The following is a 576716-nucleotide window of genomic DNA, read 5'->3' on the forward strand; positions in this document are numbered from 1 at the left end:
GAAGAAGTCTAGAGGGCGAGAGTGAACAGCCCTGTTTTTAGTGACTTTCTGAAAGCCAGTAAGTTAGATATATTCCCTAGATGATCTGGCATTTGATTTCTCAGGTGAGTAGTTCAATAGGAAAAGCTTTTGCCTCCCCAGGAGGATTTGTGAACGTAAGGGGCAGTCACTTTCTTGGCTGTGGCTGACCACAGAGACCTATTTGGAATGTACCATAAAAATGTATTTCGGAGAATTTTCCTCAAAATGTTTAATGTGTGTGTGGGAGGCTCGGGCAGAAACAGAAGCGAGGAGGCCCTTTGGGGTTAATAATGGACCTTTTATTATGGTGAATTACAGGTTAAGCCAGAAAAACTATGGGAATATTGTTTTTTTACACATTAAAGCGCACTGTTCATTCCAAGAGTTCATGAGATCTACAGTTGCTTCACTGTGTCTTTCTCTCTTTCTCTCTATCTTCTTCTTCTTCTAGATGCTCTGCACCGTCAAGGAGGGGTCCCGAGTAGCTAGCGGTGGGGAAGAAGATGAAAAGACTTCGAAACGCGTCAGGCTAAATGACGGAAAGCTGTTAAAGGAATCGGAAATGGGCATGCCATCCATACCTAATAAAAGGCTTGAAAGCACGTTGCTGTTGGGGTGCTGCTTAACTGGTTGGGCAAACCTTGGAGCGTATATATATATATATATATGAGTGTTCTCGTTTTGCCGCCACTGCCGAGAGTCATTACAGGCAGCAAGGAAGGAGTGGGGTCACCACTTACCTGAACGCCACCAGAGGAAGACGCCACAGATATCGCCGCAGCCGCACTGGGGACTCCATACCCCAGCGGTGCTGCGCAACTGATGCCATTACATCGCGCCCGGTGGCGCATTTTACCGGGACAGCCCCCCCGCGTCACGGGACGAGCGCGGGACGAGCCGGGCGAAGCCCGGGCCAAGGACGGGCCCATTTAGGCCCGTTCAAGACCGGTTAAGGACGGGACGGGCCACTCCCCTTTAATCTCTACCATTGGGGAAGCTTTTGTAAGTACTGCACCTGTATTCTTGTCTCACCTATAACAACATGTTAGCCAAGGAGGGAAGGAGCAAGGCAGCCAATGTACACCTAACTGGCACCATGGACAGTTTTATTGTCAGGGTCAGCTCTGTTATAGACCAGGGAATCACACTGATGGAGAGGCGGGTCTCACAGGACTTAAAAATGGCCAGAAGGTCATCAATGGGGTATATTGCCAATGCACGGACACCAGAACATCATGGTTCTATCAGTGGTATCGGCCCATCCGTAATACCTGAATCACCAAATGTACACTTGGCAGTTCGTGACCTGGACCATTTTTCCACAGGGGACCAGTCTACGGTCTCTGAATCACTATTGATGACACCCCTTAAGCTACCTATTGTGGTCAGTCCCGTTAAGGAGTCCAACACCAGGCAACTGCGAGAGAGATGCCAAGGGGCTATTCCGAAGCAGAAGCAAGGGCAGACTAAAGACACTGGTGGAAACAAAAGGAAGTTAGCTAAAAACACTCGAGTAACTACTGTTGTAGTGGACCAGGCTGCCACGACTTCTTTACACACTGTAGTTGCATCTAGTGAAGACCAACCGCACATGAGAGTGGCATCCCAAGATTAGGTAGGGGGAAAGAGCCCAGGGAGTTTAGGGAGAAGGGCGGGGATGGAGGATCCCTTATTGGCCAAAATGGGTGATCTATTGAGATTCCTTCTTCGCCCAGTGGAAGATAGATTAACTAAAATTGAACAGCAATTAAGTAAGATTGAACTTATGTCACTGGGAATTGCTGACTGCCTAAAGACGGCAACTACTCCGAGGGTCAATGTTCCGTCACACGACTCCAGGGGAGGTTGTATCGCTAATGATCGAGCAACCCAGCCAGTTCCGACTACTGTTCCGCAGGCTCCAGTTGTTCTTTCAACTAAGGTACCTGCGGCACCAGTAGTTAATAAACCAATTGAGTGTAAATCGGCTCAGCCGAAAGAGCGAGATGGGGATCCTGTAGTTCAGTCTCCTGGGGGGGTTATTAACATCAATTTGCCCCGGGAAGTAAGCCCCTATTTGGTGGTTCTAGCAAGGGTCCCGGCTCTGAGCAAACCTGGCCAAGAATCATTTTCAACCTTGAGGAACAAAGTAGCTGATTGGTTAAATAAATATAGACCATTACCAACGCATATCTCGAGTAAAATACTAATTGTACGAAGGGTGTCCTGGGTGGGCCACATGGCCAAGGATATCAGGGGGGATTGTGTTCTCGTTAATTTTAAAGATCCAAGGACAGTGGAGCACATTTGCAACTGGAAATATTATAGTCGAGGAGCCTCCATTTTATCCCTCCCATTGTCCTATTTCAATCCCCGGGACTATTTTCCCTCTGTAGACGGTGGGTGGACATTAGTACAGCGGAATAGGAGGGGACCAGCTATTGGGGGTAGGCTGGGGTCCTTATCAATCCCGAGTCAAATCTCTACCCAAAATCGTTTTAACAGTCTGGAGGAGGTTGATTGACTTCAGGTTCATGAAAGGGTACTCATAAATGCTTCTGCCCCACCCAACAGTAGTATTCTTAGCCCATCTAACTCAGCCTTGTGTCCAGGTCTTGAATTGCCAACTATTGTTCCAGTAACTTTGGGGGTTAACCAGGACAAAGGACGGGCCCCCGATTTATCTCAAGTTGGCATGACCCCTTGCAGAGGTCCTATTAGGAACTTTAAAATCGCTTCATGGAATATAGCAGGCCTACGTAACAAGTTATCTCTCCTGGACTGGAATACTTTTATTGAAGACTACGATTTGTGTATATTCCAGGAAACATGGAGTCTTGAGCCCCTGAATAAGCCTGGCTACTCCTGCTTCCATATCCCAGCCATTTCTTCGGGACGCGGACGCCCATCTGGAGGACTAATGGTTTGGGTTAATGAGGCGCTTATCTGTAAAATTGTCCATCACCTTTGTCCGACACCTGACCTGATGAGACTAACAATTAAAGGCATAAAGGGTAATGTCACCTTAGAACTTTTTAACATCTATGCAAGAGGTACCCAAGGGGGGGCAAAATCGTCAACTATTTCTATTGTGTCTGAAGTGCTCCTTTCTTGCCCCTCTGACTCATTTATTTTGGTTGCTGACAACCTAAATTGTACGTTTGAACCTCTGGCAACTGAGGACATCTTGGGAACCCATCAGGAATATGTTAGATGGGGTATACCTTCATTGTCGATTTTGTCAGTGATTAAATGGTCGCCAGTGGTCATCCAAATGAATTCCCTAACGCTGGAATTTGGTCTAAGAGCTGTCAATGGGTGCATGCCCTCCGATGTTCTGGGAGCTAATACCTATAACAGGGTGTCATGCCCGAGTAGAATTGATTATATATTGGTTGATAAGAGGCTATGGAAATATGTGAGTGATATGATCGTTATACCATCAATCGATAGTGATCATAATCCTCTATCCCTTTCCATGTTGGAACTGTGGCAAAACACGGAGCATTGTCGTGTTACTAGCCCTGGGATGCTTACAAAGTCAAACATACCATCCAATTGCAAAAGGTTCCTCAAATGGCCAAAATTTATTCTGAATGAACAGAAAAATATAGCTTTGGGGGAAATCCTAAAAGATCAGACCATTAAGCTCTCTGTAGCATGCACGAATGAGGTTGGGTCCACAGTGGTGGAGACAACCTACGTTGAAACAATTGACCTTATGGGTTCACTTTTCTTAGAGGCTCCATCTTTCAAAAAGCGCTCCCTGAGTACTAAGCCAATGGAGAGGTGGTTCAACAAGGATTGTCGGAGGAAAAAGACAGCATTAATACTTGCTATCAAATCCCATAATACTGCTGAGGTGCGTCTGGCGAGACTACAGTATAGATGAGCCCTTATAGAGGCGAAAAGGGCATGGGAAGAATCACAATAGACTAGCCTAAAGACAGCGAGCCAGTCCAAGAACGGCAAGCTCTTTTGGGCCTTGGTAAGAAGTTCCAATGGCGGTGACCCGGACCAAATCCCCAATCATATCACTGATGGGGAGTGGTTTGATAATTTTAGGAGGCTCTATGCAGGAGACAAGACCTTGGAGTCCTCTAGTTGCCCTAAGGTATCTGTTCCGATCCCCCTCGGGCTCCTTTGACCCCATAGGGAAAAATGAGGTGGTGGCGGCCATAAACAAAATTGTCACAGCTAAGGCCCCGGGTCAAGATGGTATACCGGGAGACTTATTTCGAGCAAACGCCAAGCAATGGGCCACCTATTTTGTATTCCTGATTAATTTTTTGCTTGAAGGATCTCCAGTCCCAGACTCCTGGAAGGGAGCAGAAGTGATACCCATTTATAAGAAGGTGTCCAGGGGGGACCCTGCCAACTACCGCCCAATAAGCCTTATTGGCGCTGGTCAGAAGGTGGTTGGCAGGGTCCTCCTAGAGAGGATCCTCTTGTGGGCTGAGGAGAATAATATCATCTCGCAATTTCAGGCAGGGTTTAGGGCATGCACAAGCACAATAGATCAGGCTTTTAGGCCAGTTCTTCTACATTGGAAGGTGGTAACCATTGGCAAAGGCGGCCTTTATTTAGTGTTTATTGATTTGAAGACCGCCTTTGACCTGGTTCCCCGAGACTGCCTATGGCTGGTCTTGCAGGAGATGGGGTTTCCCCCACCCATCCTGAATCTCCTGGTCCGCATGCATGATGGAAACTATGCCCGCATTAGATGGGGCACTCAGGAACAAAAAACAGATAAAATTCCTGTGAACAGAGGTGTCCGCAGGGATGCGTACTGGCGCCAACTCTGTTCACGTTGTTTGTGAATGGGGTTGTCTCCTTCTTATCGGAAATCAATGCAGATGCTCCTGTTTTGGCAGGTGTTAAAGTCCCCGCATTACTTTTTGCGGACGACACACTGCTAGTATCAAAAACCCCAGTGGGATTGCAGAAATTGTTAGAGCGGTTTTGCCTCTTTTGTAAGGTGGGGGGCCTAGTAATCAATACTTCGAAAACGAAGCTTCTGTATTTCAACCCCAGCAGGTCGTTTAAATCCCCCCTTTTACTTGATGGTGTACCTCTAGAGCGTGTGAAAGTTTTTGATTATTTGGGGATTAGAATTTCGGATAACTTGAAATGGCAGCCGCACATTGAAAAAATGGCTTTAAGCCATAAGCGGTTTGTGGGCGTGATAGGGAGGGAACACCGCGCTTCAACCTCCAGGCCCATCGCCCCGGCTCTGGAGATTTATGCTGCAAAGGCTGTGGGTTGCGCATTATACGGAGCCGAACTCTGGGGCTTTGGTAACGTAGACATGCTTGTTACGGCAGAAAATAAGTTCTTTAGAGAGTTCTTTCGCTCCCTAGGGGGACCCCTACTAAGCCTCTTTTGAGCGATTTGGGCCGTCGCTCAATCAAGGATTTAATTACTCTGCTTCCCCTTCTTTTTTGGGCTCGAGTATGGCGCACTCCCGAGTTATCCAGATATGCAGAGGGCCTTAGAGAAGTTATGAATCTACAGGGATCCCATAAGATCGGTTGGCTAGCAAATGTAAAAAGGCTTCTTCTGGCCACCTGTCTTAAAACTGCCTGGGAGTCAGGGATCCCGCTGTCCAAAAGAGAAACTAAGAGAGCATTTTGGGCATGGATCGATGACCAGGAACAGAGAGATCCCAAATTAGGTAGATTGACCGACGAGTATCGTCAACACAAGGTGGTGCCTCATCTAGAGCCCTACCTAGATTTTATACAGAAACCGAGAGATAGGGCACTTTTTATTCAATTCAGACTAGGCACTCTCCCTGTTCGTGAACGCACAAGTAAATGGAGCATTCCTCACCAAACACCTGCTGACTGTCCTCACTGTGTAGGGATAGTTGAAAATATTCCGCACCTCTTCTTTGTATGTCCGGCGTATAATAGACCCAGAATGAAATGGTTAAAACCTGTGTGCCGACAGCTTGAAATCAGGAATTATTCTACTGCTCTGAGAATCCTCCAAACAGATGTACATACAACCCTAGTCTGCGGGGTGGCAACATTTCTTAGTTGGGCCTGGCTCATAAGATCAAAAGCCCTACCATGAATATGCATGATTAATTATTTTTAAGTCTTTATCAAAGCTTTTCCAGTTTAATACATTTTTACTTTTCGATTGTAACAATGATTGCCAATGTAAACTTTTTTTAACTTTCTCTTTTCCCTTTTTAACCATATTTATTATGAAATGTGTTTTTAAATGTATAATTGCTTTTAAGATATTTCATTTTCATATCGAAATAAAGCTTTGTTGACTGACTGATATATCTATATCTATATCTATATATATATATATATATTCACTGAAAAAACCATAGGTTTCACACCAGTTATAGTTAGGAATTAGCATTTAAAAAACCTATTAAATTCACTGAAAAAACCATAGGTTTCGCACCAGTTATAGTTACCTGGAAATTTTACTGACATAAAACCATTGAAATTCCCACGTTATAGTTAGTTGGACTCACTAAAACTTAAGCGTGTAATGCACTGCTGATGACATCACATATTACATCACTCATGACATGGTCAGTGACATCACTCATGACATCACTGATGACACCATCCAGTGAATGTGTGCCTTTCTGAAAAATAAATATGTTTTATATATGTATATGTAAAGGTCGATGGAAGAATAAATGTTTAAATAAGTGTCTAAATGGATGTTTTAAAAAAAAAAAATTATTGGTTAACTAGCTTATTGAGTGTATCTTAGTGAATACATATATTAGCGAGTAATGTTTAAATATTTAAATATATGTATCAGTGTTTCACTTTGTGTATAAGTGGCTGCATGGGTTGGTGAGTAGCTACATGTGTGTGTATATGGGTTATTAGATGTTTTTTTAGTATCTTTGTAATTGTCTGTTTGATTTGGTGGGGGTGTTACTTAGCACATAGATGCATCAATGACTGACTCACTGTTTGTATGTGTTTTGAAGACAGCATATGTGCCGGACTGTATGGGTGAATGAGTGTGTATATGTATGTGTTAGTAAGTATATGTGAGTATTGATGTATATAAGTAAGTATATGTGAGAGTGAGAGATTAAGAGAGTTCTTGTTTTAATAAGTATGTGTTTCTATAAGTGATTGTTTAAGAGAGTAAGTATATGTAAGTTTCCTTAGAAGTAAGGTGGTAGTGTGTGTATAGCTGTATATGCAAAAAAAATTGATGTTCAATAGTTTATTAGCATGTGTGAGTGCAACGTTTGGAAGACTGTCGGTGTGTTAACGGATGTAAAGGTGTCTCACTACATATGATAAGTGAGTATATGTATGAATGACTATATAGAACTGTTGGTGAATGAGTGGATGTGTATATAAATGGTGGAATTACTGAATTGGTTGTTGTAACTCGTTCAGGTATCTCCACTTTTTTGTAAATGTTAGTTTCTATTTTTGAATATGTGTTTCAAGGGTTACTTTACAGTGAAAGGAGGTCAGTCACTCTGTCACAAGGATGGTATCATCAGTGATGTCATGAGTGATGTCACTGACCATGTCATGAGTGATGTAATATGTGATGTCATCAGGAGTGCATTACATGAGCAAGTTATAGTGAGTCCAACTAACTATAACGTGGGAATTTCAATGGTTTTATGTCAGTAAAATTTCCAGGTAACTATAACTGGTGTGAAACCTATGGTTTTTTCAGTGAATTTAATAGTTTTTTTAAATGCTAATTCCTAACTATAACTGGTGTGAAACCTATGGTTTTTTCAGTGAATTTCATAGGTTTTTTTAAATGCTAATTCCTAACTATAACTGGTGTGAAACCTATGGTTTTTTCTGTGAATTTCATAGGTTTTTTAACTGCTAATTCCTAACTTTTTATAGGGCCTCATACCTATGTGTTTTTTAGTGAATTTCTAAGGTTATTTTTTCGCAAATATCTATAGCTTAGAAAGGTATTTAAAATGAATACTATATTGTATGTTAATATAATATATATTTTTTAAAAGTATATTCTTTTTTTTTTATATTTCACTCTGGAGCGCTCCCGGTGCGCGTACCGGTGAGCGCCCCGGTGCGCGTACCGGGGCGCGTCCCGTCAGCGCACCAACAAAAAAAAAGAAAAAAAAAATAATGAAGGAGTGAGCATGAGGAATGGGGACAAAGAGAGTGGTATAAAGAGAAAGAGAGCTAGAGGGAGAAACACAGAGGGACTGTGTAATAGATAGTAAAACAGAGAAAAGGTATAAGAGGAAGTAACTGAGAAAAGGAAAATGAATAAGGGAGCAAAAGAAGAGAAGAAAGAGGAAGAAAACTAAAGCAGATGTTCTGGGAGAATGTGAATGGGTGATGAGAGTAAAAGGAAGGAGAGTAAAGAGTGAGGAATGAAAGGTAGTGACGGAACCAGAGAAAAGAAACAGTGGTGACGGAGGGAAAGAAAATAGCAGTGAGTGTAAGTAAAGAGGAGTGAAAGAGGGTGGATAAAAGTGAATAAGGGTAAGACATGGGGAGTGACAGAAAGAAAGAACAGAGAGAGTAAAGGAAGGAGTGTCAGAAAGGGACTAAGTGAAGCAGAATAAAAAGGAAAGAGAGGGAGTGTGGGTGAGCAGGGGCACTGAAAAAAATTGAATGTGGTAGGAAAGTAAGGAAAAGAGAAGTAAATATGGAGGATAAGAATAAGTGAGGGAAGCAGAGTAAGAAAACAGGGGTGAGGTAGGGTGAGAGAAAAGTAGTGAGGTTAAAGCAAAGGGTGATGACAAACTACATTTTGTAGTCACACTTACCATATAATTAATGAAAACTTACTTGCATCTTTAAACTACACTTTGTATCTGTGAAAGACAAAAGAAAAAACAAGTTATAATTTGTAAAATATATATTTTAAAATAGAAGAAACAGGTCAAGAGGTAAAAATCAAAAAAAGTGTACTAAGAAATAAAGCAATAGTGAAGGATACAAAAACAGAAATAAAGTAATGTAGAAAGACAAACAAGAAGGAAAAAGAAATAGAAAGAGAACAAATTACTGAAGATAAGTAAGATACTAAAAGAATGTGAGATACCAAAACGAAATCAGGAAAGAGAAGAAAGTAAAAGGAAAATGAGTGAAAAGGAGAGGAGTCTAAATGAGGAACTATTAATAAGAAAGAGGAATGGAAGATGACTGAGAGTGAGTGAAGGGGAGTCACAGAGTGAAGGGATGGAAGGAATGAGGTTAATATAGAACGATAGAGGAAAAAGGAGTGAGAGAGTAAGTACACAGAAAGACAAAGGGAAGGACTGAGTGAACTGCAGTACAATGAGTGAGAAAGGAAAAAGAGTAAAGGAGCAAAAGAAGGAAAGAGAGGGGAAGAGAACTAAAGCAGTGGTACTGAGAGAATGTGAGAAAGCTGAAAAGTGGTGGAAGGGAGAAGGGCAATGCAGACAGTTGAAATTGGATTGAGGAGTTGTGAAAGAAGTGGAGTAAAGGAACAGCGATGAAACAAAGTGAAAAAAAAGCAGTGTAAGTGAGTAAAGAGAGCTAAATAAGGGTGGAAAAAGGAAAATTAGTGTGAGACAATGGAAATACAATATAAATTACACAATGCAAACTATAGAATGACTTATACAATATGTTACATTGTTTATTTTTGCTGTTCTCAGAATATATTGAATTTCGCTTAAATTAGTGAGTTCAAACTCTTCATCATATAACAGCGGGGAAAAAAACACAATCTAAGAGACTGTGTTTAAATAAAACCCATAAAAACTTACAAATCATATATGTACACTAATCTTTGATTCACTTACTTTTCCTTGAGGCCAAATAAAAGATAGTGATGGTCCTTTTGGTGGAAAAAAAGTCTGCTGTTCTCTATAACTTCTATTTCATCGACTTCCTATGAAAAAAGATCTAAGAACATCATACCTTACACTTTCCTTACGGCCAAATCGTGTCACATATATGAGTATTTTTTACTATGAGTTCCACTTACAGTACCGATATGAGATAAATAATTTTAAACATTAGACTAACTAACTAACTAACCTTTATTAACTACTCCGGTCTTCAAAGGCCAATTACCTTTACTAAAACTTTGGTTTTAAAACCACTATATAAGAATTTTTAAAGTCATAAGGCAAACGTTGTTTATAAGTCAAATGAGAATCATTGCAGTAACTCCAACCTTTTTGACATTTTAAGTAGCATGTATAATGTCCTGATGTTGTCAAAGAACTGTCATGATAAATAATAGCTACAGTTGTAAAGGTTCTTCCTGAAATTGATAACTGAGAAGCCACAAAATTTTTGATAGAAGTTGTCAATTTAGTTCCATCAGGTCTACATCGTTGGAAAACTAAAATGATATACTGACCATAACTTTGTATAAATAATGTGGATAGCATTGGACATTTACATTGGGTACACACCATATTATGATCTGCTGCTTTAATTAGATTTTTAAATGACACTGATTTACAGTCTGGTAAAGTCAAATATATAAATCTTTCAGTGTCTATTCTAGTAGTACTTGATGAACTACAGTTGTGGCAGTCATGCTGCCATTGATAAGAAAGGCTAAAAAGATTATCTACATCTACACCTTCATCTTCCAAAACACCAAGCATATACATTAAAAATTCCTGACAATCCTGCTGAATGTTCTGTGAAAATTTATCTTGACCAGAACACATATCTAAAATATTTCGAATTTCTGTTACACTTTCTATTTTTGCTCTATCCCTGCTACATTTCTCAAACACAGAATTCAATAAACCACACAATCTTTGATCCCGATTTTCAACAATCTGTTCTTGTAAAGTTTGAAGAAAAAAAACAACATTAACCACTACATTAGCATAGCAGTTGACACCAGAACTGTTTTCAAACTGAAATCCAACACCATTTTCATCAGAATCCTTTTTCTTTCTGTTTTGAATTACAGTTTCATCTACTTTTTGTCTTTTGCTACTACGTCACTGCAATTATTCTCATTTCTTCTTTTTCGGCCTACCACACGTTTTTCAAACAGAGGATATTGAGGCAAATGTGGAGCATACTCTCTTCTTAACCTATTGTATTCTTTAACACAATCTAGATCTGCACAAATCTTTGTCTCATCACACTCAATCAAGTACAATCCTGATAAAGGTCTGACTCGTGATAATGCCACATATGCCATACCCTCTTTAAACACAGATCTTCCAATGTTCACCAAAGCACTATCTACACTTAAACCTTGAGATTTATGAATTGTCACTGCATATGCCAAACAAACAGGAAACTGTTTTCGGCGAACATATAAGTCTTTTACAAGCAAAAATCTAGCAGAACAACGACTTATTCGTTGTACCTGCTCAATACCATCAAATTTTATTTTTAAAAATTCAATTCCATCTCTATTTCTATAATTCACAAAATCAACAACATAACCCATTGCTCCATTTACCAGACCTCTTTCAACATTTAAATTCCTTCTCAAAATGATACGACAATTTAAACACACATTCAGAGTCTTTTCAAAACCAGCTGTTTTAGAAATACTTTTCTCTAATGAATCCAATTTTGTTTTCAAATTTTCTGACAAAACAATTGTTGCACCCATATGCTCTATTTTATCTATTGCTTCCAGTTTCACAATCTCTTCATTTTCTAACTTTAACATTTTGTTGTTGAAGATGGAACATTCTTGCAGAGTTGGCATCAAACATATCCCAGATTTCTTCTCAGTCATTTTTTTAAAAATATTCTCTGGAAGAATGTTTTCAATTGGATAAAAATTTGAAATTAATCGAGCATGTAAAGCTTCTTTCCCAAGCTCACTTACTTTTCCGATTCTTACATCTTGTAGAATATTTTTATAATCTTTATCCTTTGCCTGTCGCATATTTTGAAGCAGTTCAGCATATTTAAAATTTAACCATATATTAACGTTTCCAATGCTTCCAAGGGACTTCCTGGTATCTTCATGCGTAAGCATTTTAAACACTGGTTGTCCTTTTACTGGAGTCAACTGCAGTAGATCTCCAAAAACAATAATGTGTTTTCCTCCAAATAACACATCATACTCTGTTCTAAGAATTTCTTGCATTCTCAAATGCACAAAAGCAAGCATTAGATTTGAGACCATGCTTACTTCCTCAATGATAAGAAGTTTCATTTTCTTCAAGACTCTGGAAACTTCAGAACACGCATCTCCAGATAACTTGTTGTAATGCAATTTATTATCATGCTCAACTGGCAGCATCAGTAAACGATGTAGAGTAATCCCTTTAATGTTATGTGCTTCCAGTCCAGTTGGAGCGGTTACAACACAAGACAGTGGTGATTCAGTCCTTTTCTGCAAATAAGTTGCAATGGCTTTAATCAGAAAACTTTTTCCTGTTCCCGCTTCTCCACTTACGTACAGTCGAACAGGCTTAAATGATGTACATGAGCACACTTTTTTCTCATGTCTGAATCCATGTTCAATCTGTTCTGTAACTTCGTCATATATATTTTTCTGCTCAACGTTTAGTTGCTTTACCAAATCTTCTAAGTTAACTCCATCCTCTTGAGCTTGTTCCATAGCTCTTTCCACCTCATCCATGGCAGTTGCAGCTTCATTTTGGATAATTGGTCCTCCTAGTGGATCCTGACTCAATGAAGTAGAACTCTGACTGTCTTGAGAACTGTCTCTAGCAATCTCTTCAGCAATTGTGGTTTCTTGCTCTATTTCTTCGTTCAACATTTGCAGATAATTTGGAAAAACAGGACATTCTATGGTATCCTTAGTTGCATTAAAAGAGTGTTCATAACAGAGAACATCTCCAAGTAGTTCCTCTTCTGTACGCCATGGCTTAAAGAGTTGTAAAAGAGCTAAATAGTAAAATTCTCTTTTGTCTGGAGCTTCGCAACTCAATTTTCGATGATTAATCAAATGGCCTTTTCTCTGCTTCACTAGACATCCTTCATACCCAATGACAGAATATTTTCCATTATTGATATCTTCTGTGATGTTCCTCTTATAACTGTAGTTTTGTAGAACTTCATACAAACAAGTGTTCTCAAGGTGAGTACTTCTATTTGGATAGTATGTATCCAACATATTTGTCTTCAAAATATCTGTACTGTTTGGTTCTTTCTCCGCCAAATTTTCAATTTCTTGTACAGATTTCAAAACTCGGTTTCGTGTTGCAGCAAGACCTATACTCACCCAAATGATTGTTCTTGATTTGGCATAGAGACTTGCTGATGATAACCGATCAGAACATTCATATGCTCCAATTTCTCGATGCGACAACATCTTCAGACTGAAACTGTATAATTTCTTGCTTAGACTCTTTTCATGTGAAATGTCCTCCCACATTTCCTTCAGTTCTGTCTTTTCTTTTTTTGTGATGTAAGATGTCACATATCGAGCCACAGCAATAGAGTTGTCAGCAACGAACTGAATATCCATGTTAGCATTCCACATGAAATGAAATGAAATGAAAATAGATTTATAACGCGCTGAACTCAGCCCAATGGGCATCAAGGCGCCTAACATGGACAAAATCACTGGGTTGTAGTCGTTGATGTACTTGGACTCTTCGTTTCTTTTTAAATGATATGTATTTTTGGGTGATTTCCTCGTCACAGTATGTCGTAGAGATGACATCAAATTATTTACTCTTCCCTTAGAAATCACTGGTCGTGGAAACGCAAAACGACATTTCGTGTAGTACTTTTCCTTGTTTTTGAATTTTCGACGACAGTACTTTCCACAACGATGAGATTGAAAACGTAAAACTTGTTGCCTTAAACTGTTTTCTTCAGTAGCTTTCGGAACAGCACATGTTGAATACTCTTCAATGAAACTCATCACTGTTTCATCCGAATCTGATCCAAATTTGGGTGCATCTTTAATCCATAACAACATATGTATATGAGGAGCACCTCTCGCTTGATATTCCTTCCTCTAAAAGAAATCCAAAACCTCTCCAAGGGGAGGATTTTTTTTGTTGGTAATAAAAGACATCATAGCTTCAAATCTATGATTAAAATATCTGCAAACATTCACTGGATCCAAAGAACACAGTTCTCCAGGTGTTTTCAATTCTATATTTTGTATGTTTCCATTTGCCTCTCGTAGAAATTGAAGTAAGTCGTCCCATGCATACTCAGCACAGCTAAGAGTGAGGAACCATGTAGGAGTTGCTAAGTTTCTTAGCATACATTTCAATTCCCCATGACGACGGAACCAATACTCGTTTGTTCCACGCTTACATGCCATGAGATTGATTAGCTGAGATTCCAAAATACTGTCTTGCAGATTGACTTTCTCCATAAAGTCCCTTGCTGAAACAGTTTGCAGATGAGCTCCACTTTTCAATATATGATTAACTGCATAAGAAAGCCCAGACAAATCACTTTCATACAGTAGATGAAACAAATACGGAATGCATTGACGAAACCTTGGATCTTCAGCATATAATCTTAAAGTCCAGTATTCAGCTGCAGGAATTTGAACTGGTCGATCGTCATATCGTCCACCTCGACCTGTTGGAAATAACTGTGGAAAACAACGAGCTTCCAAACTTTCTTCCCATTCACTAATAGGACTTCCTTTTGCTGCTTTCATTTGAAACAAGTCAATTGCATTCCCCATTACTTCTTCAGAATGCAAAGGATGAACAGTATAATGTTCATATATTTCTTCACTTCTAGACACATCAACTTTTTCAATTTGGCCAACTGAACAATCATTGTCTTCTTCTGTAGCTGTTTCCTCTGCTCCAACACTTACATCTTTATAGTACTCATTGTTTTTGACCAAATACAACGTTGCCTTTTTGACTTTCCTAACATCCACTAAATCTTGCCAGATTTTCTTACTCTTTGTCGGAACCCCATTAACTAGAATAACCAGAGGATCCTCTTCTACTCTTTCTACACTAATTGTATCAATATTTTTCTTGACATCTAGAGGCAAATAAACAACTCTTCTCTTTAATCCTCTTTGTAAATCTGTAGGAGGTAATTTCCCTATCTTAGGCTCCATGCGAACACTAGCTTGAAAAGGATGGACACATTGAATCAAAATTGATTCATAAGTATTTAAATCCATCAATTCAGAAGGAATATCTATCAACTGAAGATTATTATGAGCAGCTCTAGCAGGCATTCTATTTTCATTTAATTTTTTCAAACAATAATTACAAATACGCTGATCAAAACTCAAATCAAAAGAATTCTCCACCAACAAATAACTTACAAAATCCTTCCATTCACTATTATTTTCCAATTCACATTTTGCATATAAATCAACTAACCTAGTCTGAATCTTATAATGAGTCTGTCAACAACACACACAAGTTAAATTAGGCCTATCACTTGATTTCACCTTAAACTTGGTAATTTCCTCGTCAAATTTTTCTGTACTTGAAATCTGTACATTGTCTTCCACGTTACCATCCATTACTATATCCATTTCTACACTGTCCTCTTTGTTCCCAAAATAACAAAACTCAATTTCTTCACAAATAGTCTTCACATCTACTTCAGATCCATGCAAAAGAGCACTGTTTAACTGTTTAAGCTTAAGTGCTGGACTTTTTGCATAATACAACCTTCTCACTAATTTCCTCACCTTATTATGATGCACTGCTAACATCCTAAAATGATGAAAAACACTCTGACATACTTTTCTAGAAAGACAAGCCAGTGAATGCCCATGCAAACCTGTGTTTTCTCTCACTCTGCAAGGATCTAACTCTTGCAAGATCTTCATTTTTTGTTTTAGACTTTTCTTACTATATGTACGTAAGAAATTTCTAAGCAAATCGATTGAATCCTGTCGCACACTACAAATACTACTGCACTTCCATGTGTACACTGGACCCTTAGTACGTCTCCCTAAAACTTCATCACCTAACACCTCTTCTGCATCTCTAGACATAAGTTTCTCTTTTTCCATCACACAACCATCTTTGACCTCATATGCTTGACCACTGCATGCACCAAATCATTTTCCTGAAAGTAACTCTCCTCATTAAAAAATGGCTCAGAACTTGAACTATGCATCCATTCTCCAGAAAATACTTCACAAAAATTAGTCCGATTAATAATTCTTTTCCATCTACTGTTCGATTTGAAAACATCAATTGCCTTATTAAGTATCCTAATTCTATTGATTACTAAAATAAATAATTTTTTCTTAACTTCAAAAGCCTGATCAACAATCTTCTCTACACTTTTCTTTTTCTTGTAAAAAGCAGCTCTCCGTTTACCTTTCTTTTCATTTTTTACCAAATTTAAAACTACCCTATTACGAAACATTCGTCTACGAATGTCCCGAAATTGATTTAACCTTCTATTGCTATCCATACTTTTCTCTCCTGCTCCAATAGAGACATTTTTTGAGGGCCTCTCCTTCCTTATTAGATTTGCTCTCTGCTTCTGGATCTTCACATTACCGTTAACATTTCTTTTTGATCTACATAAGTTGCGAAGAAAAGACTTAATTGTCTTACCAGGAGCTTTTCTGGTGTTTTTTGAAGTACTTGTTGTAGAGGATTCCTTTAATTCCTTTGCTGATTTTGTTCTTTCTACTCCTTTGCCTTGACAGCATTTTTGCTTGCTTTTAAAATGTTGATTTCAATCTGTGGTTCTGAAAAAAATAACACATTAAAAGCCACTATTAGCGGGGGCGTGGCTTGGCGGGCGAAGATGGCGGTCGCAGCTTTGTAGAGCTCCCGTCGGCCCGGACCTAATCCGTTCATTTATTCTGGCCCCCGAGCCCGCTATTGTTACCCAGTGACTGGCGCTGATTCGGTGAAGTCCCCTGCCTGCTCCGGTGTATCGATCCTGCGTTTTTTCTCTCTCCTGTGCTCGAGAAGAGGCGACGGCGACGTGCGGCCTGGTGACCGGCTGGGGACCGGGGTCCTCGAGTTTCGAGATGCCCGGTGGCGGTTGAAGGCTCGCGGGTGGTGGTGGCCTCCACTGCGCCGCTCTTGGCTCCGCTCTACTGCTTCGACTGCCCACGGATCACAGCGGCGCCACTCATCTCTGCGCCTTGGGCGGACACTTCTCTCTCCTGTAATCGAGAAGAGGTGACGGCGACGTGCGGCCTGGTGATCGGCTGGAGACCGGGGTCCCCGAGTTTCGAGACGCCCGGTGGCGGTTGCGGGCCCGCGGGTGGTGGTGGCGTCCACTGCGCCGCTTCTGGCCCGGCCCTGCTGCCACGGTTGCCCACGGATCACAGCGACGCCACTCTTTCCTGCGCCTTGGGCGGACACTCGTGGCGACGAACGTGGTGACGGCCTGCCCCGCCTTGGTGGAGCCGGGACCTCGAGTTTCGTGATCTCGGGCCTGTGCCGGCCTGCCCACTTCCTTCTTGGGGACTCCCGTATCAATAGTCCATCCAGGGGCCTGGGGCCTCCAGCACTAGTGGCAGTACCCAGGGGTTCTTGAGCCTTGTCGGGAGTGGTGCCTGCCCTGCCCGGTGTGCGGTCCCGGCGAGCCTGCGACTGGCCATGACCAGGGCCGGAGGAAGCGGCCCGCCTAAACATGGCCCTATTGACAAATTCACGGGGCCTAGTGGTGGCTCCGGGGCGGCTGGTGGCGGCGGTGGCCCTGGGCCGGACAATGCGGCGATCCTGGCGGCCATCACCCAATCCTGGGACATGCTTGATGCTAAAATTGGGGCGGTAGGAGCGGATGTCACACTGCTGCGCCAGGACCTCCGCAATGCGGTGGGACGGATCACCGAGGCCGAATCCCGGATCACGGTGACCGAATCGGACATTGGCGCCCTGAAGAAGAGGTTGGCGGAGGTGGAGGGAGTCCAAAAGATGTTGGCGGCCCGCGTGGAGGACGCCGAAGGGCACGCACGGAGGAACAACCTCCGCTTCATTGGCTTTCCGGAGCGGTGCGAGAAGGACGACATGGAGGGGTTCTTGACCCAGTGGCTAGAGAGCTGGCTCCCCGAAGGGGTACTGTCCACGTGCTTTGTTATCGAGAGGGCGCACAGGGCCCTGACCCAACGGCCACCGGAGGGTGAACGTCCCAGGCCAGTCATCGCCCGGCTGTTGAACTATCATGACCGCAACGTTATCCTGCGGGAGGCGAGGAACAAAGGCTCGCTCACCTTTGAGAACCATACTATCATGATCTTTCCTGACTACACGAAGATGGTGCAGCAGCAGAGACAATCCTTTGTGGCCGCCAAAGCCAAGTTGAGGGGCCTGAAGCTCCAATACTCTCTCCTCTATCCAGCCCGCCTGCGAGTGGTGTACCAGTCCCGGACACACTTCTTTGATTCACCCGAGGAGGTATTCCACTGGACCGACGAGGCGGTGCGACTCAGGCCACATGCCCAGCCGGGTCTGGACCCGGGCAGGTCCCAGGGATCGTCGCCGGAGCGGACGAACCGCCCGAACCGGAAGGGTCGACACCGGAGGTCCCGCTCTCGGAAGAGGTCGGCCTCCGCCAGTGCATCGCAGACGGATGGTGCAAGGGATTCGGAACACTCTGATACCGGCAGCTGAACTTCGATGGGACTGGACCTTCTTTGCCGGGTACTGAGTTGCCCTACATAGGCTGGTGAGACTGTTCTATTATGACTTCGTTATGCCAGTCTGTTCCCGCCTGAGGACTCCTATTACTTTTAGCGGGAACGCAATGGGGCTCGGGAGGCGCCTTTTGTGGGCCTCTGACCCTCACGGTTGTGAGTGTTGTGGGGGGGGTGGTGAGTGTGTGTTGATTGGGGTGTTGGGATCCATTGGTATGGCGGGCCCTGGGTTCTCTGTTCTGGACCCGGGTCTCTCCATGCCGCGACAGATACTTCAATGTTCTCTGAGGTATTGGGGTGGGGGGGGCGGGGCGAGGGGGGATGTTCTTTTGTTGCTGATGTTTGGGGGGGTCTGGGTCTGGGGGGGGTTGCTGAGTGTTGGGGTTGGGAGGGTGGGACCACACGTGTATATGGCTCTTGATTTTGTTGCTTTGTGGGGTGCGCCGGGGTGCTGCGGGGGGCTGGGTACTGGACACTGTGTTGATAATGGCTGATCATACGACTATGTCTCCTCAAAAGACCCTGCGTGTTGTGACGTGGAATGTGAGGGGAATTCTAGATAAAATCAAGCGTGGGGCTGTGCTACGTTGGGGGAAGAGAGAGATGGTGGATGTGCTGCTGCTTCAAGAGACCCACGTGTTGGGCTCCAAGGCCCTTATCCTCCAGAGGTTCGGCTTTCAGCAAGTGTACCATGCGGCCTTTACGAGGGGCTCGCGGGGGGTGGCTATCTTGGTACACCGCAGGGTGGCTTACGTGCATGAAAAGCAATGGATTGACCCTCAGGGCCGATATGTCTTCATCAAGGGCCTGCTGGGTACCGAACAAGTGGTTTTTGGTAGCGTGTACGCCCCCCCCCCCCCTCTGCAATGGGCCTTGTCTGAGCGGCTGTTTGCGCTGTGGGATGAGATTCCGGAGGCGCTGACCATGGTGGGAGGCGATTGGAACGAGGTTATGGATGTGGGCTTGGATCGCCTGAGGCGGGTGCCTGTTGTATTGGACCCCCCCCCCGCTGCTGCTCCCACCAGACTGCGTGCAACTGTGAGTGGCCTGGGTTGGGTTGATGTGTGGCGACACTTTCATCCTGCTGCGCGTGAATTCACATATGTGTCGGCGGTGCATGGGTCCTTTTCGAGACTGGATTATCTGTTTGTGCCGGGTGCCTGTCTGAGTCGGGTCAGAGATGCTGTGATACTTCCCAGAGGCCTGTCTGATCATTCCCCTGTCCTAGCTACCGTGACCCTCCCCTCCAAAAGACAGCCGTTCCGATGGCGGATGTCATCTTGGCAGCTGCAACGGCCCGAGTACACGCATCACCTGCGTGAGGCGATTGATCACTACTGGCGCGAGAATCTTGTGGGAGATGTGGATGCAATGGTGGTGTGGGAGGCGCTGAAACCCACGCTACGGGGCATCGATATCGCTTGGTGCGTGGCTGCTCGGCGACAACATCGGGAGGCCATTGTGACCGCCGCCGCCCGCGTGGAGGAGCTGGAGCAGCGTGGTCGTCTTGGGGGCGACAAAGGCATTGTGCGGCAGCTCCTGCAAGCCCAACAGTCGTACGCCTCCGTCCTTTATGATGAAGCCCGGCAGGCATGGCTCGCCACGCGCAGCAGGGTGTATCAGTGGGGCGACAAGTCCTGTACTATGCTACATAGGTTGTGTCAAGCGACCTTTCAGCCCCTTGTGTTGCCGGGTCTTACGACAGAAGACGGCTCGGTTATGACCGATCCGGACTTGCTGGCGGCTAGCTTTGCACGTTATTACGAGACGCAATACGCCCCTCGTGATCATTTGGAGACGGGCGAGATCTCCGCATATCTTGATGACCTACTACCGCAGGCCGTTCCCGATGAGGCCAGGACCGCCCTAGACGCCCCGCTTACGGCGGAGGACCTCGGGGAAGCCCTTGGTCAACTGAATACTGGAAAGGCGCCCGGCCCGAGTGGATACCCGAGCAAATTCTATAAAAAGTTTCACGTCCAGCTGGGGCCCCACTATCGGCGCGCTCTGGAAGCGGCGCGGGCTCAGGGGGAGCTTCCACCGGACTGGCGCCATGCCGAGATCGTAGTCTTCTTGAAGCCGGGCAGGGCGCCGGACAGGCACGACTCTTACCGGCCGATTTCCCTTTTAAACATCGAGGCCAAGATTCTGGCTAAGGCCCTAGCGAACCGCCTATTGCCCCACATTGCTGACCTGGTCCACCCCGACCAGGCTGGATTCATGCCTCGTAGGGCCACCCGGCATAATATCCGACGGGCGCAGGCGGCGGTGGATGCTATGGGTACTAGAGATGAGCAGGCGGCACTCCTACTGGCGGATATGGCCCGAGCCTTTGATTCGGTGAGTTGGGTATACCTGTTCACCCTGTTAGCCCGCCTCAACCTGGGGCCGGTCTTCTTGTCGTACGTTCGTCTCCTCTACACTAACGTAACGGCCTCGGTCCGAGTGGCCGGAGCTACCTCTGGGCGCTTCCATATAGGTCGCGGTACTCGGCAGGGTTGCCCTCTGTCCCCGTACCTGTTTGCCCTTGCCATGGAGCCCCTGGCGTCGCGAGTACGAGCGGATGCCCGGTTGCGTGGCTTCGTCTGGAGTGAGGACCTGGTGGATAGGATTGCGCTGTATGCGGATGACGTCCTCCTCTTTCTCAATGACCTACGGCACTCCGGTCCCCGGGTTCTGGAGATCATGCGGGCGTTTGGCGAGGTCTCGGGTCTTCATCTTAACCTTAATAAATCGACCCTGTGGGTGCTGGGTGGCGGAGTGGTTGCTGACCCCTGGGCTGCTGGGTTGCGAGTGGCGACGAATGGCCTGAAATATCTGGGCGTTTTTCTCTCGGAGTCGCGGGTCGTGGCCTGGGCGCGTGGAGTCCTGCCGGTGTGGGAACGGGTCCAGGCTGATGTCAAGACTTGGTCCAGGATGCCGCTCACTATCTTTGGGAGATCGGCCATCTTCAAGATGGTGGCGCTTCCGCGTCTCCTATACCAACTCCAAAATTTCCCTTATCCCATCGGCCTGGAGTGGTTCCGTCAGGTTAACTCAGTGTTGGGCCGCTTCCTGTGGGATGGCGGTGCGGCCAGGGTGGCATTGAAGACGTGCTTTTTATCCACGTACTGTGGTGGCCTGGCCACCTCGGACCTCCTCTCCTACTACCAAGCTTCCCAACTACTTGTCCTTAATGAATGGTGGTATAGCGATAGAGGTGATCCGGCTTATGCCCTGGAACGATCGCTCATGGGTGATCGCATGCTCCACACCATCCTTTATTCGGATCGCCTACGCCGTGGGTTACCTTCGGTCACCAGGGTGGTCTTTGCTGTGTGGCGACAGTCATTGCGCCACATGGGATGGTGGGGCAGGTTGACGGCTGAGACGCCGCTTTGGCATAATGGTCTGCTCCCGGAGCTGGCGGCCCTGACCGGCTTTGAGGGTTGGGAAGCCATAGGGGTTACACAACTGGGCCAGGTCATGTCCGGCACCACCCTCAAATCCTTCGAAGAGCTCCGCACGGAGTTCCAAATGCCTCAGTCCCAGTTCTTCCGCTACCTCCAGCTGCGACATGCCCTCACCCCGAGCATCGCCGGCCTCGACTCCTTGCCGGAGTTTAGCCCGGTCGAGGCTAAAGTGTTTATGGGAGACCTGGGGGACAGAAAGGTCTCTAGGATATACCAGACGCTTGTTATCCACTGCTCCTCCACCCTGCACTCTCTTCGGGAGGCGTGGGAAGTGGATGTGGGCCCTCTTGATGAGGACGATTGGAGGGAGGCGCTGGAATCCCCACGTGGCACCGCCATTGCTGTCCGGCTCCGGCTCGTCCAATTTAAATACCTGCACCGCGCTTATTATACGGGTGAACGACTGTGGAAAGCTGGTTTGATTGCATCCCCGGAATGCTTGCGCTGTGGGTCGGTGCCTGGGTCCTTGATGCACACGGTGTGGACGTGTGGCCGGCTGACTGGGTTCTGGAGGGGTGTGTGGAGTTGCCTGGCTGAGGTCCTGGGCTGGGACCTTCCTCGTACACACCGGCTGGGCCTGCTGCACATTATGGAGGGGGTTGGGGGTAACATATATAAACGCCACTTGTTGCTCTTGGGGCTGGTCGTGGCTAAGCGGGACCTGGCCCGTGCATGGAAATCAGTAAGGGCTCCCCCCCTGTCTGCATGGAAGGCTGGGCTGGATTATTTCATGGGTCTGGAGAGGCCGATCTTTGAGGCGAGGGGCTGCCCACGCAAACACTACAAAATTTGGAAGCGTTGGGCCGACCACCGTGGTCTGTCCCTGGATCCCCCGGCGGAGCGAGAGGAGGACATTTGACCACAGTGACATTATTGGCCCGAAGCGGCGACGCCCTGGTGGCACTACACCTGCTTACTTTTCTCTATTGCTTTCTATACACGTGTGGTAGGGGGGTTTGGGGGGGGGTGTTCGGGACGGGGGGGTGGAGTTGTGGGATAGGGTGGGTCGCTGGGGAGTTTCTATACTGAGCCTATTTTTGAGTCTGCTACATCATTTGCTGCCTACGTAATTGCTATATTGATATTGTCGTGGTGATCTTCGGTTGTGGAGATACCACATTCTTGATGCTCATTTGCTCAATAAAATTGGTTGTGAAAAAAAAAAACACTATTAGCAAACAACAAAGTAATGACAAAAAGCAAACGATATAAACACTAATTTGCAACATATTAAAGTTTATACCACAGCAACTCAGGGCCTTATTTATGAAGGCCTTGCGCCACCAATGCGTCCCATGTTAAAAGAGACGCACCGGTGCCACAAGGCAATCATAAATAAGGGCCAAATGTAAATACCATTGATTTGCCCCCAAAATCGTTTTTTGAATACCATTTAAGAAACACTGCACAGAACCTATGTACAACCACTAAATATCACTTTTGAAACCTCACTGTTTCCCAAAATACAAATCCTCTATCTTGCAAATGTTCATAGCAAGAATTATCAAAAGCAAAAAACAAACCACCTGCAAACAAACTCAGGGCCTTATTTATGAAGGCCTTGCGCCACCAGAGTGTCACTTATTTCCCATGTTTAAAGTGATGCACCGGCAGCACAAGGCAATCATAAATAAGGGCCAAATGAAAATACCATTGATTTGCCCCCCAAATCGTTTTTTGAATAACATTTTAGAAACACAGCGAAGATCATATTTACAAGCACTCAATTTCACTACTGAACCCTCACTATTTCACAAAATACAAATCCTCTATCTTGTAAATGTTGATATCAAGCATTATCAAAAAGCAAGACAAAAACCAACAACAAACAAACTCAGGGCCTTATTTATGAAGGCCTTGCGCCACCAGTGCGTCACTTTCTTCCCATGTTAAAAGTGACGTACCGGCGCCACAAGGCAATCATAAATAAGGGCCAAATGTAAATACCATTGATTTGCCCCAAAAATTGTTTATTGAATAACATGTAAGAAACACAGTGCAGAACCTATGTACAAGCACTCAATTTCACTTTTGAAACCTCACTGTTTCCCAAAGTACAAAGCCTCTATCTTGCAAATGTTCATAGCAAGCATTATCAAAAAGCAAGACACAAACCAACAGCAAACAAACTCAGGGCCTTATTTATGAAGGCCTTGCGCCACCAGAGCCAAATGTAAACACCATTGATTTGCCCACAAAATCGTTTTTTGAATAACATTTAAGAAACACAGTACAGAACCTATGTACAAGCACTCAATTTCACTTTTGAAACCTCACTGTTTCCCAAAGTACAAATCCTCTATCTTGCAAATGTTCATAGCAAGCATTATCAAAAAGCAAGACACAAACCAACAGCAAAGAAACTCAGGGCCTTATTTATGAAGGCCTTGCGCCACCAGAGCATCACTTTTTTCCCATGTTTAAAGTGATGCACCGGCAGCACAAGGCAATCATAAATAAGGGCCAAATGAAAATACCATAGATTTGCCCCCAAAATCGTTTTTTGAATAACATTTAAGAAACACAACACAGGACCTATGTACAAGCATTCAATTTCACTACTGAAACCTCACTGTTTCGCAAAATACAAATCCCCTATCTTGCAAATGTTCATAGCAAGCATTTCCCAAAAACATGCCACAAACCAATAAAAAAGAATCTCAATCTGCTTCCAAATCTGAGGTAATGCAAGTGACATCATTCTAAAAGGTTCAAATATATTTATTTAATGAGGCAAACACTATTAATTACTTCTCAAAAATATAAAAGCCATTCTTTTACCCCAAAATCGTTCTTAAATAACTTTTTACAAACACAGCACAAGTCCTATGTACAAGCAATCAATTTCACTACTGAAACTTCACTATCTGCTTCCAAATATACTCCATAGAGCAAACAAGTCTCTATCTAAATAAAATGAATCATTACTTACCTTTACAAATGCTTTGGGAGATTGAGAACAGTGTCAGACACACACGCCAATTTTTCTTTAGCAGAGCAAAAGGTGTGCACTCAATACACTGAAATCAAGACTGGCATAGAAAATCTCTAATTCTACACACATATGCTTTATTTCAACCAAACAAAAGTCTTCCCTCACTATTTTCAAACCAACACCCTTCCCCCTCTCAGACCTTTCTATCTGTTACCATAGCAACTCCCTCCAAACTGAACTCTCAGGTTCAAATGTTTATTCTACAATGTTGCAAATTAAGTCAGCAAGGATGTTTGACTTCTCAATACACCAGCTTATCCAGGGCATTATTGCTTTCAGTGACTTTTTCTGAACCATTCAAATTGCTTCTTACACACAACACAACCATGCACCCTAACTTTCAGTTTTCAACTATCTGAATCCACCAATCATTGCTTGTTATTCAACAGCATGGAAACTCCACAATTCTTTTTTTGTAAACTCCTACTGTTCCAACTGCCATTTCATTCCCACACTTCATCTGACTGCACCAGAACCTTCTCTCATCATGTATTCTGTATGGATTATTGGACATAGCTACATTCACTGCGCTCAAAGGTATGCAGCAAGCAGAAATTATCACAACCTTGATTTATCAAATGTAGAAATCAAGTGGATTGGCCAGAGAGGATTGAGATGTAACCAATTGATACCATTGGTGAAAACCTTTTTGCATTTGCCAAACTCTGACCTCTTTATAGTGCACTGTGGTGGAAATGACTTGGGCACTATGACTGGGGTTGGTCTGGAAATGCTTTTAAAGGACACCTTTGATCAATTGATGACACTTTTTCCACAAACTGCCTTGGTATATTCCAATATATGCCAAAGACAGAAATGGAACTGGTCCAACCAATTTTGTCCACAATTTGAGAAAGCACGGAAACATGTGAATAAATCTGTTTCTGCTTCCATGAGAGACTATGGAATGGGTTCAATATACAACAACAACTTGCGTTACAACATGCAAGACATCTACAGAGGAGATGGTGTGCACTTCTCAGATGAGGGGAATAGAATATTCCTCCTGAATTTAAGACTGAGCATTGGAACCTACTTGTAGGTACTTAAATCAGTCACAGAACCCAAAAGCTCTTTTCAGAGCTACCCTACCTCTGATCACTCATAATGATTTTCTTTTTCAAACTTTTTTCACTATTTTTTACCAAAGTACGCTCCCCGGTACGCTCCCCGGTGCGCGTACAGGGCGCTCCCCCCTGCGAAAAATTTAAAAATGTTTTTTTTGGGGGGGACATAAATGGGCCTTCTAAACCCCCCTCAGAAAACCTAGAGGGTCAGGAAGTGTCTACCGTGCCCCCTTCTACCCATTCCCAACGTTGTTTGTCCTCCATCTTGTGTCTCAATTCTACCGAAACACGGTAAGCGCTCCCAAAAAAAAGGTGGGAAAGTAATTTACAGAAAAACCACTGGAGACACTTACACCAAATATAGAATACGCCCTACTACATAGCAGTCCCTACCATTTTCCCAAATTTGGTGGTATTCCATTGAGCCATTTGGGCTGTAGCCCTGTCTAAATATCCTGAGGTAAATTACATGACAAAAACACATATGAAAGTTTTAGAATTTACAACCAATTAAAATGATACTTACATTTTTTACTTTTATGTGCTGACATTTGATTGGTCATGTACATGAATATATATGAAAAATGAGAGGGAAACACAGCCATTTTGACTAATAGTACCTGAGGGACATTTCAAAAAGGATTTTCACAGAAAACTTCAACTGCTTTTAAAAAGGTAAGTTAATATTTTTGAAGGGGAACTATGTTGTGCACTTTAAGTTAATTTGACAAAACGTTTTCAGATAGTTATGTACTGTCCCTCTGTAAGAGTTAGAGATTGAGATAGGCTTCACTGTTATAATTATGGATTGAGTTAGGCTTCTCTGGTATGATTATGAATTTACTTAGGCTTCATCACAGGCACTTTTTAATAGTTCTACTTCCTACCTGAAACCATACACTGCCCAAAGATAACTTCAATGTTAAAAACTCACAAGTACCTGTCTGAACTTAAACCCAACAGTGCCCTATCTCTACTGATATATTTATTTTTTATGCAATTTACAGCAAGAAAATGGAAGGACAACAAAATGAAATTAATATTTCATTTGAAATTCATATGGAAAACAATCCTAAAGAAGACATTAATGAATTAGACTTTTTGGATCACTCTCTGGACCAAGACTTAGTTAATTGTGTAGAAGAAATTGAATCATGGAATCCAAATGAAGACATACCAGATGAATTAATGTTGGAAATTCTTTTAGATTTTGAAAAAACACAGCAATACATTTTTATTTCAAAATTAAAAATTGTTTGAGACATTATTCTTTTTTATATGTAAATTATGAAATAGTACCAAAATAGATATAATATAAAGTGAGACTTAAAATATACTGTGCAACTTTTTTGTGTTACATAGTAAGTTTGCTCATAGTTACTTCCTTTCTCCCACTATATTATCTCCAATGTGTATTTAACATCTCTTTATCATCTCCTGCCTCCATATTGTTTCTGCTTTCCTGACAGACTATGGTATGAATTCCATATACCACAATAACTTCTGTAACAACATGCAAGATATCTACAAAGGAGACGGTGTATATTAAATTTTAGACTCTGCATTGGTAACCACATGTTGGTACTTAAATAAAAAAATAAAAAAATAAAAAACCAACAAAAAGAACAATTAATAAACATACAATTTTTGAAAAGTCAGTCATTCTTTTTTCCCCATAGTACGCTCCCCGGTCCGCTCCCGCTCTCAGCACCCTTCTGGATATCGGCGTCCTCTTCCCGGCTTCGGTTGTCCCTCATTTCTGTTCCTGCCTCCTTTTCTCTTGCCTCTCTGCTTCCTGATTGGCTCCTCTCTCGTCCTTCCTTTTCCTGTGGGGAGGAACAACGTCAGTTTTCACTTTCGGTGTCTTTCCCCAGCCCCTGTAGACGTCATCGAGGACCAGGCAGCAACGCGGACCTTAGCGGCCCGTTTGAGGGTAGGTTGGAGGTTTGAGGGGGAGCTGGGGCATCCTCTCACATCCCCCTTCCCTAACTTTCTTGTCCGCAAGAAAGAGTTCAAGGGGATATCTTGACAGGTAATCTGCATTTGTTTGTTCTTTTCTTTTTCTATGCTGGATAGTGAAATGGAAGGGTTGTAGTGTTAGGAGCCATCTTAATATTCTGTTGTGTCCGTTGTTTCGCGCTAACCATTCTAACGGGACATGGTCGGTATACAGTAGAAACTCTCTACCCTCCAGGCAGTAGTGCAGTGATTTAATTACCCATTTGATTTCCAGTGCTTCCTTTTCTATGACTGCGTATTTTGTTTCTCTGGGAAAAGCTTACGACTAATATATATGATGGGCCTCTCTTGGTTTTGATCATCAGTCTGAGACAACACAGCCCTAGTCCACTCACGGAGGCATCAGTCTGTAATAAAAATGGTTTTGATAATTGGGGCTCAAGAAAAAGGGTTTTGATGTGATGATCTTCTTTAGTTGGTGGAAGGCCTGTGTTTCAGTGGGGGATGGTTGACAGAGCACTTTCTCAGTCCGTACATTCTTTTTTAAGAGATCTGTCAGGGGCAGCTATATGAGAGAAGTTTGGGATAAACCGTCTGTAGTATCCCAATAAACCGAAAAAGGCTCAAAAATCATTTCTGGTCTTAGGGAATGGTATCTGGGAAATAGAAGCTACCTTCTCCTCTTGAGGTTTGATGTATCCCTCTCAGAGAAGATACCCCAAGTATTTCACAGATCGGGCAGCTAGATGACTTTTGGGGGGGGTGATGGTCAGACCACTGTGGTCTAAGACTTGAATTACTTTGGTCAAATGGTCTAGATGCTCTGTCCAAGAGGAACTATAGATGATGATGTTGTCTATATAGGTGGCAGCAAAGGTGTCACAGGGTCGCAGCACCACATTCATGAGTCTTTGAAATGTTGCTGGGCCCCGTGCAACCTGAAGGGGAGCACTTTAAACTGATATAATTCCCCAGGTGTAGACAGAGTGGGTTCCTCTCGATCCTGTTCTCTTAAGGGGACCTGCCAATATCCTTTGCAGAGGTCCAACGTGCTAATGTACTGCGCTTTGCCTAATCTCTCTATCATCTCATCAACCCTTGGAAAAGGGTAAGTATCGAACCGGGATATTTTGTTGACTTCCTGAAAATCGATACAGAAGCGAATGGAACCATCCGGCTTCGGAACGATCACTATGGGGGAGTTCCACTCACTTTTCGACGGTTATATAACCCCTAATTGCAACATTTGTTGGATTTCTTTCTCTATTGCTTCCCGCCGAGATTCAAGGATACGATAAGAGCGCAACCTCCCTTTTTTCCCTTGAAGGGTCTAGATTTCATGCTCTATGAGGTTTTACCTGGCATCAGGGAGAACACTTTTTGTAAAGGGTATAAATGGTCCCTTAGTTCCTGTTTCTGGGGATCAGACAAATCCGGATCAATGCTTTGTTCGGCCTGGGATACAGTGGCCCCCATTAAGACAGGATAAGGCCCTTCCCATTTTTTAAATAGATTAATATGGAATATTTGAGTATGATGTCTGACTGGATCCATTCCTAGCTGATAGGTTACTGGGGTTACTTTTTCTATGACCCTATAAGGCCCCTGCCATTGTCCTATCAGTTTGTGTTCGTAGGTGGGCATCATAAGGAACACCATGCCCCCCATGGTCAGGGATCTTTCTTGTTGTAGTGGTTCTTCTGGGATATTTGGGCTTGTTCGAGATTGGTTCTTACTATGTATCTTATCTGGTTTAACTGGGTCTGTTGAGTGGTAATGTAATCTAAGAGGGGTCTGGACTCGTCCTTCTCTTCTTCCCACCCATCCTTGGCCATATCTAATAAAGTGCGGGGTTGTCTCCCATGCAGGAGTTCGAAGGGGGCGTAGCCCAGGCTCTTTTGCTGACTACAACGGATGGTGAATAAGGCCAAGGGAAGCATATATTCCCATTTTCGTGCTTCTAAGTTTAACAGCTTTTTCAGGGTAGTTTTCAACGTTGCGTTGTACCGTTCTACTAGACCATCTGTCTGTGGCTGATAAGCGGTGGTGCGAATCTGTTTAACCTGAAGCTTATGGCAAACCTGTTTCATCAATTTAGATGTAAACGGGGTACTCTTCTCTGTGATGATTTCTTTTGGGAAACCTACTCGGGAGAAGATGGAAATCATGGCCTTGACCCCCTGAGTTGTGTTGGGGTGTTTTAGAGCCATTGCCTCAGGGAAGCGGGTGGCCTAGTCTACCACGACTAACACGTAGCTGTACCCACTACGGGAGGGAAGGAGTGGTCCAAGAATGTCCATCCCTACCCTAGTGAAGGGTTCATCTATCACTGGTAATGGTTGTAGAGGGGAACGGGGTGGGATATATCGGCTGTTTTTTGACAAACGGGATATTCTTTGCAGTACTTCTGAACCTGTTGGTAGATCCCTGGCCAAAAAAACCTTTCTAGGATTGTTTTCTCCGTTTTTGTAGCCCCAAAACGTTCCCCTAATTATTGGCTGTGGGCCTAAAACAGTACTTTCTCTCTGAATGGTTGGGGAACTAAGAGCTGATTGGCATGGATTTTCCCCTTTCCTATAAAGTAATCCATGTTGGATAAAAAACTGGGGACCTACTTGATGGGGATCTTCCTTTTCTAAGGCTTGATTCCATGCTTCTCGGAGTGTGGGGTCTTCTCGTTGGGTTGAGTGGAAATTTCTGTCGTGTTCCCACAGTTCATATCCGGAATTGCTTAAAACAGAACGGGTCTAATTCTTCTTCTCTGTTCTCCTCTGTTTGCGGCTCTTGCAGGTTTCTTTGAGGTCCTCACTGTGCAAGCTGCCCATGTGAAGGTAGTCATTACCCAAAACTAATGGTTCGGGAAGGCTTGGAATCAACCCCACTCGGAGGGGCACAGGGGAAGCGGTGGGTTGATGCTGTACAGACACCTCTGTCATAGGATAGGGTTTGCTATCTCTGTGGACGCACTGTATGTTAACGACCCCCGTCATATGCTAGACCCCTCCTGGTACATCTTGGGGTCTCATGATGCTTTGTCGGCATCCTGTGTCAATCAGGGCGTTTTATGGTTCTCCGTTAACTGTCTCCTGACGATGATACGGGGAAACTTCTCCTGAGGTTGTACAATAGAGAGCTCTGGCGTACCCTACTTCCATATGTTCTTCCTTCTGGGGCATGAGCGGGCTATATGACCATAAGCACCGCATTGAAAGCACTGGGGACCTGCAGAGGTCGGTGGTCGGGGAAACTGGGGTAGGGATCCTGAGCTTGGTGGAAGGCGTTAGTGATTTCCACGGCCTTCTCAAGGCTGAGGCACTTGTATTAGCGAACTCATTGTTGGATGGGCGGATGTAAGGAGTTAAGGAATTGTTCCAGGTATACTTTTTCCAGGATTTCTTCTTTGGTGGACTGTAGGGGTTTTAACCAGCGCTCGGCCATGTCTCTCACCCTGTAATACAGGGCTCTGGGGTTTTTTAGGGGTGCCTTCCTTGATCTGCCTCAATCGAATTCTATAGGTTTCCTCATCCACCCCCATCTGTTCCAATATACTCCTTTTCACCTCTTCGTAGGAGGTGGTCCCTAGCGGATTGGCAGCCTGGTAGGCTGCTTGGAGGTCCCCTGTAAGAAGCGGACACAGGTACTGTCCCCACTTTTCTTCATGCCAGGCCGCTGCTCTAGCCATCCTTTCAAAATTAGAGAAGAAGAAGTCCGGGTCCTCACCAGGAACGTACTTCTGCATTACCACTGAGGGGAGAGTTGTGTGGCTGCGTGGCTGCCTACGCTGATTCTTGGGCTTGGGTTTGTTCGGAGATGACCTTCTGTAATTTCTCTCGGTCTTCTTCTGCAACGGCGAGGAATTTAGCCATAATCCTTTCGAGTATTTCCTGACCTTCTGTCATCTTGGTCACAACGGCCTCCATTTCCCCCGATCCCACTTCTGACACCACCTGTGGGAGGCTCGGGCAGAAACAAAAGCGAGGAGGCCTTATGGGGTTAATAATCGACCTTTTATTATGGTGAATTACAGGCTAAGTCAGAAAAAACTATAGGAATATGGATTGTTTCCACATTAAAGTGCACTGTTTGTTGCAAGAGTTCATGAGATCTACAGTTGCTTCACTGTGTCTTTCTCTCTTTCTCTCTCTCTTCTTCTTCTTCTAGATGCTCTGCGTCAAGGATGGGTCCTGAGTAGCTTGCGGTGGGGTGAAACAACAAAAGGGAAAGTAGCTGTAAGTTTAGCTATTATGGCTCGAGCTATCCTTTCACCACACACAAGTGATAGAATGTCAGGAATAGTGATGAAAAGAAAGAAAATATATATATACATATACATATACATATATATATATATATATATATATATATATATATATATATATATATATATATATATATATATATATATATATATATATATATATATATATATATATATATATATATATATATATATATATATATATGTTACAGTTAGGACCTAGTTTCCATAGGAAATCCGCAACATTCTATTTGGAATAACTTTGGCGCCGGTTGACGAATCTTCGTGAATTTCTCCACGAAAATGGCCTGCTCTGCTCTGCTCCTTCCCTGAAAGTTTGGGGGTGATTCGTGAAGCGGGGGCTGAGAAAAAAGGGGGTCCCAAAACGTGTTTTCCCCATGCAATTTTCCATAGGACATTTAGCCAGGGCTACAGCCCGAACGGCTGAACGGAATTACACCAAATTTGGCAGAGAGGTAGAGTTCGGTTCGCAGATCACCCTTTTTGTTAAATGGTGTAAATCCTTTCAGTAGTTCCTGAGAAATCAAAAGTAAATTCATAGATATATCTATAGGCGCTTACCGTACGCGTACTGTACGAATACAGGTCCGCGTACGTATGCGTACCTTTGCGAGCACGAGCTGCATGCTGATTGGCTGTCAACTGTCTGTCAAATAAGTTTTATCATTCCTAGGAAATCTAAAAATTAGACATACATATATGAAACCATACCTAATTTTTGAGTTAATAGCCACAAACTACCAGTTAACAAAAATTAAGAACGATTTTCATAGAGAAAGAAGGGAAGGTTTACAATCTTTAATTTTTACGTTTAAAACTCCTTAAACAAGGATACATGAAATCATCAATACACATCATATTAAAAAAGGAAGTCTCAATTCGCTATATACTTCTCAGCAATATCAGTCTTAAAAAGTGGCAAAAAATACATTTTTTAACAAGATTTTTTCGACGCGCGTTTCGGCGTTTGACACGCCTTCTTCAGCAAAAGCCACGAAAATGTCTGTCAAATAAAAATTATATAAAACACAATATTAACAACCTGTACGAGGTATATCATTTAATAAAAACAGTTTGCATAACTTATCCAATTTTAACTTAGCATTTCAATTAATACTTAGCATTTCAATATTACATTTGTACACAACATATAATCATTGCAACTTTCTCTATAGATATTTTTAAAAGGTTATTTCTCTTTATGGTGCTTTTATACCAGAAACTCTCCAAATCAGACTTAGTAGTGCTCTAAATTTTCTTATATCATTGATTGGGTTACACGTTATTACTATCCCATGATGGCTTTAACATTACAATGAGGTATTCTCTGATATTCTAACATTCACATAATTAAATAATTCCTTACAATATTCAGGGAATGAATATAGAAATAGGATACCTTTAAAAAGGTTTTGAGCCAGATCCGCAATTTTGCAACAGCACACAATGCATATTAATTATCCTCGATTGATTGTGAGAACATAGACTTGTTTTCTGATAAAAAGTCCTATTTATAAGTAAAAACATATCGTTCATCAAGTATCATATTAAGCGTGTGTACTGGTTATCAGTAGATACTCCATGATCAAAGAAAATAGACAATTACCTATTATTATTTTTGATGATGTTTCTTTTTTCCTTAGCATTACATGTGGACTGGCGTTTGAAAGGTTTTGATTTTGATTTTGACACATTCAATTGATGTCACTCTAAATGCAAAAGATGGAAACACATTTTTACTTTCATATTCTTCCATCTAAACAATCTACATTTCTTATTAATCTGCATGAGGCATTTTACCTTATTTGTTGTTAAATTCTATTTATGCGTATTACACTTTCTTGCGCAATCAAAATATATTGTTCGGTCTGGCCCTTGGTTCCTTTCTACCTCAGTTTACAATGAACTGAAATATAAAGAGCAAAAACCCCTGCAGGTTAGCACTTACAAAATGGATAGATCACTCTCTTAAAATAATGCAATCACATTGTTTAGACGTTGCATATTTTACCCGGGTTTTGCCTTTAACAGCCGTAATTCGGTAATAAGTTGTGACGGTTTTGGCTCCAACCTTATTAGTTTAATACGCAGGAAACGTCAGGCAATTTCTGTCAATAAATCGTTAGACAGATTTAATCCACTATTACCCGCGGCCTATCATGACCTCTTCACTTCAGATCTTTTGTGCTGTTGTTAATTACTTCAAAATATTCCTGAAATGCTGCTGCCGTGCCATCCCAGATTATTAGCAGATGATCAATAAATCTTTTCCAGCTGATGATTTTATTCACAGCTTGATCATTTATTGTGCTCCATGCTTTCTCCTGCTCCCACCATCCCATGGTTAAACACGTGTAGCTGGGACTGAAGGCAAATCCCATTGCAGTCCCACTACTAACGAAACAGATCTTCTCCAAAGGTAAACACATTTTCACTCAGACAGATAGATATTTTTTTAACAACATTTTGTTGTGTTCGTTGTATTGTATCCTTCTCTCCTGTAGAAAGTAATTGCAAGCTTGTTTTCCTGTGTCATTGCCTATATTAGTATAGAGAGCAATGACATCCATTGTGATGAGATGGTACGGTGCTTGCCACAGAGTATTTTGTAATGCTCTTAAAAGATCACTTGTGTCTTGAATATAGGAACTCAGTTGAGCTACATATGGTCTTAGGAAGTGGTCAATATATTCAGCCAATGGCTCCAATAGAGAGCCTTTTGCGGATTAGATTGGTCTCCCTGATGGTTTCTTCTGATCTTTGTGCACTTTTGGCAAAAAGTACATGGTTGCCATTATAGGATATGTTACTTTTAGGAATTTGCGTTCAGCTTCATCAATATATATATATATATATATATATATATATATATATATATATATATATATATATAGATATATATATATATCTATATATATATATATATATATATATATATATATATATTCACTGAAAAAACCATAGGTTTCACACCAGTTATAGTTAAGAATTAGCATTTAAAAAACCTATTAAATTCACTGAAAAAACCATAGGTTTCACACTAGTTATAGTTACCTGGAAATTTTACTGACATAAAACCATTGAAATTCCCACGTTATAGTTAGTTGGACTCACTATAACTTGCACGTGTAATGCACTGCTGATGACATCACATATTACATCACTCATGACATGGTCAGAGACATCACTCATGACATCACTGATGACACCATCCAGTGAATGTGTGCCTTTCTGAAAAATAAATATGTTTTATATATGTATATGTAAAGGTCGATGGAAGAATAAATGTTTAAATAAGTGTCTAAATGGATGTTTTTTAAAAAAAAATAATTGGTTAACTAGCTTATTAAGTGTATCTTAGTGAATACATATATTAGCGAGTAATGTTTAAATATTTAAATATATGTATCAGTGTTTCACTATGTGTATAAGTGGCTGCATGGGTTGGTGAGTAGCTACATGTGTGTGTATATGGGTTATTAGATGTTTTTTTTAGTATCTTTATAATTGTCTGTTTGATTTGGTGGGGGTGTTACTTAGCACATAGATGCATCAATGACTGACTCACTGTTTGTATGTGTTTTGAAGACAGCATATGTGCCGGACTGTATGGGTGAATGAGTGTGTATATGTATGTGTTAGTAAGTGAATGACTGTCTCACTAGAGTCTTTATCAGTAACTACATATGTTTTAATCTAGTATATGTGAGTATTGATGTATATAAGTGAGTATATGTGAGAGTGAGAGATTGAAAGAGTTCTTGTTTTAATAAGTATGTGTTTCTATAAGTGATTGTTTAAGAGAGTAAGTATGTGTAGGTTTCCTTAGAAGTAAGGTGGTAGTGTGTGTATAGATGTATATGCAAAAAAATGGATGTTTAATAGTTTATTTGCATGTGTGAGTATGTGTGTGAGCAACTTTTGGAAGACTGTTGGTGTGTTAACGGATGTAAAGGTGTCTCACTACATATGATAAGTGAGTATATGTATGAATGACTATATAGAACTGTTGGTGAATGAGTGGATGTGTATATAAATGGTGGAATTACTTAATTGGTTGTTGTAACTGGTATAGGTATCTCCACTTTTTTGTAAATGTTAGTTTCTATTTTTGAATATGTGTTTCAAGAGTTACTTTACAGTGAAAGGAGGTCAGTCACTCTGTCACAAGGATGATGTCATCAGTGATGTCATGAGTGATGTCACTGACCATGTCATGAGTGATGTAATATGTGATGTCATCAGCAGTGCATTACACGCGCAAGTGAGTCCAACTAACTATAACGTGGGAATTTCAATGGTTTTATGTCAGTAAAATTTCCAGGTAGCTATAACTGGTGTGAAACCTATGGTTTTTTCAGTGAATTTAATAGGTTTTTTAAATGCTAATTCCTAACTATAACTGGTGTGAAACCTATGGTTTTTTCAGTGAATTTCATAGGTTTTTTAAATGCTAATTCCTAACTATAACTGGTGTGAAACCTATGGTTTTTTCTGTGAATTTCATAGGTTTTTTAACTGCTAATTCCTAACTTTTTATAGGGCCTCATACCTATGTGTTTTTTAGTGAATTTCTAAGGTTATTTTTTCGCAAATATCTATAGCTTAGAAAGGTATGTTTTTCTAAAAATGAATCCTATATTGTATATTAATATAATATATATATTTTTTTAAAGTATATTCTTTTTTTTTTTATATTTCACTCTGGAGCGCTCCCGGTGCGCGTACCGGGACGCGTCCCGTCAGCGCACCAACAAAAAAAAATGTAAAAAAAATAATGAAGGAGTGAGCATGAGGAATAGGGACAAAGAGAGTGGTGTAAAGAGAAAGAGAGCTAGAGGGAGAAACACAGAGGGACTGTGTAATAGATAGTAAAACAGAGAAAAAGTATAAGAGGAAGTAACTGAGAAAAGGAAAATGAATAAGGGAGCAAAAGAAGAGAAGAAAGAGGAAGAAAACTAAAGCAGATGTTCTGGGAGAATGTGAATGGGTGATGAGAGTAAAAGGGAGGAGAGTAAAGGATGAGGAATGAAAGGTAGAGACGGAACCAGAGAAAAGGAACAGTGGTGATGGAGGGAAAGAAAATAGCAGTGAGTGTAAGTAAAGAGGAGTGAAAGAGGGTGGATAAAAGTGAATAAGGGTAAGACATGGGGAGTGACAGAAAGAAAGAACAGAGAGAGTAAAGGAAGGAGTGTCAGAAAGGGACTAATTGAAGCAGAAAAAAAAGGAAAGAGAGGGAGTGTGGGTGAGCAGGGGCACTGAAAGAAGTTGAATGTGGTAGGAAAGTAAGGAAAAGAGAAGTAAATATGGAGGATAAGAATAAGTGAGGGAAGCAGAGTAAGAAAACGGGTGAGGTAGGGTGAGAGAAAAGTAGTGAGGTTAAAGCAAAGGGTGATGACAAACTACATTTTGTAGTCACACTTACCATATAATTAATGAAAACTTACTTGCATCTTTAAACTACACTTTGTATCTGTGAAAGACAAAAGAAAAAATAAGTTATAATTAGTAAAATATATATTTTAAAATAGAAGAAACAGGTCAAGAGGTAAAAAATCAAAAAAGTGTACTAAGAAATAAAGCAATAGTGAAGGATACAAAAACAGAAATAAAGTAATGTAGAAAGACAAAAAAGAGGGAAAAAGAAATAGAAAGAGAACAAATTACTGAAGATAAGTAAGATACTAAAAGAATGTGAGATACCAAAACGAAATCAGGAAAGAGAAGAAAGTAAAAGGAAAATGAGTGAAAAGGAGAGGAGTCTAAATGAGGAACTATTAATAAGAAAGAGGAATGGAAGATGACTGAAAGTGAGTGAAGGGGAGTCACAGAGTGAAGGGATGAAAGGAATGAGGTTAATATAGAACGATAGAGGAAAAAGGAGTAAGAGAGTAAGTACACAGAAAGACAAAAGGAAGGACTGAGTGAACTGCAGTACAATGAGTGAGAAAGGATAAAGAGTAAAGGAGCAAAAGAAGGAAAGAGAGGGGAAGAGAACTAAAGCAGTAGTACTGAGAGAATGTGAGAAAGCTGAAAAGTGGTGGAAGGGAGAGAGGAAATGCAGACAGTTGATATTGGATTGAGGAGTTGTGAAAGAAGTGGAGTAAAGGAACAGCGATGAAACAAAGTGAAAAAAGGCAGTGTAAGTGAGTAAAGAGAGCTAAATAAGGGTTGAAAAGGGAAAATGAGTGTGAGACAATGGGAATACAATATAAATTACACAATGCAAACTATAGAATGACTTATACAATATGTTACATTGTTTATTTTTGCTGTTCTCAGAATATATTGAATTTCACTGGTGCCACAAGGCAATCATAAATAAGGGCCAAATGTAAATACCATTGATTTGCCCCCAAAATCGTTTTTTGAATAACATTTAAGAAACACTGCGCAGAACCTATGTACAAGCACTCAATATCACTTTTGAAACCTCACTGTTTCCCAAAATACAAATCCTCTATCTTGCAAATGTTCATATCAAGCATTATCAAAAAGCAAAAAAAAAAAACAACAGCAAACAAACTCAGGGCCTTATTTATACCGGCCTTGCGCCACCAGAGCGTCACTTATTTCCCATGTTTAAAGTGATGCACTGGCAGCACAAGGCAATCATAAATAAGGGCCAAATGAAAATACCATTGATTTGCCCCCAAAATCGTTTTTTGAATAACATTTTAGAAACACAGCGAAGATCCTATGTACAAGCACTCAATTTCACTACTGAACCCTCACTATTTCACAAAATACGAATCCTCTATCTTGCAAATGTTGATATCAAGCATTATCAAAAAGCAAGACACAAACCAACAACAAAAAAACTCAGGGCCTTATTTATGAAGGCTTTGCGCCACCAGTGCGTCACTTTCTTCCCATGTTAAAAGTGACATACCGGCGCCACAAGACAATCATAAATAAGAGCCAAATGTACATACCATTGATTTGCCCCCAAAATCGTTTTTTGAATAACATTTAAGAAACACAGCGCAGAACCTATGTACAAGCACTCAATTTCACTTTTGAAACCTCACTGTTTCCCAAAGTACAAATCCTCTATCTTGCAAATGTTCATAGCAAGCATTATCAAAAAGCAAGACACAAACCAACAGCAATGAAACTCAGGGCCTTATTTATGAAGGCCTTGCGCCACCAGAGCGTCACTTTTTTCCCATATTCAAAGTGATGCACTGGCAGCACAATGCAATCATTCAAATGAAAATACCATTGATTTGCCCCCAAAATCGTTTTTTGAATAACATTTTAGAAACACAGCGAAGATCCTATGTACAAGCACTCAATTTCACTACTGAACCCTCACTATTTCACAAAATACGAATCCTCTATCTTGCAAATGTTGATATCAAGCATTATCAAAAAGCAAGACACAAACCAACAAAAAAAACCCTCAGGGCCTTATTTATGAAGGCCTTGCGCCACCAGTGCGTCACTTTCTTCCCATGTTAAAAGTGACGTACCGGCACCACAAGGCAATCATAAATAAGGGTCAAATGTAAATACCATTGATTTCCCCCCAAAATCGTTTTTTGAATAACATTTTAGAAACACAGCGAAGATCCTATGTACAAGCACTCAATTTCACTACTGAACCCTCACTATTTCACAAAATACGAATCCTCTATCTTGCAAATGTTGATATCAAGCATTATCAAAAAGCAAGACACAAACCAACAAAAAAAAAACTCAGGGCCTTATTTATGAAGGCCTTGCGCCACCAGTGCGTCACTTTCTTCCCATGTTAAAAGTCACGTACCGGCACCACAAGGCAATCATAAATAAGGGCCAAATGTAAATACCATTGATTTTCCCCCAAAATCGTTTTTTGAATAACATTTAAGAAACACTGCTCAGAACCTATGTACAACCACTCAATATCACTTTTGAAACCTCACTGTTTCCCAAAATACAAATCCTCTATCTTGCAAATGTTCATAGCAAGCATTATCAAAAAGCAAAAAAACAAACCAACAGCAAACAAACTCAGGGCCTTATTTATGAAGGCCTTGCGCCACCAGAGCGTCACTTTTTTCCCATGTTTAAAGTGATGCACCGGCAGCACAAGGCAATCATAAATAAGGGCCAAATGAAAATACCATTGATTTGCCCCCAAAATCGTTTTTTAAATAACATTTTAGAAACACAGCGAAGATCCTATGTACAAACACTCAATTTCACTACTGAACCCTCACTATTTCACAAAATACGAATCCTCTATCTTGCAAATGTTCATAGCAAGCATTATCAAAAAGCAAGACACAAACCAACAGCAATGAAACTCAGGGCCTTATTTATGAAGGCCTTGCGCCACCAGAGCGTCACTTTTTTCCCATATTCAAAGTGATGCACTGGCAGCACAATGCAATCATTCAAATGAAAATACCATTGATTTGCCCCCAAAATCGTTTTTTGAATAACATTTTAGAAACACAGCGAAGATCCTATGTACAAGCACTCAATTTCACTACTGAACCCTCACTATTTCACAAAATACGAATCCTCTATCTTGCAAATGTTGATATCAAGCATTATCAAAAAGCAAGACACAAACCAACAACAAAAAAACTCAGGGCCTTATTTATGAAGGCTTTGCGCCACCAGTGCGTCACTTTCTTCCCATGTTAAAAGTGACATACCGGCGCCACAAGACAATCATAAATAAGAGCCAAATGTAAATACCATTGATTTGCCCCCAAAATCGTTTTTTGAATAACATTTAAGAAACACAGCGCAGAACCTATGTACAAGCACTCAATTTCACTTTTGAAACCTCACTGTTTCCCAAAGTACAAATCCTCTATCTTGCAAATGTTCATAGCAAGCATTATCAAAAAGCAAGACACAAACCAACAGCAATGAAACTCAGGGCCTTATTTATGAAGGCCTTGCGCCACCAGAGCGTCACTTTTTTCCCATATTCAAAGTGATGCACTGGCAGCACAATGCAATCATTCAAATGAAAATACCATTGATTTGCCCCCAAAATCGTTTTTTGAATAACATTTTAGAAACACAGCGAAGATCCTATGTACAAGCACTCAATTTCACTACTGAACCCTCACTATTTCACAAAATACGAATCCTCTATCTTGCAAATGTTGATATCAAGCATTATCAAAAAGCAAGACACAAACCAACAACAAAAAAACTCAGGGCCTTATTTATGAAGGCTTTGCGCCACCAGTGCGTCACTTTCTTCCCATGTTAAAAGTGACATACCCGCGCCACAAGACAATCATAAATAAGAGCTAAATGTAAATACCATTGATTTGCCCCCAAAATCGTTTTTTGAATAACATTTAAGAAACACAGCGCAGAACCTATGTACAAGCACTCAATTTCACTTTTGAAACCTCACTGTTTCCCAAAGTACAAATCCTCTATCTTGCAAATGTTCATAGCAAGCATTATCAAAAAGCAAGACACAAACCAACAGCAATGAAACTCAGGGCCTTATTTATGAAGGCCTTGCGCCACCAGAGCGTCACTTTTTCCCCATGTTTAAAGTGATGCACCGGCAGCACAAGGCAATCATAAATAAGGGCCAAATGAAAATACCATTGATTTGCCCCCAAAAACGTTTTTTTGAATAACATTTTAGAAACACAACACAGGACCTATGTACAAGCATTCAATTTCACTACTGAAACCTCACTGTTTCACAAAATACAAATCCCCTATCTTGCAAATGTTCATAGCAAGCATTTCCAAAAAACATGCCACAAACCAATAAAAAAGAATCTCAATCTGCTTCCAAATCTGAGGTAATGCAAGTGACATCATTCTAAAAGGTTCAAATATATTTATTTAATGAGGCATACACTATTAATTACTTCTCAAAAATATAAAAGCCATTCTTTTACCCCAAAATCGTTTTTTAAATAACTTTTTACAAACACAGCACAAGTCCTATGTACAAGCAATCAATTTCACTACTGAAACTTCACTATCTGCTTCCAAATATTCTCCATAGAGCAAACAAGTCTCTATCTAAATTAAATGAATCATTACTTACCTTTACAAATGCTTTGGGAGATTGAGAACAGTGTCAGACACACACACCAATTTTTCTTTAGCAGAGCAAAAGGTGTGCACTCAAAACACTGAAACCAAGACTGGCATAGAAAATCTCTAATTCTACACACATATGCCTTATTTCAACCAATCAAAAGTCTTCCCTCACTATTTTCAAACCAACACCCTTCCCCCTCTCAGACCTTTCTATCTGTTACCATAGCAACTCCCTCCTAACTGAACTCTCGGGTTCAAAAGTTTATTCTACAATGTTGCAAATTAAGTCAGCAAGGATGTTTAACATCTCAATATAACAGCTTATCCAGGGCATTATTGCTTTTAGTGACTTTTTCTTAACCATTCAAATTGCTTCTTACACACAACACAACCATGCACCCTAACGTTCAGTTTTCAACTATCTGAATCCACCAATCATTGCTTGTGATTCAACAGCAGGGAAACTCCACAATTATTTTTTTGTAAACTCCTACTGTTCCAACTGCCATTTCATTCCCACACTTCATCTGACTACACCAGAACCTTCTCTCATCATGTATTCTGTATGGATTATTGGACATAGCTACATCCACTGGGCTCAAAGGTATGCAGTAAGCAGAAATTATCACAACCTTGATTTATCAAATGTAGAAATCAAGTGGATTGGCCAGAGAGGATTGAGATGTCACCAATTGATACCATTGGTGAAAACCTTTTTGCATTTGCCAAACTCTGACCTCTTTATAGTGCACTGTGGTGGAAATGACTTGGGCACTATGACTGGGGTTGGTCTGGAAATGCTTTTAATGGACACCTTTGATAAATTGATGACACTTTTTACCACAAACTGCCTTGGTATATTCCAATATATGCCAAAGACAGAAATGGAACTGGTCCAACCAATTTTGTCCACAATTTGAGAAAGCACGGAAACATATGAATAAATCTGTTTCTGCTTATATGAGAGTCTATGGAATGGGTTCAATATACAACAACAACTTGCGTTACAACATGCAAGACATCTACAGAAGAGATGGTGTGCACTTCTCAGATGAGGGGAATAGAATATTCCTCCTGAATTGAAGACCGTGCATTGGAACCTACTTGTAGGTACTTAAATCAGCCACAGAACCCAAAAGCTCTTTTCAGAGCTACCCTACCTCTGATCACTCATAATGATTTTCTTTTTCAAACTTTTTTCACTATTTTTCACCAAAGTACGCTCCCCGGTACGCTCCCCGGTGCGCGTACTGGGCGCTCCCCCGCGAAAAAATTAAAAATGTTTTTTTGGGGGTGGGGGGGGACATAAATGGGCCTTCTAAACCCCCCTCAGAAAACCTAGAGGGTCAGGAAGTGTCTACCGTGCCCCCTTCTACCCATTCCCAACGTTGTTTGTCCTCCATCCTGTGTCTCAATTCTACCAAACACAAAATGGAGGACTCCCATAACGCTGCCGGTGCGCGTACCGGGGCGCGCACCGGTAAGCGCTCCTAAAAAAAAGGTGGGAAAGTAATTTACAGAAAAACCACTGGAGACACTTACACCAAATATAGAATACGCCCTACTACATAGCAGTCCCTACTATTTACCCAAATTTGGTGGTATTCCATTGAGCCATTTGGGCTGTAGCCCTGTCTAAATATCCTGAGGTAAATTACATGACAAAAACACATATGAAACTGTTTGAATTTTGTACTTTTATGTACTGACATTTGATTGGTTAAGTACATGAATATATATGAAAAATGAGAGGGAAACACAGCCATTTTCACTAATACTACCTGAGGTACATTTGGAAACATTTTTGACAGAAAACTTCAACAAATTTGAAAAAGGTAAGTTGTTAATTTGAAAGGAGAACTATGTTATGCACTTTAAGTTAATTTGGGAAAACGTTTTCAGATAGTTATATACTGTCCCTCTGTAAGAGTTAGACATTGAGATAGGCTTGTCTATTATAATTATGGATTGAGTTAGGCTTCTCTGGTATAAATTATGAATTTACTTAGGCTTCATCACAGGCACTTTTTAATAGTTCTACTTCCTGCCTGAAACCATTTACTGCCCAAAGATAACTTCACTGTTAAAAACTCACAAGTACCTGTCTGAACTTAAACCCAACAGTGCCCTATCTCTACTGATATATTTATTTTTTATGCAATTTACAGCAAGAAAATGGAAGGACAACAAAATGAAATTAATATTTATTTTGAAATTCATATGGAAAACAATCCTAAAGAAGACATTAATGAATTAGACTTTTTGGATCACTCTCGGGACCAAGACTTAGTTAATTGTGTAGAAGAAATTGAATCATGGAATCCAAATGAAGACATACCAGATGAATTAATGTTGGAAATTCTTTTAGATTTTGAAAAAACACAGCAATAAATTTTTATTTCAAAATTAAAAATAGTTTGAGACATTATTCTTTTTTATATGTAAATTATGAAATAGTACCAAAATAGATATCATATAAAGTGAGACTTAAAATATACTGTGCAACTTTTTTGTGTTAGACAGTAAGTTTGCTCACAGTTACTTCCTTTCTCCCACTATATTATCTCCAATGTGTATTTAACATCTCTTTATCATCTCCTGCCTCCATATTGTTTCTGCTTTCCTGACAGACTATGGTATGAATTCCATATACCACAATAACTTCTGTAACAACATGCAAGATATCTTACATTTTAGACTCTGCATTGGTACCTACATGTTGGTACTTAAATAAAAATAAAAAAACCAACAAAAAGAACAATTAATAAACATACAATTTTTGAAAAGTCTGTCATTCTTTTTTCCCCATAGTACGCTCCCCGGTGCGCGTACCGGGCACTCCCCCCGCAAAAATTGAAAAAAAAGTAAATTTTTTTTGCCCCGTGGGGCCCTTTTAAAGTCCCCACATCAAACCTAGGGGGTCAGGTAGGGTCTACTCTGCCCACCTATGGTCAATTCCCCCTTTGTTTTTGCCACCTCTTGTGTCTCGATCCTACCGAGACACAAGATGGCGGCCGCTCCGGACTGTTTGGAATGTTTACAGACACCCGAGAGCCAATCAGCTTTCCACGCACAAGTCGCGTGGCGCGACCGGTGCGCGCCCCGGTGCGCGGACCGGGGCGCTGCCATAGATATATATATTTTTTTGAACCTAAATGACTCAAAATCCACTGAAGCACATATCTTGAGACATAGCAAAGGCACATCGGGCTACCAGTCCCTACAATTTTGCCAAGTTTGGTGGAAATCCATTCAGCCGTTCGGGCTAAAAGTGAGGTCGACCGCCCTATGGAAATTAACATGGGGAAAACACGTTTTGGGACCCCCCTTTTATCTCAGCCCCCGCTTGACAAATCCCCCCCAAACTTTCAGGGAAGGACCGGGGCGCCACGAGGCCATTTTGAGGAAATTTTCAGGCAGATTCGTCAACCGGCGCCAAAGTTATTCCAAATAGGATTTTGAGATTTTATATATATATATATATATATATATAATATATATATATCTATATATATATCTATATATATATATATATATATATATATATATAGATATATATAGATATATATATATATAGATATATATATATATATATATATATATCACAGCAGACATGTGCCTCTGGGTGGGACAACAAAGAATTTTGGGTGACCCAATAAACCCTTGTAGGCTTGGGCAGTGAACAATGTAGGGTACAGGATAGATACAAGGGATTTTGTTTGTCAACTACTTCAGTTGATTTACAAATAGATATTGGAGGTTAGTTGTCAACAATCTACTTCAAATGTATCCCTAAGATAACTACAATCAATGTCGATATACATAACAATAAATGAGGAATCGATTAAAAAGCACACGGAGTATCCTATTTGTATGAAAATATATTTGTATTATTTCGGTCAGAAATATTCAAGGGGATATAGCAAGCAAAGAAAGTGTAAGCAAAAATTGTCATGAACAGATGTATGGATAAATCAGCAAATCAGTTCAAAACAGAACATCAACTCCTTAAAATTAGAAAGTATAACTGAGTTCAACAATGTACAGAAGTTATTCATGAAGAAGTAAATTGCTTTGGAGATGATGACAAGGTCGGTTGAAAGGCAAGATGGCCGCTGTGGGATGCAGTGAGTGAGTCGCACTTCCACCTCCTCCCAACTGCCGTGTTTCAATGGTGGAGCCTCGCCTGAACGGATTTGTTTCTGGGTATTACGAGCCCCAAAACTTCGGGGACTACAAAGCTGATATCGTAGTCTCTGAGAAGCGTCGAGGTAAAATTATAAACCAAGTAGTCTCGCACTTCAAGAGGAGACTAGCTGAAGTTGCTAGGTTGATTCTAAGAACCTGGCTCAGGATGCCTCCCCGTGTGCAGAGAGGGAATGATGCAAAAGATGGCAAGGGGGGCAAGATCACCGATCCCGATGCTGCGAGAGGTTCAGCCTCCAAAGAAAAAAGTAAAGCGGACTCTAAAACCCTTGCCTTAAGTGCCTCACAGAAAGGAGCCGTCAGCTTTAAGAAAATAACGGCAAAAAGAAACGGCCCCGACATCGCGGTTTCTTTGAAAGAGCCGGGGAACATCCTCAAAGTAAAGGCAAAAGAGAGTGCGCTGCGCCAACCCACGGTTACAGAGAGCTTTGCCAATGTACTTGCAGGCAGCGGGATACCGGGAAGCGCTCACGGAGATGTCTGTAATGCCGCCTCGGACGCCAGAGCAGGAGCCGGTGTTGGAGCCGGTGCCGGTGCCGGAGCTGGAGCTGTGGTTGCTAGGCAACCAGGAAGACCATTGGAAGGGAAGCTGCCTGAGTCAATGCCTGCTGCAACTGCTACGGCTGGAGTCGCAGTAAGGAGGGAAGACCTAGCTCCGGAGTTGGGCTTGGAGGCACCTCGGGTTGGGTCAGCTGAAATGTACAAGCCTGAGAGTCATGACAAAAAGCACACGGAGAAGATAAAAGTGAGTAATGTGAATGAGGATTTGATAGACAGCCGTGCTATGTGTACTGAGTTGCCGGATGAAAACGGGAGCATTGCCATGCCGGTGTTGGGGTTAGAGCTTCAGTCCCATTCCCAAATGTCTAATAAGGAAGGTGCTGGTTCGATATGTGCTGAACCCAGTACCTCAGATTGGGCGGAAATTATGGACTTAGATATGGAAAGCGGATTCACTAAATTAGGAGGCGAGTCCTCTGCCTCTGCCTCTGCTGAAGTGGGTATTGGTAATGGCGCTGCCTCCACAGATAAATTCTATTCTGTCGATGAAGACTCTCAATCTCAATCACAGTCTTTGCCCTCAGATGAAATTAGCACAGATGAGTCTACTGGTATAGATACAGGCAGTAGTTCTCCAGCACAGAGAAACACGCAGAAGAAACGCCTATCTAAAAGAAAGCCCTCTACAGCAAGTAGTACTACCGACCCTACTAAAAAACTAGCTTGGGATTACTCTACCACCACCTTATCCTTTTTGGAGCAAGACAGTCCTGCTATGTTGACTGGCGATCAAGGTTCCACACAGCTACCTCAGCCTCCGGTTACACTCAATTTACTATTTAATACATTGAAACTAATGCAATCCGAGGCTAGGGGTGAAAGTAGGAGGGCAAGACAGGAGTCAAGGAAGATCCAGAACAAACTTAGAAATATAAGCAAAAGGCAGGATGAGATGGTGGAGAGAGTCACTCGCGTGGAGGAAAGAACTGGCAAAGTAGAAGATGAGTTGAGAGATTTAAAAATGTATAAACAAGAGCATCAAAAGGTGGCAGAAGACGTCAATTGGAAGCTGGAGGACTATGAGAACAGACAGCGCCGCAATAATATCAGACTGTTAGGCGTGGGAGAAGGTCTTGAAGGGGAGGATCCCAGAATGTTTGTTGTGAACCTTCTAAAGGGGGCCTTTCCCGAATTAGCAACCTGGCAGTGGGAAACTGAGATCCAAAGAGCCCACCGTTTTCCGTTTGCATTCAAAAGGGGTCAAGCGGGAGCTCATGAAGGGCGTCCGAGGGCACTGTTAATTTATGTGGGGAATTTTCTTTTGAGACAACTCATATTGGATAAGGCTAAACCAGAGTCTAGACGCACATTTAATAATGTTACTTTTTTTGCAAGGCCGGACTTTTGCCACACTACAGTTGAGCGCAGATGGAGACTGAGGCAGTTGATACCTCATATTCAGGCCTTGGGTTCAGAGGCTTATTTGTTGTACCCCGCTAAATTGAAAATAGTTACCAAAGGCCAGTTTAAAATATTTTTTTCCGAAATCAAAGCGAAGGCATATATGGTGGAAGGTTTGGGGTACAAGGAGAAATAATTAAAGGGTCTCTTGGAAGTCTGAACGGTGGTGGGGAGGAGTGACGACTGCTGCTTCCCTAGCGTCCACACATAGGTCATGACTGACCTATTTGCCTGTAGGGGAGGGTGGGGGTGGGGTAGTGTGGGGGGGGTTCGGGGAGGGGAGGGGGAGGGGAAGAGGGGGGGAGAAAATGGCACACGATGCGCACACAGAGATACATGTTGAAACTGTTACAGATCTTGCACATATGGTGGAAGGGGGAAGTAAGGGAAGAGATTGAGAAATGGAATAGGGAGTTGGTACCAATTCTGGATGTTTTTTAATGGCTTGTCGTATTATGTCAATGAATGTCTGTGGCCTTAATGATCTTCAGAAAAGATTACCAGTCTCAGCGTTTTGTAAATCAATGTATCCAGATTTGATCTGCCTGCAGGAAACTCACGTGGAGGGAGGTAAGGGATATTTGTTAGAACAGCTAGGTTTTAAAGTATTAGCATATACAAAACAATGCTCAAAGACCCGCGGAGTAGCTATAATAGGGAGAGGTACGGAATGTATAGTTTTTAGGAGAAAAGAAGACATATGGGGGAGGTGGGTTATAGTAGAAGTAGGTTTTAGAGGAGCTAGGTTTACATTGGTTTCTGTATATGGCTCAACGGGTGATGATCCTGATATATTTCACTTTCTGGATCAAGAGCTATCAACCTGGTTGGAACCCATTATCTGCTGTGGAGATTTTAACATCAACCGTCCCTCTAGTGTCGAGCTGCAAGTGGGGCATCGATATATTGGGCGTAAGAAGAGAGTGCATAGGGCAATAGTAGACATGGCCGCACACAACGCTTTATCTGATGTTTGGGCTAATCTTTATCCACAGACAGATGGTGATACCTTTTTCTCTGCCCCTCATAGAATAATGGTAAGGTTGGATTATTTTCTAATCTCCAATTCTTTGCTCTCTAATACACAGATTAGGAAGCTACCCCGCTTGGTTTCAGACCATAATCCCCTAATATTGACAGTTAGTTTAAATGGGATAGTAAGAAAGGTATATAAGTGGACATTCGAGAGAGCTTTGTTAAAAGATGAGGGATACTGTAAACATATGGATAGGTGGGTTAGAGAGTTTTGGCGTATTAATAAGGGGAGTACTAGCAGTGGCAACGCTTGGGATGCATTTAAAGCAGGAATAAGGGGAGAGACGCTTAGCTTTACAACCTTTAGGCAGAAAATGGAAAGAGAAAGGGTAGAACAACAAGTTAATTCTCTCTTGGCTGCAGAGGCGGAGTTGGGCAGGTTAATTTTGAGTGGAAGCCCCCTGGATCAACAAATGTTGGAAATTATGGTGTTAAAGGCTGAAATAGCTGAAAGTATTGCTAATAAAACAGCAGCAAACTACTTGGCAAAGAAAGAACAAGCTTGCGAGTTTAGTGAGAGAGTGGGGCATATTCTCGCCGTTAGAACGAGACAGAAGATTACCGCAGGTGATATTAAGAATATGAAAGATGGCTCAGGCAATTTGATTTCTGACCCTGCAGATATAAGAGATGAGTTTTGGAGATATTATTCAGAATTATACGATGTGGAAGCTGAGGTGTGTAGGGATAAAATTAAAGACTATTTAGGAAACATCCAATTTAATGAGTTAGAGGTAGAGGAAAGGGAAAAACTAGACTCTATTATAACCATAGAAGAATTGACATTAGCCCTATCAGATCTTCCGTCATCAAAGGCTGCAGGACCAGATATGATCCCTGTGGAATTCTATAAAACATTTTTTGTGGCCCAAGGTGGATACGCTTATTCAAGCTCAGAGTGAAGCTTCAATTCCAAACTCATGGGGTGGCACTGAAATCATAGTCATTTTGAAAAAAGGCAAACCTCCCACAGCCCCTGGGTCGTATAGACCTATTGCTCTAATGAATGCGGATGTGAAGTTGTATTCAAAAATCTTGGCAACAAGACTGACTGGTTATAGAGAAGTTAGTTTCCCCAGTCCAACCCATGTTGGACTGGGGAAACTAACTTCTCTATAACAGCATGTTCCGTAGTACCCATCCCAGGGAAGGGTACTACGGAACATGTTAGGACAGTGATTACCTCCTTCGATGCTATGGAGGTTACGGGTGGCCCTGTTGCAGCTCTATTTCTGGATGCCGAGAAGGCTTTCGACAGGGTCGCCTGGGAGTATTTGTGGGAGTTAATGAGACATTATGGTTTTGGTGAAAGATACATTAGTGCAATTCTAGAATTCTAGAATTAAAATTAATCGGGAACTCACAGCTGCGGTGCAGATAAAAAGAGGGACAAGGCAAGGATGTCCGAGTTCCCCACTCCTCTTTGCACTTTATATGGATCCTTACTTACGTTATCTTAATTTTAATCCTAGTTTTCCCCCCCTTTGTTCGAATGGGATAGAAATTAATGTGCTGGCGTACGCAGATGACGTCGCTATAATTACCCCGGATCCATCTATGGCAATTGGAGAAATTGAACAAAAGGCCCTTAAATTTGGCATAATCTCTGGCTACAGGCTTAATAGTGCCAAAACGCAGATCATTAAGAATGCAATGGTATGCTGTAACGATACACGAGTGGTTTCGGCAGCAGTCTATTTAGGTGTTGAAATCTCGCCTAATTTGGAGACAGTGGTAGAACGGAGCATTTCCCCCTTAATGAGAAAAGTAAGCTTAGATTTGGTCAGGATAAACAACCTTAGACTCTCACTTGTGGGCCGAACCAACGTGATCAAAATGCTTATACTCCCTAAGTTTCTTTATTTTTTCCGAACAATACCCTTAATGTTTGAGTCCTCTTGGTTTAATAAGCTTGAGTCAATTTTGAATAAATTTATTTGGTCATATGGGAAGACCAGGCGGGCTTATAAATTTATGACTTTACCGAGGGCTAGGGGGGGTTGGGGGGTTCCAGATTTTAGATTATATTATTGGGCTTCGGCTCTTCAATATATACAAGGTCTGATTGGTGCTAGTGGAGCGGATTTGAATGTTAATGCCTTTTCGACCATGGTATACTCTATTGTACTGGGCTCTGAAACTGCGAATGCTTTCCTAAATTGCGCTGATTTTTCATACTATAAACGCACTCGTTTTAAGACAGTTCTAGCAGCGCATAACATCTGGTCAGCTGTAGCAAAAAAATGTGGGTTGGGAAGATACAACAGATACACCAGACTATACGGGAATAAGACCCTCCCACCCTTAATTTTTGCTGATGCTACTATGGCAGAATGGGCTAGAAAAGGAATTATAAAAATAGGAGATCTGCTGGGCCCAGATGAAAAGATACTGCAATTTTCCGATTTGATGGCAACATTTAATATTGCTAGACAGAGCTTCTTTAAGTATCTGCAGATTAGGAGCTTCCTCAGCAGGAAAAAAGGAGGCGAGGCTGGATTTGTAAAAAATAATATTCTGGAAGCCATAGAACAAGATAAGGTGTGTTCTATTCGCCGTTTTTATGCTAACTTGGTGGAATTGAAGCAAGATGATATTGAAAAATATGGAAATAAATGGGCTGGGAAATTAGGGATACAGAGCCGATTTTTTTTGGACTCGTTGGAACTAGGATGCTCCGTTTTCTGTTCTGCCTCGCTCCAATCCCAACATTTCAAAACTTTATATCAACTCTACCATACACCAGATCGTATTACACAGTGGGGTGGTATTACAGGGACTACTTGTCCTCGCTGCAGTACTCCGGCAGCAGATAGTATTCATATTTTTGCGTTATGTCCTCAATTAAGAACACTGTTGAAAGGTATCGAAGAATTTATGGATCGTATACTTGGATTGGATGTGATGTTAACACCAACTGTAATTATGTTAGGGGTTAGGGGATTTGATGGTGAATATTGCAAATTTTTATTTGTAGCAATGGCAGTGTATAGATTGCTGATTGCCAGAGCCTGGCTGGATATAGTACCTCCAGTAACTCAACAATGGATTGACTTGTTATTGGGGACGTTCAATCTAGAAAAGGGCATTTATGCTAGGAAAGGAAAAAGGGCAAGGAGGTTGGGAAGGCAAATATGGGAACCAGTTCATCGATGGAAAGAAAGGCTTAATGAAAGCCATAACTGATTTAATAATCTTTGTTATGTTTTGTAGGTTAAATGGAAGTAAAAGTGATGTATAATGTTATATAGAATTTTTGTTCTTTAGTACTTGTTTAATATATGTACTTATATTTTGTGTACTTTGTGTAGTGCTATACGTGTGCCCATAAATTTTTTTAATAAAAATATTTTTTTTAAAAAGGAGATGATGACAAGGTCGACGTTTCGGTCTTTCTTGCAATTGTCTATAAGACCATCATCAGGACAATTGTATATTGCAAAGGAAGCCCCTAGTCAATGAAGAAGAATTTTTAACGAAACAAGCCGCTAAAGGATAGGTGTAATTTGTCGCAGGGATCTGCAGATTTTTGGATTTCTATGCCTTTTTTCCTGATGTTAAGAGTCTGCCGAACCTTTTAAGTGGCCGCCATTTTGAATTGGGACACTATCGGACTGCCTATTTAATGCTTACAGTATTCTCACGATCTCTGATTTTGTTTGCTACGATTTATTATCGACAGCACTCAATTTATGCACGCTCCTCTTTATTGGCTATTTCAAGATTTAAAAGACCCTTGGGTCACATTTAATTCACGATCATTCATGTTTTGTGGCCATTATAGTATTATCCTTATAATAAGGATAATACTATAATGGCCACAAAACATGAAGGCACAGAAATGGTGAACAAAATGAGGAATTGAATTTGAATGTCCACAATAGAGCAACCAAGAGGCCAATACAAATTGACGCACTCGTGCCGAGTGCAAAACAAACAGTAGTGAGAATTCGAAGAAATGACGGCACATATCTTCGTTTTCTCACATCAGAGTCCTAATGAAAAATAAATAGTACGAAAAATAATGACCAATGAGACATGATCGTAAGCCAGCCCAATAAATAACAAATAGGTGATTCAACAATATAAAGAAAGGGTACTTAACCCATTACAAGATGGCGACCACGCTAAGGTCATCAAACTCCTAGGTACACACCGCTAGAGCTCAACAGGGCGACCAGGTGCGAGCAATTAGCCAATTAGTGAGAGTACTTATACCAGACACACTGAGAGAGGAAATCATTACCAAACAGCCCGGGAAGGAGGAGGACGCCACGCAGCTCAGCTAACCTAAACAAGTAAGAAAGAGAGGGGTTTGTTACCTAAATTGAAATTAGGCAGCAGGTATATAACACTGCTTCAACAGTAAATTTAGACACTGTTTGTTGCTTTTCTAGAGTTGGCAGCTAATTTATAAAAGCTCAATAGAGTGACCCTTGATTTCACACTAAAGAAAAAAGAAGGAGGAAATCAAGTTTAAAGCAGGTCTTCTCGCTAAGAAGGTAAGATCTTTAGGACAGAGGGTAAGGATAATTAGAAGGGAACTAAAGCCCAGAGAGTCTAAAACCTAAATTATCTTGTAGACAAAGTGGTGAGAAGAACAGCGACGGGTAGTTCCCAGAGGCGTCCTTCCAACCCTTTAAGACGCCAAGAAAATAGGACCGGTAAGCCCTTTCTTTTAAGACAAACAGGGAGAGAAGGCTATGAGACAGTGGAGAATAACCGTAGTAAGGTGATAGAAAGGCAACTCCTTACAAAAAGAGATGTTTTTCTGTTTTGATAGGATTGAAGTTGGTCCATTTTTTAATCAACCCGGGTGGAGTACCAACGAAACTGATACATAAGGTAAAAAATAGGATTATATTATGTCAAAATGGTGAAAAGAGCCCAAAGAAACAGGGTAACTAAAAATAAGGTGTGTTTTCTCCTAGAATAAGAAAGAAGAAAGCAAACAAAACTTCCTTAGGAGAACACAAGAGCGGAAGAGAACCTGCTCAAAAGACTGAGAAGGTAGTGCCAGGAAGAAAATACAAACCTGGGTAAGAACATAGAGGTACCTGTGGGTTGGACTCTATAATAAAGAAGGGATGAAAATCTGACGGACCTTTTTTACCTTTATACACAGCCCACTTGTGTCTGATGAAAGTAATTTGATGACACCCCATCCTAGCGATAAAAATATACCACGCTAGCTATGTCTTCCCTCTCAGTAATACTAAGGTGTGGGAACTTAGTAATACAGGGGACGCATGGAATAGATCCGGATTACAAAATGGCGGGGTTACCAAATATTAGGAGACTAGCCAAATTGTTAATGAATCAATGTGCAATTGTTAGATTACACAAAAAAAATTTGGGAAGGTTCCCCTGGTGATTTACACAGGGAGGGGAGTAAACACTACAGAAAATGAAACCCTGTGGTTTGTATTAGAAAAAGTCAAAGTGCTCAAGAAATATTGAACACTTATGGCACTGTATATCAAAACATTACTCAATAAACAAATCCAACAAAGATATAAAAACAATTTGCACAATAATTGTGGTACCTCCCTTTAGGGTTACACTCTAGGTTTTAAAAACATTGCTAAAAAGGTTATCTTCATAATAAAAAAACATAGAGATTGATAAAAAACAGTCAAAAGAAAGAGTCGACGCGGCGTTTCGTGTCTTTACAATAGTTGCACCTTCATCAGGACATTTGACAATATTGACTTGTGATCTAAAAATTGAGAAACAATATTTTAGATGCCTATTTTTATATACAGTGACACATACATAGCATTTGTTTTTTTCTTTTACCCAGTAAACTCCTTGACATAATACTTTATAGATAAAACATTTGTTCCTTACCCACCACACTCTTGTGTTAATGAAAAAAGAGGACATCTATGAAATTAATAATGTCCACACACTCATCATACAGGATTTATGGGGCCTCAACATTGCCCAGAATGTATAAACAAGTACCTTAAATCGAAGATTTATTATCAGGAGACTTCTAAGTCGGTTGGGGACTTGCACTATTGTATTTCGTCTGGTAGTATGATACCTTTTATACAGACCCTCCAGGATATCGCGATTTCGCGATTTCGCGATTTCGCGATTTGCCGCGAAATCGGCACTTTTTAAAAAATGCCGCGATTTTTACAAACATGCCCGCGAAATCGGCATTTTTGTAGAAATCGCGGCATTTTTCGCTATATCCTGGGGGGTCTGCTTTATCAGCAGCATTGGAGAGGCACAGCGGGATTGCAACCCTCACACCTCCAGCCCTTGATGACCTGTTAAGAGGTGCTTCGAAGGTGACTGAGAGGGAGGGGCTGAAGGTTCAGGAGCAGCGACATCTATTCACATGCAAACAGCCCTGCCTGATGGTGGAATCCGCGACTGCCATTTCCCTCGTTACCCCGAGCCAACAATCAATTTGTCTCCAAGTTGATGCTAATTTTCAGATAAAAGCACCTTTCAGTGGCTAGCCTGCGCCCCATTGATCCCACCTCGCACATGCTTGTTAAGGAGCAGACAGGTTCAGCTATCCAGCCACGGAGAGCCCGAGAGGGGCCAGCCGCAGAGGTCACAGGGTCCCAGGAGGGCAGCACGCGCCAGCAGGTGGAAGAGGGGCTGGGGAGAGGTGAGGTTGGAGGGTTGTCTCTCGAGCTCTGGGGCGGCAAGTGCCCTGCGTCTGTGTATTTCTGTACGAGGCAATGTGTCATGTCTCTGCTATTTAGAGGGGGGCTCACACATTCCATTTCTACCCAGGGCCCCAAACATCCAAGACTCGGCCAGATTACACCCCTGATTACACCGAGGCAGCACGTGGTTCTCTTCACAGAGCGTAATTACTGTCACTAAATTGTAAGCAAACCTCGGTTCTTCAAACATGCAGTCTATAATTTAAGAAAATAAAGAAATGGAAGGGTAGCTGGGTGATGGATGAGGGGAAAGATGGATGAGGGGAAGGATGATGGATGAGGTGAAGGATGGATGGATGGATGGATGATGGATGGATGGAGGGGAAAGAAGGATGGATGGATGGAGGGGAAGGATGGATGGATGAGGAGAAGGATGGATGAGTGATGAGGGGAAGGATGGATGATGAGGGGAAGGACAGATGGATGGATGGATGGATGGATGATGGGTGGGTGAAAGGATGGATGGAAGGAAGGATGGCTAAGTGAAAGGGTCGATGGAGAGAGAAAGGGAGGATGGATGGATGACTAAAATAGTGGATGGGTGGAAGGATTAGTAAGTGAAAGGATGGCTGGATTGGTGAAAGGGTAAATGGCTGAATGGATGAGTGAATGGATGGATGGGATGAAGAGTGGATGGATAAGTGTACAGATGGATAGGGTGAAAGGGTGGATGGATAATGGAGAAGAGTGAAAGGATGGATGAGGGGGATGGATGAAGGGATGGATGAGTGAAATGATAGATGGAAGGATACATGATGGATAGGTTTGCAAACGGTTGAATATGTTTGGAAATGGCTGGGCTTACTTATATACTATTGCGCGACCTCTGATGTGTCTGTAAAACGTACCTATTGTCCTGAAGTTTTGTCCTGAATTTTGAGCTCCTGTCCTAAATTTGTGTCCTGAATTTTGACCCTTCGTCCTGAATTTTTACACTCACCGTCCTGAATTTGCACCAATGCCAGTTGGTCACCCTATTCGCTGGCTTGGAGACGGAGCGCCGTGCAGAGATGTCTGTCCCTCAAGATAAACAGACAGAACCACTCAGCCGAGAGAGCTGAGGCGCACACGGGACGGGGTATCTGCAGAGGCGCGCTGGACAAGGGATGAAGTCAGAGGGTTGAGCTCACCTATTGCAGACCATTTCCCCCTGGGAGTGAGCCATGGGAAAAATCCTAGAGGCGAGAAATTGAACACGGGCGTCAAGTGGCCCCATGTCATGGGTGTCAACTTCAATCAGTCCCCGCTTTTAAATCTGAGACGATTTGCAGGCTGACATTTTGCAACGAAACTACAAGTACCAACATGCAGTTCGCTACTGTTTAACAAGTGACCACTTGGAGGTTTTGACTGCTCTTTCTCTAGTGTTTAGGTCTGTCAAACGGGCATCCGGTGGGATATCAGGTCGTATTCAAAATACACTGTACTATTTAACGTGCTTACTAATAAAAGGGGCGATGGGTATAGCCATCATTAGTGCAGCAGGTACAGTGGCACCAAGCTCTAAGGCTATTGCAAGACACAAACTGACCTGCAATGGTACGCCTCTTCTGGCGCAAGGCTTTGCAACGTGACGCATCTGGGAGATGCGTCACGTAGTAAATACCCTGCACCATGGTGCATCTTTTGCGCCGCCGCTGCGTCACAAAAGTGACGCAACGGCGGTGTAAAAGCAGCGCAAGGGGCTTGTAAATCTGCCCCAAAGTGTCTACATTGTAAAGAAACCAAATATAAATAGCTTCATGTTGTTAAGTAACTAAAAAAACAAAGATATCTGTGTTTGTTGTAGGAAAAATGGCCACATAAAATGCCGCAAAATTGCCGCTAAATTTCCATATTTGTGCCGCTAAATTTCCATTTTTGTGCCGCTAAATTTGCTAATCCATGCCGCTATATCCTGGGGGGTCTGTTTATATAAAGAGAAAACCAGATTTTATGCAGTTTCAATCTTATTCTGCAGTTAATCTTTTAGATTGTGTTATTGTTTCTCTGTTACCTTCATGAGAGCATCTGGGCTTATAATTCGGCACGGAGGAGCCACCGTAATTTAATATGCGGTCGTTTTCAATAAAACTGTCAGATTCCTTCTTCAAATTGGAATCTCTGGTGACAAAAAGGCACATTATTTAGTGGTCTCTATTGAATGTTACGATCTTGCCAACACTTTATTCTACAATTTGTGCTTTTTCAAGCCTACTCACCGGTTCAAGAACTCGTTTTTGCCCGATCGGTGAGAATAGATATAGGCTCATCCAATGCGAGAGGGCTTAATTCACTTCCTGTTTTTCGTCAGCCTGTTGGTATAATTAATATATACAGTGAGCCTACTGATCCTGCTATTCTTTGCTGATTTTTATCTACGCATAGATCTATAGAGATAATTTAAGGGGAATTTCTCTAGTTTTGACATAAGTTTGTTGATCTTACTCTTATGTGTGCTGCCTCGTGGTTCATAATCAAAGCGCTCTATAGTGAAAAAATGTTTTGTTCAATCAAGGGCATCCGCCCCCATCATTGTGGGCCTTCTAACTCCCTGCGTATTAATTGGGAGTATGTTAAATACGGGGGGATATATGGCACCAGTTAAAGACCATAAGGTAGCTATAGGAGGACAGACACGCTGTAGATTATAGTGGGTTATCCGTATATCCGGCTAGGTCAAAAACTAACTTCTTACGTAATTTAACTATTTTACCGCAGAAAGGTGCTCGAGCGTGGCGATAAATCATGTAGCTATGTCAATGGATTCGGCCTCCCTGCACCTCCGTGTCCGTGTCGTCAAGGATAATTTTACCCCGGATTTGGTCGTAGTTTATATGCTGGCTCTGGCGCTCATGACCCGGAAGTGGCTGCTTGTCTTTTTATTATTTTTACTTAAACTAAGTCCGAATCCCCTTTCGATTTAATTCATACATCCTACGATATTGGGAATTCTTTCGTGTAGGGATTTCATCTACGGGAATTAAATTTTTCAAGGTTCATGTGTATTCTTGGCGTGACCCGGAAGTCCCCGCTTGAACCTACTGACACCTTGTAAATAAAAATTAATATTTAATGTTTCGGCCGATTTTTTTTTTCTTTTTTTCTTTCTTCCTGATAGGGACATATCTAGTACATACTACATTACGTGGGCTCTTAGTCGTGTATTTATTTAGATACGATCTATAAATAAATACACGACTACATTAAGAGCTCACGTAATGTAGTACGTACTAGATATGTCCCTATCTGGAAGAAAGAAAAAAAGAAAAAATCGTCCGAAACATTAAATATTATTTTTTATTTACAAGGTGTCAGTAGTTTCAAAACAACCTACTTCCGTAAAAAAGACAGTTTATTTTAATTAAACAAAATACATAAAAAATCACAAAGGTAAGTGTGTTAAAATTTAAAAAAATTCTGAGGGGTAGAGAAATATAATGCACACAAACAATTAAGAATATACAATAAAGACAAATAAAACACAATAATCACAATTTCATAAAAACAAAATGCCAATTCTTGAATTAATTATAAAATATGTTGTCGACGCGCGTATTGGCGACCAGCGCCTTCTTCAAGACAAACACATTTTCAAGTTCCTAAATATAAAAACATAATTACTAGTCTAGAAATACATTCATTGATTTCATAAAGTAAGAGAACAATAATTAATAAACATAATTTCTAAATTATAATCAAAGCAAACATCATATTGCAACATTTGACATAAACTGTCAAGGCAGAACAAAATGGAAGTAGGTGCAAATATTAAGCGAACCCAACAATTAAGCAAGTAATACCTCAATAAGGGAGAATTATAGAGAAAATGTTGATTTCGGTGCTCACTAAACGGGATAAACGCTGAATTTGTTATCGGAAATAATAATAAAATTAGAATAAATAGTTAATGATAAGTAGATCCACAAAGATGTATATAAAGCTTATTAAGGAAAAGAAAGATATAGAGAGAACACAAAGGACAGTAATTCATTTGTCTCTCAGTTTATTCTAACTAATGATTACAAAATCAATTATAAGTATTAATCTATATTTTTGACACAAATAAAATTGTGTCTTAATAGATGATACTGAATATTACACACTGTGTGTCGATCTGATCAGCTACTCGTAAGTTCAGATGACAATAAACAAGCATAGATATACTTACTTGTGAACTAATACATGGACACAATTAGTATTGTCTGACACAACTTCTCATATAAGGAGAAACCTTAGAAAGAATGGAAAGATACTATTAATTAGGAGCAACAGTTAGGATGAACACACAGAGCTGTGATATCTTCACTATAGCATTGAAGGGGAGAATAAGATCTCCTAGTATATTATACAAACTGATTTGTTTAGCAAACTTCTATGTTAAACCTAAAGTACCCTGCATTTCTCAAGGTTTACAAAAGGGCAGTAGATCAATCTTGTTAGACCTGACATCATTGGCTTGAGTCTCTCCTCCATTTTTTCTGTTTGCCTCCACTGTTTTACGATGTTTTGCTGGTATATGCTTTGGGCGCGGTGTCACTGCTGATCAGTGCCACAGCGCAAGTGCTCCCTATGTTAAATTGATGTATCTATGGTATCCATGTTTGGCTTATTTGGTTTACTGTCAGTCCCTAGTCTAGTGCACCAGGAGTGCCGGGGCTTGTAAATACAAATGCCGCTCGTGGGCTTGCAGCACGTGTTGTGCCACCCACAGGAGCGGCCTCATAAAAGAATGTCTACGGGTCTGTCATTGCGAGACCCACGTACAGCCTGGTACTGTCACGCCGGCTGCGCAAGTATACCTACTTGCCAGCCCCCCAACCTTCCCTTGACTTCATGTTAGTCACCCCTATGGTAGGCCCACTGGCAGGGTGCATTGTAAGTGTAAGGTAGGACACGCCTGACCAAGTTGGCATGTCCTAATAGTGAACTACAGCCATCTTCGTTCTTCACTATTGCGAGGTAACCTGCTCTCCATTAGTTAGAATGGGCCGCCGGGATTATTAATGCTATGATCCTAGCTGGCTCGGGGAGCATGGTGCAATGTCGAGTTTGGTATCCCTGAACTCGGGGTTTAATTACGCATCCATTGGTGTGGATGGTTTTTGGACTCTGGGTTCGAAAATAGCACTTTTAGAAAGTGTCTATTTTCTTGTCTAACCGTATCTGGTTTCTGCTGGTCTTGCGTGTGTGTGACAGGAGCTGGGTGGCTCCGCAGGTCTGGATGAGTCAGTGTGGGATGAGTGGGACATTTGCGTTGAGAGTAGGGGGAGAGTAGTTGTTGATAGCCTGCCCTGCCTGATACAATGCTGGCTCCACCTCCTGCCAAGCGGCTGATGGCTCTGTGCCTGCCATGGACGATCCTAGCACCACCTCCTGCCAAGAGGCCGATAGCTCTGCTCCTGCCAGTGTCAATGCTGGCTCCACCTCCTGCTGGGCGTCTGAGGACCCAGCCCTGCTCAGTGAATAGGCCAGGTGCTTCTGCCTGGCTCCGCCCACAACAGACCCAGGATGTTGGGAAATTCCCCTGCATGGACAAAGGGATCAAAGCCGAAAAGGGGTATAAGGGAAGGACCCCTGAACCAAGAATTTAGATCACTTTTGACAAGGAACCCTGTAACCAAGGACAAGAGGCCTGCTGATCTAAGGACTTGCCTACCCCTTCTGCCAGTGTGCTGTTTGCTGGGGGGAATCCTGCAGTGCTTCTTTATTTTTGCCAAGGAACCAGGAGAGAGGAACTGTGTGTGTACTCTCACGCTTGCTAAGAAAATCTCCAAGGACTGGAAGAGTGCCAGTCTCCTGCTGAAGTCACAGGGCTAAAGGACTTCATCTGCTAAAGTGCTATTTGCTGGAATCGTGAATCCAGCACCTCTGAAAGAACCAGCAATCTCGACGCCGACGGACGTCGCCGAATCCAGCTCGACACAGTGGGTAACGGCCCCAGTGTCCCGCTTCCTCGACGACCGGCCGCCGGGCCCGACCGATGCCAGCAGCAACGCCAGTGAGTGGGAGTACGGCTCTAGCTCCAAGGGACCTCGTGTCTGCACCGCTGCTGATCGCATCAACTGTGTGCCCTCTCGACGCCGTGAGCGCTGCTCACTCTGTGCAACCGCACCATCGACGACGCCTGCTGAGGCCTGATCGACACCGAAGACGCGACGCCGGATTGCTCGACGCCGCTGATCATCGTTTGCTTCATTTTCCAAAGGTACTCTGTTGTTGGGGGTCCGTGTGACTCCGGGCTCGACGTAGCGCTCCTCGCGGTCAACGCCGAACCTGTGGATTAACTTTGCCTCGACGTCGTGTAGCCCCCGTGTGGGTTACCCTGTTGCTAAGAACTGTATTGCCAAGAAGAAGATTTGCTTTGATACTAAAGACTTTTGTGCTAAAGAAGAAACTACCTTTGAACTATCCCTTTTTCCTTCCCAGAGTATTTATTAAGATTGTGTACATTTTTGTCGTTATTTGGTCTTGTGCTAAGCCTTATATAAAAATACTTATTTTTATAATACTACTGTGTCGTGTCCATTTGTAGTGTATTCACTTTATTACTGTATGTGGTCATAAATGCTTAACACACAGCCTCTGAGATAAGCCTGTCTGCTCTGCCAAGCTACCAAGGGGGTGAGCAGGGGTTATCGAAGGGTGTGATCCCCTTGCCCTGACTAGAAAAGGTGTGTCCCTATTTGTCAGAAGTGTATACCTCTGCCAACTAGAGACAGCCGGTTCTAACAAATCTTGACAAGAATGTTGTTATAGCCAGGACAGAAAACTTACAGGACGAGTTAGAATGATGCGTGTGTTTGTTCTCACGTCCGTGGCTTTTAATTGCAGTCAGGGTAATTTTTGTAATTTTCAGGTATCTGAGGGGCAAGATAAACAAGACAAAGATGCCACTGAAAGCTAAATTTATGATTTTTATTATTAAAATGGATGATGTTCACGACGCAGAATATTCCCTACCTTAAAACAGGTTGTTAACATCTTAATATTCGCTGTCAAGAGCTGGCAATATGTTAAAAATATGCTCCCCTATATGTCCTTTTACAATTGATCAACTGTGAATAAAGAACGGAGAACTAAATCACACAATGTGTTATCAAAAACACTAATAGATAGAAGGAGCTGTAATAAATTGTTCATTAATATGGGAACCGTACCATATATATAGAACAATTATGCCTCGCCTCCACTGTTCTGAACCAGCCCTGATAAATTAGCTCTGATTCACGTTTTTCCGTTTCTGAAACGTGAAAGAAAACGAAAATAAATAAGAGTTTAAAGGTGAAGGTTTAAACGTGAAAATGAAGTTAACAGTTGACTAATATGGATCAAACCGGGGTGGTGTTGTTTTATTAGCTACAACATACCTCTGAGCGTGTACGTTTATTCAGAAGGGTAGTCTCTTGCCAATTTGTGCGTTGCTCGGTAGCGGAGATGAACGTGCCAATGCTGCAAGATCGTAGAACGTAATACATCAGGATATTTTAAAAAAAGGGGGAGCCAAAATAGATGAACCATGGCAGAGTTATTTAATAAAATACAACATACCTCTGAACGTAAGCGTTTATTTTGAAAGATATTCTCTTGCCAATTCGTATGTAGCTGGCTTGCGAGGATAGACGCGCCAGTGCTTAAAAAGGTAGAACGGAGTGTGTCAGAATATATAATGCAATGATTTAAATACGCATCACGGGCAGCACCGTTCGACGGTTTGTACATACCTGCTTTGAGAGAAACGGATTAGCGTGTGGAGGCTTGCTGGTACGATAAGCGTATCCGGGTCACGATTGACGGCGGGATAAACAGGAAACGCCAGAGTGTGCATATACCCGCCTTTAAATAGGTGTATCATGTAGGAGAGTAGGGTCTGCAATCCTATGATCACCCAGATTTTTTGCTTTTGTTTCACTTGTTTACGACTTTCTCTGGCTGTGGGCCTGCCAATCAGACCCCCAGCCTGGCTGTTCTCTTTCTAAATTACGATATGTACCCTAGGTGCATCTACCAATTGGTACTGGGCCACCTTATCAGACCCCGTAACGCAGGGCATAGGTGTACCCAGGGCCGCCAGGGGCTGCAGCATGTATTATGCCACCCCTGGCTGGCCTCCTAAATTTGACACAACTGGCTGCACGACAGCTGGGGCGAAGTCGTGTAATCACACTTTGCTTTAGATATAGTAGCTCTATATCTAACCATCCAATGGACACCCGAGCTCCTATCAGTCACTCCTATGGCAGGCCTTGACAATCCTGAAGGCAGAGTGCATGGGCTCAAGTGAACTAGGTTCTGGCCCGAGCCGAGCCCGGTTGCAGCTTGCGGAATCAAGACCCAATGGCTGTTCCATGATAACGCGTACCACATCGGTAACTTCGGTGTCGCGTTATCAAGACATGTCGAGTAAGGTGTCATACGAATCGGGATGCTGCCCTCTCACCAACTCTGGCGACGAGGTTAGCATTCCGCCCTTCTAGAGGGACACGACATGTACGTAACTGTGAACCCCGGTTAAAGTTAACTAAAGCCTCAGCTCCACAAAATGGATGCTGCCACCACAGACACGAGTCTGACCTCCTGCTGCTGGGAGTCCTTCCAGCGGGGAGAGCTTGGACAAAGGGTTTCCTGTCGAGGGCGGTGTTCGCACCGTCCCAGACAGGGTTTGTGTATTCTGGGTAGGTAGGGCTTTTGCGAGAAGGTGACTGCGGAGTGGCACCCCGGTGCTCACTACGCATCTGCCGGTCAGAACCAGTTCCAGGGGCGCCAGCCCTGGCCTGGGGAAAGTCCGGCAGGGGAGAGGGGTGTAACTACCTCCCTTCCTGGTCCCACCCTTAGGGCAGGACCTAGTCATGTACCCACCCCTTTCTTTAGAATAAAGGCCGGAGCGGGGACCCTTCCAAATTAGATCATCTTTGAATCAAGAATACTTTCTACGAAAGGACTTCAAGACTCTTCTCAAGATTTCTCCCTTGTGACTAAGGAGTAGTCACCCTGCATCAGCGGGCACCATCTAAGAACTCTGCGGTTTGCTGCAAGTCCTTCCTCAAGGATCCGACGGCCCAGCTCGAAGAGAACCGGCTTCCCTGGCACCTCTGACCTCTACCCACGTCATCAGCTCAGCTGTGATCTGTGGGTGCGACGAGACCTCGAGGGACCGGCCATCATCAGAACCTGCACGCTCTTAAACCAGCACGACCACCGAAGCGATTCCCTGGTGAGTGCTCTGGGGTCCGAGAAGCCCCGACCCTGAGCCGCTCCAGCACCGAAGTGCAGTCTCCCAGCATCTCCACGATCTGCGTGGGGCCCTTCTGCTCGCTGCTCAGCACGTTGTCTGGTCACTAGCCGCTGGCTTGTGCCCTTCTGTGACGACATCCGACAATCAACACTGCTGGCCTGGTTGCTCCAGACTGGCCCTTGCTTCCATCTTTGCGAGAAGCACCCCGGACCCTCCTGGTCCACTCAAGACGCCATCTTAGGCCCACCACGTGGCCCTGAGATCTGCCAAGGCTTGTTGCCCCATCCTGGGCCCAGCGACGCCGACAGCATCATCCTTCGTGGGACAGCTCGCACCTCCGCCGTGGTCGCCGACAACGCCTCCTGGTCCGTGAGACTGCAGAGCCTAGCGTCGCCCACTCACCTGGTCGAGGTGACGGCCAACCGGTGCCATCCTGGTACCCTCTGACTACTGGCTAGTAGTACGAACTTGGTCCCCTCTGCTTTCAGGTATCAACAATCTCTGATCCAGGCTTGGATCTCTACGAACTATTCATCACTGGTCGCCGGCCAGCAACTCCTTTTCTTCCGGCTCCTGGCTCGTCAGCGAAGACCCCGACGCCTGTAAGACTTGTGCAGCCGCAGCCCTCGTGGCTAGGTAACTCGGCATTTCGGTGCCTGCATAGCCTCTTTACTCTAGGGTCCCGAGTCCCTCGCTTCCGACTTGCCTTATCGGGTCCGCCCGAGACCGTAAACTTTCCGTGTCCTCGGACACTTGTTTTAATTGTGCACTTGAAGTATTTTCCTAAGAGATTTGGTTTGTGCTTAGTACCCTGTCCTCATAAAGAGTCCAGGGCTGTTGTGAATCTTAATAAATATCCTGTTTATTTTCATAACACTTGTGTGGTGTCCTTTCACTGGGTGTTCAAGGGGTACATGTGTGGTAAACAGCTGGCTTAACGCGCCCTCTCGAGTCTTTAGCCTTAGACTGCTCGTATCCACGCTACTAGGATAGCTGGTCTATAGGTTGACTTACAACCAAACACCATAAGGGTCGTTGGAACGATACATAGCGGTAGCTAGAATAGCGAACGTTGCATATCGGGCCAACTTCTCACATTGGTGAGCAGCGGTTGGGATTTGAGCTTGCTGTTGTTTTACCACACGTATCCTAAGAATATCTTGTTGAAAGATCGCATAAGTACTGTTAGTACATATAACCAAAGCTTAGAATACTCTGAGTTCTACTGAACCAGCTGTTGCAGCTCCTCAAGGCTTAGCACACCTTGGCTGCAACTCTTAGCAAGGGAACAGTAGGTAAACACGTAGTGTAGGTAGGTGCATCACTTACACCACACTAGAAACAGTATGTCAGACAAAGGAGGAAACTCTGAGTCTCCCCTTGTGTCAGTTGACCCTCCACAGGTCATCCCTTCAAGATATACTGTGCTGAGCTTCAAGGAGTTAAGACAGGTGTGTCACTCCCGGAAGATCAAGCAGGGGTCTAACCCCACCACGTCCTTTCTGATTGGTCTCTTGGAGACTTATGATGCCAGAAAAGCTGAGACCCGTCTTAGCTCTTCTAATCCAGAAGGAGACATGCCTCCCCTCGAGGGAACCAGAGACGATCCTGACCTCATCCACCTCGCAACTGAGAACGAAGATGTGGAGGATGATGAGGATGAGGATCCCTCTGGGGATGAGGCAGATAAGGGACAGGTAGAAGTCGTCAGACTAAGCAGGTCCAACTTAAGCAAACATGATAGCGGTACTGGGGGACCCCTGGGGCCACTATCAGGTCAGCTTAACATTGGGAATGGACGAGCCCGATCTCTGTCAAGAGACTCTGGCAGATCCCTTCAAACCAATGGCTCTCGCAACTCTTCTCAGAGAGGGATGACGTCCCCTCAGCGGAGAGTGTACGAAGCTAAGGAAAGGGCAGCTAATCTGAGGATCGAAAGGGAAGAACTTGCCCTGGCCAAAGAAAGGCTTGCCTTTGCGAGAGAGCAACAGTTAAGTGGGGTAGTCCCCACTGGTGGCAGCAATGTACCTAGCAATAGGGAAAAGAGTTTCGATACGAAACACCTTGGGAAGATAGTGCCCCCCTTTAAACAAGGGGACGACATCCACAAATGGATTACTGCTTTGGAGAGGGCCTGCACTGTGCAAGGTGTTCCCCAGAGTCAGTGGGCAGCTATCTTGTGGCTCTCCTTTGAAGGTAAAGGAAGAGACAAGCTCCTCACCACAAGGGTGGAGGATGCGAACGATTACCAAGTCTTGAAAAATACACTCGTTGAAGGGTTCGGCCTAACCACTGAGCAGTACAGGGTGCTGTTCAGGGATACCCAGAAAACGCAGTCTCAAGATTGGTCTGACTTTGTCGATTGTGCCACTAAGGCTTTTGAGGGCTGGTTGCTGGGCAGTAAGGTTACTGATTACAAAGGATTGTATAATTTGATGATGAGAGAACAAATTTTAAACAATTGTCAGAACCAGTTGTTGCATCAGCATCTTGTCGACTCGGATCTGACCTCTCCCCAAGAATTGGGAAAGAAGGCAGACAGATGGGTTCGCACGAGAGTTAAACAGAACCAGGGCCAGAATCAAGGTGGTCAGAAGAAAGCAGACCAGAAGGGTAAAGATTCTAAGGGGGAACAAAATGACCAGAAGTCTTCGACAGGTCCCCAACAACCCAAAGAGGGTGGGGGTCAGGCTCCCCAAAAGAAGAAAGAAGGCCAATCCAAAAGATGGTGCCAGTACTGTAAAAGTAAATCTCACTGGTTTAGTGAGTGCACCAAGAAAGGAGGAGGGCAGACTCCTGCCACTGCAGCCCCTAAGGCACCTGTGCCCCCTAGTACAGTCAGCAGTGGTAGTGCGCCTCCCAAGGGTTTAGTAGGGTTAACCCTGGGTTCTGAGGGGCGTGACAACTTAGTTGGCACACTCACTCAGGCTGTCCTTGTCAGTACAGGGGACGCGGACGTGTCCCCTGACATAAGTCCCAATACCTTGGGCAAATACAGACAGACGCCTTTCATAAATGGAAAGATGGCTCAGGCCTATAGGGACACTTGTGCCAGCGTCACCATGGTGACGCCTAACTTTGTGGACCCTGGACAGATCATGCCAGGTACAGAATTCCTGGTGACCAATGCAAGCAATGTCACTACCAATCACAGTATGGCAATTGTAGCTTTCTCCTGGGGAGGGGTAACTGGCCAAAAGAAGGTTGTAGTTAGTCCAGACCTCCCAGTGGATTGTTTGTTGGGCAATGATTTGGAGTCATCACAATGGTCAGAAGTGGAGCACCGGACTCACATGGAAATGTTAGGTTTGCCAGCACATGTGTTCGCTGTGACCAGGTCACAGGTCAGGAAATGCCCCACTGAACAGGTGCTGGATCCTGGAACAACGGACCAGACACCTCCCAAGAAAAAGAGCAGTAGGGTTAAGGCTGCGCCTTCCCCCTTGCCCCAGGTCGTGGATCAAGTCTCGGAGGAGGCTGACCTACAGGAATTGAGGGAAACTGAGCCTAGGGAGTTCGAACTTGATCAAGTTGAATTCTTGGGTTCAGGGGGACCCTCAAGGGAAGACCTGGGGAAGGACCAGTTAGACTGCCCTTCTCTTGAACCCCTCAGACAGCAGGCTGCTGCTGAGGCTGCTGGGAACGCCACAGGTACCCACAAGGTATACTGGGAAGATGGACTCCTGTACACTGAGTCAAGAGACCCCAAGCCTGGCATGACCAGGAGGCTGGTTGTACCCTTGTCTCAGCGTGGTTTCCTACTTACCTTGGCCCACGAGATTCCCTTAGCAGGTCACTTAGGCCAGACGAAAACGTGGGACAGGCTTGTCTCACACTTTCACTGGCCTCATATGAACGAAGATACCAAGGAGTTTTGCCGCTCCTGTGTCACTTGCCAAGCCAGTGGTAAGTCAGGTGGCACGACAAAGGCCCCCCTTATACCAATGCCTGTGGTGGGGGTGCCCTTTGAACGGGTGGGGATCGACATCGTCGGTCCCATGGAACCACCAACAGCATCAGGGCACAAGTTTATACTGGTGGTAGTGGATCATGCCACCAGGTATCCTGAAGCTATTCCCCTTAGGACCACTACAGCACCTGTTGTGGCAAGAGCCCTAGTTGGAGTATTCTCCAGAGTGGGCTTCCCTAAGGAGGTCGTCTCCGACAGAGGTGCAAACTTTATGTCGAGCTACTTAACTGCTATGTGGAAGGAATGTGGTGTCAACTACAAGTTCACTACACCCTATCATCCACAATGCAATGGGCTTGTTGAGAGATTCAACAGGACCCTTAAAGGGATGATTCATGGACTACCTGAAAAGCTTCGGCGTAGATGGGACGTCCTGATCCCCTGCCTCTTGTTCGCCTACAGAGAAGTCCCACAGAAGGGGGTTGGCTACAGCCCTTTTGAACTTTTGTACGGGCATCCTGTAAGAGGACCCCTGTGTTTGGTGAAGGAAGGATGGGAGAGACCTCTCAAAAAGCCTGCAGCCAACATAGTGGACTATGTGCTTGGCCTCCGCTCGCGGATGGCTGAATACATGGAGAAGGCATCTGAAAACCTTAAGGCCAGCCAAGAACTCCAGAAAACTTGGCATGACCAAAAGGCTGTCTTGACTGTTTACCAGCCCGGACAGAAGGTGTGGGTGTTGGAGCCAGTGGCCCCAGCAGCACTCAAGGACAAATGGTCCGGGCCCTACACCATCCTGGAGAAGAAGGGAGAGGTCACCTACCTGGTCGACCTGGGAACTCCCCGGAGTCCCCACAGGGTGCTTCATGTCAACAGGCTCAAGGCATATGTCGACAGGAAGGACATGAGTTTGCTCATGGCCCTAGATGAGGGACAGGAGGAGGAGAGTGACCCTCTCCCCGATCTGCTCACTCAGAATCCTGACGATGGATCGGTAGATGGTGTTGTCTCTTGTGGCAGCCTCTCCGAACGTCAACAGAGCGACTGTAAACAGGTTCTTCAGTCGTTCAGACATATGTTTTCTCTAACACCCAGCCAGACCGATTGGTGCACCCATGAGGTTGACACTGGTGACAGCTTGCCCGTTAAGAGTAAAATCTACCGGCAGCCTGATCACGTTAGAGACTGCATCAAGAGTGAAGTGCAGAAAATGTTGGAGCTGGGAGTCATTGAACCCTCGGACAGCCCTTGGGCTAGTCCCGTAGTTCTAGTGCCGAAACCTCACACCCAGGGTGGTAAGAGAGAGATGAGGTTTTGCGTAGACTACAGGGGTCTCAATGCAGTCACTAAGACTGACGCCCACCCAATACCGAGGGCAGACGAGCTTATCGATAGATTGGCCTCGGCCAACTACTTAAGTACGTTTGACTTGACAGCTGGGTATTGGCAAATCAGGTTAGCTGAGGACGCCAAGCCTAAAACCGCATTTTCAACCCCTGGTGGGCATTATCAGTTCGTGGTGATGCCCTTTGGTCTGAAAAATGCACCTGCCACCTTCCAAAGGTTGGTGAATCAAGTCCTTACTGGGCTGGATGACTTCTGTGCGGCGTATCTTGACGATATTGCTGTCTTTAGCTCCACCTGGGAGGATCACCTGGTCCACCTGCGGAAAGTGTTAGAGGCCCTGCAAGCCGCAGGCCTCACTATCAAGGCCACCAAGTGCCAGATAGGGCAGACACAGGTTGTATACCTGGGCCACCTTGTAGGTGGAGGCCAGGTTCAGCCACTGGAGAGCAAGATACAGTCAATCAGGGACTGGGCTCCTCCAACCACCCAGACTCAGGTTCGAGCTTTCTTGGGCCTGACTGGATACTACCGGAAGTTTGTCAGGAACTATGGTTCCATCGTGACACCATTAAACGAACTGACAAGCAAGAAAATGCCAAAAAAGGTTCAGTGGACAGCGAGCTGTCAAAAAGCATTCGATGACCTAAAGCAGGCCATGTGCACGGCGCCTATCCTCAAGAGTCCGGACTACTCCAAACCATTCATTGTCCAAACAGATGCTTCTGAGTTGGGTGTGGGAGCTGTTCTTTCTCAACTGAATTTTGATGGTCAAGACCAGCCCATTGCTTTTATAAGCAGAAGGCTGACCCCTAGAGAGAAGAATTGGTCAGCTATTGAGAGGGAGGCCTTTGCTGTGGTTTGGGCCCTGAAGAAGCTGAGGCCATACTTGTTTGGCACTCACTTCAAGATTCAGACCGACCATAAGCCCCTCTTGTGGCTAAATCAGATGAAGGGTGAAAACCCCACACTGCTTAGGTGGTCCATTTCCCTACAGGGGATGGACTTTACAGTGGAACATAGACCTGGTACTGATCATGGCAATGCCGATGGGCTCTCCAGATATTTCCACTTAGAACAAGAAGACTCACCTGGTCAAGGTTAGCTTATTGTTCCGACGTTTGGGGGGGGGTCATGTAGGAGAGTAGGGTCTGCAATCCTATGATCACCCAGATTTTTTGCTTTTGTTTCACTGGTTTACGACTTTCTCTGGCTGTGGGCCTGCCAATCAGACCCCCAGCCTGGCTGTTCTCTTTCTAAATTACGATATGTACCCTAGGTGCATCTACCAATTGGTACTGGGCCACCTTATCAGACCCCGTAACGCAGGGCATAGGTGAACCCAGGGCCGCCAGGGGCTGCAGCATGTATTATGCCACCCCTGGCTGGCCTCCTAAATTTGACACAACTGGCTGCACGACAGCTGGGGCGAAGTCGTGTAATCACACTTTGCTTTAGATATAGTAGCTCTATATCTAACCATCCAATGGACACCCGAGCTCCTATCAGTCACTCCTATAGCAGGCCTTGACAATCCTGAAGGCAGAGTGCATGGGCTCAAGTGAACTAGGTTCTGGCCCGAGCCGAGCCCGGTTGCAGCTTGCGGAATCAAGACCCAATGGCTGTTCCATGATAACGCGTACCACATCGGTAACTTCGGTGTCGCGTTATCAAGACATGTCGAGTAAGGTGTCATACGAATCGGGATGCTGCCCTCTCACTAACTCTGGCGACGAGGTTAGCATTCCGCCCTTCTAGAGGGACACGACATGTACGTAACTGTGAACCCCGGTTAAAGTTAACTAAAGCCTCAGCTCCACAAAATGGATGCTGCCACCACAGACACGAGTCTGACCTCCTGCTGCTGGGAGTCCTTCCAGCGGGGAGAGCTTGGACAAAGGGTTTCCTGTCGAGGGCGGTGTTCGCACCGTCCCAGACAGGGTTTGTGTATTCTGGGTAGGTAGGGCTTTTGCGAGAAGGTGACTGCGGAGTGGCACCCCGGTGCTCACTACGCATCTGCCGGTCAGAACCAGTTCCAGGGGCGCCAGCCCTGGCCTGGGGAAAGTCCGGCAGGGGAGAGGGGTGTAACTACCTCCCTTGCTGGTCCCACCCTTAGGGCAGGACCTAGTCATGTACCCACCCCTTTCTTTAGAATAAAGGCCGGAGCGGGGACCCTTCCAAATTAGATCATCTTTGAATCAAGAATACTTTCTACGAAAGGACTTCAAGACTCTTCTCAAGATTTCTCCCTTGTGACTAAGGAGTAGTCACCCTGCATCAGCGGGCACCATCTAAGAACTCTGCGGTTTGCTGCAAGTCCTTCCTCAAGGATCCGACGGCCCAGCTCGAAGAGAACCGGCTTCCCTGGCACCTCTGACCTCTACCCACGTCATCAGCTCAGCTGTGATCTGTGGGTGCGACGAGACCTCGAGGGACCGGCCATCATCAGAACCTGCACGCTCTTAAACCAGCACGACCACCGAAGCGATTCCCTGGTGAGTGCTCTGGGGTCCGAGAAGCCCCGACCCTGAGCCGCTCCAGCACCGAAGTGCAGTCTCCCAGCATCTCCACGATCTGCGTGGGGCCCTTCTGCTCGCTGCTCAGCACGTTGTCTGGTCACTAGCCGCTGGCTTGTGCCCTTCTGTGACGACATCCGACAATCAACACTGCTGGTCTGGTTGCTCCAGACTGGCCCTTGCTTCCATCTTTGCGAGAAGCACCCCGGACCCTCCTGGTCCACTCAAGACGCCATCTTAGGCCCACCACATGGCCCTGAGATCTGCCAAGGCTTGTTGCCCCATCCTGGGCCCAGCGACGCCGACAGCATCATCCTTCGTGGGACAGCTCGCACCTCCGCCGTGGTCGCCGACAACGCCTCCTGGTCCGTGAGACTGCAGAGCCTAGCGTCGCCCACTCACCTGGTCGAGGTGACGGCCAACCGGTGCCATCCTGGTACCCTCTGACTACTGGCTAGTAGTACGAACTTGGTCCCCTCTGCTTTCAGGTATCAACAATCTCTGATCCAGGCTTGGATCTCTACGAACTATTCATCACTGGTCGCCGGCCAGCAACTCCTTTTCTTCCGGCTCCTGGCTCGTCAGCGAAGACCCCGACGCCTGTAAGACTTGTGCAGCCGCAGCCCTCGTGGCTAGGTAACTCGGCATTTCGGTGCCTGCATAGCCTCTTTACTCTAGGGTCCCGAGTCCCTCGCTTCCGACTTGCCTTATCGGGTCCGCCCGAGACCGTAAACTTTCCGTGTCCTCGGACACTTGTTTTAATTGTGCACTTGAAGTATTTTCCTAAGAGATTTGGTTTGTGCTTAGTACCCTGTCCTCATAAAGAGTCCAGGGCTGTTGTGAATCTTAATAAATATCCTGTTTATTTTCATAACACTTGTGTGGTGTCCTTTCACTGGGTGTTCAAGGGGTACATGTGTGGTAAACAGCTGGCTTAACGCGCCCTCTCGAGTCTTTAGCCTTAGACTGCTCGTATCCACGCTACTAGGATAGCTGGTCTATAGGTTGACTTACAACCAAACACCATAAGGGTCGTTGGAACGATACATAGCGGTAGCTAGAATAGCGAACGTTGCATATCGGGCCAACTTCTCACATATCATAGTCACCTGATTCCGATTCAAGGACCATAAACATAGAGAAAGGGCTCATAAACATACAACAAAGGGGCTCGCTCGCTTATGTTTATGGAGTGCTCCGATAAGAGATAGGGAAATTTAAAGATTAGATTTGAATTGCAAAAAGAGTCATTTAATTCAGCAATTCAAGGAAATGTCTCAAATAATTAGGACGAGAGATGGTTATTTTAAATTGTTAGGGACTCGAACGAGTCACTGTTTAGAATGTTATCTTATTGTACCAGATTTGCATCTGCATTATCATTAAGGTGTTCATTCAGCATATTTGGTTGTTGTCTGTTAAGACATTACAAAAAAGCCTGATCATTTTATAGTGTTTATCTGTGATGTGGCTCAGAGATTGGATACAATTTTAAGTTCGAAAAGCAATAGCAAATAAGTACCACATCACACCTAGGCACTAAAGATCGTATGTCAAGGCATGCAATGATTAAGAACCCAAGGTAACTCCATTTAGGTAATGGCGTTTTCCCAAGGTATATAGCTATTCAGACCTGAGCGAAAGGTGTCCAATATAAAAGGTATCATACTACCAGACAAAATACAATAGTGCAAGTTCCCAATCGACTTAGAAGTCTCCTGATAATAAATCTTCGATTTAAGGTTATTGTTTATACATTCTGGGCAATGCTGAGGCCCCATAAATCCTGTATGATGAGTGTGTGGACATTATTAATTTCATAGATGTCCTCTTTTTTCATTAACACAAGAGTGTGGTGGGTAAGGAACAAATGTTTTATCTATAAAGTAGTATGTCAAGGAGTTTACTGGGTAAAAGAAAAAAAACAAATGCTATGTATGTGTCACTGTATATAAAAATAGGCATCTAAAATATTGTTTCTCAATTTTTAGATCACAAGTCAATATTGTCAAATGTCTTGATGAAGGTGCAACTATTGTAAAGACACCGAAACGCCACGTCAACTCTTTCTTTTGACTGTTTTTTATCATTGTCTATGTTTTTTTATTATGAAGATAACCTTTTTAGCAATGTTTTTAAAATCTAGAGTGTAACCCTAAAGGGAGGTACCACAATAAATTGTGCAAATTGTTTTTATATCTTTGTTGGATTTGTTTATTGAGTAATGTTTTGATATACAGTGCCATAAGTGTTCAATATTTCTTTGCCACCACAACTTGATTAATATTACGGATTCTCCTTAGGCCAACTTCTCCCACACGTCTCCTCACAGTCAGCACTTTGACTTTTTTCTAATACAAACCACAGGGTTTAATTTTCTGTAACAATTGTTAGATTAAATATTGGACCTAATGAAATGCATTGTGATATGTTTTTTATAGATATGATTTAAATGAACAAGTCCTGAAGAAGGTGCAAGATTATTTGAGGCACCGAAACGCCGCGTCGACAGTTTGTTCCTTTTGTCTAATATTTATGATGTATATGTAGACTTGTGTAACAATGCTTAAACAGCATTTTTTTTTTAATTTGAGTTTTTTTAATATAGCTGACTAACAGCAAAGTCGAATGTGCCCAAGATTGTTTTTATGAAATAATGTGTTATTATTTTTACATTATTTGAATAAATGAATGAAACTTTTAATTTTTGTGTATGCAATGTTTTCATGCTATCTTGTGGTCTGATACATATTAAGTTGTAAATTTCGTAACCTACGCAATACTTAAATCCCTCTCACTGATACAAACGGCCCCCAGGGGAATCTAGCATCACTAATCAATTACTATTTTATTATTCATTCTTTGGCGGAGTAACTTAAGTGGGGAGACGCTCCTCTGCTCCAACAGAGGAGCTGCCCCTGAGTGAGATTCAACCCGTTACCTTTCAAACATTTTGGATTTTTTTGACTAGCCTCTTTCAGCCACTAGCTTCAAACATTGTCAATCATTCTTGGCTCACCTCAGTGGAGTATTTTTTTCATAATTCATTTTATTATTTTTTAACAAAGAAAAACGCAAAGCTACAGAATAAATAGACAGTGCTGTTTGCCCAGGCATGGGTGGTTCAAGGACAGTCAGGAGTCAAATACTGTGGATCTCTATGGTTTACATAGTGAGAACCAATCCAACATTGCACATCAGACACCTTGACTGGTTATCCATGGGTTCCAAACGTTATCGTATTTTGTCAGGCAACGTCTCCATTTGTACGCCCTCTTCTCAGCCACCAGATAGTAATCAATGCCCCAGTACCATTCCTTCATTAGCGGGGGTGAAGAGCTCCTTGGGTGACGAGCTTTATTTCTCTTGTCAATGAGAAATCCCAGTCCAAATAGTAGCCTCTGGCTCCTCAAATCCTCCATCCCTCCTCCATGTCCAGCAGTGTCACTTTGGGGTCCAGTCCACTGTGGTGCCCAGCATAACAGTGAAAGAAGCTTATATATCATCTGCCATTATCGTTGGATGGGTCTGCAGTCCCATACCATGCGAAATTAAGGTGGCAGGCTCCTCTCCCCCACCGTGTACATTCCAGACCACTACCCCTGTCAATCCTCCACAGCATACTGGGGCTTTAGCAGTATCTATGAAAGTAACTAAAGTGGATCATTTTGAGGTTGGAGGGAACAACAAGGAAACTGACCGCCATTTTGGCCTTCTGTCAGTCATCGTCATCTGGTTTTCCTAAACTTGGGCCAATGAGGCTATCATTTTCCCAAATGAGTAAGGCACATTCATGAACAAGGTTCTATACAACTTTGAGATCATTCTACTCCCCAAGGTTTCCATGGTTTGTTTGATTTTTTTGTGAATTAGAGTCTGGGACCTTCTCCAACTTACTACCAAACCTGGAGATGACTGGATTCTATTTTTTGGGCTTGCATTAGTGTTCATCACACCCTTGCTCTACCCCCAGGCTAACGCTGCATGCATTAACACATTAAAACAGACCTATTGCTTTTGCCAATGCTTGATTATTCTGTTTAGGCTTCAGGCGAGGTTGTTAACCATTTGCGATGGATATCTGTTTTCAGGGGTTTCGTGTAGACAAATAGTTGTAATAACAATAGTTCTAAGCTAAGTTAATATTATTAAACATGTTTACATTTCAAATCTTGCTCATCCTCCAGGCGTTCACGGTTTTGGCCGAAGACACTTTTGGAATAGGGGAAGAGCGTTCAAGAGTCCGATAAAATAATCGCAAAAAGTATTTCTCTTCAGTAGCTTTCGGTAGCGGCTTGCAGAAACGGGTAACTCAACAGGCACAATTCTTCAATGCTTGCAACAGAAGCTCAAAGAAATGGTAGAATGGAAAGGAACACATACATTATAAATAACGGGGTTTGCTCCAATCGTGAACAGGGTGAATAGTTAAATGAACATATTAGAGCTGAAGGCGGAAAGGGTTAAACGTCTGCTGCTGGCCGCCTCTGACAAGTCTGCTGAGGCAGGCAGTGAAGTTGCCTGAGAGAAGAGGAGGGTGGCAGTATTTTGCTCCATTGAGCAACAGAGAGGAGGAAGGAGGAGGAGGAAGGTCGTGACTGTAATACACAGAGAGAACCGCGATTCGAGCCCCCCCAGCGGCGGAGCTTCCCCGTTGCCAGTACCCCCTCCAGGGAAGGAGACCCTCGGCGGCCGGAGCGCTTTTAAGGGTGGATTGTTGCCTCTCCCGCGGCTGCCTGTGAGCGTTTTCGACTCCAGCACCGTCATGGCGGATCCCAGCAGCAGCGGCCGATACCAGCAGGTAGGCGACAAGGGTTGCGCAGCCTGGCCGGGCTTGGCCTGACAGGTGTCGGCCATGCTTTTACGCGACTGCCGGGGATCGGACAGGGCGAGGTAGGCCGCGGTGTTTTCATGCTCGTTCAGCCGTAGATCCCTGTTCCTCAACAGCACTTTTTTTTACGGAATTTACAGTGAAATAGGAAACGGCTATCTCTTTGGATACTAGTTTACTGTTTATTTGTAACTATTTGACGACAAAAAAAAACTGCGAAAAAGGAAAATAGAATACCAAGACTAGTTTTTTTCGGGGACATAGAACCCCAAAGCCTAAAAATATGTTTCGCGTGCTGTTTTTTTACGGGTATATTTGCCTAGTTGATGAAAATGAAATCTTCAAATTAGTATGTGCCGGATTGTTTCCTGTCCAGCTGTTTAGTATATCGCGCGGTTGTTATTCTTCCTTTATACACGGGTTGAGAACGTTTCAAGCATGCATTTATTCTCGATTTGTGGTGTGTCTGAAAAAGATGCCATAACTTGTCCTGTGTGTATTTATAAAAAAAAAACAGGTCGAACACTCATTACATGACAATTTCTCTTTTATGAATTTACAAGCGCAGTGGCTTATGAGACCTTGTGGTAGTATTTAGCTGTAATTTTTGCACAGTTGCTCGCATGATTAAAAACAATATCAATACGTGATGCCCTTTCCAGAGAAGTAATGCGCCATTGTACATTAAAGTGTTGGTCATCCCTACATTTCCATGATAATGCACTAGAGTATTGGAATGTTTCAGGGTCAGAGTAAGGTGGACCACGAGCAACATTTGTTTTTCTATATAGCCGGTCTTTGTGATTGCTTTTCCATTGTGCATAAATTTTCGTTAAGGATATTTTATGGATTGAAAAGTGTTAGACCCTTGGCGTGCTTTCCCCTGTCATTTTGCTATTGACCTGTTTTTTGACAGTGTGCTGCGTTTCTGTTTTTTTTGATTGGCATATTTAAATTACCAGTAAGTCCCTAAGTAAAGTGGACCATGGCTGCCCAGGGTCTGTAACTCAAATGCTGCTAGTGGGCCAGCGGCACTGATTGTGCCGCCCACATGAGTAGCCCTGCAAACATATCTTAGACCTGCCACTGCAGTGTTTGTGTACAGTTTTAAACTGCCACTTTGATCTGGCAAGTGGGAGCACTTGCCAGGCCTAAACCTTCATTTTTACTACATATAAGTCACCCCTAAGGTAGGCCCAAGGCAGCCACAGTGTATTTATAAGGTAGAACATGAACTGTTGTGTTTTACATGCCCTAATAGTGAAATACTGCTGTTTTGTTTGTTACTATTATTTATTTATTTAGTTATTTTCTTATATAGCGCAGGATTCGACCCCCAAGGGGGTATCTCCGCGCTTGCGCATAGGTGCAGATGCTGGACTGATAATAGAGATGTAGAGCTACCAGTGAACTATGAGGTGGAATAAAGATGGGTTTTAAGGCCCTTCCTAAAGGATTGAAAATTTAAATTAGTTTTTAAGGCAAGTGGAAGTGAATTCCAGAGAATGGGGCCTTTGTGGGAGAGGGCACGTCCTCCCTGTCTTACTCTCTTAATCCTGGGGACCTGAAGCAGTGTGTTGTAAAGGTAGAAGAACTCTTCGAGGAATAAAAGAAGAAGGAATCCAATGTAAATTAGTAAGAGATCCTTTAATGGTTAGGCAGCAACTCCAGCGTAAGGATTGAATGCCGTTTAACAGCCCGGCAACACTATTTAAGTAAAACGATCCCTTACAAATGACAACGCAGACACGCGATCCAAACACACATGCACGCTTCAACATTCAAACCATAACACACAGACACGCGTTACCAAACTACATACACACCGCACGCGAGCACAACACGAGACATACACACATTCAAACCAAAACATAATGTTCATTGTTTGTGAATGACGCGCGTGCGTTCACGCGCGTCATTTCAAACAATAACCTTACACAACACACCTCCCTCCTTCTTCTTTTTATTTATTTATTTATTTTTTTTTTAAGAGAGAACAAAGTCATTAAACCTAGATGGAATTCTGCGACACCTTGAGCTTCTCAGTAACTCTTGCGAATTGGGATCACAATAGGTAGAAACAGTAGTAGATGGTCCAGATGACTTTGAATCATTTGCATCAACATCTAAAAATACATTGAATGAGTCGTCCTCATCAGAAACCACACTTAATGGGTTATTTTTATTATCTTGCTTGCTGATGTTATATTTTGAAACCCGGCTAAAATGCCAAACACTTCCATCAAATACCCTTACAGCATTCTTGAATATTTCAACAACTTTGACGGAATCAGACCACTTCGCTAGTCCTTTGTGTACATAGCTGCCTTTTTTCAATCTCACAAGATCACCCACACGAACAGGCACACAACTCCTTGTTCCCCTTGATAGATCATTCTTCATTTTTTCTTTATAAACATCAACTTTCTTGCGAATTTCTTCAAAATCAATTTCAGCAAAATCAATACGATTACTATCTTTGTTTTTTAACCACCACAGGACCAAATTAGTACTGGGTTTACGCCCTCTCAACATCTCAAAAGGAGACAGCAAGGTAATGGTATTGGGAGTAGTTCTATATAACAACATGGATTGCAATGCTTTGTCCCAACATAACCCACCTTTGACAGCTAATTGGATGGCCTCCTTGACCACTCTATTGAATCTCTCTATTTGACCATTGGCTTCGGGGTGGAATACTGCTATCCTTCTGTGAAAAATGCCACATCTACTAAAGTACCTTTCCATTTGCTCACTGACAAACTGCGGACCATTATCTGTTACTACTTCTTGGGGAATGCCCTCTCTGCAAAAAACTTCATCCATAAACTGTATGATGACATCACTAGTGACTTCCCTGACTGTCTTTATCTCTGGCCACTTTGAAAAATAATCTATGAGTACTATGCCAAAAGCATGTTGTTGTGGTAAAATGTTAAATGGTCCAATAATATCAATGCCAATCTTATTCCAAGGTGATGCAGGTAATCCAACAGGTTGTGGTACACTGGGTAAGACCGTAGCTGTCTTATCACTCCTAGCACACAATTCACACAATTTTACTTGTTGCTCAACAAAATAATCAATACCTGGCCACCAGAAGTTATTCTTTAGACGTCTCCTTGTGCCTGATATTCCAAAATGCCCCACATGGGCTAAATCTAGAAATTTTTTCCTAAGTCCAAAAGGTGGAATGAATTTGTCATTTCTTAACAAAATGCCATTTTCTATTGCCAGCTCATCCTTAATCTTGTGATAACTCATTAACCCTCCTGTAAAATTCTTTCCTTCAGGCCAGCCTTTCAACACATATTCCTTAACTTCTTTGAGTTCTAAGTCCTTGTTCATCTCTTCATTCCATGTCTCTTCTTCAACTATCGAATTTTCTCCAAATACTAAATTAACGTCATTATAAACATGTGCTACTTCGCATTCATCTTTGTCAACCACATCTGAGTCTCTGCAAGCTAATGGAAGTCTTGACATGCAATCTGCATGAACATTTGATTTCCCAGGAATGTATTCCAAAGAATATTGAAAGTTTTGTAGCCTAGATGAAAGTCTGGCTAACCTAGAAGAGAGTGTACGTCCTCCACCTGGTGATAATATATGTACTAAAGGTTTGTGATCAGTTTTGATAGTGAATTTTGTTCCCCACAAAAAAGGTCGAAAATGTTCAGCACCCCAAACGCACGCCAAAAGTTCCCTTTCAATCACTGAATAATGACGTTCAGACTCTCTCAATGTCCTTGACGCATACGATACAATCCATTCCTTACCCCATTCCTCTTGAATCAACACAGCACCCAACCCACAATTACTTGCATCTACTGTTACAATGCATTTCTTGCCAATCACAAATGGTTTAAGACAAGGTGCCTTAATAATCATTGACTTTACAGCATTAAAAGTTTCAGTCATAGTTCCTGTCCATTCAAATTTTGCATTCTTCTTCAAGAGCATCCTGAAAGGTTCAATTACACTTGCGTAGTTTTGGATAAATTTTGCATAGAATTCAACAAGGCCTAAAAAAGCAACCAATTGTTCTTTGTTTTGAGGAACAGGAGCTTTGCTAATGTTTTCCAAATGTGAATTCTTAGGTTTAATGTCATTGGCACTAATACAATGTCCAAGGTATTCTACTTCTTCTCTCCTGAATCTGCACTTGGACGCACGTAAGGTTAAACCTTTCTCAGACAGGGCGTTCAAAACTTTAAATAGATTCTTATCATGTTCAATTATGTCTTTTCCAAACACTAAAATGTCATCTTGGAATGCAATTGCCCCAGTTAGTCCACTTAGAGTCTCTTTCATCAGCCTCTGAAAAACCGCAGCCGCACTAGCTAATCCAAAAGGCATCCTGCAAAACCTATATAGCCCTTCAGGTGTGATAAAGGCAGTTAAATCTTTTGAATCTTCATGCAGGACCACTTGATGATATGCACTTGCTAGGTCTAAACATGAAAATATCCTAGCATTATCTAAAGTCAAGTCAAGTCAAGTCAAAGAATTTATATAGCGCACTACATACCCAGAGGGTCTCAAGGCGCTTAAGAAGGGGAGGAGGTTTACTTGTCAAATATCCATGTTTTAAGTTGCTTTCTGAATGCTAGGTGGTTCTGGGTAAGGCGAAGGTAAGTGGGGAGTGAGTTCCACGTTCTAGCGGCCAGGTATGAGAAGGATCTGCCTCCCATGGTAGTCTTGTTGATGCGAGGTACCGTGGCGAGGGCTTGGCTGGAAGAACGTAGTTGGCGGGAGGGGGTGTAGAAGGACAGTCGAGAGTTGAGGCATTCTGGTCCGATGTCGTAGAGTGATTTGTGTGCGTGGGTTAGTAGTCGGAAAGTGATTCTCTTATTGACGGGTAGCCAGTGGAGGTCTTTCAGGTGACCAGAAATGTGTTCGTTGCGTGGGATGTCTAATATGATCCTGGCTGAGGCGTTTTGGATTCGTTGGAGTTTCTTCTGGAGTTTAGCGGTGGTACCTGCGTAGAGGGTGTTTCCGTAGTCCAGTCGGCTCGTGACCAGAGCATGGGTGACAGTTTTCCTGGTTTCGGTGGGGATCCAGCGAAATGTTTTTTTGAGCATGCGAAGAATGTTGAAGCAGGATGACGATACAGCGCTGACTTGTCTGTTCATTGAGAGTGAAGAATCCAGGATGACGCCTAGGTTCCGTGCGTGGTCTGTCGGGATGGGTGCTTTTCCAAGGGCTTCCAGCCACCAAGAGTCATCCCATGCAGAGAAGGATGTGCCTAAGATGAGGACTTCTGTTTTATCTGAGTTCAGTTTCAGACGGCTGTGTTTCATCCATTCGGCAACTTCTTTCATTCCTTCGTGTAGGTTAGTTTTGGCGGTGTTGGGGTCATTGGTGAGAGAAAGGATTAGTTGAGTGTCATCCGCGTAAGAGATGATGTTGAGGTTGTGTTGGCGGGCGATGGCCGCGAGGGGGCTCATGTATACGTTGAAGAGGGTGGGGCTGAGTGAGGACCCTTGGGGTACGCCACAGATGACTTCAGTGGCCTCGGACTTGAATGGTGGAAGGCGGACTCTCTGGGTTCTTCCGGTGAGGAACGAGGTGATCCATTCAAGTGCTTTTCCTTGTATTCCGATGTTACTGAGGCGTTGTAAAAGGATGCTGTGGCAGACTGTGTCGAAAGCTGCAGATAGGTCGAGGAGGATGAGGGCGACTGTGTCTCCATTGTCCAGTAGAGTTCGAATGTCGTCTGTTGCTGCGATGAGGGCGGTCTCAGTGCTGTGTTTTGCTCGGAAGCCAGATTGTGAGGAGTCGAGGGATTTGTTGGCTTCGAGGAAAGCGGCGAGTTGGTTGTTGACAGCTTTCTCGATGACTTTGGCCGGGAATGGAAGGAGCGAAATGGGGCGGTAATTTTTGAGTTCGGTGGGGTTCGCTGTGGTTTTTTTTAGAAGGGCGGTGAGTTCCGCGTGTTTCCAGTTTTCCGGGAAGGTGGCGGAGTTGAAGGAGCAGTTGATGACGTCTCGGAGGTGCGGTGCTATGACGGAGTCTGCTTTGTTGAAGATGTGGTGAGGACATGGGTCTGTGGGGGATCCTGAGTGGATGGAGTTCATCAGGCGGATGGTGTCCTCAGTGGAGATTGGGTTCCAGTCATTAAGGGTGTTCTCGGGGGGAGAGTGTTCAGCAGATGGTTGGGTGGGTTGGTCTCCGGGTTGGTTGTCGAAGCTGTTGTGGATGTCTGCAATCTTGTTGTGGAAGAATGAGGCTAGGGAGTCGCAGAGGGCTTGAGAGGGGGTGATGTCGTTGGAGTTGGCCGAGGGATTGGAAAATTCCTTGACGATGTTGAAAAGTTCCTTGCTGTTGTTGGCGTTGTTGTCAAGTCGATCTTTGAATGCTGTTTTCTTGGCCTTTCGGATAATTTGGTGGTGAGTGCGGGTGGCGTTTTTGAAGGCGTCCTTGGTGCTAGTGGTTGGGTCTTTTTTCCAGGCCTTTTCAAGGGAGCGGCAGTGTTTCTTGGACTTCTTAAGATCATCGTTGAACCATGAGGCCTTCTTGTTGGCAGGTTTGCTTTGGCGTTTTTTCAATGGTGCTAAGGTGTCGGCGGTGTTGGATAACCATAGGGTGAAGTTGGCGGCGGCTTGGTCTGAGTTAGAGGATTGGGCTGGGGTGTTTAGAAGGAGCGATGAGGAGATCTGGTCGGTGGTGATTTTGTTCCAGTTTCTTTGCAGAGTTGGTTGGAGGTGGTTGATGGGTTTTGGCTTGTTGTAGGTGAAGTGAACGCAGCTGTGGTCAGTCCAGAGGAGATCCGTAGTGTGGCTGAAGGAGACATAATTGCTGGAGGTGAAGATGGGGTCGAGTGTGTGACCTGCGATGTGGGTGGGGGAAGTGACCAGTTGTTTAAGTCCGAGGTTGGCGAGGTTGTCCAAGAGGGTGGTGGTGTTGCGGTCGTTGATCTTTTCAAGGTGAAAGTTGAGGTCTCCCAGAAGGATGTAGTCTTTGGAGGGGAGAGCGTGAGGAGTGATGAAGTCCGTGATGTCTTCACTGAATTTTGCGCGGGGTCCTGGTGGTCTGTAGAGGAGGGTGCCTCTGAGTGTGGTCTTGGGGTCGATGTGGATCTGGAAGTGAAGGTGTTCGGAGTTGGCGAGGTTGGCGTCAGAGCTGGTTGAGATGCGGATTGATTTCTTATGGACGATAGCGATTCCTCCTCCTGTGAGGTCGGTACGGTCTTTGTGTGTAATCTTATAGTCTTCAGGGATGGCAATGGTGATGTCTGGGGCGGAGGAAGCGTTCATCCATGTTTCTGTTAGGAAGGCGACGTCCGGAGAGATGGTGTCTAGTAGATTCCATAGGTCAATGGCGTGTCTGTGGACCGAGCGGGTGTTGAGAAGGATGCACTGTAGGTGGTTGGGGTCGGGAATCTGTGGTGTGGTTGTAGCGAAGATGTTGTCGGTGCCGATGAATTTGCAGGAGAAGGGTCCATGGGTGTGTCCAGGGGCGGCTTGGACGCAGTTGGGGGCACGACCGGGGTTAAGGGCTAGGAGGGTGGCGGCATCGTAGGTAATGCGGGAGGGTTGGGCAGCGCGAGGGGCAGGGGGTCTGGCGCTGGGCGCGGTCCAGGCGCGGACGGGCGTAGACGGGCTTACCTTTGGCGCACCTTCGGCGCAGCTGGGGCGCGGTCGCTGCGCGTGGACGCTGCGCGCGGGAACTACTGTCATATATGGATAGTGGAGGGGGAGGGGCGAGGGCGGCTCAGCTGGGAGGCGGGTCGGGCTCCAGGGATCACAATCACAACAAAATCGAGGCGGAGGGGGGAGCACAGCGTCGCGCTAGTCAAAACGCGCACAAACAGTGAAAGCGGCTGATATAATTAATTAAATTGCAAATAGATCAACTCGGCAAGCAGGCACACAGCAGGCAATTGGAATTAGGCAGAATTAAAGAGCAAAAGCTGCACAACGATACCGAGTGTCACGAGGGGACACTGGGGAGCGACCACTCAGCCTGAGGGACAGGAGCGAGTCACGGCGCTCTCAGGTACTGTAGCGCTGATCTGGTCAGTGGGAGGGCGGCTCAGCTGGGAGGCGGGTCGGGCTCCAGGGATCACAATCACAACAAAATGGAGGCGGAGGGGGGAGCACAGCGTCGCGCTAGTCAAAACGCGCACAAACAGTGAAAGCGGCTGATATAATTAATTAAATTGCAAATAGATCAACTCAGCAAGCAGGCAAACAGCAGGCAATTGGAAACCATTTCGTGTAGATTTGGCAAAGGATGTGAGTCTACACAAATTGCATTGTTTAAACTGCGTAAATCTATGCATACACGAAGGTCTCCCCCAGATTTATTTGAAATGACAATGGGAGAAACCCATGGAGATGATTCAATAGGTTCTATTATTTCCTTTTGACACATGTCATTTAAAATTTCCTTTAATTTTTCTCTATAAGAAAGAGGCACATTTCTTACTTTGTGACGGACAGGCAAAGCATTCGCATTTACTTTTATCCGATGTTCAAATCCTTTATATTTTCCAAGAACATCACAGAATAATTTTGGAAATTTCTCTTTAATCTCAGAGATCAAGTCTTCTCCAGTTTTACTTTGTGCAGATTTGCTTGATTCAGAATCAATAGAATAAACAGGGGGGTCAGCATTAGGATCAAGCTTCATTCCTAATTGTTCTGCATGTGGCCAACCTAATAATGAATCACCAGATTCTGTAATATACACTTTTCCATGTGTAGAGTAATTCTTAAATTTGAGTTCAGCAACGAAATAACCAATAAGTTGTAATTTATGGCCTGTATATCCACTTGGCGTGATATCTGGTAGTATCAATTTAACACTAGGCCAATTAGATTTGAATAAATTGTCAGGTAAAATTGTGTACCATGAGCAAGAGTCAACAAATACTTTGGTAGAAACTCCATTAACAGTGATGTTGCATGAAGGAAATTTCCTTACTTTTGGTTCCTTAGTTATACACATTATGGTGTTCACAACAAACTCACAATCACTTGAACCTTCTTGTTCTTGATCTTGAACTAAACTGACTCTCTTTGGTGCTGATCTGCAAACTTTTGAAAAATGTCCCTTTTTTTCACATCTTGAACACACTTTGTCTAATGCTGGACATACTTTTGAGTTACCCAGATGATAACTACTACCACATCTAAAACAGTACATATTGTATGTTCTTGAATCTGCTCTTTGCCACGTATTCATCCTTTGATCAGATCTTTGCCACATATTTGTTCTCTGATCAGGTTTTTGCCATCTATTTCTGTATTCATTTTTGTACTGGTTATCATTCCTTGTATTAATATTTTCCCCATATTTTCCTGAGTCTTTAAATTTCTCATTTTCTTTGTTTATAATTAGAACATCAGACTTACTAGTGCTTTGCGAACGTATTTCATCTACAAATTTTTCAGAATGTTCTATCGATTTTGCAATCTCAATAGCTGCATTTAAGGTCATATCAGAAGTTGTCCATAGTCTTTGTTGTATCTTTTTGTTATTAGTACACATGAGAATCTGATCTCTTAAAACTTGATCATAATTAATATGTTCGAAATCGCATGTAACTGCTAGTGCTCTCAATGTGGATACATAGTTATCAATACTCATCTGCTTGTTGTTTTCTTGAATAAAATTTAAATCTTTCCATGACCATATTTTTTTTTTTCCATATCTAATAGCTAATTGTCTGGTAGCAATCTGATATACATCCAAATTAGAAGTATCGCTTAAGGGAGGTAAATTTTTGAATTCTTTAAGTGCTATTCCACCAAGACAGTGCTTAAGTAGAGCTAATTTCCTTTCTGCTCCACATTCTTCTTCCTCTAAGACTTCAAAATATGCTAGAAACATAGGTTCCCAAATGTCCCATTCAATAGGAGGATCACCCTTACTGGCTAGAAATGAAGGAGGAGGTTGAATCCCAGTCATAGTTAATAAATAACAAAGGATTTAAACAATAAATAAATAAATATTTTACAACAAAAATATTTGTGACTCACAACAGTGTGTGCGAATCACAGATGTCACTTACTGTTAATTTCCTCCTTGTTTATTCTCCTCTAAGTAGATGTATTGTTCATAATCCACAGTAACTGAAAAAAATAAAGTGTTCCTCTTCTTTTTTTTTTTTTTTTGAAGAAAAAAAACGATGAAACTAAGGAACCACCAATGAAGAAAGCTCTCTTAATTCTTCCTTTATGTTATCCAATGGAAAGTATTGTGAATAATCCAATAAGAATTGCCCATGCAAAAAAAACGGAGTTGAAGAGCCAATGAAAACGATTCTTTAAAAAAAAACAAGAAAACTTCAGAAATATGCTTGTTGCACGTATGGAAACGTGTTCCCGATCGTCGCCAGTGTTGTAAAGGTAGAAGAACTCTTCGAGGAATAAAAGAAGAAGGAATCCAATGTAAATTAGTAAGAGATCCTTTAATGGTTAGGCAGCAACTCCAGCGTAAGGATTGAATGCCGTTTAACAGCCCGGCAACACTATTTAAGTAAAACGATCCCTTTCAAATGACAACGCAGACACGCGATCCAAACACACATGCACGCTTCAACATTCAAACCATAACACACAGACACGCGTTACCAAACTACATACACACCGCACGCGAGCACAACACGAGACATACACACATTCAAACCAAAACATAATGTTCATTGTTTGTGAATGACGCGCGTGCGTTCACGCGCGTCATTTCAAACAATAACCTTACACAACACAGTTGCTGGGTGCTTGAGCGGAGGGAGCGTCCAGGACTATAAGGGATGAACTTGTCTGTTAGGTATTTAGGGCCTGTGCCAAAGAGGCATTTGTGGATGGTACAACAGATTTTATATTTAACCCGCTGCCGAACTGGCAGCCAATGAAGGCTATCCAGAAGCGGGCGGGAAGGGGTTCTGGGCTGGGCATTGAGTACCAGTCTTGCTGCGGTGTTCTGGACCACTTGCAGACAATTAAGTTGTTCCTCATGGGCCGAGATGAGCAGGCCATTGCAGTAGTCCAATCTACTGATCACCAACGTCTGGACCAAAGTCTTGCGAAGATAGTCAGGCAAGAGTGGAAAAACATGTCGCAGAAGTCCGATGGTGTGGAAACCTAGACCAGCAACTTGATTGGCTTGCTCTTTAAGCACCAGTGCCTGATCCAAATGTACTCCAAGATTTTTAACGGTGTTTTGGACTTGGCACTGGCCCGAAATCTAGAGGCCACCATTCTGGGGACCACAGAAGCGGGGCCTCCCCGAATAACATCACCTCTGTTTTGCCTGCATTGCATTGAAGGCAGTTTGCAGCCATCCAGTTAGAAACCGCCCTCATACCATTCGCAAAAGATTTCCTTATTGCTGGAGTAAGGGACTGGAAAGGGAACAGGAGCTGGGTGTCGTCAGCGTAGGACACCGGGGTGAACCCATATTCTCTCACAATGTCAGCCAAGGGTGCCACATACACATCAAATAATGTAGGGCTTAGACATGAGCCTTGTGGCACTCCCTTGGTGAGCTCCCTAGAGATGGATTGAAGGGAGCCCAATCTGACACCTTGTGAGCGGCCTGTGAGAACTCTCTACCCAGGACAGCGCCACACCCCCTATGCCCACCTCCCGCAGGTGGCCGAGAAGAATCTCATGTGTCGAAGGCCGCGGACAAATCTAACAGCACCAGAATCATTGAGCCCCCTCCATCTAGTGTCATCCTGATCGTATCGGTCACTGAGAGGAGGGCAGATTCGGTGCTGTGATTGGGTCTGAACCCCGATTGCGAGGGGTCCAGGCCTCCCGCTGTCTTGATGTATTTTGACAGACAGGTGTTCACATGCTTCACGGCCATCTTGCTGAAGTATGGCAAAAGGGAGATGGGTCGGAAGTTGGAAAGATCAGTCCATGGGTATGCCGTGTTTTTACGAATAGGGTTCACCACCGCTCTCTTCCATTCCATAGGTACCTGCCCTTCCTTGAGTGAGAGATTTAATACAGATATGACCTCAGGTCCAATCAAATCATTAATCGGTGAAAGGTGGTAAGTGAATGGTTCCCAAGGTTGGATGATTTAGGTGGACTAGGAGAGCTGTTCATATTACTGGAGGCTATCATGATTTTATCATAGATCGTATTGACTATCTCTCCCATAGGGTAACATAGGGTTTGCCTTGAAATATATCTTTTACATGTAATTTCCCATTGGTAGCAGATAGAGGTTTGGAGTCTGTGAACAAAAAGTTTAAAAGGACCTCTTTTGGTGAAGTTGGTCTTTAAATTGTGTTTTTGAAAAATACCACTTTTAGAAAATGGGCATTTTCTTGCTTAACCATTCTGTGCCTCTGCCTGTCTGAAGCATCCACGTCTGGGTTTGGATGACAGTTGGGCTCTTGTGCATTCACTCTAGACAGTCACACAAATGGAGCTGAGGTGTGCCTTCTATATCCTGAAGGGCCATCACCAAGCTGATGAGCCTTCCTGAGCTAGAGTGGTGGGAGGAGTTGTCACTTAAACCTGAATAGGGCTGTACCTGTCCTCACACAAAGCTGTCTCCTCTCCCTGTAGTGTGTCTGGAGCCATGTCAGAGATGAGCAATGTTGTATGCACTACAAAATTGAAGTTTGCTTACATTAAAGGCAGAAAGGTGTGTAAGTATTGGACCTCTGACACTCTCAAATCAGAGCACTTCTGGAGTAAAGGATATTCTGCCAGGAAGAAGAGCTGGATGCAGTAGGAGGAACTGTTGTTTTTTGGGGCTGCCTGCTTTTGCCTGGGAGTAGAAGGACTGGAATTTGCTTTTTGTATCCTATAACTAAAGGAGAAAATCCATGCATCAACTCCCAGCATTGGTTTTAATCGACTACAGACTTAGGCGCATTGCCGCTGCCAGCACCGGAGCGTGGTTCCCGGTTGGCAGATCAATGGCTTTCACCGCAAGCCCCAGCTTCCCATCGCAACGCGTCTGTCGCAGCGTGAGTTTCGAGCACCGCATCACCGTAGCCATAACGCACTGCTCCAACTACGACTTAGCACCTGCTTTGCGGCTGTGGAATTGACGCAGTGTGTCCTGGATTTTTGATGCATCGTCCCTGGGTGCCAATTTCTTCATCTATGTTGCCCAGCAACAAGGAACCGAGCCTGGGAGCTCGGAGATCGACGCATCACCTCCCTTGACAGTAAGGACCCGACGCATCACCTCCCTTGACAGTAAGGACCCGATGCATCACCTCCCTTGACAGTAAGGACCCGATGCATCACCTCCCTTGACAGTAAGGACCCGATGCATCACCTCCCTTGACAGTAAGGACCCGACGCATCACCTCCCCTGACAGCAAGGACCCGACGCATCATCTCCCCTGACAGTTAGGACCAGACGCATGACCTCCCCTGACAGTACATCACCTCCCTTGACAGTAAGGACCCGACGCATCACCTCCCTTGATAGTAAGGACCCGACGCATAACCTCCCCTGACAGTAAGGACCCGACGCATCATCTCCCCTGACAGTTAGGACCCGACACATGACCTCCCCTGACAGTGCATTACCTCCCTTGACAGTAAGGACCCGACGCATCACCTCCCCTGACAGTAAGGACCCGACGCATCACCTCCCCTGACAGTAAGGACCCGACGCATCATCTCCCCTGATAATAAGGACCCGACGCATGACCTCCCCTGACAGTGAGGACCCGACGCATCACCTCCCCTGACAGTAAGGACCCGACGCATCACCTTGCCTGGGAGGGAACCAACTCATCGCTTTGCTTTTCCTGCCCCTCGCATCGTCTTTGAGTTTTGACTCGGCCAAGGTACTTTGTACTAAAATGAACGCATCCATTGATTTCTATAGATTGAACATATTGAATTTTTGGAAAGTGAAATCTTTACTTGTGTATGTTGGATTTTTGTTGCTTTGGTCTTGTTTTATTCAGATAAATATTCACTATTTTTCTAAACTTATGTGAACTCATTTTGCAGTATCTTAACTGTTACTTACTGTGTGTGTTGTACAAATGCTTTACACAGTACCTCTGAGATGAGCCTGACTGCTCGTGCGACGCTACCAAGAGGGTGAGCAGGGGGTTATCTTAGCTGTGCGACTCCCTTACCCGACTAGAGTAAGGGTCCCTACTTGTACAGGGTCCCTACTTGTACAGGGGGCCAACTACTGCTAACTAGAGAGCCCATTTCTAACAGCAAGACATGTTAATTTTTTTTCAGGCTGTGACTGTTACTTAGAATGCACTAAAATATAGCGATCTTTTGTTGCGTTTTACTTCTCCTGGAAAGTGCATATCTCCTTTTTGCTGTAGCAGCATCTTCCGACATATACAGTATTGTACATGCCCTTGCTGGGTACATCGACTTTACACTATGTTGTGTTAAATTCTTGATGGATATCCATGCTTGCATCAGTCTCAGTATTCAGATGATTACCTTTAGTGTTGAGTTGTAGGAGCAATATGTAGAATATACTGTTGGTTTGAGTTCTTCAACACACTTTTTCTAAAATCAATAAAAAATTATTTTTCAATCTAGATGAAATTCAATTGTGTAAGAACATACGTTTTTGCATTAAATACCATCCTAATGTCCACAACCAAGAAACTAACAAAGGTTTGCTTTATAGAGCCAGGGGTGTGGAATTTAATAAAATATCTACTTGTCCATGGGGCAGGTTGCTTCATAAATCTACTTGCCCTGTAACAAAATCCACTTGTCCCTTTTTGTGCCATGTAATGCGGCGACAAATTACGGCAGCAATCTCATTATATAAGAGTTCTGATATAACCTTTCTAATTATGCCAGGGCTCGTACCATAGTAGGGTTGCATACTAGCAATTCCCTTATGCTGCCACGTTTCTGTAGGTCTAAATACTGGGCTGAAGGTATTGGTAAGAAATAGTTCAAGGGTTGGAATGCCCTTTTGAGTCTTTGCAAACCTACTAACGTGCGTGTTGGGTTTGCACCAACTCTTTTCTAATATTTTCCTGTACTGAAAAAGGTTGGAAATTTACTCCTGACAGTCGCAGACATAAAACTTCTTCCAGGGTTGGAAAAAAAGTGGTTAGAGGAAAAGTGAACTTAACATTAAGATTTTCACATGAGCCAATCTACACATGCACATGTGCTCATGCTAAAATGCAGTTCACAAATAATTTCTAGTAGTACTATTTCTTGGCCTACTTCTGTAAATTCTTGTGAATTTATGGAAACTGTATATATGCACTTAATGCAAGGATATATACCATGGATGCACTTTTGAGACTTTCGTTAATAATTGGGCTTCTAATTAGGTCTGGCGTTAACCATGACCTATTGTGTTTAATAAAATTCTGTCTCTCTCTTGCTCTCTTTTTCTCTCCGTCTATCAGATGGCTTCACTGTTAGTGACAGTCAGTATTCTTCTCTTTGACAAGGAGCATATTGGCACACAAAGTAGTTTTGTTCAGTGCCCGGAACTGCTGTGGCAATGTGTGCTTTTTGAGACCAAAAACTATTTTTGCTTTTGCCAATGCTTGTTAGAATGGTGAGGGCCCAGCAGCTCCCACACGGATATGGTTTTACAAAAACCATGCCTGAACAAGTCACGCATTGACAAAACCAAAAGGTGGACCACCAATTTCAGACCTACTGGCTTTGCCAATGCTTGTTTAGTTTTGTTTCCAGTAATCGTATTTAAACTGGTTACACTGATTTTCCATTATGAATATTTTTTGGGAAATACAAGCATACATCAACATGTTGCTGCAAAGATATGGTACCTAAAATCTTACAGTAGCAAAATGTTTTTTTTCCTACTTGCATTTTTTTTCAACATTTTATTTTGAAAGCAAAGAATCATCACTCTTGCTTTGAAGCTTCGGCAAATATTTGCATATAATCAGAGAGCATTCTGGGAGCATTATACATAGCCTCATATTACTAAATTTTGAAAACGTGGATACACATTTATACTGAAACCACCGTCAGTAGTGCAGGCCGAGCTTACAGCGTTTACTTTTAGGGCTCACCCTAATAATAAAGGCTTTGCATTAATGAACCATAAATACAAGCTTGAACAGCATTTAACACATGGACACAAATATTACCTTAACTGCAGACATTGCCCTTTCCTGATCCATAAAGTGATACTGTAAACTGGCAGCCAAAGGGTTTGTGCTGTAGGGGGTTGGGCCTACTTGTCCCAAGGACAAAATAAACTTGAAAACTTGTTGCCCTTGACCCCAAACAATATGTCCCGGGAGTCGGGCTACAGGAATTCCACATCCTGATAGAGTATGCATTCACTTACTTGGAGTTTCTTGCCGCAACCTAAACGGACAAACTGTTTTACTCTACTTGCATACCACTATCAGAAGGTGACTTAAAAAACGTAGTCTCCAAATTATTGAGTAAAGACCTATTTCTCAGCTTTTCCCCAAAACCTGGCTAGAGTAAATTTGATGGCTCGTGCACAGGAAGCTCTAATGGCTCTACCACCTAACCTTTTGTTTCTGCACTTCAGGATGATTAAAAGAGCCTGAGTTTCAGGATCTTAGGGGGGGTTCAACAGCAACATGATGTACAATGTTTTTGCAAAAAAACGATGGATTTAGGCCCAGATCTCTGTACTGGAGTGAATGTATGACCTTGTTCTGCAGTCTGTCCATCAACTGTTTTTACATTTGTTCAATGTTTTTGGTCAGGAAGGATTGTCCACAATTGTAATGGATCCTGACTACTATATATGCCCATGAAAATCGGATTAGTTTCACTTCCGATCCCCAGTGAAGTTGATGAAGCTGGTGGAAAGTCCTTTTAACCCCTCCTGTGCTCATGACGAGCTCAGCTTGAGGTTGTCTGGTTATCCTTAAGGTCACCATTAACTGAGTGTCCTCAGCATACATGTAAGTGATCACCTGAAATTCATGTAATAACGGTTAGTGGTCTAAGGTAGAAGGTTGAAGAAAAGTGACAAGGAAGATCCCTGAGGTACTTCCATTTTAGTCCTCTGGGCTCCAAACTAGTTGGGAACAAATAGTAATAAAATGCATGTTTTAAAAAAAAAAATAATATTGCCATATTTAGAACACACAAAAAGAAACATTGAACTGATAATGATAAAAAAAAAAATACCTGGCTAATAACGAGAACAAGCTGACCGTGCCAGATACAGGAGTCACAAATGTCTGCAAGATGACTGTGTAGGGGTAGGAAAACCAGGGCTCCACAGGCGGACGTAGAAGGCAGTGGTAGTTTTAAGGATCTTACACGTAAACTGGGCTCCACTGCTCCATGAGTCAGAAATATAACCATATTCAGAAACCAAGATATCACAGGACTACATTTGTATCAATTATTCACAATCTGGTCCACATTTGAGGGCAATTTGGTCTTGGGAGCAGGAAGGGGATATTAGACCTGTCAGCCTTCGGGTGGTCTTCCTCCAAACGTTTTTCCCTTCCCCCTTCCTATTTTTCTGATTACTCTTTTGTTGGCCATAGGAGTCTGTGCACCTTACCAGTGCTTAAGTGCTTGTGTTCACCCCTTAATCCTGTTGCCCACACCACCCGGTTACTAGGGACGTGTCCTTTCTCCCCCTCCCCTACAACTACTGGCTGTTCGGACTCCCATCCCCACCCCTGCCCCTCCAGTATGTGGGACTCTGGCGCGATGGCTCTTCAACACTTGGTACCTAGGTGGATACCCAGCTCTGGGAAAGTTGGTTTACGTAGTTCTATGTGGAACCTGCCTTTTCCCCGTTCCTGCATCCCCCCCCCCCCCCCACTAAATTGCATTGTATTGCTTATACACTTTTGTCCCAAACTGTGCATACGCTGTACGATTCTGTTTCAATAAAAATTTGTAACAAATACCCCCAAAAAATTAATTCCTTTGGACTTAGCCTTTGAGGAGTAGCTAAAAGGGTTTGCTGCTGTGCGGACCGTGTGTTGGAAATCTCCTGTCTCGGTTTGACAGCGCAGACATTCGGCGGATGTAATCAGCCCCCTCTTCCTCAGCCTCTCCCTTCTGAAATGTACCCTTTGCAGGTAACGCTATTGTATAGGGCGATCTTGGCAAGCTATGGCTGCCTTCCGAGGGGAGGCAGGTGATTCCCTCCAGCCCTCATCCCCCAGGGGGCATAAAGTCCCAGGCCAGGCCGCTCAAAGGAGCCCGAAGGTATCTGGGGCATTGACAGCTAAGGACCTGATAGATGTTGGAAATCTAGTGTTTTGGAATAATTGTCAGCAGAATCTTACCCTTTAGGGGGCTGAATTTTGGGGTGCCCTCTAGGTGTGCGATGTAGGGTGGGAGAGCATGGGGGAGTTGTAAATATTTGTAAAATTGGGAATGGTGGAGACAAAACTCCTCCTTAGCCAAGAGATGCTGATCAGGTCCCAACCCCGGAACCCCCGCAACCCAGCCACCTGAAGCAGGACCATGCCCGTCCACAGAGGAGTTCCCGGAGTGAGCTGTTGCGCCCACCCCTTAGCTGCACCGGCCTCCTTCCAAGCCACGAAGAAGACACCGATGGCCAGGCTAGTAGCAGGGGAACCTCCCCGACACAAGTAGGTGTAGGAGTAGTCCTGCACAACCTATCCTACCCTTCGGATGCATAGGCAGGGTCTCCAAACCCCCGACCGACGAGTCACTCAGGACGGTCAGCCGGGGCGCCCTATAGTAGGACCAAGCATTTGGTGTGGCTATGTTCTGATCGAAGGTCAATTTACAGCACTTGGAGCAATTCGGGGTGGACCCTACTAATTCCACAGGAAACACAGTAGAAGAGACTTGATGTGTGTGAAGTGGTACCCTGGAATTCGGAGCGGGAATATCTGGAGTTGGATAACAAACTGGGGAGAGTCAGCATCCTAAAGAAAGCAGATCTCCCCAGGAGGGAGAAAGGGAGTGATGCCCAAAACTTCAGCTTCACCAGCAACCTGTCCAGCTGTGATTGTATATTTAGGATCCAAGCCTGAGCTGCATTAGCAGTGACATTAACTCCCAGGTAACAAAAGCCATGCTGGAGAACTCTAAGCTCTGACGCCCACGACAGCTCCGATGTCCCCTCCCTCTCTATAAAGGCCAAAGACTTACAGAGGCGGACCCGTAGCCCTGAGAAGTTTCCGAATATCTCCAGCATCCTCAGTGCATGCCTCCCTGAATGCTGGATGTCTGTTAGGAATATGAGCACATCATCGTTGGACAGTGTAATCCTTTCCTCTGCTCTCTCTCGAACTCCCTCAGCTGCGCATTCACTCTGGTCCAGTCTGCCAGGGGTTCAGTAACGAAGGCGAATAACAGCTGAGATAGTGGGTACACCTGTCAAGTCCGCCTCTCAACCCGAAAGCGCGCTGAAGTGGCCTTACCCACCCATACTTGGGTAAACAGCTCCATATAAGGAGCTTTACATACCCAATGTACCGACGTCCAAAATTAATTTTGACCAGGAGGGAGAACAGGAACGGCCCCCGATCGAGTCGAAGGCCTTGCAGAAGTCTACTTGCTGCAATGCACTGTTTGTATGGTAATGTTTGGACAAGGTTATTGCGTTGCACGGCCGACAGATGGTGTAGCGTGACCCACCCTGGCATGAAGCCAGATTGGTCCTGGTGGATCAAGGTGGCAATACCTTTGATGAAATAATAAGCTAGGGCCTTGGCCCACACCTTCACTCCGATGTTAAGATGGTAGATCGATGGACCGATGTGTCAATAACTTTGATGAAACGATTTGCTAGGGCTTTGGCCAACACCTTGACCTCTATGTTAAGACGGTAGATCAGCCGGTACGATTCACAAAAGGCTTGGCAGCTAATGTAACTTTGGTATAATGACAATGTCTGACGTTCAGAGGGGCAGACCGCCACCAAGAGCTTCCTGAAAGGCCTTAACGTGGTGGGGTTCCTTGAGCGCCCAATTGGCCCTGTGAAACTCAGCTTGGAATCTGTCCGAGCCCAGCGCCCTCCCCAGTTGCAGTTGTGTCAATGCCCCGCCCCCCATCCTTCCAATCACACTGAGCATATAAGGCTCCATAGGAAGTGGCAAAGCTTCAGATGTGAGATGCTCCCCAACACCCACTCCCTCTGAGTGTTCTTTACGTATGGTATAGGTTCATGTGAAGATGTTGCGGAGCAGAGCTAATGGAAGGTTTTTCTAGTCTTGTTCCCCCACTTATAAATGAGACTCTGAGTTGCCATGTAGCAACTTAAAGAGCCTCGAAGTATCACTGGGTCCGGGGAGCTCAAGTACTGGACAACAGTCTCCAAAAGTCTTCACTCTAGGCCCTCTGCCTGGCTGTGATGGGCTGCACCAAAGCTATCGATAATGCCACGGGTGGTGGCTTTCAGCGCCTCCCACGAGACATGATCATACACACATTGTGTTGCAAAAATTCTCTAGTGGCCTTGTGCATCGCTACCTTGAACTCTGCACTAGCTAGGGTCCAATTATTTAACCACCACGGGGTGGGCCTCCCCACTCCCTCCGTTTTCCACCTCCCAACTCGACCAGCGCATAATCCGATAGACCGCAAGCCCGTATATGTGCCTCTCGTATCCTGTACCCCTGTGTCCTGAGGATAAGAAAATAGTCCAGTGTAGAGAAGTCTTATGTACACGATAGAGAAATTTGTAACCCCTAACCGTGGGGAGACGGAACCACCAGGCGTCCACCAAGCCCAGTCTGTTTATGAAGCTGGCCAACCCTCTCTGGAACGGGGACAACCTTGTGGCTGGAGAAGAGCAGTCCATCTGTGCGCTAGCAACCCCATTGGTGCCCCCACCCAGGATCCGGGGCCTAACTGGGAGCTCCAGAATGATATTGCATACAGTGAGCAAGAATACCTCCGACAGAGGGGCAGGTGCATATACATTAATTACGGAGAAGGGTTTCCAGTGAAGTAGCGGCCCAGTTTGTCATGCCAAGTCTGGGTGTGTTGGAACGGGACGTGACCTTTCAGTAATATGGCTACCCCGCTGGACCCCCTGTGGAACACAGAGTGAATCACTTTTGTGAAGCCCAGGCAGGCTAGGAAGGAGCATTTGTTACTGATAAGATTGCTTCCTGCTGAAACAGGATGTCGTGACCTGCAGCCCTCAGGATAGTACTGCGTTTCATCTAACTAACAGCCCGTTCACGTTCCAGGTGAGGAGCATCAGAGACCCGTCCCTCCCCCCGAGGTATTCTATCCTCCTTGGGCACTTCTAAACCTGCTATGGAAAGGACAGAAGTGATGATAGGGTGCGTGAAGTGCGCGTGCACTAGTGGATGCCACGGGTACAGCGTAAAACATGAACTAATGGAAAAAAAACAACAACTTATCACTAACCCCTCTCACCTCCCCACCCGTAACTCCTAGACCCGGAAGTACGCGTTACAGTACCAACATTTTCTGGGTGGCACTAACTGAGGGTCCTGGAGTTCAATCTCCCCCCCCCCCCCCCCACCCCCCCACGATTGGACCGAATTTACTCTAACAGCAATTCCCCAAACCCCTTCAAGTAAAGGTGCAAGATCTGGTAGTCCTCTAACAAGATACAAGACCTAACCCCACTTCAAAAATACATTTAGTGAGCAAATCACAGAATACCCAGCAATTGTCTATAGTGATGCTGGGCAGGAAGGAAGCTTGCAAACTGGGGGAGACCAGAAGAGAAGAATCCCCACAGACTGAAAGACCATGGAGAACTTGGGGGGCACTGTTGGTCCCGGCAGTGGGTTCAAAAGTCAGTGGGATATCTCCATCAGACACAGTTCGGTCGCGGATCTCCTTCCTTTCTGGGCTGCGAGAGCCCTGCCCATGCCGGGCCCTCCACTGCCTTGGCCATAGCAGTCACCCCTCCACAGGAGCCTCCTGCTCATAGGTGTGGAGTTCTGCCTGTTCTTCACAGCGTCTGCCTTCAGACAAGGTCTCTCCTTCACCCATTCCCAGGGAGCAGGGAATAGTGGCATGTATTGGATGCCCATTGCCAGTTATGGATCACATTTTTCTATAAAGTTGGAGCAATGGTCTATTGAAAAGATTTTCAACTTTGATTAGTAGAGCTTGTGAGACGAGCTCCTAGTGAAGAGGGTCGATGCGTTTCGGCCTTGTGATTCTAGGCCTCTTCAGGACTATAGCAGGGCTCGAAAAAACCCAAAAATGGACTAGTCCTGCAGGACTAGTACCTTTAAAAAAATTGTCTCGACCTAACTGCAGCCTACTTGACCTCCGACTCTGAAAGCGGAGCAAATGTGACAAGTTAATAAGATTTAAAGGCTTCTTTATTGCTCATTAACTTTGTGAGCAATAAAAATGCCTTTAAATCTTATCTTGTCACATTTGCTCTGTTTTCACATACAGAGGACAAAAGTTGGTTTTTTTTCCTACTCGCCAGAAACGGCGAGTAGGACCTAAAAACAGCTCGACCTTGTTAAATTTAGCTCGACCATGCGAGTGGTCGAGTGGAATTTTCGAGCCCTGTATAGAAAAGGGCATGTACCAATGCCTTAAAAGAGAAATTGGACCCATATGTACATTTAAATAAATCTATGTGTAGTCTTAAGAACTGAATTAGTGAATCACACATGTTTGGTAGGATGTCAAGTAGTAGCGACATCAAATGAGTGATGATTAAAAGAAAATGTTCTGTGTTACAAGTTAGGGATGCAGTATAATAGGCATAAAGTTACATTGTGACCCCACATGAGAGTTCTGATAGGCACCGCAGAGCATGATGCGCCCTGAGTAGCAAAAAGATATTGTGGGCGTTGCTGGACACTAGCATGCTACAGCGCAATAAAGCCACAGTGATGCACTATGGAAGGTTTGAAACGGATGTTTACCATTGACTGTAGGAACTGCAGAATACACTGGCAAGTAGTGTGCAAATGATGCCATGGGCATAGAGGAAAGCAATTCCTGGTTGGAAATAAGTTTAGCTAAAAGACCATTAACATAAGTTACTGTAAAGTATGTACTCACACATTGAGTATCAAAGAGATGTTTATTGGCAACTCTGCATCATGACTAAAATACAACCATCTTCTCTGTAATCCCTCCACCGTCTCCCAGAACTCCCCACTCCCTTCATTCTCATTCTACATAGTGATGTATCATTCATTCCAAACATGGAATGCTTCAACACCACAGTTACACTGAAAGGGAAAACAAGAGTGTTGAGTAGTGCCTAGAGGTTTGCCAGTCATGGATTTCAAAATGGCTGCTGCAATTATGTCGTCTTCGTAGAATGTTGCCTTCAAGGAGTTAAGAAGTATTAAAAAATTAGTTGCGTTGTTCCCTTGTATTAGAGAGGTGACCTCAACATGCAAACAATGAAATTCTTCAAATCTTGACACTTAGTGGCTCCAAATGTATATGAATTTGATTGAAGCTCTGCAGCAATCTGTTATTTATTTGGATGCAGTGTTTAAGGATTGGTCCAAGTTTTAATTTGCTGCATCTTAGTACATACAGAATACATTTTGAAGCATTTTAAATCAAAAAATATTATTTACCTACTAACGCGCTATAAGTCAGTATTGAAGTCTCTGGGACCTGTGTTTGTATGTGATTGGATGGAAGATATAATTTGGATTATGTGAAGATTTCCTGTCGCCTCTCACTCACCTAGTCTGGCTCATAATTTGTGGGATATCAAAAAGAACGGTTTCACAGTGACCTTGTAATTTTTCTCTAGTTCTATGAACCAAGCTTCCAGACATAATAGCAAACAAGCAGTGGCAAAGCCAATAGACCTTGCTTTTATTTTGTGCCCTGACTAAAATCTTTTTTTTTTTTTAAACTACAGTGAAAAACAAAATAAAAGCAATCGCTTTTTGTATAGCTAGCTATATAAGCTTAACAATTTTAATGCATGATTCAGTGTGCGTTTCAGATATACAGTAGTCCCTTATGTGTCAATGCAAGAAACCCACAGGAGACAGAATAATATCCCAAATAGCCAATTGCTTGAGGTGAGCGAGAAATAACTATTCTCGGGGCAGCTTACTATGTGTATATGTTATTTGTAATGTCAGGTGTTTAGACTTGTACTCTGTCAAGCCCTGACTTATGACCAGTTTCCCTTCTAGATACAGGTATACTTAAGTATTAAACTCAACAGACTTTTGCACATTTCCTTTTTACTTCACCATGCACTCGGTCTCTCATGCTGCATTTTGCTAAGAGCAAATTACTGAGTTTAATCTTTACAGCCATTCAGGTATAAGCAGAGTTTATTAAAAACGCTGACCCTTGCATTGGCGGTCTTGGCTTGATGAAGTATAGAGTTTTAACATGTGTAAGAAAGATGCTCAAGTTACTTATTGTGAAGCACCAATTATTCAGTCTTTGGCTATGACAGCAGTCTTGCATATGTCCGTGACTGATGTTATTTGTTGATACCTAACATGAAACTGAAGCAGGTGTTTGTGAGTTGTTTGTATAAATGGCAAGAAATGTATTACGGAGGATATGGCTGGGAATGTCTGTATATACGGTTGTAAGTAACCCTATAACCTGCCACTGCGTAGCCTTCACTCCTAGATCTTGAGACATTGTATCATTTTGGGGGTAAAAAGACCCCCTCCAACCCAGTCCTTTGCTATTTTACGTTTTAATAAGCTTTTTTCTACAATTGTTTTTGTGTAACTAGGTAATTCTTACTTAACTTACCTGAAAAGATGTAATGCCTTGTGTTGTAGAGAAGGTAATGTCGTGGTCAGGCAGTCTAAAGTGGGCATACTTTATGCAAAATATGATATGGATAAAATGTGTGTGCTTTTTTACCTGGGTGCTAATTCTTTTTCTGCTGCTTGAATGATGCAAGATTTGAAATTTGCTGACTTTTTTTTCTATTTTTGTCATATTCATTGCTTCATGAAATCTGATAAAGTCCACAAGTCAATTTTAAAGCATTACTTTGTAGGGTGATATTTTCCCTTTGTCCAGACCACATAACACACACTTGACGAAGGACCTGTGAAGTTTCATGACAGCCAGGTCAGCAAAGGAAAGGATCATGCATAAGCAAAGTAGTGCTTTGCAGTGTAAATGTGGTTTTATGGCTTTCAGAACCGATGCCTAACAAGGTTTGTAGTAGGTACACCATGATTGAAAGTGAGTGGCCTTTCTGCAGTTGGCAAATACGAGGTACTACACAAAATTCATTTTTGGTTGCGAGAGAAGCAATAGACCTTTAATCCAAATTGTGATAATGTGGGTGGCTTTTGGAATGCAAATTTGTAATGGGTGATTGTGAGTATGTGAGGCATGTGTAGGGAATGTAATGCAATGATTTGAAGGATGGGATGCTACCTTTTGCAGTCTAGTGTTCCTGCTATGTATCGCTGGTTTCTGCCTCTTGTGCTCCTTACCTGTGTGCACCTCTGAAGATCCTGCATGGCATACATTGTTTTCTGATAATTTAACTTATAAGTGCATGATAATGTGTGAGACTAGGACGTTGTGCTCAATTCTTGCCAGTAATACCCTAAACAAGATATATACATTAACTTTCATAGCGTGAGCTTCCAAGTACTGTGAAAGTTGTCATTTGAGATGGATTGATTTCGGGTTACGTTATACATGGTGGTCTAACAAAGTGGCATGCGCAGATTCGTTGCACTATATCTAGATGGATATCCCCAGATACACCCAGATGAGAGTTTAGGGATAGCTAGACCTGACATTTGAGAGCTACATGTGTCATTTTGTGACTCTCTCTGCTTCCCTATTTTTTGGGGCGGGGGGGTTCGGAGGGGGTTGGGCGAGATGGGTGCATTTCTAAGAACCCTGATTAGGTTGCTGGATGTTTAGGCATAGTTTAACTACCTGCTTTGTTAGTCTCTAGAATCCGTTAGTGAACTTTTTTGTGAGATGTTATAACTGTATTACAGTAGTCCAACCGCCCCATCACAGTGGCCTTGTTGATTCAACCAGATAGTCAACTTGCATGAGGGGCTCACTTTCCCATAGATAGTTGGATCTTTAGCACATACAAACAAATGCCTATTGCACACACCCAACAAGAGGAAAAAGTACAGATTCTGTGCCTTAATAGACACTTAAAAAGATCAAATTGCAGCTGTCAGAGAGAACACCGATGTCTTTATGATTCAATCTTCATTTATTCTTGATAGCCAGCTGACACGTGTTCAAAATATACGGAATTTACTTGTGTGTAAGTACGAGGTAATCGCTGCCGGGTTCGGAACAAGGCTCATCCTTAACTCAACGGAGAACACGCTCCGAATAATCCTCCCCGTACCGGGGCAAGGAAACGACAGGGAGCCTCCGCACTCAAAGACCCACACCCTCTGTCCTACAAGGCAGCGGTTACCTTGTGCTTACACACAAGTAAATTCCGTATATTTTGAAGATACGAACGCCGCTTACGTCACCACAAATTTACGGCGTTTCTTTTTGGAACAACCAACAAGCGACATTACCTGGAGAAACACGCAGATTTGATCAGGACTCATTTCTGATCAGGACCCACTTCTGATTACCTGGTCTCGAGCTGGGCCGGGTTGGAATTATCACCGGCCTAGCGACCTGGAGTGCGCCACCTCAACCCTTGAGCCCTGATGAGTCGCGGAATCATGTTACTCCCACGTGACAAAACACGTGTCGGCTGGCTATCAAGAATAATTAAATGAATATTGAATCATAAAGACATTGGTGTTCTCTCTGACAGCTGCAATTTGATCTTTTTAAGTGTCAATTAAGGCACAGAATCTGTACTTTTTCTCTTGTTGAGTGTGTGCAATAGGCATTTGTTTGTTTTTGCTTAGCGTGTTGTTCTCACCACACACTTGTTGAGGGGTTATAGGGCTCATCCCCTTGCCTTTTTGCACCACCGCCTTTACCTCTACCACATCACCTTTATGCGTCAAACACTGGCTGTGCACCCGGTATTTCCCCCATCCTAAAAAAAAAAAACCCTTTCTCAATAGAATTCTCGGATCTTTAGCACATGACATGATCCACTGGAAAGGAAACTGTGATGCGGGCTGGCCATCCCAGTTACAAGGTTCTTTTTTTCCACTCCATTCACATAAACCAGGGTTTATTTCGTTTTAAGTCTGATCTGGACGTTTTGATATTGTTTGCCTGGGTCCCTAAATTATTGTGCAATTCTCTGTAGATTTGGATGTCATTGGACTCATTTAGAAGTGCACCAAGATGTGCGCTAAAGGAGGAAGCCGGGCATAATTTGTTTTCATGTGTGTGAGACTTACTGTTGGATATCAGGAGTAAGGTTTTCAGTAAGCCACACCTCCTCCCAAGAATATTATTTTGCACTAGGCCTGTAAAGGGTATAAATAACCAGGATAGAACTAAAACCTCTGTAGAACAAGCATTAGAAATGCAATAGGTCTCGCAGCATTAGAGTTAGTGCTTTTAGAATTGTTTATGGGTTTTTTTGTAAATCTTTAGCATGAGGTTGAGGGTGAGTGAGGGTGAGGGGTTGAGGGTGAGTGAGGGTGAGGCTGAGGGGTTGAGGGTGAGGAGGGGTTGAGGGTGAGGGTGAGTGAGGGGTTGAGGGTGAGGGGTTGAGGGTGAGTGAGGGTGAGGGGTTGAGGGTGGGTGAGGGGTTGAGGGTGAGGGGTTGAGGGTGAGGGGTTGAGGGTGAGTGAGGGTGAGGGTGAGTGAGGGTGAGGGTGAGTGAGGGTGAGTGAGGGTGAGTGAGGGTGGGTGAGTGTGAGTGAGTGGGGGTGAGTGGGTGAGTGTGGGTGAGGGATTGAGGGTGAGGGGGTGAGGGGTTGAGGGTGAGTGAGGGTGAGGGGTTGAGGGTGAGGGAGGGTGAGGGGTTGAGGTTGAGGGGTTGAGGGTGAGTGGGGGTGAGTGAGGGTGAGGGGTTGAGGGTGAGTGAGGGTGAAGGTGAGTGAGGGTGAGTGAGGGTGGGTGAGTGTGAGTGAGGGTGAGGGTGGGTGAGTGAGTGTGGGTGAGGGATTGAGGGTGAGGGATTGAGGGTGAGGGATTGAGGGTGAGGGATTGAGGGTGAGGGATTGAGGGTGAGGGGTTGAGGGTGAGGGGTTGAGGGTGAGGGGTTGAGGGTGAGGGGTTGAGGGTGGGTGAGGGGTTGAGAGTGAGTGAGGGTGAGTGAGGGTGAGGAGTTGAGGGTGAGTGGGGGTGAGTGAGGGTGAGTGAGGGTGAGGGGTTGAGGGTGAGTGAGGGTGAGGGGTTGAGGGTGAGTGAGGGTGAGGGGTTGAGGATGAGGGGTTGAGGGTGGGTGAGGGTGAGTGAGGGTGAGTGTGAGTGAGGGTGAGTGAGGGTGAGGGGTTGAGGGTGATTGAGGGTGAGGCGTTGAGGGTGAGTGAGGGTGAGGGGTTGAGGGTGAGTGAAGGTGAGGGTGAGGGGGTGAGTGAGGGTGAGGGGTTGAGGGTGAGTGAGGGTGAGGGGTTGAGGGTGAGTGAGGGTGAGGGGTTGAGGGTGAGTGAGGGTGAGGGGTTGAGGGTGAGTGAGGGTGAGGGGGTGAGTGAGAGTGAGGGTGAGGGGTTGAGGGTGAGTGAGGGTGAGGGTGAGTGAGGGGTTGAGGGTAAGTTAAAGTTTGTTTAAAGCCCTATATGCTCGCAAGCTCGATGCGCATGCGAATCGAATAGCTCGACCTAAAAAACTCTTAAATATCAATATAGATGCACAGATAGAAACACTAACGTGCAAGCACAGAAATATAGAAACATGCATGCACAGACAGACATGCACACATCTGGAAACACAGTCACCTGCAGCCACATACATTGATAGATGCAACCACACAAGCATACATATACACTCTCAGGCACACATACGCTTGCAAGCAGGAGCACATACAAACACAGACACACACATGCACATAGAAATGCATATAGCAAGCATGCATATACATATGCAGCACTACCAAGAGCAGATACATTTACACACACGCATGCAGATATATAAGCACACACACAAACACAGGGACTCCTACATACCTATGCAAATGTGTACACTCAGACACACATGCACGCGCACTTATACACGCACACACTTGTGATTAACATAATTCGGGAGGCACAATTGACACAATTGGCACATTAAAAATGAAAAGCAATGAGATGCATTGGGGGGAAAAAAGCCATGAATATATACATTTCAGCAATGAGCGGCACATTAATAGTGGCAAGCAATTAGGTACATTGGAAAAATAAGAGTCATAATAATATAGACCGTGCGGCATTGATTTCAGCCGAAAATCGAAAAAAACCAAGGGTTATGGCAGACAGGCGAGCGACAGGAATTAACCAAAGAAATAAAACAATAATCAGATCATAAAGGTATACAGGGATATAAATATACATGGTAAATAAAAAAGATAACATGTCAGAAGTGCATATTCAAATAATGTCAATAGGATAAAGTATGAATTTAGACATTTGTGAAAAATCAGTTTGTAAATAAGTATTAACCCATTTGTGTACAAATTTAAGAAAGGTAGTGCCCAATAGAGTGTCATGATTAAATATACGATGTAAACATTTGTATAAGAAGATATATTGGAGAAAGAAAATTTATTTGGTAATAGTTACATATTGCGAGTGTCCGGTCATTGCAGGGTTCAAGTGGAGCAATAGTTGTCAACGGAACAGACCAAGTGATGGTGGGGATTAAGATGGTTGAAACGAATAACAGGAGAAAGGAATAATAGTAAGAAACTTGATAACAGATTTGTTGGTTCAAACTGTATGAACAGTGAAATGGACTCTAATAATAAAAACGGAAAGCCTTGTGAGGGTCATTAGTATAACGGGATAATATGTTAAAGATTGTGAGCGCAAATGCTGTGCAATAAATGGTCCGGTGTGAATAGAAGGAGAAGTTTAGCCCTTGTTACACTTCCCGTGAAGTATATAATCTGATCGTGCATAGTTTGCAAAGTGCACTTTAAGGAAAAAAAGGATTAGTGATTCTTATATTCGAATTGTGACTACCTAATTAGTAGTCCTTGTGAGGAAGGAACGAATTAGAAACACAGGGTGCTGGAAAACGCCAGTGAAGAGGGAAAAAAGAGAAAAAAAGAGGCATGCTGTATGTTAAGCGTACTTACACAGTGAAATATATTTAAAAAAAAGATATCTGGAAAGACATTAAAGTGAGATCCCTCGGACACATGAAGTGGGTTATGGGGCGATTAAAGACGGAACTTGTAGGTTGGCTTACCAGTATTGATACAATCTTATGGTCCCGGCTCTTAGCGTAGTCAGGAAGTTTAGCGGTTTGATCTGTGCAATGTAAAAAAAGGGGGGTCGGGGGAGTGTGCACGGGAAAACGGTCGGGAGTATCTTAAGACAGTCGATAGACATCTAGGTAATTGGTAGCTTACCTATTAGTCACGGCATAATGCCTGGTCTATCCAGCTCCGGGTCGTGTAGCTAGTCGGTCTAGAGGGGTCTAAGCCGACTAGATAAACAGTTGTGTTAGAGAAAGGAGTTCCGATTTAAAGGACCAGAAGTGAAAAGAATGCAAAGGCCGTCGCCATCTTAGAGTGGTGAAAGGAGATGATGGGCACTATAATGAAGGGACAATATACAAGGAATATGATGTTAATAGATCCAGAGATCAAAATGATGAACCATAGTAAAAAGAACCCTCACGCTCGTATTCCCTGCACTCTCATTCTTGAAGAATGAACGATATATCCTGAACACCAACGCTCAAGGCTAGAAGAAAGCTCTTGAACCTGAACAGCCCAAGTAGAATATGCCACAATCGCACACCTTCACTGTTAACAAAAAAACGCATGCAGCACCCTGGATTATATAAGTCTTTTCTGACTTCAGACTCGAGTGCAAGGGAAGGCAGGGAAGGCCTTATTTTATGCGGCAGCGTTAACTAAACAAGCGCTGGCAAAGTTCCTTGCCGAAAACGTGCAGGCGAGGTGCGACACGGCAGGACGGAAGGAAGAGAGGGGAGGGGGAGGAGAAATGCGACACGGCGGGAGGGGGCGGGCAGGGGAGGGAGCTGTAGCATGTCTGTTTTTGCATTTTTATATAGCTCGAAATCAACCTTAGGATATCAGTGCTTTACATGAGCAATAGTTGCATTACAGATGGACACATTCATTGTTAGGCACGGGGAGAGTGTGATTTGCCCGGAATCACAGTATGTTTGAGCCTCCGGACAGACTCAAGGCTGGGTCCCTGGCTCAAAGTCCACCACTCTAGCCGTTAAACCACATCCTTTCCCTTCTCCCATTCACGAAGAGTGGCAACGAGGTTTCGGCATCTGTTCTGCCCATTGTAAATAAAAATGAAACGTGAATGCCGTGTGTGTGAAAAAGAAAAAAAATGCTGTCACGCAGCATGTTTGTTTAGGAGATTAGACAAAGTAATTTCGGTTCTGCTTGTTATCACAAGAACTGCCATACGCCATTCAGCTACAAGCAATGCGCTCGCGTGTTTATGGGTAATTCCTTCCACCTGAAAAGGAGCGTTTTTCAAAGCACAGCAAGGGGGTGTTCGCCATGACCCCTCATCAGTATGAACGCTGTACTCTTCAATACGTTTTATTTGGTAGCTGAAACCATGCACCTTATTGCTGCTCTACTATAAACAAAAATCACACTAATATACACCTGGGGTATACTTAGACGTGGTCTATTGTGTAAAACTAAACAAGCTCACAACACAGAGCGTCCCGTATGCCACCCATAACCGTCAAAGTACCTTTTTTACACACACAAGCAAAACATGTTTTCAAACATGGAAATAAATATAAGTAAACTCAACCACGACTATAAAAGACTTCTAGACAGACAACCTGTTGGCCTTCAGTAAGCCAGATGACTCACTGAGTTGACCCGACATCCGAGTGTGACCTCTACCAATTCTGAATATTCGTAGGGAAGGCTCAGCCTTTCATCCTTTAGAGGGTGATAAACTGGTTGCTATTGAGCTGGTAATAGGAACATCGGGTTATAAGGCTGCAATTGGTGTGATGCAGAAATGTACTTCTAATAACTTGTCCCACCCGTAGAGTTTTATTCACAGTAAATTACACCTCGTTCACTCCTGAAGCAGAGAGAGGCTTAAAGCTTCTGCAATCAGTAAACAATGGAGTGATTTTCACATATCAAGGCCTCTGCTGTGAAGGGCGTCGGGAATTGTAGTCCTTCTTTTGCTAGTTATCGCACGCAGAAACTGATGGGAAATACAAGTTCCGGGTGCCCTGGGACATTGCCTAGGAGACGTGGGTGCAGGCTTCCTGTGGAGCCTGGGGGGGAGAGAAGATGAACATTTGAAGCAACTGGACAGGGGAGGAGAGTTCAGGCAAGGCGGAGGAGGTGAGCCCGGGAGACGACTCATGAAGGTACCAGATAATCTTTTTGGAGGGAGGTGGACATTTAAGGGCCGTATCACGGAGGCGGAGCGTTACCGAAGGGTGTGAAGGGAGGGTGGTGTTATTAGGTAGGGTCTCTATAGGGGCGTGGAGGTGCTGAAGTAGTGGAATGTTAACAAGTCGGATGGGGGTGGGGGAGAAGGGTAGTGAGCGAGTGGGAGGGAAGCGCTGGTGAAGCGTCGTGCTTCAAGAGCCTGGTGAGAGGTGCGACACGACGGAAGGAAGAGAGGGGAGGAGAAATGCGACACGGCGGGAGGGGGCGGAGGGGTAAACAAAGACGGACGTGCACGCGCCCGTGAGTTTTAAGGTCAATGCGCATGCGCATAAGCTTAATGCGCATGCGCATTGACCTTAAAACTCACGGGCACTGCAAGGAATCGCCACGATTCCTTGCAGTGCAGATAAAGTGTGGATAACTCGCAATAGTCTCGCTTTGCTCGATGCGCATGCGCATCGGCAACAGGCGAGACCTAAAAAAGCATGACTCTTTTTGTGTTCATGGTTACTTTGATCCAATACATCCTTAATACCCGATTACGATCTGGACTCTTAAGCTTCTGTGAGCGTATGTGATGGACCTATGATATTTCTATCTGCTTTACTGCTGGATGTCTGGCTGCATGGAATGGTGCTTTAACATTGTTCTATTTAAATCAACCCACCACTTTTAAGATGGTTCGAATACACGGTAAACAATTTAATATTTGGATCTTTCAGGGGTTAGAGGCGGCAGACCCGGAAGCTGAGATCGGCCCTGGACCAGGGTTCAATTCCCCGCCTCGGTGGGTCTTGGGCTCAAAAATTTCACGGACTCGATAATTCTCGCTCCGGTGCCTTCTCGACTCACGGGTTCACACTCTGCGACTCTGGGCAATAGCTTGCTTAATCTCCACAACGGCCCCTCGCGGCGGGATGCCTGGCTTTCACCTTGTGGATACCCTGCCGGGGTTATCTCACAGGGGAATACCAGGACGGGTTCCCTAAGCAAGCGCCGGGAAACCCTTTGTGGGTAGCTGTGCGCTATATAAGCTCAAATACATTTACATTTACATCTTTGAGTAAGCCTCTACAGCTGAGAGGTTACAGTTTGAAACATAAAGGATGTGCGTGTACGCCTCCCACCCCATCCCCCCCCCCCATACCTAGGTAATTGATGCAACGTTCTGTTTTAAAGACACTGTGTCCATTGCCTTATGTTTTTGGATTTATTTAGTGCAACAAGACAGACTCAGCAGGTCTATAATTATGGGCATATAGTCTACTAACCTCGGGTGCCCTTTGTGCCCCTCTCCCAGCATCTTTTACAAAAATGCTTTGATTTTATTTCTAAATGTTTGTGCCTCCCCATATATAGTTTCTTTCTTTCTCTTATGTACTCCTGTTCTCTTCGAGTGGTGTCTGAGTTTTACGTTCATTCCTCACATTCACCCCCAAGAGGCTTCCCTAGTTTTGTTCCATTGGTCCCGTATATATCAAAAGTTCTTTTTAGGTCGAGCTAATGTGGCATTCATGCGAAGCATGAATGCATCAGCTCGACAACTTATGCTGCCCGTATTTAGGAGAGTGGACAGCTATCAGACGCGCGCTTTCCCATTGTCAGATTTCACCTCGGGAGCACGCGTCTGATAGCTGCGCATGCGCGGTGCAAGCCCTGGCTCTCACACAGACACAGGCAGCCCCCACCCCTCTGCATACACGCACGCACACACACAGGCGCAAGCCCTCGCTCACACACAGACACAGGCAGCCCCCACCCCTCTGCATGCACGCACGCACACACACACAGGCGCGCGCATGCACACGCAGGCACACTATCCCCTGCCTCGCATTCTCTCAATCACACAGTCACGCATGCGCACACACATGCACACACACACGCACGCACACACGCATTCACACAGGCCTTCACATTAGCCCTGGCCCCCCCTCCCCTCCCACTCACCGGGCTCTTTCGGCGTGTTCCGTGTCTCCTCTGCAGCGCTGGTCAGAGTCGGCCGGCTTCACTGCTTCCTCGGCGGCGGCGGGCGGAACTTCCTGCTGGATTGCAGGCCCCGCCCCCGTCTCGGCCAAAAGTGCCTGACTTCCGGTTTTCACGGAGCAGGGCTGCGGCGGTGATTTCGAATGCTCATTACGTTATTGAATTTAATACTGCAAGTTAAAGGTTAAAGTGATTTAACGCTCCGTGAAGGATACGTTATTGAATATAATACAACAGTTTGAAAATGAAACTGACACGGAGTGAATTTATGATACCGTGTATTGAATTCGGAATTGACACTGAGTGAATTTCAGAAACTGGAAATTGATACTGACAGGGTGTATGTCACATTTTACGTTTGTAAATTAATGCTTACGTAATTGAGTGAAAAGTGAAGCGTATTTTCAATTGAAGCGCAATTGGAACTGATACAGTTAAGCCTTACGTTTATAGATTTGATACTGCACCCTAAATTGAGCTGCAAAGTGATACCTGATACTGTTAAAAGGCTTACGTTTCTGGATTTGATACTGCACCCGTAAATTGAATTGCAAAGTGATACCGCTGATACCGCTAGTCAGATTGATTCGTAAATGGAACTACAAATACTGATTTGAATTTAAAGTGATACTGCTAGTCGATTGAATTTGGCACGAATGCATACTGAGTTGTCCTTTTAAAACGACAGAGGAAGGAACAGCGTGTCATGGTTACTGTCAAAGTTATCTCAACAGTTAAATCATTTGTGAGGTTCGTGACTATGGTATACCGCATCCAACGAGGATTTACACACCTAAGGAGGTGTTTGCAAATTTTAAACGTATGCACGTGATATTTAAGCTCTTGAGAATCGTTTTACTCACTGTGCATCTTTCAACCTGACATTCAACTGTTGGTGCTTCTGCATTCTAATGCTGACACGCATGAACTTGTTAGTCATCCAATCTCTGAATGTTGCAAGTTCGTACTGCGTGTGTCGTCTGCACGTTAAAGGTCACAAATATATTTTGACTTAACGTAAAGTTATTGGACTTGAAACCGAAAGTCGGGAAAATTGGGCACAGATGCTGACGGAATTTCATATTAAAAGTGTATGTGGAAGGAACTGTGTTACCGTAATGTGTCATGGAATACGTTTATGATTTGAACACTAATGTCGCTGAACTTTGATGATACAATTAGTAACACCTAGTTGAAATTTGTGGAATGAACGTTTTTGAAACTGAAGCTGAAATAATAAGAAAAGTGATAACCTGACGTTGAAACTGGCGTGTTATGAAGACTGGAACGTTCCAGTTGAGCTGCATTGGAGAGAAGAATGGACGCAATTTACAGCACATCGTCACAATTGACGACGTCAAGCACGTAGACACCGGTGCAAGGTCACCCAGGGGGTCAAGAAACGTAACTCCCATTTTGTAAAACCGGTAACCTAGCAACATACAGGAAGCACATCGGAACTCTTCCGTTCAATAAATATAAGTACTAACAAAGCTGAATTACTCATCAGTGACCCGCACACTGCGTGTCATTTTGGCAAACCATTAGTGACGCACACAAGGTGTCATTCCGGAAAACATTACCTCATCAGTGACACGCACACTGCGTGTCATTTCAACAAACCATCTGTGACACTTGTGTCATTTCAAGAAAGCATCAGTGACAAGCAGATTGCATGTTTTTTGAAGAAAAGGTATTGCGTGTTGATACGCACACTATCGCATATTAAAGTTATACTATAATCGATCTTAAAATGTTATTATAATTACCATCTAGTAATAATTAGACTGTAAAGTTAATAAGTATTCAGATAGATATAACACATGCTATAAATTCTTTGGTGCTAAATCAAATTATAAAATATTTAAGTGTTATATTGTGAAATTTTAAAAAACGTTAAGGAGCATCCTCATTGCTCATAGGAAAATTGATTTAATTGTGCACAAACTGATGCAAGGTTTATTTTTTTCTTTTCATTAAAAAGTAATTGGTGCATTTATTCTGTCTGTTTACAATATGGCAACTACTACAATTAATTATATTGGAGGGAGTGATAGTAATGCTGTTGTAAACAAAGCCAGTTATGAAATACAACACATATTGCATTACAAATGCTATAGGTGTCACATTTGCGAAAGTTATAACTATTGGCATTGTAAATGACAAAGCTATTAATTTCGCTATTTTCAAAAACAAAACCTAAATAAAAAAATTGTCATTTACAATACCAATAGCTCAAACTTTCCTAATGCGAGACCTATTGCATTGCAAATGCTTGTTTCATTTACTGCATGTCATATCGTGTTTCGTCTCATGGTTTGAGTGTTCTTAGGCTTGTTCCTAGAACTAATTCAGGGGTGTACTCTGTCCTAAGAAAGAAAAGTGACTTTTTACAACTATTAGATAGCACAAACCCTGTGTCAGAGGAGGAAGGTTGCTTTGCCCTGCAATGCAAGCTTCTTATTGCCCCCTCCATTCCAAAGCTTTGTTTGTCCCCTTATGTGTCTTATGGTCCCAGACAGCCATAAGTGTCAAACCTCTTGCTCCACTATTTTCCTCCTCTTCTGTTGGGGTGTGACCATTAACATGACAGTGCTGGCCGCAAAGTTTATTAATACAACTTTGTAAAACGTGGGCCTTTGTTGTGAATGTAGAGTGAACCATCAGTTCTTTTTGCGCTTACTTTGTATATGTATCTGTCTGAGGCAAAGAGATGAGAACTTTTGAGGGTAATGGAAAATGAACATGGGACACGTTGTTTACTTCTACAACTGTGGGATAGGAGAAGATATTACTCACTTTTTTTTAACCTTAGTTTGACATTGAAACAGTGCAAAAGCCACACTATGCAAAGACAAAGAACTTCAACAAGTCATGGCCCATCTTCATTGCCTTCTAACAAAGAAAGCCCCCAGTGAAACAACTTAAAGGCTCATCTGTGTTCAAGATGTAAATTCTTGGTACAATAAAATGCATGTCCCATACAGTATACAGTTTCCATACATCGTATGTATGAGCATTAAGATTATTGATCTCTCGTATCCAATTGGTTAGTTCAAGCATGTATCTGGCCATTTCAGAGGGGGAGTACCCCTGTCTTGGAAACTGGCCATTGTCAAGCCCTTACTAAAAAAATCCACTCTAGATCCTGGGATATTAAAGAACTTTCGTCCGATCTCCCTTCTTCCCGCCCCTGCTAAACTCCTGGAGACTTATCTTAACTCTCATCTGAGTGCTTTCCTTGACAGCACCAATGCTTTGGATCCCTCACAACATGGCTTCCGGAGGATTCACAGCACTGAGCCGGTGCTCACAGTGGTTGTCGATAGTATTCGGTCCAAGGTCGACACCGGCCAGACCACTCTGCTGGTGTTATTAGACCTCACGGCGGCCTTCGACACCCTGTCCCCTACCATTCTGGCCAACTGTCTCAGTGAGCTGGGAGTCAAGGGCCCTGCACTTAGCCTTTTATCATCTTTTCTTGACCAACGGAAACAGAGGGTTAAGCTGGGCGAGTTTTTGTCACCCATCAAGCCTGTGAAGTGTGGGGTACCTCAGAGCTCCTCTTTGAGCCCTACGCTTTTTAACGTCTATGTGGCCCCACTCGCCAGGCTCAAAGGATCTTTTGGGTTGGAAGCTCTTTCCTACGCCGACGACACGCAGATTATGGTCTCTATCTCTCAATCTGTGACCGTAACTGCCCATAACTTTTAAATCTGTATGGAGGCGGTCGCCGGATGGATGATCAAGAACTTCCTTAAGTTGAATGGGGAGAAGACGGAGGTCCTCCATCTTTGGGGGCAAGAGTGAGATTTGGTAAATGGACTGGTGGCCTGCTGTTCTTGGTACCTGCCCCCTGCCGTCCCTTTTTGCTCACAATCTTGGGGTCATCCTGGATACCACTCTCTCGATTGACAAGCAGGTCAGTAGGACTGTGTCCACCTGCTGCAATGCTCTGAGGATCCTCAGGAAAATTATTCATTACCTCTCCCTGATGCACGCAAACAAGTTGCAGTTGTGCTTATTGCATCTAGGCTAGACTATTGCAATGCGCTGTACTTGGGCATTAGCAATGGTCTGGTCCAGCGCCTTCAGACGGTACAGAATGCGGCTGCCCGGTTTGTTGTGGGGGCTCCTAAACGCTCCTCTGGCACGGCTATCAGAATGAACGTGCATTGGCTTCCCATGCAGACGAGGATTCATTTTAAGGTTCTTTGCCTTACACATCGTGCCCCTAATGAGTCTGGGCCTGAAGCCATTTGTGCTCTTGTGGTCTATTACACCCCCGGTAGAGCACTTCGCTCTTCCAGTAAAAATCTGCTGGCTGTTCCCCGAATATCTAAAGCTAGATGGGGGGGGAAGGGCCTTTCGTTTTCTCACACCCAGACTCTGGAATACGCTCCCAAGTGAGCTTAAGGGGATCTCTTCCCATACCCTGTTCCGCAAAGCCCTTAAGACTTGGCTATTTCAGAAAGCATATCTGTAACTTCTCCTCTGACGACTCTTGAGTTTTGAGCTTTCTTTTTACCATCCTCCAGCGCCTTGATGCCTACGGGTTAAGTCGCGCTTTACAAGTCCCTATTATTAATAATAATAATAATGTATCTCTAGTTCGACTTGCTGCATAAAACTGAATTTCAACACCGGATCATCATTCACTAGGGTGCTAGGTTCTAACCTATCCAGCTGCCCTTAGGGCAAATAGTTGTAAATGGGTTTTGCCAAACAGTTCCTCCATGATATAATTGTTAATATATGAGGCCAATTATTGCTTTCAAAGCCACAGCATTGATTGAACACAGTAACCACTCTGTTTGGATAACCTGGATAGGTATTGCTGTTCTTACAACAAAATCCCCATTAAGCACTGTTTTTCATGAGGTCTAGCTCTCTTCATATGAGCCTGGCTACCTCAAGAGTGGCCCGTACTTGAACGATGGAATCATCATCCCTTTATCTCTAACAAGGGAAAATGTAGATTAGCTGACTTGCATGGCGTTATCCTTGTTGATAAGATTTCATATGACGCCTCTTAATGTCTGCCTAAGGATTCCATCGCAATTGATCATCCAGGTTTCGGCTCCAGTACTCCTGGAAAGGCTCGATTATTTTCTCTTTCCATGTGCAACCATTAAGATGACCTTTTTGATAGGACTGAAAGACTCATGTTTTCTCAGTGTTGTCTCTAAGGAAATGTATGGTGCAAGCCCAGAGACAGCGGACATTGTTTCGCCTTGTTTTCAGCATAAAATAGATCTGCTACAGGTTTGGTGCCAACTGTGGAGGAAGAACCTGGTTACATTACCCATTTTATGACATAGATCGACTATAGTAAGAATAAACAGCAGAAAATCAAGTAAGCAGTGCTGCTTAGATCCTGTTGGACAGCCTATGCTTGTTGGCACCCTTTATCCCGTTTTAAACATTTTTTTTTTTTAATTTACTCAGTTACTGGTACACGAGTAGTATGCCTCATAATACAACTTGATAAGACACCATGGCCTATAAGCTTCCTTAATGGAAGGCAAATACATGTATAAAATTATATAAATATAAAAAAAATATAAAATATGTAATTTATATATGTATTTTCCTTCCATTAAGGCGACTCTACCATCTCTGGACTAGGCAGACCAGCACTGACTTGGCTTAGTAAGATGCGTATCTTCCCCTGAAAGTTTGGCACTATTGTGTACATTTTGTTTCATACAGGTTTGCTTTACTCTCTGATTCATTACTAGTGTTCTTTTCAAATGTATTTTGATCCTAATGCATTATATTGACACTGATTATGTCTCCCATCGTGATTTTCGTTTATTTTTGAATTACCATAATGCCAAAAGGAAGTTTTCTTAAAACTATGCACTTGTGAAGAAATGGATGATAGTCTGTTTTCTTTGTCTATACAGAACTATTCAGTTCTGAATGGTCAGTTTTTAGAGTGTTTTGTAAATACACTTTATATGGTGGATGTGCTAAATGGAATTTTGGCTTGTGAAGAAGACAGTTTGGTGGAAACGCGTCGTCATTAACATGTTTTGTTATTACACGAACCCTGGTGTGCGAATCTCTTTTCAGGCGAGTGAAGCGCTCCCGGAAAATAATATATATATATAAATAAATATATATTCATATTCCAATTACCGCTCCGGCGCCTGTAACCACCAAACGGAAAAAGGCACGGACTCCAAAAGCAGCATACACTGCTGGCTGCAGTGACTTTATTTAATTATAAATGGTGCGAGATGTCGGGCAGGATGACTCGTTTCGGCTAACGTGTAGCCTTGCTCACATAACCTCGCTGCTCAAACAACTGAATTTAAATACATTGGTGACTGTGCTCAGGTGATTGCTTGAACTACACAAATAGTAAAAAGTGAATACATACTGCGATATAAACTACAAGCCTGTTTTCCAAAAAATAATACCTGCACAAATGCATTTATATACATCATAAAATCGTATTAGTTATTTACATTATGTCAATTGATCTGCAAATATTAACGGTCCTAATACAATTGTGACAATTTGGAAAACGACCGATGTTATTGTCTAATAAGTGGCGTCACGAGTGATTGTTTGTACCAATACAATTGTCCTTAGAGTTGTTAGATTGTCCATACCAGAACATAAATTTTACGGTACCAAATCTGAGAATAAAGCCTTATTCCACAACAAAAAAACATAAATGTACAAATATTAGTGTTCTGTTAAAGCATATAATCATACAATAAAACATTGTAGGTACTAGAATCATAGCTTTATATACTTGTGTTCATACGAAAAAGTTCATAAATGCTTTTAAGAAGAGTTCTAAGTACATGACACTAATCACAGATCCAATGCCCAAATGCATAAATATGATTGTCACGTAATGAAAAGCCTAAAACCAGCTTAAGATGAACTTATCTGTATAGACCTTACCAATTGGTTATCAAAAACTAAGAAGGACGTCTATGACCCCACACGGTATTCGCAGCAAAAAAATAATAAGGTGTACAGTGATACTAAAGTGCAAATAATGTTTTGTGTAGTAAAAGGTTGTTCTGGTGAACATCAAACTAAACCAGTAAGTGTTTGACAAACACTAAGATGAACTGGTTGAGAAGGATCAGCATTGAATAAAACTATTTAGAGGATTATAGATATCACCCATAAACTTAAAGAGGTTATTATTACTGTGGCGAATATCTATCAATCCAATGAAGCACAAAATGTGTCTACTAAGAGCAAAAGGGTTTCAAATTTAGACACCACTCACAAGGTGGGCAGCCTTTATAAGAATATTAACAGTTGATGTTGTTCATGAAAAGTAAAGCTTCAGGGAATAGATCTGGCGTCAGAACCACTCTGGTCAATCATACCATATATTTAGCGAATTTGTGTATACAAAAATATACCATTTACAGCGGAATACTGCAGTATGTTATAGAGCAAAAAAGCAGAAAAGATCTAAAGAGATACAATCTAATTGTAGGATTAGGACCAATGAATCTACAGGAAATGGTGGATATCCTCACAAATATTTAACCCATTGGGTGTCTTGCAGTTGAGTTTGAGGATATATTTGGTCTCTAATTGTCGCAACCTTTTCTCGCGATCACCACCTCGCTTAGTAAGGGGCACATTGTCAATTACAAAATATTGTAACGTATTGAGGTTGATGCCATGCTCATCATTAATGTGGCGTGCCACTGGATATGTGATGTCTGAATTCACAGTGGCCCGCAAATGTTGCAGTATTGGTTGATGGACTGGGAGCTTCGTGCTCCCTACATATCGGAGACCGCAACCACATTGCAGCACATAAACCGCATAGTCCGTGCGGCATGTGTAGTGTCCCTTTTAGTTTTGCTGGTGTATTGGAGAAACCATCAATGTATGTTTTGGTGTTAACACCAAACTTACATGCTCGGCATGTGTTACATTTGAAGAAGCCTGTACTGGCCGTGAGCCAGTTCATGTTGATATCTTGTTCTGGACTAGTCCTAACCAAGTCACTTTGCATGGATCTAGCTTTGCGATAAGTGTAATTTGGCCTGATGGGTAATGTTTGGGCCAGGACAGTGTCAGTCAGAACGATTGGCCATTGCGCGTTAATAATGCCTTTTATCGCTTTTGCCTGTCTGCTAAAGGTCGAAATAAACCTACATGGTGGTGTCTTGTTTGTTGTACTGTCAACATCATGGGTATTGCCCAGCGATTTTGATGTTAATGGGAGGCTTTTCTCCGTTTGTGTACAAAGCAAATCGTTTCTATCTTTAGCATTGGCTTTAGCTAGTGCAGAGTCCAACAATTTGGCTGAATAGCCACGTTGTAACATTCTGCTTCTGGCTGATTGTTGTGCTGTCTTCATGGCTACGCTGGTACTGCATGCCCTAATTCTTAAAAATTCTCCATATGGTAAACCTATGATGGTATGTTGTGGGTGAAAGCTGGATGCATGCAGCAGGGAGTTCCCTGCTGTGGGTTTGCGATACAATTGTGTGGTAATCTGATTGTTCTCAATAATTATCGCAATATCCAAGAAATTCACTTGATGTTGGTCAATGTGTGCGGTAAACTGCAGATTTAAATCATTTTCAATGATAGTATTTACAAATGTTTTTGCCTCAGATAAACTCCCCCTCCAAACAATAAATATATCATCAATATATCTCCAAATGTACATCAGATGTTTGTCAGATAGAAACTTGTGTTGTCCCCTGAGTACATGCTCCTCCCACCAGCCCACGTGTAGACACGCGTAGCTGGGGGAGAAGCATGCACCCATTGCAACACCTTGTAGCTGCTTAAACACTTTGCCATCAAACAGAAATAGGTTGTTGTTTAAACATAGACTAATCATACTGAGTAACATTTTGTTATGATTGTGAAACGCCATGTTTCTATTCTGCAGAAAATGTTCAACTGCGTTGAGGCCATCAGTATGTCTGATCCTCATGTATAAGGAACACACATCAAGAGTCATGAGGAGATAATCTTCTGCCCAAGTGATAGCGCTCAATTTGCAAAGGAAGACTTTGGTGTCTCTGAGATATGTGGGTAGGGAGACAACGTGTTCTTGAAGATAATGGTCCACATACTTTGATGTGTTTTCAAAAACACTGTCTCTGGCAGAGATAATGGGACGTCCGGGAACTGGTGTGGTTGACTTGTGGACTTTAGGTACAAGGTAGAAGGTTGGTAAAGTGGGAAAATCCCTGCTTAAAAAGCAAAGTTCATCCTTAGTTATCAATCCTTCTCTCTTCCAAGCCATCAGTTGTGATTTGTACTCCTTATTAACCCTATTGACTGTCATACCATTAGATTGTTCATAACTCTCTGCATTGTTCAGATGTCGATAAGCCTCTACTTTGTATTCAGTTTTGTCCCAGGGTACCAGGTTTCCCCCCTTGTCTGAGTTCTTCACTATCACTGAGTTGTTGGTTTTTAATTTCTCCATCAATTGAAAATATTGTTTGGCTTTTAAGTCTTTACATCTCTGTTCAGCCCTTATTGTCCTGATGTGTAGTTTCTTTAGTTCGTCCGTGACACGATCATGAAAAATGTCTAAAGCGTCACGCGGCATTATCGGGACAAATGAAGATGGAGCTTTGAACGGACTACCACCAGCCGCAGAAATTGTTATTCCCTCTTCATTGGCTATATGTTGAGTACTGGTAGGTTGTGAATTATCCGTTACCTCTCTACCCAGGGAGAACAGAGTTTTTAAAAGGGGAATTTGTTTGGCATTAAGTCTGCTAGGGACAGGAGCAGAGGCATCAGTGGGGTTGATTGGTGTCGTTTGATTTTTGATCTTAAAAAATGTTGCTAACTTAAGTTTACGTATGAACTTATAAACGTCAACTCTTGTGTCCACAAAATTAAAATTGCTCTCTGGGCAATAGCTCAGCCCCAGACTCAATAATTGCAGTTCCGCAGTATTTAATTCAACATTGGTAAGATTGATTATCGTGTTCTCGGCACTTACGTCTACTTGTTCTGTTGTTTCTTTTTGTAGAATCGTCCTCTGCTTTGTGCATTTCCGTCGTTGCCGCCTTTTGTAGTTCCTGCGTTGGTTATAGGAGGGTTGGCATTCCTTGAACGCAGGGTCGATTTTCTCTGCTGGTGGATAGAATTCATTTCTTCAGCATATGTCATTGCTACCCATTTCCGAACCACTGCCTTCAGTTTCTGTATCGGATATTGTAATGCTGGCATCAGATGACGAAGTAGTGACATTGCTTGCGCCTGCTTTTGGTTCTTTGTTTGATTTCGGTAGCACCTTTGCACCTCCTTGTTTTTTGATGAGGTCATACTTGCGGGCAAAGGTAAAGACTTGGCATCGCTCGTAATCGTTCTCATCACGAGTGAATTTGCACGCTTTTCTGGCTTTTATGGTATCTTCCTGCTTCTTAATTCGTGCTGCCATGTCATAATATAATAATGATGCACAAATTAAGACCGTTTAGTCACTAACCCATGCACTCAGTGAGACACATTTAATCACTCACTCATACAGTCAGTCATGCACCTACTAAATCCTTCATCCAGACACTTATACATCCACTCATTCTTATATGTAAGACATATTTTAACTTTACAGAAACATACAGTCACTGGATGTTGTCATCAGTGATGTCATCAGTGATGTCACTGACCATGTCATGAATGATGTAATATGTGACATGATCAGCAGTGGATTGCGGGTGCGCGATATATAGTTAGTGCAACTAACTATATATACGAATTTCAAGGGTTTTGTGTGAGTAAAATAAGGTTTTGTAAATGCTAATTCCTAACTGTATATGGTCTATAACCTATGGTTTTTTCAGTGAATTTTCAAGGTTTTGTAAATGCTAATTCCTAACTATATATGGTCTATAACCTATGGTTTTTTTCAGTGAATTTCAATGGTTTTTTAATAGCAAATATCAAAAGCTGTAAAATGTATTCTTCTTTTAAAGGAAAAATATATTTTATATGTATTTAATATAATTTTTTATGTATATACATTTTTTGAGGGAGCAAATTTATCAATTATCATGCTGAAGAAGAGTGTGGGGAAAAAAAACCAAAGAGGAGTACTAAGAGGAAAGAACAATCAGTTCAAAAATACAATTGCTTTAAAGCATGAAGTGCTTTTCCACACATTTACATTTAAATAACCCATATTAGAACATACAAAATATCTACAGAGGAGACGGTGTACATTGAATTTTAGACTCTTCATTGGTACCTACATGTTGGTACTTACATCACCCACACAACACAACAGCTCTATTCAGAGCTACCCTACCTCAAAGCACTCTAAAATATAATTTTACTATTTCCCTTGGTTGTCTCCTTGTTACGCTTTCCGGAACGCTACCCGGTGCCAGACCGGGCGCTAACCGTGAGAAAATTTGAAAAAAAAAGGTTGTTTTTTTTCCGCATATATGGGCCTCCTCAGCCACCCTCAGAAAACCTAGGGGGTCAGGATATGTCTCCCGTGCCCCCTTATACCCATTCCCAACATTGTTTAGCCTCCATATTGTGACTAAATTCGTCCGAAACACAAGATGGCGGACTCCCGTTACGCTACCGGTGAGCTACCTGGTTCGCGTACCGGGTAGCGCTTCCACCGCGAAAAATCAAAATAAAAATTATTTTATTTTTTTGCCCAGCGGGCCCTTTAATAGTCCCCACATCAATCCTAGGGGGTCAGGAGGGGTCTACCTTGCCCCCTTTCATTCATTTCCCCCTTCATTTATTTCCACCTCTTGTCTCTCGATCCTACCGAGAGACAAGATGGCGGCCGCTCCGGACTGTTTAGAATGTTGACAGTCACCGGAGAGCCAATCCGCTTCTCCTCGCGAAGTTCCGTTACGCGTCTGGTACGCGAACCGGGGCGCTAACTGGGACGCTGTCACAGATAGATATATTTTTTTGAACATTAATTTCTCAAAATCCACTTGAGCACATATCTTGAGACCTAGCAAAGGCACATCGGGCAAACAGTCTCTACAATTTTGCCAAGTTTCATAGAAATCCATTCAGCCGTTCGAGCTAAAAGTGAGTCCAACCGCCCTATGGAAAACTCAATGTTAAAAACACGTTTTGGGCCCCCCCTTTTTTCTCGGCCCCCGCTTGACGAAACCCCCCCAAACTTTCAGGGGACGGTCAGAAACAAAATGTGCCATTTTCCTGAAAAACCCCAAAGTTATTCAACATTGAATTTTCGGAAATCCCTATTCAAAAAAAATCCCTATATTGTATATTATGATAATATTTTTGTTTAAATAGTTTTTTTTTTTCCCATTTTTGACTTTCGTGCGCTCCCGGTGCGCGTACCGGTGCGCGTACCGTGTGCTCCCCCCGCGAAAAACGCAAAAAATATTTTTTTTTGAGACCCCGCGGGGCCCTTTAATGGCCCCCATATCAAACCTAGGGGGTCAGGGGGGGTCTACCCTGCCCCCTTATGGTCAATTCCCCCCTTTGTTTTTGCCACCTCTTATGACTAGATTTTACCGACAGACAAGATGGCGGCCGCTCCTGACTGTTTCGAATGTTTACAGACAACTGAGAGCCAATCAGCTTTCTGCGCGCAAGTCGCGTGGCGCGCCCGGTGCGCGTACCCGTGCGCGTACCGGAGCTCGCCTATAGATATATATATTTTTTTGAACGTTAATTTCTCAAAATCCACTGGAGCACATATCTTGAGACATAGCAAAGGCACATCGGGCTACCAGTCCCTACAATGTTGCCAAGTTTGGTGGAAATCCATTCAGCCGTTCGGGCTAAAAGTGAAATCGACCGCCCTATGGAAATTAACATGGGGAAAATGCGTTTTGGGACCCCCCTTTTATCTCGGCCCCCGCTTGACGAATCTCCCCCAAACTTTCAGGGAAGGACCGGAGCTCGAAGAGGCCATTTTGAGGAAATTTTCAGGCAGATTCGTCAACCGGCGCCAAAGTTATTCCAAATAGAATTTTGAGATTTAACATTGAAAAAAATCCTAACTATATATACCTACTGGCGACCGCCAGTAGGTAAAAAATATATATATATATATATATATATATATATATATATATATATATATATATATATATATATATGTATATATGTATATATGTATATGTATATATGTATATGTATATATGTATATGTATATATATATATATATATATATGTATGTATATATATATGTATATGTATAATTTTCTATCCTTCTCCTCCGTTCGCCATCAGCGGGGCACTGTGTGGTCGGGTGCAAATACGCTGTAGCGTTCCGCGGTAAATATAAGGCTCGAATTTCCCTTTTTGATGAGGAAAAGAATAGCACTCACGAGGTTTTTTGGATCAGCAGCAGCTTATTTCGGGCAAACCCGTTTCGTTTGTCTGAAATAAACTGCTGCTGAGCCAAAGAAACCTCGTGAGTGCTATTCTTTTCCTCATCAAAAAGGGAAATTCGAGCCTGATATATATGATCAAGCTCTGCTTGTCAGAGCGAAACGCGTCAGGGAGGGCAGCTGCCCGTAATTGCACTGAATAAAATAATGACTGCTTGCGCTTCATTGTGTTGGATGGCCTGTTATTGAGCGCTCCTACTCTTGGGGAAGAGGTTGTTACCTGCTTGGTGCCGTCTGTGATTCAGCGGTTCAGGATTATTTATTTATATATATATATATATATATATATATATATATATATATATATATATATATATATATATATATTCCACTTCTCCTAAGTGCTTCCTTGCACAAACATGAACATGGACACTTTAAATTGCTGATGCCAGGATTATTTTATTATTGCTGTGAACAAAGATGTGCTTGCCTCAGACACTAGGCTATGTCCTTGATCACTTAACAAACGGGAAGCTAAAACATGTAATTTAAAGGCACAAACATGATGTGAACCAGTGACGTTGATCGGCATTCAATGGAGATAGATAAAATACTAAATGTAAAAAGTTTTGTCACCCTAACATGGCTATTCATAAAAGCAGATATTATATAAAAGCTTTAACAGAGCTGCATTGAAACACCAAAAACGTGGTTGCACACGCTGTCATGGAAATACAAACTGTTTGTTTCTCCCCTTGCTTAATATTAGAAGAACTTGTACACAGGGCTAATAAATCGTGCTCTAATGCACGCTCGTCTTTATATATCCATTGAAATATCTATGCTGATTCATATGTAAAGTGCAGAATGCAATATATAAAACATTTCATAGTCACAAATGAATAAAATTATAACGCATAGGAAACGTTAATAAAACAGCTAATATTAATGTGCAAAGAACGCTATGTACAAAAGAAGCAAGAATCGTGTAAACTAAGCGTGGATCATGAAGATAAGTTCTAATGTCAAATAATGTGCAACATATTATTCAATTGTACAAATACAGCTATACAGTTGTGCAAATACGCTAAAACTGGTGTTGTGTGTATGAGTAAGTAGTACCAATACCGATATATATGTGTGTGTAATTAATATTCATTCATTTAATATATAAATGTAGAATTAACTTTTTTTTTGTTCCACATCTGAAAAGGACTTTTTGATCAATTTCAGAATAAGGCTATTGACAACTTTTGTTATGTGGAAACACACTCTGGTTAGAACTATTATAATATAAAAAGAGTTGTAATCATTGTTCTTGCTTGGATTCAGCAAAGCTTATTTAAGAATTTTTACCTATTTGAATTTGTAAAGATTTTTTTTTTTTTGCATTTAATAATTCCACCTTTTGGCCCCTGGATAATGATTAATTAAACAAGTCTTGCATCTAGCCCTGTCTTACTTTCAGACTGCACATGTTAAAGATTATTTTCCTTCCTTGGAGTCCCTGCTGCGCTTCCTGCCTCACATTGGTGGCCATTTTATGAGCTGTGTATAATCTAGGCTCAGGCATTTGCTGTTGTTGCTTTTAACGCTAACTGCTGCGGTTGACATCTCATTGATTGCATCAGTGGCAGCATGTTTTTTTTCTACTGCTCATCACTCCCTTCACACACAGCATTCTCTGTGACATCCCCAGGGCTTTTCATACTTTGTGGAAAGATTGCAGTCATTAGGTAAGATAAATGCTAGTTCCCTTAACACATTGCATGCCTCTCCGGAGTTTTAAGATCAACACCGGTTTTCACGGTATCCCTCGAGTAGACTGCTAATTGAAGTTAATGTTTGCGATGGGGCATTTCTACAGCCCTGTACTCATTATGAAGAGGAAACTCGACAAAGAAATGTGCATATAGTAGGTAATTGAAGTGATTAGCAGATCACAAACCGCACACGACAGGTTTCATTTCTGAATTCGTGAAACATTTTACTCTAGGAAACCTCGCAAATAGGATGATTGGTTTTTAACAATAGTATGACGGCATGCTTATGACCTTGTACAGTCTGACTTTGGTAGGTATTTAGTTTTGTAACTTGAAAGTTCTTGTATAAAATTGCATTGTTTTTGAGATTTTCTGAATTCCCTTTTCTGTAGGCACCATGTATTGCCCTCCAATTGGCATATATGTTTCAGGGTAATAATTGGCTTTCAAGTGGTTTGACTGAGCTCAATCCGACAGTCGCGGGCAGACAGTGGGCTCCTTGTTGACGCTTGCAGTGTAATAGATTGAGTTCTAGAGCATTTCATCTACATTATTGTACAGAAAAGCACCCTCATTTATTCCATGTAAAATGGCTGCTAAATTGAATATCATCCCATATATAAAAATTAACCAAATTTGATGTAGCTAAAATCCCCGCAACTTAAACAGAATGTGCTCATTTAGAATTCTCACCAGAGGTGGGTAGAGAGATCCCTAGCGCCCTCTCTATTTTCGTCCCCCACCGATCACCTTAAAAAAAACATTCATTTTGATGACCTTATTCATGACCCTCCAACCACTGTCCTACGACTCCTTACACATCAACCTTCCACTACTAATTCCACATTTAATACCCCATCCGAATAAACTCCCTCTTCCCCCAGACACCCTTTTACCTCACCTCCGTGCATCTATGTAAAGCAAATTCCAGCATAACATAAATTGCCTTATTACCCGTGCAAATTATGTTTGAACCTGAATGTCGGTGACATGCATTGTCCTCTTTATTTTACTACTTCTGTTTTTCACAATAAATTACAGGAAAGCACTTTCTGCGTTTTATTGAGGCGAGATCAGCGAGTCCTTGTTAAGAAGTGTTCTTGTGTGCACTTAGCTTATGCATCCATTTTGACGCGGTTCTCCTAGGTGCTGGTCAGATAAGGTTTTGCTCACATGGATCCCAAACTGTCGAAATGGCTGCCACTCTCGCTACACAATCTCCCCTTACTGGTCGGCTGAGTTCGCTCTGCTAGCACAGTGTGCTACTCTGTATTGTAATGTATAAAACCTTTTTCTGACATGTACTCTGCATACATCCTGCATAATGTTATTATTAAAGGAACCACTAATTGGTTTAGATTGCACATTTTGACCGTTCTCGCCCATGGCTGCGTAAAACAGAAGAGTAGCAGAGATTTAAAACCTGTATTGTTCCAGCAATAAACTTGGAAAAACGCATTGGTTGATTAGGATAACTTTCTAAAAGTTTATGCATGTCTCTTAATTAACAATGGTATTTGGTGCCTGAAAAGCGGCATATTGCAAAACCTTTCCACGGTTGCCAGCAAGTGGGTTCGCGGAGTGTGCCTCTAAAGAGCAGCAGAGAAGAAACTGACTGGGCTACCATGGAAACGGATCATAAGATTTAAATAGTCATCTGCGCTCATCAAGATTTCCAGTGGAGTCGGTCGCGCGGACCATACTGCAGCTCCTCACTTACATAACTCCCCCGCTCCAAATGGATGTGGCTGCCACAGTTTTTCACCACCTGAAAGCAAGACACTGACGTTTGGATCGAAGGTTTGGCTTGTCTCTTGTGCTTTCAAAAAGGGGTTCACCCTATATTTTTTCTTTCAACATGTTTATCTAAAATGCATTTGCAAAACGTATTTTGTATTTCCCTACTTGGCTCAGAATTTTTCCTTGGTGTTTGTGAGCGAAAGCCGTCAGACATACATTTTTCGTGACAGAGGACGGTGGGTGCTATTCCATTGATTTGGCCTCTAGGCTCCGGCGTTGATCAGACTTCTATGGATGAGGAAAATGGCTACCTATGTGTGTGTTAAAAAAAAAAAATATATATATATATATATATATATATATATATATATATATATATATATATATATATATATATATATATATATATTTATATTTTTTTTTGTGGGCCCTGGAGACCCAAGTTCCTTTTGTCTACACTTAAATCCCTGCCTTCAAAAGTTAAATTGGTAAGTCCTTGGTAGCCTATAGTAGTAAACATTTTAAAACTACTCTGAAAACTTGACACTTTCCCCTTGACAATTGGATATTTGTTTTAAAAAGACGTCTTTCCCTGACCTGTTTGTGCTGCCTATTATCCTAGGTCAGTGAATGTGTGTCCGTGTGCTGGCCGGGTAATTTATATATTTGTGGCTGAGGCTGCCTCTGTATCCATACCATGGTAGTCTGTTCTTCAGTTATTGTTCCTATAATATGTTTTCCTTCTGGTAGCTTTTGCACACATCATTTACTCTTTTTATTAATGTGTTGGTGGAGACCGCTTTTACCAAAACTCAAGCCGTCGTTTAAAAAAGAAAAGAAAGTGAAGAAAAGCGAATATGGATAAGGTCTTTAGATGTTGATGAGCCTATTTCCGTCATGACCGCACCTGATTGGCCAGCAGTTGTGCTGCTTTGCCAAAAGTGTGTTTTTATTGCAGTGCACGAGTGTAAAGTAAATGTTTATTGCCTGGAGATGCATCCTAGGGAAAAACACCCCTGCTGCTTCGTGCTCCTGAAACAGAAGGGACTGTGAACCTACCAGGTTTGCCCTCCAGTGGCAGCCAAGCTCTGTGCAAACCCGCACCACCTATTGCACAACAGACTTACTTCTGGTGGGAGCTATTCGATATGAATGTTAACTCTCCTTATGGATCAAAGAAGCAATTCTGTTGGCTTGGTAAGGAATTCCCCTCACTTAAGGTGGCTGCAACATTCGAATGTAGGAACCTATGTCTGAGCTTGCACAGAGAATCCTTTCTCCTGCTGGGCAAGAGCATCATCAGGTTGCCATGGTCTCCCAACGTCATTACACAGACCCATGTGATCTCTAACTCCACTAAATAAGAAATGGAGGCTCTGAAGGAGCTGTGAAGCAGTCTGTTCCGACTGCAGGGGAAAAGGTTCTTGCACTTTGTGCACAGATGTATCCTTGTGCCCTGTATTTCTTTTGTTTCCCACTCTGACCTTCCCCTGGTTGAGTCCACAATTAATTGTTTTTGGGTCTCTGGAATAGCAAGGCACATTTGACAAACGATTAGTGTCTTTGTTGTTTCTTCCCAATCTTGTCACCTGAAGTTAAAACCGGTTCTTCACCTCGGACTGTAATTCCCTCTATCTTCGCACATAAATTCCGGAAATTAGCTAATATCGCTCTTTAGTCTCTAAAAAATTGCAATCCTCATGTGAGAAAGTGGATTATTAGTTAAGGTGGATGGGAGTCCACCACAAGTAATAATGTCACTCTTCTTAGGTCCAGCATAGGTTTCAGTAATTTAAACGCAAGCTCAACCCCTGGTATCTATTGCGCAGAGCAAACGGGCTTAATTTAAAAAAAACGTGTAAAGCATTTAGTAGTACCTAAACAGTTAAGTTGAAAACTTGACGCAGTTTAGGAAAACAGTGAGTAAATTAAGTAACAAAATGACACCAAAACAACAAAAATTCAATTAGGGGAACTGGATATATGAATTTGTATAGTTTTAAATAAAAAAAGTGCCAAAAAGAGTTAATCGCTAACTGTGGTTATCTTATTGAGCTTGACTGGTATCTAGGCTCATTTTGAGGTTGACCATGATGAAGCACAGGTCGGATACAGAAAAAACGTTGGCCCTGGTCAGAAGATTTACCCTACTGACTTAGTCTCTAAAATGGAACTCGAAATTCCTCAGTGGAGCAAGGCAGCAGGCTCTGGCCAAGAAGGGCTCCACAAGGCCAGATAGCTGTCTGACGAGGTCATGGTGAAGCTTTTGACTTGTGGCTGGTAAGCTCAGAGCAGGAGAAATTCAACATTTTGTGCTCAAGGAAGATCTCTGACTGGACAGATTATTTCTGCGTTTGAATGTAGACACTTTTGTTTGGAACTCCACGTCCTCAGTGGGGCACGGCTGCAAGCTGTAGCCAAACAGGGCCTCATGAGGCCAGATGTCCTCTACGCAATATCCTGCTGAAATGGATTTTCTTCGGCAAAAAAGCTAAGAGCAGGAGAAACTTTCATCCTTTGGACCAGCGACAACACATCTTTGTCGATTTGACTTAGCAGGTTTGTCCTGGTTCTCCGGAGATCTTTGGAGCCAAAAAGATTTTAAGTCCCAGGTTTTTCAGGATGTTAGGACGAGTATACTGTGATACACCCAGGGTCCCTAGGAAGTCAGAAGCGGAAGTTGGGTGTGAAGACTCACTCCTATAGAAGCCACCAAATTTTCCAGCGCAGGACCAGTTGGAACTGGTCAGCTGGGCTATTTAACCACACTGGCTTCTCGCAGATTGTTGTTCCTTTAGCTTAACCGAAGGTTAGCCAGCTCATTGTTGGAGTCTACTTCTTTGTCCTGAATACAAGTGTGAATAGGTCCAGCCTTTTATCTGTCTTCCACAGGTACAATAATGTTCTTAAGTGGGGCCCAGGGGTGTCACATTAAGGCCTGGCACTAGCCTGCTGGTGGCCTGTCCCTTACCTAATCAATAGGGAACAAGTTATTTGGGGTAACCCTACCTACTTTTGCACCAGTTCCTGTGTGTTCTACTGCAAGCAGTCCAATAGTGCCCCTCTGTACCTAAATTCAACTTGGCAGAACCTTTCTTCCCCCTGTGCAGAGCGCCACTGCTCAACGTAGAGATGTGGCCAGGAAAATGAGCAACCCCCCCCACTTCTCGTCGCTCAAAACGGGTTCTAGGGCAGCTCCTTTCCCATTGGGATTAGAGCCCAGCTGACTTGAGGGACAAAGGAGGGTGCAGGCCCAGGTATTCGCTACGTCTCCCTGTGACATGGTAGGAATCTTTAAAGGTAATTAAGTTACTGGCACAGATGGTCAACTTGTCAGCGGGACAGAACACTTCCCCACAACCAAGGCCTTTGTCTCAGCTCTAGGGGCAAGTTCACACCTCATCAAGTGTCCTGTTCAGCTCCTGGGGGACAGTTGGAAGCTCATGCAAACTGGCTTCTAGAGGCTTTAGGCAGGAACCAGGTCACTTTCTAAATGTACCTTTTCTAAAAATATTGATTGTAAATCTGATTTTACCAGTAAGTTGGGCTTGTAAAAATAAATGTTTTAATAAGTCAAAGAATTAACTTTGTAGTTATTTGCTAGGCAGAGATATTATTGAATTTAGTAATGCATCCCAGTGGTTTTATATTGAATGGCTAACCCTGCCACAGTGTAAACAGATTTTTGGAGCCTTGTTACTGTAAGAACATGTTTAACATGAAACTTTTAGATGTCCTACTTTTAAATACCGTGCACCCATGCCTTATAGGCATTTAAGGCCTACTTAGGGGTGACTTTTTAATATTTAAAATCGGGGATTTAGGAGGATTTAGGCCTGTAAAAAAGGGGTTATTTTGATAGGCCGAGTTTGCAGTTTTAAAACTGCATAGACCGGCTACAGTGGTAGCAGTCATGTTTTGCACTGTCACTCTAGTGATGGCACAATGGGTGTGCTGCTGTCCACCAGCGGACATGCGAATCCATCCCAAAAAAATGGAAATGATCATGCAAATAAGGCTTTTCCGACATGTCATATCCCTAAATCAACTAAGGTCAGCAGCTCATGCTCTTATCTTAGCAAAGTCGGATTCTGGCAGCACTTTACTTATCCCAAACATCTCTTGCCCCCCACTGATGTAATTCTTCACTCAGTAGTAAGGTCTAAGCTAAACAAGCATTGTCATAGCCAATAGGTTTCACCTATAGCTTTGCGAATATGTTTAAGCCATGTTGTACTTTCCGGTTGTACTTGTTTTTTTTGTTCTGCCGTAGTGCATGTGTTTAGCAAGCATTGTTTGTAGAAGATGTGGAGTAACAGCTAGTGCGCCGGACTTGATATTTCATTTCTTCACTGCGAGTCATTTCCGTTCGTCATAAACGTATGTTAGTGAACAGACAGACACTCTGCAATAATGTACTATCATCAATAGGGGTTCTGCCTCTGCAACTAGAAGTTCCAGCTGACAAACATGGCTTGGGCTACGGTGGCCAGCAATGTTTCCTTTTTGTAATCTATTATTAATACATTTAAGTGATACATTATTTTGCCGTGTCAAAACTCTTCTTAGATATTACAGGCCTGGGGACACCATAAAATAATTAAAAAGACGGCTTTGGAGCTTGGAAAATTCGAATTTAGAATTTAATTTAACATTTTCTCCAAAATGAGGATGTGGTATGTTTATTTCCTGCCCCATATAATATATACAGAACTGTACTGCCACCTCAGACTGGAGAAATACAGTAACATATAAAAACACACGCTGTTATCTGTGGCCGTGCGCACAAAGGGTTCTCTGGGTCAGTGCGCTAGGAAAGTCTCCCGGCCTGGACCGAAGAAGATGGAAGGTAACAAAAGGAAGCAGGAGAGGAAGGTGCACTACACTGGAACATACATCCGCCATATGCTACAGAAAAGCAAAGAATGAGACCCGCCCGTATGCACTTTCACCACTGATGGGAGGGGGTGCCCACTCGGCAAAATCAAGGGCCAAGCAGAAAAATCTTTCCAATCTTCTGATCTCCCTCCTCCCCCAATGCACATTCAGTCATGCAATACTGCCCCAAGGAATCTTCACACCCTCCAGCTAGGTACCACACACACAAAGACGTCCCTTGGCTGCAAGACCAATTCACTCAGAAGTAGGGAGAGTAGCTTCCTTCCATCCATTGACTAAGAGGGGCCAGGAGCTCTAAGGGGCAGTACAATGCGAGGAGATGCTGAACCCTCTAGAGTCAGAGACCGGGAAGATGCGCATCAATTGTACGCCTCGGCACTGATCCGCTGAATTGCGAGAGATAGTAATACAGGCGAGTGACAGTCACACAGGCAAGATACCATTGTGCAGCGCGGGTGGAGGGGTGCACAAAATCCATGTTACAAGAGTGGCGGTGGAGCAGGAGGGTGGGGGGTTGAGAGAATCATACAATGGCCTACAGCGATAGTTTATTAAGAGGGATTTACACGCTCAACAATGGAAGCGGTGGCAAGCAAACTATGGCACCTCACACAGACGCAGTCCGGGGCTTTTTCAATGGTAGTGTTTTTCAGCTTGTGTCTCTTCACGGCGGACGCGTAACAGCTGAGGCTGGTTGTGGCGAGTGTCAGTGCACGAAAAATGTCAGGAAAAAGCAATGTTTGCACAAGCAGCTCAAGAGGAGTTGTGGGGAGGGCACCGGGAGACCAGGGGGAGTGATGCAGGGGAGACCAGGAGGCACTGCAGCTGCCGCCCTGCGCGCCACTGCTTGCTCCCGCCAGCAAAACGCCGTGGGAGTGAACCTTTTCAAAAGAGGTGGAACATGCACTCACCTTTAGCCATTTGCAGGCTACGATTACAAAATGACACACGCAAACGCCAACCCAGTGCTTGGGGAGAATCAGACACATACAGAGTAGTTTAGAGTAGTTTCAAGAAGCCTCGCAGAGCAGCGCATGCGCGCTGAGCTAGGCTCGACCTAAAAAGGATCACATTATGCCCATCTTTCAGTTGAATTTTGGCTACCATGAGAGAAATGTGTGGCTTAGTAAACCATACATTAGAAGCCACCCCCTTGAAGAGACCTTCCTTTGTGGCTATCTGCCTGAGCCTGGAGCTAATATGGACTGAGGTTTAAGGACTCCTTCCTACTTAAAATACTAAAATAAAAAAATAAAACCCCTTCACCATGCAGACCTGCTTCTCTGATACAGCCAATCCCATGGAACTCTCTACTGTCTCCCATGAGTTCTCAGCTGATCTCTTATCCTTCTCAAAAGCTCACAAAAGCCATCCTATTATTTTGCACTTAAGCTAAGAGTGCTTTCCCTCCACAGTATTTTACCATGGAGTTTCCCTTACCGACTTAGATTATTTTCACTTTACACTGTCTCCTGCCCTTACTGCTACCAGCCAATTTAATAAGTTGTTGCACTTATTCCTTGTTTACTATTTCATGTCCGATCTGATCTGATATACTCTGCACTGTATAATATGAACATTGTAAGCCAACTAGACGTGCTCTGCGTTTCTGACAGATACTTCTAACCTCAGATTCCTCTCCTTTAGAATGTTTGCCAGACTGGATCCAGAAAATTTTACAGCACTGTTCCCATGAACCGCTAGGTGTATCTGTGCATCTTTGCATTGACTCCCTTACCCCCGATCGATAAAGCGCAAAGCCCAATAAAGACGTCAACCCTGTGCAGCGACATTAGTTTTTTTTTCCAGTCCTTCATATGAAGGCCCATAGTTCTTCTGAATATTTTTGGCACTCTTCCAGCTCCCACTGGTTGTCTATGGGCCCCAAGGACCCGCAGCACGCGGAGCCCCTCAAACTGATCTCTGTTTCTGCACCTACACCTACTCTTTTGCCAATTTTCAATCCAGCTCCAAGATCAGGGCTGATGCTTTCTTTCTTGATGCTGGTCCTGACATCACCCCTTCTCGTTCAAGTATCCAAACTAGAGCCTGATCCTTATCGACCCCCAGTCAAATGCAGTGACTCCACTCCAGAACACCCAGTCCAAGTATGCTCCGATTCTGTCAAAACTCCTCCTCTTTTGCACAGACTTCCTACGAGGCTTCATTAGCGTTTTGGGTCAGATTCTGACCAGGCTGACAGTGATGATGGAAATAATAAGGATTATTATTCCCACATTACGATGATGATGATGATTAAGTTTACATGGACTTGTAAGAGGCCAGTGAGTTGATGCCTCCTGAACACGGGTTGGCGCTGTCCATTTAGCCCCCTTTGGAAGGGAGTGCCCCTTTTGCTGTGGTGGTGAAACTTGCAACTGAGGTCCTAGACCTATCTTCAGTGAAAGTCAAGTCTGCATAATTTTGCACAAGATGTTGGCCTCATCTGAGCCTTTGCTACCACTTAATGAAGTCTTGACTGTGTCACCCTTATGAGTCCCTGGGAAGGGCCCTGCTCTTGCCCTCCAGTAAACCGGATGCTGAATGCCATAGGCTGGCACCAGACAACACCGTCTTTCTCACTCCGCACCAAATTAATGCAAGTTTGGTTTTCCAGAGTAAGATTAACTCCAATGTATTTCCTACAACCCCCTTCAGACATGGAGTCGAAAAGGTTGTGACTATAGGGAAACCAGATGAGTTGCGGGCCTATTTGGCCCAAATAATTCAGGATGTCTGGATGCAGCTTGATACTTCGTCTGGCCAGTGCTTTTTAGCTTTGGGCTTGTGATGGGCACTGCAGTTGTACTCCACTGGTATATGGGGGTCTACTATGCTTTTGGAGACATGAGGGTGTCCCTAATGGATATTGCCTTTTGATGGGTTTGTAATTTGTGTCAAAGGCTGATTCTACCCTTAAACGCTTTAAGAAGCACAAAGCCAGAGTGCGTTCCTTGGGCCTTACAATTTCTGCCGGGCAATTTCTGCGACATTTCAACACTTTCAAGGCAGCTCCATAGAGCTGCCATATCTGCACTGCCAAACACCTGCCACCAACTGCAGCAGTCACCCTAGACCTTTCGTGTTTGCTGGGGATTTAGCAGACATCCCACAGGTCAACAGGGCAGTGCTCCACTGAGTCCGCTCCTGTGTCATCAGCCTCCTACCCTCTTTAGCTTGCTCTTAGCTGCACACAACCACCATATAGGATGCAGGATAAGACATTTAATTACAGGATGGCAGACCACCAATTCTAACAAATACGTCCTTCTGGTCATCCACCAGGGCTATGCCCTCCCTTTCCTTTCTGACCCGCCTCCAGTTCCTTCCACATCATGTTTTCAGAGGAGTTCCTTTGCATCTTGCAGCAAAAGATACAAAATCTCTTGACTAAAGGGGCCATCAAGAAGGTGCCATCCTTGGAAGTGTGGACAGGGCGCTACTCCCTAGTACTGAAGAACAAATTAAAAGTGCTCACTTTGCCTCATGTTTTCTCTGCCCTGGATCCAGACAGCTGGATGGTTGCCTTGACTTGCAGTATGTGTACTTTCAGGTGCCCGTCCTGCAGTCCAACAGATGCTCCCTGCGTTTTAAGGTTGGCCAGGAGTACATTGTTTGCCTTGCTCCCCTTTGGTCTTACCAGCACCCCTTGAATGTTCACAAAAGTAATGGCATTTTTCGCAACACACCTTGGTAGATTTGGGAAACCAGTTGCCCTTACCTCAGTGACTGGCTGATGAAGGTGGGCTTGCCACTGTTAGTTGTGGACTTCCTCTAAATGACAGTGACCCTCCACATTGTTGGGGTTCTTGATTAACAAACCAAAGTCGCACCTGACTTCTTCAGAGGCTCTCCTTCATTGTAGCATTTCTGGATACGGTTCTTTAGAGGGCCTTTTCCTCACCAAGGAATTCACGTTTCAAGTGTCATGATACAGCAGAAAGAAGAAGTGGCCGCACTAATGCAAATAAATATTGAATAGCAAAATTATAACAATGCGTTGAACAGTTGTTTAAAAGGGTGGTTTGTGGGAGCAACTGCTCTCCGTTTTATGTCTTAACTGTGATTTCATGAGCCTTGCAGGTGTACAAACCTTGTGTAATACGTGGAACCACTAAGACCAGATAACCAGACCCTCCACAACCCTTGAGCAGTCATGGATATGCTCTTTCACCACAGAATGGATGAAAGCTTTCTACTATTGCCATAGGTAATGAGGGCCAAGAGACTTTGGCCAGACTGAATACATGGTAGCAGTTGGTCTGTCCCATCTCTAGTGATTCATTTTGATGCGAGGCATAACTGTCCTTATCTTCTTGTTACCCCTGAAGTTGAGGACTTGTTAAATAAGGCGGAGATGTTGGGAATCAAACTATTCATTAATAGGACTAATTGTTTATATATTTTACTCATGACAGTATCATTAAAGGTGTCCCTGTAGGATGATCTTCCCCCTCCAGCATAACAACCCAATGGTACCACTATTTCATCTTTTTATTTGCTTCTGACACCCGTACCCCTTGGGCCAGAAAACCAGGTGATCACTGCTTCAAATAGAATATAATAAGAACCATTAAGCGTCAAACTCAAAGGCGTCCTGTGTTGTTATAAAAGGAAGTTTTAGGCAAATCCAGCAATCTGAGTCATCTAATTACTCGATAGGCGTTCATAATTTCTATGACAATATTTTTATGGCACTCTTCGAAATGGTGGTCATGGAGATCTTCAGTAAGCGTGGTATTCTTTGAACCCAGTAATTTTGGGCAGTATAGATCACACAAGTAGATGACTGGCTGTTTGGGTAGCGATGATGATTAAAACAAATTGTAGACACAATTTCTTTGTCCGAACGGTCATTGGGGCAGGTATTGCGGCCGTCCTGTGTACCACAGGCAGTGGACGAGTCTGAGGCAAGGGAGCTCTTCACATTTGAGGCATGAATCCAATTCTTATACCCTGTATATTTCACACCTATTTGTGTTACAAGCAGAACTTGGACAGGACCCTTCCTGCGTGGTTGTAAGCAATTACATCTCTGAAAGTTCTTGATCATCACCCATTCGTCAGGTTGAAGATAGTGTCCAGGCTCCTGCTGAGGCAATGGAAAGGCGTCTTTCACCAATACCTGTTTGTAGGAGGCAGCTCAGTAAAGTCCATCTGCAAATGTTTGATGGTGCCATAGTAGGTGCAAAATGTCCTGTAGGGGTAGGAATTCCTTTGCAAGCATTATATTGTGTGCATACCATGCAATTTTAAATTTTTTCCATTTTATCTGCAATTTTCCGTATAATTGTGTTTTTCCGGAGTATCATATTGTTGCCATTTTTTTTATCTCTTTCATAGTTGCCTGTTTTTACCTATCTGCTATGCCCCTATCACTAACGTCATATGCACTCTCTTTCTTTTGAATAAACCTTTGATGGGGAAAGATGTTAGTGACATGACATTCTATGCAGTCTCTTTGGATATCTCGTCAGCAAAAGCATTCCCTTTGCCTATTCCAACTACTATCCCGATCCCGCGCCGAAGACACACCTAAGACTAGCCCGTCTGTGCCAGGACGGGGCACGGGGCAGAGGGCTATGCTCCTAAAGTCAACCCTATACAGGTACTGTCTCCAGCCCAGATTATGGCTCTGCGCCCTGTACCAAATTCTAACTGTGCTTTACTTGCCATTCCGCATACGGGAACAGCTGCCTGTCCTTACTGTAGTTACACTATCACATCCTTCCAACCATATCCCCCTCGCAGAATCAGGCGTAGTAAATTACACAAACAATTGCTCCCCACTAATGAAAACTGCCTATTTTACAGTATTAACTGTCGATCCCTGCCTATGCACAGGTTAGACATTTTCGACCTTTTAGTAGATGAAAAACCTAATGCGCTATTTCTTACAGAGACATGGTTCCATGCAGGCTCTGACCCTGACATAGCGACGGCCCTTCCCCCCCCAACTATGCGATCTTGAAGATGGATCGAACCCGAAAAACAGGGGGCGGAATCGCCATTGTTTACAACAAAAAACATACATGCACCCTCGAGCCATTAACAATCCCCGAGTGTGAAGCTGCATTCTTTAAAATCTGCTTGAATCCCAACTTCACATTTTCAGGCATTCTTCTGTACCGGCCACCTGGAAGCTGCGCTAAATTTGGCCAATTACATCACCCCTTTTCTCTTGGCGTCTAAAAACTTCTCCATTATTGGAGATCTAATATTTCACTTAGAGGATAAATCAAATACGACTAGTGCAAATCTGTTAGATCTTATCGCACTAAACATCCATCTCCTAAACTCGGGACCTACGCACAAGGCAGGACATTTATTAGATCCAATCCTTACAAACCTCTCACAACTTACTTGGAAAGACTCCACTCCGGTCTGTTGGTCTGACAATTTTTTAATTAAGCTTACTCTCATACCACCTACTACCTCCATAGACCATAAGATGGTATCGACCCAGCCTAAAATAAAATGGAAATCCCTAGATATTTCAAAACTTAACTCTGCACTTGGCTTGAATCCGCCTAAAAAGAACAATACTATGGAGAGCATTGCTAATGCCGCTCAATTATGGCTTACCAATGCAGTAGAATCTTGTTTACCCACTCTTAAACACAAGGGCAAGGTACATCGCCCTCCTGCCCCATGGTTCAATGACTCACTGAAAGGGGAAAAAACCAAGTGTAAAGCCCTTGAAAGAGCGTGGCGCAAGGATTTTGACCCTGACAAAAAAACAGGTATAATACTGCGAGAAATCTCTATCACACTGCATGTAAAAAAGCACGTGCTACATACGTTGCTGAAACCATAACAAGAGCTGCAAACAAAGCTAAAACTTTGTTTAAGACGGTCAAAGACCTTGCGGGTGGGCAGATTACAGCCCCATCACGCCCTCTCAAATTAATCGTTGAGATTGATAAGAACAATTGTAATACCACCTCTACTGAAAATTGGGAATACTATCCCATTATAAATCAAACCTTACAAAAGTGGCCGCCTATTACAACCGATACCCTTACTTCCCTCTTGAAATAAATTAAATCTGGTTCTCCACATGCCCCTATCCCTGTCAATATAATAAAACTTCTTGAAACACCTGCCCTTAAAATTATTGCAGATACCTTAAATTCATCACTCGAGCTGGCCACAGTTCCTCCCCTATGGAAACATGCCATAGTGACCCCACTGTTGAAAAAACCTACAGCTGACCCGGAACAACCAGCCAATTACAGACCTATATCACTCCTTCCAGCGTTTTCCAAATGTCTTTAAAGACATGTACACACAGCTCTCACCCTTTTTTCTGACGATAATGCCCTCCTTCACCCCACCCAATCTGGTTTTCGAGCGGGTTTCTCCACGGAGACTGCCCTGTTAGGAATTTCTGAAACCATCAAGAAACTCCTAGACGACGGTCAAACGGTTGCGCTTATTTTACTCGACCTAAGCGCAGCCTTTGACACTGTGTCGCACAATAGACTACTCACCACACTTGAAAAAAATGGAATCGGTGGAATGGCACTGCAATGGATCAGATCCTTCCTAAGCCAACGTACATATCAAATAGCATCTGCCACTGCAAGCTCTGGAAATTTTTACTCCCCTCATGGGGTTCCACAGGGCACCATTCTTAGCCCGCTCTTTTTCAATTTATATCTGAGACCCCTGGCAGACTTAGTGGAGAAAGCTGGAATCACTTTTATGACGTACGCAGACGACTCACAAATTGTCTTTTCACTATCTGAACCCCAATCTTCGTCGTCTTCTCTCAAAAATGGTCTTCTGAACATCTTCAACTGGATGTCAACTAACCAGTTGAAATTAAATGGAGACAAGACGGAGATCCTTCTTCTGGGCAAGCTTCCAGAGCTCTGGAATATATCACACTGGCCTACACAGAAGGGTGATCTTCCAACACCAGTGCCCCATGCAAGAAATCTGGGAGTAATCCTAGACAACACCTTGTCCATGAAGCAACAGGCAAGCAAAGTAGTGGGTCTCTGCTTCACCATTATCAAATGGCTCAAGAAGATTCTGTGGATGCTGCCGGTCCCCATGCAAAAAACAGTAGTCAATGCCTTAATTACATCCCGGCTTGACTACTGGAACATCTTGTATCTGGGGGCAAATAAAGCAGTCATAAAAAGATTACAGCTAGTACAAAATACGGCTGCCCGACTTCTCTGCCATAATCCCCAAAAATACCAGCGTGTCCCCTTACTTACGTGAACTGCATTGGTTGAAGGTAGAAAATCGCATCAGATTTAAGGCCTTAAACTACATGTTTAAAATTAAATCGGGTACTGCCCCGAAATATCTTCAGACACTAGCACTTCCCTATGTTCCACCAAAAAACTTACGGTCCCAACCAGCTGAAAAGTTCTGCGTGCCGAGATTCAAGCTTTCCAGGATGGGAGGAAGATCCTTTTCCCACCTGGGTCCCACTATATGGAATTCACTTCCATTTCACATACGAAAGGAGGGAAGTCTCTCCAAGTTCCGTAAAGCGATAAAAACCTGGTTGTTCGATCAGTAACCTGAATGACCCAGCTATACTCGTCCATCTATAATGCTGTGTTCTCAGGCGCCGGGAAACCCTTCTTGGGTAGCTGTTGCGCCATACATGTTGATAAAATAAAATAAAAATAAATATCTTTTTGTGTGCATTACATTTGACGATAGCTACTGTTTTTGACAGTTATAAAGCATTCAGTAATTTAACAATCAGTAGACCATTTTGTATTTTTATTTCTTGAGACGCAAGAAAACCTCCTTTCTGCGCAAAGTCTGCCAAAGTTACGCGCAACTCCAAACGCATATCGGCTATAGGTATATACATTCACAGTTAATCTAGCACTCAGCTCACAGAGTTTTGTTAATGTTATTAATTTGGCTACTTGTGCCGAAAATTCGAATAGTGTACAAGTTTCAATGACATTGTGTAAGGTGGTAACTGCATAGGCTGTAGTGGGTGTTCCATCCTTGAGCTTAAAGCAAGAACCAGCAACCCACAAGTCACTATTCTTTTTTCCATTGATTTGTCCCGTAAATCTGTTTTCCATTTGTTCTGTTCTGTGATCAGTACACAATCTTAGGGCATTATCATTTTACTTCAGGGAAAGTGGCAAGGGCGTTGCTGGATTAAGTGTAATACATAAATGTATGGCAACATGAGAAATGAACAAACAAAAACTCATAATGTTAGTCTGGCATTTGTCAAATTTTGAGTTTGTGTTTTGTTTAACAGTACAAAACAAAGTGAGATGCGTACAGATGCTCTTTGTGCAGGCATGCCGGTAAGCCTCAAGCAACCATGTCTGAGGTGGTGGATGAAAAAGCACAGGGTCTTTTCCTGTCACGGTGCTGTTGTGTAACAACAAAGTGCACACCCATCGGGTTAATGTACAAAGAAATAAAATAAATTCAGTAGAAAAGTCAGGCATTCCAAGAGCAGCAGTGTCACAAAGTGTCTGTTTGATTTGTAGAGAACGATTACGTGTTCAGTTATCCAATGAAAAGGTTGTGGGGCGTCTTTAGTTTGACAGTTGTTCATGTGTTTGGAATGAAGGGAAAAGTTAGGGATCCATTGTCTGCAATAGCCTGACATATTCTGAAAGGCTCGAGTTTGTTGTTGTGTTGTAGGGTTGAATGTCCAATATAGCTTTCAGTCTTTGAGGGTCAATTCTCCTTTCGACAGGAGGTTTCCTAATTAGGCAACCTCCTGTTGAACAAATTGTTATGTAGTGAGAGATTCCCTGTGGCCATGTGTTCCAAGGAAACGCAATATGGCAACAGTGTCAGAGAGCAGTCTGTTTCGCTGGTGCTGGACAATAATATTTCATCTATGTATTGTATGAGTGTGGTGTTTGGTGTCAACGGAAAGGTTTTCAGTTGTTTTGTTAGTGCATGCAAATAATAACCACAACCCTCCAAACATCATCTTTGTGGGATCATCGCTTTTATAATACGGTGAGATCGGGCTATTGCATGGGGAACCCTGTATCTTTCTTATCACTGTTTCTAAGTAATGTCCTGTATCACTGTTTTCATTCCGAGTTCTCTGTCTGTTGATATTTTGTTCTGTGGCACTTGTGGGAGAGGAACATTTTGTTGCACTGTTATTTGTACAGGTGCTATTGTCATACATCCCACATCATTCTTACCGGAGGCCCAAACATTGTTGTCTAGTTTGTCAAACACCCATCCAGTTAAAGTAGTTTGGGGTTGCATTTATCTATTAACACAAAATTTCAGTTATTAGACCAATGATATATATCACTGGGATGGATACAGGGCTATGTATGGGGCATTAGAGAAATTTACAAACGTATTGTACCTTCCCTAGAGGGGTGCACATGGGATTTTTTTTTTAGAAAAGGAGGGATTAAAGACTCCAGTGTCAAAGGAAAAATTGTTACTTCTGTCCTTCTACCATCGCTTCAATATATGTCTCTTTACGATATACTGGGATCTCCACCTGTTCCTCACTCCTTCCTGGGCTTCGTTATTGAGCAAAATCATAATCGGAAAACGGGACACTTAGCATCTGCTACCTGTTAGCCTGTCTGTCAAAGTAGTTTTGTTGGTGTCCCCAGTAAGTGGTGTTATTATCATAATATTCAGCATAAGGGCCATTATTGGACATATGTTGTTGTTGTGACGCTCTTGTTAAAAATACATTTTTTATAACCCATGGGCACGTGCTGGTGACAAGTAGTGCCCTCTGATTGTTTTCTGTAATAATCGACGTTCTCTTATCCAGCTATTGGGGTCCTTACAATTGTGGAATCCATTATTTACTTGGGCATTTGTGGGTCTGTAAGTTAGTGAAAAGTATAGTGCGTCCTAATAATTTAGTACTGGAAGCAGGTCCCCTGTAGGCGGCAAATTGTGGGTAGAGGGAGGGTTGGGTTTCCCTGTTCTAATAATGCAGGCACATCCGAACCGAAGGTTTCTGATATGGCCTATGTTGGCCTTCACTGATCAGTCACCGCTTGATAGGGTGACGGGTGCTGTCCTTTAGTGAAATTGTATTCAATTATTGGGTCCTTCGAAATGGAAGTAACTGAGGACATCTGTTCTGGTTTATATACACACATTTCTTATTCTCCTTCATAGGATGTTCTCTCCTCTCTTCAGCAAATTCATGAGCCCTTTTCTTCTATGTCCAAATCCTTTGATTTCTCTCTTTCCGTCTTCATTACTTACTTCATATGTTTTTACCTGGCATATTTTTCCCACCTATTCAGCAAATTGAACTGAACAGTCTCACTTTCCTTTTCTTTTCCCAAATGTGTATTCCCTTAGATAATTATTTTTAGTGTGGTAACGGTGTATCTTATTTGTCATAATGCAAATGCATCCTGTCAGACTTCTGAAAATCATACAGGACTATCACATAGCAAACCACAAGACACTGTACTGCTGTCCTTATGGCTATGTTTATCATTAGTTGTCCATCATATCATTTCACATCATTACACACATCCATGGTACTTCTTACCAGGTCTTGACAACTGTGTTGCCTCGCAGTACTTTGGATCCAGCAGATTCAACCTCTTATCTTGGGGTACTGGTGATCCACCCCTAAGACTGCAACCATTGAAAAATGCAATCCCCTCTGAGGGTACCTTCTGCAAAGTCAGTCAGTTCTCTAACTGGTCCCCTGACAGCGGCTCCTTCTAGTCTGTCTGGATTGACTTGGTGCATCCCAGACAAGCTAATAGTTTGTGAACACACAAATCAGGTACACGTGTATGTTCATGAGAGAGTGCTATCAAAACAGTTGTGGAGATAGGTTGATTTAAGCTTAAGGAAAGCTGGAGAACCGGGTTTAGGTCTTGGCAGAGACGCTTAACATCCTGTGATTCTGGGCAAATTATTTAACAAAATGAATGTGTCCGTCTGTAATGCAATTGGTACTCATGTAAAGCGTTCTGATACTTTCGGTTCGAGTTTGCTCTAAATCATGGTGAAGACACAACATGGAGAACAGTTGCCCAGTATAATATTTATACTCCCACACTTCCCTGCTGGGTAGGGGATGTCACTTTGAAGAGGGGGATAGCTGAGGTCTCTAGCTATGGGCCATACTTTAAGCTGAAGGCCCTCCTGCCTTCTGTGAAGAGGAGGCTAGAGCAGGTTCTCATGGATAAGACCACCATGCGGTATTGCACAAGCAGGGCAGAGTGGGGTCCTGGGTCCTGTGGCAGGAGCCATAGTGCATCAGGAAGGACAAGCTCTTTCGGCATCACCTGAATGGTCACATTCCTCGATGGTAGTGGGCATCTTCCAAAAGTGAGGAGAGACCAGAGTAGATGTGTTCACACTCTTTTGTGATCCCACAGTCGGACCTCCATTTTGTGCTTCCTTTCTACATGTGCACTTCATTTGAGCCCATAAACAATGTTCGCTTTGTCTTTTGACTCTCAAAACTGCCTTTCTAATTGCAATCACTTCAACATATTGCATCAGTGAGCTCCTGGCTCTCTCTGTGCAATCACCCTGCATCAACTTTTTCTCAGGAAAGTTTAGCGCCAGGATGGCCGTTTTGCCGGATGTTGTTACACTGTTTTACGTGGGGCAGTCCTCGCATTTTAACGTTGTTTACCCCACTTCATCCTTTGAAAGATGCAGCAAAATCCATCCGTTAGACTCCAAAATACAGTTGAACTTCTACATCAATCGCACTTAGCACTAATGGGTGGACGATCACTTCTTTTTGTGTTCTCCGGAGCGAGGAGAGGTAAAGTGGTGTAGAAATGGACTCTGTCATGGTGGAAATTAATCTGAATTAAGACCTGCTATACTTGGCCAAGAAACAGCCTCTAGAAAGACTCAGGGCCCATTCAGTAAGGGCCATGGTGGCTGCTGCCACTGTTGTAATGCAGAGTATGTTTCTGGACACGTCCGGGCGCACATGGGTGTCCGGGCTAGTGTTTGCAAAGCTGTACTGTCCTGACATCCAGGCCTGACTGAAAGGGCATTTTGCCTGTTCGGACATGTAGACGTTTTTGATCTGAGACGCTGGCACTTGGGGGTCCTACTAACACTGTTTGTGGTGGATACTCCAAAAAAGGGTCTTTTTTTTTCATGTAATAATTTGATCTGCCCAAGTTGCAGCTTGGGCCCTTGCCTGTCGAAGGCTCTTGGCCCACACATGGAAGTAAGGTGCCATTTATATCTGGAGAGGTGGGGAAATGATAGGCCATATAAAATTTGTGGTTCCCCGCTAAATCCAGAACTTTCCCTCACAGAAATGTGAGGAAAACGTTTGTTTTTAGCTAAATTTGAGGTTAGCAAGAGCTTCTGGGTAGGAAAAACCTTATGTGAACCACACGAGTCATCGCACCCTGGACACCCACAGTTTTCACAACTGTCTGGTTCTGGTAGGTTTCCTTGGGTGGTGGCTGAGCAGGTACTCAGAAGAAAAAAAAATCAGCTTTGTCCCCTCCAGGGGAATTCACAAACCCTGGGTACCTTTTACAATCCCACATATTTTGGGGAAAAGATACAAATTTGGCATGGATGCCTAATGTGGAAAAAAGTAATCCAGGCCCAAGCGAGAAGTAACGCCAAATACCAAACAAAGGGCTTTACATTCTATGGGAAAAAAAGGCTTTTCAGCGAAAGTGTAGTATCAGAGGAATACCCATCTAAGTTTAGATATATCATTAAAACGAGAAGATTAAAATCGCTAAACTCTGAATGGGTGGTAGCATGCAGAAAAGTATTTCCTCTCTTTAAATTTAGAGTACTGGACTATGCTTTGGACTCACCTATGTTTGTCAACTAGCGTCTGGATTTTGAAATATTGCAGAGAATCGAGAGCATCATTATCCACAACTCACCACATATGATCTGGGAATGGCAGGCCTCTGGTTTGGTACACTTAGGAGCCCTTCTTGGGCATGAGAAACTCGGAATGTCACATAAGCAAATTAGATTTATTTAAATACTTATTATTTAAATTAAAACAAGTTCTGTAGTAGGGGATCTCTGTGTATAGTCATAATCTAGTGAATAGTCCCGCCCATGTGCGCGGACCCCGGAGCAATCAAAAATAATCTCTTAAGCTGTCAAAACATGCAGACCTGCATAGACACTTAAGAGAGAATTTAAAGACAGATAATGCAGCCTATATCCACAGGCTACACTGTCCAATACTTCAACTGGAAATTCCACCAAAAACCACAACAGCACAGCCTGTCCAGGGTTTTCCACAGAGAAAAACCTTGCTTTTAACAGCAAAACCCTCTGGAATGATAGAGAGGAAGGAGTGGACAGACAAGCCCCATAGGCTGCCATTATGTGGCTCAAAACAGGATACTGTGCCTTTAAGAGAACTTTCCAGAAGCCTCACAGTATCCCAGAATGCAGTGCAGGTCCCTTTCACCTTCAGTTCTTTTTGAAGGCGTAACACGCCAGACCTGTAGCATTCCTTACATGAATATCTCTCTCCACCGGGGAGGAGGGCGGTCGCTTATGACTATAACAGAGATACCCCTACTACAGAACTGGAGTTACAGGACAGAAACTACTCCTTCTGTAGTAGGGGATCTCTGTGTATAGTCATAATCTAGTGAATAGAATGGCAAGCCCATCCCCACACCAAAGCGGCGGTGGAGAAACGAGAAATAACACCACTATTGTGCGAACAAATTCCGCAGCGAAGCCTGCCCAACCTGAGCATCTGCCCTGGTATCAGTGTCCAGACAGTAATGCTTATCCAAGGTATGGACCGTCTTCCAAGTGGCGGCCTTGCAGATTTCTGCAATCGGAACATTAAGCAGCAAAGCAGTCGTGGCAGCTTTGCCCCTGGTGGAATGAGCCTTAGGTTTACCTCCTAAGGTCGTATTAGTCTGTTGGTAACACAATAGTGTACAGGACACAATCCACCTAGAGATGGACTGTTTTGAGGTAGCAAGACCGGTCCAGACTGATCCATAATTGACAAACAATTGATCTGAACCACGAATATCTCTGGTTTTAGCCAGATAAAATTCCAACACCCTCCTAACATCCAGGGAATGTAGGGACCTTCCTCCTGGAGATGCCGGATTCTGAACAAACGTAGGCAAAGTTATTGTCTGGTTGAAATGAAAACCAGAAATAACCTTAGGAAGACATGTAGGGTGAGTATGTGTAACAACCTCAGCAGCATGAAATACAGTATAAGTTCCTTGGCAACACAACGCCTGAATATCACTCCCCCTGCGGGCCGATGTGATGGCCACGAGGAACGCCGCCTTCCAGGACATGTGCTGCAACGAAGCCCTATGAATTGGTTCAAAAGGCTCCTACATCAATCTGGATAGCACCACATTCAATTCCCATGAAGGAAGCCAGACAGGAGGGAATGCTTTCTTCCAGCCTTCCAAAAAAAACTTTGATCACAGGGATCTGGAAGAAGGAAGTCTGAAGGGCATTTCCTGTAGGCAGTCAGCGCAGCAATATGAACCGTAATGGATTAGACATTAAGGCCCGACTGCGCCAGGTGTAGAAGATACAGAAGGAAGACATCTTCCTTACACGTCGACAGGTCATGGTCCTTGGACTTGCACCAGATGCAAAAACTTCTTCCACTAGGAAGCAGAAGAAGTCCTAGTGGAAGGATGCTTAGCCTCGTCCAGTATGTCCATACAAACTTCTGGTAGATTCAAATGGCCATATCACACTATCTCAGGAGCCATGCAGCCAAACTCAAAGACGAGAGGATGGGGTGCAACGTCTGCCCCCTGAACTTTGCGAGAAGGTCCGTATGAGAGGACGGAGAGACCGGTGAAGCAGGTCCGTGAACCACCACTGTCTGGGCCATTCCGGGGCAATCAGGATCATCCGCGCCCTGGACTGGGACAGCTTGATGAACACCGCCGGAATCAAGGGAAAGGGTGGAAAAGCGTACAGAAAGCTGTTCGACCAGTTAATCCAGAACGCATTCCCCAGCTTCCCCACAGGCAGTACCTGGCTTTTGATGGCTTTTTCAAGGACCTTGGCAGTCAAGGGGAGTAGAGGGATGGGCCGGAAGTTTTTGAGTTTGCTAGGGTTGGTAGACTGTTTCTTAATGAGGAGTTTGACTTCAGCGTGTGTCCATTCAATTCAAAATTGGAAATTTGAGAAGGTTGGTGCACATAATTGTTCTAAAAGAAGATGTAACTTTTGTACATAAAGTCTGACAAATACCTATAGTGTTATGGAGTGAAGGTGAGGCAGGGCTAAAAATGTACAGGATGCTGATATAATGGACCCTGTAGAATCCTCTGATTAGGTGTATGGTGGTAACATGTCAGTCTAATGGCAAAGTTAGACTGCATGTGGACATACATGAGTTGAACAATAATATTTTTGTAGATAGGTTTCCATTACCCAAGATAAAAGAAATGTTATCTATGACCACAAATGTAAAACGGTTTTGTACAGTTGATTTGAAGGCAATTTATCACCAGATTCCTCTACACAAAAAAATCAAGAGATTGGCTGCGTTTATTACCCCGTTTAGGTGATACCAATTTTGTAGACTTTCATTTGGTTTTGGGTCAGCTGCTGCACCTATCCGAGATTAATTTTCATGTTATTCAAGGATGTCAATGTATTTTTTTCTTTCTGGATGACCATCTTGTCATTGTAAAAACTAAGCCTGAACATGATGTACATTAAGAATAGCTTTAAGTATATTACGAAAGAACAAGCTTAATGAAGAAATTCACAAATGTAAAGTTGCTAAACCGAGAGCAACTTACCTCGTTCAGGATTATGGTATTAGCTCAGAAATAGAGTTGTAGGAATTAAAATACACTCCCACCAATGTTTAAAGATGATGTGAGGGCTTTCCTTGCTTTATCAGAATTATAATCTAAAACTGTTGAAACATTTGCTGGAAAAACATATGAACTCAGACAGTTACTTAAGAATAGGGTTACATGTGAGTGGTCGCCTCAATGTCCATATGCATTTGACCTGATCAAGAATAACATTCGCATAGCATCTGTAATACAGAGTTTTGATTTGAGACTCTGGTATTTGAGATTAAGAGCTGTTTTAACTCTTGGGGGGGGGGGGGGGGAGCAGCAAATGGAAAGGATACACCATTGCTTATGCTTCCCGCTTCTAGAACTGAACGTTCTTGTTGGTGGCCTGGTTTAGTTATGGATGTAGAAAATGGGATTAGAAATTGTGTTTGTTTGAATTCTGACAAATTACAGGTGACTTTCCTTCGACTGCTTTGTCCTGTTAAAAGTTGTAGCATGTAATGGGAGAAATTGAAGTTAGTTATTAAGAGGCCAATTGCAGGACATGAGAAAAAACAAACTTATTATTGTAATGATTGCTGTGTTTTCAAAATGGGTGGAAGTAGACTTTGTAGAGCACATAGATGCTGGTGTGGTTGTCAAGATTTTGGATAAAATATTTTTAAGAGAGGGTCTACCATAAGTGTTGATAAGTGATAATGGACCCCACTTTGCATCGAAGTGTGTACAGGATTTTCTGTGGAGGAATCGAGTAATGCACAAAACAACATCCAGTCATCATCCTGGAGGCAATAGAAATGTTGATAAATTCAACATAGTGCTGTTTAAGTGTGTCTTTCAACAAGCCATGAAGAGTAAAGTTGTGAAAGATACATTTTAAAAAAGTTATGAACTTCTTGGATAACCCCTAGTAATGTGACGGCGAATAGTTTGTTATTATGAAGGGCAGGACACCGTTCATATAAGACGAGGCTGTCCGTCAAATATTTTTGATTCAGTTTATGCAACCATTAAAGTAATATACAAATCACATGAAAAATTACTGAAATGTAAACTAAGTGCCAATGTGCAACCTAAAAGTGCAATCTTAGTAACATCCTTCCATTTTCAATGAGTATACACAAGATCTAAATTCACGTAAATTACATTTAAAACTACATAATATAGTCCATGCATGCTGTGTGGCATAGTTCATATATGTGGAGGAGATCACATTAAAATTATTAAAAATGAAAGTTAAAGTGCCAATATGCAACCTAAAAGTGCAATATTAGTATCCTCCTCACATAATTTAATCTTTGCCAAATACATCTTGCTTCTAATCTATACTACTATTATAAAGAGAGAACAGAAACCTTTTGGCAAGGTAAACTCGGGAACCACAGCGCCAATCCACACACCCAATACATTGTTGTAATCCTCAGGGTGTGTAGATGGACATAGGCTGCATAAAATTTAAAAAAACGTAAATTAAAAAATTAAACTTTAAAGACAAAGTAGTCCCCTAAAAGTAGCGCCAGCCGTGACCTAGCGATGACCGCAACGTGCATGATGACGACAGGCGGGGAGGAGCGGTGACGAGCAGCGAGGAGTGGCGGTGAAGTCAGGAGCGCGGGGAAGAGCGGCGGCTCAGGTAAGGCAAAAGCAAAGGCGAGGTGGGAGGCGGGCGGACGGGAGGCGGGAGGCGGTCTGGGCAATGTCGGGGTGGGCGGGGTAAGGCAAAGGCAATGGCAAAGGCAAAGGCGAGGCGGGAGGCAGGCGGGAGGCGGTCTGGGCAATGTCAGGGCGGGCGGGGGCCGGGGCGGGAGTGCACCCAAGCCTGAAATGTTGCCCCCAGCACCCTTCTGCCCCGGGCAACGCTGCCGCAATCCGGAAATGCCGCCCCCAGCCCCCTTCTGCCCCAGGCAACGCTGGGGCGGGCTGCTAGTCCATGTTAAAAAGGTATCAAAGAATGCCATACAGTGTAAAATAAATTATCATTTCCCTACTATATTCCTTAATCACATTGCAGTAGAAATACACTTGTATATAATTTGAAAAATGTATTCTGTTTTAAGAAGCGGGGGTAATACAGAGCCAGCCTGCATTTTCTAATATTCAAAACCCTTAATAATGGTATGATAAAAAAATATTTCTGTGATTTAGAATATAACTGACCAAAAAATAGAAAACGCAGCATATTCTGGGATGAGTAAGTGACATGGACAAGGATCAAGGAGGGAGTTGCAATATACTTTACTCGGGTAGGATATCGGGTAGGAGATCAATAGGTGCACACCACTGAACCTAAATCTAATAAAATTAAACATTTTGGAATGACAAAAAGGGAACAAAAGGTAGGACTCTAAGCGTTTAGTGCTGACCAGGAGCAAATAATCAACTACTTTCTTCTTTCTCAACTCCAGAAGTTCCCTGCACTCTCTTAACACAGTTGGGAGGTCTTGCTTTAACTGAGATTTTAAAACAGTTGCAATAAGTTGAGAATTACAGAAACAGTTCACTCTCCCAATAAGTTGAAGCTGCTTTTTGACATTACTAAGCCATAGTAGTTTATGCATGTTGTCAAGACTCAATCCTGTATTATTGCTCGGATAAGTGCAGGTTCTTCTTTTGACCAAATGGAATGCCATAACCTAATTGGGGCAATTTCAATACAGTATTAAAAGTACCAAACCTAATTCCATATGGCATAATAGAATTTGATGGTTTGTGGGCAGGACCGGCTCGTGCAGGTAAGAGCGGTGGAGTGGGGGGACTTGACAGATGACGACGAGGGAGAAATCATTATTTAATTTTCCGTTGTCTGTCGAGACCCCCCACCCCCCACCCTACCCCTCTTACCTGCATGAGCCACTCCTTCTAGTGGGGACTGCCAGGAGTCTTAAGAGAGACCTTTTCTGTTGTCTGCAAACGTGAAGCATTACAAAAGCCCCAGTCTCTTGCTCCATACATGATAACAGAACAGCAGCACGTAAAATAGATGTTAATTAATGCGTTGGTTGGTTTAGATCCCAATTTCTTTTCAAACCTAAATAATGCCTCCAGAGTTTGGTCAAAACACCTTTTCCTAACCAATATAAGGTGGTGCCAAGTGCTTCTTTGATCAAATGAGCCACCTAAATAGGAAAAGGTCGGTACTTTGAGCAGCTTATCGTTGTCAATAAAACCAGACTTGGAGGGGAGCACATTTTCGCAACCACCATGACATGTGACTTAGCTGTGTTTGTCTTTAGGCCAAGATCACTCATAAAATCATTAAATCTGTAGAAGTATTTGCAGGCCAATACCGGTTCTAGATATCAAAACACAGTCATCCGCATAGAGCCGAGCTGGGAGATCTCTAGAACCTACCCTCGGTATGTCAGCCCCCTAATTAAGATATCTCTCAAGATCATTGATGTATAAGCAGAAGAAGTTGGAGGTTAATACATACCCATGTCGTACTCCACACCTCATTTTGCTTGGTCTCTATCTCTCTTGTTTAACTTCATTTTCTGTATTTCAGAGGTCTGTGACTTGAAGATTAATTTGACTTTCTTTGAGCCCCTTGAAGCGACATTTTCCAGAAACTCCAGCTCTTAAGCAAAAGTGGGTTGGACATTGAACCCCTCACTCCTCTGTCATTCTGAGTTGCATGGTAGCCCAGATTCCAGTATATGGGTATTTGGAGAGATAGTTAAGAAGTAGAGCGAGATTAGTGATGGTTAAGAAGTCTCGTTTATCCTGTGCTTTTCGGCGGCCTTTTCAGCACACCCATACTTCGAGGGAGACTATCTCGTGAAGCAGAAATGTTGCGTTTTCCTGTGCTAATTCTCTCACTTTGAGCTCATTTTTACTCTCACCATGTTTTTCTTACATTCTTTTCCTTAACATTGGTCATAGTTTTTCTGTCTTATTTTACGACTACATCTCCCCTTCTGTTTCAACTTTTTGCTTTGAATATTCTCTTGACCGGTGAGAACTAATTAATAATCATTTTGACAAAACAAGTTACACCCTTCTTCCTTTTCCCCCATATCCTCCTGCTTTCATTTTAGTTTCATGTCCCCCTCCACATACCATCTAGCACCTTTCCTTTTTCTCTCTGAGATTTGAAGAAGTATAGTGTTGCTGTTAACCTCTACATGTGTTTCAGCCGGCACTGCCCACCCCAAAGTACTGCTGAAAGGCTGCATCTCAAAATGCACTGTCTTGTGTCCTATCTTTCCCTTCCAATCACTGCCAAAAATCCAGATTGGGTAGTTGAGTCGTCCACAAGTGTCCTATGTTTAATGGCATTCCCCAAGGATCTTTCCTTTCTTGTCTCTTGTTCACTGTTCTCGTACATACCTTGACATAGGTTCTTGAACAGTACCGGGTGAACTTTCTACTCTTTGCAGATTCATTTCCGGGAAGATGACACCCCGACAAATCCCCCCCAACTTTACCTCCTGCTGGTATGATCTGCTCCATTTGATGAAAGACATCCATCCGTTTCAAATAAGCCAAAACAGTTTCTCTCATTAACAGACTCTGAGTTGGTCATTTTCCCCTTTGAATGGCTCCCAGGGCGAACACTCTCCCAGCTCCCACCCTCCCTAAAACCTAGGAACGTACGAATACTTTTTGTCTCTGAACTTTCTTTCAGACACAAGTCAATGTATTTGTTAAGGCATGGATCTCCAGCTAACCTTATTATGAAATGTCAATTCATTGCTCCAAACCATAGGTTGGAGTTGAGGAGCCATGCCTTGATAATGCCTGAAATTCTGTCACAATATCTATAGAAGTCTAGTTAAGAAGCTCCTTGGCAGATTTGCTTTTTAAATTGAACTCCTTCTAAATCATGGGTTGCAGTTATAGTATTTTGACATGGGAATTCACCCATCAAACTGGACTCTAACTTTCTCTTTCTCTCTGTCAAAACTGTGCACTGTTTTCTCTACTCACTCTGAGGTAGTCGGAAGGTAAGCACTTATCCTATAGAGACCTCTCAAATAAATAAATATCACGTGGTGATGTGTAACGTTTTGGAACCAAATGCTTTTGGATTGCCTTGAATGAAGGGCTGGTCAGTATATTACTGGAAAAGGAAACTCTGAGAGCACAAGCACACCTGAAAGTTTATTGCACACATGCACGTGTTTTTACCATCTACCAGTTTATACTCAATTGTTATCAAAGCAATACTCTATGTGTACATTACATTCATATTGCTCGCTTGTTTCTTTACATTTTAGCCCCTTCCCATTTTGTACAATATTAATGTTTTGCTTTGAGTTCACTGTCACCACAGTCCTATTATTTAATCTGTCTTTCTCGTCTCATTTTTGATTGAGGGAATGAATTGATAACACAAACTAAACCTATTTTAAGAACACCATCTGTAGGTATAGTACCGCCAACCGCCTGTAGCGGAATAGATTGCAAAATGACAATGCAAGTCGGACATAAACGCGATGCTTGTTCAGGGCTGAGTTCGGCATGATATAGTTGTAGCTAAAGGAGCCAGTGATGCAAAATTACAGCCACCTGCATCTGAGAGTTTGTAAGAGAGAGGAGGTAGGAAGACTGTGGACCGTACTCTATTTAATTGAGGGGGTTGGGACTTCTGTAAACACGAGATCATTTTCTGAGATGTCTGTGGATGATACCTGAGCACTTATTTTGATTAGATTGTCTTTGGTAAGAAGCAGTTGCTACTTGATATCGGAATGATTAGCAGTGGCTATGTACTATCTTGTGCTCAGGCTGCCTGCAAATGTAACTTCAGCGTTCTGAGGATCTTGTAATGTTTCCTTGAATTTCTTAATGATGACAAAATACAGGATATTATTGTTAAACTACACAGCCTGTGACAAAGTTACTTTGATTTTCTTTTACTTTTTTGCTCATTTTGTTTGGCCTTTTTATAAAGTGCAAAGTAGCACAGTCTTTTGTGAGCTGGCACACGCTTGCTAAAGCGTTGGTTTGTGCACTACCAGTTTGAGGTATGATTATGAAGTAACGAAGACTATGGTGTCTCGTTGGGGCCCACATTAGTCCATTAATTGGTCTAGCAGTGGGATGTGTGATGCCCTGTTGTTTTTAGCTTACTATACATTCATGTGAAGAATAAGCAGTAATGGGACTTGCAGGAAGGGAGCCAGGTCACTCCTGAAAGACATCCTGTCAAACAACAGGAAACCTTCTGATGTAGCACATCATGTGTTCCCACTAACCTCTACAGCACTGACCACGTAATAGAAATATTGTGATGAGCGTAGTCTCGTTAACTGTATTAAGTATATGATGCAAATCGTGCTTTCACAAATACAACATAAGAATGCAGAAGTCAGGCTAAAGTAATGGCTGTATCAATACTTGTGTAAACTTTGTTTTTCCAAGTTTTTCTGGCCGGTGGTAGGTATTTGTCTGAGTACCTGCTGTTCTATGTTTCCACCTCATTGACTCACCACAGAGTTCTTTGTTTGATCTCATTGTTAGCAGTGACATGACCATTCGACCCTTGTACTTAAGTTCTTCGTTATTGCCTCACGTGCTGTTTTACATCATTACCCGGATATTTTTGTAGTTGCTTCACCAAGAAACTGTTCTATTTCTTTATTGCTTTTGCGTACCGTTCTATTAGATACAGTTTTAGAAGGATAGAGCGTTTTTTTTTTAATAACAAATTTGATCATTTTTCCGATCTATACCGTTGCTGACATACAGGTATACATACATACAGGTCCAAGTTTGATTATTTGACATTCGCTATTCCTTTTCAGTACCTAGTACAATAATTTTTATACCATAGTGCAGGGTTATACCTTTCCACATTACATTTGTGACCTGTTCGCTGATGTCCATGTTCATTTCTGGAATACAGATATCTTGGTGCAACTTCACTGTATGATACATTGTTCCATACTGTTTTAATAACAAACATTACAATAAACCTAACTCCTCCATCCTGCGCACTCCGACCAACTATGAGTCAATTATTATGTGTGTCCTCCCATCATCTGGTTATTTTACAATCATCACTTGGTCTACAGGTAGAGTTGACTGCTTTACATGTCTTCCACATCCTCTGGTGTTGTGCAACTTGCCCAATACATCTCCATGCCTCGCACTGGATTCTTCCAATACTTTAAACTATAGGTTTCTCATTTGCTATAAACTCTTCTAACATAACATTCCACTCCATTGAGATAGGTTTTTTCCGCAGACCTCTATTTTCCTCTCTTTGTAACTCTATGCTTTCCGCTCTGCCCCATTTAACCCTCTCATTAAACCAGTCTGACGCCGCTGGTGCTGTCCTCGCCATCCATCTCATGGTTATCCTCATAGATGCTATTAAACATTCCTCCCCAGTGCTGCGCTGTCCATTGGAACTAGTGCTGAATGGACGTCCAATGGTCGTGCGCAGCACTGCGGAGGTAGTGCTGCCGTCGGCCAATGCACCGAGGCAGCACTTAAGGGGTTATTGTCCGCTTTGCTAGAATCCGTGCTAAATTTACAAATCTATATGTGGGATTTCCACTTTGGGCTGAGGACTAAGTCCTACTATGTATCGTTCTAGTGAAATCTCCTTTCGTTCCGGGGCCACTGTATTTAGCATGGTAGTTATAAAGCGCGCACTGACGGCTGTTTGTGTCTGCCTGGTGGAAGCGTGCACTGACAGCTAGTAATGTGTGTGCATGGTGGAAGCGTGCACTGACGACTGGTGATGATGGCAGGTGGTGTGTGTGCCTAGTGGAAGTGTGCAATGACAACTGGTGGTGTGTATGCCTGGTGAAAGCGTGCAGTGATGGGTGGTGGTGTGCCTCTGGTGGAAGCGTGCACTGACAACTGGTGGTGTGTGTGCCTGGTGGAAGCGTGCACTGACTGCTGGAGTGTGCCTGTTAAAACGTGCACTGACAGTTGGTGGTGTGCGTGTGCCTAGTGAAAGCGTGCACTAACGGCTGGTGGTGTGTGCCTAGTAAAAGCGTGCACTAACGGCTGGTGGTGTGTGCCTGGTGAAAGCGTGCACTAACGGCTGGTGGTGTGTGCCTGGTGAAAGCGTGCACTAACGGCTGGTGGTGTGTGCCTGGTGAAAGCGTGCACTGACGGCTGGTGGTGTGTGTGCCTGGTGAAAGCGTGCACTGACGGCTGGTGGTGTGTATGCCTGGTGGAAGCGTGCAATTCTAGCTGGTGGTTTGTATGTTTGGTGAATATGTACACTGATGGCTGGAGGAGTGTGCCTGTTAAAACGTGCAATGACAGCTGGTGTTGTGTGTCTGTCTGGTAAAAGCGTGCACTAACGGATGGTGATGTGTGCCTGATGGAAGCGTGCACTAATGGCTAGTGGTGTGTGTGCATGATGGAAGTATGCACTGACTGGTGATGATAGCTGGTGGTGTGTGTGTGTCTATAGGAAGCGTGCACTAATGGCTAGTGGTGTGTGTGCCTGGTGGAATCGTGCACTGATGGCTGGTGATGTGTGTGCGCCTATTGGAATCGTGCACTGATGGCTGGTGGTGTGTATGCTTGGTGGAAGCGTGTACTAATGGCTGGTGGTGTATGCCTGCCGAATGTGTGCACTGACGGCTGGTAATGTGTGTGCCAAAGAAAAAGTGTGAAACAAAAGTAACGAGTGTAAAATAAAAGTGTAGAGTGTGAGACAAAGAGACCAAAGATGTGAGAGCAATTTTAATCTCCATTCAAGATACAGAATGGAAAGTTATATACCTTTTGCGCTAATGTGACAGAAAAAACAAGCATTTACAATGCAATGGTCTCGGCAATATTATAGGTAGAGCTATTGGTATTGCTCATTTTTTATTTTTTTGTATCCCTAAATAAATGGCATTGTCATTTCTATTGGCATTAGCTTTTTTTGGCATATGTGATACCTATTGCATTAGCAGAGAGAGAGTTAGGTAGTGAGATAGAGTGAGGTATTGAAATAGAGAGAGAGTGAGGTAGTGAGAGAGAGTGAGGTAGATAGTGAGGTAGTGAGATAGAGAGTGAGGTAGTGAGAGTGAGGTAGTGAGGGAGAGGGATGTTGTGAGGGAGAGGGATGTTGTGAGGGAGAGGGATGTTGTGAGGAAGAGGGATGTTGTGAGGTAGTGAGATATAAGCATAGAGTGATGTTGTGATGTAGTGAGATAGAGAGAAATAGTGAAAGAGAGTGAAAGTGAGTTAGTGAGATAGAAAGAGTGAGGTAGTGAGATAGAGAGTGTTTGAGATAGTGAGAGAGAGTGAAGTTGTGAGGTAGTGAGAGAGTGAGGTAGTGATGTTTTGAGAGAGAAAAGTGAGAAAGTGAGGTAGTGAGAGGTGCCGAGCTCCTCGTCCCAGAGAGGCCAAAGAGTGAAGTCCAGCTGTTTGGCAGGGGGGATGCCATCCCCCCTTTAAAATAAGTGGTGGGACGCTGTCCACCCGCGTGGTACCTCAACTTGAGCCCTGCAGTAACCCCCTAGACCTGTGTACCCTTGGGCCTCTAACGCTGGTGGTCTAACAAAGCTCCATAATCCGACACGCCATGCCGGGGCTTAGTGTGGCAGGCTCCAGACAGCACTTCCGGCTAGGTGCCAGCTCGGTCTCGAGACAGATACAGAGAAAAGAGAGAGAAGAGAGAAGAAGATTAGAAAGAAGGGAAGGGAGAGAGAGAGAGAATGAATAAAGAAGGAAGTGAAGAGAGAAGGAAGAGAAGGGAGAAGGAAGAAAAGAGAAGAAGTAAGAGAAGGGAGAGAAGAGAGAAGGAAGAGCGGAGAGAAGGAGAAGGAAGAGAAGGGAGAAGGAAGAGAGGGGAAAGAAGTAAGAGGGGAGAGAAGTAAGAGAGGAGAGAAGGAAGTAAAGAGAGAAGGGAGAAGGAAGAAAGAAGGAAGATAAGTAAGAAACAAGGGAGAAGGGATAGTGGAGAGAAGAGAGCGAATAGAGAAGGAAGAGAGAGGAGAGAAAAGAGAAGGAAGAGAAGAGAGAAGGAAGAGAGAGAAGAGAGAGGGGATAGTGGAGAGAAGGAAGACGGAGGAGAAGGAAGAAAAAAGAGAAAAGAGAAGGGAGAGAAGCAAGAGAGAGAGAAGGAAGACAGGAGAGAAGAAGTGAAGAGAGAAGGAAGAGAGAACCTGGAGAACTAGAGATCTATGTACGGCAAAGTGCATTCTGGAACATGTAGTCTCGCTTTTCTCCTTTCCGCCATGGGCAACAAGTCCAAGCGTGCAGAGGGACAGTAGTTGTAAGCCCTAACCTGAAATCGTGCTGGAAGCTCAGGGTGCGACATATGGCACGTGGTCGCATATCATCATGCCTGATATTTCACCCCTGACACCTGCGCGCGCTGTACAAGCCAATGGGGCGGAGGTGTCAGGTCTGCGGCAAATCTGCCCTGTGCATTACTTAACAATAAGGGGCACAACAGTGACATGTTTCTATATAGTATCTGTTATGTAAGCCTGTGTCTTTGCAGCGAAGAGACGAAGGTGTGTGACAAACTCTATACCCGAGGATGCTCAAGCGGACACAATGAGGCATGCTATAGCGTCAATGAAGGCAGTAAGGAGCGGGGCACAATACCCAAGATCTGCTCTAGCGCCTTGACTCGATTTAGCCCTCGAGACCTAGCGCGCCCGATACACCTCTGAGTTACACATGGCATACACATGGCATCTGCTGCCACGTGCCCCTTCCGACCCCCCCCGACCCCCAACTACTCTCGCTGGACTCCGTGGCCACTCGAAACGCACATAAAAGTAACACAGACCAAGATACAGGTAAAAGAAGGCACCCGAGCCGTAGTGCTTTTAAAAGCACGAGAAACAGCATGTGCCGTGTACTGCACTCTCTTACTTAACACTGCGATAGAGTAAGCCCTCCGGATTGCGAATATATCCAGTTTAGTGCAATAAAGCGCTCAATACTGACTCCAAGCGCTCTGTGTTGGCAGATAAAGGAAGTGAGCCACAATGGATGAAGAGATTTGCCCACGATCACTCAATGTGGCCAAGTGAAAATGCTGTTCGAGCCTCCTGGGTCCACATTAAACACATGCCAGCTCGCCGGGGACACCATGCATCCCTCCTCACACACACACACACACATGCATCCCTCCCCACACACATGCACACACAACCCTTCACGTCACACCCTGCAGCCTACGCTCCCCCGGTCAACATCACTGACAGATGCCACCCCCGTACCCCCAACAAACTCTTACCTGAGGGCCGTGGTCAGAGGCATAGCCAGAGGCCAGAAGTGGGAGGCCTCGAGCCCTGCTCTAGCTGTCAGCAATAGACTGCATCAAGACGCTGTTCTGACAATATATTTGCCATCCATGGGCCAAAGAGAGCGGTATTAGAGGGGCCTCTGCCAATACGATCATGAAAAATGTGTGGCATGGAGCTGCGGGCTGACACACATAGCACTGGGAACAAATCACCGGTTAGCCAGTGTCAGCACAGACTTTATATGCAGCGATATGATTACAAAAAGGGGGGGTGGCGAGGGGCGCCGACCGCAGGCTAAGTTTCACGGCGCTCGCAACTCTTGACCAATAGAACAGCATCAGCTACGTCAGCATTAATAGCAATGGGCTTTCGTGGCGGGGCAGCGGACTGGAGTTCAAAATACCCGCAATGGTTCTGGCATCAAACTAATACACGTGAGCGCCTCGACATGCGGTAACTGGAAGCAAAGTCCAGTAGCAGCAGCGCTTCACCCACCAATCTCGGGGTAACCATACTCACTGTATTGAGGAGCTCCAACCACCGGGCAGGGTCTTAAAAAAAATAGGCGCAGGCACGGAAGGGAGGCCGCATCCAGTGATATCACACTGGCGCCGGTGCGGACATCCGTCTTTAAAGCATTACAGCATATCAGCCAGCTTTACAGCATATCAAGTCCCCTTCCCAAATGCGCAAAGGACTCACTTTCCCTACAGCACGCGCCTGGGTGACCTGAGGACGGCACGCGCCTGTTAAAGGTGACCCGTGGAAGCGGAGGGCCGCACTCTGGCCTCGGCCCCCGCTCGCATGCGGCCGGTAATTGCGTGAATAAGTGAGCCATAGAGAAGCTCTTAATCCGGGACGGGCCCGATGTTCACTCGTGCTGCGCTAATAAACCCAATATTGACAAAGATGCCGGGGATGGAAAGCTCGTCTTTCCAGGTACAATTCGTTTTACTTCAAAGTCCTACTGTCACACAATTGTTTTAGTTTAACGAGTGGGCTAAGCATGTCGTCTTTAGTAGCGCCAGTGGTTTATGACTTTAAATTAACCCATGTCCAGGTTACCTTACTCGCAGAGTCCACCAGCACACTGGAATCTTTCCTACCATATTACTAAATGCGGCTCGAAGGACATCAGCCACCACCATGTTGCCTACGGTATCACAACCACATGAAGCGCTATACCGTCAGTAAGGAGCGGGGCACAATACCCAAGATCTGCTCTAGCGCCTTGACTCGATTTAGCCCTCGAGACCTAGCGCGCCCGATACACCTCTGAGTTACACATGGCATCTGCTGCCACGTGCCCCTTCCGACTCCCCCCCCCCGACCCCCAACTACTCTCGCTGGACTCCGTGGCCACTCGAAACGCACATAAAAGTAACACAGACCAAGATACAGGTAAAAGAAGGCACCCGAGCCGTAGTGCTTTTAAAAGCACGAGAAACAGCATGTGCCGTGTACTGCACTCTCTTACTTAACACTGCGATAGAGTAAGCCCTCCGGATTGCGAATATATCCAGTTTAGTGCAATAAAGCGCTCAATGCTGACTCCAAGCGCTCTGTGTTGGCAGATAAAGGAAGTGAGCCACAATGGATGAAGAGATTTGCCCACGATCACTCAATGTGGCCAAGTGAAAATGCTGTTCGAGCCTCCTGGGCCCACATTAAACACATGCCAGCTCGCCGGGGACACCATGCATCCCTCCTCACACACACACACACACACATGCATCCCTCCCCACACACATGCACACACAACCCTTCACGTCACACCCTGCAGCCTACGCTCCCCCGGTCAACATCACTGACAGATGCCACCCCTGTACCCCCAACAAACTCTTACCTGAGGGCCGTGGTCAGAGGCATAGCCAGAGGCCAGAAGTGGGAGGCCTCGAGCCCTGCTCTAGCTGTCAGCAATAGACTGCATCAAGACGCTGTTCTGACAATATATTTGCCATCCATGGGCCAAAGAGAGCGGTATTAGAGGGGCCTCTGCCAATACGATCATGAAAAATGTGAGGCATGGAGCTGCGGGCTGACACACATAGCACTGGGAACAAATCACTGGTTAGCCAGTGTCAGCACAGACTTTATATGCAGCGATGTGATTACAAAAAGGGGGGGTGGCGAGGGGCGCCGACCGCAGGCTAAGTTTCACGGCGCTCGCAGCTCTTGACCAATAGAACAGCATCAGCTACGTCAGCATTAATAGCAATGGGCTTTCGTGGCGGGGCAGCGGACTGGAGTTCAAAATACCCGCAATGGTTCTGGCATCAAACTAATACACGTGAGCGCCTCGACATGCGGTAACTGGAAGCAAAGTCCAGTAGCAGCAGCGCTTCACCCACCAATCTCGGGGTAACCATACTCACTGTATTGAGGAGCTCCAACCACCGGGCAGGGTCTTAAAAAAATAGGCGCAGGCACGGAAGGGAGGCCGCATCCAGTGATATCACACTGGCGCCGGTGCGGACATCCGTCTTTAAAGCATTACAGCATATCAGCCAGCTTTACAGCATATCAAGTCCCCTTCCCAAATGCGCAAAGGACTCACTTTCCCTACAGCACGCGCCTGGGTGACCTGAGGACGGCACGCGCCTGTTAAAGGTGACCCGTGGAAGCGGAGGGCCGCACTCTGGCCTCGGCCCCCGCTCGCATGCGGCCGGTAATTGCGTGAATAAGTGAGCCATAGAGAAGCTCTTAATCCGGGACGGGCCCGATGTTCACTCGTGCTGCGCTAATAAACCCAATATTGACAAAGATGCCGGGGATGGAAAGCTCGTCTTTCCAGGTACAATTCGTTTTACTTCAAAGTCCTACTGTCACACATTTGTTTTAGTTTAACGAGTGGGCTAAGCATGTCGTCTTTAGTAGCGCCAGTGGTTTATGACTTTAAATGAACCCATGTCCAGGTTACCTTACTCGCAGAGTCCACCAGCACACTGGAATCTTTCCTACCATATTACTAAATGCGGCTCGAAGGACATCAGCCACCACCATGTTGCCTACGGTATCACAACCACATGAAGCGCTATACCGTCAGTAAGGAGCGGGGCACAATACCCAAGATCTGCTCTAGCGCCTTGACTCGATTTAGCCCTCGAGACCTAGCGCGCCCGATACACCTCTGAGTTACACATGGCATACACATGGCATCTGCTGCCACGTGCCCCTTCCGACCCCCGGGGCTCTTTTTACACAGGAGAGCCCCCGCTGGTGCTGATCTCTGGCCTGGTCCGCTCCTGAGACCGGAGCTGCGCAGCGCTGCCTGCGAGCTGTAGAACAGCTTCCCCCCACCTGGGGGAAGCGGAAATGGAGCCCACGAGGCTCTTCTTTGTCCCAGCCGGCCCTCCCGTACCCCCAACAAACTCTTACCTGAGGGCCGGCGGCAGCTCCAGGGCCGGAGACATCAGCAGGGGGACAGAGCGCTCGGTCACCGGAGGAAGAGCGGGGGGTGGGGCAGAGGGCAGATGGACGGCGCTTAAGCTGCAGGCGGGGAGCGGGGCTCTTTTTACACAGGAGAGCCCCCGCTGGTGCTGATCTCTGGCCTGGTCCGCTCCAGATTGTTTAAAAGACATGCCAAAAGGGGCGCTCGCAAGAAACAGCTGCAGACCTCCACTGAAAAAAAACCCCAACTAGTGCAAGCTTCGCTGAGAGGGGGAGGTGCCTGCTCCGAGCGGCGGAGGATGGAGGAAGGCAGCTCGTCGGGAAGCCCAGAGCCCCGGACCGCCATCCGCCGATATTGCAAGGCCGTACTGTTCCAGCACTGAGGGCCGACACAGGCTGAACTGTGCACCCCGCTCCTTGCCTGCAGCACCCCAACATTCCATTACCAAGTTTTTGGGGAGCGGACTTGCGTGCGAGCCTGTAGGTGCTCGGAGGGACAGTTGCAAAATGGCGGCTGGAAGCGTCTGATTTTTTCCGGAATTGGGGGCGTGGTTTTGTGGTTCTGACTGACAGACAACGTCACTGTCTAAAGAACGCAAAAAATCACGCCCCCAAATCCGAAAAAGACGGAGCTTCTTTCGAGGGACGGCTTTCTCCTCCAATGGCTGGCCTCTGTTTAGGAAGCCAGCCAATGAAGGAGAGACGAAAACAGAGGCGGGGATAAAGCAGCCTACTAAGTCACAATAATTCTCGGACTGGATATTACCGAGACCTAAAACGAGAGAAGGAAGAGAAAATCATCTAGTGTACTGTGTAAACTTAAAATAAGGTACAAATGTCATTTAAGCAAAATAATACAAAACCTCCTTGACGTTGCCTGTGACTAACAAATAAAGTTTTTTGGGAAAAAAAAAACTTACATTGGCTAAAAGCCCTAACCTATTGCTAACAGGGGGAAATGCTTGGATGCACCCATCATAGTGCCGTTCCAATTTTACCACAAACACATATTGTTTAAGATACTATATATTTCTAAATAAAAAAGAGAACTTCTTGTATGTTAGGAGTTATGTGTAAAATAACTCTGCACCCAGAGGAAACAACAGTTAAGGAGGATGTCTGGATGTCTCCGTGTGGCTTGAGCTCTGCTGGCGCCTCGGGCATGGTTACTGCTTTCACGAGCAAATGCAAATCCATTCATCAAGCAGGATGGAAGGATGGCTCTGTCTGGCTTCAGGCCAATTGGCGACTGTTGTCTGTTAAATGCGTAGCATTGTAAATACGAGCATTTGCAATGCAATAGGTCTCGCATTAGGAAAGTTTGAGCTATTGGTCTTGTAAATGACAAATGTTTTATTTATGTGTTGTTTTTGAAAATTGCGATTTTAATAGCTTTGTCATTGACAATGCCAAGACTTATCTTTGGCAAATGTGACACCTATAGCATTTGTAATGCAACATGTTTTGTATTTACGTGACTTAGATGTATTGATATTACAAATAACAATGGCTTTACATTTTTTTAAATAATGAATACTTAAATAAAAGTTATTGTAATTTTATAATGGCAATAGCTTAAACTTTTGTAAATAACTTTTGTGAAGATTATGTTCAGTGTATTTTATTGTGACGAAAATCCAAGAACAGAAGTTGAAATATTAACATTTTTTTGTGACATTTGTAATAAAGCTTAAAACATTGTGAGAACATATTTGAACCAGTTGTTGTTGAATGGTTGCACAGATTGATACTGTGGTGGCGCTGAGTGATGTTGTGGTGGCGACGAGTGATGCTGTGGCATTCAGTGATGCTGTGGCATTCAGTGATGCTGTGGCATTCAGTGATGCTGTGTTAGCGCATAGTGATGTTGTGGTGCCCCCGAGTGATGCTGTGGTGCCCCCGAGTGATGCTGTGGTGCCCCTGAGTGATGCTGTGGTGCCCCTGAGTGATGCTGTGGTGCCCCTCAGTTATGCTGTGGTGCCCCTCAGTTATGCTGTGGTGCCCCTCAGTTATGCTGTGGTGCCCCTGAGTTATGCTGTGGTGGTGCCCCTGAGTTATGCTGTGGTGGTGCCCCTGAGTTATGCTGTGGTGGTGCCCCTGAGTTATGCTGTGGTGGTGCCCCTGAGTTATGCTGTGGTGGTGCCCCTGAGTTATGCTGTGGTGGTGCCCCTGAGTTATGCTGTGGTGGTGCCCCTGAGTTATGCTGTGGTGGTGTCCCAGAGTGATGTGGTGGTGTCCCAGAGTGATGTGTGGGGATATCCATGAGTGCTGTGTGGGGATATCCATGAGTGCTGTGTGGGGATATCCATGAGTGCTGTGTGGGGATATCCATGAGTGCTGTGTGGGGATATCCCTGAGTGATGTTTGTGGTTGTCCATGAGTGATGTGTTGGTGTCCCTGAGTGATGTGGTTGTTTGTTGAGAAAGTGATTTGTAAAAGGTGACTGTGAATGTGAGCATGTTTACATAAACCAGTAGAAACTATTCTTGTTGCGTAAATTACAACTTTTTAAAAAACGTATTGTAAGTAAACAAATGTAAAGCACCTGCAAAATGCTATCATAGCAAAACATAAGAAAGACTATTTGCCCGTAAATTATGGGCCATGGAAGTAAATGTAAAAGGCGGAATACGTGGTCAGATAGGAGCCAGTTAGAACGCGCGGAGAAGCTAAAAGTAAAGTCGAGCGACCATATGGAAAGGGAGGGGGTGGGCTGCCAGCAACTCGAGCGAGCATAGGGAGGAGGGTGTGGCCTGCCTACTAAGTGTCATGCGTGTAGCAACAGAGAGAGCGTGTCGCGCGTGCCCCGCCGAAAGGATGCAGGATTAAAGGAGGAGTAATGTTTAGTTATTGCTCTCCTAGCTCCGCTGGTCTGTTTACTTGTAACGCTTGTTAATTGGCCCATTGTAAGGGAACAGCGTGGAAGTGGCGCTCTCGGCATGCCTGCACCCTAAAGCCCACTTCAGACAGAGACACACACAGAGTGAGAAACACAGACACACACACACACACACACACACACACACACACACACACACACACACACAGAGACACGTGGTCAGACACACACGGACATATATACACAGACACACAGACAAACACATAGAGGCACACAGACCGAGACACACAGGCAGAGACACACAGGCAGAGACACACAGGCAGAGACACACAGGCAGACAGACAGGTACACAGAGACACACAGAGACCCATACAGTGACACATACAGAGGCACACACACAGAGACCCTCGAGACACACACAGACCGAGACACACACAGACCGAGACACACACAGACCGAGACACACACAGACCGAGACACACACAGACCGAGACACACACAGACCGAGACACACCCAGACCGAGACACACCCAGACCGAGACACACCCAGACCGAGACACACCCAGACCGAGACACACCCAGACCGAGACACACCCAGACCGAGACACACCCAGACCGAGACACACCCAGACCGAGACACACCCAGACCGAGACACACCCAGACCGAGACACACCCAGACCGAGACACACCCAGACCGAGACACACCCAGACCGAGACACACCCAGACCGAGACACACCCAGACCGAGACACACCCAGACCGAGACACACCCAGACCGAGACACACCCAGACCGAGACACACCCAGACCGAGACACACCCAGACCGAGACACACCCAGACCGAGACACACCCAGACCGAGACACACCCAGACCGAGACACACCCAGACCGAGACACACCCAGACCGAGACACACCCAGACCGAGACACACCCAGACCGAGACACACCCAGACCGAGACACACCCAGACCGAGACACACCCAGACCGAGACACACCCAGACCGAGACACACCCAGACCGAGACACACCCAGACCGAGACACACCCAGACCGAGACACACCCAGACCGAGACACACCCAGACCGAGACACACCCAGACCGAGACACACCCAGACCGAGACACACCCAGACCGAGACACACCCAGACCGAGACACACCCAGACCGAGACACACCCAGACCGAGACACACCCAGACACAGAGAGAGAAACAGACACAGAGAGAGAAACAGACAGACAGACAGACAGAGAGAGAGAAACAGACAGACAGACAGACAGAGAGAGAGAAACAGACAGACAGACAGAGAGAGAGAAACAGACAGACAGACAGAGAGAGAGAAACAGACAGACAGACAGAGAGAGAGAAACAGACAGACAGACAGAGAGAGAGAAACAGACAGACAGACAGAGAGAGAGAAACAGACAGACAGAGAGAGAGAAACAGACAGACAGACAGAGAGAGAGAAACAGACAGACAGACAGACAGAGAGAGAGAAACAGACAGACAGACAGAGAGAGAGAAACAGACAGACAGACAGAGAGAGAGAAACAGACAGACAGACAGAGAGAGAGAAACAGACAGACAGACAGAGAGAGAGAAACAGACAGACAGACAGAGAGAGAGAAACAGACAGACAGACAGAGAGAGAGAAACAGACAGACAGAGAGAGAGAAACAGACAGACAGACAGAGAGAGAGAAACAGACAGACACAGAGAGAGAAACAGACAGAGAGAGAGAAACACACAGACAGAGAAACAGACAGACAGACAGAGAGAGAGAAACAGACAGACAGACAGAGAAACAGACAGACAGACAGAGAGAGAGAAACAGACAGACAGACAGAGAGAGAGAAACAGACAGACAGAGAGAGAGAAACAGACAGACAGAGAGAGAGAAACAGACAGACAGACAGAGAGAGAGAAACAGACAGACAGACAGAGAGAGAGAAACAGACAGACAGACAGAGAGAAAGAAACAGACAGACAGACACAGAGAGAGAAACAGACAGACAGACACAGAGAGAGAAACAGACAGACAGACACAGAGAGAGAAACAGACAGACACAGAGAGAGAAACAGACAGAGAGAGAAAAACACACAGACAGACAGAGAGAAACACACACACAGACAGACAGAGAGAAACACACACACACACAGACAGACAGAGAGAAACACACACACACACAGACAGACAGAGAGAAACACACACACACAGACAGACAGAGAGAAACACACACACACAGACAGACAGAGAAACACACACACACAGACAGACAGAGAGAGAAACACACAGACAGACAGAGAAACACACAGACAGACAGACAGAGAGAGAAACACACAGACAGACAGACAGACAGACGTGTGTATGCTGGGTGTGGTGGCTCTGTGGACTGATGCTCCATTGCAGGGGCCTGTGTTCAACCTCTTGGTCACAGGGTTTTTTTTGCTCTAGCCCAGCCCCCCTTGACCCCGCCCCCACAGGTGCCACCCTTGGCCACAAACCACCCTGTAAATATTAGCTTTGCAACTGATCCAAGAGCCATGATATTTATACAAAAAAAAATCACGAAAGAATAACCTTGTATATCTGGTCTTCAGCGGATAGATGATTAAAAAAATCCTCATTGAGGATTTGTGGTGAGAATTAATAAATTATTTTTATGAGCATAGAGAATACAGATGTTATTTTTAAAATTGAAACTAGATTGAAGTCTACAAACTTACAAAAGCTCTCGATCCAAGGCAAGCTGATAGCTAAGATTCCAGGGTGTAACGAGCTTTCACACTTTGACGTGTAACTGTTCTTTCTAACAAAAGCAATACAAAAAATCAAAGGCTTAGAGCAGCTTTCCTAGAATCCGAGAGGGAGCATATATTGAGGGCAGTACTTGTGACTCTTCCTGGAAAGGTCCTCGGCCTACAGAACAATTTGCGCGAAGTTTAATTTGAGCAATTACACAATATTATACTAAAAGAACATACACCAGAGGCAGGGTCGATCGGTCTTCTTAATAGTTTACATCTGAGTTCGTTATTTCAAAGAGTCTTAAAATAGTGAATATTTTTTTGCTGCACAGCCCAATGGCATCTTTGCCTGTTTTAGTTTTAATGTATATTTCTGCATCAGGTTACTCTTCTAATCCACCCACTTTCAAGCATTGCACTTGGTTTAGTTGTGTACAGCTTGAGGAATCCTCCTCTGTCACCATCAGTCCAGAAATGGAGATAGTTCCACAAGTCCATGAAACATAGAGCCCGTATCATAGCCAACCTCACAATGAATTGTTTTGCTTGATGAAATATTTGTCTGAAAGAGGTCGGCAGTGAGGGGGCGTGCTGTATGGAGGCCCTTTTGAGGTTTTGGTTGATTGCAGCGGTAGTGGTGGCAATGCACGATGGTGGATGAGCATATACATGTGCACAGTATAATGAGAGTTGAGAGAATGATGGTACTGTATGTCTGCCACAGTTTAAACAAAAAACGCGATCGCTATTGTAAACAAGCATTCCCAAGTCTGGCCGACAGCAAAAAGTTTTTGTTTAGAGATTTCAAGAAGCCCATCTTTCCCCATGTGACAGACTTTCAGCACAAAAACTACTGCAAAGGCACAAAATGTTGTATGTTATGATAAAAGTGCTTTTCTTCCATGCAAGCAAACGTGAAAAGAAAAGCAAATATTGTTGGACCCGTACGTTTGTAACTGTAATATTATTCTTTGCAGCTTAAAGGAGGGGAGCACGGCTGGCGAGGGGGGATGGGGGGGGGTTGGGGAGGGTGGAAGGGGGAGGGTGAGTTGCTTCATAAAAAGGCACCCAATTTGTTCCAAAATGACCATGACACCAGACTGTAAAACAAAGTTCAAAAGGCTGGGTGCTACGATGTGTTCGTTTCAATAAACGACCTCACCATGTATTACATTGAGAAAAGAAAGAGCTCCAAAAATGAATTCCTTTAAGTCACTCAATGTTCATTTATTTATTTGTACAAATTTTAACCGCAAACATCTTCGGATCTCGGAAAGCAGTCGCCTGCCAAACTCGCACGCCGCGCAACTGTTACCTAAACAACAGGTTGCATTCATTTCAACGGCTTTACTCAATTTATTTGTGAGGAGGCGTGCAGTACGGGGGCCCTTTTGATCAGAGTGGGACATTCCTCCAGCACCTCCGTCTCTGATGTAACCCCCCTGGAAGCGAGCTGCTAGGTGATTTCATCAGAAGCGAGGCAGCTCAACGACAATACCAACAAGACGTCAGTGCTTCATGTGAAATGGATCCAAAAAAACAAGAGAGGAAAACTGAAAGTAAACTGAAAGCAGAGCGCAAAGCAGAGAGCGGCCGTGAAAGAAGTGAAAACAATGGAGGAAGGATGACAAGATGCGTGGGGAGCAGCAGCCTTTGATGTGCCGGCCGGCCGGCCATGCAGTGAATAATTAGGGGAGGAGAAATGCCGGCCTGAGGCCGAGCGAAAAGCAACAGATGGCTTTGATGTGGAGGCAGGCGGCAAGCTCGTGCACGAGGCGTGCACTTCTCAAAATCCGCTGGAGAGTCCTTGCTTGGCAGAAAGTATGGTTTGGCTGCAATAGGGCTCTTTTCCTATTCCTGCGGAAAGGAAAGGGGCGAGCCCTAAAAAGCATTTACTATACCAAAAGGTCTGGTATTTTCATTGTGCACATTATTTTGTATTGACGATAAAGCTATCTTTTGCAGGAGGAACTGATGCCATCAGTACAAAGCATACATGGTGCCGGTAGAACTGCTGATATTAAACTGTCTTGTTTATACAGTGATCGACTGACATTACTTATGTTCATTGTGTACTTTTAATTGGTTTGTGGTGTCACTTTAGGGTGCACAGTATAGGCTCAGTAGAGGCTTTTCTCAATCTCTGTACCGTTTCAGGCAAGTGAACACTGACTAAAAGGAATAATGAAAGTTAGATGTGGGCCACGTTCATGACTGGGCTACTAAATGAAGGCATTGTTGAAGGACTCTCTATTAATTTTGAGTGTTATACTCTGGTTTAAAAAGAGAAAAACTGGAAGTTATGACGTGCTTTCGTGCTGAATTGCTAAGCACATGCTCGTCTATTCCTGCTTCACTGTGGCAACAGAGGATGGGGTTTGGGGAAGAAGGTTGCTATCCCTTTCTTGATACCAATGCATCCAACTCAAGTTGGGTGTGTTTGTGCATACATTCCACGCCTCACATTGTTGTTAGGTCTGACTGTAGATCACTGGTTTCCTATTCGTGTAATACTAACTGGCAAGAGATCAGAGTGCTGACTGAAAATCTGACCAGGTGGGCCAGTATAGCGCAGACCCGAGGAAATATTGCGCAGCACTTGGTAAGGATCATCCAAAGCAGGCCAGAATGCATATATCTCAACCTGTCAAAATGTGTATGTACTTAACGTTGATATGGAAATGGTGCTCCAGTTTGGACTCTATGATTATTTTGGAGCTCACAACAGCAAACTAGTTACATATGGGTAAAAGCTTTAAACGGGGGAGTGAGGAGTAACTTAACTGTGCTGCTGAAAGTTGGTGGTAGGGTCACAAAGTGGTGTGGGAAAGAGGGTGTCTATGCTCCCAAATGTAACATTGCCTTTAGTAAACCAGAATGCAGGTGACACCTGCAAGACAGTTATAAAGCAGAGTGTGGAAACAGAAGTGGATGGTACCGGCCAGTCCAGGGCTCACTTTGTGCTTCTCTGACATTGTGGACACTGAAGACTTGTAGTGACATCAAGTGATTGAGCAGGGCTGAGCTGGAAAGCTAGAGCATGAGGCATAGGCATGTTTCCCCTGGCCCTCTTACTACTCCAGCTATGATTTTTGCAAGTCCTAATGGTACACCAACGCCTACCCCAGGACACCTCTTTCTTGCATTAGCGAAGTGCCCCTTTTGTAGTTATGTAAGTTGACATTCATATGATGTGGCCTTTTCGCACTTTTGCCTCGTTGGGTTGTGCATTGTTGCAGGCTCTGGACTGCACATTTTTTCTGCCACACTACTGTGGACTGGCTGTGTGTGCGTGCTTTGCTGCACTTTGTGGGATGTGTGGAGTATATGCTTCAGCATTGTCCTCAGGTTAGTGAAACAGGTGGAGAAATTAGAGTAGACGAGGGATAGGTTTGTGTACAAGCATAGCCTCGCAGCAAGAGCAAAATTTATCGTCACTAAGACCTAAAATGTAGACCAGAGCCTCTTTTTCTATCAGCTCTTTGTTCTACTTAATGTGCAATACCTGCAGCATAGCCCTCTTCTGAGTACTTCTGTTGGTATTGGACATAGGGATTTTTGTTTAAGTACTTGCTTTCTACTCTTGCCAGTACAAACTCTGTCCCCTTGGATGACAGATCAGAAGCCTCCAGTTAGAGATCATTGTGATCCTCAGCCAGACCATCTTACCTATTCATCGTCCACCTAGCTAATATTCGAAGATGACCATAAAGGCAACATTGTAACTCTTCAAAGCATCCAAAATAAATATATGCCTTGTTTTATTCAGGCCTTATCTTGACACCGACAGCAAAACCTTTAATAAGTTGTGTTTAGTGGAGTGCCATAGTGTGACACCCGGTATTGTCGCAACCAAAAATAGTTTTATTTGGCCATACTGTTCAAAACACATGTTGCTGGTTTGTGGTGACCTGAGTGCCTTGGGGTATCAAAACATTGGTCATATAGATACAACTGTATACTGATTTTTAGGTCGAAGCCTAGCGTAAAACTGCGCACATGCGCAGTCTCGCTGGCGAGATCTTAATGCTCTGAGAAGCTTTCTCTAGCGGGCTTTAAGCCCCGCCCCTCTTTCCCATTGGCCGGCGTCACCATTTATGCTAAACGGTTGCCGGCCATTTGTGAAAAAGCAGCTTTGACTCCTAAGACTTTCGATGCCGCTTGGTGCAAACCACCTCTAATTCGCATAAGAATAGCGATCAAAATAACGAGGCAGGCGCTGGAAATTGGAAGGCGAAGAACAAGTTTATTTCTCCGGAGGAGAACACATCACATCAGACCCCGCGGCTATCGTCAGGAAGTGCTCTGACAACAGCTCTCCTGCAGGTCACTTTTATACAGTATCAGGACAAAGTAATCTTTATGATCAGTGTCATGTGAGCTTGGTATCCCCGGACAGGTTGTCACAATCCGAAACATTGTTTCATCAACATGGTTACACAAGCCTAACAGTTATTCTCCTCCCACCCAGGCCAAACAATTTTATTTTGCAGCTGGACCTTGCTTCAGGGTCTAAAACATGTGAGACCGGCCAGATCTAAGAGTCCGTTCTGTTGTTAAAAACGGGTCCAATTGTTGGCAAAAACAAGTCTTACTGTGTGCAGTGCAATAAACCATGTTTGCAAGAGTCTGTTTGGTATTTGGAACCTGTTTTTGTAAGGCTGTCAATGGGTTTGCCTGTAAACAGAGATGAGAGGAAAAACGAGTTTGTGGCAGCAAGTGCTGTTGATGTTTGTCCTGGCGATAGTTTCTAGCCCCCAGCTCACATACCAGGTTGGTCAGAGGGATGCTAGTATGGGTCAGGGTGACACACAGGTGACTAGCAGTGTACGAAATGGCCCTGATGTCTAAAATGGTTGCCGCTTATGCACTCGCAGAGGCCTACGTTAAGCAAGATGGCGGCGGCAATGTTCATGCTTGTTATTTTAATTCTAACATTCCTCCCTTTGAACATACCTTGCCAGCTTGCTAATCTATTCCACTGTCTTCGGGGCACAAGGTACTTGTGAAAAGGGAACACTAAGGCGGTATACAGTGTACATCCAACGAACAACCACATCTTGTCAGTACTGGGACCAAGAGAACCATTGATAATTTCCAACCCCAGTCCTTCGAGATGTCTCATAGCTAAACATGCAGTTGGGCTGATTATTGTAGTTTGTGGTGGCATACATGTGGTACAGGCGATACACAGACAATAGGAGAAGAAGCTCGTTATCAGCACAAACAGTATTGTCAATAACTTATGCAGTGAGGGCAACAAACCATGAGAGGGTGTATGCAAAAAGGTATTCGCTGTACCGCAGTTTAAACTTGGTGATGAGCACAATTCTTAGATGAGGCAGTATATTCTTTGTATCACAAAAAAACAGTTTATCGTACTAATTCTTTCGAGGGATAGAGATCATTGCGTGTACTTTTAAAAACTGGACTGTGGGGGGGGCAAAACTGATAATCATATTCAGGATGGCAATTGGCGTTGTACAATCCTTGTGATACATAGTTTACTTTTTCTTCCATATGGTATGACATTCCCATGCTATCATCAATACAATGACACTATGAATGCGAGTGATGTAGAATTTCACACAAAAAAACTTTTTCTTGTCCATTTGGGGCAGAACTAATACAAGGTGATTGGGAGAGAAGTTTTAACCTAATATAATCGAAGAGCTCTTCTTTCCAGTGTCTTTTTACAGTGAGCCATGTTCATCTTGGCGTTGGCGCTGTTAAGCACCGGCAATGGAGCTTTGCGTCCAGCTCGGGTCCAGATTCCACGTTGCAGGGCGAGGTTGTTCTTTCTCTGTGGTCACAATCCCTCTTCCCTGTTTACTAACTAATCTATCGCTGGTACCTTAGACAGGGTACCCGCACCCTATTCTTTATCCGTGAAGTCCATCCCTACTAACCCTATCCTATCTTTGTCCATTGTTCCTTCATCAGGTTGATAAAAATCCCATGTGAAAAAGGGGGGGTTTGGGGGAGCCAAAGGAAGAGAGGGTGGAGTGGGGGTCAAACTGGAGATGGACCAAGGGGGACAGAGACTCTGCACAAATGAGCCCACCAATTGGGCCCAATGGATTGAGACTTCAGGCATAAGTAGACCAACAAGCTGGGGGCTTCTGAATAGCCCTTTCTTGCTTTCTTTCTTTCTTTCTTTCTTTCTTGTCGGTGTTAGTGCCTCCAGAATTTTGGCTCTGCTGCTCCGCCTTGGTCATAGTTATAGGTGTTCCACTCCTTGCAGTCAGGCTGTGGATCGTGTCCGACCTCTCTCTTCCAATGACTGGAGGGCATTCTTGAATCTAGCAGTGAGTATAAAACGAATTTTTAGAGAACTGGCAAGGGAAGATGTTACACAATTTTAGTTTTCTCTCCCAACCCCAAGCAGCGAAGAAAATATGTATTATATACTAAAAAGGAAGACAATGTGGATACTCTGTGTCTTTTTGTCTGGGTATACTTATTCATTCCTGCTTTTCACTGTTGTGCAGGTCTACGAACACCCATGGGAATTTCAATCATACATATTATCCTTCATGTACTTTTCTCTTTCACAAATATGGTTGTGGCAGGAAATCTAAAACTATTAACAATATGGTCTGTCAAATTCAAACTAACTTTTCCAGGAAAAACCGTTGTTACAAAACAAATTCCAGCAGGGCTACGTTTTCTTCAAGATTTGTTAACCACAATAGAAGGTGTGATGCGTTATGGTCATGAGCCTACAGGTACTCTTCCTAGTATTGTGCACCATAAAGTACACAAGCTGAGCGTTGTCCCATCCTGTCAATGTTTCTTACTTTTAACTAAACAGCTTGACGCCAGTACCAGTGGCGGCTGGTGGATTTTTAAAGTGGTGGGGCGATAAATAGCGTACACTAATGCAATGAGCGAGCGAGCCCGAACCCCAAAAGGAGGGTGCGGGGGGGTTCTCCCCCCGCAAGAAAATTTTGAAAAAAATGGATTAAAATGGTGGATTTTACACCACATATTTACTGCAAATTGTTGAAAAAAGGGGGATCCAAATATAGCATTTTGGAGCTAAAGAAGATGGTAAACAGTGAAATCCTTGTTTGAAGAGCACTGTTTTTAAGTATTTCCTAAACCGAATAAAATTACCTATGTGGTATAAGTGATTTTGAGAGAGTTCCATAGGACAGAAACTTGTACAGAGTAGTTACAGCCTCCTTTACTTTTCTTTACCAATCTGATTTGGGATGTATTTCTTGACTTTCCTATCTACAAAGCAAGTAGCCATGCCATTCAAGACCTTAGTGCGAATACAGCAGGTCTTAAACTGGATCCTGTGTCTGGCCGGTGGCAAATGCAGGGCCATCAATAAGGCAGTGACATCTGTGATCAGTGAGTTTACATATCAGACATACACTTATACACAACGTAGTCACAAAGTCCTGATTTACATGCGAAAGCTCAGCTTTACAGCTTCTTAAGCTTCACACTAGTTATAGTTTTCTGCTAGAAATTTCGAGGTTGCAAGAAGAAATGTTTGGCAATTCTCAAATCTATACAAAAATAATCACTAGACACAATGTAGCACAACAAGACAGAAAATAGCACTCACCAAAGCATATGAACACATCACAGCTCAATACAATATCACAACTCAAGGCACCCTAATGCATCGCATCATAGCTCACTGCAACCCATCACAACATCAGAGCTCAAGGCGACTTGTAACATCCTAAGACACAGCACACCACCACAGAGCAGCTGGTCACAGTATCAGGATGTACTGTTTCAGGCTCCATCATGTTTTTATAAGATTCACAAGCATAGTAAGTACTGTACAACAAAACTCACTAGTAAATCAACATGTCGAGGTAATGCAAAACAAAACTCAGAATCTACAGTAACATCAAAATATTATTATTCGTTATTATTTAGTGCACAAAAGTATATACTTGGAACGCTTCCACACTACTAAAAACGTAGCGAAACAGCTCGTCACACTTGAAAGCCATTCACACAAAGGTTGGCTGGTCACCCTTCAGCTGATTATTGCTCTATTTATGTGTAATCAGGTACTAATGTGGTCAAACCTCTGCCCAGTGTTAACATGTTACAAAACTGACAACAGTATGAAGTAATACCATCAGACAATGTGCCACATTAAACCACATAATTTGCCTTTTCTTGGCAGATAGTTTAGTCAACTCAGCCGCATTATTTAGCCCTCCCCGTTGCATAATTCCAGTGCCCTTGAATATAGCCGATTATGGTGGGAATACCCTGCTCTATGTAAAAAAAAAACCTTACTAATTGTGTGCAGTTCTCAGTTGTTACCTCCTAGTCCTTTCTAACGCACATTGTTGAAGGAAATCGTAACACGTTAATACAATTCATATTCAATTTTCCTTCATAGTTTTCTTCCTGCGTCAGTTCGGCAGAGAAAGCAGACGACAGGCTGATAAAACAGAAATCTCCAGCTGAGACAGCAGCATTTGGCATCAAACCCCCTAGGTCCTCAGGCAATAACCCAACCAATCAGAAAAGTAGCATCAGAAATCTTTCTCATAATCTCTGACATAATCCTGATGTATAGTTTGATATTGCATTGGATTCTTGTTCTGCAGAGATAGCCGTGCAGGTGGCAGGTTTTCTTCTGATTTATTTTATGTCTTGATGGATGGCCACATGCCTTTGTGGACTAAGAGGTTATTGCTGATTAAACTGCGTTCATAAGGCTGTCACATTTGATTGAGACTTGAAACAAATCCATTTGAATGTGGGCCACACCAGGGCTTAAAAGTGGGTGGCGGCCTCCTTAGTACCATTTTGGGCACCAACACCTATGTGTTTTTCAAATTAATTACTGTTTTTTGCTCTTCTCGGTCTCAGTAAGAAAACAAAAGTGAGATTACGGAAATTTCCCACACGAAGGAGATCAGTGCCAGTGCGTGCAGTGTGTAGTGACTGCCGGAAGCAAACCACATGCTTCATTACTTTATACACCTTCACACCACATGTCAGGGAAACAAACTTTCAGAGCCTTGTTGTGGGCACATAATGAACAACATGGGGGTTCAATTGAGCTGATAATGCGATGCAGCTTCCTTGATGCGACAGGCGCACAAACCACATTTCTAACTATTTACCTAGCAATGCCGCGCTGTTCCATAGCTCTGAGCAGATATAAGGGCAACTAAATGGTACCAAGGCAAGAGAGCTGGCGTTTCCCACTGAATAGGACTATAATGACCTGCCAAAGAGCCTGACCACTGTAATTGTAGGAGAAAAGGTGTATGGGGAAATAAGTAATGGAACGTCTCACCTGTGGATTGCACTGGCAGTAACAGCCCCAGGCAAACGCACCTGCACTAGAGCATTCTGGGACAAGCAAAGAAGGCAGTGAGCTTTCAGAAGTAGGTCACTTTTGATCTGTGCCTGGATTTTGAAAACAAATTTATGCACAGCGAAGGCACCAACTTTTGCCGTTATGGGTTCCATTTTTCATCCATGTTTAAAACTTAAGCAGCGTGATAATATTTTAAACATTTGCTCTTTTCTTAGGGGGTGTGAATCTGAGTTACTGCAAATTTAATGTGGATTAATAACAACCAAACACTTTTAATTTCTTGCAAAATAGCACAAAATGTGTTATACATGTGCAATTTAGTGATGGCTTTGGGGCGCTTTTAATTTCCTAAACACACTACACATTGCTGCCACTGCTCTCTCTGTGTTGACAGGATTCAATATATTGGCAAGAAGGGACCAGCAATCAAAAATATGGCCTAACGAAAAATAGATGCGGATCGGATTCATTCATTGATACTTTTATTAAGCAGAGCTGCTTCGCCTATGCAGATGATGTGTCTGCGCCACCACTTCAATGTTATTCGTTCAGCCAGCCCATAAACCATAGCTATAATTTGGCCTAAATGTCCTAATCATAAAACTCTTTCCTCTTCCGAGGGACAAGGCAAATCAGTCTTGAGTGAACTTCTATTTTGAAGCCAGCGATGAAAAAAAACATAAATAAACATGCCTTCGTTTGTCAGAGGATTTCTATTAGAAAATCTGAGTGACAATCAATTCTATGCCACTGTAGCGGGTCCATTACAACCCAGTCCCTTTTCTAAATACTGAAAAAAACTAACTATGTTAATGCTTTTGAAAAAGTTCCTGTTAAAGCCCTTGTGGAAAATCCAATTGACAAGTTACAAATGGGTTCTCCTGACCCACCTGTGGCATATGGGTTTAATAACGGCTCACTGCATGTGCCCATTGTAAAAAAAAAAAAACCAGTATGGAAATTCTACTTGTTAATAATAAAAAGCTGAAACCAATAGGCACCTTTAGACATCAACTAATTAGACAAATATTGACATTACAAATCAGCTCTAACCTGCAACCTCTATCAGCTGGGATTTCCACCAAGGGTGCTCTGTACATACAACCACATTATCAGCGCTTTAAATGGGACGGTACTCACCGGTACGGAGTACCGGCACTTCTCAGTGTTCTCCCGTTGAGTACCGGGTCTTCTCCTTGTGTTAAGAGAATACCGGTACTCCCAGTGGCATGCTGTGGTAGGTCTCTGGTTTATGGGCGCATGACGGTTAATGAGGTGTATCCCGGCCGTGGGTTGCGACTGCAGCCATACACTCAGAGCCGGCATTTGTTAAGATAGTGTCTTAGGCGGAGAGAAATTTGGCGCCCTTGCTGATAGAGACTGAAATCAGGCAGCAGGGGAACCAAACGCCTCGGGACCTCCCCAGCTCACCTAAATCACCGATAGCTTAACTGCCTCACGGTGATGGGTCTGTTGGTGTGTGTCAGCAGGGGTGAGACGGTGAAAGGAGCGCGAAGAAAGGGGCAATGAGGTGTTAAAACATTGCCCAAAAGTCTAATCATAAAGGATTAAAACAACTCTTACCTGGCAAGTCAGACAGAGGCAGGGACATGAACAAGGCGGTTGCAAGATGACAGGGGTTCTGCGGCTGGTTTGCCTTAATGCGCACAGCTCCGTGCGTCCCTTGGAATACTGGCGCCATGGGCATAGGCCCAGCTCGCCCACGCTACAGGCCGGCCCTGGTCACACCCTGACAGTGCGACAGGACAGGAAGACACGTGTGGCTTGACAGCTAGAGCTCTCCACTTTGGAACTGTCACGCTTTCAGTTATTCAGTTATTGGGAAAGGTTGCAGGTTGGAATACACTCGCCATTGTCTGTCAGAGCGCCTAACGCCCTTCGGCCACGTTCGGCTTGTGTGTGCAGGGCACATTGGTCTATTTTTGCAGTTATATATAGCGCAAACTTGGCATGAGGGCATTAAAGTGCTTTACATGAGAAGCACAAGTTGTACATGAACGCATACTTTGTTTTTTGGGCACAGGTGAAATCCCAGCGTGGACTCAACATCCTGTGATCCAGGGCAAATCACTTAAATCTCCATGTGCCATAAAAAAAAAAGTCCGCTTTTGCGAAACTTCTGCTTCTCACGTTAATGCCCTCGGGCTAAGTACACGCTGTTTTTAATTACAACAAACACCAATTACACCTTGCAGCTATGACAAAAACTTGGCCAAGGGCACTGGAGCACTTTACATTGAAGAAGAAAATGCTGACAGTGTTCAAGGCTGCCTTGAAGCCACGATCCACAGACACACCTCTTCCAAGCTCACCCCAATCAATTTGGTGAGTACTGGCACTTCTCTTTTTCCATTTAAAGGACTGCATATTATGAAGTGGAACTTAAAGACAAATGATGACTGTTTGTGTATTTGGAGTCTTACCTCTGGGGTCTGCATGGGCGACAGATAGACCTAACAGAAACACAAGTGTTCCTTTCATTTTGCACTAACTCCTGTGAAATGCTGTGATTTCCTTCTCAAATGGGCTGCGTGGGGTGCCTTTGAACGTTTATTTATTTGTCTATTTAAATCACTTTCCAGAACTTTTATTAAATGATTTCCAGAGGGACAGGAGCACAGGGCACTCATCCTTGACCCATGGGAGTGCTAAAGAAACAAAACCGACAGGCTCTGTGAAAATACTGCAGTAATTTGCCGGCTTGAGTTTTAAAGTGCAGGAAATTATTATTTACGTGACACGTCCCAAATTATCTCGAGGGCAGCAGGTGATAGAAAAATGGGGGTGGGGGAGGCTCAAAACTCTATTTGCACACACAGCCTGGGCGATCTAGTTGCCGGCCAGTGCTCAACAAAGGGACCACCCGGAGCTCTAATAATGGCATTACCTCACGCTCCTGCCATCAACAACAGCGCCGCAGGAAGCAGAAAACTCGAGTCTGCAGTGGTCTTCAGAAGTACGGATGACTGCGCAGACTCGATGTCTCTGCTTCCCGCCTGACAAACCCTTTCCCAACTCGTCACAGGGCAGTCCCCTGTGACGAGTTGGGAAGGGGTGGGGTGACCCTCCCTCCACTCCCTGACTGACGTGCAGCTCCAGAGTTACAGGGTTTAAGAATAAAACGCCCGGGGCTAATTTTGCACGCACGTCTTCAGGGGGTGGAGACTGGTCGTTTAGGCAATGTATTTGCCGAGCCGATGACCTCACAACCCTCAGGGCTGTGGGGTCCTCCGACCGGCAAATACATTAGGTTGTGGCCCTGTCCACAGGCAGCGCCAGCACATTCAGGAAGCTTTCAGTGACTGGCAAGCTGCAAGCAGTGTGTGCACATTTTTAAACCAAATTCGAAGAGAATGGATTGTGGCTGACCGGGGGTGAAAGTAAAGGGGGCGGAGCCCCGACGCCCTTAGCCAGAAACCTCCACTGCTCAGTACCCATTCAGCTAGGCTTACTACAACATTCCTTTTACTTCAGTTCAAATCATTTTTATAAACATTTTTCTTATTTCTGCGCCATCCTTTGCAACCTAGTTACTTCACTAGTCAATGAAGGACTTGCAATGTCGTTACAACTCATATGTAGGGTGACCAGAATTCTGAAACCAAAACAACCAAGGACATTTCACAAAATTGGGAGAAGGACTACTATGTTACTTCGGGCGATGAGCGCTCTCTTTAGCAGAGAGTTACAGAACAGTCAGTAAGAACATACATAAGTTGCGATTTTGAAATGTGGCTGCTTGCCTGCTAATCAAATTGTTTCCTGGAAAAAACGGCTAACTTTCCCTGTTTTGTAGAATGAAAAAAACACCTCCCACCAATTTTTGTCGATTATCTTTAAAAACCGGGACATGAGCTACATTTCTTGAAATGTTTCTGGGACAACTGGTACAAAACTGGGACCATCCTGGCAAAACGGGGAAGTTTGGTCACTCTACTTATGTGCAGTGTGTGCAGTAACATGAACGATGATGGTGGTTGCTACTAAGGTATCTAAAACAAACGCCACTGACATATAGCTCCCTTTTAAGGGTCAGATTAGGGGGCATTGTTCGTCTTACCCATCCTTTCATTTTCAGCCAATTAAATTCCTTCATTTTACAGAAAGGAGGGGTAGTAACATGGCAAAATATAGTATTTCCTTTCTGTCAATTTATTCAAACACTGTTGTGTTGAAGCCAATTAGACGTGTACTTGTGAGGTACAGTGTCGTCATTTATTCAAAAGTGAGATCACAGCATTCTGTGAAGTGAACAGCTAAGAGTGAGTCCACCCAGTTGTCACATGAATTGATCCCAGCATGGTCATTCCTGGACAGTGTAGGTAGGCTCAAAAAGAGAGAGTGAGTGAGTGCACTACAACAAGTTTATCCAGTGCACTTACTACGTAGAACAGTACAGGACAATTTGTACATTTAAGCACATAAACCAAAGAAAAACACAAAACGCACAGTTTTTGTATACACAGAATACGCAATTGGACGTGACAATACATGCACGAAAAACGCAGCGTTAGTTACACAAAAAGGGATTTTTTTTCATGCACGTCGCGCAACTCGTAGTCCATTTCAATTTGCCCAGGGGCCAGGCTCCCTCCTTCCCCTTTTGACAGTAGAAGATCTAAGCAGATGACCTGAAAAATACTTACGTTCGAGGCATGTGGGCTGCTGAATTCATATCTCTGCATAGATCGCTGCCTAGTGTTGGGTCCGGATGATTGCATGTTGTTGTCCTGGAAGAGTCTTTGAAGTATCACAAGATAGGTGGCTCCTCCCTTGGACTACAGTGCGCATGGGCATCCCCTCCATCCTCAGATTGTTTTTTTCCGCCATTGGGTTCAGATGTACTTTCCTACACTCCAAGTTCGGAATTAACTAACTCTTCTGTAAAGGCCAAAAGGCCTTCGGTTCCGTCAGTATTGTTTTGCGCTCGGTACCGAGAGACTTCGGAAACATCTATTGCACTCCGGTCGTCGAATCGGGCCGTGAGGCCTTCTCGACACCACGTGGACCGACCGTCGATGGAACAAAGTCCCTTTAAATACTGCCCGCAGTGCAACACAAAGTTCCCGCACACTGATAAGCATCCCGTGTGCAACAAATGCCTATCTCCGGATCATAAGGAGGATAGTTGCCTTGCATGTGCCCAGTTCCGGTCGAAAAAGACTATCCGTAATCGACGGGCAGCAAGGCAAGAAATGCAGAGGTCGGCGTCGGAACCAGACAACATCTTCGACGATGAGGAAGAACTAGGTGGCGCCGAAGAATCAGATCAAGACGTCCAACAATACTCGGAGCACGATTCCGAAAATTACTTCGAGGAGGACGAAGAAATCGTCGATCTCGAGGAATACGATCAAGACGACATTGTAGCTGTTGAAGAGGACTCCGATAACGACGAGGGGCGAACCGTGAGTACAACGCCCCATATAGATACTATACCCATGTCAGAGACTCCGGTCGAGGCATCGCCAGCAGGCCTTAGCCAAGATCAACATTTTCGTTCTACAGCCCCGCCGTATGGCCCGGCTAAGAACATATTCGAAAAGTTCTCTGAGACACACCATACGGCACCGGTTCCATTGAAACCAAAACTCGTCGACAACACCGTCTTCGGACCAAATGTCGTAGACCAAAGAGTAGTTAAGCAAAAGGTCCTCGAGCCGAAGGCCGTAGTCCAGACACAACCTTCGAAGCCAAAGACCGTTGAGTCGACATCGAAGACAAAACCTGTCGAGTCGAGCTCAAAGCCAAAAGCCGTCGAGTCCACCTCAAGGCCCAAACACGTCGATCCGACGCCAAAGCAAAAGCCTGTCGAATAGTCCGCAAAACCAAGGCACGTCGAATCGAGCAAACGAGCCTCAAATATCGACGAAAGGAAACACATTGTCGACGAAAGTAGAAGGGCGACGCCCAAAACTAACGTCGAACCGAAAGTGAAACCTACTCTGGACAAAAACAAATCGGTCGAGCCGAAGCCCCTCGAACCGAAAAAAGCCATCGAGCCAAAACCACATACACCAAAAACACCTAAGGACACTGTCGAACAAGCCAAACTGCTCAGTCCGAAAAAGGTGGTAAAGCCAGCTGTACCAACAAAAACTGTCCAAAAACATCAGAAACCCATCCAACCACCAAAAGCGGTTGAATTTGTTAAACCTACAGACCCAAAATCTTGCAAACCAAAGGCTGCAGCACCAAAGGCAAGGACTGTGGAGGAAGAGCTTATTCACCCAGACCCCTCCACAGAGGACCAGTCAAAGCTGTATATTGACCCAGCAACTGGCAAAGTGACTGTGTACACAAAAAAGAAAAGGCCTCTGCCAATAGCAGACTTTCCTAGAATACCACTCAAAAAGAAACAAGACTGTGCTACCTCTCCTATCCTTTTTGACCCAATCAATCCAGCCATGCCTACAACCCCAGATGCCCCAACATCACCTGAATACAACCCAGATGAAGATCAGGATGCAGATGTGGGGTTTGGGTATCCACAAAACCCAACTTAGGACCCCAACCTACAGCCATGGGGTGCAGGAGGAGAACCAGATAATGAGGGGACTCTGCCCATTACAGAACCAGCAGTTTACCCAACTTAGCCATCACCCACTGAAGATACTGTGGCCTTTAATTCTTTACTTGATAGAGCAGCTACCTACCATAACGTAGATATGCACTCTGATGCTATTGAAGAAGACTTTCTCTTTGATACACTCACAACATCTGAGAGACATGTAAAAACACTCCCCATGTTAAAGGGCGTCTTGAAACATGCACATGCCATTTTTAAAGACACTGCTAGGGCACGGGTCATTAACCCTAGAATTGAAAATAAATATAGGGCTGCACCTGTCGACCCTAAATACATAAAAGGGCAGCTGCTCCTGGACTCCCTAGTGGTGTCCAACGCACGTAAGAGGGCTAACTCCCAGACTACCGGAGAGGCTGCCCTCCAGACAAAGAGTCAAAAATCTGTGAGGCATCAGGCAAGAGAGTAGCGGCTCAAGCAGCAAACTCTTGGAGAATTGCCAATACACAGGCTTTGCTGGCCAGATATGACAGGGCGCATTATGACAGCTTAGAAGAAATTCTCCAACACTTACCTGACCCTTATAAACAGCAGGCAGATGAACTGATACAAGAAGGGAAGCTCATCACCAATGCCTCAATTAAATGTGCCCTAGACGCGGCTGATACAGCTGCCAGATCCATCAATACAAGCGTACTGCTAAGGCGTCACGCATGGCTCCGCATATCCGGTTTTAAGAATGAAGTCCAATCCACTATTCTTAATCAGCCTATCAACCCAGACTTTTTATTTGGTCCAGCAGTTGACTCAATTCTGGACAAAATGAAAAAGGATGCGGGAACAGCGAAGTCCATGGGAGCTCTCCAGTCCCAACAACACCGGAGCTCCTTTTGTCGCTCCAATTATAGAGGAGGAGCCAGAAGTAATACATCACCGCAATCCTCCACCTACAAAACAAACACGCAATCCACGTACAACAAAAACACCAACAGGGGTGGATACAGGGCAATAACACCAAAGGAAGAGGCCGTGGAGGCAATGCAAATAGATCCTCCACTGGCACCAAACAGTGACTTCTTGGCACTACCCCCAGACCATATAACACCGGTCGGGGGAAGACTACAACAGTTTCTGCCAATCTGGTTAAATATCACAACAGACAAGTGGGTCAGGCAAATTATCCAACATGGCTATTGCCTAGAACTCACCTCCACCCCACCCAACATACCACCCGTGCACCGTCCTATGTCACAGGAACATATAACACTACTGCAGCAAGAGGTCATCAGTATGCTGCAAAAGGGGGCCATAGAACCAGTCCCACTACAACATCAGGGAACAGGAGTATACTCCCTATACTTCCTAATTCCAAACAAGGAAGGGTTTCTCAGACCAATATTGGACCTCAGGCCCCTCAACCTGTACATTTTGTCGGAGCATTTTCATATGCTCACTCTCCAGCAAGACTTCCTAGCAACTCTAGACCTCAAAGACGCATACTTTCATATACTAATACACCCTGCTCACAGACCGTATCTCCGGTTCACCATACAAGGTCAGCACTACCAGTTCAAAGTGCTACCATTTGGTGTCACAACAGCTCCACGCGTCTTCACCAAATGTCTAGCTACAGTGGTGGCACATCTCAGTAGGCAACACATCCATGTGTACCCATATCTGGACGATTGGCTAATACAAGCGCCATCGGCCCAGCAGTGTGCCAACCACATGTCAAAAACCATCCATCTCCTGCACAGTTTAGGTTTCTCGCTAAACTACCCAAAGTCACATCTGCAACCCTCCCATGTACAGCAATACCTGGGAGCAACTATAGATACACTGGCAGCAAAAGCATACCCCAATGCAGCACGAATCAACAGCATGCAAGCACTGATCCAAAAATTCAGGCCCCAACACTCAGTACCAGCTCGAGTGTTCATGCAACTAATAGGCATGATGGCCTCGTGCATATTCATAGTCCCTCATGCCAGACTACACATGCGTTCTCTCCAAGAGTACCTAGCAAGGCAGTGGAACCAGGCTCAAGGGCAATTAAACGACCTAGTGTTGGTGACCAGTCGGGCATACAACTCTTTGCATTGGTGGAATCCACAAAACCTTTGCAAGGGACGACTGTTCTAAGAGCCTGTCCCACAAATAGTGTTAACCGCGGACGCATCCCTACTAGGATGGGGAGCCCATGTTCTACACTACACAGTACAGGGACTCTGGACTGTACAACAAAAGAAGATGCACATCAACCTTCTGGAGCTGAAAGCTATCTTTCTAGCTCTAAAAGCATTCAAGACACACTTATGCAACAAAACCGTGTTGATCCGGACGGACAACATGACAGCTATGTATTACATTCAGAAACGGGGAGGAACACACTCCCCACAGCTGTCGCACCTAGCTCAAGCAATGTGGAAGTGGGCCATTCAAAGGAACATATTTCTTATGGCAGAGCACCTCCCAGGCAAGGACAATCCAGTAGCTGACCTGCTCAGCAGGCACAGTCAACAAATGAACGAATGGGAGATTCACCCCAAAGTGCTCCAGCCATTCTTCCGGAAGTGGAGACACCCGGAAATAGATCTGTTTGCCACAAGCGAAAACGCAAAATGTCAGTACTTTGCCGCCAGGTTCCCACATCCACAGTCGCAAGGCGATGCGATATGGATGAACTGGTCAGGCAAATTTGCGTACGCTTTTCCCCCAGCTCCATTAATACCGCTAGTGGCACGCAAACTACGTCAACACTCACTAACGCTAATCTTAGTTGCTCCCACATGGGCGAGGCAACCATGGTACACAACGTTCCTAGAACTGTCAGTGGTGCCTCATCAAAGACTGAGACTCACACCCAATCTACTAACTCAGAGCCATGGAGAAATCCAACCTCCAGATCCGCAACAGCTGAACCTGGCGATCTGGCTCCTGAGATCCTAGAGTTTGGATACCAGAACTTCCCTCCAGACTGTATGAACATTATCAAGGAAACAAGAAAACCCACTACCAGGGCATGTTATGCAGCTAAGTGGAAACATTTAGTCATTTACTGCAGAAACAATGATATAAACCTACTTGATGCTTCTACTCAAAACATCATCTGCTATCTATTGCACCTACAACGCTGCAATTTAGCCTATTCATCCATCAGGATACATTTAGCTGCGTTAGCAGCATATCTTCAAAACAGGCAAAACCTTTCACTTTTTAGGGTGCCAGCAATTAAAGCGTTTATGGAGGGACTCAAACGCGTTATTCCTCCTAAACACCCACCTTCACCAGTCTGGAATCTAAACATTGTTCTAACCAGACTTATGGGACCACCTTTTGAACCACTACACTCATGCGAAATACAATTTCTTACTTGGAAGATGGCTTTCCTTATTGCCATCACTTCTCTTCGAAGAGTTAGCGAGCTTCAAGCCCTAACTATTCAAGAGCCATTCATCCAAATACATGTAAATAGGGTAGTTCTCAGAACAAACCCTAAATTCATGCCAAAGGTGGTATCCCATTTCCACATAAATCAAACCATCGAACTGCCAGTGTTCTTTCAGAATCCACAAACAGTAGCTGAAAGGGCCTTGCATACTCTAGATGTCAAAAGAGCTCTACTATACTATATAGACAGAACTAAGGCATTTCGAAAAATGAAACAATTGTTTGTTGCTTTCGCACCGCAACACAAAGGCAATCCCATTTCAAAATCAGGTATAGCCAGATGGATCGTTAAGTGCATTCAGATATGTTATTTAAAAGCAAAACACACCTTAACAGTTCCCCCTAGGGCGCATTCTACACGCAAACTTGGGGCATCCATGGCTTTCCTAGGAAATGTTCCTTTAAATTTGCAGAGCAGCCACATGGTCAACCATACATACATTTACCAAACACTACTGTGTAGATGTACATTCAAAACAGCAAGCTGCTGTAGGACAGGCTGTTCTCAAAACTCTTTTCCAGACTGCTGCGACTGACACAGGTAGCCACCGCTAAGGGAGATACTGCTATACATTCTATGCACAGATATGAATTCAACAGCCCACATGCCTCGAATGGAATATGCTATTTACCAGTATGCCTCTGTTCTTGGCATGTAGGGCTGCTGACGTTCAAATCGCCCACCCACCTCCCCGGTGCCTGTCACAGCCGCAGCATTCACGATTCACATGGACATCTCTTACTGTACTATACTCCATCTCTGCCAAAATGGCGAAAAACAATCTGAGAATGAAGAGGATGCCCATGCGCACTGTAGTCCAAGGGAGGAGCCACCTATCTTGTGATACTTCGAAGACTCTTCCAGGACAACAACATGCAATCATCCGGACCCAACACTAAGCGGCGATCTATGCACAGATATGAATGTCAGCAGCCCTACATGCCAAGAACAGATGCATACTGGTAAGTAGCATATTCCTTTCTTTTCCTGATGGCTAGATACAAGTGCAGTTGTACTAATACTTATAGTAGGGTCCCCCAATATCTAGCAGCGAAAGTTCAAGTTGATGTATAGGCGTAAAGTAGGGATGCCAATCAGATGTACAATGGCACAGCTCTTATGTTACTATGTGTCTTTTTGTATTAAAACATTTTATTAGCTTTGACAGAAAAATGCATTTATAAGCAAATGTTCATATTTAACATACATATACATCGTTTTTTTTCAATATGAAAGTATCCGTTATGTTTCTATGTGGATGGAAGAAGAAGAGGTAAATCGCAAACATCACAATGTCGCTAGCTTTTAGTTGGTGGGAGATAGTACGAACCCGAGCTCAGGGGCCCTTCACTTCTTCATTTGGTCAGTTCATAAATCAAAATTCATCATTGTCGCTAATGCACGTCACTTTGCTACCAATCCAGTCATACAAAAGCATTCTCACATGGGCCCATAAGTGCATGATACACACACGTGCATACTACACAAACATTTCACGTACTCAGAGATAGTCCCTACACACAAAGCGCAATTTCATAACACTAGCCTATTTTCGCCTAAAAAAACAGTTCAACCCTTCAGTTGAAACACCGCTATAACCTAAAGAAAAAGGGTACAAGGGTCCAGCATCTAAAACACATCAATACGCGTGATGACGATGATTTTTACCCCACGATGAATTGGACCCATCTTCTGAGATGCAGTCTTTGGCACCTGGGTATTGAAGCCCAGAAAGATTCAGTGCGGCAAGGTTAACTAATGGCAGAACGTTCACTACATGGATTGTTCAAAGTGCAGCATTTCAGGCCGTGTTGTAGGAAGAAGTCACATGTCCGATGCATTCAGTTTAGAGTAGGGGAGTGGGCGACATATTAATGCTTTCATTAAAAACGATCTACGGCAGTTTGGGGTTGTTCCCATCCGCAAAAATAGGGAAACTATAGGAGGTGGCAAGTTCCATCGGTTGTATCCTAGTTTTTAAGGGTGTGCATCTCAGTGGCAAGATCGTTAACAGAAATTCCTTTTAAAAAATTTCAATGTCTAGGACCTCAAGAACCAGAATGCACCTGGGGTTCACAGTTACCTAATATCTAAGACAGTACTCCCTTTGGGGACCATATAATAGTAGTACAAAAAAAATGTTTCAACAACAATGTGTGCTTTTGCACTGTAAAAGGGGCTGCGAAGTAAAAGAGGCTGAGTTTACTATCCTTTTCATTGCTCATATCTAAAACGCCAGGGTCTTACAAAGTGCCTATGTTGTGGAATGAAGCCTATCTTAATTATTCTTTTAGCGTTGTTTCCGTGTACTGCATCTTCCTAATCAATCATATTTTTAGATTGTATTATTTATTCTACTGGTCATTGAAAATCGAGTTTCTTCTTTCTTTTATGTCTTTTTCTTACTTTATACAAGCTTGGTGAGCTGCTTTTCGTATCTCTTTATCTAGTCTAGCTTTCTTTCTTTTCTTTCATTGAGTGGCTTCTTTCTGCCATAAACCATAGTTGTCGAACATGGCTGGTGTAGTTCTCTTTCTGCGAAGAGCTATTCCTAGCGTTTCTATTTTATCGGGGTCAAAAAGATCCTGTTAGTGGCCACGGATTTTCCCAGTCTTTTCTAGTTCTTTTATGCCATGGATCGCTATACGTTACAGTGGCTAGTCCATATTTCACATACATGTCCTTATTAGGGGTGCCTTCCAGCGGTGCCGGATGACTGATTGTTTGGCCGGACCGTTTATAAGAGGTCAATCAATTTTGAGAAGACAGGCATGACGTAACAAAGGTCAACAAAAAATCTCAAATCAATTTAGGCAAAAAGCCCGCATTACGTGTCCTTCGATGTCTGCAAAGAAAGAGAGTATTCCTAATCTCTGTTTGTTTGCATGCAGGGAATGTCTCAACTAAGGGGTATACTCGTATTCTGTCGAACTTATTCGACCAGCCAAACAATCAAATAACAAGCAAGAATCTATTTTTCACGACCTTACCCGGACCGTTGTGGGCAGTTTCTTCGTCGTCCCCTTCCAGCGCCCGTTTTGTCCTCTCACTCCAAACAATGCAGCGTTCCTGTAAGTTCCCAGTCAGGACCGCAGGTCACTCGAGAGAGGTCTGTTCGGAACTGGTGAAGTTCAGTTGATCGCCTGCCAGACGAGGGTCTCTTTCAGGCAGGTGCACTTTACCGATCGTTTAGATGTTCACTCCGTCGTTAGGATCTCTCTCACTGGACCCACGTGTCGCTGATGGGCCCGACGTTGGTGCGCCAATTGTGAAAAAGCAGCTTTGACTCCCAAGACGTTCGATGCCGCTTGGTGCAAACCACCTCTAATTCACATAAGAATAGCGATCAAAATAACGAGGCAGGCGCTGGATATTGGAAGACGAAGAACAAGTTTATTTCTCCGGAGGAGAACACATCACATCAGACACCGGGGCTATCGTCAGAAGGTGCTCTGACAACAGCTCTCCTGCAGGTCACTTTTATACAGTATCAGGACAAAGTAATCTTTAGGATCATTGTCATGTAAGCTTGGTATCCCCGCCCTGGACAGGTTGTCAAACAAGCCAAACATTGTTTCATCAACATGGTTATACAAGCCCAACAGTTATTCTCCTCCCACCCAGGCCAAACAGACAATTTTATTTTGCAGCTGGACCTTGCTTCAGGGTCTAAAACATGTGAGACCGGCCAGATCTAAGAGTCCGTTCTGTTGATAAAAACAGGTCCCATTGTTGGCAAAAACAAGTCTTGCTGTGTGCAGTGCAATAAACCATGTTTGCAAGAGTCTGTTTGGTATTTGGAACCTGTTTGTGTAAGGTTGTCCATGGGTTTGCCTGTAAATAGAGATGAGAGGAAAAACGAGTTTGTGGCAGCAAGTGCTGTTGATGTTTGTCCTGGCGATAGTTTATAGCCCCCAGCTCACAAACCAGGTTGCTAGTATGGGTCAGGGTGACACACAGGTGACCAGCAGTGTACGAAATGGCCGTGATGTCTAAAATGGTTGCCGCTTATGCACTCGTAGAGACCTACGTTAAGCAAGATGGTGCCGGCAATGTTCATGCTTGTTATTTTAATTCTTATTTAACAACAAGGGGTGGTGATGGACAGAGTTTCTGAATTAAGCAGAATACTCTCACCCAGTCAAGAGATCAGGGCTAGATCCAACACCGTTTTTTAGCTCACTGCACCATCCCAGCTCAGAACCTGGCTATATGCAAATTAGTCTGTTCCTGTCCCAGTGCATGATGGGAACAGGGCAAACCAAACTACCAAGCCAATTCTTACACTGGGAAGGAAACCAGCTTCCGGGGACCGGTTTCTGGCATTTCAGCCGTCGTCGGCCCGGCTTGCATGAATCCTGATGGTGCAATGAGCAAGGGACTCGCACCCCCTTTCCTGAATCGTTTTTGGCCACTATAGGTGTGGCAGGGTATACTCAGACATGAGTCCCTTTCTCACTGCACCATCAGGATTCAAGCAAGCCGGGCCGAAGACGGCTGAAATGCCAGAAACCGGTCCCCGGTAGCTTGTCTCCTTTCTGGTGAAGAATTGGCTTGGTAGTTTAGTCTGCCCTGTTCCCATGATGCACTGGGCCAGGGACAGACTGATTTGCATATAGGTTCTGAGCTGGGATGGTGCAGTGAGATAAATAACGGTGATGGATCAAGCCCTGATCTTTGGACTGGGTAAGAGTGGTCTGCTTAATTCAGACACTCTGTTCATCACCGCCCCCTTTTCTGAATTGTTATTTTAATTCTAACACATTGGGAAAGAGCTTGCGGTGACATACAGTTTTCTCTAGTTCTGCCATCCCACTTGGACAGACTGGCCTGACTTTCTGCTGGTGTAAATGGTTTGTTATCTTTATGGGGCAAAACAGATGGCCCCATAAAGAAGATAATAAACCTTTTACGCTAGCAGGAAGTCTGGCCAAGTCCATTCAAATGGGACGGCAGAAACAGAAAAGTCTACGCAAGCGCTTGTTCTCTCTTTTGTCGGGGTCAAAGACTGATGATGAAAAATAAGAGCAGGTCCCCACAAATTACTTCCGGTGGGCCCCACCTGCAACTACCATCCCCAATTAAGCACTGTTAGACCCCTGTGTCTAAATAAACACAAACCTCTGGCCTTAGGTGGTCTAATATGGCACTTATGTAAAGTGCTCCGATGCCTCTGAGTCAAGTTTGAGTTATGTAAAACTGCCCAAAAAAAACACCCCCAAAAAACACAGGCTGTTGCTTTACCCATGAAGGTACAACATTTCTGCTCTGTGTGTTTGGAGCACAGGAGCTTCCATACTGTCTTTCGAAGTGTACCACACACCAGTGATGCTCGTTTCAAGACGCCTCCCGTCAATCGCCAAGGATGCAGCTGCCTGTTTCTGTTCAGGGGTCGCGGATATGGCGTGTATGTGCGGGCTCCGGACGTTCTCTGCGTAGGGCCAGGGTACAGAGTCTATTCGGTGCCTTACGTCACTACTGAAACGGGATTGTCTGAGTGCGTGGCGCTACAGTAGGGTTGGGCTACACAAGCGGAGGCTAAGATAGCGCCTGGGCGGAGAAAAATTTAGCGCCCTTGCTGATGGTAGAAGGTTAAATGAGGCAGCAGGACTCCTTTTGTGTTCGCAGGTCAGTTCCTGGATGAGCAGGGACCTCCCCCAAGTTTCGTACATCACGGATAGCGTAGCTGCCTACGGGCAGATGGTGGTTTTGTTGATGTGTGCCAGCAGGGGTCAGAGGGTGTAGGGAGGGCAAGGAAGATGGCTGCTCGAGTGTTGAAAGCATCGCAACCGTATGTTAATAAAGGACTAAAACCCCTTACAACTGAAAAATCATACAGTAAGGGACAGGCAGGAACAGACGAGATTGGAGCAAGATGCCCTGTGCGCCCCTCAGAAAATTGGCGCCCTGATCCAGGGCCCTGCTCGTCCATGCTAAAGTCCGGCCCACTCAACACCATCTACACCTGTAGCGGTTTAATGGGGTAGTTATTGGTGTATGGAGCTTCACTTGTCCCATGTGATGATGCCATCAGCTAGGTCTGGCTATTTAATCAACGACTTTGCGTTTTGGGTTGTGTAGTTTGCATCCTACCATTGGACGTGTGAGGTAAATGTCAGCGCAGGCTGAAAGTGTCTCGCAACAGCTGAATAATTTTGTTTTAATTTGAAGTGCAACCAAAAATGTACAACTTTGCACGTTGCACGCCACCCAGGACTGAAACATAGTTGCGCCGGTGGCATAGAGACATCCACAGCCACGTGAATGGAGGAGAGTGGTGGGCGTACACTCATCTGCTTTGCAGACCGGTTTTACACCAGGCTCCAGCACCATTCAAAAAAGCTCTGTAGCCCATCCTTCTTTAGTTTCTACAGTTACACACTGCAGGACTACAAGTACCAAAATGCAAAGGGGAAAAATCAAATCCCAGTTTCCTCTTCCTGGTTGAGTTACTGTAGACATGGAAGACGGTCTATGCAGAACTTGATTAACCCAAATGTATGTGATGTGCACTAGCACACACATTCTCTTTGTAATATACTATTAATAATATTTTGAGCCTAAGTGACTGCATAGGTTGTGTACCTATAATTGCAAAAGGTGCATTGTCTTTCTTCTAAAATACCATATAACGCCCACAATGTTGTATTCAGAGGAACATCTCCCATACATCTAAGGCTAAATAGATGCACTAGCACAAAATATTGTCATCCGTCCCCAGACTCTTTTGAACGAAAATTCACTGTGCCTACTCATCAACACCATACTAATTTTATTTAGGCCCTGTTAACCGTACACTGTGCAGACCACCCTGGTACAATCAAAGCCACATAGTTGAATATGTATTGACACCTCAGCAGCACATCCATATAAGATGCAACCCATGACATCATCACATGCACGTTTCGTCAAGCCAATGTCTATGCATTTGCCACTTTAATTTCATATCCTTTCACCAATCCACATAACCATTTTGAAACCGGTAATTCACATCTACTGCACACACATGCAGAAAACTTTTCATGGAAGCCACCAGCAAAGATGCCTTCATTCCAAACCGCCATCCCAAGAGGAGCAATGGACAACAGTGGAACACCAGCAGCACAAAACAAACCACAAAGTGCTATGAGACCCATCCATACATACATAATGTTTTCACGCATCCGTAAGAGGACCCTGCCTGCCATGATCCGATAATAACTAGGGGTGGGTCGAATTTGCGTAGTCACGCTAGGCAAAGCTTCGCGAAACGGTAAAAAATCTGTGAGCACGTAAAAGTTCTGCGAACACGCGAAATTTCTTGTTCCGCCCGTTCGCGATGCTTTTTTCCTGTTCGCGAACGCTATATGCATGCTTGGGAGAGATATTGCGCAAACACGTATTTTGAATGCGCGACCAAGCAAAAAAATTCCGCAAAGCCGCAGATTGCGAAATTTTTGGCAATTCCTCAGAAGGTGAAATAATGCAAATTCCGCGAGCGGAACGCAATTTAATGCCCAGGCCTAATAATAACCCATTACTATCCATGAAGTTACTGACCACTAGAGAGTAGCATTCGCATGTAAGCATTCCCAACACAATGGGGCTTAGGATCCTAATCCACCTTGACTCTGATCAGTGAGGGTCCCAGAACCGTACAGGGTGCCTAGGTTTCGAAACTGATAGCTGATCTTACAACTGAAGCAAATGTGCTTTAACAATGCACATTATATACCATGATAATTAAATGTGCAGCTTGTGTAGTGCTGTCCAGCAAGTGTCTGAAGTCCTGGCACATATTATTCATACTTTATGGGGTTGCTTTCCTACACAAACTACATTTGGTGTTTATTGTTGACCGTTTCATTCAGCTTCGTTTTCCTGTTTTCAAAGTCCATGTGTTTTTAGGTCTCGCCTGTTGCCGATGCGCATGCGCATCGAGCAAAGCGAGACTATTGCGAGTTATCCACACTTTATCTGCACTGCAAGGAATCGTGGCGATTCCTTGCAGTGCCCGTGAGTTTTAAGGTCAATGCGCATGCGCATTAAGCTTATGCGCATGCGCATTGACCTTAAAACTCACGGGCGCGTGCACGTCCGTCTTTGTTTACCCCTCCGCCCCCTCCCGCCGTGTCGCATTTCTCCTCCCCCTCCCCTCTCTTCCTTCCGTCGTGTCGCACCTCTCACCAGGCTCTTGAAGCACGACGCTTCACCAGCGCTTCCCTCCCACTCGCTCACTACCCTTCTCCCCCACCCCCATCCGACTTGTTAACATTCCACTACTTCAGCACCTCCACGCCCCTATAGAGACCCTACCTAATAACACCACCCTCCCTTCACACCCTTCGGTAACGCTCCGCCTCCGTGATACGGCCCTTAAATGTCCACCTCCCTCCAAAAAGATTATCTGGTACCTTCATGAGTCGTCTCCCGGGCTCACCTCCTCCGCCTTGCCTGAACTCTCCTCCCCTGTCCAGTTGCTTCAAATGTTCATCTTCTCTCCCCCCCAGGCTCCACAGGAAGCCTGCACCCACGTCTCCTAGGCAATGTCCCAGGGCACCCGGAACTTGTATTTCCCATCAGTTTCTGCGTGCGATAACTAGCAAAAGAAGGACTACAATTCCCGACGCCCTTCACAGCAGAGGCCTTGATATGTGAAAATCACTCCATTGTTTACTGATTGCAGAAGCTTTAAGCCTCTCTCTGCTTCAGGAGTGAACGAGGTGTAATTTACTGTGAATAAAACTCTACGGGTGGGACAAGTTATTAGAAGTACATTTCTGCATCACACCAATTGCAGCCTTATAACCCGATGTTCCTATTACCAGCTCAATAGCAACCAGTTTATCACCCTCTAAAGGATGAAAGGCTGAGCCTTCCCTACGAATATTCAGAATTGGTAGAGGTCACACTCGGATGTCGGGTCAACTCAGTGAGTCATCTGGCTTACTGAAGGCCAACAGGTTGTCTGTCTAGAAGTCTTTTATAGTCGTGGTTGAGTTTACTTATATTTATTTCCATGTTTGAAAACATGTTTTGCTTGTGTGTGTAAAAAAGGTACTTTGACGGTTATGGGTGGCATACGGGACGCTCTGTGTGTGAGCTTGTTTAGTTTTACACAATAGACCACGTCTAAGTATACCCCAGGTGTATATTAGTATCAAAGTGTGATTTTTGTTTATAGTAGAGCAGCAATAAGGTGCATGGTTTCAGCTACCAAATAAAACGTATTGAAGAGTACAGCGTTCATACTGATGAGGGGTCATGGCGAACACCCCCTTGCTGTGCTTTGAAAAACGCTCCTTTTCAGGTGGAAGGAATTACCCATAAACACGCGAGCGCATTGCTTGTAGCTGAATGGCGTATGGCAGTTCTTGTGATAACAAGCAGAACCGAAATTACTTTGTCTAATCTCCTAAACAAACATGCTGCGTGACAGCATTTTTTTTCTTTTTCACACACACGGCATTCACGTTTCATTTTTATTTACAATGGGCAGAACAGATGCCGAAACCTCGTTGCCACTCTTCGTGAATGGGAGAAGGGAAAGGATGTGGTTTAACGGCTAGAGTGGTGGACTTTGAGCCAGGGACCCAGCCTTGAGTCTGTCCGGAGGCTCAAACATACTGTGATTCCGGGCAAATCACACTCTCCCCGTGCCTAACAATGAATGTGTCCATCTGTAATGCAACTATTGCTCATGTAAAGCACTGATATCCTAAGGTTGATTTCGAGCTATATAAAAATGCAAAAACAGACATGCTACAGCTCCCTCCCCTGCCCGCCCCCTCCCGCCGTGTCGCATTTCTCCTCCCCCTCCCCTCTCTTCCTTCCGTCCTGCCGTGTCGCACCTCGCCTGCACGTTTTCGGCAAGGAACTTTGCCAGCGCTTGTTTAGTTAACGCTGCCGCATAAAATAAGGCCTTCCCTGCCTTCCCTTGCACTCGAGTCTGAAGTCAGAAAAGACTTATATAATCCAGGGTGCTGCATGCGTTTTTTTGTTAACAGTGAAGGTGTGCGATTGTGGCATATTCTACTTGGGCTGTTCAGGTTCAAGAGCTTTCTTCTAGCCTTGAGCGTTGGTGTTCAGGATATATCGTTCATTCTTCAAGAATGAGAGTGCAGGGAATACGAGCGTGAGGGTTCTTTTTACTATGGTTCATCATTTTGATCTCTGGATCTATTAACATCATATTCCTTGTATATTGTCCCTTCATTATAGTGCCCATCATCTCCTTTCACCACTCTAAGATGGCGACGGCCTTTGCATTCTTTTCACTTCTGGTCCTTTAAATCGGAACTCCTTTCTCTAACACAACTGTTTATCTAGTCGGCTTAGACCCCTCTAGACCGACTAGCTACACGACCCGGAGCTGGATAGACCAGGCATTATGCCGTGACTAATAGGTAAGCTACCAATTACCTAGATGTCTATCGACTGTCTTAAGATACTCCCGACCGTTTTCCCGTGCACACTCCCCCGACCCCCCTTTTTTTACATTGCACAGATCAAACCGCTAAACTTCCTGACTACGCTAAGAGCCGGGACCATAAGATTGTATCAATACTGGTAAGCCAACCTACAAGTTCCGTCTTTAATCGCCCCATAACCCACTTCATGTGTCCGAGGGATCTCACTTTAATGTCTTTCCAGATATCTTTTTTTTAAATATATTTCACTGTGTAAGTACGCTTAACATACAGCATGCCTCTTTTTTTCTCTTTTTTCCCTCTTCACTGGCGTTTTCCAGCACCCTGTGTTTCTAATTCGTTCCTTCCTCACAAGGACTACTAATTAGGTAGTCACAATTCGAATATAAGAATCACTAATCCTTTTTTTCCTTAAAGTGCACTTTGCAAACTATGCACGATCAGATTATATACTTCACGGGAAGTGTAACAAGGGCTAAACTTCTCCTTCTATTCACACCGGACCATTTATTGCACAGCATTTGCGCTCACAATCTTTAACATATTATCCCGTTATACTAATGACCCTCACAAGGCTTTCCGTTTTTATTATTAGAGTCCATTTCACTGTTCATACAGTTTGAACCAACAAATCTGTTATCAAGTTTCTTACTATTATTCCTTTCTCCTGTTATTCGTTTCAACCATCTTAATCCCCACCATCACTTGGTCTGTTCCGTTGACAACTATTGCTCCACTTGAACCCTGCAATGACCGGACACTCGCAATATGTAACTATTACCAAATAAATTTTCTTTCTCCAATATATCTTCTTATACAAATGTTTACATCGTATATTTAATCATGACACTCTATTGGGCACTACCTTTCTTAAATTTGTACACAAATGGGTTAATACTTATTTACAAACTGATTTTTCACAAATGTCTAAATTCATACTTTATCCTATTGACATTATTTGAATATGCACTTCTGACATGTTATCTTTTTTATTTACCATGTATATTTATATCCCTGTATACCTTTATGATCTGATTATTGTTTTATTTCTTTGGTTAATTCCTGTCGCTCGCCTGTCTGCCATAACCCTTGGTTTTTTTCGATTTTCGGCTGAAATCAATGCCGCACGGTCTATATTATTATGACTCTTATTTTTCCAATGTACCTAATTGCTTGCCACTATTAATGTGCCGCTCATTGCTGAAATGTATATATTCATGGCTTTTTTCCCCCCAATGCATCTCATTGCTTTTCATTTTTAATGTGCCAATTGTGTCAATTGTGCCTCCCGAATTATGTTAATCACAAGTGTGTGCGTGTATAAGTGCGCGTGCATGTGTGTCTGAGTGTACACATTTGCATAGGTATGTAGGAGTCCCTGTGTTTGTGTGTGTGCTTATATATCTGCATGCGTGTGTGTAAATGTATCTGCTCTTGGTAGTGCTGCATATGTATATGCATGCTTGCTATATGCATTTCTATGTGCATGTGTGTGTCTGTGTTTGTATGTGCTCCTGCTTGCAAGCGTATGTGTGCCTGAGAGTGTATATGTATGCTTGTGTGGTTGCATCTATCAATGTATGTGGCTGCAGGTGACTGTGTTTCCAGATGTGTGCATGTCTGTCTGTGCATGCATGTTTCTATATTTCTGTGCTTGCACGTTAGTGTTTCTATCTGTGCATCTATATTGATATTTAAGAGTTTTTTAGGTCGAGCTATTCGATTCGCATGCGCATCGAGCTTGCGAGCATATAGGGCTTTAAACAAACTTTAACTTACCCTCAACCCCTCACTCACCCTCACCCTCACTCACCCTCAACCCCTCACCCTCACTCTCACTCACCCCCTCACCCTCACTCACCCTCAACCCCTCACCCTCACTCACCCTCAACCCCTCACCCTCACTCACCCTCAACCCCTCACCCTCACTCACCCCCTCACCCTCACCTTCACTCACCCTCAACCCCTCACCCTCACTCACCCTCAACGCCTCACCCTCAATCACCCTCAACCCCTCACCCTCACTCACCCTCACTCACACTCACCCTCACTCACCCTCACCCACCCTCAACCCCTCATCCTCACTCACCCTCAACCCCTCACCCTCACTCACCCTCAACCCCTCACCCTCACTCACCCTCAACCCCTCACCCTCACTCACCCTCACTCACCCCCACTCACCCTCAACTCCTCACCCTCACTCACCCTCACTCACTCTCAACCCCTCACCCACCCTCAACCCCTCACCCTCAACCCCTCACCCTCAACCCCTCACCCTCAACCCCTCACCCTCAACCCCTCACCCTCAATCCCTCACCCTCAATCCCTCACCCTCAATCCCTCACCCACACTCACTCACCCACCCTCACCCTCACTCACACTCACCCACCCTCACTCACCCTCACTCACCTTCACCCTCACTCACCCTCAACCCCTCACCCTCACTCACCCCCACTCACCCTCAACCCCTCAACCTCAACCCCTCACCCTCCCTCACCCTCCCTCACCCTCAACCCCTCACCCTCACTCACCCTCAACCCCTCACCCCCTCACCCTCAATCCCTCACCCACACTCACCCACTCACCCCCACTCACTCACACTCACCCACCCTCACTCACCCTCACTCACCCTCACTCACCCTCACCCTCACTCACCCTCACCCTCACTCACCCTCACCCTCAACCCCTCACCCTCAACCCCTCACCCACCCTCAACCCCTCACCCTCACTCACCCTCAACCCCTCACCCTCAACCCCTCACTCACCCTCACCCTCAACCCCTCCTCACCCTCAACCCCTCAGCCTCACCCTCACTCACCCTCAACCCCTCACCCTCACTCACCCTCAACCTCATGCTAAAGATTTACAAAAAAACCCATAAACAATTCTAAAAGCACTAACTCTAATGCTGCGAGACCTATTGCATTTCTAATGCTTGTTATTGTTATTTAGCATACAGTCCATTTACAGCAAGGACCTAATCGTAATATGCTTTTCTTTGAGGACAAGTGTACTACTTATTATATCTATTTTTATACTGTCATCAATGAAAACGGTGGTTGCCTCTTTGGTGTAGTATAACAGTTAAGCTCCCCCCCCCCCCCCCCCCCCCTCAAAATCAATATTTAGTTTATCATTGGAATTCTGCGGTAGAAAATGAAGTGAATGTGTGTTTTTCATCAATTAGTAGCTAGAAAACGGGCTTGCCATTGAATTCTGGGCTCTGCGGTGATCGTTGGTGTGTGAAGGACATGTGGTTACAGTCAGTTCTTTTCGCATAGTCTAGGGCTAGGCACTTAATCACGGGAGAGCACACATGGAATGGTCCTTTCATTCTTCTTCTGTGTATGCAGTGCTTGTTTGTGTACTGTTGCAAATGGTCTCAATGTCCAGAAATGGAATATAATGGCGTTTTGTGCAAACGGCACAAGCTGTATATACGAATCCTTACGGCAGGTTACTTAAGGTTAATCAGCTGACTACAGAAAAAGCTGAATGTTTGAAAGAATCTAAGGAGCACTTTTATTTTGTTGGTGGTTGAGTACAGAGTGAAGCCAAAACGCTGCTGAACTTTGAGTTGTACTCTTGTGGCAATGCCGCCACCTTGTGGACATTTGGAAATTAAGCAGGGACACCACACGTTGCTTCTGGTGTTTTCTCTGTATCTAAAAGCAGATCTTGTGTGTTGTTGTTTGAATCTCTTTATTGTATTTTCTTAATTCTTTGTACATGCATTGTATTTTACACTTACTGAACATTCAGTAGAGAAGTCCGCGCATCACAAGTACGTCTCGTATCACGCTGAAGTGTAGTTGTTGTACAGAGATGTGTGGAGTCAGATTCATTACAATAATTATACTCTACAAAAGAATGAAGAAGAAAGAAATCCACATTGTATCTAAATAGGCTGTCAGCCACAATAAAGGGGAATGAACAAGTAAAGGGAGTCCGCAGCACGTGGGGGGCGCACGTGTCTAATCTACGTAGAGACACCCCTTCAGCAGAGACACATGCCTTAATGACATCTCCCAGGCGAAGATAGTCTGTGGTGTCGGCGATCTCCATCCCCACATGATTAGACGCTTGGCAAGAATCAGGCCCAAGTCTATGAACGCAAGGGCGGCCTAAATCATTCTCCCAACGAGTGCACAATAGGGATGGAGAGACTGTGGTGTGCGTGTGTGTTGGTGTGCGTGTGTGTTGGTGTGCGTGTGTGTTGGTGTGTGTGTGTGTGTGTGTTGGTGTGTGTGTGTGTTGGTGTGTGTGTGTGTGTGTGTGTGGAGTCAGCAAACCCGTGCTGCAGGTGATATCCTGTGCCCATGACATGGAGATACTGGATGGTAGGATGTATTGGGCGTTCACATGCTAAAAAGGGATCATAATACAGCGTTTTCGAGTCACACAACGGTCAAAATCTAAAAATCAATTGTCTTCAGATTAATCGGACATAAATGTAATACACAATAAAATGGTTTGGTTAATGCTGGAGGGTTCAACTGCGAGCTTTAGTCAGCTTAGACTTAACCCACAAGCACAGACTTCAATCCACCGCGACCTTTGATGGAAGAGGACAACCATGCATGTTAGGGTGAGTGGCCCATCATTATTGGTCCGAGGGCTACCATCTACAAAGTGTCTGCACTGCCATGGTGTCTTCTGTCCTGCCAAGAAGTACCAATGGTTCCTGTACGCGCAGAAGTGATGTGACTGCCTGACTTGAAATGGCACCTAATGGCAGTCCACATGAGGAATGACCTACAGAATTACGTTTGGCAGGCAGGTCCTCGAATGTTTTGCAGTTTGAATGAGTAGTCATTGCGGGATACTTCATGGAAGTTCAAATGAAAGACTGCAGTCACTGGGCTTCTAGGAAAGAGGACCTGGATCATCTGCTTCCGTGGGAGCCACAGTGAGTTAGATCAGTGCTCACATTTACTGATGAGTTGTGGATCTACAAGATTATCAGTAAAAAGGGTACTGAGCAACTGGTCCGTTAGCAGCTCCGGAAATACAGACCGCCCATAGAACTGCATGTACTGAGCAGGAGAGTGCTAAAGTGCTAAGTGGCGTAGGGCATTTCTTGCTTAAGAAAATAAATCATCCCCAACATATCCTTGGCCGACCAGTCCAGATTTTAGCTCCTGCTGATATAATTTGACACTTGACTACCCCTTATTTCAACCTTGATATTCCCTAAATACATTGTCTAACAATCCTGCTTTCTCTGCGTGGCCGTTGAATTTGAATGGACGCTATGTGCAAATTCCATTAAATCTGGTGCGAAGTGAGCGACCTAAAATAGTTTTTCCTTGCCCGCTTGCTCAGCTGCTTCTGGATCTGCTGCACATTGGGCCAGAAATGCTGAGAGGTGAAGAAAAACTAGATCCTGCAGAACGTTCTGGGAGTGCCAGTCCAAGTCTGCACTACTGGTTCTTTGCAGTCATAAAGAATTTTATGTTAAACTTCAGTTCTCCCGTCTGGACTTAAAACGATCACCAGGATATTTTGACAACCCCATTGAAAGCTGGACAAGCCAGTATCGTTAGAACGTTTAAGCAAGTATAAAAACTGCTTCAGCTATTCAGTTACAGGTGTATCATACCAGAAAACACCGTACCACTTGCCGAAGTCCGTGTGAAAACTTCATAGGTGGAATGTCCTAGGAAGACTACCCTAAACTGCAACCCTTCTGCCTAGGCTGTGTGACTAATAAAGGATTCATCTCCAGTAAGATTAACGGTGGAGTTTGTGGGTAAACAAACAATAGGAAAGCCATCCTCTTTGATTATTATCTTCGGTGAACCCAGTCCTTTAGTGTCTGAATTAGCAAATCAACCTCCTCCTCAACGCACAAGCCAGGCACAAATCAGAACAGAGAAAGCAGACTTTATTTCAGTTGCCCATGAACTCATAAAAAGGCTAATGGCTGCTAGTGCTGCCAAGAGTGAGATTCCATAGACTACCTTTTTCCGCAAACCAGTCAGTTTGAGCATTACCACCATGACCCCTTTAAGAAATTAAAATCTACCTCCTCAAGAAGACCTTCTTTATTCCACTGCTTATTAAAGGATTATGCTGTTCCACCGACACATAAGCAAAGATGATACGTCTTAGATTTGTTGAAAACATTGAAGAGTTCAGCCGCATTAGCTGTTTTTCCACTAAATCAAGAGGTAACATGTTATTGTGTGCTAGGATCCAGATGTACCAGGATTTGGAGTTGAATCTTAGGCTGATAACGCTTCAAGTATGCCGATATGTAATGAGCTTCATAAACTATTGCACTACTAGCTCATTGAGGTTTATAATCTGCAGAGAGACCAGGAATCCACACACTGCAGAATTCCTTGGAGAAGATTCACACTGTAATGCTCTATTCGGCTAAACTAGTTCCTGTCCCTATCTTCCCTTTTAGATCCCCTTTTTCCATCTCCCCTTCCTTCCTTCCATCCGTCCTTCCCTCGTAGGTACATCCTCCCATCTTTTATTTGCACAGCAGTTTGTAGCAGCTTACAAGTTTAAATCCAAATGGATGACCTGGCATCAGCTGGAATGGGCAGATCATTTTATCACGTGCAGGGCTGCTTGAGTCACAAAGATAGACCCTGAGTTCATTAAACCTACACTGTTTTCAAAAATCCATCTCCTCATATGTAGACTCCAGTGATGCGGTCTAGCCTACAGATGGTGTGACTGTACTTCATCAGTTTTCGTTTGCAATAAAGTGATTGTTTTAATAGGTTTATGTACAGTGCTAGGCTTGATGTAAAATAGTACATTTTAACACAAATTGGGGACAATGCAGATGAACCCTATTCTGATATTCTTCACCCTGTTCCGTAATTAACTGTATTCTTATGTTTAGTTACAGAATGAAGAGGAGCCAGGAGAGCCTTCACAAGCAGGAACCGATGCCCCACCGCCATACAGCAGTCTTACCGGAGAGAATGGAGGTATCTGATCAAAAAATTGCTGTTCTTTTTGTCTCCTTAGTTGGTTTATGCTCTGGCAGCAGATATACCGTTTCATGTTTATTTATGGTCACTGTTGACATGAGTGTCCATTTGTACATCTTGCTTCAAACAGTGCTCTTGTAGATACTGTCAACTCTAAAACATGGTACTTTTGTTTGATGTTCCATACTTTATTAAAAATGCAAATGTAAAATGTTGCCAATTGACAATATTTCCACCTAGGAAAAATTTAACTGGCAAAGGGTTCTACATGGAGGAGACCTCTCTAACCCATTTCTCTATTACATTTTCATCACATTGTTATTTTCGAACCAACCTGTCCCCTTCCTCACAGCGTACTGACAATCCTACTCCTGTTGTAGGGTGGGATTAGTATTCCATCTCTGTCCTCGTATTGTCCCTTCTCCAACAAGCCCCTCTTCCACTCCCTGATCCCAGTACAAATGCCTTTAACTGGTTTGAGATATTTAAGAAAGGGCAAACACGTCAGGGAAGTGCCACCCAATATCCATCGTGGCACAGTTGGCAGACAGTGGTCCATGGACTTGGCAAATAGCAGGTATGCTAGTTGGCCTAGAGACAGTGTATATGATGTTGCTTCTATCCCTCTGATTGACTGGACTAGCTGAGATGAAGGTAGCTAGATCGAGCATTGAGTATTGAGATGCGCGTTTATGGTTATATTGAGAAGTTGTTTTAAAAAAAATTATAAATAGGTTATTTAGTGAAAAACGTTTCTTCAGATTGAGTCGTCGGCATTTGGAGATTATTGCATTCACATGCAACAGACTTGCCTCGGGCGATTTTGATGGCTACAATCTCCTTCCCTTTCACATTCTGACCCTTCATATTCCTCAAACACAAAGAAAGGAAGGCTATCTGGTTTAGAAAACACTCATGCATTGTTGTCACTCATTCTCTATCCGCTCCGGTTCCGTCTTTGGTCTGTCTGAGAGTACTGTAAAATGTATATTCAGCTTCAAGATTGGGCACCTATGTTTCCCTCACCTGCCCGCCATCTGAAATGAAAAGCATTGTTGACCCTGATTATGCTGCTTTGCCATTTCTTCGAGATTGCTGTCACTATCCTATTCGGCAAAATATGTGGCAATGGCAAATAATAAACTTTCAAAGTGATGGGTCATTACAGGGATGCTGCGAAATTCACCAAACAAGCTTTCCATGCCAGCCTTACATTCTCCAAGGGAGTTTGAGTAGGGCATCTCCACCTTGCAACCATTTTGAAAAAATAAGACCAAATTGAGCCTTCTGAAGCACACATTTTCAAATAAATTGGCGAATAAAAGCAATGTTTTTATAGACAAAAAGGGGCTCACTGAATATTTCAGTAAATTTGCTGACTCTTCCGCGTCTACTTTTCTACAGCATTATTTACAGGGTAGGCTCTACAAGAAAATGTCTGTACTATCTTGCTGCATTACTACAGTCAGGCTTGCTAGCGTGAGTGCAGGAGAGCAGTGGGATAACTAGTTATAGAGATCTACTACATGTCTCACTCGCCTTTATGTTGTGATTGGTGTGGGAAAGAATGGTTCATTGATCACCCTCTAAGTCCTTGCCTCTGTCATTTGTAACTCACACCCACGTTGCCTGTGATCGCTCTGCCGTGTTTAGTTGTGGTTCTTTTGAAAGGAGAAGCAAGGCAAAAGTACATTTGTGAGCGAGACTACGGTCTTTATCAGTTGCCGGGATCCACCAATGGCTAAGAGACCCACACTGCTGATCTTGGTAAAGGCTAGGAATTCTGCAGAGTTCAAGGAACCCGCAGAGTTTAAGAAAAGTGTAGTATCCTCAGGTTGTACATATGCTCCTTTACTCCTCTGCATCTAGCTGCTAAGCCAGTGTGAGTGTTCCGGTTAGAATATTAGTGTGAGTCTGGTGTATGAGTGTTGTCAGTTGAGGATGGGCTGAGCAGCTACATTTACAGGTGAAGAGCAACAAAATTCAAGTAACTAAAGGAAAAGAAACCAGTCCAGCAAGAAACCGGTCAAACACACCTGTCTTCCCCACCAACCCAAGACCAGGCGTGCTGTGTTTGTATTCGTGTACTCTCATCAGCTGGTAATAAGTCCTCAAGCTACCTATGTTTTCGCTTTTTCTAAAGTCTTCAAAGCCACAAGAAAGCCAATGCTGGAACAAGACATGTATACAGTGTATAAGAAAAGAAGGTAATCAGTGGCTGTTTGTGTTTTTGCCCACCAGTGCAGGGTTAACATTTATTTTTGGGCGAAAGGCATCCAGTTTAAATTTGTGGCTGTACATTACAAATAGAATTTAATACTGCACGGCTCAGGAAGTGTTTACTACAGCTTCGTGTTTAAGGATTTGCAGTTTAAATCATCGTGTGCCATTTCGCGACAAATGCTGATGTCAATGCAGTGTACTTGCCTTGTCCAATGACATTTTAAATGGATGAGGTGGAATGCTTATTGGTAAGTTGGAGAAGCGAGTGAAGTATGGAAAAAACTGTAACTTCACTGTGACTGATGATGGAAGCACACATTTTTGTTTCAGGATCTTGTTGAGGGCACACTCGAGTTGTTCAACAAGCGTGGTACACATTGGCATCAGTTTGCCTCCTTACTGTCAACCCTGTATCAAAGATTTAAAAAAGCGAGTGATGTAAGTAAAAAGAAAACTGTGACTGCATCTTACCTCATTTAGTTTTGACTGCCGATGGGAAGCCATTTGGTGAGGAGAATACATTTTATGTACGATGTAGAAGTTTGTCATGTATTCTTTAAGTATGGCTGGCAAGAGTTTACGGTTGCGCTTCATTTTGAAATTTAAATCGTGGCTCGTGCACCTCACCTTGTTCGTGGTGTTGCGCAGGTCAGGAGCCTCTTGTGACGTCTTTATTTATGCTAGCAATCTATGCTGCCTATTGACGCTCTGCTACAGGAGCGCACCGTGAGCCATCCGGTATTCTCGTCGTTTGAGTGGCTCCATTTTGTAGTTGGACTTTGCTCATATGGTTTCATGTGTACTTTCTTCAACACGCCAACCACGTTCGTCATCATTAACTGCAACGCTAGAAGGTCATCCCATCATCTTTCAGAATTCAGTGTTTGCTACCGTCCAATGTCATAATTGGTGTGCTTTATGCCAGTTTATATTTGGAAATAATGAAAGAGTAACTGAAAGGTATTTTCCATTTGACGGAACACATTTTTGAGGCTTATTGGAGCGACAATGTCATTTTAACATGAACTGAGTTTTATTATTACAATGCCTTTCACAAGGTTATGTTGCCATCTAATGTCTCAAATTGGAATTCATCCTACAAATTATCCATCTTCTGTGGGTTCGACTTTCCAGGTTCGTTCCTGTCACAAGTTTCCTGGAGCTCCTACAAAGTTCTGTTTTGTTTCTTGAAATGCCTAGACTTTATTATCATCGCGGTGACAGGCACACCATGCATGTCTACTGTATTGAATTCTAAAATGTTTTATTTTACAGAAAAACAATATCTAGGCATTTACAGTGTTATTTCAATTTGTAGTCCATTTTCCTTTTCAGATATTTTTTTATCCCTGTCTAGGGATGGGAGTGGGTTTTTAGTCCCATGACCCCATGTTTCAAAATCTTTATCCCTGTCTAGGGATGGGAGTGGGTTTTTAGTCCCATGACCCCAAGTTCACAGCTATTTACATTTGTGATGGGTATCAGCCCCATTTCTCTGTTTAACCCCTTAGCTGCGGCGGCTATTCCGCCGCAGTGCTAAGGGGGAGGGGGGGGGCCGTGCGGCGCTCCCGTACTCATGACGGATCCACTCCGTCACGAGCCTCGGGTGGGCTGTGCTTGTGACGGAACGGTTCCGTCACGGTCCCGCCCGTTCAATGGAATGTCCAGCGCGGGCGCAGAATCCGCACCGAGCGGGCCGTGACGGAACCGTTGTGTCACCAGCACAGCCCACCCGAGGCTCGTGACGGAACGGTTCCATCACGAGCACGCAACTGGTTAAAGGGGGTGTCAGTCCCACCTTTGTTATGTTGGTGTTGGGTATAAGTCCCTTCATTTCAATGTGAGTTGTCATGTGTGTGGATAGTCCTCTTTTGATGCCACACTGTGCTGCATTCTGTTTTTCATGCTGCACAAGTCCTTGGGTGTTAGTCCCATGCGACGTTATTTGTACATTTGGGTTTCAGTCCCAAACTATTTTTCACTTGGGTTTTAGTACTATAGTGTCCCTCACATGAGGGGTGGCGTATTGGGTTATCGCCACAGTCTTTCCTTGGGTGTTGTTCCACCCATTGTATTCTAGTTAGGGGTTATGTTTTTCCTTAACTTCTGTCATGGTTTGTATTGCTCACTTGTAGTATGTGAGCTCTTCATTCTCACTTACTTATTTTTGTTGTTCATCATTAAAGGAGGAGGATAGTGTTAGTGTTTTTTCTATCTCTATCGCTTTCTTTTCTTGGTTATCTGTTTTCCCTCTCGCGATGTGATGTTATCCTCATCCCTGGGTTTACAGATTTCTTGCTACGATTGTATATTTTTACTGTGTATAGTTTTTCTCTTAATTGTTATTTTCTCTTTTGTTTTTCATTTTGAGAGGAAGAGGATAATGTAGTATCCTCAGGTTGTACATATGTTCCTTTACTCCTCTGCATCTAGCTGCTCAGCCAGTGTGAGTGTCCCGGTTAGAATGTTAGTGGGAGTCTGGTGTATGAGTGTTGTCAGTTGAGGTTGGGCTGAGCACCTAGGAGGCTGCTCCTGGTGGGGCTTATTGTATCTACATCTAAGAACCTAATAAACTACATCTACTTCTACCTGGCCACGTCTACAGCGTCTACTTATGACTTCTGAACATGTTGGACCAGCCCACTACAAAAAGTCAAACTCCGGGTCTACAAAGGGTTCAAACCACTGAGTGACCCACGCCCTTCCACGGTTAACACATTTTTATGCGCTCCAAGATTCACTTTGAGCGTTATAATGCGGAGGATGAATGTAGATGTCTCTGCATTCTTTAGTGAAAGGTCCTGAAAGGGTACCTGGATTTTTTAAGTCACTGTATGGATATGGGTTTTCGGATTTGTGGCTGTTCAATACAAAAGGATCCTGATGTAACAGTGGCAAATATTTTGAGGCAGTGTCCTGGGAACCAAGTCATTGACCTTTTGTCTTGCATGACTCTGGTGCCAAATTGCTGAGGCTTCACATCTCCAAACGTGGATGAGTAAAAAGAAAACTGACACGCCAGGTCCAGCTCTTGGATTTTTTAGGTTTGTCCCTGGATACAATTAATATTTGGGTGTGGGGGGTGACCATTTTTTGCTCTGTGTGGGAGTATCCCAGACTCCAATAGAAGCAAGCATGTAAAGCCAATAGCCTAGCTTTAAACTGGCAGTGCAGAATATTACAATTAGATAGTAGCATGTAGCAAATGATTACGTGGTTTGGGAAGAGTCACTGAGCATGTAGAGAATGGGCTGCTTCACTTTGATGCCCGAAGGTACTTGTGCTGCAATGCAAAACTCAGGGAGCAGGGAAAATACTGCAAATTAAAGCTTCATATGATGTTTAGACTATTGCTTTGTTTTCTCATTCCATTGCACTGTATCAGAAATTCATGTTGTTCAGTTTGATGTCAGTGAGTCTATTAATGAAGCATGGCCGCACTAGGATTACTAGAGAATCTTTTGTTTTATTTTCTGCATTCTGCACACCTCCACACTCTATTCTGAGTGATGTCTGTGCCCTTTGAGTAGACCACGTGAAGTCTCTTGTCGCTAGATGACAAAAATGGCTTTGCAAGTTAAATACATATTATGTCAGTACTATTCCATTGCAGCACATGGATACTCCACCTTCTATGCACTGGAGTTGATCTACTTAAGAAGTGGAGAGACACAACTGCTGCAAATTAAATACCTTAATGAAGAAGATGAATAAATGGGAGGAGCCAAAGTCCCCATTCTAGTACTGCTTTTAAAGCTCTTTTTGTGATTTTATGAGCAAAACAGTTGGCTAAAGCTAAAAGGTTTACTTCAATTCACACAGAACTAAACACTCAATATCTTTTCATATGTACACAGAGAAAAGAGGGCATATAGAGCTCCTCCTGATTTATCAATCTGTGTAAAAAAAAAGTCTGGAACAGTGTAAAGTCTCCTTCCGTGGTGCTCGAGATGCGGTCCACAATGTAAATTCCATTCCTCTTGTATTTGTCATGGAGTTTACAATTTAAAATCCCTTTCTTTTTTATTTGATGCAGAGTTCATAATGTAAAACTTTTTCACCACTATATTTGTCAAGGAGTTTGTAGTATCCTGCATATATGTTGTAAGGTGTTTTACCTCTCCTACTCAGCCAGTGCCTGTGCTCTGACTCATTGGACTGTTGGAGTCTGATGATGCCTCGGAATATTGGGACTTAGAGAGGCAGAGTGACAGTTGGTCATGGGCTGAGCAGCTGACCGGCAGCTCCTGGTGGGGCTCCGATATACTACATAACTACATGGTGTCCTGCAACTTACTACTTGTTATCTTCATGGAATAAAGCATCTTGAATTACTACCTCCTGTGTGAACCTTCATCACTACAGAGTTACACAGTGTAAAGCCTCTTTCTAATGTTTTTGACACAGGTTCTGTGTTAACAGTGTCTTTGTCAAGTAAGGTGCTACTTATTAGGCGGACTCACAACTGTTGGCTAATTAAACACTCACAGAAAATAACAAAAAGGCAGAGGGCGTAAGCCAACCTTACGATTACATCTAAACTGAGCACCAAGTACACTCCTTATCACTTGATCTTCAGAACATTTTATGCTGTAGAGAAGTCCAAAGCTTACAAAGTGAAGTGGTGTGAGGTTATAAACCCCGAACATCACAAAAACACATGCCGCTTCATAAGTCAATGTCCAACCAGTGCTTTTGAGAAAAAAAAACTTTATTTCAAAGACAGTTCAATACAATTACAAATGCGCTTATTGAAAACCTCAACTCTCTGGCTTCACATGACCAAGATAGTCTAAGAAAGACTTTCATTAATAAAAATGTAAAACCCCTTCTTACGATGTTTATCTTGGAGTTTGCAATGTAAAACTCCTTCCTAATGTATTTTTCAGGATGTTTTTAATGTAAAGCCCTTACTAATTAAATTTGTCACAGTCCGCAATGTTAAAACTATCCCTATTGTATTTGTAATTGGGATGCATCATGCAAATCCCATTCCTGTTGCATTTGGTGTGGGATTTGCACTAGCAATGTCTCAATCAGTTAGGAGCAAATGGAACCGGTTTATAGCTGAAAAGCGCAACTGTTCATGAATGAAATGTCTGTAGAAAAAAAGATAAACGTAGGGGCAAAACCCATTCCTGTTGCATTTGGTGTGGGATTTGCACTAGCAATGTCTCAATCAGTTAGGAGCAAATTAAACCGTTTTATAGCTGAAAAGCGCAACTGTTCATGAATGAAATGTCTGTAGAAAAAAAGATCAACGTAGGGGCGAAGCTATAAGTCCTTCCTGAATACTGATTCCTAGAGATCTTTTTCTGGTGATTAACTGAGCTATTGCAGACGATTACAATGCTCTCCACTGACATGTAAATAGGGCTCCCGGTTTTCTGTTTTTACGGATTTTTACATATAAATACAGACGGAAAACAAGTTTTTCTTTATCTGTCTTTATATGTAAAAAACTGGAAAATACTAGTACATTTTGTTCTGCTGCAATCTGGTGTCTTCCCCCTCCTTAGAGGGTTAAGAGGTGTCAGCCCGGGCTGAGACACCTTCCCGGGCAGGCACGGAGCTGCCAGCCGCACCTGAGCACTTCACAGGTCTTTGAAAGACCATTTACAGAGACGCAGCAGGGTGCTGGGCCACCTTTGTCGCAGAGATGAACGACGAGAGAAGAGACAAACCCCTCCCAGCAAGTTAGTTAAACAAAGCATCTGGCAAAAAGATCATACCGAGAATGCAGAGAGCTCCATTGCAAAGCTTTATGCTGATGGATTTAGGAGGGCCAAACCCGCTCTTCTCCCCTCATTATCATTGGGGGTAGGGATGTGAGAATTCGGTTTGTCTGGAGCTCAGTTACTCCCCTTACAAGACGGTTCTGTTTAGGCACTACACAGCAAGACCTCCTTTGCACACACACTAGTGTCACTCAGTCTCTCGTGCAATTCTAGTGCTTGAAAGTTACTAGAACCCGAAGATTTTGGAGCACTTTACCTGACTACAATCACATTACCCATGACAGTTATTCATTTTTTGTAGGCACAGGGAGATTAATTGACTTTCCCAGGATCTAAGGATATTGAGCCGGCGGTGAACCTTGAACATCGTTCTAAAGTTCCAAAGTAGGCAGTTTTAGCTGTTATACCACATCTCCTCCCTGATATTCAGAGAGGCTTATTGCACAAACTGCGAGACACTCGACTCTAAATATAATTTTACAAATTCTTGCACAATCTGATTGCCCCCGCCCAACATATCGCTTCTTGTCTTTTATTCGGTCTGATCTTCCTTCCCCAAGAATTCTTGTATTTGTAGTGTTTAATGTCCTCCGTATTCTACCGGCCAAGTAGGCCCGCCGGATATAGCCATTAGAAAAGCCTCAAGCTAGTTAGCAATTATAATTTGAAATCATGTTATGGAAGTTTATATGAATTTTGGAAAAGGTGATGGACAGAGTTTCTGAATGATGCAGAATACTCCTACCCAGTCAAGAGATCAGGGCTTGATCCATCGCCGTTTTTTAGCTCACTGCACCATCCCAGCTCAGAACCTGGCTATATGCAAATTAGTCTGTTCCTGTCCCAGTGCATGATGGGAACAGGGCAAACCAAACTACCAAGCCAATTCTTATACTGGGAAGGAGACAAGCTTCCGGGGACCGGTCTCTGGCATTTCAGCCGTCGTCGGCCCGGCTTGCTTGAATCCTGATGGTGCAATGAGCTAGGGACTCACGTCTGAGTATACCCTCCCACACTTAGTGTGGATAAAATCAATTTTGGAAAAGGTGATGGACAGAGTTTCTGAATGATGCAGAATACTCCTACCCAGTCAAGAGATCAGGGCTTGATCCATCACCGTTTTTTAGCTCACTGCACCATCCCAGCTCAGAACCTGGCTATATGCAAATTAGGCTGTTCCTGTCCCAGTGCATGATGGGAACAGGGCAAACCAAACTACCAAGCCAATTCTTATACTGGGAAGGAGACAAGCTTCCGGGGACCGGTTTCTGGCATGGAAGTTTATATGTACACATTTCATGCTTTTTGGCAATTGTCAGAGAGAAGTATTGCTGTCTTTTTGGAGGGAGGATCCCAGTATGTTGTTGCCAGTGGTCGAAGTGGGGTACAAAAAAGTAGGGAAACTGAGGGAGTGGATTCAGACGACAGGAATTTCCAGAGGAATGGGTCAGTGAGTGGAGTCAGAGGTGTGGCCAGAAATAGCAAAACATCCCAGTTTTTAGTATTTGTTTGGGATTTCAGTGACCAGTTCCAGCTTATTACATTATTTAATTCAACTAATGGATACACATGTTTAAGGTTTAATATGAGTTATCGACATTAAAATACTTTCACAAACTGGGATACGTTTCTAATCAAAGAATGTCCCTAATAAGCTAAAAAATTGAATCACAAGCCATATGTCTCTGAGCCATGCAGTTTCTATCAACAACACTTCTCCAATTTTCCACAAAAGCAGTTCAAACATGAATGGCAAAATATCCTAGTTTGCAAATGTTTTCCACATAATTATGCTCTATCATATTTGCCACATAATACATCATCTTCTGCATAATCTGACGATTTTAACAAAAAAAACATGTTTGTAGCTCGAACAGATCAAAAGTTACAAAAAATGTGACTTGTGTTGCTGCAAAGGGAGGGCCCTTTGCAAAGGTTGACTGGTCACCTTTCTCACTGCTGCATTTGTATGTTACACTGGTACCGATGAGGCAAAATCTTTGCAGAGACTGTTAATATGTGTAAAAATGTCAAAATAATAAAGTAACAGACAACTTACAGCATTACGATAGTCTTTTTTTGCTGTATAATTTAGTTAACACTGCAACATAATTTTGTCCTCCATTGCTGCATAATTCCATTGGCCACAAAGGAGGCAGCCTGTGTTAAAGGTGCTTGTGCATGAAGCATAGAGACCGTAACGTTTGTGAACTTAGTTTGGTGCACATGCAAATCCTGCATTGCTGATCCGTGGTGAATTGAACTACCACTGCTAAAACAAGGCCAAGGGAGGTACCAATGGGTGAGGAATACTGGCCTCAAGGGTCCTGAGACCTCATTCACAGAGTCGCTGTTGCTCTAGGGTATGCTGCTTTGTAGGCCTACCCGCACGACTGGAGGTGAACGTCAGTATGGATTGTGGTGGACAGGCCTTCAAGGTTAACTCACACTTGCCACTGCTAGGGCCAACCTGCTGATGCTAAGACACCAGGGCTTCTAAGGTCTGGCGTGGCCTTCTCAGGTCTAGCATGGGAATGTGCTCCCTCAGGAGAGTGGTCTGGTGGACTAGACAAGATGGCTGAGCCTGGTTCCCCAATTCCATATTCAGCAGCTCTGGCTTTAGTGCCACATCCTCTCCCCACTGAACACCATACTAACCCACTGAGAGAAAATTGCAGTGCCTTCAGCTACAACCCAATTGTGCTCCGCTATAAACTCCTGGATGTGTCTCAATTCAAATTATGCACTACACAAGAGTAATACGCTGTCTGAAAAAAAAAAAAAACAATAACACCATGGAAAAAGCAAACACTCATAAGGAGTGCAAGATTAAGTAAAGCATTTGAAATGTGAGCAGGAACAACATGGTTACCTTAACGCTTTTACACTAATTATTCAGAAATCAATGAGTTTTTTCCTGAAAAGTTAATGACATGACTACAGGGACCGGAAGGGACCCGTTACAATGTCCATTGGTTATATACTTACAAAATGGAAGCACTATAGTGGAAAAATCATTTGTAATTATTTAATGCACATGCACTCTGTGTTGTTTAATGAAACATTTAATTTTTCTTCATGCAGCCTGCCTGTTGGAATGCAAAAACATCTTAAGATATTATGAAAGTGTTTTCGATTCAAGTAGTGTTACAAGAAGCTTGCCAGTCTCCCTGGAACATGCTATGGGCAGACAAAGGAGTAATAAACAAACATTTTCAATGCAATAAGTCTTGCATTTACCCGAGTTTAAGCTATTTGTATGGTAAATGACAATGCCTTTTATTTATATATATATTTTAAAAACAGATACATAAAAAGCATTGTCATTTACAATGCCAATAGCTTAAACTAGCGTAAATGCGAGACCAATTGCATTGCAAATGATTGTTCTTCTCTGCACACACAAAACATCAATCCTCATAGTAATGGCCAGGGACAGCTTTAGCGCTGGTGGGGCACAATTGGGTTGCAGCTGAAGGCAGTGTGAGTTTCTCTCAGTGGGGCAGTGTGGTGTTCAGTCGGGGAAAGGATGTGGCATTCTGCCGATGACAGAAACTGCAAGGCTCTGAGACAAATGGCTTGTGATAGCATATTTAAGCATATTTGGGACCTTTTGCAAATGGCAAAGTTTTCAAATGAATGTATAGTGTTGACCAATAACAACTGAGCGCATGTGTGCATTGTCAATTTAAATAAATGTGGAAAAATACTAGCTGTAGCGTCTTCTTTTGCTTGTGGCAAAAATAAATGTGGATAAATACAGGAAAAATGCCTGAAAAATAAATATGGATAAATACAGACGGAAATGGCAAAAAAATAAATACCATAAAACCGGGAGCCCTACATATAAATGAGGAATCTGTCTTAAGTGAAACCTGCTTGTATTACCATATGCTTAATACGGAGGTTAGAGCTTCTTTGTCCCATCACTTAAGTCAGCTAGTTTTAACTAGCTCCAAAACGGTTTAGGAGTGTGGGGAACACCCTGCCCTGTTCCTTCAGGTTGTTTAAATCCGTAGCACATTACTCCAAAGAAAGTCATTGGTGGAGAAAAAAAGAACTCCTTCTGTACGGCCCATTTCCTCCTTGATTAGAGTGTGCATGACGTACAATTAAAGTGATCGTAATTAGAAATTTCCACAGTCACTTGAGATATGTTTCCGTAGGCACAACTATTACACAGTTTATACATACCCTGGAGCCTAGACCTGTGTAAAATATCTGCTCAACCACAAACATTTGCCCATCCGGCATCTTGAGCCCCAAGCCCATTTTATCCGTTTTCCATATCATACAATGCTTAATTGAGCTGACACCTAAATTTTGAATATCCCATCTTGGTTTTTCAACTTAAGAATGGTGAAAAGTAGATCAATTGGTAAAAGGCATTACTTTCCCTGTATTTTTTTTTTTAATTAAACATGAAAATTGTTAATATAACCATGTTCTAAATGGCATCCAAGGTGGTGCGGTCTAGAATTCTGGCTGTAGTGAATTCTACATCTTCGACCTGAAAAAAAGGGGCTGATGTTTTTGTTTTGAGTTGGAAATCAAAATCGTATGAAAGATATAATTTTCCCTTGAATATAAGGCAACTCCAACAGAAACTGCGTTACTGAAACTTATTCCGAGTTGTGTTGTGTCTCAGAGTAAGAGTTTGAAACTAAATGTACACCTGCACGTGAACAGTGCTCTGGTCATGGACTGTAGGACATGTTAATAGAGTGATATTAATAATTAGTGTGATGTGCCCCGATTAGGTGCTTCCAGCTAAATGGATTCCTGTTGACTTTTAGATCGTGAATTATCTTTTAAATATACATGTCTGTGCTATACAGCTCCCAGCAGTGACTGAGAAGCAAACACACGTTGCAGTACACTTCATACAACTAGAATTAGCTAATCTGAAGAGCAAACGAGGAGCTTACTTTACTTTAGTAATCAAAAATGTTAGCTAGTGTTGTGGAACCATGCAGGTTTCTTGGGATAAAACCCTATTTGAGAGTGGGGAATGAGTTGTAGACATGAGGCTGTTTTATTTTGAAGTGAGAAGTAAAGTGCGTTCAACTATCTTAGACGCTTGGCCTGGTTTGTTGGGCTTCAACCACAACAAACAAGTGTTTCATTAATCTGTTTGGTGCCACAGGGGATAATGGGCATCACAGTGGGAGATAGAAAGCCAGACTAAGGTAGCAGAGATGGGACGTAAACAGTACATTGGTAAATAATGTTCTGCTCTATTTTCGGAATAGCACCATTAGAGGGGTTATTGACATATTTAGAAATCTCACTCACAAGCAAATGGGAAACCACTATTTTACTCTAGGTTCCCAATTCAACTGAACGTCATATTCACTGACAGCCACACTTTTTTTTTATTAACAGTTGGAGTCCGTTTCATTGAATATGAGGGTGGTTTTGCCAAGGACTATTTTTGTACCAAGTGACCTGAACAGATATTTATACAGCTCCCCCAACCTTCTACTGTCATGATCAAATATTCTTCGGGCGAACCGTAGGACTTGCCACCTACATCCCCACATAATTGGACATGAGAAATGAACTGTAGAACCTTTTATATTCTGGAACTACTCACAGGAAAGCGAGATACCGAATTTCTGTGCATTTGCGTTCACATGTTGCTTGCTAGCCTCTTGATAAGCACAACAAATAAAAAACTGAGCAGATGCCCCAGCACACACTTTACAGGGAACACAAGTGTTTTGTAACTTATCTTCTCAACTTGCTGTGGATGTTTTTTGTGTTTTCTTCTGCAGAAAATCACGTACTTGTTTTCGGGTGTACCAAAACGAGGTACGCTGTGCAGAAAGTCCAGGCAGCCCTTATTGGTTTACAGAGGCAAAAATAATAACACTAAATGCTTTCTTTTGTGCTAGTGTGGGCGAAAGGTTTAGGCTTATCAGAAGGTAGTGCTAAGCATTTGTTGTACTCGCAGAGGCCATAAATGAGACGCAAATTCCAGAATAAATCCTAGACCAATTTAGAAAATGTCGTATTATTGAAGTTTTGATACCAAGAACTACGTTATCAAGTTTGTACTTTTTAAAATATTTTGAATTTCACAGTTAAGTGAATTGTTCACTTAAATGTGTTTTTATGTAGCAATGTTTTTCGACGGGGGAAAAAGGCATATGTTGCATACAGTTATTTACGGTCAGTTTCTGGAGCTCTCCTTATGGACCTAGTGTTGTACGGGGCAAAGGTCCAAAGTACCACCAGCAGTTACTTGTTTCATACCCTGGGGCGTATGGGTGCTGGAGTGCTGGTCGAGTTGGTAACCTTAAACGTTACACTGTGGAAAGAACGTGGGGCACCTAAAAATAGGCTGCAGAGGGAGACCTGGGGACAAATACTGGAGCTCCCATTGAGGGGGTGTGGGGAGGGCTTGGGTCACACAAATCCTGGGAGCAAGTGGCCAGAGCTGGTTCGTGGGAACCTGGGCCGGTGCTCTCGGTTGCAGAGTAGATCAGTCAACTGGGCTCTGTGCATTAAAGGCCCTTGTGGTTGTCCGTCTCGCCGTTTGAAGGTGCAGGGTCACTCAAGGGAGTAGGTCTCTGTGGTGCTGGCTGTTCTGTCTTGGTGCTGTTAGAATCCTGACTGGACTAACGCAGGCCTTGGTTACTGCAAAGAGTCAGGTACCCCAGGTACTGGTGGTGTGCGGCTCTAGTTGGTCCTGGTGTCCTCTCACTCGGAGGGACAGATCTGACCTTCGGACCACAGGCACCTCTTCCTAGGTGGCTGCAGCATCGGGCTGCCCGGGGAGCAGCAACACTGTGAGCAGGACTCTGCTTCTTCAGTGCCTGTGTACTGCAGGAGAGTAGCTCTTCTACTGCAAGGGGTATTGCTGGCAGTTTGTGAAGGGCTGGCAGTCTACCAGGGTTCTTGGCAGATGCTCAGCTGATGGACGAGTCACTTGGTGACGATTGTTGAGACTGGTGCAGGCAGGCTTTGATGCCGAAAGTCCACAGCAGTCTTCGGGTTCTCGTTTTCTTGCGGTTCTTCTTTGTCCTCTTCTTCTGGAGCCATCGAATCCAAGTTCTTGGCATCCGGGCTGCCACATAAATACTCAATTTAGGTGTGTTAAGGGGAGTCACAGGTAGTAGCCAATGGGCTACCTACCTTTAGGGTGACTGCACCGACTAAATATCACTTCCAGTAGGGAGTGGGCATAACCCTGAACCAATGAGCCTAATTCCACCAAAGATCAAGATGGTGGAAGTCTATTTTTCATGTTTACATCAGGTAGTCACTTTAGGGGTGGAACCAGCTTGATAGGGAATGCGCCTTCTGACTAATTTGTCCCAGGTACCAAATGGGCCTCAGGCAGAGGTGGCATCTACCACGTCTGGGGGAAGCTGGGGTCATATACCCAAGGCAACAGAGGCCTTTGAAGCCTCCTGTCTTGATATGCTGATTGCTTTGCCATCCTGCTTGGAGGAGGTGACAGCACCTCTGACTGGAGGTATTAATACATCTATCACTGGAATCAGTTTGGGCTTATTAATATGAGATGTTTGATACAAAACATCTTTAGTTTCATTGAAGCCATCACGTAGCTCGGGAACTTATAATCACCAGTGCCCAGTACATAAACTCAAGATGGCTTCCATGTTCACTGGCAACGTCCACGAATCAACATGGACATCACAGGGGCATGTCTGTTCATGCAGATATGTCCTCACATGTAATATAATGCACCCTGCCTTAGAGGTGTAAGGCCTACTGCAGTGGTGACTTACTTCTATTGCATGCAGTGCTGCCTGCAAGCATGGCACACAGGAGGTGTGGCATGTTGTGTCATCACTTTCTCTGCACCATGTCACGCAGCCTGTGATGGCAGTTTGCATGAGTGTGGTGAGGGATCCCTTAATGTAGCACAATACATGTAGCCGCCCTTAGGGATCCTCTTTCGTCTCCATGCCCTAGGTACCAGGGGTACCATTTACTAGGAACTTAAAGGGGGAACTCATGATATTGCCAATTGGGGGAACAATTGTACAGTTTTAGGGAAAGAGATCTGGCACTGGGGACCTGGATAGCAGGACCCAATGTACTTTTGTCGAAATGACATCAAATACCAGGCAAAAATGGGAGTTACCATGTCAAAAAGAGGCACGCCCCTTACACTTGTTCAGAAGTTAATTTGCCTTAAAGACTGTTCCCTGAATCTCCCACCACTTGTGTTTCATGATTTTACCTGGCCCCCCTCTCCTGAATGCTTTTTCTCGCTCTACAACCTTCTTTGGTCATGTTCGCACTATATATTAAAACGTTGTAAATACATAAAATAAATACGTCTCTAATGACTGTAAGAACACTTCATTCATTGTCTGTAATCCTGACGCACCTTTTCTTCACTTTTTGATTGCACCGATGTGAGATCTGCAAATTTGCAGTCGGAAGAGCTACTCTCTGGATGGCCCCCTGACTCAATGGCTTAGACTGAAAGCAACTGAACACCTAGCTACTGGCTTGTACTTTTATCTAATTCACTCAGCCGTTGCCTCAGTTATTTCACACAGAACTATGAAGCCTAGGCAATGTGTAACACCATACACATTTCTGAAATAAGTAAAATAAAATGGATGATAAACCTTGACAGATCAGTTTTTCTTTAGCTTGTGTTCATGCTTCAGGAGTTGCATCTTCTGTGAACTGCCCCATCCTGATTTCCCATTATTTAGCTATGTTCTTCTCCAGCCATTAGGTGTTCATTGAGTTGTGCAAAGTTCCATTGGTCAATTAAAGTCATTTGTAAAGCGCGTGGCTACCTCAGTTGAGGTTTCCCAACGCTAAAAAGCAGAGACTGAAGAACAGGACCGGCTACTCATATCTACACTTGATTAAAGAACCAGGTTTTTAAATCTTTCTTGAAACAATGTTCATACTCAGTCATGGGTAGGTGGATAGGCAAGGAGTTTCAAAGCCTGGCTGTCAGTACCGAGAACGCCCTACCATCTTGGCGAACCTTGGCAAACCTCGGAATGCGCAAAAGTCGCAGCTGATTAGATCTCAAGGCTCTCTCCTTATGGTACTGACTAAGCCTATTTCTCGGGTAACACTGACCTTTGCCCCTAATGGCTATGAATGCCAATGTCAGTTGGTGGAAATTTTTCTATCCGGCTTCAGCATAAGAGCAAATTAATGACCTGTAGCGCTAATCCTCTTCAGTTTGTATTTGTTTTTTCATAAACCCCATATCTGAAAGAACCAGGTTAGTATTCGATTCTTTACCTTAGAATATCCCCAGGCATCAGTCTGGATCGGGAAATTTTTGCGTAGCAGTACCCTTGCGCATCGGTAGGCGTCGTCTGCGGCTCCACGTCCGTCCGTCGTCGGCGTCGTTTGCGCCGGGATGACGTCTCCGGAGTACTTAGACGCCACCCTCGCGCGCTGACGTCCGTTCTTCTTTTTTCTGCACCAGCAGCGCAGATCCGGAAAAAGTGGTACCCATAGTCAATTTTTGACTAACTTTTTCGATCCTTTTTGATCATTTTTCGGAGTCTTCTCGACTCTGAACGGTGCCGGTAAGGATGCCTGGATTTAAACCCTGTGAGGACTGCGACCGACTGATGTTGGTTACCGACCCTCACTGCCGGTGCCCTCACTGTCTCTGCTTAGACCACGACGACAAGGCCTGCCCCGACTGCCGAGCCCTGACGTCGAAAGCTAGGCAGGAGCGGCCCCGCAAGCGTCTCGAGCTCCGGCAGTCAGCCCGTGCCGTGAGAGGTCCCGGTCCAGACGGAGGGACCAGTCGCATGGTCGGAGCCATCATAGCTCGAAGTCGTCAGGTAAGCACAGGAAGTCGAAGAGACATCATCGCTCATCCGACACCCCCCCCCCCCGCGACGCGGGTGACACCGCCCATGCGGCCCAGTCGGAGTCACGGGCGTTGCGGCCTGCTTCATACCCTCTGGTCCCTGGGCAGGACGCGACGCCGGAGGAGATCGAGCGCTTCCTCATGGCCATGAGGTCTCTCTCTCCTTCAGGCCCACCGGACCCGTCTGGGGGGCCCCAGCGGGTCGGGTGCTTCGGCCCGACATCGGCGGGTGCTTTGGCCCGACGTCGCCGACTCCTTCGGGCCCGGCGCCGCAGGGCCCCGCTGGATCCGCTTCCGGATCCGGGTTGTCGCTGGTTGACCTGACGACCTCACCGGCGCCGATCCCTAGGGTGTCACCTCCGGCGCCGCCTTCGGGCGCCGCCGTCCCCGATGCCTCCCTCGATCCGGTTCCGGCGTCGGAGCGGCACCGTATTTGACGCCGATTGGAGATTTTTACTTCAACGAACCGGCCCCCTCCTTTGACAACCCTGATTATCAGGAGATGGGTGATGAGGTGTATTGGGAGGGGTCTGAGGACCCTCTGACACGTGTGTCAGTCCCAGCAGGACTGGACGGGTGAACTTGGGAATGCCAGTGGTCTGGATGCTTCATCAGGCACTGGTTTTGTCTCACCTCCTACCGTGGCTACGGAAGAGGGGGCAACCTACGGTGTGGTGCTGATGCGGGCGGCCAGGGCCTTGGGGCTTGAGCTCCCCGTCGCGGCCGTGAGAACTAACCTCCTCACTGAGGTCCTTAAAACGCAGTCAAGCTCGGCTGAGCCTCTGCTGCCGTTTAATGAGGTCTTGACTGACGTTCTTTTGGGCACTTGGTCCAGGCCCGCTACAGGTCCGCCTGTAGATAGGAACGTGACCGGACGCCACCGCCCGGCCCCGGGCGACCCTTGTTTCCTGTCTACCCATCCCACCCCGATAGCCTGGTCGTCCAGGCCTCCAACTCCCAGACCGCATTCCCGACGGCTCCGTCCGATCGGGAATCCAAGAGGTTCGAGCAATACGGCAAGAAGGTATTCTCCTCCCTGAGTTTGGGACTGCGGTCTTCCAACACCGCATGCTTCTTGGGCCGCTACACCCACTCTCTGTGGGACACGGTCGCGGACTTGCTGCCAGAATGCCCGGCGGAGGTCAGGGCTAAACTCACCCAAGCCCTTGCGGAGGGTCGAGATGCAGCACGTTTTTCCATCCGGTGTGGGCTGGATACCACCGACTCGCTGGGCAGAGCGATGGCAACGACAATGGAGATTCGTCGCCACGCCTGGTTGAGGTCCCCCAACTTTTCAGCCGATGTCCAGAATACACTCATGGACATGCCGTTTGATGGCCGTCGCCTTTTTGGCGACAAGGCAGACCATGCGCTTGAGCGCTTCAAGGACTCCAGGGCTACGGCCAAGTCCTTGGGCCTCTCGGCACCGCGCCAGCAAACGGGTGCCTTTCGCTCCTTTCGTGGCCAAGGAAGGGGCGCCCCCACCCATGCTGCCAGCCACGCCCCACAGACTAATTTCCAACGCGGTGGCGGCCGTGGAAAGCGCTGTGGCGGCGGTCGGGGACAACGGCGAGGTCAGTCCACACCTACCCCTGCAGCGTCCGCCTCAAAACCCTCCTAGTCCGAGCTTTTAGGCCCATGTGACGCCAGTGGGGGCAGGGTTTGCCATCACCTCCTCCACTGGCGCACTATCACATCGAACAGGTGGGTGCTGCAAATCGATCGAAGGGGCTACTCCCTCCCCTTCGAGGCTACCCCTCCAGACATACCACCGCAGTACCACCGCGTGTCGGGGGATCACTTGCGACTTCTGCGGAAGTTACGGCCCTCTTGGCCAAGGGGGCCATCACACGCGTTCCTGGGCCAGAAGTAGGGTGTGGTTGCTACTCCCACTACTTTCTGGTACCCAAGAAGGGCAAAAAGGTCCTACGCCCTATCTTGGATCTACGGAACGTCAACGGCTTCCTCCGGAAGGAGAATTTCAAAATGCTGACACTAGCTCCGGTCTTAGCTGCCTTGGACCCAGGAGACTGGATGGTAGCGTTGGACTTGCAGGACGCTTATTTCCACATTCCCGTCTTGCTGGCCCACCGGCGCTACCTGCTGTTCACGGTAGGCCAGGAGCACTTTCAGTTTACCGTGCTCCCCTTCGGCCTTACCAGCGCCCCACGGGGGTTCACGAAGGTGATGGCAGTGGTCGCAGCTCATCTGTGCAGGTTAGGGGTGTCAGTCTTCCCCTACCTCGACGACTGGTTGTTGAAGGCGGGCTCGCCCCATACAGTCGTCAGCCACCTCCAGACGACGGCAGACCTCCTGCACCAGCTGGGGTTCTCGATCAATGTGCCGAAGTCACACCTGTGCCCCTCCCAGAAGCTCCTCTTCATTGGAGCGGTTCTCGACTCGGCGCAGTTTCGGGTTTATTCTCCCGAACAGCGGGTTCAGGATATTCAGGCTCTGATTCCCATCTTTCAGCCTTTATCCCTAGGTCAGGTTGACGCTGCGGCTTCTGGGGCTGATGGCCTCCTGCATCCTTCTTGTGCATCACGCTCGATGGCGGATGCGGGCTCTGCAGTGGGACCCAAAGTTTCAGTGGGCCCAGCATCAGGGCAACCTGTCCGACCATGTCCCGATCTCGGAGGGCACTGCGAGACAGCTGCAGTGGTGGCTCACGGACCGCTATTGGGTCAGCGGCAGATCCCTCTCCCTTCCTCAACCGGAGCACGTGGTTGTGACGGATGCGTCTCTCCAAAGCTGGGGTGGCCACATGGGAGAGGCGGAGATCAGAGGCCTCTGGTCTCCGGCAGAGTCCCGGCTCCATATCAACCTTTTGGAGCTGCGGGCGATTCGTCTAGCCCTGAAGGCATTCCTCCCCTCTGTCCGGGAGAGTGTAGTGCAGGTGTTCACGGACAACACCACCGCCATGTGGTACTGCAACAAACAGGGTGGGGTGGGGTCGTGGACCCTCTGCCAGGAGGCTCTGCGCCTCTGGCAGTGGATGGAACATTAGGGCGTGACCCAGGTGGTTCAACACCTGGCAGGTTCTCTGAACGCCAGGGCGGACGAACTCAGCCGACTGTGCATGATGGATCACGAATGGCGTCTGTACTCGGACGTGGCGCAAGGTCTCTTTGTGCAGTGGGGAGAGCCTTGGTTAGATCTATTCGCCACCGAAGAGAACGCGCAATGTCATCAGTTCTGCGCGTTGGAATTTCCAAGGCGGCACTCGCTCGGAGACGCTTTTCGTCGCGAGTGGAATTGCGGTCTGTTGTACACCTTTCCGCCTGTACCACTTCTACCCAGAGTGCTGAAAAAGATCAAACGTGACCAGGCCCAAGTCATCCTTGTGGCTCCGGACTGGGCACGAAGGTACTGGTATCCCGAGCTACTCAGTATGTCAGTCGATCCCCCGGTTCGTCTGCCTCTTCAGGAGGACCTTCTGTCGCAGCAGCAGGGGACGGTCCTCCACCCGAACCTGTCCAGTCTCCACCTCCATGCTTGGAGATTGAGCGGCGACAGTTGAGGCCATTTGACTTGCCTCCTGTAGTCTGTAATGTAATTCTGGCAGCCAGCCGTCCCTCCACAAAGTCGGTATACGCCTGCAGGTGGAACAGATTTGTGGCATGGTGCACAGCAAAGGCTGTGGATCCTCTCTCTGCCCCTCTTTCTGAGGTTCTTCTCTTCCTTCTTTCTCTTGCCCAGCAGGGCTCTGCTCTGAGCACTATCAAGTGCTACCTTTCTGCCCTTTCAACCTTTCTAAGGCTGCCTGATCAACCGTCTTCGTTCAAGTCCCCCATTGTAACTCTCTTTCTGAAAGGCATCACACACATGCTTCCCCCTGTTCCGTTTGTGATGCCTCAGTGGGACTTAAACATTGTTCTTACCTATCTGATGTGCGCTCCCTTTGAGCCGCTTCACAACTGTCCTCTCCGTCTTCTTACTCTGAAGACTGCTTTCCTGGTTGCCATCACCTCTGCCAGGAGAGTGATTGAGCTCCAGGCTCTTTCATCCAAACCTCCTTTCCTTTCTGTCCATCCGGACAAGGATGTGTTGCGGACTAGACCCTCTTTCCTGCCCAAGGTTGTCACGGCCTTCCACATCGGGCAGTCTATCACCTTGCCCACCTTCTTTCTGCCACTGCATCCCTCAAAAGAGGAAGAGCGGCTCCACCGTCTGGACCCAAAACATGCGCTTTCATTCTATCTGGATCGCACACGCCAGTTCCGGGTGGATGACCAACTCTTTGTTGGTTACGTGGGCGCTAAGAAGGGACGGGCGGTGCACAAGTGGACCATCTCTCGGTGGGTCGTCTTGTGTATCAAGGCTTGTTACTCCTTTGCGAAGGAGCCTCCTGTTGGGCTGCGGGCCCATTCCACTCTGGCCACAGCGGCTACCACTGCCCTGGGAGTCCCTTTGCAGGACATCTGTCAGGCAGCCATGCGGGCCTCGCTGCACACGTTCTCAAGACACTACTGCCTGGACAGCCAAGTCCGGAGGGATGGCTTCTTTGGCCGTTCCGTCCTCCAGGACTTTCTGGTGTGATTATTTGTTCGCAGACCCACCACCGGGGTTGGTATTGCTGGGGGTATCTATTCTAAGGTAAGGAATCTAATACTAACCTGTTTCTTTCAGATGAGCAAGTTACTTCCCTTCGGTAATGATCTATCTGTAAGAAACCGTAGTTAGTATAAGATTCCTTACTGCCCCACCCATCCTCCCCGTTCTGCGAACCGATATCTAGGGTTAAGGTCATCCCCTTTCAGGGCCCTAGTTTCAATGGCACCAGTGTTGGTTTTTTACATGGCTCTGCGTTTTTGGCGCGGAAAAGCTGTGTATAAGAACTGACGTCAGCGCGCGAGGGCGGCGTTTAAGTACACAGTCGACGTCATCCCGGCACCAACAACGCCGACGACGGACGCAGAGCCGCAGGCGACTCCTACCGACGCGCAAGGGTACTGCTACGCAAACGTTTCCGGATCCAGACTGACGCCTGGGTATATTCTAAGGTAAGGAATCTAATACTAACTACTGTTTCTTACAGATATAGCGTTACCAAGGGAAGTAACTTGTTCTTTAACAAGTGTTCTTTGTTCCATGCTTTCGGGTTCACGTTAATGTAGTTCTGGTGTGGTAGTAAGATCGTTTTGGAGGTTACACTTTTTGCCTCCGTTCAGAGATATTATTATTCTGTTATAGAATTGGATGATGGTCATTTCTGAACGGATGGTGAGCAAGATTGTGTTCACTCACTTTGTTGCCTGGCATTCATATTATATCCTATCTTCTTTTATTTCCTTGCAATCTCTTGTCCGATAGATGTTTTATGTGCCTGAACCATTTAAGAATAGATACCTCAAAGACTATTTACAGAAGTTGTGGGCCTAAAGAAACAAGTACTCTATACCAGATCAGATAATTTATTTGCCAAGTCACAGCATGGTTACTTATTAAGAAATCGCACCTACAGTAAAATCTGCATTTCTGGCAGAATGCCCTCGTGGCCAAGCCCCCCTTTTCACCAAAGAGTAGACAAGAAAAGACTTTCCTTTTGGCCAACCTGTCTGGCAGATGATAAGGAAGCCAGTCTGTCCACATTAATCTAGTGATTATTTCTGTGTCCATATCCGTCACGCCGTTTGTCTTGCAGGCCTTGATGAATTAGTTGCAGTATTTCTGGTCTTGAGGAAATAAGAATTCTGTGCTTGTTAATTATCTCAATAACATTGTAAATTAGGCAACTGAACCCTACTTGATAATGCTGAAGAGATATTTGAGATGTTTTGGCTGGAAATATTGTTTAGCAGGTTTTCTTAAATGTCTGTGAGGTGCTGTTTGAATTGCTAGTTTTGGTGAAGATTTTTGATCAGACTGCCTCATTAAAAAAATCACAGGTAATGTTTTTATTTAATCCTTTCCTTCAGCATTTTTCGATTATAAAGACGAGTCTGGCTTTCCAAAACCACCTTCGTACAATGTTGCAACCTCACTTCCAAGTTATGATGAAGCTGAACGAAATAAGATTGAAGCCACTGTTCCTCTGGTTCCTGGGAGAGTAAGTATTATATTTATCTAATTGTATTTTTATCTTGTTTATTGATCCTGTGGGGCATTGCCAACTGTTTGCTGGGCATTTGCACATATCATCAGTGTGAGACTGGCTATTTAACAGTTTATCAGCGGATTAACTGTAGCCCCCTGTCCATGGAAATAGGCACACTTAAATTCAGAACCAGGACAACCGTAGTCTGTGTGATTCAGCTAACATACTAAGGTTGGTGTTTTTCTTAGTAATGTTTATTGCTTTATGGATGCACTATACAATAGCAGTCCCTGTCATGGGGTTTTCAGTCCAAATATTTTGAAGGATTCTCTTAATCAGTGCTATTTCTACATTCCAAACATAATGAATATTATCTAGATCAGAAATGCAGTGAACAACCGAAGCGCCTCCTGCTTCTTCTACTGCTGTTCTCTCTAGCTCTTTCCTTTTAGTGTTTCACATCTTTAATATAGAACGTTTAACAAGTAAACACCTTTATTTATTAGCTTTTACGTAGCATTGTTGTAAGGTGGTGTAAAAAATAAACCACGTTCTCTGTAGCCTACCATGTGAGAGCCTATTTTAATTAATGTAATCAGATAAACTATGCCAAAAGAAAATAGGGTGTAATAGTAATGCAGAAATCTACTCAAGCTTCCATCCTAGTAATTTGGCCCTTTCAGTGATGTGCACAAGAGGAACTTTTCTGTTCTTTGCCGACTAACCACAAAGGCGCTTGAAAGTGAAAAAAAAATTGGGGAGAAAATGTAGTTATGTAAAAGAAACGCTGATCATTTTGGAACAAAAAATAAATACTCCAGTCCGGAATCAGAAACATTTGATCACTCCCTAATTAATGATTTGACTCAAAGTTTCCAGAACTAGTGATTACAACACATTTCTAAATTTGTTCTGAAGCTCGTCTGAACTTTATGCTGTGCATTCTGTATCAATTGTAAATATTTTGTATTACTATGACGATTTATTTTCTCAGCTAATGCAATAGTATTCTCGAATTTACCATATCAAGACTTTCTAGTATTATCAAAGGCATAACTGCATGTTAAAGTATTCAGATATTAACCCTCTGTGACATAATTGTGTGATCTGAAAATAGTTGATGATTATATGTGGATTTACCTTCTTAATGCGATGGCTTACTGTGCTCTTTGTTTCTAAACAAGATTCCATGATTTTAAAAAAAGTATCAAGCTTAATTGGTAGAAACACTGGAAGATACACCAGCATCAGAAGTACAATGATTCACCGTTAACAGTAGAACTTAAATTGGTTGACTCTCCTTTCAGTTGCTCACCAGCAAGCAGTACAATTTAATGGCAATGCTCTCCAGATGTCTGGGTCTCTTGGATCTAGTTGGAACTTTATCATAAAGGATCCTAGGCAGAAGCTCCCAAGACTCCACGAGTAGAGAACTTCCTGTAAAAGTGAAATAAAATTCTTTTTTTTTTATTACAATCTGGCCACTTCTCTGATTTTGAGAGACTTTAGTTGGAATTATTCTTTTGATTCTCCTTTAATAAAAGTATATGTACTATGCTGTAAAATGCCTCCATTTTTGAAACTACACACTGCAGAAGGTTTTTCTTCAGTAACCTGCAAACACAACAAACCAACCGAATCAACAAGAGCAGTAAAGATTTAGAAAAATACTGGAAACGGTGATCTAAAATCTGGAGTAAGTAGCTGACCCCATACAGACTAGTCATACCTTGAATGTTATAATGTTATTTAATTTGGCTAAAACTAAACTACAAAGAACACCTATTTCAGAAAAGTGTTTGTGTAAATTAATTTGGGGGGTTTTGTGCTACCCTAAATGCTCTAGCAACCAAGAAAGAAATTCTAAACTACCAAATACGTTATTAAACCCAAAAAACTTTAGGGCATGGGTGTGACTGAACGCTTGAAGGAGAAGGCTGAGATAAATGTGATTAGATGTCAGCAAGGTGAAGGGCTCAAAGATATATATATATTTTTTAACAACTTAAAGTTTACATTTTTGACCCAATGGGAGAGTTGACGATTGAATGAAGGGGGCACAGAGTTAATTATTTATGAACATCTTCCTTGCGGAAGCAGCAGTATAGATGAATCAGTTATGTTGAGTTATCCGAAATAAGAAAGAGTATAAGTGCTCTGTTATCATGTAACTGAGAAAGGTGTAATATCAAAGCGGGCAAGTTATATGAATTTTTTAACAATCCATTAAAAAAATGTTGTATGAAACTTTCAACAATACATTGAATAAAGGTTGTATCATAAATTATGCATCTATTGTTCAGTAATTCATGTATCCACCTATGCGAGGGGAAGGGTGGGATAATGTTAGCCTCCATATCTTTAATGAAATCCAGATTCTCTTGTCATGTTATTAGGAGAATCGCAATTTCATTACAAGACCAGAGGCTAGCATTATGCATGTTGGTAGTTTAGTAACACTACATCTGACATTTGTTTAATAGGTTTACAATAGTGTTTAGCAAAAGTGTTAGATTTTGACCATACAGCTGCTTTAAGAATGTCATCTAGTTTACCTCCTTTCTAAAGTGATCGCTAGCCATAGCGCCCCTTATGAGTGTGCCTGGAACCTTTTTTGGTCAATATCAGCTGATTGCATTGCATATTTAACCCATCTTGCTATAGAAGCTGATGTAATGGGTTTGAAGGGTTTCACAAAAGAGATACGTCATTGGTTAACACCATTTGCTTGAAGTTCGCTCATTCTTGCATCATATTCTTTCATAAAATCTACCACACATGTTTTGCATGCGTGAAACTGTAGTAACTGAGTCCAGACGTGTTGAGGATCTTTAGATTTTTATTTGTAGATAGTTATAAGTCATCCAGTTAAATCCAATACAAGACCCCACCAGGAGCAGCCAGCATGCTGCTCAGCCCTTCTCAACTGACATCTCTGGCTCCCAACATTCTGTAGCACATCATCTAATGCACATTCCACTGGCAGAGCAAGAGGTTCCATGAATACATAAAAGCCAAGATATAACCTATCCTCTTTCCTTCCACATATAAAACAATATTGAATGAAAACAGAAAGAAAAACAAGTTGGAGGAAAAATAAATAGTAAATCAAGACAGATAAAAAGAAAGGCAAAAGGTGAGAATGCAATCCTCTTTTTCAACCAACAACAATAACAAATACCAAACGACTACCTCAAGATATACTTGCTGGCCAGGCAAGTATAAAAAGAGACAAGTCATACCGGACACTGACAAAAAGTAGGAGAAGAAAACCTCCAATTTTACAAAGAACAAATCAGTGGAAGAAAAACAGAGAAAAACAAAGAAGAATAGAATCCAGAATCCACAGATGACACCATTGAGAGATATCAAAAGGAAAACTGGGCTTTAACAGGAAATAGTGAGACAATTCAAATAAATCACACACGCTTCCCATTAAAATCTCAATACATAGAATGATGAAATAGAATACAAATTGAAAGATGTAAACAAAACACATTACAATTGAGAAAATCACCAATTGGTATTCAGACAAAATACCCTGAGTAAAGGTAAAATAGTAATAAACATGTGGTGAACAGGTGCACACCGTGCCCTGAGCAGATGAGACCAAACCCATTAAACACACCACATTAAAATATTGTGCACTGTTGTGAAGGGACTAAAACCTAAACGATACACCCTAAGTAGGGTAAAACATAAAACTGATGTGCACTATTGTGAAGGGAATACCCAGAATGACACACCTTGTATAGAGGTCCAATGTCGTACACTGCAGTGATGGGATTGTGACCCATACTACACACCTCGAGTGGAGGTTCAATTGTTGTGCACCTAATGGGAAAGAAACCCATGTGAGACAACTCGTGTAGAGGCAAAAATGTTGCGCACTGTAGAAGATGGGACTGTAACCCATGCGAGACACTTCATGGAGAGGTCACTGTTGTGCACTAGTAGCGGTAATAAAACTCATGTGAAACACCCCGTGAAGAGGTAAAAACATTGTGCACTGAACAATACTAAAAAATATTCTTGTGTAATTAGAGTTATTGGGTAGAGACAAAAAAACGTTCCGTACTCAAGTGATGTGAAACAAATCACACGACACCCTGTGTAGGGCAATAGCATGACATAAGTATGCCTAGACCAGTGCACAAACAAATGTGCTATTTTAGAGAAATATACAGCAAAACCCTATGCAGGTTTAAAATGCAGTAACCTAACTGGTTCTATGGACAACAAAAGCATGAAGAGCAATGTTGTAGTATGCAGATAACATAACATGACATACATAATACATGGCTCAAGAACACCATTTGTCACAAGCGAATATGTCACTGCGGGCAAGTGAGACATGCAATTGAATGTCTCCACGAAGCATCGGTCCGAGTAGATCCATAGTAACTTAGACTGGAGATCACAGGGGACCAAGGTTGTAGTTATTAACTCCCCAAAAGCGTAGCACTGCCACAGTCCAGTCCGTTCAGAGTGCCTCGGGGCAGTTAAAGACTCGCAACCAACACCTACAAAGGTTACAATGAACTTTATTGTAAAACACTCCACACAAAAAAAGTGGTTGGCAGCTAGGGTAACGAGAAACAGCATAGGCTGCCCCCAACCGCAAGATGGCGGCCACACAGTGATGCTGCGCCAGATGGCTCCCGGCGTCACCGTGCTTGAAAACGTGCAGCACAAGCAGAGTCCACGCGAAGAAGTAAGCGTCCTAGAGGATCCTTGGAAAAAAGTGCAGCTGGACGCCGGTTAGACTGCATGCCCATAATTTAAATTTAAACATAAGGTTTTCCAACTGCCAATTGTAATGGGGCTGAGAGGGACACAGTAATTTGATAAAAATAAATGTTTACTGCACAGAAGCGCACAGGAAAACTAATGACACTGCTCCCCCACATTTAATCTCATAATGCGGAGCTCAGCGGAATACTGAGGCTCCGCGTTGTGGCCATAACAAGTGCCCAAATCTTGACCCAGGGTGGCATAGAATTACGCATACGATGACAGCAGAGACCCAAATAAAAATTAACGTGTAGCAGGAGGTTTCCACTTTACAGGCATAATGCGAGATCCAGTAGGTGTATGGGCAACTTGGCAGGAACAGGCAACGTGAGACAGGAACAAGCAGGCCATCGTTGAAGACAACAGAGAAGGCAGCAGACGGGGAGGAAGTAGGCAGCAGGGCAGACGGTAGCAAGACTGCTGGCAGGCAGAAAGGCAAGAAAATAGACACTTCCAGGGACGTCATGTTGGGAGGCAACCAGCAAGAGACAGGAAAACACTCTCCTGATGTAGCAGTACAGTCTGTACTGGGTACATGACAGCAGGTAGGCAGAAAGTAAAGTCTTTGGCAGTATAAATTTAGTGGCAGAACATTCTGGGTGAAATTTGGCAGAAGCACAGGATGGTGTGCAGGCATCCAAATGAGGGCGCAGCGAAGCAGTCCTTCAGGTCGGTGATGGGTGCACAGGTACAATAGTACACTTCTTCTGAACTCCCAAGGCTGAAACAGTAGGAACTGGCACACACCCGAGCACACACACTTCTTCACCAGACAGTGTGCACACGTAGGCTTGCCCTCACAGAAGGCTCAGCACCATTAGAAGTAGCCTTTTTCTGAAACTTAGAGATGCACTCAGGAGAGTAGACAGCCTTTAGAGGATGCACAGCTCTTTAAGTAGAGCTTCCCCAGGAACACGAACAAATGGCAGACTGTGATGCATAGAGATTGGAACTGGCACTTTTGCGTTCAGGGCGACCAATGGGAGGTCACTGGTGGGGTCAAAGATGCCAATTGATGGGAAACTGCGCTTTAGTTTCTGTTAAGTCTGTAGTTGGGGTTGCTTGAAGATTGAAGAGGTGATAGATGCAGGTTTTTTTAAGATCGTCGCCAAAAATTGTAGTAACTGAGTCCAGACGTGTAGAGGATCTTTGGATATTTATTTGTAGATAGTTATAAGTCATCCAGTTAAATCCAATAGCAAGAGATTGCATGAATACATAAAAGCCAGGATATAACAAAAACTTTGTGTTGAAAATTGTATCTGGCATAGCCTTAGTTCTCTTAATAATCTCGAAATTGGTACCAAATGTGTCATAGACTATGAGTTACTTTTAGTGCTTTAACGTCCGATACTCTACGGCAGGAGATTAGGCAGAGAAGAAATGTTTGTTTTATGGAAAGTCTCTTCTTATCTAGGTATCTGTGCTCAGGTCAGGTAGTGAAAGGATATAGTAGTAACTTAACATCCCATAGGGTTTCATATTTAGGTTTAGGTGGTCTCCTTAGTTTGATACTTTTCATAATTCTGCATAATGTTAGCCTCCGTGTCATCCAGATTCTCTTGTCATGTTATTAGGAGAATCGCAATTTCACATTGGAAAACCGAATACATGCAATCGTTTCTTAGAATTTAAGATACATTTTTAGAATGCACCGTTCAGTTTGCTTAACAACCGTGACAAATTTGTATTTTTGTTATACTTGACTTTCACACTGTGCAGTGTAATTAGATCAAACCATCAAAAGTTTCCAACTCTCGTGAAAAATGTAGTTGTGTGGAGAGGAATAAAAAATAAAAAAATAGGCAAGAACAGAATTTATCTTGGATGTGAGCCAATTTTCATCTTGAATGCTAAGCACCAGCAAGTAGTGGGTACTAGTTAGACTGCAAACTCCAGAATCTGAAATGTCAAATGAAACTGTTCAGCTTGTCAGTCTGTTCTTGCTTCACAGGAATGACGTATATTTAAGATAGGGTAACTTGAGGACACCATGCTGTTGACTGAAAATCAATCACAAAGGTTGTTCAGGCCACCAGTGGTCCTTTAAGTAATTTATCTAACTGATCTCAAACAAACGATTCATTAGTCTGCTTCTTCTCTGTCCATTTGCGTTAATATCTTCTGATCCTTTTGTACTGCTGCACTCGCTTTTGTTCATTTCGTTGGAGTGTACAAATTTTTAAGCACCGGTTCATTTGTTTCTGAAGTAGGAGTGTGTACATTTGTGCAATTTTTTACTTCTGTATCATGCCTTCGTCTGGTAGAAATATAGATTTTCACAGTCTACTTCATTTGGTATGTTTAAAAAGTACACTTTTACAGTGTTTTTCTCCCCAACATCTCCCTTCCCAGCATGCATTTGCCATTGTAATTGAACATGCATACCTTTCCCTCGTGAATGCACAGTTTCTATAACTTATGTGTTGATGGTTGCTAGCAAAGCACATGAGGGAAATGTCCGGATTCACAGCTGTGGCATCCATGAAACAAAGTGATGAAAGGAATGCTTAAATTAATCTCAGCCACTGGCAATTGATCAGGGCTACATCTCGACCATCATTTTTCGCCCACCATTCCACCTCAGTTTGGACCCAGCCAAATGCAAATCAGTCTTGGCCCAGGGTGAACAGTTTAGCCTGAATTGCCAGTTCAGGTCCTGCCTGAACTGGAACAAAAGCAACTTAGGACCGTTTTCACACTTATGGGCTCATCGGTTAGCTGTAGTTTGATTCCAGTGGCACAGTGAGCACAGGACCCACACCTGGGCATATCCATCACACTTTAGGCATCCACAAAACGGAGTGTTGAATGGAATGCTTGACCCATCGCTCAGTGTCTCACCCAATCCATTGTTTTTCACCCACCGTGCCACTTCAGTTTGTACCCAGCCATATGAACAGTTACTGCAAAAAGATTTTGCTCAAACCTTTTCTCGTGCAAGAGGAAGTAATGCCTTTGGTGTAGGTATAAGTAAAACATGACATTGCACATATTACAACTAGCCCAGTAATTGGGATCTACTAAAATGATGCTTGCATAATGAAAATGATGACATAAAAGCCTTCTATGAATGACTATCCTGTGATCTTTGAAACGTTGTTGGTTTTGTGGACGATATCAGGCAATGTTTGGAAGATGAAGAGAATGGCTATCGGAGCTGGTCAATATTGTAATCCAACACTTACTTTGTCTTTACCTTTGAAACAGTCTTGGCCCTGGGCAACTGGGCTAATGAAAAAACGGGGGTCCTGACAGTTAAAGTAACTACTATTGATTTAGTTTGAATATAATTGGTCATACTTTCATGTTCTTGTATTCATACGGCCTCCTGATACTTCAGCCCTTTTTAGTCCTTACATTGGAAAAAAAATCTTCATTGCCATAAATAGTGTTGATTTTTATACGACACCACGTTTTATCATACAGTCCCAGCTTCGCCGATCTATTGAGTACAAATGATTGATTAAGCTTGCACAGAATATTAGGCTGTTTTGTGACTATGTTTCATGGTGAGAGGCTTTCACCCCCTAAATTAGGCTACTGTAAGGTCCTCTTCAAAGACATTAACTCCTTAAATCTAAAGAATCTCCTGTTTCTCCAAATCTCAGCTCGAAGACCCATCATAAATGGCAACACAATGGACCACACAAAAGCATTCCTAAAAGAATGTCTCCTAATGCAAGACTACTGCTGATTTGAAGTTGTGGTCCCGACTCATAAAATTGTGAATAACAAAGCACTACGCTATCTGTCCCACCTCATCATTCCTCCTCCATCTTTTTAAAGTGCTTGGATACCTTCTCGGGTCATGTTCGCGCTATATAAAACTTTAAAAATAAAATAAATCACATCCAACTACAGCATAATGTTGCTTAATTACTCAAGAATCTGTTTGAAAACTCTAACTCAAATTATAATATGATCATTTTTTTTAACACAATAAATAGAATACAACCAAATACCGTGTCCCATTCCATCCTCCTGAAATCTCTCCGTTCCCCTGGGAGTGGCAGGTCCGGCTTTAGCCTGGATTGCCTCCTTCTTGAGAGGGCGTACCTTCCAGGTTTTCTCTTCCAAAGTGACATCTGCAGGTTGTCCATCGGCTTATGGTGTTCCCCAGGGGTCTATACTCAGCCCCTTATTGTTTAACATCTACGTAAGACCCCTGGCCACCATTGTGGAGGAAGCGGGGCTGAGGACACCCAAATTGTCTTCTCTCTGTTTGGCAGTGATGATAACAGCCCTTCTGCTTTAAGGCTCGGCCTGGTACGTGTGGCCGAGTGGATGCAGAGGGACTGTCTGAAATTAAATGGGGAGAAGACGGAAGTGGTGATACTGGGCAAAAATAAAAATCTATGGGGCCCCCAACACTGGCCTAGCGATATGGGACCCCTTCCTCAACCAGTTACAGTGGTGCGTAATCTTGGTTTTCTTGTTGACGACAAGTTATCTATGAGGCAACAGGCTAAAAAGGTTGCCGCGATCGGTTTTGTCACCTTAAGATGGCTGCAGAAAATCTTATGGATGCTGCCCCTCTCCACTCAGAGAACTGTTGTCCAGGCGCTGGTTGTTTCCCGCCTGGACTACGGGAATGTTCTCTATTTGGGAGCTGATGTTGCAACCATTAAAATTCTGCAGGTAGTCCAAAATGCGGCTGCCCGATTGCTTCGGAATGTTCCCAGGAGAACTTCAGCATCGCTTGCTCTGCAGGACTTAGTGGCTTAAAATTTCAAACCGGATTAAATTTAAAGCCTTATGTTACCTGTTTAAGATCAGACAGGGCACAGCCCCGAAATACCTACAGAACTTAGTTCAACCATATAGGACACACCGCACCCTTAGATCTTCTGGCAATGGAGACTTTAGTATCCCGAGATTTAAACTTGCTAGAATGGGTGGGCGATCTTTCGCTCATTTAGGCCCCAAGCTCTGGAACACCCTACCAGTTGTCTTAAAATTAGAGAATAATCTGTTACGTTTCCGGAAGGGACTCAAGACTTTGCTTTTTGAGTGATCTTTGTCTTTAGTTAGCCCCGCTGTCCTGAGTTTGCTGGTATTACCTGATATGTTCTTTTCTTCTTGAGTCTATCCCTAGCGCCGGGAAACCTACTGTAGGTAGCTGTTGTGCGTTACAAGTTAAATAAATAAATAAAAAATAAATCTTTAAAAAATTGATCAAAACATTAGCTTAAATTGTAACAACTTAATTAAGTTAGTTTTATTTCTGTGTTCTGTAATGGAACCAGAGGTTAGTTCAAAGCGCTTGTCGAAAGGAAAGGGAAAAGGGAACCATGGTTAAAATATATAAGCACATTTAGGGGCGTATGTCTGATAAATGAGAGGGTCTTTAAATGTTTGCAGAATTTCTTCAAGTCCGGTCATATAAGGTGTGAAGGCAAATAGTTTCAACTTATTGAGTGCTGAGAGTGCAGGGACCAACCTGTAAACAGTTTTCTTCTCGAGGGAAGCAGCAAAAACTGTTTGGATACTGACCATGGGAGTGTGGTTTTATGATCAGGGACAAACCACATAGAACAGTACTCATGGACATAACTATATTGCCTTTAGGTCTAGTCAGAGTTTGAATTCAGTACTTTGTTTCGCTGGAAGCCTGGAAATGATATTAATATAGGCAACATATCATCATATCTTCTAAGACCTTGAATGAGTATAGCAGCAAAATGTTGAGCTCTTTGAAGCATACTTATTGTTTTTGTTACTATAACTCCATGTATTTCATTACAATAGTCCGTGCCTGAAAGGGCTACTGTGAGGACAGGTTGATAAGGTGGCAGAAGAGGTGCAAACCATCTAGACCTTCTAGAACGTCTAACTGATCACTGTGGACTTGGGCAGTGAAGGTTATTTCAGAGAAGAAAGAACCCCAAGATTTCTGATCAAGCTTAAAGGTGTCATAGGAAGAACACTCATACGAGGTGTACAGGGTACTGTTGATTAGAGAGTAACATTCCACATCAAAAGAACATCAGTGGATGGCTGACAACTGCCTAATGAATATATATAATGAAATGGTATAGGAAAAGACGCTTGATAGAGAAAGAGAAACCTTGGAGCACCCTAGTGGTTACCTTGGAGATGAATGAATGGAACAGATGCACTTTTACCTAATGGTTACAGTTGTCAAGTATATATCCGAACCACTCAGTTGCTGTGTGTGATAGTTAAAAAAGGTCCAAACCACACTGCATCGTGGATCCCTCTATACCAAATAAGGCCTTGAGAGGGGAGAGAATAATTTTTTCATATGCAATGTCCAAGGCGGCCAACAGATGAGAGGTTTCCAGTCCCAGTTCTAGCACTGATCTTGAAAGAAGACACCCAAGGACGAAACCTACGTTTTTGGTATACAGTAGGAAATGCCTCCTGCAAGGTGATGAGAATTTGACGTGGGTGTAGCACTGCCAGAAAATGTGCAGATTCCAAAATATGTGCAAAAGTGATCTTGATTGTCTTGATTCAACAACCTTAGGACCAGCCATATTCAGTTTGGCAGCAACTATATCGGGGTTGTTGATCGCAATTGGCTCATGGGCAAGGCAAACAATATTCAGTGTTGCTTGTGCCAGGATAGGGTGCCAATGCAGCTATAATACATGTGGAAATATAGTTATGTTTTCTGCAGCTTGACACCAACGTGACGACCAAATGATGCATAACCTTAAGATTTGGGTGAATTTAGGGAAACCGACAGATACTAAATCCCTGGAACCCATATGGGCAAGAATTTAGGCGTAGTCTTGATTGCACTAAAGTAGCACTTTGTTACAGAATGGATCAAAAGTGAAGGAAAGTATGCAGACCACTACCCTCTGAATATGTAGTATCATAGAAAAATGAAAGTCCAACCAGAAATTCAAGACTTAATAGATCATTTGAATAAGTGTATTTTTGAACGCTGGCTAGTTCCCTGGTAGAATGTATTTGGAAATTGTACTATTGAACACACAAACTTAGAATTAGAAGAAACTTGACCTTGTGATACTGATTTTTAAATAGTATCTTGCATCACAACTCAATTCAGTGAAATTCTCCGCCACAGGCACTCACATTTCATCAGGAAGTGTATGGATGTGTCCTAACATTCAGTTGAATCTTCTACCAGCTTTCCATACGTTTTTAACGGGGAAGGAGATGGTTTGAGGCAATTGTTAGATATATTTTAAAACCGATAACTCCTAATGTAACACTGGACTTTTAGTTTTGAAAGTGCTACTTAATTACAAGCTTAGAACATTTAACCACCAGTAAGTTTCACATTGTGCTCTTGTCAGTTTCCTTTCATGCAGATGTCCTGTATTTTTGAATATAGAAGTCTTCCATCACCATTGAAATATGTTTGACAATGCTTCTTCTCACAACAGGTGGAAATTGCTGACATTGTCTTTTGCTTCTTTCAGGAGGATGATTTTGTTGCTCGGGATGATTTTGATGATGCTGATCAGTTGAGGATAGGCAATGATGGGATTTTCATGTTGACATTCTTCAGTAAGTATTTCCTAATAGGAGGTAACTTGTGGCAGGGCATTGGGCAGCAGTTTTTCCGCTTAATGAAACTTTTTCTCACTGTAAAAGTTTGCAGCATGAAACTTCTCTGGGTTCGCATGCTATGCATTATACCCACATCTAGTGGTTGGGTCCAGTTTTTTTTTTTTATGTTTTACTTTTTTATTGATTGTTTTTTCTGTTTGTGGGTGACTATTTGGTGGTAAGCTTGTCCTGTTGTGATGGCCATGGTACAGTCTGGAAACCCTTTTGTGTGGTCGCCATTTTCAGATTCTTTTTTCTGCCTTTGGCTCTGGAAGAAAAATTAGAAAAATGTTGGGGTAAAATTGACAGATCGTCAAGGAAAATATATTGGAAAAACATTTTAAAGCGAAAAGATACAAAGGACAACTAATAGCCACAGAAGATCACCAAAAGAAGTAGGTGCGCGATATGATTTGCTGACCCAGGTGTCGAAGCATATGCAACCAGAGGGGCAGGAATCGTTAAGGCAGATGGATAACACCACCTTAAGATTCTGTCCCAAGTGCTATCATAATTTTGCACAAAAAGACAAAGTCTGCAACCTCTGCTTGCTAAAAGACCACACCGCCAAAAGTTTCAAAGCTTGTTAAGCATTCAAACCTAAGGCCTCTGAACCAGAGACAAACAGTGTTGGGCACACTACACTACAGAGCAGCCTCTGAAAACAGACCAACCTTAACCTAGAAACCTCAGATTGTCAAGTGATCAATACATTGACAATACTGAGATAGTGCAAAGCGAGGGGTTGGACAAAGTCTAGAGAGACCATGTCGATTTATAAAGGGAAGAGCCACTGAAAAAGACTCTGAAAGAAGGAGCGGACAAGAGGCGAGTGCAGGTAACCCCATAAACCTATAGAAAGACAGTCGGCCAGAGATTAAATATTCAGACTCAAGGAACCAGAGTACACCCTTGACGCCAAAACACTCAACTGGCGAAGGGAGGTACAAACACAAAAAACTTCCCGGGACACCACTTGAGAACCCCCTGCAGACAATGAGAGAGGACTTGAAGCAAGCGCAATAAGAGGCACCATTGCTGAACAGGAGACTGTAACTAGTCCGCGATACCACACACAGTACGCTTGAGGTCAAAAGGAGAAGATGCCTTGAGGCCAAAATGGTAGCGATTCCACAAAAGGGAAAGTTTTCTAAATCGCTCAAGGAGTTTTGAATCCCTTTTGGAGCAGATAAAGGTGAACATTGGTGAGGAATAGCAAGTACAACTGCTTCCACTAACTACACTTGATGCCAAGAAGAGGAGCAGGAAGTATTCATTGAGATGGAGGAGATGTACAAGATGAGTGTGTTTCCTGACCTCAAGCACACGGAAGGAGAGTCACAAGATCTTGACACAGATTCACCTGAAGATAGGGCATGGAATCATACCCTTTTGGACTTTTGTCACCAGGAGGCATTGCAATCTGCATGCACAATAGAGCTTGCTGCCAACAAGTAAGGGGTACAATTCGAGGAACAAAAATCGAAGACTTTTTTGTGCTAATTTCCATTTCAAAAGAAGTGCCAGTATCTTCGTATGCTCCCAAGCATTCTAGATCAAGGAATAGAAGCGATCAGAGATCCAGCAACCTCCAAGCCTGTGACTCCAAGACTGGAGAGGAAGTATTAATGCTCCTGCAAAGGCCCCGGTATATATCAAGGGTATCACAGTGGCGGACTCATTAATCATGGCAACTGCCAGGAAAAGAGCTAATGTCAACAGGACCTCCACTGAAAAATCAAAAATTGGAGATGATGAGGCTAAAAGTGGAGAGATGAGAAGCGACGTAATGGGGAATTGCAAACTCTAATGCCCTTCCTAATCCCTGTGGATATGAACAGTGGGAGAAAATCGGGAACTAGTTAACCAATGGAACTAATACCTTCCCGAACAATACAAACCGAGTGTAAGCTTCATCATAGAAGAAGTCAAGGCCATCTTAAACACCTCCCTTTAGTCTGCTTTGGATGCCACTAACATGGCAAGTAGATAATTATACATGGGCACTATCATCAGAAAGCACACATGACTATGCTTCCTGAGCTTGAAACATGTCTTAAATACTCCATTTACAGAGGAGCTCCTGTTTAGAACAATAATTAGTGGGTCCCTGCAGCAACTGAAAGAGAACAAGACCACAAAGGCCATGGGAGCCCTGCTTTTCCACAGTAGCATATGAAGCTGAGCTAGCCCACTAAGAGGGCCATTGGAGAGAGTAGAAACACTGCACACTACATACCAATAGGTAGCTGAGCAACAACACCACAGTGACTATTTCAAACAACTCCAAGGCAGCTGTTTTGTGGCAGAGTCCGTGGAAGAGGGCATCCTTCAAGAGTGAAGGCCTCCTCAAATAAATGGCTTGTACACAGGACAGCTGCAACATATAACACAATTAGGAGCAGTATAGGAGGTTTCCTCCAGAAATGGAGGTCCATCAGGTCCGACAAATGGATACTAAACATTAGAAGTGTGGCTCAGGGGTTAGAGGCGGCAGACCCGGAAGCTGAGATCGGCCCTGGACCAGGGTTCAATTCCCCGTCTCGGCGGGTCTTGGGCTCAAAAATTCCACGGACTCGATAATTCTCGCTCCGGTGCCTTCTCGACTCACGGGTTCACACTCTGCGACTCTGGGCAATAGCTTGCTTAATCTCCACAACGGCCCCTCGCGGCGGGATGCCTGGCTTTCACCTTGTGGATACCCTGCCAGGGTTATCTCACAGGGGAATACCAGGACGGGTTCCCTAAGCAAGCGCCGGGAAACCCTTTGTGGGTAGCTGTGCGCTATATAAGCTCAAATACATTTACATTTACATTTACATTATTCAACTCAATTAGTGTATCAAACTCCTAAATAAACCCAAAATAAACCCGCCAAGTGTCAAACCAAAAAGAAACCACATACAACAGAACTATTGTGCTTGCAACAGGCGGTAAAATAATTTCTACAAAAACAAGCAATAGCAAACATGCCAAAGAAAGATCAACCTAAGAACCTACTCGGTGTATTTTCTGGTCCCAAAAGTGGACAAAAGTTTGCGAACAATTCTGCCTCTCAGATTCTTGCACTGGTTCATTAAGATACAAAGGTTCAAAATGACTCCACTTCAATGTGCCATTCTTTGTCTGCGGAAACGCGACCAGATGGTGACTATAGACCTCAATGATGCATACCTGTTGTGCCAGTGAACAAGAATCACAAGAAATTATTTCGCTTAACTGTCAATCAAGTACACTATCAATTTAAAGTACTTCCCTTTGGGATAGAGTCAGCACCCAGGGCTTTTGCAAAATATCCTGAAGCAGTCGCACCATATCTCCGAAGGCAGGCAATACATGTATACCTGCGGCTACATCATTGGCTAGTAAAAGCAAGCTTTTTCAAACAATGCTACAATAGAATAAAGACAGACATGCACATATGCCACAGGCTGGGGTTCTAAATAAACATAAAAAAATTCTCCCCAATACTGGAGACGGAATATCTTTTAAGGGTCAATGCATTGACCGAGCAAGTTTCTCTTTAACAGAAGGTACATTCTCTGACAGTGAGGTAAGTTGGGAAATGAATGGGCAGGATTGCCTCTTGCATTCCACTATTACCACATGCCAGACTATTTATGAGGCCAGTTCAAGAATGGCTTCAAAACCAATGGCCACAGGCAACTGGGAGCTGGGATGATCTAAGCTGACAAACGACCCTCTCCCACGAATGGGGAACTAAAGTTGAAAGTATTAGAAAAAGGGTTTTCAAATGACAAGCACACCAGAAATATCCCTAGTTGCATCACCAGAAAACGTGAAATGCCAAAAACTTTGCGTCCAGTCATCCACACCTGTCCCAGGGGAATGCCCCATGATAGACTGGTCAAAGAAATGTGCCTACTCTCCTCTCCCAATACCATAAAACAACAAATGCAGAAACCCCCCCCAAGAGATATAAGGGACGAAGACTTCTCTGAGGGCGACCAGGACATGGACAATGTTACAGCAAACTTCTCATTCCAAATAAAGCATGGACAAACACAGTTGCAAGCAGTCAGGAAGCAAAATGCATTTGCTTTAGCTCGAGCATGAACAGCCAGCGACCAACTGCACTGTCCTTCGGGGGTTACAATCCAGCAGCCTTTTATACATTTCGAGCCACGTAGGAGAATATCACACTGAAGACAGTTGGCAAACAATAAATCATTGTGGTCCGAGGTTAATCAGGAGGCTAATTCAGGAGGTGCTCCCAAGCTGCACTGAAACTGACTGCAAGCACATTCTGAGAAAACTCACAAGCTAAAAACATCCACAGAGTCCATCTGCTGATTGTGACAACCAAAAAGAGGGAGAATGCACCTCCCATCCTAGGCAGATGCAATGACCAGTTGTGGCATATTTTGACTGTAATTGATTTGATTCCTGAAGAGAGATGAGATGAGGCTAAGGTTTTTGTGAAGGAAGGGGCTAATTCCGCGGCTGCCGTCATCTATCCATTGAGGAACATCTGTATCTCTAATACTGATATCCATCTTGTAGGAGTGATGGTGCTTAGGACACAGAGTTGACGTGGGTCCTCTTTCCACCCAGAGGTGCGTCGCCTTCGATGGACACACATAGTTTGGCAAGCAAGTGGATGATACCTTACTAAGTATTAAAACCAATACTCTCAAATCTTGATCGCGCAGAGCCCTGCGAAACATATGTGCTCCTTCCACATCTTTACACAGCGGAAGATGTTCCTGAGCTTACGTGAGCCTACAGCCAGTACTCCAGACAAGGCTGCCATTACTTTAGCTCCAGCCAGTGTAGTTATGACCATGACTACTTGTCAAGCAGAGGCCAACGTTACCACAAATCAGAAGGGAACAAGGGAGTGCCTCTCACCCCTGCTACCAAGATACTAAAAGTGACCCTGACTAGTTAATGTTGACCCCTGCAGCCCTAAAACCCCCCAAATGACACCCATACAGGGCGTAGGAGGGAGAATGTCCTGTTTTTCTATTTTATGGGCAGAGATTAACACTGATTGCTGCATGCTTGGAATCATACTTTCTGGGTACACCATGGAATTCCTGAGAAAACCTCCAATCATGCGCCCAGTCAAGAACACTGTCTACATCTAAGGATACTGCAACAGGAAATTCTCGTCCTCTCGTCTCATAGGAGCAATAGAGAAAGTACGCAACTTCCACAGAATACGTGTGGGTCTTTGTTGGGAAGAAAACTGGAGAATGGAGTTCTGTTTTGCACCTCCAAGAACTCAACAAGCTTTTGGGAAACAATCTTTTTAAATGGTCACATTGGAGCATGTCTTTCTGTTGCTTCAGGAAGGGGTCTCTTACCTCAGTGGGCCTACAGTACTCTTTGTTCGGATCACTATACACCCTTACCAAAGGCAAAACCTAAAATTTTCAGTGATGGGATAGCACTCCAAATTTAGAGCCCTCCATTTCAGCCTGAAATCCTCTCCCCAGGTATTCAAAAAGTGCTTAGTCCCATGGCAACCTTCCTACACAGACGAGTTCACCATATGTGCCTGTACTTGGATGGCTGACTTAAATATCATTTGCTGCAGCAAGACATTGGAGTTAATGTAAACTTCCCGCAAAATCCACCCAAGAAGAAATTTTACAAGCACCTGAAGGAGCTGGAGTTAGGAAAGACTGATGCGGCTGGATAAGAGGGAAAATCCCTAAGAGCTAGGTAAATGGAATGTTCTGTTCAGGGTACTTTCTGATAAAAGAAGAAATATGCAATATGGAGGGACAGCTTGCTTTTTCAGTATCTAAGCACAGTCCTTGAGAAACCATCCTGCCCTATGGTAACCCTGCAGAACCTCATGTCCATTCTTCTGTAGGGAGAGTACCTGAGTTCCATCAACTTTCACAACTATTCTTTTGTGGCCTATTAATCCAAGGTATCTCGAATGGCCACTATTTGTCATAGCTTTTGACAGACCCAATGGTGGTTCTGTTTGGGCAAAAATGTGTGCTCCGTACTCCAGCTATGGCCTATCTCAAATGACAGCAACATCACTTTTTCACAATTTGAAACTAGGCCTTGAAATCAAGATCAAGCAAAGAAGAATGAGCCAGCAGCGATGCAGCGTTGAACCTGTTCCGTGAAATAGGCTCATAAAACTTTTTTGTGGTTGTTGGAGCACCTGCTAAACCAAAACATGGAGCAAGGAAGATGATGTTTTTTTGCTGCAGCAAAAGCTTTCATTGCTACATATGCACCATTAGATTGTGAAAGTCTCAGAATGGTTGTTTCCTTTACGTTCCCTTCATCCCATGCTGTTGTCTTTGTGTAAGGTGCTGACAAACAATGGAGAGAAGTAGACAGTTTCACAGTGATGGATTACATTAAAAGTCACTTTTGTTTGTTCCCATCTGTAGCAATTAGTTTTTTCATGGATTCAGAGCACACACAACAATATCATTTCGTTATTAAAAAATGTTGCTGGCTCTGTCCTTATCCTACCAGGTAGTGGATATCAATCAATCAATCATTCAATCAATCAGTCAGTAGATTTGTAGAGCGCTTCTTGTCACCTGCAGGGGTATCCAGTCGCTGGCAGGGTCCAGTTGATTAGCTGAATCGCCAGTTCTTCAGAGACTTTTGGAACTCTAAAAGAAAAGGAGAGGTCTGTAGATGAAAGAGTAGCTCGTTCCATGTCTTTGCTGCTAGGTACGAGAATGAGTGACCTCCGTATCTGCTACGTCGAATGCGATGGGTGAGGGTTAGAGGAAGAGACGCAGAGGTGTCTTGTGGGCTGATGGAAGTTCAGGGGGTGGTTCATGTAGGTGGGTCTGCAGTTGTCGGGCCTTGTATGCATGGGTCAGGAGCTTGAACTGGCATCTTTTCTGTACAGGGACCCATGGAGTTTCCGTAGGTAGGGTGTGATGTGGGTTTGTCTACGGAGATCCAGGACAAAGGTAGCTGCTGTGCTCAATATGGACTGTAGTTGTCTATGGAGTTGAGCAGCAATCCCTGCTTAGAGTGCATTGCTGTACTCTAGCCAGCTGGAATTGAGGACCTGGGTGACGGTGCATCTTGAGCTTAGGAATAGCCATTTGAATAGCTTACGAATCATGTGAAGGATGATAATAAAGAAGAAGAATGAGGAGACGGAGACGGAATCGACCTGTGTCATTAAGGTTAGCTTGTTTTCCAGACTGATACCTAGGTTCCTACAGTTGTCAGTGGGGTAGGAGTAGGTCTTAGTTCTGAGGGTCACCAGGATGCGTCCCATGGGAAGCTTTTGTTTCCGAACATCAGTACCTCTGTATTGTCCAAGTTGAGCTTCAGGCAGTTGTCCTTCATCCAGTTGGCGACGCCGGACATTTAGTTGTGGAAGTTGGTCTTGGTAGTGTCTTCGCAGAGGGAGAGGGAGATGATGAGTTGTGTGTTGTCGGTGTAGGATATGACGTTGAGTCTGTGGATTTTGGCAATGCTGGCAAGAGTTGTCATATAAGTGTATGAAGAGGGTGGGGCTGCAGTGTTTTAGGGTTTTGGTAAATCCTGCAGCATGTATTATACCATACCATTATGAAGTACTGCTGCCTCAGTGCAGCCCAGAAAGTATTATAAAGTGGGATAGGTGGTGCCTTGGAACCTTTTCAGGTACAGTAAACCTCTTTCTATCGTGTTGTCTTCACAGTTGTTGACTGCTTGCTAGACTGATTAAAGCATGTTGAGTAAGTAAGAGACATTTATAAAGCACAAACGTTCACCTTGCAGGTATCTTGGCACTGTAGCAACCATGCTGGATCCTTAAACACTGAACAAACTTACTTCTGCGTCCCCTTTCCTGGTCCGTCCTGGCTAAAGTCCTGAGTCTTTTTTCAGAAAGAGCCAGGTCTTTAACCTTTTCCTAAAGCAAATTAAATTTGCACTAGCTCTAAGAGAAGCTGGAAGCTTGTTCTACAGTTTGGTTGCTGTTATTTGAAAGGTCCTTCCGCCTGACCTCACTTTCCTGAGTTTTGGGGGCCAAACCAAATTAGCTGAGAGGACTCTGTTCCTCTGTAGTTTGTACTATCTGAATTCCCTTTGCAGCAGCACTGGTCCTGTTCTGTTTACTGCCATATAGACCATGCATATTGCTTTAAAAAAACTTCTCTCTTTTACTGGAAGCCAATGTAGCTCTCTCAGGGAGGTCGAGGAAGAGTCCTGTCTTGATTTATTCAGTGCAAGTTTTGCTGCTACTGTTTGTACTTTATATATCCTCTTAGGTACATAGTCTGGTGCTTCCAGTAAAAGAGCATTGCAATAGTCGATTCTACGTAATATGGTACATTGAACCGCTAACTTTCAAGCTGGCAGAGAAAGTAATGGGACCATTTTCCTAAGATTTCATAGCAGTCCAAAACACGTGGCTGCCGTTTTATTAATTTGTGGTTCCATGGATAGCTTCTCATTTATGTACACTCCCAGGGTTCTTACAGCCTGCTATATTTTATAATTATCTGTGCTGGTCCATGGCCCAAAGTCCACCTGGAGCGAGTATGGCTCTTTTGAGGATTCAGTATTTCCTCCATTACATTTTTATGAATTCTTTTCCAGCCAACTAGCCATTTCCTTTAAGCAAATGTGAAGCCCTTCTACAAAGGTATGACTATTTTTAATCCATAGACTGGATTAGCAGTGTATCGTCTGCATGGTTTAAAAAATAGAGCTTGTAAGATCTAATGAGGGTCAGAAGTGGTCATGGGTATATATTGAAGATAATACGGCTTAATGCTGATCCCTGAAATACCCCTTGTTCTGTTCTTTTGAACTCTAAGCGGAAAGGAGGGAAGAGAGTTCGCTTGGGTCTTGTCTGACCGATGGGATTTAATCAATAAAAAAAATCTATATGTGCATCTATAAAAAAACAACAACTGTGTTTGTGAAGTTACATAACCTGCAACCACACTTATTTTGTGCTTGTGTCTTTAATAGATTAACATGCCATTCACCCTTCTTCCCCGGAGCCTTGTCTGCCTATTCCTTACACACAGGTGCTTAGAAATATGGTGTACGGGGACTCTGAGGGAAATGGAATTGAACACACATTCATCTAATTAACTGAAACATGAAAATTAATTATTACGTGAATATACTGAGAAATAGACATTGTTTTTTTAAAATGAAAGCATTTTTTTGTAGCATGTGTATGACAATTACTATTCCTATGTGGGCACTGAATGTTGTTTAATACTATTTCTAATGCTGCTAGTGGCTCGAAGCCTGACCATGGGTAATGTTTCAAGCATGTAAATCTATGAAGAATACTCAAACTGTAGTTACAGGTAATTATTTTTTTTCTTTTATTTCTTTTTGCAACTGAGATAAACTCAAATTGACATATGCCAGAAAATATCCGCAGCAAATGTGTATTTTTTTTTATTCTCAGTGGCATTTCTCTTCAACTGGATTGGGTTTTTCCTCTCCTTCTGCCTCACCACCTCAGCTGCTGGACGATATGGGGCAATATCTGGATTTGGCCTCTCACTCATCAAGTGGATTCTGATTGTTAGAGTAAGTTGCTCAAATGAAGTTTTCCTATAAGGGGACATTGGCCTTGTGCTGATCAAGTATGACAAGGGACAGAAAAGGCTGTTGAAGTCCGCATTCACCCGGTAAAGGCTGATATTGGTTGTTAGAGGTATTTGCATCTATCAGAGTTGAACAAGCCTCACTCCATATTATCAGGGGCTCTACTTCCAGTCCAGAAATTCAGTCAACACAATCCAAGACTACAATACCCAGGAGGCATCAATTTGCCATTTGAAAAACCAGTGCTAGAAATAGGGCTCTAATGACATTGAGTGAGGTACCCACCTCAGCATCCATCCACTGCCTGAGTCTTTCTCGAGATTGTTAGCTACTCCTTGAGCAGTTGAGATACACACACATGCTCCATGGAAAAAATGCTCCCTTGCCAGAAACAACTCAAAGGTCATAAAACTTTTTTTAAAAAGATTACGACTGAGTTTTATTACCTCTTTTAACCGAGGTCAGATCAACTTCACATTTCAGCTCTACAGCCAGACTTGCTATGGGACATTTTCAGCCAACTACTTCTTTGTTAGTAAACAATTTGTTCTTTAAAGTCCTTATATTGATATATTTGACAAAAAAGCAAACAGACCTTTGACTACTGAAGTGATTGAAGCTCCTCCTGAATCCTGTATGGGCCTCAAAATTGTTCATGCGGAAGACCTGCTTTTGTCTGATTTCTTTAAAACGTAAAACTTTATTGTTGGTTACAAAATGATTTGCATTACTTGTGTGCAGAAATAGTTGTAGTTAAAAAGTCTGTGCCTGTAAAAAAAAAAGCTTCCTTTCACAGTTTTAGCACAATCATTCTTCACTAAAACACTGACATCTAAATAAAATGAAAGGAAAGAGAGCCACAGCAATTAACATTCAACAGATAAAGCAAGAAACAACCTAGACAAGAGTAGTCATGAAAAAAGAATTCTAGAATTGATACATTCTGCCAACCATTGCTATTGTTTCATTCTTGTTAGCTTTTCCATTCTCAGTGGAAGTCATTTCAACACTTCCCCATTAATAAACAGTTGTTGTTTTTGACTAAGATGTACAGTGCCATGAAGCTCACATCTTAAAGGGAAGTATTGACAAGCAATGTAAAGGTACAGTTGTGAAAAATATATGCAGGTCTACAATTTGATTACAGAGCAGCCTTTGAATCTACTGTTCATAAAATGGTAGCAACTCTTGTCAAATTGCACTTCAGTGCTAGATGACTTAAACCCTGATGGTTATAAAATGTTATCAGGTCAGCAAAGACAAAATAGAGGTGGTGCAGTGGTTGTAAATTTCCATCGAGCAAGTAAAGATAATGTGGTAGATTTCCATGAGGCATAAACTAAGTTTATTTGAAACTTTACGTAATCAAGTAGCTGATATTTAAGTATTAACTGACTTATTAAGAAGGCCTTAAATACGGCTAGTTTTTGCAACCTGCCTCACTTGCCCCCATACAGTATTTGGCACTCTCTAAATATTTTATCCACAGATTGATGCAGTGCTCCCGATCTTTGACCAATATCTTCTCAGATATTTCGTTTTGGAACTGACTTCTTTAATTCATGTGCATCTTTCCTCCATTATATAACACAGGTTAAACAAAAGGAGCCATGTTTGCCAGTCTTGCACATATAAACACTCCTTTGACTGATTTACACCTGGTCATTGATTTTCCTATATAGCCCGTTTAATGGAACAGTGTATTTCATTGTCTATGACCTTTCAAATAAGCTAAACTGCCCTTGAAACCTTACCATGTACAAATCCAAAATGCATATTGCTTTCACTGTTTTGGATGTTAAAATATTACAGCCTTTTCTGTCTTGCCTTTTAGTTTTCCACCTATTTCCCTGGATATTTTGATGGCCAGTACTGGCTCTGGTGGGTTTTCCTTGTGTTAGGTAAGTACTTTTAAATTAAAACAATTTATATATTTAAATGAAACTGCATAGGAACACATTTTACAATCGTGAATTGTGTTCAGGATCTGTGCTTCGCTTCCAGGCTCACAGGCTGTAAAACCGCTGTATGAGCAGAACCTTTTGCTAAAACCACCATTCGATGGGTTCAGCCATTATTAGGACTTAATTTAACCCTGTTTAGAGTTGAGGTTTCAACCTCAAAGGTAACAATCTAGGAAGAGATGGGATATTTCTTTTTTATTTATTTATTGTTTTAAGTATTTTTATTGTTCAGCTTGAAAACATACTTTGTTAAATCTCTTATATACAAAGACAACATATTCTGGCAATCCTTAAGTAATATACAGAATAAACATATTTAGACTATATACAATATGCAAAAAAGGAAAAAAAAGCAGACTCAACAAATTCATGGCTTTCAGTTATGCAACCAATGTGTAAATGGAGCCCATATTTTCAACCCCCTCTCTCGCCTCCTCTTCCCCCCTCTTTTAAACACAGCTGACTCCAAATTATGAAGAGCAAGAATCCTTGCCCTCCAATTAACAAACGTTGGGGGAATAGGGTTAATCCATTCGGAAGTTATAGTTAAACAAATTACAGACATGACAATACAAAGAAAGGCAGTTTCATGGACTGATCTGGTAAACAGACAATCATTTTCACACCCTGTTATAACTAACTCAGCTGAAATAATCACAGGAATCTTGAGGGCGCTAGTAATGAAAAATTGAACATCTTGAAAAAACAAAGCCAATTTTGGACATGTAAAAAACATATGAACATCATTAGTCGCTAATTAGCCACATCTTGGACATCCATGGCCCCTAGTACGACTCCATTTAGAGATCTTAGCCGTAGTAAAATAAAGATCGAAGAGGGCCATATAACTTTGGGAGCGTAAGCTCCCAGAAATGAATACTGAATTGGTTAACTCCAATATTGATGGGATATCAGTGCCACTCTTACCTAGCTTGATATCCAGTCTAGTATTTTGAGAAGAAAGATAGTCTGGTAAACCTGTTAATAAACTCTGATACAAAGCCCCAATACGCGCCTTTCTCAAAAGAAGTTCTGTAGTAGGGGATCTCTGTGTATAGTCATAATCTAGTGAATAGTCCCGCCCATGTGCCTGGACCCCGGAGCAATCAAAAATAATCTCTTAAGGTGTCGAAAAATGCAGCACTGCACAGACACTTGAGAGAGAATTAACGACAGATAATGCAGCCTATAAACAGGCTACACTGTCCAGTACTTCAACTAGAAATTCCACCAAAAATCCACAAACCGCAAAGTCTGTCCAGATTTCCCTTGCCTTAGCAGCAAAACCCCTCTGGAATGATAGAGAGGAAGACCTGGACAGACAAGCCCCATAGGCTGCCATTATGTGGCTCTGAACAGGATACTGTGCCTTTAAGAGAACTTTCTAGAACTTCACAGTATCCCAGAATGCACTGCAGGTCCCTTTTATTTTCAGTTCTTTTTTCCGGCTCCTGCTAACAGGACCCTGGAGCATTGAACTCTCCCTTTTTCAAGGGTTTATTGGAAATTTGTGCACATTTGGTGTTTAAAAGTGTTTCATTTTGTTTGCTTGGTGTTTTTCTTCACTTCTGTGTATTTGTTCAGGCTTTTTGGGGCTCTAAAATGCCTGCTCTCTTCGACAAGTGCCCAGAATGTGGAAGGAAGAAGTCCAAGTCGGATCCACACGACGTCTGCATCCTCTGTCTCCCTGCTGCACATGCCCCTGAAGAATGTGACATCTGCCAGACCTTTTCAGCAAGGACCCTGAGGGAAAGGCTGAAAATCAGGCTTCAAGGCCTAGAGGAGAGACGGCTGCAGGTGGGTCTGGGCAGGCTGGGAAGGCTCCCTCTGCCCCTGCTGAGGCCTCTGGGGGGCTCCCCAGAGGCAGGAAGCCCAGCAAAAGGTCTCGGTCTCAGTCGGCGTCGATTGCATCGACGACGACGTCGAGAGGGATGACGACGGTGTGTTCCCCATCTCCCCGGGGCTCCGGGTCAAGACGGCGTGAAGGATCGACGTCGAAGGGCCTGGGTAGGCCGCCGTCAAGATCACCGTCGACGGATTCTTCGTCGTCGACGTCGAAGAAAGAGCGGCAGGCGTCAGCGCTCGCCGTCGAGGCGATACCGCCGGTCGCCGTCGAGAAGACGGTCGGCGTCGAGGAGATCCTCGTCGTCGAGGACCTCGAGAAAGCGGTTGGCGTCGAAAAGGAGTCGACGCTCGTCGTCTAGGACTGAACGTTCGACGTCGCTGAGGCGGCGTTCGGCATCGAGGAAGCAACGCACGATGTCGCGGAGGCGGCGTTCGACGCCGGAGTTGCGGAGGCGACGTTCGACGCCGGAGAAACGCCGCTCGCCGTCGAGAAGAAAGAGATCAGCGTCTCGGAGACTTTCCAACTCTCCTAAGCGGCGCAGAAGGAGTTTTGGCGCCAGAAGTCACACTGGATCTGGTGAAGGACACCGGAGACGGCGATCACCGACTCGAGGGGCTGGTTCGCAGTCCCCTTCCCCGAAGTAGTCACCGGGCTCGGTGTACTCGGTGGTTTATACACCACCTCGGCCGAAGATGCCCCCACCTCTTTCACCTCTACCTAAGGAGGCTCCTCCCAGCAATCCTCCTCTTCCACCGCTTCCGCCATCACGACCACCACTATCTCCGCCTCCTCGGTGCGTCCCTCGGCCGGAGGTACCTCCTGTTGTTCCGTCGAGGTCGGTGTCGCTACCTCGCCTCCCTACACCGCCTAAGGGGACGCTTAAGCCGAACCCCCAGGATAGGCCACGGAAGACGCCTCCGCAGAGACCTGTGGAGCGTCCACGTACTGGGAGGTCGCGATCTCGTTCCAGGAGGAGGGAGCGATCAAGGAGTCACAACAGGTCATCCACGCGGTCGAGACGACGCCACAGGAGGGGTAGGTCCCGTTCGCATACGGGGTCTTCAGGGACTATTCACCGACGTTGTCTGGGTCGCCGGAGACAAGGGTGTCACCGGTTGACGATCTTGTGTCCTTCCATGATGTCCTGTTGAGGGGTGCAGCGAAGTTGGGCATCTCGTTGACTGTGCCCACGCCCAAAACATTGGTGACCTTTGAGACGCTGCACCAGAAACATCTGTCTCGGCCATTACTACCACTGGTGCCGGGCCTGGAGGATCCGGCCATGGACCTGTTTCTCAGCCCGGCGGTGACTAAGGCGGCCCCCTCGAGACTCCAGAAGAAATACCGGGCTCCCGACTCGGATCCGGCTTTTCTGCGGCTGGACCCTCCCCCAGACTCTGTGATAGTGACAGCGGCTCGGAAGAAGCATGCCGCCACTCCGTCATCCACAGTCCCACCAGATAAGGAATCTAGAAGGCTGGATTCGGCGGGGAAGGTTTGTGGGACATCGGCGCCTTCCATGAAAGCGGCGAGTGCCACAGCCTTGTTAGGGCGGTATGACTGAGCCCTCTGGGAATCCCTCCAGCAGTTTGTAAAACACCTGACAAGAGAGAAGATTTCCAAGAGGTGTTAAATGAGGGGATGTTGGTGGCGAATCAGGTCATCAGTGCTGCAGCCGATTCTTCCCTCCTGGCGGCGCATGGTTACTGCCATGGAGTTAACCAGCGAAGACACGCCTGGCTCCGCCTCACGTCGCTGAAGCCTGACGCACAACAAAGGGTTGCCAATTTACCATTCTCTGGCGAAACCCTGTTTGGAAAACATGCAGATGACGAAATGGCCCGCATGAAGGCGGAGACCGAAACGCTCACGGCTGTGGGTCTGGGAAAGCCCAAGGATACCAAGAAATCTTACCGCCTGTTCCAGAGACGGTTCGGTGGAGAGGGCAGAGGGCGTTGCCAGACTTCGGGACAGCAGCAGCAACAACAACAAGAACAACAGCAGCAGTTCCGAAGACCGTTCCAGGAGCGCCAGAAAGGCAGAGGCGGCCAACAGTCGGCAGCAGCGACTAAAGGCCCGGCCAGGTCTAGGCCCTGAGCGTTTACTTCCCCTGCATCCGTTACCCACTCCGGTGGGGAGGAAGCGTTCAACTTTTTCTGGCAGAGTGGAGAAAAATTACTCCGGACAAGTGGGTGCTGAATATTGTTTGCAATGGATACAGTCTTCGGTTCACCAGCCCGCCTCCATCAATTCCTCCAGTCAGCGCGCAGTGTCAGCTGCGCGAGCGCCAGGCGGAGGCCGATATTCTTTTAAGGAAAAGGGCGATAGAAGATGTACCTCTGTCTCAAAGAGGAAGAGGTCTGTACTCCTGGTTCTTCCTGGTTCGCAAGAAGGACAAGGACAAGGACAAGAACGAGTTCAGGCCCATTCTGGATTTGCGACAGGCAAACAAGTGGATTCGCAGAGAGAAGTTTTGCATCAGATTTATCCTCCGTTGCAACAGGGAGACTGGCTATGTGCTATAGACCTACAAGATGCGTACTTCCATGTGCCCATTGCACACAAACACAGGAAGTTCCTGCGATTCCAAGTCGGTGCCAATCATTATCAGTACACAGTACTGCCATTCGGACTGAAGTCTGCGCCAAGAACATTCTTGAAGTGCATGGCAGTGGTAGCAGCACACCTCAGGAAGAACAAGGTGTTTGTCTACCCGTACCTGGACGATTGGTTGATCAAGGCCTCCTCCTTCTCGGAAGCTCAAGCACACTTCCAGAAGAAGTGCGTTCTCTTGATCAAGCTGGGGTTGCACATCAACATGTCCAAGTCTGTCCCGACTCCGGTCCAGTGCATTCAGTACTTGGGAGCCTCCATCAATACGCTGTCAGCAAGCGTGTCTCCTTCGGAGGAACGACGATTATCACTCCTTCGGAAGGCTCAGGCTCTTCTGACCACTCCATCTACAACAGTGAGGACGGTGTCTTCTCTACTGGGATCGATGGCCTCTTGTATCTTCCTAACGCCACACGCACGACTGCACATGAGACCGTTGCAGGAGTGCTTGGAGGACCAGTGGGATCAGAGGAAAGGGTCTTGGGACGAAAAGATAAGACTGTCTCTGCATGCTCTTCAGTCTCTGAAGTGGTGGCGTTCAGCTGAGAATCTCCTCAGAGGGGTTCCCTTCCACAAGAACATTCCCACTCAAGACTATCGTGACGGATGCTTCTCTCCACGGTTGGGGGGCGCACTCCGGAGACTTACAGATTCAAGGAACGTGGTCCCCGATAGAGTCCACGTATCACATCAATTTCCTGGAACTCAGAGCTATTCACTTGGCACTGAAGGCCTTTCATCCGTCCTTCCAGACCAACTCTCTGCTTGTACAGACGGACAATACGACCACGATGTATTACCTCAACAAGCAAGGGGGCTCGAGATCACGCACCCTGTCTCAGGAGGCGCAGGCGATTTGGCACTGGCTTCTGGCCAGAGGACTGACGATAACGGCTACCCATCTGCCAGGTGTACAGAATGTTCAGGCGGACGCACTGAGCAGACTGATTCAGGAAAACCACGGATGGGTCATAAACGACAAAGTACTAGGAGAAGTCTTCGCAAGGTGGGGGACTCCAGACGTAGATCTGTTCGCCACCGTCGAAAACAGCAAATGCCGAGACTTCGCCTCCAGGTACTACCAGCAGGGGACGCTGGGGAATGCGCTATGGATCAACTGGTCGAACAGCTTTCTGTACGCTTTTCCACCCATTCCCCTGATTCCGGCGGTGCTCATCAAGCTGTCCCAGTCCAGGGCGCGGATGATCCCGATTGCCCCGGAATGGCCCAGGCAGTGGTGGTTCACGGACCTGCTTCACCGGTCTCTCCTTCCGCACATAAGGCTGCCGTGCAGGCCAGACCTTCTCACGAAGTTCGGGGGGCAGATGTTGCATCCCAACCTCTCGTCTTTGAGTTTGGCGGCATGGCTCCTGAGATAGTGCAATATGGCCATTTGAATCTACCCGAAGATTGCATTGACATACTGAAGGAGGCTAAGCGACCTTCCACTCGGACTTCCTATGCTTACAAGTGGAAGAGGTTCTGTATCTGGTGCAAGTCCAAGAACTATGACCCGACGCCGTGCAAGGAAGATGTCATCCTTCCTTACCTTCTACAATTGGCGCAGTCTGGCTTAATGTTCATTCCAATAAGGTTAATCTCGCTGCATTGACTGCCTACAGGAAATGCCCTTCACAGACTTCCTTCTTCCAGATCCCTGTGATCGAAGATTTTTTGGAAGGCTTGAAGAAAGTATTCCCTCCTGTCCGGCTTCCTTCGCCTTTATGGGAATTGAATGTGGTGCTGTCCAGATTGATGAAGGAGCCTTTTGAACCTATTCATAAGGCTTCGTTGCAGCACCTGTCCTGGAAGGCGGCGTTCCTCGTGGCCATTACATCGGCCCACAGGGTGAGTGAAATTCAGGCGTTGTGTTGCCAAGAACCTTATACTGTATTTCATGCTGCTAAGGTTGTTTTGCGTACTCACCCTAAATTTCTTCCCAAAGTTATTTCTGATTTTCCCAGCGTCAGAGATAAAAAAAAACCTGGGGGTATGGTTTGAACCTTCTTTGAGTTTCATCTGTCACACCAAGAAGGTGGCGTCTTCTTGCTATGGCATCATTAGAGGACTTCGACCCATCCTCAAATTCTTTGATGCACCCACAAGACAACTGGTGGTCCAAGCATCAGTGCTGTCCAGGCTGGACTATGCCAGCTCACGCTGGCGGGGGTTACTCAGTCAGAACTCTTGCGACTGCAGCGGGTTCAAAACGCTGCGGCCCGACTGGTGACAGGTCTGCCTAGGCGGTGCTCCGTGTCCAATACCTTGCGCTCTCTCCACTGGCTCCCTGTGCAGCAGAGGATTAGATTCAAGGTCCTTTGCCTTGCATTTAAAATCCTCAAGGGTACATCTCCACAAATCTTGGAGAGTCTGCTGAGTTTCTATGTCCCCTCCCACACTCTTAGATCGTCAGGCCAGAACTTAGCAGCGGTCCCGCGTTTTAAGTTGAGCAGAGTTGGTGGCCGCTCCTTCCGAGTCCTGGCGGCGAGCTGGTGGAATTCTCTTCCTCCGCAAATCCGGGCCATCGATGAGCTCCTTTAGTTTAGACGGGCCATTAAGACCTTTTTATTTGTTTAGCCCCTTCGAGGTGTCTCTTCTTCTTTCTGCTTGCTCTTAATGCTGTGTTGTGTTTACCTTTTCAAAGCGCCAGGACGCCCCTTTGCTGGGGCAGCTGTGCGCGATACAAATAAAAATAACATAACATAACATAACATTTTCATGTCAACCAGACCATAACTTTGCCTACGATTTTTCAGAATCCTGCATCTCCAGCGGAAAGGTCTTTACATTCCCTGGATGTTAGGAGGGTGTTGAAATTTTATCTGGATAAGACCAAAGATATTCGTAGGTCAGACCAATTGTTTATCAATTATGGATCAGTCAGGACGGGTCTTGCTACCTCTAAACAGTCCATCTCTAGGTAGATTGTGTCCTGCATACAGCTGTGTTACCAAAAAGCTAATAAGACCTTAGGGGGTAAACCTAAGGCTCATTCCACCAGGGGCAAAGCTGCCACAACTGCTTTGCTCCGTAATGTTCCAATTGCAGAAATCTGCAAGGCGGCCACTTGGAAGTCGGTCCATACCTTTGCTAAGCATTACTGCCTGGACACTGATGCCAGGGCAGACGCTCAGGTTGGGCAGGCTTCGCTGCGAAATCTGTTCGCACAATAGTGGTGTTAATTCTAGTTCTCCACCGCCGCTTTGGTGTGGGGATGGGCTTGCCATTCTATTCACTAGATTATGACTATACACAGAGTTCCCCTACTACAGAAGGAGTAGTTTCTGTCCTGTAACTCCAGTTCTGTAGTAGGGGTATCTCTGTTCTAGTCATAAGCGCCCGCCCTCCTCCCCGGTCGAGAGAGATATTCATGTAAGGAATGCTACAGGTCTGGCGTGTTACGCCTTCAAAAAGAACTGAAAGTAAAAGGGACTTGCAGTGCTTTCTGGGATACTGTGAAGTTCTGGAAAGTTCTCTTAAAGGCACAGTATCCTGTTCAGAGCCACATAATGGCAGCCTATGTGGCTTGTCTGTCCAGGTCTTCCTCTCTATCATTCCAGAGGGGTTTTGCTGCTAAGGCAAGGGAAATCTGGACAGACTTTGCTGTTTGTGGATTTTTGGTGGAATTTCTAGTTGAAGTACTGGACAGTGTAGCCTGGTTTTATAGGCTGCATTATCGGTCGTTAATTCTCTCTTAAGTGTCTGTGCAGTGCTGCATTTTTCGACACCTTAAGAGATTATTTTTGATTGCTCCGGGGTCCACGCACATGGGCGGGACTATTCACTAGATTATGACTATAACAGAGATACCCCTACTACAGAACTGGAGTTACAGGACAGAAACTACTCTTTCCAAAAGTGAGTTTATAAGACATGAAGAAGGGGTGCTTAACAAAAGTTTGTCCATATAACTATGTATCTGTAGATATTTAAAAAATTATGTACCTAAGCCAATTTTTCTTTTAATTGTGAAAAAGGAGCAATATTACCACCATGAGCTAAATCCCCCAAAATACAAATACCACGTGTTCTCCACCTAATGATGACAAAATCTTGAAAAATAGAAGGTAACAACCTAGCAGCCACCAAAAGTGTATAGAAATTATTATAATTTGGAATTGTCCATTTCCGTCGTATTTTCCTCCAAACTGAATACATTGTTTGAATCACCTTGAATTTGTTTTTTTTTATAGTAGCTGGGTTCCAGCACCAAGAGAAGGACCCTTTTAGCGTCCTCGCCCAGCCCTATCTCAAAAATAGATGGGGAGCAAGCTGGTAAAGTTGGAGCTCTTGACCCAAAAAGAGGTACAGCTAGATGTTCCAGCAAGGCTGACCAATTATACAGCAACAGATCTGGGACTGACCCCCCCCCCCCCCCCCCCCCCCCCTATTCAAGGGCAAATGCATCCACTTGGCCACCCTCCGAGGGCAATGATAACCCCACAGAAACCTATTACAACAGCTTTCTGCTCGAGTTAGGCTAGTCTGAGCAAATTCCAACGGAATTGTCCTAAACATATACAAAAACGTAGGTAAAACAAGCATTTTCAAAACATTCCTCCTGCCAAATAAAGAAAGATGCAACTTATCTAATCTACACAAAGTAGCATTGACTGTTTCAATTATTGGCAAAATATTTATTTCCGGTAATAATTCTACTGTTGCTATGATTTCAACCCCCAAATATTTGGCACTTCGTACCACTGGTGCGTCGGATGGACCCATATTAATAGTTTGTATAACCTGGGTTTTCTGTATATTTAGCTTATACCCTGACAGTTGACCGTAAGAATCTGCCAACCCCTGTAAGGCTGTAAATAAAGATGACACATTGGAAGTTAAAACAGCAATGTCATCGGAATAAGCCAATACTTTAAATTTGTGCGAATTAACCTTGACGGGAACTATATTTAGAGAAGACTCTATTTTATTAATAAACTGATCAATGTATAAGGCAAATAACAGGGGTGAACAGGGGCACCCCTGTCTTGTGCCCCTGCCAATTACAAACGAACTTGAAAGGACACCTGATATAGATAACATTGCACGGGGAGTGATGTACAGTGATTGTATAGCATGTATAAAACTTGGACAGAAGCCCTTCCATTGAAGAACCCTCCACAGAAACCCCCAGGCAACCCTATTGAATGCCTTTTCAGCGTCCAATAGGATTAGCCCTAGAGGGGCATCTGTGACTTGGGCCCAGTCCAGCAAAGCTATAGCTCGACGTACGTGATCCGCCGTATCCCTTCCCGGGATGGATCCGTATGACGGATTGAAACCAGGGGAGATATGACTGATGCAAGTCTAGCAGCAAGCATTTTTGAGAATAGTTTACTAGCCGTATTAATGAGCGAAATCAGACGAAATGAAGCTGGGTCCAAAGCTGGCTTGTCTTTCTTTTTAATCAAAATGAAAGTTGTCAAATGCCAAGAATCCGGAGTAATCCCAAGCTAAGCTTTCCTAAATGTTGTCAGGAGATCTTCGCGAATCTCTGCCCGAAATGTGGAATGGAATTCTAGCGGAATAAAATCAGGCCCAGTTGCTTTGCCTTTAGCCAGGGAGTTTAGCGCTGTTTCCACCTCATCCCACCCTATGGGAGCAGCCAGGAAGGAGTTCTGAGACTCAGAGATTTTACACGCATTGAGATCGGCCACATAGGTATCAACTTCCTGATCTATGATATGGTCTCTGATTTCCTTAGTGTACAAGGACTGATAGAATTCCGAAACGACAGTTAGTACCCCTTCAGGAGTATCATGGACCTGCCCCGAGTATCTTGAATCCGAACAATACGGTTAGCCAAACACCGCTGCTGAAGTCGCTTGGCAAGGACCCTGCCTGACCTTTCACCAAACTCAAACATTGTCGACCGATACTGTAAATATTTGGCAGCAAGGTCCTGGCCAAGGAACTCCAGGAGAGATGACTTAATGCGAGCAACGCACAATTGAATGGGATCTATGTTATCACCATCCCTGATCGCACTAGTGAGCTGCATCTCTGCACGGCGTAATTCGTCAATGCGCTCATTAGTCTGTATTCGGACTAACTTCTGACGGTGAAATGAAACACTTTTGGTCTCGCCGCAAATTGCGGCCATAAATGAATCTCACAGAACGTCACTAGAAACTGAACCTCTATTAATGTCCAAAAATTCTGTTATCCAAGACCTCATATGATCTATATACATTCCATCCAATAATAATTTTTGCTCAAACGTCCATGATCTTGGTATTCTTGCTACCCCTTTTAAAGTACAACTGATAGTTAACAGATTATGATCTGAAATGATTCTGGGCATAATCGAGATTGAAGTGGTATCTGCAATTTGATCTGACAAAAAAAATAATCTAAACAAACCATTTTTCTATGAGGGGCTGAAAAATAAGTTGAACCATCTACATTTTTCCAGTGATGAAACCAAAGGTCTACCATTGAATGTTCCTGTACCAAAGCTTGCAAGGCTCTAAAAACCTTGGGTTTTAGACCCACATATTTCTGGCCTTCAACCAAATTAAAGCTAGCAGATAAATTAATATTAAAATCCCCGCAAAAGCACACCGGGTATGGCCATAGGGCCAACTCTACATTTAAGAAATCCACGACTGAGGGGTCATCAGAGTTTGAGCTATAAACAGTCCATGCCGTGAAGGATCTGCCATTAATCGAAAGCTCTGCGAGTGCCCATCTCCCCGCAGTATCCTATTTAGATCTTAAACATGTGCCCACTCCACGTTTTAACAAAATGGCTACCTCTCTTATCATGGATGTCTGTTGAGAACATATGACTAAATCAAAACCAGGGTTATTTAAACAACTTCGATTGTTCCAGGGTACATGCGTCTCTTGCAAACACACCACCTCCAGCTGAAGACTCTGAATGATTCGAGAAAGCAAAGCCCGTTTCTTGACATTATTCAAACCGCAGACATTCCATGAGGCTATATGCAATTTAACTGACGCCATTAAAGTGAATATACTTTAACATCACAAATGAAGTAAACAGCTGTTTTAATACATGATTATCATAACAAAAAAATAATTTTTCAAGCTGATTTTTTTGAATGCGCCCCCACTCCTCCCCCCAGCAACCTCCCCCACCCCCCAAACTAGGCAACAGGACCGAAGTCCGAGTGATGGAGAAGCTGTTATGAGCAAGAACCCTCCTCAGAGTCACCGCCAAAAAAAAGAAAAAACCCTTTTGTTTTCAACAACTGTAGGGTATGTCCCATAGAGGTATGAGAATAAAAAGAATAACTATGCCGTTAAGCAATTACAACGCCTTCCCCTACAGAAACACTACCCCTCAAAGAGAAAGAGAAAAAAAGGATTATATTATACACACGTGCTCCTACTTCTACAATATTTCATCAATTCAAATTGAGTCCAGGAAAAGTTTCGCCTGAATTTCGGACTCAAAGAATCTGGTCTGGCCTTGATGAATGATCTTGAGTTTGGAGGGGAAGAGCAAAAAACCTGCGGCCCCTTTGACTGAAAAGGGGCAATAAGCTGACGGAGCTGCCACCTCCGTTCAACCGTAGCCGGACAAAAGTCTGGCCTGACAAAAAATTGGCAGCCCTTCCCTGATCTTTGTTTATCTGGCCTGGCCAGATCGTAAACTCTTTCTCTGGCTAGAAAATTTTGAAAACAAATTAAAACAGCGCGGGGTCTGTTAAGGCTTTGGCCTGATCGTGGTTTAAGTTTAAAAGGAAAACGATGGGCACGTTGGATCTCTAACTGCCAATCCCAAACCTTAACTTCCGGGAATGCCTCTGAAAATAGACTCACTACAAATTGGCGGGTGTCCGACCCCTCTGTGCCCTCGGGCACCCCCAAAATCCTTAAATTGCTACGTCGTGCCCAGTTTTCCATATCCACAAGTTTCATTTGGATGTCAAGCCTCTGGGACTGAATTGAGTCAATTGTTGATTTTTGGGCAACTACATAGTCTTCAAGGGTAGAAATCCGGGATTCCGCCTTTGTGATCCTAGTTGCAATGTCCGCACACGTCTTTATCACTCTGTGCAGAGAATTTTGTATTCTGCGACATGACTCCTGTGCACGGGCGCTCTCCTGCCGTACCTCCTCCCGATGGGCCATTATTGCTTGATATAGGATACCCAATGTCATCTCACCTGGAGGGAGATTAGAGTTAGGATCCTGAACATTTGAGACTGGGAAAGGAGTTATCTTGTAAGCCAGGATAAGCAGAGGATGAATAGTCCCAGGCAAGGGGGTCCAGAGTTTAAACAAATACCAGCATCTTAGGGTACCTTACGAACTGTGGAGAGCCCCATGCTGTTCAAAACATCATTTGTACGCCAGTCGCCCAACTCACTGCCCTCCTCATCCGACCATTCTTTATCCAGTCCATTTTCGTCGGCAGAGGACCCGGTATGCTCAGAGAGAGAGAAGAAATGATCTGTCTCTCCGCCAGGAACATTATTTGGAACAGCCGGGACTAGCCATCTCCCACAATCCCGCAGGGCTGTAAGCTAGGAACCAAAATAGTCAGAGTGCCACCTGTCCCCCGCAGCTTACAGGCACCCCCTCTTCTGCCTGTACCAAAACGCCTGTAGGCCCCACCCCCTCCCTCCCCCCCCCCCCCCCCCCCCCAGCGATGTTCTTGGGGGTGATAGCGAAAGAAGATAGAATTGGAGTAGAATTTGTCTTACCGGTAGCGAGATCTATAGTGTCCAACAGCGGAGCGATGGGGGCGCCTGCAGAGTTGAACGGAGCAGGAGTCTGTTGGTCTTTAGTTGCAGAGCCTCCGCGAGTTTTAAACATTGCTGGCTGCAAGGGAGGGAGAGCCTTCGCATTCTTCAGTCCCTGCTAATGAAAGCAACATTTCAGGCCAATGGCACTGGTTGCAGTAAGTAAGAAAGGACACACTCAACTTCACAGTAGCACTCTCCACCTCTCCCAAACTACACCAATGCCCATCCTCACATGTTGCCCTTGGGAAAACCTATTCTTTTTTTAAATCGCCTCTTGATATGTCATAGGCCAAGATAAGATGTGCAGCTGGGTATCTCGGGTCTCGTAAATCCGTATTGATTTGAAATTGTTGAAACGTTTATCTCGATCCTCTGCCGTTAGCATGTTTCTTAATACTGAACTTTCGTTTTTGAAAATGCTGTCGACTGGTACAGTTGAGAGGCAAACGTAGAAGCATTAAGGCTTCTGTATTTAACAGAACAAATAATGCTATTTACAGTGTCTGCATGTTTGTTCCAGACCTTTTGAATAGAAAAGAATTGTCGTCAACTTTCTCATAAAACCTACATTTCTCATGAAGGTAGCTACAAAATGTCACATCGAAGACAGGTGACATAATACATCTGTTTTTGTAATCTGTTATTTTATTAGTGTCTGCTGGATTGTTTTAGCTAAAGTACATAACGTTGTTTATTGGCCTTGCATTGTTAAAATAGTAGCATTAAGTTCTCTTCCAGGGGATCCTCATCAATAGTCATAAGCATTAGAATATTCCCGCCTACGTGCGGGACCCCGGAAACACTATATTATATGTGCCCCACATATAAATACACATATATATATAAACCATATATATATAAAAAACAAGCAATAGCAGCCAGATCACATTAGAGCTGAAATATGCTGTGAAGAATTTCCACCATACATGAATAATAAGCATTAGAAACAGGAGAAAACAACACCAAAGTTTGTTTAGGAATTGTTTTAATGCTCAAAAAGCAGTAGAAATTCGCAGAACTCACTGGAAGCATAGGAAGCTCCCAGGCTGCATTGCAAACACACAGTCTAACCAGACTGAAAAGCTAACCTGTAGCTAAATAACAAAAAACTGACACTGTGCCTTTAAGGCACTCATGACCCCCTGAATCCCATCATGCCTCAGGAGTGGCAGTTAGGCAGTTGTTCTTTCCGGCTCCTTCAGTGAAGGACCCTGGTTTACACAGCTCCACTAATGTTCTGGATTTTCTGCAGAAAATTGCTTCTTTTTCAAGCTTTCTGCTCTTACTTCGACGTCTACCACCTTGTCAAGTAAGATACTGCCTTTTTTGAGCAGTTTGGAGGGCATTTTACTTCGAAAATGCCATCTCTTTTTGATAAATGCCCCTCTTGCAACAGCAAGAAGGCCAAGACAGACAGCCACGAGGTCTGTATTGTTTGCCTGCCTGATGACCATGATCCTGAAACCTGTCCACACTGTGAGAACCTATCAGGCAGGACTCTCAAGGACAGGGAGAGAATTCGGATTTATGGCCTGGCCCACAGAGCTTCGAGAGGGAGGTCTCCAGTGAAGAAGGGCTCCAAGAAGGCCCATTCGTCTTCAAAAAAGAAGTCTTCACGTCCTTCTAACTCAGCGTCGGGCTCGGCGCTGAGAACAGATCCACAGGAAGGATTTTCCTCTGGGAAGCTGCCGTCGACGGCGGGCTCGCCATTGAGAGGAAGGCCATGTGCGTCATCGAAGGCGGCGTCTTCGAAATCGCCTCCGCCGTCGTCAACCGGGCGGCGTCGAGGAAGGCTACTCTGCCGCCGTCAACCGGGCGACGGTCGGCGTCGAGATCCATTACCCCTCCGCCGTCGTCAACCAGGCGACGATCGGCGTCGAGGGACGTCACCTCGCCGTCGTCAACCAGGCGACGATCGGCGTCGAGGAAGGTGACTCCTCCGCCGTCGACGGGTGCTCGTCGATCGGCGTCGAGGACGCGGTCCCCGTCGGTGCAGCAGCAGCGGCGTTCGGCGTCGAGGGTGCCCAATACCCCTCCGCCGTCGTCGCACAGGCATCCGACGTCGAGGCATGGCTCTACGTCGGCGACTGACCATCGCCGTTCGGCGTCGAGGCAGAGAGCTCCGTCGACGACAGGCCATTCAGCGTCAAGAGAGAAGCCTCCGTCGGCGACAGGTCATCGACGTTCGACGTCAAGGCTGAGGTCCCCGTCGTCGACCAGACACCATCGCTCGACGTCAAGGCAGAAGGCTCCGTCGGCGGTTGCTCATCGCCGCTCGACGTCGAGAGACTATGAACGTTCGCATGGCCGCTCAGGATCGAGGTTGTTTGATCCCCCGACCCCTCGGAAGCGGTCGGCTGCGAGGAGGGAGCGCTCGACGTCGAGGCGCTCGGACACGATCATGGTGACAGAATCTGCTTCTCACCATTCTTCTCATCGGTCCTCGGGCTCCTCTACTGCACACTCCAGATCTAGAAGCCCGGTGCACAGGACCCCTGAACGTCGGCCAGACCCTTCTGCGGGACGCATCCGGCTGTCGCCAAGATGGTACCGGTCCCTGGACCATTGGAGAGACGATGGGGCTACCAGGCGTATGCAGGAATATGCCAGCCCGCGCCACAGGTCAGCTCTCCAGGACATGGTGGAGGAGATGGACAAACATAGCCCACCCAGGCGCTCAACGCCTGTGGATCTACCCACCAGGGCGCCAAGGGGGTCCCGCTCGCCCACAAGGGAAGCCAGGCGGGACGGTCGGGGAAGATCTAGATCGCCTGCAAAAGACCCTAGACTGGATGGCCGAAAGGCTTATGTCCCTCGGGGCAGATCTCCTGAGCGGTCTCCAGCCGGATCGCCCAGGGCGTCCCGATCTCCTAGAAGAGACCATCGTCCAAGGGATCGGGTCAGGTCGCGCTCTCCTAGACGGGAGGAGCGTCCCAGGAAGTCGAGGGAGCGGGGACGCAGTTCTCACCATCGGCATAGACGTACCCCGTCTACCTCTTCCACTTCATCTACCAGGTCGTCGAAGAGGGACTACTCTCCGACTTTGACAGACAGTCCAACGTCCAGGTCCTCCCCTGTGGATGATATTGGCACATACCTGGACGTTCTGCAGAGAGGTGCACTTAAACTAAACATTGAAATGTCTGTTCCTCAAGTCACGACGACGGTCATTTTCGAAACCTTGCACAAAAAGGCCATCTCCAGACCTCTGCTGCTGTTGGTCCCAGGGATTTTGGATCCGGTCAAGGACGTTTTCCTGACCCCGGCTTCAATCAGAGCAGTGCCAGCACGCATTACGAAGCAGTACAAACCTGCGGCTTCTGACCCGGTGTTTGTGAGGTCTGACCCTCCGGCGGACTCGGTCATCGTGGCAGCGGCAAGAAAGACACATGCGGTTGCTGGTTCGTCTTCAGTTCCGCCAGATAAGGACAGCAAGACCCAAGACTCCTGGGGTAGGAAGGTCTGCAACTCTGCGGCTTCCACTCTTAAGGTCTCCAGTGCAGCTGCGCTCCTGGGTCGGTATGACAGGGCCTTATGGGACTCGATGGAGAGATTCAAAGCGAAGCTGCCGAAAGAGGATCAGCAGGACTTTGAGGAAACTATTACGGAGGGGTGTCTGGTGGCTAACCAGATGATCAGCACGGCCGCGGATGGGGCGGTGCTGTCGGCTCATTCCTATGCCCATGGAGTTTGCGCCAGAAGGTCGGCCTGGTTGCGCCTTACAGGGCTGAAGCCGGATGCCCAACATCGGATTCTGAATCTCCCTTTCTCGGGTTCTGCCCTCTTCGGGGAACACGCAGACGAGGAAATGACCCGAATGAAGACTGAACTGGACACGGTGAAGGCGGTGGGCTTGGAGAAGAAGAAGGAGTTCAAGCGCCGCTTCAAGTCCAACCGGGGGAGAGGGGCCCAGCAGAGGGTTCAAACCCCTCAGTGGTCGCAGAACAAAGCTCAGGGTAAACCCCAGTTTCACGGTAAACCCAGCAGGGGCAGGGGGGGCCGCCAGCAGTCATCCAACGCCCCGAGAGGAGGAAAGGCCTGAACAGTGGCTTCCTCTGACACCGTTGCCCACTCCGGTGGGAGGAAGTGCATCTCAACACCTGGAGGAGTGGGTCAGCATCACAAGAGATCAGTGGGTGCTGAATATACTGCGAAATGGTTACAGGATACGTTTCCGTGCTCTTCCAAAGAGCATTCCTCCCAAGAGCTCCTGCCCTCACCAACTGAGCTTGCTCCGTCGAGAGGTGGCGATCCTGCTGCAAAAAAGAGCGATAGAAGAAGTTCCTCGCGCTCTAAGAGGCAAAGGGGTTTACTCCAGATATTTCCTTGTCCCCAAAAAAGATCAGGAGGACAAGTTCAGACCCATACTCGACCTGCGACTCCTAAACAAGGTCATCGTCAAGGAAAAGTTCCGCATGTTGGCGCTTCACCAAATATGTCCTCATCTACAAGCCGGAGATTGGATGTGTTCGGTGGATCTTCAAGATGCGTACTTTCACATCCCGATTGCGCAGCAACATCGAAAGTACCTGAGGTTTGTCGTGGGGCACAAACACTACCAGTACAAGGTGTTACCCTTCGGTCTCAAGTCCGCACCACGAGTCTTCACCAAATGCATGGCGGTGGTGGCGGCTTTTCTTCACAAGAAGGGTCTCTTCGTTTACCCATATCTGGACGACTGGCTCCTGAAGGGTCCATCCCCGGTGCGGGTAACACAAGATCTGCATCTGTGCCTGCTACAGCTTCACAGGCTCGGCCTCCATGTGAACCTGGAGAAGTCAGTCCTGCGGCCTACGCAATCCATCCACTACCTAGGCTCCGTTCTGGACACAAGCGTGGGAAGAGCGTTTCCTTCGGAGGAGAGACTTTCTTCCATGACCCTGAAGTGCGGGATTCTGCTGGAGTCTCGTCCCCCAACAGCACGACAGGTGGCGTCTCTGCTGGGTTCCATGGCGTCCTGCATTTTTCTCATCCCACACGCCAGGCTGAGAATGCGTCCTCTGCAACAGGCCCTGGAGGATCAGTGGGACCAGGCAACAGGTCGCTGGGAGGACCATATCCATCTTTCCCAAGCGACAAAAGAGTCCGTCAGATGGTGGACTCGGAGACACAATGTGATGGTGGGAGTGCCGTTTCATCAACCCATCCCATCCCTATCTATCGTGACAGATGCCTCCCTGCACGGCTGGGGAGCACACATGGGTCCGCTTCAGATTCAAGGCCGGTGGTCTGCGCAGGAGCAGACATACCACATCAACATGCTGGAACTCAGAGCGGTATTCCTGGCTCTCAAAGCTTTCCTGCCAGCGATCACAGCCAACTCAGTCCTGGTTCAGACGGACAATACGACAACCATGTTCTATCTGAACAAGCAAGGAGGCACAAGATCTCGCCCACTGTCTCGAGAGGCTCAAACAATATGGCATTGGCTCCTCGCTCGAGGTCTCACAGTGGTGACGGTGCATCTTCCGGGCGAGTTGAACGTCAAAGCAGACGCACTCAGCAGGCACTTCGAAGATCAGCCAGACTGGGTGCTACACGACGAAATAGTAGAAGAACTTTTTCGTTGCTGGGGGCGTCCGTCCATAGACTTGTTCGCAGACGACGAAAACTCCAAGTGCCACGCCTTCGCGTCCAGGTTCCACAGACCAGGGACGCTGGGGAACGCTCTCCTGTTGGATTGGGCAGGGATGTTCGCGTACGCGTTTCCTCCCCTGGCTCTGATCCCGAGGGTGGTGTCCAAGCTCCTCAGGACGAACATGGAGATGATCCTAATTGCTCCAGACTGGCCTCGGCAGTGGTGGTATCCGGACCTTCTACATCTGTCTGTGTGTCCACACAAACGACTCCCTTGCAGACCGGACCCGTTGAGCAAAATGAACGGGAGGATAATGCATCCCAACCTCCCATCATTGAACCTAACAGCATGGCTCCTGAGGTCCTGCAATACGGACATTTGAACCTACCTCCTGACTGTATGAGCATTTTAAAGGAGGCTAAGAGACCTTCCACGAGAGCATCCTATGCCTTCAAGTGGAAACAGTTTTACTTGTGGTGTAGGGATCAGCATTTGGATCCGATTAAGGGGCAGGAGGACGTCATATTACCATACCTCCTTTCGCTCGCAACAGCTGGTTTAAAGTACGCTTCCATTAGAGTGCATTTGTCAGCTATTGTGGCTTACAGGAAGTCGCCTGACCAGGTGTCTTTCTTTCAGGTTCCAGTGGTCAAGGATTTCCTCCAGGGATTGAAGAAGGTGTATCCCCCTGTGCGAAATCCTTCTCCTCCGTGGGAATTAAACCTAGTTCTATCAAGGTTGATGTCTCCACCTTTCGAGCCAATCCACAAAGCTTCCTTACAACATCTCTCTTGGAAGGCAGCTTTTTTGGTGGCTATTACCTCTGCACGCAGAGTCAGTGAGATACAGGCGCTCTGTGCAAAGGAACCTTATACGGTATTCCACCATAACAGAGTGGTTCTGAGGGCTCACCCTTCCTTCTTGCCTAAAGTCATATCTGATTTTCATATTAATCAGTCTATCTCTCTCCCTTCTTTTTTTCCAAATCCGGCGACCCCGGCTGAGCGGTCACTTCACTCATTAGATCTTAAAAGAGTGCTGAAGTTTTATTTGGAAATGACTAAAGGGATTCGGAAAACAGACCAACTGTTTGTAAACTATGGTGCTATGAGAACTGGTTTTCCAGCGGCAAAGAGGTCCATTTCTAGGTGGATTGTTTCTTGCATTAAGCTGGCCTATCAACTGGCAGGAAAACCTTTGTTGATGTCTCCAAAAGCGCATTCCACTAGAGGGAAGGCGGCTACAGTGGCTTTCTTGCATGACGTTCCCATGTCAGAAATATGCAAGGCCGCGACCTGGAAATCAGTGCATACCTTTACGAGGCATTACTGCCTCGACTCTGATTCCAGGACTGACACTCAAGTAGGGCAAGCCTCCTTGAGGAATCTGTTTGGGTAGTCGGTTCTGTCTACTCAAGCTTGTTGATGAGATTTCTGTCTTATCTTTCCTTTGCCCGCAGAGATGAGGAGAGGCTCGCTATTCTATTCTAATGCTTATGACTATTGATGAGGATCCCCTGGAAGAGAAGGATTAGTTACTTACCTGTAATCCTAGTTCTCTTCCAGGGGTATCTTCATCAAAGTCATAAGCAACCCTCCCGCCTCCCCGGGCAAGGAATAACTGTTCATAAGGAGATATTGTTGACCTAAGTGTTATTGGGTTTGGTTTTCAGTCTCCGAAAAGAACAACTGCCTACCTGCCACTCCTGAGGCATGATGGGATTCAGGGGGTCATGAGTGCCTTAAAGGCACAGTGTCAGTTTTTTGTTATTTAGCTACAGGTTAGCTTTTCAGTCTGGTTAGACTGTGTGTTTGCAATGCAGCCTGGGAGCTTCCTATGCTTCCAGTGAGTTCTGAGAATTTCTACTGCTTTTTGAGCATTAAAACAATTCCTAAACAAACTTTGGTGGTGTTTTCTCCTGTTTCTAATGCTTATTATTCATGTATGGTGGAAATTCTTCACAGCATATTTCAGCTCTAATGTGATCTGGCTGCTATTGCTTGTTTTTTATATATATATGGTTTATATATATATATGTGTATTTATATGTGGGGCACATATAATATAGTGTTTCCGGGGTCCCGCACGTAGGCGGGAATATTCTAATGCTTATGACTTTGATGAGGATACCCCTGGAAGAGAACTAGGATTACAGGTAAGTAACTAATCCCTCTTACAAAATAAACAAGTATTGACACACCTAACAGGTATGACTTTGACTAGTGGCCTTTCAGCTTTGTCAGTGTTTGTTTTATCATGACTTTTTGTAGATTTAATTGTTGGAAGAGCTGCTAAGACTGCACTAATATAGAAAAAATGACCAAAAGCAAAAATATGTTTTTAATCTCAAAACACACATTGCCATAGTAATCCTTGTAACTAATGGGGGGGGGGGGGGGGGGGAGTACTTTTTGAGAATGTGGTCCTTGTAAGAGAACAAAATGCTATCACTCGACGTGTTATGGTGAGCAAAAGAAAGGTGGATTTAACCCAGATCTTTTTACTGGGGATGAATGTTTTGATTTGTTCTGCATTCCGTCAATCAATTGTGTGTCTTTTGCTTTCTCGCCCTAAGTGCGCCGGGTATGCCCAGACATGGGTCCCGGGCTAACTGTGCCACTGAAATCAAGCTATCCTGGCTGAAGAGGGGTGAAACCCCAAAATCGGTCCTAGGATGCTTGTTTCCGGTCCAGGGAGGACCTGGCTTGGCAGTTCGGGCTGGCTCTGTTCCCAGAAGGCACAGGGTCAAGACTGATTTGCATATGGCCAGGTCTAAACTGGGGTGGCATAGTGAGCAAAAGAATGGTGGATTTAACCCAGATCTTTTGACTGGGGGTGAATATTTTTATTTGTTCTGCATTCCGTCCATCAATTGTGTGTCTTTTGATCACTCAAAGTGAAGCTAGCCAGTGGCAGAGAAGAAGGGTGATAACCTTTCACCCCATACTGTGTGCTGTGGTGTGCGGAAGCAAAAAGTGATAAGTAGAGTGTGCTGACTGAAAGCCCTTACATGTAAGCATGTTATGTATATAATTTTTGTAACATCAAACGTTCTTTGCTAATACAAGAAAACATGAACTAAATATATTTGAAACGAAAGCTGATAAATGAGAAGCTCAGCTTCGATTTTAGGAGGGTATTCTGCCATAGACTAACTTTTGCTGTAGTTGAGAGTTTTACAAAAATGAAATCCCAGTACCTAACTAAATAATATCACCTTTGTGAAAGAGTACACTATTTCTGTGCAATGAAAGCGTTACTTAGGAAGTGTACTAAGTTTCCATTTACCACATGCTGAATGATGTGTGTGTTTTTTTTCCCCCAACCTTGCCTCTTACTTATTTCACTTGCAGTAAAGCATTAACCTTTTCCATTAGCCACTACGTATCTTACACTTGTGCGACAATCAGAAATGCAAACCCGGGCAAATCTAACATAAATATATACCGCAGTATTCAAAAACAAAAATTCATCGATTCCTAATCTTACAGTGTCCATACTGTATAATACAATGGCAGATAAGTGTAGCAGCATGGAATTTCAGTACACCTCATATATATTTAAATTAGCAGCATTGATTATTAAGACAATAGCGATCCTCCCATCACAGTGTACAAATACGTCGGAAAGCAGAAGCCTAGGTTTTTCAATACTTAAAGGGTGTTAAGCCTGCATAAAATCACCAAAACACAACTCCAAAAACTGTCATATCCTTCCAGCTTTATCTCCTGTAGCTTCCATCCAAGTAAGGATCGGGCCTAGATCCTACAAACCAAACTTTTTATTTTCTAGCCCCTTTTCCGATCATACAAAGAAAAATCCATGTTCTAGATTACCAGCAGCCTGGATTTCTACTCTGCAATGGTAGCAGGATCCGGCTTAACCATTGAGATGTAATGCATAACCGGGCAATTGACATAGCCAAAAAAATAAAATTAGCCCCCCTCATCTCCAATTCATTGTTACATGTATCATCTTTAATCCCCAAGATGATCACTATTGGGATTATTTGAAGCTGTGTACCTAAAACTACTTCCAAAACCCTCTGAATCTCCTGTAAAAAAAATATAGAGTTTAGGCCATAGAAAGAACATAGGAAGACTATCAGCCTATGGCGCCCCACACTTATTACATTTCCCTCTGTGACTACATCCCCATTTTGCAACTTTTGCAGGTGTATTGGACCATTGGTCTATGTGATCCTGGTAGCACAGCAAGTCCCCGCCCCCTTTTTTTGTTTTAAAGACAATGATCCTGTTAAGTCCCCATGACATTGGAATTAACACAGTTTGGGCTTGCACGACAGTCGGCATATATTGTTAATTTCTTTAAGAAAGAGTCCATAAAATTACACTGGAATATTATCAGAACCAGTCGCCTTACCAGCTGCGAGAGAGCACTTTGCTTCCGACCGCTCTTCCTGTGTAGATAGCTTCTTCCTTGTTAACCTAATCCATGTCCCCCAAAAACCTCCTACACTCATCCTCCAAAGGGTCTGACACTTTCATATATAGCTGCTCAAAGAATTCCTTAAAATTCTGAAACCATCCAGTGGGACTCAAACACCTACCTTGTCTGATCTTTTATAGCCAGAATATGATTAGCAACTTCCTTCTGTTGAGTTCGTTTGGCCAGTAGCTGTCCTGTGTTTTCATTGAATTCATATCATTCAGACCTATATTGTTGACATTTAGTGGCCAGTTTCTTTGATTAGGAGCACCGAAAGACCAGCGAGCCACCGGCCAAACCTATCCCCATCCTCCATTAGTTTGTGAAGAAGCCAAGATTCAGGAACGCGGACTGGACATTCTGGAGGACAGAATCCCAGTTTTCCATGTAGAGACACATCATTATGTTTGAGGGGCTACCTGTAATTTAACTTGCGAGATAGCCTAAATGTACCTCTTTTGGTAGAAGAGACACCACTTTGATATCAGGATGTAGAGCTTTAGGCCACTGCAACCCCTCAGTGTAAGGACCAGTGACTTTATGCCAGACAAGCAACTTGGTGTGTGCCCTGGAGTTAACAAAGAGCCTGCCTGTCTTGTGGTCATGAGATATTTTCCCTGATGAACTGTAGACGTGCACATTTCCTCTATAGAAGGATAACTGCTTTAGGACCTGACAAACAAGGATTCACTCAACTCCGCCATTGTCGACCCAGTGCTGTTTACCTTGATCTTTTTCAGTGGTGTCTAGTGATTTGCGCTACTAATTTGATAAAGTGAGGATCCTACCCCAGTGTCTTCAGCATTAGTGATGAAGTGCAAGCCTACCATGTTAAAGGTATTTTCAGTGTTGAAAGAAAAAATAGAGATAGTTTGCCTCTTACTAATGTCTGTTTTGTTGATACCTTACTTAATGTTATCACAGATTTTACGGATCTTGATGTATCATCTTTATGGGGGAACCTTTAGTTGGGAAAACTAGATGTGTGGCTAAAATTGCAATTTTTTTGTGTCCTAATTGAGTAGTTTTAGTGGGCAGCAGGGTGCTTTCCGTGTGCAGTATTGACTTAAGTTAGAGTGGCACAAACCCAGTACACTTTCAGTTAAAATTGCATCAGATACCAGACAAAAAGGGGGGGATAGCAGTCCTCTAATATAGATATGAAATGTATCTAATTACCCCAGTATTGGAACTTTCATAGATTCCCATGCTTTGTATCATTCCCCGTCGTCGGAATGGGAGTCTCGGTAACAAAAATACCATAGCTGTAGGTACAAAAGTCAATGGAAAAAGGCCTAGGCCTCATTCCCTTTTGTAGCATATCACCCTCTTTGTGTAAAAGAAACCAACATTTTGGCATCAGCCAATCAGAAGTGCCTCACCACTTAGAACCTTCCTGAAGGAACCTCAGAGCCTCAGATTTTCTACTGCACGTTGTGCTTAGGGAGTCTCCTTTGAGCTCTGCTCAACTTCTACTCTTATAAGGTTTTACTTCAGAATTTTCTTCAGAATCTTTCAGATTCACTTCAGGATTGTAGCCGTCTTCCAGGATGTCGGATATTGTGAAGAAAAAAGCCCTTTTCAAGCCTTGTTCCTCCTGTGGCAAGAAGAGGCTTTTTGTGGAGGATAAGCATAAGGACTGCATATATTGCCTCTATCCTGACCACCAGGCTGCTGACTGTAAGATCTGTCGCACCTTTTCAGCCAAAACCCTCCGGGACCGTGAGGGTAGGCTCTTGACATGGCTTCAAAAGCTAAAATCCAGGAAGGATACTGTCTCAAGTGACAGTGAGGAGGCAGCGTCGATGGCTTCTACGACAAGGTCAGTGAAGAGGGGTAGGGGTTCCCCTTCATCTTCTTTGGAACGATCTTCAAAGGCCTCAAAAAAGACCCCCAGTGAGTCTGAGAGCCAAGGTCCCAGCAAATCTCCTCACAAGAGTGTAAAGGAGAGGGAAGGACCAACTACGTCTACAGGTGAGAAGACTGCCACAGCCTTCAAAACACCTTCATCCCAGTCTTCTGAGAGGAGTTCTAAGTCCTCGACGACGAAGACGTCGACGGCGGAGGTTCCGTCGACGAAAACGCCTAAATCAGGTTTGTTGTCGTCGACAACACCATCGACAGGAAAGCCACCGTCGACGGCCGAGTCCTCACCGTCGACGAAGAAACTGAAGAAGCCGACGACGAAGGGGTCGTCTACGAAGGAGTCTACGTCGAAGGTCCCGTTGACGGCGAAGGTCCCGTTGACGGCGAAGGTCCCGTCGACGACGATAACTACTATGGTGTCGACTTTAATGGTGCCAACGTCCATGATGACGACGATGTCAACGACTACGGTCTCGTCGACGAGGGCGTCGACGACTTCTACTGTGACTATGACAACAGCTGGTGTGTCGACAGTTTCATCGTCGACGACAACGCCAATCTCGACGACGCAAATACAACCGTCGACGACGGAACCAACAATATTATCCATAGAAAAGAGGATCACCATTTCTGTGACAAGGATCACGCCAGAAATGGCGTCTCCAAGGAATGTAGCTCCTCTGTTGCCGACCATGCTCCTTCAGGAGGGAGAGTCAGAGGAGGATGAACAAGAGGCTTACAGCTATGCCAATAGTCCCTCCCAGCTGTTTGTCAAGTGCCAGGAAACAGTTCCAGCATCTTTCCTTCAGGATCTGCATAAGATGCTGCAAGACTATAAATCTAAGGCGAATAGGCCTTTTCCAGTTTCGTCAAAGTCTACTACGCCCGCAAGGGCTCCGGCTTCATTTGAGACGCCTACTTCTCCGGCTCCAGCTTCCCCTCAGCCTCAAACGTCCTTTCAGCAGGACTCCTCGGGACGGCAAGAGGGCCATAATGATGATGATGATTCCTCGGATGACGACCAGCAGACTGATCATATCTCTAATCCTGATACGGAATATGATGAATATGTCATTGACAATCCCTCATCTCCAGTTCCGGACCCGGCGGACTCCCCGCCAGCGGACATTGGGGGTTTCCATCAGCTGATGGAGAGAGCTGCTGCACGATTTAAATTGGCCATGCCCAAAGTCACTACAGATTGTTTCTTATGATTTTAAGGAACCCTTTCGGAAAACTACTAGGTCCATTCCTATTGTGGAACACTTATGGAAAGAAGGTAAGGCTATGAAACACCCAGCGACGGTGGTCCCGGTGCTACCGCGTCTAGATAAAAAATACAAGGCGACCGATGATGCACCTGCGGCCTTAACAGGTCACCCAAGGCCAGACTCTGTGATCTCGCAGGCGGCGCAGAGAAAATCCCGCAACCCTTCTGCCCCACTGACAACTCCTCTGGACAAGGAAGGACGGAGGTTGGATAACGTGGGAAAGAGATTCTCATCTATGGCAAGTTTGCTGGTGAGAGCGGCTAATGCCCTAGCGATCCTGGGTAGGTACGACCGCCAGCTCTGGTGCGATGTGGCCCCGTACCTTGACCACCTGCCTCCGAAATCTACGTCTGAGGCAAAGAAAATTTTACAGGAGGGAGAGGCGACGTCAATGGAAATTATCGACTGTGCAATGGATATTGCCACAACGGCATTCCGTTCCTTGGCTGGAGCGGCAGTACTTCGTCTCCAAGGATGGCTTAAGGCTACTTGGTGTCGGCCTGAAATCCAGAACAAGGTCTTGGATCTCCCCTTTGATGGAGAAGCTTTGTTCGGTAAACTCATTGACGAGACCCTGCAGACATAAAAAAGGACACAGAGACTGCCAGGTCCTTGGGAACCCTTCAATTCAGAAAGTCTCTTTTCAAGGGATCCAGAGGCAGGGGTGGTAATTACAGAGGATCCTTCCAACAGCAACGCTATTCCACCACGGGCTCAGGTTCCCAACAATACCACCAGCCTTATCAACAGCAGCAGGGCCAGTCTACCAACTACTCCAGGCCTTACAATAAAGGAAAACAAGCTGGACGAGGACGGGATTCGTCCAAGCTCCAATAGTGGCCTCCTTGCTCTTCCTACTGGACCCTCCTTCAGGAAATCATCAGTTGGAGGCAGGGTCAACAAATACCTTTACAACTGGTCCAGGATAACATCGTACCGTTTGGTGCTCAACATCATTCGGAAAGGGCATACCTTGGAATTCGCGCAAGTCCCTCCACCCAAAGCCCCGGCAGCCACTCCATCGAAACACCAGCGTCTCCTTCGGCTCGAAGTTCAACAGATGCTCCGCAAGGGAGCGATAGAGCCAGTTCCCTCAAACCAAAGGGGTCAAGGATTCTATTCCAGGTTCTTCCTGGTGAGGAAAACGCTAGAGAAGTGGCGCCCCATTTTAGATCTCAGGGAGCTAAACACCTATCTCATCTCCCTGTCCTTCCGGATGGTGTCTCTCCAGGACATCTTGAAGCTTATCAGCCCGGGGGATTTCATGGCCACGCTCTATCTCGAGGATGCCTATTTCCACATTCCAGTTCACCCAGTGCACAGAAGGTTTCTGCGCTTCACAGTAGCCAAGAGCCATTACCAGTTCAGGGTTTTACCCTTTGGACTCCGCTCAGCCCCAAGGATTTTCACAAAGGTGCTGGCGCCAGTAGCAGCTTTCCTGCGAAAAAATAATTTTCAGATCTTCCCCTATCTGGACGACTGGTTACTGAAAGCTCCGTCCAGAGAAGCAGCGCTGAAGGCTGTTCAGGCTTGTACCAGTTTATTTCAGAACTTGGGACTCACTCTGAACAACGAGAAGTCTGTCCTGGTCCCGTCCAGAAGAGCTCGTTTCCTAGGGGCGATCTTGGATTCGAAGCTCTCAAGAGCCTAACCTACTCCGGAAAGGAGGCAGAAATTACAAACCATGGCCCAAGACTTACAAACAAAAAAAGTGTCTTTCAGTACGCCGCTACAAGTCTCTACTGGGAGTGATCTCGTCGTGCATCCCACTAATTCCCCATTGCCGACTAAGGATGCGTCCTTTGCAGGATCAACCAGACAATCAGTGGCAACAGGTCCACGGTTCATTCGAGGACAGAGTGACAATCACTCCAGAGATGAAGGAAGCGGCCTTATGGTGGACAGATCAAGACAACGTGTCCCAAGGTCTATCCTTCGCAAACGACCCGTCTCCACAAGTGGTAACAACGGACGCGTCATTGGAGGGTTGGGGAGCGGTGATGCAGGACCTACATGTCAGCGGTCACTGGTCACCCCAGGAGAAACACCTCCACATCAATCTGTTGGAACTCAGGGTGATACGATTGGCTCTACAAGCTTTTCTCCCTCGCCTGGAAGGTTCACAAGTGCTGATCAGGACGGACAACACCACGGCCATGCACTATGTTAACAAGGAGGGAGGAACCAAATCGCGCCCATTGTCGCAAGAAGCTCAGCAGATCTGGGAATGGGCAATCCTTCACAGGATGTCACTAAAAGCAGAACACTTGCCGGGCGTCCTAAACGAAAACGCCGACAGACTGAGCAGGTCATCCTCGATCAGCCACGAATAGGAGTTGAATCAGAGAGTCTTAGAGCAGGTCTTCAGCCTGTGGGGCAAGCCGGACATCGATCTTTTTGCCACTCCGACCAACAAGAAATGCCGGTCTTACGCAAGCAGGCTTCCCCATCAACATTCACTGGGAAATGCGCTTTCGATAGCTTGGTCGAAGACATTTGTCTACGCTTTTCCCCCATTACTCTGATACCACGACTGATCAGGAAAATCAAGGTGGAGCGGTGCAGGATGATCCTGATAGCCCCGGCTTGGCCGAGGCAGTTCTGGTTCACGGAGCTCCATCTGTTGTCGATAGCTCCTCCCTTGCCTTTGAGGCTTCTGCTGGATCTTCTCACGATGTCCGACGGACAAATTTGGCACCCAGATCCACAGTCGTTACACCTGACTGCATGGCTCCTGAGCAGCGAGAGTTTATGAACCTGCCCTTGTCAAAGGAAATTAAGGAAGTTCTGTCTCAAGCAAGGGCTCCTTCAACGAACAGGACTTACCGCCTTAAGTGGAAAAGATTCTGTTTTTGGTGTAGGACACAAAGCATTGATCCTTTCAATTCCAAACCTCATCAGATCCTTCCTTACTTGCTGTCCTTGGCCAAGTCGGGACTAGCTCATTCATCAATTAAGGTCCATTTGGCTGCTTTGTCACGGTTCACAAGGACAGGAACCGGTCCTTCCTTGTGGTCTTCCAGGATAATCAAACAATTTCTTAAGGGCTTGTTCAGGGTCTATCCACTGGTGAGATTGCCCCCTCCTACATGGCATTTGAATTTGGTCCTTTCTCAAGTCATGAAGGGTCCATTTGAACCAGTCCATCGTTCTGACATAAGATATCTTTCGTGGAAACAGGCTCCCCTTCTTGCTCTCACGTCGGCTCGGCGTGTTGGAGAACTACAGGCTTTGACCATCCAAGATCCTTTCCTTCAATTCAAGAGAAACACTGTGATCATGAGGACTAATCCTAGGTTCATGCCAAAGGTTCCCTCGGATTTCCACTTGAATGAACCGGTCATTCTAAAGGCGTACTTCCCTCAACCTTCTGCGCGCCAGCAGAAAAAGCATTGCATTCGTTGGATGTTCAACGGTGCTTGAAATTCTATTTGGAACGGACTAAAGATTTTCGAAAATCTTCTCAACTATTTGTAGCCTTCGGGGGTCCTAGAAAGGGCCTTCCGCTCTCCAAACAGGGTGTTTCGAGATGGATCACGAGTGCCATTCTACATTGTCACAAGGCTGCAGGGAAACCTCTGACTGGGAAGATCCGAGCACATTCCACAAGATCTGTGGCTTCTTCAACAGCCCTCTTCGCGGGAGTGCAGATTAAGGATATTTGCAGAGCTGCTACCTGGAGCAGCGTTCACACCTTTACCAAGCATTACTGCTTGGAATCTCTACAACAAGATGATGCAGCAGTAGGACAGGCTGTCCTGAGGAACCTCTTCCACTAAGGGTGAGTTTTCCTTTCTATCCCACCTTCCGTCTTTCACAATTTGTATCTTATGTCATGTTGCCTATTGCTATAATTTATGATGCAAAATGTGATTATCTTGCCAACTGCTTGCTATTCTGATACAAAGCATGGGAATCTATGAAAGTTCCAATACTGGGGTAAGAAAACAAGTTATTTACCTGTAACTTTAGTTCCCCAGTATTGGTAACTTTCATAGATTCCCATGCGCCCACCCACCTTCCCGAGGAAAGCTCAGCCTACTACAGATAGGGTGTCTAGGTACACAACGGCTACGAAAATCTGAGGCTCTGAGGTTCCTTCAGGAAGGTTCTAAGTGGTGAGGCACTTCTGATTGGCTGATGCCAAAATGTTGGTCTCTTTTACACAAAGAGGGTGATATGCTACAAAAGGGAATGAGGCCTAGGCTTTTTTCCATTGTCTTTTGTACCTACAGCTATGGTATTTTTGTTACCGAGACTCCCATTCCGACGACGGGGAATGATACAAAGCATGGGAATCTATGAAAGTTACCAATACTGGGGAACTAAAGTTACAGGTAAGTAACTTGTTTTCTTCTTGCAAGTGCTATGTGATCAATTAGAACACACGCAAAGGTTTCTAGGCCAAGACCATATCCTCTCCAGTGAAGATTCTCATAGAGGGTGCACCAATTTGCTCTGAGGGTTTTTAAACGACAATCTAAAACACGTAAAGGATCCTTGAGTTTCGCAGTCTAGCCCAAGGTACCAGTATACCTGCGTGCCAAGGACTTCATATGTTGCACAGCATTGGCTGCAAAACACTTGGTGATGCTGAAGATGAACAGCTTTAGATCTAATTTAACAATAATCAAGTTACTTTGATTTTAAAAACCTACATACTTGTTTTAACTGCGAGAAATATTTTGTTTACTTGACTTAAATCAAATCTCATCTTAACGAATGAACCATACAAGACTTCAAGTAAGGAAGGTTATGTTATTATTTCTTTATAGCTTTAAAAACAAGGACCTGTATCATATGTTTAGGGGATCTTCTTAGTCTGAAGTACCAAGCTAAGCTTTCTCTATTCCGATTTGTGGATCTTGCTTCCTGGCAACATTCCGCAGAATGCACATTGTATTTAAGGGATTACTGTGACTGTCCCAATTTGCTCCCTATGGGCGGCAGTTGAAAGGCTTCGATTGATCACCTAAGTACTAGCTGAGGCTGTGTCCCGCCACACTGCCATGCTCTTAGTTCTTGACTCCTTTCCCTTTTAAGAACTGGTAAAGCCAAAATTTCAGTTTCTTTCTACTTCTACTGCATTATTGGTTTTCTCCACTTTAGCATTGAACCGTTTTAGTCTCTTCTGCGTAGTGGTGGAAAGTTACTTTTTCCTCTTTCACTTACTTCACTTTTAGTTCTAGTAATTCCATGAAGCTCTCCATTTCAGGACCTCAGATTCCACTTGAGCACCTCTGTAGAACTACTCTAGCTGGGTCTCTAAGCCCGTTACTTAAGCCTCTATACTTTATGATGTATTTTGTAGTTGTTTGAAGGTGGTCATTTGAGAGGTCAGATCAATCTCCTTTTCCCCAAAAACCTGTTCCTTCCCTTACCCTCACACTCTAAGTGAAAAGTCATTTTGGGAGATTCTGTTTGTTTTCCTTCAGCTGTATCTGTTTTTCAACCTGGTGTTCGGTGCAGAAGGCTCTAGCCTCTGTAAAAACATGGATCAGTCTCCCCTTTGGGTATGTTATTGTCAAGATGGGAGAATGTTCTTCTCTTCTGCTCTTGATGCCTTCTCTCTCGACTCAGGGCAACCTGTCAACATTAAATGTATGTAATGTAGTCACGTTAAATGTATGCAATATAAAGTGGATTTCTAGCATGCTGCGTGTCACTCGTGAGGTTATCCAGGCACTGAGTAGAGGAGAGTAGGCATGTGGTGAGGCTGGGCCTAAGTACAGACAGTCTTGATGGTCCCGCAAGAAGACCAACTACTTCAGCTTCTTGCGGAATTCAAGTAGTAAGAAGAAGGCCCTGATATGGGGTCTTTTTCACCCAAATAATTTAGTAAACAAGGGAAATAAATAAGAATAAGTAGAACTATAATTAACTAGCAGCCCGCCCCAGCATTGCCTGGGGCAGAAGGGGGCTGGGGGCAGCATTTCAGGCTTTCGTGCACTCCCGCCCCGGCCCCCGCCCACCACGACATTGTCTGTGTCCCGGACAATGTCGTGGCGGGCGGGGGCCGGGGCGGGAGTGCATGCAAGCCTGAAATGCTTCCCACAGAGCCTGAGCCTTACCTCAGCCGCATTTGTTCAGGGCCAACCTCCCGCACCGGCTCCCTCCTGCCCCGACATTTCCCGTGTCCCAGAGCCTTACCTAACCGCCGCTCCTCCGCGCGCTCCTCACTTCATCGCCGCTCCCCTCGTCATGACGCACCTGATATGCCGCTTCGCCCCGCGCTCCTCACTTCACCGCCGCTCCTTCTCGTCATCACGTACGTTGCGGCCAGCGCTACGTCGCAGCGTCGCGGCTGGCGCTACTTTCAGGGCACTACTTTTTTTTTTTTAAGTTATATTTTTAAATGTACATTTTTTTTAAATTTTTCTATAGCCTATGTCCATCTGCACACCCTGAGGAATACAACAATGTATTGGGTGTGTGGATTGGCGCTGTGGTTCCCGAGTTTACCTTGCCAAAAGGTTTGTGTTCTCTTTATAATAGTAGTATAGATAACTTATTTTTGCATCTACATAGTGTAGTAATCCATACCTGGCAATATTCATTACAATTGGAGGAAGCGGAGCAGAAATAATGATTTCTGTGCAGTACAAAATATATGGCCCCCCAAGGCATACTTGCCCTCTTTATTTGGTAAATATATTGAATTTTTTCTTTAACAGAGCAACTAATAAGCAATTTTGCATTGTGTAATTAAAACGTGCGATCCAGTTAAGTTGCATCTCAAACGAAAAAGCAGTATTACTTTGTTGGTCACTGTAACCCCTCACCTTTGTGTTTTACCACCGCCAGAGCAGTTTGGGAGTTGGAATGCAGGGAGGGTTGCTGAATTTCTTTGATAAGTGTGTCTCTCATACCATGCTAATGTGAGGAGGCGTCACCGTGGTTTGGATTTTAAGCCTATGGTGCACCAGTAGTATTATCGGCTCAGTTCACCAGAGATTCTTTACTGCAAGTAGATCAACACGAGGCTCTAAATAATCGGGAGTCGGAAAGTTTTCTAAAAAATTAGGAAAGTGTGGTTGGGACCTAAGCCAGTTCCCCTATTTGGTTTAAACAACCTGGCCCTAGACACGTTTATCAGCTTGGAAATGATAGCTTGGACCAGAGCCCCGAAACAATGCAGCCATTCCAGAGCTCACCTCCGCTCCACTCCATTGTACAATGAATTTTAAATAAGGGAGGAAAATAATGTTCATTGTGCAGTGGCTTGGGAGCAGAATAGCTGAAGGAAAAACGTGTATCTTTTTATGTGAATTGTCAGACCGTTGCAAAAATTCAATGAAGTGAATGCAGGACTGCAAGTCGGCTGCTATAATTTAGCATTTATTTAGAATGAGGTTAACATGTTTTCATGAAAGCAAGAAATAGAATATGTTGATTAACTACAGCAGGAATTGTGTTAATGAGACATGACTGTATTTTATGATATAAGGTCCAGGTTATATATCTTCTCTTAGTGGGAATGTATGGGATGGTCACTTACTCTCACGCTAAGAATATATTGATTTTTCTTTTTTAGGTTTTCTACTCTTCCTCAGAGGATTCATCAACTATGCAAAAGTCCGTAAGATGCCAGATACATTTTCAACTCTCCCCAGGACCAGGGTCCTTTTTATCTACTGAAGGTATAAAATGTGCCTTACGGCGGCAAATCACCTCACTATTCTCCAATTATGTTTTCTAAAACAAAGATTGTATTCCTAAAGCATTGCTCATTATACTTTCCTAAAAAGTACTCTGTACTACCATCACAGAAGTATCCAAGTTAAGTTGAAAATGTTTTAGAACCCTTGCATATTACAGTGAAGGACAAATAACCAGTCATGAATAGGGAAGTGGCATATGGTTGTTGGGAGTGGTGGTATATGGAGATTGAAGTGATTATGCTGTTCCTGTAACCTGGCTGGTGCCTAATACAATTAGAAGCTGCTGTACATCTTTAAGAAAACTTAAATGAGGAAATGTACATACTAGCTCTTTAAATCTCCTCTTTACCTGCCCTTAAACACCACCTGACTTTTTAGTTCTGTCTGAGATAACTGAAGCCTCTGGCTGGCCTTACTTACCTTTATTTTGCTTTCCGAGGTTTTATTTCCCTGTGATGCTGGAATATTGTTTCAACTTCCTTATTGGTATTGTTTATTCAGTGTATGCTTAATTGTTCATTTATTGATCGCTATTATTTGTTTGACAAGTTGCAGGATCTTTCTCAGTTGTTCAGGAAACCTACATGTCCTTATTTACTTTTTAAACAATTCTTTTTTGTTGATTTAAAAAAATGTAAGGTACCAAGTACAATTGTAGTAAGCATACACCTCTATACAAATAAACTACCAAAACTATATCAGACGTACATCATCAAAAGAAAGCGTAATGAATCTGCGAAGTGATTTGCAATGGTTTTAAACTTAACATGAACACTCCTATTGAAGGAAAAAGGAAAGGCAGTTGCCCTGCTAGTATAAAAAGTATGAAATGTTATGGCAGCAAAGATTGTTCTACATGTGAATGTGATTGTCGGGGTGTCATAAACCACCTGGTTAGTTTAGCCAGTTCGTATAGTTGACCTTTCTCTTTTTTATTGTTGATAGTTGATGTGTGCAAGATGATGGTGATCTAGTTTCCAAGAACATTATATTCTTCATGGTCTGGTGCTTGCTCCTTGTTATTACCTTATCCTGAGATTGAAAAGACACTTTGTCAAGTTAAAAAAGTTGCAACTTTTCTATCACTCAGCCCTTAAAGTTCGTAGCTCTACAAAAATCCCTTAGGAGGGATTTTGGTTACTACTGCATATTGATTTGAAGGTTTAATCAAATCCTCAAATGGATGTGTACTCTAGGGAACAGGGTAGTCGCTCATCAAAATAGCTAATTTTGTGTATGTTGTCTGCAGCCTGGATACTTTCAGCACTGAAAAAGACAGTGATTGAGTATTTAGCAAGAGAAATAGTATGGCGGTCTTGTAGTAGGATTTGTTGTGTTCTCGACGTCACGAAATGTCCAGATCAGCAGTTTCAGCGCCGAAAGACCTCTTTGAGGCAGGCACGAAGATCCGGAACCAGAGACAGGAGATGAACAGGCTTGCTTCTCCGAAGCAGATGATTCGGACTCAGAAGACCAAAAGATTACCCCAGGTCAACAGAGCGTGAGTACCGACGTTGACGCCCCTACCCCGAAAACACAAAAGGCTCCCGTAACACTTTCACCTTCGGGTCTGGGTAGACACCGAGAGAAGACTTCAGAAGCTCTACCTCAAGGCCCGGCTCCGAAGCCCACAAAGCTTTCAGGCTGCTCGAGATCGAGCCAGCCACACCACGGTGCAGAAAACCCATCTTCGGCACAGAAACATAAAACCACGGTCCCGTGGACCCCAGAATCTTTGGCACCTTAAGTGAAACCAAAAGTAGGAAGACTCTTCGCCACCACCCTAGGTCAAACAATGGCTATATGCAAATCAGCCTTGACCCTGTGCCTCATGGGAACAGTCCAGCCCGAACTACCAAGCCATGTCTTTCCTATCTGACCTAGGGTGGTGTGGAGTGCAAAAAAACGATCATCAACTGTGTTTTTGGCAATTTTCACCCCGAGTGGGCTGGGTATGCTTAGACATGAGTCCCAGGCTCTCCACATCACTGGAGTCAAGCTATCCAGGCTGAAGAAGGCTGATAGCCAGAAACCGGTCCTTGGATGCTTGATTCCGGACTAGGAAAGACATGGCTTGGTAGTTCGGGTTGGACTGTTCCCATGAGGCACAGGGTCAAGGCTGATTTGCATACAGCCATTGTCTGACCTAGGGTGGTGTGGAGTGCAAAAAAACGATGGATTTAGGCCCAGATCTTTGTACTGGGGTGAATGTAAGACAGTGTTCTACATTCGGTCCATCAACTGTGTTTTTTGCAATTTTCACCCCGAGTGGGCTGGGTTTGCTCAGATGTGAGTCTCAGGCTCTCCACATCACTGGAGTCAAGCTATCCAGGCTGAAGAAGGCTGATAGCCAGAAACCGGTCCTTGGATGCTTGATTCCGGTCTTGGAAAGACATGGCTTGGTAGTTCGGGCTGGACTGTTCCCATGAGGCACAGGGTCAAGGCTGATTTGCTTATAGCCATTGTCTGACCTAGGGTGGTGTGGAGTGCAAAAAAACGATGGATTTAGGCCCAGATCTTTGTACTGGGGTGAATGTAAGACATTGTTCCGCATTCTGTCCATCAACTGTGTTTTTTGCAATTTTCCCCCCCCGAGTGGGCTGGGTATGCTCAGACGTGAGTCCCAGGCACTCCACATCACTGGAGTCAAGCTATCCAGGCTGAAGAAGGCTGATAGCCAGAAACCGGTCCTTGGATGCTTGATTCCGGTCTAGGAAAGACAAGGCTTGGTAGTTCGGGCTGGACTGTTCCCATGAGGCACAGGGTCAAGGCTGATTTGCATATAGCCATTGTCTGACATAGGGTGGTGTGGAGTGCAAAAAAACGATGGATTTAGGCCCAGATCTTTGTACTGGGGTGAATGTAAGACATTGTTCTGCATTCTGTCCATCAACTGTGTTTTTTGCAATTCTTCGACACCGAAGCAAATTCAATCTAAGTCCTCAGAGCCGAAAAAAACAACTAAATCTTCAGAGTTGAAAACTCCACCTAAGCAAAAGGAGACAAAAATCCCTCCTAAAGCTAAGGAAGGCAGGCCAAAACACCACTCTGAGCCGAAGTCCTCGGCGCCGAAAAAATACAACGGATCCCAATAACTTTTCCATCCAGATTCACTGGATCCTAAGCAAAGAACACTCCATATTGACCCCATTACTCGCCAAGCCACCTCCATACCACCTCAGAAGAGAAAATTGGACACCTCAAACTCCTGCGATACCCTCCAAGAAAAAAGACTCATCAAACTCACCTATGAGGCCTTACTCTCTACCTCCACAACCAGCAAATATTATACCCTTTCCAGTGCCTCCTCTTTCCCTTGCACCACAAGAGGATGATTAAGATATAGGGGTTGAGGATGAGGGACTAGACCTACATCACACACATAGTGATGACGCACTCAGTAACCCACCTAATGACCCGTGGGACGATTACAAACCCCAGATGTGCCTGAGCCAGATTTATATCCCTCCAGACCCCCCCCCCCCCAGATGATAATGTAGGGTTTGCGCAACTGATAAATAGAGCTGCGCAATACCATGGGGTTCAACTCCATTTAGACCCTCTAGAGAAGGATTTTTTATTAGAGACATTCTCCCAGTCACAAAAAAACGACAAATACTCTCCCTATGCTCAAGGGGATGATTAAACATGCCCCTGAGGGTTTTAAAGATCCTGTCAGGGTTAGGGTGCTTAATCCTAGGATTGAAAAAAAATACAAGCCAGCACCAAGTAATCCAGCTTATATTAAAGGTCAATTCCCTCTGGACTCATTGGTAGTGGCAAATGCCCACAAAGGAGCAAATTCCCAAACCACAGGTGATGCCACTCCGCCAGACAAAGAATCGAAGCTCCTGGACGTATCAGGTAAAAGGGTTACGTTCCAGGCAGCAAACTTCTGGCGCATTGCTAATTCACAAGCTTTACTGGCGAGGTCCGACCGGGCTCGCTATGATGAACTTGAAAAACTCATGCAACATCTTCCAGATGAGTACAAGACCAAAGCAAACAATCTCATACAAGAGGGAAAGTTAATCACGAACACCTCAATAAAATGTGCCCTAGATGCTGCAGACACCGCATCCGGCGCAATTAATACAAGTGTATTATTACGTAGACATGCTTGGCTGCTCTTATCAGGTTTTAAGCAAGAGGTGCAGTCTACCATCCTCATTCAACTCTTAGATCAGGAACGTTTGTGGACCCACTGTTCACACATCTTTAGAAATTATTAAAAAGGACACAGAGACGGCCAAATCCATGGGGGCTCTATAAGCAACAATTAGTAGAGGTTCTTTTCGTCGCTCCTCTTATAGGGGCGCCTCCAAGACCACTGGTACAGACACCTCTTCCACTTATAAAAGCCCCACTCAAACTTTCCCTAACGGAGGTTATTTTTCAGAGGAAATTACAGAGGCAACAACAGAGAGAGAGGGCGTGGTTCTAATACCCACACCTCCCCTACCACAAAACAGTGACTTCCCTCCACTCCCGCCAGACCATTCCACTCCAGTCGGGGGAAGACTATCACAGTTCTTACCTGTATGGAATTCCATCACCACAGACTGGTGGGTAAGACAAAGTATCCAATATGGTTACTGCCTGGAACTCCATTCTACTCCACCCCCATACCTCCCAAACAACATCCAATGTCCGCAGACCATTTTACACTTCTCAAGCAAGACGTTCTCTCCCTCTTGCAAAAACATGCAATAGAACCAGCTCTCATACATCATCAAAACACAGGAATTTACTCCTTTATTTCTTTATTCCAAAAAAGGACCGCACTCTCAGGCCAAAATAAGGGACCTCAGACAGCTAAACCTGTACATACAATCCGACCACTTCCACATGGTCACTCCACAACAGGTCCTCCCCTTGCTTCAACAGGGCGAATTCCTTGCCATTCTAGATCTCAAGGACGCCTACTTCCACATTCCTATTCACCCTGCTCACAGGAAATACCTACGGTTTATTGTGGATAAACAACATTACCAGTTCAAGGTTCCACCATTCGAAGTCACAACAGCACCCAGAGTCTTTACAAAAAGCCTTGCGGTGGTAGCAGCCCACTTAAGAAGACAACACATTCATGTGTTTCCTTACCTAGACGACTTGCTTATAAAAGCCAAGTCAAGCAACCAATGTGTACAAGACACATACAACACAATAAGGCTGCTACACAACTTGGGACTCACAATAAACCTCACTAAGTCACATCTACACCCGTCCCACACCCAACTGTATCTAGGTGCGATAATAGATACTTCCAAAGCCCTTGCATACCCCAAACCAACCAGGATAGCCAGTACGCAAGCCCTCATAACATAATTTCACCCACAACACTCACTACCAGCTTGAGTGTCATGCTGCTAATAGGGATGATGGCCTCTTGCATCTTAACCGTTCCTTACGCAAGATTCCAGATGCGTCCATTACAGGAATGCCTAGCACAACAATGGAACCAGGCTCGGGGTCAACTTTCAGATTTGTTGTTGGTAGACAGCCACACATATCGCTCTCTGCAATGGTGGAACCCTCAAAATCTTTCCAAAGGGCGGCCATTCTTAGACCTGGGCCCACAAATAGTGCTAACAGCGGACGCATCGCTCACCAGCTGGGAAGCTCATCTCTTAACCCTTTCGATGCTGATGACGAGCTCAGCTCGTCATCACCCACGGGTGTCGTGTGCTGATGACGAGCTGAGCTCGTCATGAATATATGGCATCCTGAATTTTTCAGCACAGGACGGGAAAACTGCCAGCAGCCATGTGGTTAAACCACACCATCCAGGGTATGTGGACCCCTCAACAAAAACTCCTCCACATCAATCACCTGGAGTTACTGGGCATATTTCTCGCCCTAAAGTCATTCCAGAAACATCTCATAGGCAAAGCTGTCCTCCTCCGAAGAGACATGTCCGCAATGTACTATATACAAAAATAGGGCGGGGCACACTTAATGCAGCTGTCACGCCTAGCATAAAGCATTTGGAGATGGGCCATTCTTCAAAAGATAAACCTCTTAGCAGAGCATCTACCAGGGATTCCCAATCAAATTGCGGATCTTCTCAGTCATCAACAACAGATTCACAAATGGAAACTTCATTCGCAACTTCATCCATTTTCAGGGCTCGCGCCTGCGTTGCAGTGCACAGCATTGCTCGCGTAGCGAGAGCCCTTTTGTATGGGGTTTTGAAAGCTGCTCTCACACGCTAGTGCGTGTGAGTAGCTTTCAGCGGCTGACATTGGCTTTCGCGGTCTTTTAAATTTTTTTTTAAAAAGCCATGACACAATTGGGCAAATGCGGGCGCATGTCCTGCCTTTGCTCCGCCCATTCCCGATACTGGCCAGCACACAGCATCGCGCGTTCGCCGCCGCTCTCCTCCCCCCAATCCCCCCCCCCCCGCTCCTCCGTGGTGCACCACTACTTTAGATTCCTGGCCCTGCTCCTCTGTGGTGCGCGTGCACCACTGGTTTTTTATTCCCTTTGTAGAAATATGTTTACAGCTGCACGAGGCCCGGTGATGCGTTGCTTCCTGGAAACTCGGAACACGGGAGAGCGTGTATAATGTTGCGGCGTCTCAGAGGGCCCTGACAGGGCCTTGAGGCAGGAGTTCAGGGCCGTCTCAGTGTGTGAAATTCTGATAGCAGGTGGGAGGCATGGATTACACAGGCCTCACTTGGGCGCGCGCTATTTGTCTATAAAGCTGGGGTGTGGGGAAGGCGGGGCTACCCATCTGTGTTTTCATAATGCATCATGCTTTTTCTCATGGCTTTTCACAACAACGTGCTATTTACCCACAACTCCTTTCGGGTACCTATGTTGAACTTGGGTCCTCGGGTGGCTTGTTTAAGACAGTAAATTAGCACACTGTCTAAGATTTAGGCTTTTAAAAGGATTAACTCTAATATTATTACACAATAAATACCTATAACATAACATAACATAACTCTAATATTACACCAGTGATGGGGCAGAGAGTTGTTTTTACAAGGTTGGGATGCTTTGCAAAGTCTTAAAAATGCATGAATTCAGAAGTTTGTGGGTGTTCGCCAGCTATCATACAAGGCACAGCAACACCATGGACGCTGTCATTGTTTTACTTCTCTTAATTACAGGAGTAAATCAATATGCAAGGAGGATGGCGGGAGAGTAGGGAAGGGGTTTTGGATCTTGGGAACTATATTCTTTTCATAGAGGAAACTGAAATATGTAGTTCTGTAGTAGGGGATCTCTGTGTATAGTCCTAATCTAGTGAATAGTCCCGCCCATGTGTGTGGACCCCGGAGCAATCAAAAATAATCTCTTAAGGTGTCGAAAAAATGCAGAACTGCACAGACACTTGAGAATTTAAAGACCGATAATGCAGCCTATAAACAGGCTACACTGTCCAGTACTTCAACTAGAAATTCCACCAAAAATCCACAAACAGCAAAGTCTGTCCAGATTTCCCTTGCTTCAGCAGCAAAAACCCTCTGGAATGATAGAGAGGAAAACATGGACAGACAAGCCCCAAAGGCTGCCATTATGTGGCTCAAAACAGGATACTGTGCCTTTAAGAGAACTTTCCAGAACTTCACAGTATCCCAGAATGCACTGCAGGTCCCTTTTACTTTCAGTTCTTTTTTCCGGCTCCTGCAAGCAGGACCCTGGAGCATTGAGCTCTCCCTTTTTAAGGGTTTTTGGTGATTTTTCACTATTTTTTCTAACTTAAGTGCTTTTTAGTACTTTGGTGCCTTTCTCCTTGGTTTCTGCACTCTGTTTTTTGTCGAATATGCCTGCATTATTCGATAAATGCCCGGAGTGCTCCAGGAAGAAGGCCAAATCCGATCCCCACGAGGTGTGTATCCTCTGCCTTCCATCTTCCCATGTTCCAGAGGAGTGTGTGATCTGTCAAGGCTTCTCTGGCAGGACCCTGAAGGACAAAAGAAGATCAGACTTCCGGGCCTCGAAGAAAGAAGAATGAAGGCACAAGGTGGGTCTGGAGGGGCTTCATCTGCCCCTGCTGAGGCCTCTGGGGGGCTCCCCAGGGGCAGGAAGGCCAGCAAACGTCACCATTCTCCGTCTGGGTCGATTGCACCCACTACGGCGTCGAGAGGGATGACTACGGTCTGTTCCCCGTCGTCTGAGTCGAAACGACGTTGACGCTCGGCGTCGAAGGATGTTACAAAACCATCTAAGTCCCCGGTGACTATTTCGTCGTCATCCTCGTGGACGTCGCCGTCGAGCGATCGACGTCGAAAGGCCAGGCGTCGGCGCTCGCCGTCGAGGCGACACTGCCGTTCTCCGTCGGCGAAGAGGAGACGATCACCGTCGAGGGGGATCCTCGTCGTCGAGAAGTGGAGTGCCGTCGAGGCACAGGTCGCCGTCGAGGCACAGGTCGCCGTCGAGGCGCAGAAGATCGCCGTCAAGGCGCAGAAGATCGCGTCGAGGCGCAGAAGATCGCCGTCGAGGCGCAGAAGGTTGCCGTCGAGGCGCAGAAGGTTGCCGTTGAGGCGGACGAGGTCGCCGTCGAGGCGAAGGCGTTCGACGTCATGGGGCCGACACTCGCCGTCTGGTCGCCGTTCTTCGACGTCGAAGAGAAGTGGGAGACCACCTGACGCCATGGGAGGTTCGCCAACGTCCCAGGCTGGTAAAGAAGGCGGTTCACCGGGCTCGGTGTATTCCGAGGTGTATACCTCGTTGGGGAAGGTGACTCCGCCTCCATTGCCGAGGGGTCCCCCTCCGAGGAATCCTACTCCTCCTCCGTTACCTCCACCTCAACCTGGACCTCGGTTGCCAGAGAAGCCGCCTCCTATTCCCCCGAGGTCGACTTCATTGCCTAATCTTCCGACACCTCCCAAGGGGACACCTAAGCCGAAGGCCCCGGCCAAGCCCAAGTCACCTGCTCCGGTGGAACCGGTTGATCGCCCTAGGCCGAGGAGGTCACGATCACGCTCCGGACGGAGAGGAAGATCGAGGAGTCGACGCAGATCCTCCAGCAGATCGAGGCATCACCGTAGGAGAAGGGGATCTAGGTCCCGCACGGACTCCTCCAGGACCTGATCCTACTCACCGACTTTGTCGGGCTCCCCAGGGACCAGAGTGTCTCCAGTGGACTACATAAGTACATTCCAGGAGGTTCTCCTGAGGGGGGCTGCAAAACTGGGTATCACGGTGACGGCTCCGACACCTACGACGTCCGTGATATTCGAAACGCTTCACAAGAGGCACTTGTCCCGCCCTCTCCTGCCACTGGTACCTGGACTGGTAGAACCTGCAGAGGAGCTGTTCCTCACACCAGCGGTAGTGAAGGCCGCTCCCTCCCGGCTTCTGAAGAAGTACAGGGCCCCGTATTCGGACCCGGCCTTTCTGAGGATAGATCCGGTTCCTGATTCAGTGATAGTGACGGCGGCTAGGAAGTTACACTCTACCTCCCCATCCTCCACTGTGCCTCCAGATAAAGAAAGTCGATGGATCGACTCGGCTGGAAGGAAGGCTTGTGGAACTGCGTCCACGGCTATGAAGGCGTCCAGCTATGTGGCGCCGCTATGACCCGGCTCTGTGGGACTCCCTGCAACAGTTCATGGAACTTCTGCCAAGAGACAAGAGGGAGGACTTCCAAGAGATCCTCAAGGAAGGAATGCTGGTGTCAAACCAAGTCATCAGCGCAGCGGCGGATGTCTCCCTGTTGGCTGCCCATGGTTGCTGTCATGGGATCAATCAGAGACGCCATGCTTGGCTCAGGCTCACGTCCCTCAAGCCGGAGGCCCTGCAGCGGGTGGCTAATCTGCCCTTTTCCGGGGAGACCTTGTTCGGAAAACACGCAGATGATGAGATGGCCCGCATGAAGGCGGAGGCGGAGACCCTTACGGCTGTAGGCTTGGAGAAGCCGAAAGAAAAGAAGTCCTACCGCCCGTTCCAAAGACGGTTCGGTGCGCAGGGTAGAGGACGAGGGCAGTCTTCGGGACAGCAGCAGCAACAACAGCAGCAGTTCCGGAGACCCTTCCAGAAGCGCCAGAAGGTTAGAGGGGGACAGCAGTCCGCTACAACGGACAAGGGCCCGGCCGGGTCACGACCCTGAGCGGTTACTTCCCCTTCATCCGTTACCCGCTCCGGTGGGGGGAAGCGTTAAATTTTTTCTGGCAGAGTGGAGAAAAATTACTCAGGACAAGTGGGTGCTGAATATTGTTTGCAATGGATACAGTCTTCGGTTCATCAGCCCGCCTCCAGCGATCCTTCCGGTCAGGTCACAGTATCAACTGCGCGAGTTCCAGGCGGAGGCCAATATCCTGTTAAGGAAAAGGGCGATAAAAGATGTACCTCTGTCTCAAAGAGGAAGAGGTCTGTCTTCCTGGTTCGCAAGAAGGACAAGAACGAGTTCAGGCCCATTCTGGACTTGCGGCAGGCAAACAAGTGGATTCGCAGAGAAAAGTTTCGCATGCTGTCGTTGGATCAGATTTATCCTCAGTTGCAACAGGGAGACTGGCTTTGTGCAATAGACCTACAGGATGCGTACTTCCATGTGCCCATTACATGCAAACACAGGAAGTTTCTGCGATTTCAAGTCGGCACCAATCATTATCAGTACACAGTGCTGCCATTCGGGCTGAAGTCTGCGCCTAGAACATTCTCTAAGTGTATGGCAGTGGTAGCGGCACACCTGAGGAAGAACAAGGTGTTTGTCTACCCGTACCTGGACGATTGGTTGATCAAGGCCTCCACCTTCTCGGAAGCGCGAGCACACTTCCAGAAGACGTGCGTTCTCTTGAACAAGTTGGGGTTGCACATCAACATGTCCAAGTCTGTCCCGATCCCGGTCCAGTGCATTCAGTACTTCGGAGCCACCATCAATATGCTGTCAGCAAGCGTGTCTCCTTCGGAGGAACGACGGTGATCGATCCTTCGGAAGGCTCAGGCTCTTATGACCGCTCCATCTACAACAGTGAGGACGGTGTCTTCTCTACTGGGGTTGATGGCCTCTTGTATGTTCCTCACTCCTCATGCACGGCTACACATGAGGCCTCTGCAGGAGTGCTTGGAGGACCAGTGGGACCAGAGGAAAGGATCTTGGTGCGACAAGATACGACTGTCTCTGCATTCTCTTCAGTCTCTGAAGTGGTGGTGTTCAGCGGAGAATCTCCTCAGAGGGGTTCCCTTCCACAAGGACATTCCTACTCAACTATCGTGACGGATGCCTCTCTGCACGGTTGGGGAGCGCATTCTGGAGACTTACAGATTCAAGGAACGTGGTCTCCGATGGAGTCCACATATCACATCAATTTCCGGGAACTCAGAGCTGTGCACTTGGCACTGAAGGCCTTTCATCCGTCCTTCCAGACCGACTCTCTGCTTGTCCAGACGGACAATACGACCACAATGTATTACCTCAACAAGCAGGGGGGCTCGAGATCGCGCACCCTGTCTCAGGAGGCGCAGATGATCAGTCACTGGCTTCTGGCCAGAGGATTGACGATAACGGCTACGCATCTACCAGGTGTGCAGAATGTTCAGGCAGACTCACTGAGCAGACTGCTTCAGGAAAACCACAAATGGGTCATAAACGACGAAGTACTAGGAGAAGTCTTCGAAAGGTGGGGGACTCCAGACGTAGATCTGTTCGCCAACGCCGAAAACAGCAAATGCCGAGACTTTGCCTCCAGGTACTACCAGCAAGGGACGCTGGAGAATGCACTATGGATCAACTGGTCGAACAGCTTTCTGTACGCTTTTCCACCCATTCCCCTGATTCCAGCGGTGCTCATCAAGCTGTCCCAGGGCACGGATGATCCTGATTGCCCCGGAATGGCCCAGACAGTGGTGGTTCACGGACCTGCTTCACCGGTCTCTCCTTCCGCACATACGGCTGCCGTGCAGGCCGGACCTTCTCACTAAGTTCGGGGGGCGGATGTTGCACCCCAACCTCTCGTCTTTGAGTTTGGCGGCATGGCTCTTGAGATAGTGCAATATGGCCATTTAAATCTGCCCGAGGATTGCATGGACATACTGAAGGAGTCTAAGCGACCTTCCACTCGGACATCCTATGCTTACAAGTGGAAGAGGTTTTGTATCAGGTGTGAGTCCAAGAACTATGACCCGACTACGTGCAAGTAAGATGTCATCCTTCCTTACCTTCTACATTTGGCGCGGTCTGGCCTTAATGTTCATTCCATTGAGGTTCATCTTGCTGCCTTGACTACCTACAGGAAAAGCCCTTCACAGACTTCCTTCTTCCAGATCCCTGTGATCAAAGATTTTTTGGAAGGCTTGAAGAAAGTGTTCCCTCCTGTCAGGCTTCCTTCGCCTTCATGGGAATTGAATGTGGTGCTATCCAGACTGATGAAGGAGCCTTGTGAACCTATTCATAAGGCTTTGTTGCAGCACCTGTCCTGGAAGGCGGCGTTCCTCGTGGCCATTACATCGGCCCGCAGGGTGAGTGAAATTCAGGCGCTGTGTTGCCAGAACCTTATACTGTATTTCATGCTGCTAAGGTTGTTATGCGTACTCACCCTAAATTTCTTCCCAAGGTTATTTCTGATTTTCATGTCAACCAGACTATAACTTTGCCTATGTTTTTTCAGAATCCTTCATCTTCAGCGGAAAGGTCCTTACATTCCCTGGATGTTAGGAGGTTGTTGAAATGTTATCTGGATAAGAGCAAAGATATTCGTAGGTCAGACCAATTGTTCGTCAATTATGGTTCAGTCAGGACGGGTCTTGCTACCTCTAAGCAGTCCATCTCTAGGTGGATTGTGTCCTGCATACAACTGTGTTACCAGAAAGCTAATAAGACCTTAGGGGGTAAACCTAAGGCTCATTCCACCAGGGGCAAAGCTGCCACGACGGCTTTGCTCCGTAATGTTCCTATTGCAGAAATCTGCAAGGCCGCCACTTGGAAGTCGGTCCATACCTTTGCTAAGCATTACTGTCTGGACACGGATGCCAGGGCAGACGCTCAGGTTGGGCAGGCTTCGCTGCGAAATCTGTTCGCACAATAGTGGTGTTATTTCTCGTTTCTCCACCGCCGTTTTGATGTGGGGATGGGCTTGCCATTCTAGTCACTAGATTATGACTATAAACAGAGATCCCCTACTACAGAAGGGGTAGTTTCTGTCCTGTAACTCCAGTTCTGTAGTAGGGGTATCTGTTATAGTCATAAGCGCCCGCCCTCCTCCCCGGTGGAGAGAGATATTCATGTAAGGAATGCTACAGGTCTGGCGTGTTGCGCCTTCAAAAAGAACTGAAAGTAAAAGGGACCTGCAGTGCATTCTGGGATACTGTGAAGTTCTGGAAAGTTCTCTTACAGGCACAGTATCCTGTTTTGAGCCACATAATGGCAACCTATGGGGCTTGTCTGTCCATGTCTTCCTCTCTATCATTCCAGAGGGTTTTTGCTGCTGAAGCAAGGGAAATCTGGACAGACTTTGCTGTTTGTGGATTTTTGGTGGAATTTCTAGTTGAAGTACTGGACAGTGTAGCCTGTTCATAGGCTGCATTATCTGTCTTTAAATTTTCTCTTAAGTGTCTGTGCAGTTCTGCATTTTTTCGACACGTAAGAGATTATTTTTGATTGCTCCGGGGTCCACGCACATGGGCGGGACTATTCACTAGATTATGACTATAACAGAGATACCCCTACTACAGAACTGGAGTTACAGGACAGAAACTACTCCTTTCACTTCTCCTTGTCGTTTACCCATGCATAACTGCCAGCATGCACACGTGTGCATGTTTACATCTTTGTAAAAGCAAGTAGTCATTGAAAACTGTCACTGTAGTTGCTTCCCCGCACATCTGGATTTATTTCTGCACCCCCGAAAGCTTACATTTAAATCAAAGTAGTATTACATCGACAAAGTTTAGATTTTTTTGTTACTCCAGCCCTGTGTTTAGACAGCCTGTTTACATAAGACAATAAATCTACCTTAACTAACTCCGAACCGTTGTCCACATAGCCTACCATATATTGTATCCCATTTTTATATAGTGTCACTATGTATTTTTATGTACTCCACCTGTAGCTCATGTTATTGCTGCTTGGATATCTTTGTAATGTGCTCTGATACCTTTGGGTCTAGTTTGCGCTAGATAAAGCTCAATAAATAAATAAATAAATAAATAAATAAATAAATAAATATTGGAGAGGTCTCAGACAACCTCCAAGATCTGGCTTGGAACCCCCAGTCCATCTTTCAATGCAGAGGGGTCGGCAGCACTTTGAGGTGAGAGGGGTCTGCCCGCTGGAGGGGGGCAGAGTTTGACTGCACCTCTCTGACAGTCTTTGTGTTTATAATAACGGTGTGTCAATGGAGCCTTTCTGCTAAAGTCTTGAGCACAGGAGAAGCTATCCACCCTGTCACTGCTTTTCCAGGTACAATGGATGTTTTTCTCTCCCAATGACACCTTCTTCTACCAATATCTGTTACCCTGCTGCTTTACCTAGTGAAGAGAGATGTCACTATAGCCAGGACATTAAATGGGATGAAAAAACTGGGGGGAAAGGGGGTCTCTAAAAGGGGCGTGGCAAACATATTAAAGAGGTGTGGCTCTCATGAATAGATGCGTAGACTAACTCCAAATGTGTGCTGTGAAAAAATATATTTTGTGTTTGTTTTAAATGTTTCTTCATTTGTAATAACTGAAGCCAACAAAAAGGGCACACTCACATGTCTCTTAGTTCACTCGTAGCGTTAACATCAGGGCAGGCAGGAATATTTCAGTGCATCTTTAAAAACTCTCACTTTTAATAAATGTCTTTTAATGTAGTGATATATTGTGATGCACTAAGGTAAAACACTACTCTGTGTGCAAAGAAACATACTTTTAACATTTTTTAGAGACATCCTATCAAACTCAAACATGATGATTGTTGCACAATTTACATGTACATTCCGATCCTGACCAAGCAGGCACCGAGTATACATTGTTCTTGGAGAACACAAATACATGCACTAATATGACGGGGGCAAAGCTTAACCAGCTGTATTGCTTTAAATCCTGATCTTTCTTTAACATGTGTTACGATTTAAATAGCATGCGTGCGTCAGTGTGCTGAAGGCAAGCCTACATCTCACTGTTGAGTCTGAATTAGGTCATATGACATGCTCGAAGCTTTCCTGCCCGTCTTTAAGCAAAGGCTGTAGCAGTCAATAAATGAATGAAAAGGACACATTGACAATGCCCATAGGCGTGTCTCTCCATGCCACCTAAATTAATATCGGACATAAGTGAAATTTGTCGAAGCTCGGCTCATGCCTTGCATAACTTGTTTCATGTGGGTAGAAAATACTCCCATCTTCACTACATACTTTTGCTATATGAATATTAGTTCAGAGACAGTACAGCAGGTCTTAAGCCCATAAATAGGATTACTCCACAGCCCCATAACCTTGACTCTTCCTTAATGTAATGCGGTAACCTCAACTCTTCCCCTAATGTAATGCAGTTTATTGTACAGAGTGTAGAACAAGGGAAGGTTCTTTTGGACTGGGTAGGATCCGAATTCGTTTTCAATCAGACGCCCGTGCAGCAGTAACTTCGTGCTTAAGCCACTGAGCCGCATTACCGTCAGTAAGCAGTAAAAATCTAGATTTGTTTAGTGCACTGCATTTGGATATGTGGAATTTACTTTAAGTGCATTGGCAGAAAAGTGCACAGTTGTGTTTATTAGTAACAGAGACTACGATTTGGTACAATAAAATGCAAAGGTGAAGTGAAGCTGTAGCAGTGGCATGTGACAAGGGACACACGGGCTCTAGGCTCCGACAGGCCCGGGCACCTTTTACTGCCGGGTCACGCTGGTCTCCGTTTTTTTTTCTCAGAACCTGGGACTGCTTGAAGTGCCATGGATTCAAAAAGTAGAAAGCTAACAACATCAAATACCCACATTGTGTTCCAAGTGTGAAAACATTTTGTCCCTAGTGGACACTTGTAATGGGAGGCGGAGGTTCAAGCCAGTCTCGAACACTGGTCTTCAAACTTTTTAATGCCTCCCACCCCCATGTCCCATCCTGTAAAAATGTCATCACGTATACCTCAGAATTAAAAGTTTTTACTATTATTCTACAGATTTGGAAGCTATTAACATTTTGAACAATTCAAACACTGCAATTTTGTTCAGGGATCCCTTTAAAATTGCAAATACATGGTTGACAGCTTCGTTTTGGCAGCCTGTCATTCTTAAATTATGAAATTATCCACAGTGTGATTTTTAGGTCTTGTCTAAGCATCACTTACACTGCTGCGATTGCTTAAAATATAAATAAATAGAAATAAAATTTGCATTGCAATAGATCTCGCATTACTGAAAGTTTGAGATATTAGCTTTGCAAATAATAATGCAACGCCAATAGCTCAAACTTTCAGTAATGCGAGACCTATTGCATTGCAAATGCTAGTTTCAAATGTGGGGCCACCCAGACCTAGTTCTGTTTGCCACACATCTAAATACCAAATGCCCAAACTTTGCCTCCAGATATCCACACCCATTGTCCAAAGGCAATGCGATATGGATGAATTGGTCTGGCAGATTTGAGTACGCTTTTCTGCCTCTCCCACTCATTCCATTACTGGTGCGCAAACTCAGACAACAGTCTCTCACAATGATCCTAGTCGCGCCAACATGGGCCCGACAACCATGGTTCACAACACTACTGGAACTCTCAGTAGTCCCACACCAAAAGTTGCACCTTTCCCCAAAGCTTCTCACCAGGAACCATGCAGAGATCAGACATCCAGAACCAGTGCAACTGAACCTAGCGATTTGGCTCCTGAAATCTTAGAGTTTGGTTACCTCAATCTCCCACCAGACAGCATGAACGTTATTAAAGAAGCTAGACGTCCTACTACTAGAGCATGCAATGCAGCTAAATGGAAAAGATTCATTGTTTACTGCAATAACAACACAATCAATCCACTAGATTCTTCAACTCAAAATATTATCTGTTATCTCCTACATCTACAAAGATGTAATCTGGCATACTCATCCATACGATTACATCTTGCTGCAATAGCCGCTTACTTGCAGAACAGACAACACTTGTCGTTGTTTAGGGTACCTCCCATCAAAGCTTACATGGAAGGCCTTAAAAGGATAATCCCTCCCAGAATTCCACTCTCTCCAGTATGGAATCTAAAGTGTGTCCTTAATAGGCTCATGGGTCCCCCATTTGAACCTTTAAATAAATGTGAGTTACAGTTCCTCACATGGAAAGTAGCTTTCCTTGTGGCCATCGCATCTCTCAGAAGAGTGGGTGAACTCCAGGCATTAAACATACAAGCACCATTTTTGAAAATACAACACAACAAAGTGGTTCTTAGGACAAAGCCTAAATTCTTACCTAAAGTAATGTTGGCCTTTCACCTTAACCAGTCTGTTGAGCTCCCAGTCTTTTTTCCTCAACCAGACCCTGTAGCAGAATGAGCTCTTCATACTCTTGACGTCAAAAGAGCTATTCTTGGTTACATTGAAAGGACACAAAATTTCAGGAAAACTAAATAACTATTTGTAGCTTTCTCACCACCACATAAAGGCAATCCAATATCAAAAGCTGGAATTGCCAGGTGGATTGTTAAATGCATTCAAATATGCTACCAAAAAGCAAAGCGTACATTATCCATTCCCCCTAGAGTGCATTCCACACGTAAACTAGGGGCATCCATGGCATTCTTAGGAAACATCCCCATGAATGACATTTGCAAAGCCGCAACATGGTCTACACCGCACACTTTCAGAAAACACTACTGTGTTGATGTGCAAGCAAAACAACAAGCTAGTGTGGGCCAGGCTGTACTAATCACACTTTTTCAAACTACTGCAACGCATTCAGGTAGCCACCGCTAACAGGGGAACTGCTGTATAGTCGATGCAAAAGTATGCCATCTACAGCTCAAATGCCTCGAACGGTAAATGCTACTTACCAGTATGCATCTGTTCTTGGCATTTAGAGCTGTAGATCCGCCTACGCCCACCCACCTCCCCGGACACCTATGTGTTGCAGTACTATCTTACTTAGATACATTACACATGAAAATCTTTCTATTTCTAACTAACTCCATCATCACCCTTCATGGCAAAACAGTCTAAGGATGGAGTCAATGCCCATGCACACTACTAACCAAAGGAGAAGTCACCTATCTTGTGACTACAAAGACTTCTACAATAACAAAGTGCCAACGTCCGAGCCCAACACCAGATGGCGATCTATGCAAAAGTATGCGGATCTACAGCTCTACGTGCCAAGAACAGATGCATACTGGTAAGTAGCATTTTCCTTTCCTCGTTATGTGGGGACAAGTTCACCATGTGGCCCACTTTGAGTAAGACCACTCCATGCTTGAGTGAACCCTAATGCGCGCTTCCTCAATCAGTTCTGAGGCTGAATTTCTGTCTCCTTTAATAGTTTTTCACAGTTTTTGACCGAGGTACAAGGCCAAATTGCACATTTCAACTACAAATCATGGAATGTACATTGGAGAGTGATGGGGACTAATATGAGAAGTAGCTCTTTAGATTTATTTCACATCGTATGACTACACACTCAAAGTAGGAGAAAAACAAGTTTTAGATTTCGTTGCATGTTCTCTGTTTTTATGGATGACTCCGAATCTGAGAAACAAATCAAAAATGATGATTGGGGTGTCACTGGAATCAGATCTCTGTGAGCCCAAATATATGTAGCAGCTGTTCTTGATTGCTTTCCCACGTGCCCAAGGCATGATTTTTTAAATACATTTTATTGCCATTGAAGTATAGCAACCTTGTCATCTGTCGCTTTTTAAGTAGAAGAGATCCACAATTATGACACAATATCTGATCAATGGATAGGTATAAGTCAGAATGAATAGGTAAAACACATCATTGTGCATGAAATCCATGACAAATCTGGAAGCATTCTTACCATTTAGCATGCTTTTGTCGACCGCCTCTAGCCCTATAAATAACTGCCTTAAATGGAAAATCTCCAGTATTCAGCTATATCTTGTTATATGAGGAGTACCATAATTAGTAGGTGTCCCATGGGTACATCTTTCTCCCTTAATAATGCCCATAAGAGGTAAGTTAGAGGCAAGTTGATTCACCTTAGAACTGCTGCAGGTGTGTGAGCATTTTCGAACCAGGAGCTTTAGATATCCAGTTGATCATCACAAGACTTGAAAGAAGCTCCTCCCATAGATATTCATCGAAGACTGCTAAGGGATGTTCTCTTAGCCATGTTACAATGGTCCTCATGGGAATAATCTATCCTGTGAACGTATTAATTTCCATCGAACGAATATAACCAACTCACAGGATGCCATATTAAGCCCGAGACAGTGATTTTACACTGTCAGACCAAGATCCTCTTCCCAGTTGGATTTTAGGATCAAAGGTTTGTATGAACGGATGAAGGACCTTTTGGTGCTGAATAATTACTGATGCATGCCTAGCCCCTGTGTTTATTCCGTAGGGAATTCTGTGCGTAATGATGGCGTCTCTTGCTCCTCCTTCTTCCATCTATCTTTTGTTAGAGATGCTCTTCCTCAAAACAAGCCACTCTTCCTTTATCTCTTTTTGGTACAGTGGCATGAAGAGTGGAACAGCATCTTGGGAAGAAGGGCCGAATCCAGGATGTTTTTGGTGCTTCTGCAGCCCATATCCTTCCTGTGCTGCATTTTATTCCCATTTTTTATGGTTGTCCCCACCTGTATGATCTCATTTATTTACTTTTATCTTGAATGGGTGCCTCCTACTCGCCCAACAATTTTTTTTTTGTAGAGTTTTATATAGCGCAAACCTGACACGAATTGGGAATCAGAGCACTTTACATAGCACCAGTTAAGTTACATGAGGACACACATTAATTCTTGTTAGGCACGGGGTGATTAAGTGATTATGGTAGAAAGGAGGCTGGCTGATGATCCTAAAATAGCAATGACTGAATAGGCAAAGTTTCATAAAGTTATCAAGTTCCATTTGGATTGCAGGGTCCCCACACTGACCGAAATCCAATAGTTAGGAGCCCCATTAATACAACTTACAACCTAATGTCTGCCAAGTCAGTCCTCCTCATAAACTGATTGAATACAGCTTTGAAAGGTCACATGGAGCATCCCATTCCCCCAAAGGAGAGAACTGATATATTCCCGACCTCCTTTAAATAAAAGAAGAAAAAACATCAGCTTGGATTCCGAACTAATAATTTTGAGAGGATACTTATCAGGTGGGGTAGAGCCATCTTCTTGAAAGCAGTTGATCTACCTAAGATACATATAGGAAGTTTAACCCAGTAGATCTTTATGTAAGCTCTCCCCTAGGAACCTGCATTATGTGAATCATCAAATATTTAAAACTGTGTGGTGTCACTCTCAATTGGGATTGCCATTGGCCGATCTCCCCTCTCTCCACTGCTAGCGATAGACAAACCATTTGTTCTAATTGGCTACGAGCCAGGAGACTTTTCTGAATTGGTCTAGTATTTTCATAAGAAGCTGGCCTGACCACCTTGAATATCTATCAAACAGTAACAGGCAATGTGCATAGAGGAAGCCTACTCTATTTCCTAGTCAAAAGCCTGGGCCATACCATGACAGTACATGTCATCTGCACATCATGTACAAACAAGCATTGAAGAAAAAAACGAAAGGCTGACAGCCAAACGCTGGACCTAATAGGTCCCACAATGCTGTGTTTTTTTTTTTTTTTACAGTGGATGGCCCCTGTTTGTTTTCTGTATGAAGAATAAACGAAAAAAGAAACTGGTACCTGGCTGATCGATTCACTTGTTTGTACATAACCGTTAATATATTTTCGTTACTGGTCCTCCGCGTAAGGGGATCTCCAAAGTGTTTCTTAGCTTTTCTGCTATTAAGAAGAGAATGATCTTCACTTCGCGAACTTGCACATAAATGTACCTGCAGTAGCACTATTAACATGGGCAGCACCCTTAATTCCAGAGACACCAGCACCGACTAACTTGCTTACTGTGCTTAGTATGAGCAGCTTCAATGTTTAGGCCAGTAGTTCACATCATTCAAGGGTTCATGCCCAGCAGTCCTTTCAGAGGCCTCAAAGGCATGTGAAGAATTCTGGCCAGTTTCTACCGCCCCTCCCCCCCAATCTGATGGGCCTCCCCCATGTCATTAACGTTTAAGTGAGGTAAGCTAGACGTGATGGGTATGCCTCTGCTACTATCTTTTCCCAAGCTTTTCAGAGACATTGGCTTCATAGACCGGGTCAGCTGTGACCCAGTTGTACTAGATTTGCAGAGGCACTGAAGTGGACCTAAACCAAGTGGCTTTATCACCATTAATGAGGAATACTTTTCCACAGCACTGCTCCTGTTCTGAAAATACGCACGTGGCTATTGGTTTTGAATTGGAGGAGCAAGCCACTGTTTGTTGGGAAAGCTGTCGCTTCCAGAAAACGCAGACTGTTGGAGTGGTTTACCGTAATGTGAACTAGACCTGAGCATTCATGGCAGATACTCCGTTCGCGGAATGTAAGCTACAAGAACACACTTGTCTTTTGTTATGAGATTTTAGATAAAACACTATTCATTTTGTAAAATGTAATGAAGGTATCCAAAACATCCTGTGACCTCTCGCTCTCACATTTTTGCTCCTTCTGCGAGCCAAGAGTTGTTATTAGTTAAGAATTTGGCAGGTTTAATTTCTCTGCACTAAGTCAATGCCTGACGCAACGTGCTAGAGTGTTTCTGTATGTATAAAGTAACTAAAAATTGTTTGTGGATTTCTTTGGAGGAGACTGGGAAAAATTAGCCAAAATAAGATGCAGAGTTGTGGGGAAAAAGTCATTATTTACTAAGATTTAGCAATTTTCTAAACTGTAGTCGATTGTTGCTATTTTTCAGGTTTTTTTTTATCCATTTAATATTTGTGGTGGACACAGGTATAAAACCCATTTGTAAAATCTAAAAGGTATACATTTTCAAAAAGTAGACAAAAGTCTGTATTCACAAGCGGCTTCATTTACGTAGATCATGGTTTTCTCAAAGAAACTAATTGTTGAACTTAAAGTAATATTGAAAATAAGTAGGAAAAATAGAAATGGCGACATTTTATGATTTTAAGGTGTTTTTATTGAGTTTGTTGCAATCTTAAACATTACGCCCACTTACAACCACCGGCCGGTGGGGAACATCTTATTCAAAAGCAAACTTTATTGAGGAAAAAAGGGGGGGGAGAAGCAAAGAGGATGAGAGAGGGCAAAGGAAAGACTGAGAGAAACAGGAGTACAGGACCGGTATCCACCCACAGCATAAGGCGTGACTCGGTGGGGGTCTAGGGCTGAGTGTCCTTCGGAGGAGGTGGTGGGTCCGTTAGGGGAGTTGTGGGGAATCTTAAGACCCATAGATTACGAGGGTAGGTAAGCTCTACGAACTCGGAGGATAAGTAAGCCACTGTGGGCCCCCAGGTCTTATCGAATTTAGGCAGTGTGTGGTTGATCCCCGCCATAATTCATTCAATTCCCCCCACCTCCCACAGTTTGCTTAGCCAGCCTAACTTGGAGGGGATGGTGGTCGTGCCCCACTTTGCCAGGAGAACCTGCTCAGCTGCCCCTAGTGCTAGAGTGATCGCCCTGCCCCTACAGGACCAGAGACAGTAAGTAAAAGGATTGGGTAGCCTCATCAGGATATAACTAGGAAACCTGAGGAGTTCTGTCTGATATATCTGATAGACTATGGGCAGAACAGCCTCCCAAAATGTCTGTATCTTCGTGCAATGTCATAGGATATGGGACAGTATAGATCTACTATTTTCAGAAGCATTTCCTTCCCTGAGGTGCTGCACGAGGACGCCCGAGCCCTCTAAATAATGTCCGACCACTCCTTTGGGGAGAACTCCCGACTCGGTTCCGCCTCCCATCTACGCTGTGCTGGGGATTTGGCCTGGGTTCCTGCCTTGTTGAAAAATCCATAAATGTCTGACAGAAGACGTTTGTTGGAAGTGCGAGTAATGAACCAAATCTCAAATTTCATGAGGAACTGACGAGCATGCAAACGGATCTCGGGGTGTGACCCAGTGGCGTAGCGCCAAGTACTGCCAGTATGCATCCATGGGGATCCCATAGTTAGCCAATCAATCATAATTTGTAAAGTGCACTACTCACCTGTGAGGGTCTCATGGTACTGGGGTGGGGAATGCTACTACTCCTCGAAAATCCAGGTCTTGAGGAGTTTTCTGAAGGTCAGCAGGTCTTGGATCTGCTGTAGGTGGATGGAGAGGGTAGGGTGTTCCAGGTCTTGGCGGCGAGGTGGTAGAACGATCTGCCGCCAGAGGTCGCTCTTCGGAAGCTGGGGACTGTGGTGAGGGCGAGGTCGGCGGAGCGGAGCTGGCGGGTGGGGGTGTAGAAGCCGATTCGTCTGTTGAGGTACGTTGGTCTGGTGTTGCGGAATGCCTTGTGTGCATGGGTGAGGAGCTTGAAAGTTATCATCTTGTTGACCGGGAGCCAGTGCAGGTCTCAGGTGGGTGGTGATGTGGCTGCAGTGAGGGATGTCGAGGATCAGGCGTGCAGAGGCGTTCTGGATGCGTTGGAGCAGTCTCAGGAGTTTGGCCGAGGCTCCTGCGTAGAGGGCAGTTCTGTAGTCCAAACTGCTGCTGACGAGGGCCTGGGTGACCGTTCTTATCGTTTCAGTGGGGATCCACTTGTAGATTCTGCAGAGGGTGTTGAAGCAGGAGGAGGAGACAGCGTTGACCTGATTAGTCATGGAGAGGGTGGAGACGAGGATGACCCCTCGGTTGAGTGCGCGGTTGGTGGGTGTTGGGGTGGTTCCCAGTGCGGTCGGCTACCAGGAGTCGTCCCAGGCCGAAGGGGTGGATCCGAGATGGGACCTCCGTGTTGTCTGAGCTACTAACCTGGGGAGGTCCAGGATTCACCGCTCATCAAAGAGGTTGGCAATACGCTTACAGTTTGCGTCTTGCCATTTCAAGTAGGTGTTCTCCACGAGGGCCGGTGGGAAATATGAGTTTCCAATGAAGGGGGTCAAGGGTGAGAAAGCTGAGGACTGTGGACACCTCTCCTGGACCCTGTCCCTCACCCGCATAGTGGCTCACTGGACTGGGGAGAGTTATACACCCAGCGGCCGATGACGTCTGGGTAGACCGGGAACTTTCCAAATGTGGATCCCAGCGATCCCCCTGTCCTTAAAACACTAATGTTTCTCCGACTCTAATTGATACAATTCAATCATCCATCGTAATTGCGCAGCTTCGTAGTAGTGCCTGAGATGCGGGACCCCGAGGCCGCCTTGGTCCTGCCTCAAATACGTGGAATGACAGGCCATACGTGGTCGTCATCCCCACCCTCTGCATGAAGTTGTTAATGAGTTGCTGCATTTGTGCCAACGTCGCGGTGGCGGGCATAAGGGGAGCGTCTGCATGATGTAAAGCAGCCGGGGCAAAATCGTAATTTTGACAGCTGCGAGCTTGCCCAGCCAGGAGAGGGCATGTTTCTTCCAACTGCACAGTTCAAGGCGCACTTTAATCAGTGCCTGCGTGTAGTTCACCTGAGCCATCTTCGCGTTGGTCGAAAAAAAACTGAGCCCTAGGTACATGATAACAGAGGGATCTGAAAGAGACACGTTAGTGATAAATAACCAAGTTTTAAGTTGCTTTCTGAATGCTAGGTGGTTCTGAGTCAGGCGAAGGTGAGTGGGAAGTGCGTTCCAGGCTTTAGCGGCAAGGTAGGAGAAGGATCTACCTCCCATGGTGGTTTTGTTGATGCGAGGTACAGTGGCAAGGGCTTGGTTGGAGGATCTTTGCTGGCGAGGGGGGGAGTAGAAGGACAGTCGTGTGTTGAGGCATTCAGGTCCGATTTCGTAGAGTGCTTTGTGTGCGTGGGTAAGGAGCCGGAAAGTAATTCTCTTGTTGACGGGGAGCCAGTGGAGGTTTCTTAGGTGACCAGAGATGTGTTCTCTACGCGGGATGTCTAATACGAGCCTGGCTGAGGCGTTCTGGATGCGTTGGAGTTTTTTCTGGAGTTTTGCAGTGGTACCGGCGTAGAGGGTGTTTCCGTAGTCCAGTCGGCTCGTGACCAGTGCGTGGGTGACCGTTTTTCTAGTTTCGGTGGGGATCCAGCGAAATGTTTTTTTGAGCATGCGAAGAATGTTGAAGCAAGATGAAGAGACGGCGTTGACTTGTCTGTTCATCGAAAGTGAGGAATCCAGGATGACGCCCAGGTTCCGTGCGTGGTCCGAGGACTGGAAATATGAGCTTGGGGAGGCCAGTGTTCTTGACACATCGCCAGACACTGGATTTACCTCCCCTCCGACTGTGGCTTCGGAGGAGGGGTCTACATATAGTGTAGTGTTGACGAAGGCAGCCAAGGCCTTATACCTTGAGCTCCCCGACGCGGCCGTGAGGACTAACCTCCTCACTGAGGTCCTCAAACCGCAGTCAAGCTCCAGTGAGCCTCTGCTGCCGTTCAATGAGGCCTTATGTGACGTTCTTGTGGGCACTTGGTCCAAGCCTGCCACAGGTCCGCCTGTGGATAGGAACGTGGCCAGACGCTACCGCCCAGCCCCGGACGACCCATGCTTTTTGTCCACCCATCCCACCCCCGAGAGCCTGGTCATCCAGGCCTCCAACTCCCAGACCGCATTCCCGTCGGCTCCGCCCGACCGGGAATCCAAGAGATACGAACAGTTCGGGAAGAAGGTGTTCTCGTCTGTTAGCGTAGGGCTGCGGTCTGTGAATACCGCCTGTCTCTTGGGCCACTACACCCACACTCTGTGGGACACAGTTGCGGAGGTGCTGCCACAATGCCCGGAGGAGTTCCGGGCTAAACTCAGCCAAACCCTTGCGGAGGGCCGAGATGCAGCACGTTATTCTATCCGGTGTGGGCTGGATACAACAGACTCACTGGGCAGGGCGATGGCAACGACGGTGGCGGTTCGACGCCACGCCTGGTTGAGGTCCGCCAACTTCTCGGCCTATGTCCAGGCCACACTCCTGGACATGCCGTTTGATGGCCGTCGCCTCTTCGGCGACAAGGCAGACCATGCGCTGGAACGTTTTACGGACTCTAGGGCTACGGCCAAGTCCTTGGGCCTCACGGCCCCACGCCAGCAATCGGGTGCCTTTCGCTCCTTTCGTGGCCACGGAAGGGGCGCCCCCACACGTGCTGCCAGCTACGTGCCGCAAAATGTTCAACAGCGCGGTGGCGGCCGTGGAAACCGCCGTGGCGGCGGTCGGGGACAACAACGAGGCCAGTCCACACCTCCCTCCACAGCACCCGCCTCAAAACCTTCCGAGTTTTCAGGCCCATGTGACGCCTGTGGGAGGCAGGGTTCGCCATCACCTCTCCCTCTGGCGCACTATCTCATCGGACAGGTGGGTGCTGCAGATTGTCCGAAGGGGCTACTCCCTCCCCTTCGAGGCGACCCCTCCATCCATGCCACCGCAGTGCCACCGCGTGTCGGGGGATCACTTGCAACTTCTGCAAGAGGAAGTCACAGCCCTCTTGGCCAAGGGGGCCATCGAGCGCGTTCCTGGGCCAGAAGTAGGGTGTGGATGTTATTCCCACTACTTTCTGGTACCCAAGAAGGGCAAAGGGGACCTACGCCCCATCTTGGACCTGCGGAACGTCAACGGCTTCCTCCGGAAGGAGAAGTTCAAGATGCTGACTTTGGCTCAGGTCCTAGCTGCCCTGGACCCGGAAGACTGGCTGGTAGCGTTGGACTTGCAGGACGCGTATTTCCACATCCCCGTCCTGCCGGCCCACCGGCGTTACCTGCGGTTCACGGTAGGCCAAGAGCACTTTCAGTTTAACGTGCTCCCCTTCGGCCTTACCAGCGCCCCACGGGTGTTCACGAAGGTGATGGCGGTGGTCGCAGCTCATCTGCGCAGGTTAGGGGTGTCAAGTCTTCCCCTACCTAGATGACTGGTTGTTGAAGGCGGGCTCGCCCCAGACAGTCGTCAGCCACCTCCAGACTACGGCCGACCTCCTGCATTTGCTGGGTTTCTCCATCAATGTGCCGAAGTCACACCTGTGTCCCTCTCAGAAGCTCCTCTTCATTGGAGCGGTTCTCGACTCGGCGCAGTTTCGGGTTTACCCTCCCGAACAGCGGGTTCGGGATATACAGGCTCTGATTCCCATCTTTCAGCCGTTATCCCGAGTCTCGGTCAGGTTGACGCTGCGGCTTCTGGGGCTGATGGCTTCCTGCCTCCTTCTGGTGCCTCACGCCAGGTGGCGGATGCAGGCTCTGCAGTGGGACCTGAAGTTTCAGTGGGCCCAGCATCAGGGCAACCTGTCCGATCATGTCTTGATCTCGGAGGGCACTGCGAGACAACTGCAGTGGTGTCTCATGGACCGCGACTGGGTCAGTGGCAGATCCCTCTCCCTACCCCACCCGGAGCACATAGTTGTGGCGGACTCGTCACTCCAGGGCTGGGGAGGCCACATGGGAGAGGCGGAGATCAGAGGCCTCTGGTCTCCGGCGGAGTCCCGGCTCCATATCAACCTTTTGGAGCTGCGGGTGTTTCGTCTAGCACTGAAGGCATTCCTCCCCTCTGTCCGGGGGAGTGTAGTGCAGGTGTTCATGGACAACACCACCGCCATGTGGTAATGCAACAAACAGGGTGGGGTGGGGTGGGGTCGTGGACCCTATGCCAGGAGGCTCTGCGCCTCTGGCAGTGGCTGGAACATCAGGGCGTGACCCTGGTGGTTCAACACCTGGCAGGCTCTCTGAATGCCAGGGCGGACGAACTCAGCCGTCTGTGCATGATGGATCACGAATGGCGTCTGAACTCGGACGTGGCGCAAGGCCTCTTTCAGCAATGGGGAGAGCCTTGGTTAGATCTATTCGCCCCAGAAGAGAACGCACAATGTCATCCGTTCTGCGCATTGGAATTTCCAAGGCGGCACTCGCTCGGAGACGCTTTTCGTCGCGAGTGGAGTTGCGGTCTATTGTACGCCTTTCCGCCTATACCACTTCTGCCCAGAGTGCTGAAGAAGATCAGGCGTGACCGGGCCCAGGTTATCCTTGTGGCTCCGGACTGGACACGAAGATACTGGTATCCCGAGCTACTCAGCATGTCAGTCGATCCCCAGATTCGTCTACCTCTTCGGGAGGACCTTCGGTCGCAGCAGCAGGGGACGGTCCTGCACCCGAACCTGTCCAGTCTCCACCTACAAGTTTGGAGATTGAGCGGCGGCAGTTGAGGCCATTTAACTTGCCTCCCGAAGTCTGTGATATCATTCTGGCAGCCAGGCGTCCCTCCACAAAGTCGGTATACGCCTGCAGGTGGAACAGATTTGTGGCATGGTGCACAGCAAAGGCTGTGGGTCCTCTCTCTGCACCCCTTTCTGAAGTTCCACTCTTCCTTCTTTCCCTTGCCCAGCAGGGCTCTGCTCTGGGCACTCTTAAGGGGTACCTTTCTGCTCTTTCTGCCTTCTTACAGCTACCTGATCAGCCTTCCTTATTCAAGTCACCCATTGTAAATAGATTTCTGAAGGGCATCACACACATGTTCCCTCCTGATCCCTTTGTGATGCCCCAGTGGGACTTGAATCTTGTACTCACTTATCTGATGTGTGCTCCCTTTGAGCCGCTCCATAACTGTCCTCTCCGTCTTCTTACCCTGAAGACTGCTTTCCTGGTTGCCATCACCTCTGCCAGGAGAGTGAGTGAGCTCCAGGCTCTTTCTTCTACTCCACCTTTCCTCTCTGTTCATCCGGACAAGGTTGTGTTGCGGACAAGACCTTCCTTTCTGCCCAAGGTTGTCACGGCCTTCCACATCGGGCAGTCCATTACTTTGCCCACCTTCTTTCCGCCTCCGCATCCCTCGAAAGAGGAAGAGAGGCTCCACCGTCTGGACCCAAAACGTGCGCTCTCTTATTACTTGGAACGCACACGCCAGTTCCGGGTGGATGACCAACTCTTTGTTGGTTACGTGGGCGCGAAGAAGGGAAAGGCGGTACACAAGAGGACCATTTCACGGTGGATCATCTTGTGTATTCAGGCATGTTACTCCATGGCCAAAAAGGAGCCCCCTGCTGGATTGCGGGCTCATTCCACTCGTGCCACGGCAACAACTGCCCTGGGCCGAGGAGTCCCCTTACAGGACATTTGCCAGGCAGCTACGTGGGCCTCGCTGCACACGTTCGCAAGACACTACTGCCTTGACAGTCAAGTCCGGAGGGATGGCTTCTTTGGCCGTTCCGTCCTCCAGGACTTTCTGGTGTGATATTGGTTCGCAGACCCACCAACGGGGTTGGTATTGCTGGGGTATCTATTCTAAGGTAAGGAATCTATCACTAATGTGTCTCTTTCAGATGCACAAGTTACTACTTGTGTAACGATATATCTGTAAGAGACATTAGTTAGTGATAGATTCCTTACCGACCCACCCATCCTCCCCGTTCTGCGAACCGATATCTATGGTTAAGGTCATCCCCTTTCAGAGCCCTAATTTCTTGGCACCAGTGTTGGTTCTATCATGGCTCTGCGTATCTGGCGCAGAAAAGCTGTGTATCAGAACGGACGTCAGCGCGCAGGGGCGGCGTCGAAGTACTCTGATGACGTCATTCCAGCGCTAACGACGCCGACGACGGACGCGGAGCCGCAGACGACGCCTACCGACGCGCAGGGGTATTGCTACACAAAATTTTCCGGATCCAGTCTGACGCCTGGGGATATTCTAAGGTAAGGAATCTATCACTAACTAATGTCTCTTACAGATATATCGTTACACAAGTAGTAACTTGTGCAGCGGGAGGGACCAGGACACCAGTTACTTTGAGCACTTCACACATCACTTCGGGCTACTGTTCTTGCGAGGGCGGTGCTGGTGACGGTAGTTCGGTCTATCTCCTCCTCACGATTGTTACCCTCACTCCCTACCCCCTTTTAGTTGTTAGACTCAATTAGTAAAGTAACTGCCACGTTTTCTTTTCTCTTCTTCAAACCGGGCGAGACGGTGAGACCGGGCTGTAAAGACAACCGAAGACAAAGCAGGAAGATAACCGAATCCCCTGGGACATTCAGAACTACATGTTCAACTGCCTTGTGAAGAAAAGCCTAAATAAACTTACTGTTCAATACCTTAATAGTGGCTCCTTCTCTCCTTGTATACCCATAAGGTTACAGTCACCCTACCTGCCCGCCAGATGGCATCAGTTCTTTCAGTCTGCAGGAGGACTGCAGCTCGCTCGTGGGTAGAAAGGAGCGAAAAGAGGAAAGAGATAGAAAAGAAAAAGAAAAGGGATAGAGAACATAAGGAGACTTCAATGTCATCTTCCAACCATAACAAGTCGCACCAACGTGCAGGGGTCCATGAGTCAGACGGTCGGTCATCACCACTCCGAGGGAGGGTCTCACCCCCCCCCCCCCCCCCCCCCCCCCACACCAGACTGATATTTCAGGACACCAGGCTCATACCAGACTTCCCAGCACTTGATCTCAGGACGTCAACTGAGTGAGTCCACCACCAGCTGGGTCAGCAGAAACTTCCCGGTCCAACATCTGTCGCAGTAGGGCTTCCCGTTCTGCTCAGAGTTCCTCTTCGAAAGGCTTCGCCTTGGCCCCCCTCCTAGGGACTCGTCTCCTGCCCGATCTCCACAGCCTTCCCAAAGCTGGTTCTCCCTCCGTCGCGTCTGATTCTTCGGTCACTGTCTGGGAATTCCCAAGGACAGCCTCCGCTTCTGGCAAGTTACGTACCCCATGGGTTTCTTTATTCCAGACGAAGGAAAGGTGAAATGGATGCCCCCATCTATAGCGTATCCCCTGTTCGTGGAGGAAGGTTGTGTCTAGCAGCAACCTCTTACGCCTCTGAAGGGTGAGGGGCGAGAGGTCTTGGTACACCCCCACCTGTAGGCTCTCGAACTCTACTGTTGGACGGTCACGTGTGGTGGCCATAATAATCTCCTTCTGCAGATAAGAATGTAGGCAGGTCAAAGTGTCCTGTGGCTGGCCGGGGCCCGAGGCAGGGCTCCCGGCGTGATGCGTGCGATCCAGCGTGACCTCCTGGTCCCTCAGTTCCGAAGCCATGTGTTTAGAGAAGCGGAGAACTCAATCTTCTAGTTTGCCGCTGTCCGCTTAGAGTGATACGCCCTTGATGCGAATGTTGGAGCACCTCCAGCGGTTCTCCAAATCTTCCACCTTAAGATACAGTGCCTGATGTCGCTCCCGGAGGTCAATGAGTTCCTGGGCCTGTTCAGCTAGCTCTTCCTCTCGCCTGTCCCCATTGCGCTCCAGTGTATCCACTCTATCTCCCACCTTACCGAGGTCCACTCCTAGCTGCTTAATGTCAGAGGCCAGTTCTTGTTGCAGCCCACCGAAGGCGTCCTGCAGCGCTCCGAAGAGCTGTTCCATGAATTCCTTTGTGACAGGGTCAGCAGCATGCCCTGTGATTGAGTCTGTCGTGGCATCTCCAGTGTGCCGCCCATGAGGGTCATTGCCGAGTCCCCCAGTCTTCTTCCCACCCGGTTTCTGGACCAGGTCTTTGATGGAGGATTCCCTGCTCGGGAGTTCCTTTTTTGGCTCTCTGGGTGGCCATGGCCCGCAGCTCGCAGAGGGGCGGCCAGTGTTTCTACAGCTTTCATCGAGCCCCTTCACTGGCAATGTCGCTGATTTCCTGTGACTCCTGACGCACCCCCGACCAGCCACCAAGAGAGGTGGACAGGACTGTCACCACTTCCAAGCTCTGGGCCCTTGACCCACCAACCGGGACCGTTGCAGTAGTTCGGGGGGACCGCCCAAGGTTGCAAGGGACCTGCTCACTCCACCTCCCCCGTTGCAGCCGGCGCGAGGGTGCCACTTGTTCACGGCCTTAGGGAGTGCAGGCGAACGCTGCAGGGCCAACTCCAGATCAGGAGTCCCACAGCGCTTCCCCTTGCACCGCTGGTTTTCCACAAAACAAGCTGTGTGTATCTGCGGCCCCACCGCTTCAGGACTCACTGCTGTGCAGGGCCCCACCACCAAGCCTGCGGCCTCAGCCGCGACGTTCAGCTGCCAGATATGTCTATCCCGGAAGTTAAGGCGGCCCCCGGTGTCCTGGCCGCGCTTCCGCCACAGGGCCAGTCATAAGCAGGTTCCCCAAGGGCAGCACTCCGCACCCCTGACGTTTTCCTCACTCTGTCAAGCCGCCAATTGCCACCCTAGGGGCCCATGTTGCGAAGCCCCCTCTGTCCAGCTGCTGGGTGATCAGATGCACCACCCCCGGTGTAGAGGGCCACACAAACTCCCCAGGCGCATTCTCACCTCTGGGCTATCCCACCGCCCTGTCTGCTCCTCCACTGCGGGGCCTGTCTCTTAGCACCTCCCAGTGCCGTCACTGTGAGTCCGTGGTGTGGCAGTTCATAGGGGCTTCCTCGTCGGAGCCGGCGCCTCCGACTGGTTGGGTGTCCCCGCAGATGATTAAGGCTACCAAAAGCATGGGCTCTGCGCTGGTCCTCTTCTAGCACTCGCCTTGCAGCGGCCTGCACGTCTCCGCCGCCACAGTACCCCGGGAGCTGCAGCGGCCGCTCAGCACTAGGCTCCGCCTTCCTCATCGGGTTTACAGGGTCTGTCTGTGTTCCGGGTGACCTGAGAACGTGATCTTGTACTTTACCAGTTTATCGCCTCGGCGAGCGGAGACCCTGAAGAACGGTGCTACTCTGCCGCCATCTTGGCCACGCCCCCCGGCGACAACATTTTACATAACAATTTTTTGCCCCTATGGTCGAATACAAAAAATATATATATATATACACCATGATTCTTCTTATCACAGGGGTATTTTTTGTTACCTATTTTAAATGTGTGCCGACCAATCATCAATTCACATGATAAAATCTAATAAAAGATACATGAGCATGAAGTAAAGCACGCATTTGTGAAATGTGACCAGGATGGTGCGTAAGAGTAGTGGTTGTTTATGCAACTGTGAATTTCGAGTTAACCATGATATCATGGTCGAGAGGGTGTTTTGTAAAATATGTTCTTTCTTGCTTACTGGCTTATATTTGGACGCCAAAAATAGAGACAAATTCAATTGATAATAACAAATGTTTTTCTGTTTTGTGTTCTCACACTTCTGCTGATATAAACAGTCGCTCACGTGTGTGGTTGGTCCTCTCTGTCGCCCGCAACAAGAAAACAGCTTGCCTTTCAAATTAACCCATTCTGGTGATTCCTGTGGGATTTGACCCAGGCTCTGCAGGAAACAAACTAAACCCATTCATTTCTGAAAACTAGACACTCCTTGGATTCCAGGGTGAGGTGTTTTGCGTGGATCCCTCTGCACACCACTTATTTAGCTTGACCTAGCGTCTGCAACAGGAAACTTCAAAATTAGGACAATAGTGAGAATGTGATAATCACAAGCTAAAGGTTTTGATTCTTTACCAACAAGTGTGTTACATCCACCCACATATGGTGTGCTGTAATTATCAGGGGATAAGTGGGAATGCAGGGCAGTTTTGCCATTGGCCAGTATTGGCAGATATTTCTATTACATAAGGGTGGCCAGAAATTTGATTTTATATTTAAAAAAATGACATTTGTGGGACAATCGAGGTAAGATAATGTGCTATTATCAATAAAAGCCACACAAGTCAAGATGATTTCCCCCCAGTCTCCAGTTCACAGACGTACCTTTGGATGGTTGGGCTTCCTGGGTGAGGCTCATCCCAGTTCCTAAATATACCATCAAGTCAGTTAATCAAAATGTCTGCTTTTTAAAGGCATATATGTTGCCCTTTCCTTTGTCTAAATGTTCATACTTTACAGAAAACCACCTATTGCACCCATACCAAGGCACACTAATCTGACCACTACTCCCAGCCGTCCATCTAAAAGGTTGGTTTGGCACATGGACCACATCCATGTGGTCCTTTGGTCATGTGGTCCATGTGGTCATTGATGACTTTTCAAGGTAGCAACTTAATTAACGTGCTCACTTTTGCGACCGATCACTCACATAACACACTGACTTCCACCTCAGAGCCACTTCACCGGTATTTTAGAAAACACAAACTGCACTGAACACTTTACCACCATACACCTTGTAAGTTGCATAGTACTCTTGCTACCTCTTGCAACATGAGCGCACCACCACTCAGTAAAACTCTAGCCACACAATCACACTTCCACAAACCAAAATGCCAGTTACCCAAAGTCCTTCACACTGTTCAATTCACCCTCAGCCATGTCACTTCTCTAAAATCAAGATAGTTTTCAGTTATACCTATTATGACCACACATTTGAAACAAATGTACTTGCAAAACTGACTTCCTTCACTTAGGCTAAATTTACCTGTTAAAGAACAGTGGGGGTGAAAGGTCCATAAAAAATAAAAGTCCGGACCAATGAGCATCACCAAAAAACTTCCTCCCTCTAAGAGTCTCCCAACATTTTCACTTTGTGTGGTTCAAATTGAAACAAGGTAGTACAGGGCAGAATTTGAGGGAGGCTGGGAACAGTTGTACCCGGTCTCTGACTTCATTCTCTTTCTGGCACAAACTGCACACCTGCGATAAGGTTGGTGTTTTCTTCCCTTTTGTAGGAACAAGTTTGGAAAATGGTTGCCCAATCAACCGTGAGATGCACTCTAACTTAGTGTACTGAGCTCCAACTGAACCGAGATTGCTGATGACTTTCTCAAATTCAAAAAAACACATCTTCATCTGGTAGTTGAACTGTAATGTACAAAATACATGTTGTAAGTTGCGAATTGCTTCAGGTGTTCTAACAGATTCTTATACCAATTGAAGATCCCATGAGCAACATTGTAAGGATGAACTATCTGGCTATGCTTGTCAACCTCACCCATGTGTTTATTATAGTAAACAGCACAGTTAGGCTTCTGCACTTCAGCCATTTAACCGTACACTGACTCTAGTGGTGGTGTCTCATTACGTACTGGTTTCAAAAGCTACACTTGCCCGTTGTCTTGGCACTTGATGGATAGCAGGTCTTCGCAGTAATAGGCACTTCTTCACACAGTTAAAAAAACAGCTCAATGGGGACCCATATTCTATTGCTCCTGATTGTTCCACAAGCAGGAGTGACTATAGAAACAACTCCCTTCCAGTACTGGACACACAATATCCCAAACAATTGTTTTACTGGTACCTAAAGACTCGGGCAGTCCAGTGGTGAAATTATGCAGTCATTTGCGGAGTTTACTGAGAGGATGTAGGTGCAGCTGGTAGATCTTCCATAAAGTAGTCAGAAATTAATATAAATCCAGCCTCTCTTGCTTGTGATGTACTGCTTAAACAGCAGTCATCCCTTGTTAACCACCAAGGGTTACTTTCTTGCCAAATGTTAAAATCTCTGATGGAGACTTCAAGCCACACATTCCTCACCTTTTAAATACTCCCTTACGTCAGACTAGATCTCATATCTTTTCAGCAGCACCTTGCTCACTGGTAGGCGGCGCTGTGCAAATCCACACTGACTCCATTCTGCTCCAAAAAATGACTTACGGATCTACATATGCACCAACCCTGCATGCGGATGTAGAATAATTTATTTCCGCTGCACCAAACGCGAATCCGGAGCTTCATCCATGTCTCCCCGAGACATTTACCCCACTCTTTTTCTTCAGTGTGCAAGGCATGTCGTCCTCATAAACGGCAGGCTTTAAGCCTTGTAGATACTGTCCCAAACAAATGTCTGTGACAGATCTCCACAAGGTATAACTGTGGCGTCTGGGGTTAAGCCACAACTTCAACACCTGCAGCGACTGCGCCGATGAATCCAAAGGCCACCAGGCACTCCGAAGCAAAACTTAACATGAGCAAGCATAAAAAGACTCTTTGCCATGTTCTGCTCCCTCATGCCACTTTTATTTGAGCAGGCGCAGGGGGGGTGCACACCTCTCGGTCTCGCTGTCAAAGTTGCCCGACTTTGGAGCTGATTACGCAACTGGTTCCAGCACAACAATAGTTTGCGGGGCCTACAGCCACTGCACATCAGATCGAAGAGTTCTGCCCAGCTTGCTCCTGCTCTTCGGATACCTGCCGACTCCCTCTGACACGCTTTCGGGTCCTAAGGAGCAGAGAGGCCTCTCATCTGGAGTACTGCTGCAGGTTCACCCTCTGCTCTATTTAGACCCTCTGAGCAAGTCTAACCTCTGGCTTTTGTCCCAACCCCGCTTCTAGCACCACAACCTACGCCGGTCTCGGGCACTTCGATGCCAATCCCGACTCTATTGACACTAGAGAATGAGCCCCAATAGTTCTCTCTGACGCCGGTCCAACTTTGACCAACGTCATGCCAGAAGCATTCTCCACCCCCCCCCCCCCCACCCCACCCCTCCCACCCCCCACTTGATTTACCACCTGCACAAGGGAGAACACACACTCTGCATTTGTCTTTTTGGAAGGGACTCTGACAATGACCATAACCTAGGTAATGAGTTTGCTCAACCCTACCAGGATGATAGTTGGTAGAAACGGGTCTCTTCTCACTCACAGCCCGGGCCACAAAAGAATATGCTTCCTGCTTCATGGTAATGCAGCTGAAGTTCTTGACTTCTAGCTCCCTACCTTGGAGGTTAAAACCAACATCTTGACAGAAGTCCTCAACTAGGGCTAACTTATTCTGAGCCCCTTCTTCATTTAACAAGGCACTTTAATGGGGGCTTGGACCAAGTCTTGTTCTGGCCCCCCAGTCAAATGACAAATTTCCAGGCACCATTGCCCTGCTTTTCTCTCCTAGCACTCTTCACCTGAAAGAATAGTGGTGGAAGCCTCCATGAGCCGATCTATTTACAACACATTTCCTGCAACTCCCTCTGACCGGGAATCTGAGCAAGTAGAAACGTTTGATAAACATGTCTTTTCTTTCACCAGTCTGGCCCTTTGATCTGTTAACGCCAGCTGCTGGTTGGGACGCTACTTCCATGCCTTTTGGGATTCTGTGGTACAATTCCTCCCTGGTGTGGCCAAAGACCTTCGTCTTGTTCTTGCTCAAGCGAATCAAGATGGTCGAGATGCAGTCAAGTACACAATTCGTTTTGGTTTGTACACAACCAATTTCCTTGGGTGGGCCATAGGCACCAGTGTTGCCATTCAACGCCATTCGTGGCTGCACTCGACTGGGTTCTGAGGTGAAGTCCAGTCCTCTTTGGTTGATATGCCCATTGATGGGACTCGCCAGTTCAGGAACAAGGCTGATTCTGCGCTAGAGCATTTAAAGGAGAGCAGGGCTAGAGCTTACTCTCTGAGCTTTTCTACCTCATCTCGGTCAACTGCAAGAATTCCACTGCTCCGTTCATGGGTTTGGCTGAGTTGCTCCATACTGCCAGCATGTCCAGCATCCAAAACGAACTCAGCAGTTTCGCGGTGAGGGCGAGGTGCCCACCATGCCTGTGGCTAGGATGGGGCCGCCTCCACAGCCCCAACTGCCAAACCTCTTTAGTGTGCCCTTACAGGTTCACAGCAACCTCATGGGTTCTACAGATAGTTTACAGGGACTACGTCTTATCCTTCCTTTCTTCCCCACTGCACCTTCCACTGCTTCCCCCTCCCCCAGCGCCTAAAGGAGGACCATCTCTCCATTTTGAGGCAGGCCCTACTGGACAAAGGGGCTATTGAGAGAGTAGCTTCACCTCCGATAAGTCCTGGTAGCTATTGCCCGCAACTGTCTGGTCCTCAAGAAAGATGGAGGCTTGCTGCCTATTTTAGCCCTGCACCTTCTCAACCCCTTCTTCCCCAGGGAGAAACTCAAAATGTTCACCCTAGGCCAGGTCTTGTTTGCCCTCGCCTCAGGGGACTGGATGGTGTCATGGGACCTGCAGGAACCCTATTTCCAATTATCTGTCCTGGCTGCCCACCAGCACTGCCTGTGGTTTGAGGTGGAACAGGATCATTTTCAGTTTGTAGTGCTCCCCTGTGGTCTCACCATTGCCCCCCAGGAGTTCACCAAAGTGATGCCGGTGGTGGCAGCACACTTTTGGAGGTCAGTGGTGTTGGTCTTCCTCTACCATAACGACTGACTGTTAAAGACAGGCTGCCTCTCTGAAAGGATCTTCTGTTGCAGCAACAAGGCATGGTTCCGGGCTTTCACAATCTCACCTTTCATGCTCGGAGATGGAGCGGTAGCAGCCGAATGCCTTTGACCTTCCCCTGGATGTGGTTGATGTTATCTTGGCAGCCAGGCGTCCCTTGATGAAAACTGTATATGCCTGTCTTTTGCACAGATTTGTGGTTTGATGTGGCACACACAAGGTTGACCCCTTCAGGCTAAGTTATCTGACGTGGTGTTTGTATTTTCTCTTGCCTGGCAATGCTTTCCTTTGAGCGTGGTTAAAGGTTATCTTTTGGCCATTTCGGCCTTATGGTTGCCGTATCAACCCTCATTACTTTAAGTCACCAGTTGTTATACGATTCTTGAAAGGACTACAACATGTTTCCCCCTCCTGCCTTTGTCATGCCCCAATGGGACTTTAATCTAGTCCTCTCTTACATGATGTGCATTGTGTTCGAGCTGCTTCATAGTTTTCCTTTACGGCGCCTTACTATTAAAAGGTTCCTCATTTCTAGCAACACGCACAGTGAGTAAATGAGCTTCAGTCTCTGTGTTAATCCACCATACACTACCTTCTTCCCAAACAAATTGATTCTGCAGAAGCGGGCATCAATTCTACGTAAAGTTGTAACGTTGTTTTCGAGACATATGGGCAGCAGACCACAAACTATTGAATTAGATCGCCATCTGGTGGTGGGCCCGGATGATTACACTTTGTTGTTGTTTTGGAAGAGTCTTTGTCTGTTGGATGACTCCTCCCTTAGATTGTAGTGCACATGGGCATCGACTTCCTCTTCAGATTGTTTTTTTCCGCCATCGAGCTCGGATGTGTTCATTGTTCAGTCCCGTTACCGATCTCCTTTCGAATTCATCAAATCAATCATAATACCATTGGCATCGTCGTCAACAGTGATTCCGGTTACCAGCGTCGAAGAAAGGCTTCACTTCTCGATTCCAGCGTTCGTCTGGGCCGTCGGGCCCAACTGCGCCATTGGGCCTTTGGCTCATGGAAAGAACACCTTTCAAGAAGTGCCCTCGGTGTGGACACAAATTCCCTCACACCGATCTTCATGGGGTTTGCAATCTGTGCTTCTCTCCAGAGCACGCAAGTCGATACTGTGAGGCCTGTGCTTTGTTCCGGTCCAAGAAAATCATCAGGGACCGTCGAGCTCGAAGAGTAATGGCGCAGTCATCTTCATCGACACCAGACCTAGTCATAGACGAGGCTCCGATTGAAGTAGACGCCGAAGAACAGCAGCACGAAGATATCGCTTCCGAAGCAGAGGATTCAGCTTCTGGAGCCGAGGATCAATCCAAAGATGACTATCTTCCAGCTGGTCAACAGGTCGTGAGTACAGACGTCGACCCTGTTCACCCCACCATACCGGGACAGGCTTCGGTTCCACCTCCACCTTCGGGTCCAGGTGCACACCGACCAAAACCTTCTGACACCACGTCTTCTGGCTCGGCAGCGAAGAATATAAAAAAGCCTCCAGTCGACTCAGGCTCGAGTCAGTCTGTCGGTCCCAAAAAGCAGAAGGTCCTTAAGCCAAAATTAACACTGGCACCAAAGCATCCTTCGATACTGAAAGTAGTCGAGCCGAAAGCAAATTCGGCACCGAAAGAGGTTCCCAAAGCTACCGAACCAAAAACCACCCCGGTTCTGAAAAATGTGGACCCGAAGACGGTTCTGGTACCGAAACATACTTCGGCTCCGAAGGTAGATGAGTCCAAACGTACTCCGGGAACAAAAACTCTGAATCCAAAGAGCATGGATCCTAGGAAAAAGTCTTCGGACCCGAAACCAAAACCTGCTCCAAAGACAATAGACACTGTTAAAGCTAAGCATTTCGGCCCCAAACCAAATAAATCGGCGCCGAAAAAGGATTTTCCAGTAGAAGAGCTTTTCAAACCTGATCCAAAGCAAAAGACTCTTCATATTAATCCAAAGACTGGACATATCACTTCAGTGCCTGAAAAGAGGAAAATGGATTATCCTAAACCACTGCCAGTTCCTCTAAAAAAGCATGCTCAAACTTCATCCATAAGTATTCCTTCACCAGAAGTAGAAATACCAGTAGATATTTCTCCTGTACATTCACCATCTAGTACAGTCTTTTACCACAAGATAAGAATGATGGGGATAGCTACTCACAAGAGGTAGAGCATGAACATCACATAGGCGACATTAATGACCCAAATGATATTCCTGGGCCATCAGGTGACCCATGTGAAGATTAATTATGCACCAAATGCACCAGATCTGCCACAAGACGATGTATACCCGTCTAGACCATCTCCCCCAGATGGCACTATTGGGTTTACACAGCTCATTCATAGAGCAGCCACTTTCCATGGAGTCGACTTACACACAGATACAGTAGAAGAAGACTTCCTGATGGACACCCTGATGGACACACTAATGTTGTCACATAAGACCACAACCACACTTCCAATACTTAGTGGAGTGGTAAGACATGCACCTGAAATATTTAAAACCTAGTTAGAGCCAGGGTAATTCACTCCAGACTAGAAAAGAAGTACAAAGCGGCTCCAACTGATCCAGCATACCTTAAAGGACAGTTGCCATTGGACTCACTAGTAGTGTCAATTGCGAGAAAAAGAGCTAACTCGCAGACAACAGGGGATGCTCCACCCCCTGAAGTCTAAGCTTTTAGATACTTCCGGAAAACGCACCATTTCACAAGCAGCCAATGTCTGGAGGATTGCTAATCCTCAAGCTTTGTTAGCAAGATATAATCAAGCTCATTATGATGAGTTAGAGTCACTCATGCAACACTTGCCAGAACAATATTAAACCAGGGCTTCTGACCTAATACAGGAAGGCAAGGTTATTACAAATACCTCCATACGCTGTGCACTAGGCACAGCAGACACAGCCTCTAGAGCAATAAATACAGGGGTATTGTTGTGTAGACATGCATGGTTACGCATCTCTGGGTTCAAACCAGAAGTACAAGCCAATATCTTAAACCAGCCATTTGACCAACATCTTTTCGGTCCATCAGTCGATAGTGCACTAGAAAAGATGAAAAAAGATAGACACTGCAAAATCCATGGGAGCTTTACAAACACAAGCCCATAGACCTTCCTTTCGTCGCTCCTCATATAGGGGCGCCTCTAAGGGTTTCCAAACCGACAATATCTCCTCTTCTTACAAAGCGCCCAACCAAACCTCGCCCAGTAAAGGATATTATAGAGGAGGATATAGAGGAAACAACAATAAGGGCAGAGGTAGAGGAAACAACAATCACAACGCCTCTACTCCCAAACAGTGACTACCCTTCCATCCCCCCAGACCATTACACTCCTGTCGGGGGGAGGTTACAACAGTTCCTACCTGTCTGGAACTCCATCACCACAGACAGGTGGGTAAGACAAATAATTCAGGGAGGTTATTGCCTGGAGCTCACTTCCACTCCTCCGACAATACCACCCAGGCAGCGTCCCATGTCACAAGAACACCTCATACTGCTAAGACAAGAGGTGGCATCTCTAGTACAAAAGAATGCAATAGAACCAGTCCCAAAACAACATCAAAACACAGGAGTTTATTCTCTATACTTTCTCATACCCAAAAAGGACGGGTCCCTTAGACCTATTTTAGATCGAAGGCCCCTAAACCTGTACATACAATCAGACCACTTTCATATGGTCACACTACAACAGGTTCTACCGTTGCTAAAGAAGGGCGACTTCCTTGCCACATTAAATCTCAAGGACGCCTACTTACACATTCCCATCTATCAATCGCTCAAAGTACCTGCAGTTCATTTTAGAAGGTCAACACTACCAATTCAAGGTACTCCCTTTCGGAGTAACTACAGCACCTCGAGTGTTCACAAAATGTCTAGCGGTAGTAGCAGCACACTTAAGAAGAGACAACATTGATGTCTTCCCATACCTGGGTGACTGGTTAATAAAATCCAAGTCATACATCCAGCCACAACACTCACTACCAGCTCGAGTGTTCATGCAACTAATAGAAATGATGGCATCTTGCATTTTCATAGAACCATATGCAAGACAAATACGCCCCATACAAGAGTGCTTGGCACGTCAGTGGAATGAGGCTCAGCAACAAATAACAGATCTGGTGGTGGTAGACGACCGGACATATCGCTCTCTGCAATGGTGGAACACCAAAAATCTTTCCAAGGGCTGTCCGTTTATAGAACCTGTTCCACAAATGATACTAACCACAGACGCATCTCTCACAGGATGGGGAGCGCATTTACAAAGACACACAGTACAGGGTACATGGACAATGCAACAAAAACTACTCCACATAAATCATCTGGAGTTACTAGCGATTTTTATAGCTCTAAAATCGTTTCAGCATTACCTATCAAACAAAGCTGTAGTAGTCCGGACGGACAATATGACAGCAATGCATTACATTCAAAACACACTCCCTACAGCTCTCCTGGCTGGCGCAGAGCATATGTAGGTGACCCATTCCTCAGAACATTTTTCTATTGCCAGAACATCTACCAGGAGTTCACAATTAAGTTGCAGTTAAGTCGTCAGAGACAACAGATACACAAATGGGAACTGCATCATCAAGTTCTTCAGCCCTTTTTCCAAATGTGGGGTCAACCAGAGATAGATATGTTTGCTACAAACCCCAACTCCAAATGCCCAAGCTTCACCGCCAGATACCCACACCCATTATCCAAAGGCAATGCGGTATGGATGAACTGGTCTAACAAATTTGCGTACGCTTTTCCACCTCTCCCACAAATTCCATTAGTGGTACGCAAGCTACAGCAACATTCTCTCACATTAATTTCCATAGCACCAACGTGGGCAACACAACCCTGGTACACCACGCTACTAGAGCTCTCAGTAGTACCACATCACAAACGAAAACTCTCCCCACATCCACTGACACAGAACCATGTAGAGATTATGCATCCAGACCCCTTGCAGCTCAATCTAGCGATTTGGCTCCTGAGGTCTTAGAATTTGGATATCTAAATTTACCACCTGATTGCATGAATGTCATAAAAGAAACAAGACGCCCTACCACTAGAGCATGTTATGCAGCAAAGTGGAAAAGGTTTGTTGTATATTGCACAAATAACAACATCAACCCCTTAGATGTTTCCATACAAAACCTCATATGCTACCTGTTACATCTGCAAAGATCTAACTTAGCGTATTCCTCAATCAGGTTACATCTTGCTGCTTTAGCAGCATATCTTCAAAACAGACAACATTTGTCATTGTTTAGAGTACCTGCAATCAAAGCATTTATGGAAGGACTCAAAAGAATAATTCCTCCCAGAATACCACCATCTCCAGTGTGGAATTTAAATGTTGTTCTCACAAGACTTATGGGTCCTCCTTTCGAACCATTACATAAGTGTGAATTACAGTTCCTTACATGGAAAGTTGCATTTTTAGTAGCTGTTACCTCACTTAGAAGAGTAAGTGAGATCCAAGCAGTAACAATTCAAAAAACATTTATACAACTTCATCACAATAAAGTGGTTCTTAAAACAAATCCAAAGTTTCTGCCAAAGGTCATTTCACCTTTCCATCTCAACCAATCTATTAAGTTGCCAGAAAGAGCTCTCCATACATTAGATGTAAAAAGAGAGCTTCTCTACTACATTTATAGGACGAAACCTTTTCGTAAAACTAAACAACTGTTTGTGTCTTTTTCTCCTCCGCATAAGGTAAATCCTATTTCAAAATCAGGCATTGCAAGATGGATTGTTAAGTGCATTCAAATTTGTTACCAAAAAGCAAAACGCACTCTATCCATCCCCCCTGGGGCTCATTCTACCCATACATTAGGGGCATCTATGGCATTCCTAGGAAATATACCATTAGATGACCTCTGTAAAGCAGCTACGTGGTCGACTCCGCACACAATTACAAAACACTACTGTGTAGATGTGCAGACAAAACAACAAGCAAGTGTGGGCCAGGCTGTACTCAAAACATTATTTCAAACTACTGCAACAGATACGGGTGGTCTCCGCTAAGGGAGAAACTGCTGTGCAATCAATGCAATAGTGTGTGGTCTGCAGCCCATATGCCTCAAACGGAAAATGCTACTTACCAGTATGCATCTGTTCTTGGCATGTAGGGCTGCAGAACCTCACACGCCCACCCGCCTCCCCGGCTACCTGTATCTATTCCAGTATTAACTTATTTAGATACACAACACATTGTCATCTCTATCTGTACTCGTACAACGCCATCATTTGCCCAATGGCGAAAACAATCTGAAGATGGAGTTGATGCCCATGCGCACTACGATCTAAGGGAGGAGTCATCCAACAGACAAAGACTCTTCCAAAACAACAACGTGTAATCATCCGGGCCCACCACCAGATGGTGATCTAATGCAATAGTGTGTGGTTCTGCAGCCCTACATGCCAAGAACAGATGCACACTGGTAAGTAGCATTTTCCTTCACATCTGTCAAATCATCACACTGCTGTTGTTCTGTGCTCCACTTCACCCCTTTGAGGAGGAGAGGCTCCATCGTTTGGATCCCAAAAGAGAGCTTAGCTTGCACATTGATCTTACCAAGGACAACGGGGTGGATGATCAGCTCTTTGTGGGGTTCTCTGGAATGAAACAAGGCAAGGCAGTGCAGAAGAGAACAGTCTCCCAATGGACCATGCTCTGCATTAAGATCTGCTACACACTGGCCAAAAGCAGTCTTCCGAAGGACTTCATTCTCATTCTACCAGGGCCAAAGATGCTACCTTTGCATTAGCACATGCAGTCCCTCTCGGAGACCTATGGCAGGTACCTAGGTGGTGTCCCTTTTAATGCGTTTAAGAAGCACTATTATCTGGACAGTCAGATTCGCAGAGAGGGGCATTTTGTCCACACGGTCCTCTGGTTTGAGTTCATTCACGACCCACCTCCAAATAGGTACTGCTTTGGTATCTATTCAGAAGGTGAGGAATCTGCAGCTAGAAGTCTTCTATCAGATGAACAAGTTACTTACCTTTTGATAATGCTCTTTCTGGAAGAGACGGTAGCCGCATATTCCTCATCGACCCTCCAATTCACCTCATTCTGTGCTTGGACATTATCCATCATACCCCAAGTCTACTAATCTGCAGACTGGTCGCAACCTACTTGCCCTTGGGGGCTCTGCATCTGGCAGAGAGGTCACTGACGTAAGCGTGCAGGGTTGATGGCTATTTATAGGCTCCACACATCACCAGAGCAGAATAGTATCGGTACGAATCTGCACTGAGCCACCTGACAATGTACCTAGGTACTGCTGTAAAGTTTCTGGATCCAGTCTGACGCTTGTGGAATATTCAAAAAGTAACAAATATGAAACTAGATAGTCTCTGCCTGGAAACTTGCTCTTCTGGAACACTCCCTGCAAAGTGGTCCAGCATAGGATGAACTTTTTCCACTCATGGCAGCAGAGAATAATTGAGTACACCACAGTCGGTCGGTCTCGACCAGCAAGAGGACACAGAAGGTTTATACAGCATCCCTATCAACAGTTTAAGCCTTCTAAACTACTTCAACTCCTCAGACTAGCTGGAGCACACCGCTGCTTTCGTGAATGATTGGGCAGTAGCCTGTCCCTTTACTGCCTCAAATACTGCTCGACATGGAGTTTAGTGTGAACAGCTATCTCACAACCCACAAATAGACTAAAAAAACAATTGGCGTCTAATTACCTGTGTTCACAGAAAAACCTGCAACTCCAGAAAAAAAGCTTAAGAATAGCCTGGACTTCACCTTGGCTGATCGTTTACCCTTGCTCCAGCAGTCACAAGACTACAAGATTGAGGGTAAGCTTCATGTACCATTCTACTTGGAGCCTGCATTACTAGCTCAGCAGAAAAAGAACTTGACTTGGCAACAGTAGATGATTAACCATCTTTACAGGAATCTGAATCATCTGAGGATTCCGCTCTGACAGAGAAATAAGTGCCAGAACCCTCATCACCGTCAACCTCCTAGGCTTTGACAGTGTCTGAATCCGTCCTCGTTTTAAATTGGCTTTCATGGTCGTCTTTAATGCTGCAGCATATCTGTAAATGGGTGAACTGGAAATCCTGAAAAGAACAGTAAATCCAACACTTAAAGCCTGGAATAAAAAAGCACTGAAAGCTATCTGCAGTCGAACGTCTCTAGGTAGTAACAATATTGAAAACAATTCACACTGCATGGAAAAACACACACAAACAATACTTAAACACAATAAAATGTAAGGACAGTGAAAATTAACAAATCAAATTCAGAATGCAACAAATATAGCTAACCCTTTACCCTAACCTACCAAGTTTGCAAACCACAAAGAAGGCAACAGCTAATAACAATACAGTAACACATAGAGCTCTCAAATTGCATTCACACAATACCTGTAGAAACAAATTCCACATGGTAAATTAAATCTGTATATAATAAGCGCTGCGAGGCCTTAGGGTATGTGCGCGCTATATAAATATAATTTTTCATTTCATTTCATTTCATTTCAATAGCACATACATACAGTATGCACAGTAGAATATTTCCGTAACATTCAAAACATTCAAGGTAAGCAAACCACTCCCAGGGTCTGTTCATTGCAGCTTTTAGATGGGCCTGCCTGACCAGAATAGAGACACCGCCTACCATGAGGAGCCTGTGCAGTTTCCTCTCTACCCCTGATTGAGGCAGCAACTGACTTAGCTGTCCTGTCCTTTGGATGGCACTTGGAGACACTGGCCAGTGAGTGCCACAACTATTGCAGTGCCTGGCACCCAGGAGAAAGCAGGCTAGGCATGCTGCGTGGCAGTGGCGATAAAAGTATCTGAAGATGCTCCGTGCCGGCTAACATTTGCTGCACATGATTTAAGTAAGCAAACTTACAAGTCTGGAACAGATTCTCAGTCATTTTACACATTTACTTTGAAAAGAGAAAACTGCTCCAAATAAGTTGGCAAAAATAAAAAAAAACAAGCATTTACAATGCAATAGGTCTCGCAGCATTAAAGTTGGAGTTATTGGCATTGTGTAGGACAATGCGTTGCATTATATTTTTAGCAAACTTTGAATTGGTGAGCAGTGAGAGTGTGTGCAAGCGTATGCGGTCCTTGAAAGCAGTGTGGTAGAGCAGAGCTCCAAGTTGTACCAGCCTCCTTCGGCGTGGTTCCACGGCTTGTGTGGTGACATCACGGCGGGGCCGCCTCCCTTGACCACGTCCCCTCCCGCGGCTCCGTGCCGGGTCCAGTAGAGTGAAAGTAAACCTTAGCCGAAAAAATGGCTGCCGCGGCCGGGTACAGGAGTGCGTTCTTTGGGTTGCAAGCGTCCAGCGGGTCAGGGTCCGGGAATGCGAGTGGTGCCGAGCCTGGAGGTCATGCTGGCCTCCGGGATCCTGGCGGTGGTGGCAGGGAGCCGCCCAGAGCTAACTGGAGGGGCAAGCGTCTGCGTAAAGTGCGGAGCGTGGACTTGGATAAGCCGGAGGGCACCCCGGGGCTGGACCCTACAGATGCCCCGCTGTTCTTCCTGTCCGGTGGAGGCGGATTCCAGCCCGTGCTCCCGCAAGCCAGACGTGGAGCTCAGGATCTTGACACCAAGGACTGCGCCGGGGGTCCAGCTCTCACGGGAAGGTAAGAAACGAGCGGTGCAAGCGAGTCTGGTGTGGCCGGGGGAGCGTGTGGCTAGGGGGAGCGGACAGTGTGAAGTGCTAAAGTAATGTCAGTGAGCGGCCCTGGTGTGCCATGGGACAGTGTGAGTTGCTCATGGAGGCTCGCATAGAGTGGGAAGAGGGGTCACATTGTGGGGTACTGAATCGTGGTTGAAGAGCGATGGGTGCTGGAGGGGGATAGCAGACAGTGGGGACTACTTCGGGGTACCAGACTGGAATACGGAAGAAGGGTCGGACAGAGAGGGGTACTGAAATATGTACGGACAGGGTGATAAAGTGCACGGGATGAGCGTGAGGGAAGATCCAGGACCGGGCTGTCGAATGCTACTTTGAGTGGAGCCGCAGGATGTCTGTCTGTACAGCAATTTGTGTTGCAGTCTACTGAGCTCTATAGACTGGCTGCCTGCAGTGGGAAGAAGGGTCCTCAGTCTGGGGGCTGTAGGGGGGGGGGGGGGTGCTGTGTGAACGGAGCACTCCTGTGCGCGGTGATGGGCAGTGGAGCCGGCGGCGGAGGGGGGAGGGAAAGTGAAAGTAAGCAGCAGGCTTGCAGTGGAGACAGGAGATGGGTGCGCGAGGGTGTGTTTCAGGCATGCTGTCTGTGCGTGGCCCGCGCCGATCCGATTGCTGAGCCTGTGCATGCCCGTCTCCTGGGAAGCTGAGCCGGTGACTATAGGTATTTGGCGAGACCACGCTTTCGCGCGGTTATCGCCACAAGACCTAAAAATGACCTACTCAATATTTTTTAGCTTAATTTGTCACGGGCTGCATTTTTAAATATTCTCTATACATATTTTCAAGGACCACAACAACCCATGCCTTTTCAGGTGGAAACATGGTAGCTGTCCACCCATCAAAAACAAATGTTTTAAATCAGTGGTTCCCAAACTTTTTCGACCCGCAGTTCTGTTGACCTATTGGCCGTGGCTCCCCTTTATGTTGCTTTTGTTTTTGGGTCAAGTGTGTGTAGGGGGGGGGGGGGGTGTAAGCCCATACTTATATTTTTCTTCCTGAAAATAATTGGGAGCAAGCCGATGAAAGTATTGTAATCGTGGATGTAACAAAATACAATATAACAGTTGTTTAATAAAAAACTTCTGTCAACAAATGGCATTTCGTGACCACGCCCCCCCCCCCCCCGCCCCCCCCTTCCGCAGGTGCACATGAACCCCCCAATATTTTAAATCAAGAAAACTGGATTACATGGGATGACATTGTGAATTACAGTTTTGTGAAATCAAGAGCTACATCAAGCACATATGTTAGTTACTATGATAACAAGCAGGTTGTGCTAGGGTAGGTATTGCTTCCAGAATAATATCAGGGGTTAACCCCTTCCATGCTGATGATGAACCCCAGCCGTCATGCACTACGGTGCTCGTGTGCTGATGACGGCTGGGGTTCGTCACGGCCCGCCCCTGTTCCTGCTGTTTACAGTACACCAGGGGAATCGCGGCCGCATCGAAGGGGTTAAAGGGCTTTGCAGGCCCTGCACGTTATCATTTGTCATTGTTGACGCTGCGCTTGCTGAACCTGACCTTGGTCACCGTGCTTTTGTGGGTAAATTTGCATAATTATGTTGGTAAGGATACCCAACCACAACGTCAACAACTAAAGCATTCAACTACAGCAGCAGTCTCGCTGCAGGTGTTCACAGACACAATTTCCAATCCAGAACTTTAAGCATACAGTTCTTGCCTAAAGGTCTGTTAGTCTTGTTAGTTAAATGGAAGGAATAAACACCATTATGACATCCATAATACAGTGGGCTGCATGAGGTTTAAGGTGATCTGATGACTTTGGATCATGAAGTACACAATGCTCCGATACCTGATTTTGTTTTTAATCAGGTTTTGGGTATATACGTTTTATTGCCTCAGCTACCAGCACGTATTGAGCTATTAATGAAAGACCAGGATCCAAGCAAAGCGTCCTTGGTGACACAAAGCCACCTGTTAACCTTAATGTGGTACTAACCCATTACACAAGGCCTCCAACCACCCCAGGACCAACCAAGGACCCGAAGACACCCATGTTTAGAGCCACACGACAATAAGATTGTGGATTAAGAACACTCTACTAAATCTAACACTGTCTCGGGAAAAAAAGGATGTGGCGTTATGTCTAGAGCTGCTGACTTCGGAACTGGGAAACCAGGTTCAAGTCTTGGCACAACATCCTGTGATTCAGGGTAGATCACCTTATCTCTGCATGCACATGTGTAATGTAACTGGTGCACATGTAAAGCAGTCCAATACCTTCGGGTCAAGATTGTGCTATATAGAAGCCAACAAGAAAGAGGACACGTCCGCACCTGCTGCTCCCAGAACCAGGCTAAACCGCCATTCACGGCGCTCCACGGAATCTAGAAGCTTCCGGGTTCACCACAGGCGGCTGATGGTCGTGCCAGGCCCTTTAAGTTTAGCTAGGATGGAGGTGAGCCTCAAGAAAGCATAGTATCTAGTAACAGCATAATTGAGGAGCAGGGACACCCCCTTTGTGTATGGTTGCTGGGCAACAGCTTTGTGGGCTAGGAATAACATGTTTGCCGACTTCTCGGTCTGTGGAAAGCAGATGGTGCAGCTTGGTGTAAGGTTGATCAATTTAGCAAATACTAGATACTGAGACTGCAGATTCAGAATCCCTCTAACCCCCCCATTGCCTGGTTCAAGCCTGGTCTTCCATAGCCACCTAATGTATGATGTAGCTCGGGATTGAGGTGCACGTTGTAAACGTTATCGATATTGCTGTACTTGGCTTGCTGTGCGCTTAGCATGCATCTGTGTGCGGCCCCCTAGGCTAGTTTTGACGGCGCACCAGTGTGTAGCAGCGCAATGATAGGAAATGGCTTTTTTAAAAGAAGGGCAAGGGTAGATGTCAAGCCATCCGAGGGTCAGTAACACCTAATAAATATATTTGCCCCCAAAACATGAAATACCTGTGGGAGGCTGAATACAATAATTTTACGAAAAATTGAAAGAAACAAGATCAGACAAGTGGGCTTTAAACTTAGTTGAATATGGATATCGTATAGAGTTTCTAAAGAAACCCCCAACAGTAAAGCAAAGCAAAAAAATACAAATCTGAACAACCCAGTCTTACAATAACAGATACAAGACCTGCTCCTGAAAGATGCTATAGAAAAAGCACCATGCAAGAAAATTACCCAGGAATGTATTCAATATACTTTCTCATTCCCAAATGGAACTTAACTGGAAGCTCAATTTGGACTTTAGATGTTTTTTTATTTGAATTAAAAAAAATTCATCAAGGTCTAACAGAACCACAGTGTTGTATGTAAACAAACAGTTGAGACCATCATCTTATCCCATGTTGAATTTAGCCTAGAAATTTAGAATTAAGCAATTCCACAATACAAAACGGTGATACACAACACATACCAGGTGTAGAAAATGTTCAGTCAGACAGGTGAAAAAAGGAGATAATGATCGGAGCGCTGAAACTTTTCAGACACTCACCCCCAGTCACAGATCTGGGTTGTATCCATCATAGTTCTTTAGCTCACTTCGCCACCCCAGTGCAGACCCAGCCATATGCAAATCAGTCTTTACCCTGTGCCTCATGGGAACAGTCCAGACCAAACTTCCAAGCCACGTCTTCCCTGGACTAAACCAGTATTGTGGGACCAGTTTCAGGGTAACACCCCTCCTCAGCCAGGCTAGCTTGAATCCAGTGGCAAAGTAAGCAAGGGAGCTACGTCGGGGCATACCCTGCCAACTTAGGGCGAACAAAGCAAACGCAAGGAGGTGATGGATGGTGCGCTCAAACTTTTTAGACCTTCACCCCATCACAGATCTGGGTTGAATCCATCATCGTTCTTTAGCTCACTTCGCCACCCCAGTTCAGACCCAGTCTCAGAAAATCAGTCTTGACCCTGTGCCTCATGGGAACAGTCCAGCCAAACTACCAAGCCAGGTCTTCCCTGCACCAGAAGCAATCAGACAGGTGGGCATCAGTTACAAATGGGAGTTAAAGCAGGAGGTCCTAGATCACCTAATTAGTGTGTGCAAAAACAAAAGTAGGCATAGGCTTGCCACACGTGAAAATGCCAAAGCTTTGCATCCATGCATTACCATCCATAGTCAGTATGGAAGGCATTGTTGATAAGCTGGTACACTTAATATTTGTTGCAATCTAGCCTCGGGTATACCTCAATAAGAGTTCACCTATCTTCCATCACAGCTTATACTAAAGGGGTTCATCAAAAGGGCTTCATCAAAAGCACGTTTGCACAGCGTATTAAACGAAGAGATTTCAGGCTGCAGAAAATACCAGTAGTTTGAGACTCTTCTAGATTCAAATGTATCGTACCCCTTCCAACCCCACCACCCCCAAACCCCAATTGATGTCGGAAAATTAAAAAAATCTAAAAAGGAGTTCATGCATGAGGGCTTTCAATGGACGTCAAAGTGAGTAATACTACTCCACCCAGCCAACCTTTAAAAAGCCCATAGCTCTCACTATATCGACATTTTCTTTTGCCAATGCTTTTTTGCCAATACTGTGCAGCATCGGCCGAAGAGAGAAAGGCATTACTGCTACAAGCTGAGTCATTCTGTAGGCGCACACACTTGCTGACATGACGCATGCGCGTATCTGTAAGATGATGTAGACCCCAATTTTCTTTTTAATTTACCAATCTAAGATGGCGGCCGCCACTTAGATCGGGAAATAAAGATAATTATTTTTACTGCGCAAAAATGCTTTTGAGATAGCAGTACAGCCTTGCAGCATATAACAGTTGCTGCTTGCTCACCCCTCCAAATGAGAGAAAAAACAGTAAAATTACCATGATGGGTGCAGCAACGGAGGACTGGGTGATGGGGCGAGTCGGGGCAAGCAAAGAGGAGGTGGTGGGGTGTTTAAGAGAGCAAGCAATGGATGCACGCGAAAGCGCCATTTAAAATGTAGAACAACCCTGCAGCATTTTGCCGTTACCAGGCTCTCACAAAAAGGTGAACATTACAAAAATATGTATTCACAGGACTCCGAGGAGTGGGGAGCAACGCAGGAGCAGTTGAAGGGGAAGAAGCGATGCAGTATGGTTATTGGGGGATAAGGTGCACATGAGATACAGCTAGAAAACACAGGCCCGCTCTTAAAGTGCTTAATGGAAAAGAAAGAAAAGTTACGTTAATTCGAGTAATGGAACGTGTCAGTCTGTCGGAAGGAAGGTACAGCAGCTGCACACTTCAGGACCCAATCAAGAAATGACAGAACTATATACAGCCTGTGAATCTAGATGAGTCTCCAGCTTCAAAACCATACTGACAAGTAACTAACTGGTATATTTTCTTATGTAAATTGTAGGTCTGTAATTTACCGTTGCTCGTTTGTTTTGTTACCTTAAGTTATTTCAAGCACTAGCTTCGCTTAAATGAGTCGAGTACCCACTAGTTGAACGAGTGTGGCCATGATCCAGTTGCAGTGTTTCTCTGTGAGTTGCAATAGGCGTACGCCCGTCAGCAATACATGGACACAAGTAAAACTCTATTTTGCTGTTCTAGTAATCTTATGAGGAGGCCATTCCCTTTCTCAACAGCCGTTCCTTTCAGTTTATCCACAGTCAAAGCATATTTTATATTTAATTTGATAAGATTCAAGTCCTGTAAAATGCACTTAACCTTAGGAGTGTAAAATGCAACTGTTTGTACTCGATTGTCCATTGGTGTGCATATATTGGTCGCCAGATTGACTCGAAAAGTAATATTGTTGAAAGGTGTGATTTTTTTTAATACACATTTGCCCTCTTTGTGATAAGTATTTATTACTTTATTTCGATGTGAATTTACTACCCCTTTACTGAATACATCTGTTCGTCCTTTCCTGGATTGCGTATTGTCCTTGACTTCACGAATACTTTGTGCTATTTTGGATTTCCTTTACTACTTGATCTAATTCACAGATTGCATCAAGCAGACAAAATGTTCCAAGTTTCAAATAATTGTGAATGTGGCAAGCGAATTCATGCTGACGCAGGTAGCGTAGCTCGGCATCCTGTAGCTTCTCTGACCCAAGTACATTTAACTTTACTTTTAATACTCCGTATCTTTTCGCCAACAGAACATTTCTGGGCCAGGCCTTCCTGTATTTATGAATTCAACGTCAAGCGGCAACCGGACACCTGCAGGAAGTGTTAAAAAGCTCGGTGCGAAAAAGGAAACAAGATCAATTGCTTTACAAAGAACATATTAAAACTATCTAAAATAAAGTACTGTTGTAGAAAAATATTTCTTTATATTTGTTTCAAGGTGTACAATTTTAATAGTTCACGCAAAAAATCTGTATACATTGAATCGTTAGTGGCTACTGTCTGAAAAAGCTATTGCAATCAACTCTGTGATGTACTAATTAATATTAAATGCCTTACATTATTTTGTAGTCCTTTGGTAGCATGGAGTATGCCCCCGCGGCCAGTAGGGGTCAGTCTTGCTTTAATTTTTCTTCATACTAAAATTACGGTGGAAATCTCAATATTTCAGTGTAAAAAAAACGTATGAGGCTACCAGCCTTTCAAGAAGGGGTGTCAGGGGTGCGGGTCACGGAAGATGGAAATTACTTATTGTTATTGCGTAACTGAACACCAAACACGCGTGCTGTGAAAGAGTACAGTCTGTGTTGCACCCCGAAGTAAATTTAGGGTGGCTAATTGACGTTCTTGTGGTATGGTTTTGGTTGGCATTAAGCGCTTAGTGCTCGAGTTTGAATTATTGTAGCCCATATTCATAATCGTGCAGTGTAGCTTTACACATACATTGTACACTTTTTTGGATCGTGAAAGGATTGTTCAGTGCAACCCGTAAAGATGACAATGTAAGTATTAAGGTATTGCTGGGTTTGGAAACTCGTGTGGTGTTTTTGTTAGCCACGTTTCTGCTTACTGTGAAAATGGTAACCTTAACTTGAAAATAGCAATACAACGTGCTCAACCAGCTGCAACTGAGAAACCCGAGCCTCCGACGAGGACATCAGATAAGGGACAGTGACTGAATGCCAGGTGAGCTGTGCTGAGGGATGCACAGTGACGTCATTAAGCTGTGGCACACTTTAATTTTATTGGACGGGACTTCCACTGAGAACCTGTATATTTTCAAGCAGGAAATACCATTTCACACCCTGAAACTGCAGTAATCTATTTGAAGAAAATGCCTCGAGATCACCCTCCTAAAAGAGGGCCATAATGTGTGGATATCCTTGTTCTGTTTGTTTGCAGGCTTCTGAGACGAATTCCTAATATAAATGTTCTTTTTGCTTTTTAAAACTTGTGCATTATAAGTGTAAACTGGCATGCACTTTGTGCTTTCTGCCAAGCGGCATTTCACTCTGGAGTTTTACTATGTTAAAACTGTAAATATAGGACAACATTAATAAATGTCTCTAAAGTAGCAGTTTCCGTGACAGATTGGCGCCTTATTCGTGATCCTGATTTTTCTTCTAACTTGATGTTTATCCTCCTTAAAGAACAGTCATGCAAAATTCTTCTAGATTGAAGGATACAGGTGGTTTGCTTTTGCCGTTTACAGCATATGTGCACAGTCCCATTACAGCCTTATCTGTAGGGAATGGAAATCAACATTTTGCAATGAGAAAATTTTGAAGAAAGCAGCTTCTTAATGTGAATTACAACTGATTTATGATAATGTGTTACTGTTTGATGGTTTCGTGCCATAAGTTGAACAGCAAGTGACAGGTGTATGTTGTAAGTATGTAAGAGCAGAGAGCACAGCTGTAATCTGCATGGATTTAACTTCGAAAAACCATTTTGTTTCAGAGAGCAACACAGTTCTAAACAATGAGCACAGTGAAACATTGCGTTTATATATCAGCGAATGCTCTGTTGCAGCCAGACAGTCAAACACGTCCAACCAGTCCTGTGTTTACTCTTGATACATTTGTGCCTTATTTGGTCTTGTATATGGGAAAAACTGGAATAGTTGACATTCCTATTTCTGGTCAGGAATTTGTCTAAATGCTGCATGTGTGCTACATTGCTTAGCACTTGTCCCCCCCCCACCCTGTTCAATTGAGTGTAAATGGTAAATTGTGTTTGCTAGTTTTGTTTAAAAGACTTACCAGTGTTTAAAAGCGAAGTCTTGGTTTAGACAAAATTTCGGACAGAGTGCAGCGAGCCACAATATAGACTTTGCTCCTACATTGTTTGCCTCTGGCCTAGAAGGATACTGAACTGCAGAGATTACATAGTAGGATGCTTCCGGTATAGGTGGGGTTGACATGCTTGTACAAGCCACCATCTGACAATAGGCTGGTACAGGTGTAATTATACTGATTTATCAAACAAGTATGTGGTGGGTTAGAGTAAATCACATATGCGCACCTTTGAAATATGCATTTGTGCTAGATACTGTAGAAAAAATGACTATTGGTTTCACGCCTCACAGTTTTGGTCAGGAGTCTTCAGAGTAGGTTGCCCATTTTCAAATTATTCCCACCAGACCTATTTACATGCATTGACACTACATAGAAATCACTCCAAAGTCGGCGGTTAGTCTGAAAATATGCCTAGATCCAACCCTCCCCAACCGAAAGTGAGCTGGACGCCCTTGTTTAGAATGACTGATGTGTGCAACCTTTACTTCATTTAGTCTGCTAGGATTTCTACACTTGTTACTATACCAACAACAAATTGAGAAGATGGCAACTTATTTTTTCTAATGCTCCCTTTATCTTTGATTCATAATTTTTTCTAAAGAATTAATCTATAAACTAAACATTCAGTAAATTACACAATAGTCATTGACTACATACACAAGCATTTACAGTGTATCTTGGAGTAATCTACGTGTACCCAACATGCTTTTCTGTCGTGCTTTTTTGCATTTCATCTAAGATGTATGCTTTGTGCTTCCAGCAACTAGATCCTTCAGATCTCCGAGAAACATTTTTTTTCTTGTTGCCCTTTGCGCTTCATTTATACATTTTTCGTCTTAGCAGGTGCATGATGCTTGTAGTCTTTAAGCTGTGCTCTCTATATTTTGATCGTGTACTGCTTCGGCTCACCATAGCTTGGAAGTCCGCATGAAATGTAGTTGGAGGAGCCTACAAAGAAAATCCATGTTTGAGCTTAATCTTAAAAAATAGTAAACTTGTGTTTGGTTGCGAAGTAATGTGTTTTCCCACCATTTTAGTGTTCAGATCAAGGAAAAAGCTTAGTACGGTCCGACCAATATTGCACTGGCGATTCATGAGAGAAGGTCAAGAATGAAAGTTCCTAACTCATTTCACTTTATAGTTCTACATTATTAAAATAGGTTTCCAAGATATCAGGGGGTTATGGTCAAAATTACATTTTTGTGAAGTCAAACGAATCATTCTGTTCTACCCTTGTGTACAAAAGTAAATGCTGATCACTTACCTGCAAACATCAACATACTTAAATATATATATTTACATGTTTTCTATTGCAGGGATCAGGCCTCAAGGTAATCACTGTTTTTTACTGAGGCTTTTACACTAAGATTATTCTTCCATTCCCATACTATAAAGTCCATGTCTTTAAAACCGGATTCTACTCCTTTTCATATATGTTTTTAGTCCCTGTTCCAGACCAGATGTTCTTTGTCCCCATCGGTTTAAGTGTACGAAGGTTGCCTTTTAGTAATTAAGGCGCCATCATCATGTCTCTTAACATATGTTAATATTTATTAATGCAGGGACTATCACAAACGGATCTTTAGGTGCGACTAAGCATATTCAGAGGGTAGAGGCTGGAACAAACCACGTGACAATTCACAGTGTTATAATAAAAGATTGCTTGAAGAGCCACGCTTTCAGAGGCTGTCTAAAACCAGAAGAGAGATTTCCAGTCGCAAATTGACAGGTAGGTTTTTCTATAGTTTAGTAGCATTTATTGGAAAGTCGTGTCCATCAATTCTAGATTTGTCGAATCTGGGCACAGTCATTAATTGGCTCCTGAGGAGTGCAGGGTCCAGTTGGGATGGTGACTTTGGAATCAAATGTTGATAAATGTGGGTATTATTCACTAACATTGACCTTTGCACTATACTATGTAATTGAAAGGGGACCAATGATCAGATACAGAGCAGGTGTCTTTTTAAAAAAAAAAAAAATATTTGGGCTTGTCTGAGTACAACGTGGGGCGCCATCCATCCATCTAGCCACTATATTCTGGGCCACTTGAAGCTTCTGAGCAATTTTTGAGACGCTCCAAGTGCAATGAGTTTGTATAGTTTAGTCTGGATCCAATTAAGGCAGTCATAGCAATATGATACCGTTATGAAAGAGGAAAGGGAAAATCTTATTCAGGTTTTTAGTATAATAGGTACAAGAAGAGACAACTGCTGCTATTTGAGCATTCACAGAGGAGAATGTGTATCCATCTTTACAGCCAGTTGTTTCCCACAGTTAACAGTAGTGCAGAGGCTGTCCAATTTGGTAGGCCAATAAGAATTTCACTGTAGTACTCTGGTCTTATTTGCATTTAGTTGCCATATAAAGTGCTCTGTTTGATGAAATTCATAAGGAACGCAGGAATAGTCAGCATACATATATGATTTCACACATGTGCCAGTAGAGCTTTTGACTGAGCCATAATATATATTTAACAGGTGGGAGGATAGGGAAGAGCCCCGAGGTACTCGACAGATAACTGAAGTCTTTCTTTGTCACCGTCCTTACTAGTTGAGGAAATGAAAGTAGTACCACATCTTCAAGGAACTCTTTTTGGACTTGCTCACTTACCTCACCGCCAATAAACAACATATGTGTTATGTTATTATAATACATTTATTTCGCGCACAGATACTAGAGTGTCCCGCGGCTGGTGAATGTAACAGCAGAGGGTCAGAGATTAGGTGGCTTGATTAAAAAGTAGAGTCTTCAACTGTTTCTTGAATAGCCTAGTATCCTGAATATTCCGCAGCTCCAAAAGAAGGGAGTTCCAGGCCTCAGCTGCTGTAACAGAGAGACCCCCAAGTGAGTCCTGCAGAAGCGGGGGACAACCGCCAGGCGCTGTGCTGCAGAGTGAAGATTTCTGCGAGGGACGTAGAAGGCAAAACGCCTCCGGAGATAGACTGGCCCTGATCTGTGCAAGGCTCTATGAGCCAGAGTGAGAGCCTTAAACTGGACTCTGGACCACAGGGAGCCAGTGGAGGTCCTGCAGATGCTGTTTCACACTCGATCTTCCAGGGATTTGCAGCAGGACCCTGGCTAACCCATTCTGTATTGGTTGCAATTTTTTAAGCTGATACCCTGGGAGGCTAGTGTACAAGCTGTTAGCATAGTCAATGCGGGACAAGATGAGGGCTCGAGTCACCATTTCCTTAGCCGGTCTGGGTAGCAGAAGGAGGAACTTTCTGAGTGACTTTAATGTGCCGAGTCAAGCCCCCCCAAAGCCTCTATCTGCGTGGAGAACCTGAGGTCCTCCCCAAACCAGACTCCCAGGTTTTTAGCAGGGTTGCCAGCTGAATTAGGCAGGGGGTACTCTGAGGGCCACAAAACCTCCCTGAAAGATGGAGGGAAAGATCCATAGAAGAGGACCTCCGACTTGTCCTCGTTGCACTTCAGCTGCGCCCTTGCCAGCCATTTGAAAACGGCAAAGAGACAGTTTTGAGCTGCAGTCTGGGATAAATCGTTTTTCCTCCAAGTGAAGAGGAGCTGGGTATCATCCGCATAGGCAATGATTTTCGTGCCCAGCTTCTCTGCAAGAAAGATCAGGGGCGTGATATAAATATTAAAAACCAGGGGACTCAGAGTAGAGCCCTGCTTAACTCCAGTGGACACCCTCCTGGGGGTCAAGGAGAAAGGTGGCAGCTAAACCTGCTGGGTGCGATCTTCTAGAAGGATTTGAGCCAATCCCTAACCCGAACAGACACTCCAATGCTAGAAAGACGGACCAGAAGTTGTTGATGGGGAACATTATCGAAGACCGCAGAAGGTCCAGTAAAATCAAAGCTGCTCTGCTGCCTATGTCCAGACATTCCCCTATTGCCGCCGACATTTCCACACGAGCGGTCTATTTGATGTCTAACCGAATTGACTGACTAAATTGAAGACTTGAGAAGCTGTGGGACTACACACTCCAAGTCAGAAGCAGCAAGCCTGAAAATCTAAGCATGTGCTTAAACAGACATTAAGTCCAACCCAGAGAAAAACAAACTTTTTTCTGAACACATTCCAGAACTTTGATAGGCAAATTTTAAAAAGTGCCTTTTGTCTTCCTGACTGTATCCGAACATTGAATACTCTGAAGCATTAACAAGAATGGCATGGGCATTCCAGACTACTTCAGCTGTCGTTTTTCGCCTCTGAATGTAATAAAAGGAACATAGTTTTGAAACTAATAATTTAGGTAAAAAACCTCTGGGATATCTAGCAAGGCCCTATAAATGTAACTCAGAGCAGATGTTCCAAGCCCTCAAGTCCATTGACCTTGAATGGACCAGGATTAAGACTAGTTGACGTTATGCGTGACCAGACTAGCTTCAGATAGGTTAGACAGTTCTCCAGGTAGTCTAGCCAGCGGAAATCCCAGCCACTCGAGGAAAAGTTATTTGACCAAAAATCAGTATTGTGAAGATGTTGGCGTACACATTATTGGCCAATGTTGTCTTCTACAAGGCAAGACTTTGCTCTGTTGACTATAGGGAGCTGGTTCAGAAATACACAAGACTTGCCAACAGGGGTTGTCGGTGAAGTAGAGTTTAGATGAGAAGAGAGCATGTGTAACATTATCTTCAGATAGTCCCATGGATAGATAGACACAGTATATTACATGGCTGTAATAGTCAGAACATAGAGCGAAAAACATCCACCCAAGGGACATCTGTAGAGGAGAAAAAACAAAAACATTGAAAAACTCAGAAAACCACTGACCAGATTTGAAAGTAGGTAAACCACATCGGAGGACAACCATGCGGTCAGAGAATGCACGTACATGGGAACGGACCAGACCAGGTAATTGTAGAACACTCCCTTTAGGTTCTGTCCCAAGTGCCACCACAAATTGGCCCAGAAGGACAACCATCAGGTGTGCAATTCCTGCTTACCCATTAATCAGAACACCAAAGGCTGTGAGGCGTGCACTGAGTTCCTACCAAAAACGCTAAGTACTGGAGCCAAGCAGAGACAGGCACACTATGACACCTTGTAGCGCAGAAGAAGGGAAGCCCAACCCTAAGAGAGCTCTGGCTGTCGAGCCTGGAAGAGGACAATATGGGCACTGAAGCAGCACAAGCCAAAGGGTCAGACACCGAGCGAGAGGTCATTGACCTGGAACCTGGTTCCTCAAAGAAACATATGGAGGAAGACCCCCAACATTCAGGTAAAAGGAAGAAAAGCAGAGGGGAGCTGACCAAGAGTCCAAGAACTCAAATATGTTTCATTAACTTCCCTAAGGCCCCAGCCTCTACTGAGCAGTGTCCTTTCCAGTTCAGTGAGATCATGTTGACCAGGTGTGTATGGTGGCAAGACCTTTTTTTTCATGATAAGGGCTCTGGGCGAGCATGTATTTAACATTGCCTCGAGATACTTAGCTGCCTTATGCAAGTTTGCTGAATCCCCACAGGCAGTATTTATTTATTTGAAAAGTTTTATAAAATGCGAACATGACCCTTGCAGGTATCAGAGCACTGTACACAGAGGCAGAAGCATAAATAAACTCAGTACATTAGAGGCCAACACTGTGGAACAACAAGGAGTTCCCAATCAAGATCGGGGACCGGGTAATGGGCCACACTAGTTCAATTTCTCCTAGAGTGCAAAAGATTTCCTGTAACATTCAGCAAAACAATTATTAGTGACTCGACACAACATAATACAATAAATGACAAATCTGTAGTTGGCCCAGATAGTGTAGTTCCGTAAGGGCCCTAGGGTAAAATAACAATTTAGGAACCAATCATAAAATAAATAGCATATGAGATCTTGGGATAAATGTCAAATCTGTAAACAAGGGGACTTGAAAAAGAGTCCAAGATGATGCAGTTAATGGTCACTCCGGAAAAGCCATTTGGCCTGTTTCTTGAAACAGGCAGTAGAAGGATTGGCTCTAATCTCAGTAGGAAGAGCGTCCCAAATTCTAGGAGCAAGACCGGAGAAAGCATGTTTGTACGTACTTTTCTTTTTGAATTTGGGATGTTTCAAGAGTAGTGTGGACGTACTTCTTAAGTTCCGAGCCAGAAAGAACAAGCTTGTTCGCCAGATAGCCCGTAGTGTTGTAATGCAAGGCTTTATGCGCGGCAGGCTATTTTAAAACGAATCCTCACTTCAATAGATAGCCAGTTAAGCTGCAAAAGGTCAGGTGTAATGTGATCATGTTTTTTGCAGCCTGTGGTGAACCTGGCCGATGCTTTGAGAGTGGCTCTGAGAGGGGCCAAGCTTGCTTTAGGAAGCCCTGCAAGGGTCACCAGACCATATTCAAGTTGTGAGATCACCAGGGATTTTACTGCAGGCTGTATGTCTTCGGGTGGAAGGAAAGGCTTGATTTTCTTAAGGGTGCTAAGATGAAAGTTGGCACCCCTAATAGTGGCACTGATGTGAGCTTGCATGTTAAGATATTTGTCCAAGATAATCCCTAACGATTTAGCGGATTCAACCATGTGAGGGGTGCAGTTAAGGGCTGTGAGTTGACTTAGCCAGTCCAGGGCAGGTGCAGAGTGGTTGTGGGGGGCAATCAGCAGGAATTCAATTATGAGGGTATTCAACAAAAGATGGTTCTGGGCTAACCATTGTTGAGTTTGTGAAAGCGCCTCATTTAAAGTTTTAATGTCATCCAGAGAGGAGATCTTCAAGTAAAGTTGCGTGTCATCCCGTACATGTGGTAATGAATGTTAGAATGGTTCAGAATGACAGTGAGAGGTTCCATAAAAAGGTTGAAGAGCGTGGGCCAGAGTGCAGATCCTTGCGGAACTCCAATCCTGACCTGGGTACTGGATGCAAGGGACTGGTTGAGTTTAATCCTTTGTGTGCGGTTATGTAAGAAAGAGGTAAACCACTTTAGGACCAGTCCAGCGAGACCCATCCTGCATTGAAGAAGATTAATCAAGGTTTCATGTTTGATGGTGTCGAATGCAGAAGACTGGTCCAGAAGGATCAGGGCGTCATCCACAATGTGAGTTAGTGTAGTTTCAGTACTATGCCCTGAAACCGGATTGATGGAGTTCAAGTAGTTGAAATTTCTCTATATGGTTGCAGAGCTGCTTGTGGACGCATTACTCGAGCATTATGGCGAATGTCACGATGCTGGTGATAGGTCGGAAGTTGGTAGGAACAGATAAATCCAAGTTTGGCTTCTTAGGGATGGGAGTGACTTGCCCAATTTTGAGGCACTCGGGGATGCTCCCCTGCAGGAGAGATTCATGAATGATCCTCTACCAAAGTGGTTGAATGGCCGAGTTGAGGTCTTTAAAAAGGGTTGCAGGCAGTGGATCATTGAAGTGATTGGCTGGTTTTAGATTTGCCATATCGTGGAGTAGTTCTTTGCAATCTGGCAGGTTAAAAGATTTCCAAGAGGCGTCATATTTGGGAGAACAACCAAGAAGAAAGGAGACTGCAGAGTAGTTGAGGAGGCTCTTCTGTGGAGGGAAGCTTGTCCCTTTTCAAGATGTTTGCATTTCCAGCAGGTCCTGGCTGGCAGCTCTTACCAAGCAGCATGGGAAGCTGCCAGGACACTCCTGCTCTCACTTTATCCCAGGCCGAAATTATGTCCAACTTCAGACTTGCGCTTTAAAATAGGATCTGTGCATTTCTGCCTAATGCTAGTTCTGCTAAATAATAATTTTAGCAGAAGAAGTTAGGGAACGGTCCAAAACTTTGCTGAACACCATTCTGTATTTCAAAGCAATTGATTATGACATGACAAGAGTGACCACATGTACATTCTCTTGAATATCCAAAAATGTTATTGTTTGAGGAATACCGGGTGCGTCCTACAACACAGGAAGAAGAGGATTCCCTTGAGACAAAGCTAAGTGGAGGTTTAGAATGCTAAACCTTACAGTGTCAAAGTTACGTACAACAGAAACATATGAAAGTTAAAAATTCATTTATTTTGAATAAATTAAAACACACAATAGGGCAAACTAATCTAAATCCCTAAGAATAAAACACAATAAAACAATTCACTCAATGACCCGCACTATCGAGAACAGACAAAGATGGGTACAACATAAAAATTGTTGGTTACAACTTGTACATTCCTGCTCCGTGGTTTAACAACCAGTGTTGTACTGCTACGACATCGGCATATCATATCTGGTTATGGAGACTTGAATTGTACGGTAAGTAGCGTCGACGCGTTTCGGTGGATTCTCTTATTGGTTACCACCTTTATATCAAGACAAGATTTATTCTGTCCTCACCAGGGAGTGTTGACAATCGCCCTGAAATAGATATCAAACAAATAATATACGTAGACTAATGCAATAAACATTTTGCATAATGGCTGAATTGTACAATTTCACACCAAAAGAAACATGCACATAGGCTAGATCAAAATACATAAATCATATGATTTGAAGGCTAAGTAAAAAATTGTACAGTTTTTTGTCTCCATATTTCCCTCCTAATCAAGCCTGCTGTCCATCTATTAAGTGATTGTTTCGAAATAATTTCCTATTAATCTTCTGCATTGAATCAGTCATACATTGGACAACAGCACTTTGGTGCCAACTGAGAGCCCTTTGTAATAATTAATTTAATTTTGTATATTCAAGGCTTTGGAGACTAGAAGATTCATTTAAGGTTTGGTGGAGTGGAACTCTCACTATAAGCTCGGAGGGCTTCCATTCCGCCAAGCCAGTGGTTGCTACGGTCTCATTTAGAGGTTAGTGGACAGCGAGGTGGATTCTCACTGGGGCGACTCAGATGCCTGTGCCTTCAGAAAACAAAAAGCCCAACCATTACAGGGTTTATGTACCTTGAAGATATATAAACGGCCTACATACGTATGTGGTGTTATGAATAGTGAATCAAATACTTAGCTATATAAACCTACCTTCATGATATTCTAGTATATTTTGGCTACATCACTTTGGAAGGACTATAGTAAATCCTCAATATTCTAGTAGGATGCATCCTGACCTGCCTCTGTGGCAGTGCGTCTAGATAGGCAGGTCTTTGGAGACATGGGAGAAATAACAATTGAATGGTAGAGCGAGTCGGGGACGTTATTTGGCAGGACAGGATTGGGAAAGCTTTGATTTATTGGTGTTGGAACAGTCTCTCAATCAATGGAGAGCAGGCCCTTTCTGACATCTGAGATGTAAAAATAACAATGGGGGAGAGAGAGAAGTTGTGGATTCGTTCTCCCTGGTCTAAATGTCAAAAACAAATGGAATCCACTGGAGGGTGGGTGTGGTCCCTACAATGGTGGGGAGCACTGAATGTTTTTAAAATACCCCTCACACACCAAAAGGACCCTTGGTGTCCTGCTTCATCATCGGGGTCTTCGCACCCCTCTACGGGATGCGGCGTGCTGCTACCTACGACTACGCGGGAGCACTTATCCACAGACTATGTGGTGTGTGTGTAGGGTTGTGATGATCAGTGAGTGGTGGGGTTAGGAATGTTTTTAGAGATGGTTAAAAAATACCTGGCTCGTGGGGTAGTTCAAAAACTTTTTTATTGAGCCCCCAAGCTGGTACTGCTAAAAAGTGTGTTGTGAGGTTCTTATGTATTGCAATGTACATCACCTCATGTGTGCGTCAACATGTTTCGGAGTAAAAACTCCTTCTTCAGGACAGGGCGCACAAATCCCCACCTTACTCACGTATACTACAAACAATCTGTATTCTACATAAAAGTGAAGATTTGTGATTTACAAATTAAGGCTATATTGTACCTAGTTCACTTCATGAGAGGAGGTTTTTGCGAATAGTGAACCTGCAAAAAAACAACATGGAAAGAAACAGTATATTTCAATCACTATGGTTATGGTTAATTGTATTACTCCTGGTTCAGTGACCTGAGTGGTGTGGGCAGCCGTTTCTAGACAAATCTTGTCATGCTAATCGTGATTGTGCGCCCACAGAGACATGACATACATCACACAAAACATAAAACACACGCTTCTATTTGCTATCATCTACTTGGTTCTGGTGATCTGGCACTAATGGAAGCATAAAGTAGATTAGTGAAGTTATTTATCCAGTACATACTTATTCCCATTGTATGTTGTACCTCATGAGCCTCCTAACGTTGGGGACCAATCGAGCCAGTATGCATCTTGTAAAAATAGAGGGTGGCTCAGACAAGTCTACGTACAGGTTTCAGTCGCTGATGCCTTGCTACCTGGACTATTACTCACGATTATGAGGAAGAGTTTCTGCCTTGTTACCCCCCGACGCGGCTCCGCTGGAACTGAGGTCTCCGGCGGGCTGCGCGCTTATATACTGCTCCTAATACGTTTTAATTAGGTGCTGATTGCCTGATTGGAATTGGAAGGACAAGTTATGGACAAACATGGGTAAACCGTTTTTTTTGCGTTTACTAGGGTATCAGTAGCGCGATGTCTGCGCGCATGTGCTCCTCATTATAGGAAGCGTCTTTGTTCTGACGCATGTGTCGGTAGTCTGGCAATCTTTCGAGCTCTGTTCGTGAAAGCGCTTAGTGATAGCGCATGCACTGGTTTCCGATTTATGTGTACACTCAATTCTGCTTCGAGTCCTGCTAAAAGTGCAATTCCGAGCAAAACTGAGTGGGGGTATTCGTATAGTTGGGTGAGATATTGCTCTTTATCAGGTGCCTCAGCTGTCTACTGGTCAATACTTAACACAAGGTGCTGCTAGATGCAGCACGTGCAGTTATTATTCCGCATGGGGAGATCAGTTGTAATAATGGGAGTAAAAATAATCAAACTGTAGCCCTACCTCAGTAGACGCACCATCCACTTTCTTGACCACAACAAGGGTAAATGACCACAGTGTCTGTTTCTATACCTTAGGTGTGTGTGTTCACACTACTCCTTAGGCCAGGATGTCTCAGTATATCAACATGAACCAGGTAAAAAACCACAGGCCAACACTTACTAGAAAAAGTGTTACTAGAAAAAGTGTGGGGGGTAGAGAGAGTACCTCACGGTCGTAACACCTGAGGGGGTTGCTGGTTTAGCAATATCCGGTATACTCACTTCTCATCATCGGTCACTCTCTACGTGAAGTAAGAAACGTGCACAAAAATATACTAGTACACACAGTGAGAATAGTGACAAGAAAACACACACAACACAGTGAGTGAATTCAGACAGTACTGTGAAAACATGTTTACATACTAAGACCCAAGACGGCCAAAACAAACAGGTAAATAAAACCTGGAAAAGTCTTGCTGGCAGTCTTTTTTCTTTATTCTGATGCTGCAAGACCTTCCATTAAAAATGGTTTAATTGTATACCATATCCTTTTCTTTATCAAGCCAACCTGTTTCGTTGCTATAGATTCAGCAACTTCATCAGGGCGTAAAAGGGAGTTGACTATTCTCGAACTTCACGTCAAAATTTGATAGGTAGCGTAGATGGGGACCCATCTCATGAGATTTTTCACCGACCTAATACACCAGGCCACTCTCATAAATACTCCTGATCTCCCCACGAGGAACAATCACTCCACGTGCTGCATCCAGCAGCACAACGTGATACGTACCTTTCTCACTAGTATTGAAAGGGATAGCTAAGGCACCTTGAAAGAGCAATATCTCAACCTCACTATACGGATACCTACACTCATTCTTACTCGGCTCTGCACCTTACAGGAGGACTCTCAGCAGAATTGAGTGTAAGCAGATCTCGAAAACCAGTGCCCGTCGCAACGCATGTGCCATCACTTAGCGCTTCAACTAACGGAGCTCATAAGAGTGTCAGACCAGCGAAACCGATAAATGCACCAGGTTATTCCCATTATTACACCTGATCTCCCCATGTGGAATAATAACTGCATGTGCTGCATCTAGCAGCACCAAGTGTTAAGTATTGACCAGTAGACAGCTGAGGCACCTGGTAAAGAGCAATATCTCACCCAACCATACGAATACCCCCACTCAGTTTTGCTCGGAATTGCACTTTTAGCAGGACTCGAACCAAAATTGAGTGTAGACATAAATAGGAAACCAGTGCCCATCACTAGGCATGTGCTATCACTAGGCGCTTTCACGAACAGAGCTCGAAAGATTGCCAGACCACCGACACATGCATTAGAACACAGACGCTTCCTATAATGCGGAGCTCATGCGCGCAGACATCGCGCTACTAATACCTGCCTAGTAAACGCGAAAAAAACGGCATACCCATGTTTGGGCATAACTTGTCCTTCCGATTCCAATCAGGCAATCAGCACCTAATTAAAACGTATTAGGAGCAGTATATAAGCGTGCAGCCCGCCGGAGACCTTAGTTCCAGCGGAGCCGCGTCGGGGGTAACAAGGCAGAAACTCTTCCTCGTAATCATGAGTAATAGTCCAGGTAGCAAGGCATCAGCGGCTGAAACCTGTAAGTAGACTTGTCTGAGCCACCCTCTATTTTTACAGGATGCATACTGGCTCGATTGGTCCCCAACGTTAGGAGGCTCATGAGGTACAACATACAATGGGAATAAGTATGTACTGGATAAATAACTTCACTAATCTACTTTATGCTTCCATTAGTGCCAGATCACCAGAACCAAGTAGATGATAGCAAATAGAAGCGTGTTTTTTATGTTTTGTGTGATGTATGTCATGTTTCTGTCCTTTTTTAGGTCGAAGACCGTCTCACTGCGTAGCAGTGGGCAGAGCCCGAGATTTAATGTGTCTAAGAGGGGGCTTGGAACCCGCCCCTCTTCTCCATTGGCTGGCCTAGTAAATGCTGGCCAGCCATTGGAGGAGAGGGGCGTCACTCCCTTTAAGCCCTGTCTTTTTCGGATTCGGGGGTGTCTTTTTTGCGTTCTTTCCATCGGTGACGTCATCTGTCACTCAGCAAAAAACACGCCCCTGATTCCCAAAATTTCGGAGTTTTTCCGGCAGCCATTTTTTTTCTTGTTTTTATTTTAAATGTAACGAGGATCAAAGAGGTAATGAAAGAGGTAAAACTGGATAATAATTTCAGAGCTGTTCCAAATAGGGGCCCCCAGAATGCTTTTGGCCCCCCCAAATCCTTAAGATGTCTCTGCGCAGTACGAACTTGGGACTGCGCCACCTTACAAACCGAGCCCTTTAACTCAGGGCAGTTACGTCACCGCAAGCGATAACATTAATACCCGACACAAGAGCGTAAATATTATGCCGAGCCACTTCTAATCTGGGGGTGGGTGAACAAGTAGGTTACCACATAAAACAACATAAATATCATGTCGTATGACCACCAATCACACACAGCACCCAAGATCTGCCCTACTCCGCACTGACGCTGCCCCTCCACCTACACTTCCCCCGGCCTCCCCTTCTTTTCTGCTCCGGAATGATCTGACCGACAGCAGTAGATCCCTTGCCTGGGCCTAGATAGCTCGTCCGTGACTCGAGTATGTGCGGATTGGCTTAGTGAATACCAGTGCTCAAGCGATACCATTAATATCCGACACCAGAGCGTAAATATTATGCAGAGCCACCCCTAATCTGGGGGTGGGTGAACAAGTAGGTTACCACATAAATCAACATAAATATCATGTCGTATGACCACCAATCACTCACAGCACCTGAGATCAGCCCTACTCCGCGCTGACGCTGCCCCTCCACCTACACCTCCCCCGGCTTCCCCTTCTCTTCTGCTCCAGAATGATCCGACGGACAACAGTAGTTCCCTTGCCTGGGCCCAGGTAGCTCGTCCGTGACTCAAGTATACTCAAGTATGTGCGGATTGGCTTAGTGATCACCAGTGCTCCAATCCGGCATCACTTTACAAATTTACCATTGTCTCTCAGTTGAGAGAGGTTCTTCTGCGAGCTGGAAGTGCTGAAATTACGGACAAAATTGTATCTGGTTAAGGATCAGTAACAAACAGTGGATATTAGTTTAAACTTTGTCGGCCCTTGTATCTACAATTTTTCAGGGCTGCTGGGACTGTAGGCAATTCAAAGGCTCCTCCTTGGCGACTAAATGAGGCCGCGCAGCTGTACACAGAAGCCTAGGCATCGGAACAAACGTGGGGTAGGTCTGAAGTTCTTCGTAACTGTAGATAAATAAACACGTTTTGAGACACCACTGGCAAATAGTTGTAGTTGCTATAATTATCATTGCTACTGCATATTCCCGCTGTGTGCTGCCATTTGCAAAATCCCATTGTTTGTGACAAGGTCAACTCGTCATAAGCACAGCGCAGGTAACACCCATGACGAGTTGACCTTGTCACAAGCATCGAAGGGGTTAAATTGACACAGTTCAAGCTTGAAAACCGCCTAAACAAATTACTACTCTGCTTGAATCGCTGGGTACATGCACATCTTAACATGTGGGACCCCTATGTTTTCTTCGCCAAGTTGCGATTGCCAGTCCTTATACAATTCTTATTGTATTATCATGACAAATTCCATTGAAGTTTCTGTGCAACCCTTACCTTACTTTATCCCATTGTAACAGCGGGACTATGAAAAGGCAGGAGACGTGTCTTGGTTATGCCAGGGTTTATTCGCTCAAACAAAGAATCAGTGCATGTTTTTCTTGCCGCTCCTCTGCGTGGAGATCTGCTACGCTCTCTTCGGGTCTTCCGGAGTACTCCCTCTTCCCTCCTCCTCCTGACTGGGCTCCTCCTTCTGCTGGGCTCCGGAGGCTCTGTGCTGTCCACCCTCGCCGACACCGAAAGGGAAAACAGAAGAAAGGCGGGTATCAGTCAACAGGCGTAGTTTACAACAATTCACAAGGTAGGGGCTGTGGGGAAACACCCAGTGTAAGTACACACAAGTCGGGGACTCGATATTAACAAAACAAGGAGGGGGTGTATTGTGCAGGTAACCCGGGTTCGTACAGGGGAATTATCGCTAGCTAGGTTATGCGTCTTCCTCTCTTTCTAAACCACCCCAGGAAGCGGTTACGCACCTCTGTTAGCCGTACCCCTCCTGGTGTACGGCTGGGCAGATCGTGGTGTTGGCCTCCGGGCGTGTCCTTTTCGTCCTCTGCACTCCCGTCGTTTCCTCACGCCTGCTCGTGGGTACCAGCGGCTTCCCCAGCGTTCTGATCCGCTCTCCGTTCCGGGGTCGGTGATTCCTCCTCCTCCGCTAGGCAGTCTTCGCTGATCCACCGTACACTGCCGCTCCACTCCTTCCTCTCGTTCCCTCATCCTCCGCTTCTCCACTCCTCCTCGCTGCTTTCTCGTCCTCCGCTTCTCCACTCCTCCTCGCTGCTTCCCGCCACTCCACTCTGCTCCACTCTGACCGCTCCTCCGGTGTAGTAACACACCTGTTGATTATCGGTCCCACCTTTTATCCGAGTTCCCGACTCCTCCTCCTCCATCAGTCCTTCGGTCCAGTTAAAGGGCCCATACTCCTCTTCATCGCAGCTATACTTTTCCTTTCCGGTCCATATCGTGGAGTGCTGGGGCTGTGGAGAGAAGAGGGGGGGGTCACACATGGTCAGTTCGCGCCCAAGTGCGGGGCGCAACGGAGGGTCCCGGTTACACCCCCCCCCCCCCTGAACACTTCCGTTCGGGAAGTGGATTCCGGGACAGGTAATCGGCCCCCGTGTTGTCCACCCCCCTTTTGTGGCACACCCTGAAGGAATATGGCTGCAACGCTAGAAACCATCGCATGACTCTGGCATTGGTGGATTTGTTACGAGCCATCCACAATAGAGGCGCATGGTCCGTAAAGAGTGTAAAGGACCTGCTCTCCAGGTAATAGGTCAGCTTCTCCACTGCCCACCGGATAGCCAGGCACTCTTTCTCCACAGTGGGATATTTGAGTTCCCTAGGAAACAGCTTCCTGCTTATGAACAAAATCGGATGGTCCACCCCATCACATCCTTCCTGCGACAATACCGCACCAATTCCAAAATCAGACGCATCAGTATGCAGTGAAAAGGGGCGTGCAAAGTCCGGCGAGGTGAGAACCGGAGTTGATGTAATCATCCGATTCAGCGCGGCAAAGGCGTCCAACATGACCGGGGTGGGTGATGTTAAAACAGTTTGTTTGATCTTCGTCTGCAGGGCATCAGTGAGGGGGGCCGCCAACTGTGCAAACTGGGGTATAAAACGTCTATAGTAGCCAATGAGGCCCAGGAATGCACGCAGTTCTTTTTTTGTTTTGGGAAACTTAGTCTCTGATATAGCTCTCACTTTTTCCGTTTGGGGCTCAATAAGGCCATGACCCAGGACATAACCCAGATATTTCACTTTGTGAAAGGCTATCCTGGATTTCTTGGCGTTTATTCGTTATCCCGCGTGGTCGAGGGTCTCTAGCACCTGTTGTAAGTGTACCAGATGGGTCTTCCAGTCGGGACTAAACACGACAATGTCATCCAGGTAGGCGGATGTAAATGCTGAGATGTTTTGTAACACGTTGTTCATTAGCCTCTGAAAAGTGGCGGGTGCTCAGTGTAATCCAAACGGAAGCACTGTAAACTCATAGTGTCCCTCAGCAGTGGAAAACGCGGTTTTGTGGCGGTCCTCTTCCCTCAGCGGGACCTGCCAGTAACCCTTGGTAAGGTCTATCGTGCTGATATATTTGGCTTCTCCCAGTTTCTCAATCAGTTCGTCAATCCTCGGGATTGGGTAGGCATCGAACGTGGAGATTTCATTTAGGGCGCGAAAGTCCATACAAAAGCGTCTTGTTCCGTCTGGTTTGGGTATCAGAACTATCGGACTTGACCAGTTACTGTGGAAAGGGCGAATCACCCCGAGTTTCAGCATGTCTGCCACCTCGCGTCGGATATCCTGCCTTCTGGCCTCCGGGATCCGATAGGGGCGGATTTTAACGGTTTTTCCCGGACTTGTTTCAATGCGATGTTCTGCCATGGTGGTTTTCCCGGGTAGGTCGGAAAACACATGATCCTGTTTCATAAGGACTTCCATCAACTCTTGTTTCTCTTCTTTCCTCAGGTCTTCGTTGATCACGAGTTTGGGTATAGAGCTGGAAACCCGGGATCTTGTTACTGTCTACAAGATGTATCTCCGCAGGGGGTTTACCAAGCCACTTTTTCAACATGTTAATGTGGTACACCTGGGCTTTTCGTGCGTTCATCTGCAACCTGTAACTGGTGTTTCCGATCGTATCCACCACTCTGTATGGCCCACTCCACTCGGCTTTGAATTTTTGAGTTGACGAGGGCAACAACACCAGTGCCCAGTCCCCTTTCTCCAGCTTTCTCAATTTTTTTCCTTTGTCATATATACTCTTTTGTTTTGTCTGGCTTTTCTCTAGATTGGCGAACGCCAGGTCTCTTAACTTGCCCAATTTGGAACGGAGGTTGCGGGCGTATTCCAAGGTTTTTGCCGTCTCTTCAGGGGTTTCCTTTTCCCAGGCTTCTTTGGTCATGTCCAACAGCGTACGTGGCTGTCGACCATATAGCAATTCGAAAGAAGAGAACCCTAGACTGCTTTGTTTCTGTCCTCTAATGACGTATAGGGCAAGGGGGAGGACCTGATCCCACTCTGTGCTATTTACCTCTAACATTTTTCTCAATGTGGTTTTTAGCGTGCGATTGTACCTCTCAACCAGTCCATCTGTTTGAGGGTGGTACACCGCGGTGCGTATTTGATGGATGTGTAGTACTTTACAGACCTCTCCCATGGGACGAGATACGAAGGGTGTCCCTTGGTCCGTCAGTATTTCCTTCGGAAACCCCACTCGGGAAAACAGTTCCAACATTTTGTCAGCTACATTCTTAGTGGTTGTCGAGGTAAGTGGGAAGGCCTCTGGGAATCTAGTGGCGTAGTCAACAACCACGAGGACGTATTGGTGACCTTTTCTGGTTTTCGGAAGAGGGCGATAAGGTCCATCCCTACTCTTTCGAATGGAACCCCTATGATGGGGAGGGGTTGTAACGGTACTGCTGGGGGTCTGGTCATGTTCCTTTTTTGGCAAATGTCACATTCTTGACAATAGGTCATTGCGTCTTTATATGTCCCTGGCCAATAGAAGCATTTTAAGAGGTTCTGAGTCGTTTTTTCGGCACCAGTATGTCCGGCCACCAGGTGTGAGTGGGAATAAAACAGTACTTGTTCCCTGAACGATACTGGGACCAGCAACTGTTCCGGGCCGTCTTCTTTCCCCTGTCTGTACAATAAGTCATTTTTGATAAACAGGCGAGGATATCTTATGGGTACCAGTCCCTGGTTTTGGTGAGCGGTCTCCCAGGCATTGAATAACGTCGCATCATTGGCCTGAGCGAACTGAAAACTGCGGTCTAATGTCCAAGGGTCTGGTGATGTCAATGCTGGTGTATCCGACTTGGTTCCAGTGGTCTCCCCCATCCTTTTCACGGTACCCATGCTCCGTTTAAACATAGTCAAAAAGGCCGGATTGTCTGTCCCGATTATCAGGTCTTCCGGAAGAGTAGATAATACCCCGACTCTTACTCGTGCGGGTGGGCCCTCCTGTGGTATCAAAGGTATTACGGCCACAGGGTAGGGTTTCACGTCCCCGTGGACGCACCTAATGTACACCTGCTCCTTGGGGATGATCTGCTGGGGACGCACGTGGTGGGCCTGTACTACTGACTGGCGACAGCCTGAATCGAGTAGGGCTTGTACGGGGTTACCGTTAATCTTCATACTTACGCGGTATGAGTTTCCCATCTCTGCCGAATAGAGGACGGTACGGGGTAAATACCCCACCTCCATGGGTTCCTCTGCCGGTTTTCTCCTGGGACATAGTCTGGCAATGTGACACCATGTCCCGCACTCAAAACACTGAGGCCCACTGTGAGGGAGCGGCTCATTTCTCCATGTTCGGGGTCTCGGGGTTTCTGGGATCCTCACTGGTCTCTTCTCATTTTTGAAGGCGATTTTCTGTTTTTCGGTTTCAGCGATCAATAGTGGTCTCTGTTGTACTCGGGAGAAGGTGTTCGCCATCTCCACGGCCTGAGTAGTCGTTAGATCATGGTGCTGTTTTAGCCACCGTTGTGTGGCAAAAGGCAACGCCTCTAGGAATTGTTCGAGGTAGATGCGGTCCATTATTTCCTCTTTCGTGCTTTCATTGGGGCTAAGCCTTTTGTCAGCGGCCATCTTCAACTGAACAAACAGGGTTTTCGGCGTCTCCCCAGATACTCCTCTCTCTTTCCTAAAACGGAGCCGGTACGCTTCTCTGTCTAAGCCCAGATGGTCCAAGATAATCCTTTTAATGTCTGCGTACGGGGTGTCCCCTCTCGGGTTCGCCACCTGGTAGACGGCTTGAGCTTCCCCCACTAACAACGGGGCCAGAAAGAACGGCCACTTCACACCGGGCCAGCCACAGGCTCTGGCAGCCCGCTCGAAATTCAGTAAGAAGGCATCCGGATCTTCACCGGGTTGATACTTCTGTAATGAGACACCTCCTATGTTATGCGGTATATTGCTCACAGTGACCGGGCCGGAGGTGAGGGGGGGGATCCAGCGCTCGGGCTGCAACTGCTGTTTTAATCAGCTCCCTGTCCGCTTCTGCTGCCCGTAGTTGCTGTTCGGCCAGCCTTTCCAGTCTCTCCTGCCCTTGCACCAGGGCTTGCACAACTCCTTCCATCTTCTTGGTACAGACGGCGTCTATGCCCGCATTCTCCTCCACTGTAACAGCGGGACTATGAAAAGGCAGGAGACGTGTCTTGGTTATGCCAGGGTTTATTCGCTCAAACAAAGAATCAGTGCATGTTTTTCTTGCCGCTCCTCTGCATGGAGATCTGCTACGCTCTCTTCGGGTCTTCCGGAGTACTCCCTCTTCCCTCCTCCTCCTGACGGGGCTCCTCCTTCTGCTGGGCTCCGGAGGCTCCGTGCTGTCCACCCTCGCCGACACCGAAAGGGAAAACAGAAGAGAGGCGGGTATCAGTCAACAGGCGTAGTTTACAACAATTCACAAGGTAGGGGCCGTGGGGAAACACCCAGTGTAAGTACACACAAGTCGGGGACTCGATATTAACAAAACAAGGAGGGGGTGTGTTGTGCAGGTAACCCGGGTTCGTACAGGGGAATTATCGCTAGCTAGGTTATGCGTCTTCCTCTCTTTCTAACCCACCCCAGGAAGCGGTTACGCACCTCTGTTAGCCGTACCCCTCCTGGTGTACGGCTGGGCGGATCGTGGTGTTGGCCTCCGGGCGTGTCCTTTTCGTCCTCTGCACTCCCGTCGTTTCCTCCCGCCTGCTCGTGGGTACCAGCGGCTTCCCCAGCGTTCTGATCCGCTCTCCGTTCCGGGGTCGGTGAATCCTCCTCCTCCGCTAGGCAGTCTTCGCTGATCCACCGTACGCTGCCGCTCCACTCCTTCCTCTCGTTCCCTCGTCCTCCGCTTCTCCACTCCTCCTCGCTGCTTTCTCGTTCTCCGCTTCTCCACTCCTCCTCGCTGCTTCCCGCCACTCCACTCTGCTCCACTCTGACTGCTCCTCCGGTGTAGTAACACACCTGTTGATTATCGGTCCCACCTTTTATCCGAGTTCCCGACTCCTCCTCCTCCATCAGTCCTTCGGTCCAGTTAAAGGGCCCATACTCCTCTTCATCGCAGCTATACTTTTCCTTTCTGGTCCATATCGTGGAGTGCTGGGGCTGTGGAGAGAAGAGGGGGGTCACACATGGTCAGTTCACGCCCAAGTGCGGGGCGCAACGGAGGGTCCCGGTTACACCCATATAATACACACCATAATAGTTTCCCAAAAATCCAAAAAACACTTAAATCCGTGGTGAGCAGCTCTTTCTTTTGAAAGAGAGGGCATGTTTGCAAACGCTAAAAAAACAAGCCCCTGTGCCCAGAGTCCGCCGGGTGGTAGGAGGCACTGGAGAGGGGAGCGGGGCACCTCCAGCTGCCCGCGAGTACCATGGCAGAGGAGAGTAACAAGAGAGCCCTGCAGGAGCTCATCTAGAGGTCGGGGAACAACGTGTGCGCTGACTACCAAGCCCCCGGTAAGTCACCCACTCCCGGTGAGTCCGGCCGGGGTGTCCTGACTGTGTGATCTGCTGCTCCTGCCTGGGCGTGTCCTGCGGATGGCTGAGCTGCCACTGTCTGGGGGAGGTCCGGCTGCACCTGCCCGGGTGTGTGCCCTGCTCTGCCCGGCCTTGTGTACCACCGATGCCCCTGCTGGTTTGTGTGTCCTAGCACGACCCCTGTGGGTGCTTCTAGGGAGCGGGCACCTTGCCTCCTCTTCCGTCTTTCCTGGTGTTTGCTGCTTGTCCGTCCTGTGGCTCACTGTCTGTCCTGTCACCTCCTCCCTGTTGTCTACCTGGAAGTGTAAACCCTCCTCTGACTTGCTTCCTTTTAACTCTCTCCTCTTTGGCAGCGTGTTTTGTGTACGTCTCCTGCCTGCTCGTTTCTGACTCCAGACTTTGGGTTCTCATGCATGCCTCCTCATGCGTGCTGTCTGTGCCCTCATGCCCGCTGTCTGTGCCCTCATGCCCACTGTCTGTCCCCTGATGCCCGCTGTCTGTGCGCTCATGCTTCCTGTGTGCCCTCTTGCCTCCTGTCTGTGCCCTCTTGCCTCCTGTCTGTGCCCTCTTGCCTCCTGTCTGTGCCCTCTTGCCTCCTGTCTGTGCCCTCTTGCCTCCTGTCTGTGCCCTCTTGCCTCCTGTCTGTGCCCTCTTGCCTCCTGTCTGTGCCCTCATGCTTCCTGTCTGTGCCCTCATGCCTCCTGTCTGTGCCGCCATCCCTCCTGTCTGGGTCCCCATGTCTCTTATCTGTGCTCTCATGCTTCTTGTTTGTGTCCCCATGCCTCCTGTCTGTGCCCTCATGCCTCCTGTCTGTGCCCTCATGCCTCCTGTCTGTGCCCTCATGCCTCTTGTTGATTTCATTCCTCCTGTCTGTGCCCTCATGCCTCCTGTCTCTTCCCTCATCCTTGAAGCCTCATGTGTGGGCACTCACGCCTGATGTCACTGCTGTCACTCATTGTCTATGCCGTCTATGAATCTTCTGTCTACTCTCTCCTGCACCCCCTCCCCCCCCTCATGTTTTAGTCAGCGAGCTCCCTGACTGTTCCTCCTCCCTCGTCTGTCTTTGTGTTAACCAGCCCCCAATGTGTGCCACCTGACCCCCATCCACCATGTGTGCATCTAGTGTCTCCTGTCTGCATGTCTTGGTGCCCGGGTGCGTCAGGACACATGGCACAGCTACAGCAGGGAGCTGCGCCGCTGCACGTCTTGGGCGGACGGTGTGTGTGGGTAGAGCCTGGTATCATCCAGGACAGCCACGGTGTCCCTTTAATGGTGCTGCTCCCACTTGCCAATAATGCCCTCTCCGCATCTTCCTGGGGTCTGAGGTGGCGGCAGCGGCTGCCTGCGCAGCTCCGAGATGACAATGACATCAGCGCTGTGCCAGCCCCTCCTGGGTTCCCAGATGCGCCCCTCCCATGTCTCTCCCACCACACTCACTGCCTTTACCAATGTTTCAGCAGTCACCTTTGTCTTGGAACATTTTTGGATTTTGATTCTTTCGGTTTGGGCCTCCCGCGTTCTATTTTATCTGTGGTATAAGTTTATGTTCATTTGTCCTGAACTTTGACCTATGTTTTTACCCTTTTAAGCTCCGACCTTTGAATTTGACTTTGAACTTGTGCTTCTAACCAACCAATGCCATTTGCTTTCTGTTATCTGGTTCTGATTTGTGACAGGCGCCTGCGTTGTCCTAGTTGCGACCGCTCTGTGTGTGTGTGTGTGTGTGTGTGTGTGTGTGTGTGTGGGTGTGTGGGTGTGTGGGTGTGTGTGTGTGTGGGGGGGGGGGCTGTGTGTGTGTGTGTGTGTGTGTGGCTGTGTGTGTGGGGGGGCTCTGTGTGTGTGTGTGTGTGTGTGGGGGGCTCTGTGTGTGTGTGTGGGGCTCTGTGTGTGTGTGTGTGTGTGTGGGGCTCTGTGTGTGTGGGGGGGGGCTCTGTGTGTGTGGGGGGGCTCTGTGTGTGTGTGGGGGGCTCTGTGTGTGGGGGGGGGCTCTGTGTGTGTGTGGGGGGGGGCTGTGTGTGTGTGTGTGTGTGGCTGTGTGTGTGTGGGGGCTCTGTGTGTGTGTGTGTGTGTGGGGCTCTGTGTGTGTGTGTGTGTGTGGGGCTCTGTGTGTGTGGGGGGGGGCTCTGTGTGTGTGGGGGGGGGCTCTGTGTGTGTGTGGGGGGCTCTGTGTGTGGGGGGGGCTCTGTGTGTGTGTGTGTGGGGGGGGGCTCTGTGTGTGTGTGTGTGGGGGGGGCTCTGTGTGTGTGGGACTCTGTGTGCATGGGGCTCTGTGTGTGTGTGTGTGTGGGGCTCGCTGTGTGTGCGTTTGTAGGGCTCGCTCTGTGTGTGTGGCTCTGTGTGTGTGTGTGGCTCTGTGTGTGTGTGTGGCTCTGTGTGTGTCTGTGTGTGGGGCTCTGTGTGTGTGTATGGGGTGGGGGGGGTGTGGGGGCTCTGTGTGTGTGGGGGGGGCTCTGTGTGTGGGGGAGCTCTGTGTGTGTGGGGGGCTCTGTGTATGTGGGGGGGGCTCTGTGTGTGTGTGGGGGGGTTCTGTGTGTGTCTGGGGCTCTGTGTGGGGGGCTTTGTGTGTGTGTGGGGCTCTGCGTGGGGCTCTCTCTGTGTGTGGCTCTGTGTGTGTGTGGCTCTGTGTGTGTGGGGCTCTGTGTGTGTGGGGCTCTGTGTGTGGGTGGCTCTGTGTGTGTGGGTGGCTCTGTGTGTGTGGGTGGCTCTGTGTGTGTGGGTGGCTCTGTGTGTGTGGGTGGCTCTCTGTGTGTGGGGGGCTGTGTGTGTGGGGGGCTTTGTGTGTGTGGGGCTCTATGTGTATGTGGGGGGGCTCTGTGTGTGTGTGTGTGTGTGGGGGGGGGGGGGCTCTATGTGTGTGTGTGGGGGGCTCTGTGTGTGTGTGGCTCTGTGTGTGTGGTGGGGCTCTGTGTGTGTGGGGGGGGGGCTCGGTGTGTGTGGGCTCTGTGTGCGGGGGGGCTCTGTGTGTGTGTGTGTGTGTGTGTGGGGGGCTCTGTGTGTGTGTGTGGGGGGGCTCTGTGTGTGTGTGGGGGGGGGCTCTGTGTGTGGGGGGGGGCTCTCTGTGTGTGTGTCTTTGTGTCCGCAAATACTCTCTACTACTCTCTAATGCTCACTTATTGCCATTGTAAATGACAATACCATTTATTTATGGGTTTTTAAAAAAAATGCCATGAGCAATGCCAATAACTCTACCTTTAATAATGCCGAGACCATTACATTGTAAATGCTTGTTTACAGGGCGCACAATGAAGATTAGCATGACAATATTTGTCTAGAAACGGCTGCCCACACCACTCTTTTTAGGTCACTGAACCAGGAGTAATACAATTACCCATGACAATAGTGATTGAAATATACTGTTTCTTTCCATGTTGTTTTTTTGCAGGTTCGCTATTCGAGGAAACCTCCTCTCATGAACTGAATTAGGTACAATATAGCCTTAATTTGTAAATCACAAATCTTCACTTTTATGTAGAATACATATTGCTTGTAGTATACGTGAGTAATGTGGGGATTTGTGCACCCTGTCCTGAAGGAGTTTTTACTCCGAAACATGTTGACGCACACATGAGGTGATGTACATTGCAATACATAAGAACCTCGCAAAACACTTTTTAGCAGTACCAGCTCGGGGCCCATTAACAAAATTTTGGAACTACCCCACGAGCCAGGTATTTTTTAACCATCACTAATAACATTCCAAACCCCACCACTCACTGATCATCACAACCCTACACACCCACACACCACACATAGTCTGTGTATAAGTGCTCCCGCGTAGTCATAGATAGCAGCACGCCACATCCTATAGAGGGGTGCGAAGACCCCGGTGATGAAGCATGACACCTAGGGTCCTTTTGGTGTGTGAGGGGTATTTTAAAAACCCTCAGTGCTGCCCACCATTATAGGGACCACACCCACCCTCCAGTGGATTCCATTTGTTTTTGACATCTGAGACGTAACAGGCGAAACTGTTTTTTTTTTTTTAATTAAGGGGATCTCTTGTATCCGTTGAGAGGTGACCTGACATGGCAGGGTGCCTAGGCTGTCCGTATCTGAGACGATGAAGACTGATTTTCAAAAGGTTAGTCCTCGACAATAGTGACAATGTGAAAACAAAACATGGACTGCAATTTGCCCCAAGTAATTATCATTGTCTGAGGTTAATTCAAGCATTTCACCATTCCCTTTTTAATTTTATCAGTTTTGTTTTCAGTTGCTTTATCTCCAGACATTTCAGAATAAACTGGGCTCGGTGAAATCAGGAAAGTAAAGTTTAAAGTCATGTAGGCTAAGAATGTCAAAAAAGTGGGAAAATTGAAGTATTGGTAGGTCTGACGTTGTATATACCGCATCAAATTAACCTGGACCACATGCTTGGTATCAACTCTGGATCGAGGTCGTGTGCAGGTGGTGCGGAGTGATACTGAGGTGGTGCTGAGTGATACTGAGGTGGTGCTGAGTGATGCTCTGGTGCTGGAAAGAGAAGGCGAGTCAAGAGCATGCCCTACTGGTGTCGCCAGGAGATTTGCCAGATGTCAGCTGCTTTTCCTTTCGGTTATTAAAAATAAAATCATCATTGCTCCTCGCCATAGTACTTCTGAGTGTCGATGAGCTGCTAAAAACCTTAAAATAACCAACAGAATGAGAGAGCTTCATCAAAGCGGAAACCGCTAAACACAATAATATAAACAAGCAGCCAGCCATCAGTAAATATGTTTTAGAGTAAGGATGCATGTACTCCAGGCTGTGTGCAATGGACTGCATCCACACTTTCCTCGGAGCTGCCCGCTCCACAAGCCAGGTTAAAAACCAGAACTCCATGCAGGAATGTGGACGTTTAGGCTCCGATTGATGTAGGACAAGTAAGGGAAAGATGGTCAGCCATGGCACTGGAAGGAGCAAGCCACGGATTAGAAGCATGAAACACAAAGGAATCTGGCTTGCGACATCTATATGCAGGGTTTGCTAACAGAGCATGGCAGAAACCGGGACAAGTGAAAGCTCAATTTCTTCTTCTAAAAACATGCTATGAACATGAGGGAGGAGGGTGAGAAAGACATCGTAGGGCGGTGGTGCTGTTGAGTCAAATCACGGGGAGTGGGAGGATGGGCGGGGGGCTGTGCATGCACCCACCTTAGACCCTGGAGCTGGGGAAAATGAAAGAGCCCCTGCACGCTTCACAGAGCCCGACACTCGATAGCATAAGAGGATAGTTTACCACGGCTTATGCTTCTTACTGACATTATTACCACAGACTTTGTAAAAATGGAAACATGCCCTCCCTCTGCCTTGACAGCAGATGAAAATCACGTGTGCACATACAAACACAAGCACCCCAAATATACACACTCTCTCAAATCACTTGTGTGCAGATACAAACACAAGCCCCATAGACATACAAACTCACAAATCACACTTGTACACATACAAGGACCACAGTTATACAGTCCGAAATCAAACTTGTGCATAAACAAACACGGCAGACATATACACAGTATCACACTTGTGCACATATAAACACAAGCACTGCAGATATACACACGTTCAAACCACAAGTGTGCACATACAAACATAAGCACCGTAGATATACATATTCTCAAATCACGTGTGTGCACATGCAAACACAAGCACCCCAGGTACACGCAAATTACACATGTCGATCACACAAACACCAAATCCAAGTAAAGCAACTACCTGCATATCCCCAAAGCAATTGTGCACAGGAGAAAGTACAGGCAGACCTATATGCACTTACCTATTAAACAAGGATAGATGGGAACAGGCAGTGAGCAAACGCAGAGCAAGGAGAGAGGTGGCAGACCGGGGCAGGAGGGACAGAGAGAGCATGCAGGGCAGTGGGAGCTAGCTTGTAGGCCCTCTGAAAGGAGGAAGACAAGAGTTCAGATATTGGAGGTTTGTGGAGAGAAGCACTGGTATTGTTTAGGGCAAAAAGATGTATTGAAAGGAGACCCAGTCAGAAAGAGGTGAAGTCGGGGAGAGACAGGAAGCATGAATGAATGAATGAATTCTTTATTGTTTGGTTACTCAAAACCATTACATTAAAAACATAATACGAGGTTATAAAATTACAAAAGTTAAAACCAAAGGAGTTTGTGCTGCCCAGGGGGCGGGGTTGCGGAGGGTGAGGATCATGTTGAGGCATAGGTCAACAAAGTCTCTATGAACGGAGGCCCTCCGGGGCCATCAGCAGAGTTCGTGTCTGGTAAATGAACTTTCCGAAGGAGGCCATATGCTTTACCGTTGTCAAGGTGTAGAGGTAGATGGTCGCCTCCTTTGCAGTGCGGATTCCTGATTGTCTTAGAATTGGCCTGAGGTAGAGACTGCGGGCCATGCGCAGGGCCAGGCAACAGAATAGTAGGTGGGCCAATGACTCACGTTTGTACCTGTAGACCCTGCATTCTTGGGCTCCTGGGCCGGCCGTGCCAAAGGCATATAGTTCTTTAAGAGGCAGCGGGTGTAGTCTATACGCTAGGATCTTGTGAAGGGCTGCGCGGCCCACGGTCTGCTTAAGATGGCATTTGGGATTATGCAGGATATGTGGTAAGGACAAGGACTCGTGTAGATCTTTTTTTACCAACGATTCCAGATCCAGTTCTCTTGACCGCGCCCGCACTTGTTTTTTGATGGAGTGTTTGATGGCAGTATAGCTGACATGTTCTGGATTCCAAGACTCGATGGCGAGATTGGGATGGTCCTTCGCCGCCTTGAGAGTGGCCGACCAGGGGTTCCCTGGTTCTCTGAAGATGCAATTCAGCGTTGCCTTAAGTGTGTTCTCCTTGGCCGTCGTTGTTAAGAAGTAGTATTTGCTTAGGGCGGCCATCTCTTCCAGGTATTGCTGATTGAGTGAAAACTCCAAGCAAACGAGAGTGTTTCTGATGCACCTCGGAAGATGAAATAGTCTCTTGTAGGCTCTGCAATGGATTTTTTCTAGTTCTTTATGCAGTTTGCCTGGAAATGCTTGAAGAGCATAATTTAGGGCCGGCATTAATTTTGCTTTGAGTACTCGTTGGATGGCCATTGCGGACGGCCTGTATAAGGAGGCGTGCAGCTTGCAGGTAGCGTAAGTTATAGTTTTGCCTTTGCCTTGGATGGTCTTTAGGTGCGCGCTTGAGAGCCCCGACTCCTGAAAGCAAATTCCCAAGTAAGTGTACCGCTGAGTACTTTCCAGCAGAAGGTGGCCAAGCCTCCATTTTACTGATTTTTTCTTTGGGTACTTTCCAAAGATAATAATTTTGGACTTGGATGAATTTGCTACAAGCTTATTTTTGTCGTTGTATGCGGCCAGTGCAGTCAGCGCCTTTTGTAGCCCAATTCTTGTGTGGTCCAAGAGCACCAGATCGTCGGCATATTGCATAAAGTGGATTTTGGTCCCGCCGATCTTTGGAATAAGCAGTGCCGCCCCAGACAAGGCCCTCTCGATGTCCGCTGTGTATAAATTAAATAGCATTGGAGCTAGCACACACCCTTGTTTTAGGCCACGGTCCGTGTTGATTTTTGCGGATGCGTGGTCCCTCGAGAGTTTGATTCTTACCCACGTTTTATGATACAAGGATTGGATCGCCCTCAACAGAGCTGGATTGATGTTCCATTGAGCCAGCTTTCTCCACAGGATTGCACGATCTACCCCGTCGAACGCCGCCGAGTAGTCAATAAAGCAGGCGAATAAGGGGGGTGTTAGAACCGGCTGTCTCTAGTTGGCAGAGGTATACACTTCTGACAAATAGGGACACTCCTTTTCTAGTCAGGGCAAGAGGATCACACCCTTCGATAACCCCTGCTCACCCCCTTGGTAGCTTGGCAGAGCAGAACAGGCTTATCTCAGAGGCTGTGTGTTAAGCAATTATGACCACATACAGTAATAAAGTGAATACACTACAAATGGACACGACACAGTAGTATTATAAAAATAAGTATCTTTATATAAGACTTAGCACAAGACCAAATAACGGCAAAACTGTACACAATCGGAATAAATATGTTCGGGAAGGAAAAAGGATAGTTCAAAGGTAGTTTCTTCTTTAGCACAAGAGTCTTTTAGTATCAAGCAAATCTTCTTCTTGGAAACACAGTTCTTAGCAACAGGGTAGCTCACACGGGAGCTACACAACGCTGGGGCAAAGATAATCCACAGGTTCAGCGTCGACCGCGAGGAGCGCTGCGCCGGGCCTGGAGTCGCACGGACCCCCAACAACACAGTACCTTAGGAAATTGAAGCACACGATGATCAGCGGCGTCGAGCAATCCGGCGTCGCGTCTTCGGTGTCGATCAGGCCACAGCAGGCGTTGTCGATGATGCAGTTGCACAGAGTGAGCAGCGCTCACGGCGTCGAAGGGCACACGGTTGATGCGATCAGCAGTGGGGCAGACACGAGGTCCTCTGGAGTTAGAGCCGTACTCCTACTCACTGGCGTTGCTGCTGGCGTCGGTCGGGCCCAGCGTCCGGTCGTCGTGATTGCTGGTCCTTTCAGAGGTGCTGGATTCACACTTCCAGCAAATAGCACTTTTTAGCAGGTGAAGTCCTTTAGCCCTGTGACTTCGGCAGGAGACTGGCACTCTTCCAGTCCTTGGAGATTTTCTTAGCAAGCGTGAGAGTACACACACAGTTCCTCTCTCCTGGTTCCTTGGCAAAAATAAAGAAGCACTGCAGGATTCCCCCAACAACAGCACACTGGCAGAAGGGGTAGGCAGTCCTTTAGATCAGCAGGCTTCTTTTCCTCGGTTACAGGGTTCCTTGTCAGAAGTGATCTGATTTCCTAGTTCAGGGGTCCTTCTCTTATACCCCTTTTCGTCTTTGATCCCTTTGTCTATGCCGGGGGTTTCCCAACATCCTGGGTCTGCGGTGGGTGGAGCTAGGCAGTCGCACCTGGCCTATTCATTGAGCCGGGCCGGGTCCTCAGACGCCCCGCAGGAGGTGGAGCCAGCATTGATACTGGCAGGAGCAGAGCTATCGCCCTCCTGGCAGGAGGTGGGGCTAGGATCGTCCATGGCAGGCACAGAGCCATCAGTCACTTGGCAGGAGGTGGAGCCAGCATTGAATCAGGCAAGGCAGGCTATCAACAGCTACTCTCCCCCTACTCTCAACGTAAATGTCCCACTCATCCCACACTGACTCATCCAGACCTCTTGGAGCCACCCAGCTCCTGTCACACACACGCAAGACCAGCAGAAACCAGATAGGGTTAGGCAAGAAAATAGACACTTTCTAAAAGTGCTATTTTCGAACCCAGAGTCCAAAAACCATCCACACCAACGGATGCGTAATTAAACCCCGAGCTCAGGGATACCAAACTCAACATTACACCGTACTCTCCGAGCCAGCTAGGATCATAGCATTAATAATCCCGGCGGCCCATTCTATCCAACGGAGAGCAGGCTACCTCGCAATAGTGAAGCACTAAGATGGCGGCACTTCACTATCAGGACATGCCAACTTGGTCAGGCTTGTCCTACCTTACACTTACAATGCACCCTGCCCATGGGCCTACCATAGGGGTGACTAACATGAAGTTAAGGGAAGGTTGGAGGGGCTGGCAAGTAGGTATACCTGCGCAGCCGACGTGACAGTGCAAGACTGCACGTGGGTCTCGCAATGACCGACCCGTAGACATTCTTTTACAAGGCCACTCCTGTGGGTGGCACAACACGTGCTGCAAGCCCACGAGCGGTATTTGTATTTACAAGCCCCGGCACTCCTGGTGCACTAGACTAGGGACTGACAGTAAACCAAATAGGCCAAACATGGATACAATAGATACATCATTTTAACAGAGGGAGCACTTGCGCTATGGCACTGATCAGCAGTGACACGGCGCCCAAAGCATACACCAGCAAAACATCGTAAAACAGTAGAGGCAAACAGAAAAATGGAGGAGAGACTCAAGCCAATGATGTCAGGTCTAACAGGGGGGCTTTTGCGTGACCGAGCGTGGTGGACCAGATAAGAGAGGGCAGTGATGTTATCGACTGTGGAGGACCCTGGTCTGAATCCAGTTTGACAGAATGGGAGGAGACCTTCAGCGTTCGTCCAGTCTGTGAGGTCCCTCAAGATTGCACTGGTGTAAGCTTTTCCCTCGATGTCCAGAAGGGCAATCAGGCGATAGTTTGATGGTTCAGATTTGGGGCCCTTTTTTTGTGAATGCGCTGTAGGAGCGAGCCTCTCCATGAATCAGGGACATCACCTAGGAGCCAACATTCATTATACAGGTGGGTCAAGGTCTTTGACCAGAAGTCGATGTTTGCCTTTAATAAGTGTCCGGGAAGGCCGTTGGGCCCCGGGGCACTATTTTGTCTGATGTTTTTTAGAATTTTGGACACCACCAATCTTCCCGGCGGGGCAGTCATCTCGGTGATTGGGTCTGAGTCGGCTCCAACATCAATTGTTGCATTTTGCTTGGTGGCAGTCCCGGTTTCAATGTAAAGGGATTTTACATGGGCAACCCAAGTGGGAGCCTCGAGGGAGTTTTCTCTGTGGTTTGTACATCGTCCGAGGGTGCTTAGGTAGTGCTAGAACTCCTGCGATTTTCCTGGGCTCAGGAAGTCAAAGATTTTCAGCCATTGTGCTTCGCAGTGATCTCGTTTTGCCTCCCAAACCTTCTTGGACTGACTTTTGCTGGCCTCTTGAAGTTGTTTCTTCATTGTGCTTGTGCCATGTTTGTAGAAAAGTTTACGTTTCTTGCTCAGTTGTTTAGCGCTGATTTTAAGTTCCACCTTGTGTCCTTATGTGAGTGGGGAGTCCCTGTTAGATGTGTTGTTTGAGGTTCCACGAAGGATCGCAGCCAGGGACCCAGTGGTGGCATTCCAGGTGGCTATTGCGCCCATTTTTTGTTCATTCGGTGGCCAGCCTGGCCACTGGTTTGCCCAGTTGTTAAAAGATGTGATAGAGGTCTGTACTCATTTAATTCTTCTGGGCAGTTTTATCAGATCTTCGCCGTTAGATGCACCAATGTATTCGAGCCTGTGGCGAGTGCCTGCTATGGGATTCAATGTGATGGTTAAGGCAGCGTGGTCGCTATCACTTCGCGGGTGAACTGTGAAATTTGACATGAGAGGTTGTAGTTTGTAGGAAGCATTACCTTGTGTTTGCTGCTTGTTAAATGTGCGGTGAAGTACGTCTCTCAGTATCGTGAACTGAAGAGGTGAGAACTAGAGGTTTCCTTGGAAAGTTAAATGGAAGGCTTTTAACCCATGCTACCGGCTTGCGTGAAAGAATTCTGAAAAATGTGATCTAAATACATCTGGGTTGGATGAGCGCAGAGAGGAAGGTTCTCTCTCTGCGTAACTCAATCTGTCTCCGGTACGGCTCTGCTGGACGTGCGAGGGTCAGCTGAGCCCAAGCTACTCTGCCGCCTGCTGCTGCTCCTGGGCCCCAACTGACTCCCATGTGATCCTGCGGCAACAACAATGCCAAAGAGATGGCAATCAGAAGGCAGTAGGAGGGTACTGGACTGTAAACAAAAATTAAAAAACAAGTAGCGTTGGGCGGGGATAGCATGGCCGGTGGCCAAAGCTGAACATCCACTGACACAGGCAGGAAAAAGCAGCAACCTCGAAGAGGTGGTGGGGCGGGCAAGCAGTGTTGAGGAGAGGGACAGCATGTGGAGATTAAAGCCCACATGCATCAAGCATTTTTGGAGTCGCAAACGGTGCGATTCCTTAAAATCGGCCGTTTGCGATTCCAAAAATGCTTTTTGGAATGCATCAAGCATTTTTTGAAATCGCAACATTTTTGCGATTTCCAAAAATGCGATTGGTTTTAGGAAATCGCAAATTTGCGATTTCCTAAAAGCAATGCATGAATACTTTTGAAATTGCGAATTCGCAATTAGAGGGACAAATTTACCGAGTAGTTGAACTACTCGGTAAATTTGAAAAAGTGTAATTAACACTTTTAACGCATTTTAAAAGCATTCATGTTACGGACACACATGTCCTTAGGACATGTGTGTGCGCAACATGATGCGAAAAATAAATTTCAGGGGTGCAGGGGGGGTTCATTTGAACCCCCCTCACCACCCTTGAAATGCAATCAGGATGTGCGATTTTGAAATTGCGAATTCGCAATTCCCATTCATTCCTATGGGCCTTTTGGCCCATAGGAATGAATGGGAATTGCGATTTCGCAATTTCAAAATCGCATTTTTTATGCGATTCGGTAGAAATTGCGATTTCTACCGAATTGCATAAAAATTTAAAAAATAATCATGCATAGGCTTTTGCGAATTCTAAATTGCGATTCGCTTTTTATCGCAATTTAGAAGTCGCAAAAGCCGAGATTGATGCATGTGGGCTTAAGTTACAGGCAAAGCTGAAAAACTGAAGTCGGACAAACAGCATGGCAAAGAAGCGGCTGCGAACGTTTCCTGCACAAAGTAAACAAAACAGAACACTGAACATGAGCAGAAGCAGGCCAACGAAACCAAAGTGCTCTCAAAGTATCCTAAATAACTTGAAAAGTAAGAGCACATGTAATAGGGGCAGTCCTCATGGGAGGATGCAAAAGTCTAAAAGGAGGGACTACTAAGCGTATTCACCAAACAAAAGCCGGCATTTACAAAGCACAATAAGAGGAACCAATGAAAAAGATGGGCAGTGCTTAAAGCTCATATTGTAAATACAGCATTTTTCGAAGAGACAGCGTGCATGCGCTGCCCAGGCGAGACCTAAAAAGGGTAAAAACCCATCATAAAAATGCCAAAAAAGAGAGTTGTATGGACAAATGTCCCCTAATAACAAAGATGAAACAGAGCCCCTGAACATTAGCACATTTATAAACATAATTACAAAAAAAGTAAGTAAACAAAATATACACATGTAAGTATGTACTCAAAAAAGAAAAGCTGACTTTTGAGAAATAGCAAAACAAGAGTAATAAAGTCCAATAAAAAGGTGGGATCACAGAGCAAACAATACAACTCAGATAGCACTTCATACTGAAAAGATGGCCGCAAAAACCCAATTATTAGTACTGGGTAATGCCTTGTTATCAGGGTTATACCACAGCTGTGTGACTTCTTCTTACATATCAGGGCACTACGTATTATGAACGGATATGAACTAGGACTACAACTGCCAGAATGCAATTGGTTGTGATAGGAAAACCCAGGACTGGAACTCAACAGCAGCTTTTAGAACAAAAGAAATAATGCTAAGGCTCTAAACTAGAGCTACAAGAACAAACAACAACTGTCTCACAGGACCAACAGAGAGGCAGCAGCACATGTGAGAATGTTATAATAAAGAGGCTAACTATACACACCTGAATGTTCCCAGTAGTTAGTATTTACCCCCAGGCCATTCTAAAAACATGAACCGAACAACCTTTTTCAGTGCAGGAACAGAACTTGCAAGAAGGTATCAAGTTGAAAATTGTACTCAAGCAAAGCATATTCTCATTTCATATGAATAGGATGGCATTTCACTTTGAAAAACCTTGTGAGAGAACAGATTTTTAAGTAGTCATAGGACAATAGCACTGGTGGGACGTCACGTGATCATACCTTTAGACCTTGGATTGAGAATCAAGTCCATTACCACTAGTATTAAAAAAAGAGAAATCTGCTGTGCCAGGAAAAGAACTACTACTTCTGAACAATTAAAACAATAAAGGGTGCCGCTCGCAAGCCGTTCCTCCCGTATTTGAACTTCACTGGGATCCTGAACGTACTTTTCACGGAGCCACATCCTTTTTGCCACGGACACTGGGAACAGCGATTAACGCCGATTTGGGGCAGAACTACACCGCCTGCAGGGGCCGGGACAGCGAGACCCAGCGAGCATCGCGCATTGAACAACTCAGCACAGCTGGTGTCTCTTCCCGCCCCCTGCTCCCCCGCTGCTATTTACGGCTCGCGGCCCCCGCAAAGCGGGAGCCGCTCGCAAGCCGTTCCTGCCGTATTTGAACTTCACTGGGATCCTGAACGTACTTTTCACGGAGCCACATCCTTTTTGCCACGGACAGCGATAAACGCTGATTTGGGGCAGAACTACACCGCCTGCAGGGGCCGGTACTGCGAGACCCAGCGGGCATCGCGCACTGAACAACTCAGCGCAGCTGGTGTTTCTTCCCGCCCCCTGCTTCCCCTATTTAAGTACGCCCGCGGAAGCGGGACGGAGCACGGGGCGAAGCCCGAGCAAAGGGCGGGCCATTTGAGGCCGTTCGAGGACGCTCGAGACCGGATCGGGCCATCCCCCTTGGGTCCTTTCCTGCACGCCGAAGCTAGACTTTTACTTATAGCGAAAGGACAATGTCTACAAGAGAAACAAGGAGCAAAAGTGCGCTGGGCAGTGGAGCGCCTACTGGCACTTTGGACAAATACTTTGTCAAAGCGGGCGCCCTCCTGATTGATGAAATCACAGTATTGGAACGGCATATATCCCAGGAAATCGAATGGGTAAGAAGATCTTCTATGGGAACTATAGCACAAGCAAGGACTCCTGAGTAAGAACTTGATTGCATGCCGATTGTCACAGGGGATATTGGGAACAGTGGGGTAGCGGTTATGTCTGATGTAGATACTTCGATCTCTTTAAATGAACTACCCCACCCACTAACCCCACCAGCGATCCACATACAATCTAGTTCCCCCCACTGTTGTTAACAATGCAAGTTCCAATCCTAGAGCCACTTGCTTAAAGCAGGGAGTTAGGGAAGGAGCAATACCGAAAAGGAAAAGAGTGACTCAACACCCAGGCGGTCGTAAGGCAAAAGTTGTCAAGCATAATCCTTTATTGGGGGCCGACTCCGTAGAAAATAGTAAATCTGCGCTCACACCACCCGAGAAAACTACACCAACATCTCGAGTGAACTCACCTCTCCGGGTAACGAAGCAGGCAAATCACAATTCTAGCCTGACTGAAGGAGGCGACATTACTATTGCTAACATTGCCACTCTCCTGAGGTCTCTCCTTAACCCTCTAGAAGCCCGCTTAATAAAGATTGAGGCTAGGCTAACGACCATAGAAAAGTCAACGGTGCGCTTAGCAGATGCCCTCAAAGTTGATAACAAGGTCGATAGGGGCGGGGCTGAATTTAAGAATAAGAGGGGTACACTAGTTCTCCCAAAGAAGGATCCTAAACAGCTTCCAAAAACCCCACAACTTGAGCCAACCTTCATCCATCCTTTAATTCCCCAGCCTTCTGAAGGAGCCCCAAAATCCACTCATCTAGGGTCTAACACCATAGCTAATCAAGGAGTCCCAGTCACGATACAAAAATCCAGGCCTCTGAATCTCCCCCCCAGAGGAGAGACCATATGTAGTTATTTTAGCCGGTTTACTGGAGTTAAAACCGGAGACCATAGAATCAGCCGCCTCTCTCAAGAATAAGGTGGTCAACTGGCTTACCCTAAATCGACCTCTCCTCCAAGGAATAGCGAGCGAGGTCCTTATGGTGAGAAGAGTCCCCTGGGTTGGCAACTCAAGGAAATCAATCAATGGGGACTGTGCCGTGATCAACTTTAGGGATCCCAGGACTGTCTCTCATATTTGTGGTTGGCCCATCGTGACCAGGGGACATCTATCCAATCCTTACCTCTATCCACCCCTGAAGTATGCATGCGATGAGGAGGGTTGGGAATCAGTCCCCAGGCGAGTGGGTGGGTAGGGAGGCAGGGAGGGAGAAGACTTCCACCGCTACATACCCAGGCAGCCCGCCTACTTTACTACATATAACAGCTTCAGCTGCCTGGATATGATTGATTGACATTCTCAGATGGGGTGGGGGTGGGCCAACAGCAAACTAGGGGTGACCATGAGGGAAATATCATCCCATCCACCAGTCACACTGATCGAATCTTAGGGATTATGCCCCGCGCTAAACAACACTATGATCAGGAATGCCAACACCCCCTCCCGGGGATGTTACCCACTCAGGGGGGCACAAATAATAATATCCCGGTCAGTCCATATGACAAGAGGATTGCTTCAAGTTCCATTTCCAATCCCAGACCGCATCCCTTAAAGATACTCTCTTGGAACCTGGCTGGTGTGGGAAATAAGCTAGACTGCCCAGAGTGGAGCACATTTGTAGGCTGTAAAGACATTTGTTTGTTCCAAGAAAACTGGGCACGAGAGGAACACACCCGTCCAGGTTTTGCGGTATTCTCCACGCTTGCGAGTTGGGGGAGCAAGAGGCGGCCTTCTGGCGGCCTTGCGATTTGGGTGGCCACACACCTAGGTTGTAAGGCCACATCCCATCCTACAGCTTCGGATGACATTCAATGTGTCATTCTGGAATGGCTAAATTACAGTAAACTGGCACTGGTAAATGTCTATTCCATGCCGGTAAATGTAACCCGGGAATCGAGTACCATTGAGGAACTCTCCGCCTTCCTTAGTGTTGTCACTCAGGGAATTCCACTCTTGATAGGAGGCAATCTGAGCTGCCATCTCGAGCCTCTCGCAGGATTATCTGATGGGATACCACTGGAGGAGTATGCGTTGTGGCTAGTTCCTCCCACGGCGGCCCCCCCTAGCAGAGCTTGGACACCTCTTGCAGTACAGATCACCACTTTAACCCTCAAACATGGCATCAGGACCTGTAATGGACGCATGAAGTCTGATATTCCCCCCAAATGAACATTCAACAGAGTGGGAAGGGAGTCAAGATTGGATTATATTTTAATTCAACTGTCTTCCTGGTCGCACATTGAGGACTTCAGGGTGATAGCCAGGGAGGATAGCGACCACAATGCGTTAGAACTAGAATATTCCCTCCCTGGCAGTGATAATATAAACGGGGCTGGCGCAGACGTGCCTGCTATGGGGTTGTCCCTGGTTAATAATAGACGGAGAGTGAGGTGGGAAAAGCTAGCCACTAACCCAGAGAAGGTCTCAGGGCTATATGCCCGTGTCATTCCCATACTTGCAAAGGTGTGCGCATTAATGGAGCAACCTAACACCGGCGATGCACACACTAAAACTCTGGTCGGTACACGAGGACCTTATCAAGTCCATGGAAAAAGTTCTTTTCTCTATGAGAAAATCAAGGGGAGGGAGGCCACATTGCCCTACCTGGTATAATGCGGCATGCCGAAAGGCTAAACCTGACCTACTGACTACCGTTAAGGAAGGCAAAAATAGATCTCTTATATAGGAAAGGAGAAGGGATTATAAGCGGCTGATCACCCAAGCCAAGGCGGAATGGGACTACGATAAATGGGAGAATTTGACTATTACACTAGCTGTTAGGGACTCCCGGAAGTTTTGGTGACTAGTGAATACATGGTCTGAGGAACTACCTCCTGCCATTGAGCCTAACATCTCGGCCAAGGTCTGGCAAGACCATTTCCAGACTTGTAAACGGATGGAGATAGGGCCCCAACCAAAGTATTGCCAATTACGGGTACATTACTAGAGGGGGATCCTTTTACAGAGGTGGGGGTACGGGCGGCCATTTCAGGGCTGGCTTCAGGAAAAGCGCCTGGCCTAGATGGGCTCCCGGGCGATATATTCAAACAAGAACCGGATAGATGGGCTCCCTGCCTGTTGACAATTTTTAACGCTGTTTTGAGGGGCATGGAGGTGCCCTGTACTTGGCTGGGAGCAGAGATTGTCCCTATATTTAAGAAGGGATCGCCTCTGCTTCCAGCCAACTGCAGGCCCATCAGCCTTATCGATGTGTCCCAAAAACTATTCGGCAGGCTGATATTGGATCGCCTCCAAAACTGGATTGAGGAGTTCTCCATTCTTAGCCCCTATCAGGCAGGTTTCCGAAGAAAGATTTCAACAACGGACCAGATTTTCCGACTGAATCTTTTGTTTTGGAAAACTGCTATAATCGAGGGAGGCAGTTTATATACGGTCTTTGTAGACCTGCGTGCCGCCTTCGATTTGGTTCCAAGATCCAGATTGTGGTCCGTGCTGGCGGAGATGGGTATTCCCTCTGACATCCTGAATATCTTGATAAGATTGCACCAAGAAAACTATGCACGGGTCAGGTATGGTAGAAATGGGATGCTCCCAGGAAACTGTTCGGCAGGCTGATATTGGATCGCCTCCAAAACTGGATTGAGGAGTTCTCCATTCTTAGCCCCTATCAGGCAGGTTTCCAAAGAAAGATTTCAACAATGGACCAGATTTTCCGACTGAATCTTTTGTTTTGGAAAACTGCTATAATCCCTTCACCTACATAAACAGAGCGGCGTCTGAGCTCTGGTTAGAACCTTCTCCTGAGGCACAGCCGGGAGCGCTACTTTTAATCACTCTGAATCTCTGTTTTTAAAAAAAAAACCTGTTTGTACTATTTGCACTGCCACCCATTCTCTCACCTGATTGTTCTCAGGGAGACCACGATCGTTTCGTCATTCACCCACGCAGCAGAGCTAAGCTGCTGAGGGAACGCCCTAATCATCGGCGTCAGCGCCAGCAGCATGTGAGCCGGTCTTTGGCCACGCCCACTCGCTCGAGGCCACGCCCCCTTCACCTACATAAACATGTGCGTCCCACGTACGCGCAGCGACCGGGCGCAGCGGGCGCGCCGAAGGCGCGCCAAATGCAAGCCCGTCTGGGCCCGTCCGGGCCCAGACGGACCCAGGCCCAGAGACTGTCGGATATCCCTTATGATCGCGTGGTGTATACTGGAGACATGCTCCGTGCACTCCAACCGAAGAAAATCTTGGCCTGCTACCACACGCACACCGAAGGTAAACCCTTCTTTATCTGTATGCGCTGCACTCCGACTCCCATTAGCTCAACAAAACCTGGACTTAAGATTGGACTTCTTAATTGCCGCTCCCTTCCAAAACATGCGATCGAAACAAATCTGTTAATTCAAGATCATGACTTTGATCTGCTCTTTTCCACAGAAACGTGGCTATCAGACAGCGCCGACTCGGACATCGTCACGGCCCTGCCCCCAGGGTACCTCTGTCAAGCTTTACACAGACCCAAAGGGAGGGGGGGAGTGGGGGGTAGCCATAATCTTCAAGGAGCAACTTATTTGTAGAACTTCCAACGCCCATATCGAGGACTGCGAAAGCTGCCAATTCTCCATTCAATCCTCCCCAGCTCACTCCCTGTCAGGGCTATTGATCTACCGCCCCCCGGGTACCCCTGGGAAATTCCTTAATGCTGTCACTGAATCAGTCTCACAATTAGCCTCTTCCGCCTCCAACTTCCTCATCCTAGGCGACCTGAACTTACACTTCAAAGACCCCACGGACCGGATAGCCGCCGACCTCCTTCAAGACCTATTGTCACTCAATATCCGACTGGTTAACAATGAGCCTACCCATGAGAAGGGACACCTACTGGATCCCGTCCTCACTAATGTGGCAACCATCACCACCAGGCCACCCTTGATCCTTCCATGGACGGACCACTTTCTTGTCCCTATCTCCTGGGAAATACCCACCACCAACCCCCAAACCACTAAAATTCAGGTCACTGACAGACGGTGGCACAAACTCGCACCTGGGGAATGGGCCGCTGCCCTTGCAGAGTCCACCCCTGAGCTCTCCACCGATCCTGCCACAGCCGATAAGCAGTTTAATGAATGGATCACCTCTTCTCTAGATGCACTCATCCCCAAAACTTCCTCCTTCAAACATTCTAAAAGAGTAGCCTCGGCTCTATGGTATACTCCGGAGCTTAAAGCCCTGTGCCAAGAGTGCAAGAGAACGGAACGCTCCTGGAGGAAAGACAAATCGAAAATAAACAAAGATGTTTATTTTACCTCTCTCTTAAATTACAAAACTGCCATCCGAAAAACTAAAAGCGCTTTCTTCCAGGAAAGAATAGAGAAAGCAGTATGCTCCAGCAAGGAATCCTACGCCATCTTAAAAGATCTTCTGAAAACCCCAGTACCTGGACCGAGACACTCCACAGACCCCAAAGCTGACCAGATAAAATGCCAACAATTGGCGGATTTTTTTCATGAAAAAATTCAAAAAATTCTCGATTCAATTCCCCCCGCGATTCCGTGCGAGGAAAACGATCTCCCGCATCCCCCAACACCCAGTTGTCTCTCCTCTTGGGGTCAAGTTACGACCGATGAAGTGGGAAACACGTTAAAATCCATAAAAAGCGGCTCTCCCAGGGATTCCGCCCCGCTTCGAATCCTTAAGGAGGTAGCCCCCACGATTATTCCCCCCTTGACTCATCGGATCAACACCTCACTCCAACAGGGAGTTGTACCCCCGAGCTGGAAGGCGGCAGTCGTGAAAGCTCTGTTAAAGAAACCCTCCCTCGATCCCGAAAACCTGGCTAACTATAGGCCCATTTCCCTACTCCCAGGAATCAGCAAGATTGCTGAAAAACTGGTTAATAAAAAACTCTCCCAGTTCCTGGAGGTCAACAACATACTAAAAAGTTCCCAGACGGGCTTTCGTCCAGGGCAGGGCACGGACATCGCCCTCCTGGCAGCGGTAGAGGAGGCCAGAGCGCTATTGGACGGAAGAGGATCAGTGGCAGTGATCCTCCTCAACCTAAGTGCGGCCTTCGATACCGTCAACCACCAACTTCTCATTAAAAGACTCAAGGGAGTTGGTGTAGAGGGCTCTGCTCTAGCCTGGCTTTCATCCTTTCTGGCTCAACGGACCTATCAGATCTGGGAGAATAACGCCCGCTCCTCCGAAATTCCCCTCCAATGTGGCATGCCTCAGGGCTCCTCCCTGAGCCCCACATTATTTAATATCTATATGTCCACATTGGAGGAGGTCATCATCCCATTCGGAGTGAGCGTCGTCAGTTACGCCGACAACACACAATTAGTTGTATCACTATCTCACCCCAGACAACAACCAGCAGACTTATTTAACTGCCTTGTGCAGGTCCATCGCTGGATGAACACCTCAGCCCTAAAATTAAATGGGTCGAAAACGGAGGTTCTGCTCCTCGGCCCGAAAGGACCCACACTCTCCCCGAACATCTGGCCAGCCTGTCTGGGCCCTCCCCCTGAACCTAAAGAAGAAGTAAAAAGTCTGGGTGTGTGGCTTGACAACGACCTCTCGTTTACCGTGCAGGCAAAGAAAGTAGCCAGGACTTTTTTCGGGCTCCTGAAATCGTTAAGGAAAGTCCTGCCCCTCCTGCCCACCAACTCCCAAAAGTTGCTAATTCAAGGCCTAATACTTTCGAGGCTTGATTATAGCAATGTGATCTACCTGGGCGCCCCTGAAGCGACGCTGAACAAACTTCAGAGAATTCAGAACACCGCGGCCCGGATTCTCACAAAGACCCCTGCCAGAGCGTCGGCCAAACCGGCCCTAAAACTCCTCCACTGGCTTCCCATAAGGGAGCGGGGCAAATTCAAGGCCCTGTGTCTAGCTCACAAACTACTACAAAATCAAGGCCCCCCTGTTCTTAAGAAACTCATCACATCCTGCAAATCCTCAAGACCCCTCCGCTCGGACACGGAAAACTTCATCGCTATCCCCAGATTCAAGAAAGCCCGGTCAGGAGGAAGACGTTTCTCAGTCCATACTGCACAACTCTGGAACTCACTCCCCCGCGTCCTGCGACTCGAATCACAATATCTCCGCTTCAGGAAACGGCTCAAAACTCACCTTTTTCCTCAGTGAATCATGCTTGTCCTTAACCCTGACCTTCTGTGCCCCCCTCCCCTGCCTCTTCTTTCTCCCTCTTTTTCTCCCATGTCCCACTGAACTTAGGAGATAGGATCTTTTAGCGCTGGGATACCTCCGGGTGACTACGCGCTCTACAAAATAAATAATAATAATCGGGGGAGGCAGTTTATATACGGTCTTTGTAGACCTGCGTGCCGCCTTCGATTTGGTTCCAAGATCCAGATTGTGGTCCGTGCTGGCGGAGATGGGTATTCCCTCCGACATCCTGAATATCTTGATAAGATTGCACCAAGAAAACTATGCACGGGTCAGGTGTGGTAGAAATGGGATGCTCCCAGGAAGATTCCCCGTTGACAGGGGGGTGAGACAGGGTTGTGTGCTTGCACCCACCCTGTTCTGCCTCTTTGTTAACCGGGTAATCGACCACCTGACTAGGATAGCCGACATTGATGCCCCAAAGCTCAACGGCAGCAGGGTGCCCGCTATTATTTTTGCGGATGACACCCTGCTGCTGTCAAAATCCCCAATGGGAATACAACAGGTCTTAGATGGGTTCGCAACCTTCTGTGTTGAGCGGGGACTGGAGATCAATGCCCTGAAAACTAAATATATGATTCTTAGTCCTCCACCTTCAACACGTCTCAATCCCACCATAGGCACACTGAGATTAGAGAGGGTCCACACATTTGAGTACCTAGGTGTGACCATCAATCAAAATCTGACATGAGATACACATCGGACGAAGGCTAATATTAAATTGGTGCAGTTAACGGGTGGTATCTCCAGGATGGCAAACAGATCAACTTATAAACCCCTAGGCCCAGTGCTCCAAATTTATAAAATGCAGGCGCGGGGGCCGTCACACACGGGGGGAGCTGTGGGGGAATAATACCCGCCCAAAACTTGACAACCACCGAGAATAAATTCATCAGGCAGATGGTAGCCTTACCACCAAGCACCCTACTCTTCCTGCTCAGATTAGATCTGGGCCTAAGAACAATTGAGGAAGAACTGGGGTTGAATTGAATTTGAATTTGAATTTAAAATACTTGTATAGCGCAGCGTTCACCAATCGGTTTCTTGGTGCTTAGGAGGCATAGTAAGCGGGAGCAAGGCAATGGAAGGATTACTGAGGGAAAGCTTGATTGAACAAGAAGGTTTTCAAGCCCTTGCGGAAGAGGGGGTAGTGTTTGATCGACCGCAGATGGTCGGGGAGGGAATTCCAAAAGGTGGGTGCCAAAAATGAGAAATTGGCCCCTCCCCACTTTTTTCTCTTGTAGCGGGGTACCTGTAGAAGGGATTTGGAAGAAGATCGGAGCTCTCTGGTGGGAACATATTCCTTTATCAGGGAGATGATCAAGGTCGGGGCTGATCCCTGGAGTGCCTGGAAGACCACGCAGCCAGTTTTAAAGAGGGAACGTTGCCGGACAGGCAACCAATGCAGCGCCTTCAGTAACGGCGTTGAGTGATGTGAGCGGGGGAGGCCGTACACTAGCCGAGCCGCCTGATTTTGAACCAGCTGGAGCTTTTGTAAACTGTAGGCTGGAATGCCGTTATATAGGGCGTTGGCATAATCCAGCCGGGCCGGGCGATCACTAGGGCAGACATGATCAACTTTAGTGCCAGAGGGGAAAAAAAACGTGAGACAGTGCGAATAGTGCGAAGGGTGAAAAAGCAGGAAGAGACAACAGAATTCATTTGTGAGTGAAGGGTGAGGTGATTATTCATTTTAATGACTAAGGTATTAACTGTAGGAGACGGAGTGGGAGGAGAACCTAAGGAAGAGGGCCAAAATAAAGAGTTCCAGGGACTGGAAGAGCCGCCAGTGAGAACCAGCTCGGTTTTGTCCGGGTTCAACTTCAGGTGGTTGTGGCTCATCCAGTCCCTGATGAAAATCATAGTCGTCTGAAAGTTAGAAATAGAATGAGAAGAAGAAGAGAGATTGAAGACCAGCTGGAGGTCATCCGCATAATTGTATACGGTGACCTCCAGCTGCTGGAGTGCGAAAATTAGGGGATAGATATAAAGATTGAACAAAAGAGGGGAAAGAGAGGAGCCCTGGGGAACACCACAAGTGATCTTGAGTGGAGTTGCCGTGAAATCCCCCAGCCGGACCGCCTGGGTGCGATCCCTCAGGAAGGACGATAGCCAGACCAGGGCCGAGCCCCCGATTCCCGCCGCTCTGATTCGTGAAAGCGGCGGAGAGATCGAGGAGCACTAGGGCCTGATGTTTATTTTGGTCCATGCCCTCCCTGAGGTTGTGCAGGACCGACACCACGACGGACTCAGTAGAGTGCCTAGGCCGAAAGCCCGCTTGACCAGACGCCAGGCCCCCGGTTGCTTCCACGTGGGCACTGAGTACCGAGGTAATATTTCGCTCAAGCACCTTGCCCAAGTAGGGCAGAAAGGAAATGGGGCGGTAATTAACTGGGGCGGACGGGTCTGCACCCGGTTTCTTTAAGATAGGCACAATTGAAGCAGATTTGAGAGCTGGGATCACAACCCCTTGCGCAAGGGAACTGTTAAGGAAGGTGATCGGGGGCTGAGTGCAGACGGAATAAATCTGTTGAAGGATGCGGGCCGGACAGATGTCGGCCAGAGAACCTGACTTTACTTTAAGAAGAGTTTCCAAAAATACGTCTTCAGTGAGAGGGGGGATCGAAGACAGACAAGACTGGATAGTGGGAGGGAGGGGGTCAACATAAGTAGAGGAGGGAGGTGGAATGTTAATCTTGATATTTGAAATTTTATCCAGAAAATAATAATTCAGTGAATCACACAGGGACTGGGTAGGAGGGGGTTTAGGGATAGTCCTCTCAGAAAAGGCTAAGTCGTGTACGATGGTAAAGATTTCCCTAGATTGGTTCTCTGCCGCCAGAATTTTTGATGAGAAATAGTCAGTTTTGGCTCCTAGAATGGCATTTTTATAATCATGCAATAGTGTAAGGTAGTGAGTTTTCTGTAGGGGGCAGTATTCCCTTCTCCACAGCCTCGGGGACACATCGCGATTTATGGTGTTCACCCCCGAGCAGCTGGACTGCTAACTGCGGTCTAGGCAGCCTTCAGGCTACACCCAAGATGGCGCCCGCCCTCCACACAATCGGCACGAGCAGCCGTGGTGGACCGGGGCTGGGGAGGCCACACAAGAGGAAGTAAGTGCGTAGTACAATGTTTTTTTTTAAAAACAAGTTAACATAAACAAAAGGCAATGATTAAAAATGAAAGTTGGGTGCCTGCATCAAAATCATGCAGGAGCACCGCTAGTCATCCGATAAAAACTACAGTTGTAGTCACTGCAGCCTCTCGCTAATACAATGCCCCCAGTGAGGACCAGGAGCTGCCACCACCTGCTGACCCACAGGCAAAGCTGAAACACTGAAGTCGGACAAACAGCATGGCAAATGAAGCGGCTGCGAACGTTTCCTGCACAAAGTAAACAAAACAGAAGACTGAACATGAGCAGAAGCGGGCCAACGAAACCAAAGTGCTCTCAAAGTATCCTAAATAACTTGAAAAGTAAGAGCACATGTAATAGGGGCAGTCCTCATGGGAGGATGCAAAAGTCTAAAAGGAGGGACTGCTAAGCGTATTCACCAAACAAAAGCCGGCATTTACAAAGCACAATAAGAGGAACCAATGAACAAGATGGGCAGTGCTTAAAGCTCATATTGTAAATACAGCATTTTTCGAAGAGACAGCGTGCATGCGCTGCCCAGGGGAGACCTAAAAAGGGTAAAAACCCATCATAAAAATGCCAAAAAACAGAGTTGTACGGACAAATGTCCCCTAATAACAAAGATGAAACAGAGCCCCTGAACATTAGCACATTTATAAACATAATTGCAAAAAAAGTAAGTAAACAAAATATACACATGTAAGTATGTACTCAAAAAGAAAAGCTGACTTTTGAGAAATAGCAAAACAAGAGTAATAAAGTCCAATAAAAAGGTGGGATCACAGAGCAAACAATACAACTCAGATAGCACTTCATACTGAAAAGATGGCGGCAAAAAACACAATTATTAGTACTGGGTAATGCCTTGTTATCAGGGTTATACCACAGCTGTGTGACTTCTTCTTACATATCAGGGCACTACGTATTATGAACGGATATGAACTAGGACTACAACTGCCAGAATGCAATTGGTTGTGATAGGAAAACCCAGGACTGGAACTCAACAACAGCTTTTAGAACAAAAGAAATAATGCTAAGGCTCTAAACTAGAGCCACAAGAACAAACAACAACTGTCTCACAGGACCAACAGAGAGGCAGCAGCACATGTGAGAATGTTATAATAGAGAGGCTAACTATACACACCTGAATGTTCCCAGTAGTTAGTATTTACCCCCAGGCCATTCTAAAAACATGAACCGAACAACCTTTTTCAGTGCAGGAACAGAACTTGCAAGAAGGTATCAAGTTGAAAATTGTACTCAAGCAAAGCATATTCTCATTTCATATGAATAGGATGGCATTTCACTTTGAAAAACCTTGTGAGAGAACAGATTTTTAAGTAGTCATAGGACAATAGCACTGGTGGGACGTGATCATACCTTTAGACCTTGGATTGAGAATCAAGTCCATTACCACTAGTATTAAAAAAAGAGGAAGCTGCTGTGCCAGGAAAAGAACTACTACTTCTGAACAATTAAAACAATAAAGGGTGCCGCTCGCAAGCCGTTCCTGCCGTATTTGAACTTCACTGGGATCCTGAACGTACTTTTCACGGAGCCACATCCTTTTTGCCACGGACACTGGGAACAGCGATAAACGCCGATTTGGGGCAGAACTACAATGCCTGCAGGGGCCGGGACCGCGAGACCCAGCGAGCATCGCGCATTGAACAACTCAGCACAGCTGGTGTCTCTTCCCGCCCACTGCTCCTCCGCTGCTATTTACGGCTCGCGGCCCCCGCAAAGCGGGAGCCGCTCGCAAGCCGTTCCTGTCGTATTTGAACTTCACTGGGATCCTGAACGTACTTTTCACGGAGCCACATACTTTTTGCCACGGACTCTGGGGACAGCGATAAACGCCGATTTGGGGCAGAACTACACCGCTTGCAGGGGCCGGGACTGCGAGACCCAGCGAGCATCACGCACTGAACAACTCAGCGCAGCTGGTGTCTCTTCCCGCCCCCTGCTTCCCCTATTTAAGTACGCCCTCTTCCCGTGGAAGTGGGACGGAGCACGGGGCGAAGCCCGGGCAAAGGGCGGGCCATTTGAGGCCGTTTGAGGACGCTCGAGACCGGACCGGGCCATCCCCCTTGGGTTCTTTCCTGCACGCCGAAGCTAGACTTTTACTTATAGCGAAAGGACAATGTCTACAAGAGAAACAAGGAGCAAAAGTGCGCTGGGCAGTGGAGCGCCTACTGGCACTTTGGACAAATACTTTGTCAAAGCGGGCGCCCTCCTGATTGATGAAATCACAGTATTGGAACGGCATATATCCCAGGAAATCGAATGGGTAAGAAGATCTTCTATGGGAACTATAGTACAAGCAAGGACTCCTGAGTAAGAACTTGATTGCATGCCGATTGGCACAGGGGATATTGGGAACAGTGGGGTAGCGGTTATGTCTGATGTAGATACTTCGATCTCTTTTAATGAACTACCCCACCCACTAACCCCACCAGTGATCCACATACAATCTAGTTCCCCCCACCGTTGTTAACAATGCAAGTTCCAATCCTAGGGCCACTTGCTTAAAGCAGGGAGTTAGGGAAGGAGCAATACCGAAAAGGGAAAGAGTGACAACACCCAGGCGGTCGTAAGGCAAAAGTTGTCAAGCATAATCCTTTATTGGGGGCCGACTCCGTAGAAAATAGTAAATCTGCGCTCACACCACCCGAGAAAACTACACCAACATCTCGAGTGTACTCACCTCTCCGGGTAACGAAGCAGGCAAATCACAATTCTAGCCTGACTGAAGGAGGCGACATTACTATTGCTAACATTGCCACTCTCCTGAGGTCTCTCCTTAGCCCTCTAGAAGCCCGCTTAATAAAGATTGAGGCTAGGCTAACGACCATAGAAAAGTCAACGGTGCGCTTAGCAGATGCCCTCAAAGTTGATAACAAGGTCGATAGGTGCGGGGCTGAACTTAAGAATAAGAGGGGTACACTAGTTCTCCCAAAGAAGGATCCTAAACAGCTTCCAAAAACCCCGCAACTTGAGCCGACCTTCACCCATCCTTTAATTTCCCAGCCTTCTGAAGGAGCCCCCAAATCCACTCATCTAGGGTCTAACACCATAGCTAATCAAGGAGTCCCAGTCACGATACAAAAATCCAGGCCTCTGAATCTCCCCCCCCAGAGGAGAGACCATATGTAGTTATTTTAGCCGGTTTACCGGAGTTAAAACCGGAGACCATAGAATCAGCCACCTCTCTCAAGAATAAGGTGGTCAACTGGCTTACCCTAAATCGACCTCTCCTCCAAGGAATAGCGAGCGAGGTCCTTATGGTGAGAAGAGTCCCCTGGGTTGGCAACTCAAGGAAATCAATCAATGGGGACTGTGCCGTGATCAACTTTAGGGATCCCAGGACTGTCTCTCACATTTGTGGTTGGCCCATCGTGACCAGGGGACATCTATCCAATCCTTACCTCTATCCTTTTTCTATCCACCCCTGAAGTATGCATGCGATGAGGAGGGTTGGGAATCAGTCCCCAGGCGAGGGGGTGGGTAGGGAGGCAGGAAGGGAGAAGACTTCCACCGCTACATACCCAGGCAGCCCGCCTACTTTACTACATATAACAGCTTCAGCTGCCTGGATATGATTGATTGACATTCTCAGATGTGGCGGGGGTGGGCCAACAGCAAACTAGGGGTGACCAGGAGGGAAATATCATCCCATCCACCAGTCACACTGATCGAATCTTAGGGATTATGCCCCGCGCTGAACAACACTATGATCAGGAATGCCAACACCCCCTCCCGGGGATGTTACCCACTCAGGGGGGGCACAAATCATAATATCCCTGGTCAGTCCATATGACAAGAGGATTGCTTCAAGTTCCATTTCCAATCCCAGACCGCATCCCTTAAAGATACTCTCTTGGAACCTGGCTGGTGTGGGAAATAAGCTAGCCTGCCCAGAGTGGAGCACATTTGTAAGCTGTAAAGACATTTGTTTGTTCCAAGAAACCTGGGCACGAGAGGAACACACCCGTCCAGGTTTTGCGGTATTCTCCACGCTTGCGAGTTGGGGGAGCAAGAGGCGGACTTCTGGCAGCCTTGCGATTTGGGTGGCCACACACCTAGGTTGTAAGGCCACATCCCATCCTACAGCTTCGGATGACATTCAATGTGTCATTCTGGAATGGCTAAATTACAGTAAACTGGCACTGGTAAATGTCTATTCCAGGCCGGTAAATGTAACCCGGGAATCGAGTACCATTGAGGAACTCTCCGCCTTCCTTAGTGTTGTCCCTCAGGGAATTCCACTCTTGATAGGAGGCGATAGGAGGTGATCTGAACTGCCATCTCGAGCCTCTCGCAGGATTATCCGATGGGATACCACTGGAGGAGTATGCGTTGTGGCTAATTCCTCCCTCGGCGCCCCCCCTCCCAGAGCTTGGACACCTCTTGCAGTACAGATCACCACTTTAACCCTCAAACATGGCATCAGGACCTGTAATGGACGCATGAAGTCTGACATTCCCCCCAAATGCACATTCAACAGAGTGGGAAGGGAGTCAAGATTGGATTATATTTTAATTCAACTGTCTTCCTGGTCGCACATTGAAGACTTCAGGGTGATAGCCAGGGAGGATAGCGACCACAATGCGTTAGAACTAGAATATTCCCTCCCTGGCAGTGATAATATAAACGGGGCTGGCGCAGACGTGCCTGCTATGGGGTTGTCCCTGGTTAATAATAGACGGAGAGTGAGGTGAGAAAAGCTAGCTGCTAACCCAGAGAAGGTCTCAGGGCTATATGCCCGTGTCATTCCCATACTTGAAAAGGTGTGCGCATTAATGGAGCAACCTAACACCGGCGATGCACACACAAAAACTATGGTCGATACACGAGGACCTTATCAAGTCCATGGCAAAAGTTCTTTTCTCTATGGGAAAGTCAAGGGGAGGGAGGCCACATTGCCCTACCTGGTATAATGCGGCATGCCGAAAGGCTAAACCTGACCTACTGACTACCATTAAGGAAGGCAAAAATAGATCTCTTATATAGGAAAGGAGAAGGGATTATAAGCGGCTGATCACCCAAGCCAAGGAGGAATGGGACTACGATAAATGGGAGAATGTGACTATTACACTAGCTGTTAGGGACTCCCGGAAGTTTTGGTGACTAGTGAATACATGGTCTGAGGAACTACCTCCTGCCATTGAGCCTAACATCTCGGTCAAGGTCTGGCAAGACCATTTCCAGACCTTGTACACGGATGGAGATAGGGCCCCAACCAAAGTATTGCCAATTACGGGTACATTACTAGAAGGGGATCCTTTTACAGAGGTGGAGGTACGGGCGGCCATTTCAGGGCTGGCTTCAGGAAAAGCGCCTGGCCTAGATGGGCTCCCGGGCAATATATTCAAACAAGAACCGGATAGATGGGCTCCCTACCTGTTGACAATTTTTAACGCTGTTTTGAGGGGCATGGAGGTGCCCTGTACTTGGCTGGGAGCAGAGATTGTCCCTATATTTAAGAAGGGATCGCCTCTGCTTCCAGCCAACTGCAGGCCCATCAGCCTTATCGATGTGTCCCAAAAACTATTCGGCAGGCTGATATTGGATCGCCTCCAAAACTGGATTGAGGAGTTCTCCATTCTTAGCCCCTATCAGGCAGGTTTCCGAAGAAAGATTTCAACAACGGACCAGATTTTCCGACTGAATCTTTTGTTTTGGAAAACTGCTATAATCGGGGGAGGCAGTTTATATACGGTCTTTGTAGACCTGCGTGCCGCCTTCGATTTGGTTCCAAGATCAAGATTGTGGTCCGTGCTGGCGGAGATGGGTATTCCCTCTGACATCCTGAATATCTTGATAAGATTGCACCAAGAAAACTATGCACGGGTCAGGTGTGGTAGAAATGGGATGCTCCCAGGAAACTGTTCGGCAGGCTGATATTGGATCGCCTCCAAAACTGGATTGAGGAGTTCTCCATTCTTAGCCCCTATCAGGCAGGTTTCCAAAGAAATATTTCAACAACGGACCAGATTTTCCGACTGAATCTTTTGTTTTGGAAAACTGCTATAATCGGGGGAGGCAGTTTATATACGGTCTTTGTAGACCTGCGTGCCGCCTTCGATTTGGTTCCAAGATCCAGATTGTGGTCCGTGCTGGCGGAGATGGGTATTCCCTCTGACATCCTGAATATCTTGATAAGATTGCACCAAGAAAACTATGCACAGGTCAGGTGTGGTAGAAATGGGATGCTCCCAGGAAGATTCCCCGTTGACAGGGGGGTGAGACAGGGTTGTGTGCTTGCACCCACCCTGTTCTGCCTCTTTGTTAACCGGGTAATCGACCACCTGACTAGGATAGCCGACATTGATGCCCCAAAGCCCAACGGCAGCAGGGTGCCCGCTATTATTTTTGCGGATGACACCCTGCTGCTGTCAAAATCCCCAATGGGAATACAATGGGTCTTGGATGGGTTCGCAACCTTCTGTGTTGAGCGGGGACTGGAGATCAATGCCCTGAAAACTAAATATATCATTCTTAGTCCTCCACCGTCAACACGTCTCAATCCCACCATAGGCACATTGAGATTAGAGAGGGTCCACACATTTGAGTACCTAGGTGTGACCATCAATCAAAATCTGACATGAGATACACATCGGACAAAGGCTAATATTAAATTGGTGCAGTTAACGGGTGGTATCTCCAGGATGGCAAACAGATCAACTTATAAACCCCTAGGCCCAGTGCTCCAAATTTATAAAATGCAGGCGCGAGGGGCAGTCACACACGGGGAGGTTTTCAAGCCCTTGCGGAAGAGGGGGTAGTGTTTGATCGACCGCAGATGGTCGGGGAGGGAATTCCAAAAGGTGGGTGCCAAAAATGAGAAATTGGCCCCTCCCCACTTTTTTCTCTTGTAGCGGGGTACCTGTAGAAGGGATTTGGAATAAGATCAGAGCTCTCTGGTGGGAACATATTCCTTTATCAGGGAGATGATAAAGGCCGGGGCTGATCCCTGGAGTGCCTGGAAAACCATGCAGCCAGTTTTAAAGAGGGAACGTTGCCGGACAGGCAACCAATGCAGCGCCTTCAGTAACGGCGTTGAGTGATGTGAGCGGGGGAGGCCGTACACTAGCCGAGCCGCCTGATTTTGCACCAGCTGGAGCTTTCGTAAACTGTAGGCTGGAATGCCGTTATACAGGGCGTTGGCGTAATCCAGCCGGGAGATCACTAGGGCAGACATGATCAACTTTAGTGCCAGAGGGGAAAAAAAACGGGAGACAGTGCGAATAGTGCGAAGGGTGAAAAAGCAGGAAGAGACAACAGAACTCATTTGTGAGTGAAGGGTGAGGTGATTATTCATTTTAATGCCTAAGGTCTTAACTGTAGGAGAGGGAGTGGGAGGGGAACCTAAGGAAGAGGGCCAAAAGAAAGAGTTCCAGGGACTGGAAGAGCCGCCAGTGAGAACCAGCTCGGTTTTGTCCGGGTTCAACTTCAGGTGGTTGTGGCTCATCCATTCCCTGATGAAAATCATAGTCGTCTGAAAGTTAGAAATAGAATGAGAAGAAGAAGAGAGATGGAAGACGAGCTGGAGGTCATCCGCATAATTGTATAAGGTGACCTCCAGCTGCTGGAGTGCGAAAATTAGGGGATAGATATAAAGATTAAACAAAAGAGGGGAAAGAGAGGAGCCCTGGGGAACACCGCAAGTGATCTTGAGTGGAGTTGCCGTGAAATCCCCCAGCCGGACAGCCTGGGTGCAATCCCTCAGGAAGGACGATAGCCAGACCAGGGCCGAGCCCCCGATTCCCGCCTCTCTGATACGTGAAAGCAAGATGGAGTGGTCCACCGTATCAAAAGCGGCGGAGAGATCGAGGAGCCCTAGGGCCTGATGTTTATTTTGGTCCATGCCCTCGCTGAGGTTGTCCAGGACCGACACCACGACGGACTCAGTAGAGTGCCTAGGCCGAAAGCCGGCTTGACTAGACGCCAGGCCCCGGTTGCTTCCACGTGGGCACTGAGTACCGAGGTAACATGGAGCTCAAGCACCTTGCCCAAGTAGGGCAGCAAGGAAATGGGGCGGTAATTAACTGGGGCGGACGGGTTTGCACCCGGTTTCTTTAAGATAGGCACAATTGAAGCAGATTTGAGAGCTGGGATCACAACCCCTTGCGCAAGGGAACTGTTAAGGAAGGTGATCGGGGGCTGAGTGCAGACGGAATAAATCTGTTGAAGGATGCGGGCCGGACAGATGTCGGCCAGAGAACCTGACTTTACTTTAGGAAGAGATTCCAAAAATACTTCTCAGTGAGAGGGGGGATCAAAGACAGACAAGACTGGATAGTGGGAGGGAGGGGGTCAACATAAGTAGAGGAGGGAGGTGGAATGTTAATCTTGATATTTGAAATTTTATCCAGAAAATAATAATTCAGTGAATCACACAGGGACTGGGTAGGAGGGGGTTTAGGGATAGTCCTCTCAGAAAAGGCTAAGTCGTGTACGATGGTAAAGATTTCCCTAGATTGGTTCTCTGCCGCCAGAATTTTTGATGAGAAATAGTCAGTTTTGGCTCCTAGAATGGCTTTTTTATAATCATGCAATAGTGTAAGGTAGTGAGTTTTCTGTAGGGGGCAGTATTCCCTTCTCCACAGCCTCTCAGCTCGCCGGACGGTCAGCTTTTTTTCCTTTAAGTCTTCGCTGAACGACCGGTTAGACTCCTTAGGTCGGTTGGTTGAAATCCGACGTAAGGGAGCTACTGAATCACAGCCTTCGGCGAGCCAGGTATCAATCGCAGTGGCTTGTAGTGAGGAGGATAGGCCCACCAGGTTAGGTGAGGAGTTCAGGAGAGAAGAGGAGAGTGAGGGGAAGTCAACACGATTCCAGTTCCGTGCCCAAGTGTTTTTTGCAAGTGGAACCTTAGTTACAGGGTTGAGGTGGAGAGAGAACAAGATAAGAGCATGGTCAGACCATGGGCATGGGGACACGGATGTAGAAGAAATGGAGTAGTTGAGAGACCAAACTTGGTCTAACAAGTGTCCATGCGTGTGTGTCGGAACTTGAATGTGGGAGATAAAATTCAAAGATTGGAGTAGTTCAGTGAATTGCTTGGAAGATGCACATTCAAGGGGATCTGTGGGCCAGTAGTTAAAATCGCCTAACACTAGGACTGAGGCATAATTGACCGCCAGCGTGGCCAAAAGGTCCTGAAAGGCTGGCATGAACAGAGGAGTGGACTGGGGTGGTCGATACATTAGCAAACAAACGAGCAGGGGTGAAAAGGTGGAGGAGCGAACCACAAGATGCTCGGTGGGGTCAATAGGGGGGAGGGGAGAAGTTGGAAATTATACTCAGACCGGGCGATAAGTGCCACGCCACCCCCTATCTTGCCCGCCGGGCGGTCAGCATGTAGGGCCACGTAAGCAGGGGGAAGGGCAGCTAGAAGGGACGGCAAGGAGGACTCACAAAACCAGGTCTCGGTTAGGAACAGTATGTCAGGCTTGTGGGAATCAAGTAGGACAAACAATTCTTGATGGTGTTTCACCGCTGACCTGGTGTTGAGCAAAATAATAGACAAAGGAGGGGGGGGGAGGAAGAAGAGCTGTCGCCAGAGGGAGGTTGCATCGGGGGAGCCAGTAGAGAAGGAGGGGGCGGAGGTGATGAGGGTGTGAGACCAAGGGAGGAGATAATACTAATAGTGGAATTCGGAAGCGACCAATTACCCTGTATAGATTTCAGGCCCTCAGAGGAGTAGGAGATGAGAGGGGCATAAGGACGTGCCACTGGCCCCGTCTGGCCGTGGATGGGCGCAGACGGGCTTGGATTAGGCGCGACTTCGGCGCGCATTCGACGTGCCCGCTGCGCGCACGGGGACACATCGCGATTTATGGTGTTCACCCCTGAGCAGCTGGACCGCTAACTGCGGTCTAGGCAGCCTTCAGGCTACACCCAAGATGGCGCCCGCCCTCCACACAATCGGCACGAGCAGCCGTGGTGGACCAGGGCTGGGGAGGCCACACAAGAGGAAGTAAGTGCGTAGTACAATGTTTTTTTTTAAAACAAGTTAACATAAACAAAAGGCAATGATTAAAAATGAAAGTTGGGTGCCTGCATCAAAATCATGCAGGAGCACCGCTAGTCATCCGATAAAAACTACAGTTGTAGTCACTGCAGCCTCTCGCTAATACAATGCCCCCAGTGAGGAACAGGAGCTGCCACCACCTGCTGACCCACAGGCAAAGCTGAAACACTGAAGTCGGACAAACAGCATGGCAAATGAAGCGGCTGCGAACGTTTCCTGCACAAAGTAAACAAAACAGAACACTGAACATGAGCAGAAGCAGGCCAACGAAACCAAAGTGCTCTCAAAGTATCCTAAATAACTTGAAAAGTAAGAGCACATGTAATAGGGGCAGTCCTCATGGGAGGATGCAAAAGTCTAAAAGGAGGGACTACTAAGCGTATTCACCAAACAAAAGCCGGCATTTACAAAGCACAATAAGAGGAACCAATGAAAAAGATGGGCAGTGCTTAAAGCTCATATTGTAAATACAGCATTTTTCGAAGAGACAGCGTGCATGCGCTGCCCAGGCGAGACCTAAAAAGGGTAAAAACCCATCATAAAAATGCCAAAAAAGAGAGTTGTATGGACAAATGTCCCCTAATAACAAAGATGAAACAGAGCCCCTGAACATTAGCACATTTATAAACATAATTACAAAAAAAGTAAGTAAACAAAATATACACATGTAAGTATGTACTCAAAAAAGAAAAGCTGACTTTTGAGAAATAGCAAAACAAGAGTAATAAAGTCCAATAAAAAGGTGGGATCACAGAGCAAACAATACAACTCAGATAGCACTTCATACTGAAAAGATGGCCGCAAAAACCCAATTATTAGTACTGGGTAATGCCTTGTTATCAGGGTTATACCACAGCTGTGTGACTTCTTCTTACATATCAGGGCACTACGTATTATGAACGGATATGAACTAGGACTACAACTGCCAGAATGCAATTGGTTGTGATAGGAAAACCCAGGACTGGAACTCAACAGCAGCTTTTAGAACAAAAGAAATAATGCTAAGGCTCTAAACTAGAGCTACAAGAACAAACAACAACTGTCTCACAGGACCAACAGAGAGGCAGCAGCACATGTGAGAATGTTATAATAAAGAGGCTAACTATACACACCTGAATGTTCCCAGTAGTTAGTATTTACCCCCAGGCCATTCTAAAAACATGAACCGAACAACCTTTTTCAGTGCAGGAACAGAACTTGCAAGAAGGTATCAAGTTGAAAATTGTACTCAAGCAAAGCATATTCTCATTTCATATGAATAGGATGGCATTTCACTTTGAAAAACCTTGTGAGAGAACAGATTTTTAAGTAGTCATAGGACAATAGCACTGGTGGGACGTGATCATACCTTTAGACCTTGGATTGAGAATCAAGTCCATTACCACTAGTATTAAAAAAAGAGAAAGCTGCTGTGTCAGGAAAAGAACTACTACTTCTGAACAATTAAAACAATAAAGGGTGCCGCTCGCAAGCCGTTCCTGCCGTATTTGAACTTCACTGGGACCCTGAACGTACTTTTCACGGAGCCACATCCTTTTTGCCACGGACACTGGGAACAGCGATAAACGCCGATTTGGGGCAGAACTACACTGCCTGCAGGGGCTGAGACCGCGAGACCCAGCGAGCATCGCGCATTGAACAACTCAGCACAGCTGGTGTCTCTTCCCGCCCCCTGCTCCCCCGCTGCTATTTACGGCTCACGGCCCCCGCAAAGCGGGAGCCGCTCGCAAGCCGTTCCTGCCGTATTTGAACTTCACTGGGATCCTGAACGTACTTTTCACGGAGCCACATCCTTTTTGCCACGGACTCTGGCGACAGCGATAAACGCCGATTTGGGGCAGAACTACACCGCCTGCAGGAGCCGGGACTGCGAGACCCAGCGAGCATCGCGCACTGAACAACTCAGCGCAGCTGGTGTCTCTTCCCTCCCCCTGCTTCCCCTATTTAAGTACGCCCTCTTCCCACGGAAGTGGGACGGAGCACGGGGCGAAGCCAGGGCAAAGGGTGGGCCATTTGAGGCCATTTGAGGACGCTCGAGACCGGACCGGGCCATCCCCCTTGGGTCCTTTCCTGCACGCCGAAGCTAGACTTTTACTTATAGCGAAAGGACAATGTCTACAAGAGAAACAAGGAGCAAAAGTGCGCTGGGCAGTGGAGCGCCTACTGGCACTTTGGACAAATACTTTGTCAAAGCGGGCGCCCTCCTGATTGATGAAATCACAGTATTGGAACGGCATATATCCCAGGAAATCGAATGGGTAAGAAGATCTTCTATGGGAACTATAGCACAAGCAAGGACTCCTGAGTAAGAACTTGATTGCATGCCGATTGGCATAGGGGATATTGGGAACAGTGGGGTAGCGGTTATGTCTGATGTAGATACTTCGATCTCTTTTAATGAACTACCCCACCCACTAACCCCACCAGTGATCCACATACAATCTAGTTCCCCCCACTGTTGTTAACAATGCAAGTTCCAATCCTAGAGCCACTTGCTTAAAGCAGGAAGTTAATGAAGGAGCAATACCGAAAAGGAAAAGAGTGACTCAACACCCAGGCGGTCGTAAGGCAAAAGTTGTCAAGCATAATCCTTTATTGGGGGCCTACTCCGTAGAAAATAGTAAATCTGCGCTCACACCACCCGAGAAAACGACACTAACATATCGAGTGAACTCACCTCTCCGGGTAACGAAGCAGGCAAATCACAATTCTAGCCTGACTGAAGGAGGCGACATTACTATTGCTAACATTGCCACTCTCCTGAGGTCTCTCCTTAGCCCTCTAGAAGCCCGCTTAATAAAGATTGAGGCTAGGCTAACGACCATAGAAAAGTCAACGTTGCGCTTAGCAGATGCCCTCAAAGTTGATAACAAGGTCGATAGGGGCGGGGCTGAACTTAAGAATAAGAGAGGTACACTAGGTTTCCCAAAGAAGGATCCTAAACAGCTTCCAAAAACCCCACAACTTGAGCCAACCTTCACCCATCCTTTAATTCCCCAGCCTTCTGAAGGAGCCCCAAAATCCACTCATCTAGGGTCTAACACCATAGCTAATCAAGGAGTCCCAGTCACGATACAAAAATCCAGGCCTCTGAATCTCCCCCCCAGAGGAGAGACCATATGTAGTTATTTTAGCCGGTTTACCGGAGTTAAAACCGGAGACCATAGAATCAGCCGCCTCTCTCAAGAATAAGGTGGTCAACTGGCTTACCCTAAATCGACCTCTCCTCCAAGGAATGGCGAGCGAGGTCCTTATGGTGAGAAGAGTCCCCTGGGTTGGCAACTCAAGGAAATCAATCAATGGGGACTGTGCCGTGATCAACTTTAGGGATCCCAGGACTGTCTCTCACATTTGTGGTTGGCCCATCGTGACCAGGGGACATCTATCCAATCCTTACCTCTATCCTTTTTCTATCCACCCCTGAAGTATGCATGCGATGAGGAGGGTTAGGAATCAGTCCCCAGGCGAGGGGGTGGGTAGGGAGGCAGGGAGGGAGAAGACTTCCACCGCTACATACCCAGGCAGCCCGCCTACTTTACTACATATAACAGCTTCAGCTGCCTGGATATGATTGATTGACATTCTCAGATGTGGCGGGGGTGGGCCGACAGCAAACTAGGGGTGACCAGGAGGGAAATATCATCCCATCCACCAGTCACACTAATTGAATCTTAGGGATTATGCCCCACGCTGAACAACACTATGATCAGGAATGCCAACACCCCCTCCCGGGGATGTTACCCACTCAGGGGGGCACAAATCATAATATCCCCGGTCAGTCCATATGACAAGAGGATTGCTTCAAGTTCCATTTCAAATCCCAGACCGCATCCCTTAAAGATACTCTCTTGGAACCTGGCTGGTGTGGGAAATAAGCTAGACTGCCCAGAGTGGAGCACATTTGTAGGCTGTAAAGAAATTTGTTTGTTCCAAGAAACCTGGGCACGAGAGGAACACACCCGTCCAGGTTTTGCGGTATTCTCCACGCTTGCGAGTTGGGGGAGCAAGAGGCGGCCTTCTGGCGGCCTTGCGATTTGGGTGGCCACACACCTAGGTTGTAAGGCCACATCCCATCCTACAGCTTCGGATGACATTCAATGTGTCATTCTGGAATGGCTAAATTACAGTAAACTGGCACTGGTAAATGTCTATTCCAGGCCGGTAAATGTAACCCGGGAATCGAGTACCATTGAGGAACTCTCCGCCTTCCTTAGTGTTGTCCCTCAGGGAATTCCACTCTTGATAGGAGGCGATAGGAGGCGATCTGAACTGCCATCTCGAGCCTCTCGCAGGATTATCCGATGGGATACCACTGGAGGAGTATGCGTTGTGGCTAGTTCCTCCCACGGCGGCCCCCCCTCCCAGAGCTTGGACACCTCTTGCAGTACAGATCACCACTTTAACCCTCAAACATGGCATCAGGACCTGTAATGGATGTATGAAGTCTGACATTCCCCCCAAATGCACATTCAACAGAGTGGGAAGGGAGTCAAGATTGGATTATATTTTAATTCAACTGTCTTCCTGGTCGCACATTGAGGACTTCAGGGTGATAGCCAGAGAGGATAGCGACCACAATGCGTTAGAACTAGAATATTCCCTCCCTGGCAGTTATAATATAAACGGGGCTGGCGCAGACGTGCCTGCTATGGGGTTGTCCCTGGTTAATAATAGACGGAGAGTGAGGTGGGAAAAGCTAGCCGCTAACCCAGAGAAGGTCTCAGGGCTATATGCCCGTGTCATTCCCATACTTGAAAACGTGTGCGCATTAATGGAGCAACCTAACACCGGCGATGCACACACAAAAACTCTGGTCGGTACACGAGGACCTTATCAAGTCCATGGCAAAGGTTATTTTCTCTATGGGAAAGTCAAGTGGAGTGAGGCCACATTGCCCTACCTGGTATAATGTGGCATGCCGAAAGGCTAAACCTGACCTACTGACTACCATTAAGGAAGGCAAAAATAGATCTCTTATATAGGAAAGGAGAAGGGATTATAAGCGGCTGATCACCCAAGCCAAGGCGGAATGGGACTACGATAAATGGGAGAATTTGACTATTACACTAGCTGTTAGGGACTCCCGGAAGTTTTGGTGACTAGTGAATACATGGTCTGAGGAACTACATCCTGCCATTGAGCCTAACATCTCGGCCAAGGTCTGGCAAGACCATTTCCAGACCTTGTACACGGATGGAGATAGGGCCCCAACCAAAGTATTGCCAATTACGGGTACATTACTAGAGGGGGATCCTTTTACAGAGGTGGAGGTACGGGCGGCCATTTCAGGGCTGGCTTCAGGAAAAGCGCCTGGCCTAGATGGGATCCCGGGCGATATATTCAAACAAGAACCGGATAGATGGGCTCCCTACCTGTTGACAATTTTTAACGCTGTTTTGAGGGGCATGGAGGTGCCCTGTACTTGGCTGGGAGCAGAGATTGTCCCTATATTTGAAAAGGGATCGCCTCTGCTTCCAGCCAACTGCAGGCCCATCAGCCTTATCGATGTGTCCCAAAAACTATTCGTCAGGCTGATATTGGATCGCCTCCAAAACTGGATTGAGGAGTTCTCCATTCTTAGCCCCTATCTGGCAGGTTTCCGAAGAAAGATTTCAACAACGGACCAGATTTTCCGACTGAATCTTTTGTTTTGGAAAACTGCTATAATCAAGGGAGGCAGTTTATATACGGTCTTTGTAGACCTGCGTGCCGCCTTCGATTTGGTTCCAAGATCCAGATTGTGGTCCGTGCAGGCGGAGATGGGTATTCCCTCTGACATCCTGAATATCTTGATAAGATTGCACCAAGAAAACTATGCACGGGTCAGGTGTGGTAGAAATGGGATGCTCCCAGGAAACTGTTCGGCAGGCTGATATTGGATCGCCTCCAAAACTGGATTGAGGAGTTCTCCATTCTTAGCCCCTATCAGGCAGGTTTCCAAAGAAAGATTTCAACAACGGACCAGATTTTCCGACTGAATCTTTTGTTTTGGAAAACTGCTATAATCGGGGGAGGCAGTTTATATACGGTCTTTGTAGACCTGCGTGCCGCCTTCGATTTGGTTCCAAGATCCAGATTGTGGTCCGTGCTGGCGGAGATGGGTATTCCCTCTGACATCCTGAATATCTTGATAAGATTGCACCAAGAAAACTATGCACGGGTCAGGTGTGGTAGAAATGGGATGCTCCCAGGAAGATTCCCCGTTGACAGGGGGGTGAGACAGGGTTGTGTGCTTGCACCCACCCTGTTCTGCCTCTTTGTTAACCGGGTAATCGACCACCTGACTAGGATAGCCGACATTGATGCCCCAAAGCTCAACGGCAGCAGGGTGCCCGCTATTATTTTTGCGGATGACACCCTGCTGCTGTCAAAATCCCCAATGGGAATACAACGGGTCTTGGATGGGTTCGCAACCTTCTGTGTTGAGCGGGGACTGGAGATCAATGCCCTGAAAACTATATATATGATTCTTAGTCCTCCACCTTCAACACGTCTCAATCCCACCATAGGCAAACTGAGATTAGAGAGGGTCCACACATTTGAGTACCTAGGTGTGACCATCAATCAAAATCTGACATGAGATACACATCGGACGAAGGCTAATATTAAATTGGTGCAGTTAACAGGTGGTATCTCCAGGATGGCAAACAGATCAACTTATAAACCCCTAGGCCCAGTGCTCCAAATTTATAAAATGCAGGCGCAGGGGGCAGTCACACACGGGGGGAGCTAAGGGGGAATATACCCGCCCAAAACTTGACAACCACCGAGAATAAATTCATCAGGCAGATGGTAGCCTTACCACCAAGCACCCTACTCTTCCCGCTCAGATTAGATCTGGGCCTAAGAACAATTGAGGAAGAACTGGGGTTGAATTGAATTTGAATTTGAATTTAAAATACTTGTATAGCGCAGCGTTCACCAATCAGTTTCTTGGCGCTTAGGAGGCATAGTAAGCGGGAGCATGGCAATGGAAGGATTACTGAGGGAAAGCTTGATTGAACAAGAAGGTTTTCAAGCCCTTGCGGAAGAGGGGGTAGTGTTTGATCGACCGCAGATGGTCGGGGAGGGAATTCCAAAAGGTGGGTGCCAAAAATGAGAAATTGGCCCCTCCCCACTTTTTTCTCTTGTAGCGGGGTACCTGTAGAAGGGATTTGGAAGAAGATCGGAGCTCTCTGGTGGGAACATATTCCTTTATCAGGGAGATGATAAAGGCCCGGGCTGATCCCTGGAGTGCCTGGAAGACCATGCAGCCAGTTTTAAAGAGGGAACGTTGCCGGACAGGCAACCAATGCAGGGCCTTCAGTAACGGCGTTGAGTGATGTGAGCTGGGGAGGCCGTACACTAGCCGAGCCGCCTGATTTTGCACCAGCTGGAGCTTTCGTAAACTGTAGGCTGGAATACCGTTATACAGGGCGTTGGCATAATCCAGCCGGGAGATCACTAGGGCAGACATGATCAACTTTAGTGCCAGAGGGGAAAAAAAACAGGAGACAGTGCGAATAGTGCGAAGGGTGAAAAAGCAGGAAGAGACAGCAGAACTCATTTGTGAGTGAAGGGTGAGGTGATTATTCATTTTAATGCCTAAGGTCTTAACTGTAGGAGAGGGAGTGGGAGGGGAACCTAAGGAAGAGGGCCAAAATAAAGAGTTCCAGGGACTGGAAGAGCCGCCAGTGAGAACCAGCTCGGTTTTGTCCGGGTTCAACTTCAGGTGGTTGTGGCTCATCCAGTCCCTGATGAAAATCATAGTCGTCTGAAAGTTAGAAATAGAATGAGAAGAAGAAGAGAGATTGAAGACGAGCTGGAGGTCATCCGCATAATTGTATACGGTGACCTCCAGCTGCTGGAGTGCGAAAAGTAGGGGATAGATATAAAGATTGAACAAAAGAGGGGAAAGAGAGGAGCCCTGGGGAACACCGCAAGTGATCTTGAGTGGAGTTGCCGTGAAATCCCCCAGCCGGACAGCCTGGGTGCGATCCCTCAGGAAGGACGATAGCCAGACCAGGGCCGAGCCCCCGATTCCCGCCGCTCTGATACGTGAAAGCAAGATGGAGTGGTCCACCGTATCAAAAGCGGCGGAGAGATCGAGGAGCACTAGGGCCTGATGTTTATTTTGGTCCATGCCCTCCCTGAGGTTGTCCAGGACCGACACCACGACGGACTCAGTAGAGTGCCTAGGCCGAAAGCCCGCTTGACTAGACGCCAGGCCCCCGGTTGCTTCCACGTGGGCACTGAGTACCGAGGTAACATGGCGCTCAAGCACTTTGCCCAAGTAGGGCAGCAAGGAAATGGGGCGGTAATTAACTGGGGCGGACGGGTCTGCACCCGGTTTCTTTAAGATAGGCACAATTGAAGCAGATTTGAGAGCTGGGATCACAACCCCTTGTGCAAGGGAACTGTTAAGGAAGGTGATCGGGGGCTGAGTGCAGACGGAATAAATCTGTTGAAGGATGCGGGCCGGACAGATGTCGGCCGGAGAACCTGACTTTACTTTAAGAAGAGTTTCCAAAAATACTTCTTCAGTGAGAGGGGGGATCGAAGACAGACAAGACTGGATAGTGGGAGGGAGGGGGTCAACATAAGTAGAGGAGGGAGGTGGAATGTTAATCTTGATATTTGAAATTTTATCCAGAAAATAATAATTAAGTGAATCACACAGGGACTGGGTAGGAGGGGGTTTAGGGATAGTCCTCTCAGAAAAGGCTAAGTCGTGTACGATGGTAAAGATTTCCCTAGATTGGTTCTCTGCCACCAGAATTTCTGATGAGAAATAGTCAGTTTTGGCTCCTAGAATGGCTTATTTATAATCATGCAATAGTGTAAGGTAGTGAGTTTTCTGTAGGGGGGAGTATTCTCTTCTCCACAGCCTCTCAGCTCGCCGGAGGTTCCGCTTTTTTTCCTTTAAATCTTCGCTGAACCACCGGTTAGACTCCTTAGGTCGTTTTGTTGAAATCCGACGTAAGGGAGCTACTGAATCACAGCCTTCAGCGAGCCAGGTATCAATCGCAGTGGCTTGTAGTGAGGAGGATAGGCCCACCAGGTTAGGTGAGGAGTTCAGGAGAGAAGAGGAGAGTGAGGGGAAGTCAACACGATTCCAGTTCCGTGCCCAAGTGTTTTTTGCAAGTGGAACCTTAGTTACAGGGTTGAGGTGGAGAGAGAACGAGATAAGAGCATGGTCAGACCATGGGCATGGGGACACGGATGTAGAAGAAATGGAGTAGTTGAGAGACCAAGCTTGGTCTAACACGTGTCCATGCGTGTGTGTCGGAACTTGAATGTGGGAGATAAAATTCAAAGATTGGAGTAGTTCAGTGAATTGCTTGGAAGATGCACATTCAAGGGGATCTGTGGGCCAGTAGTTAAAATCGCCTAACACTAGGACTGAGGCATAATTGACCGCCAGCGTGGCCAATAGGTCCTGAAAGGATGGCATGAACAGAGGAGTGGACTGGGGTGGTTGATACATTAGCAAACAAACGAGCGGGGTGAAAAGGTGGAGGAGCGAACCACAAGATGCTCGGTGGGGTCAATAGGGGGGGAGGGGAGAAGTTGGAAATTATACTCAGACCGGGCGATAAGTGCCACGCCACCCCCTATCTTGCCCGCCGGGCGGTCAGCACGGAGGGCCACGTAAGCAGGGGGAAGGGCAGTTAGAAGGGATGGCGACGAGGACTCACAAAACCAGGTCTTGGTTAGGAACAGTATGTCAGGCTTGTGGGAATCAAGTAGGACAAACAATTCTTGGTGGTGTTTCACCGCTGACCTGGTGTTGAGCAAAATAATAGACAAAGGAGGGGGGGGGGGGAGGAAGAAGAGCTGTCGCCAGAGGGAGGTTGCATCGGGGGAGCCAGTAGAGAAGGAGGGGGCGGAGGTGATGAGGGTGTGAGACCAAGGGAGGAGATAATACTAATAGTGGAATTCGGAAGCCACCAATTGCCCTGTATAGATTTCAGGCCCTCAGAGGAGTAGGAGATGAGAGGGGCATAAGGACGTGCCCCTGGCCCCGTCTGGCCGCGGACGGGCGCAGACGGGCTTGACTTAGGCGCGACTTCGGCGCGCATTCGACACGCCCGCTGCGCTCGTCCGCTGCGCGCACGGGGACACATCACGATTTATGGTGTTCACCCCCGAGCAGTTGGACCGCTAACTGCGGTCTAGGCAGTCTTCAGGCTACACCCAAGATGGCGCCCCCCCTCCACACAATCGGCACGAGCAGCCGTGGTGGACTGGGGCTGGGGAGGCCACACAAAAGAAAGTAAGTGCGTAGTACAATGTTTTTTTTAAAAACAAGTTAACATAAACAAAAGGCAATGATTAAAAATGAAAGTTGGGTGCCTGCATCAAAATCATGCAGGAGCACCGCTAGTCATCCGATAAAAACTACAGTTGTAGTCACTGTAGCCTCTCGCTAATACAATGCCCCCATTGAGGAACAGGAGCTGCCACCACCTGCTGACCCACAGAGAGCACTGGGAATCCTGTCGATTTATGGTGTTCACCCCCGAGCAGCTGGACCGCTAACTGCGGTCTATGCAGCCTTCAGGCTACACCCAAGATGGCGCCCGCCCTCCACACAATCGGCACGAGCAGCCGTGGTGGACCGGGGCTGGGGAGGCCACACAAGAGAAAGTAAGTGCGTAGTACAATGTTTTTTTTAAAAACAAGTTAACATAAACAAAAGGCAATGATTAAAAATTAAAGTTGGGTGCCTGCATCAAAATCATGCAGGAGCACCGCTAGTCATCCGATAAAAACTACAGTTGTAGTCACTGCAGCCTCTCGCTAATACAATGCCCCCAGTGAGGAACAGGAGCTGTCACCACCTGCTGACCCACAGCGAGCACTGGGAATCCTGTCGATTTATGGTGTTCACCCCCGAGCAGCTGGACCGCTAACTGCGGTCTAGGCAGCCTTCAGGCCACATCCAAGATGGCGCCCGCCCTCCACACAATCGGCACGAGCAGCCGTGGTGGACCGGGGCTGGGGAGGCCACACAAGAGGAAGTAAGTGCGTAGTACAATGTTTTTTTTAAAAACAAGTTAACATAAACAAAAGGCAAGGATTAAAAATGAAAGTTGGGTGCCTGCATCAAAATCATGCAGGAGCACCGCTAGTCATCCGATAAAAACTAAAGTTGTAGTCACTGCAGCCTCTCGCTAATACAATGCCCCCAGTGAGGAACAGGAGCTGCCACCACCTGCTGACCCACAGCGAGCACTGGGAATCCTGTTGATTTATGGTGTTCACCCCCGAGCAGCTGGACCGCTAACTGCTGTCTAGGCAGCCTTCAGGCTACACCCAAGATGGCGCCCGCCCTCCACACAATCGGCACGAGCAGCCGTGGTGGACCGGGGCTGGGGAGGCAACACAAGAGGAAGTAAGTGCGTAGTACAAAGTTTTTTTTAAAAACAAGTTAACATAAACAAAAGGCAATGATTAAAAATGAAAGTTGGGTGCCTGCATCAAAATCATGCAGGAGCACCGCTAGTCATCCGATAAAAACTACAGTTGTAGTCACTGCAGCCTCTCGCTAATACAATGCCCCCAGTGAGGAACAGGAGATGCCACCACCTGCTGACCCACAGCGAGCACTGGGAATCCTGTCGATTTATGGTGTTCACCCCCGAGCAGCTGGACCGCTAACTGCGGTCTATGCAGCCTTCAGGCTACACCCAAGATGGCGCCCGCCCTCCACACAATCGGCACGAGCAGCCGTGGTGGACCGGGGCTGGGGAGGCCACACAAGAGAAAGTAAGTGCGTAGTACAATGTTTTTTTTAAAAACAAGTTAACATAAACAGAAGGCAATGATTAAAAATGAAAGTTGGGTGCCTGCATCAAAATCATGCAGGAGCACCGCTAGTCATCTGATAAAAACTGCAGTTGTAGTCACTGCAGCCTCTCGCTAATACAATGCCCCCAGTGAGGAACAGGAGCTGTCACCACCTGCTGACCCACAGCGAGCACTGGGAATCCTGTCGATTTATGGTGTTCACCCCCGAGCAGCTGGACCGCTAACTGCGGTCTAGGCAGCCTTCAGGCTACATCCAAGATGGCGCCCGCCCTCCACACAATCGGCACGAGCAGCCGTGGTGGACCGGGGCTGGGGAGGCCACACAAGAGGAAGTAAGTGCGTAGTACAAAGTTTTTTTTAAAAACAAGTTAACATAAACAAAAGGCAATGATTAAAAATGAAAGTTGGGTGCCTGCATCAAAATCATGCAGGAGCACCGCTAGTCATCCGATAAAAACTACAGTTGTAGTCACTGCAGCCTCTCGCTAATACAATGCCCCCAGTGAGGAACAGGAGCTGCCACCACCTGCTGACCCACAGCGAGCACTGGGAATCCTGTCGATTTATGGTGTTCACCCCCGAGCAGCTGGACCGCTAACTGCGGTCTAGGCAGCCTTCAGGCTACACCCAAGATGGCCCCCGCCCTCCACACAATCGGCACGAGCAGCCGCGGTGGACCGGGGCTGGGGAGGCCACACAAGAGAAAGTAAGTGCGTAGTACAATGTTTTTTTTAAAAACAAGTTAACATAAACAAAAGGCAATGATTAAAAATGAAAGTTGGGTGCCTGCATCAAAATCATGCAGGAGCACCGCTAGTCATCCGATAAAAACTACAGTTGTAGTCACTGCAGCCTCTCGCTAATACAATGCCCCCAGTGAGGAACAGGAGCTGCCACCACCTGCTGACCCACAGCGAGCACTGGGAATCCTGTCGATTTATGGTGTTCACCCCCGAGCAGCTGGACCGCTAACTGCGGTCTAGGCAGCCTTCAGGCTACACCCAAGATGGCGCCCGCCCTCCACACAATCGGCACGAGCAGCCGTGGTGGACCGGGGCTGGGGAGGCCACACAAGAGGAAGTAAGTGCGAGGCCTCTGCCTCCATCTGGGGTTAAAACCACTAACCTTCTGGCGACGAATCTGGAGCACCCCAGAGCTCATGAGCTACAGAATGGAGTTGCAAGAGATTTTATCCTTACCAAACATAACGAACATTCTCTGGATAAAATATATAAAAAAGACATGTGAGAGTCTGGGAAGGCCGGAACTGTGGTTAGACCCAACAAATGCTTGTAGTAAGGTTTCACGCAAATCTCTATCAAAGGACTATTATGATTCTAAAATAACATCTCTACTACAGAATCCACGCATGGGGCCCCTAACACACTTATTTATTCAATCCAAAGATTCATATCACCGGGAACTTGTCCTTGATATAATTAGCCCTGTCCTGACAAGAAAATAATTTTTTACAGTGGAGGTACGGCACACTCCCTCTTAGAATACTCACCAGTACCTGGTCTCAGCCCCCTACCCAGCATGCCCACACCAACAGGAAAATGATTCAAATGTCATATTTTTCTGCACGGCCTACCAGAAACCCAGAAAGTATTGGCTTGTTCCCCTCCTGAAAAGCTTAGGGTTTAGGCATTACTTGCCTGCTTACAGAATTTTAAAGACGGACGTATCACCCCCGACTGTGTTTGCGGTAGCCACATTTTTAACTGCGATGTGGCACATATGTACTCGTTGCATGAATTCTGATACAAATTCGGTATAAGTTCTACATCAATTTTATGTTTTGTAGACTTTTAACTGAAATATAGTGCAATCAATTCATGATCTTTTAAATCTAACTTTCGATTTGTGACAGGCAAACTATAGTAACAGCCCGAATCTGTATATTAGGATGAAAACTGCACTGTCCTTTTCTAATTCATGCTCAATGGTTTTGTTAAAATTAATTGTGTTTTTAATTGTGGATGTAATCTTTTATGATCTAATCGATCGAAATAAAGAATGAAAAAGAATAAAGTTTATAGAAAGAAACAATGTGCTTTAGAAACATGAATAGAACCCCAGCTTGAAAACTCCAGCAGACACAAGATGAGCATGTGTCCAAAAAGCATAATCAAAAACAAGAATACGTTTATTTCAAAATGTAGTAGAAGGCACTGACTAGGGAAAATTAATCAAGCCATCTGTGGGAATATCCCCTGGAAGCAATGCAATACAAAGGCATGCAAAGGGCCTTTAATAAAGTGCGAACAAATATAAAAAGAGGCTGACAGGCTTGAATGGGAAAAGCAGCTCCACGGGCCTCTGCCTCCATCTGGTTATCAGATTAAGGTCTTGGGCTCAATGTCCTCGGACCCGACAATTCTCACCTCGGTGCCTATTCTAATCATGGGTTCCACTCTGCAACTCTGGGCAATAGCTTGCTTAATCTCCACACCGGCCCTAACAACGCTAGGATGCCTGGCTTCACCAGGAGTGGACACCTCACAGGAACAGGCCAGGAAAGGTTCCACAGCAGTATTCGTACAGCGCTTAGAGACCCCTGGGTGATAGGCGCTATACAAGTGCAAATTACATTTACATTTACATTTACTTCTCTCTTACTAGTGAGATGTTTGATACACTTTGTGATTTGATGGCTCTCATGTCTCCAAGCTCCTGGGTGATTTCATGGTTCTAAATTCTCATACTAAGAACGACAGGTCCCAGAATGCAAAGGAAAAGGTGTTCATAGTATCATCTGAGTTAATGCGATGAACGTGGATTTACCGGGGGGGGGGGGGGGGGTACGAGGATGGTGGAATAAGGTTACTTTACTTCTAGAGGTGCCAACTTTCAAAACAAACCTGGCTATGAAAATAACTTTATCTGGTGCTGCTCCCGATGTTTGGACCTCTACCCAAACAACGGAGGCCTCTGCCAACCCTTCTTTCTTTCAAAACAGCTGTTAAAAACTCACCTGTTTGTCTCGACCTAAACTAAGAGCTTCAGACATATTCTGAAGAATGAGGTGCACTAAAGCTCTTAACAATACATGCCTTAAAAATCCTCCTTGCCTCTCTCTGCTCACCCCAAGGTTGAATCTTCCACATGTATGGACTGGGGTGTACATTTCTATGGTCGCTGTAAGTAAAAAGCTCACATACACTAGTGCAGTCTGAGCTATATATTCTGTTAAATGAACATATAGGTATGATTTAATTAGAATTCTAGGTGACATTGCTGGTACCAAACCCCTTTCCACTTTGGCACCATTGTCCACTGATATCCTACCAGTGGCCCAAACCTTTGGAGCAGATCACATTGCTGGATTATTTCTTGTGCAGTTTTTAGTGATGTCTGGTCATCCCAATGACCTTGAGATGCACATGGGCTGCTCTCTGCCCCTGATGGAGCGGGTCTCCCGTGACATGTAAACCTCCAGGCAGTCATGCTGGTTACCCTGACATGTGGCGCCCTCATTGCTTGCTTGTGGGGTCTGCTCCAAAACTGGCTCCAGTCCCACATGCTCTCGATTAGGACAGTTCCAGCTGCAGGACAGACACAGAGGACTGTGAGGGTTTATCATTGGCTGCACAACACAGTTACATGGCGCCATGTGAGAGCAGTTTACCCTCAAGTACAGGCCTCGCTTCCAGCCAATCACAATAGTGCATAGGGTCGCTCAATCCAAGGTGCCACATGCAGTCACTGGGCACGTACACACATACCACCTTTTGGGGTGGGCTACAAAAGTCACATGGGGTAAGTCTTAGCATGCCACAATGGACATTTACAAAGTTTCCCATGAAAATGTTCACATGAACTGCACCAGGGCTCCCCCTCCACACACACATCCTGTGCTGTAGCATCGGTGTAGGGTTCACCCACTGAAAATCCTCCAGGCATGCCTGTTAGTTGCTGTACTGCTTAGTAGCCTCCCTAGGGGCGTGTGGTAACTGCACGTGATTGCGCTGCAGCCACACTCCTGGAAGGTTATGGCACAGCAGTTATAAATTACGTAATTTTACTCAACTCAGAGGAATGGTGGAAGTGACATCACTCATGTTGATGCAACTCTCTTACCATCTCACGACCTTTGACTCCCGGAGACCGCCGGAGTGACCCTACCTGACCATGGCATTGGCCCAGTGTTAAAACCAGGAAGTGATATCACCTGAAACCTGACAGCAATGCCATAAAATTTAAATAATTTCACAGTCATACTCATAAAAACCTCGAGCAGCCCTACTATAGCCATCCAAAGCTGAACTGATACATACTTTTTACAAGCTTCCTATTGACGCTGGTGAAGTCATGTGCTGCAAAGTAATTCGCAGAGGTTGCAAGCAGGAGAACAGGGGTAAGGAGAGGAACCCCAGCTACCTCACTCCGGCTGGGGATTCTGCGACAATAACATGCTTCCTGCCTGGCCGAAGGTACCCCCTGGGCTCTGAATAAAGGGAAGCACCGAGCCCCTCTTGCTAAGCCCATTACCCCGAAGACAACATGCTTGACTTGGTAATTTCAAAGCAGGGACATACATTCAGCACAGGGATTAAGGAACAAAGCTGTTCGAAGTGATTAATGTCCAGGCCTGCTTTTGCAGTCGATGCTTTAAGTAAACTGTGCTAAATTCTATATTGGCTATCAGGGTTCACTGTCATAAATCCGGTGCCCTTGCTGAACTTGATACTGCTGTTTTGGTTGCACAGATAGGGCACAGCTAAGTGGCAATTCCAAAACTGCAAGCATTTAAAACGAATTATTAGTTGCTTGTCCATGTCCTGGTATACACTGAGGATTCAGTGTCTAGAAAACGCCTCTCGCACAGGATTTCAGAATTTAGCACGTGAGGTTATTTACAGTTTTTTTAAAAACCATTTTCCATTTTCCTTGTCCTAGTGGCATGGAGTCATGTGGTCACTCTACAGTCTACACTTCTCTCACCGCAACACTTTCCCGGCACTTTTGGCCCTCAGATACCCCCCTGAACATCTGGACAGAACGTCCGCTTTCAATGGTCAACACATATCCACGACATTCACAATAAACACTTGTTCACCAGGGCCCACCTTTAAGCATAGCAGGTTATACAGGGCCCGCCTCGCCCATACATGGCCCAAATGTGTACCTCCGTCGAAACACGTATTGATGCTACTAAAAATGTCTTTAACGTTTCCGTCAATCAAATGCCGATTTCGTTACTCTCGTTGAGGTTCGTGGTACCTCCTGGAAACGTGCAATTAATTGCAAATCTGCATAGGGCAGATCGTATACAAATTAAGCACGTACACAGGGGCACCACACAAGGGGATCTTAGTGCTTCAATGCCCCCCTCCCTAAGTGTAATGCACCAAATAACATCCGTCAAACTTTAAAGCTGCAAAACGAATAGTTTTATTTTTGCTTTAATTCTGTAAATTATTGCAGATACAGCTAACAACAAGCTAACTGAACAGCCCTTTCCAGCTGCCAGAGAGTTGTCCATCCTGTTTTGCGCACAATGCACAAGCTGCCCTGTTTTAGACCAGCTGGAAACGCTTAGCTGCCCTCAGAGGGGAATTGCACTCAGCGTGAAAAATGGCCGAACAAAGCACAGGTGGAAAGGCATACTTAACGCGAAGAGACGCCGATTGTACACACCTGTGACATCCTGTGGTGAAAACAGCTGTCAGGCGCGCTCGAGCCGTGACTGCAGGTGATGGAGAGGCGCGAAGCAGGCACAATGCGCCCTCCTGTTGACGGCCTGTTTATACATAACAAGGCTATGCAGCGATTTAACAGGCGGGAAGAGTGCTCCAGGTTTACCAAACATTCTGTACATAAATGCAGGCGATAACACATTGACAGGGAAGAAAATGCAGCATAATGCAATTCACAGGCTATTCAGAAACGCTTCCGGAGCCTCGAGATTCGCATAAAGACTTCCTTAGTTGCTTTCAGCCAGTGGCTGTAGGTAGGGCCCACCGCGGCACTCATTTTTGGGGACCGGTGCATATTACTCAGCCTGTGTATTCGGCAATCCCAACAAGCCGCCTGCAGCCATCTGACAAAAACTTTGGGCATCGTCACTTATTACTTTACAAATAAAGCACTGCTAAAAACTGGTAAGAAAAAGATCATCAGGAATATGAACGGCCCATTCCCCACTTGCAAAATGCTTTGTTTAGCTTCATTGAATATTCTATGTTCAGTCCTTCATCAAGTTATGTTTTTTTTGGTATGGCCTAGTGACAGCTTTAACTATCTCGATAGCCTATTTTTCCTCAAGAAAATCCCCCCCCCCCCCCCAAAAAAAAACATACATATACACATATATAGAGGGACTTTTGGTCAGCCCTCTTCATCATAGATTTACTCAAGTGTCAGTCATATTTTGCTTTCACCCACCACAACATATAGCATGGGGCAGTGGTTCAGCCCACTTTATCTATGACCTGTCTTGCACTGTGAGTGACAGCAATTTTGGGTCTGGTGTTTACAAAGACCGTTTCATTTTACAAAAATATGTATATATGAAATAAATACTTATAGGGACTTCCAGCCCGCCCTGTTCTTCCACTGGACTGTTGTGTTAGTCCATTTTTCTTACACCCACAAAAGCATGGGACAATTGGTCAGTCCTCTTCAGCCATTTCTGGCTTTTTGTGAATAACTCCTGTTTTTTCCTAAGAGGAACATCCACACCAAGTACTTTCCTATATGCCAGAGGCTATTATCGCATTCTGAGCTTTTTGAGACAAAAAAAATGTATTTGAGACAAAAAAATATATTTGCTTTTAATTCATTTTGTAATATATTGAGAGGGGCCCAGCAGCTCCCCCAATAATAACATTATACGAAAGCAATGATGAAATAAAACAAAAAACTGAAAACATTTATGTATTTCTTTATGATTGGCTAGTGATGCTTATTACACTTTAATCAAAAGTATTGAAACCAGGAGAAGTCCCTGGATTTGACACGTGAAAATGGGGAATATTTGCTACGAAATAGAAGGGATTTTGGGACATTAAAGAAGGGTTTTGTGAAGGGCATACTAATACAAAAAACACACCCACAATAGAGTAAGACAATTTCAAATTTTCAAAACAAATGTCTAAAGTTACTGCAGCCATGAAGGCACCAAAACAAGGTGAAAAACACTCCACTCCCCCAACACCCCCTTGGAGTAAGTCAAGCACCACACATGGTTAATCACTATTTGGCATGATTGGTGGATGTTAAGTTTATTTTTGCATACATTTTGGATCACATATAATGAATGCTGCCTGTCTGCTGAATATGTAAGTCAGGATCTTTCTATCAATAGTGCATGGGTTAAATGGATGCCACTCAATGTATTCTTGGTAGGTTCAAGCTTTGTGATAGGTCACAGAAATGGAATTCACATTGGCTTTGAGGTCCACTTTCCATTTTCCTGTACCGGGTGCATCCATGGTGTGCAAGATTTTTTGCTATTGACACCCTTGATTTCAATTGTCCTACTATTTGCTGGAGAATTATATTTTTCATTCTACGCCTGTGAACATTGGCACACCGGATCACTCTATATGACTAATGTGAAAGTTACCTTTTAGAAAGAGTAACGCTTCTCCATCTTAAATGAATGCTCGGCTTGTCTCCTTTATCCGCAAATACATTCATTAGGGCGGGATGTAATACCACAAACACCTCCACCCCCCCCCCCCCCCCCCTGAAGATATGCCACTGTCTAGGTGATATTTGATATGTTTTCAAAAGTAGTTTCTGTTCCTATCTAATTTACTAACACTTTATCTTTTAGGTTGTTTTTATATGTCCTTGCTCTTGCTCGATGGTGCATGTAGAATTTAGGAAACCCGAAGTTTGCAGGTTCTGATGATTGTTCACAATGGCCATTGTGAGAAGTAGACTTTGGGTATTTGTTGCTGCCTTTCACATGGCTTTGCTCCCTCTGAAATGATGCAAAAAGAACAATTGATGGACAGAATGCAGAACAATATCATACATTCACCCCAGTACAGAGATTTGGGTCTAAATCCATAGTTTTTTTGCTCACCATGCCATTCCAGTTTGGACCCAGCCATATGCAAATCAGTCTTGACCCTGCGCCCAATGGGAACAGTCCAGCCTGAACTGCCAGGCCAGTTCCTCCCGGTACTGGAAACAAGCATCCTAGGACCGGTTTCGGGCTTTCAGCCCACATCAGCCAGGATAGGTTGGGGGCGCGGCTTGAGCGCCATCGAGCATGGACGCGTGAGCTGAAAGCTCCGTGTCGGTCTTGATAATTATCCTGCTAGCGTGACTCCCCTGGCGGTGTTTGCGGTCCCGAGGAGGGCTGTTAGGCGCCCACGCACTTCTTGGGTGTGAACGGAGGGTCCCGGCTGCAGAGGGAGAGGCGACTGGTGCAGCTCCACCCAGAGGGCCCGGCCTTCTTGATCGCGGCCTGTGGCAGGCCTCACATCCCCGGCCTGCAGTGACGGCGAGGCCATCGGGGAAGGAGAGCACCCTGGTGACGGCGAGGCGTGACATTAGAGTAGAGCGCGGGCGCTGCCCACGCATTGAGCGGACTAACCGGCGAGAGCGGAACAAGCAGTGTAGCCAGCGATGACCAGGGAGGTGCCCACTTTACTGCAGGCCGCGGGAGGAGTCCCTGAACAGTGAGGAGCGCGGAGCGACTCAGGGGGCGCCATCCCGGAGGGCGGCAGGTCCTGCAGCTGAGAGTCGGCGCTGTTTGATAGCGGGACGCGCTATGGTGTCGAGGCCCTGATCCGGGGGCCTGTTATCGCGGCTGCGGGGTGGTCCTGAACATAACAGGAGGCCGAGGCAGCGTAAACATTGCGAGGGCCCTAATCTGAACAACGCCCTCTCGCACCCTCGCTCCCTGTCGGACGGTAAAGAGGGGAGTCCGGGGCCACAGTAGAACTATACCAAATAAAGAAGCCTCCCAGTGAACTAAGGCCTGGTAAATGAAGGCTCAGCCCCCGGACGAACGGACGAAGTGGGGAAGGCCTGGGGTGACAGAGTCGGCCACGCAGCAGACGAGAAGGGTGCTGTGGTTGCGGCGGCTTCACCCGCCCCCGCCTTGTAGGACATTATCTCGGGGACTGAACTGACTTTGCAGCGTTTGGGCTCGTGGGCCTGCTTGAGGGCGGACCCAGGGCCCTTTTGAGGATGGCCGCAGAATAAATGGTATACAGTTTGGAGGAGTGACAGCGACGTTCACGGGAGGTACTCCTTCGTTGCATAGAGGGCGACTGCAGTGACCAGAACACCACCGCGGCAGGGGGAAGCTGGACCTTGGAGCACCCTGGGCGGGTAACTGGGGAAGTCGCTTTCCTGGCCTGTGACGGCCGGCGGCTTTGGCTTCCATTTGGTACCTGGTGGACTGCGGGGCCACCCTGTGAGGCCGCGGGCCACCCGCCCCCACGAACCCAACGGGGGGTGGCTGGTGGGTAGACACCTGTCCCCGAAGAGGGTAGCTGGAGGTCCTGGGCCTTTGCTCTTGGTGCTGGCATTCTACCTGGGGCTGGAACATGGGGAAACCGTGTCAGAGGCTGGGGTGGTACCGGCGGACTAGCTTGAGGACTCACCCGAGAATCAGGAACAGAGCTCGACCGGAAGCCCGACCACAGGGTTGCAACAACAACAACAGATGGACCAGACCCTCAAGGCTATATCGGACACGAAAGAGGCGCTACGCCATGATATTGCGCAGGTGTCGACAAGCCTAGGATTACTAAGGGCAGATCATGGTAAGCTAGCTGACCGTGTCAAAAACACAGAGCTGGTGCTGGAAAAGCTGGAACCGGACCAAAAAGGCGACGGATGCCACGATGGGCGACTTATTGCGCAGAGTACAGCTGCTGGAGAGGAGGGCTGAGGATGCAGAAGGGCGCAACAGGCGCAATAACATACGGGTGGTGGGCCTACCTGAAAAAGTTGAGCGGGGTGATATGGTCTCCTATCTAGAGGCAATGGCTGCGTGATGTGGTTGTCCCTGAGGGGCTGACGCACTTCTACACGTTGGAGAGGGCCCATCGAGTGCCAGCCCGACCACCAGCACCAGGTCCTCCCCCGCGTCCTGTGGTTGCGCGTCTGTTGCATTTCAGGGACCGTGACATCAAACTGCAGAATGCCCGGACGTCTGGCCCATATAAAGTGGACAATGCCTCAGACTCTCTTAACCCTGACTACTCCCAGGAGGTTCAACGGAACCGCTTTTCATTCCTAGCGGTCAAAAGGGCTCTCCGTGGTGAGGGTGTGCAGTATCCCCTTTTATTTCCGGCACGCTTGAAGGTGATGGTAGACGGGGCAGCGACCTTTTTTGACATGCCAGAAGACGCATGGCAATGGCTTGAACAGTATCGTGCAGGCACGGATGGCGCTGGAAAAGATGAAAGGACAGCTGAGACACAACCAAAACCCCACAGGAGCCGTCGCAACAGGAAACGCACGCTGCACAGGCAATCACCGTCGACCTCCCAGACAGAGTTGGAGAGACAAGCAGCATTACAAGCGGTTTCCGTCATTTCCGGAGCTGTAACCACAGCCTTGCCGGCGGACTCAGGATCACAACAGGGATCGGATGAAGGGGTGTCGGGGGGGCTCTGAAGGGGACCCCGGTGGCTTGCCTCAGGTTACCCCACAAACTGCTGATGACCTGATAGACGAGTGACTCTGCTGGACTTCGCTTGGTATACAGTAAGGGGGCATGCATATAGCGCAGCAATGCGACACCAGGGGATGCCTTTGAGGTCTTACTGGAGATGGCGGGAGGCTTGATTTTCTCCCGGGATGGGGGGAGGCGGGGGGGGCTTATATGAGGGGGGCTCGCATGGGGCGGGACACTGCCAGGGTGAGGAGTATTCCATGTACAAGACCTGACCGACACGCAAAGACGATGCAATTGTTGTCCAGCTCGGTTGGTGTAGAGTCACCTCCTCTACCTCACATAACTTGTGAGATTCTAGTTGCTACCAGAGTATCCCCATCAGCGGGGATTGGGTTTGGATGGGTAACAACGGTTTGGCGCCTGTTCTGGGGAAGGGTGGGTTGAGGGTTAGTTGGGGATGTTTTGAGTTGTGGGGGTTTGTCAGTGTGCCTGTTAGGATGTGCTGGGTTGTGCTCTGTTGTATGACTGCTTATGGCGACCCAACTTGAACTAAAATGTATCACCTGGAATGTGCGAGGGCTGAACTCTATGAGGAAGCGTTATAAAGTACATGCATATTTAGTCCGCAGGGGGATCCAGGTGGCCTTTCTACAGGAAACACACATTGACCAGGCTGAGGGGCGGGCGCTGCAGAGGAGATGGAGGGGACAGCTATTTTATACCACTTACTCTGCTTTTGCCAGGGGGACCTTGATTTGGGTGCGTGAAGGAGTTCCCTTTCAACCCATGAACACAATGGTTGATTCAGAAGGGAGATTTGTGGCGGTGCTGGGCCGCCTAGAAGGCCAAGATGTTACATTTTGCAGTGTCTACGCTCCAAACTCTGAACAAATCGCTTTCTTTTCGAGGCTTTCTGGAAGGTTGGCATCTTTTTTGGTAGGCACAGTGTTTATGGGGGGGAGATTTTAATTAATTCTGTTACGGATGTGGAGTTGGATCGTTCTCATCCCCCATTGGCCCAATCAGTGGTACGTAGAGTGGCTAAGGCGAGGCGGGAATGGCAGGAGGAATGGGGCCTTACAGATGCCTGGCGGACGCATCAGCCCACGGATAGGGACTACTCGTTCTATTCGGTACCCCATGACCTACAAGTACGTCTTGATAGCATTTTATGTACCCCGGGGGCCCAGGAACTCACGCACCATAGTGAACATCTGGCAAGGACAATCTCGGATAATAACCCTTGTTTGATTACAGTCCTATGGTCGCGGCAGCGGCAGGCGGTCCCAACATGGCGACTGATCCCAATGGCGTTCGAAGACCCAGTATTTGGTGCGGAGGTCAGGGAGGGCATTGAACGTTATTTTATAGAAAACTTGGGGACAGCGACGACTAGAGCTCATGAGTGGGACGCCTTTGAAGTTGTGGTGTGGGGAATGTGTATCTCGTCCACGGCGGGGACGCGTAAGACTTTGTTACACGACATAGAACAGGAGGAGGCTTGCCTGCGCCAGGCGGAAAAAGATAGTCACACGACCGCGGGTGGACAGGAGAAGGTAATGGCGGTGCGGGTGAAGGTGGCCGCTCAGGTGGAGCGGCTTCGCTGCTTTGACTACAGAGAACATATGGTTCGAGCGCATGATGAGTGTCGTAAACAAGGGCAGATTGACTAACCTTGCATAGTCAAGTACAGCAGGAGCGATGATGATGCTAGCTCTTCCCTTCCCCAACAGTGGTGCCCCTGAGGAGTTCTATATATGTACACACCCCACCAGAGGACCACCCAAGCGGAAGGGGAAAAAGTGGAGGAAGAAAATATAATGGATTGGCAGCCAGAAACCATCTACAGCAGGAGGTGATAGGGTAGGTGATCACTCAAGGCGGCTGTATACTGTTTCCTGCAGAAAGACACAAGAAACACACATCAGTCCTCCTCCCTACCCCTAGATACATGTACTATATAAAAAGACGTATAAATATACACTTACTGAAGATGGCTGCCACAAACAATCTTGGAAAAAAGGTGCAAAAGGGAAAAATAAAGCATAAAAGAAAATAAGATAGGAAGGCACAGGTATCTAGGCTCAGGTAGGTTAAAGCATCAACTGTATGCCTGGTAGTAGATAAGAGAAAGAGTCTACTTATCCACGAATGAGGTCTCTTCGAGTCTTGATGCTGCAGGTGCGTGAAATGACACAAAAATAAAAAATTTACTCCTATTCCCAAACGTCCAGTATCTCCCAATGTGCAATTATCCGAGCCTCTCAACAGCTCCGTGCGGTTTAGCAAAGAAGCAAAAACCCGTGGGCTCTTGACGGCAGTTCAGCAAACAATAAAAAGAGTAATAAACAAAGTTCCCAAGTGCTAGTTAACTCACTAGCGGTTTCACCATTATCCGGATCACAAATCCGGTCTAACGCGGCTCGCGCAATGTATCAAAAGGGTGAACTGACATTGAAACGCTCAGCTTGTCTTACGCAAGTAACTTTTCAGCGGTGAGGCTCCACAACAGATAAATACAATGTAGCCGTTGCCCTCGTACTGCAACTGAGTCTCTAATCCCCAAGGAATCTGTAGAACGGCAAGTCGAATCCACTCCAGGCAAGAACTGTCGTTTGGTTCAGGTGACAAGCACCGGAGTAAAGGAGGGAGGAGCAATTATAGGAAGTAGACAGAAGCAGAGAGTTTTAGAGATAGACAACAGACCAAACAGCAGGCATTCTGGGAATTGTAGTTGAGTGGTCTAGGGAGCCGGAATCGTGACAGAACCCCCCCTTAACGAGCGACGTCTCTGCGGTCCACCAGGTTTAGCAGGGAATAATGAGTGGAAACGCCTCAACAACCCAGGACAGTGCAAATTGGAGCATGGTTCCCAGGACCGTTCTTCCGGTCCAAATCCTTTCCAGTCGATTAGGTAATGCAAGGTACCACGCACCCTTTTTGAGTCAAGGATAGCCCTTACCTCGTATTCTACATCCCCTTCGATTTCCACGGGGCATGGCCTAACAGAAGCCCTAGTTCCCTGAATGTATTGTTTCAGAAGGGACACGTGGAAAACAGGGTGTATGTGCAAGGAGGAAGGGAGTTTCAACTTCACAGCCACTGGATTGACTATCGTCAGAATGGGATAAGGGCCTATGTATTTTGGCTGTAACCGGGTATTTCCCTTAAACCTCAAATGTCGGGTACTCAACCACACCTTATCCCCCACAATGTAGGATGGATCTGGGGATCGCTTTCTGTCAGCTTGTAGTTTGTCACGGTTTCTGGCTGCCTCCAGGTGTTCCTTAGCATTCTGGAGTACGGATGTGAGGTGAGCATGATGCTCCTGGATAGTGGGATGAGTGGAAAGCCCTGGCTGCTCAAAGGGTAACAAGTTGGGATGATACCCTTTGAGACAAAAGAAAGGGGAACAACCCAAAGAAGAATGGGTAGCGTTATTGTAGGTGAATTCTGCCGTCCATAAGAGCATTCTCCATTCCTCTCCCTGTTGAAGGGTGAAACACCTTAGGTACTGGTCTAACTTTTGATTGAGCCTTTCTGTCTTACCATCCGTCTGTGGATGGTAACTTGTAGACAGGCGAGCGTCAATCTTCATGATCTCACACAGAGGTTTCCAGAACTTGGAGGTAAACTGTGTTCCTCTATCCGTGATAAGAACGGAGGGAATACCATGTAAATGTACTACGTTTTGCAGGAAGACTGTAGCTAATTCCCCGGATGTGGGCAGTTTAGTCAGTGCTAAGAAGTGACCCATTTTAGTTAGATGGTCTATCACTGCAAGTATGGTGTTGTTACTAAAACTGAGATGCATCTCCACTATGAAATCCATAGACACGGTGTGCCACGGAAGGGGGGGTATAGGTATAGGACGTAACAGTCCACTACTTCGTTGATGCGGTACTTTAGATTGAGCACATATGGGACATCGGGATACATATTCTTCTGTGTCCTTCTGTACCGTTTCCCATCAGAAATACCTAGATACAGCTTGCAATGTTTTTTGAACACCCAGGTGTCCACTTAAGGATGAATCATGAGTCCATATTAATGCTTTATTCTGTAGGTCTTTATCGGGTTATACAGTGACCTGTTCCTGAAGAGTAACTTGTCCTTTGCTGTTCTCAGTAATTGTTCTTTGGCGATCCAGGCTTGTGTATCCAGGGTTTCTACCTTCATTTCTACTTGATATAGGAAGTCAGACGAGCTGGTGATCGCTGTTACATATGGGGCAAAAGAATCCTTTTGATTGATGTCGGGGGGTTCTTCTGTGGCTACTGGAATGTCCTTTGGTGCAATCTCTGGTCTTGACAACGCATCAGCTTTGCCGTTTTGTGGACCTGGACGGTATTTGATTATCAAAATCCGAGAAAAACAAGGACCACTGTAACTGGCGGGGAGTCAAGGCCTTCGCACTTTTTAGGAAGAGCAGGTTGCGGTGATCAGTGTATATTTCCACCGTATGTCTAGCCCCCAGAAGATGGTGTCTCCATTCTTCACACGCCCTCTTTATTGCCAACAATTCTTTATCCGTAATGCTGTAGTTGACCTCGCAGCTTGACAATTTATGGGAAAAGTAGGCCACGGGATGAAGTTGTCCTGTGTCAGGATGACGTTGCGAAAGTATGCCTCCTATGGCGTAATGTGAGGCGTCTGTTTGATCATGAACGGCTGACTGGCATCAGGATGCCACAATATGGGCGCAGTAATGAAGCGCTGTTTGAGTGTTTGAAGGCTTGTTCTGCAGGGACAGTCCAATGGAATACCGCTCCTTTCTTTAGGAGATGTGTTAATGGCTGGATGATCTTGGAGAACTCCTTGATGAATCTCCTGTAAAAGTTTGCAAAGCAGAGGAAACTCTGCAAGGCCTTGACACATGAAGGGGATTCCCACTGGATGATGGCTTGTATCTTCTTCTCATCCATGCATAGGCCATTGGGTCCGATGACATAGCCCAAGAACTCAACTTCCTGTGCATGGAACAGACACTTTTCCAATTTGGTGTATAATTCGTGCTTCTTTAGTCGTTCCAGTACTTCCACCACATGCTGAACATGGTCTTCAAGTGTGGCGGAGTAGATTAGGATGTCATCTATATAGACAATGCATGACACATCCAGCAAACCCCTTAGTACTTCATCCATAAAGAATTGGAAAGCCGTGGGGGCATTGCAGAGGCCGAAAGGCATAACTTGATATTCGTAGAGCCCGAACTTAGTGCGAAAACCGGTTTTCCATTCGTCTCCACATCTTACTCTTACAAGATGATATGCACCTCTCAAATCCAATTTGGTGAATATTTTTGCGTTCTTCAATTGATCCAATAGTACCGGTATCAAGGGGAGGGGGTACCTGTTTTTTCTGGTGACCTTATTGATTGCTCTGTAGTCGATACAGATTCGCAAGCCCCCTTCTCGTTTAGGAATAAAAAACAAAGGTGACGAAGCAGGAGATGTAGAGGGTTGGATGTATCCTCATTTCAGTAAAGTGTTCAGATATTGCTGTAGGGTGGTTGTTTCCGCCTCCGTGAGGGCATATATCCTACCGCAGGGAATGCTAGCACTTGGTTCCAGGTCTATTACACAATCATATTCCCGGTGAGGAGGCAGTTTGCTAGCTTCTTTCTCACTGAAGACATCCTGGTAATGGGTGTATACATTGGGAAGGACGGAGATAGCACCAATGCTCATTTCTCTCCCTCCACTCGCCATCAAGCCTGCTGAAGATTCAGTCCTGATTTCTTCGTGAACCTGATGCTGAGTGCAGTGCTCCGAACAGTTATCCGAGTTGAGGGTAATGGTACGTGCCGCCCATTTGACCATAGGATCGTGTAGCGTCAACCATGGCATCCCTAAGATCAGATTGAATTGGGGAGCATCAATCAAATTGAAGTAAATATGCTTGTAGTGATTCTGGCCAACTTGCATAATGAGTTGGCGTGTATGGAAACATACTGGCCCAGACGTAAAATCAGAACCGTCCACTGCTTTCACTGGCTCAGGCAATTCTTTTCTTATGCACGGAACTCCCAGACTCAGAACGTATCGCTGATCAATAAAGTTGCCAGTAGTCCCTGAATCCACCATGGCGTGTACCATCACTGGCATGTTCCCTGGCCATTTAATGGTGACACACAAGTTCATGTGGGGCACTGCAGTTTGTATAGTATTTGCTACTGCATGACAGACCTCTTCACTCTTCTCTTGGCTCAAACAAGGGGTCTTCAGCTTGTCTGAGCATCCTCGTTTCCCGAAGTGCTAGAGAGATAATCTACCACCGGAACGTTTCGAGAACTCCTATTATCCTTGAATGCAGCTTTGGACTTGGTTTTACAGTCTTTGATGAAGTGCCCTGCTCTCCCACAGTACATGCAGAGCTTCTGACTGCGCCTTCTATTTCGTTCCTCGGCACTCAGAGGCCCCCTTACTCCTCCTATATGCATGGGCTCTGAGCTGTCTGAAGAGGACGGTGTACCTTCAGTCACCGCCCTTGGTCTGGACATTGGGAAGCGCATTACATAACGGTGTTTATCGCCTTTCCGTTGTAGTAAACGGTGATCCAGCTGTACCGTCAGATTGATGAGTTCTTCGCATGTGGTGGGCATATTCACCACCTGAGCCAGAACATCCTTTAATTCCCCTCTTAGACCTTGGTAAAACAAGGAGACTCTTTTTTCAGCTGGCCAGTCAGTTTCGATAACAAGACGATTACAATGTGTTATATATGTCAAAAGATCCTGTGTTCTCTGTTTGAGTGTAATGAGTTCTTTATCTAAGGAGAGCATATGTGCCTTGCGGTCGAACAATTTGCGCATTTCATCACAGAAGTCAGAGTAATTAGACAGAACAGGATCGTTTCTTTCAATCAGAGGGAACAACCAACTAGCCGCATTGCCTTCTAGATAGGATAACATGAATGCGGTTTTTGCCTGATCATCGGGGAAGACTGTGGGTTTGCACATGAAATGCAATTTACATTGTCCTAAGAACGTGCCAAACTTTTTGGGGTCCCCTAAAAATCTCTCTGGAGGTGCTAACGGCAGTTGCACTGGTTGGATACCATTAATAGTAGCAGGAACAGGTCCCCCTTGTGTTAACGAGGGAGTAGAGGTTGGAGGAGGGGGTACTGTGGTATCCCTGATATAATGGGCTCCTCTGGAACCAGCAGGACCAGATCGAGCTAATCCCGCAACTTCACGTCTAAGGGAACCCACTTCATTTCTCATGTCCTGATTCTCCCCTCTAAATGCATCCACCTCCATTCTCAAGGCGGTAAGGGATTCTAAGACTGAAGTTAGTACTGTATTGGTATCCATCGCTCGGACCGTAGATGACCGTGGGCTTGTCACTCTGTCGTAAACAAGGGCAGATTGACTAACCTTGCATAGTCGAGGACAGCAGGAGCGATGATGATGCTAGCTCGTCCCTTCCCCAACAGCGGTGCCCCGAGGAGTTATACATATGTACACACTCCACCAGAGGACCACCCAAGGGGAAGGGGAAAAAGTGGAGAAAGAAAATATAATGGATTGGCAGCCAGAAACCATCTACAGCAGGAGGTGATAGGGTAGGTGATCACTGTAGGCAGCTGTATACTGTTTCCTGCAGAAAGACACAAGGAACACACATCAGTCCTCCCCCCTACCCCTAGATACATGTACTATATCAAAAGACTTATAAATATACACTTACTGAAGATGGCTGCCACAAACAATCTTGGAAAAAAGGCGCAAAAGGGAAAAATAAAGCATAAAAGAAAATAAGATAGGAAGGCACTGGTATCTACGCTCAAGTAGGTTAACCCCTTTCATGCTCATGACGGAACGATTCCGTCATGAGCGTCGGTTGAGCTGTGCTCATGACGGAACCGTTCCGTCATGAGCCGATAGGCTCATTAGAACCTTCAGCGCCGCGAGAAAATTCGCGCCGCGCTGAAGGGGTTAAAGCATCAACTGTATGCCTGGTAGTAGATAAGAGAAAGAGTCTACTCATCCACGAATGAGGTCTCTTCGAGTCTTGATGCTGCAGGTGCGTGAAATGATACAAAAATAAAAGATGTACTCCTATTCCCAAACGTCCTGTATCTCCCAATGTGCAATTATCCGAGCCTCTCAACGGCTCCGTGCGGTATAGCAAAGAAGCAAAAACCCGTGGGCTCTTGACGGCATTTCAGCAAGCAATAAAAATAGTAATAAACAAAGTTCCCAAGTGCTAGTTAACTCACCAGCGGTTTCACCATTATCCGGATCACAAATCCGGTCAAACGCGGCTTGCGCAGTGTGTCAAAAGGGTGAACTGACACGGAAACGCTCAGCGAGTCTTACGCGAGTAACTTTTCAGCGGCGAGGCTCCACAACAGATAAATACAATGAAGCCATTGCCCTCGTACTGCAACTGAGTCTCTAATCCCCAAGGAATCTGTAGTCGAATCCACTCCAGGCAAGAACTGTGGTTTGGTTCAGGTGACAAGCACCGGAGTAAAGGAGGGAGGAGCAATTATAGGAAGTAGACAGAAGCAGAAAGTTTTAGAGATAGACAACAGACCAGAGAGCAGGCCTTCTGGGAATTGTAGATGATTGGTCTAGGGAGCCGGAATCGTGACACTGAGAGGGACAAGGTGGGAACGCTACTGGCCTGGCTGGCCAATCCGGCTGTCAGGGGAACCCCAATAGTATTGCTAGCTACGCCAACTGGGGGTTTGGTCTACTCACAGAGAGAGGTCAATGATCAATTTCTGGATTATTATACATCGCTTTACCAGAGTAGGATGAAGGTGCCGCCTAATGGTCTTGACACTTTCCTGGAAGTGGCACAGTTGCCGCGATTGGAACCGGAGCAGAGTGCCAAGTTAGGCGCAGTTATTTCGCTGGGAGAGATCAGGGCAGCAGTTCAACACATGGCCAGAGAAAGACACCGGGGGCTGACGGCCTGCCGGTGGAGTTTTATGCAACATATATAGACCTTCTCGTGCCACAGTTACACACAGTATACAGAGAGGTGTGGGAATTGGGCAGGTTGCCGCAGTCCACCAGAGAGGCAATCATAGTGCCGCTGCTGAAGAGGGGCGGAATACACACTTCTAGATCAGCGTACCGTCCGCTCTCGATGCTCACGGTGGATTATATGGTGCTGAGCAGGATCTTGGCCATGCGGCTCTTAGATCATATGAGTACTCTCGTGCACCCGGATCAATCGGGCTTCATTCCCGCTCGAAATACTGCGACGTGCATACGGCGGCTGATACGGATCATGGGGGAGAGGGGTAAGGACTCATTGGGAGCGGTAGTGTTATCGGTGGAAATCGAAAAGGCGTTGAATGGGGTAGAGTGGCCATACCAGTTTCGGGTGCTGAAAGACTTTGGTCTGGGAGATAATTTTATACGTTGGACCCAGCTGTTATACAGCTCCGCTACAGCCAGGGTTCGCACGGGGCGCTCCAGATCTGCGGCGTACTTGGTAGAGAGAGGTACCCATCAGGGCTGTTCTTTATCTCCTCTAATATTTGCACTAGCGATCGAACCACTGGCGGCGCATGCTCGACAGGGACGGTATTACGAGGGGGTTCTGCTGCGCGGAGAGATTCATTATATATCTCCCTGTACGCGGATGACCTTTTATTGTACTTGGCTGATGCAGAGGATTCCGTGAGGGGTGCTCGGGTTCTTCTCCAGGAGTTTGGCCAATTATCGGGACTGCGGGTGAACTGGACTAAGACCTGCCTGTTTCCCTTAACTCCGGAAGGCCCACAGCCCTTGACACTGGAGGACCTACGTTGGGAGTCTGAGTGCTTGTTGTACCTGGGCGTTCGCATATACCATGCCCACATTGACCTTTTGGAAGGAAATGTAGGTGATGCGATGAGGGGGATCAGAGGTAGTATGGGGTTTTGGCGAACCCTTCCGCTGTTGGTGGCTGGGAGAATAGCGCTCCTAAAGATGGTGGTCCTCCCACGGTTGCTGTACTTCTTCCGTACTTTGCCGGTATGGATCCCTGTGTCCTTTTTCAAGACGCTGCGGACAATGGTGATAGGGTTTATTTGGGGCTCTGACAGAAGGCGAGTAGCGCTGAACACTCTGATGCGACCGCGGGAGGAGGGGGGTTGGCAGTCCCAGATTTCGAGTGGTACTACTTAGCGGCGCAGCTGCAGTGGCTTACACAAGCGGTAGCGCGCAAGTTTAGAGGCCCAGATGGGCTGCAGGGTAGAGTTATTCCTCACCACGTGCTGTCATTCATAGTGCTTCAGCAAAAACTTAGGTTGGACCAACTCACTCTTGAGGAGCGCACCATCCGTCAATGCTGGCTGCACAGCCAGAAACGAGCGGGTGTCCAGACCCGTACGCTCCAGAAATTCCCTTGGGCATGTGCACTGCCATTCCACATGGTGGAGATTGGTCAGCACTGGCAGGTTGGGAGGAGCGCGGAGTCCACATGATTGGGGACTTATATAGGGACGGCGTCCTGTTACCTTTCCAAGATTTGCAGAGCACCTTTGATCTACCAAGGGGAGATTTTTTACTACACGCTGCCCTTGTGACGGGAATCCAAAAACAGTGGAAGATGGGACTGTTGGAGCCCCCAACATCGTGGGCTGTCAATACGTCTCGATGGCCGCGAGCACATTCAAGGCTATCACCTGTTTATATAGGAAACTGGCAATGGAGGGGCTTCCACCCCTGGATAGGCTAAAGATTAAATGGGAGGAGGACCTTGGCAAGCCCATACCTGAGACGACATGGCCACAGCTCATGAGGAGGGCCTGGAAAGGCACGCGCAAACGCCAGGTTTCAACTAGTTAAATTTTTCACGTTGCTCAGGGCTTAACACCGGTTTAAATTCAACAAACTTTTGGGGGAACTCATTCGCTGTGCCCCCGGTGTAACGTGGAGGGTGCTGATTTTGGTCATATGTTTTGGTCCTGCGAGGGACTGGGTTCTTATTGGACGGAAGTGGTGACATGTTTGAACCGGGTAACGGAGCGTGCGATTGAAGTAGGGATGGGAACTTGCCTTTTGCTCTGGTTCCCACACACACCCGCCACAAAAATTACTAGCAAGTTTTACGATTTGGGGCTGATAATGGCAAAAAGGGAACTCACCATGCATTGGAAGTCAAGAGCGGGACCTAGCTTTCAGAGATGGCGAGGGAGTTTTTTAAATTGGGCGAGCAGCGATGGGACGCTCCTTCTACAGTTAGCCAGACAATCCTCCAATGATAAGGTGCTAGAAGCAGCATGAGCGTGGGGTGCACTGGTGGCGGAGCTCCAGTCACCAATGGAGGCTGACGAGGAGGATGGAGGGGACGTACCGGCAGACCAGGAACTAGAGACCAGGGCTGGGAACACGGTGGAGCATACTGGGGGTGGGGACACCTGGACACATGCAGAAAGTAGTCAGCATAGGCGCACTAGGTTGAGAAATGTTGTGGAATCAGTGTAGGGGCTCAGAGAACACCTGAATAGCTAAATGGAACCACCTGTTTTCCGAGACCGACGATGCTGCAGTCATCCAACGGTTGGAGTTGGATGTCTGAGCACAAAGGGTTTCTGTCATTTAATTGGGGGGGTAGGAGAGGGCACACTGACTAGGGGGGTGGGAGTAGAGGGGGAGGCGGTTGAGGGGGCTAGGAGAGGGTTGTTGGGAAATGAATACTCCTGATTTATATTTTTAATGATTGGACCATCGATGCAATGGTCCTGACTGTAATGTTGGATTGTTAGTAAGATGACTGAAGAAACTTAATAAAAAAATTGTTAAAAAAAAAATCAGCCAGGATAGGTTGACTCCAGTGGCATGGAGAGCATGGGACCCACGTATGGGCATACCCATCCAACTCGGGGTGACAAATGCAAAAAAAACAATTGATAGACAGAATGCAGAACAATGTCATACATTCACCCCAGTACAGAGATCTGGGCCTAAATCCATTGGTATTTTGCTCACCATGCCATTCCAGATTGGACCCAGCCATATGCAAATCAGTCTTGACCCTGTGCCCCATGGGAACAGTCCAGCCCGAACAGCCAGGCCAGGTCCTACCTGGACTGGAAACAAACATCCTAGGACGGGTTTCGGGCATTTAGCCCTGTCGCCAGGTTGAGGTGAGTCCACTTATCCATGAACTTTGGGTGAGTGAAACTATTATTGATAATGTACGCAAATTTGCATGATTGGGATGGGAAGGAAATTTTTTCATTCCTCCTATCTTATTATACAAAGACCATGAGTGACAGATTGATATGATTGCCGCTCACTTGCTCTATCTTGCCGGATTTTTGTACAAGGAAGCTGCTCATCGCCCACGGAGGGATCCACAGATCAAAGGGGCTCTACTGCCAGGTCGCGCTGCTGGTGGGAGCAGTTCCGCATTCGGCGGTAACTCTGCATGCTCCCAGCGTGCGCTGGACCAAAGATTAAAACAAACTACTGCCGACCACACCGGGGGACTGCGAGGACCAGCAGCCTCTAGCTTTCACAGCTGGTGCCTCTTCCGCCGGCGGCCACGCCCCCTCATCACCGTCCATTTACCTTTCGCGACACCCGCTCCGCGGGTGCCGCTCACTTGCTCTATCTTGCCGGATTTTTGCACAAGGAAGCTGCTCATCGCCCACGGAGGGATCCACAGATCAAAGGGGCTCTACTGCCAGGTCGCGCTGCTGGTGGGAGCAGTTCCGCATTCGGCGGTAACTCTGCATGCTCCCAGCGTGCGCTGGACCAAAGATTAAAACAAACTACTGCCGACCACACCGGGGGACTGCGAGGACCAGCAGCCTCTAGTTTTCACAGCTGGTGCCTCTTCCCCCGGCGGCCACGCCCCCTCATCACCGTCCATTTACCTTTCGCGACACCCGCTCCGCGGGTGCCGCTCACTTGCTCTATCTTGCTGGATTTTTGCACAAGGAAGCTGCTCATCGCCCACGGAGGGATCCACAGATCAAAGGGGCTCTACTGCCAGGTCGCGCTGCTGGTGGGAGCAGTTCCGCATTCGGCGGTAACTCTGCATGCTCCCAGCGTGCGCTGGACCAAAGATTAAAACAAACTACTGCCGACCACACCGGGGGACTGCGAGGACCAGCAGCCTCTAGTTTTCACAGCTGGTGCCTCTTCCCCCGGCGGCCACGCCCCCTCATCACCGTCCATTTACCTTTCGCGACACCCGCTCCGCGGGTGCCGCTCACTTGCTCTATCTTGCCGGATTTTTGCACAAGGAAGCTGCTCATCGCCCACGGAGGGATCCACAGATCAAAGGGGCTCTACTGCCAGGTCGCGCTGCTGGTGGGAGCAGTTCCGCATTCGGCGGTAACTCTGCATGCTCCCAGCGTGCGCTGGACCAAAGATTAAAACAAACTACTGCCGACCACACCGGGGGACTGCGAGGACCAGCAGCCTCTAGCTTTCACAGCTGGTGCCTCTTCCCCCGGCGGCCACGCCCCCTCATCACCGTCCATTTACCTTTCGCGACACCCGCTCCGCGGGTGCCGCTCACTTGCTCTATCTTGCCGGATTTTTGCACAAGGAAGCTGCTCATCGCCCACGGAGGGATCCACAGATCAAAGGGGCTCTACTGCCAGGTCGCGCTGCTGGTGGGAGCAGTTCCGCATTCGGCGGTAACTCTGCATGCTCCCAGCGTGCGCTGGACCAAAGATTAAAACAAACTACTGCCGACCACACCGGGGGACTGCGAGGACCAGCAGCCTCTAGCTTTCACAGCTGGTGCCTCTTCCCCCGGCGGCCACGCCCCCTCATCACAGCACAACATTAAATCTAGTTCAGTCCCTCCCGCAGCGCGGGACGCAGCGCGGGGCGAAGCCCGGGCAAAGGGCGGGCCCGTTCAAGCCTGTGCAAGACTGGACTGGGCCACTTTATTTCTGGTTGGTTTTTCTATTTCCCTCCTTTTTATTGTTACTGTTAGAGTATTTTAACTTTTATCCCTGAACTTGCTTCTCTTTGCTCCACAAGCACTAGTGAGCCATTAATTCACGTACAGCATGTCTCCTCGAAATACTAGAAACACTGTTAAAAAGCAGGCTCTGGCCGCGGCCGAAGTCATCGGTCCGATTGACCAATTTATAACTAAGGCCAACGATGCCATCGAGCAGGGTATTATTCTATTAAATTGCAGAGTCTCCCAGGACCTGGCCATAGCGAGACGTTCCTCTATGGGCCTACTGGCCACTGCGGTAACTCCGCTACGTCCAGCAGAACTACCCCTGCCAGTGTTAGTCCACGCAGAGGTAAACACGGTGCCCAGTACAGTGGACCTCTCGGCAACTTTGGATTTGTCAGAATCTCATCTGTCCCTCGAAAAATCCCCACTTATATTTGCCACTCACAGTGCCCCCGATCCCTCTCCAGTCACAGATAGGGGGATACGAGAAGGGGCCATTCCCAAAAGAAAGTCAAAAAGAAGGAAAACTGCTCATTTACAGCACATCACTACCCTTCCACCCATGACTATCCCCAAAACCCCTTCTACTTCACATCTCCCCTCCCAACCCATCAACCCTGTTCCAACCCCCGATCAACCACCCTCTCCCATGCCAGCACCTGCAACGATTCTTACCGTTGATAACTTAAATCTTAGCAGCTCCAGTAGCTACGATAGCAACAGTAGCCTGGATGACAATGGGAACATAACTAACATCACCTGTGGTAACGATACCCTACTGCTCAACAAAATAGGTGAACTATTGAAGTCGTACCTAATCCCAATTGAAAAAGTTTTACACCAGGTGCAAATTCAACTAGTTCAACTAACTCAACTGTCCTCCGCTCTCGACCAAATCAAGACTAGTACAAAAAATCCCAATCCTGCTCTAGGGAAACCCCTACCAAATAACAGCAAAACCAGTAAGCCCAGTCTGGTAAAAACGACTTTTCCTAACAACAACACTAATCAAAAGGCCTCGCTGAAACCCATTCAAAAACAACCACCACCTGCTCAGCCTAAGCCTCAACCCCCACCGAGGGCACCGAAGCCTTTACCACCCCAACCCCCGAACAATTCCAACAATCCTAATGGTCAACAATCTATCCAACAAAAAACCCCTCCTCAGCCTTCCCTTCCCACCCCAGCACCCTCCCACCCGAAGCAACAATCGGTTGGCTTTAACAATGTCCCTAGAAACCGAAAGAGAGGGCCCCGTCCTGTACATCTTCCACCTGAGGCATCCCCTTATGTGGTAATTATGACAGGTGTCCCGGAACTCCCCCCCAGTCAAGACGAGCCAATTTGGTCACTAAAAAACAAAGTTATCTATTGGTTGTCCAACAACAGACCCTTACCAACTTATTTGGACAACAGAGTTACCACCGTCCGCAGAGTGCCATGGCTCGGCACTGTGCCCAAAAACATCCAGGGCGACTACATCATAGTGAACTTTGATGACCCCAACACGGTAGAGCACATTTGCTCCTGGGGTGACCGCACCTCTGCCGAAGGGATAGCCACTCATAACCTGTCATACTTCTACCCCCCGGCTCCACGTCACAATACAGTCCCTCCTTGGAGCTGGACGAGAGTGGGTAATTGGGATGGGAACAGAGACCATGGTCACTGGGCAGGTTATGGCTTTTCCAACTCTGCCTTCGGACATCCTTCCAATTGGAGAGGTCCACCATTATCTAACAGATATGAATGTTTGGACATGGTTGACTGACCATCAGTCCCCTCCAATAACATCCAAGACACCATAGATATCCAGATCCCCACAACCCATTCTTTAAGTAAAAACTGGGTGGCAACGCCCAATCATCTTTCCCTGCCCGGTGCTGTCATTGAGTCCTTCACTCCACTGTCAAAATCCTCTTTACATTTGCCATCTTCGCAGGTTTGTGCTCTCAGCTCTGCTCCTCCTATTACTTCGGAGGAGATACATAAAAGCCAGCAAACTAGTTTATCTATACCAACTAGTCTATCTAATAGCACTGCCTTTTCCACCATTCCGTCCCTTCACATCTGTGATCCAACACCGCCTGATCACCTGTTGACCTCACATACCCCTTTACCCTCCACTAGGGATCTTGCAATCATGTACTGGAACGTAGCGGGCCTTAGGTCAAAAACACATCTACAGCCCTGGATCGACCTGGTTAACAGCCATGACATAGTCTGTCTCCAGGAAACCTGGGCCATTGAGCCGATTCATATCCATGGCTTTAAAACCTTTCATATGTCCGCTACTCCATCTGTTCAAGGTAGACACAAGGGCGGTCTGGCTATCTATGTTTCGAACCAAATTCCGTTTACCATGACCGAAATATCCCAGGTGTCTGCAATTTCTCAAATCCTTAAGTTTACTGTTAAAAGCTCTGTTTATTATGTTATAAATATGTATAACAATGTGCCATCGGTTGACAGTGTAAAGTCATTGACGGAAATTACTTTATTTCTGCATGACCAGAAAGCTAAAAATGCACAGTCACAATGTTATTTTGTGTGGGGTGGGGACTTTAATATCTATTTATGTAATAATTACAATAAAGGTGTATGCGGCCTTCAAGACGAGCATGACTCCCCCATTTCCCACTTTGTCCATTCTAGTTTAGGGTCAGCTTTTAATACATCTTTATTCTCACTGGAACTCGAATTTGCGAACGTACTTGTAACACCTGCTGTCGACTTTAAGCCAACATTCCATGGTAGAGGATTGTTGTCCACGATCGACTTTATTTTGTGTTCGCAGATTCTAGGACCCAGACTAAAAAACTTTTCTACCGGCACAGACCCTTCTAGCGACCACTTTCCCAATAGTATCACTATAACTCTTACCTTGGTTCCCGTATCTAGCACTAAGCCCAGTATTTTAATGCAGCAATCACTGGAGATGGTTCGAACTAATGGCTTCACAGTAAAGTGGTCTAAGATCAACCCCAAAGAGGTCACTGAAAAGGTCATCCAACAAACCCTTCCCCAAATATACATCTGCTTAGATGAGACTTCACCTCCCCAGCTGATTCTGTGTAGTTTTGCAAAGATCCTAGAAATCATGCGGCAGGAACTTACCCGCCATCATAGCAAGAAGAAAGATAAGGATAGTCGGGGTGGTTTGACTCCGATTGTCGTAGGGCCCATAATGCACTCAAACGTGCCCTCCATAGCCAAGACAGGGACACAGTGTTAATTTCATTTTTAAGAAGGCAATATAAATTGGCCATAAAAGCCCGTAAACGAGAAATAAAAAATAACCTTTGGGCCCAACTCCATGAGAGCATAAAATCAAAGGACAGTACGCTATTTTGGCGAACAGTCAAGTCCCCATTTTTGGCAGATGACACCACCTCTTCTCATTTAGATGTGGCGGTACCTGCTGAAAAATGGGTAACCCATTTTTCCCAGATATTCGGGGATCCATCACCAACTACCGATGATATCACACCTGGGGAGGCCTGTACCAACAGTAATAACATCTACCCAATAGACATTCATTTTGACCTTGGAGACGTGAACACAGCACTAACGTCCTCCAAGACTGGTAAAGCCCCCGGCCCTGATGGGGTTCCCCTAGATATCTTTGTGAACAACCTTGAATTATGGTCCCCAGTAGTAACTCAAGTTATGTCCGCAGTCTCTCAGGTTGGTTTAATCGACTCCTGGTCCACCTCTGTCCTTCTCCCTATCTTCAAGAAGGGAGACAGAGACAATCCAGCTTGCTACCGACCAATTTCCCTCTTGGACTCGCTGGGTAAGGTCGCCGGGAGACTCCTCCTGGAACGTCTCCAGGACTGGGCGAAGGAGAATAAGATCATCACAGACCTCCAGTTTAGGTTCCAAGAGGGATTAGGTACGGTGGAACAGGCTCTTAACCTCACCTTACTTATGTGGAAATATGCTTGGGCTAAAGGTGGCAATCTTTATCTGGTCTATGTGGATCTAAGTTCCGCATTCGACTGCGTGATTCACTCCAAGCTATGGGAGATCCTAAGCAAACTGGGAGTAGACCCTCCAATCCTGAAGTTCCTCCGAGAACTTTACTCGGATGCCAAAGCCTGTGTGAGGTTTGGTATTAACGGAGATCTAACGGATTCATTCGGAATTACAAAAGGAGTTAGACAAGGGTGTGTCCTTGCCCCATTCCTATTCAACATCTATACTAATGGCTTGGAACAAGCAATGCTGATAGGGAACAAGGACCTCCCCTGTATAAAAGCCCGCCCGATTCCAGCACTTCTTTATGCCGATGATTCGGTAATTTTAGCAAGGACGCCCAACCAGCTCCAGCTGCAACTCAACAAGTATTGCCAATATATGCTCTCCCTTGGTCTTAAAGTCAACAAATCTAAGACCTTTGTAATGCATATTGGCAAGAAAGCCCAGAAATGTAAATCCATCTATATTGAGAACACTAGACTAGATAGCGCTAGGTACTATTCGTACTTAGGAATTCTCATTGACCATCAAATGTCGTGGAAACCTGCTATATCTAGTAGAAAACTGCAGCTCCAGCGCACAACATCAGCACTAACCTCATTCTCAAGGAAACTGGGCAAGCCCGCTCCTGCAGTATTATTGCAAATCTATCAAGCTAAATGCATGAGTGTGGCTACCTACGGAGCGGGTGTATGGGGCTACGCCCCTGTCCAAGAGCTCCAAGTAGTCGAAAACGACTTCTTGAAGTACATATTAGCTCTCCCTAGAAGTGCCTCCAACTACGGTAGCCATATTGAACTCGGTTGGGATTACCTATCTCCTGTGGCACCGTATATGGACCAAGGAGCAATGTCTCCTAACCCGGTCGCTAATAACAGACTGCCTCACCTTGACCCATTGGAAAAAGATTCCTTGGTTGTTGTACGTATTTAAATTTCTGAATGATTTGAACTGCCTAGAGTTTTTTACAAACCCTACTTCACTCTTGACCATATCTAGAAAGTTTTTAAAGAACCTATGTGTCTCGCATCTGAGCGATCTACGCTTGTGCTCCTAAATCAGCAAGCAGTCGACTATCCATCTAATGTCGATCCACTCCTCATATGGCCTGCAACCGTACCTGTCTTTTTATTTGTCTAACTATGAAAGATATGTTTTAACCCGTTTTAGATTTAACTCTTTCTACCGCCTTGTCTCATTTCCTACGCCCTCAGACTGGTCACGTGAATTGGTCAAATGTCCCTGCGATGACTGTACCCCTCAGTCCATGTTACATGTAACTTTATTCTGTACTTTTTATGAAGTTCCCCGCAAACGTTGGTTGGTCCCTTTGCTCAGATCACTAGGACTGAGAAGTTGCAGACCTGCCCTCCTGGCACTACAATGCTTAGACTCTCCTTATGTTGCAAAAACAGTTGCCTATTATTTAAAAGCTTGTATCAAAATTCGGTCTAACCTTGCGGCGTCTGCACAGTAAATATTATTTTTATACTGTTGCCACTTTTTAAACTAACATAAAGAAAATTGATTTTATGCTAAAACTGACATATTATTGTACATAGCAGCCAACTACTATATGAAAACCAAAATGTTGTAAATAACTGTATATGTATTGTACGATTTACTTTTATGATTGTAAATTCAATCGAATAAAGTTACTTTTGATTTGATTTGATATGATTTTTTTGCTTGTTTCCCAGTTTTGTCGCACTTCTTTAGATACAACCAGTAAAATCTGAAAAAAATGAAAATGAAAGGATTACTGGTTTGATATCAGAGCACTTATTTCTACTTTTTCATCGGCAGCAGCAATTGTTATAGGTCCTGACGAAAGCCTTGATACCTTTTGGGTCAACTTGGCTGAAACATGTAGACCTTTTCGTCCAACACTAAGCAGTTTAAATCCATACTGCTTTTGCACTGGCTTTTAATCCTGTCAGTAGGAGCAAGCTATTAAATGTTTTTTGTTCCGACTAGGCAGTTTTAATTTCACTAGTTCACTCACCATTACTATTTTCTTCCTTCTTTGCGCTGCACCCTCACCACTAATCTCCCATCTCTCATCCGGGGGATTTAGTATATCCTCGATATGGTAGGAATACCAAAAACATCCCTGAGCTCCTCCTTCTCACAGAAGAAGTTGTAGCCCTTAGTGGGACTAGGTTTTCCCACTAAGAGGAGATACCCAAATGATGAAGCATGCCACCTATGGTGGGTGAGGGTAATCGTCCTGAAAGGGATTTCTCCCTTAGGGAGATTATGTGAGGCTTGTGTTTGTCACTTTAGATGCTTGAGTTTGCCAGTTGAGACCCAAGGATTTGTTTTGTGCTGATACTGTACTTTATAGGGGATATTTTTCCTTGCAGGTCTCTAAATACTTTCCCTTGGATCCCCCTTACAATTTTTAGTGTTATATATCTGTCTATACCAGAGGTCTTCAAACTTTTTGATGCTGAGACCCCCTTGTAAAACCTTTTTATGGGTAAGGACCCCCTTCCGACAAAGGTTTCTAGAAACTGGTACTCTTCATCATCAACTTTTGACAACCATAAATGCGCCTGTTAGACCTCATCACATCCATTCATCATTCATCCACCCACACTTTCACACATCCATCCATCCTTTCAACCTTCCATCCATCCATCCATCCTTCATCCATCCACCCTTTCATCTTTCCATCCATACATCCATCCTTTACCCATCCACCCTTCCATCCATCCACCCATCATTCATCCACCCACCTTTTCACACATCCATCCATGTATCATTCATCCATGCAACCTTTTATCCATCCATACATCCATCCTTCATCCATCCATCCACCCTTTCATCCATACATCCATCCACCCACCCTTTCATCCATCCATTCACCCATCATTCATCCACCCACCTTTTCGCACATCCATCCATCCATCACTCATCCATGCAACCTTTTATCCATCCATACATCCATTCTTTATCCGTCCACCCTTTCATCCATCCATCCACCCATCATTCATCCCCCACCTTTTCACACATCCATCATTCATCCATGCAACCTTTTATCCATCCATACATCCTTCCATCCATCCATCCTTCTTCAGTCCACCCTTTCATCCTTCCATCCATCCACCCTTTCATCCATTCATCCACCCTTTCATCCATCCATCCATTCATCCTTCATCCGTCCACCCTTTCATCCTTACATCCATACAGCTATCCTTCATCCATCTATCCTTCACCCATCCACCATTTCATCCTTCCATCCAAACATCCATCCACCCTTTCATCCATCCATTCACCCATCATTCATCCACCCATCTTTTCACACATCCATCCATCCATCATTCATCCATGCAACCTTTTATCCATCCATACATCCTTCATCCATCTACCCTTTCATCCTTCCATTCATCCACCCTTTCATCCATCCATCCCACCCTTTCATCCATCCTTTCATCCATCAATTCATCATTCATCCACCCACCTTTTCACACATCCATCCATCCTTCATCCTTACATCCATCCATCCACCCATCATTCATCCATCCACCTTTTCTGTGCCTCTCTCATGCGGGGGGGGGGTCAGTACCTCTCTGCGTCTTCTTCCTTCTTTCCTGATCATGGGAGGGCATCTCTGTGCCTCCCTGCTGGGGGTGGGGGACGTGTCACGGGTCCCACAGCTCCAGGCGCGCAATATCCATTGACCTCAAAGGGCTACACTACAGCCTGCTCCCCCAGCCCCCCCCCCCCCCGCCCCCCCTACTTCCCCTCCTCCCCCAGCTCGAAACGGCTTCAGGGACACATACACACACAGCCACACCCGAGTACTTCACAGGCCTTTAAAAGACCTTTTACTTGTTAATGAGGCTTTGATGTTTTTCGCACCTCGGTGTGAAATAGGCCTCCGCCGTGAGCACCCTCGATCAGCCCAAGCCAGGAACTGCACTCTGACAGAATCTGCGACCCCCTTCCAAGGACTCCACGACCCCCCTGGGGGTCGCGCCCCACAGATTGAAGACCTCTGGTCTATACAAACCCACATGTAGCGCGCTCTGAAGCCACACCATGGTGCCTGATTCCCTCTCTTCAAAAGACCTAACAAGTGCATCCCACTAAGGGAGGTGGAAGGAAGGAGAGGCATGAGGGAGGTGAGGGAGCGCAGCAGGATTGTAGAAAATATTGCAATACATAAGACATGGGTAAGGCTTAATAAAGGCGGGTGAAGGCAGGTTTTTTTGCCAACAAATTGAAGAAGAAGGGACTATGAAAGCCCTGTTGGATTAAGGGGTGGTCGCTAGTGGTTCAGAATGCCATTGCTCTAACAAGTGCCACCCTCCCCATTACCCGAAGAGACAATTTGTGCTACATTCTTTGGGGCGTATTTGACAAATATTCATGCAACGCAATGCAGCAAGCCACCTTGCGGCACAGCGCTGTGTGAAAGGGCGAGGGCAGGAATGTGTCGTATTTATCATTATACAGCGCATCCCTCTGTCTGCCTGCGCTGGCGCCAGTGGCGTCACTATGGTTGGTGTCACCCAGTGCGGGTAACTCATGGTGTCACCCCCTTATGACTTACCCCAGGAATCCATGATGGACCTCCTCGAGGAGATGTAGTCATCTGTGCAGCACCCATGGAGGGGGTCCTTCTTCTTCTGGGGTCTTCTTCTACCCCAGAGTCTAAAGCACTGCAGAGGAGTTACCTATCCTTTCATAACTCCTTCCCTTGCTCCTTGGAGGCCACGAGTTCTACTCAGAGTGTTTCCCTCTTTGCTTTTGGTCTTCCCTGCAGTGTTGCCACATTCCTGTCCACCCCAGCCTGCTATCACTACCCTCACTGCTTCGCTTCCATCTCTCTCGCTTCCCTTCACCTGTCCTCCAGTCTGGCATGACACCAATCCTAGTAACGCCACTGCCGCTGTTGTCATAATTATAGCCAGAGCTGATGAAGTAAAATAGGGTCATCCCGAAGCCTTGTCATAGCACATAAGGTTGAGTTTCGAATTGTGCAGGCACTCAACATTCATTCTTACTTGCACACATCGAACATGCACACATTAATCCCGCACACACACTGGCAGGCATACATTTCACTAAATGCCGCAGATATAAAATCATCCATATGTGCAGGTCAACAAATATACAGCTGAACAGAGACTAAACGCTTTTCTTTACAATATGCAGCATTAGTCATAGTGATATGCGTGGAAGGGGCCACAAGGTAATGTGAACAGGGACAGGGTGATGTACAGCAGAAATAGAAAGGACTAGGACTTACCCTCAGATGAGCCCTGTTGATGCACATTACAATGTGCTTCATGAGAGCATGGACTGCTGTGCATCAAGGGTGCCCCCACTGTTGATGTTGAGCATGAGATCAGCGCTGCCCTGGCCGCTGCACCACACCTCTCCCACTGCACTGAGTGATCTTTACATGAGGGGCTCAAGGCTCCATTCATCATGGAGGCCGATGGCGATATTAATTGAGGAAGCAAGCATGGAAAATCTGTCCACAACCGATAACCTCGCACCCCCCTAGTGACGCCACTGAGTCTGTGACTCTCTGGCTGCACATACAGACATCTGCAGCGATTGCATTCACCATGTGAGGTTTATTTATGTATAAGAGTGCATTTTCCACAGATTCATTTCATTTGTATTTATTTTTCCTTGAAGGTGAGTGGTTATTTTATATTCAGTTTCCTGAAAGTGAAAGACCAACTAAAGAAGCTACAGATTATTTTGCCCATTGTAGCTGCGTCTTTGTCCCGCTCCCACAATTACTAGCCAGATCCCGTTGCACTTAGGATCACCGTTCCCATACTGTCAGGAACTTTAATCGAGCATTGGAATATATCTATTTAAAGCGCTCTGGATTGGTTCGATCTATGAAAACACATTAGGGTGACATTTTAAAAGTCAAAGGGCATTCGAGAGCTGTCTGTTAGTGTTACTCTCATTAACACAATGGATCCCAAGCAGCTCCGTGCATGGAAACCTCTGCCCGCAGCTTGACACCTGTGCCCCGCCGCCCCCTCCTGGTACACTCATTACAATTATAAATTCCTCAGGAATGTTCTCAGACAGCTCTGGTTCCCAGGCAAGGTAACACTTATGACAAAAGACCGGGGTTGCCCTGAATGCCGGGCATGAAAACTGTGCACTATTAAGATCCCAGGATTGAGAATGTGTACGCCACTTCCAGGATGCAGTGTGTTAGAGGGCTGAGACTGTACCCATCCTGGCATTCCAAACGTGAAGTCTAAAATCGCAGTGGTTTCTGTGTACAAAGGTGAAAAGTTAACATGCCTTCTTCGAAAGCCCCCACTCTCTTACCTGTCATCTTCAATGACAACCCAAGAGAGCGAGTAAAAGACAACCAGAGCGGAAGCCTTCTTTTCGCAGTAAATAGTGAAAGTGAAAATGCTGCTGCATTCAATGTAATTCAATGCTCTTGTATATAGGGCTTCAATTGGCGGGCCTTAAAGGAAACCCCTTCCAGGAAGAAACTGCGGCCCGCACCGCAGGGCAGGAACCAAAGAGTGCACTCCCAGAATGCAAGGGCGCCACCTCCAGTTCGTGAAAGTTCTAACTACTACTTATATAATGTCGGTTCTCCTTAGTTCTGGCATGAATCACGGCCCGTGCAGTGCTTACATTCTAAGTCATAGCCTAATTGGCCAATTATCTTTTCCGGTGGCCGGGTAAGGTTCGACAGACTAATATATTTCATTTTGGTGTCAGGGTGTCACCCCATTTGATGGTGTCACCCGGTGCGGTCCGTACCCCCCGCACCCCCCTAGTGACGCCACTGGTTGGCGCACAAACGGCTGCTTAGCGTCAATGTTCCTGTAAAAAAACAATCCTCAGAGGTATTTTCCTCTTTCTATGTGTATTCCGCACCTGAGGAGACGTGGCCTTTTGACCCATTCCCAGGTCTACCACTAATGATAAATCTAGGGATGCAACAAAATCCATGGGTGGATGCGTGGGAACACTCACACTCCTCCACCCATAGAACACCTCCCTAGGCAAGAGTAACGCAAGAGAGCGATTTGTGCTGCCTTGCATTACTTCAGATTTATCAAGCCATACAGGACCACGCAAGGTGCAACGCAAAACCGCAATAAATCTGTCCCTCTGTGTCTTTAATGTCATTTAGAGCCCGACAGCAGCATACTACCCCGTTGTTGGTACCTACTCATCAATAACTGTGGGCCTGGTGCACACCTGGATGACTGAGAAACAATCACCATTGGCTCATTTTCTGGGAGCAGCTGCACGCTGAAGCTGATTACAAGTCACCGGTTTAGTAACATTCTTCAAACGTAAATGACAATGACAAATTGTACCTTATGATGACACCCGAGTTACCCATGGGGCTCCATGCTCTCTGTGGGAGGACAAGGCTGGTCTGGAAGACTCATTTTTTAAGCCTCGCCGATATGAGCAGTGTGTACCTATTCCATATTCGAGGAGCGCCATGGCTGCTGCCTGACTTTTACTCAGAGCTGAGACTGCCGAGCCAGCCAGCTGCCAGGCAAGGTAATGTTGCTCATGTAGCACGGAGAAGGAAGCGAGGCAAAAAGCAAAAGCACTACACATATCTTGAACAAACTGCCGCGTGCCAGAGTTCAAAACAACAAGTTCTCTAACAGACACAGCCCAACCGCCTCCACCAGCGCTCCTGAAGGGGGTGCGCGCGCGCTGCAGGTGCAGCCGCGTTCTGTCATCGCACGCGCAGCTGTGTCGCATTTATGCGTGACCCACCTAAACTTACCATGTGTCCTTGGGCATGCTAATACGCTTCTAGGAACACCATACCCTTTATTTAAATACATGGTCGGGCTAGGTGGCTCGTGGCTGTAAATCAGACCGGAGACCTCTAGCAGGAAAGTAGAGAGGCCTCATTCACCGCGGCGGCGGCCCGGTTGGAAGTTTGCGGCCTGGTGTTGCAGCGCTTAGGTAAACTCGTCTGACTGATGAATGTGTGCGGAGTAAACAAGGAGCGCGATAAGGGCCTGATACGGTGTGCCTGCGCTTCCGCCAGCACTATTTAAACACTGATAGGCGAGCCGCCCTACAAAAGCCTTTTGTACATTGTACATCCACACGGCCTGGGCAAGGCGCTTCCTCTTTTAATATTTCTCGGTCATCCGCGTCGACTCCCACCTTACATGATCTCCACGTGCCCCTTCTTTTATCCTAGTCAGAAACGTCACAGCATGGACTCTTAAAGGTACAAACCAGATAAAGTTTCTGTTTTGAAAGTAATATATAGAATTTATAGATGGATAACAGTGAATTGCAGGGATGTTTTTCACTGAGGAGTTCAGAGTTACATCAAAAAGACAATGCACAGATTATCATTGGCATTGGGGGCACCTTAAAGGCCCGAGGGCTCCCCTGAAACTTTGGGCCCCCTTGCACCTCGGGGGTTGCAGGGATCAGCGTTACACCCCTGTATATATGTGTCAATAAATGGGACAGCAGAAATAAGAGATTAAAAAAATAATAAAACCGGGAACGTATTTTCACCATTGAAGTGGGTTGTATTTCAGGTCAGAGAAAGAAAAATGAAACCCATTTTTGGCTTTAAAAATCGTGAATCTCCTGCCTGAATTGGGTCTGTTGGCATGTATAGTGATGTTTAATCTCGTAGAAAAGCTATTTTAGCCCTATGATAAGTGTTGGCTACTGCACAAAGGCGAGCAAGCAGTGCCATGTCTGAGATTTGTACTCGAAGTACACCCAACAATAAACATTTCAATGCAACAAAATATGTAACTTTTGGGAAATTACACTTTTTACTTAGAGGAATATGATGTGTCACTCCACTTGCCATTGTGTGCTTAGTTTCATTTGGCAGCAGGGTCGGACTGGCCCATCGGGCAATCAGGCAGTGACCAACGGGCTGATCTGAAAGGCCAGTGTGTCGGCTTTTTTTTCACCTTTTTGTAGGCCCATTTCAGGGTTTACTGGGATGGTTTTTACTGTTGATTACTCTATCATAGTAAACATTGCCTACCACAAGCTCAAATCCATGCAATCTGTGGGACTTTTTTGGCTGTTTTTGGACCTGTTTTATGGTCTGCTGGGCTGGTTTTTAAAGTTGATTTCAACAATAATAAAATTAAAATTGCCTGTATGAACCTGAAAACCATGCATTCTTCCATATCTTTCAAAACCCTTACACAGCTTGTCTTTTACAAGTTCAAAACTGTCTCAGTTTGCAAACAAGAGCCACTTTTTTGGCTATCTAATTCACAAATTGGGGCCACTTTTATTTTGGTGCCACTGCCTATTTTCTGACCCCGTATGACACTGTTTGGTGGTAGAGGTTATCGCACCGCTAGTTGACACAAATTTGAGTAAATCTGGCTTGGTTGGAATCTTAGAGGCATGTGCTCTGTTTCCACTCTCTTATGTAACCTTTGCAGAGATTATAAGTAGTCAGGCACTCTATGATAAAAAGCAATTTTGCCACTGACTTTGCATCAACTTCCAACTTTTGGCACAAAGTTGCTTCTGTGTCTGGAAAATGGTTGATACTGATGTTGGCGCCTATTGAATGAGTACTTACATAAACCTTTAGTTAATCTGACCATTAATGTGATTTTCATTCAAGAACAGGGATGTATACTCAAAATGCAAGTTAACTGTCCACAAAACAGTAAAAGTCCTCTAACTGAAACTAGAACTTCACTGACCCAGCCATGCAGAATGACTAAATTGAGAATAAGATGAGGTTCATATCAAGGGATTGTTGGACTGAGACGAAGTAAATGCTTTACAACCCCGTTCTTTTCAATAGGCACTCAAGTTGTTTCACCTCTTTTCACAGGGTTTGTGATTCATGCCCCACTTCCACCTCTAGTAGAGGGCACTATGGGTGGCAGCCTGAGCGGCCTACACATAACAGGCATTAGCAAGCCAATAGGTCTCACCTATGTAAGAGGTATTGGCTTTGCCAATATGTTTTAGCCATGTTGTACATCAGCGTGCCTGCTGTTCAGCATGGCTAAAAGTTAGTGGGGTAAAGGAGAGTGGCGTGAAGTGGAGTGTCATGGAGTGGCATAGACTGGTGGGGAGTACAGTTGAGTGGTGTGGCGTGGAGTGAAGTGGAGTTTCATGGAGTGCTATGAAGAGAGTAGACTGTTGTAGAGTGGAAGGGTGTGGAGTGGAGTAGAGTTGAGTTGTGGAGAGTGGAGTAGAGTGTCATAGAGTGGAGTGGCATAGAGTGTCTTAGAATGGTGTAGAATACAGTGAAGTGGCGTAGAGGGTGTTGCATAGAGTGGAGTAGAGTGTTGTAGAGTAGATTTGCATAGAGCAGAGTAGATTGTCCTAGAGTGGAGTGACTTAGAGTGGAGTAGTGTAGGTGAGTGGAATGGCATAGAGTGGAGCAGAATGTTGTAGAGTGTAGTGGCGTAGAGTAGAGTGGAGTGTCATAGAATGTCAGAGTGGAGTGGCATAGAGTGGAGTTGAGTGGCTTAGATTGGAGCGGGGTAGTGTGTTGTGAAAAGGAGTGGAGTAAATGGCATGGAGTGGCATAGACTTTAGAGGCAGTTGCATAGAGTGTCGTAGAGTGGAGTAGTGTTGTAGAGTAGCATAGAGTGGATTAGAGTGTTGTAGAGTGGAGTAGAGTGTCATAAAGTGGGGTTAGAGTTTAATGGAGTAGAGTGTCATAGAGTGGAGTATCGTAGAGTGGAGTGGCATAGAGCGGAGTGGAGTGTCATAGAGTGAAGTGGTGTAAAGTACAGTGGTGCAAACTAGATTGGTGTAGAGTGCCGTGACGTTGAATGCATAGGTTTTGAGTAAAGTAGTGTAGAGTGCCCTTGGCCTAGAGTGCAGTGAAGTAGATTAGGGTGGTGTAGAGTACAGTGGCATAGAGTAGAGTGGTGCAGAGTAGATTGCAGTGGTGTAGAGTACATTGTTTTAGAATAGTGTGAAGTGATGTTCAGTGGTTCAGGGTAGGGTGGAGTGGTGCAGGGTAGAGTACAGAGATGTAGAGTAGAATGGAGTAGAGTGCAGTGTAACCCTGGGCAAAGTACTATGATACGCTCGCGTAGTTTGCGAAGTTTGTGCTACTTCGCACTACGCAAATTGCACGTAGCACAGTGCAAACACGGGTAGTGGTCTTTTTTTGCTTGCTCGCGGTCCTCAACGTCAAGTTGGCGATCGCAAGTGAGCAAAATGACATCCTGACAAGACTTCTTCCTCGTTCGCGATCAGCAACATCAAGTTGCCTATCATGAGCATTGAAAATAAACCTTCCGGCGAGATTCTCTGCGCGGGGAGGTCAGGTTTCTCATTGCAAATGGTCATGTATGCTCGCGATGAGAAACTACCAGTCCGCGTTGAGAAAGCTGCCGCTCGAGTTGAAATCTACTTGAGTGGCAGAAAACGACTGCTTGCACTGTGCAAGATGCGATTTGCACTAATTGCACAGTGCGAACAAGCATCCGGCACTGTGCAATCAGTGCGAACAGCATTTTGCACAGTGCACTACGCAGTTCGCGTAGCTACGCGTAGCTTGCATAGTGCGAAGTGCACTTCGCGTAGCTACGCGTAATGCTACTATGTGAACTACGCCCAGGGTTAGTGCAGTGGCGTAGAGAAGAGTGGTGTACAGTGCAGTGGCATGGAGTGCAGTGGTACAGAATAGATTAGAGTGGTGTGGAGTGATGCAGAGAGTAGTAGTGTATGGTGCATTGGTGTACAGTGGCATAGGTGACAGACAGTTGAGTGGTGTAGAGTAGAGCGCACTGGTATAGAGTGTAGTGGCATAAAGTACAGTGGGGTAGAGAGGCGCAGAGTAGATGGTGCTGTGCAGAGAGCAGTAGACAAAATAATAATGGTTCTGTCGGACAAAAATACACACTGCTTTAGTATTTCAATGTTTCCTTTTGCAGGTCTCGTTCCTAACCAAGATATCAAGACTGGTGTACTAATACATTCACAAACGAACACACTGACCACAAAGAAAAATGAAAGCAAATTTTTACTCAAATACTTTCACATGTGAAGACAAATTACTTCAATCACTGTCCCAAAACGAATATTTAAAACATATATGGCACAAAACCTTTGTGCTAAAGCATAATACACACTAAAAACAACAAGTAAAATGTGTTACTTCATATACGTTTTGGAATCAACAACTATATATACACAATAATCCTGTAGGTACATCAATTTAATCTTGGATCCTACCGGGTTTTGAATAGTTTGTTCACGCCAAAAGCGGGGATTGCATCGACGTTTCGACCCTGGGGGGCGATGCAGTGTTTTTACGCATCAGGGGCGGGTCTTCATCAGGACTGTATGTATATGTGGGACAGCCTCTTGCAGACCTAGCTCCGCATGGAGTCCTGGTCTCTTTCTGAATCCTATTGTCGTCCGTCTTAGTCAGGCCGGCTAGATGTTGAATGAACCTCTGTAATGATTTAGTCTATACAGATGGTCGAAAGGTTGCTCCTTTGCATTTCTAACTCTCCTGGATCGCGTCCTTCACCTTCCGTGTGTGTCTATATCTCCTGTCTGCTAGTTTCCCCTACGTATATATAGAGAGCAGTGGCATAGAGTACAGTGGTGCAGAGCAGAAAAGAGTGGGGCTGCTTGCAGTGATGTGGAGCACAATGGTATAGAGTGGCACAGCGTGCAGTAGTATAGTATAAAGTGGCATAGAGTGCAGTGGTGCAGAATAGAGAGACTTTGAGTTCAGTGGCAGAGAGCGCATTCTTGCAGAGAACAGTGTCAAGGAGTGCAGTGGCGTGGAGTACAATGGTACAGAGTAGAGTGGCACATATTAGAGTCATGCAGAGTAGAATGGTGCAGAGAGCAGTGGCATAGAGTAAAGTGGTGCAGAGTAGAATAGAGTGGCATAGAGTGCAGTGACAGAGTGCAATGGTGTAGAGTAGTGTGCAGTGGCACAGAGTGCTGTGGTGAAGAGTAGAATGACATTGAGTTCAATGGCAGAAAGTGCAGTCTTGAAGAATACAGTGTTGTAAAGTGCAGTGGCGTACAGTGCAGTGGCGCAGAGTACAGTGTGCAGAGTGAATTTATGCAGAGCAGAGAGCAGTGGCGTAGAGCTTAGTGGTGCAGAGTAGAATAGAGTGGTGTAGCTTGCCGTGACGTAGAGCACAATGGCGTAGGGTGGCGTAGCGTGTAGTGGCAAAGCGTACAGTGGCATAGCGTGCAGTGGCATAGAGTGCAGTGGAGGAAAGAAGAGTGTTGTAGAATGCAGTGGCATACAGTAGAGTGGCGCAGAGTAGAGTGGCGCACATTAGAGTGGAGAGTGCAGAGTAGAGAGGTGCAGAGTAGAGTAGTGCAGTGACGTATAATACAGTGGTGCAGAGGAGTAGAATAGTGTGCTGTAGCATGCAGTGGCATAGAGTGCCGCAGAGTAGAGTATAGCGGCATACATTGCAGTGGTGCAGAGTAGTTGGCGTAAAGTGGCGTGACGCAGAGTGCATTGGTTTTGAGCAAAGAGATATTGCTTGCATTGGTGTAGAGTGCAGTGGTTTAGAGTAGAGTGGTGTAGATGGCAGAGGCATAGAATAGAGTGGCATAAAGTGCAGTAGCATAGAGGAGATTGTTTCATAGTAGACTGAAGTGGCATAGAGTGGAGTGGTGCAGGGTAAAGTACAGTGGCATTAAGTAGTGATGTAGAGCTCAGTGGCATAGAGTAGAGTGGTGTAGAGTAGGTTGGTCTAGAGTGCAGTGGCGCAGAGTGGAGTGGAGTGGTGTAGAGTGCAGTGGTTTAGAGTAGATTGTTTCAGAGTAGAGTGGAGTGGCATAGAGTGGAGTGAAGCAGGGTAGATTGGAGTGGTGCAAGATAGAGTGCAGTGGCATAAAATGCAGTAGCATAGTATTCATTGTTGCAGAGTAGAGTGGCATGGAGTGGAGTGCCATAGAGTGCAGTGGCGAAGTGTGCAGTGATGAATAGTAAAGTGGTAAAGTGCACTGGCACAGAGTAAAATGCAGTAGAGTAGAGAGGAGTAGAGTGAAGTGGCATAGATGCAGTGGTGCACAGTAGATTAGAGTGGCATAACGTGTAGTGGCATGTGGGAGAGCGCAAACTGACCTAAATGTAGAAGTGCGTCACACTTACACGTAGTAAGCACAAGTCATGAAGAGAAATGCCATGAGTGCTGATAGTACCTACAGTTATATTCTGAAATGTGTAGTTAATATAGAGATTTAAGTAGAAGTGGAACTAATACAGAAATGTGTGAAACAAAATGATTTAATTAGACGTGATTATTCCTGAATCCATGTTGTGTAGCTGCTAAAATGTAAGATGGCATACGGAAACGCTGAACGTGGTAGGCCTCAGGGCCAGAGCTAGAAGGGAGGGGGAAGGTGGTTCAATTTCACAACATGGATTGCACTAATGTTTAGTAATAATGAGTAGGCCATGATTTATAGATGTGTTTACCGAATAAATAGAATAAGAGTATTAACATGCTAATAATTAAAGAAGAAGTTGAATACTATAAAAATGTTGTAGGGCTGGAAGGCTTTAACGTTGATTTACACATATTAGTCTGGGCCGGGGAATGTTGCAACGCGGTTGGAAGACTATGAGAATTGGGATTTGGCTGCAAATGTCTGTCTGTAAGAGAAAAGGGGGTATTCAATTATAAATAAAATGAATAGAAGTTTGTTCAAGAGACGGACCAGACATGGAGGAGGGTTCCGGAATGTTTAAGGGGTATCAGCGGGCCGGAGAAGAGTCTGAGAAGCAAGGTCGACTCTAACCACAAGGCCTCATCATGGAAAAAGCCAGAAGCTACACCACGTGAGGGGCGTCTCACGAGGGGCGTCCTAAATGTTGTTGTATTTTTGTATTAGGGACAGCACCCCTGGGTGGAGTTAGAGCAGAAGCCTGAGGACCCTTAAGAGAGCGGATGGGTAGGCAGAGAGGGGTCATGATTGGAGAACTATAGGTTTTCACCAAGAGACTGAGAGTGGGTGACTTCCCTTGGGGGTCATTCACTGCTGACACCTTTTGTTAGGTAGGGACCTGGTTAAGTAGGGATACCATCTAGATCAGGGTAGGGACAGCCTAACCTGTATTTTCCCTCCGGCTGTAAATGACTGAGAGATCTCAATATGTGTCTATGCTAATAGCCCTATTATTTTTAGAACTGGTGCTTGTAGTTTCCGTTGCTCGTCTGAGGGCTTTCAGAGAGCACATGTATGTAGTTGGGCCCGTGTATCTTGTGAATCTCATTTTGAGATGCTTGTACCTGCAACTTATCTTGACTTTATAATAAATCTTTGAAAGCTAGAAGTTGTTTGTGATCCTTTGAAGCGGAGTCCTTTATTGGGTGAACTAACTTGGTAAGAGATGCACTTTCTTCCCTCAATGACAGGCAATAAAGGTTCAGTCGACCAGATCGGGGTTTTAGATCAATAGTGATAAGATATCGATCAAAATCTCGCCCTTCCAGTTGGTAGCTATAGAGGATGGTTGCCTTCTTGAGGAAGGTGATCTAGGCCAGGTTAGATTACCCCAAGGCCCCTAGAGACCGATGATCGGAAGAACCGCCCGCCGAAGAAGGACCGGATGACGTGAGACAGAAAAGCAGCAGTATCGGTCGAGAGTGAGTATAAAGGGTCATGCGTGTTAAGATTGCGGTGTTTTGTATTGTATCTATGTTGTAATGTCTGGCGGAGTTGAATGCCTGTAGAGTGACTGTGGAACAGGTTGTGAGCGCGCACAACCGGTGGAAATCTTAAGTTCAAGGAGAGCTTAAGTGGTTCGGGTGTATCGGACACCCAGGGTAATTATTAACTAGAGTGAAGGGGGTCATAAGGTACCATTGATCACCCGGAAGACCGAGATAGGGGGAACGTAAGAGTGAGTGCGTGAGTAACGGACGCTGGTCGGAAGTTACTGTGTGTGTGTAAAGAACCTATCAGAGGGACGATAGACATCTCGTCAGTTGTGTTGACAATTACAGATAGACTGTGGACGTACAGTCGAGGGAAGTGACCGCTTGGTCGGAAGTAGTCATTTTTCAGAGTATGAATGGGACGCATGCATGACCGCGAGGAGAGCTGAGAAAGGAGGGGTGCTGCTGCGAAGCGGAGACTAGTGACGTCAGAAAGAGCCGCGCTGGGATTGGCCGGCCGGTGAAAGACCGCGCTGCGATAGGCCAGCTAGCAAAGCCGCGCTAGGATTGGTGGATTGTCATCAGGAAGTAAACAGAGTATTCAAGCTGGAAATTTTGCGCATAATTATGAAGTGTTTTAAATGGTTAAGAGCGCTGTTTAAAAGAGAGCGCAGGGGATCGTATGAAGGGGAAGAAGCCCCGCCGGAGGGTACACCGGCTCGTTATATGGGGTCAAATGTTGGGCTGCACACGATTCTGTGGATCTCAGAGTGGAGTAAGATTACAGACGGAAATGAGGAACTCACGTTCCCGAAGTACGGGACGTTCAGATTAGAGGTGCTACACAGATTAAAAGCAATTATGACCTCTACGAGACCCTTGCCTAGACCAACCCAGTTTGAAGCCCTTAATGCATGGATTAGGGCAGCGCATGAAAAGAACATGAACAGACGGCAAGAAAGAGTGAAACGTTCGGTAAGGGCAGTACAGGATGCCAAGTGGGATGCGGATGCTAAAAGATGGAGGGTGCATAACATGGAAGTAAATAAATTATATCCAGTGTTAGAGATGCCCGGGAACAAAAGCCCCCTAGAAGAGGATGACGAGAGCGAGACAGAGGACAGCCTGATAAACAGATTATTGACAGACAGGCCACCTCCGTATAACAGAGCAGGGGGAGATGTCGAGAATAGAGAGAAAGGGGGGGGCAATGCAGGAGAGCATGGGCCGCTTCCCAGTCCCGATTGGGATCCCGCTGCAAAGAAAGAACTGTCCCAGTCTAGCCAGGTGCAACAGGTAGTTGGGAGGTTTGTGGTGCAAAGGCCGCCAGAGACGGAGTGTGCCACATCCTACGCATTACCCGATGCACTACAGGTACCTGTTACCATAGGTCCTATAGTATCGATATATGACCCAGACAGGGCTAGAGGGGAAGAACGGGTACGGAGGGGCAGAGAAAGAGCAGAGATGGCAAGGAGGAATGATACGATCAACTCCCCAAGCCAGTTGCCGATACCAAGAGAGTGGAGCACCCCAGTACACACCGCAGGGGATCTGGGGGACATTAGATGGCCAGAGGATATGAGGGGATCAGGACGGAAATCCTTTCAGGAGTTAAATGAGTACATGAAGAAGTGGGATGAGGCAGTAGAGGCTCACAAGAACATCATAGCTGCGGAAGCTGAAAGGGAAAGTCAGGACAGCAGAGCCCGGACTCACTGCGGGGCTGAGGAGAGCAGTCCGGAGTGGGACGGGAGGAAGAAGGACAGGAGGGGAGTCACCCATTGGGCCCGGAGTGGAGGTAGATCAGACCTGGAAAACGAGGGCCCAGGAAGCGGGGGGGTGTCTCGCCCAATACGTAGTGATGAAGACAGACGGGCTCGGGAGTACAGAGACAGCTTTAAGTGTATCCACTGCGTGCCAGGCAACAGAGAACAGAGTGGGAGTTGCGAGAGGCCGCACCATAGTCCCTGTGATGACGGACATGAGCGCAGCCCAGGGAATATGGGAAACCAGGAAGGATCGTATCAGATACTGAGTGATACGAGGCCAAGAGAGAATGGAGACCGAAGGGAGAATAGCAGAGAGGCCTACTGTGAAAAGAGAGGAGAGGATGGACAAAGTAAGATAGGGGGTAACAGGCCCGTGTTCCATCACCTTCCAAGATCGGATGGCCGAGCATGGGACCTGGAGAGATGGGAACAAGAGAGAGCACTCCCCAACTCTCCCGAACCCAAACGTAGGGCCCGGAGTTGGGATGGGAGAGAAACCTGTGAACCTCCCTCGAAGGAGTTATTGCGAGCAGAAATAAAAGCCAAAAGACTCGATGTCTCCAGCCTAAAGTCGGATCTGGATGACATGGTAGACGGTACCCTGCCCTTAGAAAGAATGGACATGTATGAGCAGGATGAAATTCTGTTCATGGCAAAGGACGTAACTCGAAAGGCGAGGGCAATCCATGAGAAATTGGTAGAACTAGCAGGCAAATATATGGTGGACCTGTCAAGAATCAAAGCATTACAGGGCAACCACAGGCTACATTACTCAGACCGAGATCTAGATGAGAGGAGAACCATCGGATTGAAAACACACATAAGGGAGCTGATCACTGGAATAAGGACATGGAGGGCCCTAGATAAGTGGGAAGAGAGGTGGTCCAAGAGAGGGACCGTCAGGAGAAGCACACTTGGTATGACACCAGGAGGACAGCAGGGAGTAGAGACATACCCTTTGAGGGAAGTCGCAAATGGGACCTATGTCCACGTCCCTTGGAGTAGGGGGAATTTAGCTGCTTTTACCACCTCTTTCCCCAAACTGCGGGAAAACCCAGTGGAGTGGTATAAGCAAGTTGAGAGATTCGTAAAAATCTCAAAGGTCCTATGGATAGATTTGAACACGCTGTTTGACATAGTAGTGCCAGGGGATTTGTGGACCGCATGCAAGGTTAGCGCTGAGTGGCCCACCATAGAGCCCGAGAGAGATGCTAAGACTAATGGGCCGTCCAAGAGTGTGATGGCAAAGTTCGAGAGAGTAATGACTTGGCTGAAAGATAAAGTGCCAATGCAAGACATAGATTGGGTAAAAATTGACCGAACAAGACAGGAACCCAAAGAGACAGTTCACGAATACTATGAGAGATTGCTGAAGGCGTTCAAACAGTATAGCGGTCTGGATGTCATGGATCCGAAGGACATAGGGCAATTTGTGTCCAAGTTCGTCTTGGGCCTGAGACCGGATATTAGTTTAATGATACAGCAACACTTGATTTGTTGGCAAAATAAACCCCTAGACGAAATACTGAGGTATGCCAGGTACTGCTGTGATGAGATAGACTCCAAGGCTAAGAAACTAAAGGAGAAACTGATGGTGGTACAGATGCAGGCAGCGGGGAAGGGGGGACAGCAGCAACAGCAACCAGGAACAGGTACTGGAGGAAAGAAACAGTACAGTCAGAACAAGGGCAATGAGGAGAACTCCACCTTTAGACCCAGGATAGATATAGCTGCCTTAAAGAAAACAACTAGGTGCCACCAGTGTAACGAGGTGGGGCATTGGAAACGCGAGTGTCCCTATAATGTTGAGATAGGAGACCAAGAGGTAGAAGAGGAAGAGACCCAGAGTGCGCCTACAAGAGGGGTAACGCAATACCAGGGAAAGGTGCTCAAAGGGGGGGGCCCACCTCCCCGAGCTCAGTTCCCGCAGCCACCCAGAGTAGGGACTATGGGTAAGACCTATAGACAGATGCCACTGTTTGTCGGGGGAGAGGAATGCTATTATGTGGACCCACTAACTGGACAGAGGGTAGAAAGGGATGACTGCACCCTCGGGGCAGCTCTGGAGGTAGACCAGAGGGGACCCTATGTTGAGGCCGAAGTGGCAGGGTTCCCCACGACATTTCTAGTGGACACAGGAGCCACCCGATCCACGATCAGATCAGCCGCAGTTCCAGGCCTGCCCATGTCTGGAGAGACCATACAAGTGGTGGGGGTCGCTAACAGGAGAATGACCAGTCCTCTGACTGAACCCGTGCAGGTGAAAATAGGGAAGTACAGTGATGAGCATCAGTTTGTGGTTTGCGATTCTAGTCCTGTATGTCTGCTAGGAAGAGACCTTTTGTGCAAGTTAAATTGCACCATATACTGCACACCACAGGGCGTGGAGGTATTGACTAATGACGATGATGCTGACTTTAAAGTCGCAAATTCCAGAATATGTGTGGAATTGTATCCCACTCTGACAGTAGACGAGCTCCCCTGGGATCTGAGAGAGACAGTTGCTCCAGAAGTGTGGGATTTCACTGGGGAAGAGATTGGGTTGGTGAAAGGGGTGGACCCAGTGAAAATTGTAGTGAAACCGCATGCTGAGTTTCCAAGAACACCTCAATATAAATTGACTCCAGAAACGATTGCAGGCATCAAACCCGTGATCGAATCCATGATTAAGCAGGGAATACTGAAGGAAATCGTGGGTAGTCCATGTAACTCCCCGATTATGGGTTTGCAGAAACCAAATGGGAAATTCCGGATAGTGCAGGACCTCAGAAAGATTAATAACATAGTCGTTTCGTGTTGTCCAGTGGTACCGAATCCATCCGTGATACTGTTTCAGATACCGTTCCAAGCAGAATGGTTCACTGTAATTGATCTTTGTCAGGCTTTCTTCTCGATCCCTCTGGACGAAGAAAGCCATTTTCTTTTCGCATTTAAGCTGGAAGGTCGCGTCCTAACATGGTGTCGTATTCCTCAGGGGTATACAGAGAGCCCATCGATCTTCAACCAGCTTCTAAAGAAAAATCTTGAAAGTCTAGTGCTGCCCCAGAGGTCAGTTCTGGTCCAGTACATAGACGACCTCCTTGTGGCGTCAGAAACAGAGGAAGCTTGCAGGGAAGACTCTATTGCTTTGTTAAATCACCTAGCTGAGAATGGGCATAAGGTGTCCCCGGGAAAATTGCAGTACTGCCTGACAGAGGTGCAGTACTTGGGACACAGAATTGAGAAAGGAAAACGAAAGGTGTCACCAGACAGGATAGAGGCCATCATGAAGATGAATGCGCCTAAAACACAGAGAGAAGTCAGGATGTTCCTAGGAATGGTGGGATATTGCCGACAGTGGATTGCAAACTTTTCACTGAAAGCAAAGCCCTTGCAAAAACTGACGCACAAGGAGGTGAGCGATCCGGTACCATGGGACAAAGACTGTTTGATGGCGTTCCTGCAGCTGAGAGAGGACTTGTGTCGTGCTCCGGCTCTGGGAATGCCAGATTACGATAAACCATTCTTGCTCTACTGTTGTGAGAGAGAGGGTTGCGCGCTGTCTGTGTTAGTCCAAATTCATGGGAATGCCCGTAGACCAGTCGCTTATTTCTCGGCTACTTTAGACCCAGTAGCCGCAGCGTTGCCCGGATGTCTCAAATCCGTTGCCGCAACAGGTGTCAGCATTGAGAGGTGTGAAAATATAGTCATGGGGCACCCGTTAGAGGTGCATGTGCCCCACTCTGTTGAATTGTTGATGACCAGGACCAAAACACAGCATCTGACGAACAGCAGGCTCACGCGCTATGAGCAAGTCATTCTTGCTGCAGAGAACGTGACCCTCAGGAGATGCTCTGTTTTAAATCCTGCTACCTTGATGCCACTTCCAAACGATATTGAGGATGATGATGAATGTACAGACCATGACTGCCTCGATGTGACTGAACTATGCACCAAACCAAGACCCGACATCGTAGATGAGCCACTGACTGACCCAGATGAAATTTTCTTTGTCGATGGCTCATGTGTAAGAGACGAAGTTGGGCAGTTGAGAGCAGCTTACGCTGTTTGCACAATTACTGGAGTAGTGGAAGCTGGATGCCTGGAAGGAGTACACTCCGCTCAGGTAGCCGAGATTATTGCCCTGACACGTGCCTGCCTGGCAAGCAATCAAATCCGAGTCACCATATACACTGACAGTCAATATGGTTACGGGGTAGTTCATGATTACGGGCAGTTGTGGTCTCAAAGAGGTTTCATGACCTCTTCAGGCTCTCCCATTCGCAATGGAGAGTTTGTGCGCCTGTTGTTAGAGGCGTTGCAATGTCCAGCAGGTATCGCAGTTGTGAAGTGCACCGCACATACCAGAAATATGGACTTCGTGTCACAAGGCAATAGATATGCCGACGAAGTCGCGCGGTATTGCGCAGAAACAGGGTACTCTTTCACAGAGGTGGAAGTGGGTGGAATAAATGTAAGGACCGAATTAGCCATGATATTAGAAACTGTTGATACTTGGGACGAACTAAAAGACATGCAAGAAAATGCTCTTGATTGTGAAAAAGAAACATGGCAAAAGGCAGGATGTGTGATGGGTGAGGCCCATTTCTGGGTTTCAGCAGATGGCAGAGCAGTGTTGCCCAATGAGATGGTGAGCCCAATGGCCAGACACATACATGGTCCCGTCCACTTAGGAAGAGATGCTATGCTGAGAGTGTTTAGACAGACCTGGTACAACCCTAAGTTCAGAGTAGCAGCCGAAGCAGTGTGCCAGCGTTGTGTGACGTGTCAGCAGTTGAATGTAGGGAAAAAGACACCAGTTGCACTGAGCCACATTGGGAGGTCAGGAGGTCCATTCAATCGAATGCAGATAGATTTTATTGAAATGCCAAGGTGCAGCCGCCTCCGTTATATCCTGGTGGTTGTTTGCGTTTTCTCCAGATGGGTTGAGGCATACCCTACACGTAGGTGCGACACCCTCACAGTAGCCAAGTTACTGCTTAGGGAGCTTATCCCGCGCTTCGGGGTGCCGGCCTCTTTGGAATCAGATAGGGGAACGCATTTCAACAGCTCGCTTGTGAAAATGATTTGTGCAGCTTTGAACATAGATCAGAAACTACATTGCAGTTATCGACCAGAGGCTTCAGGAATTGTGGAGCAAATAAATGGCACCATCAAGGCCAGAATTGCAAAGGTGTGTTCATCAACATCCTTGAGTTGGCCTGATGCGTTGCCATTGGTCCTTATGAGCCTCCGTAGTACCCCGGATAGGAGAACTGGTTTGTCTCCTCATGAGGTATTGATGGGAAGAGCAATGAGGTTACCTTCTGTCCCAACTGCTGCACTGATTAGCATCACAGATGATATGATCCTGGACTATTGTAAGGGGCTGTCTGACGCCATTCATTCTGTGTCCCTTCAGGTGCAGGCTGCCGAGGTACCATCGTGCCAGGACCCGTGTCATGACTTGCTTCCTGGGGACTGGGTCCTGGTGAAAAAACACGTGAGAAGAAGCTGCTTGGATGTTCGTTGGCATGGGCCCTTCCAGATCATCCTGATCACGAACACGGCAGTGAAGGTGGGAGGCCTGCCCAACTGGATCCACGCGTCGCACACGCGGAGAGTACCAGCACCTCTGGAAGACACAGCTCCTCTCTCGGATAGACGTCCAGCTGCGGACCGAGAAGCCATAGAGGGGGCTAGCCAAGCTGTAGAGGTGCCAGCGGAAGCGAGGAACGAGTCTGACCAAGCTGAGGACGGTCAGTACAGCAGCGAAACAGACGACGCTACTGAAGGAGAAAGTAGCTGGGAGTACGAGTCAGACACTGACAGGTCTGACAGAGAGCGTGAACAGACGAGAAGGAGAAGGAGTAGAAGGGTACGTGGAGAAGCGGATTGGCCGCAGAGAAGAAGCTCTAGTCTGAGGTCAACTCCAGAGAGAACCCTTCCTCCGATATCAGAAGACTCAGACCCGGAAGAAGGTGCTCAGGGCGCTGAAGCACCGGTCTTGAGGAGGTCAAGAAGAGTGCGTGTACCTAGCAGAAGATACTCCACCCCTGAGTGGACATATCTGGCGACAGATGGCTTCGAAACCAGTGACAGGGAGGATCCGAGCGGTGGTGGTGTCCAGTTCTGAGCCCATCGTAACAGTGGAAATACGACTGTTAGTACCCGGAGTCGAACAAGAAGGGTCACTGACATTCATGGTTCCCCGACCTCCCCGCCTCAGCAAGTTAAAGCACATGTTTCTCACAGAATTGCAATTCCCCGATTTTGGTACAAAGATATCAGCCCAAGAAGAGCACAATCTTTGTATGGAAATATTGAACTTTGCTGTCGAAGCTGCAGGCGACCGCCTGATAGTAGATGCTTAAAAGACTTTGTAAATAAGCGAGAAGAAAAGAAGATTACCTAGCGCCCAGGAAGCAGAGAATCTTAGGGACCTTCCCTTGAGTTACTGGAGAAGGGCTAGGGTTGTCTGTATTGAACTATAAAGAACTTTTGCGAAGAAGGTTGTCAGCTTCCAGTTGTGTGGTTCTAAGGACAAAAGGAGTAAGAGAGACTGTAAAGGAACGAAAGGAAAAGAACTTTGTGCCAAGATACAAGAGAGCCATACAGTCTGACGAAATGGAGGACGGCACCCAGAACCGCAGAGCGAAATGTATAATAGGTACACTAATAGTAGGAGTGATAATATTAATAGCTTTAGTAGTAACAGTCTCTTATGTAAAGGGACGTGAGGAAGAGGCAAAGGTAACTGATGTGAAATCTGTAGAGGCGCTTACACCCACCGTTGCTGGTGAGAAAGGGGAAAACACACAAGAAAAAGCGTTATTAGCTGCAGAAGCCCGCAGGTTACACGTAGATGAGTCCCAAGGTGACTTTAGGTCAAATGCTTATGCTAAACTATTATATGAATACGTGGATGCCATGGAGGTCAAGGACTGTTACGTCTGCATGCAGTTGCCGGCGTCTGTAGATGAAGGCATTCGATATCATCACCTCCCGCTGACATATGGCATTACATGTAGCTTATTGCTTAGTATATTTTATGGGAGAGATAGTTTTGAATACTATTTCTCCAATTACGATGCAGTGTTACCAGAAGTCCCAAATTATAAACAAATGAATAAATGGGACTACTGGAAGAGTGAAGACAGGTTGGCAAAGTTTTTCATTCCTTGGATTACCTTAGATACTTCACATGCCCGTAGAAATAACCTGACATGCAAGGTGTCAGAAGTCGAGAAAAAGTTCATAGGGCAGGTGGATGATCGAAATAGGAGACAAAAGATTTTGAAAAAATCAGGACAATGGAAAACAGATTGGACCGAGGAAGAAAAGGCACACAAGAGAAAGGGTAGTAGTGGTCCAATAGCTTTAGATAGAACGCAGAGAGGAAAGTTATGTCTTAATAGAGCCAAAACGTATTATGAAAATGTATACGTGGGAGAAGTTAGCTGTGAACATGCTTTCAATTTAGAGTACTATACTAAGGACTTCCTGAAGGGAATGCAAGCGATTCCAAATGTATATTTTGTATGTGGGAGAAATGCCTACGTAAGACTACCTGACAACTGGTATGGATCATGTTACTTGGCAATTATCTTCCCTAAAATATATCATGCCCAAGACTTAGAGATCATCGAGGGCAAGACATCATCGAGGGGAAGGAGAGATGTAGGAGGTGTAGAAATGGTTGGAGATGTCTTTGGAGCTGTGTTCCCTCTTTTGGGATTAATCCTTAATGATGTTAAAATTAGACGACTGGCAACAGTCGTAGACAGGTTGTCTGCCAGCACTGCTCAGTCCTTAATGCTGGTAGAAGGGGAGATGCAATCGATAAGGGCTATGGTTCTCCAGAACCGTCTTGCATTAGACGTCCTATTAGCAAAAGAGGGCGGAGTCTGTAAGGCTTTGAAGGTCCAGGAATGTTGTACTTACATTCCAGACAATTCGAAGCCCCTTGAGAAAGTTATTAGGAACATAACTGATATTCACAAAGAGATCGAAGACCTGAGCAGAGAAAATGTCTGGGAAAAGGTGGGCCATGGAATAAGTGAAGCTGGAGGTTGGCTCACCACCTTAGGCAAAAGCTTTGTGTGGAAAATACTAAAACCTATCATCATAATATTGATCTGTGGGATCGTCTTGTGGGGATTGGTGAGGGTATTCAAATGGTACAGAGCAAGAAGGTCAGAGAGGGCTCGGAGAAAACAGCTGCAGAGATTGGCTGCCATACAAGATAGTCAGTACCGGAGCCTGAGGGCTCTGGAAACACAGAAACGAGTTATGCTAGCAATCACTGCAGTTTAAATGTTAATGATGACCCCGAGAGGTCATCAAAGGGGGGAACTGGGAGAGCGCAAACTGACCTAAATGTAGAAGTGCGTCACACTTACACGTAGTAAGCACAAGTCATGAAGAGAAATGCCATGAGTGCTGATAGTACCTACAGTTATATTCTGAAATGTGTAGTTAATATAGAGATTTAAGTAGAAGTGGAACTAATACAGAAATGTGTGAAACAAAATGATTTAATTAGACGTGATTATTCCTGAATCCATGTTGTGTAGCTGCTAAAATGTAAGATGGCATACGGAAACGCTGAACGTGGTAGGCCTCAGGGCCAGAGCTAGAAGGGAGGGGGAAGGTGGTTCAATTTCACAACATGGATTGCACTAATGTTTAGTAATAATGAGTAGGCCATGATTTATAGATGTGTTTACCGAATAAATAGAATAAGAGTATTAACATGCTAATAATTAAAGAAGAAGTTGAATACTATAAAAATGTTGTAGGGCTGGAAGGCTTTAACGTTGATTTACACATATTAGTCTGGGCCGGGGAATGTTGCAACGCGGTTGGAAGACTATGAGAATTGGGATTTGGCTGCAAATGTCTGTCTGTAAGAGAAAAGGGGGTATTCAATTATAAATAAAATGAATAGAAGTTTGTTCAAGAGACGGACCAGACATGGAGGAGGGTTCCGGAATGTTTAAGGGGTATCAGCGGGCCGGAGAAGAGTCTGAGAAGCAAGGTCGACTCTAACCACAAGGCCTCATCATGGAAAAAGCCAGAAGCTACACCACGTGAGGGGCGTCTCACGAGGGGCGTCCTAAATGTTGTTGTATTTTTGTATTAGGGACAGCACCCCTGGGTGGAGTTAGAGCAGAAGCCTGAGGACCCTTAAGAGAGCGGATGGGTAGGCAGAGAGGGGTCATGATTGGAGAACTATAGGTTTTCACCAAGAGACTGAGAGTGGGTGACTTCCCTTGGGGGTCATTCACTGCTGACACCTTTTGTTAGGTAGGGACCTGGTTAAGTAGGGATACCATCTAGATCAGGGTAGGGACAGCCTAACCTGTATTTTCCCTCCGGCTGTAAATGACTGAGAGATCTCAATATGTGTCTATGCTAATAGCCCTATTATTTTTAGAACTGGTGCTTGTAGTTTCCGTTGCTCGTCTGAGGGCTTTCAGAGAGCACATGTATGTAGTTGGGCCCGTGTATCTTGTGAATCTCATTTTGAGATGCTTGTACCTGCAACTTATCTTGACTTTATAATAAATCTTTGAAAGCTAGAAGTTGTTTGTGATCCTTTGAAGCGGAGTCCTTTATTGGGTGAACTAACTTGGTAAGAGATGCACTTTCTTCCCTCAATGACAGGCAATAAAGGTTCAGTCGACCAGATCGGGGTTTTAGATCAATAGTGATAAGATATCGATCAAAATCTCGCCCTTCCACATGTAGTGCATTTGGTTATAGTGCATTGGTGTAGAGTACAGAAGAGTGGGTAAAGCAGAGTAGAGCAGAGTACCGTGCAGTGGCAAAGAGTAGAGTGGTGTAGAGTAGGTTGGCCTAGAGTGTAGTGGTGCAGAGTGGAGTAGAGTGGTGTAGAGTGCACTGGCACAGAGTAGAATGCTGTAGAGTAGTAGAGTAGAGAGGAGTAGAGTGAAGTGGCATAGATGCAGTGGCGAAGTGTGCAGTGATGCATAGTAAAGTGGGGTAGAGTGCCCTGGCACAGAGTAGAAGGCTGCAGAGTAGTAGAATAGAGTGAAGTGGCATAGATGCAGTGGTGCACAGTAGATTAGAGTGGCATAAAGTGTAGTGGCATGTAGTGCATTTGGTTAGTGTGCAGTGGCGTAGAGGACAGAAGAGTAGGTAGAGTAGAGTAGAGCAGAGTAGACTGCAGTGGCACAGAGTAGAGTGGTGTAGAGTAGGTTGGTCTAGAGTGTTGTGGTGCAGAGTGGTGTAGAGTGCAGTTGTTTAGAGTAGATTGTTTCAGAGTAGAGTGGAGTGGCATAGAGTGGAGTGATGCAAGATAGATTTGAGTGGTGCAGGATAGAGTGCAGTGGCATAAAGTGCAGTAGCATAGTATGCAGTATTGCAGAGTAGAGTGCATGGAGTGGAGTGCCGTAGAGTGCAGTGGCGAAGTGTGCAGTGATGCATAGTAAAGTGGGGTAGAGTGCCCTGGCACAGAGTAGAAGGCTGCAGAGTAGTGGAATAGAGTGAAGTGGCATAGATGCAGTGGTGCACAGTAGATTAGAGTGGCATAAAGTGTAGTGGCATGTAGTGCATTTGGTTAGAGTGCATTGGCGTAGAGTATAGAAGAGTGGGTAGAGTAGAGTGGTGCAGAGTAGAGTGACGTAGAGTTCAGTGGCAGAAAGTGCCGCATTGCAGAGATGAGTTTGAATGAGTGAAATGATGTAAAGTGGCGTAGAGTGTAGTGGTGTGGAATAGAGCGTTGCAGAGTATAGCAGCATACAGTGTAGAGGTACAGAGTAGACTGGCATAGAGCAAATTTGTCTTGGGTAAAGGGGTGTAGAGTGCTTTGGCGTTGAGTGCAGTGGCATAGAGTGCAGCGTCGCAGAAGATAGTGGTGTGGCACAGGGTACATTGAAGTAGCATAGAGTGGAGTGGCATAGAGTGCAACGGTGCAGAGTGGAATGGAGTGGTGTAGAGTACAATGGTGTGGAGTAGAGTGTTGCAGAGTACAGTATAGTAGCATACAATTTAGTGGTGCAGAGTAGACTGGCATAGAATGAAGTGGCATAGAGTGAATTGTCGAATAGAGTGTGACGGTGCTGAATAGATAAGAGTGACTTAGAGTGGATTGGCATAGAGTGTAGTGGCATAGAGTGGAGCAATGAAGAGTAAATTGTGGTAGAATTTAGTGTCATAGAGTGCATTGGCGTAGAGTGCAGTAGAGTGGCGTCGAGTATATTGTTTCAGAGTAGAGAGCAGTGGCTTAGAGTGGAGTGGCATAGAGGGCAGTGTTGTTGAGTGCAGTGGTGCAGAGTAGACAAGAGTCACTTAGAGTGCAGTGGGATAGAGTGAAGCAATGCAGAGTAAAGTGGGATAGGGTTTAGTGGCATACGTGCATTGGCATAGAGTGCAGTTGAGTGGTGTAGAGTAGAGTGCAGTGGTGCAGAGAAGAGTGGCATAGGTAAGGAATGTAGGTGGGGTCGTAGCGATGAGGATCCGGCGAGGGGTCGTCGGTAGGATGTCCGCTGCTGGGCTGAGGTCATCTTTCCGTGGTGTAGGTAACGGTGTGCCTCGGAGGTAATAGAAAGAGATACAGGGCGATTAGTCCTGAGGACAACGGACCTCGGAATACTGTCACCTGCACCGGGGAGTGAGAGGGTTTGAAACGAACGTGAGGGAGGGACGGTAGGGTAGGTAGAGAAGGAAAACAGAAGACGGGTAGCGGGTAGAGAGTGTGGCTTGAGGGAGGGGGGGGGTGTGTACAGTTCTATACAGTGCGGGTGTGCGTTTACTATTACAGTGAGTGCTGTTCGTGAGTCTAATTACAATATTTACACTAACTACAAGGGGAAACACGGAGAAAGGTGACAAGGTACTCACGTGCCCCGCCGTAACTCTCATCCGAGTTACGGCCGCTCTCCAGCCACCTCCTGAGGACGCCACCAATCCTCGCACCAAACGTCTTCCTCCTCTTCCTTCTCTCGGCTCTTCCTTTCTCCTCCGCTCTCCGCTGCTGGTTCTTCGTGTGTTGCTAACTCCTGCCACAAGTCCACTGCTGGGAACCATGCATCCTCTGAGTCGTCGGCTTTTCTACCATCTGGTCGGGAACCTGGAGAATGACTTCCGGGGTCAGGTGGGGTCGCTTCCGGTCCTTCAGTATCTGCCACACTTCCGGGGTCACGAAAGGTTGCTTCCGGTCCGCTGCGAACCGGTGTTGCTGTCGGCGCCTGTAGGGAGACAGAGAGAGGAGTAGCCTGGGTTGGCTGAGTTGCGGTACGGGTGGTTCAGAAGGTATGGGAGTCCACACTGGTTCGCCGCGCCCTGGAGGTAAGGGTCGCCCCTTCACAATACATAAATAACAGAGGCTAAAAGTACTCAACTTGTGCTTCTAAAATACGCCTACCCCGAAGTACCTAACCTAAGATTAGTACGAGGGAAGAAGTAAGTGAGGTGTAGAATAAATATAGTATTCTTTTGCCAAGAATCTGTCCAAGATTGTTCTTAGGGTCTAATCAGCTCCGTACCTTAGTTTGGAATGAAGAAGGTCAGTCTCGGGACTCGATTTCCCAACAACCCGCAAGGGTAGCTTGGGAACACTGGAGCTGGATTTCACGGCAGGAGAAAAGACAGCGTCTCTCTCAGTGAGGCTGCTGGAGGGTCGGCTTCCTTCGGCACCCGCAGCAGCAGGGCGCGTCAGGCAAGTAGATAGTCAAACTGCTCCAAACCACTGTGTGTTTGCTAAGGCAAGTGTGGGCATATTTATACCTTGAAGTTGCCCAGTTTGACGTAAAGGTGGACATAATAACGTCATTTAAGACTCTCGGTTCTTTGAAAACTCCATGAGTCCTTGGACAAGTCAGTTCTCGAGCAAGGGAATGTCCCTAGCTGCTGAAGCCGAGTTTTCCAAGAAATCGTTGTAGATTTTCGGAACTAGTGAAAATAGCCCTGCCATATTTGGACTGCATGAGCTATGTCTAAATATGGTTATGATTCTTATGCCTATATAAGGACATGGTGAATTATCTATACTACTATTATAAAGGAAGAACTTTGCACCTTTGAGGCGGGTAAACTCAGGAACCACAGCGCCAATCCACACGCCCGATACATCATTGTAATCGTCAGGGTGTGCAGATGGACATAGGCTTTATAAAGTATAAAAATATGCGTTATTTAAAAAATTAACGAGGCAAGATGGCTGCCGTGGGGAAGGCTGTGTAAGCAGCTTGCTCCCTTGCTCCTGGCGTCCTATCGTTTTCGCTAGAGAAGGAGAAGGAGAAATCTAGTTATTTTGCGAGAGTGAACGTGTGTAAGCCGGTTATGGGGCTCTCGTAAACGGGCTCATTTCACCTGGTGATCGCAGAATAAGCACTGACCAGCCGCTGCCATCTCTGCTGCTGTGGACGCCGCTGTGGACGCAGCTCGAGCTCGAGCTGAGCTGGGCTTGACGCTCAAAGAGACGGAAAACCGAAACGCCGCGGCACCTGAAAGGCGGCTTTCTCTTTTTCCATTTTCCGACCGGAGGGCTGGTTTCGAAGCTTCGTGTTGGAAAAGAGGCGGAAAGGCACCAACCACCTCCGAGCGGATTTCAGCAACGGAATCAAGCGGAATCAAGCGCTGCGGTAACTGAAAGGCGGCTTCTCATTTTTCATTTTTTGATCGGAGGGCTGGCGTTATCGCTGCTGTGGACGCCGCTGAAAAGAGAGAGGCAGAAAGGCGTCGACTACTTCCGAACAGATTTCAGCAACGGCGAGACCACCTAATAATTGACTTTGACTTTGACCTTATCGGAGCTTGACTTGTGCAGCTTAGAAGAAGTCACGGAAGTCATGGTGATATAAACGGTGGAAAAAAAAAAAAAAAAACGGGGAAGAAACCATTTCGTGTTTTTTTTCAGCACATAGCAGTAAATTGCTACAAACTATCCTTGCATCAGACGAATGTTGCTAAACTTCTTTGAGATCAATCGGCGGTCTCCGCTGTGGCGTGCTACACTTTGCCTGTGCTGGGCACAGAGCAGTGTCTTCCCTGGTAGAGGTGGCTCACGGAAGAAAAAGAGGACGCCACTTCCACTTTCTATCGCCACACGCAGCAACAGAAAAACTGGTCCTGGGTCTGAACTGAATAACGTGGAGCAAGAGAACGAGGAGATCGAGATGGCAGAGGCAACTAAAACCACCACCAAACAGGGTAAGAACTTCAATAAGGGGGCTGCTGCTAAATCTAATGAAACACTCGGTACAAAAAGCTCTGCATTACAAACTTTACCAGACTTATTTGAAAAGCATGCTGCAAGAAAAAAAACTGATACTGAAAATCAAAGCACTGATATAGCTGATATAACTGTAGCACAAACCGCTAATCAATCATCTCTAAGCGGTGATAATCAGCATAATTCAAATAATCCCTCTACATTGACACCTATTTCGATACCGACCGACTCTTCAAGGAGGGGTATTATGGGATTTGTAGTTCCAACCTTGGGTGGAGCTATCACAAATAGAGCGTGTTCTCTTCCATCGCTGATATTACTTTCAGATGAAGTGCCAAGTGAAGTACGAAATGTAAAAGAAACCATTGTACAGCAACAAAATCAAGAGCTCCCTGAAAACTTTTATTCATTATCTGAACTCTCATCCGACGAGGCGAATAAAGACTGGGCAGACTTTAGTGGTGAGAGCCTATCTTCTGAGGGTGAGATTAGTATGAGTCCTGATAATACTAATGCAGCAACCATTATAAAAAAGAAGCGGAAAAAGAAGAGATCGTCTCGTACAATGAGCCAAGAGGCTGCTCCTAATTCTCCATCCACTGCCCCTGTTGCCAATGATATCCCGGGGTCTGGCCATAGCGCTATACATGATCCTAGTATACAGCAAGAGAACAGTGACGAGATTACACTGAAGACAATATTTGATACTATGATGTGCCATAGAGCAGAGAGCAAGGCTGAGAATCAACGAACGCAAATGACATGCGCCAAAGTCAAAAACGCAGTAAGACGCGCAATCAAATTATGTTCAGAGACTGCTGATAGGGTCACTGAAGCTGAGGCCAGGATTTCCGTACTAGAAGAAGAATACATGGCCCAAAGACAAGAAGTGGGAGACTTTAAAATTCAAAAGGACGATCTATCTGACAAACTAGCTAGTTTGGAAAACCAGGCCCGTAGAACCAACTTGCGTTTTTTGGGGATCCCTGAAAATAAAGAAGGAGGAGACCCGAGGAAATTTATCATTAATTTGCTAAACGATGCTTTTCCTGAATTTACTGATTGGGATTGGGCTCGGGAAGTACAACGAGCACACAGATTTCCATTCATAACAAGGAAACCACGACAAGGACAGGAAAATTATCCTAGGGCCATCTTGGTGTCATTTAACAATTTCCTTGCTCGCGAATTGATATTTCAAAACGCTAGGCCAGATAAGAAAGCGGACGGTCTAGGTTGTCAGTTTTTTGTGAGACCAGACTATTGTCAAGCTACTGTGGCTCAACGATGGCAACTGAAACAACTAATTCCTGATTTTCAGAAGAAGCAAGTAGCAGTATTTCTTCAGGGTCCCGCAAAATTAAAGACTATATACAAGGGCCAAACAAAATACTTCATTTCTATCATTAAAGCTAAGGAGTATTTGGATTCTCTTTGAATAAAAAAGAGGAACTTTAATGTATAGTACGTTAAAGTAGAATTTAGAATCTGAGAGTATTAACCACATCGTTTAATAACTATTTGATTGTAGGACCATTATGTTTCTCTATCTCTATAGTCTCTTTCTCGCTTTCCTGAACTTTCTGAATTTTCTCTCTTGCTCAATCTTCTTCTTCCCTCCTTTCTTTTCTTTTTCCTTTTCTCTTTCTCTTTTCTTCTCCTTTCTTCTCCTTTCTTTATCTTTATCTTTAGTAGGGACGCCATGGGCCAGGGACACGGCATTCATTCGCTCCAGGAACTGAAAGTTCCTGTGCCTCATATGGTGGGGAGGGTGGGGGGAGGGGTTCCGGGAAAAAGGGTGGGGGTGGGTAAGGGCAAGGGTTGGTGGTGGGGGTGTAAGGCAGAGGTGTTCAACGCAGGGATGATTATAAGGCATCTAGATGATAACATTGAAGAGCAAATACTTGTGATGATGGTCGATGATTTTTTTCTATTATTTTTGATATGTATAAAAAGGTGAAAATATGTACTATTAATATCAATGGTCTTAACGATTTAAAGAAGATTGCTATGTTTCGAACAATGCTCCAAGTGCTGAATATTGATCTGCTTTGTATGCAGGAAACCCACATTTCATGGGATAAACGTTTTCTTTTGAATAATTTGGGATTGGAAGTTTTAACTACGTCTAAGCAAATGGGTATCAAAAGGGGTGTAGCCATTTGTATGCGAAAAGGAGTAGGGAAATGCTTAAAAACACTCTCTGATAAATGGGGTAGATGGGGACTGGCTGAGCTAAAAATCGGAAGTTGTAAATTTACCTTATGTTGCATTTATGGTCCCAATTTGGATGATGCCGAATTGTTTAACACTATGAATACAGAATTATCCACTTGGACACAACCGATTATAGTCTGTGGAGACCTAAATATACACATGTCAGCCGATTGGAATATTAGATCAGAAAAGAGATATATGGGCCGGAAGGTTAAAACTTATAAACCACTTAGAGACCTGGTACTTAGCAATGGGCTAACTGATGTCTGGAATAAATTTCATTATAATGACCCCGGATATACTTTTTTTTCTACTCCCCACCATAAATTTGTTCGTTTAGACTATTTTTTTGTATCCTCAATTTTTTTGGATAAAATTCGCATTGAGATATTACCGCAAGTTATCTCAGATCATAATCCCATAATCGCTGAGATGCAATTTTCTACTGATTACCAAAACTTCACTAGATCCTGGTCATTTCAAAGAAATTTATTACTAGATGAAGAATATCTTCAATTTATGGTTAATATTATTAAAGATTATTTTCTAATAAATAACGATACTGCCTCTCCACAAGTAGTCTGGGACTCTTTTAAATCCATTGTACGGGGCGAGACAATCAGCTTTGCAAACTATAAGAGGAAAAAAAAAAAAACAGATTTTAGGGACAGACTAAACAAGATTAGGCAGGCTGAGTTGGATTTAGCTACCGCATACAAAAATAATGCCAACATAGAGGATGTACAAATACGACTAACCATTGAACGCTCAGGTCTTAGAACACATATTGTCGAAGAAGTAGCCGCAAAATTTAAACAATATAAAACGGAACGGTACGAATTCAGTGAACGTACAGGAAAAATTTTAGCACAGCGCTTACGACAAAAATCGTCCTATAACGAAGTACAATGTGTTAAAGATACAAATGGAGTGCTCCACGAAAGCAGGGAAGGCATATTAGAGGCATTTCAGGGTTTCTATAAGATGTTATATAACGATCTCAACAATGAAGTTGACAAGACTCTTAACTCCACAGATTATTTTCAAACCATCAACCAACTTTCTTTGAGTACAGATGAGATGGATATATTCGCTAGGTCAATAAGCTGGGAAGAGATTGAAAGGGCTATCACGAGCCTCGCAGCTGGTAAAGCTATGGGGCCCGACCAGATCCCTCTTGAATTTTATCAGACATTCAGATTTTTGCTGAAACCAGAATTGCTTAAAATCTTTAATATAGCATTTCAAGACAAAGCTCCTGATTCCTGGTCTACGGCTACTATAGTCGTTTTTGTCAAAAAGAACAAGGATCCAAAGGAATTAGGCTCGTATCGGCCCATATCCTTGATTACAGCTGACAGCAAGATTTATTCTAAAATTCTTGCAAATAGACTAAACGATGTTATGCCGGGTTTGGTTTCCAACATTCAACACGGGTTTATTAAACACAGGGACACCACAGATCACGTTAAACGGGTTATTGCACTGCTGGATTGGGCCCAGGCAAAGGAATCCCCAGTCGGAGTTATTCTACTTGATGCTGAAAAAGCGTTCGATAGAGTCGATTGGGGGTTCCTTTGGTCTGTGCTAAAATGGAAGGGTTTTCCATCACAATTTATCCAAGCTGTACAGTCACTTTATTCAAATGCAAAGGGTGTAATAAGGTTAGGTGCGGATATTTCCAGTCCATTCCTAATCACCAGGGGGACCAGGCAAGGGTGCCCCTGTTCTCCACTTTTATTTGCACTTTACTTAGAACCTTATTTGAATAGATTAATTACAGAACCTGGTATCCCACCTGTCCGACTCCATGGGATTGACCACAAAGTCTTAGCTTACGCAGACGATGTGGCCATTGTAACCTCTGATTCTTCTTCTGCTTTACCTAAAATAATAGAAATTGCTAGTGACTTTGGAAAATTCTCTGGATACAAATTAAATATCTCAAAAACCCAAATTATACACTCTGAAAATGGTTCACCTACCGATATCCCAATAAACGACACTGCTACATATCTTGGTGTAACTATATCATCCAAAGTAGATGATATTGTTGGACTAAATCTGGATCCTTTACTTATATCCACTAACAGAACCTTAGAAAGGATAAATAATCTACATTTATCTCTATTTGGACGGGCCTATGTTATTAAGATGTTGATTTTCCCAAAATTTCTTTATTTTTTTCGAACAATTCCCCTATTTTTTTCTATGTTTCTTTTTAATAAAATAGATAGGATGTTGTCCAGATTTCTTTGGGGGTACCGTCGTTCAAGAAGATCTTTAAAATGGTGTATTTTACCGCAAGGGCGTGGTGGGCTGGGAGTTCCGAATTTCAGAATGTACTATTGGGCTATAACCCTTAAAACAATCAAGGTTTTATTATTTCATGATCATGTCAATGAAACCTTCCTGTCACCATCTATCTTTGAAATGCTTCTGGGAGCTCATGTGCGCCAATGTTTATTGATATTCATGGAGCCGAGCTACTACAAAAAAACAAAATTTAAGGTTCTTCTTTCTGCTTTTTTGGTTTGGAGACAAATAAATAAAGCTTTACGGATCATTCCAAAATTTAACTTTTACACACCCATTTCTTGTAATATTTCGTTATCCGGTACCCTTCAAGATATCCCCACGAATCGATTCCGCCTAGGACAGATTCATTTAATTGGGCAATTGTATAAAAATGGGGCTTTAATGTCTTTTTCCGAACTTCAGGATATATTTGGTCTCTCCAGAAACGAATTTTTCAAATATCTACAAATTCGCAGCTTTCTGGAAAAAAAAAATCTCTTATATAGCGACGAAATGGAGACCAATGTTGTTATGGAGAGCGGTAGGAGGGATAGCCGTATTGGCACAATTTATCAGCTAATGGTCAATAGGCTGCATGATGATCTCGATCAACAAGCCCAGAAATGGGAAAGGAAATTGTGTATAGAAGGGATAGATCTGGCAAGGGCGTTTGAGATCAGCAATAAAACATTAATTAACAGCTCTCTTAAAAGTCAACATTATATGGCATCTTTAGACCTTTACTACACACCGGCGAAACTGGCCAAATGGAAAGCTACGAAAGGCATTAATTGTAGCCGATGTGGTACTTTAGCAGCAGACTCATGTCATATGTTTTTTAGCTGTTCTAAATTATCTGTATATATAGATAGGATAGAAAAGTTTTTGACTAATTTGCTTAACATTAATATTAAGTTATGTCCATCTGTGATAATTTTTGGCTTATATGTTCCTCCCGAGAGTCTATCTGCTGATCAAGAGCATTTTCTGTTTATTGGAATGTCTATCTATCGCTTTTGTATCACCTCAAGATGGCTAGATGTTGACCCACCATCATTTGAGCAATGGTTGGGAAAGTTGTTAAACGTATATAGAATGGATAAAGCAGTGTATAAATTGAAAGGACACAGAAAGAAGATATTTGCTAGGAAATTATGGTCTCCTATTGACAATTGGATTTAATTTTCGACCACATCTGTAAAAAGAGATATCTCATGTTTTCTATATATCACTGGTTTATTTTCTCTCTTTTTCTTATCTAATTCTTACCTGGCATTTTTTAATAATATATTAGCAATTTTGCGAATGATTGTCATTATTCACAATGTTTTTTCTCTGTTGCCTTTTTTTTTTTTTCTTCTCTTTTCTTTTATTGTTTTTCCTCATCCTTGTATTTTGTATGCCTCTGCCATTGAAAATAAAAAATATAAAAAAAAAAAAATTAAAAAATTAACATTAAAAAAAAAGTATTCCTTTGAAGTAGCGCCGGCCACGACCTGCGTGCTGACGTCAGGAGCGCGGGGAGGAGCGGCGGACATGGTGTGGGGAAGGAGCGGTGACAAACGGCGGAATGGCGGTGAGGACCGGGGGACAGGCGGGAGGAGTGGTAAGCGGCGAGGAGCGGTGAAATGAGTAGAGCGGGGGAGGAGCGGCGGCTGAGGTAAGGCTCTGGGCAGGTGGGGTTCAGGGCAGGCAGGGGCCCGCGCTGCTTGACAATGTCGGGGCGGGCGGGGAGCCGTGCTGCTACACAATGTGCGGTGAAATGAGGAGCGGCAGCTAAGGTAAGGCTCCGGGCAGGCGGGGGCCCGGCCTTCTTGACAATGTCGGGACGGGCGGGGGGCCGGTCTGCTGCACAATGTCGGGGTGGGCGGGGAAGCCTGATTGCTCCCGGACAAGGTCGGGACGGGCTGCTAGTACCAACATAAGGGCATGAATTGGGAGATTTACATTAGTGTTTTAAAATGGTTTACAACAATGCAACTTTTACAATGCACTACCATTACGACGCAACTTTTACAACGCAAGTCATTACAACGAATTGCGCTGGAGGGCGCTCTAGGATAGGGAATCGTTTAATTACTATCCAATACCTTCCCTACTATCCACGGGGACTGGAGTTGGAATAGTAAATTAAACTATTCACTATCCAGCGCCCCCAATGCAAGTCGTTGTAACGACTTGTGTTGTAAAAGTTGCGTCGTAATGGCATGCTTTGTAAAAGCATGCGTTGTAATGACATACATCCAAGTAGTCAAAGAATTCTTGTTCTCTAAGAATAGTTCTACTTTAAGCAGATTACTTTGTGCCAAAGTTCAGTCTGTTTTGGAAAAAAGTCAAATTAAATTGTAGTGAAATAGAGTTCCAAACTTGGAAGCTTTTATTTTGAGAAAAGTGAAGGTCGAATCTCAGAGTTCAAAACAACGCTGTGTGCTAATTTCAAAAGTTATTCTCGGTGTCAGGAGAAAACATTAAGTCGGCAAGGCTGGCAAAGAAATCGTCTACCACAGTAGATGAAAGTTCAACTACTTCATTAAGAAGGTCAATTGTACACAGTTGTGAAGCATCACCGTTAGCGTCAGCCGCATTAGCAATGTTCATAGCAGATGGTACCTATGTGCCTGTTGGACCGCGTATCTCACACCCAATTGGATTTGCTGGTGAGATCTCAGTGAATGCCATCATCAGGACTGGTAGCCGTTGGGGGCAACACAACACATAAGCCGTTACCGGACCCAGTAATGAGTCAACATCTGTTGACATAGCCGATGGTAGTGTCAGACAGATATCTAACACGCATTCTTCTCCACAAAGCAGGCATCGTAGAACAGGTAAAATGCAATCTTGCCAGATTGGTCTGAATGACAGGAACCATGTGTTAATTAGATCTCTCAAACGAGCCAAGCCAAGTATCTGTGTTATTCTGTCACGATACCTCATGGCCTGGAGCGCATTCTCCATGCTGACCTGGGTATCGCTGGTGGCCGGATTTGCAATAACGGAGCAGGAGGAATAGAAATAAGATCCCTGCTACGAGTCCCAAAATGAGAGGCAGGCTGCCGAACACAGAGTGTACGAAGTTAGGAAAAATGCCCAGGACTGCTTCAAAGGGTGCTAACAGTCCGAAAAAATCATCTTAAATACATGTGAAATACCGCTGGTATCAGACATGTTAAAGATATGACCTAACATTTCTGTGAAATGCATTGGGCAGTTTGTTGATAATAATGCACGTATCTCTGCAGAAGTCCTTGCAACTTGCAGATCATACGTCTCTCTGGACAAGGACAGTGGCACAGTTTTTTTGCAAAAGAATGGCTTTCATTCTGCTTAAAGTATCAATTTGTATAGAAGAGATGTTCAGTGAAGGCCATAGTGGCGACTCCCCGTCTGTCTTGGTTTTAGGAAACAATACTTGCATACAACAAGTGACCCTGGCTGACACACTAACGAGATAGCCTATTCCTGGTATCATTCCACAACAGCTGTGATCATTTAACATAATGTAGCTACCATTGGAAAGCTGCCTAAAAACAGGACCATTCACGCTGTGAGCGAACCTTGCAGGAGGCAAGAAAGGTTATTGGAAGAACCCTCGCAGGCTCCGTGTAAATTAATACCTTGACATAACAATGTACCGCTTAGAGAGTTTTTACAATTTTTACCATTAAGAAATACATCCTTTCCCCCACTCCAACATTTGTGTGTATATGGTAAATCCCAGGTAAACTTAATATATTCTTTACCCAACCTTTCATACAGGCCTGCTGGTTTGTATTTTAAGCAATACTGAAACTGGAAAGTCGTCACTGGTATTGTGATGGTGCCATGTATTATCCATTCAACTGATGGTTTCTTAGAAATGGTCAAAGGTAATCTCTCCAGTTTTTCTATGCTCAACACCGTATAGTCTGCTCCCCTCTGTGCCAATGAGATTTGTTTATCTGTAAGGTTAAACACAGTAAACAATGACGTAGTGTTGAATAAACACCAAGGCACATAGTCAGAACAAAGGTTTTGTAACGTCCAGCCTAATAGCATTATAGAACGTAATTGAGACTGGTCATGTTGTAACATTAGCAAGTCATGTTCCATTATGTCTATGGCAGAGGATACAATGCTGTCCAAAGAATATATTCTGGACGACAGAGTTGTTAACCCATTGTCAACTACAGAGAGTGATTTCTCTAAGTTTAAACAATCAATTTCTCGTATTCTTCAGCCATTTCAATTTGCTTGACTTTCCATGCTTCATTGTATGCAGCATATATACCGGCGTATATGAAACATTTATGACGTGGATTACAAGGTCCCAGTAAGAATTCTCGCAAATCAACGCCATCTTTAAGCAAAGATAAGTGTTTTTTTATTTCCGGAAGTGTGGATCTCTGCAGCTACTCAAGGCATAGTTTTTCTACACTATAAGTTGTTATTATCCCTGGATGTTGTCTTTGGATATATCTTGGATCTGGCCGAGTTACTGTGAACCCTTGTGTCTGTTCAGGAATCTATCTTGACAGTTATTCGTGTCTGTGGGCCAGATTAACCATTTTTTCCATTCAGGATTTGTTCTGTTGTAAAATATAGTTTACGTCTACCTCCTCACCTGAAGTTAAATTACTATCAGTTGTGGGCTTAGGTATGGACAGTTTGTTTAAATTTTTTATCTTAGCAATGCCAAGACAAGATGTCTGTTGAACAGTGTCATTTAAAAACATAATTTATTCTGGGATGATGCAGGCTCTGAACAATGCTTCTAAACCTTGTACCTGCCAGTCATTTGTGTCCCAAACAGTTTTTGTCTCAATGTTGTCTTTCCAAAAGTCAAAGCCTAAGCTGGACAATTGAGCATAAAAGGCCGCAGAATAAATTTGTTTAGTATTTGTCAACATACTTTTCATGCCTCTCTTATTAACATTTTTAAAGTAAAAGCTTTCTGGGTATTTAACATTAAAACCTGTAAAATATGGAAATTTTCTAATAAATGTTTTAGAACTACCTTTTGGAGGTGTTGGACAATGTTCCCATTGATTATAAGTTAAAACATTTCTAGGGTTTGCAGATTTATGCAAGTAATGATGGCCAAAATGATTAAAACAATATATTTCTTCATAATTTGATGAACCTTCTAAGTATTCATGTTTTGTAAACTTTGCTGACATTTCTAAGTCTGCCATCATATTATTAATAGTTTCAAAGTCCCAATCATCAGAGAATGTGGTGGGTGAAACGAAATCACTCAAGGAAACTTTAAATTGATGTGGAATTTTCAGCAGCTCAACAGGTCCATAAATGTCATAATTAGTTGTATCCCAAGCTATTCCACCAGGTAGAGGAACCGCTGTGATGTTCACTGATGACAGGTCTCGTTGTTCACGATGAGATGATTTGTGTGGCTTCAGAAGCAAGTTGATGTTCTTACTTGCTGTGTCCATTTTAAAGTGTTTTCCATCTATCAGCTTTCACAAACTTAAAACGAGAATCAGCCATAGTAGGAGAAAAAGTACACCTAACACAATCCAAAATTCCACCCATGGTGAAACCAGATATGTTTCTGTAAGCTCTTGACCAAGTTCAGTTAATTTTTCCTTGAAAGTTTTATTTGATGGCATAGTTTCAGGTTCATTGGAATCCTCAGAAAAGTTATCAAAGTTGATAAAATAGCCAGAGGCAGTTCTGTCAATAGTTGGTATTGCATCCGGATTCTTTGAAATCGCTGGAGTTGATTGTTGCCCTTGACATGTTTGTATAGTCATATGCTACATCATTGTAGACTGAAGTTTCTTGACGAACAGTTATTTTGGTTTCAAGAGGCACAAGTTCCATGGCTTTGTTGCATAGTCCTTCTTTTCTCACTTTAGAATCATCAAACGTGATGAGTCTTTCAGTTTGAACCTCTTGGATAGTAGCAAGATTTGGTTGTCTGCTACATCTTGGGAGCCCACTGGGCCTACTACTTATTATTGGCCACATGGTGTGGTTTTACCAGGTCAATTGATACAGACTGGTTATCCCCCTTTCCAGCAAGGGGCGGCATTAGCACTGTCCTTGATCCGTGGATTGCTAATACAGGTACAGGTTTTCTGTAAGAAGTCCCAAATTCCTTCTTGTCCGCTATATTTTCCCTGACCAGATCCCCAATCTTTGGAATCCAGACAGGTCTTTCTGGGACAGGTGGTTTTTCTTCAGTGGTCGTTAGCTTTTCACTGGTGTTGCTTAGGCTTCTTCTTGTTTCATTTAAGTCCTGTAAAACAGCCAAACGATCTTTGATATCAAAGGGCTTTTGTTCCCCCACTGAAGTGTGACGATCAAGATCTTCAACCAACATTCTAGTACCAAAAAGGATTTCATATGGAGTGATTCCACCCAGAGAATTTCTCGGCAGGTTATTGAGATTACGTTGGACATTTATTAGATAATTGACCCACCCATTACCCGAACCTAATACCCTAGCTGTTATAGATTGCTTTATGTCACGTTTTTTTCTCTCCACAACCGAATTTCCCTCAGGATGGAATGGACTCGAAAATCGCAATGCAACGCCCAAGCTGGCCATGGCCTCCTTGTAAGCCCTAGAGCTAAACGCAGGACCCTGGTCAGAATGTAGCGCGCTAATTGCGTATGTGCCGATAAAGACTCGCAAATCTTTTATAATAGTTTGAGCGTCAGCCGAGCGCTGAGGCCACATCCAAATTAATCTTGAGCATGAATCCACTGCGACCATGATATATTTATAGTTGCCATTCCTTTGTAAGGGACCACAGTGGTCCTGATAAACACATGCTAGTGGTTTATCTGAAATCAGAAGGGGTGTCTGCGCCGGGCATTTCACTGTTGAAACTTTCATTTTCTGGCAGATTTCACATTCCAAAACATAGTTTCTGGTTTGTTTCCTCATGAGTGGCCACCAGTATCGCTGTTATAATAATGAAACTGTGATGGAAACACCTGCGTGTGCAGAGGCAAGCCCTTTATGTGCTGCTACTATTAATCCTAACCTGTGTTCCATGTTTGGGTTCACTCTATCCCCCACTCCAGGGATTCGAGCAAAAGGAACATTATTTGCATCAGTTATATATGAGTACTTGAGTGGAAAGCCTTTTGGTAATGTTTTAGCACTATCTTTTATTGAAGCAGTGACAACTTGCATTATTTCGCTGTCTATTTTTGTTTTTGAACAAGTGATTGCAGCTACGGAAGCTGTTTGCACAGCTGCCTTCGCGGCTTCATCAGCCAATGAATTCCCTTCAACGTGAACGCCATCACGCTGATTACTCACTGTATGAATCACGTGAGTCTTTTGTAGTTCTTTCTGCAAAAGAACTACTTGTTCCCAAAGCATATTATGCTTGATTGTGCCACCTTTTGTGTATTTAAAACCATTTTGAACCCAGCTCTGCAGATATTATTTACAAGACTGGACGCAGTAATACGAATAGCACACTATAAGTGTGGGGAATTCGCGATCAGTATTTTCAAGCGACATCTTGGAAGCTTGGAGTTCAGCTCGCTGAGCTGTACACTCTCCTAGAGATTGAGTTTTTGTGACCATAGGTCTGAATTTACCATCGCGCCAGCGACCTTTAACAATCGTACACGCAGTACTATAAGCTTGTTTATCCCCAATTGCGGGCTGTGCGGATCCGTCTGTATATATTATACAGCTGTAATGTTCTAGAGGTAGAATTTCAGTAGGAAGAGGACATTCTTGTTCGTACTGGAGAAATTCTTGTGTCTTCAAGTAAGGGTCAAAAACGTTTTCAACGTCTGTTGCAGCAAGAGAATTCGCCCATTGTATCCATCTTGGATGTAGAGCTTTTGCATTTGGAATGCTAGCCTTTGTCACTGCCTCTAAGGCAGGTACAGGTGTAATGACTTTTAAGCGTTTACCCTGTGCGAGGGCTCTCTCCTTTGCTACAGCAGTCTGAACCGCTGTCAGAATTTTTTCTGTTGAAGTGAATTTCATTTCAGCTTGTGTGTACAAGTGTGATTTGTAAGCTATTGGTACCTTTTCCCCTTCATTAAAGGTTAGGTATGTGAATCCGCATCTCCCTGGGATGATTCGAATTACAAGGTTGTGTACATTGTTGCGTATTTGTAAGTGTGTTGTTGCCAGCATGTCAGTTTGTACTGAACGCAACATTTCTGTGTGTTTGTGAGTCCAATTAGTAAATCAGGTTTGATTAGTTCGTAGAGAGGTTTAACCCTTTCTGCGTAATTCAGAATGTAAGTTCTTCCGAAGTTTAGGAATCCTAAAATTGACTAAGTTTTTCAGTGATTTTGGAGGTTGGAGCAGCGCACATTTTTTCTAAAAAGTTTGCTGCCAGGCTTTTGCCTTCACTTGAAAGTTCGTATCCTAAGAATAGGACGTTGAGGTGGGCAATTCTTCTTTTTTTAAAGTTGAATTTATACCCTTCAGAGGAGAATCCACGTACTAATGTGTTCACCCTGGTCAAGTGTCTGCCCAAATCATCATCTGTAAGATAGATGTCATCGACATAAGATAATGCCTCATCATTGTACGTTTGTAGTAACTCTGTTACTCTGGCCAAAAATAATCCAGGACTGTTCTTGAATCCCTGGGGAGACGACAAAATTGACGCTGTGTCCCCATTATTGAGAAAGCGCTCAAATACCTGCCTTCAGGTGCAATGTTTTGACAGAAGAAACCGTTTGAAATATCTAATGTAGTTTTATATTTCTTGCGAACAATGTTATTCATTAGTGCTGCACTGTGTGAATTTTGTACTGCAAAAGTTTTGCAACAAGAGTTTAAATGTCTGTAATCCAAAACTAGACGATATGTTTCGTCTGGTTTGGAGACAGGAAACAAAGGATTGTTCATGGACGAGGTACATGTTTCAATCACCCCTTGCTATTCAAGTTCATCTAAGATCTCCCTGACTTACTTTATAGCTGCCTGTTTTACTGGCTACTGCCTCTGAGCAGTAGGTTGATTTTTTAACTGGATTTTATGGTGAGTACTCATCCCATCCCACATGATTTTTATATAATGTTGGAGCCTGGGCCACAGCTCATTTTCTGGCATAGGTGTATTTTTTATGAATCAGAATATGATTTGAGAAGGCTGGCATAATGATCTCTTCGCCATGTGGGCACTCCCTGACAAATTCAGGTGGCCAGTCTTTTTCAGCCAGAAGGATGTCATAACCCTTAGATAGTTTTTCCCAAAATAGTGCTTTTATTTTTCTAGTTATGTCCCCCTCTGTCTGGAGTATTATTGTTTCCAAAAAGGTGTGATCAATCCACCTACACGGGTCGCTGATGTAGTCAGACCCTGATGGTGGATCTGGTAGGGACTGCTAAAGTTCCCAAAGGTTCAACGTAAGTCGGAGACCGCTGAGCAGCGAGAATGTACTCCCGAGCTGCTCGCCTTTTTGGAAACAATAATACCATAGACTATCTGTAGAAGAACCAGGAAAATGATACCCGATTTACCTCAGAGCCCACCTTAACCAATCGAGCAATGGAGGAACTAATGTAAAGTCCAATACAGACGGTCATTGAGAGGCCGTTCTCTAATGTGCTCCCATCCTATTACGTCCTGATTGAAGACTCCAGAATGAGGCGCAAATAGCCCTTTAATCGAGCGGAGTCAAAACGTAGAATGACTATACTACTGTCTCACATTATAGGATCTAAATGTATCGAGATATCCACCCTATATGTGAAGAAAAATAGGGAACTAATGATCATATTAGACTGAAAAGGTCTTTCTTTAATGAATTTGTGATTGTGTTATGGTCACACCACCTTTAACCAGTCCCACACTTACCTAATCACTCCCATCCTACCCCATCCATTTTCTCTTTCTCACTGTGAGCATGTTCATACTTTAATATGAGATAGATAACTTTGATATCCAAGAGTTATTTATGCAGTTTGGCAATTCTGAAACTGAATTGTTCTAAAACGTTTTTTGATTCACTCATTTGAAACGATAAAAATTGCTTTGGTGATTCTCCAGAATTTATCAGTTTATTAAATATGAAATGTGACATAGCATTGTGGTGAACTTTTTGCAATTTATGTTTCCACTAGTTTTCTTACATTTGATAATGCTTAAACACTGACCCATATCTAACGTACTATGTATTTAGATTAACTGTTTAGCTGAGCTAACAGTTCTACATCTGTCATTTGTTCTATAGCAGGATGTAGTGTATAGCTGGCTAGTACCGGCCATGTTGCTCCTGGTCTACCTAGTGGACCGAGCCTGGTAATGTGAGTTTGATGTTGTAGGGCGCCTTTAAACCAGAGTTGATGCTCTTGGTAAGTTAGTGGAATTTCAATGTCCTCGAAAGGAACGTATTCCGCTAGATGTTCCTCTATCTTATAGTAGTGGAACACATGTGTTGTTGGATTTCCTTGTGGAAAGACAATCCATGAATAGAATACCTCTGTCTGCCGATATTCGTGTGCCTCTATGACAAATATGACTCTACCACCTCTTGCTATTAGGCCATTTGCTATAAGCTTTATATCTATGGTTTTCCTTACATTTATTGGGATGATTATAGCATCATCGCCGGCTTCACTAAAGCCTGTTGTGTCAAGACCTGGTTGGTCTGCTGCTGCAGCTCCACCGGTCGCGTTGTCGTTATTCGACATTGTGTAATGAAAGTCTGCAGAGCAGGTTTCAAGCAAACAAAGATTAGGCGCACAATATTTTGGAACACTGTATCCTTCAACGTTGAACAAAACCAAAAACGAATACATAGGATTATTCGTCCTACATAGTTATGGCGGATATTTTATCCTTTTACCCACTCCAGACGTCTATTGGAGTATTTTACAGGAAAAAGCGCTCTCTGTGAAAAGCACAACTGAGTTACTCTAGTATCTAGGGTTAAATTAGTGCCTTACCAAATGTTGGGCGCCATGTAGTGTAGTTCCTATATTCCCAATAGGCTCTGTGCATTGGAATAACATATCCTATAGATGTGACGTAGGACTGAGGTCTACTAGGTCTACTAGGTCTCTATCGAATATATTAGACTTAATTGTGAGTGGCAGCTTGCTCAGAGGTCACTAGAAACTTTCTTGAACTCACAAGAAGGGACTAGTTTCTGACAACCGCATAAACATGACAACTTTGTTTCCCGAAGATAAAACTGATCTTGAGAGTCATGGAAACAATAGATAGATATTTCACTCATTCAATCGTGCATGCTTCGTTTCACTAGAGGTGCAGAGAAATAGATATACAGGTGTGTTCAATAAAAAGGTTTTTTTGAACAGTCTTCTTTCTCAAGCATAAGAAATGAACTGCTACAATCGTAAAACTGGTTGTAAAATATAATACATACAGTATAAAGAGTAGAATAAAATAATACTGTAAGAGCATTGTATGGTTCCTAAACCATAGATAAATACATACATAAATAACAGAGGCTAAAGTACTCAACTTGTGCTTTTAAAATACGCCTACCCCGATGTACCTAACCTAAGCTTAGTACGAGGGAAGAAGTAAGTGAGGTGTAGCACAAATATAGTATTCTTTTGCCAAGAATCTGTCCATGATTTCTCTTAGGGTCTTATCAGCTCCGTACCTTAGTTTGGAATGAACAAGGTCAGCCTCGAGACTCGATTTCCAAACAACCCGCAAGGGTAGCTTGGGAACACCGGAGCTGGATTTCTAGGCAGGAGAAAAGACAGTGTCTCTCTCAGTGCGTCTGCTGGAGGGTCGGCTTCCTTCGGCACCCGCAGCAGCAGGGCACGTCGGGCAAGTAGATAGTCGAACTGCTCCAACCCACTGTGTTTTTGCTAAGGCAAGTGTGGGCATATTTATACCTTGAAGTTGCCGAGTTTGACGTAAAGGTGGACATAATAACGTCATTAAAGACTGTCGGTTCTTTGAAAACTCCATGAGTTCTTGGACAAGTCAGTTCTCGAGCAAGGGAAAGTCCCTAGCTGCTGAAGCCGAGTTTTCCAAGAAATCGTTGTAGATTTTCGGAACTAGTGGAAGTAGCCCTGCCGTATTTGGACTGCATGAGCTATGTCTAAATATGGTTATGATTCTTATGCCTATATAAGGACATAGTGATTTATACGTATATAAGGGCATGAATCGGGAGATTTACAATAGTATCCTAAAATGGTTTACAACAGAGTGGAGTATAGTGGCATAGAGTGCAGTGGTGCAGAATAGAGTTTAGTGGCACAGAGTGAAATGGCACCAAGGGCACTGGCGCTAAGTGCAGTGGCGTAGAGTAGTTTATTTCAGAGTAGAGTGGAGTGATGCAGGGTAGAGTAGAGTGGTGTAGAGTATAGTGGCATAGAGTGCAGAGTAGATTAGAGAGGTTTAGAATGGATTGGCATAGAGTGCACTGGCGCTGAATGCAGTGGTGTAGAATAGATTATTTCAGAGTAGAGCGGAGTGATGCAGGGTAGAGTAGAGTGGCATAGAGTTCAGAGTTGATTACAGTGGTGTAGAATTGATTGGCATAGAGTGCACTGGTGTAGAGTGGAGTGGTACAGAGTAGGGTGCATTGGTATAGAGTGCAGTGGTATAAAGTGGATTATTGCAAAGTAAAGTGGCATAGAGTGATGTGGCACAGAGTGGAGTGGTGACGAGTGCAGTGGCAAAGAGTGCAGTGGTGCATAGCAGAGTAGTGTGGGGTAGAGTGCATTGGCGTAGAGTAGAGTGGTGAAGAGTAGAGAGGTGTAGTGTGAAGTGGCATAGAGAGGAGTGGTTTAGAGTTCAGTGCAGTGATTCAATAATAACAGCTGAGCAAATCAATGCATCCAACTATTCCTACCTTCTTCTGTGGAAAGCTTAAATATCCTCTGCTTATTTACAGGAATACACATATTTCTTTCCTCCCGAGGAGATGTCACAATTCTACTAAAAATCAAAACCTTGGCAGATTTTGTGTTCCTGGTTTGCTCAATCGATAGCAGACGTCTAGAACTTTTTTGATGTTTAAGCATTAATCAGCAGTGGCACTTCCCACACAAAGGAAGGATTTTTTCTTCCCAATTACACCCTAAAGAACAAAACCGTGTACCAAACACCTAGTGTAAACTTTAATGCGTTCTTTCAGCACAAAAACAATTGAGGGCCGCTTGGGCAATTGTAACACATCGGCTCAGAAATCTATGCTACACTGTCCCAATGCCAGTATTCACAAATGGTATTCAGGCAGCCACTTGGGGCACCTCAGTGGGACTGTCTTGACGGATATCAACATGCTACAATTGGCTTACCCTTGGCACTGGCCAGACTACTTATGGTTACAGGAGTAAGGATGATAGCAGCAAGTGTAGGAAATAAAAAGGGTTCCAAGATGCACGCTTATTTTTTGTAATTTCGACTCCTTGCTAAATACTTGTCATTTCCAGGAGAAATAAGAGACTTTTGAGAGGTAAGAGATGGGACACGTATTCAACTCGGTAATAGCATCAGGGCTCAGAGGGGGGCAAAAAGTGACTTTCGCCACTCCTAGTAACAGGTAAACTAATTGCCATGATTGTCATGAGGCTTGTCCTGTTACATGTCGCATTGTATTATGGCACATGGGGCTGTGTTGCACAGATGGGAAAGTGCAGTGATCTGCTATTAGTATAAAGAAATCTTGTAAATGGTGATGGCTAATGGAGCCCCCTGGGCAGTGTAATATTGGAGCCTATGATATAGTAGTAGAATGCTGTTACGTCAGAATGGAATCTGGGAATGTTGGGAGGTAGTTGGAGCTGCGAGGTGTTGGACAGCAGTTTGAACAGTTGGATAGGATCTTCCTTGTGAATAATAAACTTCTTCCTCTTCTACATGACTACCCTTGTTGTTACTACTAATGAAGCTTGTTACAGGCAGCATTGAATGGTTCTGACAACATGGTCACACGTTGCTGCGTCATGTCACCTCATGCATTATCTTATTGTTTTTCTTCTATTGACTCCGAAAACTTGCAGAGAGTCAATAAAGTTTAAATTGTACAAAATGGTCAATCCTCCTTGCCAAGCTTTTGAGACATTCTGTTGCAGGCGAGAAGGCCAAAGAAGTGTTTCAGTGCATGCAGTCATCTTTCGTCTGCATTCGAGTGGCTGGTTAATCATCACACCATTGTTAGACACTGTTTCATGTGGACAGCACCGCAGTGTTGTTTTTCTTTGTTTGAGTTTGATTAAAGGGGTTGTGTCATACTTTCAAGCAATCTTACTTCACCTCAACCTCACCACTTATTCTCAACCGCTTGTCCTCCCTAATTCAGCTTCACCTCGACCTCTCATAAACCGTACCACAACCAAACTTCCTTCTGAACCTAACCTCATCTCTCCTTAAACCAACACAGACATCCCAACCTTGCCGTAACCGGTTGTCAACCACCCTACTCCCTTACCTCAGCCCAATCTTGCCTCATTTCAACCTAACCCTTACATACACTCACCTTATCCCACTCTAAACTCCACCCCAATCTCACCTCAACTTTGTCTCACCCTCACCCCAGAAACTACCCCCCCACAATTTTATCTGCGCCTCACCTCTTCATCAAATCAAATCCAACCTCACTTCAGCCTCACGCCTCCTCCACCTCAGCCTCACTGCAACCCATCCTCAGTCCCTCCTCATTACACCTGTTCAATCGAGGACTGTTAATCTGTACAGATGTGGCTATTGTCAAATCAGGGGTTCTCAAAAGATTTTGAATTCATTGTCCCTGTTAAATGTTGTTGCTCCTTATAAAGTTCTTTCACTGGTTGCCTAACTCAATACCTTTCTTTCTTGTCATGTGAAATTTTGTTTGGAAACATTTTGAAGCACCGAATCAAGGATAGGCTTTATCCACAGCTTCTGCATCAAGATCAGCAACTGAGGTAAGTATTTTTCCTGTGAGTACCAAAAGTGAGGTGTCTGGTCCAGTTTGAGCCACCTGTACTGCTTCGTACAGATTATTACAGGTTTCAAAGTAAAACTGCAAATCCCATTTGTAGTAGCCCTATTTCATAGGTGCGGCCAGTGCTTAATTTGAGCAAGAGCTTTCAGGTGCTTAGCTCCTGCACTTCTTTCACAGGGCCGGGGCTACAATTTCTGACCCTGCAGGTGGTGGTCTCAATATTAATTGTTCAAATTCAAAATAAAAAGAATAACATACATTGCATGGTTTCTGGCTGGTAAATGTTCATAGACAGGCCATCATACGCCTGTCCAGGCAGGCATGATTGTTTATCACCAAGTTCGTGATGATGTCATCTCGCCGATCACAAATCCAAGGATTAATTAACAAACTATGTCTTGCATTCTATTCCCAAAGTCTGCTGCACCATGCCACTGCCTGAGCCTAAGCCTTCCATTGGATAATTATAGTTGGGGGCTGGCTCAAGACGGAGTTGAGGCAAGGAAGCTGTGAAAGCGCATTTGGAACTTGGGAGTGAGGGCTTTTGAGCAAGAATACACAAAAGTAAGTGTGGACTTTCCACTTGCTGTGTAGCCAGAGTAGAATATCCTGCAGCCCTGCATTGCTGCTATCCTCAATGTGCTTGATGCGGCTGTGGCCCAACACAACGTTGTGCACCATGGCGTCACCTGTAGAATCTGTGCGCTGCACCCCAGCATGTTAATTGCTGAGCATGCATGAGTCCCGTAGGCACCACAGCCATACTTACCAGCATTGGCAGCATTATGGCTGGGGAGAGTGCTGGGCTGTAGCAGGCAGGGTCAAAGCAAACTGAGCAGTGGATGCCAATGCCGTCGCCATCTCTGGACCTACTAATTATAGGCAGCACTAGTAGTGACATCACCTGCTGTGCTCGAGAAGCTACCTGTTCTGCAAATAACCCAGTTATACTGCACAGATTAATATAAGCAAAAAAAAAATTTCATTTGGTGTACATTTTGTTTTTGCAAAACACATGTCATCTTCCTCTTCTTTAGGAAAGACAACAGGAAAACAGAGTTCAAAATAGCAGGGACATGTACAGGCTGACGACAGGGGTCACAGGCAGCAGCAGTGTTATAGATGAGAGAGAGAGCAGGAGTAAATAGGAGAAAGAAACAACAGGAGAGGAGAGAGATAAGACAGAGTTAAGTAGAAGAAAAGGAGAGTAAATCAGATACAAGGAGAACGCAGTCATGATGTGGAGAAGAGAGCATTAAGAAGAGAGAGTTGATAGAATGAAAGGATGTAGAGGACAGGACAGAGGATAAAAAGCAGACAAATGATAAAACAGAGACACAGCTAATCATTGCTAGACGAGTGATCGTAAAGAGCCAAGATCGAGGGGAGAGAGAGCAGAGCTTGGATAAAAATGAAGAGGAAAAAGGGCAGGGATAGAATGAATAGAGGGCGAATCAGAACTGCAGGGAATAATGTAACACTACAGGTGTGACAAAGATGATAGAAAATAATTAGAGAGGTGAGAAGATAGACTCTTAGAGCAAAGACATAGGGGACAGACAACAGATCAAGGTTAGAAGATAGAGACTGAGGCAGTGAGAGTGTTGAAAGTGGGGCTCACCAGAGGAAGAAGCCTACTTGTCAACATTTTCAGCACCTGCACTTCGTTTTTTTTTACAAATTAAGCACTGGGGTTGGCACCGCATGGCCGCCACCTTTCACACATCCCACAACCACAAGCTGCAAACTGTCCATGAAGCATCTGTTGTCTTTTTGACTGACACAGCAATACAGATGTGGCCTCCATTACTGCACACAATGTGATCGAGCTGGACAAAGTGGTCCTGATTCTCACATGAAAATGCCAATTTGTTCCTGCTGGCTTACTGCTTTGCATGGGTTCATATGCACCACTTTTTGGCAATCCTACTTGCTTGTGAAAGTCAAACTTACATGTGCAAATAGCTTTGCAAATTGGGCTTAATTAATATGTCAAAGGTGATCTTCCGAATCCGATAATAACACAACACACTAGATGCTGCAGAGGAGGTTTCAAGTAAGAATGAAATCAACAAAATGCTCCAGATTTGGCATCCAAAATTGGATACAATGTCCCAAAATGGGTCTCCAGAACCTGAGGCAGATTCTCTGAAATGGTTTCTGGTACAACACCAGACTCCAGATGGGGACCCGATAGGTACTATTAGTCACTGAGTCTTTTTCTCTGGCTCCTGTGCGGTCAGTGGCTTCTGATCGTTATCCATGGTGTTTATTGTGAGTTACCGCTGGTATCATAGGGCATTAGACACTGCCGAGTTCCAATTTATACTCCTCATGCTGTCACTGCATTGGTATCGCGAGTGAGCATGCAACGCTTACTCTTGGATTTGGTTGTCTTTTCGTATCCAATGTACAGTATAAACAGGGGCACTGGAATAATATGGCAATGTGGTACTAAGTCAGGTGGCATAGTTGAGCAAGTTATGCGGCATGGAAAGGCAACTTTTGTGGCATTCACGAAGGATGTTCTGTAGCATTTTCTGAATGCTGAATCGTTTTGTCGACCATAAGCTTGGAAGGGTATGCTCAGATGTGAGTCCCTTGCTCACTGCACCATCAGGATTCAAGCAAGCCGGGCTGAAGACGGCTGTAATGCCATAAACCGGTCCCCCGGAAGCTTGTTTCCTTTCCAGTAAAATAATTGGCTTGGTAGTTTGGTATGCCCTGTTTCCATGATGCACTGGGCCAGGGACAGACTAATTTGCATGTAGCCAGGTTCTGAGCTGGGATGGTGCAGTGAGCTAAAAAACGGTGATGGATCAAGCCGTGATCTGTTGACTGGGTAGGAGTGTTCTGCTTAATTCAGATACTCTGTCCATCACCACCCCCTTGTCTGAATCGTTTTGTCCACCATAAGCATGGAAGGGTATGCTCAGATGTGAGTCCCTTGCTCACTGCACCATCAGGATTCAAGCAAGCCGGGCCGAAGACGGCTGTAATGCCAGAAACCGGTCCCCGGAAGCTTGTTTCCTTTCCAGTAAAAGAATTGGCTTGGTAGTTTGGTCTGCCCTGTTCCCATGATGCACTGAGCCAGCGACAGACTAATTTGCATGTAGCCAGGTTCTGAGCTGGGATGGTGCAGTGAGCTAAAAAAATGTGATGGATCAAGCCCTGATCTGTTGACTGGGTAGGAGTGTTCTGCTTAATTCAGATACTCTGTCCATCACCACCCCCTTTTATGAATCGTTTTGCCCACCATAAGCGTGGAAGGGTATGCTCAGATGTGAGTCCCTTGCTCACTGCACCATCAGGATTCAAGCAAGCCGGGCCGAAGACGGCTGTAATGCCAGAAACCGGTCCCCGGAAGCTTGTTTCCTTTCCAGTAAAAGAATTGGCTTGGTAGTTTGGTCTGCCCTGTTCCCATGATGCACTGGGCCAGGGACAGACTAATTTGCATGTAGCCAGGTTCTGAGCTGGGATGGTGCAGTGAGCTAAAAAACGGTGATGGATCAAGCCCTGATCTGTTGACTGGGTAGGAGTGTTCTGCTTAATTCAGATACTCTGTCCATCACCACCCCCTTTTCTGAATCGTTTTGTCCACCATAAGCGTGGAAGGGTATGCTCAGATGTGAGTCCCTTGCTCACTGCACCATCAGGATTCAAGCAAGCCGGGCCAAAGACGGCTGTAATGCCAGAAACCGGTCCCCGGAAGCTTGTTTCCTTTCCAGTAAAAGAATTGGATTGGTAGTTTGGTCTGCCCTGTTCCCATGATGCACTAAGCCAGGGACAGACTAATTTGCATGTAGCCAGGTTCTGAGCTGGGATGGTGCAGTGAGCTAAAAAACGGTGATGGATCAAGCCCTGATCTGTTGACTGGGTAGGAGTGTTCTGCTTAATTCAGATACTCTGTCCATCACCACCCCCTTTTCTGAATCGTTTTGTCCACCATAAGCGTGGAAGGGTATGCTCAGATGTGAGTCCCTTGCTCACTGCATCATCAGGATTCAAGCAAGCCGGGCCGAAGACGGCTGTAATGCCAGAAACCGGTCCCCGGAAGCTTGTTTCCTTTCCAGTAAAAGAATTGGCTTGGTAGTTTGGTCTGCCCTGTTCCCATGATGCACTGGGCCAGGGACAGACTAATTTGCATGTAGCCAGGTTCTGAGCTGGGATGGTGCAGTGAGCTAAAAAACGGTGATGGATCAAGCCCTGATCTGTTGACTGGGTAGGAGTGTTCTGCTTAATTCAGATACTCTGTCCATCACCACCCCCTTTTGTGAATCGTTTTGTCTACCATAAGCGTGGAAGGGTATGCTCAGATGTGAGTCCCTTGCTCACTGCACCATCAGGATTCAAGCAAGCCGGGCCGAAGACGGCTGTAATGCCAGAAACCGGTCCCCGGAAGCTTGTTTCCTTTCCAGTAAAAGAATTGGCTTGGTAGTTTGGTCTGCCCTGTTCCCATGATGCACTGGGCCAGGGACAGACTATTTTGCATGTAGCCAGGTTCTGAGCTGGGATGGTGCAGTGAGCTAAAAAATGGTGATGGATCAAGCCCTGATCTGTTGACTGGGTAGGAGTGTTCTGCTTAATTCAGATACTCTGTCCATCACCACCCCCTTTTCTGAATCGTTTTGTCCACCATAAGCGTGGAAGGGTATGCTCAGATGTGAGTCCCTTGCTCACTGCACCATCAGGATTCAAGCAAGCCGTGCCGAAGACGGCTGTAATGCCAGAAACCGGTCCCCGGAAGCTTGTTTCCTTTCCAGTAAAAGAATTGGCTTGGTAGTTTGGTCTGCCCTGTTCCCATGATGCACTGTGCCAGCGACAGACTAATTTGCATGTAGCCAGGTTCTGAGCTGGGATGGTGCAGTGAGCTAAAACCGTGATGGATCAAGCCCTGATCTGTTGACTGGGTAGGACTAGGAGTGTTCTGCTTAATTCAGATACTCTGTCCATCACCACCCCCTTTTCTGAATCGTTTTGTCCACCATAAGCGTGGAAGGGTATGCTCAGATGTGAGTCCCTTGCTCACTGCACCATCAGGATTCAAGCAAGCCAGGCCGAAGACGGCTGTAATGCCAGAAACCGGTCCCCGGAAAATTGTTTCCTTTCCAGTAAAAGAATTGGCTTGGTAGTTTGGTCTGCCCTGTTCTCATGATGCACTGGGCCAGAGACAGACTAATTTGCATGTAGCCAGGTTCTGAGCTGGGATGGTGCAGTGAGCTAAAAAAAAATGGTGAGGGATCAAGCCCTGATCTGTTGACTGGGTAGGAGTGTTCTGCTTAATTCAGATACTCTGTCCATCACCACCCCCTTTTCTGAATCGTTTTGTCCACCATAAGCGTGGAAGGGTATGCTCAGATGTGAGTCCCTTGCTCACTGCACCATCAGGATTCAAGCAAGCCGGGCCGAAGACGGCTGTAATGCAAGAAACCGGTCCCCTGAAGCTTGTTTCCTTTCCAGTAAAAGAATTGGCTTGGTAGTTTGGTCTGCCCTGATCCCATGATGCACTGGGCCAGGGACAGACTAATTTGCATGTAGCCAGGTTCTGAGCTGGGATGGTGCAGTGAGCTAAAAAACGGTGATGGATCAAACCGTGATCTGTTGACTGGGTAGGAGTGTTCTGCTTAATTCAGATACTCTGTCCATCACCACCCCCTTTTGTGAATCGTTTTGTCTACCATAAGCGTGGAAGGGTATGCTCAGATGTGAGTCCCTTGCTCACTGCACCATCAGGATTCAAGCAACCCGGGCCGAAGACGGCTGTAATGCCAGAAACCGGTCCCCGGAAGCTTGTTTCCTTTCCAGTAAAAGAATTGGCTTGGTAGTTTGGTCTGTCCTGTTCCCATGATGCACTGGGCCAGGGACAGACTATTTTGCATGTAGCCAGGTTCTGAGCTGGGATGGTGCAGTGAGCTAAAAAATGGTGATGGATCAAGCCCTGATCTGTTGACTGGGTAGGAGTGTTCTGCTTAATTCAGATACTCTGTCCATCACCACCCCCTTTTCTGAATCGTTTTGTCCACCATAAGCGTGGAAGGGTATGCTCAGATGTGAGTCCCTTGCTCACTGCACCATCAGGATTCAAGCAAGCCGTGCCGAAGACGGCTGTAATGCCAGAAACCGGTCCCCGGAAGCTTGTTTCCTTTCCAGTAAAAGAATTGGCTTGGTAGTTTGGTCTGCCCTGTTCCCATGATGCACTGGGCCAGCGACAGACTAATTTGCATGTAGCCAGGTTCTGAACTGGGATGGTGCAGTGAGCTAAAACCGTGATGGATCAAGCCCTGATCTGTTGACTGGGTAGGAGTGTTCTGCTTAATTCAGATACTCTGTCCATCACCACCCCCTTTTCTGAATCGTTTTGTCCACCATAAGCGTGGAAGGGTATGCTCAGATGTGAGTCCCTTGCTCACTGCACCATCAGGATTCAAGCAAGCTGGGCCGAAGACGGCTGTAATGCCAGAAACCGGTCCCCGGAAAATTGTTTCCTTTCCAGTAAAAGAATTGGCTTGGTAGTTTGGTCTGCCCTGTTCTCATGATGCACTGGGCCAGAGACAGACTAATTTGCATGTAGCCAGGTTCTGAGCTGGGATGGTGCAGTGAGCTAAAAAAACCGGTGAGGGATCAAGCCCTGATCTGTTGACTGGGTAGGAGTGTTCTGCTTAATTCACATACTCTGTCCATCACCACCCCCTTTTCTGAATCGTTTTGTCCACCATAAGCGTGGAAGGGTATGCTCAGATGTGAGTCCCTTGCTCACTGCACCATCAGGATTCAAGCAAGCCGGGCCGAAGACGGCTGTAATGCCAGAAACCGGTCCCCTGAAGCTTGTTTCCTTTCCAGTAAAAGAATTGGCTTGGTAGTTTGGTCTGCCCTGATCCCATGATGCACTGGGCCAGGGACAGAATAATTTGCATGTAGCCAGGTTCTGAGCTGGGATGGTGCAGTGAGCTAAAAAACGGTGATGGATCAAGCCGTGATCTGTTGACTGGGTAGGAGTGTTCTGCTTAATTCAGATACTCTGTCCATCACCACCCCCTTTTCTGAATCGTTTTGTCCACCATAAGCGTGGAAGGGTATGCTCAGATGTGAGTCCCTTGCTCACTGCACCATCAGGATTCAAGCAAGCCGGGCCGAAGACGGCTGTAATGCCAGAAACCGGTCCCCGGAAGCTTGTTTCCTTTCCAGTAAAAGAATTGGCTTGGTAGTTTGGTCTGCCCAGTTCCCATGATGCACTGGGCCAGGGACAGACTAATTTGCATGTAGCCAGGTTCTGAGCTGGGATGGTGCAGTGAGCTAAAAAATGGTGATGGATCAAGCCCTGATCTGTTGACTGGGTAGGAGTGTTCTGCTTAATTCAGATACTCTGTCCATCACCACCCCCTTTTCTGAATCGTTTTGTCCACCATAAGCGTGGAAGGGTATGCTCAGATGTGAGTCCCTTGCTCACTGCACCATCAGGATTCAAGCAAGCCGTGCCGAAGACGGCTGTAATGCCAGAAACCGGTCCCCGGAAGCTTGTTTCCTTTCCAGTAAAAGAATTGGCTTGGTAGTTTGGTCTGCCCTGTTCCCATGATGCACTGGGCCAGCGACAGACTAATTTGCATGTAGCCAGGTTCTGAGCTGGGATGGTGCAGTGAGCTAAAACCGTGATGGATCAAGCCCTGATCTGTTGACTGGGTAGGAGTGTTCTGCTTAATTCAGATACTCTGTCCATCACCACCCCCTTTTCTGAATCGTTTTGTCCACCATAAGCGTGGAAGGGTATGCTCAGATGTGAGTCCCTTGCTCACTGCACCATCAGGATTCAAGCAAGCCGGGCCGAAGACGGCTGTAATGCCAGAAACCGGTCCCCGGAAGCTTGTTTCCTTTCCAGTAAAAGAATTGGCTTGGTAGTTTGGTCTGCCCTGTTCCCATGATGCACTGAGCCAGCGACAGACTAATTTGCATATAGCCAGGTTCTGAGCTGGGATGGTGCAGTGAGCTAAAAAAATGTGATGGATCAAGCCCTGATCTGTTGACTGGGTAGGAGTGTTCTGCTTAATTCAGATACTCTGTCCATCACCACCCCCTTTTCTGAATCGTTTTGCCCACCATAAGCGTGGAAGGGTATGCTCAGATGTGAGTCCCTTGCTCACTGCACCATCAGGATTCAAGCAAGCCGGGCCGAAGACGGCTGTAATGCCAGAAACCGGTCCCCGGAAGCTTGTTTCCTTTCCAGTAAAAGAATTGGCTTGGTAGTTTGGTATGCCCTGTTCCCATGATGCACTGGGCCAGGGACAGACTAATTTGCATGTAGCCAGGTTCTGAGCTGGGATGGTGCAGTGAGCTAAAAAACGGTGGTGGATCAAGCCCTGATCTGTTGACTGGGTAGGAGTGTTCTGCTTAATTCAGATACTCTGTCCATCACCACCCCCTTTTCTGAATCGTTTTGTCCACCATAAGCGTGGAAGGGTATGCTCAGATGTGAGTCCCTTGCTCACTGCACCATCAGGATTCAAGCAAGCCGGGCCGAAGACAGCTGTAATGCCAGAAACCGGTCCCCGGAAGCTTGTTTCCTTTCCAGTAAAAGAATTGGATTGGTAGTTTGGTCTGCCCTGTTCCCATGATGCACTGAGCCAGGGACAGACTAATTTGCATGTAGCCAGGTTCTGAGCTGGGATGGTGCAGTGAGCTAAAAAACGGTGATGGATCAAGCCCTGATCTGTTGACTGGGTAGGAGTGTTCTGCTTAATTCAGATACTCTGTCCATCACCACCCCCTTTTCTGAATCGTTTTGTCCACCATAAGCGTGGAAGGGTATGCTCAGATGTGAGTCCCTTGCTCACTGCATCATCAGGATTCAAGCAAGCCGGGCCGAAGACGGCTGTAATGCCAGAAACCGGTCCCCGGAAGCTTGTTTCCTTTCCAGTAAAAGAATTGGCTTGGTAGTTTGGTCTGCCCTGTTCCCATGATGCACTGGGCCAGGGACAGACTAATTTGCATGTAGCCAGGTTCTGAGCTGGGATGGTGCAGTGAGCTAAAAAACGGTGATGGATCAAGCCCTGATCTGTTGACTGGGTAGGAGTGTTCTGCTTAATTCAGATACTCTGTCCATCACCACCCCCTTTTCTGAATCGTTTTGTCCACCATAAGCGTGGAAGAGTATGCTCAGATGTGAGTCCCTTGCACACTGCACCATCAGGATTCAAGCAAGCCGGGCCGAAGACGGCTGTAATGCCTGAAACCTGTCCCCTGAAGCTTGTTTCCTTTCCAGTAAAAGAATTGGCTTGGTAGTTTGGTCTTCCCTGATCCCATGATGCACTGGGCCAGGGACAGACTAATTTGCATGTAGCCAGGTTCTGAGCTGGGATGGTGCAGTGAGCTAAAAAACGGTGATGGATCAAGCCCTGATCTGTTGACTGGGTAGGAGTGTTCTGCTTAATTCAGATACTCTGTCCATCACCACCCCCTTTTGTGAATCGTTTTGTCCACCATAAGCGTGGAAGGGTATGCTCAGATGTGAGTCCCTTGCTCACTGCACCATCAGGATTCAAGCAAGCCGGGCCGAAGACGGCTGTAATGCCAGAAACCGGTCCCCTGAAGCTTGTTTCCTTTCCAGTGAAAGTATTGGCTTGGTAGTTTGGTCTGCCCTGATCCCATGATGCACTGGGCCAGGGACAGACTAATTTGCATGTAGCCAGGTTCTGAGCTGGGATGGTGCAGTGAGCTAAAAAACGGTGATGGATCAAGCCGTGACCTGTTGACTGGGTAGGAGTGTTCTGCTTAATTCAGATACTCTGTCCATCACCACCCCCTTTTCTGAATCGTTTTGTCCACCATAAGCGTGGAAGGGTATGCTCAGATGTGAGTCCCTTGCTCACTGCACCATCAGGATTCAAGCAAGCCGGGCCGAAGACGGCTGTAATGCCAGAAACCGGTCCCCGGAAGCTTGTTTCCTTTCCAGTAAAAGAACTGGCTTGGTAGTTTGGTCTGCCCTGTTCCCATGATGCACTGGGCCAGGGACAGACTAATTTGCATGTAGCCAGGTTCTGAGCTGGGATGGTGCAGTGAGCTAAAAAATGGTGATGGATCAAGCCCTGATCTGTTGACTGGGTAGGAGTGTTCTGCTTAATTCAGATACTCTGTCCATCACCACCCCCTTTTCTGAATCGTTTTGTCCACCATAAGCGTGGAAGGGTATGCTCAGATGTGAGTCCCTTGCTCACTGCACCATCAGGATTCAAGCAAGCCGTGCCGAAGACGGCTGTAATGCCAGAAACCGGTCCCCGGAAGCTTGTTTCCTTTCCAGTAAAAGAATTGGCTTGGTAGTTTGGTCTGCCCTGTTCCCATGATGCACTGGGCCAGCGACAGACTAATTTGCATGTAGCCAGGTTCTGAGCTGGGATGGTGCAGTGAGCTAAAACCGTGATGGATCAAGCCCTGATCTGTTGACTGGGTAGGAGTGTTCTGCTAAATTCAGATACTCTGTCCATCACCACCCCCTTTTCTGAATCGTTTTGTCCACCATAAGCGTGGAAGGGTATGCTCAGATGTGAGTCCCTTGCTCACTGCACCATCAGGATTCAAGCAAGCCGGGCCGAAGACGGCTGTAATGCCAGAAACCGGTCCCCGTAAGCTTGTTTCCTTTCCAGTAAAAGAATTGGCTTGGTAGTTTGGTCTGCCCTGTTCCCATGATGCACTGAGCCAGCGACAGACTAATTTGCATGTAGCCAGGTTCTGAGCTGGGATGGTGCAGTGAGCTAAAAAAATGTGATGGATCAAGCCCTGATCTGTTGACTGGGTAGGAGTGTTCTGCTTAATTCAGATACTCTGTCCATCACCACCCCCTTTTCTGAATCGTTTTGCCCACCATAAGCGTGGAAGGGTATGCTCAGATGTGAGTCCCTTGCTCACTGCACCATCAGGATTCAAGCAAGCCGGGCCGAAGACGGCTGTAATGCCAGAAACCGGTCCCCGGAAGCTTGTTTCCTTTCCAGTAAAAGAATTGGCTTGGTAGTTTAGTCTGCCCTGTTCCCATGATGCACTGGGCCAGGGACAGACTAATTTGCATGTAGCCAGGTTCTGAGCTGGGATGGTGCAGTGAGCTAAAAAACGGTGATGGATCAAGCCCTGATCTGTTGACTGGGTAGGAGTGTTCTGCTTAATTCAGATACTCTGTCCATCACCACCCCCTTTTCTGAATCGTTTTGTCCACCATAAGCGTGGAAGGGTATGCTCAGATGTGAGTCCCTTGCTCACTGCACCATCAGGATTCAAGCAAGCCGGGCCGAAGACGGCTGTAATGCCAGAAACCGGTCCCCGGAAGCTTGTTTCCTTTCCAGTAAAAGAATTGGATTGGTAGTTTGGTCTGCCCTGTTCCCATGATGCACTGAGCCAGGGACAGACTAATTTGCATGTAGCCAGGTTCTGAGCTGGGATGGTGCAGTGAGCTAAAAAACGGTGATGGATCAAGCCCTGATCTGTTGACTGGGTAGGAGTGTTCTGCTTAATTCAGATACTCTGTCCATCACCACCCCCTTTTCTGAATCGTTTTGTCCACCATAAGCGTGGAAGGGTATGCTCAGATGTGAGTCCCTTGCTCACTGCATCATCAGGATTCATGCAAGCCGGGCCGAAGACGGCTGTAATGCCAGAAACCGGTCCCCGGAAGCTTGTTTCCTTTCCAGTAAAAGAATTGGCTTGGTAGTTTGGTCTGCCCTGTTCCCATGATGCACTGGGCCAGGGACAGACTAATTTGCATGTAGCCAGGTTCTGAGCTGGGATGGTGCAGTGAGCTAAAAAAAACGGTGATGGATCAAGCCCTGATCTGTTGACTGGGTAGGAGTGTTCTGCTTAATTCAGATACTCTGTCAATCACCACCCCCTTTTCTGAATCGTTTTGTCCACATAAGCGTGGAAGAGTATGCTCAGATGTGAGTCCCTTACACACTGCACCATCAGGATTCAAGCAAGCCGGGCCGAAGACGGCTGTAATGCCTGAAACCTGTCCCCTAAAGCTTGTTTCCTTTCCAGTAAAAGAATTGGCTTGGTAGTTTGGTCTGCCCTGATCCCATGATGCACTGGGCCAGGGACAGACTAATTTGCATGTAGCCAGGTTCTGAGCTGGGATGGTGCAGTGAGCTAAAAAATGGTGATGGATCAAGCCCTGATCTGTTGACTGGGTAGGAGTGTTCTGCTTAATTCAGATACTCTGTCCATCACCACCCCCTTTTCTGAATCGTTTTGTCCACCATAAGCGTGGAAGGGTATGCTCAGATGTGAGTCCCTTGCTCACTGCACCATCAGGATTCAAGCAAGCCGGGCCGAAGACGGCTGTAATGCCAGAAACCGGTCCCCGGAAGCTTGTTTCCTTTCCAGTAAAAGAATTGGCTTGGTAGTTTGGTCTGCCCTGTTCCCATGATGCACTGGGCCAGCGACAGACTAATTTGCATGTAGCCAGGTTCTGAGCTGGGATGGTGCATTGAGCTAAAACCGTGATGGATCAAGCCCTGATCTGTTGACTGGGTAGGAGTGTTCTGCTTAATTCAGATACTCTGTCCATCACCACCCCCTTTTCTGAATCGTTTTGTCCACCATAAGCGTGGAAGGGTATGCTCAGATGTGAGTCCCTTGCTCACTGCACCATCAGGATTCAAGCAAGCCAGGCCGAAGACGGCTGTAATGTTAGAAACCGGTCCCCGGAAAATTGTTTCCTTTCCAGTAAAAGAATTGGCTTGGTAGTTTGGTCTGCCCTGTTCTCATGATGCACTGGGCCAGAGACAGACTAATTTGCATGTAGCCAGGTTCTGAGCTGGGATGGTGCAGTGAGCTAAAAAAAATGGTGAGGGATCAAGCCCTGATCTGTTGACTGAGTAGGAGTGTTCTGCTTAATTCAGATACTCTGTCCATCACCACCCCCTTTTCTGAATCGTTTTGTCCACCATAAGCGTGGAAGGATATGCTCAGATGTGAGTCCCTTGCTCACTGCACCATCAGAATTCAAGCAAGCCGGGCCGAAGACGGCTGTAATGCCAGAAACCGGTCCCCTGAAGCTTGTTTCCTTTCCAGTAAAAGAATTGGCTTGGTAGTTTGGTCTGCCCTGATCCCATGATGCACTGGGCCAGGGACAGACTAATTGGCATGTAGCCAGGTTCTGAGCTGGGATGGTGCAGTGAGCTAAAAAACGGTGATGGATCAAGCCGTGATCTGTTGACTGGGTAGGAGTGTTCTGCTTAATTCAGATACTCTGTCCATCACCACCCCCTTTTGTGAATCGTTTTGTCTACCATAAGCGTGGAAGGGTATGCTCAGATGTGAGTCCCTTGCTCACTGCACCATAAGGATTCAAGCAAGCCGGGCCGAAGACGGCTGTAATGCCAGAAACCGGTCCCCGGAAGCTTGTTTCCTTTCCAGTAAAAGAATTGGCTTGGTAGTTTGGTCTGCCCTGTTCCCATGATGCACTGGGCCAGGGACAGACTATTTTGCATGTAGCCAGGTTCTGAGCTGGGATGGTGCAGTGAGCTAAAAAATGGTGATGGATCAAGCCCTGATCTGTTGACTGGGTAGGAGTGTTCTGCTTAATTCAGATCCTCTGTCCATCACCACCCCCTTTTCTGAATCGTTTTGTCCACCATAAGCGTGGAAGGGTATGCTCAGATGTGAGTCCCTTGCTCACTGCACCATCAGGATTCAAGCAAGCCATGCCGAAGACGGCTGTAATGCCAGAAACCGGTCCCCGGAAGCTTGTTTCCTTTCCAGTAAAAGAATTGGCTTGGTAGTTTGGTCTGCCCTGTTCCCATGATGCACTGGGCTAGCGACAGACTAATTTGCATGTAGCCAGGTTCTGAGCTGGGATGGTGCAGTGAGCTAAAACCGTGAGGGATCAAGCCCTGATCTGTTGACTGGGTAGGAGTGTTCTGCTTAATTCAGATACTCTGTCCATCACCACCCCCTTTTCTGAATCGTTTTGTCCACCATAAGCGTGGAAGGGTATGCTCAGATGTGAGTCCCTTGCTCACTGCACCATCAGGATTCAAGCAAGCTGGGCCGAAGACGGCTGTAATGCCAGAAACCGGTCCCCGGAAAATTGTTTCCTTTCCAGTAAAAGAATTGGCTTGGTAGTTTGGTCTGCCCTGTTCTCATGATGCACTGGGCCAGAGACAGACTAATTTGCATGTAGCCAGGTTCTGAGCTGGGATGGTGCAGTGAGCTAAAAAAAACGGTGAGGGATCAAGCCCTGATCTGTTGACTGGGTAGGAGTGTTCTGCTTAATTCACATACTCTGTCCATCACCACCCCCTTTTCTGAATCGTTTTGTCCACCATAAGCGTGGAAGGGTATGCTCAGATGTGAGTACCTTGCTCACTGCACCATCAGGATTCAAGCAAGCCGGGCCGAAGACGGCTGTAATGCCAGAAACCGGTCCCCTGAAGCTTGTTTCCTTTCCAGTAAAAGAATTGGCTTGGTAGTTTGGTCTGCCCTGATCCCATGATGCACTGGGCCAGGGACAGACTAATTTGCATGTAGCCAGGTTCTGAGCTGGGATGGTGCAGTGAGCTAAAAAACGGTGATGGATCAAGCCGTGATCTGTTGACTGGGTAGGAGTGTTCTGCTTAATTCAGATACTCTGTCCATCACCACCCCCTTTTCTGAATCGTTTTGTCCACCATAAGCGTTGAAGGGTATGCTCAGATGTGAGTCCCTTGCTCACTGCACCATCAGGATTCAAGCAAGCCGGGCCGAAGACGGCTGTAATGCCAGAAACCGGTCCCCGGAAGCTTGTTTCCTTTCCAGTAAAAGAATTGGCTTGGTAGTTTGGTCTGCCCTGTTCCCATGATGCACTGGGCCAGGGACAGACTAATTTGCATGTAGCCAGGTTCTGAGCTGGGATGGTGCAGTGAGCTAAAAAATGGTGATGGATCAAGCCCTGATCTGTTGACTGGGTAGGAGTGTTCTGCTCAATTCAGATACTCTGTCCATCACCACCCCCTTTTCTGAATCGTTTTGTCCACCATAAGCGTGGAAGGGTATGCTCAGATGTGAGTCCCTTGCTCACTGCACCATCAGGATTCAAGCAAGCCGTGCCGAAGACGGCTGTAATGCCAGAAACCGGTCCCCGGAAGCTTGTTTCCTTTCCAGTAAAAGAATTGGCTTGGTAGTTTGGTCTGCCCTGTTCCCATGATGCACTGGGCCAGCGACAGACTAATTTGCATGTAGCCAGGTTCTGAGCTGGGATGGTGCAGTGAGCTAAAACCGTGATGGATCAAGCCCTGATCTGTTGACTGGGTAGGAGTGTTCTGCTTAATTCAGATACTCTGTCCATCACCACCCCCTTTTCTGAATCGTTTTGTCCACCATAAGCGTGGAAGGGTATGCTCAGATGTGAGTCCCTTGCTCACTGCACCATCAGGATTCAAGCAAGCCAGGCCGAAGACGGCTGTAATGCCAGAAACCGGTCCCCGGAAAATTGTTTCCTTTCCAGTAAAAGAATTGGCTTGGTAGTTTGGTCTGCCCTGTTCTCATGATGCACTGGGCCAGAGACAGACTAATTTGCATGTAGCCAGGTTCTGAGCTGGGATGGTGCAGTGAGCTAAAAAAAATGGTGAGGGATCAAGCCCTGATCTGTTGACTGGGTAGGAGTGTTCTGCTTAATTCAGATACTCTGTCCATCACCACCCCCTTTTCTGAATCGTTTTGTCCACCATAAGCGTGGAAGGGTATGCTCAGATGTGAGTCCCTTGCTCACTGCACCATCAGGATTCAAGCAAGCCGGGCCGAAGACGGCTGTAATGCCAGAAACCGGTCCCCTGAAGCTTGTTTCCTTTCCAGTAAAAGAATTGGCTTGGTAGTTTGGTCTGCCCTGATCCCATGATGCACTGGGCCAGGGACAGACTAATTTGCATGTAGCCAGGTTCTGAGCTGGGATGGTGCAGTGAGCTAAAAAACGGTGATGGATCAAGCCGTGATCTGTTGACTGGGTAGGAGTGTTCTGCTTAATTCAGATACTCTGTCCATCACCACCCCCTTTTCTGAATCGTTTTGTCCACCATAAGCGTGGAAGGGTATGCTCAGATGTGAGTCCCTTGCTCACTGCACCATCAGGATTCAAGCAAGCCGGGCCGAAGACGGCTGTAATGCCAGAAACCGGTCCCCGGAAGCTTGTTTCCTTTCCAGTAAAAGAATTGGCTTGGTAGTTTGGTCTGCCCTGTTCCCATGATGCACTGGGCCAGGGACAGACTAATTTGCATGTAGCCAGGTTCTGAGCTGGGATGGTGCAGTGAGCTAAAAAATGGTGATGGATCAAGCCCTGATCTGTTGACTGGGTAGGAGTGTTCTGCTTAATTCAGATACTCTGTCCATCACCACCCCCTTTTCTGAATCGTTTTGTCCACCATAAGCGTGGAAGGGTATGCTCAGATGTGAGTCCCTTGCTCACTGCACCATCAGGATTCAAGCAAGCCGTGCCGAAGACGGCTGTAATGCCAGAAACCGGTCCCCGGAAGCTTGTTTCCTTTCCAGTAAAAGAATTGGCTTGGTAGTTTGGTCTGCCCTGTTCCCATGATGCACTGGGCCAGCGACAGACTAATTTGCATGTAGCCAGGTTCTGAGCTGGGATGGTGCAGTGAGCTAAAACCGTGATGGATCAAGCCCTGATCTGTTAACTGGGTAGGAGTGTTCTGCTTAATTCAGATACTCTGTCCATCACCACCCCCTTTTCTGAATCGTTTTGTCCACCATAAGCGTGGAAGGGTATGCTCAGATGTGAGTCCCTTGCTCACTGCACCATCAGGATTCAAGCAAGCCAGGCCGAAGACGGCTGTAATGCCAGAAACCGGTCCCCGGAAAATTGTTTCCTTTCCAGTAAAAGAATTGGCTTGGTAGTTTGGTCTGCCCTGTTCTCATGATGCACTGGGCCAGAGACAGACTAATTTGCATGTAGCCAGGTTCTGAGCTGGGATGGTGCAGTGAGCTAAAAAAAATGGTGAGGGATCAAGCCCTGATCTGTTGACTGGGTAGGAGTGTTCTGCTTAATTCAGATACTCTGTCCATCACCACCCCCTTTTCTGAATCGTTTTGTCCACCATAAGCGTGGAAGGGTATGCTCAGATGTGAGTCCCTTGCTCACTGCACCATCAGGATTCAAGCAAGCCGGGCCGAAGACGGCTGTAATGCCAGAAACCGGTCCCCTGAAGCTTGTTTCCTTTCCAGTAAAAGAATTGGCTTGGTAGTTTGGTCTGCCCTGATCCCATGATGCACTGGGCCAGGGACAGACTAATTTGCATGTAGCCAGGTTCTGAGCTGGGATGGTGCAGTGAGCTAAAAAACGGTGATGGATCAAGCCGTGATCTGTTGACTGGGTAGGAGTGTTCTGCTTAATTCAGATACTCTGTCCATCACCACCCCCTTTTGTGAATCGTTTTGTCTACCATAAGCGTGGAAGGGTATGCTCAAATGTGAGTCCCTTGCTCACTGCACCATCAGGATTCAAGCAAGCCGGGCCGAAGACGGCTGTAATGCCAGAAACCGGTCCCCGGAAGCTTGTTTCCTGTCCAGTAAAAGAATTGGCTTGGTAGTTTGGTCTGCCCTGTTCCCATGATGCACTGGGCCAGGGACAGACTATTTTGCATGTAGCCAGGTTCTGAGCTGGGATGGTGCAGTGAGCTAAAAAATGGTGATGGATCAAGCCCTGATCTGTTGACTGGGTAGGAGTGTTCTGCTTAATTCAGATACTCTGTCCATCACCACCCCCTTTTCTGAATCGTTTTGTCCACCATAAGCGTGGAAGGGTATGCTCAGATGTGAGTCCCTTGCTCACTGCACCATCAGGATTCAAGCAAGCCGTGCCGAAGACGGCTGTAATGCCAGAAACCGGTCCCCGGAAGCTTGTTTCCTTTCCAGTAAAAGAATTGGCTTGGTAGTTTGGTCTGCCCTGTTCCCATGATGCACTGGGCCAGCGACAGACTAATTTGCATGTAGCCAGGTTCTGAGCTGGGATGGTGCAGTGAGCTAAAAAAAACGGTGAAGGATCAAGCCCTGATCTGTTGACTGGGTAGGAGTGTTCTGCTTAATTCAGATACTCTATCCATCACCACCCCCTTTTCTGAATCGTTTTGTCCACCATAAGCGTGGAAGGGTATGCTCAGATGTGAGTCCCTTGCTCACTGCACCATCAGGATTCAAGCAAGCCGGGCCGAAGACGGCTGTAATGCCAGAAACCGGTCCCCTGAAGCTTGTTTCCTTTCCAGTAAAAGAATTGGCTTGGTAGTTTGGTCTGCCCTGATCCCATGATGCACTGGGCCAGGGACAGACTAATTTGCATGTAGCCAGGTTCTGAGCTGGGATGGTGCAGTGAGCTAAAAAACGGTGATGGATCAAGCGTGATCTGTTGACTGGGTAGGAGTGTTCTGCTTAATTCAGATACTCTGTCCATCACCACCCCCTTTTCTGAATCGTTTTGTCCACCATAAGCGTGGAAGGGTATGCTCAGATGTGAGTCCCTTGCTCACTGCACCATCAGGATTCAAGCAAGCCGGGCCGAAGACGGCTGTAATGCCAGAAACCGGTCCCCGGAAGCTTGTTTCCTTTCCAGTAAAAGAATTGGCTTGGTAGTTTGGTCTGCCCTGTTCCCATGATGCACTGGGCCAGGGACAGACTAATTTGCATGTAGCCAGGTTCTGAGCTGGGATGGTGCAGTGAGCTAAAAATCGGTGATGGATCAAGCCCTGATCTGTTGACTGGGTAGGAGTGTTCTGCTTAATTCAGATACTCTGTCTATCACCACCCCCTTTTCTGAATCTGTAGCATTTTTAAGTCACAATTTTCGCATTTTAACACTGTTTGAGCTAAAATGTTACTTCTTATCATGACAGCAATGTACACTGAAGTGTGAGTTGTTAAAATTTGTAAAGTGTTTAGTGTGGTGTTGCACCTTGCGCAACGATTGTAAACCTTTGATGTGTTTGAGCTAGAATTTTTATGTTAAAACATGCTAATTATGCAGAATATTAAGCCCCGAGTATGGAAAAATTCTGCCACTGTATTTTTCCAGTGATCCTAAGTATAGCACAGTAGTCACACACCAAAAATAAGGTACTACTCTGACCTCTTCAAAAAAGTAGATCTGTATTTAACATGTAGAAAAGGCAAGGCAGTTAAAAAACAAGCATTTACAATGCAACGGTCTCGCCTTTGCAAAAGTTAGAGCTATTGGCATTGTAAATGACATTTTTTTTTTTTATGTGTTGGTTTTGAAAACAGATAAATAAATTGCATTTTCATTTACATTGCCAATAGCTTAATCTCTCGCAAATGTGAGACCTATTGCATTTGCACACACACACACACACACACACCGCCACACACACACACACACAGAGCCACACACACACACCGCCACACGCACACACACCCAGAGCCACACACACACACCCAGAACCACACACATGCACACACACAGAGCCACATACACACAGAGCCACACACACACACACACCGAGCCCCCCCACACACACACAGGGTCCCCCCACACACACAGAGCCCCCCCACACACACAGAGCCCCCCCCCACACATAGAGCCCCCCACACACACACACACTCACACACAGCCACCCTAAACACACAGTTTCCCCCCCCACACACACACACACACACACAGCCCCCCCACACACACAGAGCCCCCCACATACACACACACAGAGCACCCCCACACACACACACACACACACAGCCCCCCACACACACAGAGCCCCCCACGCACACACACAGAGCCCCCCACGCACACACACAGAGCCCCCCCCCACACACACAGAGCCCCACACACACACACACAAAAATCACTACTATGGCGTAATCATATAAAAAAAACTTTAGAGGGGTAAAAAAAATGCATGTGTTAGTTTACAGTGGTGAAACAAGTTAGGCCACTTCTACTCAGGCCCCCTTCCCCCACTCAGTATGTGCACACATTAATGAGCTGGCCAGCGAGACAAAGGGAGTGACACCTCTTGACTGTTGCTAAACGGAGGTAATTAGCGCCCATCTGCCTCTAGAAAGGCCACTCAGACACCTACTGGGCCGCTGGCTGTATTCGAACAATGGAGACAGCGCCCAAATGGCCACCACAGACTGCTAAAAAAAGAGGCCCCCAGCAGCACCGGCCCCTCGGGCATTGCCCGAATGCCCGCGTTACCAATCCGACGCTGTCCTCCGGTTATTGGGACCCACACATGGACACATCTATGAGCGCACCTTACTTCTGACCTCTAATACTACCTGCCATCAACTTCTGACACCAACACATATATCTTCCATCTCTAACCCAGCACTGGGCCTGACGTATAACTGTGGTCAATGCACACCACGATGACCTGCAAGGACCCTTGCCATCAAGTTATTGTAGATCTGCACCAACACACAGCTCTGCCAGGGCACCCTACGTCACCTCATGCCACGGCATTAGCACTGCGGCCATAAAAAAACACTCAAAGAGCTCATCTGTCCTGACAGCAGCGCTTTCAGTCGTTCAATTACCAAATCACGGTCTGCTGCACCCATGCTGTTCTGGTAGTGCCCCCTACACAGCCCTGTCACGGTGCACTATCAGGCCCTAGTGTCCATGCATCCCATGCTTTGTGCCCCAATGCCCCAGCCTTCTCTTTCAGGGCACGTACACTCCGGGTGCCGGGGGGCCGTGCAAACGGAGTGCTGGAGACAGAGAGGGCCTGATTTATGAGGCCGATTGCTCAGAGGCAGTGAGTGCTGCAGACGAACCTGCCCTGAATATTAAAACCATCTGGAGTAGTAGACACGCTCCGGTCCTCAAACCCACGCGCCCGAGCACAAAGCGCGATGAGAAGGCGAGAGAGCCACAGCCGTGATGCAAGAAAGGTAGCAAAAGGTACATTACATGAGGAATATACAAACTCGAAAGTTTCAAACCGGCATCCCGGAGCGGCCACGTCCGCTGGTTCAAGACGGCACTGCGGAGCTTCGCAAGTAAGCTACTGCCCGGGCGCCATCTTCGGAGGAATGACAAAAACAAACCTTTGAAAAAAATAAATAAATAAACAAACGCCCACCGCTGCATGATGGAGAAAAGGGGCGGAGCTTAAAAAACACAGAAACACCCACGAATCTGCTCCCACAATGATTGACACATCTCTCTTCCAATGGCTAGCCTCCATTTATGGAGCTAGCCAATGGAAGAGAGAGGTGGGTTAAAGCCCCAGTACTGGAGATCAAAAAATTTCACCTGCACGACACTGCTGCGCAGTGAACGCCAGGCGAAACCTAAAAATGCTGAAAACAGACAATCCAAGCAATTGTCAATTGTCGGGCCATAGATATTACTAAAATACAGCAGTGGCTCCCCCTCTGTGGCGGAGGAGTGTCGACCCCCCTTCCTGGCCAGCTGAGGAAAGGAAAAATAAAATGTCAATAAAACAGTATTGATTTCATTTTATTTTTCCTCTGAACAGAGCTGAGTTTTTGGGGGCGGGGCTATGACAGGCACGGAAGAGGAGTGGTAGACACCACTGCTGTCAGTGCGCATAATGGTTTGGCTGGCTGGCTGGCTAAGGACTGCCAAACTATCATGCACATTAACATTTCCCAAACTCGAGTTGCACTACAGGATGGAGAAAACAGCAGACGGAGGTCCCTTTGGAGCCGAAAACAAACCCTCTCAGACCAATACCAGTGCTTCTCTCATGCTGCCCAGCATGAGAAAAGCGCTCAGATTGGCCTTGTGGAGTCTGGGAGCCTCAGCACATACACAACAGAAAGGAAAAGAGCAGCAGAGTAGCACTCGGCGAGAAGCAGGTAAATTATTTTCTTTTTTTTTGTTTATTTTGTTGTATGCTGGCCTTCCCACCCCATACCCCTCCTCCGCCCTACCACTCTGCCACGAGACCAGTCACTACTGCTAAAATTCGTAGAGTGAGCAACCAAACCTCCATAGTAAAATAGTCACTGTGTATCTATGGATTCTAGTCCTAGTGAATGGAGGTTTTTGGACTTCAGTGGTATATTTTTGGGTAATCCTGAGACCTGAATCCCAAGAAATCATGTACCACCAAGTCAATGAATAGAAACAAAGGGGCATATTTATGAGAGCCTTGCGTCACATTTGCACCACGCAAAGTGGTACATGCGTGACACAAGGCTCTGAGTCAGATTTATGAAGCCTCATAAATCTTGAGTAAGGCAGCACAACGCAAATCGCTCTGCACAAGGAAGGCGTTCCATGGGGCTTGCAGTCGATGTTCCCAAGCAAATCCTATGGGTTTTGATGCATTCACAGATTTACAAGGATATGTAACCTGGGAATGCATCAAAATCTTACGCCTCCCCAGGGCAGGGGTAACAAGGAGAAATATCTTTATTTCTCCTTGTTTTTTCGTCATTCTATGTGTGCTGCATTTTGCAGCACACTTTGAGGTTGGAAAACGCCTCATTTGATTGTTTTCATGCAGAAAGGTTCCCCTCCTTGAGCAAAAACAATCCTGCCTACAACACAGGCCCCCTTAAACCATGTTGCAAGGGTGCCTGCTTTGGCGCCAGGCTGCCAAAACAGGGCCTGCGCAGGGGGAATGCATAGGAATGCACTGTATTGAATAAATACGGTGCATTCCTGCCTTTTCACTTTGACATAGGGCAGCACAGCAAGGTGACTTGGGGCTCTGCCCTTTGCCAAACCCCCATAAATGAGGCCCTTAGTATCCAAGATGATAAGGTGTGCCTTCTATGTGTCCTAGGTTCTTCTGGAAGACGATATGCTGAACAAACCTGTAGCCTCCCACTCAAAATTGAAAGTACAAACTATAAAATATGTGTGCTGTGGTGGTACTGGAAGATGGATAGGACAGCGTTCAATGGAAGATCACAAAAATATCTCTCCTTTCCTTTTTACAACTCATGTAATTATTCTAAACAAGGAACTGCAAGTGATACAGGAAAGTGTGTGTGTGTGGGGGGGGGAGGGGGGGGGGGCAGGACTGGCCATCGTGCCACTCTGGCATTCTCCAGCAGGACTTCAGGCTAGGGCGGCTGTTTTCAGTACATGCCGGGCTGCCATGACCCAACCATTGTGTCAACGCCTCATTGGTGCTGCAGGCTTCCACGGTGTAGGGCGCGTCTCATCATTTTTCCCAGGGCTGTCTTTGGTTTCCAGCCCAGTACCGGGAAAAACCTGAGGTGGGCAGGAAGGTTCTGAACTGAATAGAGCAACCAAGGAGCAGATTCAATGAAGTGCTGTGTCCCCTTGCTGCCCCGAAGATTACACACCAGAAGGAAATTGTGTAGAGTTAGTCAGCGCAGACTTAAATAGCTGAGTGGAGTAATGAGAATTGAATGACTGGAGTCAGGTGTGAGTCACTCCTCGAGTATGGTATTAGTCTGCCTTGATAGTAGAGAGGAGGAGTGGGCGGTGATGACACTGCATCACTGCATCTTGGGAAACTGCAGCCTATGCAGCAATAGGCTGCGAGTTCTCTCTACACCAATGTGGTGTCAGTGATAAAGATGCAGAATTCTCTTAAGCTGAAATGCTGATCGAACGTGTATTGGGCTGGGTGTGAGTTTAGCAGGGGGACAGCAGGAAACTGGTTAATTTTGGAGGACATATGCCAGGGTGGATGAGGACTGGCCCATCCAAAAGCAAGCCACGTGGTAGTTATGTGTAAGATGGGTTCTCACACATGGGTGACCGGATCCAGATCCTGAAGTGCCATTTGTTAATGCCTGTGCTACTGAATCTTTAGGTAATGGGTGGCCAAGGTACCAATGTTTCCCTCAAAATTTTTCTGCGCAGCGCTCTTAATCTGGGGAGGTCCAGTATAGCCAAAAGTCATAAGGCACAATATTTTTCCAAGCAATTGTAGGACATTCGTATAAATATCCAGAGGAGAGGCAGTGGATACACATAACAGTAAATCAGTTAAAAACGCTGGGGTAGGCTTACAGTATTAGCCTCCCTCTAAATGAGTACGGTGAATGCAGAAACTGTAGAGTATCTGCATGATCACATGTAAGCAAGGAAATGAGCCGACATGTGAGTCTGGCAATTCAAATTAGCCATCTTCCTATCATAATCACATGGTTTACAGCAATAAACAGTAACAAACAATCCATCCATCAATCCATTCATCTATCTCTTTTCTCCTTTTCCTTTCTTCCAGATTCATCTCCATTTAACTTCTTGACTTTCTTTTTTCTATCCTTCCTCCCTCATTTCATCCCTGCCTTCTTTTCTTTCTTCCTCTTCCTTCTCTGTTTTCCACCTCCTCTCCCTTGTGTTTATCTGTTCTTTACCCTCACTCAATATGGCCCTACCATCCTCCTTCCCTTCCCTTCACCCGCCCTTCTTCCTTTTCTCCCTCCTCAGTCCTTCTCCTTCCCTTCATACCTCTACATGTACTCAAACAGTGGCAATGCGTAGATAGCTACATAGATATATAAGGTGACACTTTCCATTTATGTATCTCAGCGAACACTGTAACCCAGCCTTATTGTGAAATCTTCCTCAGCTTCGATCCAAGATTTCAATATCCCTTGTTTCTCATTGTATTTGCAGGTATTGCATTGCGTAGTGGTCATTCGATCAATTACAACTGTCACTCCTGGTGCAGAGAAGTTTTAAGGTGTGGGCAAAGTGGGCTCTGACCCAGGGCCCCAGCCTTTCAAGGAGACCCCTGAAAGACCCTGCTCTGTTCTGCAGAGAGTCTTGTCCTGATGACCTTGAATAATTCTTAAACAGATTGTTTTGAAAAGGTGTTCTTTTAATTTATTTCTAATGTGGATGATGTCTGAGAATCTATTACAGACCTTTTTAAGATAAAGTTTGGTGTTTGTTTCAAGCACCATCCAGTCACATTTTCTTATAGATCAAAACAGGACCTCACATATGAGGAATGGAAGGGTGTCACAGAGATTATTTGCTATAATGTTAGTAAGTTGCTGTTGTGTTACAATATTGAAAATACAAGTCACTATCCCTGAATATTAAATCTAAACACATTTAGAATTTGGACCAGTGTGCCTGTGCACTGTCATTGACCTGGCCAAAGAGGGCATAATAGAGCCGAAATCGGATCATATATTCAAAGTTTTGAATGGGGGCCCCCAAAATGCGTTTGGCACAGGGCGCCCCAAATCCTTAATATGTTCCTATCCTGGTATCCTTCTGTTTTGTGCCCCAGTGTTGGTGTTCCCACGAACAATCTGCCCAACACTGCTAGAGTTGCTAGGCTCAGACCTATGTTGGCCAAACTGAACACATTAAATCCTGTCCGTCATAAATGTCTAACATTGCTGTGTAATAGCACCTGGGCATTCTCTGTAAAACTGATCTCAGTGGCAGTCATTAACTGAAAATTCTCACCTCTAAGAGCCTCTGCTAGATGTTGAACATTCTTTGGACAGACCTAACATTTTAAAATGAAAAATGAGCCATAGCAACAACGTCATGCAGTAGGCTAATAACTTCCTTCCTAAAGCTGTTACTGAATACGAAGGGGCCCCAACGCCACCTGGTTCCAACAGACACCAACAACAGCACCTACAGATGACTTGTTTTGATGGACTTGATTTCATCCATGTAAGAGATTTTGACTCTCAGTCTCGATTTATGCTAATTCATCGAAGACCACTGACTCTAATATGCGTCCAATGTGCACCCAAATGTGCCACCACCTTGTGGTTGTAAACAGGTTATCACTTATACAGTGTGAAAAAAGAACTGTCCAAGAGTGCGTATCGAAAGTGGGATCAGCTATTCAAGTTACATTACAATTATACTCTTGATTAAATATCGAAAATTATTGAGTGCATGAGCACTAGGGTAGTGATAAAAATGCTAATCCATGCCCCGGATATGACCTTCAACACAGAGACTTGGCTCACCCCCACAACTGCCCCTGACATCGCGACGGCGACTCCCAGTGACTACAAGATGAAACACCGAGACCTTACCAACAGATGCGAGGGCATCGCCTTCACACCCAAGGAATCAATCAACTGCACCATCATCAATAACGACCCCATGCGACCATGGAACACATGAACTTCCAGCTTCACCCGACGCTAAAACCACCATCACATACAGACCACCAGGACCACAAACCAGCCGCAGCGACGCCATTGCTGAATTCATCACTCCGCTCACTTTTGAATCCAAACACAATGTCTTCCTGGGAGAACCTCAACTTCCACCTGGATGATTTCACCGACACCAACATCACTGACCTCCTGGAAATACTAGAAAACATCCACCTCAAGCAGATTGTCATTCACTCAACACACAAAGCAGGACGCATTCTAGACCCCATATTCATGACCAGCAACAGAATTAGATACACCCACACAATGGAACTCACCTGGCCAGCCCACTCCATCGTACACTTCACCCTCACCGGTCCGTAGCACACTGCCCCCATCCAATACAGCACCCCCTACCGCAGTTGGACCAAAGTAACTCAGCAGCATGGACAAACGCCTTCAGCACGACTCAGCCCAACATCACCACCAATCTCGACCGAACAATAGAGAACTTCAATGCCTGGATCACCAGCGCTGCCAATCAAGTCGCCCCCACCAAACCAGTCAAAATGCACAGAATCACCAAACGAGCCAGCTGGTATGCGCCAGTACTCAGCACATCAAAGCCCAGGTGTAATCAGCTGGAAAGAAGATGGGGAACCATCAAGAACCATACAAACTGAGCTGCATGTATATCAGACCTCAATTACTATCCCTGCCAGCTTGAAAAAAATCAATAAATCTTCCTAGGGGTCCCACTGATACTTGGTCCTTTTAAATCAACAAAGAAGAAATTGGCACAGAAGCTGAAAATGTAGCCTTAATTTGTAGAGGAGATAGCCTCCTTCCCCCATTTTGACAGTAGGAAACCTGAAACAGGTTTTACTTCTGTCAACACTATCAACCCCTATTTGTAGCAACTGGCCATAAACAAAGTTATAGGAGGTACATAGCACTTTTGAGGAGGTAAAGAATAAGAATACCCAAACCCCAATCCTTTTAGCAAATGTACAAATGTAACCTGAGGGCGAATGAATTCAAACTAAATCCCATTAGCTCATCCCTAGTAAGCACCAAACTAAAAGCATTAGTGCTGTATATATGGCCAAACTCACATATACAATTCTATTGTGGTATATTCATATGAGTGCATAAAACTTGCTTTTGCCAACAAAACAAATATGCACAACTACTCCTTCTTTCCCTGTGTTGCCATCTTGTCTTTCAAAAAGTTTCAGATGACAAAATGTCAAAGCAAACTTTACTCTAGTAGCCATGCTATGCTTCTAAATATAGAACTGACATTTAACTCTTCCCAGCTGTCCTATTCTGTGTGCAAATTTTCCATGCAGCTTTCCCTATTCAAAGTCACCCTGAAAACAGAAAGCTGACCCATTACCCTGTTTGTCAGTTTAATAACTTCTGCTGGTTTTTATACATATTTTCAATTGTAAGCAGTGTGTAATATACTTGTCTAACAATATAGTAGTCAGCTATTTGTATTATACCTAAATGTATGCATTTACTGAAGCCTAAAGCACTTTAAAAGCTGCCTTAAATCGAAAAATGCTGTTTAAATAGTTAATTTTGCCCAATTTCGACTTTGATATTTGGGGCACTTAAAAATGTATATCCTATAATTTTTTTTTTATAATAGTCATCCTCAAAATGCTCTCTAGATAGTCCAGGAGTTTTTTATGCCTGCGCAGAGTGAAATTCCATATGCAAATATCCTCATTATGCGGTACAACACAACTTAAATTTAATTTTAATGCTAGGAGGTCACAGTATGAGAATTAAGCTTTATAAATATTAAAAAACGAATTTAAAAGCACTTATTTTTTTAATAATTTTTCATAATTAATTTAAAAAATAAATAAAACCAATCATTTTTTATTATTCCACATGAAAAGCAAGCTGCATCATTTGCCTATCATATTTAGACGCATTCATTCACAAGCCTAAGCACAGAAGCCTAACTTGCAACATGAAAAGTTTTGTGCCACTTTTTTAAAAGGACAGTCAATTCAATTCACAAAAGCTTTATTCGATCATTAAAAACAATCATGAAAGCACACACAGAAAGAATTTCATAAACAATTCATGGGCAATTCTACCAATAAAATATTACAGTCATTAAAAAATAAATGAAAGAAAAAATACCAAGTGGGAGCATTCATTAGAGGACAGAATACTGGTTATTATAACATCATTCGGGGACAATATCAGTTAAAGAAAAAAACATACTTTTCCTAGCAGCCATAGATTTCAGGATAAATGTTGCTGTAAAGAAACATATATCGGGCTCATCTAGCGCAAATAGTAGGCTCATAGCAGTTTTGACAGTTGATACAGAGAATTTTATAAAAAGCGTCTTAAGGTAGGCAATACGAAAATGCATATACAAATTACAGATAAGTAAAAAGTGCATAGTGCTCTGCTTCGAGACCCCATCACATGGACAAAATACGGAGGGGTGTTTTTTTATCAAGGGGAATGCCACCATGTTGTGTACAATACCTAGTCTTAGTCTGGTAAGGACAAACTGGTGGGATGGCCTAGTAACCCCCCTTAGGTATTTTTGGAAGCCAGGGCTAACCATATTTGAGTGATAAAATTGGTGGGTTATAAGCTGCCTATCAGAGTCACTACGTACTTTGGCTTTTTTCCCCAAATAAATGTGTTTGAGCTCCTTCTTTGGAATATCATTAGCACTGGCTGGGTTATCTAAAACATTCAAATTGAATGTTTCCCTAAATGACATTACAATATAGTTAAGCCATGGGATCAAGGAGCGTTTGTCCAGACGAAGGCAGTCACTGATAATGCTTCTAGTAAAACCAGTTTCCTCCTTCATCCAAATGGATCACCATTAATGGTCTTAACCCAATAAGATCTGTCAAATGCTCCAATCCTACTTCCTGGTGGGATAGCCCAGTAGAGGCTGATGTTGGGAGGCAAAGGAGTTTTTTTAGGAATCTATTTTCCTCTAGTTGCAGATCCCCATGACGACAGTGGCCCCAAACACCTGATCCATAAAGCGCTATTGATACGCATCTGTGGCGGTAAATGTGCAGCATATCATATATGCGTCGGCCCCCCAATTTAGAAGCAAATTTGAATACACCAAAGGCACTTTTAGCCATCTTTGCTTTGACATTTAAAATCTCCTTTACTCACATGCCACTACTACTAAAAGTAATGCCTAGATAACAGAATTTATCTACCACTTGTTTTTTTTGTTCCTCTATGTGGAAGGATCTTAGTTTCCTCACTTTTTTCCCGCATGACATAATGAAAGTTTTGGAGTTATTGATCTTCAGTTTCCTACCCTTGATGAAATCTGAGAATCTATCCATTAGTCTCTGTAAACCGACGGGTGTTCTTGATAAAAGGACCGTGTCGTCTGCATAAAGCAGCATAGGAATATCTTGACCCTCGGCTTACGGTGCATCGGAGTTGACCAATTTTAACTCTGCATCAATGGCATTAATAAAAAGGGAAAAAAGGAGTGGGGCAAGGACACAGCCTTGCCTAATGCCTGATTTAACCTTGATATTGTTGGTGCATTCGCCGGCTTGACCAAATCGTATACGGGCAGATAGTTTGGTATAAAGTCTGGCCAAGAAGTTAATAATTGCTACAGGGGCGCCCAGATCTAATAAGGTTGGCCACGATAGAGCATGATCAACCATGTCGAATGCACTGGTTAAATCTGCAAAGCAGAGAAAAAACAAACCCTGCTTTGCGCGCGTATATTTCCCTATAATAAGGTCCAGGTTGATACACTGCTCAATGGTGCCGAGGCCCTTTCGAAACCCAAATTGCGATTGCGCAAGGATTCCATTATCCTCTGCCCTCTCTTCCAATCTAAGCAGCAGCACCCTACTCATTATTTTCAGGGATGAGTCTAAAAGTGAGATAGGTCGATAGTTCTTTGCTTCGGATCTATCTCCCTTCTTAAAGATTGGAATAATAGTGGACTCTCCCCAAGTTGAAGGTGCGTTTTCCATTGCCGCTGCATTGAAAACCTTAGTCAGGAAAGGGCCCCAAAGTAAAATGTCTGCTTTATACATATCAATCGGCACTCCATCTGGTCCCGGGGCTTTCCCTCCCTTGCTACTCCGAATGGCGTTTTCCACCTCTAGGGCTGTAATGTTAAGGGGGATCGTTGGCCAACAGACATCAATCCCAGAGCTTAAAGAGGTTACTCCCCCCGGGTCAAAAATGCTGGTGAAATGCAAAACCCAGCTTTCCTCGCTGAATTGGGCAGTTAAAACGGGAACCTCCTCTCTCCTGAGGAAGGGACAGTTAACTGTGTCCCAGAAGAGCTTACTATTAGATAGCTCTACCGCCTTGGAGAGATTATCCCAGGCTTCGTCTTGCAACTCTCGCTTCCTACGTTTCAACTGGTCTTTATATACTGCTCTAAGGATTGTAATAATTCCCCTATCCCTGGGGCTGTTTGATAAGGTGTTAGAAAGGGGAGTCTCTGGTTGGCGCAGTGCAGCACTGGCGACAAGCAGGGACCCTCTCTTCCACGTCAGGGCTAAGGGTTACCTTCAAGACAACCTCTGCTTACCCTCTAGGTAGTGTGGCGCAAGCAGTCTAGGCTAATCTCTGGGGCACATGGGGTTAAACATTTGCAATACCGTACCACCACAACCAACCCACCACACAATGACACCAAACTATATTTGTAAAAATATATTCTCTTTATATACTTTTTAGAAGCAGGCTTGTAAATACAGTCTTGGTTCAATTCAAAAACGGTTCCAGTGATTCTTTACATATGCCACAGATCTTATTAGTAATAAGCAATCTTTGTTCAACGTTTCAAATAGCAATTGTAGTTCTTATTCAGCTTATTTCTCTATTTCTCCAAAACAATAGTATCTGGGGCTGTCTTGTTTGACGTTCTCACGAAGGCGGGGTGCCTGCTGACGCCTCGCTGCACCTCCGGTAATTAAAGGGGCCCGCCCGGCCCGGGCTCACGCTTCTGGCGGGAGCGGTGGCAGGTCGGCTCGAGTCTGCCTCCCAGTGCGAGCTGCACGGCTGTGCGCGGCTGGTGGGGGAGAGAGCGGGGGCCCTGGGAGCGCTCAACACGCGGCTCCGGGGGCTGCGCTGGTCAGAGGGCGGTGCGAGCGAGGCAGGCCAAATGCTCGCACCGCGGGGCAATCAACAGTACCTTTTCTTGGCTGAGGTCGTCAGGGCGCAGTTCGGAGCGGCGATCCGTGTCGCGGTGTCTTCCTCCCGGGGTGGAGCGAGCGGCGGCTCGGCTCTGGCTCGGAGGTTGGCGTTGCGGCGCGGGCCGGGCTGCAGGGACAGAGCGCCTTGGGGTTTCCTTACAGAGGTGGCACCCGCAGTGGGCGGCGATCCGCAGAGCACGCCACAGGCAATCCAGGCGGCGTTCTTGCACCACACGCCGCAGCTGTTTGTCGGACAGCGGCCGGCGAGTTCAGGGGCACAAGACACGAAGGGGTGCAAGCAGGCACCGGGCACGGCCTTTCTTCACGTTGCGAGCTGCGGCTCGGGGCCAGTCACGGTGCTCGGATCAGCTGGGCTGGTCTTTGCGATGCTTCTGGGCCTGGCAGGCGGCAGTCACGGGGTTCAGAGGGATGGCAACACCCAGAGCCTGCTGAAGAGCGCGATGGTTACAGCGCGCTCCGCTTTTCCTGGATAAGCGTGCAGGGGGAAAGCAGCGTTTCACAGCGGTTCCTCTGTCAGGGGGTAGCGCCCACTGTTCCTGGGGCGCTGGTCAGGGGGCAAGTTCCACAGCAAGCCCTTGGAGATCTTTTAGCAGAGTTTGGCACAAAGTTCAATAAAGCAAAAGTCTCTTGTAGTCTTTTCTTTCCTCTCCTTCTGCAGCAAGGCACCAGACACAGGCCAGAGACAGCACTCCTCCTTGTAGTCTTCTTCCAGGTCCTTCTCTTCGGGCAGAGTTTCTTCTGTAGCGCAAACAGGATCTAATTTACAAGGAGCAGGGCTCCTACTTTTATACCCAGTTTCTTTTGTTCTTACAGGCCAGGGGGGCCTTTGCATAACTGCTCTCAGTCCCTGGGCACTTGTGGTGGGTACTTCTGCTTCTGCATTCAGTGTGAGGGCAGGCACATCAGCCGCTCCCCAGGGGGGCGGAGCCAGCATTGTGAAGACAGGGGCAGCCTGAGCACTTTGTTGACAAGCTTCGGTCCTTCCTGGGCCAGGTGCAGGCTGAGTCATCAGTCGCTCCCCAGGAGGGCGGAGCCAGCATTGTGGAGGCAGAGCACAGCCTGATGCATCATTCAGGGAAACTCCCACCTCCCACTAAGGTGTCATCCTGCTATTCACCACCTGTCAACTCCCAGCCCTGTCACTCACACAACTCAGACAGTCAGATACACACAAAAGCAGAGGCGGGCTGAAATGGTTAGACAAGCAAATGCTAGCTTTCTAAAAGTAGCATTTGCAAACCCAGGATATTAAAATAAACTTTACTAAAAGAAGTATTTTATTATTCTGAGTTCAGGCATACTAAACATTCATTTCTACCATGTTCCCTCTGCCTGCTAGGATTATAGAGTGTAATAATTCCAGCAGCCCATTCTGGCCTAAAGGGAGCAGGTAGCCTTACAATAGTGAAAAACGAATTTGGCAGTAATTCACTATTAGAACATGCCACACACGTCAGGGCATGTCCTACCTTACACTTACAATGCACCCTGCCCTCAGGCCTACCATAGGGGTGACTAATATGAAGTTAAGGGAAGGTTTAGGGGTGGGCAAGTGTGTGCACTTGCCCAGCCAGCATGACAGTACCAGACTGCACGCAGGTTCTGCAATGGCAGACCCTAGACACATTTTAAGGCTGCTTCTGTGGGTGGCGCAAGCAGCGCTGCAGGCCCACTAGCAGTATTGGCATTTACAAGCCCTGGCACTCCTGGTGCACTTTACTAGGGACTAACAGTAAATCCAATGAACCAATCATGGACATCAATCACATGTACACTTTTCAGTAGGGAGAGCATATGCACTTTAGCACTGGTCAGCAGTGGTAAAGTGCCCAGAGTCATTAAACCAAACAAAATAGGTCAGAGAGAGTATTGGAGGAAGGCAAAAAGTTTAGGGATGACCCTGCCAAGAGGCCCAGGTCCAACATAAGGCATTTTTAAATTTCCATAGGGACTTGGTATAAGCACTATCAAACCACCCGGTATTGTCCTTCTTTCTGCCGACTTTGGTAATCGTTAGGATATTATTGGTTAAATCATTAATCTTCTTAAAACCTATGAGAATGCTTACAGCGTCTGTATTCCCATCCAAACATCTGTACAACTCTGGGAGACAGGCAGCCACAATTTTTGTCATCAGCTTCTCTGAATTATCCCCACTCCATTTAATCCTATTGCCATTGGGCCTACAAGGGACTATGTCTTCTACAATATTTGGGGTCACATGGTCCTTCTGACCCCAGATGAGCAGGGCCATGGTGATACAATTATGGTCGCTAACAGCTAGATCTAGAATTACCGGAGTGTCACAGAAAACACTAATATCCTCTGAAATCAACAGATGGTCGATGACTGAGGTAGCATTTCTACCTGTGAAGGTGGGAACAGAGTTACCCTCACTGTCTTTTGCGGTCTGAAATATAAACAATTCATAATTAATCAAAAGAGAATTCAACGACTCTCCATATGGACTGTGGGTAAAATGGGCGCAGTCCTCACCTCTGTCCCCGTCGAATCCACAGGCATTAGCAAATGAGAAGGGACACATAAAAATATTAAAATCACCACCCCATATAAAAACAAAATTAACACGATTGTCCCCACATAGCTTATCAAGGGCATGCTCCAGTTCGTTAACTACGGTAGAACGGGAAGAATCGAACAGATTGTTGTAGTAGTTGATCAGCAGGACATTGCGGCCACTAGTATGCTGCAACCAAATCACTTGTGAATGGTACCCAATCTTTATGTGAGTTTTAACTTGCACCGGGAATTTTACAGAAAGTAGTATGAGAAGACCACCTTTAGCTCTACCCATGGTTGAACCCTGCGCTGGGAGATTAAAGGAGACGTACCCATCATAAGTTATTGGCTCCGTACACCAGGTCTCTGGCAGACATAGTATATCATAGTTGTCATCAAACTCCCGCCATCCAAGGGACTCTTCCTTCTTATTCCATCCAGCAATATTCCAACTCACAAGGTTATACCCTTTACCATTATTTCCTACGCCTATTCCTAAGACCTCATTAAATAATGCATGAGAGGCACCAGGTTTCATAGGGGCCCCTGTATTAGGAGTTTGTGTGCCGCCTGTGGCTGTGGTGGGGTTGGGCTGGGAATTTGTCCCTAAAAGGTCAACATTCTTTTGTGCCATCCCGGCTGGTTCGTGATCTGACCGGTCGAGAGTCCCTAAAAGTGGGGCACTATCCCCCCACCAGTTCAGTGCCACCTCCTGGCTTCAAATTGGCAAGGGGTAGTCAGTCTACTGCATCTAAGCAACTAAAACAATTGTAATCACAGAAGGTGTCGGGGATAGGCGTAAAGCCTAATCTACTGTGATGTCCCCTGTTTCTTCCCCTACGTTCCACCCTTACCCAGTCATCATCCCTTCCCTCATTCGCTCCCATGCAAACCGGGGGGTAAAAAAAGGACAGAGGTAGTGTCTAAATAGTGGAGTCAGGTGCCCTGTTAAAACCAGCGCATATATGAGAGACGGTTCTAGGGTCTCTGAAATTTACTGTTATGCAATTCCCGTTTATTGATTTGGCTATTTTACCCAGCCAGGGTAGCCTTCTTACCATAATGATCTCGCTAGAGAATTGGGGCGGCAGGGGTCTATTCCAATTTAACCATCTAACAACCTTATTTTTAAGTGAGGTGAAAGATTCTCTAGCCTCCTCCTCTAGAGCTGGAACTCCTGCCAGGACAACCATCAGGGGGTTTGCTTCGGGGGGGAGATCAGGTAGTAGGGATTTGCTGACCCTGTGCACCTTATCCGTTATTGGTGGGACGGTCTTGCAAGCATCTACTCTATTATTGCAAGCATCCACTCTATTATTAGACAGGGAATCTGTAATCAAGCTTGGAGGCTGCTGTGTGACCAGGTTAACTAGGGTATCCACAGTGGGCAGTGTCGACCCATTCTGGCATACAACATTCCTGCCTGCTTCCAACTTATTAGCCATGCTTAAATTTTCTACAATCCCGGACGTAACTTTCTCAATATTAGCTAATCTGAGTTCAATATTAGCCAATTTAACTTCTAGGGGGTACAGTAGGGATTTGAAGAGAGCACCCAGGCTTTCAATCGACAACTCTGTGCCTGGCTGAACCTGCGTATGGATACCTGAAGCAGTGGCAGCTAGGTCGCCCAACCCATTCGAAGTTTCTATTGTACCGGTGGTGGGCCTATCTAATGGAACGATACCACTCTGCCCCTTTGCTAATTTGGCCTTCCTCCCATCTTGTTTTTGGTTCACGCGCTTCCTTTTGGGAATTGCCCCTTCCTTATTCCCTTGGTTCTGCGTGTTATTTACAATTCCCTCGGTATCAGAAGGGGTTGAACCATGGGCATCAAGCAATAAAATAATCTCAGGCAGGATATCATTAACCAAAATTTCTAGATCCTGCAAGTCATGCTCATCCACTCGAGATATATCATCCTGTCCCGAGGTAGGTGGTACGAGTGTTGTTGGGACCACACGCCTCTCAGGTGTTTTAGCGTTCGCAATCACTCCCAGAGAAGACCTCTTGGCTGCAGAGATTTCTTGTGATAACCGCTTTTCCATGACCATTATTTCAGTTTCAATAAGGGAATTGGCTCTAACAAGAAATTTTTCCATACTTCCCGCTGTGGAGCCTACTGCCAGGATCGACTTACTTCTTAACTCCCGCCCAGACATAGTCCTTGAGAACAATTCCTGGATAGTAACTTTAATCCAAGGCCGTGGAGGTCAGGGGGGTAGCCCGGTCCGGTCTTGACCGGAACGGGCTGAAACGGGCCCGCCCTTGGCCCGGGCTTTGCCCGGCGCGCGCCCGCGCACGTCCCTTGTGCGCGGTGGTAGAGGAGATTAAATAGCGGGAGGCGGGGCGGGAAGAGAATCAGCTGCGGCAGATCACAAGCCGCACTGCACGCTCGTCCTCGCAGTCCCGCGGGGAGCCTGTAAGTGAAATGCCAACTCCAAGTCCGGTGCCCTATCACAGTTCAGCAGCACCAGAGCGCTTCCTCAGTTCCCGACACGAGCGGCTCCCGCGAAGCGGGGCCGCGAGAAGTAGTGTCATTAGGCGAAGGAGTCCTTCTATGTCCAACAATCTCCGTTATCCCCAGCTTTCCCTCTGAAGCAAAATACAAGGACAGTCATTATTTAACATCAGAACCACGAATATGCTTATAAAAAAAGGCTTTAAGAAAGGAAATCCTTACTTTAAACGTTTTCCTGTTATCCAAAATAATTTACCTGATTTTTGTAACTTTTTAAAACAGCAGTCTGAAATGCAGGATTTTACCCCGTGTTTAACTGACAAAATCCTGGCTGAATCAACATTCCTGTCTCTCCGTGGCCTACAATCAAAATAACAGGTGCTGCTAAGCGGCAGTTAAAACACAGCTGGTGGAAAGCTTTTTTCTGTGTTGAAATGTAAGCACAGTGACTGTCTATTTAAAACCGAGGCATTTCAATGCATGTTCTAGAATATGTGTTTAGTTCAGCAAACATTTACTCAGATGAAGTGTTTAACTGTTAATATCTAATACAATGTATCTAAGAAAAATGCTGTAATGTATTTATTGCAAAACACACAATTTCGTTTTTGAGGCCTATTTTATTCTTATTGAATGTGAATTCTAATGTTATCTTTTAAGCATTAGCAGTTTGCACATGTGCATAATTGCTTACTTTTATCAATTTAATAATAACATACAGTTATTTAGCATATCATATGGTTCATTTTTGGATTTTTATTTAATTTTTATTTAATATTAATTAAATAACATTTTGCATAACAGACTGATGACAGCAGAAAAAACACAAACACACACGTTGAGCTCATTCCAGACATATACAGAAGGGGTCATACACTCAGAATCACATAATACAGCGCGCTTTAGGCTAGCAATCCTTACACAAAGAGCGCAATCGCTATTTACTCACAGAAGTTACAATGTAAAACCACGAACCACATAGACATTTAAAACACACATTTATCCCACAGATCAACACGTAAGACATAAACAAAGGACAGCCCACAAACAGTACTTAAATCAAACCATTTGTAAATACTAATTGTCATATTTACAAGAAGAGCTTCTCAATAGTGTTCCAAAAGACTGCAAAAACAGCCCAACAGACTGTTTTATTTCCAAGAAGCCAAAATACACTCAATTCACTAGCTGTGGCTGGCAGAACACAAAAAAATCGCTCTGCATATCTCCATTCATACAATTGCGCAGAAAAAGGATCCTTGTTTGTATTCTGTCCATATTTGAATTCCATGGGGATACAGAATCACCAAGGAAGAAATATGTTTTTATACCTAAACCTATCTAGCTATTCCCTCAAGGGAGCCGACTAATTTAATTCACATCTCACAATGGTACCTCCAAAAAGCAACATATTCTTAAATGTGTGCTTGAAACAGGAATGCCAAAATTATTGCAAAATGTGCAAATATTATAATCAAAGTAGTGCTTAAGGTACACTTCGTACGTTGCGCCGTTCAAACAAAGTCAAACAGAGAAAAATCTCCACATTACCTGCCTACATAAATTGCAATTTACATATTACATACATACTAATCAAAAGTTGGGCAACGCAAATCTAAGCCACAGTAAGTGTTACTAAACTACCTTACTAATCAAAGGCATCAAAACCAACAGCAAGTGCGGCAGATCGACTCTTCCCAAACAAATGGTTGTCCAAATTCTAACTGCCAAGTTCTGAATGACCTAACGGTCTTTTTTAGAATACTCACGCCAAAAAGGTTCTCAGTCAGGGGTGACATCATGTGCAGGATCAAAATCAGGAAGATCAGAAATATACTGGGCTACAGAGACAGAGAATCCCCAGAATCTCGGTGGACAGAGTACCTCCTTAGTAGAATCCTGTCCTGTACTCCTCAGTAGATTTATGTCTCCTGACAAGATCACTCCCTCAGATAACCACTTCTCTGATGAGGTCCACGTTGGAGCGCCATCTGAAGAAATCAATAAATCTTCCTAGGGGTCCCACTGATACTTGGTCCCTTTAAACCTACAAAGAAGAAATTGGCACAGAAGCTGAAATATAAAAGTTACATCTTTATTAACCTCAAATGAGTCAGACTATGTCACACAGAAGCCTTAGCAACTGAATGAGGCAGTCTAAGGAGTACAGAAAACTGGGGCCTTATATATCCTCAGGGTTACATAGTCAGTATAAGACCAAGGGAAGTCCTGGCTCATGTAAGCATGCAAAATGACTAATATGGACATACAAGATCTGCTTCCTCAATAAAGTGGGAGGAGCTAACAGTGGCTGTTTTTGGCAAACACATCCTGACATTTACATACTAGGAACAGTTGCAAGGTCAGCTACAAGCTCAACTGAGCGTATGCGAAGGTGGAAGATGCTGAATATAGTTCGTTTCTAGGCAGATTACAAGAGCAGTCAACACTGAGGGAGGACAGAGCACATGGTGAGCACGTGGCAGCACTTGGCAAACTAAAATGGCTGCCAGAAATACAAAATGGCTCTCAGCTCATGCTAACAAATCCGTCCAATATTTAACAAGCTCAAAGTCGCAAAACAGGAGGCCCTGACATGCAGCATCGAAACCAGCACCAACCAAACCAAGGAACTCTTCACCATCGTCAGAGAATTCACCTGCCCTTCAGCCACAGAAAACACAATCCCCCCCTCACAAGAACTCTGCAACTCCCTCATCAACCACTTCCACAACAAGATAGCAACCATCTACACAAACTTCGATCCCCAACCCTCCGACATCCTCTGCAACCCATCAACCACAACCATCCACCACCTACTTACCTCCTGTAAACAACTTAACACACCAACAACTACCACCCTGATGAACTCCATCAATTCAGGGGCACCCAACAACCCGAGCCCCCATCGACTCTTCAACCTAGGAAGCTCGTCAGCTCACCACCATCCTCAACACCTCCTTGACTAGAGCCACCTTTTCTGATGCATTGAAACACACAGAGGTTAGACCCCTCCTTAAGAAACCTTCAGCAGATCCCAGAGAGCTCCAGAACTACTGGCCCATCTCCCTCCTCCAGTTCCCTGCCAAGGTCCTGGAGAAGACCATCAACCGCCAACTCATCAATCATCTGGAAAAAAGAATAATTGCTGGACCCATCCCAATTCGGTTTCAGAGCCAACCACAGCACAGAGACAGCCCTGATCACAGCAGCAGATGACATCCGAGCCCTACTTGACAAAGAAGAATCTGCCACCCTCATCCTCCTGGACCTCTCTGCAGCTTTCAACACCATCTCCCACCCCACACTCATCTCTCAACTTTGCCAGAATGGAATCACAGATGATGTGCTCAGATGGATGGCATCCTTCCTCACGGGCGCACCCAGACAGTCCGCCTCCCTCCCTTCACCTCGCAACCTAAGCACACCATCTGCGGAGTAATTCAAGGCTCTTCCCTCAGCTCTACCCTCTTCAACATCTAAATGACACCACTTGCAGACATTGCCCGATAACATGACATCAACATAATCTCCTACGCCAACAAAACTCAGCTTGTCCTCTCACTCTCAGCGAACCACACCCTGACCAAGACCAACTTCCACAACTGCATGAAGAACGTCAGGACATGAATGAGAGACAACTATCTTAAACTCAACACGTACAAATTGGAAGTCCTGATCTGCGGCAGACAAAGCGCCCTTTGGAACGACTCCTGGTGACCAGCGGAGCTGAGACCTACCGCCACACCAAAAGACCCTACCCGCAACCTCAGCATCATACTGGACAGTGTACTCTCCCTGAAACGACAGGTCAACCCTGTCAATGCAGTCTGCTACCACACGAAAAAAATGCTCTTCACTATCTTCAGATGGCTCCCTATCAGCACCAGGAAAACTGTGAAAAGGCCCTCATCACTAGCTGGCATTTGCCTACGGTAATGCACTCTATGCCGGCACCACTGCCAAACTCTAGCAAAGACTCCAGACAATTCAGAATGCAGCAACCAGACTTATCCTCAACCTGCCCAAGAGGAAATACATCACCCAGCACCTGAACGACCTCCACTGGCTCCTCGTCCAGAAGAGATGCCAGTTTAAGCTCCTGACCCATGCCTACAAAGCCCGCCACAACCAAGCACCACACCACATGAACCACCAACTGACCTTCTACCAACCAACCAGAAACCTCCGCTCCACACCTCGTCCTCGCTCAGATACCATGTATCCACTGCAGCTGCACCGGAGGACGCTTGTTCTCTCACCTCGCCACCAAAGCCATGAACACTCTCCCCCTCCACCGGCCTAGCTGAACCACTTCAGGAAGGGACTCAAGACCAGGCTCTTCTACTGATATCTGCAGCACAGCGCCTGGATAACCCTAGGGCGATACGCCGTGCTATACAAATACCACTTGATTGATGCAAATCTGTATAACCTTGTAGTTCAGTTTGGCATTGTTGTAGGCAAGAGTGTAAATTGATCGCAGCCCGGTGAGATTTTGAGTGTTCTTAGAAACCTCACCTCTAACACTCTTAATTAAGAAGACATCACTAAATTGTCTGGATTCTACAAACTATAGGCCAACCTCCTACATCTATTTTTCTTGAAAATGATTGAAAATGCTGCTACGATTCAGCTGCCTCAACATCTGGAAGTAAATTCAGAACTTGGTGATTGCCAATCAAGGTTTCATGCCAATCGTGGGACAGAGACAGTTCAGGTGTGCCTGTGAGACCCACACCCTGCTGAATCGCCGTGCTTGTCTAATAATAAGCAGTGACGTGGCCAACATAAATTGTCAGTGTGAAGAGAAGGTGGTGATAGTACTCTGAACAGCAGGGTGCCCCCCCCCCCCCCCCCGCAAAACATCTTCAACAAAAAAAGCAGAATGCAAGGTCCAATAACAAGGTAATTAAGAGTGAAAGGCAGTCAAATGGCAGAAGCAATCTGAAAATAATTTCGCCTTCCCTAGAAAAATACAATTGTGCAATTAGAACATATTTTTTTTCAGTGTTATGTTTTCTTCCTGCTGTGAGGCCATTCATAACTTGTTATGTTATATAAAAAAAAAGATTAAAAGAAAAGCGAAGAAAAGAAATGTTGCATCATGAACATTGATGTAGTTAAAGAACGTTCCTTCGGCCATTCTACTTAAATCACATTATTCAGACATGATTTCAAATGGATTTATGTGCCACCTAGATTTATTTAGTGGCAGCTGCAGGATACTGGGTTGAACCCCAGCAAGGCATTTCAGCATGTCATCCTTCTGATATTTAGAAAAAAAAATGGTTATGGGTAATGACTGAGGTCATTAATAGAAGCACTTGCTATTTACATTGCTACAAAACAGCAATGGGAAATGTAGGAAGCGCTACATAAAACAAAATATGCAGTCGTACAAGGAAAAAAATAAAGTTTACATTTAAGTTAACCCCTGCGGAATCTTGGGCGCAGAGCCTGGCCACGTATGGCACACTTTACTTTTAAAAAAAATTCACACCCTTGCCATGCACTGGTTGCACCCTCACATATTACATCACTCATGAGATGTTCAGTGACTGCATTGATAACATCCCCAATGACACCTGAAAATATATCATTGATAACAACACTATGCATGGCGAGTGTTGGAACCTAGAAATTAATTATTTTCACCATTTACAGTGATTACTAGTGGTACCATTCACAGTTTTTGGAGTTTAGATATGTCTTTTATCAAAAACACCCATGTCTTGAGTACTCTCTTCCCCGAATGAAGTAATGCCTCAAGTTGTGCGAGCATCTCAGATCGTCAGCAGCTCGTTCTGTTAATGGGGCCCTGAATCAATGGATTATTTTGACCCACCTAGGGCCCCATAACATTACATAAAGAACTAGGTGCTATGGTGATTGGTCAGGAGAAACCACTGTTATACCCTTTGAGAAACTGTCACAGGAATGTGTAGTAATTGGCATAACCCTTCCCCCTGGATCCATGAATCCTAGACATATAGGCAACAGTGGTAGCTTGCCCTTATAAGTGCCAGAGTGCTCACTCTGTGATTTTTGCCACTATTTAATATACCTGTATTAGCCTATTATTCATAATTTCTATTATAAAAATTGCTGACCCTCACTGCATTGGTGCCAGGCATGTCATAAATCTGTCTGATGACTGTCGCTTCACATAATGGCCCCTGTACCAGCCCTCAAAGAGAATCTCCAGGGCTGGTGATGTCCCTGCCCTGGACGCACTGGGCAGTGAATATTGTATTCGCAACATAGATGTCTGCTTTCAGTTTCTTGTTTCAAAGCCTCAGACAGGAGGAGCTGTGTTCTTATCAATGTCCAGCAGCTGAAGAGCTGAAGTGGACTGGGGCAGGCAGCTGAAAACATGTAAGTGGAAAGAATTTGTTAAATGTAGTGCTTGTGCATGGAGAGTAAGAGCCTCTGTGTTTGTTTTAGGTGAGAGAGTGTGTGTATGTAGGAACATTTGAGCATGTGTGTGTATATATTAGTGTGTGTTTGAAAATGAGTAAAATAGAGTGAGTGACACGGAAGTGAGTGAAAATGAGTGAGAGTGGATGAAACCGAGTGAGACTGAGTGAGTTAGAGTGACTGAGAATAAGTGAGAGTGAGACTGTTAGACTGAGAGTGAGTTGAGAGTAAGAGTAAGTTCAAGTGAGTGTGTCAATGAAAGTGAGTGAGAACTAATGAATTTGAGGAAGTAAGTGCACATTGATGATCATAAGTGTCAGTGAATGTAAATGAGCATGAGCGAGACTATGAGGGAGATTTAGAGACAGGGAAGTGAGTGATAATGATGGAGAGGGGGTGAACTGTTAGTGAGAATGAGTGAGTCAAAGTGAAACAGAATAAGTGAGAGTGAATTAGTGTGATACTGGGAGACTGAGGGTGAGTGGGTGTAAGAGTGAGTGCAAAGGAGTGAAAGTGGCATTGACTTGGTGAGATTGCAAGAGCACTAAGGACACTTACCAATTTCCTAGAATACTTGGGGTAGTTCGTGGCATGTGGGTTACCCATGTCAAAATGCTGGAGCTGGCATAATGGAAGTCATTCTTGGCCATGGGGTACCCGTACCAAATGCTTGTGCTGGTATACTTAAGGTAATTTTGGCATAAGGGAGATCAAACATGGCTTATGGGGTGGGACCAGGCAACCATAACAAATTGCTTGCCCTGACATTTCAGAGGTAACTTTTGACATCCATGGTATATGGGTGGCATCAGTAACAAAATTATGGCGCTAGCAATATGTATGCCATTCTTGTTAAAGGAGCACCCATCTCATAGGAGGGCATCCATGACAAAATGCTTGCCCTAACACAACGGAGGCAAATATTGTCATATGGGGGCACCCATTGCACATTTTGAAGAAAATTGGGTCAGCTACTGGGGAGCATCAGGCTACATTTGTTTGGCACACAACAATTTTGAAGTCAATTTGTGTAAAACTTGTGCTTTAAAATGTACTTTTTCATCCCACTTTTTTCAAAAACCTGTCTATAAGAAATCCCTCCTCACTGATCCCTTCCGTAAAAGAAGTAAGGCTGTCTTGCTTCGCGCACTAGTATTGGGGGATAGTATTATGCCCTCCACTCTCAAAGTAAAAAAGGAAAAGGGAGGCCTCCTATGTGTGGTGATGAGGGACAAGGAGGATTGAGTAGGGAAACACAAGGAAAGTCCCTGGGCTAAGTACTAATTTAGGAACCCTAGTATAGATCATGTGTACCAAAAACGCTGTACCCCAATATTAAAGTATACTCCGGATAACACAATAATATACCATATTTGTATAAATTGTAGATCAGAAATACGAAAATAAGAACCTTAGATGTTTGTTGTTTTATCTTTAAAAAATTGTACAGTTTATTACAATATTCACAAGGTTAAAAACATTGTTATGCACAGATAAAAGTAAATACAATATCACAATTAAATTAAAAACAATGAATATCAGGAGTCACAGTTTGTTTTCGTTGTCGACGCTGCGTTTCGGTGAGTCTGTAATAGCACCTTCCTCAGGACAAAACAAGTTCTATAAAAAAACATTACAATTAGGAGACATCCCTTTTTTTGTGCATGTAGAGCGGTTAGCATTCTCTTTGTCTTTTTTAGGACGACCATTTTTTAAAAAAATATTTTAACCTTAGAAAAACAACAAGCTAAAGGACATGGTACTTGGTAGAGATGTTAATTACATGATTAGGTTCTAAGAGGTGTATTGCTGGAAGCATTTTGGTACAGAGGACTATAACTATAGGCTCCTATAGTACTGTTGACTGGCAACACGTATCGAGTAGCTTCTGAGTGGGAATAGGAATGAAGCATACCTGTGTGTGAATTCTTTGGTATCCTCTGTTAATCAATTATGAGGAACTTCTCTTGCATCAATTAGGAGAAAAATTGGCTTCCTGTTTCTTAGTTTACAAGTCGCTATTTCTATAAAGGAATATAGTGAACATCGATAATTAATTTATGTCCACCGCTATTTCTTTTCATAAATTTCGTTTATTACCTGTTTAGATTCAAGGATCTATGTTGTAAAGGTTACCGGAGGGGGGCCATCAAATTCATAATCGGTGGCCCCCCTCCGGTAACCTTTACAACATAGATCCTTGAATCTAAACAGGTAATAAACGAAATTTATGAAATTCCTATATGTAGAGAGCTATTGGAAAAGAAATAGCGGTGGACATAAATTAATTATCGATGTTCACTATATTCCTTTATAGAAATAGCGACTTGTAAACTAAGAAACAGGAAGCCAATTTTTCTCCTAATTGATGCAAGAGAAGTTCCTCATAATTGATTAACAGAGGATACCAAAGAATTCACACACAGGTATGCTTCATTCCTATTCCCACTCAGAAGCTACTCGATACGTGTTGCCAGTCAACAGTACTATAGGAGCCTATAGTTATAGTCCTCTGTACCAAAATGCTTCCAGCAATACACCTCTTAGAACCTAATCATGTAATTAACATCTCTACCAAGTACCATGTCCTTTAGCTTGTTGTTTTTCTAAGGTTAAAATATTTTTTTAAAAAATGGTCGTCCTAAAAAAGACAAAGAGAATGCTAACCGCTCTACATGCACAAAAAAAGGGATGTCTCCTAATTGTAATGTTTTTTTATAGAACTTGTTTTGTCCTGAGGAAGGTGCTATTACAGACTCACCGAAACGCAGCGTCGACAACGAAAACAAACTGTGACTCCTGATATTCATTGTTTTTAATTTAATTGTGATATTGTATTTACTTTTATCTGTGCATAACAATGTTTTTAACCTTGTGAATATTGTAATAAACTGTACAATTTTTTAAAGATAAAACAACAAACATCTAAGGTTCTTATTTTCGTATTTCTGATCTACAATTTATACAAATATGGTATATTATTGTGTTATCCGGAGTATACTTTAATATTGGGGTACAGCGTTTTTGGTACACATGATCTATACTAGGGTTCCTAAATTAGTACTTAGCCCAGGGACTTTCCTTGTGTTTCCCTCCACTCTCAAAGATCACCAGCAACCATCTGGCATCTCCTGCTCTATCTTTCTTATGTGGGTCTATCGCAGTCCATGCAGTTGATCCAATAACAATGGCTTTTTGTTGACTTTGTAGTTTGTAGTTCTTATTAAATATTGACTCGAAGTTTGCAATCCAGGCCAGTTCAGTAATTGTTGCGGCTTTTATATCTTGATTGTTTTGGTAGTGCCTTGTCACCATTTTGCAAACTATTTTACTATTTTTATAGCTTAGTCATACTTTTCATTTTCTAGCAAGGGCTTCTTTCTTTTTTGCCTTGACCAGTTATTTGCAAACCTTTTTGAGGTCCTTTATATATAAGGAATTTTGGTCATTGGCTGGAAAGTTTTCAACGTTTATTCTGTGCCTTTTTTTCCAAATGTTTTTATTGGAGTTTTACATTTAGAAACAACTAAACGACATAATAGACATATAATGCTAATGTACGCAGAGACAGGCTAATTAAAAAAGCTCACCAAGACATAAAATAAACTTCTATCATTGCAATCAATAGCCTGAATCCTTCTAGTGCGAAGTGACATGAAAGAGCCATGATGTGGGGAGAACAGAACAGGCACTGGAGAGTGGGATGAGGCGGGAGTCAGGTGCAGCCTGAAAGGCTGGTTAGCAGTGTGCGAAGAACCCCGCAGTCCGCTTACCGCATTTTAGAGTTGCAAAGGTAAGGTATAGTGGTATGTTCTTCGGGTTGTGAAGCAATGCGACCCAGGGCAGGAGGAAATAGAAGGTGCTACAACCAGGGGATATTAGGGTCGAGAAAGGTCGAAGGGATAGCATGTGCTGTAGGGTCTCAAAATGAGAGTGTCAGGGTGGTGGGGTCATGGAAGGAGATCATCTGGGGTGGTAAGACGCACAAACTGAAACAACAAGGCCGGACTGGCTGGCACCGGGTCTTTCCCCAGTGGGCCGGAGGGGTGGGGGCCGGTTTTGTGCCCGTGGGGGCCGGTTTTGTCACTGCGGGCTGGTTTTGCAGCAGGGCTGTAATATGGCAATATGGGCCCCCTGTAACAAAAGCTGGAGCGGAGCTTCGTGCTAGTACCCCCCACCCCCCGCCCCACTCCCAGGGGCAGTCATGCAGCAGTTTGACAGGGCTGGTTTCTGTTCCTAGTCCGGCCTTGAATTCGGGGTGTCTGTGGATGTGGCCTGCCATGTCTCCGAGGGTCGAGAAGTAGGGTCCTTCTATTGCATTGTAAGGGTTTTCTTAGCCAGCAGCCGCTCCAGGCTAGCAATACATGTGTGGACAATGTGGCTTTTTCTACACTTACAGATACCAAGGGCGCAAGCTTCCCAAATGTGTAGATCTGTGAGTTTGGTGACCTCGTGCAGTGTGGTATGTACAACTTGCCAATAGGTATGCAAGGTGGGCAGGATCATAACATGTGTCGGAGATCCTCATCAACGAACTTGCTGTGGGGATAAAGTAAATTTGCATGGGGAAGTGTTGGTTAAGTTGTGCAGGGGTCAGATATGCTTGGCGTAGAACGTGGAATTGTATGTTTTTGAACCTAGCATTTCTCGAGACAGTGTGTGGAAGCATGTTTATTCCACGCATTACACTTCTTGTCATGTCCAGTGCTTAATTTGTAAAAGAATAAGTGAAGGAGTCCACAGTTTGCTCATACGCCCATGACTTGCCTACAAAATGTCGGGAGTACAGAATGCCAAGGCTGTGTAGTCTTGACCCCACTTCGTGCCTCTTTCTTCCGGCACCATACACTCCCTGCCACTTTTTCTCTCACACACAGTTTCTACTCCCTCCCTGTGTCAATTTTTTCCTATGTTTATTTTCCTCCTTTTTCTGCCTTTGTTCCTCTAGCCTCTGGGTCAATGTCTGCTGATGAAAAATAATTCCCAGTGCCCACAAATGAATGCCAGTGGGCCTTGCTTCACATTGAGCAGTGGTCATGCCATTCTACCTGTGCCAGTGAGGAGTCTGGTTGTTCCTATATCCATCTAGATTGCTTGAAGCAGTGTTGTTCTCTAGAGGTCAGTGCCACCATTTATTTTACCAGCTGTTCATATTCAATTATGCCATTCTCATTGGATTGCCTTGGGTGTGACCTGCCCAATGCTTTTATTTCACTTTCGTTACTGGCAATAACAGCACGTGTGCTGTACCCCCTAATTAAAGAACTTTGGGTAAGTTTTATATATAAGGTTGTAAGTGCAAGTATGATGCACACCGTCAAAGTTGTAAGCTTTAGGGTTTACACAGATGTATACAAATGCACTAGCTGGACTTAATAGATCTATTTTATACCAAAAATAGACCTGGCTTAATTTGCATCGAAAGTAAAGCAGAGTGCATTCAATCTAGGGGATCACATAGATCCCAATTATTGGCCTCCCTGTAGTTTGTGGAGTTCCTCCTTTTCTCCGTCGTAGCCATGGTAGAGTTTCCATGCAGGCTGTAAATATTTCCTGACTGCTAGTTGCCCCTGAAAATAGATGGACCTTTTTCTCATGATTGAATCGTTTTCCTCGCAAGCTTGAAATTGGATGGACATTGGGTGGATGTTGGAGATCTTTTTTTAACTCGAAACAACTTAAATGGGCACTACAATGGCAATTTTAATGCGTAAACAGAGATGCTGGAAACTTTATGAAATATGGGTAGTAATCTGAGCACTCAGAAAAATTATAGAATGTTTGAGAAAGAAAAACGCGAAGCAGCCCCAATCAGATTCATGCCATGTATCTAAAATGTGTGTGGTAAGAGTTACACTTGGAACATGTTATTAAGTGGCAGTAATGCAGAGATCTTCAGTAGTCCCATCTCAGGCCTGAGTGGTTTAACTAGTTCTGCTCATGCTACTTGTAACATTGGCCTTCCCATGGAGGACTGAAGTACCAGAAGGACATGAAATGACCAGGACTTGGAATGAGCTTCTCAAACATGACATTGGCAAGTTGAGATTTCTCCATAATAACATTTGCCTTCCATATCCACTACTCAGTCTCGGTTACAGCGCAATTGCAACTAGTAGCCTGAACGTGTACGTCGTAACGTGCTGCTCTGTGCACATCACTGAAAGTTCATGGCCTTGCAATCTAGTGTAGGGTGCTCGGGGTGCGGTCCACTCTACCACCACCATCAATAAGAGTTTGCAGAGGCATGTTAGATGCTCCATCTAGCTTGTCTTTTGTTGCCCCTAGTGAGTGCCCGTGCTACTCCTAGTCTCAAAGGTCATAAACAGGGGGCGGTGTGGCAGGGGCGGAGGGGTGTAGGAACAGACCCTTATCACAGCTTTATGGGCCTGTTGTACCAGAGAGTTTTGAGGTTTTAGGGTTGCATCGACTGCGATTTGCAAAATAAAAGACTTTGGGCCCGATGTAGGTGGCCAATACCGGTCGGAAACGGCCGAATTCGGCCGTTTCCGACCGGTATTTGGCCTTTTGAGATGTAGGGGACCTTTTTTCCTCCGAGTCGGTATTTTACTGATTCGGTAAAATTACCGAATCGGAAAAATACCGAATCGGTAAGTTTACCGATTTTAAAAAATCGGGATGTAGGTGGGACTACTTTCAGTCCCACAGGCCCTTCAGATTCGGTATTTTAACACCCAATCCAATTGGGTGTTAAAATACCGAATCCAGGTGTGCATGCACACCTATGCCATGTGACAGACAGACATGCCCTTAGGGCATGTCTGTGTGCCAGTATTGGGGGTGCTAGAGGGTGTCAAAGTGACACCCCCTGCACCCTTGCAGAAATCGGTAATTACCGAATCGGTAAATACCGATTCGGTAATGCACATTGATTCCTATGGGCTTCAAGGCCCATAGGAATCAATGGGGATACCGATTCGGTATTTACAGAATCGGTAAATACCGAATCTTACAGATTCGGTATTTACCGATTCTGAAATACCCACATCTCCCCCCTCCAATTTACCACTTCTTAAATACCGAATCGGTATGATTCGGTATTTAAGAAGTGGTAACTTGGAGTTTACCTACATCGGGCCCAGAGAGACTGCATAACTGTAACTCACAATGTACACATTGCGATTTCTTGTGATTCGGAAGGTGAAAGGACTTCAGAGGGGCGGACACCATTCTTATAAATCTTAAAAAAATGTATCAATGCTTTGAACCTGCAATTGTGATCACAAACCACTGACATTCTGACTTGTCAAAGAGTATGAGATGGCATTCACAAATTGGATGATGTTCTTAGGGCACAGCTACCACCTTACGAATGTGGTCTCTGCAATTAAAATGAGCCTTGTTAAATGCAAAAGATTTCAGCTTTAAACGGCTAAGACACTGGCTTTGCCAATGCATTTAAGTATGTACAGGGGCACAGAAAAAGGTGGGGGAAGAGAGCAAGGAAACACATGCACACTCATGGAATGCTGACTATTAGATAAAAAAGAGTCCTCTGAGGAATGCAGTGGAAGGGTTCATCTAATCAGAACAATGTAAAACCAACATACTCTTGGGAAGAATTGACACAAAACATAGGGAAGAAAGCCATTAAATCAAGTGCAAGGGGCTGATTCAAAGCCCCCACTATGATAAATAATAAGGGTGTCCACCAGACAGCATTGGCTGGTACCTGCATATGGCTGTCCTCGAAAGTGAATACAGGGATAGATGTCAGATGCCCAGTCTAGTCCAACATCCTTTCATTCCTAGTCCATTCAGTAGAGTTTGCAAATAGAATCCTGCCTCATTAAAATGATTGTGGAAGGATTCTGTGAATCCTCCAGAATGGTCATGTGTGTGCAGTTATGAATTAGTACTTCTGCCACAATGCAAAAAGTCGCAAACTTGCCCTTTTGTCTTAAAAACCCAATTGTTGTCCAACCTGAAACATAATGCATCAAGCCCCAAGAGCTATGCTTACTTTCGATTGTTCCGCTCCTTCCCTCAATGCCTCAGCCCCAAGTTAGAGGTTATTCAAGATATAATGTATGACAAGCAGCGTTGCCTGTGTGATGTCATCGGGGCAGGTCCACGGGTGTGTGGTGTCACTTCCCCTCCCCTAGCCTTTTGGTCAATCGACATGCATGCATTCTACAGCAAACTCTCTAAGTAAAGCAAACACAGCGTGAACTGGTGACCTGTTTAGAAAGATATTTTCGACATCTCTTCTAGCGAAACACTTCCACAAAATACAAGATCGATTCCTTATGAGCACGAGCCATGAATATTTAATGTACGATGACATCACAGAGTGTAAGTTTTCAAAATGGAGATATGGAAAGCGCTAAAAACATTTGTTCAACAGCTGAGGCAGACATTACATTCAGGTTTGTGGGGTTTTTTTGCAGAAAAAGGGCAAATACAGAGTATGATCTTGAAAGGACGATACCTCTTTTAACAGAAAGCGTTTTTTTCAGGTTTTCAGGCAGACATAGGATCCCTGCTTCAGGCAGTTCTACGAATAAGATATTTAATTAAAGTCTCGACCGGATCTAATGGGAGAGGGTTGAAGGTAATGCCTTCCGGCACTTCCTCTTTCTGGTAACAAGCATAAACACAGTCACACAGACCTTGACTGGCTCCAGCCAGCAATCAATAGCAAGCAAAGGTCAAGCATTGATAAGAGGGCTACCTCAAAAGGTATTACTGAAAACACATGTCAGGACGTGTTCGAGGGCGACTCCTGGCTCTTACTAGCACACAGAGAGAGATAAAGGGAAGTTGACCTGTCTTTATTAAAATGTCTTTCCTGCATTCCAGCTCAGGCAAAAGCAGTACAGTAGTGTGCCTTTCAGACATGCGACCCCCAGGCACCTTATATTTATTGCATTGTTGAACATCCGCTTTTTACAGCATCCATGGGGTAGGCCAAGCGAACTGTTGGCAAAGTTGGGCAACAGATTGAGAATAAATGTCTTTGAATGATATCCAAGTCACCCACCGTGGAGCAGGCAGGTTAGTACAGTGGGCACAGCAAGCAGCGCTGAAGTGAGACAGGTTCTGTACTGTGGAGTTCCAGCCCACGCTTTTCAACTTCCTTTATCTAGACAACTTTCATGTCCGGTGTTGCAATGTGAATGTTGCATGGATGCCTCGCTCGTTCTTAAGACAAGAAATAACAATATCTCAATTGGTATCATTAGGGGAGTTAGTTCAACCAGGATATAAAATACATTACGAGGAAGGAATGGAATGGAATGGAATGGATGTGGATTTATAGAGCGCGAATTGCTGCCCGAAGGCGTCCAAGCGCTAGAATAACCAGGGACCTGCAGAGGGGCCTAACTGGGATTAGTGGGGCAGATTAAAAAGAAAAGTTTTTAACTGTTTCCGGAATGTGGGCAGATTGCAATTGGCTCTCAGGTGCAGGGGGAGGTTGTTCCATGCCATGGAAGCGTTGTAGGCGAACGTCCTGCCGCCAGATCTGGATCTTTTTATTCTTGGTATCGTGGCCAAGAAAGTCTGGCTGGAGCGGAGGTTTCTGCTGGGGAGGTAGTGGGTAATTAGGTCCCAGGTAATCCTGGGACCCGTATCCCAGAAGGCCTGATGTGCAATGCACATGGCCTTAAACAGAATCCTCAGGCGCACTGGTAGCCAATGAAGGCTAGCCAGCCCGGCCCTCACCGATTGTCTGCGCGGGATGTTCAGCAGCAGACGTGCTGCGCAGTTCTGCACTATCTGGAGTCTGCGTATGGTGTATTCTGGGGCACCGAGATAAAGCACGTTGTTGAAGTCCAGGCGTGATTGTATTAGACCCTGTACAGCCACCTGTTTTGCCTCCATGGGAAGGAGAGGGAAGATTTTTTTTAACATTCTCATGAGTCCAAAACAGGCGGCTGAGAGTTTTGTGGCCTGGGTGCTAAATGATAAGGATCTATCCAACCAAACCCCAAGGCTCATGATGGTGTTTTTTGGGGTTGGAGGAAGGCCTAGACAAGGGGGCCACAGGGTGTTGGGGAAGTAGGGATCCGGGGAACCTAGGAGCATCAGCTCCGTTTTGTCCCCATTCAATTTGAGGAATGAAGAGGACATCCAGCCCTTGACCTTCCCTAGGCATTCTTTGAGACCGCCTGACGCAGGCATATTGGCCTCCTGCGCCAGTGAGACCACCAGCTGCGTGTCGTCCGCATAGGAGATGGGAGGGAGACTCACGACAATTGTTTCAAATGTGCACATGGCATCATATATTTAGGTTCAAAGTTAACAAGCACTGGCGTTGCCAATAGGTCTCGCAGTAGGAAAGTTTGAGCTATTGGTTGTGTAAATGACAAAGCCCTTTATGTATTCTAAATGATAACAACAGTGAAAGGCATTGTTATTTGCCATTGTAATAGTTCCACCTGTCGTACTGTGCGATCTATTGGCAACGTGAGTGTTGTTCGTGTGTGAGTGGCGTTGTGTGTGTGAGTGGCGTTGCGTGTGTGAGTGGCGTTGCGTGTGTGAGTGGCGTTGCGTGTGTGAGTGGTGTTGCGTGTGTGAGTGGCGTTGCTTGTGTGAGAGGTGTTGCCTGTGTGTGAGGCGTTGGCTGTGTGATTTGTGTTGCCTGTGTGAGTGGCGTTGCCTGTGTGAGTGGCGTTGGCTGTGTGAGTGTTGTTGGCAGTGTGAGTGGCGTTGCATGTGTGAGTGGCGTTGCATGTGGCAGTGGCGTTGCATGTGTGCGTAGTTGAGTGGCGTTGCGTAGTTGAGTGGCGTTGCGTTGTTGAGTGGCGTTGCATGTGTGAGTGGTGTTGCATGTGTGAGTGGCGTTGCATGTGTGAGTGTCGTTGCGTAGTTGAGTGGCGTTGCGTAGTTGAGTGGCATTGCGTAGTTGAGTGGCGTTGCGTAGTTGAGTGTCTTTTAGTAGATGAGTGGTGTTGCGTCGATGAGTGGTGTTGCGTAGGTATGTGGCGTTGCGTAGGTGAGTGGTGTTGCGTAGGTGAGTGGTTTTGCGTAGTTGAGTGGCGTTGCGTAGTTGAGTGGGCAGCGTTGCGTAGTTGAGTGGCGTTGCGTATGTGAGTGCCGTTGCGTACTTGAGTGGCGTTGTGTAGTTGAGTGGCGTTGCGTAGTTGAGTGGCGTTGCGTATTTGAGTAGTGTTGCGTATTTTCGTGGCATTGCGTAGTTGTGTTGAGTAGTAGCGTTGCGTAGTTGATAGTGGTGATGGGGTGTGAGGGTGAGGGGGTGTGAGTGTGTGAGTGTGAGGGTGAGGAGTTGAGGGTGAGTGCGTGTGAGGGTGAGTGAGGGTGAGTGTGGAGTTGAGGGTGAGTGAGGTGTTGAGGGTGAGTGAGGTGTTGAGGGTGAGTGAGGGGTTGAGGGTGAGTGAGAGTGAGTGAGGCTGAGGGTGAGTGAGGGTGAGTGTGAGTTTGGGTGAGGTGTTGAGGGTGGTTGAGGGTGAGGGTGAGGCGTTGAGGGTGAGTGAGGATGAGTGAGGGTGAGTGAGGAGTTGAGGGTGAGTGAGGGTGAGTGAGGGTGTGTGAGGGAGGGTGAGGGTGAGTGAGGGTGAGTGAGGGTGAGTGAGAGTGAGTGAGAGTGAGTGTGAGTGAGGGTGAGTGAGGGGTTGAGGGTGAGTGAGGGTGAGGTGTTGAGGGTGAGGTGTTGAGGGTGAGGTGTTGAGGGTGAGGTGTTGAGGGTGAGGTGTTTTGTGTGAGGTGTTAAGGGTGAGGTGTTGAGGGTGAGTAGTTGAGGGTGAGTGAGGGTGAGTGAGTGAGGGTGAGGTGTTGAGGGTGAGTGAGTGAGGATGAGGAGTTGAGGATGAGTGAGGGTGAGGTGTTGAGAGTGAGGAGTTGAGGGTGAGGGGGTGAGGCGTTGAGGGTGAGGCATTGAGGGTGAGGGCGAGTGAGGGTGAGGGAGTGAGGGGTTGAGGGGGTGAGGGTGAGGCGTTGAGGGTGAGTGAGTGAGGGTGAGGGTGTGGGTGAGTGGTGTTAGTGTTAAGGGTGTTGTGGATGAGGGGTGTTAGTATGAGGGAGTTGAGGGTGAGGGGGGGTGAGGGTGAGTGTGAGGGGAGGGGAGGCAGAGTGAGGGATGTTGAGGGGGTGAGGGAGTGTAAGGGAGAGTGAGGGTGAGGCTGAGCGGGTGTGAGAGGGTCAGTGAGGGAGTGTGTGAGAGTGTGAGTGAGGGAGTGTGTGAGGTGGTGTGTGAGAGCGTGAGTGATGGGGTGTGTGAGGGGTGTGTGAGAGGGTGTGTGATAGTGTGAGGGTGTGTTAGGGTGAATGAGGGTGAATGAGGGGGTGTGAGGGGGGTGAGGGTGGGGTGTTGAGGGAGTGAGTGTGAGTGTGTGAGGGGTGATGTTGAGGGGGTGAGGGTGAGGGGGGGAGTGTTAGGGGGTGTGAGGGTGTGAGGATGAGTGATGTTGTTTGCGTCTGAGAGTGTGTGAAGTGTCGTGAGTGTGAGAGTGTTGTGATGAGTTTTTGGGGAGCGTGTTTGTGTGAGGGTAAGGTGTTTGAGGATGAGGGGGTGTGTGTGTGTGAGGGTGATTGAGGGTGTGTGAGGTGTTGTTATTCAGAGTGTGTCTGAAGGTGTTTGACGGTGTGTGAGGGTGAGGGTGTGTGAGGTAGCCATGAGCGAATTTTGCGGATCTCGCGTTCGCGAATTTTGCGGATTTGCGGATTCGCAATCCGCAAAATCCGCGAATTCCCGCGAATTTGCGGATTTTTTTTTTTTTTGTGTTCGCCCGTGTTTCTGCCAGTTCGCGAGGGTTTTGTACACTTTCGCAAATTGCGAACTTACCTGTCGGGTCGCAAGTTTCGCGAACTTGTTGTTTCTACGTGTCCAGCCTGTTTGGGACACTCTTCTTCATCACTGCCACTCTCTGTCACCACTGCCACTCTCTGACTACTCATGCCACCCTCTGGCCCACCCATGCCACCCTCTGTTTCATCACCACACCCTCTGGTTGTCCAGTGTACATTATTTTCGGCAAAGCAAAGCACACCTTCCCTGCCTCAAGTGACCTGAATTAATTTGGGGCTGATTCATGTGTCACAGAATATTTTTTTAGCTGGCACCTGCTTCCTTAGTGCGCCCTGATTAGTGATCTTTTGCACTTGCTAAGTGCTTTCATTGTTGCAAAATTAGTTACAACACCTGCCCTGCCCCAACTGACAATAATGAATTAGGGGCTGATTAATGGATTTTAACTTCCAGCCTGGCTCCTGCTTGTCTCCCTTAGCTGTAATTCAGGACCTTTGTGGCATATGTGTAACTATTCTGAGGTTCAGAGCAGGGTCACATACTAGTTTCAACTGGCAACTGAACTCTGGAGGGGCCCCTCAGGAAGCACTCCAGGAAATGGCTACTAATGATGAGCCTGAACTTTTGAACCTGGTAAGTAGTTACTTTCAGTTTTGCTAAAATCGTATTTCTGCAATTTTGCACTTATTCGCGGGGCGCGAACTCACGCGAACAGTGCGAGCAGTGCGAGCAAAATCCGCTGCTCGCGGATTTGCGGATTTTGCGGGAAATTCGCAAATCTCGCGGATTGCGGATTTCCCGAAAATCCGCAAAATCCGCGAGCGGAACGGATTTTCCGCCCACGCCTAGTGTGAGGGTGAATTTGAGTCATTGGGATTGAGTGGGGGTGTGAGGGTGATGGTGTGTGAGGGTGAGGGGGTGTGAGTGTGTGAGTGTGAGGGTGAGTAAGTGTGTGTGAGGTTGAAGGTGTGTGATGGTGTATGAGAGAGATGTTGTGTTAGCGTTATTGAGCGTGTGTGAAGGAGTGTGATAGTTTTGGTGTGTGAGGGTGATGTTATGAGTGTGTGTATTTTAATATTAATTAAGTAATGTGTTGTTTTTAACAAAAGGTGTCAGATGTTCCCTTTGTATTCGTTCTGTCTTATGTGTATATTTGTATGTAATGTAAGTGTGTATGTTTTGTACTAACTGTGTGTTCTGTTTTTAACGTGTTTGTGGAGTCCCTTTTTTGTTTTTGTTTTCAAAATGGCCGACGTTTTGCGTCACGTCGACGTCGGCTATGTTTAGCGGTCTAGTTTTTTTTTGAGTTGTGTGTGTTTTTTGTTTACGTTTTTTTTTAGCCAATCGGAGCGCGACGTTTTTGACGTAGCGTTCCGATTTGCATACGTCAACGGTGGAATTCCCCAGAACTCGAGAATGTTGGTGCGCGGAAGGCGTGTTCTTGTTCCTGTGGTGTTGCTGCGTCGTTTGACAGGTAAGAATGTAATCCAAAGTTTGTTTTAATGTAATGTAATGTAGTATATATACTATGTTTAAGTTAAAGACTTGCGAAATGTTTTTATTTCGATCGTAATATTTGTAAATGTTTGTAATGTTAAGTAAAGTATATTTTTTTATTGGCGATATGTAATGTATATGTTTTGTTAAACTGTAATGTAATGTATTTTTTGTTTTTTTTGGTAATTCGACGTACAAACGATGTTTTTTGAAATTTGAAGTGCTAAATTTGCTTTAATATATTGATGTAAGTTGTGTCTGCATTATGTTTTCGTGTGATGCTGAAGTAGTCGGATAATATGTTATTGACGTACTTGATGTATGAAAGGAAAATTTGTGTCTTTGCTGACTTTAGTATTCGTAGCAATGTATGAATTACATGTACAGTGATGTAATGTATTTTTGTGAAAGAATAGTTCTATTTTCGTAATATGTTTCTTATATTAGAACAAATTAAGTGTGAATAACTGCTATTGTGGTATGCGTATGGCTTTTTGTGTAACTGCCGACTATTGTCTTTAATCCGTCCCATTTTCCGGATGAATCGTTCTTGTTTATTTCCCTCAGAAAAAGTTGACTGTTTCCGAATAGTTGTATTTTTGTAAATTTTTTTTATATTAGATGCAATTCTGTGTGAAGAATTGCTATAGTTGTATGCGTACGGTTTTTAGTGTAACAGTTGACTATTGTCTTTAATCCGTCCCATTCTCCGGATGAATAGTGCTTGTTTATTGCCCCACGAAAAAGTTGGCTGTTTCACTTTTGTCTTTGTACATCCTCGTCCTCGCTTCCTGCCACATATTTGTATTTGTTTCCTTTGTGTAATATTGTTGTAATATTGTACGAATTAGATTTACTTTTTGGGCCGAAGCCTGATTACCATCCTTGCATCCTTTTAGGTCAATTTTTTGAAGTATTTTTTGTGTCTAACGTATCTGATGCAGTACTCCGTCGACCCCCTTGTTTTCCGTTGTGAATTTTTTTTATGTGTATGAAAATGGCCTAACATTCCTAAAATTGCAGAGTGGGTGAATGATGCAGATTGGGTGAATGATGCAGATTGGGTGAATGATGCAGAGTGGGTGAATGAAGCAGATTGGATGAATGATGGAGAGTGGGTGAATGATGGAGAGTGGGTGAATGATGGAGAGTGGGTGAATGATGGAGAGTGGATGAATGATGGAGAGTGGGTGAATGATAAAGAGTGGGTGAATGATGCAGACTTTGTGAGTGATGGATAGTGGGTGAATGATGGATAGTGGGTGAATGATGGAGAGGCAGAGTGCTGTTGCGTTTTTGAGGGTCAGTGTGGGTAACTGAGGGTGAGTCGTTGAGGGTGAGTGAGTGTGATGTTGAGTGAAGGTGAGGGTGAGGTGTTGAAGGTGATTGAGGGTGAGGGTGAGGTGTTGAGGGTGAGTGAGGGTGAGTGATAGTGAGGGTGAGTGAGGGAGGGTCATTGAGGGTGAGGTGTTGAGGGTGAGTGAGGATGAGTGAGTGTGAGTGAGGTGTTAAGGATGGGTGAGTGAGGGTGATGTTGAGTGTAGATGAGGGTGATGTGTTGAGTGTGAGTGAGGGTGAGGGTAAGGTGTTGTGGGTGAGTGAGGGTAAGGTGTTGAGGGTGAGTGAAGGTAAGGTGTTGAGTGTGAGTGAGGGTGAGATGTTGATGGTGGGTGTGGGTGAGGAGTTGAGGGTGAGTGAGGATGAGGGGTGAATGAGTTGTTGAGGGTGAGGTGTTGAGGGTGAGTCATGTTGAGGGTGAGTTAGTGTTAAGGGATGATGGTGTGAGGGTGAAGGTGAATGATGGTGGGCGAGTGTGAGTGTGTGAGACTTATTGAGAATGTGTGTGGGTGTGTGAGGATGTGTTATTGTTTGTGAGGGCGGGTGTGTGTGAGGGTGGGGGTGTGTGAGTGTGGGAGCATGTGGGGGTGTGTTTTTGTGGTCGTGAAGGTGAGTGTGGGTGAGGGTGGGTGAGGGTGAATGAGGGTGAGGTGTTGAGGATGAGTGAGCGTGAGTGAAGTTGAGGGTGATAGTGAGTGTAGGTGAGTGTGAAGTGTTGAGGGTGAGTGAGGGTGAGGGTAAGGTGTTGTGGGTGAGTGAGGGTGAGGTGTTGAGGGTGAGTGAGCGTGAGGTGTTGAGGGTGATTGAGGTTGAGGGTGATTGCGGGTGAGATGTTGAGGGTGAGTGTGTCTGACTGAGGTTGAGGCCTTGAGGTTGAGTGAGGGTGAGTGATGGTGAGGGTGAGTGAGGGTGTGTAATTGTGGGTGAGGTGTTGAGGGTGAAGTTAGTGAGGGTGAGTTGTTGAGGGTGAGGGTCTGAGGGTGAATGAGGGTGAGGTGTTGAGGGTGAGTGAGGGTGAGGTAGTGAGGTCGCACTCTGATGTTTATTTTTTCTCTGACTTGGCTTTTGCTTGTGTTTTTTGGACCCGTATGTGACTTGTTTCGCCGCTATGCATTTTTTTTTGTTTGTTGATTGTTGTAGTTAAAATTATTATGTATGCACTGTTTCTGTTCTCTTTGTGTTTTTTTTTATATTTTCTACATTTCAGTGAATGAGCTGCTACGATCGACAGGTAATGACAATTTTATTTTCATATTCTTAAAGAGTGTATTTGTGAGTTCTTATACTTTTGTTTATGAATTTGCTTATTGTAAAGGTAATGTAATTATTGTTTTAGGTCTTGCTTTGCTCGCATTTACCTTCTGTCTGGCTCCTTTCATTAGAGTGTGTTTTGGATTTTATCAATGGCTGCTATTTCGGTTTATTTGTTGCCATGGATTGAGTTCCGTTTTGCCGTACGTGTTTTTCGGTCGCACTTGGCTTGTGTTTAGTAATTTTCTCTTCCACGGCATCCCTGAAGTCCATTCCTGCAGCACGCAGCAATCGCACATTATTAACATTCGGCACCCCCACAGTACCATTGAGCAACATCAGATCATCACTCTTGCCCACTAGAGCCGTATTTAGCACACCCCCAGTGTCATTTAGATATAGTACTGCAGTACTGTACAGCAGCAAAGCATGCTTGTTTTGCTGTAATTGTGTGTGCAACGTAAAAAAAGTTGGCCTAAAGCGTGCACTTCCGGCTGGTGGTGTGTGTGACTGTTGAAAGCGTGGACTGATGCCTGTTTGTGTGCGTGTATGCATGGTGAAAGCATGCACTGATGACTGATGTGTGTGTACGCCTGGTGAAAGTGCCCATTGCTATCTATTGGTGTGTGTGCCTGTTAAAAGCGCACATGTTTTGATTGTATGACATTTGCCTGCTGAGTAATGCTGTAGTGGTAATGAGTGGTGCTGTGGTGGTAAATGTTTGTGTGTGGTTGTAGTGTGATAGTGTGTTCTTGTTGAATGATGCTGTTTTGGTGGTGTAGAGTGATGTTGGTGTGTTGCTGAGTGATGTTAGTGTGGTGCTTAGTAATGCTGTTGTTGTGATGTGTTGTTCTGTGCTAGTGATGAGTGGTGCTGTGTTGGTGTTTAATAATTACCAGCACAGCATAACTCAGCACCACAACAGTTGCACTTCTCCCAACAATGGCATCACTGATGTCCACGATTGCAACACGCAGCAATACCACTTTATCATTCAGCACCCCCACAGTACCATTGAGCAACAATACAGCATCACTCTGCACCACCACAGCCCTATTTAGCTCACGAACAGTCTCATTCATACATACTACAGCAGTACTGATGACAGTTGTGTATGTACGCCTGGTGAAAGAGTCCATTGATAGCTGTGTGTGTGTGTGCTTCTTAAAAGCGTCCATTTTTTTTATTGTATGACGTTTGTCTGCTGAGTAATGCTGTAGTGGAGATGAGTGGTGCTGTTGTGGTAAGTGTTTGTGTGTAGTTGTAGTGTGATAGTGTGTTGTTGTTGAATGATGCTGTTGTGGTGGTGCAGAGTGATGTTGGTGTGTTGCTGAGTGATGTTAGTGTGGTGCTTAGTAATGCTGTTGTTGTGATGTGTTGTTCTGTGCTAGTGATGAGTGGTGCTGTGTTGGTGTTTAATAATTACCAGCACAGCATAACTCAGCACCACAACAGTTGCACTTCTCTCAACAACGCCATCACTGATGTCCACGAATGCAACACGCAGCAATACCACTTTATCTTTCTGCACCCCCACAGTACCATTGAGCAACAACACAGCATCACCCTGCACTACCACATCCGTATTTCGGACACCAACAGTCTCATTTATACATACTACTGCAGTACTGCTGACTGTTATGTGTGTATGCCTGGTGAAAGTGCCCATTGATAGCTGTTGTTGTGTGTGTGACTGTTAAAAGCGTTCATGTTTTTATTGTATGACCTTTGTCTGCTGAGTCATGCTGTAGTGGTGATGAGTGGTGCTGTGGTGGTAAGTGTTTGTGTGTCGTTGTAGTGTGATAGTGTGTTGATGGTGAGTGAGGGTGAGGTGTTGAGGGTGAGTGGATGATGGTGTGAGGGTGACGGTGTGAGGGTGAGGGTGAGTGATTTTTGGCGAGGGTGAGGCTATGAGGCTTATTGAGAATGTGAGTGGGTGTGCGAGGATGTGTGAGAGTGTGTGAGTGTGGATGTGTGTGAGGGTGGGGGTGTGTGAGCGTGTGGGCATGTGAGTGTGTGGTAGAGGTCATGAGGTTGAGTGAGGGTGTGTGAGGGTGTGAGGGTGAGTGAGGATGTGTGATGTTGAGGGTGTGAAGGTGTGTGAAGGTGGGGGTGGGTGAGGGTGCCTGAGTGTGAATGAGGGTGAAGCGTTGAGGGTGAGTGAGGGTGAGGTGTTGAGGCTGAGGGTGAGGGGCTGAGGGTGAGTGAGGGTGAGGTGTTGAGTGTGATTGAGGTTGAGGCGTTGAGGTTGAGTGAGGGTGAGGTGTTGAGTGTGATTGAGGATGAGTGAGAGTGAGGGTGAGTGCGGGGTTGAGGGGGAGGTGTTGAGGGTGAGTGAAGTGGTGCTGTGGTCGTAAGTGTTTGTGTGTGGTTGTAGTGTGATAGTGTGTTGAGGGTGAGTGAGTATGAGGGTGAGTGAGGGTGAGGTGTTGAAGTTTATGTGTTGAGGGTGAGTGAGGGTGAGTGAGGATGAGTGAGGGTGAGGTGTTGAGGGTGAGTGATGTTGAGGAGTTGAAGGTGAGTGAAGGTGAGGGGCTGAGGGTGAGTGAGGTGTTGAGGGTGAGGTGTTGAGGGTGAGTGATGTTGAGGAGTTGAAGGTGAGTGAAGGTGAGGGGCTGAGGGTGAGTGAGGTGTTGAGGGTGAGGTGTTGAGGGTGATTGAGGATGAGTGAGAGTGAGGGTGAGTGATGTGTTGAGGGTGAGGTGTTGAGGGTGAGTGAGGGTGAGGTGTTGAGGGTGAGTGAGGGTGAGGTGTTGAGGCTGAGGGTGAGGGGCTGAGGGCGAGTGTGGGTGAGGCGTTGAGGGTGAGTGAGGGTGAGGTGTTGAGGGTGATTGAGGATGAGTGAGAGTGAGGGTGAGTGAGGTGTTAAGGGTGAGGTGTTGAGGGTGAGTGAAGTGTTGCTGTGGTTGTAAGTGTTTGTGTGTGGTTGTAGTGTGATAGTGTGTTGACGGTGAGTGAGGGTGAGGTGTTGAGGGTGAGGTGTTGAGGGTGAGTGAGGGTGAGTGAGGATGAGTGAGGGTGAGGTGTTGAGTGTGCAGTGTGGGTGTATGCCTATTGAAAGCGCGCATTGATAGCTGTTGGTGTGTGTTCTTGGTGAAAGCGTACATGTTCTGTTTGTGTGACGTTTGTGTGCTGAATAATGGTGTTGTTGTTATGAGTGGTGCTGTGTCGTTGTAGAGTGATAGTTTGTTGATGGTGAATGATGCTGTTGTGGTGGTGGAGAGTGATGCTGGTGTGTTGGTGAGTGATGTTAGTGTGGTGCTGATTAAAGCATTTTTGATGATGAGTGGTGCTGCGTTGTTGATGAGTGGTGCTGTGTTGGTGTTAACTTATTACCACCACAGCATAAATCAGGCCCACAACAGTAGCACTTCTGACAACAGCATCACTGAGCACCAGCAATGCAACACGCAGCAACACCACATTATCACTCTGCCCCCCACAGTACTATTGAGCAACCACACAGCATTACTCTTGTATAGTTATTGTCTTTTTAAAAATGTAACAGCAACAGCTATTGTTCTGTATGTAGTATTGGCACATTGAACATTGTTTGAAAAAAATTTACCCACCCAGAACGAAAATGACCATGCTACAGGATATGTTCAAAATATTATCTTTATTTTCAGTAAACACAAATCAATAATTATTTATTTTACTTTGTCAAAAAATTGTAATTGTGAGGATTTTTACTTAATCACTTAAATCTTCCTCCGACTTTTCTTTAACAATTTTAGTAATTTTGCCATTGCAAAATATAACCTCACATGTTTGAGGCAAATAATGAAGTAGTGCTTCACCAATGTCATCCACCTCTTCGTCCAACATAAACCATTGTATAAGTGTTTGATTTTGTACATCCATCGATTGATAAATATCTGTGTTGGTTATTTTTGTTGTTAAGGTGCTCCAATCTCCGTTTGTGCTTTCCACGCCATATATTTCGACGTCAATATTATCTTGTGGTGGTGTTGTTACCTGTTGTAGTAAATAAAAACATAGTTATTTTTTTTTCCCCAAAAATGTTACAGTGTGTCTCAGAGAGAGTGTTGTACAGAGGCAGTTGTACAGAGGCAGTTGTAGAGAGAGGCAGTTGTAGAGAGAGGCAGTTGTAGAGAGAGGCAGTTGGAGAGAGAGGCTGCTGTAGAGAGGCAGTTGTAGAGAGAGGCAGATGTAGAGAGAGGCTGCTGTAGAGAGAGGCTGCTGTAGAGAGAGGCTGCTGTAGAGAGAGGCTGCTGTAGAGAGAGGCTGCTGTACAGAGAGGCTGCTGTACAGAGAGGCTGCTGTACAGGGAGTCTGCTGTACAGAGAGGATGCTGTAGAGAGAGGCAGTTGTAGAGAGAGGCAGTTGTAGAGAGAGGCAGTTGTAGAGAGAGGCAGTTGTAGAGCGAGCGTGTTGTAGAGAGAGCGTGTTGTAGAGAGAGCGTGTTGTAGAGAGAGCGTGTTGTAGAGAGAACGTGTTGTAGAGAGAGCGTGTTGTAGAGAGAGTGTGTTGTAGAGAGAGCGTGTTGTAGAGAGAGCGTGTTGTAGAGAGAGCGTGTTATAGAGAGAGCGTGTTGTAGAGAGAGCGTGTTGTAGAGAGAGCGTGTTGTAGAGAGAGCGTGTTGTAGAGAGAACGTGTTGTAGAGAGAGGGTGTTGTAGAGAGAGGGTGTTGTAGAGAGAGGGTGTTGTAGAGAGAGAGTGTTGATGAGAGAGAGTGTTGATGAGAGAGGGTGTTGATGAGAGAGGGTGTTGTAGAGAGAGGGTGTTGTAGAGAGAGGGTGTTGTAGAGAGAGAGTGTTGATGAGAGAGGGTGTTGTAGAGAGAGCGTGTTGTAGAGAGAGGGTGTTGTAGAAAGAGGGTGTTGTAGAGAGAGGGTGTTGATGAGAGAGGGTGTTGTAGAGAGAGGGTGTTGTAGAGAGAGAGTGTTGATGAGAGAGGGTGTTGTAGAGAGAGCGTGTTGTAGAGAGAGGGTGTTGTAGAAAGAGGGTGTTGTAGAGAGAGTGTGTTGTAGAGAGAGGGTGTTGTAGAAAGAGAGTGTTGATGAGAGAGGGTGTTGATGAGAGAGGGTGTTGTAGAGAGAGCGTGTTGTAGAGAGAGGGTGTTGTAGAGAGAGGGTGTTGTAGAGAGAGGGTGTTGTAGAGAGAGGGTGTTGTATAGAGAGCGTGTTGTAGAGAGAGCGTGTTGTAGAGAGAGGGTGTTGATGAAAGAGCGTGTTGATGAGAGAGCGTGTTGTAGAGAGAGCGTGTTGTAGAGAGAGCGTGTTGTAGAGAGAGTGTGTTGTAGAGAGAGCGTGTTGTAGAGAGGGTGTTGTAGAGAGAGAGTGTTGATGAGAGAGCGTGTTGTAGAGAGAGCGTGTTGTAGAGAGAGCGTGTTGTAGAGAGAGGGTGTTGTAGAGAGAGGGTGTTGTAGAGAGAGGGTGTTGTAGAGAGAGCGTGTTGTAGAGAGAGAGTGTTGATGAGAGTGGGTGTTGATGAGAGAGGGTGTTGTAGAGAGAGCGTGTTGTAGAGAGAGCGTGTTGTAGAGAGAGGGTGTTGTAGAGAGAGGGTGTTGTAGAGAGAGGGTGTTGTAGAGAGAGGGTGTTGTAGAGATAGGCTCTTTTTAGAGAGAGGCTGTTTTAGAGAGAGAGTGGAGAGAGTGTTGTAGAGAGAGCGTGAGTGTGTGTCTGTGTGTTGAAGTGATAGAGTAAGGGGTGCGTGAGAGAGCGTGTGTTCCTTACTTTTAATTTGCTGTGCCTTGTCGTGTTCAATATTTTCTGTCCATTAAATTCATGTACTGTGACATGAGTTAACATGACATATTCTCCAATGTTTATTGAGAAATCAGTAGCCTCTCTCCATAATGTGACTTTTATGTCATCAGTGGCATCTTTTAATGTAATTGATTTTATTGCCGTATTTTGTCCATTAATGAGTACAAGTTTACTTTCCTCTTCCTAAAAAGAAATAATAGTGTTAAAAATGTAAAAGCACAGAAGTAATACGTAATAATTTTCCAAGCATTGAAGACATAATTATTAAGGGCTATTGCTCTTTTCCAATGTACGGTGTTGTTCCCAAGTATGTTAAAAAATCTTGAACTCTGATGTCTCAGTTTGGCGCTCTTCTTAAAACACCTATCAACTTTACTTTTAGAAATGCAGTGTATCTTTAGCTCACCTATTTACACATTGTTAATTGTTCTTATTTGGCTGCTGTACAGATCATTTATGATGGATAGAACCCCTCAGAAACATACCACCATATGTAATGTGTTACAGAGACCACACACAGAACTGCAGCCACTCTAAATGAAAGAACATGTAAGCATCAAATAGTACACATACACACAAAGACACACACACTGATAAAGGGAAAATAAATATTGTCAATGGCATAGACAACACGACACACACAAACGGACAACTCAAGCAGCGAGACCAACAGTATAAATCACCACAACTTACTTCTGAAATGGTCCCACACACTGTCATAAGACTTCTCAAAGATGCCCGCTTTATTTCTTTTATTGGCGAAGCAGATGGTGCAGGAGGCTGCAAAATGTTTTCCGCTTCTTGAATTAGTGCTTGAGTTATAGTCATTGCTGGAAATTTTGTTACTTTTGTTTGCTTAGTAATCAGAATTGTGTTGTTTTTAATTATAAAATTGCGTATAAGTAGTCCACAAGTTTTTTGTGTCTGCTGATATAAACTTTCCTGGTAGCACGTAGCTTTGATTGTTCCAGTTTTGTCTGCCAGAGCCAAATGAAAAAGTACTTTATTTTCTTGTTTTGCGTTTTTGTAATTAGTTTTGCTTGAGCACTTGATCACATTAACTCTTATGGGTTTTTCATATGGCTTGTTGTCATTTGTGGTAATGTTAGCGATTTCTTCAATAGTCAACATCTGAAATAGAAATATAGGTTACAACAAATGTTAAATACAAATCCATAGTGCTTTATGATCACTGTAATAGCATTCTAATATACCATAACTTTGAAGTATGTAATTGGTATATATATGATCTAAGATAGATTGGTAGTCTGTTGTGTAAGTATCTATAAGTTGTGTACATTGCAACTTACTCTCAAAGAACCCAATGAGTTTGTTAGTTTGTGAATTGCTTTGAGAGACATCCACATTGAAATCTCCCATAATGATGAATTTGTGTGCTGGATAAAAATTAGTGATACTGGTAATAATTTCTAAAAGATCTGTAATAAGTTTCTGTGGTGGTTTGTAGACTATAATAATAAGGTAATCTGTGTACTGAATCTGTAATGTAAAATGTAAAATGTCTATCCCTTGGTGTGTTTCATAAATAGGTAATATCCTAAGCTCTTTCTTGTAGTAGAGTATCATCCCATGGTTAGTGTTGTATGTATGAAATTTATCAAATATCATGTGATCATATTGTTCAACATTAAAATCATTTGCAGTTGAGTTCCTTGTTGTGTTGATCTCAGTTAAGCAAATAATGTCTGCTTGCATTATGTTACTATCAGCTATCATTGATGTGAAATGCTTCTGAAGTGATCGTATATTGTGTGTTATAATATTGAAATGTGTTTTGTATGTATCTAATTGTGGTATTGTGATTTCAAGTTGCATTTCGGTCCTTAATCTTTCCATTTCCTCATTAACTTTTGGGTGTATTAGAATTTTAGTATCATCAAAATTCTTCACGTATATGTTCTGTATACATTTAGCTCTGCTTATAGCAACATAATGTAAATGATGAATTTTGCTGTTATTAAAGTGTATATAAAGTGGCTCAATAGTGTCCCCTTGTGTGCGATGTATAGTACGTGCTGATGCTTGTCGTAAAGGAAATTGTTTGCGTATAACAGTAATAAATTTCTTAGTGTATTGAAAATGTCTAGCTATAGCATGTATTGGTGTCCATGACTTTTCTATTTGTGAATGATATAAATGCTTATATTCTTGCCTTGCTTTTTGCCCAACACTAATATTGTCAAATGATACCCAGACTAGAAATGGAGTATTGTTAATAATGTCAACAAATTGGACTATACCAGTTGCGCCATTTGTTAAACCATCATTTACATCCACATTGCAAGTTAAATCATAACGGAGCTGTAAAGCAATGTGTAATGTATGTGCAAGTCCCATAGTTTTTGTTGGATCCTTAGGCAATTGCTTTAGTATAGTTTTTTTGACATTTTCTGAAACATCTGAACTCACAGTATCGTTAGCTACTGTTATATACACTGGATAATCCTTGCTATGTTTATCCAAAACAATTCTGTTAATTTCATTAACTTCAACATTTGTAGACATAATGTATGGGATTGTTTCTAAGAGACTCTCATCAGGTGGCATTTCTCTTTGCTTAATTATTAGAATATCTTCTTTAGTATGCTTCCCTTCTCTTAATCTGTTTAGTAGTTCTGCAAATTGTAGATCTTCTTTTTGACGCATAATCTTCGTTAATTCAAAGAGTTTAAAATGTTCTTTCCATAAATTAATACTTAAAGGGCCATACAAATTATTAGAATCCTGAAAAATGTATCTGTCACAAACAGGTTTCAATTGGTAGAAGTCACCAATAGCTATAATAGAAACTCCTCCAAATGGTTCATTTGACGACTTTATTTCTTGTATTCTGTTATGTATAAAATTAAACATTTTTTGACCCACCATCGAAATTTCATCTATAATCAGAACTTTAACATGCATCATTTGCATTTGAAGTGAAGTTCTATTTTCATGACTTAGTGGTTTATAATCAAAACTTTGTGAGACAGGAATTTTGAAAGTACTATGCAATGTTTGCCCTTGAATATTATGTGCTGCTTTGCCTGTTGGAGCAGTAAGTAAGACATGTATATTATCTGGATTTTCCCCTGCCTTTGTATTATAGTAGCGTAGTAATGTTTGATGTAGTGCAGTTATTAGAAAGCTTTTACCAACACCAGCCCCTCCAGTGCAGAAAGTATAGCATGGAGTACTTTTCGTTTTTAACAAATTCAAGTGATGGTAAACAAAATTGAGTTGTTGAGCAGTTAAGTTGTGCATTATCTGTTTGTATTTATCATCAGGTAGAATGGAGTTAGTTAAGCTTGTTTCTTCAGTTATTGTTCTAATTCCTAAATCTAATGACAAATCATATAGATGTTGATTTTCTTTATTATTCCCTTCATCACCTACATTTTCTGTTGGTATTAATTGTGGTGATAGAGGAGGGGATATAATATTTTCATTCGACTCTTCAATCGTAATATTTCTAACTTCACCGTGATTATGGTTATATATTTTAACTTGTGAATCAACTACCTTTTTTACTAGTAGATACCTTTCAAAGTAAGTATCCTTGTTAGCTATAAGTTTATGTTCTTCTCTCCATGGATAGTGCAACATTAATAGTTCTCTATAATATTCTTCTGGCTCTTTGTCTTTGTTAAATCTGCAAAAGCGTATAATTTTTTGCCGTTTGCGCTTACTTAAAGCATACTTGCTATTTATATTCTGCATACCTACATCCTCCTCAGTACATTCTATTTCAATTTCTTCCTCATCTGAGCTGTAAAAGTTTCTTTCAGCAAGTAAATCTTCGGAGTCATTTATTTCTCTGGTATATTTTTTTTTGCTGGAGTAATTAAAATTTGAGGCATAATCAGCTAAAGTACACATTTCTAATGTTTTGGGTCTCTTGCAGTACTTAGCAATAATATTTTCACATTGAATGTCAGTCGAATTTTCTGGCAATGAATTAATAGTTTCCATATCGCGCATTAAATAAGTTCTTTTTTCTGGTGGGCTAGTATTAATAAATACAAATGCCCGTGAACTTTTCCGTAATGGTATCTGAAGAATGAGATATGCTGCTTCTTGAGCACTAATTTCTGTGCAATTGAGGAATTTGTTCCCTATGTGTTTAAGTTGTTCTTTGACATTACTATTGTTTTTCACTTCTTTAGCAGCTTGTGCAATAAGTTTGCTAATTCCTCTTTGCGATTTGCTAATATATGAAATAATATAGACTGCACAAGCATAAGCATCTAGTACAAACTGCAAGTCTATGTTTGCTCGCCAAGCTTTTAAAATCGTACTATTGTAGTTATTAATGAAGCATTCATCTGGTGTTCTTTTTAAAAAAATTGTTGGCTTTTCTAAACTAGTTTGTATCGAAGTGATATATTCTTTATTATCCATCTTAATAACACCTAAGAAATCATCAAAAGAAAGTGTGCTAAAAGTAGCATTATTCATAGCTTCATGGATACGTTTTAGATTATCTTTCCATTGCCTATCTGTGCCTTCAAGTGTCAATGGCTCTAATATGAGAGTTTTTGACATAGGATATTTTGGGTATTGATATTTACATGTTCTTTTTTCTTTACGGCGGCAATTTTTAGTGTGCCCATGCCTTTGTAAATTTATTAAAGGCTGTAAAACAGTGTCATGTGACTTATTACATTGAATATATTGCTCAATAAAATCATTGACATCTTCTAATGGCGACACACCATAGAGGGGTGCATTTTTTACCCATAGTAATGCATGTATATGTGGAGAACCTCTCTGTTGGAATTCTACTCTGTAAAAGTAGTCAACTATTTCCCCAATTGGATTTGTCCCGTTCATCAAAACACAATTAAACAATTTCCTCACTTGATAGTCAAACTGTCTAGCACATGTAATAGGATCTTCTTGTATTAATCGACATTTAGTTTCCCAAGACATGTTATTGAATTCCTCTTCTGTGCATTCATTTAAGTTTTTAACTCTCAATAATATATTTATTAAATGGTGCCATTTTGTTTCAGCAGCAGATAAAGTCAAGAAAAAAGTTGGTATTCCAAGTTGTCTTATCATAGCAAAAAGATCTCTTTTACAACTTTCCCAATAAGGAGGTGAACTGCGTATAGTTTTCAAAACTTTATAACCTTCATTAAACTGGAACAAATTTTCAATATTATATTTTATATCTTTAGCAGTAATATTCTTACCATCTGTATATTTATTCCGTATCGAAATATTAATTTTCCCTTGAATTTGCTTAATATGTAATTTTTTAAGTTTAAAGAAAACATTAGTCATACTTGTAGCTACTCTTCTATCATGACTTCTTAATTCCCATTGGCAAATAGTACTATAATGTACCGGTATATGTCTTTCCTTATTGTTTGGCCTTCGTTCTCCACAATAAATTGTAGGGAAAGCCAAAAATTCTGAATCTTTATCCTCATATAAACCTCTTGGTGTATATCAACAACTGGCTGTTAAAGACATGCAACAGCCTTGTTCCCCTTAAGAGAGTGGCTATTAAACGCGCCCACGCGGCAAACAGGTGGTTCACTCCCCTCCTCAGGGACAAGAAGTTGGCGGCGCGCAGAGCAGAACGAGCTTGGCGACGTACCTACTGCCCCCTTCTTAGAGCAAAGTACTGCCTGGTACTCAATGATTATAAAAGGGACATACTAAAAGCTAAAACTGAGTACTTTTCTGGCAGAATTCTGGCAGCGGAAAATCAAACTAAGGAAATTTTCGCCACGGTACACGAGCTCGCTGCCTCCGACAGGGTGATTCCTAAAATTCCTCCGTCTCAATCACTCTGCAATTCCCTCAACTCCTTCTTTATCGAGAAGGTAGCTCTCATTAAAGCCAACATCCCTCCCTCACTCCCGGCACCGTCCACTGCTCCCCCGCCTCCCGCTGCTCCACTCCTCACTCAGCTTCCCCTTTTGACACGAGAAACCCTTCTCCCCTTACTGGCCCGGGTAAAATCGGGCTCACCCCAGGACATCGGCCCGGCTTTTGCCCTGAAAGAGATCTTCTCCAGCTGTTATTCCCCTCCACTCACATTAATTAACCACTCCCTTACAACTGGCACTGTCCCAAACGCCCATAAATCAGCAGTTATCATTCCAATTCTGAAAAAGGCAGGTGCCGATCCTTCTCTGCCCGCTAACTATCGTCCCATTTCCCTTCTCCCTTACTTAGCAAAGGTCTCAGAGGCTCATATTACCGCGACCCTGAGCTCCTTTGTGGAGTCCACTGGCCGCCTCTCCTCCTGTCAGGCAGGTTTTCGCCCGCTGCACTCAACCGAGAAGGTGGTAGTTTCGGTGATGGACAAACTGAGGGAGGGCATTGACATCTGCCTCCCCCAGGCCCTGGTCCTCTTAGATCTGTCCGCCGCGTTCGACACGGTGGACCATGACATCCTGCTGACCCGTGTCGAGGCGGCGGGCATTGGGGGCACGGCTCACGCCTGGCTCCGGTCCTTCCTAACGGACAGGGAGCAGGCTGTCCATCTGGCCGACTTTGCTGCCCCTCCTCGTAGAGTGACATGCGGCGTTCCCCAGGGCTCCTCTTTGTCCCCCCTGCTATTTAATTTATACATCTCACCCCTTATTTTTTCTTTACAGCAGATGGAGGTCTCGGTGTTCAATTACGCCGACGACCTCCAACTTATTTTTAACCTTTCCCATTCTCCCTCCTCTGCCCAGAACTTCCAGAGGGTGATGCTCTTCATCCAAGATTGGATGAACTGCAACCACCTTAAACTAAATCCCGACAAAACCGAACTGGTTTTGACCGGGAGTGGTTGCAGTCTCTGGTCCCCGTCTTTTTGGCCAGACTCACTTGGTTCCCCTCCCCTCCCAGTTCCAAAGGTGAAAACCCTGGGCATCTTCATCAATTCCCAGCTCTCCCTTCACACGCAGGTTCACTCAGTGGTGTCCTCCTGTTTCTTTTCACTTCGCACTATCCGCAAGGTGTCCCGCTTTTTTTCTGTTCCCGCCCTTAAGCTTATCCTCATGGCCATGGTGCTATCGCGCCTTGACTATGGGAATGTGGTCTACAATGGCGCCCCAGACTACCTGATCCGTCGCCTTCAACAGATTCAAAATCAGGCTGCCCGCCTGATTTACGGACTCCCTAAATTTCACCATGCTACCCCGTTGCTACAATCTTTGCATTGGCTACCGGTGAAGGAGAGGGCTCTCTTTAAGCTGGGCTGCATGACTTATCAGGCTAGGTCAGGGACTGCCCCTGCCTTCCTCTGTGATGTCATATCACCCTACCTTCCGGCCAGAGAGCTCCGCTCATCTCACCAGGCCCTTCTGACAATTCCCCGCTTCAGGAAGAAGAGGTCCGGAGGGACAAGATTTGCGGTCCTAGCTCCATCTTTTTGGAACTCTCTCCCTTCTGCCCTCAGAGCCTCTACCTCCTATGCGGAATTCCGCAAACATCTCAAGACCTTCCTGTTCTCCAGATCCCTTGCAGTCTAGTCTCTGTCCCTGTCCACTGAATCACTGCTACCTAGCGCCATGAAACCGTCTCGGTATAAGCGCGCTCTACAAATATGTTAAAATTCTAAATTCAAATTCAAATTATATTCAGCTGGAGCTAAACTTAAAACATTTACCCTATTTGAGGTAATTGTTTCATTTGTTAACATAGTATCTAAATTTCCAGCTTCCATGTTCTCAGATGTATCTGAAGAATAGCTTGTGTCGGAATTATCATTTACATTGTTGATTTCTGGAGGTATATACTGCCATTCGGGGTTAATTGTCACACCATATTCATTAAACATGACACTATTGGTTGCTAGCCATGTAGCTGCCTTTTTAACTGTGTTTGGGCGAATATTTTCATAATGCGTGTGCGATCTATACATTAGTTTCCTTTTTAATTTTACTGGGATGGTCATGGCATCATTCATTTGCCTTGGTAAAATTGTAACTGTTGTCATTACATCTGCAGGTACATTAACAACAGCACCTGATAATGATTTTTGAAATCTGCGTGGTAAACTACGAATTTGTAAAAAAGGTATCCTAGGAGAAACTAATCTTTCTTCTAAATCGTATAATTCTAATTCAATTGGTACATTTGGAAATGACATGCCATTTACGACTGAACATGGTGGTATTTTATCTTTTCTGATGTAAGCATAGCAAGTCATACAAATTAAATTTGTTTTCTTGCTACTAATGTTACACCTTTTAAACATTTCTGTTTCACAAACAGTGCGAGTATTTTTAATTGTTTGTTTATGCCACAACTGGTTGCAAATAGTACAAACATACTCTGGTCCATGCAATATTTCACGATGGAATTTATTAATAATTAAATGGATTTGCTTATTACCTTTGCGTTTTTCACCCACCGTTAACATTACATTTGTTGGGTTTTTTTCAACACCTTTATTTCCAAGATTGTCAATGGGTCCTTGTGCATCACTTTTATTTTTCCTTTTTTTCAGACTATGTTCTGAAAGGCTAAAGTAATCAAAGTTGATTTGACAGTGTTTATTTGTCTCCAGAATAGAAGTACTTGTTTGTAGCAAATGAGTTTCCTTACTAGTATTGCTATTATTCACCTTACTTTGAGTTGCTAAAGCGTCCATAGAAAGTAAACTCGCTTTATTTGCTTTTCTTTTTCGTCCCAGAGGTAAACTTACAGTTGGTCTGTTTGGTTGAAGTACTTTATTCCCAACATTGTCAATGGTTCCTAGTGCAACAGTAGTATTTTCACTATTTTTTGCACTATGTTCAGAAAGTGTCAAGTTTTCTTTTTTTATTAGAGACTGTTTGTTTGTCCCCATAATAGAAATACTTGTTCCTGCCAAATGATTTTTCTTACTCGTATTTCTAATACTGCAATTACTTACAGTACCTAAAGGCTCCGAAGAAAGCAAAGTCCCTTCAAAAATCGAATTGTCAATCACTTGAGTAGTATGTCCAAAGATTTTAGTAACTGGAGTTAAATGACTATTTTTCTTGTGCACTCGAAGTGCTCTTTGGAATGTTTGCTTCAAAATTTCTTTTACATCTATTGGTGTTAATTCAAATGGTATGCAATCCTGCGAAGAATTTCTAAATTTTTTGGCTAGATTAATTACATATTCCATAAGTGCTTCAAAAGTTGGAAATTCTAGAGTTACACAGGTTCCATTTGAATGAGGCATGCCTTCATTGTCCCTGCTATGTGAATCAAATACATAGTATGTTTGCCTATTTTTAAAAATAGAAATGACATATACACTCATACAAAGTAGTACCCCAGAGTACTTCGAAATCCCTAAATGCAATGCACTGTTAATATCTGGATAGTTTTCATCAAAACGTTTAAGGACATTACCATAGAAAGGGTTGCGTAGAGTAAGTGAATAAAACCTATTATTGTGCTCTATATATTTTGGCAAATCATCAGGATGCATAAGTGTTTCTTTGTTAAAAGAATGCATTTGTAGATACAAAGCATCTCCAAGGTCCATGATATAATGTAGATCGTTGGAGTTCCATGTATTAACTGGTTTGCATACATTGTGCAAAATAGCAAAAGTACTATTTGGTAAGCATTGCTTCTCTTTAGATGTACTATTAAATCTTGTATTGCCTTGATGGTAACTGGCTTTTAAACATCTATGCATGTTTTTTTTTACTCCCTTTACTTTATTCCTCTAAAGTCTATTCACAGAAGTAAGTCAAATTACTTATGTAATAACTATTTATAGTTGTTTCCAACCAAGAATATTATTTACCTTGATTTGTGGGTGATTGTACCTCAATGGATGAATCTGAAATAAGAGTAATATGAATTGTCAGAATATTATTTACATGAAATGACACGTCAAATCCCAAACAAAAACAGGAAATGCAATAGTAGTTTGTAAAGTTTGTATACTTTTGTGTGAGAGTGTGACAGAAGGCATGATAATAGATTGTGTGTGTGTGTGTGTGCCTTCTTTTAGTTTTATGAGCAACTTTGTAGTGTGAAAGTGTGTGATGTGTAGAGTGTATGCTTGTTGCCCTGCATACTGAGTTCAGTTTGTGAAGTAGAGAAAAAATGAATGTAGTGAGATAAACATTTCTATGTTTTGTATGAAATGAGTGTTGATAGAAAATACTGAGAAGTAGGGTGAAAAATAATTGAAGCATGAAAGTTAGTGAGCCAGTTAAAGTAATTGGTATTTTTTTTGGTAATGTATTATTATGAACACATCATTCTGACAAAGGAAAGTTGTGAGGTAGTATAGTAAGCGGCAAAGTGTGTGCGCTTTGGCATGCGCGAGAAATGATTAATGTGAAAGTGAAATTGATAACTCAGTTTCCCTATAAAATAGTCACTATGAGCATCCTCCACCCCCCAAAAGTAAAGAGTGACAGTATTTTACGTTGTTAGTCCGAATACCTGAGTCTCATAATGCCAGGTAAAAGTGGGAGTCAACTGTTGTAAGAAAGTAGATGAAAGCATCTGCTATTCTAAATAACAATTAGCATGAGGCTTGTTATAGTTGTAAAATAGCACGAAAAAAACAGTAATGTTAATGTAATAAACGTTCCTGATAAGTAGCAAAGTGTTGTAAGCTTTGTGTGCCAAAGGATGGAGCAGTAGAGTAGCAAGGAAATGTTGTGCAGGGAGGGGACAATATGTATAATTAGTGTGAGCTACATATGCAGAGGTAGGAGCTGACTTTGATAGAGATTCTGTGCATTTATGGGACCTGTGCTGTGTTTGAGTAACATATGGTTCGAATTAGTGTCCCCTGTTTGTTACCATAAGGAGGGCTCATCAGAGTTGAAAGGGTAGGCTGTGCAGGCATGGCCTTCTTATTTGTACAAAGCATTGGCACTTTAGTATTGAATTAGCAGGTCAAATAGTTCAAGAGATGTGGCAAATGGGTGTGAGATGCCCATACCCGAACAAAATGCGTGAGCAGCAGAGTTGGCTCACGAGTGTGCATGCATTTGACTGTGTGTTGATATGTAGTGTAAATTTGTAGTGATGTGTGGCCAATTTGTGTATGTATTGTTTTTGTTAGTAATTGTTATGCAACTGTGCTTTATAGATGTGGCAAAGTAGTTCGATGTGTGTGTGCCTTAGGAGGACCCAGCGGAATAGGCTCTAGATGTAGTTAAAAAAAATTTTGGAAGGAAGGGTGTGCTGTATAATAATAGGTATAGCTGTAGGAATTATAGTCTAAAAAGCCGTGTGTTCAAACAAATTTTTTTAGCTCTAAAAATTCTTAATGTAAATGTTGTGAATTGGTGCAAACTGTATTTTTAATTTAAAAAATGGATGGAATAGCGTAGTATGAAAAATGGGCTGGGCATGTAATGTACAAATGTGCTTTAAATCCCAGTTTCCCATGTTTGTTGTGTAAATTAGCACGACCCAACGTTAGAATGTCCAAATACCAATTGACATGCATGTAATAGATTGCCTAAAAAAAGGTGTATTTTCCCAAGAGAGTCTGTGGGCTGCTTGTGCGTGTTGACGTGCGTAACTAAAAGTCGAAGGTGTGTTTGAAGAACGTGGCGATGAATGAGAGCAAAGCTATGGTGTGCGTGTTTCCGTGTAAGAGAGACTGTGAGTGTGGGGGTGTGTTTGGGATAGAGAATTTGTGTGTTGCTTGTGTTTTAGTGTTTATTTACGCTAGTGAAACACATAAAAATTCTGATAAGTGAATGAGACAGAAGGTAAGGCAGGGTGGGTGTGTATGCTTGCAAGATGCACGTCTAAATGTTGTGAAGGTGTGCGTGTTTGCGTGCGTGTATGGAAAAGAGAGAGTCTGTAAGCTGTTTGTGCATGTTACCGGGCATGCGTGTAATAAGATAAGGAAGAGGCACTCACGTGTGCGTGTTGGCGTGCGTGTTATTTTTTGTGGGTGGGGGGGGATGTTTGAAGAGAGAATTTGTGTGTTTGTTGTGTTTTTGGGCGTATTTACGCAAGTGAAACGCAGAAACATGTGGATGAGTGAATGAGACAAAAGGTAAGGCAGGGTGGTTGGGTATGCTTGCAAGATGGACGTGTAAAAGTTGTGAAAGTGTGCGTGTTTCCGTGGATGAATGGAAAAGAGCTAGAGTCTGAGGGCTGTGTGTTACTGTCGTGCGTGTGGACGTGCCTGATTGGGATAGGATAAGCAAGAGCCACGACCAGAAAGATAATTTTGGTGGACTGTTTGTGCATGTTGCCTTGCGTGCTGAATGGAACAGAGAGATGATTATGTGTGCCTTGCGTGCTGAATGTAACAGAGAGATGATTATGTGTAATAGTTCCAACAATTGAAAGACAGGGTTGTATGCTTAAAAGTGGGAAAAAATTTTACGTCAGAATATGAAAGGCAGAAAAGTGGAGATGAATGAATGAGACACAAGGCAGGGGGGGTTTGCTTGGAATAAGAACGTGTAAATGTGTTCAAAGTGTGCGTGTTCCTGTGCCTGAATGCAAAAGAGAAAGACTGTGGTCTGTTTGTGCGTGTTGGCGGTCGTTATTGGGATAGGATAAGAAAGAGCCACGAACAGAGATGTTTTTTCGTGTATGTGTCCCAGCTCGAGAAAAAGTAGAAATTTCTTTGATTGTATGCATTCCTGATGGCGGTGTGACTGCACCTTCTGCACGAACGGAAATCGTGCCTCTGAAAGAGTGTGTGCAAGGGAGAGGGGAGAGGCATGGTGAGCTGTGCTTGGTGTTTACTGAGAAGGACCCTGTAGGGCGTTGTAGGTGACAGGGCAAGTCACCACAATAAATATATAGAAAAGAAATGAGCGTCCGCCATTATTTCCTGTTAAAAGGAAGACAAACATGTGTCTGAAACGTGCTGGAGGGAGAGGTGGGGGTAGGAAGCGACAGTAGCAGGGGGAGTTTGCTTAAAAAGAGAAAGTCTGTGGTCTGTTTGTGCGTGTTGGCGGTCGTGATTGGGATAGGATAAGAAAGAGACACGAACAGAGATGTTTTTTTCGTGTATGTGTCCCAGCTATTGAAAAACTGGAAATCTATTTGATTGTATGCATTCATGATGCGGGTGTGAGTGCACCTGCTGCACGAACGGAAATCGTGCCTCTGAAAGAGTGTGTGCAAGGGAGAGGGGAGAGGCATGGTGAGCTGTTCTTGGTGTTTACTGAGAGTGTTTGTTCTTTGACTGCGTATTTGCGCGAGTAAAAGCCTGAAAGGTGCAAATGAATGAATGAATGAGACAGAAGTGAAGACGGGGCGATAAGGTAAGGCAGGGTGGGTATGCTTGCAAGATGTACGTCTAAATGTAGTGAAGGTGTGCGTTTTTCCGTGGATGAATGGAAATGAGATGTAGTCTAAGGGCTGTTAGTGCATGTCGTGCGTGTGGACGTGATTGATTGCCATAGGATAAGCAAGAGACACGAACATGGTGCAAATGATGTCAAAATGGCATTTAATATGAACGATTAATTGTAATGAAGTCCGCAAACGTTTTGCTGTGGCCCCCTCCCCACCTTACAGAGGTGAAGATAAAAATGAAAATCAAAGTTGTGGTGCATGGATGTGAACGATTCTAGTGTTTGTTCTTTTACTGCGTATTTGCGCGAGTAAAAGCCTTAAAGGTGCAAATGAATGAATGAGACAGAAGTGAAGACAGGGGGCGATAAGGTAAGGTAGGGTGGGTATGCTTGCAAGATGCACGTGTAAATGTTGTCAACGTGTACGTTTTTCCGTGGATGACTGGAAAAGAGATGTAGTCTAAGGGCTGTTATTGCCTGTCGTGCGTGTGGACGTGATTGATTGGCATAGGATAATCAAGAGACACGAACATGGTCCAAATGAATTGAAAATGGCAGTTAATATGAACCATGAATTTAACTGCTAAACACATTTTTAAGATATTGCGAAGTGGTGTGAGATCCGTGTCCTAAATGAGTGAGCAGCGGAGTAGTCCAAAAAGTGTGTGCAATCGTGTGACGCTTATGTGGTATGTCATGTTGATCATAGAGACAGCTAGAGGGAGTGTATAGTGGCCTTTAAAAATACCCTTATTTCACTAAGCGTTTCCGTAAGACAGATAATTCTATGACAACAGTAACATGCAGATGTACTCACCTAAATTATTGTTTGTTGAAGATCACAAGTGGTACAGAATGATTAGCAAACAGTCTGTGTTGTATCTGTAAAAAAAGTATAATTTAGTCACATGTATTACGTCCGTCTTTAATGCTCATTAGAGTACGATTGATCGTTTTTGGGTGAGGTCAATGAAACAAATGTGTTGGTTAATATTTTTGTGGATCTGGCAATGTAGTTATAGGAACCATAAGAAGGAGGGTAAGATCGAATAAGAAAGTATTCATGAGCTGAAGTGAGCAAAGTAAAGGCGAAAATGAATGGTAAGAGTGTGCTGTTAAAGGGACCGAAAAGAGTGAACACTGAAAAAATATCTGTTTAGAAAGTGGAGAGATACAGGGGAGAATGTGTAGAGGTAGAAAGCTTGAAGATGAGAGGAGAAAGAGATAAGGAAATGTAGAGACGAGCAAGTAATTGAAACTTGTAAGGAAAAGTCAAGTGTAGTACGAAAAAAAGTACAAATGCACTTACATTCCAAAGTAGTCGCGTAGTGTCTTTGAATCTGTAGTCTTCGTTGCAAATACAGCGTCGTTCCGTGGGTCACTGTTGTGTTTCTGGAGACGAAAAAGGCTATGGCTCACAATGAGCCTTTCGTGATCTTAAATAGGCCGAAGTGGAGAAGTCTCCTGGTAAGGTGTTTGGAAGTGGACAAAGGATGAAAGGTACATCCCCTTCCCTTGGCCCCGGGAGATGTCTCCAGAGATAATGTGTGTAACTCCCAAGTGTGAAAATGTGAATGTGTATGTAGATGTCGGTTCGATTGTGGCGCCACTAGCGACTTTCGTGTCTCCTTGAGGCACCACTTGTTAATGTACGTGTCTTCCCGCACGCAGCAAGGAAGAAGCATTCAGAAAAAAAGTAACGTAAATCCGAGGAAAGCTTATATTTATCCATATTTTTTTAAAACTAAACAAAGTATAAAGCAATGAAGGGTGTAAAAGGTACGTGGGTATAAAGATAATGTAAAAATATCGCGGCGTTGGAGTCCTAAATGTGACGTTAAGAATTCGTGCTCATTATTTCACAATAAATGGTAGTGAAGTAAAAGAGCACTTGGCACACTAAGATGTCAAACATATTGTAACTGTGTAATCTATCCATCAGTTGTGTGTGATAGAAAAGGATGTATAGTGTTTGTGTGTATGCATGTGCTAAGCATATACTGAGGGCTAGTGTTCTATGTAGATTTTTAAGAACTGCACAAAAAGTTGCCGACTGAGGCCTGTGTGCACTGACAGTGAGGGCTGTTTGGACTGAATGATGGTTGTGTGCACTGTGAGTTATGTCTGTGTGCAGATAGTGTCTGCAGTAGGAACGGATATCGTACTGTATGCAGTGTGTTTGAAGGATGTGTGCATTGTTAGTGAGGCCTGTGTGCAGTGTGAGTGACGCCTGTGTGCAGGTGGATTTAGAGTTGGTAAAAGTCTCAGAATGAGTTCTGTGTGCACTGACAGTGAGGTCTGTGTGGACTGATTGATCGTTGTGTGCACTGTACGTTATGTCTGTGTGCAGATATTGAGTGCAGTACGCACTGATAGCGTACTGTATGCAGTGTGTTTGAAGGATGTGTGCATTGTTAGTGAGGCCTGTCTGTAGTGTGAATGACGCTTGTGTGCAAGTTTTTTACTGTTGCGTGCACTGAGTGAGTGCTGGGTGCACTGTAAGTTCTGTCTGTGTGCAGTAAGTATGTGCAGTACGCACTGATAGCGTACTGTATGCAGTGTGTTTGAAGTCTGTGTAAAGTGTTATTGAGGGCTGTGTGCACTTTGAGTGAGGCCTGTGTGCAGTGTGAGTAAGTGCTGTGAGCAGTGACTGAGAGGTGCTTGCACTGAGTAACGCACTTGCTTACATTTTTCTTTTGATGGAAATGCGTTAGTGATATGTTTAGAATTAGTGTGCCCTGTGTGTTTGCGAAAGGAGTGAGCAGCGGAGTCTGAAAGGTAGTGTGTGCAGGCATGGCCTTATTATATGTAGAAAGCATTGGACTTTCGTTTCGTATTTGCAGGTGAAATTCTTCAAGAGATGTGGCAAAGTGGTATGAGCTCCCTGTGCCTAATGAGTGAGTAGCCGAATAGGATGAAGATTGTGTACATGCATGTCACTAATGTGTGTTGATAAGTAGTGTACATTTAGTGTGATGTGTGGGCAAGTTGTTTTTTGTTTGTCAGACATTGTCAATTCCGATGACACAGACTTTTATATATGTGTCGCAGTGTTGTGATCTGTGCGTGCATTAGGAGGGAGCAGCAGAATTGGCTCAATATACTGTGTGTATCAAAGGTAGTGACGAAGGGTGTGCTATTTAAGAGCACGTACAGCTGTAGTTAGTATGTAGTATTGAAGATGCATGTTCTAAATAATGTGTTTTTCGTCAAATGCGTCACTTATTAAAGTGTTGTGAGTTCTATGTAAAAAGAAAGGATGGAAGAGCGTAGTAGGAAGGATGGGCTATGGAGTCATGGGACAAATGTGTTAAAACTGGCGTGTAATATTGTCTGAAAATTTGCACTCCAAATAATTTTCAAGATGTGGCGAAGTGGTGTGATCTGCCTGTGCAAAGTGAGTGAGCAGCAGGGTTGTTTTTCGAGGGTGTGCATTTATGTGACGAATGTGTGTTGTGAATGAGACTGAGGTTAAGACAAGGTGGGATAAGGTAAGTAAGGGTGGATATGCTTGCAAGATGCACGTGTAAATGTTGTGAACGTGTGCGTGTTTCCGTGGATGAATGGGAAAAGACAGAGTCTGAGGGCTGTGTGTTAGTTACTGTGGTGCGTGTGGACGGCCCTGATCCGCACACGTAAAATATCGTGTCATGATGGTCGATTTGTTGTGGGTGAATGGCCTAAGCAGGCCCTTAGGGATGTTGCTATGCATGTTTTGTGTGTAACTTTGCACTATGAAACGTAAGTATAAAAACAATAAGACCATTGTACGTGCATGTCATCGAATGTGTAAAAGAACGTGCCGCTTGACACATTGTTTCTAAAGTTGCTTCCCTTGCTTTATGGTTTGTCTGAAAAAAAAGGCGCCTTTCGGTCTCTTTAGTTAACATTTGCATTTCCCCGCGGATGGCCGACAACAGATTACAATCTTTACGACTCTGCTGAAAGCAATTCAGTCTCCTGGGGTGGTTAGGCCACAGACGTTTGACTCTGGCCCCCTCCCCACCTTACAGAGGTGAAAAGAAAGAAGAAAAAAAAAGTTGTCGTGCATGAAAGAGAAAGAGTCTAGCCTGTTTGCTTTAGTGCGTATTTGCGCGAGTAAAAGGACGAAAGGTGCAGATGAATGAATAATGATGAAGTTAAGACAGGGATGGATAAGCTAAGGCAGGGTGGGTATGCTTGCAAGATGCACGTGTAAATGTTGTGAACGTGTGCATGTTTCCGTGGATGAAAGGAAAAGAAATAGAGTGTGATGGCTGTGTGTTACTGCCGTGCGTGTGGACGGGCCTGATTGGGATAGAATAAGCAAGAGCCACGACCAGAAAGCTGATTTTGGTGGACTGTTTGTGCATGTTGCCTTGCGTGCTGAATGCAACAGAGAGATGTTTTGATGTTATTGTTTCAGCAATAGAAAGACACGGTGTTATGCTTAAAATGAAAGAAAAGTGCACGTCTGAATAAGAAAGTCAGAAATGTGTAGATGAATGAATGAATGAGACAGAAGGAAGGGGGTGTTTGTTTGCAAGAAGCACGTGTAAATGTGGTCAAGGTGTACGTGTTTCTGTGCGTGAATGCAAAAGAGAAAGTCTGTTGTTTTTTGTGCATGTTGTCGTTCGTGATTGGGATAGGATAACAAAGAGACACGAACAGAGATGTATTATTCGTGTATGTGTCCCAGCCATTTAAATATTGTAAAATAATTTGATAGTATGGATTGCTGAGTCCGGTGTCACTGCACCTGCTGCACGAACGGAAAGCGTGTCTCTGAAAGAGTGTGTGCAAGGGAGAGGGGAGAGGCATGGTGAGTTGTGCTTGGTGTTTACTCAGAAGGAACATGTAGGGCGTTGTAGGTGACAGGCCAAGTCAGCATAAGATATATATTCCAAAGAAATGCGCGTCCAACATTATTTACTGTGAAAATAAAGACAAAGATGTGTCATAAATGTGCTAGAGGTAGAGGTATTGTTCGGAAGAGACAGTAGCAGGGGGATTTTGTTTACAAGATGCACGTGTAAATGTCGATGCTACAGACTTTTCTATATGTGTTGGCGTGTTGTGATCTGTGCGTGCATTAGGAGGGAGCTGCCGAATTGGATCAATATACTGTGTAGATAAAAGGTAGTGACGAAGGGTGTGCTATTTAAGAACACATACATCTGTAGTTACTATATAGTATTGAAGACGTGTGTCGTTCTTTTGAGTGAGTGCTGGGTGCACTGTAAGTTCTGTCTGTGTGCAGTAAGTGTGTGCAGTACGCACTGATAGCGTACTGTATGCAGTGTGTTTTCTGAAGTCTGTGTAAAGTGTTAGTGAGGGCTGTGTGCACTTTGAGTGAGGCCTGTGTGCAGTGTGAGTAATTGCTGTGATCAGTGACTGAGAGGTGCTTTCACTGAGTAACGCACTTGCTTACAGTTTTCTTTTGATTGAAATGCGTTAGTGATATGTTTAGAATTAGTGTGCCCTGTGTGTTTGCAAAAGGAGTGAGCTGCGGATTCTGAAAGCTAGTGTGTGCAGGCATGGAATTATTATATGTACAAAGCATAGGCACTTTCGTTTCGTATTTGCAGGTCAAATCCTTCAAGAGATGTGGCAAAGTGGTATGAGCTCCCTGTGCCTAATGAGTGAGTAGCCGAATAGGATCACGATTGTGTAGATGCATGTCACTAATGTGTGTTGAGAAGTAGTGTACATTTAGTGTGATGTATGGCCAAGTTGTGAATAGTTTGCCAAACATTGTCAATTCCGATGACACAGACTTTTATATATGTGTCGCAGTGTTGTGATCTGTGCGTGCATTAGGAGGGAGCAGCAGAATTGGCTCAATATACTGTGTGGATAAAAGGTAGTGACGAAGGGTGTGCTATTTAAGAGCACGTACAGCTGTAGTTGGTATATAGTATTGAAGATGCATGTTATAAATAATTTGTTTGTCGTCAAATGGCTCACTTATTGAAAGTGTTGTGAGTTGTATGTAAAACGAAAGGATGGAATAGCGTAGTAGGAAGGATGGCCTATGGAGTCATGGGACAAATGTGTCTAAAATGCCGTGTAATATTTCCTGTTATTTTTCACGCAAAATAATTTCCAACATGTTGCGAAGTTGTGTGATCTGCATGTGCAAACTGAGTGAGCAGCAGTGTTATTTTTCGAGGGTGTGCATTTATGTGACGAATTTGTGTTGTGAATGAGACTGAAGTTAAGACAGGGTGGAATAAGGTAAGGAAGGGTGGGTATGCTTGCAAGATGCACGTGTAAATGTTGTGAACGTGAAAGTTTCCACTATGAAACGTAAGTATAAAATAAAAATAATAAACAACAATAAGACCATTGTACGTGCATGTCATCGACAGTGTAAAAGAACGTGCCGCTTGTTTCTAAAGTTGCTTCCCTTGCTTTATGGTTTGGCGGAAAAAAAAGGCGCCTTTCGGTCTCTTTAGTTAACATTTGCATTTCCCCGCGGATGGCCTACAACAGATTACAATCTTTACGACTCTGCTGAAAGCAATTTAGTCTCCTGGGGTGGTTAGGCCCCAGACGTTAGACTCTGGCCCCCTCCCCACCTTACAGAGGGGAAA

General features: G+C 45.5%; 1 protein-coding gene across 1 annotated transcript; it reads left to right on the plus strand.

Annotated features, from left to right (window-relative positions):
• Nucleotides 1-77713: 77713 nt before the first annotated feature.
• NDFIP1 (Nedd4 family interacting protein 1) lies at nucleotides 77714-344222 on the plus strand. The gene is made up of 8 exons (XM_086931641.1): nucleotides 77714-77956; nucleotides 207459-207546; nucleotides 231270-231400; nucleotides 243604-243691; nucleotides 253119-253243; nucleotides 255096-255162; nucleotides 289103-289208; nucleotides 342898-344222. The coding sequence occupies exons 1-7, from the start codon at nucleotides 77921-77923 to the stop codon at nucleotides 289204-289206; spliced, it is 639 nt and encodes a 212-aa protein (XP_086787767.1). The 5' UTR covers nucleotides 77714-77920; the 3' UTR covers nucleotides 289207-289208; nucleotides 342898-344222.
• Nucleotides 344223-576716: the final 232494 nt, after the last annotated feature.

Source organism: Lissotriton vulgaris, chromosome 7 (genome assembly GCF_964263255.1).
Source record: "Lissotriton vulgaris chromosome 7, aLisVul1.2, whole genome shotgun sequence".
NCBI classification, from domain to species: Eukaryota; Metazoa; Chordata; class Amphibia; order Caudata; family Salamandridae; genus Lissotriton; species Lissotriton vulgaris.

Coding starts and splice junctions, on each gene's coding strand:
- NDFIP1 (XM_086931641.1), top strand. CDS start 77,921: ATGGCGGATCCCAGCAGCAGCGGCCGATACCAGCAG. Junction 253,244..255,095: donor AGTGGATTCTGATTGTTAGA/GTAAGTTGCTCA, acceptor CTTGCCTTTTAG/TTTTCCACCTATTTCCCTGG. Junction 255,163..289,102: donor GTGGGTTTTCCTTGTGTTAG/GTAAGTACTTTT, acceptor TTTCTTTTTTAG/GTTTTCTACTCTTCCTCAGA.